Raw genomic sequence first — 549,980 nt, forward strand, 5'->3', positions numbered from 1 at the left:
TGTACAACTTTATGTGAAGTTAAGTACACATGCAATTACATGTACTTGTACACAAATGCAGGTATATACAGGGATGAATTCTCTGTGTGTTTTAGTTATAATTCAATATGCATTCATTTTTGTTGTAGTTTCCTGCCAGTAGTTTAAAGGTGGACTCACATGAATGGAAAGAGCAGTGAGTAACTGGTTTAATCGGATGTTATTTTGCCTGCTACAATAATCTGTGTCAAAAAGGGTTGGAAGGGTGCAAGATGAGTATTACCAGCAGCATTGCCTTTCACACATGCACAATTTAGGGTATAGCAGGCAGAGCCCGGAAGTAACGTATTAACTCTGCTGTGGAGATCACATGATTCTTTTACAACATAGACACCGGTATTGGCTCTTACTACCAGAAACTCTCTTGACATCTTCGTCTTACCCTTGTTATTTGATAGCTTCTCCTTCTTCTTCATTATGTCTAGTGGTGGATGGCAACCTACTGTGTTGGAGTGTAAAATCAGAGTCATCTGGGCCTTATTAAATTATGTTGTCCAATTCCGTCTCTCTCAGATTATGGAGCATTCTCCCTATTCCAATGGTAAGTACTATTTCCAAGTTCAGTTCTTCCACTCCATTATTTGCAATTTTCCTCTTTAGCTTTTCTCGTTCTCTAACATATTTATTACAGTGAAGCATTACATGCTCCACTGACTCCTCTATTTGACAGTAATCATATAATCCTGTTGGGTGTATGTTTATTAAGTGTAGTGTATTATTGAGTCTATTATGTCCTTTCCTCAGCCTAGTGAAAAAATGTTCTGCTCTTTGGTCCTTTTGTCTGTCCTCACTGTGCTCACTTCCTGCTGTACTGCATAAAGGTGTCTCCCTTTGTGAGCTACATCCCAGCTCTGCCATTCGTTCATAATGTTTCCTTTGATTATTGTTTTTGCTGCTTACTAAGTGAAATGTTCATGACTTCTTCATGATTTAGTGCTTGCTTAGCCAATAAATAAATAAAGCCCCTTCAATGCCCTTTATTACTCTGTGTGCACATAAAAGTAGTGACAATATTCATATTTTGAAGTCTATACAGAGTCTCAAATATCTCATTAACTAAATCTTGCCTACTGTTAGATGATAATTACTTTAAATTGATAATTCACCCAAAACTTATAATTCACTCATTATCTACTCACCACTATGCAGATGGTGGGGTGGGTGAAGTGTTTGAGTTCACAATACACTTTTGGAGTTTCATGGGTAAACAGCGTTACAGCCAAATCAATACAACTGAAGTAAATGGGAACAACTTCTTCCAATGCTAAAGAACAACAGAACAAAAAACAGAAGATGCCTCCATACTGCTCCTGTGGTGTCATTCAAATGGAATGGATGACACCATATGAGTTCTCACGAGTTCTTGCAAGACAAGATCAGCAAGTAAAGCTGTCCCAACTCCTACTACTTCTTCTTTGTTCGGCTTATTGGTGGGTGGCAACCAACGACAAGGTGCATTACCGTAATCTTCTTCTTTTGTTCGGCTTATTGGTGGGTGGCAACCAACGTCAAGGTGCATTACCGTAATCTTCTTCTTTTGTTCGGTTTATTGGAGGGTGGCAACCAACGTCAAGGTGCATTACCGCCATCCACTGGATCTGCCTCTTCTTCCTGATTGTCGTTTGGTAGGATCAAAAGCTTTTTAAAGGTTTCTCAGACACTGTGGGAATGGGTTCCCCTTTGATGTAGAACCTATGATCTATATTTAAAGTGATCTTTACCTGTACCTTGATGTTGGTTGCCACCCACCAAGCTTTAGCCAGATATGGTTACGTGGTTACTATCACAGAGATGGGTCCATTTTGCCACCAACAGACTATTATTTCTGATTTATTAAGTAGGTTTAAACATTAAAGGGTATTGTGTTAACATTAACAGAATTCATGAAACAAGTTATTTTTTGGCAGCTTGATTGTCATTAATCACAGGCTGCCCAAACGGTAGACTAGTTCAGGCCAAGTCATCATTGTGTTTAGATTTGACTTGTATGTTCGTGTGTTTTTCACTCTCTCCCTACACTATGAAGACATAGTGCTGCTTCTTCTGTCAGGTTGTTAAAACTCTGCTGTCACACAGACAGAAAAACAGCTGAGTTCAGGTTCATGCTTCCTCCATGTTTTTATTCTTCTTTTGGCCCCTCTCCCTTCCCCCAGACTCACCTCTCCCACCACCGCCTTTGTTTGCTTGCTCCTTTCTCTCGAGGTGTCACCATCATGCACTGTGGTTACCACCCAACAACCTGCTTTGCGTGCTCCTGATTGGTGGATTTCCTGTAACGGGGCGGCGCAATGTCACGCTTGTGAGGGCTTTACTAGTTGCGTGCCAGCTCTCAGCTGTGAGAGAGCATTCTGTCTGCAGCCGAGGAATGAGCAGGACCTGCCTCTGTTTGCTTTATCTGCTGCACCAGCTCTAGTCCTGACCTCAACGTCAAAGGGGCTTTGCTTTAGCTACAAAGGCAGCCAGACAAGGAGGGAAAGGGGATTAAAGACTCCGCTATATCTTAGCTTTCCTGGTTCTCTCCTATTTCCCCCCCCACCCCCTTTGTTTTCATCCTGCAGAACCACAGCACAGGCAAGGCAGGTCTCCACAACAACGGCCTGTGATACATCATCGGGGGGAGCAACTCGCCAAATCTCGCGACCTCAAGCAAGATAACGGGACTCGTCTTCTGCGGATATGCAGAACGTGAGCAAGTATGTTCGTGACCATACTACATAGGGCCCCGACCGCATTGTGTGTGCGTGCCGGAGGAGGCTAATGCCCGCGGTAGTGTGGTCAGGGCCAGCGGAGGATGAGCCCGGCCGTGGAGGATCAGGCCCAGGAGGAAAAGGAAAAGCAGCAGAGCCAGCTGCAGCACCAGGACTGCTACATGGAGAAAGGGGTGATGCTTGAGCCCTTCATACACCAGGTGGGGGGGCATTCTTGCGTGCTGAGCTTCGGGGAGGAGACCATCTGCAAGCCCCTCATCCCCCGAGAGCATCAGTTCTATAAGAGCCTGCCTGCGGCAATCAGGAAGTTCACCCCCCAGTACAGAGGTAATGACAACCAACCTTTTCTATTTCTCCTGTTAGCGGTGTTGTGTTTCTCCTTCTTTCTTTCTCTGCTCTGTGTACATATGTGCATGTCAGTGGGAAAAGGACGTTGTAGACTTGCTTTGCACTTTTGTAGGTCGTGTTTGTAAATGTAGCAAACAGAGCTCCGTGCTCCTGCTCGGCTGCTTTTGCCAGGTTCCTGCATGTACCGAACTGTTCCACAGGAGGGTGCTGCAGCTGCAAGTGGGCCTTCTACAAACAGACCACCTGCTTGTGGTGTCCTGTGTGTAGGAGCCTGCACTAGCACAGGTAAGTCAGCAGGTCAACAGCTTTCTTTTCTGGTGCACAGTCAGCATGATGAGAAGAATAAATAGATTCTTCCTCGTTGTCATCCAGGAATCCAAAGAGGAGTTGGAGACGATTAGATGAACTGAAAAACAACAACATAAAAAAAAAAAACTCCGGATAACTGGATAATTCCACAGAGCTGACAGACTCACCACCAACAGGACTATGGGATATTTACTATGGGATATAACTATGGGATATTTAAAAAGTGAGGAGCAATGAGTGACATTAGACAGACTGTTGGACTGGTTTATCCTGACACCTGTTAGTTTATCTAAACACATCACACAAAGACCCGTTTGAAATCCACCATGTAGTGGGAAGCATCAGTAAGGCTGTCGTTTAGAATAAAAACAAATATGCATGATCCTAAGAAGCCCTGTTTTCTATGTGTCCCCTGGTGAGAAGTGAAAGAGGATTCCAAGAAGTCAAATTACTCCTAATGTTCTAAAAAGCCTCACTTCTGCTTTTCATGTTCACCTCCAGAATACACCACAAGTACGACTGTGATCATGGGATAACATTAAAAGTCTTATATTTTCTTTCCCATGCTGAGCCAATGAATATTTTTGCGGCACCAGGGCTTTTATTTCCATGTCAGCATTTTTCACCTCCTGTATCTGTATTTCTGTGTACTTTCTCACCCCTCCTCTCCTTCAGCAATATTATGCGACACTGTAATGAAGAGTGTGGCTGTATAAATATGCTATTGGAGTTACTTTACTTTGATGTGGAGGATTCAAGAACCTTTGTTCTGTTTTCCTGATTTTTTTTTTTTTTAGTGTTAGCATCACATTAACAGAACGTTTTTCTGTTTATGTGTGGCTGATGCTTTGTGATTCCTATTTTTATATATATATACACATTTGTATGAGGTATATTCATTGGTTACAAACTCAGTCAGAATTATGACTGAAGTTTTGCATTCTTGTGCCATTTGTGTTTGGGCTTTTAATTATTCTAACTTACTGTATGCTTCTTAGCATTAGACCTGCTTATGAGAGCATTATTTGTGTCTCTGTGTATTTGTATTTGACCAACTCTTCCTCTTGTTTAAGTCTTTCATTCTGTCCTTTCTCGTGTTGCTTTGAGCGCTCAGTATCTCTGCCCTTCCTCTCTTGTCACTCAATACTTGCACATTTATTGTGCTTTAACTTTTTTATTCTCTTCACAGATCCATGACACAGATGTCTCACCGATATATCTCTCCATCTCTATCTCAGGTGTGGTGTCGGTGAGCTTCGAGGAGGATGTTGAAGGGAACCTTTGCCTGTTCGCCTACCCCCTCATGAGCAACCCAGCAGGAGAACTGGAGAACAAGGATCGGTCGACCGACTGCAAGCACAAGAGCAAGCTGATCAAGTGGGGTAATATGGTGAAGTCCTCACTGCTCATGGACAGCGAAAATTACATTGAAGATGACGGAAGCAAAGACGAGGACAAGAGGTGAGAACGAAGGGAAAATGCAGATGGCAGCACACTCAGGGACTAATAAAGTAGAGGATGTAGTCGATAACAACAAGCAGGATGAAAGTGAGTCACTTTCACGCTGATATTCTGATACTAATATCTGAAGATCACGCAGTGGTCACTGCACAACTGTTACACAACCATGATATTGTTAAAGCTATTGAAAGTTTCCCAAGAGTTGTAAACCTGTTGTCTGTAGACTCACAGCAATTGACTGATGACGCACAGATACTTGCACATATAACCTCAGGCAAAACAGGCTCTGAATGCAGTTAGAGGCTGATCCTTAGCCCTGTTAGCCTCAGGGAGGTTCACAGCCTCAGGGTTACATAACTGCAATAGCTGCATTTATTACCCCCCCCCCCCCCCCCCCCCCCCCCCCCCCCCCCTTCTGCTTTGTATGTAAAACTAACAAGGATCTCTCTCTCACTCTGCCGTGCAGTGTTCACAAGCTGCAGGAGGATGTGGACCTTGAGGTTCTCTACTCCAGTCAGGAACACCCTCACAGTAACGCTGTCCCGCAGCCCAAACACAACCCCTGGAGTCTCAAGTGTCACCAGCAGCACCTACAGAGGATGAAGGAGAACGCCAAGCCCCGTACCCAGCACAGTATCCTTTCACTGACAACTAGCACACTGCTGTGGTTTCTCTGTTTATTTTTTATTTTCAGATTTGAAGTATCCCAGTTGAAAGAGAGAGGAGTCATTTTGCAGTGGCTTCTGGTCGAAATACATGGCACCGAAACACCTTCAAACTTGCATTTGTATTAAAAAAATTGTATGTGATAATTAGTTGTACCTGAAGCCAATTTACTGGAGAGTTATCAAGTTCTTTGTCCTGTAGGATACTTGATATATCTGTGATTTGCTGCCACAGATTTGATAATAGCATATGTGCAAGTGTAATGGGTTAGGGGAAACACTTAAAATAGGTGTCGATCTTTTTAATCCTAGTTATTTATTTAAAATTGTAGAAAGATATTATTGTAGAAGAGTGGCCATGGGTTTTTCGACTGTTTCCTCCTTGACTCAGCTTCCCAGAATTCATCCTGCTAGAGAACCTGACATGGAAGCACAGAATGCCGTGCGTGTTGGACCTGAAGATGGGCACACGGCAGCATGGAGACGATGCCTCGGATGAGAAGAAGGAGATGCAGATTCGCAAGTGCCAGCAGAGCACTTCAGCCTCAATAGGAGTCCGTCTGTGTGGCATGCAGGTGGGCTTTAAGCCAAGGGTGGCCTCTTGGTTCATGGTACTGCCTTAAACAAATAGATTTACCCTCTGGGAAAGTGTTTAGTTTATTTAGATGAAATCATCTATACCACTCTCATATCTGTTGGTTGAATTTAAGCCTTCAGCCAGCATAGCATAGCTCGGCACAAACACCGTAAAAAGATGTTTTTTAAACCCTGAAGACCATGTGTTCTATAAAGAAGTAGCCAGCAACAAAGATCTGAAAATATGTCAGCAAAGATGAATCTGTTAACCATCTTTGAATATGACATATTCAAATCAAATCAAACCCATTTTATATATACTATAAATACTCACAAAATGACCAAATTCTAAAGTTTAAGGTTGAGTGCCAGGAAAACAGCCAAGTTCAGGCAGTACTTTCAATATAGTTAATCATTTTTTTCTTTTCTAACTTCATCATCTTTCTCCATTTTTTTTCAGGTGTACCAGTCCGACACAGGCCAGCTGATTTTCATGAACAAGTACCACGGCCGTGAGCTGCCCCTGCCTGGCTTCAAAGAGGCTCTGTTCCAGTTCTTCCACAGCGGACAGCGCCTGCAACATGAGCTCCTCTCCCCGGTGCTGCACAGGCTCAGGGAGATGCAAGCTGTCCTGGAAGCCTGCGAATCCTACCGCTTCTACTCCAGTTCTCTGCTCATCATCTACGATGGCGCGCCCCACCGTAAACACACACGCCGGCGCTCTAAGGTTCAACACTCTGATGGAGAAGATGATAATGAGGAAAATGAGGAGGTGGAGGCTGAACCCGACTTGGATGAGTTGGAGGAAGAGGAGAGTGAAGTAGCAGGTGCGCTTGGTTTCCCTTACAGCCCCTCGACGTCTAGTGACATCAGCAGCAGGTGCTCCAGCAGCAGCAGTGGGAGCTCGGATGTCAGCCTGACCCACTCAGACCCCCTCAGCCCCGCTGTGGATGTGAAGATGATAGACTTTGCCCACACCACCTGCAGACATTTCCTGGAGGACAGCGTGGTGCACGAGGGCCAGGACAGCGGCTACATCTTCGGTCTCCAGAACCTGATCACCATCATCTCTGAGCTGGAGAACTACAGCACAGTTTAAAGCCAGGCATGACACACAAATTCAGAAACAGAGGCACAATGACACAAAAATGTGGAAGAACTGGACTTTTACTTATAGTCTGTCTCTCTGTCTGTCTGTCTGTCTGTCTGTCTGTCTGTCCGTCTGCCTGCTGCTATCTCTGATCCCAGAGCTGCAGGATCCAGACGATTATTGTTATTATGTAAATGTAATGGTTACACAACTGTTCCTGGTCTCTCTCTCATCCCACTCCCCTTCCCCTCTCTTCTCTCCTCTCTTCCCAATTGGTTCTCCGCTCACCCTAACTGGTCGAGCCAGATGGCCACCCACATTGAGTCTGGTTCTGCTAGAGGTTTCTTTCAGTTAGAGAGTTAGAGTTTTTTCTCTCCACTGTTGCCAAAGTACTTGCTCATTGAGGGAACTGTCGGTTTTCTCTATAATTTTTAAGGTCTCAACCTTAATATGTTAAGTGCCTTGAAATAATGGGTTGTTTGATCATGTCATAATTTGGCGCTGATAAATATTTTAATTGAATTGACTACAGAGGTGGAGAGAGATTCCTCCTCTCCTTGTTGTAGCTGTCCTTCGAAGTGACCCCTTTCCCGTTGGTGCTTGTTGACGTTCCTGTCGTGCGTGTCGATCTTCGGGATATGACACACACCTGTGTGTAATTTAGAGCAGCCGTCTATATGACTGAGACAGTGATTTAACCATTGTCATCGTTCTGTTTTAACCCCCCTCACTGTTAGGAAAAAAGAGTAGGCAGTTTGAAGTCTGAGACAGAAGAAATGTTTTTGTTGTCTTATTCCAAAGAAAGTGTCAGCGTTTTGCACACACAAACATGCACATAAACACATTCTGCTGAATGTGTGTTTGTTTGGATCGAGACAGGGCTATCTGAGGGAGCAGGAGTTGTATGTGTACGAAGACAGAGTCGATGGGAAGAAAGGTAGTGAGCTCACACTCTGTCATTCTTCTCTTTTGCCTGTTCATTCTGCCATCCTTCCTCCCTGTTCATCTTCACTCAAAGAGAATATATTCATATAGTGATCAGAGACAGAGGATATAGTTATTTATTTATTTGACATGTTTCATAAAATAAACTAAATTTAAAAAAAGAATGTGGATGGAGTGTACTACATTCCATATTATTAATGTTAAAATAATGATATTGATTAATATTGTTATTTGACATGTTTGGATACCTCTATCTTGTATATGTCTTGCCCACAGTCTGTTGGAGGAGAACATTAAAGCCTTTGCTTTGTGCTAAAGTCGGTGTCATGTTTGGAGTGGCTCCTGGACAAGCTCGCCGGATTTAATAGAGACCCCACGGGTTTCCTGTTTACATAAAATTCAAATGTTGCAGTAATCAAATTTCAGGTAAATATCCAGGAGGTGAGGTTGTCTCATCATTGTCTCCATGTATGATGAGGGAAATGTCTTTCTGGGAAGCACCAAGTACAAGTGTATCATGAAAGATGAATTCATGTCAGATACCTTGGAAAGTATGATGGGACTGCAGCTCAGAATGAGCCCTGTCCCGTCACCTGCTGTGCAGCAAAGTAACTGGAGCACAAGCCAAGCCTGTGGTGACACCCTGTAATCCTGTGGAGTGCAGCCAAGACACGGTTCCCCCAAACACACTGTATCTTTAGATCTTTTTCCCTCAGTCTAGAAGAATTTATTATGTTAAAATAGAGATGGTAGGGAGGGGGTTGGGGGTTGTTGTGTCAGGAGGTGTGTGACGGCAGCCCAGGCTGCCTCAGCCAGTCCTGGTCATCTCTAACCAGTCTGAGGCAGACACAGACTGCCAGAGAGAAGGTGGAGATGTGTGTGCTGTGAGCAGCAGCATAACTCATTCTTGGAGAAGAGCTATTAAGCAGAAACAGGCTTGTGTCCACAGAGTACACAAGCTGCTACCACTTCAGTGTGTCCCCTCTGTAGAATGTACTGACTGACAGGCACATCTCTCTGACACACAGATGAGCAATCACTCTGATGCATGAAAAAGAAAATTTCTTGTTTTTTTTCAAGCCACACACTATTAATCTATTAAGATGATACCTACATGTGAATTGAATAATTCTGAAACTTCTGACATATATTTGTCAGAGTACATCACGTTATGATGACCATGTGCTTGTTTCAGTTAATGCTCAAAATAGAGACCTCTTGAATCTGTCACAGGCTCGCTGGGATTGGACGTGAATAGCTCGTCCCATGAGGTCCAACATACCCAGATCCATGCTCCCTATGACTAGTAGCTGTGTTTTAATTAAGTTAAAGAGATCAAAAAACAAACTGGAAATATTTTGTATGTTTTTGTAAGTGTACAATGTGTATAATAGTGTATCTGAATTATCTTGAGATAGTAAATTACCAATAATAATCAGATAGTTTCAATAAGAGTTTTCCTGTGGCTGTTCTTATATTTTGGGTCTGGGTTTATCCAATGCTTTTTACACACTGTGTGTTGTCAGTCTAGGAGCTGCAGTAGCTCATTTAGTAATCCCATGGTGCTTCAGGACAGAACAATGAAAGGTCATTGTCTTTACTGTAACCCAGTGAAGGGACAGACAATGAAATCTTTAAGAGTCTAGGTCAGGGCAGGGTTTGTGTGAGGGGTTTATGAGCACTGTATTTGCTCAACACTTTGAGACCCCAGTATTTGCTGTGTTTCATAGACTGTCAGAGAACAGATGCAGAGCTACATTCCGTCCAGAAGCAGGACATGCATGTGATGTTTTTCTGTGCTGTGTGATTGCAGAGGGATAGATAGATAGATGGATGGATAGATGGGAGGAGGGATGGATAAGATAAGCTCTTCCAGCTCCACTCTAGGGGGGATGGTTAGTCGACGTTGCATAACAGCGTCAGGGTCAGTTGGCTGCTCTCAGCCATCAAAAGGATCCCATTCTGTCATCGCACTGTGTGCATATATGTACTGTGTGTATACACATACTGTCTATATATATTACACCACATGCATATTGTAGATTCACTACTAAGCTATACCTTGGTCCATACATACCACTCAGTGACAAGTGTGTGCACGTGAGTCCTGGAAGCCCATTGCTTTGTGAAGGTCGCCACTGCAAGTGGAGCAGTTGCATAACGGCGGTTAAAATCACTATGGCAACAGCAGCCTTCGCCGGGAATGAAATGGTGTCAACGCTTTTTGGGCCACCAGATCCACACACCCGTTTACAGTCTTATTAATACACCCTGTCACTGCTCAGCTCGCTCATCAAAGCTGCTCAAACATCCCATCAACATCCAGTCAGTCCATGTACAGTACACTATACATGCTGGCATAAGGACATATACTGGTGCACACACCTGAGACACAATAAACACATTACCTTACAGTGCAAAAGTCATTACTGACTGTAGTTTAATGGCATGCCTGGTTGACATGTTTGTCCCCAAACGTTTACTACTTTTCATCCCCTTGTTTCCTCAGCAGTTCACTCATTATCTGCCGCAGATTGAAGATTACCGAAGACGTGAAGAATTACACTGCTGAAAGCCAGTCAACTTGTCTCCTCTGTTTATGGAGGACAGAGCAGATCAAATGTTTTTCACTACCACAGATCCAGGTTCCTCTCGGCTCAGAGGTCGTGCCTTTGACTGGCTCTCAAATACAGGCGTGACATGACACAGTGTTAGTGAGTTTGTGTGTGTCTGTCCAGTTTTGTGTGTGTCATATCCTACACATATCCTTGGTTGTATTTTTCCTTTTCCCACCCAGCTTAATTCCTCTTGCATAAACTCATTCTCTGTCATACACACGCACAACACACGGCCTGGAATATCACCAAGAGATTATCTCTTTTTCTTTGGGGGTGGTTTGTTCGTGTACACAAGTGTGTGTGTGTGTGTGTGTGTGTGTGTGTGGTCTGCAGGCTAACTCTCTGATGGGTCCCACATGTGATCCCCAGCATCATGTCTCTCTGCGACCTTTCATTGCCATCTGAGAATTGCTCCATTGTCTGTCACACATTGTAGCGTGCGAGCATCCAGTGGATTCTGCTGTCGCCTCTGGCTGTGAAAGCAGAATGGGAATTGAAACCAGCCAGTGAAGTTGTGGCCTGGGAAGGTATGCTAGTGCTATCCGGTTTTCACTATTTATAGGGGGCCAATCAGTGAGCTTTAATTTAAGGTGAACCCAAATAGCTTTAAAAACCTTTTTTGTGTATTATTTCTGAAACTTCTGGTGCATTTTGCAGTTGTAATCTGCCTATAAATCTTGTTTAATTTGGATTCATCAGACCAAAAGATACCACACATGCCTCCAGTTTTTTATTACCTTATATAAGGTAAGAAAATGTCAGTTTAAGTGTCAAAATAGACATGGGAAAAATGTTGTACACGTCATTAATGTAAAATTCAAGTAGATTAGCACCAACATAAAGACACAAAGCGAATGCTGTGTGAATCAGGAACATGGCCAAGCCTGTTTCGACAGGTGCTGAATTGAGTTTACATGATGGTGACTAGCTCTGTGCAGACAGTTACATAAACAGGTCAGTAATGTAATAGAGGAAGAGATGAAAAGCAGAAAGACAGACTGAACATGTGTAGAAAACTAACTTTAGAAAATGCTTCTTTAAATCTCTTTTTATGCTGGAGAAAAAGAAAAAGTCCTAAGATGATGATGGCTGTTGGGGGTTTTCTGCTGACCTGTTTTAAACTGTATATGATTTGATAAGAATACTGTGTGTGTGTGTGTGTGTGTGTGTGTGTGTGTGTGTGTGTGTGTGTGTGTGTGTGTGTGTGTGTGTGTGTGTGTGTGTGTGTGTGTGTGTGTGTGTGTGTGTGGATTAGGCAGCTGAGCTTTAATACGAGGACGGTGTAATGAGAAGACGGAGCTACAGTAGGAACATATACGCTGCTGATAAATCTATATTATTCAGTGACAGCTGCGTTTGAACTCGCATTTAAATGATCCCTGTCACATATTTTCTCATAAAATACAGTGAACCTTGAGTTAAGGTTATTCCGTCAAAATGTTAAAATAAAGGTAGAGAATTAACTTTGCTTATCTCATAGACTTATGACCCTTCCTGTGATGATGTGTGAAATAACCAGAACAAATATTAAAGCATGATTTAACCAATGATTATTTATCACACGAGGACATGCACTAACCCCTTTCTGATCTAAACCATTTAATTCATAACATCCCCCCTCACTCACTTAATTGATAGCATATATGTTAATACTATAGCTTCTATGCAGAGACAACCAAACTGTTTAAAAGAACGGCAAATGACCACACGGTGCGTGGAGGTGCGGCCGGCAGAGAAATGGAAAGCAAAAAAGGAGCCAAGATGTAATCATTGTTGCATAACGGTGGCAGTGACGCTCTGTGCCGGGGATCGTCCTGGAGCTGGCCCGAGGCTCCAGTCGTCCTCTAGCCAGTCCACTCTGTCAAACTCATTTATGCTGACCACTTAATTACTATAATGAAGCCTCCGAAGCACAGATTAACACTGAACACGCTCTTTATTCAAGCTCGTCCATGAGGGTCAAATGAAGGAAGACCTCCTGCCCCCTCAAATCAGTCTCTGGGTGTTACAGTGACTCCTGTTACACTGCCAGGCCTCGATTGGATTAGCTTTGGGATTACAACAGTTTGGACTTTATGCTGTACAATAGATAAATACTGTGAATACATAAAAAACACTGTGTAACACTATTTAGTCACAAGTGGCTGTGTCTGCCAAACAGGGTCTCTGCTGTCTGACGTGCTTTCAGTGACAGACAGGTGCCAGACATGGTGTTATGATGACGAACTCGTTATGAAAGGAAAATCTAATGTAGCCACCGGACCCTTCAACTGTACTAGGATTCTCTTTACCCTCTGATATGTCCTTTACTTTCTTATGGACGTGTCTCTGTCCTCAGGGGTGGGTTTACATAAGTGCTTAATGTACATAAATAGTATTTGTGTATCCATGTATACAGCTCACTCCCAGCTGGTGAACAGCTCAGGACAGATGTAACCCTCAGAACGCTGATGTGACGTGTATATGACACTTTCAGCACTAACGCTGTCCACTGAGAAAAACACTCATCAGGGTTAGAGAAAGTCTTTATGTATAGGTATGGACATAGCATTAAGAGTTATAATCCCCAGGCTGAGTGCTGTTGCACAGACTCATGCAACTCACGCACCACTTCACTTTTTACAATTACTCATGTCTAAAAATAAGGAAGAAAATAAAAGGCCGGATTCTTCCGGAACAGATGCAAATGACCCTAGTGACAGTGTGCTGATATTATCACTGTGTGTGTTCCTGTTCAAATATAATCTTCCAACACCGCAGGCAGACTGTATGACAGTCATACGTGGAGGCAGATGTGTGTGGTTATGTGGAGGTGAAGAGCAGGAAGGTGTGCGGGTCTGTGTGTGCGTGTGTGTTCTTTTTATGTCTTTTTCTGAAATGAAGTGAGAACATAATGGATATAATGATATATGATGTAATTTGTGGCAGCAGCAGTATGTGGGGAAGAGCGTGTAAGTTACCACATGATAAGGGAGTTTTTCCTCTGTGCTTAAATCAAAGAGTGTGTGATTAAAGAGGGTGTGCTGTTGCTTTACATTGAGAATCGAATAACAACTCACTGACATAGTACTGAACAATACTGGCAATCTGCTCATCTCTTTGGTAATGCCTGATTTTTTCATTTTCATTAAGATCCATGAGAAATCAAGGAAAATGTTGTGGGAATAAAAACTGGATCGCCCCCCACGGATTCAGATTCGCACCAAGATTTAATGGCTCATGCCTCACCCCTACACATGGAAATAGGTTGTTTAATTAATCCTGAAAACAAACAAACCCAGACAAAAACATAACCTCCTTGGAAGAGGAGAGAAGGCAACAAGCATCAGTTGCAGTCCGAATATTATGTAGCATTCAAATATGCTGTTAATAGAGGGCATAAATACGAGTTAAATATCATGAACACTATAAGGCTCATACTGTTTTAATTAAAGTTTTCCTCAACATTTGTAAGGTGAATATACTGAAGTTACTTGTTCATCATGTCAAGATTTAGTCCAAAATTAAATATAATTATGTATAAATTCTAAAGGCTTAATGCTGATTCCCGGGTACAGATTCGATAATCCAGGATGGTTTTTGTCCTTGGAGAACTGAGCCTTAGGTTTATATCATCTTACTTTTTTTAGCCAATGCTAATTCAAAGTGTAAACAGTGTAGCCCAGGTTTTTTTCAGCCTGGGGTTCCGTGTAACAGGCATACACTGAAACGTTGGTGTGTTTACATAATTGAAGGTTGCAGACAGATATGCTGTCCTCCACGTGGATACAAGGGTGCACCTTCACTGCAGGGGGAACACGTATCACACAAATGAGATTTGCATTCATGTTTTATTTGACTGTGTTTTCTTTTGTTGGGGAAATGCCACAGATTATTTGCATGGCCTGGTGCCCAGGGACGAATAGCACATGTTGTATTAAATCATAACTATGTTTTTCTCATTCTCAAAGCAATTTGATTTCTTGATTTCTAAATCCTGTTTTCATTAAACGATGATTTGGTGAATAAATTCACAATCCTAACTTCTGTTTCAGAATTAAACCCTGCATCTGAAGTTGAATATAAGAGGCCATTTAAAGTGTGGTGGAAAGCAGAGACTGGAGGGGGGGCTGTGTGGTATTTGCTTGACTTCACCTCTGTGTTAGCTCACAGTGCTGCTGTCATTATGTAACCACACGAACAAATATCTCTTTATCTGAGGGCAGATGAGCAGGCTCTCCACCATCCTCCTTTACCTCTGTGTGTGTGTGTGTGTGTGTGTGTGTGTGTGTGTGTGTGTGTGTGTGTGTGTGTGTGTGTGTGTGTGTGTGTGTTTTCTGCTGAAAAACAAATCAAGTGGTCCACTCATTGTCACTCAGTTGTTTCATTATTATGAATCAGTGGTTAAGTGTGCCACCAGCCACCAGCACTGTGCAGCCATAGGTGCTCACCACCACTCAATACTGCAGTCACTGACTGTGACGGAATGAAATCTCCTCATAATACAAACACACCTTGATTCAGCCTCTGGTCAATACATCTACTTAATTTCAATTTAATTCCCCTTAACATCCCACCACTGAAAGCCACATCATTGACTGACATTGCTTTCGGGGAGACTTACACAAACCCGAACCAAAACCTTAAAACATGGATAATCGCTTTTTAACAGGAAGACAAATCCAAATAATGTGACTGTGTAAAGAGATCTAGGTCCCCACATCATGAGTTATACTGGGACCACACACACACACACACACATATGTACACGCAAGCACACAGAGGCATGGCTAAATACACCGGAGCAACACTGAACTCTAGTGGTGAGTATGGAGACAAGATTGATTCATTGTGACTTCAACTGTGTAAAAACTCCTCTTAAAAAAGTTTTAGTTATAACATTTTTCCATATGGGCCCTAATTGGATATCCTAATTAGATATAGCTCCCCTCAAAAACACTTTAAAAGAAAAAAATTAAGAAATAAAAGAGGGGCGACAGTGGAGGGATAAGGTGGACAGATACGCAGTAGACGTGTATTCAGAATCAACCAACACAGTAGATTAACAATGAGACAATCAGGAGGACTGACTGAGGAATTCATGCCTTCAGGATGTCAGAAAGACAGCAGCATTGCTCGGATCACGGTGAGCAGGGGCCGAGTGTATTTCAGCTTTGACTGGGTTACATTACTATTTGGGTTTTTTTTTGCACTTTTACTTGGTTAAAAATACCAAAATGTTCAGGTAATACAGATTCAATGTCTGCAAATGGCTACACAATACAGATTGTAATTAAGAGTCAGAAGCTTTTAAGCAAAATTATGAGGAAAAGTAATCAATCATCTGTCATGGGAGGTCTATCAATAATATGTATAATATCAATTTTAAATGCCTGTTTGGTTTGTTTAAAAGCGATGTACTGATTAAGATGTGAGGCTAATAGCTTGTTGGTATAATGATTATGATTATTGTTATTATTATATAGTCTATGTGCACACCTCTTTATATACAGTCAATGGTATGCACAGGTTTCTCCGGGGGAGGGATCTAATGGAGGAGTGTGTCAGAACTCCGGGGTAGTTCGTGCCGGGGCGCCCTCTGGAGGATGGGAGGAGTGTGAGTTACAGCGATGAGATTATTAATGTTATTAATTTGAACATGCATGTTCTCGGGCCGATGGCATGTAAACATCACCCTACGAGGTGTGCGTGAAGAAACGGGGGGGGGGGGGGGGGGTGCGCGGCCTGCAGCCTGCGGAGTGACGCGCGTGTGTGTAGCGGAGAAGTGACGTGTGTTAGCGGCTCGTCTGGTGACGTGTCTCTGCTGCTCTCTCTTTCCCGACGGAGCGGCTGGATGGAGCCACACTGACCCACTCAGCTCTCCAACTGCTCCCAGTAACACGCCAGGCACAGGACCAAGGACACCATGGGGAGTGAGTGAGCCTCTTCTCCTGTGCACACGTGTCGGCGGTGGTCTGCACTACCTGCTGTCTGTTCTCTATTCTTGTATCTGCAACGGTAACGGACACAGCGCTCACCGGGAAGCTACTTAGCTAACCTTGGGTTAGGTGGCAAGTTGAGCTAGCCAATAACGGAAGTTGGTACTGTATTCAAATTTCGTCTCGCTGTGATTTAGCGACGTTTCTGACGTTTGTGTCACAGTCAGGTGTGATTTCAGGCGTTTTAGTTGAGTTGTTTAAATGAGCGTCCTGTTTTAAAGTCATTGCTCAATCGTTTTGTGATTGAATGATGGTTAGCATCGGGCTAACGGCAGTTAGCTGCTCGAACTCTTCATTTAGGCAAACTTGCAGTAAAGAAAAACTAAAACTCAGTTCGTCTCGCTTTTAATGAGCACGTCTATTTGGATTTGCAGCAGCGAGTCGATTGATCCTGATTCAGGTTCAGTCTTATGTTAAATCATTTCGTGTTAAAGTCAGATTCAGTGATTGACACAGCTGATAGACTCAAAACATGCAGCAGAGCAGCCGCAGACATGACAACACACTGGAGACTAGTATCTCTCAACCTTGCTCAACTTTATGTGTTTATACTTCCCCATATTCACAGAGAAACGCTGTGCTTGTTGCTCCTCTGTCCAGTTGCCATGTTCAGCTGGCAGATGTTTGACTGCTGGCTAGTGATGACGTAGCCTCTAAGCCAACCTTGTTTAAGAGGACCCAACATTTGAAATAACACCAATGTTGATGGCATTGCTAGGAGAGGTGCTGACCCTAAAGTGTAATGTAATTGCAGGGTTACTATGGCTTCGTACTAATCTTGTAATCTCTTTCTGCAGTTAAATTTTTGGAGGTCATCAAGCCCTTCTGTGCGGTCCTGCCAGAAATTCAGAAACCAGAAAGAAAGGTATGTGTTGATCTGTCATCATTTATTAAAGTGGTATCATTTATTCTCTAAACAATCACGAATTGCATTGATATTTGTTCTTTTTTCATCCCTTTTAGATTCAGTTTAGAGAAAAAGTACTATGGACCGCTATCACACTATTCATCTTTCTGGTGTGCTGCCAGGTTGGTATCTCTTGATCACAAACTACTGGTTCTCTTATTGGTGACAGTGGATCATTGCATTGTTTTTATATTTTTTCTTCTTGTTCATTCAGATTCCACTGTTTGGCATCATGTCATCAGACTCGGCAGATCCTTTCTACTGGATGAGAGTAATCCTGGCTTCCAACAGAGGTGCTTGAATTGGATCAAATTGAATGTCACTCTTAAATCAGGAAAGCTCTTGTATGTCTGGTGCAGCTCCAGTAAGGAAAACTCATTGGATTCCTGTTGGATTGCTGTTGGATTGCTGTTGGATTGCTGTTATCAGCTGTTACCTAATCTCATCACCACGTGTGATTAGTCAAAGGTCAACAGTTGTAGTCCTCCTGCCATTGTTTCTGGTGCTGGTGCTATTCTTATTGTAAGTGAGGCTGATTATGTTTCTAAGTGCAGCTCACGTTGTCTTGCAGGTACTCTGATGGAGCTGGGTATCTCACCCATTGTCACATCGGGCCTAATCATGCAACTCCTGGCTGGTGCCAAGATCATTGAAGTTGGTGACACTCCCAAGGACAGAGCCCTCTTTAATGGAGCTCAGAAATGTAGGTTTTATTCCTCATTACAGCTGCTTTTTTTAGAATGCATCACATTTCTTTGAAGCATTGAAGATGCTTTGAAGCCTGCACTCTCACAGCACTGTTTTATTTGGGAACAACAGTTTTGGCAGCAGCTATGCCTCTTATGATGCCAATGCAAATCATTGTTTCTGTCTTTTTACAGTGTTTGGAATGATCATCACCATTGGACAGGCCATTGTGTACGTTATGACTGGCATGTATGGAGACCCCTCAGAGATGGGTGCTGGGATATGCTTAGTCATCATCATCCAGGTTAATACAACAAATCCTGCTGCTGCTCTCTTACTTAAGTTAAGACATTTGCTGTGTCTTAAAATTTGAAGTGCTAAGCTTATCTGCCAAGATTTGCAAATTAATCCACTGATCTATCAATTAATTAATGCTTTTTACCTGCAAAAGTACATTAAATGTCATACATCCAGCTTCTTTTCTGCACCAAGCAGACAAATTGAGACTTGATTAACACAATTTAAGGTTTATGCATTTCATAATTTGAATGTAGGTTTTACAACTTAAGGATTTATTTGCCCAAAACAAATTTAATAAGAATTTTTCATGTGGAAGGCAGGTTTATCAAGCACTGTCTAGAGGTGTATTGATTAGTTGTACATTACAACTACATGTTTACATGTCCTGTCTCAGTACAAACATTGTGCCTGTTTCTGTAGCTCTTCGTTGCAGGGCTGATTGTCTTGCTGCTGGACGAGCTTCTCCAGAAGGGCTATGGTCTGGGCTCAGGTATCTCTCTCTTCATTGCCACCAACATCTGTGAGACGATCGTGTGGAAGGCCTTCAGTCCCACCACCGTCAACACTGGCAGAGGTATGAGCACTGGCAACAAACATGTATTGACAAAAATTAGATAAAGCTCTTAAAATGTGTCATAATGACTAACCCTGTGTCTCCTCTGGTTTATCTAGGCACTGAGTTTGAGGGAGCCATTATTGCTCTCTTCCATCTACTGGCCACTCGCACGGACAAGGTCCGTGCTCTTAGAGAAGGCTTCTACAGACAAAACCTGCCCAACCTCATGAACCTCATCGCCACTGTCTTTGTGTTTGCAGTGGTCATATACTTCCAGGTGAGCTGCAAACGGCAACTACAAGCAGTATAGTTTCTTATCTGCTTTTATTTTTATCAAAAGCTTTGATTGGATTGTAGATAAACATACATTCTAAGTGATACTTAGGTCTTTTGATGCTTTGTAGCCGCTCTGTGGCTAAACATATGTGGACTGTGTTTCCTCACCAGGGCTTCAGAGTGGACCTGCCCATCAAGTCTGCACGCTACCGTGGCCAATATAACACCTACCCGATCAAACTGTTCTACACCTCCAACATCCCCATTATCCTGCAGTCTGCGCTGGTCTCTAATCTCTACGTAATTTCTCAGATGCTCTCAACGCGTTTCAGCGGCAACTTCCTGGTCAACCTCCTGGGAACCTGGTCTGTAAGTATGTTATAGGGTCTCAGTCCTTGCAACATGTTTAAGGATCGAGAGATTGTATCAAGGAGTCTCTGTGTTATTTATATAAAAATGGTACGATCAGATTCAGACTCTGACTCCCCTGTAAGTCATGGATTTGCACCATCTCACTTACAAACTCTTCTTTTTCTTAAGGACGCCACGAGTGGAGGACCAGCTCGGGCCTACCCAGTGGCTGGGCTCTGTTACTACCTTTCTCCTCCGGAGTCATTTGGTTCTGTTTTGGACGACCCAGTTCATGCTGTCATCTACATCATCTTCATGCTCGGCTCCTGCGCTTTCTTCTCCAAGACCTGGATTGAGGTCTCAGGATCCTCTGCCAAAGATGTAAGTGTGTGATTGTGTTTGTTTTTTGTGTTTGTGTTTGTGCACAACTGTCCACTGATATCATTGTGTGCGTCTCAGGTGGCAAAGCAGCTGAAGGAGCAACAGATGGTGATGAGAGGACACAGAGAGACCTCTATGGTGCATGAGCTTAACAGGTATAAAGCAACCTAAGAAAATGGCATATGATGTTTCTTTATGTTCGCTATTCGCAGAATAACAATTGATGTCTGAATTGAATATTTGTTTATAATTCTTATTTGTTATTTGCAGGTACATCCCCACAGCTGCTGCCTTTGGTGGTCTGTGTATAGGTGGGCTGTCTGTCATGGCAGATTTCCTGGGTGCGATCGGTTCGGGTACAGGAATCCTCTTGGCTGTGACCATCATCTACCAGTACTTTGAGATCTTTGTGAAGGAGCAGAGTGAAGTGGGCAGCATGGGCGCACTGCTCTTCTAGAAAATACCAACCTTGTGACACACACCAGACACAAAGCATCCACCCCCTCATCATTATTTTTTAATATGCATTGTTTTGCAATTGGCACAATCAGTCAATTTTGCAGCTGGGATAGGTAATATTTTTCTGCCACCTTTGTTTCCCCACCAGACTTCTTGATAACTGTGTGGGCTACTCCCAGTGTTGAGCATTGTGTTGTGTCTCTTCAATCCTTTATATTCCAAGAGCTATCACCCACCTCTCTGCAGACTGCCTAAATCCCCACTGACTGTCTTATCAGCTGAATAATGCCTGAAAGCACACAGGTGTGAGGTGCGGTCTCTGACTACCTCAGGCATCTGCAGCATGTTCAGTCAACACTCAGACAACGACAACATGCTAGTGCTAATTTCAAGCTGAAAGCACCGTGCCTGGACGTTTCAGAGGGGAGCTGAAAGAAAGCCATGCCATTTTCGTCACATAGCAATCAAGCTTGAGGTTTCTAGGGCCCTTAGTATAAATAAAGTATGTACTCCTCATAAGGTTTCTGCTAATCTCAGACAAACCTTTGCTGGTTGTCATTTCTCTTTATTTTGATATTTCAAATTTTGGACTGTGTTCATATTCACTCTGGTCTTATGTGGGGCACAGTGTTTGTCCTGTGTCTGGGTCCTCAAAGAGAAGAGTTTTGTCTGTGTCGTCATGCTCTTTTATTCCCAGACTGAGTCGCTGCACAATACTGCCGAGATGGTCGGGATGAGGGTGGGTTTGATAGGGACTGAAAAAGGGGTTTCGTTTTGGTTTTTACTTTATGTAACAGACATAATTGAGTTATTAAAAAAACTGGATTTTGTTTTTCCATATAATGTGGAAATTGTGTTTTGATTTCTATTGTCTCCTTGTTCTTTGTCATAGCATGATCTGAACAGACTACAATATATTATGTGTTGGTACAATCATCAAGATTATTGCATACAAAAATAGGTTATTGATTGCTTAAAGTGGATTTGACAATGTTCTACAGTAGAACCACACAACATGCAGCAACAAGCTTTGACATAGTCAATGACCACAAACCACATGCTTCTGTTTAACTGAGAGAAGAGTACAAAAGAGATTTTCATTAAATGAGGCTGCTTTGATTCTACTATAAAAACGAGAATGAGTAGAAATTAAATGTCTTAAGTCCACTTAATTAAGACATTACTTAATATGTTTATGAGCTGATGACATTCACCAAAAATAAGTTTTGGGGAAGTGCACTGATTGGATATTTAAGGGCTAGGGTTATGTGATACATTCAAGAGGATATTTTTCCTTAATTTGCATTTTAGTACCATTTTGTCCCAAATTCACTTTTTCATCAGTCAGCTCTTCACATGCAAATCTGTAGCCTTGTATATATTAAGCTGTGGGATGTGTGTTCACACATATACATATATCATCACCACTACTGCTCATGCACACAAATAAAGCCGCAGTGAATCTCCTGCAGAAGATGTGTTAAGGGGGACATATCATGAAAATTCCACTTTGTTAGTGCTTCTACACGTTAATGTGGGTATCTGGCATGTCTACCAACCCAAAAACTCTGGAAAAAAAACACTCGCGCGTTTTGTTATGGTTCCTCTAAGTCAGAAACGTCATGCTTGAGTGACTGGAATGAGCTTCCTGTGTACTGTGTCGTCACAATACACTGGAAGTCTCCCTACATGGCCTTGGCCCACCCCCCCACCTCATCCCCCCCGCCCCCCCACACTCGTTACGCCGGGTTTACACCGGACGCGGAAGCGCCGCGCAGCGCCGTTCTCAAGCGCGCAGCCGCCTGGCTGTTCACACGGGACGCGCATTTGGTCAGCGCATTTGGTCAGCGCATTTGGTCAGCCCGCGATTCTGCTTTCTCCGCTTGTTGTTGTACCCGTTGAATGTCGGGGTTCGGGGGTAAATGATGGTCTTCATAGCCCCCCCCCCCCCACCCCTCTCTTTCTCTCTCTGTCTGTCTGCTTGTGTGCTTGTAGTGGATGGGCAGAGGGGGACATTTAATTATGTGATTGGGAAAATTTAAACTCCAGGACAACAGAAGGGGAATACAAAGTATGGGATGCATATTTGATAATTTATATCATATAAAATATGTAATTTATATCGTTAAAATCATGGGGGGAGAGGGGGGAGGGGGGAGCTGGCTCACTAGCATTTAAAGTAACAGGCACTCAAAACAGGTCACTCTGTGGAGGGCTGTTTTATACAGGGTAAAAAGGGTGCTGTTTTAAATGATCCTTGTGGTATTTTGACCAAAGTATGTTACAGACATTTCATTAAGACCCCAAGGAACCATATCAACTTGTGGTAAAATGGGCATGCTATGTCCCCTTTAAGGTTGGGTTGACAGGAAACTGTTTGTGGTAAGGTCACATGGTGAGGCCCTCGAAGGTTATTTGAATTTAACAGAAGTAGTGAAAAGGAAAATATTTATTATGAAATATTAATTAAGAAAAATTGCTTATATATGAAAACATTTCTTATTTGATGTCATTATTTTCAATGTGTTTAATTGAATTACTTAGCCTAAACTTATGTTTCTTTAGTTCAAAATACTAAACGTATTTATTATTTTCCCATACATTTTTTTGGTGACGTCATGACTGTGCGCCCGCATGTGGGCAGGTCAGAGGGGTATCGGGCTCGCTGGACGCCGGGTGGTTTGTCAGATGAAATCGTCGCTGTGTTTGTGTAATTCCTCTCACACTGGTGACCTTTCAGCGCTAAGGACGAGGCTCGACGGACAGAAGCACCGGCAGACATGTCGTACTGCAGGCAGGAAGGTAATGTCGCGTCCTCTTTCATTCATTTTCAGCTCGTCGCTGAGCAATGTCAACGAGTTAGCCGCCATGCTAGCTGGCTAACTCTCCAGAAACAGCGGTAACTCGCGGAAGGTTAGCTAACTGTGCTCGATGCGGGGGAAGCTCAGCCCCCAGCAGCAGCAGCAGCAGCAGGGCTCTAGATTCACATGGATTATGGTACTTTCCCGCTATAATCGCTGCAGTAATTCGACACATAGGCGAAGTGACAAACGGGGAAAGCTGCCAAAGGGTTAGCAGTTAGTGCTACAGTCAGTGAGATGTCAGACGGTGGAGCAGGTTAAGTCATAGCTACTGACAGAGAGCGCCCCCAGGGGTCACATGTCAGCCAAACACCACAACAACACCGTGTTCATTTTAGTGTAAACGGAAAAACATAATCCTGCATCATAAGATAATATCAGCGTCTCATCCAGGACCAGGTTTTCTTCCTCAGTCGTTTGTGTTAATCCCCATTTTTCTTATTTAAGGTAAAGATCGCATTATCTTTGTGACCAAGGAAGACCATGAGGCGCCCAGCAATGCTGAGCTGGTTGCAGATGATCCCAACGATCCGTACGAGGAGCAAGGTTTGTCAATAAGTTATTGTAAGAGAAACTGAAACACAGTGATCCCTCACAGAAACTGTCTGGTGATATACTCTATTCTCATTGACGACAAATGCCGTGAATAGTGTAACCAAGCATGTGAAGCTCTTTGCACTAAAGCACGCCACTGCAACACTTCATTACTGTGCGATCACACACTAGTTTATTTTGACTCAATATTTCACACACACCACTCTATTACCTGAGGTTAGAGGTTTAACAAATGTTAAATTGAGAAGAAACTCTCATGTAGACGTCCACAATGTCAGTAAGATGGAAAAACGATACCCCAACCCACTGCGACTGCTAGGGCTGGGTATTGCCTGATACGATACATATCAGGCAATTTTATTATATATTTTATATTTTGGTTTCACTTGACTTTAAGTGCACTTCTATTTGCTGTAAGAATGTCCACAGGACATATCAGTTCTTTTATAAAGACAAAATTATAATTTAAAAAAAGGCGATAAGGATCTGTCGCTCATGTATCTCTTCCCAAGATCCCCGGATACGGTGTTTTTAATGTCCCTCGTAAGTGCCGAGTCTGTTGCTTGGACATGAGCGTCGTTGCACAGCTGGGCATGCAGCGGTGCTATAACAGACAGCGTAGGGGTCTTTTCTTCTGACATTACGAGTGTTGCAACTTTTAGCGGCTTCAGGGCTTTAGCCACATCTTCAGCACAGGCCACGTCCGCTTCAGGTCCACAACTCGTTGGCATTCTTCCGCACCTCAGTGGAGAGTAATGCTGCGCAAATTGCGGGCTGCTGCTCTAAGAAGAGCTCCAACATATCACAGGCGCTGTTCCATCTCGTAGCTACATCTGTCATGAGCTTGTGCTCGGGGAGATAAAAAAAAGCCACGATGCTGCGAATTCTTCCCAGTAGACGGGAAACAGGGGGGGGTGTCTTGAGTGCACGTTGAGCAGCCAAATTTAGACTGCGCAAAGCATTTCATGTGCACTAACTTTGCCAGTTTTTCACTGTTTTCATTCCATTTTTGTTTTGAATTGAGACATGACCTGTTTTTGCCTATGCTGCCACTTATTGGCTATATTGTGCACTGCACCATAGGTGATGTTTGGTTTTTACTGCCGTCACAGCATTTGATGTCATATCGATACAGTAGCATCTGCATCGCTGCGTGCATCAGCAAGGAGGACGTCACGATATACTGCCATATCGATTTTTTTAGCACAGCCCTAGCGACCGCTGTCATTACCTTCATTTCAAAATTCACACATAACATCTGAATCAAGCAATTCTATTTCAAGTTGAGGAAAGCTGTATACTTTAAATATTACACATTACACCTATTTTATTGTCTTACAGCTATTTTGGTCCAATTGCGATTCAGTAATTTCACCTGCAGTTAAAGCTTGGCTTATCCCAGTTTTACTAATAACTCAGAAATTGCAGACCCCCCTTCCCCCGGGCACATTCAAGTTGTGTGGTTTCCTGTCTCTTCAGGGCTGATCCTGCCAAGTGGAGACATCAACTGGAACTGCCCGTGCCTGGGCGGCATGGCCAGCGGACCATGCGGGTCTCAGTTCAAAGAGGCGTTCTCCTGCTTCCACTACAGCACGGAAGAGGTGAAGGGCTCGGAGTGCATCGACAACTTCCGCAACATGCAAGAGTGCATGCAGAAGTACCCTGAGCTCTATCCTCAGGAGGAAGATAAAGAGAGTTCCACCCAAGCAGAGTCTGACAGCAGCGCTGCCTCTGCTGCCCAGACCGAGGGCTCCGCCTCTGCTGCCCAGACCGAGGGCTCCGCCTCTGCTGCCCAGACTGAGGGCTCCTCCTCTGCTGCCCAGACTGAGGGCTCCGCCTTATCCCCTGAAACTGACGCTACACCATCCACTTCAGATCCCTCGGCTGACAGCGCGTCACCTACAGACAGCCAGACTGCCAGCTAAGGTCAAATTTGTCATTCACTGGCTCTTGTTCTGTGTGCAAGCACTGCCCAGCATAAATGACTCTCCACGAGGAGCTGTGATTGGTCTGTTCACCTGTTTCAGCCTGAAGAGAGGGCTAAGACCGACACAGCTCTAACACCCGAAGGCAGTTTTTAGCAAGGCCATCAGAGAAGGACTTTGTGTGTGCAGAAAAACAAAACATAGTATATGTATAAAAGTAGGCTGCTTTTATTTGCTGAGAACTCAATCATTGGATGGCATCATTTAATGTCTGTGGGCCAAGCTATTTGCTGCAGAGACAGTAGCTCAAAGACTCACCTTTATATGCAATAGATAAATTTATTTGATTTGCTGTGTTTTCTCATGTTAATCAGGAGTTATTCATTATGTTTGTCAGGATTATCTCTTAGCACTGATTTATCACCAGTTAATCTGAGCAGTAATCCCTAGATTCTTTTCAATTTGAGCAATGTTCATTTTTTTTGTTAGGACTTTACCTCAAATTAATATAGTCTTTAGTTCCATCACTTGAGAGACCAAAACACAGATGATCTATATGAAAACAAGGCTACTGTCCCAGCTTCTGTGCAGTGGACATACTAATATTACCACAGATGTTTTTAACTCTGCTTGTCAACGTTTTGTCAGGGTCTACATCTGCATCTATTGCCGTGTGAACCATGTTTGTCATTTTCGTTAACCAACACTGTATCTGGCCCCGACCATAGTGGTTTGTCATGTTCAACTGTTGCTGCTTACATCTTTTCCTTGTCTCACCACTGTCCAGAGTGTCCACTTTGAATGCTGTGGTCACCATTCAGTGTCACTCAGGCCTTAAAAGACTTCATGGTATTTATAAAACACGTCCAAATTAAAAATGATCGTCAAACAATTTCAACCTCGTTTTTGTCCTTCTACAGACAAAGCGCATCTATATCATATGTCAGGAATTTCAACTTTTTCATAGTCTGAGCCAAAATTACTAACAAGTGTTTGTGAATAATAATCACTGATCGTATATAATAACAGCACCCCCCCACTGTGCCTTCACTGATTATATTGCTTATCTGTTGGGTATAGTTTCATAGCATTTTATCATTATCCCTCAATATTCCTCTATAGGTTTCGATTTCAAACTGCACTGTATTTACCATTTCTACCAAAAGTTAGAGACATTCATAGAACAAAGACGTGATACATTTTTTTGTGTACCGTAATGACTTCCATAGTGTTCTGTACATTTTCTTCTTTCTCTCAGTAAAAATATCAACCATTGAATCGATTTGCAAGACTCGGTTTGACAAACCCAGGTGTTTTACCAAGTTGCAACAGGATCTAAAATAGAAGCAATAGTTTGCGGTTTGTGTTGTGCATAAACGATCTTGCATCTGGTTAAGACCTTTTTAATTTAAGGTACATCACATTTACAGACAGTTTATCAAATCTGATTTCCAAGCATTAATTTCAGTCTTTATTTCATGTAACACTCACACAGTGTGAGTACTGCTCTTCAGGATTGACCATGAGTTCACCACTTGGATAATTTGCCATCGTTGATGTTGTCCAGTGATATTTTCAGTCCCTTTTCTGAATTGTCCACGGACTTATGAATTGTGCAGTTCTCTGGAGTGTGTCCTGCCTTTACAGATAATAGAGCTCATGGACATCCATTCCTCAGGCCCTCTGATATGAGTAGACCCAGTCGAGGTGTCCAGGGGGCCACCACACTTTGCATGGTGACCAGCAAACGGCCTGTTCCAGCTTCTTCTGGGCCTGCGAGCAGGTACTCCATACCTGGTATAGAAATGTAAGATGTTATGCACACATACATGTGACAGCATGTTCTGAATAAGAAAATATTTCCATAATAATGTTTGCATGAGTTGCTAATAGAATATTCCATTCATATTCCTGGTTACATGTTACAGATAATAGTCTGATTATGACTCGCATCAATATTACGTCCTACTACTCGTTGACATTCAAACCCAGGGCATGTGTCGTCAAAGCAGTTGGTGACAACCGTATTTCGATGTCACAAAATGCTGTGAAAACTCTAAAGGGATGTTACAGTGACAAGAAAAAGTGTGTGAACCCTCTGCAAAGACCTGCTTTCCTGCAGTAATTGAGGTTAAAACATAAACCGATCTTTATCAAAGGCACAAGTACAGACAAACACAAAGTGATGAAGCTAATTACAGACCAACAATTACAGTGTAATGTTTTAATTGAGCAAACCCAGGTAGCATACCCTGTGGTGGAGAAAAATGTAAGTGAACCCAAAGTGATTTAATAACTGGTTTGACATATTTTGGCATCGATTACCTCACACGAGTGGTTCTGGGAAGTTTGGATCAGACCGGCAGAACTTTCAGGATGAACTTTGGACCACTCCTCTGTGAACTCCTCCGAGCTCTGGGCTGTGACTGAGCCAAGTTCAAAAGGCAGATTTTATTGTGTATTGTATTTAAGTAATTTTGTTGTAGATTTATTTCTATGTTTAAGGTCAAGGTCAAACTTTAAGTGCATAAATGCAGAATTATCCCGAAGAGATCACTTACAGTTTTTTTGCCACTGTATAATGTTATTTAGACATACACATAATGCTGCTAATGTCGGAACTCTCCACATTAATTTGATTTATGCTTATTCAAGTAAGGCCTTATTTGAGTTAAAGTAATCAGAAAAGGCTGTTTACACGGCAGTGTCCTACTATTGTTTTAATTAATAAGGGTTAGATAACTCATTAATTAATACCGGTATATTGGTCTCCATGTAAACATGACTAATTTTCTTCCTAAATTTCTTCCTGTGTTCTCCATTCGTTGGTTGGTCTTAAATATTAATCTTTTAAAACCACATACCAGTACATCTGTTTAGCCTCTTACTTCGTTTGGTGCATCAACGGAACAGTAACTCTGTGCCTCATGCAGCAGACCACTGATGCCTGACTCTTACCGGGGTTTAGTATCGGACAGGTGCAGCCGCGGCTGGTCCAGGACAGAGGATAGATGCTGATGGTTCCCAAGTTCAGTACCACCTGCCCTGATCGAAGAACCTTGCGAACTTTGACCTGGACCTCTGCGTGGCTGCCTTTGTCATGAGCAGAGAGCACGCTGACCTTGATCACTGTCACACAGATGGACGATTCCAGAGTAAGCAAACATTGAGACAGTATTTTAAGACATAAATCAATGCACAGATCACTGTGTAGGAAATGTTTTTTTTTTATTAATAGGTAGAGGTGTTTATTTCTTACCATAGTCGTGTTTAGTCTTACAGAGGTCAGACACACTTTTCAGTTTCCTCTCCTTGCAGCTGCACTTTCCTGTGTATAGGCATGAGGATAGGATCTGATCTCAAGTTTGAAACAGTCCTTCCACAGTTTTAATCCTTACAATGCTGGTTGTGAACAAGCATTATTTCAAAGTAAGCTGCTCCAACACTCACCTGTATAATGCAGAGCAGAGACTGCGAGCTCCTTCGACCACTGTACTTCTTCTTCAATTGGGAACATATGATCCAGATCAGGGATTTTACCTCCAACAGGCACATTGAACACCTGATTATCTGTGTAGCTGCAGCATTAAAACAGAGCATATAACACAAATCACATCATGTGCCGTAATTAAACTGTTACATTTACTTTCCTCACTGTTTGGTGGAACATACGGCCACAGATTTCATGTACAGCTATACCTGTCGAGACACTGCCCAGTGGTGGGATCGCAGCTGAGAGGGCAGGCACAGGGTTCACAGCCCTTATCTCCAAAGCCCCAGTAGCCAGGCAGGCAGTAGCTGCAGCTTGTGCCCCCTACACCTGATTCACAGTGGCACTGTCCACTCCGAGGGTGGCACCAGGGTCCCTCCTCTCCAGGCCGAGGAGACAAAGAGCCCTGTGGATCACACCTGCAGCCTGAGAAGCACAGATATAGGTCTGTATGCCGATGGAACATTTGGGTTTGCTTTTAAAATAAAAATATATGCCACCAGATGGAGCTACAAGACATTTCTGGTTCTCTTTAATTTACACACTTTGAATCACTGTCACTGAGATCAAGTAGAATACTGGACAGAGATCACCGATTCATCCGGTGATGCCTGTTGGCCAATCATTTAACTTCCTTAAGTTGGCTTTGGTAACTGGTTAATGGCACATCCACCACTCCAGAGAATCGATGAGTGACCTTTTGTTCTGTGGGTCTCTTACGTGTGCAGGCGTGGGGGGAATGCAGGGGCAGGAACGGGTGACGGTGGTAGCCATGGCGACAGCGCTGGCACCTACGCCCAACCGTGTTGTGCCGGCAGTCATCACAAACCCCACCGCTGGAGCCACCGGATGACAGCCATGCCCGCTGAGAGAAGTGACAGCTGTCTGCGTGAGCGTGGCACTCGCACTCTGACGTCGCAGAGGGGTGTGACGTCACAGCAGTGGGAGAGAGGAGAGAGAGACAGAGTAAGGGCATCAGGGCATCAGGGGAGAGAGTTAGCTGGTAACCTGAATGAAGCATATCATAGGTCTATGCTAAGTTTTTGTGTTGTCTACCTTTACAAAGGATTTGCAACTTAACCAGCAGTGGTGGAGCTCAACCCTTTAACTTAAGTAAAATTACAACATTAAATTTTCTACTTGAGTAAAAGTAAGTACTTGCTTTTAAATATACTTAAAGTATTAAAAGTAAAAGTTCCTACTAAGTGTATCCTAATCCATTATGCAACAATTCATTACATATAATGGCTGAGTCTGGGACTCACTGAGACTGGTGTTTCTTCTTCACCAGTGATGCTGCAGGAGGCGGGGTCTAATGTTACCTGTTAGCTCTGATTGGATCGATGATTCTATTCCCCTCTCGTTATTGATTACTTTTAAAAATATAAACAACAATGTAACACAATGCATTTAAAAAATGCACTGGAGTGGAAAGTACAGATATTTGCTAATATGTGTAGTAGAGTAAAAGTAAAAGAACCTGAAAATAGGGGTTAGTACATAAGTAAATGTACTTCGTTACATCCCAACACTGATAACCAGGGTAGAAAAAATCCTAATAAACTAAAGAAGCAACCAAGAGTATGTGACCATTTTTTTGAACAGGGTTTAACAAGTGTTTTTATGCCCTGGTAGACTCAGGTACTCTCCTGCAGGGCTCACTGCTCGGGTCTGATTTAAAAATCTGTTTTTTATAGGACATAATATGAAACAACCAAAATGAATCGTGTTTAAAACTGTGTATAGAGGCTTAACAAGACCTACTGTAGGTTTTTATTTCAGAGTACCCACATTTTCTCTCTGATTACTCCCTCCACACCTAAAATGTTCTTCTCTAGTTATTCTCTGTCAGCAACAGGACTACCCACTGATCTAATAGTTGTGCAGTCACGTACTCTGGCACGGGTTCGGCTCCCCGCTGCTGCCGTTGGCGGGCCTCCAGGGACGATCGTTGTAGAGCGGGGCACACTTCTCACAGTGATCCCCCGCGGTGTGGTGAGTACACAGGCACCTACCAGACACCTGGAAGACACATCTGGGCCTGCTCAGTTACTTCACCTACATTAGTGAATGTTACAGGCACCGGCTGTCTAGAGAGGGCTGTAAAACGGATTCAGGCAGGTGTTGTTAAGAGTAAATCGAGCAATTTAAAGCACTTTAACTTTTTTTTCCATCAGTGAGTTCATTTATATTTCTGGAACAAACGTCCTCACGCCTGTGGTCCACAAATCTCTAATAGATTACAGGCCAATACACTTTCTCTCATGGTCCCTTTATCCATGTCTGTTCTTTTACTTTGACATGCATCTACTCACACCGTAAAAGCTACTCACCACATTACTGTCCTGACTAGTGTCTTGGCTGCTGTTGTGTGGTACACAATACTCAGCATGTCCGTGGCACAGGCAGGTCCCTTTGGCCAGTAAAGTGTAAATGGCATAAGGTGCTGAGGCTGAGTTTTCTGTAGTGGATGTGGAGGTCAGTGTTGAGGCTGTGGGGCTTGTGCGTCCTGTCGGCAGGTTCAGAGGCGCGGAGCAGGTCTGAGCTTTTAGCAGTCTGATGCGGAGGTTAGTGAGGGTGAGGCGGGCAAGGGCCTCTGAGCTGTAAGGGTCCAGTCTTTTAGCACCGCTGGGGTCTAATGTCCGTAATATTACCTGGGGAGAAAAGCAGACTGAATCAAACATTGTGCATCCGCTAAAAGAAATACATAAGATCTTTGTGCATATTCTCTCACCTCACCACCACTGCAGGGTGTGGGACTGGTGTAACGAGATGTACACAAAGAGCCTGGCTGACTAAAATCATCAGCCAAACCAAACTCCGCGCTGCAATTGCTTGCAAATAGTTTAAGAGCCTCCCAGGTCCTCCAAAGTCGGTCTGAACGTTCAATGGCCATGGCAGCGGCCGGGGCGACCTGAACACCAAAACCACATGGGACAGACAGAACTGTGTTTCCAGATCCAACTGGATCTTGTCCTGCTGCCCCTGCACGGCGGTCCTTGCACCTGATGCCCACCAGGTCTCCGGCTTGGAGAAAGGGTCGTCGGTCATGTGAGCAGGTGGGTGATTGTCCACGGGGCAGAGGTGAGGGGTCATGGGAGGATGGGGGCAAGGGCAGCATTGGGGGGAGTTGTTCCCGCAGCAGCTGGAGAGGGTGGTGGGGGTCCTGCCGCTGGCCAGGTTCCCTATGGGTGGACTACAGGCGTGGTCCACACATCTGGAAACTGACACAGAGGGAGATGGAGATTAAATGAAAAGAATATTTCGATCAGTGCTTTTATATCTGGTGACAGAAAGGTCAACAAACACTCTCCAGCAGTGACGTCATGGATAACACCAAAGACCAATTCACTGAGTTCATCATGAATATTTAATCAACCCACTCATTGTGCGGCTGCTGTGACAGAATCCTGCCCTTTCTCCATTGGATATCATGCTGACTCTCGGGTTACATGTAGGTCGAATGGAAAGATGCAAGGCAGCTCCACTATCAAATTTATCTGCAACAAGTGTGACCATTGTTTTACTTTTATTTAGCAAAAAGCAAAACAAATACAGTACAATGCCAACGGAAAATTCATAACATACACGCATCACAGGCAGTCAGTCACATGAATGCGAATGGATTTCATGCGTAGAACCACAACTGGAAAATGAGAAGCCAAGTTTAGGGACAAAGGCACAACTGATGGAGAGAAACAGCATCAGCAGTAAAGAGAGGAAGATGATGTTCCTCCTCACCTGCTCCGCTCCGCGTGAAAGCCAAAAACAGTCCACAGAGCGCCACCAGCATCGGATGTGGACCCTTCTCCCCACGCATACTAGACACTCTCATCCTTGGTTCTTCTGCGTTTACAACACACTACGCGGTGCGACGAACGCCTTCCAGGAGAGACGAGTCCCAACATTATGTGGCGCTTATCTGAGGAACACGCGCATTCTGTGCCAATTACGCAATGCGCAAAACTGTCCGTGTGAAGTCAGGATGTTTTTTTCCGACGGGCTCCCAGGAGTAATGTTGGGAAGAAAAAGAAATTATCGAAGCCTGAGCATCCTCCGGGACAGCGGAGGCACCTCTCTGGCAGAGGAGGACTGTGCGCTCCAGGGTGCAGGCAAACAAATAAGATCAGTGGGTAATCCCAGAATTAATGCTCCACGTTTGGCGTGAGAAAGAAACGTTGCTGGTTCCATTTGGTTGTTTGTCCGTTTTGTTGCATTAGAAATACTTGGTCCAAATAATGTAAAAAATATCATCTATCATGAGAGATCCGAGGGCTCCGTGTCTCAGCCAGGGCGCACGCTCCACGCGGAGGAGAGGAGCGCTCTATTTATGCATGCCCCACCCTCAACCCCCGCCCCCCCACACACACGCGCACACACCTTCTCAGTGCAGGGTGTGCGTGTGCGCGTGCGAGTGTGTTTTCCTCAGTCTGGCAAACTATTCACCCACGGGGACTCTGTGAGGGATCGTGCTCAGAGGAGGGAAGACTTGCGACTTTCACGGGCTCGTGGACACAGTTAATGTGAACCAGCCGCGCTGCGCATACCACACTGCACACCAGCAGCTCCCTGCGCTGACTAACCAAGGCCTCGGAGTGTAAGGGCGAGGAAATTAGTTCATCTGCTTCTGCTCGGCTGTTTCTCTGCTGCAGTAATTCCAGGTTACAGGAACTCACTTTGAAGTCCGTGCAGGAGGAAACCTGAGCGGGGAGACCAAAATAGTCCTCGGTGCGGTTTATTTGCAGCTTGACGGCGCATTGTGGCAGCGAGAGAATCTGACAGCTCCGGAGCTTTCATGCAAATGAGCTGCAGAAAAGGGCCTTTCTCCATCTGTCTGCCTGACTGGATAGATTACTGTGCCAGTCTTCATTATATCACTGGATAATAAACACATGGCCTGATAAATGACAGTCCCTCATTTTAAATTCCTTTTAACCACACACATCAGGAAATGTGCAGTCTTTTGTGGAGTTGGGTGAATAAACACCATTTCTTTCCATTTTTATGGCTCAGCTTCAATTACACTCTGAAAATTGGAACAGACGCTCAGGATTGGGTTGGTTTCCATAAATGTCTTTAATAGCTAACCAACTGTTTACAGACCTGCCAGCTCTGCTTTCAGAGTGGAGAACAAAAAGATTTATTAAGGAAAGGCACATGTGCCAATAACAATAATGATGATCTGCGTTCATGCTGACATAAAATAGCCTATGATATGATTTTGTTTTAGGAGCAGCCAACAGCGGATCAATTTCATACTTTCCCCCAAGGAGACATCCTTAATGGGACATTTGTCCATATTGATTATATTTCTTGCTGCAAACGTTTTTTTCCACCTAATATATCACTTTCTCTTCATCTGTTGTACATTTGTCTTTTTTCACCTCTCCCTGGTCTTTGCTTTCATCCCTCTGTTCCCCCCGCTCTCACTCCAGCTACAGTGTCTGGAACACAATAAAACCCCCAGAGGCTCTCCTTCATCTTCACGCATCTCCCTTTCGTCTCACTCCAGTGCTGCAGACAGTATACTGAGAACAGGTTTTGATCGGGGTAACTCCATTTATGAGGGATTTACTGTTGTCGGGTAATGTTAGTGGCATTCAAATAGTTTCTGGCTGATTTAGACTCAGTTCTGGTTCACTGGGACACATGGAAAAGAGATGGTGTATCTTCTCACGGTTTGCAGGACAGGAGTACCTGTCTGCATTTTTATGTTTGAGGAGTAAAGCTAATGGTTACAGTCAGATCTTCAGTGTGGTCCAGCTGTGGTTGCCTTCAATGACAAAATCCTGCTGGGTCTTTTTTTTTGTGATTTTTGCAAGAAAACAGACTGAGAAAACTTTCGGGCTTCAGTAAATGTAAGTCGTTAGGTTTGAGGTCAGGGTTTGTAGAGCATATAGAGCCATTCAATTTTTTTTTTTCAGACGTCCAAGTGCAAGTTAACAATGTTTGGTTTCTCTTTTTACCTTCAAAGTGCAAAGCATGTTAAATTCTTAGTCACCTTAATTGTAATGTAAGTCTCTGTGACATCGGAATGCAGAGCGGCCTACATCCTATAAATCACCAGGGGGCACCGTCGTCATGACAGTTTGATTAACCCATGATTCAATTTATAAACACAAACAAAATACAAGTTACATTCTTTCTGCGATAAATGAATATAAAAGTAATTGATTAACATGTCCTTCTGGGTGGTCCCTTCAGATCACAGATGAACGCAACACATAGCTTTTAGTCATTGATATAAAATGTAATGACAACTGTTATTTCCACCAAAAACTTCATCGTGAAGTTGAGGGAAACATCCGACAGTTCAAGCAGCTATTGAGTGAATCTGCTTTGGTTTACCATAGTAGGATGCGATGGCTAAATAGCGCCAATGTGCTCACTCTCTTTTACACTGAAGGAACAAATCAAAAACGTAATAGAAATGAAGGGAAGACATGTCATTGATCTTGGTGATAGAAAGTGGCTGTTTGGTTTGGCCTTGATGGCGGATGCTCACAATTATCTCTCAGAACTGAACACGAAGCTCCAGGGCCCCAACCAGCTTAAAGGTGTGGCAAGTACAAGTTGGAAGTGGTAACACCAGGATTTTACTATTCCACAAGAACAAAGGCCTGCTGTAACATCTGAATATGCTGGTGAGGCGGTTGTGATGCTCCTTCAGGCATTTAGCGAGAGGTTTCAGGACAAAAAGAGTAAACAAAAGGATCCGTGTGGAACCACCTACATCGTGAAATCACTGAGCTGCAAATCAACATCAAGCTCAAAGTTAGGTGCAACACTCTCCCGCTGGTTGGGCTCTATAAACTACAGCAGTACGTACATTCTGCGGACACCTGCACTCGTGTTTGTATCTCTCAAAACTAGCTGTTGCAAAGAATCAGTTTCACTCATAACGTACTGAGCCAAATCTGGAAAAATATCTGTGAGTAGCATCATCATCACTACCACCTGACGTCAGACGCTTCACTAAAGAAAAATCCTTTCCTACCATTGTATTCGAGAGGTTAGTGTGATAAATGTGTTCATTTGGGCCTCAAAGGATGTTATAAAACTTGAAGTGAACCTCAAGAGTAAAAATGTCCCCCACCCCACTTGATTCAATAAACACTTGAATAAAGATTTAGTTTAAACATGTCGGATTAACAACAGTATCCACACGGCAGCATGTTGCATGCAAATGTCTGTGAGGAAAAACTCTTTCTTTTCCCCCTTGTACCTTTCAGCAAATGTATTCTCTCAATGTTCAGGATGTATCTTCATCATGGCCCCCAGCTGTGAGAGGTCAAATACCAGCCAGGAAAGGTCACAGGGATCTCCTACCTGCCCCATGACTGCCTCTCTAATTGCTCCTCTTTCTCTCATTTATAGAGTTTAATGGGGACTGTGGGAGAGCTGGGGTCAGACGAACAAGGACCCCTCCCACTCTTATAATCCTCAGTGTTTGTCCATGCTGCTCATACATGCGTGTGTCAAGCACACACTGTCACTCCACACTTCTCCATCTCCTTCTCCCACCATGTCTTCTCATGGCCTCTGTGTTCTACATGTCAGATCATATGTTCCTGAAGAGAAGATGAGGATTAAGCTGCTTTCTTACATGATTACACTGCGTGTACTCATACTGGCTGACGTGATCAGGCCTCGATTTGTAACTCTAAATAGTTAATCTAATCACTTAGGCTATGTGGATTTGGAACAGTTGTTTTTATACCAGTCAGAAATACTTTTCCTTTTGTTTTGAAGACTGTGGCGGTAAAAGCTTGACGATATCCACTGGCCGAAAGAGCAACCAGTAAATGCCATGGTTAATAGGGTGTGCCTGAGTTTAAACACTGAAGTCAAAGTTAATTATCTTGTTGGATTTTTGAAGAAAGACTCAATCGTGTATCTTTTGCAGCATAAAACACACAAGTTAGATGTCTGATTTGACTATAGTTCCACGAAATTCTAGACACTTGCACAATTTAAGGTCATACTAGTAATCCTTTCTTGAAAATCATCATTCAACACAGCTTGAAGTGAAAAGGTCAAGGTTAGAGGTCGACTGCAAAGATCTACAGTTCAAGTCCAATAAATAAAATAAAAGCAAGAGGGCTGTATTTCTTCAAGACTGTTTGAGTCAGTCTGTTACTTTGATCTACTATCACTGAGCATAATAATTCATGTAGACCACTTACAAAGAAAGACTCTCCTGCTGACGTTTGCTGTCATGATCCTCGTGTTATGGAGGTTTTAATCAAGCACAGAGACAGTTTAAAGTTAGTCTGTTAACGTGTGTGTGTGTGCGTGTGTGCGTGCGTGCGTGCGTGCGTGTGTGCGTGCGTGCGTGTGCATGTGTGCGTGCGTTCTTGTGCTCTTGCATGATGGGTTTCAAATGCATGGTGTTTCTTTGATGTGAGAGAATGAATGACACTGATTAAGCTGTCAGGCCGGAAACTGATAGAGGCCAGATGAGGCAGGATGACAAATCGAGGCCTCTGTGAAGCACTTGGGCCGGTTGCCAAACCAATAATGCGTGCGTCTGTGAGCTTATGTGTGGATTTGAGGGTGTTTGTTCGTAGAAGAGTTACGGTTGAAAAACGCTCACATATGTGTATGTGACGGGAAACTATGCGGAACTGTTTCCATTTATTTTTTATTAATTTTTAATGAGGAGGAATGTCGGGAATGTTAAAGAGTGGCTCACTCGAAAAGCCTTAAGTCGAGCGGTGATGACTCATTTATAGCAGAGACTCCTGTTTAATATTAGACAACAAATTAACCTCCCACACAGACACACTTACAAACACACACTCTTGTTGTATGCCTGCCTGACTTATTTACATATGTTCATGATGCCATCGACTAACAAGCCCAAGATTTGCTTTTATGTGACACCAGCGTGCTCACAAGCATGAAAACGTGCAAACACACAAAATTGCTTCATAACTGTTTTCTGGCTTTCCAGCGGCCACCCACATAAACGAACCAGAGCACACATTGGTTTTCTACCACAAAAACAGACACAGCCGAGTGACTGATTCCACTTCCAGCTCATGTTGCACACCCACATAGATAAAGCACGCCGACTTGTTTTACAAAATAATTTATTGTAACTCTTTCAAGCAACATCAGTGGATACAAAGGAACCCTTGTTGGGCACTTTATTAAAATGAAAACGGCTGAACAAAGCTTTCTAACATAAGGGTGCTGGAGGTCAGAGGTCAGCCCAATGAGGTACGGATGAATGTAGGACACTCAACATCAGTTTGATAAAGACAGCAAAAAACATAATGCTTATACATAATAACCTCGACCATGGAGGTTGTGTTTTCACCCCTGTTTTTTTGTTTGATGGTTGGTTTGTTTGTAAGCAAAACTACACAAAAACTACTGGGTGGATTAACATGAAACTTTTTAGAAGGATGGGACAGGAAAGGACCTATTTAATTTTGGTGTGGATCCAAATCCAGGATTTGTTTTACACTTTCTATGATATTGCGAGAGAGGATGTTATTTTTTTGTCATTTTTACAATTTCCACGGAATAATTCATGGCTCCTGATGAAAAAACTCACTGTTGGGCCTTAAACTCTACATCACGGTGGTTCTCCCACTATTATTTGGTTCCCCTCTCAAAAGCTATACTCTGAGAAATGGAGCAAATGAAAGGGAAAATCAAACACAGCTGTTTGAGGTCCTGAGCCACAGGCCACTTTAAGCCCCCTCCTCAACTCATTAAGCTTGTCTTTTATTGGCCAAGACTCCTCCAGGGATTCACCCAACCCATAACAGCCAATCCATGGCACAGGCATGCACAAGGGGTCACAGTTTAACAGCAGCACCTCAAATGACAGGATAAGCCAAAAATCACATCTGCATGGAGGGATGCCTCACAGGTACGCTGCTGGTATCTGCTGTGCTCTTGTAAAATGCCCGGCCACAAAACACTGATATTAACGTTTCATCTAAAAACTGACACCGGTGACGTTCATTGGCCACAGTGATGTTGTTGCTCAGATCCGATGTCCTTTAAAAGAGGGAAAGTGCTTTAAAGTGGTGTGCACTGATGGGTATTACGTTGAAAGCAGTAGGTGTAAGTGATTTTTACAATGTGCCCAAGAGTTGCATTTGTTTCTAGTTCTACAGTGCCAATGTGCAAACCATTTAGAAGAGTTTTTAACTCTGTAGCAAATCACACCCACATGTTTTTTACACCTTTTTTTTGGGGTAGATAAATAGGTATTCTCAAGAATTCCTGATGAGACTTTATCGGAAACTACAGCATACCATCATATGTTTCCACTCCTGTGTGCAAATGCAAAATTAAAACCGCACAGTAACGATGAAATGGGTTTCTATGGGAGAAAAGAAGATACGTGGGAATATCTGCGTCCTCGAAGCCCTCCGGGGCTTGCCCAACAATGTGACAGCGAGAGGGGGATAGCAAGTGTTTGATCCTATCAGCCAACATCTGGCCCTCAGGAGGAGCTAAAGTTAGAAGCACATGCTGATGTCATTACTATGAAATTGGAGTTATATTCACAAAGGCATAACCTGCACAACGTCCTGATACTGTAAAGGTAGAGCAGTGGGAGGAGAAGAGGTAAATGAATAATATGAGGATGAAAGGATGAAGAGGAAAGAGGATGGATAACACATATGTGTGATGGTGTAAATGACTAATATTGACGTTCGTTGGTTGATGTTGAGCCAGATCTCTCATGTCAGCCTTTATCTGCTGTTGGACTATTAGAGTGTGGACAGAGGAGTCAAGGGTGGATTAAAGCTGAGAAACGTGTGTTAGTATTTTTTTATTATCTTTCAACTCACCTAGATCTGCTGGCCACATCTGTCCATTCAAGTCCCATTGCCATGGTAGGCTCCCGGCTCCAGAGATGGCTGAAGCGCTGCCAACGGAACACTGGTAAGGGTCCACCACCTCATCAGAGACTTGTGGCTCTCGTGTGGTTTTCTCTCTGGCCCCAATCTCCTCCCTGATGCAATCAATAGCTTTAGGCATGTGTTAGCTATTAATAAACTGCTGCGGTCAGAATGATTTCAGGCCACCCCGATATGATAATGTCATCATTAGATGTGGGTTATTTAAACTCTTGGGGAAGTCTTTCATTTGGTTTAGGCTTCTCTCGTAGGGTGAGGTCATTGCTTTGTGGCTGAGCTCCATTGAGGAGACGCCAGTGAAGCTGACGGCCTCTCGCCAAACATTTCAATAGGCTCATCTCGTGCAATGACCCAGTGCTGCACATACACTGCAGTATCCACGGCATCCATATCAAGTCACTCTGTGTAATTGGCCTTTGATCTTTGGCTCCACTGTAAAGCACTTTGTTAATGACCTTCTCACAGAGCCGAGTACAAAGACGTAGGCCACCCCTGACCCCTTTGTCCTCATGATCACTGCCACAGCCAAGCACAAGAACTCCTGTTTATTTTCACACAGACTACACCTCAGCTACTCCCCACTTCCCTCTCGACCTCAATTTATCCCTATCTGCGTGGCAGCATGTCCTTCGCAAGTGACACGTGAGGGTTCAGACACATGAGACTATTCATTTGTGCTTCGCTACCCAATCTCAGGCTGCTCTGATGGGTTTCAACTGAAGAGGCCAGGGGTAGGAGCAGGGGCCGCAGTGCATGATGCCTCTGATCTACCATGGGAAACAGACAAGGTTATGATGCCCCTGTGACCCAGGAGTGTGGGGATCGCACGGGTCAATGGGGGTTTCCCCCCTTATGGACATATTTGAGCTGTCATGAATGTGAAAGGAAGAGTATGCATGTTCAAGCACAGAAAAGTGTGCATTCCAATCAAATTCCTGTAGTTATCATTACTGCCATTACCATCACCATATGCACCAGGAACAGCATGGGACGTGAGTGTTCTGGTGCTTACCTGTGGAGAACAATGTCAAGGGAATGTCCCAGACCCTCAAAAAGTCAAACTTATATGTATATAGTGTATGTATATATCAAATATGTATATGTATTTAATATTTTGAGGTTTTGTTTTAGCGACGAGGATTTAGGAATTTAAGATAATTTGAATGAGAAATGGTCACTCACCAGTGACACAGAGAAATGGTTAGTTTCTGCAAAGAGAGGGTCACATTTCTTCTATTCCTCTGCTTGGCTTTCGTACTTCACTCCCTTGTTTCCCTCTCTCATTAAATGTAAGAACATTTTCATTATTGGTTTGTGTCTTTTTTCTGATTTCAAACTTGTTCTTTATTAGCATTGTTTTTTCATGAAGTAGCACCTCTACTTTCATTGTAGGCTACTGCTTTCCCTTGTCTAATGCCAATAAAGCTATTCTATTCTATTTTATTCTTTTCTATTCAGGTCATTTACTTGAGCAAAATATTGCAACGTTAAACCTTTAAAACACTTGTTCATGTATTCCATTTTTAGGTACCAGCGTCCACAGTATTTAGCAATCATCCATTCAATCTGACATATTACAACCTATTATAAGACTTGTGGTGCGTACAGGCTATAAGCATTTTAGTATTTTTTGTATTTCACTTTAGCTGCTGGTGGGAGTTGTACAATTGGCTACTAATAACTTTTATAACATCTAATAACTTTTACTAATATACTTTGTGGGTAGTTTCATGTGTAACATGCCATATATGTTTTTACAAGTGATCACACTGTGTTTAAAACCTCTCTCTCTCTCTCTCTCTCTCTCTCTCTCTCTCTCATCTTCATCTCCATGACAACCGTTGCAGCGTCTAACACGCACGTAGTAACTTCCACAGAGAAACAGAGATTCCAGCAGTTGAGCTTTAGCCTGTGTTCTATCGAGCTGTTAGAAGGAGCGACACAACCTGTAACTACATTAAAGTTAGGTAGGTCTGTTGTTTACACGATGAAAGGATCACACCTTTCAGAGGCTGGTTGTTTATTTCATGGTGTTAATTCTGTGATTTGGAGAAGGCTATTGTTATTAGCTACTAGCTTCACGGGGAGACGGCAAGCTCAAATCGTGGCAGCGGCAGCTCGTAGACACACTTCCGGTGGCAACAGAAACTGCCACTGATTTGTAAAGGCAGTTGCCGCGATTTGAGGCGATTTGAGGCAGCTGTCAGTTGCCACACCTGTTTGACCGCAACTACCGCTGTTTGTGACGTATTCAATGAGATTTATACGTAGTTTAGAATCTTTATCTGTATTTCTCCACTTGTCTTGTGAAACATGCTCGTTTATATGGCTGAATTGTACCGATTCTGCTTAACTGCTGTTGATGCTTTGCCTGTGTTTTGTGTCATCGAACTGAAGCTTGAGATCACACTGCTGCCAGGCTGCATTAGGGCACCTGCCGCGGCAGCTCCCACCTTTGTTTGGAGGCAGCTGCCTCTGTCGCCACACTGTTTGGAGGCAGCTGCCTCTGCATTTTGCGCCCTAGGCAACCGCCTATGTCGCCTATGCTAGGAGCCGCCCCGGCTCGTAAGTACTGTATTTTAATACGGCCGAATTCCCAAATAAATATTTTCTATCGAGATTTATCGATTTTCATCTGAAAAAAAAAACGTTTTAGGGGTTTAGTTAAGTAATGCCCAGCTCACACATAACATCCTCCTGTTGCCGTGCAAAATCCACATAGGTCTGCCTGATTTAATTCTTTCAGACCTAAACTGCTGTCTGTAGGCTTCTGGGAACCTGATAATATCATCCGTAGCATCTGGACCTAGCGCAATATAAGCCTTGTGAGCCTTTTCTGTCAATGAGCCTTGTATCAGTGTCACCCACTGCGCTTTGGGCCATACACGTTGCAGAGCAATTTTCTCAAACATATCAAAAAATGATTCAACTTTACCAGGATTAAACTTTGGTATAAGGGGAAAACATTTATTGATATCAAAAAAGTGTTTTTCCTCGTGATCCCTGCTGGCTAGAGCAAGCTTGGCCTTTTCAACTTCACGCCAGGCTCCGCACTCGGCCAGATCAGACTCTGTCGTATCTTTTTTTTGTTCAAGTGACCTCGCTCTACACCTAACCCTACACCTAAACCCTAGAATAAATAAATAAACAAAGCTCCTACTAATCTTAACATGACCCCAAACACTTGTGGCAACTGTGACAGCTGCCTCCAAACAGTGTGGCAACGGAGGAAGATGCCAAACAGTATGGCATCAAGGGCAGCTGCCTCCAAACAGTTTGGAATCAAAGGCAGCTGCCTCCAAACAGTTAGATATCATAGGCAGCTGCCTATACATATCAGAGGCAGTTTCTGTTGACACCGGAAGAGCTTCTACAAGCTACCGCTGCCACGATTTGAGCTTGCCCTTACTGGCTTAACGTTGCATTACATTTTAAGCTAGTGAAGCTAACGAGCAAACTAACTATCCTGTCATTACAACTGTATGTGTTGGATGTGTTGTAATTAACAGGTTTCGTGCCAAAGAGTGATCATCTGCCAGTAGGTGACTGCACAGCCTTTTAAAGCTATACTTCACAATTTATATTACTTCCAACAGTCATAACTTACACACACACTCAACTTTATGTCCCTGGTGATAGTAGTTGTGTTGGCAAAAGAAGACTTGGCTATAGGCAATACTATTGTTATATGTGATGAAATGGTTTATCAAGTGTTTGTCATTCTCTGCCCATTAAGAGGAGGTTAAAACCCCAACCTTCACTCAGGACCAAAAATCTGTCTTTAAACTAATATGAAATAATAATGTGACATTTGCTGCGATAGTCAACGATATCGACTGATATAATTTTTGACTGTATCGTCAAGCCCTAATGTCTAATATCCCTGATTATACAACTCATAAAAGTCACAGCAGCTCCATTAAACTGAATGGGAATCAATTTCTGGCAGACAATCACTTTTTGACACAACACCTTTTCTAATTTTCAAAATATACATTAGGCGTTTTATGTTGACTAGAAAAGAAAATCACTTACAGTTATCATACACATTTTACATGTGGTTTCCACATCCCCCCATGTGGTTTCACATGTAAAATGGATATTAGATCCAGGCTTCTTTGTTCACACATACATTATATTTTTCTGTCAGAAAATGGAGGGCAAACATTTGCCTGGTTTGGGGTTACCTGTGCCACATCCCCCCACAAAACCTCTGGAATCCAAGCCCCCAACTCCAAGACACAGACGCAAACTCCCTCCGATCGGGAAATGTTCTCTGAATGAACAGAGGGGCTTCTACTCAGAGGACATCTCTACATTCAAGTTCCACGTAATTAAAAAGAACATTTCATTTAAACACTATTATAATGAAGTCTGTGTCAATGAATGAGCTTTTGCTGTGCTCTTATCGAAAGTAAGAGTAACTCTTTATTGATTAGTTTCCCACAGTGGAACCTGAAGTGAAGCAAAGGTCACAGGGGCAATCCATACTTCAGTTGAGTGAAAGCTATACACCAGAAGGTGAGATGATGTATTACATGACTTTTTCCACATATGCAGGCATTTTAAGTAATTATTTCTGATGTGCCAATTTTTACATGATAAGAGGAGAACATTATATACAGTCCCTTCTGCACTGTTCTCTGTAGTGTCAACCGTCAAGACTTCATCTGACCAGTGGGAGCATGTTAAAAAGGATTTCCATAGACCTGTCCCAATCCTATCAAAGAATTCTTACTTCCGACGGGGGGGAGATACACCAAAGGTGTACATGCCCTACCACACCTTTCCTGGCCAGATACCCCGCAAGTTAGCGATAGAGAGGTTTGTGCTTTTTGTGTGTTTGCACCATATATGATAAAAGATGACATTTAATTTGTGAAGCTCTTAGCTTGTTGTATATTCTACCTGCTACATGATCAGAATCACTGGTGACACAAAAGTGAGTTTGACAATAAACTTTTAGCACACAGTGGTTGGTAGAGCTGTCCATGGTGATTTTAACTGCCTGTTGTTGTGACTTATTTATTCTGTTTTAAATTGTTTTCTTGTAGATGCCGAAGAGAATACTTGAGCTTAGACTTTGAAAATCTCCTCAAAGAAAAAGGAATAGATTCTAATCTTATAATGCAGAGACACCCGAGCAATGGTGATGAGCATTTGACCACACCAGGCAACCCTTTGTCAGATTTCCCACTGGAAGTGAGTTTGTTACTGCTACAATCTTGTCTTTAGCATCTTGCTGTTTGATTACATTACATCTTATGTGTTTAGGCTCAGCACCATGCCACTGTTAACTTTCATGCATTTTTCCCATAGATATTTGACAATGACGACTATGACTGCCGGACTCCAGATGACTGGCTCACTCTGGGCAATGACGAAGGATCAGCTGATCACAAACCTTTACCTGCGAAAGCACTGCTGCCTACAGATAACAAGACTCCTGGTAAAATATTGTACTGGCTAAATATATTTAACATAAAGATGATTTTCAAGTCTTTGATGGATACTCTATGTCTTTTGAAGAGAACACCAAGACCTACTGCCTGGACTACAACTGGCATTTAGTAGGGGTTCTTGACTACAGTAAAGAGAAATGTCTGTATTTGGTGGAGAAGGTCCATCAAAACAACAAACTGACAGATGACCACAAAAAGAGCAAATCTCCTGGTGCGTTGTTATGTCTTTTCATCACAATAAGACAGTATTGTCTAATTATTTCCTTGACATAATTTTCTCTGTGTCATGTTAACTCTATGTCTGCCTTCCCTTACCCTCTGTTGCATAGGGATGAACAGTTGTCTACCAGGCACTAAGCACTGGGTCCCAGGATCAGACTGCTATTCCTTGCTGAGGACCCACGTTTATTTATAGAACGGCTTCAGTTTGCGCTGCGCAGCAGAGAAAAGACAGACGCTCTGCTTCTCTACCACTCGTCTGTGGAATATATGCCCACCATGGAAGGAATGATATCCCTTGATACCCACAGTCTCCAGCATATGACAAAACACGCCCCTTCAACCTCTGGGCTCAGGCCGGAGATGTGAGTAATGTCAGCATCATATTACTGATGTAAATTTTCCCTTGTTCAGTATGGTGTGATTTATAATTGAGCTCACATAATTGAAAACATAAATTAACAAGTGAAAAGTGAATAAAGTGACTATTATTTGTGCAGTGTGGAGCAGTGTACAGGAGACCTGGAGAAAGAGTTAAAACGTGAAAATGACCGTGTTATGAACCGCATGATCTTTAACAAAGTTGTGATGAGCCAACCAGAGGAGTTTTCACACATCACTCTCCCAGAAAAAGACCCTGAGCATGTACCACAAAAAGGTGAGCCATTTGTATACGTTAGTTTTACTCCCTTGACTCCCGATTAAATAAATGTGTCAGCACCAAAAACTTTTCCTCCGCATCTAAATACTCGATTGTTTTTACTTACAGGATGCATTTCAGTTCCTCAGTTTGACTATGAGAGCAACCGAGCTGCATTTATCTTCCATTCGCTGCTTATGAAGCCGGAAGTGATCTGTGTACTTTCTGCAATATGGTTTGAGTGCAACAAAGTAGCAAACATGAGGCTGTTCAATGTCACCTCGATCAAACCACTGCGCCTGGATGACTTTGAAGTCCTCCAGTCTCAAATGCATACTCAGGTATTGTAGCAGCAAAGTAGGTTTTCCTCTGTCAGTGCTACGTTATGAATGATTGATAAAAGATTGACTGCATTGCTAAAAATGGTCATCGGGGCAATTGTTGCTTAATCATGCATCTTACTGCAGATTAACAGCTTATTTTTCTTAGTTACATACTACTGATATAATAAATACATGTTCAAATCCCATTAATTTACTGTTTAATTTAACAGAAGTTACATGGTTTGGCTGATGTTAACTGGGAACAGCTAGGGAAATTAATCAATAATATGACATATAAGACACCTGACTTCCTTGAACAAAGACACACCTCATCATTTTGTCCCTCTTCAGATCAGCTTGTATCTTCAGGAGTCATGGACGCTCACGCTGAGCAACAGCATCCGTTCAAACCTGGAGAACATCGGCCAGGGCGCGTACAACATAAATGAGTCTCTCTGGCAGATGTACAAACTCTCCAAGCTGTACAGACTGATGGATGTGGTGCGCTTCAACATGCAGGACTCCCTGCGCTACCTCGTGCTGGATTCGCTGCTCAGCCTGAATCACTCTCTGTTGGACACCTGCCAAAGTGTGCTGACATGTCCTCAGGACATGGTCTGGGGGAGCGACCTTATCACCAGCCCCTACAAGTAGGACAGCATGCACTTTCAATATTTAGTATAAACACACATTGGTACACATTCATATGCATAGAAACATCCCACACTTTGTTCTCTTACACATCTGTGTTTTCTTACCGCTTACTGTAACCTGATGTCAGTTATACATGATGCTCTCAGTACAGTTTTAATGTGTGATTGTGACAAAACCTATTATTGTGTTAAATATTCAGTATGTGGTTGATAATGTTACTCCATTGTCCACATCTAGACCAAAAAATAACCCATTGTTCCTGTTGGACTTGGTTCTGGACCAGACTGGAGCTCATTACAGCACACCACCAGAGAAATTTGAGGCGACTCTTGCTAACCTGTTTGATAAGGGCATTCTGGCTACATACAATGTACCACAGCTTGATAAGGTAAAATAAAATATGCACTCGCCTCCAACACACAACACGAAGTTGGAATGAAAAGGATTTAACTGTTCCTCTCTTTCCATGCAAGTTTGTGATGCAGAAGTTGTATATCGGTGATAATCCAATGCTCATATCGGTGAAACTGTGGGAACCACAAGTAACGGATCTAAGGGAGAAGGTCCGCAAAGCTCTGATACAAGCAGCCATACCTCTCAGGGCTTACGCTGCTGAATATGAGAAACATTTAGACCTTCACAGCTTGGACATAGAAACCTTCCTCGAGTAAGTTTGTATTTAAAATTACAAATACAAGTTCTCACAACTCACTGTCACAAGTGTGAAAATGGGTTTCCAGATTTATGGTCCATTCAGGAGGCTTATAAATATAAAATTGTTTTCTTCTGAATAATTCCTAATTTCTCTTTTGTCTTGTGTGTTGTGGCTGCCAGTTGTCAAATGAATGAAGAACAGACATCCCAAGAAGTGAAGAAAGAGGTGGAACAACACCTCACAGAGAAGGAGAGGATAGAACGGTCCTTGCCATCCTCCATTGTGATTGGTCCATTTGTCGTTCGTGTAGAGGCTGTACGTCAGGCACTCTCTAACAAAAGGAAGGCTTTAGCCAATGCAATGCTGCATCGCCTCGCTCTGAAGCTTCGTAAGAGGATTGATGATGTAGGTCAACATAAGTATTTCTTTATACATACGGTGTGGTGGAGGAAGTACTCCAACATTTTACTCAAGTAAAAGTAAGCCCCACATTAACTTTTCTACTTGAATAGAAGTAAGTACTTCTATTTAAGTATTTTTACTTCAGTAAGTACAAGTTCTAATACTATTTCCCAATGCAAAGGTCTACTACACTATTATTGCTGAGTCTCTGGAGTGACCTCCTTCTGTAAGAAACATGTTGGCGTACCTGCCCGTGCTTCTAGCAGTTATCAGGCAGTGCATGTTCATTTGTTTTAGGGGCGTAGCTTTGACAAGAGTTCTGATGGGGGTGGGTGGGATGTATCGTTGCTGACTTTCCCAGGATTACCAACCCTAGGATAATAACAAAGTAGATGCACTTTGTTACATCCCATCACTGGTATCATGTATGTGTGTTCTGATCATCTTTACACAGGATCTACATCAACTTCCAACTGTAGAGTTTTGTTGTGTAGAAACTTTCCTGCTTTTCAATTTGCATTGTGAATGTTGTTATTTTGTGTGTGTGTGTGTAGGCGTGTGAAGAGTGTAACGTTATGAGTAGGAAGTTGCATGAGAAGCCAGACGCTATTGAGGAACTGAGTGAGAAGAGGGACTGGATGAAACAAATCCCAGAACAGCTCAAGGGCTACAAGGTACAGGACTGAAATGTTGAAGTTAATATCCCTATCATTCATTTTATTCTGAAAGTTTTACCTTGTCAGTAACTCTTATGTAACCCTTGTTTTTTTCGATCTGCCCACAACAGGAACTCATTGGCAAGATCCTGTCCGACTATGAAGTAATGGAAGAATTCTGTTACTCTCTGTCAAATGAGGATTCTAATCAAAAGTAAGTATCACGTTTATTAAGAGCAATGGGCTTTGAGTTGTTAGAGCCCATAGATGGAACAGAGATTTAAAATTGTAATTGTTATTTATCTATCTAGGTGGGCAGCTATCAAAGGGCCTCAAAAGATAATTGGCCAGATAGAAGAAGCAGCCAGCCATTATTTGGAGGACGAGGAGCGCTTCAGTAAGATCCAGCAAGCCAATCAGAATGGCTTTGAGGAACAACTAGAATCTCTACAGGTCAGCTGAGACAACTAGGGTTTTTATTTTATTTAATAACTATTCACTACAGTGTCAACTAAGACCAGATGCCCACTGTAAGATAGAACTACTTCCAATACGATTCTCAGTTTCAGTGCTGTATAAGAAATGTTTCTGACCTCACAGGAATTTGTCTGGAACTGGACATGTTATCTTTGATGACGTGTCAGCAGCTCTCTTGTGTGCTGCTGTTTTTCTTTAACTTGTGTCATTAATCTAAAAAATCATGTACTTTAGAAAGGCCTCAGTTCTTTGTTTATTCATCTCAGAAATTGCTTTGTTAAGATCATGTTATTTGTTATAAACCACTCCAACTGTGTTTGTAGATGCTGATTGCTGGGTTTGGGAGCCATGCAGACATTGATCATGCTCATCAGACGGCCAATGAGGTGAGGCGTATAAGCAAGCAACTGAAGGAGTGCCAGGCTATGGCCCAAACCTACAACAGCAGAGAACGTCTGTTTGGTACTCCTGTCACAAACGTAAGTGAATGTACATCGAGCCAGCTGGTTAAGACCAAAATGTAGATTAATGTGTGTTGTCCTTATAAATAAATATACTAAGTTCAATGAAATAAATCAAGTAAAAAAAAAGGTCATCCAACTGATTTGGTACTTTGTCATGCTTTTTCTGACAATGTAAAATGTGTTTTGCAGTATGATCGTCTACAGAAGCTTGTTAAGGACCTCCAGCCTTTTAAAGACCTATGGACCACCACATCTGATTGGTTACACTGGCATGAGAATTGGCTCACTAACCCACTGTCCACCATCGACCCCGAGCAGCTTGAGCGCAATGTCACAGACGCCCACAAGACCTTGCACAAATGTATTAAACAGTTCAAGGACGTTCCTGGTAGGTGAATATGTGTCATCGTTCAAACCTGACAAAGTGGAGTGTATTTGTTTGTTTGTGTGCTGCAGTTGACCTGTTCTCTTTGTTTTGTGTGATGCTAGACTGCGAGTTGATGGCGACATTGATCCAAGGCAAGATTGAGGACTTCCGTCCTTACATCCCTCTGATTCAGGGCCTTAGGAACCCAGGGATGAAAAACCGCCACTGGGAGATGCTCTCTGAACGCATTGATATGAAAGTGAAGCCCAAAGCCAACCTGACCTTCTCCCGCTGCTTGGAGCTTGGCCTTCAGGACCACGTGGCGGACATAGCTCATGTGGCTGAAGTGGCTGGGAAAGAGTTCACCATTGAGCAGGTACCTTACAAGTGCAGTGTTGTATGAAGTGTTTAGTTGTGTTTTGTACAGTGGTTGTGATTAATAGAGTGATTCTGTGGAACTGCAAAGGAAGGAAAGGGTTTTGACTTATTTCTATCATCAACATGAACCATAAGTTTAAATTAAATTTTTATTCAGCATTAGAGAAGGGTGCTACTCCTACAAAACCATGAAAAATCCATCCATCAATCCATTATCTATACCCCTTATCCTTATCCTATTTGGGGGTTGTGGGAGGAGCTGGAGCCAATCCCAGCTGACATTGGAGGAGAGACGGGACACATCCTGGACAAGTCCCCATCGAACCGCAGGGCCAACATTCAGGAACGAACAACCATTCAAACTCACATTCACACCTACTGGCAATTTAGAGTCTCCAATTACCCCAATCTGCATGTCTCTGGGAGGAAGCTGGAGAACCTGGAGAAATCCCACGCAAACATGTGGAGAACGTGCAAATTTCCACACACCACCATGCTGCCCTAGTTCCTTTCAACTCTACTTAAATTTCCCTGCTGATGCACGGTGTCAATGTGTGACTATCTTCAATATAACTGGTGAATGCTACCTTTTTTTCTCACACCCAGGCCCTGGAGAAGATGGAAAAAGAGTGGGCAGTGATACTTTTTGATGTGCTGCCGTACAAGGAGACAGGCACCTACATCCTGAAGAGCCCGGATGAGGCGTCCCAGATGCTGGATGACCACATCGTCATGACTCAGAGCATGTCCTTCTCTCCTTTCAAGAAATCCTTTGAGGGCCGCATTAACTCCTGGGAGAGCAAGCTCAGAATGACTCAAGTACACAGACACACACACACATACACACACACATATTCTCACTCATTATCACGCAGTGTCTTATGTTGTGCTGCTGCCCCCTTCTGGTGCCTGCAGGATGTGCTGGAAGAGTGGCTGACCTGCCAGCGATCCTGGCTCTACCTGGAGCCCATCTTCAGCTCTGATGATATCAACGAGCAGCTCCCTGTCGAAGGAAAACGATACCAGCAAATGGAGCAAACATGGAAAAGCGTCATGCAAACTGCCTTCAGCAATCCAAAGGTCAGAGTTTCACATTGAAGGACGAAATTTTCCAAATACCTTTATTTTCTTCTTCTCTCTCATGTGTGTGTTTCTGCCTTTACTTCCAGGTGATCGAGCTGTGTCCAGATGCTCGTCTACTCAACAAACTGAAGAAGTGTAACACACTTTTGGAACAAGTGCAGAAGGGTCTCAGTGAGTACTTGGAGACAAAACGAGTCTCCTTCCCCAGGTAAGCCACAGTGAAAGAGTCAGTTTCTGATAGTGTTAATAATAACAATAATTCCCTCAAAATTTATTACGAAGTCACTTTAAGATGTGATTTCATCCCGTCACCAACAGCGAGTGGCTAAAACAAACTCTCTTTTTGCTGCTATAAATAGGCAGAGCTATGATACCAAGAGAAAAAAGAAACAAAACTCTTGAAAAACACATGAAGACAATCTGAATAATACAGTGAATATTTGTTTGTAGGTTTTACTTCCTGTCAGATGATGAGCTCCTGGAGATTCTTTCCCAGACCAAAGATCCCACTGCCGTTCAACCACATCTGCGCAAGTGCTTTGAGAACATTGCCCAGGTTTGTTTTGCCTGGTGGTTTCTTTACAATGACTCTGTTTATAGATTACTGGAGACATAACATGAACACCTCATGACTGAGACATCTGTTGGTTGTCAGCTTGAATTCCAGTCAGATCTACAGATCACACACATGTTCTCTGGAGAAGGGGAGGAGGTGAAGCTGTTCCTGCCGGTATCACCGACTGGAAATGTGGAAAATTGGTTGAGGAATGTGGAGAGGTCTATGAAGGCCACGCTGAGGGATAGCATTGAAAGATCACTCAAAGTCTACCCTGAGGTCTGTGATCTTACTTTCAGGTTGATGTTTATGATGTGTTTAATACTCTTGCATGGGTTGTTTCATTTCAAGTTGAGGCATTTTTAAGGTGTCCAGCTTTGTAAGATCTCTGTGTCCGCTTTTGACCCCTCAGCAACCTCGTGTGGACTGGGTGTTATCATGGCCTGGTCAAGTGGTGATAGCTGGCTGTCAAGTCTTCTGGACTTCGGAGGTGTCTGAGTCATTGGAGCAGGGAGACTTGGCCGACCGCCTTTTCCCCCAGCTGCAAACACAGGTGTGTCCACTTGAAACTAGACTTCACTGGCAAATATTAAAACTAAATAACATTATATGTACATTTGTAAAAAAATATATATATATTTCTAACACTTGCACTCATCAAATTGCACATTTCCTCATATGTTCACACTTGGCTTTTCAATGCAGCTGGGTGACCTGGTGCAGCTGGTGAGAGGAGGTCTCTCTAGGATGCAGCGAGCTGTGCTTTCAGCCCTCATCGTCATCGAGGTCCATGCAAAGGATGTCGCAGCTAAGCTTGTGGAGCAGGAGGTCTCAAGCGTCAATGACTTTGAGTGGATCAGCCAGCTCAGGTTTAATGTTTGTTTTTGAATTTAGCTCCTGTCCCTGTTATTTCTGTCATTGATCCTGAGGCTGTTGTTGAGGCTAGTCAATATTTATCATTCTTGAATACTTTGTATGCAGAAATGATTAAAATACTGATTGTTTTTTAGGTACTACTGGGCAAAAGATGACTTGTTTGTCCGTGCTGTGAATGCGGAGTTCTTGTATGGATACGAGTACCTTGGTAACTCTGGACGCCTGGTCATCACCCCGCTCACTGACAGGTAGACACCAAGCTGTTTGGTATATCGTCTCTAGTTTTAACTGAATGCCATGAACTACTACTAAACACATTTTTTCGGCTCTTTCAGATGCTACCTGACCCTGACCGGAGCTCTGCACCTGAAGTTTGGAGGAGCACCCGCGGGTCCAGCAGGAACAGGAAAGACAGAAACCACCAAAGACCTGGGAAAGGCTCTTGCCATCCAGACAGTGGTTTTCAATTGCTCTGATCAGCTGGATTACATTGCTATGGGCAAGTTTCTCAAAGGATTGGCCAGGTAAGAGGCAATCAGTGTAATGTATTGTCAGTTGCGCTGTTAAATGTCACAAGCGTTGTCATCAATCTCAATCTTGTGCCTTTTCTTATCTGTCTCTTGTCCCGCAGCTCTGGTGCCTGGGCATGCTTTGATGAGTTTAATCGTATTGATGTGGAGGTGCTGTCTGTGGTGGCACAACAGATCACCACTATACAAAAGGCCCAGCAGCAAAGGGTGAGAAGTCAAAAAACAAGTCATCTGTGATATCATGGTATTCATGTCAGTCCAATACCATGTATTAATGGCTGTTACAATGTTTGAATTATATATAATGTTTTTCATTATGTTACTTCATGCATTGTAATAGAAGATACTACTCATCAATATAGAAAAATGATAGGCCTACACATACACTCTGTGAAGAGGCAGGATGTTTCTCTTAATCAATCGTGCAATGTTGTGTTTTTAGTTGGAGTTCTTTGAGTTTGAGGGGTCGGAGATCCAACTGGTCCCTTCTTGTGCTGTATTCATCACTATGAATCCTGGATATGCTGGCCGCACAGAGCTGCCTGACAACCTCAAGGTTTGAAGTGATTATTGAATCTGAAATAACTGTGTAGCACCAGGGACAAGCAGATGGCGTTCAACTAAATGAGATTCCATCTTTTACAGGCCCTGTTTCGTCCCGTGGCCATGATGGTCCCTGACTACGCCATGATAGCTGAGATTTCCTTGTACTCATTTGGCTTCAGTGACGCCAAACTCCTCTCCAAGAAGATCACTGCCACTTTCAAGCTCTCGTCTGAACAGCTTAGCGCTCAGGTGCTGTGAGGATCCAGAGGAAATGAGATTTACAATTAGCGTTGTCTCCAGATACGATTCTCTCTACCAACGAAATGTGATATAAAGATGTACTGACCTTTACTCTTGTTTATCTGAAGGATCATTATGATTTTGGTATGAGAGCAGTGAAGACGGTGATTTCAGCTGCTGGAAACCTCAAGAGAGAAAATCCTGACATGGATGAGGTAAAATGCTTGTTTTGTATTTTAAGGAAGTATAAGAAAAAACATTACATGCTTATTATTTGAAAAAGTACACCGTTCCAATTAATATATCATATTTATTCATTTTGCAATCTCACTGTCTCCCAGGAGCTGATCTGCCTGCGGGCCGTTCAAGACGTCAACGTACCCAAGTTTTTACAGGACGACCTGAAGCTCTTCAGCGGTATTGTGTCCGATCTTTTCCCCAACACAAAGCAGGAGCCTATCAACTATGGCATACTTGAGGAATCCATGCGCAACGTATGCATCAAGAAGAACCTTAAAGATGTGGACGGTTTGTGTTTTTAGTGTTTCTTTACAGATATGAATTTTGCTGTATGTATAGAATCAGTGGATGACAGTATTGTGATGTTTGCAGGGTTTATTAATAAGTGCATTCAGCTGTATGAGACCACTGTGGTGAGACATGGCCTGATGTTGGTGGGACCTTCTGGATCTGGTAAAACCAAGGTGAGTTTTTTTACACATTGTTGTTGTGTTTACAGTTTTAAGCACAAATTCAATTTTTTGTCTTGCTGTGTATATTCCTGGATGTTAGTTTTACTGTTTGTGTTTTAGTGTTACGAGATACTAGGAGAAGCATTAACAGCTTTGAAGGGACAGCCCTCTGTGAGTGGTGAGGAGTACGAGCTAGTTCAGACATATGTCCTCAACCCCAAATCCATCACCATGGGACAGCTCTATGGAGAGTTCGACTTGCTCACACACGAGTGGTAAGAAATAAATGATTCTACACAAACTACAGAACAAACAAAATGAGACACAGACAATCTTGTTATTATGGTATCATTTATCACTTTCTCTTTTTCTTCACCCTCTAGGACTGATGGCATCCTATCTTCTCTTATACGTGGCGGTGCATCATCTATGGACAAAGAGAGGAAGTGGTACATGTTTGATGGGCCAGTGGATGCCGTGTGGATCGAGAACATGAACACTGTGCTGGACGACAACAAAAAACTGTGCCTCAGCTCTGGGGAAATCATTAAGCTCACTGATGTAAGGTTTTGTTTTCACACATGGATTGTCCGTTGATGTGTTGCCCTCTGTCCCTTGTGCGTCCAAACGTTTTTGCGTCTTCCTCCTGCAGGTGATGACCATGATGTTTGAGGTGCAGGACTTGGCAGTGGCCTCTCCAGCCACAGTGTCTCGCTGTGGTATGGTCTACCTGGAGCCCAGTATTTTGGGCCTTGTCTCTTTCACAGAGTGCTGGCTGAACAAGGTGCCTAAGGCCTTGAAGCCTTACACAGAGCGGCTCAACTCGCTGTTCACCAGGTTCCTGCAGGTGAGGGGGAAGACTTAACTGCAAGGATTTCTATTATCATAGATTATGATTGTATTAACAATCTATTGCTGTCTTTTTTATTTTTCTGAACTGTTATACAGGATTCCATCACATTTGTCCGCACATCAGTGAAGGAGGTCACCACATCCCTCGACAGTAACCTTGCCTGTAGTCTGCTTAAAATAATGGACTGCTTCTTCAGTCCCTTCGACACTAAAGAGGTGAGTTTTGCTGTGTTAGAATGACCCACAAAAAATAAATATATATGTACAACAAGCCCTGGTAGATGTTTCATCTCGTGTCCTATGCTTTGAGTCTGTTGTTCTAGATAGTGTTGTGTTGATTGTGTGTCCCTTATCAATCATTTCTTGTCTTGTAGAATCAAAAGCCACCACATGAGAAGAAACTGGAGCGTTTGACAGAGGTGATCGAGCCCTGGTTCTTTTTCTCACTGGTGTGGAGTGTAGGTGCCACAGGAGACGCAGCCGGCTACCAGCGCTTCAGTGCCTGGCTCAAGGACAAGATGGCAGACGAGAAGGTCAGATTACAGTCTCTGTTTTAGCATCTTAATGACAAATTATTATCAATTGCTTGATTCTTTTTTGAACAGATGTATATTTTAAGTGACGCAGATTTCTTTTTCCTTCAGATTCAATTATGTTTTCCAAAGGAGGGCCAAGTATACGACTACAGGCTTGATGATGCAGGGATTAGTAAATTTGAGGATGACGATGAAGATGAGGAGAGAGAAGTAAAAAGATGATGCTTTAACATACAGATAATGAATTAACTATTGATAAGACTGTTAATATCATTTTACTAGTATTATACAGTTTGTATTCAATTCAACTTTTATATGTACTCTAGGTCCAGTGGGTCAGCTGGATGAAATACACAAATAGAGTTGTGATCACCCCAGAGACCAACTATGCTGACATCATCGTTCCCACAGCTGACACAATGAGAATGTCTTTCCTGATGGATATGCTTTTAACCAATATGAAACCTGTGAGTACTTTGAATTTAACATTCTGTCTACAAAAATATTTGATTAAATAAATGGCAAAACAAATTTGAATTTAAAATGGTATCACTTCATCTAAATTATGAATATTTGATATTAATATTTGAAACACTTCAGAATCTGACAGTAAATGTTCTATATTTAAATGGTTTCATCTCCTTGAAGAGGCACCATCAGACTACATTAGTATTTGTATGTGTTTGTGATGCAGGTGCTCTGTATTGGTCCAACTGGTACTGGAAAGACATTGACCATGTCAGACAAACTGCTGAACAACATGCCTGCTGAATACATCACGAACTTCCTCATGTTCTCTGCACGCACCTCAGCCAATCAGACTCAAGACTACATCGACAGTAAACTTGACAAAAGGTAAGACTGCTCTAATACACATTGTCCACCTTACAATGCAATAATACACAGTATCTCTGACTCACTATTTAAATGATGTTTGTGTGTCAGGCGGAAAGGGGTGTTCGGGCCTCCGATAGGGAGGCACTCCATCTTCTTCATCGATGATCTCAACATGCCAATGTTGGAGACCTATGGAGCCCAGCCTCCTATTGAACTGCTGCGGCAATGGATCGACCACGGAGGCTGGTATGACAGGAAGCAGATAGGTGAGAACGCTGAAATGTTGTTTTTTCTCTCATTAATTTAAATATACATACATATTTTATTTGTTGACCTTTCATTTCTTATCATGCTTCTGCACCAGTAGCCAGATGCATTATGTTCTGGGTTGTCTGTATGTCCATCTGTGCCATTTTTGTAAACACATCTCAAGAAAGCCTAGAAAGAAACAAAGACATTTGGTGAAAACATTCACTTGGACTCACAGATTATATTTCAGTGGTTAATAGTTAAAGGTAACGTGAAACTGTCCTGGATGATGGAGGCATACAACTGCAGAACGACAATTCTAGTTGTACCAATTCCACAATATTTTGATCGGTTTAATCTGTTTTGTTGATCTTTTTTTGTGTTTATCCTGTCGTCACTCCACAGGTACTTTCAAGCACTTGGTGGACATCAATTTTGCGTGTGCCATGGGACCTCCAGGTGGAGGCCGTAATCCCATCACCGAGCGCTTCACACGCCACTTCAATTTCCTGTCCTTCACTGAAATGGAGGATACCAGCAAGAAGAGAATTTTCTCCACCATCCTAGGCAGTTGGATGGGTGAGTCAGTGCTGATATTAAGCCAGTTTCAGGATAGAAAAAACTTTAATTAACTGAACAGTTTCTAACTGAGTTTTCATTTTCTTTCAGATGGAAATATGAGTAAGAAGGAACCAGGCAGTAAGTCAGGGAGACAGTGAAAGGAAGCAGACAAGGAGCACAAATCATATAAAATTTCATTTAATACTTTAAAGTTTTAACATTTTATTTATACAGTACATTTATCAAACACATAAAAAATCATCTAAAAGTAAATAGATCTAGTAAATAGATTTTCTGAAGTAAATTTCATGTTTTATTGTTTTCACTTCATCAGAACCTGTGCCAGAAATTCAGCCGCTCAATGAGCCTCTGGTAGACGCCACAATCCGAGTCTATGCTACCATTACCTCGCAGCTTCTCCCAACTCCATCCAAGTCCCATTACACCTTCAACCTGAGGGACCTGTCCAAGGTCTTCCAGGGCATCCTCATGGCTGAGGCTGGCATGATAGAGGTAGTCGGAACCAACACAATCACTTTTATGTGAAGTAATCACATTACTATTGATTGTCCTAATGTCTTTCTCAGGTTTAGTCACTTGATCCATATTAGAAATAACTTTTATGAGCGTTATATTGTACATCCTGACAGTAGATGCATCAGTATTCCTCCTTTATCTAAGCGTAGCATTACTTTGGTGTTTTTAGGGCAAGTTGCAGCTGCTTCAGTTGTGGTACCACGAAAGCTGCCGGGTTTTCCAAGACCGCCTTGTGTCTGTTGAGGACAGGGACTGGTTCAACCGACTCCTGAAGGATCGTATTGAGGAGTTTGACTGCAACTTTGAAGATGTTTTTTCTGGTCAGCAAGTTCTCTATGGGGATTTCATGATCCCTGGAGCTGACAACAAAGTCTACACACGTATAGAAGAAAAGGAAAACGTGAGTGGACCCATGGCCTGTGTTGGAAAGAGGCTTAGCTATAGCTTCTGTAAACAGCTAACAGTTGCATGCATAAAGCATTGACTTTTTTTTTTATTTCCCCTGTAAACAAAAAATGGATGAAACATTTATATTTATTCAATTCACTCAATTCAGATTCTGATTAATTGATATTTTGTGTAATATAATGGCATCCTTCTCTCTGTTGATTATGTGACTGCATGCTTCATTCTGTCCTTGTAATGACTGTTTATCCTCTGCATTAAATTTATTTTGTTATCTAGTTGGCAAAGGTGATGGAGGAATACATGGAAGACTACAACCAGATCAGCACCACCAAGATGAAGCTGGTGCTCTTCATGGACGCCATTGAGCATGTATGCCGTATCGGCCGCATCTTGCGCCAGCCCCTGGGCAATGCCCTGCTGCTTGGAGTTGGTGGCAGTGGGCGCCAGTCACTCACTAAACTTGCGTCACATATGTAAGATGGCCAAACACAAAAGTTTTAATGAATCCAAATCCAGTTTCTCAAGCTATTTTGATATATTAAAGGATCAAACTGAGATTTTCAGTTTTTATTACCTAAAAAAAAGGAAAAACAACAATATGGGCATTTAATGATCTTGTGGCCCCGTCTTCACAGTGTGTTTGTTTGTTTCCAGGTCAGAATATGATTGTTTCCAGATAGAGCTCTCCAAGAACTACGGCCAAACAGAGTGGAGGGAAGATATTAAAAGCATCATGTTGAAAGCTGGTCTTCAGGACCAGCAGATCACCTTCCTCTTTGTAGACACACAGGTAAAAAGCAGCAGTTTTTTACCACCTGATACCAACAGCATTATATACCATACACCATACTGATTGTATTTCGTGTGTGTGTGTGGGATCCTGTTGTACTGTTCAACTTATTTTGAATAAATATAAATTAAAGCTAAAACAATGTAGATCTCAATAATACCTATACATGAGTACGTGTCAGACAAGGCACCATTTTACTTATTCTTACCTCTGTGTTAATCTACCAGATTACGAGTGAGTCATTCCTGGAGGATATCAACAACATTTTGAACTCGGGGGATGTTCCCAACCTGTATGCATCAGACGAGCAGGAGCGTATCCTAGCAGCAATGAAGCCAGTGGTGTTAGACCTGGGGCAGCAGCCAACTAAAGCCAACCTCATGGCTGCCTACATCAGGAGGGTCCGCAGCAACATCCACATTGTGCTCTGCATGAGGTTAGTAACTTTGAAAATGAAAACAAATGGACTAGGTTTCTCCTCCATCTCTGTTAAACTCTTCGTCCTCTCCTTACCCTATTGCTTACAATTAATTCTCTCCATTCCTTCTCCTGCAGTCCCATCGGTGAGGTGTTTCGTTCGAGGCTGAGGCAGTTTCCCTCACTGGTGACATGTTGCACCATAGATTGGTTCAGTGCCTGGCCAGAGGAGGCTCTGCGGGCCGTGGCCACGTCATTCCTCAATGATCTGCCTGAGCTTAAAGTCAGCCCCACCGCCATGAACGGACTGGTAAGGAGGCCGTGTGTGTGTGTGTGTGTGTGTGTGTGTGTGTGTGTGTGTGTGTGTGTGTGTGTGTGTGTGTGTGTGTGTGTGTGTGTGTGTGTGTGTGTGTGTGTGTGTGTGTGTGTGTGTGTGTGTGTGTGTGTGTGTGTGTGTGTGTGTGTGTGTGTGTGAGTGTGTGTGAGTGTGTGAGTGAGTGCATGCATTTGTGCATGCGAGCATGTGTGAGTTTCTTTGGTACGAAGGTTTTTAAAAAACATTGCCAAACTAAGGAAGTACTGTACGTTAACAAAGATCTAAACAAGAGGCTAAATGTGAGATAATGTTGAACCTCTGTACAATCACTTTGAGACAGGCTCATTATGGTTTTGATTTGTTTCTGTGTCTCATTTTTTACTAAAAAAAATGTAGATCTTAACGTCACTACTCCCACCAGCATTTTGCATGTAGTAACTAATCAAACATGCAGTTGAATGAATGTAGGGCGACTTAATAAAAGGCTGTGAACCCTGATTCCTCGCCGGTTGACAGTCCACTGAAAGATAAAAATTTGATGATGAGCACATGTGGTGTTAATACATTTGTCATTGAAGTTGTAAATCTAGAGTGGCCACAAGAAAAAGGATTGGTTAAATCAATAATTTGTGAGTAGAGAAAAGGGTTTCAACATAAGAGAGGGAAATGTATTGTTTGGAAATGAATTTGTCCCATAGTGTAACTGATGATAGACCAAGGTAGCCTCTGCTAAACATTCATGAATATGAAGAGGAAGATGAAACATATTGACTGCACTCCGATGCAACATTAACAGCACATATCACAGCAACAATGATGAATTATCCGAATCAAACAACTTTTTTAAGTTTCTGCAACTTTATTTTTTACTTGTGGGGTAAATATCAAAAATACTGAAGAAAACCTTTTTGATTCTCTTCTCCAGACAATGATGTGTGTAAAGATCCACCAGATGGTAGCCAGGAAGTGTCAACAGTACCTGGCTGAGCTTTCACGCTACAACTATGTCACACCCAAGAGCTACCTGGAACTGCTCCGAATCTTCTCAGATCTAACCGGACGCAAGAAGCAGGAACTGTGCGGTGCTCGTAAGCGCATGAAGACCGGTCTGGACAAGGCAAGGCCCCGTCAAAAAAACCAAAAACCAAACAATAACTCTTATTGTTTGGTTTTTGATGGTTTTAATCTCCCCTCACTTGAGTAGATATGGTTGTTTTAATAGTAGAGATTAATGTGGTACTTCTTAATTAGCACTCTTCTCTGACAATGATTCTCTGTGGTCCTGTAGCTCCTGCGCACAGCAGAGGATGTGAGCAAAATGCAGGAGGAACTGGAGACGATGAGACCTCTTTTGGAGGAAGCCGCTAGGGAAACTGAAGTCACCATGGAGACCATAGAAGTAAGGAAATGGTTACAGGGTTAGAAGCAATTGAGCAACACACTAAATATATACCTTTTTCATGCATTCTCCTGGCACTGATGACACTTACATATTGCAGTGGTTACTAAACTTCCTGGAGGATCACAAAACAACAACATAGGGGTCAGGTGGTGATTTCCAGAAAACATTTTTTTATCATATTTTAGGCATAATTATAACAAAAGATTAGAAATGTAGTCAAATATAGAATTCTATGTCCCCACATGACCCCTAAGGTGATTATGACAGATTAGTGACCACACTAACAGAAAGTAAGACTTGACTTTTTTTTTTAACTAGCTCAAATCAATGTGCTTCAACCACTTCTGGGTTAAGGTGTGTCACATGTCTCTGGGGTTGGGGGCTAAATGGTCTGGGTGCTGCTGACATACTCATCCCTCTGTACATATACAAATGTTCAGGTTTTCTTGATAATCCTAACTGAACTGTATAACCTCTGCATTTTGTGTGTCCTGTGTTTGTCATTTTATGTGGACAGAAAGACACAGTGGTTGCAGAGGAGACCCGGAAGTCAGTGCAGGCAGAGGAAGCAAAAGCTTCAGAGAAAGCTCGTATTGCCGGCGCCATCGCAGCAGATGCTCAGAAAAATTTGGACGAGGCTCTGCCAGCTCTGGATGCTGCTCTCACCAGCCTCAAGTCACTCAATAAGACTGATGTCACTGAGGTCAGAGATTTTGAAAAGGATTGATAATAGATAGTCTTCAATTACCACTGCACTGATTTTAATGATTCTTGGGACTACATCTTTTCCATAGGTACGAGGATTGCAGCGACCTCCCCACGGGGTGAGGCTGGTTATGGAAGCGTTGTGCATTATGAAGGGCATCAAACCTAAAAAGTTACCTGGAGAGAAGCCTGGCACCAAGATCGACGACTACTGGGAATCTGGAAAAGGTCTATTACAGGACCCTGGCAAGTTTCTGGACAGTCTGTTCAAGTATGATAAGGTAAGGCACTTGGATTTACTGCTGTCACTGTATGTATATGTTAACAGAGTCTCTACAGAACATGATTATTGCCTCATTCAGATTTTTTTGTAGACTTTATAGCTCTCTATGTCTCAGGTGTTGACACTGATGTGATGCTTCCTGTCTCTCTAATCATTTCTGCAGGACAACATCCCAGATACTGTCATCACTTTAGTCCAGCCCTACATAGATAATGACGATTTCCAGCCAGCCTCAATTGCCAAGGTTTCCAAGGCCTGTACGTCCATTTGCCAGTGGGTGCGAGCCATGCATGTATATCACTTTGTGTCCAAGGCTGTGGAACCAAAAAGGGTAAAAAGTCCTTGTTGAGCCGTCACCTTATTTGTGACACCAATATATTTAAATTCATGTCACTTCACTTAAGAGTGTGATCTAAACATTGAAAATGTTTAATGTTTGTGCAGCTAGCTCTCCAGGGGGCCCAGGACGACTTAGCAGAAACCCAGATAATCCTGGATGATGCCAATGAAAAGTTGGCAGAGGTGGAGGGCGGTATCGCCATTTTACAGGCCACGTACAAGAAATGTCTGGCCAAGAAAGACGAGCTGGACAACAAGTATCAACTGTGTGAGGCCCGTCTCGTCCGAGCAGACAAGGTCAGAAGGAGGGTTAAGATAAGATAAGACAAAACTTCCTAATTTAGCGTTACAGCAGCTCAGGAAGGAGAGCAGAAAGGTGGTAGACCAAAGTTTGAAATATCAGTACCCTAAACCAGTGAGCTTGAATGTAATAAATGTCTAAAAACCAATTATTTAACTCATGATAGTAGTAGATATAATATAACTATAATTTAACACAGTACGCTCAACATGTATAATTTTTTTCATCAAGATCCATAAATTATTCTCTGAGGAATAAAGGAAAATGTTATAGCATCTTACTATTTTACAATGTTGGAAAAAGTGAAGGAAAAAATTCCTGGATCTGCCCGCTGACCTGGATCAAACGAAATGTCTGACCCATTCCACATCCTTCCACCACATTTTGTGGATATCTGTCCAGTAGTTTTTGTGTAATCTTGCTTAAAAACAGACAAGCCAACCATCAAAAAATGGACAGGGGTGACAGCTTTGTGGCGGGGTTGGATATATTATGGACCTCACATAAGAAATTATTTTATACTGTAGTAGAAAGCAAATACAGAAATTCACGTTCTGTAACAAGCAGTATTTGCTCTTACAAAACAAAAACAAAAAAATGCTAAACAATAACGAATAGTGTTTTATATCAATATATTTCAATATATTTGCCTGCTTTAATATTCATAGTGGCTACATGCATGTTTTTCTGCAGCTTATTGGCGGACTGGCAGATGAAAAAGTGCGCTGGAGGGAAACGGTGCAACATCTGGATTACATGGTTGAAAATGTAGCCGGCGACGTGCTTCTATCTGCAGGATACATAGCGTACCTGGGACCCTTCACTGTAAGTTGGTCGTAACTCAAGACGTTTTGTTGTTCCAGTAGACAAAACTAAAAATCATACCAACATTTTAACATAACTTTAATACTTCAGTACAATCAGTGCAGCATGTTTGCGTAATTTGCATCAAGGTTCATTGTTTTTATGTTTAGGGAGAATACAGAGCAGCCATGGCAGATGAGTGGCTGCATTGCTTCAAAGAACTAAGTGTTCCACACACTGACGAACCCAACCTGATCAGCACTCTAGCAGATCCAGTCAAGATCCGCTCCTGGCAGGTCAGATCCAACCTGTCGTCAGCTGACCTTCAGGGTCAAGGCCTATTAAGACATCTTCATTGTTAATTATCAAACCAGCAAACTGCCTTATTTTTCTTAGTCATTGACTTACATTTTCATTGTATTTTGTCTTTTCTGTGAGCATAGATATCAGGTTTGCCTAAGGATAACCTCTCAGTGGAGAACGGTGTGATCACTCAGTACTCTCTACGCTGGGCTCTGTTCATTGATCCTCAGGGACAAGCCAACACGTGGATCAAAAACATGGTGAGGGAGCTCTCTTCCTGTTCTGATCTGACCACAGCTGCTGAAGGTGTCAATGAGACAAAAGACAAAACAATAGCCAATACCAAGATTTTTATATTTTTCTCCACATCACATGTATAGTTACCATTGTAATTGTTGACCAGTACCAATATTATAGATGTAGATATAATAGAGGTTCTAGTACAGTTTAGTCTCACTTACAACTTCTTCAAAAGCTTGTCACTAGCTGCAGTTATATTTGATTCACTGCTCATCCACACTTGCTTCCTGTTATTACCCAGGAGCGTGACAACGGGTTAGAGGTTATAAAGCTCAGTGATCGGGATTTCCTACGCAGTCTTGAAAACACAATTCGCTTTGGTAAACCCTGCCTTCTGGAGAACGTAGGAGAGGAACTGGATCCTGCTCTCGATCCTGTCCTGTTGCAACAGGTATGTATACACAAATCTGTTACAAATGAAAATAACTTGTAAGCTAGTGTTGTCTGAATATCCACCACACATGGGTCTGCTTAACTTACATTATGGCTCTCAGACGTTTAAGCAGCAAGGCAGCATGATGCTGAAACTGGGAGATTCAGTCGTCCCTTACCATGAAGACTTCAAGATGTACATCACCACTAAGCTGCCAAACCCACACTACTCTCCAGAGATCTCTACCAAAGTCACCCTAATCAATTTCACCCTGTCACCCAGGTAACAGAAAACTGTTTTACACAACTCTGCTCTACAACCAGATGTGTAGATAACAGACGTATAAAGCATATACACAGAACTGTTCTAGATATGATTCAATGTTTTTCAAATATCTTCAATGTACAACTGGAGAGTGAGAGGTAAGCATGCAATAAGGGGTTAGTATTTTTATCAATGGTAATGTAAGTTAATGTTACTGACCACCCACTCTCAGCCTGACTGTAAGTGTTTATGTAAAAGGGTGTTCTGTGTGTATCCAGTGGTCTAGAGGACCAGTTGCTGGGCCAGGTCGTGGCTGAGGAGCGTCCAGACCTGGAGGAGGCTAAAAACCAGCTCATCATCAGCAACGCTAAGATGAAACAGGAGCTGAAAGAAATTGAGGATGAGATCCTGCACCGGCTCAGCTCCACAGAGGGAAACCCTGTGGACAACGAGGAGCTCATCCAAGTGCTGGAGGCTTCCAAGATCAAGGCTGGAGAAATCCAGGTCAGACAGTCCAGAGCAGTTTTTTCTTCTCTTGAACAACTCCTTGTAAAACCTCATATATGATTCTTCAAGTGATGTGTCATTCAACGCATAAGCTACCATTGATTTTCTACTAGTAATACAAGCTGATTTTACTGGCAGGCAAAAGTGATGGCAGCAGAAAAGACAGAAGTGGACATTGATGCCACCCGTCTGGAGTATGTGCCAGTGGCTGTGCGCTCGCAGATCCTCTTCTTCTGTGTATCGGACCTGTCCAGTGTTGACCCCATGTACCAGTACTCTCTGGAGTGGTTCCTTGGCATCTTCATGACAAGCATTGCCAACTCTGAGAGAGCAGGTAGAAATAAATCACACAGTAAAATATGCTCTCTCTGGTTGTATACTGAGAATTGTGCCTGTGCAGATGTAATCTAATTCATGACACTGAAACCAGATTTTTAAAAAATATATATTTTTGTTGCTAACGACTCTTTTCTGGACTTTTCCTCTCGCAGACACAGTGAAGATGAGAATTGTCAACATCAATGAGTTTTTCACCTTCAGCCTGTACAGCAACGTGTGTCGCAGTTTGTTTGAGAAGCACAAACTTATGTTCGCCTTCCTCCTGTGCACTCGCATCATGATGAATGAAAACAAAATCGACATGGTGAGCAACAGAGGAGTTTGTAGCTTCTTACTGTCTGTTTGCTGGTCTCCTTAATATTCTCTTTCTAATTCAAATACACAAGTTGAGTTAACACTCGTGCGCTTAATGAATCTGTGTCAGGCTGAGTGGCGCTACCTGCTGTCTGGAGGGATGCCTGCGCAAGAGCTGACCAACCCAGCGGTGAGCTGGCTGTCGGAGCGCGCCTGGCAGGACATCCTGAGCCTCAGCGCTCTGGACAGCTTCAGCAAACTCGCAGAGAGCTTCCCCGAACATCTGCAGGGCTTCAAGAGGATTTTTGACAGCAGCCAGCCTCACAGGCAAACATTTAATAACCTCTTTTGTTCACAAAAACACACTTCCCCTTCATTTATATTGTGCAGAAGCTGCCACAGCCCATTTAACAAGGTGTGGTTATGTTTGCCTACAGAGAGGCCCTCCCAGAGGAGTGGGACAGGGAGCTGGACTCTTTCCAGAAGCTGTTGATCCTGCGCTGCTTGAGGTCGGATCGCCTCATTCAAGGCCTGCAGGACTTTGTCTCAGCTCAGTTGGGACAGCGCTTCATAGAACCTCAGGTCGAGAAGCTGCCCTCCTGTTCTCCCTTTTTGCCTTTATGCTCATGTTAAAAACAATATTCATGTAGTGACACAGAGATATTCTTATCACTGTGATTTAAAAGTGTGGAAACATTAATGCAGTAATTACTGCTCCATTTGTTTTGGCTGGGTCAGCAGCAGTGCAAACAATCTTTAATGTTTGCAGTATAGAATGAACTTTTGCTCTCTTGTATGTGGCAGCAGTATTTAAGGCTTATTAGTCCTTCTCTCTCTGTCTCTCCACAGGCGTCAGACCTGTCTGTGGTGTTCAAAGAGTCGTCCACCTGCACTCCACTCATCTTTGTCCTCTCCCCTGGCACCGACCCCGCTGCCGACCTCTACAAATTTGCTGACGTCATGCAGTTCTCCAAGAAAATGAGTGCCATCTCTCTGGGCCAGGGCCAGGTCAGATACTCTCTCTGTACACTTTCCAAACGCAGCAATTGACCTCTCAAAACAATGATATGACCTCATGTGTAGGGTTTAGGATAAATACAGGCTCATTGTAACCAGCCAAACATTCTCCCAGCAATATACTGCCCCCGTGGCTGTTTAGTAGGTATCAGCATCTGTTTATCACATTAGTTGTAATTATGTGAGTTAGAATTCTGGAGAGTGCTAAACTGTTGCAACATCCTGTCCTCGGTTTCTGTCTTCATTGAACTGAGAGCTCTGACGCCTTCCTGAACGTTTCCTGTAATTGTGCGACCATGTCGATTTTTAGGAAATGTAAATGTTGGAAACCTCATGTTAACCCGACTGCTTTTGAGCCAACTCTTGTTGTTGTTGACTCCACATCTGCCTTTCCTCTGCTGCTGAACGTGTAATGCAGGGCCCCTGGGCTGAGATTATGATGCACGCTGCCATGGAAAGAGGTCACTGGGTCTTTTTCCAGAACTGTCACCTGGCACCCAGCTGGATGCCGGGGCTGGATAGACTCATCGAAAACATCAACCCAGTAAAGGTCAGAAAATACGCACACACAAAAAAGAGCATGGGCATACACATACAAACACAAAAAAACAGACTCAGTGTGTTGACTTAAACCGCACCGCGTACCTACGAATTAGATGGTTTCAATTTCCTCCTTTCCTCCTAATTGGCACTTGTTTCCGATTCGCACCACATTTTTCTGTCCGAATCAAAGAGAAAACTAACCGAGCCCAATTAACCCAAACCCACCAGGCATTGTGTTTTTTGTGTCTGAACCCGATGCAGTTAATGTAAGCTGCTGTTTGTTGTGTTTCTTATTTTCCTTATGTGCAGTGTATAAAATCAGCTCAGCCAACATGACCCGACTCGAACCAGAATATAATTTCAAAGTTTTGTCCGAACCCAGTCCGGAGGGGCTCGGGTCAGTAATCCACACGCTAATGAACATCAAATGTCCAATCTTCTCCGTAGGTGCACAAGGACTTCCGTCTGTGGCTCACAAGTCTTCCCAGCAACAAGTTCCCAGTGTCCATTCTCCAAAATGGTTCCAAGATGACCATCGAGCCTCCCAGAGGCATCAAGGCCAACCTACAGAAAACCTACCTGAGGCTAACGAATGATTTTATCACCTCTTCCACCAAGGTCTGTCTCCCACCCAGTCACCCTCCCATCTCCTTATCATTTACTTTGGAATAGAAAATCTGCCTCTTTTGATCAGTGTTATTTTCTACTTTAGTAGCGTCTTGTTGTACATTTGAATGATACTTTCCTTTGAAGAGCAGAGTTATTTCCAACTTAATCCTCTCCTTGCTTCTCATTCTATTCCTCAGATAACAAGCTTCAGGTCTTTGCTCCTGTCTCTGTGTCTGTTCCATGGAATTGCTTTGGAGCGCAGGAAGTTTGGCTCTTTGGGCTTCAACATTCCCTACGAGTTCACAGACGGAGACTTGAACATCTGCATCAGCCAACTCAAAATGTTCCTGGACGAGTACCAGGACATCCCATACAAGGTGGGGGAGAGAAGGCTGGTTTCTATGTTCAACTACTTGTTCATAAATATTTGTTTTAAAGCCACCATTTTCCATTTTATGTGTTACTGTGTTTTTTTGTATCATTATGGATGGATAAGATATAAGCTTAGAGATAAAATAAACAGGGCATTTAATAAGAAACAAGTTTTTTTTCCAATCAGATAATGTGTGTTCATCTCTCTGCCCCCCTTCTTGTGCTCCACCTGTCCAGGTGCTGAAATACACTGCAGGCGAGATCAATTATGGCGGCCGTGTGACAGATGATTGGGACAGACGATGTCTGCTCAGTGTGTTGGAGGATTTCTATTGTCCTGCTGTTCTCTGTGATAATCATGCCTACTCCTCGTCTGGAGTCTACCAGCAGATAGACACAGGTCTGGATCTCAAGGTAAGCCATCGGAATGTAGACAGCCTTCAAGAAGTCATGATAAGATCAGTGTATTGACCTTTGACTACATCTGTTGGTTTACAAACCTCATGTGATACAAGGCAGTCATTAATGACACATGATATGAGCTAAAACATACTATTACGATAAGAAGATAATGTTTTAATAAGCTGAAACAGCCTCAGCAATATTTATGAACTACATTCAAGGGGTTTATCAAAAAGCAAAATAAAATTTGAATTGCAAGTTCACATTTCGATCAAAAGAAACTGTCACTTATTCGTCCCCTGTTTATATTTCTGTTTAAAACAAAAAAAGACAAATTAGAAAAAAACGAGTTTTAGATTAGATTAGTTTTAGTTTTCTTCATTTTTTCTCTGAGGAGTTCACAATAACAAAAACCTTTCTCTCTGTTCCTGCTGCTGCTCACAAAACATGGAAATGTAAGATGTGAGACTGTAAGTATATGTCATGTTGGAAAAAAGATAATTACAAACATCTGCAGTCACACGGGAGGAGACGCTGTACGCGTTGAGTCCAGGCAGGTTAATAAGATTAAAAATAATGTTTTAAAACGTCACATATACATCGAACCCCGTGGCTAGCAAACTAAATGATGACTAATTGGTGTCTGCGAGTGACTTGACCTGTTTTCTGATCCCAGGGTTACTTGGAATACTTTCGTGGTTTGCCCATCAACGACACACCTGAGATCTTTGGTCTCCATGACAACGCAAACATCAGCTTTGCCCAGAATGAGACCTTCGCCCTGCTGGAAGCCATAGTCTGTCTGCAGCCGCGAGCTGTGTCTGCCGGGGGAAAAACTCCAGAGGAGGTGCGGATATTGATTGATTTTATTTCCTTTGCTCTTCTGTCTCTATCAATGCTCATGTTATCAGTGTGTACATTGTATTCATTAAATACCTAGTTACCAGATACTTTTACCATTATTAACATTATTAGCTGAATACACAGACCGATACCTGTGGAGTAGCCTGTCGGGCATAAAGTTGTTATGAGTATAGATTTAATTGCAACAATCTCTCTCGAGGCCTTGACTGTTGGCTGAGACCTGTTATGTTTCATTCGTGATTTCTGGTACCGCAGATAGTGAAGGAGATCGTGGCGGGCATCGCTGAAAAGATCCCTCAGCCTTTCAGCCTCCAGGAAGTGATGGAAAAATACCCGGTCCTCTACGAAGAGTCCATGAACACAGTGCTTGTCCAGGAGGTCATCAGGTAACCTTACATAGGGATCACACAGCAAACCACACTGCATGTCTCCTTATTTCACTCTGCTCGGTAGCTGCTCAAGTCAAATATTCCCTCAGTGACAAAGTAGATTTGATCTGATCTTACACTTAGAAGCAGGACAAGAAAAATGTCGATTTTCATCAGCAACAGTGGTAAGGACAACAGCTCCCTTGACCCATTACTTTAAGACATCATCGAAATTCGTCTTTTGTTACTGTTTTGATAGAGAGACCCCCAGCAGCCTAAGATACAAAATGTACATTTAAATTCCGATAATGACTCTTAATGGTACAAACATATTTTCATGACAGTAACATGCCATACTGGGATCTGGTAAGTGGATCCCATGCACACATATTTGAAATATTTTGATAAAAAGCTCATTTAGCAGGAGGACACATCTGGGATTCTTTGAGATCAGAGAAAGAAACTGTGCTTCACTGAAAGCCTCTTTGACAATGTTCAGCTTAGTCTGAGGTCAAGTAGCCAGAATAGATCTGTGATTCTGCCAGTGTATATGTACTATTATTTCAATTCTCAGGTTAAGAAAATAACAATTAAACGTGAAACTAGTAGTGTAATGTCTTTATTTGAGACAAGTTGAAGCTGAAATTGTAGCCTTTATAAGTCTCAGCTCGTAACCATAATTACATGTCTTTGTTATCACACTGTAATAACAGCTTTTTCATTTTGCTGGTGTGTGTGTGTGTGTGTGTGTGTGCGTGTGTGCGTGCGTGCGTGCGTGCGTGCGTGCGTGCGTGCGTGCGTGCGTGCGTGTGTCTGCTGTAGCTTGTCAGCAACTCCTGTAAAGTGAGTTTGGGATGACAGAAATCTCTGAAACTATTTTCTAAGTCATCTTTTCTTTGGTGCTCTGTAAAGGATCACATTGTCAGGGACAATTAATTTCACTATTATGAAATCCATTTGGAGACTAATAACTTTATAATAATTTCAATTTAAATATTTACCATCGCCAAGGAAGTTGTGTTTTTGTCCATGTTTGTATGTCTGTTATTTAGCAGGATTGTGCAAAACCTACTGGACAGATTACTATCAAAGGGTAGAAACCATGAATAAGTAGAATGGCACTGGGTAGAGTGTTTACCCTCCACAGGGCCCGACAGTCCTCTAATGAAACCACATTTGAATTCACTAGTTCCCTGTGTTTGGGGGGGGGATCTGCACCAAATCGCACAAACTCATACAATTCAAGATCCATGAATTATTCTCTGAGAAATCAAGGAAAATGTTGTGAAGAGAATTCATGGATCTCCACACAAATGTAATGGGTTCTTCCTTGGGTCTTGCCCACTCCTCCACAACATTTCCCAGAAATCTTTTCAGTTGTTTTTGCGTAATCCTGCTAATTAACAAACAAACCCACAAACAAACAAATGGACGGGAGTGAAAACCACCTTGGCAGAGGCAACAATCCGATATGAGGCCAGTTTAAATCATGAGTTTGTTTTGTGTCTCTCAGATATAACAAACTGCTGGAGGTCATCGGTCAGAGTCTTGGTGACATTGTGAAGGCTCTGAAGGGTTTAGTGGTGATGTCATCAGAACTGGAGTTAATGTCCAGCAGCCTGTTCAACAACAACGTGCCCAACATGTGGACGGCCAAGGTAAGACAAACTCACTTCCATTATTATCCTTCTGACCTTTCCTATCGCTAGCAGGAGCCAGTGGTCAGACACCGTGTCTCAACCTCTGTGAAACCCTCTGTTGTGGAGCAAACTGCACACAACACAGTCATATGGTAAAGGTTCATTAAAAGAAAATTCATCACAAAATGTTCATATCAACTTTGTTCTTTTAATATTATCTCTTTCTTCTCAATTCCGACTTTAACTCGTATTATTGTAATCTTATTTCAGAAATCTCTGAATATTTATTTCTTCAATATGTAATATCCCATCGTACCGTTGACAGTGTGGCTCTTCCTGCGATTTTTAAAGAGAAACCCTGACTCAAACTGATATTCTGATTTCTCGCCAAATCTGACAAAGACATCACATTCATTGTTTAGTGCTCTAATAATTTTAGGCTCCGCTTTCTAAGAACACCTTTTTGATTGGCTGTGTGTCTCCGTCCCTCCAGGCCTACCCCTCTCTGAAGCCTCTGGCCTCTTGGGTGTCAGACCTGCTTCAGAGGATCGCCTTCCTGCAGACGTGGATCTCTGATGGCATTCCACCTGTCTTCTGGATTAGTGGCTTTTTTTTCCCTCAGGCTTTTCTCACCGGAACCCTCCAGAATTACGCCCGCCGCTGCGGCGCCTCCATCGACACAATTGGTTTTGATTTTGAGGTCAGACAGTAAGCCAGTGTGTCTGGCAGTATATGTTACTGCCAATATTTGTATTTCACAGTGAAAATATACTAACTTATATCAAGTATAATGTTACAACACAATGTAATCCCTCTGCCCACAGATAATATTGAAGTCAGTGTCAGAGATAACAGAGAAACCAAATGCTGGCTGCTACATCCACGGCCTTTTCCTGGACGGCGCCCGCTGGGACAGCGAGGCAGTTCAGCTCACAGAGTCCAGGCCCAAGGAGCTCCACACAAAAATGGTTGTCATCTGGATGAAACCCAAACCCAACCGCAAACCTCCGACCTCCGGGGTCTACATCTGTCCCATCTACAAGACGCTGACACGTGCCGGTCAGTACGCAAATCTGTAAAGATTCTCAGTCATTAAGGTCATGGTATCTTCATGAGTAACACAAGTGTATAGGCAACTGACAACACAAGCAAGTCCAGTTGCTTAAGTACACTTGTAAAACTCCAGAAGAAGTCTGTGCACACAGCATCGCAGCAAGTCTGGATTCATCTATATTACAACAAGCTTAGTTTAAAAAAGCAAACGTTAGTTTTCACCCATGTCTGTGGATCTGCTGCTCAGGTTAGGAACTCTGTCGGTGTGATTCTGTGTTGGTGTCCACTCGCTGGAGTGTTTGTGTGCATCTCCTTTTGGTGGTTTTATTACTCACCCAAAAATAGACTCCAGTTAGTATCCCGTTTCACGAAGGCGTCTGAAAATGCAGCACTGTATTTTCCACTCGCACCACACAGCCAACACCTTGTGCTGGCACGTGAGAAACACGCAAGCACAGGCAAGGAAAAGTACAAACTGCTTTCATACCTTCTTTATGTCACTGAACTGCTCTTTGTGCTTTTGTAGGGACGCTCTCCACCACCGGCCATTCCACCAACTACGTGATCTCAGTGGAGCTGCCTACAGATCAAATTCAGAGACACTGGATCAAACGGGGAGTCGCCCTCATATGTGCACTGGACTACTGAACACAAACACACACCCACACAAACACAAACACAAATGCAGATGCTTTCTTTATGTTAACAACAATTTTGTTTGTGTAATACACAGTTTTTGACTATTCAATACTAATGTAATATTTTCATTACCTCTGCCAACGAGGTGATGATTACATCTGCGTCTGTTTATTTATGTGTTTAGCAGGATTACGCAAACACTACTCAACTGATTTTTGTGAAATTCTGTGGAGGGGTGGGGCATGACTCAAGGAAGAATTCATGACATTTTTCGAGGAATTTTTTTTATCACTTTATCTTGCATCATGCTATAAGGAATTTTGTTGACATTTTCCTTGATTTCTTAGAGAAACATTTTTGAAATAAAAGAACTATTGTGATCAAAAAACAGACAATGTTAATGGGACTGATATTTATGAGTGTGTGCAATTTGGTGTAGATCCAAATAAACATCCAGATATAGTGACTTTAAATGTGGCTTCGTGAGGGTGCTGCTGACCCTCGGCAGAGGTTTGCTCTCTGCTGAGTGAAATTCGAGTTTATCTTCTATTGCTTTGCTGAAAATCTGTTTCAGTCTTTTTTAAGGTAAAGTTAAGTAACTCTTTAGGACTAGAATAAGATCTACTCTCCCCCTTCACTCTCTCCAGCTGAGACCCCCCCCCCCTCTCCTTCTCCTCTGAACACTGAACTGCTGCACATACACGGTCTGCTCCTTTAAGGCGGCCCCACGGGTCCATTTGAGAGAAATGACTTGACTGAAGGAGGGTGGTGCTTGTACGAAAAGTGACAGTGAGTGGCCATGTGAATCCTCCAGAAGGACTCAGACCATCATCCCCACAGCGAGCAGACATCTCTCTGACTGGAGTTTACTTTCTCTCATTCTGATCAGCGGGATTATCTGGGTTTCTCTGGACAGTAACGTTGACAGCGCAATAGGGAAATATTAATCCACGTGTAGTCTCGCTGCGAATGAAGTGTGTGTTGTACAGATAGTTTGAAAAGCCTGACTTTATAAACCAGTGTGGGATTTACTGAGTGGAGGTACAGGGGCTCCGGCGCCCGGACGCACCAGAGGATCCCTCCGCTTTACGCAGCTGTCTGGAGTCATCGCCTCACTTTGGTGAATCACTCACCGCGTTCACTTCCCGAACTCGGCCGGTGACCACACGCCGGTGAGACCAGCCATGCTGCAGAATGGAAACGGAAAGGAACAACCGGAGAAACCGATTCAAGCGCCGATTGCCGAGGCAGAGGCGGACTCCCCGGCCGACGAGCCCGAACACCCGCAGCAGCAGCCGGAGCTGTCCGCTGCCGGCAGGACGGACCCGGGCACCGAGTCCACGCTCTTCCCCCTGCCCGGCCACCCCAAACTGGAGATAAAGCGCCACGCAGTGACGGACGATTACAAAATCTCCACTCAGGTCCTGGGTTTAGGGATCAATGGCAAAGTGCTGGAGTGCTCCAACAAGAAGACCGGACAGAAGTGCGCTCTGAAGGTAGTGGAGTCACCTGACACTTCACACACAGCCTGTTCATAACGCGGTAGTAGACTGACCGACTCAAGCTGAGTTCTTCTCTCATAGTGCAGTTACGGCTGTGGATCATTTCCCCAAATGATCAGACTTTTCTAATCACATTACTGATACTGTTTAAATTTAGATCACCAGTGTTACTTTGGATTGTAACAGTTTAAAGTTACATATGAGGGGTTCTAAATATTAAGATCAGTACAAAAAGGCTATTGGCTTTTGTTATTAAAGGGATTGTTCACCCAAAAATGAAAATTCACTCATTCACCACTATGCCGATGGAGGGGTGGGTGAAGTGTTTAACAAAACACTTTGGGATTCTCGGGTAAACTTTGTAGCAGCCGAATCCGATACAATTTAAGTCAATGGCGACATACACTTCAGACGTAATAAAACAATAGTAAAACAATAGTAAAACTTCACATGTCTCCATACGGCTCGTGTGGTGTCATCCAAGTGTCCGCAAGGCCCGACATTCATATTCGACTCGAAACAAGGTCATTTACATCATGTTTTTAGCCTAAACGTCCTCAGATATCTTCCTACTCAAACACTTCACCCACCTCTCCATCGGCATAGTGGTGAGTAGATAATAAGTGATTTTTTTCATTTTTCAGTGAACTATCCCTTTAAGAGTTGGAAACGTTGCCATCTTTGAGAACTTTGACCTTTGTTGAGGTGTGATTTGTGTCACAGACTCAACACTAGAACCGAATGTTCATGTGTGTGTATTTCTGACTGGTACTCGGGCGCATGTATCTGGCTGTGTGTGTGCCCGCTTCTCACCGTGTTTCTCATGTGAGCGTGCTGAATGCCAGCTGTGCTTCTCGGAAGTTCACAAGAATGTTACGGGTTGCGTGGCTGCCCATCCGGTGACATGCTACACTATCTCACAGATTTGGAGGGTGACACCTTATGCTGGGAATAGTCGAAACTCACCTTCTCACACACACACACACACACACACACACACACACACACGCAGGCAAGTGTGCACGTGCGGGTCATCATGGCTGTCACCTGTCACCACTGGGCTACAGGCCGAGAGAGATTTACTGGTTTACAGTAATCCATCTGGAGCTGAGGTGACAAACCCGGCAGCAGTGTCACAGGCAGAGCTGTGGACCCTGGGATAGGAAGACATGACGCAAGAAGAGAAAGAGAGCTAAAGTGCATGAGACCAAAGGAAGTCACAGAGAAAAGATGAAGGGGCAAAGAGGTCGAGGAGGCTAGATTGCATCATGTCAGAGAGGGAAAACAATCACGTACTTCATCACATGACAGCTCAGAGAAAACAATAATGTTGGTGAAAAATCTTACGGCTGTTTTTCTTATGCCAGAGAAAACATGAGCTTTAGCGATGCGCTACCACACGACACAACGACTTGTGTAAGAAACGTTTGTTTGTCCGAATTTATTTTGTGAAAATGCTTCTCTGTGAAACCCTGTGACTTCTGACTGCATCCATAACAGCAGCACCTGGTGCCTGACAAACGGTGGGTGGGTCATGGTGATCCCATCTGTGAGAGAAACCTCCACAAACCCACTGCACTCATGACATCACAGTTCAGTGGCTTAAGTGCCTTTTACTGGCATCTTTGTTGGTCTGTGTGTAAATCAGATTTCACTGGACCAGGTGACGGCTTTTTGAGTTCTTTAAAGATTTTTTTCAAGACAAAGTATTGTTGCTTCATTTTTATCTGAAGGCAAATAGAAAGCAGAGAGAAATAACCGAGAGTGTTTGATTTGGAGGGGTGGGGGTGTGTGGGGATTTAACCACTGTCATTTTAATTAAGTGTTGCTCTGAGCGCTAAACGTTATAAATGGATATAGGTTTAATCCACTTTGCAGCCGAGCTGGAGGCGAGCCATCCGTTTAATGTGATTCAGTTACAGCCGTTAGGTTTCTTTTAACTGGGATCTGACTGATTAGTCCAGGGAGGAGAGGTGGGCCCTGAGAACCTGGTTGTGCTTGATAGTTGTCTCGAGATCCACCATAACTTCTTAATACCACTACGTGCATGAAATTGGCAGCCGATTGTTCCATTTTAGCTTCTCAAGTGTCTTCAAGTTTGGTGGATAAGCTAAAGGTCTGTGAGAAGGCTTCCACTCAAAGCTAAAACTTTCCGTTCACTGTGTTTGTGTATGTTCACCTTTGTGGTCAGCCCAGTGGTATGAGAGTGACACATCTGGGTTTCCTCACAGGGACCAAAATGCCCTTATAGTTCCGAGTGGTTTGGTCTGACCCTGCATGGAAGAGATTTTTAGGCTCGCTCCAGGCAGCCGGTGCTTTTAAACAAGTTAATCAGTCTCAGAGGTTTGGGGCTTATAGGTCTACAATGACTCTTAGGCCTCAGCTGTTGTGCAATTCAAGCCCATTATCTGCTTGGAGCGTAGCACCGAGGAAACGTGCCACAGTCCTGAAGCTTTGAGGAGGTGGTCTCGGACGAGTGGGTCCGATCTTAATTTCTAACCTCATCAACCTTTGTGGCTGAGGATCTCTGTTGTATTCAAAAGAGCTGAAAGTTGTGTTGGTATAAATCACTCCTGCTCTCTGTTCAGCTTAAACAGCACTGGAGAGCCTTTTATGTTCTTATTGTCCTGCGGGGACGTTCAGTAACAATTTCACTCTCAAGGTTTTGTGTTAACTACAGTGTGTTGAGGTCATGGAAAAGTTTTCTCACTTGACTTTAAAGATTGTGGTGCATCAGGTGTGATGGTGGGTTTCTGATATTTGTGTTGTGTAAAGATAAATATGCCAAGTATTTATAACACTTCCTCCCATAAATATCTAGAAATGGCAAGACCTATATATTGTGTTGACTTGTGGACTTACATTATTCAAAGTATATCCAACAATGTTCAAACCCAGAGAAATCCCCAATTTGATTCGAGCTAATGGGACGTTTAATTTTGGTCGCCTTTTAATTGAGTCATATCCGTTTTACCTGGGGCTTTTCCCATCTCTGCTTCTGTGGCAAACAACGTATGACGAAGGAGAAACACACTGCCAGCCAGTTAGCCAGTCGGCTGGTTTTTCCTTCCACTGTCTTTATTGGTCCCTCGTATTGAATCACGATTATTCAATGACGTTTGCTGCGGAACTTGAATGAAACACACCATCTCATCTGTGAACATGATTTGGGCCTGAGTGGTGTCACATACATTTTCATGGTGAAGACAACTCCCATGACCCCAGGCTGCATCAAACTCTTTTGTTATTATTTTTATTAGAAGACACCTTGCAGACGAATATACGTATTTTAAGTCAACATTTTTTATATTAGTTAGTATATAAGTAAACATGCGTATCATATAAATGTACGCTCACAGCATGGCTCTACAGGGGAGAGCACTGTTGATTGGTCCACCACTGAAATATCTTAACATCTATCGGAGGTATATACAGACACTTATGGAGCCCAGGGGATGAATCCTACTGAGATAATTAACAACCTGAATTTTGACATGAAATATCTCGACAGCTAATGGTGTTAAATTAATGTCCAGTAATGAATTGTTACCATGGCAATCTTTTACCTGTTCATTAGGTTAAAATTTGAATTTCTAATTTAGATTATAATCACATATCTGCAGAACTAATGACATTAGCTTAAGCTGTACGTCCGCTCTAATAGCGATAACAATGCTAGCATGCCGACGAGCTGAACTGACATAGTTAACATTTGGTCACTGTGAGCCTGTTCGCCTGTTCGCCTGCTGGCACTAGCATTTAGCTGCAAGCTTTGCCAGAGCTGCTAGTATGGCTGTAGATTCTTTGTCTGCTTATAAATCAGATTCTCAAAAGGAGCAGTGATATGTTGGTGTTTTTATTAAGTTGCTATAATTTCTATTATTGATTAACTAGACCACTTTGATGTATGAGCAGAGAGTGATTCTGCTGAGAGGTCATGTGCTGTTAAACTGAGCACATTATCAGATGAGTGTGTGTGTGTGTGTGTGTGTGTGTGTTGCAGCCTCTATGGACAGAGATCTGATTGGTTTGGAGCAGTGTTGGGGGGAGGTTGATTGGTTTAGATCAGGTAATCCATTAGCGTGCATTCAGTCTCCATGATGTGGCCTCACATAAGAATCCAAAGTCCATCAGATTAACTAAACGCATCATTCACACAATCATCTCTCCATCTTCCCCATTTGTGTTTTATATGTGTGTTCAATCCACACAGTCTCCTTTTATTACGGCCAATTCAATTTCACTTCAGGAAATGAAGGGAGCCGGCTCACATGCCGTCTGCTCTGATTAAAGCCATAAAGCTATAAACGGCGGATCAGAAACAAACCTGCCCACCGAGTTCAGTGGAAGACGCTGAATAATATAGGACACACGTAGAAGCAGATCAGAAGAGTCAGTCACCGGAAACCCTCAACTTCTACTTTCAACACCCTGTTGTTCTCTGAATTCCTCACTTCCTCTTTATCATTAGTGAGTGAAACACGTCAGTACAGTTTGGAGGAGTTATTTCTGACACTTGGAGCTTCCTGGAAACACAAAAGTAATTTCATTTCCACACGAACAACTGAATCTGAAGTTTTTTTCTCGAATAACAACTTGGATCAGTCAAGGCACCTGCTACACAATACAGATGTGTGTGTGTGTGTGTGTGTGTGTGTGTGTGTGTGTGTGTGTGTGTGTGTGTGTGTGTGTGTGTGTGTGTGTGTGTGTGTGTGTGTGTGTGTGTGTGTGTGTGTGTGTGTGTGTGTGTGTGTGTGTGTGTGTGTGTGTGTGTGTCATGCATCAATGAGTCAGTCAGCCTCTCTGTGTGTTGTGTAGTCCAGGATGGCTCCAGCAGACTGGCCTTGTGAACAGCAGGAGATCACTTCATCACTGTCACGTCCAGAAATACACACTGACTGAAAACATGTGCTATGTCAAGGTCTGCCACCTGCTGTGTGTCGTCACTGGCTCTCCTTTGGGGACGGCTTGTCCAACTAGGGACATAAACCATGTCCCCAGTTGAAAGAAAAGATTGATTTTGGGTCAGTGGTTCGAGTTAGGGTGAGTCTCCAGGAAACGACGTATGTGTGTAATGTCCCCAAAGTTGACCTATGACAACTTGTGTGTATCATCGGCCTTATGTCAAACACACATCCTGTTTTGTGGCCAATATTTACCCATATTTATGTGGTATTAGATAAAAGTGAGTATCTGAAATACAGTACTCCTGTGTGGGGCTCAGTGGTTAGCACTTTTCCATGGTCAGGGTCCTGTCCTCGGGTGATGAGCAAACAAACACAAAGCTTTAGTTCGAGCTGGGTTTTATTGTTGTTGTCACTGCAGTGTTTTGATAAGTGAAGTAGTTTAATTGGACACAACTTCCAGCTTCCATAAGACAGACTGGTTCACACAGGTGTACAGTGCTTTTCCTAAAACGCCCTTGTCCATAAGGACCGAACTTTTCTGTATTTGATTTCAACTTCATATCTTTCCAATTTTTAGCATTGATTAGATGGCGCTCAGATTGTTGTTGGCGCTTATACGAGTTCTTCATACATAAAAATTGCAAGCCAAATCTATTTTTAACTTTGCCTCGTCAGTTTACAGATCACCTTCTAATTTTAACAACAAATAGCTCAACTACTCCTGATGTTATCTCTAAAATCTTTAGTTTTGAGGAAACCTCCTTTGGAATATGTGTGATGTATTTTCCTGTGGGTTGTGTTGGATCAGCGGTGAACATAGAGTCAGGAGAGTTCAGGCTTGAACCCAGATTTATGACTTTTATTGATTGACACTGCATTGTCCCTCCTCAGCTTCACTGTCACTATATGTGATAGCTGACAGCTGATCTTAGTCAAACTGACCAATGGAAGTCGTGTTAGCTCAGAGCTTAATGCTGCCAGGAGGTTTTTGGTTTTATGACTTTAATCTTAGTTAACAAAGATAAGCAGTGTGAATCAAGTTGATTTTGATTCTTCTTCTGACCAAGACTTCTGTCACTAATTATACTGCCTCTCTTGATACTTGATTCAGTCCCTTTGAGATACTCTGATGGTCATAAGGTATAAACTTAAGGTGTGAGCACATGCATGTTCTTCAGAAATATCTCTTGTGATTTTGTTTTTATACTTATTTATTTTTTATTGTTTATTAAAAAGACACACTTTACAAACAAAAAACACAAAATGTATTTAAGTATATTGATGACATGGGTAACAAAAAAGTATGAACTGTAAATTAGTGTAATGTCCGACATGATGATGTAGAAGTGAGATGCTCTATAAGTCTTGGTGATATAGCTGAAATTATTAATAGTATTCATTAATATCTTGTTTTCTAATATTGACCTTAAGACTGCGAACAATCATTTTCATTTTTGATGAATCAACAGATTATTTTCTTAATTTATGTAGTAATTCTTTCTACTATTTAATATCGGAAAACGTTAATATTAGTGTGCATCATGAACCCAAATTTGACCCGTCTTGACATTTGTCAGGAGTAAAAATACCCTAAAGGTCATTATTTTAGTCTGAAATTTGAAAGTTATTAAAGTTACTAAAGTGACCCAAAATACACAAAAATTTGAATATTTTTAAATGTTATACTTTTGTACAGGTGCTACAAATCTTTGTACATTGAGGTTGTTCGGGTCAAATGATGATGACAAGATGATAAAAGTAAGTGAGCTGCCTTTTCAGTGAGGTTATGGCAGCAAGACAAACTGTGCAAGAGGCCCATGGTCGGATCTTCCAAGATGAGGAAGCAGATAGGGATTTGGAGGAGGATGTGTCAGAGCAGGAAGACAACATGGAGGGAAACTCTGATTACAGCCCCTTTGATGAAGACATTTATATCGAAAAACAATACAATCAGTCGGTCCTAACTTCCACGTCAAGTTGCAGGCAGGATGTCAGTGGAAAATGTCATTTGAGTGACTCAGTTCCAACGGTTATAATGGTTATACATGGTTATATAATAAATCCCAACAGTTCCAGAATGTTCTTGCCATTCTCACTTTCAATAAAATATATTCAAATCATTATGGCTGTTAACCCTAACCCAGGACATGATATTGTGTGATTGTAGATATTTTTCTCCAAAAACGATGGGTGTAAAACCTAAAACATACACTCTCCCTGCTCTTTGAAACATTAATTAAGGAACAATCATCCATGTATTACTGTCAGATAGGCTATTTATACATTCTAAAAAGATCTGTAGTTCAGAATTCGGTATAGAGACTTATTCTGAGGGAATTCTTGGCCCGGGTTAAAATTGATCCGGACCGTACTGTGAAGGCACGCAGTATGAACAGTATGCAATTGTCTTATCTGTCCCACCAGCAGTCCAAAATGTAACTATATTTTATAAGTGATTATATCAAAATAGCTGACAGTATTTTTAAGTTTTCTGTCAAGTGGATTCATTGAATAATCATTACAGCTTTAATTGACATTTACAATTAATGAAACTTAATTTGTCTTCAAAATGTCCTATAATTCCATTATGAATTCTGTGATCCATGCTCTGGATGACAATTGATAAAACATAACGCTATTCCACCAAAAGTGAACGAACAATAATATTTGAGTGGTGTTTAATTGAGCATACCGCCATACACTTGAAGTATATTTTCTATAAATCACAAATTGGTTATGTATTCATCGCTCTTTCTGCGTCTCTGCGTCCAGATTCTGTACGACAGCCCCAAAGCCAGACGAGAAGTGGAGCTTCACTGGCGAGTGTCAGGAGGGCCGTACATTGTCCGCATCCTCAACCTGTACGAAAACATGCATCATGGGAAAAAATGCCTGCTCATCGTCATGGAGTGGTAAGATTCACATTACACCAGATCACACATCATGGCCGATCTGAACATTCTCCTTAGTAACCATGTTCCTTTGTATATTTCTCGAGTTGATATTTTGTGTTGGTTTTCAGATGAAATTGATTCCCCCCGTGTCTTATCAAATCATTGAAACATAAAACTTGAACAGTGGATTTAAAATAATTTTTTGTCACAAGCCCAGTGACGGGTCAGATTAAAGCTCATCTAAGCATAATAACCCAGAGATGATGTAGTACAATTACCTCTCAATAAAATATATCTCTATAATAATTCCAATATACACAAACATGTTACACAAAATATAAAGTCTGTGCCACAGAGGACAGAACTTTCCTCTGTGTTAAAGGTCATAACTGACAAAGTGTGTGTGTGTGTGTGTGTGTGTGTGTGTGTGTGTGTGTGTGTGTGTGTGTGTATACATGTCTTTCTGTGGTTGTGTGGACAAATATTTGTGATGATGTGAGGAGATTTTGCTCTTTCCTGTCCCCTCAACCTCACAGGGCTGACCAAGTGGTAAGGTTTGATTTCAGGGTTCAGGTTAGAGTCAGGTTAAGTCCAGGGTTGGGGTTAGTGCGTGCTTTGACGTACAAACACGTAGTTGAACTCTGGACCTTTTATTGCTCCTCATCTCAACTTGTTAAAGGGGAAAAACACAATAATTCAGAGAAACTCGACAACAGAGATACGTCACTGTCTTCTCTTCATGGGAATTTTAAACAGTGACTAAATAATTCTCATCGTCACATTTATTACACAGAAACCATTTGTTTTGTACTATGTGTGGTGACTTTGTGTGTATGAGTGTGTGCGTGGGTGTGTGTGTGTGTGTGTGTGTGTGTGTGTGTGTGTGTGTGTGTGTGTGTGTGTGTGTGTGTGTGTGTGTGTGTGTGTGTGTGTGTGTGTGTGTGTCTGCCTCCAATCTCTGTTCATCTGTTTACTCACAGACCACAAAAAGTCCGTTCTTACTTTATTCACATTAAACCACATCCATGTCACAGTGAGTGGTGAGTGTGGGGGTTGGATGGGACTTTCAGACAACTATTTGATGTGTTCTTGTTAAAATGAGGGAGAGGGAAAATCAAACATGTGATTCTGAAACAGACATCATTGCTGGTGTCAGGTAGGATTTGATCAAAATAGCTAAATTTACGAGAGGAATTTAGAATAAAAAACACTTATATATTGTATATTCATATTGTTATTGAGTTAATTTATTGTGTTGCAAACAAACATAAATGAATGAGAAGGCAGAGGAGACAGATAGACGTCATATTGCTGATAGAGGTTGTTCGAACTACTGTGTTGTCATTTCATATAAATCCTACAGGTTATTTTGGAGTTAGATCCGTACTTTCATCTTCCTCTTTTTCTTTGTGTAAAGACGACTCACACTTAGTATTTTTAGAATTTCAGTTTCACTTTTGATTTCCATTTGACAGCAACTGAAAGGTTTCTGCAAAGCACTTTGAAATTTGAAGCTCTAACAGAACTTCTTATTAACCAGTATTTATTTTGGTTTGTCAAACCTGTTGTTAGTTGCCAGTCTATGTGAGTAACATTGTGTCTTTTCAATCAGGCAAGACATCAATTGAAAATTTTTAAATTTTTACCATGCACAACAAGAGGAAAATTTGATGTGTTAAATAAATTATACTATTTCGCGTTTCGACCCGTCAGATGTCATCAAGGTTAAAAAAGGGCATGGTTGTGTGTAGTATAGGAGACCCGTCCAGGGACTAGACACTGGTGGTGGTTGAAGGGATGTAGAGAACGTTCTCAGACACGGAGACCGGAGGTGACTGAGGTCACAGTGAATCACTGAAATGAAAGCTTACAGCGAGAGAAGAGGAGATTCAAATTTTGGCAGCAATGACATTAGGCCAATCATGAGTGAGTGAGGTCATGGCAAAATCTGATTGGATTACTGTAAACACCCACAAGTCAGCTGATAAGAAGAGGAGGGAAGAGTTGAATTGTGAATGAATGGGACAGAGATTGAATTTACATTAAGCTTAATGTCTATGGTTGTATCATCTAATATCTGTTTTCAGTCTATTCCACAGCTGTGAGGTTTCCCTGTCATACTGTAACTGTGATGCTTTGTTGTGGCTCTGATTTTCTAAGCTCACTATTTTGTCTCCAGTATGGAGGGAGGAGAGCTGTTCAGCCGAATCCAGGCCAGAGGAGACCAGGCCTTCACTGAGAAAGGTGAGGACAGATAGAGGGATGGATTCTGCTCACATCACAACATGTCAGAGAGGAAGAATGCACAATGAATCCCCCATTTTTTAACATTCATACAGGAAAGTTAAATAAGGGGCCAAAATTAAAAGCTTGTTTCTCCTGTTGTGCGATATTGGAATTGCTTCTGGTTTGAGAGATTGTGTTTCTTCCTCTTTTCTTCCCAGAGGCATCTGAGATCATGAGGGACATGAGCACGGCCATCCAGTTTCTCCATGACTTTAACATCGCACACAGAGACCTAAAGGTGCACAGAGATAGAGATCACGCACCTCAATCACAGTGAATATGATCAGGAAACGTTGACATGTCTTTTCCTCTTCTCTCCAGCCAGAGAACCTGCTGTACACAACTAAACAGAAAAACGCGGTCCTCAAACTGACAGACTTTGGCTTCGCTAAGGAGACCACGCTGCACAATCCACTCCAGACCCCCTGTTATACACCGTACTACGTGGGTACGTTGCTTTATGTTATTGACCGGTGATTATATAGATCGAGTGTTTGTAGAAAGATCTGGAATAAAGTGTCATATCCTATGGTTCAGTTATATATGTATGAGTCATTTTTGCCATACTGTAGAAACTTAATTTGTGTGTGTGTGTGTGTGTGTGTGTGTGTGTGTGTGTGTGTGTGTGTGTGTGTGTGTGTGTGTGTGTGTGTGTGTGTGTGTGTGTGTGTGTGTGTGTGTGTGTGTGTGTGTGTGTCCATTGATAAGCTCCTGAGGTTTTAGGTCCGGAGAAATATGACAAGTCATGTGACATGTGGTCTCTGGGCGTCATCATGTACATCCTGTGAGTACTGTGTGTTGTTGGGTTGAGCACATATGTATGATGCACTCAGCATACGGATTCATTCAAACAATTTGTCTCTGCAGGCTGTGCGGCTTTCCTCCGTTTTACTCCAACACGGGTCAGGCAATCTCACCGGGGATGAAGAGGAGGATCAGAATGGGCCAGTACGAGTTCCCCAAACCAGAGTGGGCTGAGGTGTCACAGGAAGGTGGGAATCTCTAAAGAGACCTACACACATAGGCCTTTCCCATGCTAATACCTAAAAGTAAAACAGATGCTTGTTGTTCCTCTCTGAGCTGTCGGTCAAATCAGTCCAGCTCATCCACACTTTGGTTGTTTTCCAGCTGGAAAAGAGGAATGTTGATATTTCATCTTTCACGCAGTATCTTTTATTTAAAAATAATCTGACGAGACTGAAAATGTTGAAGATGGCTGACTGACATGGGAACAGTGTGGTCGCATGCACAGTATCTGCATCAGTGACATTAGTGTGATACTCGCAGTGCCACAGGCAACCACAGGGAACTATCGAACCGTAGCGCTGCAGCGACTCTGACCTCCCTGGTTTACTGGGTGACCTACAGTCAGAGACGTTCTCTTAAAGAAAACCTCAGTATGTGATCAGCCGCAGCCGGTTGACAATATCACATCATGTGGGGGGGAACACAGCAGTTTGCTTTTAACAAGTCAGTTTATATCTTAGTGCTGCAACGCCTTCATTCCGTCTGTGTGTACCTGAGTGCAGTCTGTGTAAACACAGTTCAAACATACTTTAGGTAAACAGGGACTCATTAACTCCTGGAGTTTTAAACTTTAAACGTCTTTAACCAATGATTGAGCCCTGACTCCTCTTAAAGATTTCTTAAAGAGATAGCAGCCTCCTGGTATTCTCCTCCGACCTGAAGACAACAACAGTGCATGTACACACATGTCACATTTCTATTTTTCCACTCTTGCCCTTTTCAATAATCCTCTTGGCTGTGTAAGTAGGCCAGTCTGTCCCTGAGACCAGGAACAGTTTGACAAGACACAGGATTTGCATGAGCCTCGCTACTAATAATGTAATGATCTTTACATTGACTTTTCTCTTCCAGCTAAAGATCTGATTCACCAGCTCTTGAAAACAGACCCTAATGAGAGAATGACCATCGTTCAGTTCATGAACCACCCCTGGATCAATGTGAGTATCTGTGTGTCCTTGTGTACTTCCCGTACTGCGTCTTGTCGGTCAGTGCAACTATTTGCTGATATCTTCATCTGTCCTCGTGTGTCTTTGCTCTCCACAGCAGTCGATGGTGGTCCCCTCCACTCCTCTGCACACCACCCGGGTCCTCACCGAAGACAGAGAGATGTGGGAGGACGTGAAGGTCAGAAGCAGAGTAACACTGACCCCCTCTGGTCACATGTTGAAATCACAACCTTTTACTGATGGGCTATCCCCTGGCGTTAATTTGGTTGTATTCCAGTAATTTAGTGCCGCACTTCCATAACATTTATGGCCTCGCAACAGACAAAAGAAAGGTACCGAACGGTCAAAAGCAGCAGAGGACATATAATCCTGACCTTGAGTTTTCAGTGTGGGACGAGCTCCAAAATTCAACTTGAGAACATCCGTCATTAGTCTCTGCATGTCCTTATCTTTTAATCTCCACTCCTCTGGTTGACAATGCTTTCAGGCCATCTGTGGTTCAGGGGATAGTGCGGGTCGTCCTCAAACCAGAACTTCGGCGGTTTGATTCCAGTCTTCCCCATTCATGTGTAAAATTAACAAATGACCCTTTAATGATTTTAGAAATTACCACATCAAATAGCAAATCCGTGAGGGACACACAGTCTGTCAACACAGAAACTTTTCATGAATGAAACTAATTCAAATCTTTCAAGATTTGTGTGTATCACATCTGTGATGGTTCCCTGATGGCCACCAGGGGGAAGCAATGGTCACAGTCTGGTCTTTTTTTAAAGTTATTTCAGTTTCACACACACACACACACACACACACACACACACACACACACACACACACACACACACACACACACTCACACACACACTCACATACTCGCACACAATCGTGTCTCCATGCCTTCAGAGAACATTACATTGACTTACATTGATTTCCTTATTCTTGCTATTCTAACCTTAACTGAAGTACTACTTGCCTTACCTTAACACTTACCTAAACCTTAACCCAGGTTTAAACCGAAATCTAAACACACACACACACACACACACACACACACACACACACACACACACACACACACACACACACACACACACACACACACACACACACACACACATAGAAGAGCTGAGCTGTACTTTGCTGCTCTTCCCAGTTCCAATTTACACAAAGGCATTTGTTTGCTCACATCAAGTCACATTGAGGTTAACTCTCCACTACTGGACAAAACGTGTGGGTTAGGAAATCACATATTTTTTCAATGGCTGCAAATGTGAATAAAAATCAAGAGTAAAATGGGACATTCATTCACAACAGCTGAATACGTTATGAAAATAGCTTTCTGCAGAATGATATGCACACAATACGCCAGCTTTCTGAGATTGCACTCCCGAACAACCACTTCTCAAAGCCAAGACATGTCATTGTTTCTGCACAGATCATGACCAGGAAGTGGCCTCCAGTCATGCACAGTAAAGGATTCGGAGTTGGAGGGTTGATATTTTCTTGGCTGTAGCGCTAAGCACCAGTTTACAGACCTGTCCTCTGATGTTCCAATACTTTCTTCGTGGTCTGAAGCCTGTTTTGGCTCCAGTTCCACGGACAGTGATGACCTGACCTTTCCCCTGTTTAAACGTGCAAAGATTGTTGCCAGACAGGTTTTTTACTGCCCTCTCCACCTTTGTTATGTTTCTCTGCACAACAAATGATCCAGGGAATTAGTGTGACTACTAGACAGCTCTTATAGGAACAGTCTGACATTTTAGTAGACACACTTTATGTTTTCGCTCTCAAGCCAAGAGTCGAGAGTTTAAGAGCCACTTGTAATCATGTATATTAAAGATAAAGCCACCTACCTACATGTCTTACACTCACTACATAATATATTATATCTAATCTCTTTTGATATTTTTTGATTAGTGCAAAAACCGAAGTGAAAAAAACTGTTTTTTAGCAGAGGTCCTGTGCAGTCCATTTCTTGGCCATGAGCAGTAACATCCTGAAGGTTACCAGGCAAACTAATACCTAACTTGATTATTGAGCTTCAGAAATGCTGACAGGAGAATACAAAGCCAGACTGTTTCTGTTTTTTCTGGTAAGATAAGTCTGTCAGATTCTGGCTGTAGCTTCCTATCACCCATCTACACAAGAGAGCCTCATCTAATTCTTGATATGAAAGCAAATTAGCACATTTCCTAAAATGTGTATACACTAAACATGCAGATAAATCTTGTGGATGAAGGAGGGTAAAAGCAGCAATGTCAATAATAATTTTGAATCATTTGACATTTAAACTAGAATGACACTCAGTAGAGCACATAGCTCTGTCACGGCCCAACAGTCCTGTTCAATTCAATCAAATTGCAAACTGCACCTAATTGCCCACACTTATCGATATCAGTCCCTTAATGTGCCAAATTTTTGACATCAAGATTCAACAATTGTGCCCTGGGAAATCAGTGAAAATGTTGAAAAACACTCTCCCAATGTTAAAGAAAGTGAAACAAAATTCCTGGATCTGCCCCTGATGTGTATCCACACAAATATTTAATGTGTTCTTTCCTGACGCGTACCACATCTTACACCAAGTTTCCATTCAGTAGTTTTTGGGTAATCTTGCTAATCAATAAACTAACAAATGAACAGAGGTGAAAACATCACCTCCCTGATGGAGGTAAAGATTGGTTAAGACGTCACAAAGAGTTTATAACAGACGAGCTCTGTTGAGTATCCTGACGTTTATAGTATTATCAGTAGTCGTCACTGAACTAACACGTTTTGCCCTCTGCCTCGTCTTACAGGAAGAGATGACCAGTGCTCTAGCGACCATGCGTGTGGACTACGACCAGGTGAAGATCAAGGATCTCGACACGTCGAGCAACCCCCTGCTCAACAAGAGGCGTAAGAAGGCTGCGGCAGGCGGCAAGGGCGGGTCCACTGTCTGCCAAAGTCAGTGAGACACAGACGACCATAGATGGGAAATCCACAAGAAAAGCTGTAGAGGATATTTCAGAGAGCTGCTCGGGACCCTAGAGAGACTGGACGTGGAGGGGGTGTTCTTTGAGATAAAGGGACGACATAGGAACAACAGCAACGTCACAACTGAACATTAATAGAACATATCAAGATGTGAAATCCACTGTGTCGCCTGCCACTGGTAGAAAGCATCAGCCCTGCTCACTGCAGGCCCGTCTGTTTTAAATTATCTTATGTATGTAATTTGTAGATCCTGGCTGCAGACACCATATACTTGTATGGATAATATTTTGTGCATTTGAATGCTGGATTGCCTGACGCATGGACTATATATAAAGATGGACGACATGACACCTCCCCAAGCCAAAGCCACTCGATCTTTACCTGATGGCTGGCTGCAGTATAGGTCATAAGCCCCATGTTAGTGGATGGGACATGGACCAAACTACAAAGTGAAAGTACACATCAGATACATTTTTCTCAAAGATGATGTCTGTTATTTGAGGTCGTTCTTATCACACTGGTATTTGTTAAACCCTTTCATTTTTCCAGTAAGTTTGGTTTTAATTAGTTATATGATGCTTTAAAAACACGGTGAAATGTCATGATTGACAGCTGAGACCGAATCATGATTGGTCGAGCATGTTTATCAGTGGGACCACGATACTGTGGCTCCGTCCTCTGGTCGCTGCTGCACACACTCTGGCTCCACATACGCAGGATATTTTGGCTTCATTTCTGGATAGTGGGAGGAAGTGGAGACGCGTTGTCCATCTTCATATATATTTTTAAGTTTGAGGTCTCCTTTGTAGCCATGCAGATCACACACACACACACACACACACACACACACACACACACACACACACACACACACACACACACACACACACACACGCACACAGAGACAAACCCTGGACAGACTGTGGAACCAGAATACTCAATATTGTGTGTGTTTGTCTTAACATTGTCAGTCATTTGGAGTTTCCTTTCAGGGATTCAAAAGTCTGATCCGGATTGTATTGTTAATAAAAAAATCCAGCGTTCACTGTGACCTACAGATCAACCTGAGGGAGTGTTTTTCATTGAACCAGCAGTAACATGGCCACACACACACACCAAGAACTGATATATTTCAGTCAGTATCACTGCTGCAGATCAACAGTGTGTACTTTAAATGGGACTACGAGTAGAAACCTGCGTGCTTGCTGTCAGAGTGGGGCCACAGAGCTTTATGTAAGCAGCAGTGGAGTAATTGTGGTCAGTTATGAGACATGGACAACTTGTGACACTCTTCTTGAGAAAGGGCATGTGTGTGTTTATGGAGGTTGAGTAAAAGGCTTCCAGTAAATAGTGGCCACAGTTTTACCTGATAACCGGTGATGAAATAACTAAATATTGCAGTATGATTTAATCAAAGAAAATACAACAAAGGTTCTATTGGTTGTGCATTGTGCAGTCAATTAATTCATAAAGAGAAATAACAATGTGACATTAATTGTGATAATTATCGACATTGACTGATTTAAGAATTGTTATCTTGATAACATATTTGTTCATATCGTCCAGCCCTAGTTTCACCACACATTAAATTGTTAGCAAAGACAGTACTCCTCCGCAGACTCTTCCAGACCTCAGCAGTGGTGGGGCGGCTGTGGCTCAGCAGGTACATCGGGTTACCCACTGACCAGATGTGGTTCAATCCCAGTCCCCCGTTCCACATGCTGAAGTGTCCTTTGGCAAGATTCTGAGCCCCAAATTGACAGCTGTGCCAGCATTGTGTGGGTGATGTGTGAATGGGTGAATGGCACAACTTTACAGTAAAGAGTTTTGAGTCGTCATCAAGACTAGAAAAAAGATCATTTACTGTATTTGTCCATATGCTTGTGAATTAAACTTTGGAAAACAAAACAGGCGCGCCATGTTTTTTTTTGCTCTGGACCTTGGAGTCATTATTTTGCCTCTGAGGCGTTGTGAAGCTGCTATAAATAGCAGCAGTGGAGCAGTTATTTGGGACCCAGCCATCTGACTTTGTGTCCGACTGGATAAGGTCAACATTATTGACCTATGTTTAGATTACACGTCGACTACCTTTCCCCTACTTCGATCACATGGTCCCCCTGCAGTATTTAGGGGAAGATAATCGTAAATACACGTGTCCTCCCTGCTGTAAATAAGGGACATCAGCCATGATGAGATGTTGTCCCGAACAGAGCGTGACCTGGCAGCTGTTGTTTGACTCTCTGTGTCTCACAAGAAAAAAAAACAGCATAAAGGTTTTCAGCATAAGACAAACAAAAAGAAATCATCAGGGACTATTTGTTGGTGGAATTTTACAGCATGTTGCATGGGAAAAATTCCTGTCAAGGAAGCGGTGGAAAGTATGTCAGTAGTTAGTCAGCCATTTTGTGGAGACAAGCCCAAGCATGATGACACCATCATGTATTGTGTACGTGTAAGACTAATGTGATGTTGACATAACAGTGTCTCATGTGCTTCCTACTTGTGTTATTCCACTGAAGTCACCGATCCTCTCCCTGCAGCGGCCGTGTGGTGGTGAGATGAAGGAACTGCTGGAAAATAACAACACTTATTAGGTCAGGGGTCCGATTTTCTCAGGCCTATTCATAAGGGACAGATTGTGTCATTCAAACTCTCTGATGTTTGAATTCTTCTGTAAAGCTTCAGTGCAAATCCCACTCAGTGAAGAATAATAACACAAGTCTTTGTCTGGTTTATTAAGTTTGCTGCTGTTGTAACACAGGCTCAAGCACCTCCTGATAACAGACAGCATATCTCTCTCAAATGAGTCAATTCCTAGGTGAAGTGTTTATAACTAATGTCTTAATGTTCAAAAGAAACACATTTTAAGCAGTTAAAAAGAAAATTGTTGGAACAATTGAGTCCAGTTGTGTGCTGCACAGGACTGTTTCAAATGTGCTGTGAATAGGCTACGTGATAAAGCACACTGAGACAGGTCTGACTAGTGTTACAATTGAGTGCGGAGCATGCAGCCCGAGGGTTGGGTGTGAGTCACACAAGTGGGGGGGTCGATCACTATGTCCTTTTCTGCAGGAATGAGCTGAACATCCATCGAGAGCCGCTCGACCTTAAATGTTTTTGTTGCTCCCTTTCTGTGCGTTTTTCACGTCCTTCATTGTTTTATGGACCTCAGCAGTTCCGTTTCTGTCTTTCTTTCTTTCCTCTATACTTTGTGTGTGTTTGTGTTTGTGTTTGAGTTTAGTGTGTCATTAATCCACACATGTGCAGACACACGCCTTGTGCTTGACAATTATTGGCATTACATGACAGGCTGCTGATAAGTGTATCATTACTTCCACTGGAACGGCCTGAAGTCCTCACAGACACATCACATCTCGCTTATAATCTCCAGAGGGTCACATTGCTGGCATTTAGTGTGTGTGTGTGTGTGTGTATACGCTCTTTTTCCAGAGTAAACTAAATGGTTTTAGTTTAGCTGTTCACAATGAATGGAAGTTGTTGCTATGGCCTAATGATGAATAGCTGCGCAAATCTTTGTGTGTGTGTGTGGGTGTGGGTGTGGGTGTGTGGGTGTGTGGTCCAGGTATTACTCATGATCGCATGTTGTACTCATGTTGTACGTTTGGGTTAAGTTAGTAGCATCTATGGTTAAGGTTAGAGTCTACAGGAAATCAATGTAATGTCCTCTAAAGTGAGACACAACTGTGTGTGTGTGTGTGTGTGTGTGTGTGTGAGTGTGTGCGTGTGAGTGTTTCCCCTGACACCCAAAGTTAAAATTCCATTCATTTTAAACCCCTATAACGATCACGAGGTAACTCATCTGAAATCAATGGTTACTTTAAAAAATAAATAAATTTCACTCTATAGCAAAGTGAAAACGATTCTCCACTTCTCTTCTTTTCTTCCATCACAACCATAGAAACCTTCAACTCTCTGAGTTTCACGTTTTCTTATAATTTTCACTAATGTCTGTCTCTCTCCCATTTAAAAAAAAAAATCATTTCTGCTATAATCTCTGTGGTTCGAGGCACGTGCCATGTCTTTTTTTTAAATCCTTCGTGTGGCTGTCATAGCACTTCTCGGCACTCATCACCGATTTGACTGGTATGTGTCTTTATCTCACCTTGACCTCAGACTCCTCTGATGATCACATACTTACCAACAGTCAGTTTGCATTTTTTGAGCAATTAATTTCAATCACTTTCAGGATGTTTGCTTTTAAAGTATTTGGTTTATTTGCGTCACAGAAACTTAATTAGTGACACTGAGGAAAAACAAGTTCTGCAAGTTCCTGTTCCTGCAACACTGAGCTCTTCCTGCTCATATGTTCCTGTTGTCTGCCTGTGTTTGGACCAAGACTATACATTGCAACATTCAACTGTAAATTTGTGTAATCCGGAAAACATGTTTTTTACAAATTTATTTTGCATTACTCAAGAGGTATCTTCCTCATATCTGCCCCTATCAGTTGGACTGTGGATTTCAGACGTGAACAGCTGCTAATTCATTAATATACAATAATAAGATGAACCTTTAACATAGAATATGGCAACTTTTATCAAGTACATAGAGAGCCTCTCAACTCACATGACTGCATGGTCGCTCTACTCACACAATATTAGTACTGTAAAAGACCATTCTATTGTAATCACAGATACTCTCTCAGTATGAATATATTCTATAGTCACATTACTTAACTTACTTAGTTCTCTTTGTCCCTAAAGGGGCAAGGGGCCCCAACAACCTGCCTCCATCTGGGCCTGGCCTGGGCTTTGTGTTGGGCCTCCTCCCATATCGGACACATCTCTTTCAGCTCAGCTGTCACAGTTTGTCCATCTTTGGTACGTGGTTCTGGTCCATTCTGAGGATATATATATAAATAAAAGTAGATAAAGCATACAATTAAGGAAATTATTATTAAATATACATAATTTGAAGTTGATTGAGTTGAAAGTGTGAATATATGGAATAAAAGTTGGAATCTTTGGAATAACACTGTGGCTATTTGGATGTCTTTAGATGTTTTATTTTAAATGTTATTGTCACGTCTTAATTAATTTCATTGTTTGTACATTTTCTCTTGTAATGTGTTTAATGTGCAGGTTTTTTGTATTGTCAGTGTGTGGTTTGTACACTATAAATCAAAATAAAATACACACAAACACACACACAAATAAGTGCCCCATAAGGTGAGTACAACACTGTGGAGGGAATAGTATATTGCTGTAAGTCTGAGACTGTAAATGTTGGATATTTGATATCCCGGTACAGCTCTGTGTATTGGGTAAATGTGACTATGTAAATGTCTCCACTCATGTCCTGAGGACTGAGGACAAGTGAGGACATTTTCCAGCTGTCAGAGAGTGGGTGGGGACGAGGGAGGGTGCAGGGGGCAGGTAGACTTTACTACCCCATCACATTCGGTTCTGGAGAAAGCCTCATTGCTTCCTGCCTGAGATCCCCCCCCCCCCCCCCCCCACACACACACACACACACACACACCTCACACACACACCCTCTCAGTGTGGGTGTGTGTACAAGAAGAGCGAGCATCAGTGCACGCTGCTGCCGGACGCACGTACACTGACACCGGGCGCTGCGCTGCGCTCCATCCGACAGACGCCAACGATGAGAGGCTGCTCCAGCCGAGCCAAGCCCGCACAGAACCAGGAGCGACCGGGTAAGACGCGACGCTTTAATCTCATGTGTGTGCTGGAGGTTGGATCTTTAATTCAGAGCACAGAGAGAGAGAGAGAGAGAGAGAGAGGTCGAGCAGCCGTGCAAGACGTAAACAAGAGTCGAGGTGTTGTCGGCGCTGTCACCTTTACCCTACATAACCACGACAGGCGCAGACCTCTGTATTCACGTGAGTCTGTATTCATATAGAGAGAGAGAGAGAGAGAGCAGCAGGAGGAGGGTGTGATTCTAAAGACTGGTGGTTAAATATATGTGCAGCTGCCGTGTGGTTTCTCCTCGGTTGTTATTACCAGGACACTGTGCACACACACTGATGGGATGGGATGCAGAGGATGCTGCAGAGGTTGATGCTTTTTGCGTTTTGTTCTGTCTGTTTTGTTGGGATTGTTGTGCTCCCGGTGGACACAGCACCACATACACCTGCGCGCTGAGTGGGTTCATGTGAAAACACTGAGTGGTGCTGAGGGGGTCTCCTCCTCCTCCTCCTCCCCCCCACCTCCCCCTGCCCAGTGTTGTGTTAACACTGTGAACTGTGCAGGGACAGGACTTTTCCAGTGTGGGGTCCAGAGCTGAAGGCTGCGATCAGAGCCTGGCAGCTGCCCAGAGGAGGAGGAGCAGCTCACATCTATTCGAACAGGAACAGGTTCACAAATCAATGGCTGCTGCCTGCTCCGGATTTATTTTAGGCTAAGTAATACAATTTTAAAAAGCCACAGGTAGTACAGTTCGGGACAATTAAAAACTCTGCAATGCGCTGCCACGTGTTTGTTGCAGCTGAAATAGCCTAAACACATCCTTGATTTAGCTAGTGTGCCATTTATGTGTGGACCCGATGAACCTGACATATATTACAGTCCACTGGCAGTCAGGGAATATGAGACAGTTGGAGCTTTTTAATTAGAAAACCTCCATCTCTCCATATTCAGGTCACAGGCCCTGTTGCTCCAAACTCTCTGCTTCCTATAATGAATGTGTCTGGTGGTGCAGAGCGAACACATATACTACAGATGAACAGATAAGCACGCTCACCTAAAAATGCACATTAACTTTTCCACATTAAGTCCTGTCTGTGTAAAGATTGGTGCAGTTGGTGGGTTCATGTCTGTGTTGCTGGACTCTCTAAGCATTAGACGTAGGAGAAATGAGTTGTTCTGTGTCAGTGCTGCAGAGCTGGATTGTATTACAGGTGTTTCATGTATCTGTAGTTCACAACCCTGCATCCCCACCAGACAGATGCAGAGAGAGAGAGAGAGCAGTGCTGCCATCTGATGGCCACTGTCTGCATGTGAAGTATCAGTCTCTGTGAGGTGTGTGGAAGAAAAGGTCAGGTCAAGTCTCTGTGGTGTTTATGAAAAAACACCACGCGTGTTGTGAGGATTATCTTTCATGCAGTCAGCACCGCCACCAGGGAGGTTATGTTGCCATTGCTGTTTGTTTGTCTAGGGTGTAATTTATATTGTAACACCCCAGTGCTCAATACCAGCCTGTGCAACTTCCCCAATAACAATCCTGAATGAAAAACGTTGGATTGTGATTGGATATTGGCCAAGGAAGATCCATTTAATCTAACATTTGGAGCAGATTAAATGTACGATCCTAACTGCTCTTCACTTTCTTCAACATTGTGAGACAGGGGCGGGTTTTTTTGTTTGCTTGTTTGTGTTTTTGACAATTTAGTTAATTTCTCAAGAAATAATGCAAAGAATTTTATGAGAAAATCTGGCATATGTAGAGTGTATGTAGAATTTTGGTGCAGATCTAGATGATGATCTGGGGGGTGGTCTACCAAGGTAACAAATAGACCTAAGAACTTTGAAATATTTGTTCTATATGTGAATACTTTCAGTTTTCATATTCATATTCACCTTCACTCATTTGTTGGTTTATTCCTTTCAACGGTCAGAGAATGGATGTTTTGCCTGCATTTAATGTACATGTATACGTATCTGATCTCAATATATGTATGTATGCAATATAGTGATAAAGTGGCTAGCCTTAGTGAAGGTATGTGCTGAGGGCCCTTCTAGTTAAGAATATGATTAACACATTAAAAAAAAATGATTAGTGAAAATTTGCAGCACCAAGTGATTGTGTGTTTGCCTTTGTCACAGAACTAATTTAACATGTCCTGGTAGATCTGGTAGGAAGCAACATGTTGTAATTGTAATGTAAACAGTCACCAATGACAGTGTGACATTGAGCCGGCTTGCACAGTACTAGGATCCTGTATCTGCAGTAGCTGAATGGAATTCAGCCATAATTCATTTTATTTGCACCCATGTTGTTTTTCCTGCTGTATCATGTCAAAGTGTTTTCTGCAGATTATGTTTGTTGTCAGTGCCCACCTCCCATATAGCACATTTTCCTGCAGTTATATATCTTCTTTTTTCAAACAAAGTAACCAGGAGTGGTTCTTTTTGGGATGAAACATACAACAGCTCATGCATCATACTCCACTCACGAAGACCATGAAAAAACTGCATGATTCAGACTATTACATTATGATGTTGCTCAAGGACTTCCATCCTCATGAGGTCTACAGAAGATATGATATTGCTTTAGTATATCAGCAGCCTTCCCAGTCTGGACTGAGTCCCATACTAATGGTTGAACACGATGATGCTGCTCTTTGGCTGACTGGTTAACTCTCATTTTTGGAAGTTAATATTATGTTACAGTACAGTTCTGTGAGAAAGAACTTAACTTAGGCATGTTCAAGTCTTAAGAAACTATTAAAGAAAACCCCTGTACAAAGTTAAGATCAAACATAATGGAGCAACAATGAAGATGTGGGATACACAAAATCACCACTTTGACCTCCTTGACCCCTAGATAACACAGTAAGATTATCTCTTTCAAAAGTCAAAGTAGACGTCAAATAATTTATAAGATAGTTTCTGTCATTTCAGGTAGTTCTTTTTTATAATGATATGTTCAAAGGTTCATTTTTCTGGCACGTGTGCTTTTAATTGGCTAGTTGATGCTTTAAAAACTGGGTGAAAGGTCTTAATGGAAACCTGAGACTGACCCGCAATTTATTGAGCATGTGTATCAACAGGGCCTCGAAATAGCAGCTCCACTCCAGGCTCACTACTGCCTAGACTCTGTTCCAAAGGATGCCACAAGTGCAAGTTGGCAGCACGTTTTACCAGCGTATTGGCTTCTTCATTTTTTTAAAGTGGGATGAGGTGGTCTATGCAAATTCTTAATGTGAACAGAAAATCATTTACAAGTTATGTTTGCCATCAGAACTTTGGGGGCGATAATTGGTCAATGTTATGTTTAGTTTGTCCTGCTGCCCCCAAGTGGCTGAAAAAAAACATTACTACTGCTTAAAATGAACATGTGTTTTGAAAAATAATTTGTGGTTACACTGAGTTATAGACTGAGTTAAATTAATATTTGCCCTTTGTGACAATTGTCTTTTAGACTATAGCATCCCTTCCATAGCGTAAGGCTAAAGTCGCTGCTCATTCCGTAGCTTGAACCAGTTTACAGGGAACTAGAGCCTGTGTTAGGATGGAGGATGGGGGTGTTTGCCCTCAAAATGTCAGTGCACGCCCCTGGTCTCTTCAGCACGAACTGAGTGAATCCAGGAATAAGCTGCCATGTTGGGGCTGAGTGAAGAGAAACTCTCTCTCTCATGTTTATCTTAGTCATGGCGCATTTACATTGTTTTGTGCGCGCGCATGTCTCACGCTACTTACGGTACATGAGGCTGCGTGTTGCGCTCGCGCTGCGGTCATTACGGTAGACCGTTGTGTGGCCAGACCGGAGCACGTGACTCCTGCTGGGGCAGAGAAGCGCCGGGTAGACAGTCTTCCCGCATCCATCCCGCATCCATCCCGCACAGCAGCGCGGATGAAACGCAGGTCACCTTCAGGGCAGCACCACGGGAAAAGGCCCCGTGTTCCCGGCGCGGCCGCCTCCAGCTCTCCGGCCGACGGGATGGAGGACAAATCGCCGTCCACCCCGCGGGAACTCACGCAGAACCCGCTGAAGAAGATCTGGATGCCGTATAAAAATGGCCTTCCAGAAAAACACATTTCTCAGAGGAAGGGTGCGTAAGAAGACGTGGCGACAGATGTTAGCATGTGTGTGTGTGTGTAGCTGTGGAAGCGTCTCATTTCCTCGGTGTGTGTGTGTGTGTAGTGGTCTCATGGACGAGCACGCAGCGTGGTGACTGGAATAATTCACGTTAATCCGTCCTCTGCCTCCACATCCCCGCGTTGTCACCCTCTCTCTCCTGCGGCGTTTGGACGCGGGGGGCTCGGTTGACAGAGTTCAGACGTCTCGCTGCTGCGGCCATCTGGTCCTCGCAGTTACGTAAGGATCCACATGGCGTCCGGCGCAGATGAAGGCTGCTCGCATGCAGGAGAAAGGGCTCTGGCAGCGGGCTCGTCCATCTCATTGTTACCGTGTGGGCAGGGTCGAGCTCCATGCAGGTGCTGGTAAACAGGGATTATTGTGTCCCCGCGGTCATGTGAGTGACGATGAGCCCTGTGGATGTGCTGCGGCTGCTCTGTTTTGATCTGTGCGTGACCAGTGTCCCACTGGGGCCCCGCCGGGAAGGGATGCTCTGATCAGATGACACTGAAAAACCACGAGCTCCAGATGTTGTGCACAAGTTTTGTGAGAGCAGCAAAGCCTAACAGACGGAGAGGAGGCTGTTACATGTACTGTAATGCTTGATATCTAAACAGCTTTGTGCTCAGATCCCCTTTTAGTCCATTCTTTGAAGGGCATCATCCTCCAGGAAAGGATACTCGTCTGTTATGATTTGTCCTTTGAGGGTCACGGTGGGGGAGCTGGAACCAATCCCAGCTGACATTTTGGCAAGAGGCGAGGAACTCTGACCGTATCACAGGGCCACCATACAGAGACTAACAGCCATTGTCGCTCACATTCAAACCGATGATCGATTTGGAGTCCCCAACTTTTGTTTTTGGGCTGTGGGAGGAAGTGGAGCGCCGGGAGAAAAGTCGAGTCAGACACAAGGAGAACATGCAAACTCCACAGAAAGACGCTGGCCAAACCGGGAACCTTCTTGCTGTCAGGCTAACCACCGCACCATTGTGCTGAAATGACTGCGCTCTCTGACCCAGTCATCTGTGCACACACCCACACACACACACACACACACACACACACTGTCAGCTGTCTCCAGTTGTCTGGAGAAGTTCATATGCAGTGTTTCACAACTGTTCCGACTCGTCCCCGGTGCCACCCTGACCTCTGCTCCTCGCTGTCGACATCATCATCCGAGTGGTGTGGCTTTTTCTTATAGGGCTGGATTACACCATCACACTGATAAGGGCAATCTAGTGTTGATGTTAAAACTATTTAATTGTACAAGATGGTGCAAGGGATCATTTTGAAAATGAAAGCATGCTGCTCAAAGATCAACGTTTGTCGGCACATCACATGTTCTATGTGATCAGCTGGATTGAAGCTCTTCTCTGTTTCTCTCTCTCTCTCTCATTCCAGTTTGTATGACCAACTGTCCCACCCTGATTGTGACAGTGGGCCTTCCTGCCAGGGGGAAGACCTACATCTCCAAGAAACTGACCCGCTACCTGAACTGGATCGGTGTTCCCACCAGAGGTAGGACCTCACACCGTGTCAGCTTCAGTGAAACCAGTCTGATAAACTCCAAACAAGGCCCAACTAGAGAAAAACCAAACGATTCTAGAGGATGGAGGGGATTTCTTAAGTGTGGGTTTGTGCATTTCCATTGTCGCGCCTGAGAGAAGTCATCTCAACTGTCTTTTCTGGCCGTTATTTTTTCCAGAGTTCAATGTCGGCCAGTACAGGAGAGATTTTGTGAAGATCTACAAATCCTTTGAGTTCTTCCGTCCTGACAACGAGGAGGGCTTAAAGATCAGGCGGTAAGAAAGTCTCACGGCCTTACTCTGCCAATTAAATGTAATTTAACCGCCAACCTTGTGACATTTATGACAAGATTTATCTCTCATCTTGGCAGACAATGTGCTTCGGCAGCGCTGAATGATGTCCGACAGTACCTCACAGAAGAAGGAGGCCAAGTTGCAGTAGGTCAAATGTGCATGGTTCTATCAGCTGGTTGGATGCAGTGTACAGTGTTCAAACTTTTCTGTGGTACTGTCTCATCCATTGTCCTGTGTTGTAGGTGTTTGATGCAACAAACACCACCAGAGAGAGAAGAGAGACCATCATCCAGTTTGCAGAGCAGAATGGATTTAAGGTGACTTGTTGGATCACTGTTATTGGATGAGACACTGCATGAGTTAACTTTCATACTCATCCTCCTGACGTGTCCTCTTTCGTCTCAGGTGTTCTTCGTAGAGTCTGTGTGTGAAGACCCAGATGTCATACAGGAGAACATTGTGGTGAGTGACTGTTTTATTTTAACTCTGGAGAAAACAAACCTTTGCTCATGTCGTACTTACTCCTCTACTCTTTCTCCGTTCAGCAAGTGAAGCTGGAAAGCCCAGACTACACCAACTGTAACACAGAGGAGGCCGTGGAGGATTTCATGAAGAGGATCAAGTGTTATGAAAACTCCTATGAGACACTGGATGAAGTTCTGGACAGGTGAGTTTGAAGCCGGAGCAGAGGCTGTGACATTTTATATATTTAAGTACGTTCTGATCCTATTCATCAGAACAAAGAGGTAATCATTTAGTATTTCCTTTTAGTTGGAAAATGTAATCCTCACTGTGGATGTTTTGGTGTTTTACTCATTCTTAAAATCCAAAACATGTAAGGTTGTGACATTAATCATGTGAGCTCGTTCCATAATAATACATTTTATTTCTGCAGCACTCTTCAAAACACAGTTACAAAGTGCTTCACCTGGTGGAGATGTGATTAAAACATTGCAGGACTAAGGCAAATAAGATCAGGGAATAAAATAAAGGATAAATCATTTTAATTACAGCAGTAAAACGATGTAATGAACAATAAAACGCACAACAGGTAATAAAAACTGTACTAGGATTAATATTAAGACCTAAGGCGCTGAAGAAAAGCTTATTCTAAAACCTAAGTAGTGTTTTTCTGAAGAGCTGACAGAATCGTTAACAGTTTTTTTATTTTATTTCTCAGCCTCTGAATATCTGATAGGTTAAACATTTTGCTTTAATTGTAAATCATTGCACTCTTCCAAAAGGTAGTGAACATTTTAAGAGAAAAGACCAACAAAACCGGCAAACTTGCTGAGGACCCCCCCCCCCCCCCCCCCCCCCCACCCCCCCCCCCCCCCCCCCTCTTCCTCCTCAGACGTGTCTCTTATTGAGTCTTGGTCAGCAGGAACATCATCTGAGTCTGAATCTTCTTCATGGTTTTCATCAGTGAACCTCTGCTGTAACCTGTTTCAGTGTCGCTCCCCTCGTTAAGATTGTCAGCCATCGTTCGAGAGGCTACTTTAAAACCTTTTTTACAGGCTAAGTGTGCTGAGAGACAAACTGCATTTCCCATAATGCATTTGCCTTCTCCACAAGCAAATCAGCAAATCACAATGTATTTCATCAGTCACATGTCTTGAAATGATAGCATCATATAATACGCATACACAGCCAGTCTTAAAGGTATAGACACGTATAGGTTGTATTAAATCTACACGTTGGTTTTGTCTCAGTCACGTCACACACTGTGTCTGCTCTGCTCTCAGGGATCTCTCCTATATTAAAATCATGGATGTGGGTCAGCGCTATCTGGTGAACCGGGTGTTGGACCACATCCAGAGCCGGATTGTCTACTACCTCATGAACATCCACATCACGCCGCGCTCCATCTACCTGTGCCGCCACGGCGAGAGCGAGCTCAATGTCAAGGGACGCATCGGAGGAGACTCTGGCCTCACTACTGGAGGCAAGGAGGTAAATAAAACTCTTCCACCATAGGTTATGTCTGCATAGAAGTTGTTTCTAGTTGAGTTTTTTTGAAAGTATTTTTATTTTTTACCTCTGTGCAGTTTGCTAAGAAGCTGAACCAGTTCATCCAGGCGCAGGGCATCAGCGACCTGAAGGTGTGGACCAGTCAGATGAAGAGAACCATCCAGACAGCGGAGGCTCTCTGTGTGCCATACGAACAGTGGAAGGTCTTGAACGAAATCGATGCAGTGAGTATAACGCTCCTGACTGCTGGGCCTCGACATCAGTGCGCTGTTCCTGGAGCTTAATCTGTGTGCGATGTCATTTCAGGGAGTGTGTGAGGAGATGATGTACGAGGAGATCCAGGGGAACTATCCTCTGGAGTTTGCCCTGAGGGACCAGGACAAATATCGCTATCGGTACCCGAAAGGAGAGGTCAGTGGCAACAACTTATTTCTGGAGATGGTGTGGTTGTGTAACTGTGCTACTGTCCTCCTCTGTTTAACAATGGGGTCGCATGCTTCCGGACAGTGTGTCTCTGTTTGAATTTTGGAGTTTGGCAAGAAGGACTCAACCATCCTTTTGTGAATAAAGTGGCACATACTCACTCTCCCTCTTACACTTACACCACACACTACACACACACACACACACACACACACACACACACACTACACACAGGCCACAGAGGACTATTAAATTGTCTCCAGATGGCTGCTGGCCACTCACTCAACTAATGAGACTAAGAGACTCCGACATTTGGCAGTAAACTGTGTGTGTGTGTGTGTGTGTGTGTGTGTGTGTGTGTGTGTGTGTGTGTGTGTGTGTGTGTGTGTGTGTGTGTGTGTGTGTGTGTGTGTGTGTGTGTGTGTGTGTGTGTGTGTGTGTGTGTGTGTGTGTGTGTGTGTGTGTGTGTGGCTTTGTTGTTTACTGTGGGGCTGAAAGCCCGCTGGTCTGTTCTCACCTTTAGTCCATCTCATTACCTCTCCATTAATCTCACACGGGAAGATGGATGTGGGCATTAGTGACTTAGTCGGCTGTCCTGACACACAGTGCTGGTGCAGTGCTCGGGGGAATCCTGATTGACTGTATGGATTTATTCCACTTGGTAGAATGTCAATATGTCAACCTGTAATTAATGATGCAGCAGTACGTGTGAAGAAGAGGGATTGACTGGATGTTTTCATTTACAGATCTACAGCTTTTTTTTGGGGGCATTTTTTAAAATCATGTGTGTTACTCCTTCATAGCTGGAGTCCATAAGTCTGATTCCCCTGTTCTGATGTCTTCGCTCTCTCAGTCCTATGAGGACCTGGTGCAGCGGTTGGAGCCGGTCATCATGGAGCTGGAGAGGCAGGAGAACGTGCTGGTCGTCTGTCACCAGGCCGTCATGCGTTGCTTATTGGCCTATTTCCTGGACAAGACTGCAGGTGAGTCCTTTCACCGAAGCTAAGGCTACATTTTTGTTGGAAAACTAAAATGATCTCCGTCCACACAAGTGGTTTTAGCTCTGCATCAGTAACATTCCCCGTCCATACTAACACTAATAGTAACATACTAACGATGTGTATCATGTGGTCATACACATACACTGGGCATGTGTTCCTGAAAGTAGCTGTTGACCATGTTAGTCTTTCCCCCCTGGTAGTCAAGTAGAAACTCGTTTTTGCGCATCCAGACTACGTAACCCAGGAGTTTACAAACTAAATAGGGGCCAATAGCGTTTCCAGTATTAGTGTTGAAACAGGCATAAACATGATGCATTTTAAAACTAAAAAGTAGTAGTGTGGATGTAGCCTAAGGCAAACTCTTTTTTTTTTAATGCGCTCATTTATGACACACAGAAAATTACAGAAATAAGCCCTGATTCTGTTCAGTGGACTTTTGAAGTTGTTGAACAGCATTATGGGAAATTAAGGAAGTCACTTAATTTGCTAAATAGATTGAGGGAAATGTGGATTAAAAAAAAAAGTTTTTATACTTAAATAATGCAAAAATAACAGTTCAGTGAACATCACAGAATTTTAGCTTTTAGTCAAATAGCGAAACATTGACTGCTAACATATTTCATGAAGTCTCAACACCCTGTACTGAAATAGATACTTAGAAAATGTTCTGTGCACTGTAACACATACTGTGTGAAACTTAATAGTGCCTAGAGAAATGTTTTTCTATGTCGTAGTCAAGACTACAATAGTAAAATGATCAAATTTCTTTTTTTTCCAAAATACCATAGTATACAAGAAGGCTCACTGGGTCGAGAACAAAGTTTGCTTGTCAGGAAAAATGATGCTTATAAGATAGTTTATAGTAGATCGTTATTGTGTTTATTCTGGTCGCTTCATGAACTGTGGTTCTGTGCATTTCTCTTCACACAGAGGAACTGCCGTACCTGAAGTGCCCGTTGCACACTGTGCTGAAGTTAACACCAGTGGCCTACGGTAGGACTGGTCTGCTACCAGTGCACATTACACCCACTGAATCTCTTTCTGCTCAGTGCTGTTGTCCACTCTTTTGTTTCCTGAACTAATCTTCTCACCTTTCTATGGGCTCAGGCTGTAAAGTGGAGTCCATCAGCTTAAACGTGGAGGCGGTCAACACACACAGAGAAAGACCAGAGGTGGGTACACACACACACACACACACATTACAGCTGAGCCACATTTGGTGAGGTAAGCTTCACAAACAGGTCTGTCTCGTAGCTGCAGATACAATTAATCCTGACAGTTGAGTTTTCACAATCAGTTGTTTGAAATCGTAATGAGCCTTGGGCAGATTTCTGCTCTGGAATATCTGTGAATTACAATCAATATTTTGCTGCTTCTAATGTTCCACATGTTCACCCTCACACCCTTTTAAGTAAATATACCTCTGAGTGAAAATTGTTTCATGGATTGAAAGCAACAGCACAGATAAGCAGCCACACACTGAGCCAGTGGTGGTTCTGAGTGAAATATACAATGCAAGGTTCATAAATACAAATATAGAATTATAGCAGTAAATATGTACTTGAGAAAAAATACAAACAGAAAATGTATTCACATTTACGAGTTATATTTGGGGTTTGAGGTGATGGACATGGAACAAGTTAACCATATTTCAAAGCGTACTGCAGATACTCACTTTAGAAGATGAGCTTCGGGGATGTCCTGGCATGTCATTCTCTAGCAGGCATAAAACATTGGCATCTGCTCTATGCCTGGACTCACTGTTCACTGTTCTGTCCATACGTGCTTCCCCAGCAGTAGCTTATTTATAAATATCCTATATTGTATGTGTTCTAATTTAGGGACGATGAGCTATTTTGCCTATTTAGAAGAACACGGTTTTCCACCAGCACTTAAACGTAGCATGAGTTTGTGAATCTGTGGAGCGGAAGGAGTCTAAACGCACGTGTGAGCTTATCTGGTTGCACACGCATTTCGCAATCTGTTAATAAATACAAAGATATGTACTTTTAGACGTTTGTACACACAGGAAGCTTTTTGAAAGTTAACATCATTACATCTGTGAAGTCATATATCTGTATGCAAAAAAACAACTTGGAATCTAAACGTCTTTCGTTTCATCTTTGAGTGTGTGTGTGTGTGTGTGTGTGTGGTGGATTTGAAGTCCCCCATGTGTTTTGATTCCTCCCCCTCTGTGTTTTTTTATTTTTTACAAACAGAACGTAGAGGTGTCGCGGATGGCAGAGGAGGCTTTGCTAACAGTGCCAGCTCACCAATGAGGCAGCACCCCCTCACCCCAATGACCCCTTATCCAACCCCTCACTCGTATACCCTCATTACGAACACTCTCCCCTTTTGAACGCACAACGTACCTGCCAAATGCAGAATTCTCTCTCCTCCACCCTCTTCTGTTGGTATTTTTCCCTCCACTTATATTTTAAAACGTGATGATGTTGGTAATTGACTGGAATCCAGTTTGTAATTATTGATTAATGAATCCTACGACACGGATCGTGTGTCATGCACATTCTCCCATTTTTGGAGAATGAATGAAAAGCTCTTTTTTTTTTTTTAAACGGATGCTGTATCTGTGAAGCAATGAAATCCCAGCCCCTTCTCCTGAAGCATTGACTGTATAATTTTGTTTTGTCATTGATTCTGCCTGTTGAACTGATTTAACAAAATCATTTTGTTTTTACCAGTGTCTCATCACTTTATTTCTGTTTGAGTCAGAAAACTCCAGTCTAAGTTTTACAGATTTGCACACAGACAGAGTTGTGCTTTTTATTTTGCACTTGAAAATCAACTCTGTTTAGTTTGTTAGGAGCTGTCCTCGATCACAGTTTGTCTCTCGTCTAACACTGTCTAATGAAGATCCTGGAAATACAGAAATACTTAGTTTTTATTGTTTTGTTTTGTTTTTTTGATCAATTTTGTGAAGGTTCTTGCAGTACGTTCATATCACTGAGCAGAACGAAGTTTACTTCTGTTTACTGTGTCTTAATAAACTCCGCTCAATCAATCATGTTTCCCAGCCACACTCTTCTTGTGCTTCATTTTAGAAAACTTGTCATGAAAGATGTTTTCTCTTAGTTAAGATCCTAGTTTTATGCTTTACCTAAAGTTAAATGATCACAAAAATATATCGAGACTGCTAAGCTGATATCACTTCCTTACACTATGTGGAGATCAAACAGGACTGGCCATTTCCTTCCTATCCTCATTATGCACAGATGAGATGTTCAGTGCCGTGTCCTTGCTGAAACTGAGGTCCTCTGAGATTTCCCCATTCATTCATATGCAGAGACACAGAGAAGTGCTGCCATTCATAAGCCTGAACAAAACACACTCTGTCACACACACACACACATTTCTTTCTGGCCAGATAACAAGATGTACACTGGCACTTTGTTAAAAAAAGCATAAATCATTTCATTGGGTATAATTATGATAATAAAACCATAAAAATAAGGACTAATGAGTCAATAAAATCCTTCTCTTTTAAAGTTGTGTAAGCAAAATAAACACATCATAAAATGCTTGAATTATTAAGTGCTTTTAAAATGAATTACGGTGGATCATATTCTGTAGTCAGCATGTGGCAGTGATTATGAAAGACACGAGGCGATAATTGTTTTTCAAAGCGTCATGAGACAATACACACTAAACCACAAGAACACTCAGTCCTAAGTATCAGGAAGTGTCCCTTAAAACCACAACAACTGCCAAACACAATAACTTACACGGAGTACAGAAACCACAGGTTGGTGACCTGGCACAGGCATTGCAACCTCACACCTTGGTATATGAGATAAATCGGAGTCGCAAAGATTTGCTGTTTTCTCCACTGCCTATGTTTGATTAAAGTTACGTGTATGTGAATAAAAGAGATGTGACTCTGCTGCGTTCCTCTTTCTAGAATGTGAACCTCCATCGAACGGCCGAGGACGCCCTGCAGACCGTCCCTCCTCACCTCTGACACCCGGCTGCTGCTGCTGCTGCTAATGGACCATGAAGTTGTGTGGTCTCTCTCTATCCCCTGTCTTTTGTGTTTCTTTGGTTCACCTTGCCAATCTGCACAACCTGTTCACAGTGGGGACTGTCTGGTGATGTGCCCCCTCCTCCCTCAGCACCTCTGCCTCACACACATGCACTTCTGTGTAATACCTGTCACTTTTAATATCTAAAGGAACCTGGGAGCAGAACGAGAGCTTGGGCCTCAGAGTTTATATTTAAAAAAACACATGTTGTGGCTCTCAGTGTATTTGGTCCAAACCACTGTGTTGCACAGAGGGTCTCATTGTGTTGAAGTTGATGATGAAGCTGACTGCAGTATATATTTTTAAGTATCAACCACGTGGTTTAATTGAGTGATCGTTTAACTTCCTGCTACATGTTTGCCGTGTTGCTGTGTTTTGCCATCATGGTTCCACGTGAAGGAGTCTACAGTGATGATGGGTATGAGGATGAGCCTGCTCACTGTTTGTGATGTAATGGATGGACTGGCTCATTATTTTCTATGGTGAAAACATTCAATTTGAATTTGAAATGAAGGGGTAATATAAATATATCTTTATCTTTAGCTGTGTGGTCTACAGCAAATATATGATCTCACGTGAGGCCGATGTTATATGTAAATGATTCCGCAGTCCGCACCTTCAATGATAGCAAAACATGCCTCTTTTGCATCTCAACACTCAAAGTATTGGAAATGCAAAACTGTAACATGAGCTCAAAGCTGTTGATAATAAAGAAGTGTTATTTTTATACACCAACCTGTCACTGCCTCAGTCTCACATTTACTTCAGTTGATGCGATTGCTAGTTAAAGGCAATAACTTGTGCCATGGCTTCAGCTTTTTTTTTAATAGTTTCAATAATTATTTCAACCAATATAGATTTAGTGCAGTTGGGCAACGAAGTTTGGTCCGAGCTTTGTGAAGCAGGTTTGTATCCAACGAAGTGGAAACATTGAGTGCTTAGCTATAATACCCTTGAAGAAACCAAGGCATTTTGAAGAGAATTAGGTCGTTTGAAAATGTCGTTTTCTTCACTAATCTACAGTTGGATAATGAATTCAAGTTGTAAATGTGAGCAAATGAGACAGAAGCAGTTTACACAACTTCTGTCTGCAGCTGGAAGCTTCTACTTCCCCTTCTGCAGCTGAAACAACATGAGTGCTTGAGGTGAGACGAGGCCAAAGTGCTGACGAGAAAGTCGCCGGCAGCAGAAAAAAATCCATGTATAGGTACAGCTGCAACACACACACACACACACACACACACACACACACACACACACACACACACACACACACACACACACACACACACACACACACACACACACACACACACACACACACACACACACACACACACACACACACACACACACACACACACACACACACACCAAGAATGTCTGACAGTGTTTAAATAAGAAAAACAAAAGGTATAAAACAACAGACTTTTTTTATTTGATTATTTTCATACATAGGTTTTGGTGGGTTTTTTACAGATTCAAAAACCACAAAGACTACTTTCCTGAAGAGAGAAATCTGGAGATTTTATTTGTAACAACAGTGACAACACTCAGACTCGCACGGATAAAATACAAAAACCTGGTCTATATATTTGCAACAGCACGTCCTCCGCGCTCCTGTATTCATGGATATCAACTTGATTAATACTTTAAGGACCCGCCTTTGTTTGGGGATTTGTTCTAAGTGGCTGAAAATGAAACCGGTAAACATTTCATTATATACAGTCATTGATATTCATGAGTACAGGGAAATGCTCCAGACGGGTGCAGCAGGGTGTTATCTCCAGATTGGTCACGTTCCTCTCATCTCCTCGCTGATTGGCTGTTTACTCCTTTAGTTCTCCTCTTTTATGCTGAGTGGCCCTTGGAGCGTTTCCCAGTTTGTGTGGGACCACAGACAAACATTGTCATCAGAACTGTGGGGAAGAACACCATCTAATTATTTGCTGTCGGCATTTCTGTTTTTAAATCAGTCATTTGTATGCAATAAAGAAAACCATGAGCCGTCAGAGCGGAGAATACGTTTCTTACGTTCTTGAGGAATTCCTCAGCAACGATACGGGCCCTGGCGTTAACGGAGAGTTTCATCTCGCTTATCTCCTTGTCGATCTCCTCCATGAAGTGGATGACATAGTCCACCAGCTTGTGTTTATACATCTGCTCCGTGTGGAAGTTGGTGATCAAGAAGCTAATATCATATCCCTGAAGTCACAGGGAAGCAAAGGAAACGAGAAAGAAGTGAGTCAGCAGTCAGACATTTTATGAAAACATCACTGGAGTAATTAAACTCATGGGAATGTCCAATATAATTATTATTCTAGTATTTTATATTTGTATACTGGATATCTTTGCATTAAAGGGATAGTTCACCCAAAAATGTAAATTCACTCATTATCTACTCACCACTTTGCCGATGGAGGGCTGGGTGAAGTGTTTGAGTCCACAAAACAGTTTCAGGGGTAAACAGCACTGCAGCCAAATCCAACGCAATTTAAGTAAATGGTGACCGCTGTGATACACGTGCGAACCCTCGTGGATCCATAGGAGAATACCAGAGGACATTTAGGCTAAAAACTTGGTGTAAATGATTCGAGACGAATTTAAATGCCGTGGCCTACAGATACTTGGATGACACCACAGGAGCAGTATGGAGGCGTTTTCTTTAACGTTTGAAAAATCTGTCACCATTTACTTCAACTGGATTGGATTTGGCTGCAACTCTTTTTACCCCTCAGACTCCTAAAGAGTTTTGTGGACTCAAACAACTCCCCCACCCCTCGGTCTGCATATGGTGAGTAGATAATGAGTGGATTTTTATTTTTCGGTGAAATATCCCTTTAAGAGTATTATGAGGTAAGCCATTTAAAAAAATAGTTCACATAGTTCCTCATTATGTTTTACTCTTCCCGTTTACTTTATGATTCCTCTTCTGTCACTCACTTTTAATCCCATTATATACAATGCTTATTACCCCTCCCCCTCTGTCTCTTACCTCTACTGGTTTCCTCCTCAGGATGAAGAAGTTCTCAGCTCTCATCATCATGAAGCGCATGAACTTGTGGCAAAGGATCTTCTCAATCTCATCAGCCTGCAGTCGATGACGACAGAAGTTGTTTTTAGTGCATATACTTTGAAAGAAACTTGGTAAATGTGACATAAAGAAAGAAAGCAACTAAAATCCTGCTGGATTGAATCACCTGTTTGACAGCAATGCTGACTCTGACAGAGTTGATGGATCCCTCAATGAGAACCTTCTCCTTGTCATTGCGGCTGATCACCACAGGCTGGAGTAACAGCTCCTTACTGCTCCTGTAATCACAGGTAAAAAATACATTTATTAGAAATAAGTTTTAACTGGTGCTTTCAGAGTTGAACAGGTTTACATAGGCCAGTTGACTTGCTTGTGTTTCTTTAAGACATTTCACATCTTATCCAAAAGTTCTGAAGGTAGTTCTCAACAGTGAAAGGCCACTGAGCTGGAAGAATCCTGCAGAAGGCCCAGAATCAACTCTGAACTGAAGAAGCCTTTTGGATGAGAGGTGAAACACAAGCAAGTCCAGTGCACAACTCCTGAAGATACAATGACCAGGATGACTGAGAATCTTCACAGATATTTGAACTAGTGTGTAGATAACACCTGCATGGCTCTACATAGAACCTTTGCGTTCATCGTGTCTCACTGAAAACCTCCTAATCTACTCTTTGTACTTGAACACCTGCAAACAGGCTGCAGCAAGTCCCCAACAGCTCATTTTACTGCCTTGCCCATGCTCGTGTCATTTTTCCCCTCCTACATTTTCCTATGCAAGTTTGCACAAGTCTGCGCTTGTGTGACAGCGGCAGATGATCGTCAAACAGCTGGAAGGCACGAGAAACAAGGTGAAGCCGAGCCAAGATGGGGGAACAGGCTGAGAGACTGCTCGTTCTCCAACCACATGCTGGTTTCTAAACATACCTGACCTCCACCTCCGGCTTGTTGTGGCGCTCCACCACCTGCGAGGAGAAGTTCTCCAGGCAGAGGGCCGCCTGCAGGGTGGCCCTCACAGCGTTCAAGTAGGGGCGCAGAGTCGCTGTCTGAGGAGAAGGGGGACAAGGTGAATGTCTGATCACAATGCAGAGATGATGCTATTGGTTGTTTAGATCAGGGTACATGCAACGTACAGCTCCCACTGTAGTTGGGGGGGACTCAACCTGCAGGGTCAGACTATCAGGTCAGTGGGATATGTGCAGAGATGCAGTCACTACAGCTCTGCTGTAACCCACTAACAAGCTGACACTTCCTTTTTAGTCTCATTTTTTTAATAGAACCAATCAAAAATAAAGTACAAACTGAGGCAAGTTACATACATACACACGATACATCTACTGAGTCTTAAACCATTACTTGCATGAACCACAGTGGCCGGGATGATTCCAGCTGACCGAGACTTCAGCTCATCCAACTGATTTACATGTGGCTTCACTATCACTCCGTATGAACCACAGATACAAACACAGCCTCCTCCTCGTCCAGAGACAGTTTTCAGAAACAGTAACAGTCATAGTAGCGAGTAGAGAACGAGCCGAGAGGAAATACAGCACATCTCAATCATTTCAATCTCTGCGAGTCAATGATGCCCGTCATCTCCATTCACTGCAGCTAACCTCGTCCGTACGGGACACGGAGCCAGCTAGCTGGGCTCAGCTCGACTGTAGCAACATAGAAAAGTCTGAATAATAATAACATATAAGATTGAGTGCGGGAGATTTACCATTTTTCTGCTGTCAAAGACGGAAGTTCCTCAGCCACGCCTGGGACTCCTCTTCCGTAAACCCTACATAGTCGAGTAAAGACACGGTGCGCTCGTTTTTACGTAATTATCCGCTCGGGGAGGCGGGTTTATCCGCGGACCATGAATACTGCTCTTTGCGCTGGTTTCCCCGCCCGGGTGGGGTAGACTTGATATAAAACGAGCCTAACCTGCGATGCGTCCATTCTGTTCTGTGGAGAGGAGACACGTCGTTCAATCACCATTGTTCTACCAATCGGTTGGACTGTTTGTAGCTTGTTATCGAATAAAATACGTTGAATCAGAATTTTACCATAAACAAAATACAATTTACTTACTGAATCACAGGTTTAGAGCTGATACATTATCCTGTTGCACCTTGACGCAACATGGTTTGTTCCCGACGATACCACTTTAATTTTAGATTTATTTACCCACAACTCGAACATTTGTTTTTGCAGGTTACGAGACTCAAAATCCCCGTGAAACGTTTGTTACATTTTACTATTAAAATCGGGTTATTATAATTTACATTGTGTGGAAAATACGCTACAATTTCTATTTGACTGTATTCCACACCCCTGTCTGACCACAATGGTTTTTCCCATCATGGACGCCATTCACTGACGGTATATGTTGTTGCGCTTAAACACCCAAGATTTAAAAATGCAGCTAAAGTTGGTACTGTTCAGCTCCTGTACTGTGAGAACTGCTTCGTGTTGAATGGTAATATGTGTAAATGTGAAACAACAGCGGCGGATATTAACATGTAACTGTCAATCACGGCGTTTGGGCCCCGCGAGCTCGTCCTCTGAAGCAGCCCTCCGCGAACGCGTATTTGGGTGCGTGTGCGCGCGCGTTGTTTGGTTGTGTGTATGTGATGGAGAGATGGAGGTAAACAGAGAGAAGAAGAAGAAGCAGCAGCAGCAGCAGCCCTGTTGTTAACCACACTGTCCTCTGTCAGTTCCTCCAGGTAGTGGCAGGTCTCGCAGCATCATGAGTGAGCTGAAGGACTGCCCCCCACTCAAATACTACGACTTCAAGCCCGTCGAGCACGTCAAGGTGTGCCCCCGCTACACCGCTGTGCTGGGCCGGTCAGAGGACGATGGGATCGGCATCGAGGAGCTGGACACCCTGCAGCTGGAGCTGGAGACGCTCCTGTCCTCAGCCAGCCGCCGCCTCCGCGCTCTGGAGGAGCAGAGACAGGTAGGAAGAGAGGGAAACATGCGGGGCCCCAGATTTCAGTTTGGCCCCATCAGTGCCACTCCATCGTCTTCATCCACCCTCCATGAGTTAAAACCTGTGCTGTGCCTCAGATCCTCACAGACTGGCAGGACAAGAAGGGAGACAAGCGTTTCCTGAAGCTGGGGAAAGACCCTGACCCCGCTGCCACGTCTCGCCATAAACCAAAGAAACAGAAGTTGGATGGCAAAGGCAGTCACGGACCAGGTCCTGGTCCCGGCAGACCCAAATCCAAAAACCTGCAGCCTAAAGTCCAAGAGTATGAATTCACAGATGATCCACAAGATATTCCCCGCACTCCTAAAAACGATGCTCCCAACAGGTCGGCAACAACGGCTCCTCATAATATCTGTGTTTGTGTAATATAACTGCATCGTGTCTTTGTTCCTCAAGTCAAATCATGATGTCATACAACATATTAGAACACAGGACTCTTGCACTAAGTTTTTAAAAGTGGAATAAGTGAAATGTTTATTTCTGATGTGTTTTTTTTTGCATTACATTTTTTTTAAACGTGTCTTTGTTTTCAGATTCTGGGCGTCGGTGGAGCCATACTGCGCTGATATCACAAATGAAGAGATACGGTTGATAGAAGAGCTTCTGAAGCCCCCAGAGGATGAGGCTGAGTACTTCAAAGTATGACCTTCACTCGGGACATGGCCAAAACTCTGTGTGTTCTTATTGTGTTAAATGGAGGTTGAACTTTGATGTTGCCTGTGATAACTGTAGATTCCAGCCCTGGGGAAACACTACTCTCAGCGGTGGGCTCAAGAGGATCTGCTAGAGGAGCAGAGGGAGGGAGCACGTGCCAATGACAAGAAGAAGAGCCTGATGGGAGGACCGTTGTCTGAACTGGATGCTAAAGGTGAGGGGCGACCGAAGCCTGAATCTTAATATGACCACGCCACACGGTATCTATCACACATGCATGTGTCTACCTCAACACTCTGTCCTATTTACTACTGTAGATGTGGACTCAATGCTGAAAAAGTCAGAGTCCCAACATGAATCTCCAGAGGACGGCTGTCCCTTCGGTCCTCTCACTCAGCGTCTGCTCCAGGCCCTTGTTGAGGTCAGACTCTTGGTTTTGTCATTCAGTTTATACACTGAACAAACTTTCATTAATGCATAGTGACTTTTCAAAGAATAAATGACTAAAACGTTAACATTATCACTGACCTGTGACCATGATTGTTGATATTGTTTGTTTCTCTTTCAGGAGAACATTATATCCCCCATGGAGGATTCTCCTATACCAGACATTTCGGGCAGGGATGCCAACGATGGTGCTGGAACGTCTCCTCGAAGCCAAGGGAAAGCTTTTAGGTATTTGTGCTGCAGTATGTGAGCGAATGAAACGGCAGAAGCACCAACACCAGTTCTACACAGCAGCATGATCGACTGCATTTGCATCCATTTCCACACAAAAACCTCAGTGTCTGAAGTGGGACATTAAACACATAAGCAGATCAGACTGCTGTAATTATTCCAGGTCCAAAGTCCTTCACAACATTCAGGGCTGCTAGTACTTCAGTGGACTATGAATACACTCACTGGACAGAGCTGTTCTGCAAGTCACACATGTATGTGTGTGTAAGTGGATGTGAAAGTGGTCTCAGATTTTTTAGCGCCACTGTATGTGAAGTTATTTTTGTACATTTGTTCATGCATCTTTATTTCTACTCTCAACATTTGGACATATTATAAAATGATAATATTTTCTAAATTTGATCCCAAAATATTTATAAATAGTTTTCAATGGGGCCAATATTGTAGCAATATAATTTGTTTGTGTGTAGAGCGTTGTGTTACTATCTCAACCCATGTGTCTAATCAGATTTGTAAATTTGTAAAAGAATTTGCAAAGGAATACTGAGATTTTCAAATGCGTTCAGGAATCTGCAAATGTGTGTTGAGACTATGTGTGCATAATCGGACTTGTAAACATGTAAATCATCTACAAACGTATGAGAAAAGTGACGATACACACAATACCTCAGCTCAGGGTAAACAAAACATTTTGGATACGGACAAATCGCCACACGCATGAGTCACATCTGAGTTGTAAGTGAGAACTCATTAGCTGCATTTCCAGCTCTTGGTGCAAAGCCTTTTCTGTCACTAATATCTATGTACGCATTTACAGATTTGTCTACACATGTACATCTCAATACGGATTCTGAAAACACATTTAAGAATATGATTACGCACAAATGGATTGAGATACAGATAGACAATTCTCCACACACACACACACACAAATAATATTTTGCTACACTATTGCCACTATAGCCTTCCTGAACTTTTTACTTTTTCATGCCACTAATCACAGACCTTTGGTCTTTCTCTCGCTGCAGTGTTCCTCACACACGTTCGCTGGAGGCGCGGATCAAAGAGGAGCTGGTCGCCCAGGGGCTGCTGGATTCTGAGGAGCGACCTGGAGCTGGAGGAGACTCGGAGGACGAGGTCCTGGCAGAACTGCAGAAGAGACAAGCAGAGCTCAAAGCCCTAAGTGCTCACAACAGAGCTCGCAAGCAGGAGCTGCTTCGGTAAGGACACAGGCCTCTAACCAAGACATTTACCCTGAAGTGAATAGTAAACAATTAGGTCTTATATGTAATCAGCAGCTGGCATGAACTTCTGATTTAATGATGTCTCACAGGTTGGCCAAAGAGGAGATGCGCAAGCAGGAGCTGAGGCAGAGAGTCAGGGTGTCTGACAACGAGGTGATGGAGGGATTTCGGCGAATCATGGCAGCCAGGCAGAAGAAACGCACTCCAACCAAGAAGGAGAAGGACCAGGCCTGGAAGGCGCTGAAGGAGAGGGAAAGTATCCTCAAGCTACTGGATGGATAGAAGAAGAAGAAGAAGCTTGTGTTTGGTTTTTGTTGGAAGCGTTTTTTCCCGACGCAGATCAGACAGCTGTAACATGGTCAGTGAACATCTGTATCTACGATAATGAATGATACAGTTTACTGCAGGTGAACATGTTTTGAGTAGAAACATCTGCAGCAGTATTTTTATGTCGTGTACAACAGAAAACTAAAATGATCATTAACACTTTGTAAACAACAGACCTTTTTTTCTCCTTTTGTTGATTTTTTTTTTTCTTTTGTCAGTGAATTTTTTTATGTTGCCTTTTATTTTGTTTACTATTGTAATGTTATAAAAAATACACATGAATATTTGAATAAATCACACTTATAGACCATTTTTGTATGTGTGAAACAAAGGAATCAGAGCGGATGGATCATGCATAAGGTGAGTGCTGCAGTGTTTTTAGTCCTAATGAAGAGTAACCGTGGCAACTGGTTACCAGCATCAGAAACAGACGTCTACATTTACTTGGCTCTATTGGGGACCTTTGATTTACAATTAGTCCTGATTATGGCATGTAGTCAGATAGAGCATTTATCAGGATTTATCAACTTAACATTCATTTAGTGAACAGTATGCTCGGGTACTGTAGTGAAGCTGTTAATTGATGTCCTACCTACTCGCTCATGTAACTTAAAAATAGTAACAATAATGTTTACCTGTTTTAAAGTGGCTGGAGTGAAAATATGTTATCCTCAACATTTGTAGATTTTCTATCCCCTGGGCAACAATCATGTTTTCTTTCCAAAGCAATTACAGATTGTTTGGCAACCTGTCATTTCAGATGACTTGAACAATAGCGCATACATCACTATTCGGGAATAGTTTCCCAGAGGTAGCAGGCCCCCACTTAATAGCCTTGATAAACGATAGGTATTTATTTACCTCTTTATTGTCTTGATGAACACAGAAAGCATTTTACTGTACAGGTTTGCCTTTCACCCAATCTCCACTGAGGGTTAACACTGACATGAGGAGGGTGACCAGAAAGGGTGTGCAGAAAGTTTTTAATTTACTTGTCCATATAACTCAGAACCATGTGGCAGTATAACACACTCACCTCACACCATTGGTCATGTTTTAACACATTCTGATGGACTATACATGTGAGAAAAACATCGTAATCACATTCATGCTAAAAGAAAGTTGCAATAAATTGCATCAATGCTTTAATTACTCTGCCGTCACTGCATAGCTTATCTACATTGAAAACATGCACTATAAATAATGGCCTGTCCATAACCAAGAACACAACTTCCTTTAGCTGTCAACAAGCATGTAGACCATTTGTTAATTTATTAAGATAATTAAAAACTTTATTGATCCCAGACGATAAAAAAAATGTAAATAATGTACAAATTGAGTTTTTTAGTTCGTTATTACAGAGTTTGTATTATGGTTACATCACTGCAACAGAAGGAAGGGACCATTGGGTCAATTAGTGAGCAACTGCATCACGTATTTGTAACTTGTTGACACTGTTGACACTTATTTATATGAAGTGTTATTAACTTAAACTTTGCAGCATATAATGTGTGAATATGCAAAATAACGCTAAGAAATTACTCAATATTCTCAGAGGGATGGAAATGTTTGTTTTCATTTTGGATCATTTTGCCTTTCTGAGAAAACAGAATGGTACTCAATAGAACACATCCATCCCACAAGGCCCAACAGTCCCCTTAAATCCGATCAACATGCACCAAATTGCACACACACCATAATCTTTGTCTTATTTCTTGTCAAATTCACAAAATAAATTGGAAAAATGCAATGTTAAAGAATGTAAAAAAGAAGGTGCCCCCTAAATTGAATCCGCTCCAGAAGTGAATGGGTTCTTTCTTGGCCCCTCCCCCAACCCTTCCACCAAGTTTTAATCAAATCAGTGCAGCACTTTTTGTGTAAACCTGCTGACAAACAAACAGAAGTGAAAACATATCCCTCCTTGGTGGAGATCTACAAAAAACGACCTCACTCTAACTCTGGAAAGCTATGCACTTTACAGACAAACCACTAGGTGGCAGTCGTTGTCTTCTGACTGTTCGGGCCCTTCAACATTGACACAGCAAAGAGCCTGTGTTTGAGTGATGCTGCCTCCTCAGAGCGCCTGTGTGTGTTTGGTGTGTGTCCAGTCTTGAACATATCCTCACTGATCTTGATCCCGGGATAAAGCAGGAGACTGTGTGTCTCACACTGTGCAGCTGTGTGCCGGGGGGGTCACCCAGTTCATCCTGCCCAGTGACACCAGCACAGATATCCACAGCTATCTGACCATCAACGCAACAATCGGACACGTCACATGGTGACGTGTCCGATTGTTGCCCCCCCCACTGTCAAAACCTGCTGGAAAGTGAGGAGACCTGTCCCTCAGGATTTCTTCATTGAGTGTTTTACGGCCATGTGAGTCAAGAGGATTTTGCAATACAAAACATTTTACAAACTGATAAACAAGACAGGTGCAGCCAGGATGATAGTGAGGGTTAAAAATTATTTTATAATTTGATTTCCTACCAGTAGAAACAGTTGTAATTCCATTCTAGAGACTTCAGTCTTGTTATGGTCATGTTAGTGGTATTAATATTTTACATCAGTGCTACAAAGGTCACGCAGCCCTCTGGGGAAAAAGCAGCACAGTACTGGACCATGGGCAGCCTGAGGTAGCTGTGGCTCAGGAGTCAGAGCGGGTCGTCCACTGACCAGAAGGTCGGTGGCTCGATCCCTGGCTCCCTGGCATTACTGTCTTTGGGGAAGATACTGAACTAAAGTACAGACAGTGTATGAATGGTGTGTGATAAAGAGTTGCATATAGAAATGCTACATGAATGTGTACGTGGATGGGTGAATGTGACTTGTAGTGTAAAATGCTTTGAATGATCGTTAACACTGTTTGTTTATCAGAGGCAGAGAATCCTCTCCCAGTGTCCGATCGGGAGGCAGACACTCTCTACGCTTCCCAGTCGGCCTCCCTTTTGGTTAAAGTGCCTATTTAGAGCTGCTCTTAGTTCTGCTGCTATGGGCCTAGGTTGTCGGGGGACACGTGACACATGGAGCTTCTCTTTCTTCCTCTTCCTCTTCATCATATCAATGTCTCATCAATACATATCACTGACTTAACTTCATCCAGAGACCTTGTGCTTTATTGTTGCAGATCCAGGATACACATCGTGGATTGTGATCGTGGATTATGATGACACACTACAACTACAGATTGCTTAGATATACAATAGTCCTCCCCACTGGTAATACCAGTATTACAATTATCATTGCTGCTCCCTTCACCTCTGTCAGACGGTTGCTTTTGCATAATTACTTTAAACATTGATACACCTCTCCATTAATGCTAGACACTTGTCTTTTCCCATCAATGTTGTAATTATTGTTATTATGTTGCCGTGCTCTATTACAAACACCATCTCTTGCACTTCTGTCTGTCCTGGGAGAGGGATCCCTCACTTGTGACTCTCCCTGAGGTTTCTTTCACCTCTGTTAAGAGCGTTGTTGCTGTAGTTCTTCTTCACTCTATAGTCAAGGGTTAAGAACAGAGGCTGTCACATGTTGTAGAGCTTGTTAAGCCCTGTGAGGCAATACAACTGTGATTCTTAAATATGGGCTATACAAATAGAATTTACACATAACACATATAAAGATCGGCCTATTTTAGATTTAGCATTTTAGATCACTTTTGTAATTTTACAAGCGATTCAACAATTAATCAAAAGGAACAATATAACCAGAAAAGCCCTTTTCTCTTTATCTGTGTGTTGAATCTGTGTGTATACATAGTATACCCTGTAATGACAAGACAGTTCAATATAATACATGCATATAATACAACCATGTTTTCAGAATAATGGTCGACTGATTAAACATAAAAAAAAAAGAGCTTCCATGGAGACAGACAACAATGACCCCATCATGTAACCCCCCCCCCCCTTTCAGGCCAGCGTCCTCAATGCAAATTCATAACGCCATCAAACCCATGTGTATGAAAGCTTTTAATAACCCACTGAATCCGTCTCACAGGTGAATGCAGGCTGAATAGACGGCTGTGGCGGCCCCTCGAGGCTGGGCGTACCACACAGGGCCTTTGTTGCATTTGTTGTCATTAGATTTCCACTGAAGGGCAGGTGGGTTTTGTGTTGATACACGCTGCTGATACACGCTCAATGATGCTCATCCGCTGTTTGCATATCCCGTATTGAGCTGTTTTCTTTTTTAAAGGCCCGGCCAGACTCCTTTTGACAACCCAGGTGGTGCGTCCCTGAGGGACTGTGTGTCTGTGAGGCTCCAGCAGCTCCACTCCATCACGCACAGCCCTCTCCTCTCCCCATGTGAAATTCAGCTGCGTGGTGAGCTTCTTCGCTCCTCTCTGTCACGGCCTGTAAACCTTTACGGCTGTTTGAAGACGAAGGCTCGCCACCGGAGGGGCTTAGACAATCTGGCACAAGACGCACAGCGGCTACATGTCTCAAAGCCTTTTTCTATCTCCTCAGGCAAATATGAGAACACAAATAAATACAGAGTAAATGGAGCACTATCATATGGGCAGGCTGCATGTTTTGTGTTATGTTTTTACATATGCACACTCACACTCACACACACACACACACACACACACACACTTATCTATGCTACTATCACCCCAGACCTCCTGTCAGTGGGGGCTACTTTGTCCAATGGCTCTTTGTTTTGCCAGTTTGTTCGAACTATGTTTCTTTCTCTGGGGCTTCCCTCCTACTCCACCTCCGTCCCTGCGTTCCTAAGCTGGTACTGAGCATGAACAGAGAGAAGCTCTTTCACGTACACACACACACACACACACACACACACACACACACACACACAAAACACACTGGGAGGTTGAGAGTAGTGATACATAGGGGTAAAGGGATTTTAACATAAATCTGTTGATCCTTTGTTCTAATGCTATGTCAGCTTTCATGATGGATTGAACGAGTGTATGTGACGGAGATACAGACAGAGGTTGAGACAGCTGCTGAGGCCCGCTGCTCCACTGACAGGAGCCTCTGTACGGCCAGGCCACGCCTCGGCTCTTCTCCTGCACAGAGAACTATTGTCTTCATGGCTGCTTCCACTATTCTGATGTCATGGTTTGTCCTTCCACAGCGAGCTGCTGTTGCTGTTGTGGAGAAAACTTGACAGACCTTTTAGCCCGGAGCCAGAAGCACAAACGGCTGTATGGACAAATGGCAGGATAGAAGATAGTACCATTAGTGCTGCATAGACAAAACCCCTCCTGTGCTCTACCCTCTCTGACCACTCCTTTACCTCAGCCCTGCTTTGAATCTCATTTGTTTCTCATTTGCATGGCAGTTGATGCTTTTCTTGTGTGCCTCCTGAATCTGGCAGCTCATATACGCAAATCAAATTGTTTTTGCCTCCTTCGACCTCACCTGTTATGCTCATCGTGAAGTAACTATAGAGATTCTTGGGTTCTCCTTTCCAGCCCTGTCATGAGTCCATGGGTATTCTGTACCAGATAAGCACAGTCAGCCACAGACAAGCCATTCACTTAACAGTATTAGAGGCAACAAGCCCAGGCAGACAGCACTCGCCTATTCATTGCAGGAGCATTATTAACCATACACGTGGCAACCACTTAGACTGAAATATCTCTACTTCTATTGGATGGATTACCATGAAATGAGGTGCACATGTTCACGCTCCTCAGAAAATGACACCAACTGACTTTGGTTATCTCCTGGCCCCTTTTGCAACATCAGCAGGCTGACAATGATGGGTTCTAATGAAATATCTCTACAACTACTGGATGAATTCATGTAAAACTTGGGACATGTGTTCATGGTGCCCAGAAGATGAACCCCAATGACGTTAGTGATACTCTTACATTTCCACTGGTGCCTCCATCAGGTTGAACATTGTGCAGTAGTAGAAGTACCTACTTTATATACTGCTTCTTCACAACATTACAAAGGATACCACTAAGAACATCACCACATTTATCTGACAGCTGCATTATTAGTTTGAGATTTTACACAAAACTTGAAAAAAAGAAAAAAAAATAGAGCATGCAGGAGGCAGGGCATGTCATATCATTTCTACTCAAGAAAATATGTGGGGGGTTTTCAGCGCATCAACACCGGCATCGGTCCTTATCACCAAAAGCTAAAATATTGTTTTCTTTCCAAGTGGACATCTTCACCACCATGTGTATGGCTCCTCTTTTTCATAAACAATTTTCTGTTTTGCGTCCTTTGCGTGTTAGAAACCTCATTAACTTTGAATTTTCTCGACATTTCCCTGCTATATTCTCTCATGCGCTGACTCAAACATTTTCCGCACATTGTACTCAGGGGCTGGCTGGAAAATTTTAGGAAAATGTCCGGACTTCGATGCATGTATGGATTTTAAGTGAGGTATCTCTACATTTAACATGTAGAGATGCTTTTATACAGACCTTCGTGGTTCCCAGACAATCTATTTAAATGACTCTACTTTTCCTCCATCATCAGGTAAACCTTCCATCTTGTCACTTATTTTGTTTGTGGACAAATCAATGCAAAACTTAACTCATTCACTCCTAAACAGAGGCAGTCAACACTCTAAACATTATACGTTATTATAACATCAGTGAGCATGTTAGCAGGCTGATTTTAGTATTTAGCTCAAAGTATAACTGTACCGAAGCACATTCTCAGCACATGTTTACTTAGGGTTTTATGAATCTGTAGCTTTTTCCCCTCAGTGGCACAGTCTCCTGTGTGCTGACACAGCGCCATTAGTGTTTGACTGTGCATGTTATGTATGTATAATGTAATGTTAATAATACTACTACTAATCATCATTTTCATTGTCATCCTCATAATAATAATTGTGCATTACATCTTCCTGTGTGTGTCAGTCTAAACACAGACACACACTACAGGCTTGAGTCCTCGTGAACCCTAACAGCCCTTTGCCATAAAATAATGCTTAAACATTTACAGCAGCCTCTTCCATTTATCAAACAAGCTAAACTGAAGACGAATGTGAATATTGTTTCCTGAACTGCTGTCAAACTCAAAACTGTGCATATTTGCAATGTTGCTGTGCGATGTATGTCAGATTGTACATGGAAACCAGCTACAGGAATTAGAGAGAAATTTAAAGTAGAAATAAGAGACACAGAGAGAGGTGAATAAGAGAGTGCCATGTTGGAGCGCTGTTTGTCACTGGCTGTAAATTTGGGAAGCAGAGGTCAAAGCTATTGAGAAAATGTGCTTTGCTGGGGAGATAAGGTCAGATAGCAGAGTTATGTAGAGGAGACCTATAAGAGGCCTATGTATGGGCATATTTCTCCATAGATTCACACAGTCAGCCACCTCAGCCACAACATGTAGGTCAGTGGGTAAATTGGAGCAGGAAGAATTGGAAATGACCCATATGGTTTTGGGAACATTGGAAAGGTCACCAGTCTCCTCCTTATGTGGCTGGATGCATAACCTGCTCCTTTCTTGGGACTTCCTCGCCACTGGAGGATGGCGGGGGAATGAGCGAGAACATCACCGGCCCGACACTGTGGATAACAGTCTGCGAGGAGCAGAGGAGACACGACGAAAAACATTTCTCTCACCACCCACCACTTCTCTCATCATCCTCCCTCCATCCTCTCCCCATCTCTCTTTCGTTTGGCCTGCTCTGTTATTATCACCCAGATCATTATCAGACTCGCTCTCCCCTCGCTGCGATGCAGAGGAGGGCCAGCCGTCCAAAAGGCTCTGGTGAGATTTCTAACAGCAGCAACACAAGAGGAGGGGAGTGGAGAAAAAGGAAGACAAGAGGCCCAATAAAGTCTGTCTAAATATAGAGGCAGCAGAGCCTTTTTTCCCTTGTCCTTATAAAGAGCTGCTGGTAAATCCGGGTGGACTGCAGCCTCCTTGCTGCACTGAGCACTGATCACTCCCTCCAGGATCAGGAACAGAACTGTTGGTGCATGGACACACACACACGTGCACACACACAAACACAGAGGGCTACTTTCTTTTATGAGAGAGAGAGGACGGGGAGCTTAGAGAGTTTTTTTTTTACACAAGGGGGCAAATCATATCTGGTGGAACATACTAAAAATGGAGAGGTTTGATGAAACCTCCACAAAGGCATGATGGGAGAAAAAAGTGATGGAGGGAGGAAGGTTCCCGGGCCTGAGAGTTCAAGACGGTGCAGGAGATTAGGATCAAAGACACTTTATGGACAGAAATATCTCAAAGGGTGGATTGTACGCTTGAATTTATATCAACACAATCTCTGTCCTCTGTCCGGAAAATGCCCATTTTTGGATCTCACTCAGTCTGACTTCTCCAATCCTATATCTCACCTATAATCATTTGGTTTTTGTCTTCTAAACTTCGATCTGTCTTGAGGCGACAGTCAGACATTTTGGGAAACCTGCTTATTTGTTTGCCAAGAGTTGGATTTGAAAAAAGAAGTCAGATGAGTGATGCCGCTCTCATATCTATAGGGCAAAAATGAAACGACAGATGGCAGTTGTTAGCTTAGATAAGCATTAAGACTTGAAACAGCTAGCTTGTTAACCAAAACAAATTGTATAAATGGTAAGTATTTCTTTTTTTTAAAAGTTTTATTCTTGTGTGTGTCATATTCAGCCCATAATTAGTGGGGTTAGGGTAATATGCAGTCATGTAGGACATTGCTTTCTGGCCTGGTCAGAGAACTAAGGTGAAATTTAGAGTCTGTGGATTTCTGATAGTTATGATTTGTCAACAAACCACTAGCAGTCACAGGGAGAACATACAAACTCCACACAGAAAGACCAGGAACCTCTGCACCCCAACCAGTAACCCTCTGGGAATAATGTGTGAAAAAGGTAGAATTACGAGAGGTTTTCCAGTTCTTCCTGTTCTGCTTTTATTACACGAATGCAGCATATGTGGCGGACTATTTCATGGCCTGGTACAGTTGCCTGGCAACCACACTTTGATCACAAGACTACAGGAGGTCACAGCTCCGGGCCAAGAAATAGTCCAGCACATAACCATGTATAAAACCACAACATGTCTTTTTAAAAACTCAGGTATTGTTATTAGAAAATAAATTGATATAACATCAACAACAACAAATTCAATAAGCTTTAGTGATTGGGCTTCCAGTCTTTGGGCTAATCTAAGATAACCAGATGGTGGCTGTAGCTTCATATTTACACTAAGGAGATTATGTTTTCATCACCATCTTCATTATGTTAGCAGCATTACACAAAAACTACTGGATGGATTTCCATGAAACTTGGTGGAAGGATGGGTCAGGAAAGAACCCATTAAACTTAAACATTGTGAGATAAAGCTTTTCTTTTTGCATTTTCACTGATTACCCGGGGGGAATAATTAATGGATCTTGATGAAAAACTCTCGCACATTTAGCGAGCTGATATTTTCAAGTTTGTGCAATTTGGTGCAGCTTGATTGGTTTAGGGGGGCTGTTGGGCCTTGGGGGAGGTGTCAGTCTGCAGAGGGCCATTCTAGTTGCTGTTTGGATATAAGAGAGGAGGAGAGGTGAAATGCTGGGTTTTCATTGAAACACGACAACTTTACTAATGACGTTATTTACTATACCTGAAATAATGTTCAGAAGGTAACATAGTTGAACACAATCCGGCTCCGGTCAGCAACATGAAGGCGACCCCTTCACACAGGCCCTCTCCCTCAAGAGAATTAAACAATCCAAACAGCTGCGTCATCAGTGTAGGTGACTAATGTGATCCCACGTCCTACGCACTGTTGCTGTCTGTCTGAAGAGCACTTATCAGTGATGGCCTGTTGTGCTGTGTGACATTGGCAGCTGCTCTCATAAGCCTAGCCTTCATTAAACAACAGCCTGAGTAATATACATGTCGTATGCTGGTTAACACACAGCACACATGTGTTTCGAGGGGAAACGCAGAAGCAGGTCGTTGTACACAGACAGAGATAAAGTGTTTGCTACGCTCCGTGGAGCAAACAAGGGGTCATTTTCACAGCTGTCCTCGTCTACCAGCGGTGACAGCGAAGGTTCAGAAGTCAGGCAGAGGGGAAACGGTTCACTGTATGTTTTAACATCCTCTTTTACACCTGTTGCTTACTGTTGCCTGTGGTGCGCTGTCTGTGACACACAGACCCACAAACACACACACACACTACACAAAGTGATTTCATTGTAGCTGTCGGAGCCGATATCGTGCTCCAAAGGCGAGAACAGAAAACCTGCATAACATCACACACACACAGACTCTCACACGCGGAACATCAGCATTTGTTACATAAGAGCTTCTCCTTCGCACAGAGAGACCACACGGCACAGTCCAACAGAGTCAATGTCAAACTCTACATGAGGGAGAAAATGGGTATAATTCCTGCTAATGACCTCTCGGCTGAAATGGATCGATCTGTGTGTGTGTGTGCATGTGTGTTTGTGTGTCAATTTGACGTCTTGAACGCCCCAGTGAGAGAGGAAGCTCAGCTGTCAGTAGTTGTCAGTCTCTCTCTCTCTCTCCCTCTCTCTCTCTCTCTCTCTCTCTCTCTCTCTCTTTGCTGATCCTGTTGCTGTTAACCTCGCTCACCCTCCCTTGTTCCTTTTCCTCCCTTCCACCTCTCTTCGCCCCCCCAAACAGGGATTGGCTGAGTTGAGGTGGAGACACTGCTTGTTAGTAGAAGCATGTTGGCCAGAGATAAAGAAATATGGCACACACACTCACACATGCACACACACACACGCAAACATACTTATGAGTTGAACACATAATGAAGAAACACACACACACACACACACACTATTTAAAGTTCAAGACATTTATTCTGTGGTGTAATGTATAAAGCTGGTCATGCCATCCATTTTACAAACAGGGCTTTGACCTCGCTTCCCCCTTAGATTGAGCAGTTCTCTCCTCTCTTGTCTCTCTCCACCGCTGTGTCTCACCCCATGCAGGCTGTTACCCATGCTACATTAGCTGCTCACATGAAGAAAGACACTGAACAAGCAGCTTCTCTCTGCAGAGCTTGCTCCATGTTCGGTGGGGGGGAAATCTTGTCTGCGTCTGCATGCCGACACTGTCAGGCTGCTGTGGTGTGAAGCGGACGTGAGTGGAGGATGTGAGGCTGGACGCGTCTGTGGCGCCTCGACTCCGCTTGCCGTTGGGGAGATGTGGGGGTGGGATAGGGTTTATTGGTGAGGGAAGATGGGGGGTGGGTGTCTGAGCTGGTGATTACAGCTCTGATGAATCTCCCCAGGCTCTGCTTGAGTGAGACAAACTCAGGTCAAGTTACAGAGCTGGAGACTCAAATATTCAGAAGGTAGACCGGGAGGAAAGATAACCACCACTATTCTAACAGGATACATAAACTACATATCCACAAATGCCTTGTTTCCTGAGATAAACATACTCATTTAGATTCACTCCAAGAGCAACCTGTTGAAGATGTCGTTCCGTCTGACCGACCAACTGATTACTCCCATTAACTTTGATAAACTTTAGCACATACTATCAGTTCTGGATTGTATTGTGTCCTCTGGCACATCTCATCATCACCAGCCCCGGTGGAAGTGCCAGATCGAACTGGAGGCGTGAGAGTGGCATGTGGATTCATTGGAGCAGCTGATAGGATGCAGGCCTCCTGAGAAATCAAACTGATCCACTAAGTGGCAATCAAGCTCAGACACCACCGTCCTGGTTGTACACTGTCCAAGATACTTCACAGTTACATTGTCGTTGGTATAGTAAAACAAATACCTATAGATGTTTACTGCATAAAATGTCAGACGTATAAAAAAAATACATGAAACAGTACAGTACATACAATATTCAGTATAATATTTACTAGCAACACTATCCCTTTCTGATTCCACTGAGTTTAATACAGTGACTACAGTGAATTAAAGGATACTGGGAATGTTCTAAAAGAGCAAAAATGTATCCTCTTGTAATCTGTTCAGTCTCAGTTGGTGTGACCAGTATTTCACACTGGCTAAAGTTTGCTAATATTAGCACATGGCATATTGCTAATTTTGTGACTATTCTCTATGGGCTCCATACTGTTACAGTATGTTTTAGCATTACACTTTAACCATAGACTGCATATAATGATGAACATCTTCACTTTCTCCCACTATCCAGAAATATAGCAGATACGAACGCTGCCATCTTGCACATGTGGAGCCGCGGTCTGTGCAGTAGTGATCGGGGGATGGAGCCACATAAGCCGGTTCCCACTGAAACACACACTCGACCAATCTGGAGTCAGTCTCAGCTGTCAATTATATGTTTCACCGTATTTCTACAGCATCAAATAACTTAATAAAATGATAAAACAACTTTAAATGACTAAAACTATCTTTGAGAAAATTAGTTGGACTTTTTAACTCGGCCCATGTCCCACCCACTAACATGGAGGAGGCTGGGTCTATAACCTATACTCCAGCCACCAGCCAGTCTTTGGTTTTAATTTGGGGAGCAGTCATGTCATCCATCTTGATTTAGTCTTTAACTTCAACGTGTAACTATGGCCACAGTGCAGACTGCTGTGCAAATGTTACGTAGCTTCACTTTGAAGGGTTAGGAAGTGATTTTCTTGCCACACTCCCCCATGCTCTTTTCCATCTGCAGTTGCATCCCCGACCAGACTCGGTCCACTTGCTGTCGAAAGCAACATTCACACACGGACAAAGGGACATGTTTACATAGAACACACCAGTGTGTTGTTTTAAGCAGCTGCAATGAGCCCAGTTTGACAGGCTGAACTGGCTGAATTTCTCTGAACTCACGTGAGCGTGTGATACTTTATTGGCAGCTTTTCAGCCAGTTCAACTGCTTTTAAACCTTATTTCCTCATTACTTCATATCCTTGGTTTAGGGCTGTTACATAATAGTTTCACACTTACGTTAACTCTCCAGTCATTTTAATTTCCTCCAAAACTTCATCAGATGCTAACCATAGCTTATAGAGCCTTTACAGTAAATCCTGCCAGTCCTACTTCCTGTTTGGTTTGGGCTGTAATACACAAACAAAGTTTATACACCAAAAATGAAAACATTTTGTATGTAGTTGTATATTTGACCAGGAATTTTAGACTCCTCTTTGAATAAAATCTATCAATGACACTCTAAATTGGTGTATTCATTGTGCTGTCCTACAAATCAATGTCTAAACAGAGACTTGTCCCTCCAGCCACCTACTGACTGTCTCCCAGACCTGTCCATGTTATCTAAATGGGCTATTGGTGCACGGGAAAAGGCCATGGGTGATGGTTGGTGTCTGGTTGTTTCTTTCAAGAGCCTGTGTAAATATAGCTCTAATCTGAGGCCTATCTGATGCCACAGCAGTGACACTCCCCAGGCCCAGATAGAGCCATGTAAGACTCTGACATGTCACACACATGCAGGAGGATCTGGAGTTCGGGCCAGTCAGGTGTAAAATGCTTGGCTTGAGTTTAAGGATCCATTTAATAAGGGAACATTTCCATGAAATGATATGGTTTCATGGTAATAGCCCATGACAATATAATGAGCAATCATAATCCTGTGCCCCCTGTGTGCTCATAACTGTCATATCATTTCAGATGTATGGCTCTTATGAATTAAATGGTTCTACTTAACTTTGTGAAGATGTTTTAATCATGCAATGAATGCATTATTGCATGTCATGTAATTGCATCATTTAAAAACATAAAACAACAAAAATTCTAATTATTTGTTGTGTATATATTTATGCATATAGAAAAAGAGTAGATTATATGTTTTGTATATTAGAGAATAGGACAGAGTATTAGGACCACTTAAAGGGAAAAAATATCTGAGATTCTGAAAATAAAGTAGAAATATAATAAGAATAAAGTCAAATATTTTAAAAATTAAGAATGTAGAACATCTTGTTAAGTTATACTTTGGTATAGTTTTCACAAATAAAAAAAAATATGTAATCTTTTGGCACATCAGCACCACATTATCATTGGTATTAGTGTTTTAAAAAGATTGAGCAAGAAACTGTGTCTATATGACAAAAGAATTAAAGTTGGAGGTAATTGCCCCTTTGGTGGAGGAGGAAATGTCTGGTAGTGGTCGACTGTAATGTCATCGTCGAGGGGGTTTTGTAGTTTCTCTAGAAACAATGAGATTGGTGCAAGATTTTGGATCCAGAAGCGGTGGAACTCCAGCAAGTCTGGTTGCTCTTTGCTGGTTATTTATTTAATCATGAATTATTGTAATATTGTCTCTTTTTTCTCATTAAATTACGACTTTATTGTTTTTCTTTGTATATCTGGCTAAGTTTAGCTAGCTACCCACCAAGTTAGCTACAGTAACAGTCTGAGACCGACAGAAACAGAATTTCATAAATGTTCATCAAATTAGGTATGTAAAGTGTAAACCTTTATAAATTATATGTAATTTCTAAATATATATAGTCACTGCATTCAACGACTTGTGGTCAAGTTGTAATTTGCATCCATTTACAACAACAACAACCAACTTTTAGGTGGCGCAAAAGGTCCTGTTTGGTTTGTCTGTTCTGGGCTTCTGTAGATGCATGGTGGAGCAACATGGTGGACTCCATGGAAGAGGGTCGCTCTTGATGTAAATATAAGAGGCTCATTCTAAGTTAATGAATGAATGAAAACATAATTATGAACATAATATTAAACTGCTGCCAATAGACCCCCCTCTACACTGGACCTTTAACCTTATCATCATTTATAAATAAATATAAATTTGATGATATAGTTATTATGCTGACTCAAGCCAACATAAAGTTAAACTACATGATGTCCACCTCAGAAACCACAGGTGTTTATGTGCCTGGATGTGATACATGTGTTGAGTTGAGGTCTGATAAGCGAGGACTGCTTTTTATGGCACGTCTGAGGAATCCTTTAGCGTCAGAACTGAGTGCAGAGCGAGATCAGACTGAGCCCACTTTGCATGAGCATGTGAAAGTGAGGCAGAGAGAGAACGAGGGGGGGGAGAGAGAGAGACAGGCCTCACGGTGACTCAACATAACAGGGTCTGCTGAACCTGTATGACTTCAGGCTGACACCCAGCTCTGTTTCTGCTCCTCCATGGTGTGATTCACAAGGAGAAGATAGAGAGAAAAAACAAAGAGATGTTAGAAACAGGAAGGACGGAGAGAAGAAACAGGAGCACGGGCACTGAAGTGAGAAAGAGAGGGTTGGGGGGAGAAAACCAAGTGACAAACAGAAAAGTTGAGTCAATAAATGTGTGTGTGTGTGAGTGAGATGAGAAAAACACAAGAGGGAGATAGTGAAAGATAAACAGTGTCAACGAGAAGAGAGGGCGACCAGAGCTGCCTCACTAACAACCAGTAAACACAGCAACAGCACAAACATCAATTCTGTTCACAACTGCAGCGTGCCGTCTGTTTTGGCATCTTCTAGAGTCTGTCCTAACACTGCATGGCTTCTATCAAGCTGTTTTGGGGGTTTTACTTGCTGTAAATCCGTGTCACGTGCCAAAACACAGCTCTAAACAAAAAGCTTCATCAGAAGGCCGTTACTGAATCTGCAGCTAACAAATCAAACTAAAGCCAGTTTACTCATCGCACTCATAATATATCTTCTGTGTTTTTTGGGGGATCTCCTCAACGTCAGAAAAAAATATCCCAGAAGATGTCATAAAGGTTATTATATAGTTTCAGATTTGTGAATTCGAGTTTTTCAGTAAGTTGAGCGTGTTGTGAATGCTCACAGATAAAGGACATTGGAATCTTGAATGTCTCTCCCACATAATGTGAACGCGTCATAAATGTCAGGATATCTCTGACTGTGCTGTTTTGACTTTGATCTTTCTTTTAGCCAATGCTAATGGTGGTGGACGTTGGTCGACTTTTGACTTTTTGGACATTGGCCCAGATTTGAATTATATTAACTGTTTAACGTGGAGCATTCATGTCCCTGTCAACTTTAGTAGTTATATTTTAGTATAAGTTTCACAAATAAAATTAAAAAAAATATGTTGTCTTTTTGCACAAAAGCACCACACTATAAAACTTATTAGGACTTTGAAAAGAGTAACAAGTAACTGTTTATTCTGAAGAAAGAACAAATGGACACAGAGGAAATTGACTCTTTTGCGGAGGAGGAAATGTCTGGCAACAGTCGACTACAATGTTAGTTACAATGGTTTCATCTGTGTGACATTTAAAGGAGGTTTGTAGTTCCTCAATAAACAATAAGTTTGGTAATCAATACCAGTGTAACTGAGGTTCTTCTTTTTAGTGACTTCCCCCCAAAAATAGATTTTTCTTTCTTCTTGTAATATCATGACGTTTTCCCTCAATAGATTACATTTCTTTCCTCATAATATTATGACTTAAATCTCTATAACAACTTCATTCTTCTAATATTACAAACATTATTCACAATGTTTTACTTTTCTTCAGTATGACCCTAACACTCTTGCATAGGTTTGAGACCAAATACCTGCAAAGCTGAAAGCTTTCCCCATTAGCCTCAATTGTGTTTATTGCTAATTATCGAATGCTTTGATGCTAACACACTAAACTACTATGGCGAAAAAGGGGAAAACAAATACCCCCTGCTAAACAGCACTAGCAATGCCACTGTGAGCATGTTGTCATGTTAACGTTAGCTTTAGCAACTCAAAGCCCTGTCGTGGATTAGTCCAGCCTCACAGAGCTTCTAACATGAGGCTCAGTCTTCATTGACAAACATGGGACTGAGAAAAGCCAGCTGTGAGGGATCAGAATACAAAAATGACAGGTAACAGCACAGAGTGTCCATGTAATTAAGTGCAGAGTTTCATGAGTAAATAAGGTCTGAATAAAACTCAAACAAAACAAGGCCCCACAAAGCCGTCTAATGAACTCAAAGCCATGTTGTAAATCATGACCGTGTGGATCATTTACACCGTGTGTCGAGCTTAAGGATAATTAACGTGTTTTTCTCTCTTTCTACCTCGCCTGTGTTTTATTCTCTGGGGCCAAGTGGGGTTTAGCAGTGACACATCTTCCAAAGCTGATGTAAGCAGAATGCAGAGGCGCTGCTGGGAAACACAGCTCGCTGAGCTTGTTTGGAAAAGTGAAACGAAAAAGAAGTGACATGCAGCTCTGGTTAACGCAGCTTCAGACCTCTCAGAGAGCGTGTTGGCTGAGGGAACACCCAGCAGCCCTGGCAGGTGCTGGTGTTGTGGCTTGATAAGTCTGGGGCCCCCACAGTGCAGAGCACACACTGCCTTGATAACGAGTAAACACGCACAAGTGAACCATCTCTGGCTCAGTTTGGCAGTGAGTACGGTGACATTGCAATAACACAGAACTGTAAACGCAAATACTCATATGGCTACATTTGGACTGATTATTTGTTGTTTTTCACTTTGTGAGTCAAATTGTGTGTGCGTCATCTGTCCTGGAGACGCCCACTGTTGCAGGAACACACACGAGGTGACTGAGTGTGGGTTTCTGTCAGATGATTTTTCACCACAATAGTGTCTCAACAATGTTACACCATCCCGAAAACTTTACAGGTGATAAAAATTAAAGGCTGCATTCCTAGATGGGTGTGGTCCAACTGAGTCCTCACTAAAGTAATGACAGGAGAGTACTTATCAGTTGGACCTAATGTCCTTATATTGATTTGAGCCTTTATTTAAACTGTCAAATAAGAACTCAGGAAGCATGTTTAAGTACAAATTCTTTATTTATTTTTTTGGTATGGCTTCTTGGAAGGGACTGTAAAAGACATTTTTATTGAAAAAGTCTAGAGAATTTCTGATGCAACCAGTCGAGGATCTACAAACGAGCATCTACTGTAGTTCTGTGCACCCCAGCAAATCCACCAACATGGTGACAGGAGGGAACAAAATGAATACAACACCTGTGGATCTGCAGGTTAAATGACATCAGTGCCACAACTACAGTCATTGTAACAAAACAAAACAAAACAAAAAAAAAGCTATTTTAACTTAGTATCTCTTATAAATACCTACATATAAATATTGTAAATGTACTGGATGACTGAAAACATTTTAAAATGCTATACATGAATGTCCTTTTCAGAGCAACAGTTCAATCTCAGTGAGAAAAGAAGAAAAAAGAAAAGAAAAATACACTGGTGTTTGAGCTCAGTGTCGGCTACCTTTCAACATCGATACACAGCGCCCCCACATACTGCATGTGATTATCTACATCCATCTGAAATGACCCAGACCCAAGTATTGTCAAGATTAATGTAACTGACTGCTGAGAACAGTTAGCAGTTACAAGGGGCTTTCCACACTTGGGTCTGTGATGGGGCTAGCGCTTGAGGAATCAAGAGATTCAAAAAGGTTCTCTTTTTATTAAGGCCTCTTTAATTTAAACGAATAATAAGAAAAAGGGAGTCCTGACATCAAACACTCAAAACAATGTTGCTTCGACAGTTTTATTCCAAACCTTGCAATTCATTCCTTGAAGTGAAATCTCTCGCTGTCCTCCTGAGTGCCGCTGAACGCTGGAGGTTTGTTCGTGGGGCAGTGCTCCACCTCACTGTGGATGTTGCACCAGAACAGGACGATTAAGAGATGCTTCTCAATCACCACCCTGCACCTCCATATCCACCCGAGATACTACGCAGCCGGGAGGAAAGCGGTACTTCCTTTACCAGACAGCTCGCCAATAATCAATATGTACCATGAATCTGACACAGAACTGATTGAGCCACAACCTGTGATAACATTTATAATAATCGCATAGACACAAAAAAATATGACAATGACAATAATACAATAATAAAGGACAATAAAAATAATAATAATTAAAAATGAAGTGTCAGCTTCTGGAAGCCCTTGGAAGCCACCATATACTTAATGCTGTTTAGCATCCCAACCTGAACCTCGACAGTCCTCAGATCCCCAGCCGCCCTCTTACCCTTTAAACCAATGAGCAAATGGCTCATCCTGATCGTATAGTGCAATAGTCCTACCCTTTTTCCTGAAAGCCCCTGCTGACAACAGCCAGGTCACCCTGTAGGGTGTTTCACTATTGTCCGTTTAAACGTCAGCGACCATAACTCCCTCTTCCTCCTCCTTCTCCTCCTCCTCTCCCTCCTCCTCCTCCGCCTGTACCACCCCCTCTCCTCTCAGCTTCCTCTTCAGCTCACTGCATACGATCCGGCTGGATGTGGTGCTGCGGGGCGTAGTGCAGGAAGGCCGGGGCTGGGCCGGCAGCAGAGGGGAGGGTCGGGTGTACATTGGCTGGGGCCGTGGCAGCGGTGGCGGGGCCGGCGGAGGCCGTGGGGCTGGTGGTGTAGCTGTAGCCCATGAAGCCTGCTGGGGAGGCGGCGTACGGGTACTGCTGCTCAAAGGCGGCCTGGGCGTACTGGGCGTACGCCGAGCTGTAGTCCAGGTAGGGGCTGCTGCTGACGGAGCTGGAAACCTGAGTGGGCAGCACCAGGCTGGGCTGCATAAAGGCTTGTGGGTAGACATATTGCTGGGCCAACCTGCACATAGACACAAAGACCAAACAGGGGGGTGGGTTAGACAGCAGGACTGCAGCAGCAGAGCACAGAAATCCCAAGGCCTGGCTTCTATTGTTTACATTGCGCCCTGAGGGCAAGCGTGTTGGGAATATAAACTCTCTGTAGGTGTTCTGAACTTGGAGATCTCTCACACAGATCCACTGTTATTAAAGACTAAATAGACGAGAGGCAGGAGGAGGTCAGGAGTGACTCAACTTCCAGTTTGTGTCGGTTAGTAAAACCTACAAAACCTGTTGGGTAGGGCCTCCCGAGGTAGACTGGTGGGGAGGAGTGGAGGGGGGTGGATGATAGTCAGCCGTTACTGGCAGGTATTCAAGCTCAGGCATCAGCAGAGTGTTTTAACAGCTGCTGCTCTTCACTCGTTGAATACACTCAACACACACACACACTCACACACACACACACACACAGAGGAAGTACATGAAGGTAGTGCAGCAGTTGCTCTCTCCTAGTTCTCGCTGGGTGTGTAAATCTTACAGACTGCTACAGGTGATGATGCTATAGCTGGGGGAGGTATAATGTCGGCGGGGGAGCTCATCGGGGCTGGGTGCCAGGCTCTGCTGCACCTCATGGGCCGGGCTCTCTGATGTAGCTGATTAAAGCTGTGGGGACTGGGGGATTGTACCGTGCTTTGCCACCCGATCCGTGGAGGAAAGCAGAAATTGACTTTCGATGAGCTTGTTTTTAACTCAGGACTTTGAGTATCTCTCTTGAGATAATGTCATGGGTGGGTGGGTGGGTGAGTAAGGGGGGCAGCAAGAAATAAAACTTCCACATAGGAGGGTGATCCAACTGTGACAGAGGTTTTACCCACGATACTACTCTTGTCAGAAACCCCCCCCCCCACACACACACAGACACACCCTCACACCAAGACAAAGACACATGGACTCTTCAGCTGCCTCTCAGTGCTGATAAACATCTTTCATTGACTGCAGTTCAATTTATGTCTTAAGCTACATCCATAATACTATGTTTTCAACTCTGCTACAAATACACCTGGCGTACACATTACTCTGGAGCTTTAGAGCCACTGGTACTGCGTTTTAATCTGTACGGGCAGAAACAATGACGTTTGGAAACGATGATGTAGACACTAACAACCACTTGCTGAATGGGTCTTTTCAGTCATGATGTAGCCTTTGCTAATTCATCATGATACACCTGCTTACATGTGTAGGAGACGAGCTATTCCCAGTGTACACAAGTGGTCACATGATATGCGTTTTCAGGTCCGTTATTATAGAAGGGGTTAAAAAACGATAGGGAGTCTAAACGCTCCTGTGGATAGAGATTGTTTTAGTTTAAAAATGCCATTTTGAAACAAGAACCTAGTAGTATGGATTTGTTTTGTCTTCCCCTGATAGATTGGGTCCATTAGAAGATCAGTTATAAGAGGCAGCCATGAAGGCAACACAGCAAAAGATGGAAGCATGCATGGATAGGGATGTCATCATAAGACACACACACACGCACACGTCCCCTGGCCCCCCTCTCTCTCTCTCTCTCTCCTCCCCAACCACCCACCCACACACCAGTTACCACTGCAAACCCCAAACCATGCCATAATAGGGAAAGAGTCACACCGCAATCAACAAAACCTCTTCAGTTCATATCACACAAGAGGGAAAAGATAAAAATGCACTTCAATCCATCACAGCACACGGCACTGCACTCTCAAGCCATCACTGGCACCTTGAAGAGAGGCTGGCTGCGGGAGGGAGAAGGGCATGGGACAGACAGACATTTTCTGTCAAACCGCCTCCTGCACTGTGGGCATCTTCTGATCCTCTGCTGGGTCACTGGTCAGCTGGCGGCACAGAGCAACCGTGGCATGAGGATAGCAGTGATTATTGTCAGCAAAAACATGAAGTCCTATTGTGTCATCAAGTCAGTACAGGAATGCGTATCAAGAAGAAATGGGGAGGATAGAAAAGTGTAATCGCCAGGTTAGATTTACAGAATGTTAAGGAAACAGTCGCCCCCTTTGATACCCTGCATTACATAAACAACTGCGTTTACACAGACATCTGGCGAGTGAAGGGGGGAGGTCTAAAGCCATTTTCAGACATGAACTCCAGAGTATGACCACATAATGGGGTCCGAACGTCTGGATGTTTCACCATATGTTGCCAGAGATTCTCCGCTCAGATGCAGTCACAACATCACAGAAATCTCCAGAGCGTTCAGGTGAGGGGTGGCACAGTAGGCAGAGGCAGGAAGCAATGTATAAATTCCGCTGTGCATATCACATTTTATATTAACAGCACATCGACACCGGCGTATGGCCTCAAGCTCTCGAATGCCGTTATCTATCAAAGTTGCCATCTTTATTGATGTCTTCTATGTGTATGGCACCACTTTTTCATTTTCCGTATGTCGCACGCATTATCTGCTGAATTCTCACATGAGCTGATTCGGACATTATCCAGTTTTTGGGGAACTGACAGGAAGAACTCTGAGTCTGACATTTGCATTCTCACATACAGCACCTCTGGATACGTCCAGGAGATTAACTGCAGTTCAGGTTATGTCTGAAAGCATCTTCAGCCTGAACAGATACAACCAGACAACAGTGGTATGCAACAGGGAAGCATAAGCAAATGAAGGCAACCCCCCACCCATGAGCTCAATCTACACTTTGCCCTCGCAGTGCTATTGAGCTACTTACAAAGAGTCATTCACTCTCGCACACACAGCTTTCAAAGATAACCATACATTAATGCTGCGGGGCATATGTGCTTTCACCCCCATCATGTATAATGAGCCGGCCTTCTTCATGGCCTTGGCAGTGTGTCGCCAACGGCATGTTGCCCTAATCTGGGCTCAAAATCAAGTGACCTTGTGGAGGTAAAGTGGAATCAAAAATAATGTAAATACCGTGAGCCTAAAGGGAGTTAAAGGAGAGACAAAGCATTCCTGTATCCTGGCTTGTGTGTGGGCAACAAGAGATGGAGATGTTAACTGTACATTTAGCTTTTATCTAACAAGAAAAAAAAGGATAGGGAATAAGGCAAGTTGGGGACAGTGGCATGCTCCCGGGGCCACAGAGATGCCAGATGACAAGTGGATTGTGGGACTGTGACGGGGGGGGAAAATGTGGATGACAGCCAGTAGATCATAGGTCAGCTGGATTTGTGCTGACGGCCAGTCTGTGTGTGTTTGACATGGTGCCACTCTAAGGATGGCGGGCCCAGACACCGGAGAGACGCATTCACCAGAAGACAAAATCCACAGACAGACAGAAACCGGTTAACCTTTACAGAATCCAGACCAGAGTATTCAACATTAAAGAAGGCCACATAATGAGCAGATGTGAAAAGCCTGGGCGATACCACACCAAGCAGCGAAATATTTCTACACAATAACACAATTGACCTTCAGCGCGTGACTCCCTGCAACACAAAGTGTGAAAAGAGACGCGGCCGGCCTGGGTTGGGGGAATTAAAAAACGGCTTACAAACACTTACATGAGGACTTGATATCCCTCCCTGCTCTCTTTGTTCTAGAGGATTGAGAATATTCTTTATGAGCGGGAGGAGAAAAAAAATGTGTTTTGTTTGACACCTGTAGGTGTGTTTCCAAGGGAGCACACAGCCTCATTAAGCATTAGTCCCAGAACACACCCCTAGATACCCTCCCCCCCTCAATCTTCTCTTTAAACCCCCACCTCCCTCTCTCTCTCCCTTTCTCTCTCCCACAGAGGTGTCAGCTTCCTGTGATTCTCTGATTTCAGTTAGAAACACTGTATGGGGGATAAAAAAAGGACGACTTGACGTGGGAAAGCGGCTCGACTGTGTGTGGAGTGGAGGAGGTGATGCATGAAGGGAGATGAATCTGCGAGTGCACTGACAATTCCTCCCCTCCCCACCAAAAACAATGTTCCTGGCCTCTGTGACCCCCTCTGGCCCTCAAAGTATACAGCATCTGCTGACCACAGCTACACACACACACACACACACACACACCTACACACACGCACGAGTCTGAACCAGCACACCACGCAATTGCATTGTCCAAAATCCTACTTCAGAGCATGTCCTCACACCATATGTTGTCAAGGGGTCTGGGGGGAGAAGCGGGGCTGAAAGAAAAGCCACTTGTACACTTGGCATGTTAGGGAGGCCTGCGTCTGTCACCCGCCATACAGAGGGGAACTCAGAGAAAGGCAGACAGGTGCTCTGTGTGCCTCTTATAAGTCTCTGGGGTGGTGGTCATGGAAGATTAAGGGGGTGTAATACGAGCCAGCACCTGTCAGACACATGCAGCCTCAAAGCAGCACTGTGCTCCACATTTCAAACTCTAGGGTTTTCTGTACCATCCACACTCACTGTGGGAGCAGGGGCATGGACGACATCAGTGTCCTCAGTGGAGTATGATGGGACATGTCCCTGGTGGACCCCTGGATTTCTCATTCAGATGCAGCACGACCTTACAGAGGGGGTATGGCTGGTTTGAGAGTCTTATTTTTGGGTTCACTAAAGCACCAAATGTCTCTTATTTAGTCCATGTCCCTGTGGACCGTCTCTGGGATTTCCCTGAAACTCACAGGCTCAGAAATCACACACTTTATAAGGCTGCATCTACTGATTACTTATATTAATATGCAAGTTGTGCCTTTAATAACTCGAGGGTTTCCTCCATGTCATAAACACCATCTCAACTTAAAATAAAATATATTCTATTTGAAATTGTTGTTGTTTAACCATATATGTGAACAAAACTGATCGTAAGATAAGGGGAGTAAGTTTCTCGAAGACTTAGCCCCTGCCGAATAATGTCAATATATTTCTTTAGTAAACACAATATCACAGGTATCCCAATTAATTCCCCTTTCCACTGGTAAAAAAAACACCAACACTGACTAACATCTGGTGTTTGTTTGTAATGGGAATGGCTCAAATCTACATTAAATCCCAGTTATATTACTCTGCAGTAGACACAGGTTTAAATTGGCTTGGCAGCGATGGAACCTTGACACCTGGTTGAACACGCCAATTTGGCAAGATGGCAAGGTGAGAGGGCGCCTCCCTTGACGATGAGTCATGTCATGGACCCACCGAGGTGGAAACAACAGAAGCGACTTCCTGAACTGGCAATGGGGAATAAGTCACATATTAGCAGGTTTACACGCAGTGCGTATACCCACTTAATTGTGGTGAAAAGAAGTATTCGCTATAAAAAGCAGTAAGTAGCAAAGTAAGAATGGCCATCAAAAGTTTCCAATGTCTCAAGGGGGAATTACTGGTTTGGCCTGAATGAATTAATCCCCAAAACAACTACTCCTAAAATAAAAGCTGGGGGAAAAAAACGAATCTGTACAGTTAAGAGGCCAAGTCTGGCAGAGGTTTGGCACATTTGGTAAAAAATGACTTGCATAATCAACTGTTCAAGTTTGTTATTTAGATTTTCTGTGTACCAGCTAATCTATCAGTCACAACCTTATCTTAATGTAGACATGTAGCTTTTAAGTAGAACTGTGAGCCAAAACCTTAACTACTTCATAATGTTGACTTGACGTCTCCTGGTGTTTCAGTCCTTCCACAGATCAGAGTTTAAGCATGTCAAAAATGAATGGCGGTGAGCTGCAGCTGGAGGGCTGATATCTGAGAGCTGCAGGGGATGAGGAGTCATTACTGCAGTGAAATGCTCATTAGCTGCTCGGCAGACCGTGGCTGCTCGACTCTATCCAGGCTGTTTCTACAACACAAGCCACTTCTGGAAAGCCTCCTCTGTGACGGAGCCCACTCAGGCAGGTACGCGAGTCAAATGGCCCCTGACAGAAGTCTAACGCGGGTGTCACACATTCACCTCAGGAATGCTCTTCTATTATCACAGATATGCGAACCATCGAAACTCAAATATTCTAATGAACTACTTGTGGAGTTGCATGCGGTCACAGAAACTGACATGTACTTTCCAGAGGCCCTGTTTGTCAAATAAATAGCCGGCTAGTGGTGTCCCGCAGAGCGTAACACAAGAGAACACAACAAGCGCCCACTCCCGCTCACTTACCCATACTGCCTCTGGATGAGTGCTGGGTGAATGGGCTGCACTCCGATGGATATGCCTGGAAGATAGGAGGCCGGCTGTCAGACACACATTTGCATTTACAGAGGAGGACCAGAGAACAATACACAGAGGGCAGAGAGACGCAGACAGAGTCGGTTTCAAATCCACACATAATGGAACAACGGTTTCAAATGTGCAATAAACAACAATAAAGGCATGTGTGTAGTGTTACTTAGTATGTTAATATAAAATTTGCAGTATATGGGCAGAATGGATTGTGAGCCAACACTGTCACACACACACTAAATGGTAGTACACATCGTCTTGGGGGATGAGACAAAACCAGTAGAAATTTAAGTAAGGCTTCAGGAGGTGATTTATTACCTGGCGCAGGCTGAGACATCAGTTATGTGACATTGATTAAGATGGAAGCAGCATGATTTTACTGACTTTGTTGATGACTCGACTGAATCTTGGAGCATATATCTCACCCGTCTGTATGCTGCGAGGCTTGGCGCCCAGGTACGCCAGGTTGACGTTGGCCTTCCTGCCATCGATGATGGGGTTGGGATCCTTACAGGCTCTATCGGCCGCTCCTCTGTCCGTCATCGTCACCTGGCAACAGAGTCAGACTTTTCAACACGGTCTCAGAAGAAAAGGAAATAAAACAAATCATCGTCTCAGGTTACCAAACGAAGAGGAGCGTGGCGTTGCCGGCTGATGCCATGTCACATATTTAACAAAACAAGAACACCACACATAAAAACCAGACAGTTGGTCTTATAAAATCCCCCCCCCAGGCTTCCCACTGTTATGATTCGGTTTCTGTGGTGAAGAGGGTAAACAACAAACAAAGCACAATGATCAGCTTTGCAAAATGTCCGCAGCAGCAGTAGCCGGCCACTTGACTGCCACTCAGCCACGGGCAGAGCTGCTGAAATATGGATCTGGGGAGAGCAACAAGGAGCTTATCCAATTAGGGACAAAATATTAAGGAGATTGGCATTAGTCTACCCCTCCTCTCTCCCTCCTGGCATTAGACGAGCCCTTCTGCTTTGAGTGCCACGTTCTGCCAACTCAGAGGGTTCAATAACCTCCGAGTGTGGCCCGAGCGACGAATGTAGGCCACAGCTTGCATTGTTTAAGAGGACGGTTTTTCGTTTTATTTAAAACCAGTACGCTTCTTCATAGTGGAAGTATCCAGAACAAAGCCCACTCCATGGTCTGTGTTGTGAACACAGGAAGGAGCGAGGCGGTGTTTACACTGCGAAGAGCCGATGCTGTGGGGGGGGGGGGGGTTCTACTAATCCACCTCTGAAGTGTGTTTAGAAAAAAGGTGTGCTCAGCTTTGGGATGCACCCCCCCTCCCTCCAGCTACCCATCCAACTGGAACACTCAGAAACAGAATTAGCAGGTCGAGAGAAAAAGGGGAGAAAAAAAAACAAACTGTGCTGAACACACAAAGTGCTGATCGTTTCACTACTACAGGTTTGTGTTTTCTCCTCAGCAGCACCCACATCGCACAGAGCCTGTCCAACCTGAATCACCAGCTTCAATACGCAGCCGTTTGATAGCAACTGCACTCCCAGGACAGCTTTTCCTCTGGATTAGAGAGCTGGTGTGTAAACACCGAGAGCAATTGTCTTACAATTCTGCCACTAGAAGTAAACATGCACACATTTTAACTTTTCCATTCCTTCTTTGGCCTGATAGCACATTAGTGCAGATGTGTCTGGTAAATATTTGCATTTCTTGCGCCGCTTCTGTTCTTTGTGTCAAAGAGAGAATGGTGGTCTTTATCTGCCGGGAACGAGATAAGTCACTTATTAGTACAGATTTAAATTATACACTGGAAGGGGTCCTTGGATGTTTTTCATTAATCTGACAGCAGCAGTGGCCAAAGATCAAGTTGTGAGTAATGTACCATTAAACTTATTCCCCACTCTTCACTAAGAGCTGAAATCAGATGGCTGACCGCAGAGCATAAACAACCTGGTGTATTTTTTTTAAGTTTACGACACTGTGATGGCTTGGCCTGTCCGCAGCCTCAAACAGAAAAGATCAGAGAGAAGTTTGACATCAATTTGTAAAAACAGGAGAGAGCCCATGTGAACATCTTGGACATTCTCTCTCAGCAGTGAAGACTTGATCTACATCCTGTTTCAATGGAGGGCAGGGTGTTCATGGTCAACTTCCCCACTGACACACACACACACACACACACACACACACACACACACACACACACACACACACACACACACACACACACACACACACACACACACACACACACACACACACACACACACACACACACACACACACACACACACACACACACACACACACACACACACACACACACACACACACACACACACACAGCTTCGGTTCACCTGTCAACAGGGCACCACAAGTGGAAATGTGGTGCACAGCCTCTTCTCATTGTTTGAAATTAATCCATTCATGCTTTCCATTTCTAAATGACCAAAGAACTTTGTTCTCCATTATAGAGCCTGGCCACTGTCGATTTTTGGAGACTGATGGTAAAACCCATATTAGGGACGGGTTAGATAGCGGTATGATGGCCTTCATATATAAGGATATTTTACAGTTTAACCATAAGCTTTATCATTAATAACTATAATTTACAAGAAAACTCAAATATATAGATCTTTAAAGTAAGGAACATGCACTTTTATATAAAATGATAACAAATATTTTCAGCATTGTTTATTCTGTAAAATAAGAATTTTCATGTCGGATAATATATTCCGATACCAGTATGTCCATGGAAGGCAAATATTGGCCGATAGTATCAGCTAACCGACATACTGCTCGGGCTCTAGTGCATTGAATACTAAAACAAGTAATATCACTGCCTATTGGACCACATACAGATATTATATGATTGGGCTCTACTACATCACTTATAACACAAGCTCACACATACTTCCAGAGGCCTACACTGGGTTACTCAGGGGTGACTGGGTTAAGGGGGGGGGGGGTCATCGGGAGGTTTAGGGGGGTGAGGACATCAGACATATGTTGAAATATAATCTTCTTAGTTACCCATCAACTTGTGTGATCCCTCATCCTCATTAGGCTGAAATAACAGGCAACCAGGCGAAACAACCTGAGGTGCTGTGCAACTGTGCATATAAGCCTCAATGTGTGTGTGTGTGTGTGTGTGTGTGTGTGTGTGTGTGTGTGTGGGGGGGGGGGGGGGGGTCTATTACCTCTGACATACAACATGCATGTCGATGATTATATGAAGAACATGACGTCAGGTGCATACAGTTGTCATGGAGAGATAATCGTTGTAGGGTGATTCAACGGAGGAACTTGGCTTTATGGTGAGAATAAAGCTAACAACTAGCTGGTTTAGAAGTTGTCCGTGTGTGCGTCTGTGCGTGCGTGTGTGTGTGTCTGTGCGCGCACTTACAAAGCCGTATCCTCTGGATTTACCGGTCTGTCTGTCCGTTATCACCACCGCCTCGTCGATGTCCCCGAAGGTCTCGAAGTATTTCCTGAGGGAGGAATCGTTGGTGTGGTACGGCAGCCCGCCGACGAAGATCTTGGTGAAGGTGGTGTCTTTCTGCAGCGCGGTGGGATGCATGACTTCCAGGGCTCCGTTCATCAACTGGTGCAGAAGCATTGGGTCGAGCCGGAGAGAGACGGACCGGGAGGCTCACTCACTCACACACTCACACACACACACTGAGCGACCGTCACAGGTTTAATTAACAGCAGCGTCCCGGCATCAGTGCGAACACACACACACACACACATACACATACACATACACAGACACACACACGCACTGTTCCTCTGTGACCTTCGCAGGAAGTTAGAAACAACCTGATGACATATAGAGCGATCACTCCGCCGGGGCGCGCACTGACGAGCAGCTCCTCTGACAAAGTCAGGGAAATGTGCGGCGACACTTTTATATGGCCAGCACAAGACCACGCCCGTGCCTAACTATTGACTAATCACCGCCCTCGCTGAGTGCCAACTTGGGCAGCGGCTCCTCTCATTGGCCCGCCTCCCCCCCGGCGCTGTGGCTGCACCTGCTTTTGTCCTTTTAGAACACAAAGAGAATGTGGGACCCGGCCACATGGTGCGGTGTCAGCCCGATGGAGGAGTCCTGTCGCTGCCTCTCATTCACCTTTACGCGATCTGATCAACGGCACTTTGTTTCGTTTCCTCTCATTTCACTGCGTCACCGTGACACAGCACATGAGCGGCATGTGCAGAGAGGAGTTCAGTTTTAACATTCCCCTACAGTGCGAGTGAAACTGTACAAACTGTCGACTAAATACACAACACACTCCTCTTAGGTTTGCTGTACTCTATCGTCTACATTCTTCCTAATATGATCTCATGATGTATCCCATTATACATATAGATAGTTGTGCTACTGTACAATACACCACAGTAGATTCGTGTAAAACTTCTATGACTGATATGTTGTTTTTAAACTTCATTTTTCAATTATTTTGGCTACATACTAAGTTGTGTACTTAATATTCACTTCAGGACTTAATATGTTGAGTACTTATATGTAGTGTCACCTATATGTGTACTTATACATTTACAACAGGGAAACAGCTTTTTAATCCAAACAATACCGACATTGACTTGACTTTGATTCTAAGGTGAGTTTACGTGGTCTTTGTTGCTTAATGAAACTGGCTTAAATTCAATTTGACAGATTTCTATTGGCCCTCCACAACAGGCTACCTTTTTACACCCCCATCATAAAGCAAATGATTGCACATTTTCCAAAAACATCTGGAGCAGATGTAGCCTGTATGCGGAGCGTTAGGTTTCCACTGTCATGGTTATGTTAGACTGCTCACAAACATTAATAACCTCGGAGGCAGATCCAGGGGTCTGCAACAACAGGTCAATCCTACAGTTTGTAATAGCTTGGCTGTCAAAATAACTATCAATCTCCTGATGGTTACAGAAGCCAGCTACTTCTGATTTTTAAACAGGAATTTAGTCAAACTCAAGGCCTTTCGGCTCAGTTAAGGAAACTTGATGGGGCCTAATGTAACAGTAGAGGAGACGGCAGTCTAGAGGAGTGGTACCAGTGTCACCCCATGAAAGTTGAGAGGAGCTGGTGAATTGTGGCAGCAGCGTATCTTCCCGCCCTCGGTGCCTTGCAGTTCTGCTGCTAAGTACCAAGGGTCAGGCTAACAGCGAGGTGACACTCTAATGACCTCAATAAAAAGGCATTTAATTCACACCTTCTCCTCTATGAACTGGTTCACTTTTCACACATGGGCCTTTGTAGCGGCCCATGCGCCCTCATTCATATCCTCTTGATAAACCCCCCCATTTACAGCTCCCCCACAAAAAGGAATTAACCTGAGTGAAGAACCCCACTGTCCTGCTTTGATCTAATTTGTCCTGCTTACCTCTGACAACCCAGCTTCTCTCCTATTTTCTAGAGGCAACACTCCCGTGGGGAAAATGCTCACCCTGCTGGTTGACTTGGATTAAAACAAGCAGACAGAACGGTCATTGTGACACAGATGCTGTTCAAAGTTTATCATTTTGGTTTTGTGTTATTCCAGATGAAGAGGTTTACAGCTAAAATATGTAGGATAGTGGTCATGTTTTTCGCATGCACATTACATTTCCGTAAATCCCCAACAAACAGTAATACAGAAAACACAATAGGTTATTTTTAACCTGCTTACTCCCTCAAGTTGGAATAAACATGTTCACATCTAAGAGTATGCACTTTGTTATTTATTTTACATCCCAGTTTTATGTAATGGAGCTAGTCCTCGGAGAAACATCAAATCAGGAGAATGAAAAGTCTTTGGAAAACTGTAAAAAAAATAATATTGAAGAGCCGAACACGTAAAAAAAGTAACGAAGATCAAGATGAATAACTAATAGAGCCCCCCCCCCCTTCTATGATAAAACTCTATGGCCAATTGTCACGTAGCTGTCATCAACGGCAGGTTGGATAGGCCCCTCTGATTGGTCCATGCACAGTACACGCAGCACCACAGCATTGGTCCAGGTGTTTGCCGAAAGGAAGGAGTCTGTCTCGAGCGTATACACACACACACTAAAGCAGCAGGTCTTCCGCATTTCTTCACGAGAGATGCGACATGGCACGACGAATCTAAAAAAGACAGGAGGGAGCAGTCAGTCACAAAGTCTGTTTTTTGTGTATTTCTCTAAGGGTTTTCTACTTGTGTCCCCTTTTCCACAGAGTAAACAGCACAAAATCAGCACACTAAACAAATGCGTACAAATGTGTAATTCATTGTAAATTATTGCTTTCCTACAGATGAGTGATCCCTGAATCGGGTCATTGTTAGCACTTATAACTTAATAAACAATTTGAATTTATATCATTAAAACACAGTGCAGGGTCTAAACTACTGACAAGGTAAAACTGTAAAAAAGCCAGCAGAGGAAATGTGAATCATGTCTATATCCTCACAGCCCACATCCATGCATGCGAAGGGCCTTAAAAGACTGAGTGAGTCACTAGAGCAGAGGAAGCGGGGCAGCACCGCCCGGCGACCAGGGTCTCCAGGTTGACGGACAGTGACTGCCCTTCTCTCACCATTTCTTGTTCCGAGGCTTCAGTTCCTCTGCAGCATTTCTCAGAAAGATGTAATTCTTTTTCTGGGGGTTGTAGTACTCATGGCCCTGAGGGATTCAGAATGACAGTCAGAGACATAACAGAACAAGAAAACTTTGGCGCTCAGAGTCAAAAGGCCAACTGCAACTTGCAAAACACGTATTCACAACTGAATACCCCTTACCTTCGACCAGTCGTAACTGGAAGCATACGCAAAGATGTTGCCATTATGGTTGAAGCAGCAAGCTGTAATGGCCTGGTCTAGCTGCTCGGACGTCTTCAACTTGGTGCGGGCATCTTTGTCCCAGAAGCTGAAGCGGCCGTCTGAGCCCACAGTAGACAGTGTGCCATGAACAGGATGGAAGGAGATAGCATTTACCTATAGGGAGAATATGTTATGTAGTATTTAGTATGATAATTTAATTTAGTATAGTATGTAATATATTTTAATAAGCATGTTAAAAATGTAAACTGATGAGAACTAGTGATTGTGATGGTGAGCACTGTACAAAATAGAACACATCAAGGATTTCTTCACTGCAGATATGACACATCATAACAGGAATTGCACAGGGGAAAATTAGTCAATTCCTTTTACGGTTACTATTCTACTTTATCCAGTTGCCAGGCATCCATTGTTTATGTTATTATTCCTAGCAAATGTGTCCTCCCATGAGGAGAATGTCTCCAGTGAAATAAAACATTTATAACACACTGTATCACAACTAATGACTTTTTCTTCGGTCTGGTTTTTTTTTTTTATGCCAAGCTAATAAATATTAAGCACAAATTATACATTTCTTTCAACACTGCCTCAGAAACTCTGACAACTTACAGCGTAGATGTCCTGCGGAGTGGTTGTGTTGGTTCCATTGGACCTGTGGCACTTGAAAGTGAAGTTGTCTTTGGCTCTGAAAGACATCAGCAAACACATTCATACCATCTTTTGCCTCAGGCCTTCAACAGTCAGAGCAGTGTCTTTTTAAATTATGTAAACAAGATGTTTATAAGTAATGTTTGGACCTCACTGAATTAAAGCAACACTTATACTGATACTGATGAACAAGACTCCAAAAACTCAGTTGTGAGAAACTGATAATTTTGCACACTCACGGGTTTGGAGGGTTGATGTAGTGGATGGCCACTCGACCCTCAATGCTTCCCAGGGCAAAGCCTGTGGGCTTGTTCTGCTTGTCCTTGAATATGGCAACACAGCGGTGCTACAAAGACATGGCGGAGAATTACATCACATCAAAAGACCACAATGCGTGACAAATTGTCTATTTAAATTCTCTTTATACTCTATGTCAAAAAGCGAGTCTGGTGGTGATACTAAAAAAGTACCAGGTTAGTGGTGTATAGAGAGAAACCATGAAAAGATCATCGTTAATGGCACTTCATTAACTCACCTGATGTTTAAGAGGAGAGTCTATTCTGCGAAATTCCGAGGGCTGGTTCTCCAGCTGGTACACTATCAGTCCTCTCTCAGCTGTGGCAACCACCGCCATGGGGTAAACCTGCATGTCAGGAAGATTAGAAATAAGCTTAAAAATTCATGCAATCACTACGTATGAAAATATATATATCACACCACTCAAACAACACTTACAACATCTGCACAGTAGCTTCTCTCTGGCATCTGCAAAGACATCATGGGATTGGGAGAACGGGTGTCCCAGAACTGAGGAGGAAAACAGCAAAGCATTTTTCTCAGTGCCACATTAGGTGCTTCAAAGCTTGATAGCTGCTCACTGATGAATTGCCTCTGTATGGTTAATAAAAAGGTCCCAGTGGTCATTACAGACTGACTGAATGCAGACAATCTCCTAAACAGACCTAAATTAGTAAAAGAAGAAAAAAGGGTAGTTTGTCTTGGTAAATTAAAAACCAAATATGCCCACGATGGATCTAAATTGTCCCACCACAGTTTCATGATGATCAGAGATAATATTTACATTTCTCATAAGCCGTTTTCAGACATAAACTTGGGTCCAGATATTTTCCAGTGTGTGCTTCCACATATGAAGAACGCAGCAGGAAATGGTCAGCCGATTCACAACAGGAAAATGTCCAGAACCTTTAGGTGAGGAGGGCCTTCTCGAGCAGGAGGCAGGACATGGCGTGTATATTCCGCTGCAGAAGTCATGTTTCCTTTTACAGCACATTTACACTGGTGTTGGCCCTTATCACAAAAAGCTCTTGAATCTTTCCAAGTGGACATCTTCAGGGGAGCTGACTCTGACATTTGCGTGGTTACTCAAGCCCACATAAAAGATCTCTAATTGAAGTGTTTCTTGCTTCTGCTTCATTGTAGACCTGCGTGCAGCACTCTCTCTAGCTGCTTTCACCCATGCACTGGACTCCGGAGGAGGTGCATGTGTGAGCGCAAACGAAAAAGCAGTGACACACACGTAGAAGACACAGATGAAGTTGTCAAGAGAGTTTGTGGTGATAAGAGCTGAAGACATTGTCGGGGTGCTGTAATTAAAATCATGTGATCACCGCAGCGGAGTTAATATGTCACTTCCTGTCTCTGCCTGCTGCACCCGGCAGCTCCACCTCTCGTCTAAATAATGCAGAGGATTTGATGCTGTTGTGAAGGCTTTGGATAAACTCTGTAGCCAATCATGTCTGAAAGCGGCTTCTGTCTCTCACAAACACGTTCACCCGTCTGTAATGGCTAGACTGGCCATCGGCAGCACTGGGAGAGAACCTGAGGCAGACCACAGTATTCAGGTGTGCATGAGAGCATACTGATTAGAAGCTACTACCACAAATAAAATCTAATGCTAAAGGAAACACTGCTGGTAAAATCGAAACACCTTTGTCAGTCGCTTTTGATTCTGATTATTAAAAACTGAGAAGACTAAGGCATAAAATGTGCCGATGTAAAAAGTTGTACCTTCAGTGTTTTGTCCCAGCTGCCAGTCATGATACAGCTGTAGTTGGGGGCTTTTATCCAGTGGATTGATTTGATTGGACCATCATGCTGTGAGGAGAAACAGTGAAAGGTTTTAGCTGATTCTACATCATTCTTAGAACCATATAGTTGATGTATGAGCTCTCATCCAACCTGTGCTATCTGCATGGCTTGATTGCTGTTGAGATCCCACATCTTGGCTGTCTTGTCACAGGAAGCTGTGAACACTTTACTACCATCCTGATTAAAGAGAACAGCACATCATACATTGTTACATGACACCGGCAAACAGCATCTACTAACTGAAACTGCTCTGCATGATGAGACTTACATCGCTCCAGCATGCATCCAGCACTGGACCCGTGTGCATCTGTTGGGCTTTGGGAACTGTCTGGCCGTTGTCTTGCACCTCCCAGCACCTGACCTGAGAATCAGATGACAGCAACAGAGTTAAGCTGTGAAAGATTATGAGGATACTACAAACTTTTAAAATACTATTAAACTATTAAAATAATGACCTCATCCAAGGAGGTTATCATGTCATCTGCATTTGTTTGTTAACCACTGAACAAATTTCCTTAACATTTTGTGGAGGGATCAAGGTTAAGAACCCATTCAATTTTAGAGTGGATTCATAAGAATGGTCGGATCTAGGAATATATTTCTTTACATGGCAAGATAGGGCATTAGCCTTGACATAGGTCTGGGTGCCCCCCCCCTAGTTACACATGCATTTGAGTAAATACACTGTATTCAACTGTTTTTCATATTCAACCACTTTTATGACTGCATAATTAACTTACATCATTGGCCCAGGATCCTCCAATGAGGAAATTCCCTGGCATGGTGGGCGGACTGAAAGCCAGACAACTGATACTGTCATCTGGGGGTGAAGTCACTTCTACATCCTGTAGGACCAGACAGGGACACACACACACAACAGAAGAGTAACATCACGTCAGATCTGCAAGCTATTTATTAAGACAATCCTAACCCATGTGAAATACTTGTCTCCTGCTCCTCACCTTCATGGGATTATGGCTTTCTGTTGTTGCGTTCCCAAAGACACCTGTCACTGCTGTTCCAAACCCGGAGCTCGTCCCAAATAAACTCATCGTGCTTAATGTTGTCCCTGATGTGGAGCAGAGAAAAGGCGGAGAGGAACAGCGTGGGTCAATAACAGCACATCACATCCGCTGTCGTTTTCAGATGCATCGACATGATTGACAGCAGAGTTCACAGGTAATTTACAGCAGCTGATAAAAACTCAGAATGAAACATGAGACAAACGGTGAGTGTAGCTGGTAGTAGATGACGTTTTACCAATAATCTAGACTATATGATATTTGCGACTAGATCTTTAATCATGGCTCCTCGTTAATAAACCTCACCCAAAAGGGGCACGTTAGATATCCGGTCAAGTAAACTCGTGTAACGCGAACCAAACAACCTGACACTTGACAAGATGCAGCGCAGCGGCTAACGTTACCGCTAGCTCCACCAGTTAGCGCGGCTAGCTCGTAAACACCAGTGGTTAGCTAGCGTGCTAGGTACATGAGGACGGTAAAGATGGGAAGATATTAAAAGTACCTCTTAGCTCATGTGCTACTGATTTAGACATTTATGTGGGTCAGATAGTGGGGATGAATTGCCGCTAGCTAACATTAGCTTCGTCAGTATCTAATAACATCAACCGTAGCCGGTAACATCCCTGCTAACAGCACACTTAGACACACCTGAAACACAGCCTCACGACTACACGAGCATACATACCACCAGACTTGTTTTGATTGTGGCTCAAGCGGTAATGCTGCAAATGCCAAAATAAATTGGCGCAACCAAAAAATGTGGCGCTGGTTCTCCCTGTGTGTCGCAGGTTGATGACGTAGCAGCGGCCCCGGTGAGAGGGTCCATGTGAGGTGGACGCATGGAGGCAGTGTTAGACCAGAAGTGTCTTCACTGCCCAGAGGAGAGACGCTCCGCGGCGTGAAGCTGCTCTATCCACGGTCCTGTGTGGATACTTCGTCATTTATGGACAGATAATCCCAGCTGGTCTACACAGAGAGAGAGAGAGAAATGAAGGTGGTCATGATTCCATCTGAACAAACCCCCATCCCCTTCACGTGCAGACGAATTAGTCTCCTGCTAGCCCCTTAAAGTGGAGTGCACATAACATTTAGAGGGTTAGATTTGTTATTATTATCCCACAAGTGTCTTTGGAACAATCTCCCAGAGGGGATCTCTCTGACAAACAATGTGTCCTCGTTTAAATCTCATTTAAAGACACATCACTCATCCAATTTTCGAATTATTCTACATAATGTCTCACTAAATTCACCGTATTGAACGGTTCACCATTTAATGACTGATTAGTTAACTCATATCATTGGCCCAGGATCCTCTTTATTTAGATCTTGCTCATTTCTCATCTGCAGCATTTTTATTCTTATATTTGTGTGAAATTCTGTAGTTGTTTTTTAATTTGTTCCTATTGCTTGCCCTCAGCTATTCAGTTTTAAGTTCCTTGTAAATGTGTTTTAAAAGGTGCCATATAAATAAATTGTATTAATATTATTATGGTAGTTAAAGATAGAACATGGAGTTGCAGTTGGTGGATATTATCGAACTACACGATAAGCTACTACTTTGTGGCCTATAAGTATTAACATTCCTCGTATGAATGTTGAAGAGTAAAGGGCATCAAATCGGAAATGTGGGTACAAATATGTATCAATTGCGAGACATCTAAATTGTACTTGATTATCGTGTAGTAGTGTGCTGCTGTAAATGTTTTTATTTACTTTCCAACTGTAACCATGCCTGCAGTCATTTTATTGTCTATTTAAATGTAGAGTTTGCATGTATGGACACATAATCTGAATGAAGGGGATATTAAATACAAAATAAAAGAGTCAGGTTGAGACATCTTCTAACTGTAGACTCACAGAGGTTTAATACATGAATCATCTCACTAGTATGTCAGAGCGGAAGAAGCCTCTTGACTTAGAGTTGAAACGTCTTCAAGAAACACAGGCAAGTCCAGCTGCCTATGTGGACTTGTACAACTCCAGAAATACCTTGACATGGACGACTGAGAATCTTCAAGGTATATTAGACCAGTTGAGTATAAGGAGTGTTAAGATCTGTGGTTGTGACTGGAGGATCAATCTCAACCCTTTAAAAGTTTTCTATAACAGATTATATACTATGCTATGTGGACAAAACAAACCATCCCCATTACATCCCATTCATCTGTTGTGTGTATAATAATAGTATGGCTGTTAATGAAGGATCTGTATTGGACTAGAGTCAGTATACATTTGGCACATTAATAGAACATGGAGAAATATTAGCTGGCATCGACCCTGCTGAAAAGTCCTTGTATGAATCAGACTTTAACAATTTTCAATTGTTACCACTTAAGAAGTACTAAGGTCTACAAATGTTTGTAGAGGAATCTTGAGTTTAAAGGTTCGAAGGAATGACTCATGTTAAGTGACCTTTGCTGGGGGAAACAAGTTTTTTCTGGTGCTTATGGTTTTTATTGGCTAATTTTAGTTTGAATGAATTTGTTTATGGATTGCATCAGTGATCCCCTTTGTGCAAAGAGAGAAGTTGAAAATAGAGGTTTGCGATAAAGAGGAGCACGTTAGGAAAAGGCCATTTCTCATAGTTTGGTCAGTGGCTATGACACATAAACCTCCTCCTTTAAGGTTTTAACGGCTGATCCAGTCACCACTGCCCTACAACCACAAGTCAAGCACATGTATAATCTGCCCTTTATTCCTTTGTCATTCATCACCCGCCCTCCACCCCATTAACTCTCTATTAAAGCAGTTCCAGTGGAGTGCTTTACACATTGTTGTAGTAATTCATAGGGGCCATTGGCATGTCCCATCATGTACCTGGGCTACTGCTGCTGCAGATCACTGCAGACCCCTCCACAATTAGGGTGGGCCTGGGTTTATTGTTTGAGTTCAAAGGTGTCTGCGCTGAAGAAGGGATTATGGGATTTCCCCTCTTTACTTCTCATTTAGTGCTGAAGTGTCTCCTTGTGTTGAGGCACAAATCCAATATTTAAAGGTCCTAAACTGTCCAAATATGTGATAATTAAAATATCATGGGGTTTGAAAATAAGTACAAATGGCATTCAAAGCTAGTATTAGAGAACGAGGGTTTGGTCACAACAAAGAGATGCTGCCAGACCTGCAAAGAAAAAGAAAGGATCCCAGGGAATAAATGTGCTAATCAGATATTAATTGGAGCCCACTTTCATCAATGGCCAAACGATCATGTCCAAACAAAGGACGCACTGATGGGACACTTTGGGTTTGAAGGGTCCACACCCATCGTATTACCAAGAAGCGCACTTCATGAAAGGACACTGATCCCTTCTCGCCCATTGCCTCACTCCCTGTCCCACTCTTTGGTTTATCCCACTTTGAACCCCTCCTGCCCCTCCCCTGACACAGCCTCAATAAAATCCATTCCCAAATTGCCACCCAGAGGAGCGCAGAGCAAAATCAGACCGTGCGTAACAGCAGATGACGAGGGAGTGATACCAGGAGTTCATAGAGGATAGTGCGTTTGATTTCCTCACATGAAGGAGGACTATTTTCCGATAGAACCGCTTCGCCACACTCAGCTTTCGACTTTGTTAGAGCCGTGCGTAAAACTTTGGGTCCAAAATGTTGACAAGCGCCTTGGCGACGGTGACTACCATTCTGTCTTGGGGTTACTGCGTGATGGCCACGCAGGTCGCCTTCTCCAACTTCTCCATGGACAGCGATGTGCACTCCAGCTTCATCCAGCGGCGGCTGCGGAGCCAGGAGCGCAGGGAGATGCAGCGGGAGATCCTCTCCATCCTGGGGCTGCCGCACCGCCCGCGACCGCACATCCACACCAAACACAACGCTGCGCCCATGTTCATGCTGGACCTCTACAACACCATCTCCACAGACGCGGGGCCGCACGGGTATTCTTACTATAAGCCCGTTGTGCCGACCCAGGCCTCCCCCGTGGTGACCCCACAGGACAGCCGCTTCCTGGATGACGCAGATATGGTGATGAGCTTTGTCAACCTGGGTGAGTTCTTTCAAATTATCTAACTTGCATGAGATAACTAGCGCACAAGTGGGTTGTGGTTTAGCAGCAATATAATATTTATGTTTCAATCAATAGCCCAAATGACCAATTTACCAGTCTTGCCCTGTATTATGTGTCAAAATCAATATCTGCTCCTCTTACATCACAGTGGCCATACTATAATACGTAGGGGAGTGGTTCATAACAATATGTAAACTTTAGTTACTAAAGTTATATGATGGCAAAAAATAGCATTGGTGCGTCATGTTCTTAATATAGGAGTTTACAGGTTTCTAAAGAACTTGTCCCTTCCCGTAACCACTGACCTACAACACAATGCATTGATTAAGTGTGTGTGTCATTGTGAAAGTCTGTGTCACCGACTTCTGTGGCTTTTAGGTCACTTTCCTCACTTGAAATGGAGCATTATGCATTCCGAGCTGTAAATGTTATGACAACATGCCTGTATCCGATTCCCCCAGAATCCCTTCAAAGCTCTAGGGAGAGGCTTTAGCCTGGCTTTGTTTCGCATGACTAGGAATTGAACAGGCATTTCTGAACCCCCGGGGAGCCAGAGACAAGTTGAGCGAGATCAAGATACAAGCTGCATCTAAACATATGTTATTGCTGCAGTAATAGTGTTATTGCAGGTGTGCATGCATTCCCGGAGCTGCGTCAGTTTGCATGTTTGTTTGCAGGGTGTAAATTACGATGGGGGTCACAGGTGGGAGATTTACGCACACTCAGACGTTATTGAATTAATAAAAAGGCAACTCCTGCCTTTGTTTGCCCTAGAGATCCAACAGCAGCTCTGATATCACTATGGTGAAACAGGCAGATGACATGGTGCCGTGGCTCTTATCCAGTTGTGGTTACGTCCAAACCCAACCGGTCCTTCTTTGCGGCCCTCTCTGGCCTCAGGGCTTGGATGAGGGCCGCAAAGTGAGGAGATGAAGTTTGTTCAGAAAAACCATTAACCATCTGTTTGTTTGCCATTTTGATTGAGGTTAAACCTTAGATGAGGAGCCATTTAGATTTATTTCTTCAATCGGGCCACAACAGTGTGCTTAATGCCGAACATTTGGAAACTCTCAAATTTGAAATGCAAAACATAAATTTTATGTCCTCAGTCATGAACTTCTAACTTACAGTCTTTGGCTAATGAGATCTGGAAACATTGTTCCTGAAAACCAATAACAGATTCATGTGGTTGCACATCTGTAGACTTTGATTATGAAGAGGAAGGAGGGGGAAAAGGACACAATGACTTTATATTATTTGTCTCTCTAAAGCCCACCACCGCCACCACGGCCTCCTGATGATCGGCAGAGGTTGTTAGCACGGCTCCCACATTGTGCTGTGAGTGGCTCTATCCTGGTGGTCCCTGGGTGATCACTTCAAGACTGAACTGGTTTATTTCCTTTCAAAAGACCACAGCTTCCAGTGTGAGTGAGAGGAGCTGCTGTAGAGCCGTCCGATCTCTTCGGCCAGTGTACACAGTTACACATTGGTCATTCAATTATCAGTAAATTACATCATAGAGGGAAAGTAAAATTTAAAAAAAAGGAACTCAGCCCTTCTATCATTTGTTAAACAGTATTTGAGACATTGTAATGTGACTACTCATACAAGTGCACGGCTGCGTATGTTTACTTGTGTTTGAGTGCCAAACCACAGGTTGTACCTCCAGAATCACAGTAGAATTGGTCTCATTGTCATCAAGCAGCATTACACAAGGCAGCTGCTATTCCCCATGTGTTTATGAAACATATTGAACGCACTACTGAGGCCTGACTTTGCTGCGAGTCCTCTGCAGCTCTCTGCTCTGCTCACTCCTTGTTTGCAGCTGCTGAAAGTCTTTGCCCGGAGACGAGTACACGTGCGTCGACTATGGGCTCCTTTTGACTTGATCGCAGCACACCTGCAGAGCATGGGAAAACGGCTTAATGGCCAGAAAAGTCGCTGGCTTTCATTAAAAAGAGAAAAAAAGAGCGAGTTCACAATGCTCTCAAAATGTTGGAGGAATAACCTTCTTTGAAGAACAGAGGAGCTATTGTGTTTTTTTGAGAACGTGTAGGAAGAAACGTGTTTGTCCTGCTAAGCTGATCTGTAGGTAGCACAAGGAGATCATATGAAGAATTTCTATTGCCCCCACCAGAACAATCTCATTAACTTTCTCATTATTTGTACATCCATGTGCAGAAATAATCACTTACTTTGTAATCTTAAGCTCCGGTTGTAATTGCACGGCCACCCTTCATGTGACACTTTTAGCCTTCTGACATTCTGCAGCAGATTAATGAATAGGTGATATATTTTGGGTTTTTCTTCTAGTCTGTAACAAACCAGCTTCAGGTTTTAAGGTATGTTTAAAAACTTGCCAACACATGCAGAAAGTCATGAATATGAAAGAGCAGAAAATAATTATACTCTCACTATACTAATAAGTGACAAGAATGCCATTCATAACACTTAAACCAATTTACTGTTCAAGAAGATCAAATTACCCTCATGTTTTAAAGTTTGGTCTCAGTGTAGTGATTGTGATGCTTCTTAAAAACCACCCACGCTGATTTGTAAAAGAAAAAAACAACCTCCCACTTACTATAAAATTGCAGTATAGGTTAACGATATCTCCGTGGCTGTGTGGCCCAGCAGTGTCAGAAGAAATCTGAAGTGTTGAAATGCCTCCCAGAAGGAAGTTTGCATATCTGAGGTCTGATCTCGGCAGCTAATGGTCTCTAACGTAAACACACCAAGTCCTTACAAGCAATTATTGCTTTCATAAAAACACCCCTCGTTCCCCTGCAGCATTTAATTGCGGTCAAACAAATGACTCGCAGGGTTCAGAATGCGCTGCAGCTCATAACGATGAACGGCCTGTGTGTGTGTGTGTGTGTGTGTGTGTGTGTGTGTGTGTGTGTGTGTGTGTGTGTGTGTGTGTGTGTGTGTGTGTGTGTGTGTGTGTGTGTGTGTGTGTGTGTGTGTGTGTGTGTGTGTGTGTGTGTGTGTCATTAGAAGTGTTTTTAGAAGACTCTTGAGTGTGTGTGTGCGTGTGTGCGTGTGTGTGAGGGCCATTTGGTGAAAAAATGCTATGTTCCTAGCGTTGGGGTACTGTGGGTCTCTGTACACTGAAACAATAGTGGTACATCGGCAGTAACACGGGGTGATGTCATGATGATGTCATGGTGTATGCCACTGGGCAGGATGTGTTTAAAGTGGCTAATCGCTGCTCTGCTCTGCACACCTTCACCCGAGACCTCCACTGCTCTTTCCAAGGACAAACACATTGACTAACGCTGTAAAAACACAACACTGGAAAGCTTCAGGGAGCTTTGGGGTCTCTCCCTGACCACCGTTCTTCTGGAAACTCTGAGTGGTATATAGAGAGAGAGAGAGAGAGAGCTTCAGCTGGCTCAGGGCGGGGCGGAAACACCACCGTGCCACCCGCCACTGCAGCTTCACTTCACCCTCTGCAATCAGAATGAAATCACTCTACGGTAATACATGGCAAAATGATCAGGGAGGTGTGGGTGGTACAGACGCTGGTAGTTAAGTCACACGTGAATTTGTGTGGCGCTCTATACTTTACGTGAGTGTGTTTGTAAAAGCACGCTGGCTGCTGTGGTTTTCCGGGCAGTTCCTTAACAGGCCTTTTCTTGTGGTCAGCACATGTGTGCAGTTTAAACAGGGAGCCAAACTGAGCCCTGAGTGTGTTTTTTTTCTCCCCCACATTGGCATGTATGGCAGAGTCGAACTTAAGTGATGTTTAGATCAATGGCCTCACCCGTGGAAGCCGGATTTTTCCTATCTCGGTGCTTCCGAGATGTGGGCAGAGCGACACACACATCAGAGGATCCTTTGAATGAGCGACAGATTTGACGGATATTGCAGAGGCTGACTGGTTTACCATCTGATTGTACTCAGCAGTTTGGTTTTTCCACATGTACAAACTTTCCCCCGTGAGCCTCAGAAATATTGTTTCACTGTGTGTGTGTAAGCTGGGGAGAAAACAATCACCCATTAATCACAGTGGTATCACAGTTGTGTGGAGGCTGGTGGCAGAGTTTGATCAAACATAAGCTGCAATCAAATGTTGATTCACAGCCTCTGAGCTCTGTCTCCCTGCCAGGAAACCACCTGTTCTCCAGACCTGCTGAACACACTGTATATCCTCTCCTCTTTCTTCCCCCCCGACAGTTGACCAGGATCAGGATCTTCACTACCAGCAGCACCGGAGGGAATTTCGTTTTGACCTCTCCCGTATTCCAGAGGGGGAGGCTGTCACAGCAGCAGAGTTCAGGATTCACAAGGATTTCGTCCAGGAACGCTATGAGAATGACACGTTCATAGTCAGCATCTACCAGGTCCTGCAGGAGCCTTCAAAAAGGTATGGGTGCTTTATTCTCAGCTTCCAGTCATCTGACTATTTCGATGCTGATATGAACTCTCAATTTGCTGATTTTGTATCATGTGTCACCTCATTTTTGTAATTTTTTACATTAAGTTTCCAATGACCATCTTTTTATAATTTATCTCTGTCGGTATCTAACAATGTGTATAGTATGTTTTCATTGTCGTATGTATGTATGTCTGTCTTTCTGTTTTTCAAAGGAGTTACTTTAAAACCATTGATCCTATTTCAAAGGTTTTGTGAAGGGATGGGTCATGACTGAAGAAAGAACCCATTAAAGTTTGGAGTGGATATGGATATATGAGTGGATCCAGGAATTATTTTTCACAGTCTTTATTATAGCGAGAAATCCTACACTAGTGGAGGTATTCTCTGTCCGAGCACCTTTACAACGTTTGTTTCTATTTGGTTAGTTTTTGTTTCACAAAATATGAATAAAATGGTGTTTGTGTTGCTCAAAACCTCACAAACTTACATTCGAAAAATGACCACCGACATGCCATTCCAGGAACAGCGTCCATATTTCTTCTGGCCAAAACACACTGTCTTAGGACTTGGCCTTTAGTAGGAAGTAGTTAAAAAAGAGACATGCTAACATGCTAAATTCAAAGGCAGAACATGATATACCTACTACTAACGGCAGCATGCTGATGTTAGCATTTTGCTTGGAGCATGGTCTGTGCCTATGTACAGCCTGAAAGTGCTGCTCGCAAAGCTGTGGCCTCATACACGTATTTAAATGTAATATCTGGTCATTGTAAACCAAGAGAATCTTTTCATCCTAATTATATTAAGGTGGCGGCAGATACCAGAGCTTTAAAACCAACATAAAATGTAATAAAAGGTCTGTAATTTTTTTATTTTAATTTTTTTAATGACACACAGAGTGTGAGTGGTTGAGTTTTAGAAACACAGTATGCCTGTGTGTTATTCTGTGAAGCTGGTAGTTTGGTGTAGTACGTGCACACAGCTCCGTCTTCATCAGTTGTGCCTGCATATATTTCCTCCCACAGGTTATTTCTGCTGATGTTAGTGGCAGCACTGGAGCTGTTTACACAGACATTACTTTCAATTACAGAAACACAGTGGTTCTCTCCGGAGCAAGTTCACTCTCACACAGTCAGAACAGGACAGTCCCCAGGAGACCTGCGTTTATAACACGCTGCTCCCACCACAAATAACACACTCGCGCCTCAGGACGTCATTTTACTCTTTACTCTGTCACACAGGTGGTTATTCCTCCTTGTTTTCCATCGCTGTCTGTCTGCCTGCCTGCCTGTCTTTCTGTCTGTCAGCTTTACTCTCCTTACTCTGCTTGTTTCAAACCCAAATGTGAAATTGGATAAAAACATGACAGATCTTTCTCATAAATCAAAGCACTACCATCCACCCACATGATAGAATCTCTGCACCCCATTATCCCGCCTGCCTCGGCCTGTCGGGGAGGGGTGAGTCATGTGCAAGCAGTAGATTCCATCTGTGACAGTGGGGTGATGATGGTGTAAAGGGCAACACCATTGTCATTCATAGACACAAAGGCCACACGTATAGACGAGCAGGCAGCAGGACTTAAAGACAGACGTCTGCCTGCGGGTCTCAGACTCCATCTGTAAACAAAGCAATTGTCTGTGAAATCTCTGCCCTTAAGACGACACATCAGTGGAGGATCTCTCCTCTTGGAAGTTAAGAAAACGCTCCTTTGATAATGGCTGATTGCCGCGGGGGGGAGTACATGATTCAGACTGTTAGCTCTATGCAGATCACTATATATTTTTGAGGCTGACTCAAAATTCAATCTGATTAAATTTTAAAGAGGTTTGTTCCTGTTTTTGAATCGTCTTCCTGTATTTGTCCCAGTTAATGTGAAAGAAAGAAAACAAAGTAGAAACAAGGACGTTTTCTCTTGTGTTTCCGAGGGTTTTTCCATTATTTTTCTTTTACACATTTTTGTTTATATTTGTTTACTTTTTTGTTTATACCCACATGCGATGAACAATAAAGGAACTGTAACCCCTCACACACTAAATACAGCTGAACAGTTTTAGATGAAGTAGACCAGTTAATGTAAACTTAATGCGATCCTGTTTAATATGAGATTGATTCATTTGCACTGGCTGTCTGAAGTCAACAATCAATAACTGTAATAACAACAATAACAATAATATAGAGTAATGACAGAATAATAGAATAAAAAAATTACACCATAACAATTATTAGTAATGTAAAAGATTTTTAGCTATAACATACAAACCTCATCACTCTTCTTGCTTGCACATAGGGCTGGTGAAGTCCCACTTCTAAGGAAACTGAATTGAATCTTAATGAATGATTCAATGAGTTTTGAGTTTATGCCAAGAATTCAGTATGAATCAATAATATTAATATAGCACCAAATCAAAAATACATCTCACTGCACTTTATATAGTTCACCACTATGAGCAAACATTTGGCAACAGGGGAGAAAAAAAAAGTCACCACAGTCAGAGTGGGCGGCCATCTTCCTCACCCTGTTGGGGTGAGAGGACACAAATGGAGACGGATAAGGGAAACAGGGAGGGAGACGACAGGGAAGAAAGAAGAGAGAGATTAGACACAGTTGTATTTTAACACCACGTCAGATATGTTGTTGTAGCAATAATGATAATTATAGAGGTGATACTGTTACTAATAGTCAAGTCAGCACCAGTTAATACTACTAAGTATGATAATAGCAATGCTGATAATAAATATCAGGGCTTAATTGTACCTGTATATGGAAACATTCCATCAAAGATCTTGAAATGTATAGATCTGCTTTGACCACAGATGTATGTTACTCTCCTCAGTGAAGTGGAGCTGTTGCTGCTGGACCAGCGAGACGTCTGGGCTGCAGAGGAGGGCTGGCTGGTGTTTGACCTGACCCCCACCAGTAACCTTTGGCTGGTCAAACCTGAGCAGAACCTGGGCCTGCACCTGGTCTTGGAGGACAGCCATGGTCAGTGGCTGCCATACAATGATGGGATAAGATCCATAGAGCCAACAACAGACTTAAGACTGTAGTTTTTGTCTCAAGAAATGACTAATGGTTATGATGAATGCTCTTCGAATCCTGTGGTTAAAAAGAGACACCACATATTGACTGAATCTATTTCGAATTTGAATTACGACTGTGGTCGCTGTGGTGATATTAGGATGAACAAATGATTGTTTAGTAGAATGTCAGACGCGTGTTGTTGCCAGTGGCTGGTTGAGGCCGACTCTAAGCAAGTGTTGTCTCCCCCTGTAGGCCACAGGAGGAACCCCCGGCTGGCAGGGCTGGTGACGGGCACCGGGCCCCAGGACAAGCAGCCCTTCATGGTTGCCTTCTTTAAAGCTAGTGAGGTGCGCTTCCGCAGCATCCGCTCCACCCACGGCCATAAGGGTCGCCAGTCTAACCGCTCCAAACCTCAGAGGACAGTTCAGGACGCGCTGAAGGCAGTTGAAGCTGCAACAGGTGGGTGGACCCTTAAATTCTCCCCGTCATAATGACATATAACAACCCATAGGTATAAAATCCTTTTCACATTCTTTGAATACACTTGTGTTGACTCATATTTGCCCTTTTCCCTTTCAGATAATCTTGGCTTTTCTAAAGAAGGATGTAAAAAACATGAGCTCTATGTTAGTTTCAGAGATCTGGGATGGCAGGTATAATTTATTTTTATTTTATTTTATTTCAAATTATTTTATTTTATTTATATCAAAAGTGAACACATTACGGAAAACCCTGACCCTGTTGTTTTTCTCTGCTCAGGACTGGATCATAGCACCAGAGGGCTATGCAGCATACTACTGTGAAGGGGAATGTGCTTTCCCTCTCAACTCCTACATGAATGCCACCAATCACGCTATCGTGCAAACTCTGGTAAGTCCCGAAAGTGGTGACAGTCATATAAACCTCAGCTGTCTGTGCAGTGTGATTTATGCTTCTTCTACTAACCTCAGGTGCACTTTATCAACCCGGAGACGGTGCCTAAGCCCTGCTGCGCCCCAACGCAGCTCCATGGCATCTCAGTGCTCTACTTTGACGACAGCTCCAACGTCATCCTGAAAAAGTACCGCAACATGGTGGTCAGAGCGTGTGGCTGCCACTGACCACTTGCCGACCCTCCCTATGAGTTTTATAAACCTGGAGGGATACTTGTAAAAAAGACAGAGGTGGAGAAAGCAGACGGAAGAAGATTGACTCGGGAATCCTTGCCACAGAATGAACTTTATTCTGGGTAAATTTCGCCCATTCAGTATTAACCACTACCACATCCCAACAGAGAATGGCTGAACAAAGGATTTCCTTTTAGTGTGACTACAAAAAGTGAACTGAGCCATGTGGAGTCACTCTAGAAGCACAAAATCACTGATTACTAAAATCCTTTCAACCAGTTTTTCCTGTTTGGAGAGAAACACAATACACCATACATATATGCATTTAAATTATTTGGATATTAGACATGGGAATATTAAATATTGCCTGGGTAAAAATGTGCATTACGCCGCTCATACAACCCACTGCTCCTTGTCTTCTGGACCAGTCAAATGAGCTTGTTTCCTGATCAGAAAAAAAAACTTCAACCAGTTGTACCGGTCAGGTGTAAGACATCTGGCCGCCTGTGTGTGTGCTGCTGATGTGCAGGAGCTATGTGAAGAATGACAGCTGAGACTGTTAATAACAGTGTGCTGATGATTGAAAGGCCCTGACTGTTGGGCCCATAGTTTTCTGGTGTAGACATATTTCACCGCAGGCCTGTGAAGGGCGTACTGTCTGCAAGATGTCTGTGATTCATCTTCATGAGGCGGACACCAGGGTGTGCACCATCACCCCCGACCACAGCTGCCTTCTGGAGGCCAACAGATGCAAACTGCAGGTGATCGAACAAGAGGCTGTAATTTTACTTTGTCAGATTAAAGTAGTTGAATAAATTGGAACAAGAATCAGATGTGTGCTTTTTACCTTATTTGGATCAATAATGCTCTTTGCAGTGGAATTCAAAGCCCCTTCGACTGTTGCATTAAACTCACTGAGGTATATTTTCTACACTGAAGCTTGTCTCATATCTCGTTACACAATCATCCTCTGCAGATGGGAGAAATTTTAAAATCTATAATTCCATAATGTGGCATGGTACGGCCGGGGTCTTTCTGTGGGGAGTTTGTAGGTTCTCCCTGTGTCTGTGTGGGTTTTCTCCAGAAACTCTTACAGTCCAAAGACATGCAGAGGGGTTCGGTCAATTGGAGACTCTAAATTGACCATGGGTGTGAATGTGAGTACAGGATGTACCCCACCTTTCACCCAGTGTTAGCCGGGATTAGCTCCAGCTCCCCCACAACCCTTAAATCAGGGGTTACCAAAGTGGGGACCCCCATGGAACCAGAGGGCTCCCCAGGAAAAGTGGAATCATTATTGTTGCTATAATTTCATCCGTAAGTAACTCACTGACAGAATGTTATCACTTTTTGGACCTTAATTACTACACTTCCTGTAATATAACCACATTGACACCACTGCCTCAAATGATAAACCTTATAGATGATGGATGGATGGATGGATTTGCTCCATGCTGAAGAAGATCATGTGATATGGTTGAAAGCAGCAGATCAGCTCCTTAATGGACCTTGTGGTGTATTGGCACCTTGTGATTTAGCGTTTCATCTCTTATCGTACTACTAATAAAAAAATGTACACCAAATTTTACACAACATATTTATTTAACAGTGAGAAAACTGCTCCACAAGTTAAAGACCTGATCTGTGGTCATGTTTACAGCAACCTGCCTGCCATAACTGAAGTAATAGTTGAGTCTACATGGTCCACATTTCAGTTCCTCCTCATTCACTGGGACCCGTGAGTACTCACAGGGAAGTGACATCACAGCGCCCACACATGGTGCTGTACACTGATTGTGGGCTTTAATATACTCAGAATAGCACAATCGTCTCCACTCGTAAAATAGGCGTCAGTACAAAAAGCAAAGCACATACTTTACATAATGTGTGCAACAACTTGGCAAACAAAGGCATCCACAGTGACATTCACTGAGAAGCTGAACGCTTCCAGCAGAGCACATTACATCACAGCCCACACTGTTAAAAACACACAATTACATCTGTCACTGTGAATAGAAAATAGAGGTAGAAGCGTAAGAATGAAAATCGTACTGATTCAATCACAAAGGTGTTGATTGTCGATGCTCAACTTCCCCAAACTCGATCATTTGTGAGAAATGAAGAAGTCTTACATAACATTAGGCAGGAGATAGCTTCAGAATATATCACCAGCAGAGAACGACCTGAGGGAGTGTTTTTTATGTGCCTTTCAAGGAACGCGGGCTGAGTCTGTCTGGATTGCTGGGGAGAACATGAACACTCAGAATGAAAACTGAAACTATCTTCTTAGATAGATCCTTCTCAACCTCACTGTCACTGCAGCAGCTCCCTGCGGCGACACATATTTCACATGTCCTCTCAAAAAGTGCTCTCTCACATGAATGAGCGTTTGATTAGGCTCACAGACAGTGGAATATTTAACCTTGATTCAACTCACATAATCAGTGTGACCTCCACAAATATGTGCTAATATAACCTCTAGGGGATCCTGAGCGATAACGATCTTCTTTAGATTTACTCCTTATAGATATACACATTTTTAAGATGACAGTCATGCACAGAAATATGATTCAGGAGGTAGAAAGACAGCAAATACAGCTAAAGATAGCAGAGCTTAACAGAGACTGACTTAATCCCTGCTCATAAACCAGTGGCCCTTTCACTTCATGCAATTAGTCCCTGGACCTCTCAGCTCGGGGGCCGAATAACGTCTCCTCCGCACTGTCTTTACCTCCTCCTTCTTCTTCTCCCCTGATGGCCACTGTGGCCCTGGGACAACATGTGGGTGGGACACCTTGGGGGGCTCACACCCTCTCTCTGACTTCAGGCGTGAGGTTTTTGGCTCCAGTGTGGCTGACAGTGATGGCTGAGACGGAGCTGAGACGGGAGTGAGGGCCAGGCAGACGTCCCCCACGCTCAGCTGGCGGCACTGGAGGCCACAGAGACAGGCAGTTCTCTGAGGGCTGCAGGAGGACCAGCCCTGCCCACGCACAAAGAACGGGTACTCCACATAGACGTCCACCAGCTCCTGATAAAGGGAAAGACATATCCAGTATGAGACAGAGAAATGCAGCGCACATACTTGTTCCCTGGAGGTTGGTGGTGTTCCAGATTGTAGAATCTACCTGTGATGAATTCAAAAAGCAACTACAGAGCAAGAAACATGGAAGTATTTGATTCTGACTGTTTGAAAACCTTATGACACATTTTTATTAACTGGCCTGTGCTAGACTGACCATGGATAGATAGATGAATGGATGGATGGATAGATAGATGAATGGATGGATGGATGGATAGATAGACGAATGGATGGATGGATGGATAGATAGACAAATGGATGGATGGATGGATAGATAGATGAATGGATGGATGGATGGATAGATAGACGAATGGATGGATGGATGGATAGATAGATGAATGGATGGATGGATGGATAGATGAATGGATGGATGGATGGATAGATAGATGAATGGATGGATGGATGGATAGATAGACGAATGGATGGATGGATGGATAGATAGATGAATGGATTAGTTTTAACAAATGAAAGCACATTTGTGTCAATGTTATGTAATTGAAATATTTGATGTTTATATATGAATTATTATAATGATTTATATTTGTTTAAAAAACAACCTCAGGGAAAAATAAGTGTTGGTGGCAGATTTTTTGAAATATTACAACATTAAAAAACTGGTTTAGGATTACAGCTTAATGGCCAATTCATGGTTTCCATGTTAGCAAGTCCGAAACATTCTGTGACGTAAATTTAATCATCTGTCACCAGAGTCCTTGAGCACATAGTGGATTCATGTGTACTGTCTGTACTGTGAGTACAGACTCATTCCATGCAACATATGTTTTTTTGTTCTCATTAAGCAGCTGTACACACTGATTTCTCATGTTTTCCAACCAAATACAGGAAATCATAGAAACACCTCATACTGTCAGCAAGTTATCAGTGCATTCTTGTGGAGTGTGACTATATATCGACATTTGAGTTTACATTTATTCTCACCTGAATGCAACATTTGGTAGATACACAGCTTCAGGAGAAATATTAACTACGACTATGTGAAGGTTCTGTTATGAATGTTGAATTCTACACTGTGATTTTCCTTCACCTGCGTCTGTTGGTCGTGAAGCAGGATGAGGAGGCGCGACAGGGAGGAGGAGGAGTTGTAGGCTGAAGGAGAGATGCTCTGCACCGTGCAGCAGCTCAGGCGCAGGTCCGGGCAGGCCAGCGATCCCAGCAGGAAGTCCTCCGTCTGCAGGTGCTCCACCCGTCTCAGCCGCCCGTCTCTGAGCTCGATCAGAGAGCCGGCCACAAAGTGAGGGAGCAGCCAGGGGAAACGGTCAGGCGAAGGAGACGCGTGTTCGGAAGAGGGCAGAGTGGATGTGTCCTCTTTCATGGAGGTATATGTGCTGTTTGAGTTATCGCTGCAGGAAACTCTTCTGAGGGAATGTTCAGAAACCAGTTGTGGGACAATGTTTGTTGGTGTGTGCAACAAATCATGTTGGTCCTCGTGAGCAGGGTGAGGTAGGCAAGTGCTCAACGATGGAGGACTTGCTCTTTCAAACCTGGGAAAATACTCCACTTTCCTGTCTCTTCTCCTCACATATGGTCCTTTATTCCTGCTATTGCTTTGCCTCTCTGCATTGAAACTCTTGTCCCTTAATGTCTTGAGCTGCTCCCAGTTGTACCCTTCGCGGTGTCGGAAACCCTCAGACACCAGGGAGATGGGGCTGAATCTAGAGGGGTGGTGTGGATGGACTGCAGGTGTGCCAGGTAATTGGTGCTGATAGTGGTAGGGGAAGTCCCATCCAGGGTGCAGGGGGTTGAACTCTCTCCACTCTGCCCAGCCATGGTGCTCCTTGAAGGCAGACCGCACCTGAGGCTTGGACCTGGTGGTGGATGATGTGTGGATCTGCATCCAGGGCTGGTAGAGAGCAGGGACCCGTCTCGGCAACGGCTGGAAGGGGCTCGTGTGTTTTGTCTTACACTCATTGCGGCTCTTGTAAGGATAAGGGGCCTTGAATGTTGCTGCCTCACACTCCTGCTGCTGATGTGACAGTGAGCTCAGTCTTTGGTCCCTCTTCTTCAGCGGGAGGCTGTCCCTGTCTGGGTTTGGTGTGAAGCTCATTGGCTCACGCTGCCCGTCACTCACACTGGTGCTGCATGACCTCCTGCAGATGTTGAGGAGGTGTGGTGATCACGTGACACCATCAGTCTCTTGGCAAGCGTGGCAGAAAGTTCGGCCCAAGGTCGTCACGATCTGAAAAGCGGAAGAAACCAAATTTTTTACAAACAACTTCATATCTTTGCAAAGTGTCAAGCCAAAGACAAGCCCTTACCCTCTATTTAGCCTCTGTCTTTCTCCCCCCCCCCCCCCCCCCCCCCCCCCCCCACCTCCCATCTGGAAGTGCCACCTGGTGAAACGCTGCCTGTAAATATCCCCTCAACATCTCAACAACAACTTTGCCTTCAGCTTCAAATTCAGGCTGTCCAACCACCAATTGCCATATGATGGGGTTCAGATTGATGGACATCTCTGAACGCCTTTGTAGAAAAAAAACAAGTTACTATGGTAACAAAGTGAAGGAATTTGCATCTAAGTGAGGACCAGGCAGTAAAAAGGGTGAGGGTGGGTGTGAAGTTATAGAGGTTAGATCATGTCAGTATTAGGTCACTTCTTTTGAGGTTAATATTCCAATCAAGTTTTCATGTGAAATGTTCCACTCGAAGTTGCAGGAGGATAAAAAGACATCTTTCTTGTGGTACTGAAGTGATCTCCAGCACCTAGAGCTACTGAAACACCATCATCCTCCTTACACGAGTACACAGTGAGTCAGTTCACTCAGGCGACCTAAATATAAGCACACACACGGTTCCTTACCTACTCATGGCCCTGCAGGCATATATACGCAAAAGGCTGCAGGGAGGTAAAGAACAGAGCGGGACTTTTACAGCCTGACAATGCAAAGCTCATCTCAATGCCCTGAATTATGTCATCGTCATAGCCGAGAGCCGCTGAATGGAGCTCTGTGACTCTGAAAGGCATGTCTCTGATATGAGCCGTTTCTCTATTATAGACTGTGTGTGTGTGTTCCTGGACTTATCTTTTTGCGAGGACCATTTTAAGCATAGACCCTACAGAGTGAGGACATTTTTGGAAAGTGAGTCCTCACTTTTTCAATGGGCTGTTTGAGGGTTAAGACTTGGTTTTAGGCTAAGGGATTAGGTTTAGGTTAGGTTAGGTTTAGGTTAGGGTTAGGGTTAGGTTAGGGTTAGGGTTAGGGTTAGGAATTTAGCTTGGATGGTTAAGGTTAGGGTAAGGGGCTAAGGAATGTATTACGTCAATGAGGGTCCTCACTAAGACAGAAGTACAAACATGTGTGTGTGTCTGTGTGTGTGTGTGTGTGTGTGTGTGTGTGTGTGTGTGTGTGTGTGTGAGAGATAGAGAGAGAGAGAGAGATCAGACACCACCCTCACACTGATATCCCCGTGTGAGCACTCAGCATTATACAATGAAACATAAATAGATTAGTGTTTGTCAGATAAATTCCCACAGCGGTAATGTAAATTCATTCAAATGGCATCGAGGTGTCGGCTGTACTTACTCACAACGACGAGGTTAGGTCACGACCAGATGGGGACCCACACAGGCCCATGCACTGTCATGTTAACCTCATGAGGTCTTGAGTTCACAACAGGTTGTTAATCTATGGAAATGAAATGCGCGCACAGTGGTGTTCACTGTGCTTAAAGCCACTGGGATAATAATTAGCTCTGTTTTTGCATATCAATAGTGACAACATTGCGTTATAGTCAGCCTGATGTGCAACACAGCCGCGTTTAACCTTCTGCTGTTGAATCCTGCAGAGAGCGAAGAGTTCATCAAACATGCATCCAGAGTTCCAACAACGCATATATGTCATAACATGCTCTTTACGTGGAGTGAAGGAGAGAAACATGTTCAGAGTTTCTCTATGTATAGGAGACTTACCTACATGCTCCTCCATCCATCCATCCTTTTTCTCTGCACGTCCATCTTCACACTGCACATCCAGCCATGTCCACGAAATGAACACAGGCGGTTCTCAGACACACACACGCATGCACGCACACACACACACACACACACACCTGTCTGTTTGCCTTGTGTCGTCCTCCTGGGCTGCAGGTGAAAAGGCAAAAAAAAAGCACAGCAGAATGAAAGGAACCATCCAGACAAGCTCAACAGTCTATCAGACACCTTTTCTCTTCTTGTCTCTTATCCTCCCCTCTCTCTCTCTCTCTCTCTTACCTCCTACTCACTTTTACATTTCACACTCCCACTCCGCTCAGTCAGTCCTGTTAACCTTTCTCAGACAGATTTCATGTCCCTCCCTCTCTTTCTTTCTCTCTCTCCCCCTCTCTCTCCATCCCTCACATCTGAACTTGCTCACCCTGCGTTTGCTGCTGAGTAGCACTCTCAGCCTCTCTTCCATTCGTAATCACCCTCGTCTCTTTCCATATTCCAAACACTCTCTCCCTTTCCCCTCCGTGCAGCTCTCTGTTGTTGTGTGTATAATTAGAAATGAGACTGCTGTGCAACTCCTCAGCTGATGGTAGGCGTATGACTGCCTGATGGCTCTGGCGTTCTGCCTGGTGGAGTGAGGGCGGGAAGCCGTTTGCTGCTTTCGACTAGAGCCTGGACACACTCACGTAAAAATAAAAGAAAGGGATTGGCAGAGAAGGAAATCTTGTGGCCACATCTGACACCTCAGGGCCGTGCACGATCCCTCACTTTGTTAATACCTCCGGCTTATTCTCACCTCAGGGGCAGACGTCGGCGATGTCTCATCCTGAATGAGTGCAACACCCACCACAATGATTGCTTTCGCACAGTCGGTAATTGCTCCAGACCAAAGAGCTCAAAGGTCAACATTAAGCACCAAAGAGAGGAGGCCTTTCATAGCTCTGCAGATAACACGAACAATATTCCATCAGTCATGTCCGTGCTTGCTTTCTACATGTTTTTCCTCACTTACTTCCTGCTCGTCTGTCTCTTTCATCTCACAAGAAAGAACGAGAACGTTGGCTCTGGCACAGCAGCCCTGGTCCCAGCTACTCATCCTGCAGGGCCTCAGCAGGTGAGCCCCCCCCCCCCCTCCCCCTGTCATGAGAAATCCCACGCATAATTTCGTTTGAGGTGAAGAGGATTTCTCACTTTGAGTCACATCATGCTTCTGCTGCCCACTCTGTTTTCTCTCTACACTTTCTGAACACACACATGCACACACCAGCATGCACGCACACATACACACACTGGAGAGAGTTAACAGTGTTGTAAGACTCTGCATCACAGTGTTTGCCTCGTTCGCACTTTTAGGCTGAACCACCACAACCGCTGACATTTACAAAGAGTGCATTTTTTTATTGTTAGAAATCGCCAATCACACCCACCACTTCCTAACTGCTGTCTCACAGCCTGTTTCTGCAGTTTCACCAGTTTGGCACAGATACCAAGTGTGAGTTTCACCAGTGAAGGTTTCCATGCTCGTCAGTAGACATAAGCAAATGTCCGTTGTTAATGTGTTTTCTCAAACAGAATTTTCTTTTTCAAACCGCATTTTCTGTTGATCAAAACTATTGTGTGTGATGCACAATTTATTTCTGTTTGTGCAGACTCACAACAGCACCTGATCCTGCCTGCGCCTGAAGCACGACACTCTTTAAAAGCCTCCCTCAAGTGCTGATGCAGTGTTTTGCAGAAAGGCAAAAAGGCAATGATGTAATGGTGTTTTGTGAAGCTTTTGCATGCAAATATTGTGTAACCACCAATTTCAGCTGAGAGGAAGTGGAACTGACAGTTCCTCTCCACTAGATGGAGTCCAGGAAACACAGACCCTCTGATTTGTGGTCTCACAATTTCCTGGCACTAAAATTCAATCATCCACTTTGTCTCGTCACTTAGAAAGGCCTCTGATGAATATGATTCCTTAAATATATATGTAATTACATGCAACAGTTAAAAAACATCTTTAAATCCACTCCTATGATCATACTGTGCTGTTTAAATTATTAATTAAAAATTTATTTTTTAAGCTAAAAACAATTACCAATTTTCTGGGCAGCAGGAAAATGTTCAAGATTTGGACAATTGCTAAGTTGGATATGTGTCGTATATATGTCATTGAATCTGAGTCAACACTGCATCTGGTACTGTCATGTTGTTGGAGGCAGGTTCAAGGAATTTGCAATGCAACTTCATTATCTTATTTCAGTCAGGCAACTCACGTTCAAACGTTTATTGCAGCAGTAGAACAGGTTTAGTGTTTGGCGTCTAGGCTCCAAATTAATCACTCCCCCATATGATTACACAGGAATGATGGGAGTGATCTGCAAATACTTGTACTCCCCGTCGGAGCCTACAGGTGGATGCTGGGGTGGTGGAGGGGCTGAAGCAACTGGTAGCAATACTGCTGCAGCAGTGTGATCAAAGGGGATGATGGGAAATGTCTCTCTGCTTAAATAGACCACCTGATAAGTTGGGTGTGTATTATAGATGGTTGTGTAGAGTGAGGTATGTCACATGATGTATGTCACATGATGTATGTCACATGATGTATGTCACATGATTGGAGCAGCGTAGCTCAGGTTGGCTGCCTGAACTAGCTCGCAGGTATCGCTCCATTAAAACACTGTAAAACACAATAAAGAAGGCCGACATTGGCCCTTGCACAGCAGTTCTGGTCCAAGTTGTGATATATGCATAATTGTATGTTCTTTCTGTTCTTTGGTGAGTTGTGCTAAGTCTGTGTTGTCATCAAAATTTGTATAAATTCTTGTTTAATCAGTTACATTTCCACCAAATTGTTTTAGCTGCTATTGCCCAAATTTTATGACACCGTTAAAAAAAAAGGCAACTAGTTTTGATATTTGTTGTTTTTTAATTGAAAATGTGAAAAAATTCTGAAGGGAACAATCTGTTCTTTAAGAAAAGAAAACTGGAAAAAAGCTTTTACATTGTTCAGAAACATCAGTGCTAATGATCAATAATGAACCAGAATCCCTTTGACATCGTGATAATACAATGTTTATCCCTGACGTCCTTGAGCCTGAAGGTGAAACTGAAGAGAGAGGGTTTGAATCTGAAAATAAAAGAGTGGAGACAGGAAAGAGGAGACTGAGGAGGAGGAGGTGAGGAGTGGGAGGGTGTGTGTGTGTGTGTGTGTGGGGGGGGGGGGGGGGGGGGATAAGAAGACAAAAATAACAAAGGCATGTGTCTGTCTCTCCTCGGTATTTTCCATTCTGTTACACAAAATCCCTCCTTCCCTCTCCTCAATCCTTTCCTCGCTCTTGTCCAGCTCCTCCCCTCCTCCCTGTCATTGGTCAGCCGGTCGGCTCCACAGAGCCACGAACTTGTTCTTGCCTCATCCAAGTGGCTCAGAGAGTCCACTGAGGGGGAAAGAGGCAAAGCTGGGAAAGGAGAGCAGCAGAGAAACAGGGCAGCATCAGTCACTTTGGAGCCGCTCAGACTCAGAGTGAGCAGAGGAGGTGGGAGGTGAGCTGCAGCTGAACTCTCACAGGGCTGACTGACTGGACATCACAAACTGATTGGTTTCATTCCCACGATTCTCCAGCAACATGAGCTCCACATCCTCCAACCTGCACAAAAAACGCCTGCCATGTGAGTAATCCATTCCTTCAAACTTCTGAATCTTAGGCAGACATGCATGTTTCACTTCGGGGCGGATGTTTTGAGACGTGACCACAAGTTTGCTCCATTTACAGAGTTTCCATTTTCAGATGTGGGGCATGACATTAGAGGGGAACTCCATATTCGGCTGTCAGAAGTAGAACACACACACACACAGACATACATGGAGCTAGAGCTTTAAAATTGCTGCCGTTGTATAAATGTGGAAGTGACCGGTCCCAGTGCAGTGCCAGCCAAAATTCAGACAGGAATGTTGAATCATCACCCTGAGTAATGTTCACTAATTCCAAGTGAGTAGGTCACACACTCACAAACACAGGCACACACACACACACACACACACACACACACACACACACACACACACACACACACACACACACACACACACACACACACACACACACACACACACACACACACGCACTTGTGTCTATAGTTGTGAGGACACTCATTGACATAATGCATGACCTTAACCATCACAACTAAATGCCTAACCCTGACCCTAACCCAAACCCAACCCTAAGCCTTACCCTAACCATTACTCTAACCAAGTCTAAACCATCAAACAGCCCTTTAAATGTGTGTTGACCAGCCAAAATGTCCTCACAATGATGGTATTGAACCAAAATTGGCCCTCATAACTATAGAAAGACATGCGCACACACACACACACGCGCACACACACACGCACACTGAGGATCTCTAGTTCTAATAGGATTGTGGCTGCAGAGCTCACCAGGGGTCTGACTGCAGCAGGGTCTGCAGCTTGCCCCATGCAGACACACCAACCCAGATAGGACCTGGAATTGAATTAGCTGCGATGAGATCAGTTCGTGATCTCACGAGGCTAAAAACAACCCCAGGGAAGGCGCCTCCCACCTGTTGCTTGGCCCACCCGGCCTCCAGTCCCTCGCAGACCATGCTCTCCTGTTTTATTATCATTGTGGGAATGTGCCCGCCAGAGTGCACATGCGTGTGCTGTGGCGTGAGGGACTGGCCAGCTGCAGAAAGCATGTTACTCATGAACTGTCTGCGCTGTATCTTTGATTAATCACACCATGAGTCTGAGGGATACACAGTATGTATCTGCTGTCAGGTCACTGGATCATTGATGGATCATACTCATTAGAATTTTACTGCGGTCTAAATGCTTCGAGAGCATATAGACCTTCTCGTGGGAAAATAATTCAAGAGTCTGATGAAAGCTGTAGGAAGCCACAGCAGTGCCTTGAACTAAATGGCAACATCAGCATGCTAATTTGGTAACCATGACAATGCTAATGTCAAGAAGGTATAGGAGGAGGCCTTCACAACTGTGCAGTTTGCTGTAAGTGTACTTCACGTGGAATTATGCTTCTCTGAAGACGCAGGTAAACGTCATTTAATTTAGACATTATGTTCTGACATATTTTCTGTACATGCAGCCTTGTACCCTGGTCCTAGAAACCACTAAGTGCGCAAAACATCCCACGCTTCTGATTGGCCTGAGCAAGCTAAACTAAGTCCCAAACTAAAGTCAGAGAATATGAACTCTGTCAGATTGAATAATGAATTTTTTTAAAGTTGAAATTCAGTTTCAATATGGTTTCACTTGACAATAATACATTTTTTACATCATATTATTTCAATAGTACATTTAAAAACAGGGTTTACAAAGTGCTTGGACAGACAAAGCAGAGACAGGATACTCTGTGTTATTTCCAAAAATGTACTAATAAAAACAATTAATGAATAAAAGCAATAAGAAGACTGCATCATGTAAAAGCAGTAATTACAAATCAAACAGTATAGGAACAATAAACAAGAGGACAAAATTACAACAACGCAAATAAATATGAATAAAAAGAACATAGAAATAACACATAAAATGATCAAAAGAAAGATATGACTGATAAATGGTTCTGTCAAATACACTACCAGAAAAACACGTTTAGTAGGGTTTAGTGGGTTTTAAGTACTGATGGCGGCTCTCCGTTCTCTAACATTGGCTATTAACATCATGCTCATTTCCAGCAGTTTCGTTGTTAAAGGACATGATATGTTAATACTGTGTTTCTCTGTCAAGAAATAAGAGGAATATTGACAGAATCATTGTAAATGTGAAGGAAACGCATGTGGTGCAAATACATAGATTATTCTCTTACAAACAATATCTTGTTGCATGTGAGCACTTTAAGTTAATTATACCTATGGGTCTGTGTGTGATTATACTAAGCAGCGCTGCCTGGATGGCTGAAAAGCAGAGCAGCCCCTGGGAACACAGACCAGCTCCTCTCATTAGTTCTCTAACAAATTCATCTCCTCACTGTTGAGCTGAATCCTCTGTGTATAGAAAGTGTTGGCGCCTCTAGGCAAACACTGAGCAGAGGAAGACAGCACCACTACAGTTAGCATCATGTAAACACTCAAACCTGTAAACCACAAAAACACAAATTCACCTGTTTAGTCTTTTAATAATTTGGAGCTGGAAGCTGGAGGATCAGGATCACCTGATGATCAAAGAAGAATAGAGCCGGAAAATCTTTCAATAAATAATTGGACGCTCAGACTGTCACATCAACTTTCATATCATTATTTTGTTTCATGGCCACATACTTTTGCGATTTTCACTCTCACTACGCTCCCCTACATTTGAGCTATTTACTAATTGATTAACTGGTTACATCACTTTTTAAAGTCAAACATTTGCTGGTTCCAGCCTCTCGAACAGCCAGATAGAAGATATAAACCTAAAAACTAACCTGCAACTATTACTTCCGACATTTTGTGAACCAATAAGTGAAAACTCAATACATCAAACTCAAAAAATGAACTGTATGATACCGCTCGGACAAAGTTACAGACTAGATGGCGAACATCGTTATCATCAAGAGACAGAGAGCGTGCTGCATTCAAACTTGTGAGCTCGTGGTTATGACATAGGTAGACGTAAACATCAAGTGGTTAGTCATGAGAACACCAGGCAACAACAGCACGGTGGTAATGTTATTATTAGTGTCAGCATCCAAAAGGCAAAAAACCTAAACATAGATCAGGAGATGCAAAGACAGAGGCAAAAGAGGCCTTTTGGAATAGCTACATTTTCCTCATACATAGTATAAAATTACAATATATTAACTTATCATCCAACACAAAATGAACTTGTATGCCCTTTACTTTTCTGATGGTGTTCTTGAACTCTTCTTCTGAATACAGTTAACATGACCCTACTTAAAGGCAGGCTGCAAAAATCTCAACTCCAAATAAATGCTAATGTTGCAGGGTTGGAGCATAGACTGTATAGAAACATTTACAACATGACTGCAGCCTTCAAAAGGACAAAATGCAAATGTAGATGAAGATAATGCAAGTTTAAGGCTTTAGGAGGGGATATATAATATAAAGGTGAGATAAGTGAATTTGTACATCATCCTTCAGTCACAGAGAAAATGTAACACTGGTACTTTCTCTTTATTTGTCTGATTATAAGTGAGGATTTGTGGAATTAGTGTGTAGATTAAAAAGACAAGACAGCTCCAGTGGAGCAGAGAAAACTAATCATATGATGACATTTAAAAGCATATTGAAACCCAATCCATAAGTATTTGGAGAGGTTACAGCAAAAAGAAAAGACTAAATAAAGCTGTAAAATACTTTAAACACTGTTATCTTCAGCCCACCCTGTCTCCGTCTCCACAAACAGAGTTGTGTCTGAGTGACTGTGTTGACTTTAACCAAACACTCTTAGTTCTCCCAGCTGACGGGAGAATAGCTTTAAACCTTCCTCACATAAACTGGCAGAGACAGTGCAGCTTTTCCAGGAAGAACTGGGAGCAGTGTGAATGCTGAGGTGATTACAATGAGGAGAGAAGTCAGCTCATGTGAGGATTTAAGGCAGAAAGAAACCTTCTGAGAGAGAGACCTCACTCTGACCCTGAGTCACGGACGACAGACTCGGCCATGACGCCTTCCCTGGATGATTCAGTTATTATTATGAGTTTTTTTTTTTAAGTGAGTGGAATTTCTGAGTTTAACAATGTTGGTCTGTCCTCTAATTGGTCTGTTACCACCCACAAACTCGTTAATGCTGTTAACTTTAATATAAGGTCCTATTACTTTACTGACGGATCATCGGCCGCTGACGATGGTTAATAACCTTATTCTAGTATTAATTAACAGTCACTGCAGATAAGAGGATTTGTAAATGGATGTGTCAGCTGCTGAAGCTTATTGTGTTGATCACAACTCATGACAGTCTGCTTGTGGGCTTATGGAGGCCAGTGGGACAGGACAGTCGCCTACAAACTCTCCCATTGTTAGTGGGGATGTGATCCAGGCAGGAGGGAAGGAGGGAGAGAGAGGGTTAACACTGATGTCACTGTTTATCTGACTAACTGGGCTAGTGGTGCTGGACACTGCTTTGTCCCAGTGAAGAGAAAAAAGACAGATCTAATATGCAAATAACACACAAACACACACACACACACACACACATGCACACACACACACACACACACACACACACACACACACACACACACACACACACACACACACACACACACACACACACACACACACACACACACACACACATAGGCACTTAAACATAGACCAGATAGGCACACAAACACACATCAATAGCTGCCATTAATAATTCACCGTCCTTGCAACTATAGCCCAGTAAATGGCAGCATTTGAAAAGAGAACAGTGAGAGAGAGAGAGAAACCCAAAATAAAAGTGTGAGACGGAGCAGCTGCACAGTCTCCAACAATGTTTTTGTCCTTTAGACAAATGTGGCCACCTGCCTGCTTCACTTTACCCTCAATGTTTTCTTTCTGTTTAGAGGGATGAGAAATGGGTACAAGTACTGGTTTTTAAAAAGCAGTCACTGGAAAACAGGAGTAATTCTACATCAAGATCCTCAGGGTGCAATAGATGGTTTAAACATCATCTTTCTAAATCTGTGGTTGCGTGTTCATGCTGTTAGAGCAGGATAACTCCTCCATCAGTGCCCACCCTGTCACTGCACCACGCTTTAAGACCCCAGAGACACTATTAATTACAGCAACAGTCTTAGCAAAGGGACTGATCCCTGCAGCTGTAGATTGTCAACAGCCTGCTGCAGCTGCTGCTGAGGTCAGTGTTGTGCTGGACGGTGCGGAGGAGACTCCCAGTATCCTCATTTGTAAGTAAAGAAGGTGTGCGGGTGTGTCCTCTTCGTGTTGACTCTCTCTCTCTCTCTCTCTCTCTCTCTCTCTCTCTCTCTCCCTCTCTCTCTCTGTCCTGTCTCAAAGTGTGTGGCTGGAAAGGCCTCAGCCCAAACAAGTGCTACGTCAGAGGTTCACATCTGTCACAGGCGTTTAGGAGTCACATAGTCAAAGTGATCATGAGTCCACTGTTTAATATAACCACAAAACTGTTTGCAAGAGATGGCAAGAAGTTACTTGTACTGAAGTACGGGGGACAAAAAGGACTTATTTATCAACCAGTCAATACTTAAATACAGAAATATATTTTTTTATTTTACAATTAAAGATACATTAAATAGAACAATAATTAACTGCATTTTAAATAAATAAATGCTTTTAATTGATTGGGAATATATGTAGCAAGTATCTTATATTAATTTTTTCTCTTTTCCTATGAATCTACATGTATTTTTTCCTAGATAAATAAATGATAGAATGATGCAAAATAATGTAAAAATGTATTGGACACATTGTTATTGTTTTTGTCTTGATTAATTAAAAAATCTATTTATATGTGCAGTTAGGAATTAATAATATTTAAGTAAGTTAGTTTACTTTTCCTCTTTTATTCATTTATTTAAACATTTAATTATTAGTTAAATAAAATAATTGAAGCCTTTGTTTGATTTTTGTATATATTGCTTCTTTTATTTACATAGCCATAATTACTTTTATATCACATATATATATATTTCCATTAATTCATGTAAATAAATAATTTCTGTGATATTTTTGCATTCATATATAAAGCATGTATATCCTTATATTTATTCATTGTCATATCATTTTATGTTTTTATAATTTGTTTTGTATCATATATTTATTGAGTAACCCTAACCCTCTATACTAGACCATAGGAAAACAGTGAAAAGCATTAACTTTTTTGCATTACTTAAACCACTGTTTTCAATATAAATCTAAATTGAGGCAACACATGGACGTATCTACCACCACTTTAAAAGGGATGACCTCATTCATTTGTATAAGGAAACCACTTCTGAGAAAAAAATGCTCAGCTTGGCTCAAAGGAATCAAACCAGAGAGTCTGGCAAACTGCTCTATTATAAACACAGAGGAGGAAACGCTGGCTCCCACCGGGGTTTCTGTTTAACTACTGTTCACTGGGGGGGCTCTGGTCCGTGCTGCCCCGACAACCACAAACAACTGGATCATCTGCACTGGCAATTTTCTCAGCTCTCAGCTTGACCTTCCCTCCTCACGGTCACAGGGGACTTTGTGCTTGTGATCTCACATGTTCATTTAGCACAGTGAAGGGCTAACTGCAGCCGGTGGGTGACATTGACTTCATTGACATTTAGCCTCCGGATCAATGTGCTCCCTCTGTGAAGTTGCTGCTTCTAAACCAGCGTGTCGGGGTCCCGTCCTTGAAAACATGATCGGGGGGAGGCACATGACAGGCGGTGGCTCATGGTGTTTACACCAGAAAATGAGCATTGAATGATCTGTGCATCATCATGAGTTGATGATGTGATCAATCTGCCGTCATCCTTTTCTACAGTAATTTATGAAATGCCTACAGAAATGAGGGCTGTTCCCCACAGTACACACACATTTTTTTTATTTGGTAATTTGATTACTGTTTTCTATTGGCTTATAAAACAACGTGTAACAAATGAGGTTGAGTTTCGGCATATCCCCCTCTGCTAGATCCCCAAAAAAGATTTCCAGTAACCGGCTTCATGTCTGAGGAGTGCAGGCCAATCCTGTTCTCTTACATCTCTGCCTTTGTCCAGCTCTGAATGGACCCTTTCTCTCTCTGCCCCCTGAGCAGGAGGAGGATCTGGGTTTGTCTTTATGTGGGGAGGCAGAGTGGCACACACACACACATTGGGCCCTGTCCGCTCCGCTGTCTGTATCTCCTGTCTGTTCCCCAGCCCTGACCTCTGACCTCTGCCTCCTTAAGTCCCCCAAGCACAGAGGAGGGAAGAGAGGAGGGAGACAGATAGTAAAATAGAAAGAAAGCAAGGAAGGAGGGACAGATGGACGGGAGGGAGGGAGGAAGGAAGGAAGGAAGGAAGGAAGGAAGGAAGGAAGGAAGGAAGGAAGGAAGGAAGGAAGGAAGGAATAATAAAGGGACGGATAGACAGGAGGACGGAAGGGATGAAGGAATTGAGGAAGGATGGATGGAAGGAGGGGGGAAAGAAAGAAGGAAGAAAGAAAAGAAGAAAGGATGGAAGGAAGAAAGAAAGAAAGAAAGAAAGAAAGAAAGAGAAAGAAAGAAAGAAAAGGACATAAAAGAATTAAACAACTGAAGCCAGATCAAGCCAGAGAGAGATATACAGGAGATAGACAGATGAGTAGATGGGAAAAACAGTAAGAAAAGAATGACAGAAAAAGAAAAGAGGCAGACATTTTACATTACAAGACAAAGGTTACAGAACAAAGAGAAGAGAAAGAGAGAGACAGAAAAAAAGACAAAAAGGAACAAAGAGCTATAACTAGGGGCAAAATAAGCTCTGTGTTATGTATAACTCTCCTTTTGTTGAGCACATCTTTGAAACTCGCCTCTCTTCAGCCTCAGGGTAACCTTCATCTAGCTGAAGAACAGAACGTGAAGATGATGCCACTGATCCACTTGGCAACAACCATGTGATTGGTTTCGCACACTAACCATTCCCACACTAACCATCACCCGCTCAAACAACCTTGACTCTGAAATAAATCTAAATGGCAGGGAGGTGGTGCATCTGTGTCGAGCGTCAGGCCTAAACATAGTTAATGGCAGGTTCAGAGGGGACTCTTTAAGGTCATTAGTGGAGGCTAATCCTCAGCTCTTGAATCTTAGCTGTGCAATCACTGACATGGACCCTCCACTCACAGTACAACAATCCCCTATCAGAGCCCAGCTAAATGTTGTGTTCTTCAAACATTCAGGTTATATGAGTGATAATCAGGGGCGCAGTGAGATGTATGAAAAAAATCCTACTTACAAGATGGGCTTCAGATAGTGGAGAAAAATGTCATCATGACTATAAACTCAACTGATCTGACAAGTGACATACCAACATATGATCAATATAAATACATATATATATACATATCCCAACCTCAGATAGTGTATACAAGGCCACTGAATATGTCAATATGTTATTTCATAAGGCAGCTATTTAACGTATATATTATTAAGATGTTGCATGGACCTGTAGCCTGTAATGAAAAACATGAATTTCCTGAAGAACTTCACAGAATAAATGCCCTATTGAATAGCAGTCTGCTCTCCTTTTGAGAAAAAAGGACAGTTAGACCTGCATTCAATACAAATTCAAAAACATATTTAATTGACCTTCTGAAACAAGAAAGGATGCCAGATAACAGGCAAAGTTTTGACAAATAGTTTGGTCAAACATGAAAGATCTGAGAAAAATATCAATTGAAAAGAACCAACCAAACAACCCAGTCTTATGGATCAGGTTCAAGTTATTTCAAATGAATATAAAAGTACGAGCAGGAACAAAAAGGCTTAATTATACCCACATGAAATTATACAGGTTTTGAGAATGACGTTATTCATAAGCAATTATGGGATTCGTGTAACCACAGGTATTAGGAAAGGTACTAGGAAAGTGCAGTGCCAGATTTGGTGCGATTTGGACACATGCCATACATTCAACATTGGAGGCAGGGCAGTGTATCTTCAGTCTGTAAACTGATCTGAACATGTCTCCTTCTACATCCTCAGATAAATAAAAGCAGTGGTTGGCAACTGGGTCAAACCAGGGGTTAAAATAGCCATCAGATCATTTTAGTATTGGTTTATATCGAGATGAATTAGAGAGCTTTTATTTTGAAAAGTTGTGAATTTGGGTCTGAAGATTGTTTCAATGCTTAACAGACATCTCGATTACAAAAATAGCAGCAGTTAGGGAAATCATTCAAACTTACATATAAACCATTTAATTTAAGACAGAATAAAAAGAAACAGAGACAGAAAGAGACAAGGCAAAGCCATAGGGATAGAATGAAAGGAATGATATGAGGTGAAGTTTATGCCAGCAGGTTATCTCTCCACATTCGCCCTGGAGCGGCCTCACACCCTCCAGACGTCTTGTGACATGATACTAAAGACTCTGGGTTGTGGTCGGACTGCAGCAGCGTGGACATGTGATCTCATCGGCAGTGCAGACTGCGGTCGTGGCTTTTCTTGTGACGGAGGATTTTCTCGTGTGAGTGGTTGCGCTAGTCAGAGGTCAGCGGGGTCGTCCGCGTGCAGCCAGGGAAGACGCATCGATCAAGGTGATTCTATGGGAAAAAAAGGAACTGGATAGGGAAGCAAAATCAATGAGGGGTTATGCATCTGTAGCTAACCTTTAGATCTCAGCGGGCCTCAGCCTTTAAGTAGAAACAATCAATTGTGCGATCAATCAGTGTTTAACCGAGTGGGGAAGAAACCCAGCATCAGCAATTTGTTTAAACCTGTAGCCTGTAATGAAAAGCATCATTTTTCTTCAGATGGTTGCAGTGGAAAAACACTATTAAACAGCTGTCTGCTCCCTCGTCCAATACACATCCAGTGTTTAGTCTGACATGAAGTCCTCCAGTGGTCACATTAAAGGGGGGGGGGGGGGGGGGGGCTCTTTTCAGACAAGCACACGTCTGACAGGCAGCTCCTGCTTGTGACTGACATCCTGCTTTATCAGCACTGTTCCCTTCGCTTCACCAAGACTGTGTTTCTGATTGTGTGTTCATCATGGACCCACAACCTTCTCTTCCACAGAGACACAACGCCACGAAGACGACTACACTAGAAAGACAACCACTATTGCTTTTTAAGACTGCAAGTGGGACTGAACTGTGACTGCACCTTCAATCTCCATCACTGCGACCTACTACCAAAAACACACACGGCTGTCTGTCTGTATGTGGAGAGCATATCTCAAGATCCATTCATCTTATCAGCTTCATACTTGGTATGTGTGTCCTGAATGGCCCAGGGAAGTGCAGTGTTGCATTGGGTGCAATTTGGACGCATGATTTGTTCAATATTACTAAAATTTGAACAGGAATGTTTAGAGCAGGTACCACACGTCACCATATCACACCTCCTGCAGGGGGCTCATAGTGACACCTGCTTTCTGTCTTCGGTAAAAATCAGTGACTTTCAGATCAATCACAACCTCCAACATTTGAACCAAACTCGTAACTTCCCCTGCGTCCTCCTTCATGTCGGTTTCAGCGTTGGAGCCAGTGAGATCCCTGTGCCCAGGAGGCAGGCTGTCGCACAGGGCTGAGCAGAGCTGCAGTGACCTGTCCTCATGTGCCCGACTCAGTGATGGGACTGTGCTGATGCAGCACTCTGAACAAGGCAACCTGTAGAGGCATTTTAGGCCAACATCTACATCATTTTTTGCATTTACAGTGACTGCAGAGATTTTCTGACTGCAGCAGTTGTAGGTTCAGTTCATTAAGTGAGGTTGTGCCGAAGGGAATCTCTTCTCTTTTGTCCTCCTTTCCATCCCTCGTACTGTAATCATCCTGAGCTGAACGTCGCTCTGTTCTCCATCACCCTGTGGGATAGAGCCACTGTGACTGCTGGTCTCAACACAGGCCAGATAATCTTCACTCTATTCCCAGTTCAGTCATGGCTTGAAAGCCTCATCCTATTAGTCCAGTCACTGTCTACTGCTTGTAATAGCTCCTCAAAACTCTGACACTGCTCTAATGGCATACATTAGACGGCCATCAATCTCATCCAACCTATAAAACAAGCATATTAGTATATTTCCTAAAATCACTAAAAATCATAACTCAGTTGCTTCCTTTGTATGTATTTGGGTTGTCTGTCCGTCCGACTCTTGTGAACATGATATCTAAAGAACGCCAAGAGGGAATTTCTTCAAAATGTGGTACAAACATTCACTTGGACTCATGGATGAAGTGATTCGATTTGGGTGGTCAAACGTCAAAGGACAGGATCATAGTGGCCTCAAACATTTCTGGGGGGGACTCTGGAACAGGATATCGCAAGTCTGCCTTCCGAAATCTTGATCAGTTATCACTAAGACGCAAACATTAATTGATTCGATTTCAGTGGTCTCTGGTCAAAGGTCACGGTGACCTCATACGAGTCTGAAAGAAATGAATGTAAACTGAAACACAGCACTGGTTTAGTGGAGGCATACAACCACAGCGCGGCATTTCAAGTGTCTATATTCTCACAGATGTGATGTCAGATTTGTAATGAACTCAATCAGTATTTCTTCAGCCCAATGTCGAGGGCTGTTTTCGTCATAGTGGGAGTCATATTCACATGACTTCAGTCCACCAATCCACTCACTCACTGGACAATGATACTCATGAGGAGTAAAATGAGTATCTCCAAACAAAATTAATTTAGAAAGGGACCTGACAGCTTGTGTTTTCAAATTATCTGTGGATCAAGACTGATTCATAAAATATAAAAACTGGTACAGTGTTGGTTTGGACAGTTTGTCTAATTAGTGTTCTGATTAAAGTTAATTCGTGTCGGTGAAATGTATAATAATCCACAGGACTAAAAGTTCAGTGGAAAATGGTGACAGCAATTCCTTTGTTTTATAATTCCATTGTTTTATAATAACATATATTATTATACAACATATTGACAAAACAACAAAAGTAACTGTGAGATGTGTAATTCACTTTTCAATATGTCTCATTGCTCGCTTGTTTTATTTGAATAGTCAATCTCAACAGAGAAAATCCACCGTCACTTGTGGCTCAATGTCCCCCCCTTCTGGTTAATAACAGTTGAGCGTCAACAAAGGTCTCAAAGTACAGAATGTGTAACATCACCCAGTAATTTACACCGTGGAAAAACACATCTCTGAAGACTTCTCGTGTTGTGTTTGCTGGACTTGATCTCGGGCCTCCAGACTCATGTCTCCAATGTAAACCTTAATCTGAGCAGCTTTCTGACGTCCTGTCTTTCTGTCGTGCTTTTCTAGCGGAGACCGAGAGAGGCCAGAGGCTCCCAGATGTGGATGCGGCGCAGCAGCTCAAGCTGAAAGAGAGGCAGCGTTTCTTTGAGGAGGTCTTCCAGCATGATGTGGACGTCTACCTGTCCTCGGCACACCTGTGCATCAGAGACTACAAGAGACGTGAGTTGGACTGATGCGGTTTCTGTGAGAATTCAGATGAGAATTATTTCTTATCTCCCGCTCTTCTGACAGCTCCCATTGGCAGCATCTCGTCTATGGAGGTGAATGTGGACTTGCTGGACCAGATGGAGCTGATTGACAACTCTGACCAGGAGGCTTTGGATGTCTTCTTCAGTTCTGGAGGAGAAGACGAAGGGCTGACGTCCCCACTGCCAGGTATGGACACCAGAAGTAGAACAGAGATGATAAGCAATGTAACAGCAAATCTGTATGCTTGACAATGTTTGTCATCTCACTCACAGTCCAACGAAACAACAACAACAACGAGGAAGTCAACAGTAATGGACTCTTTCGACACGTCCTTGAGGGCCTTGACGCCAAGTCCCGCATGTCCTCCACATCTTCAAACTCCTCCTCCGAAAGCCAGACCACCAATGCCAATGGTGCAGATACCCCTGTGGTCGGGTCCGAAGATGAAGAAATACACACCAGCACAGTGAGAAGGAGGTTCCCACCTCCAGAGAAAGAAAGGATGTAAAGTTCGTCATCCTACGCACCCCTCCCTTCGGCAATGGATCTCCTCCTGCAGGATGGCAGCTGTCACCTCTGGTCCGGGTAAAGAGTTTACTGTGGTGCAAAACATTCAAAGAAGCCTCTCAGTTACGACTGTCTTCCACAAACTGTCGCTTATCTCTGCTCACAACCTTTCTTTTGATTGATGAGTTGTTGGTTGGGTGCTGTGTGTGATTTGGAGGTGGAGACCATGAACTGTAAATATGGAGATTTCCTATTATTCTGACCGGTTTCTATTCCTGTAATGGCATGTTTGAAGGACAAGACCTGCTCCTCTGTTACTTACATCACAGGATTTGAATTTTGTACAGAATTAACACAGAATAATAATATTATCATTGGATGAAAAATGAGGTGGAAAAAAAGTGCTTTAATATTGTAGCAGTTTTTCAGTTTTCTAGCTGTCGTCTAAGAAAAATCTCTAACATGGTGTCTTTGTTTTAACAATAAAGGAATCTTACTTCTGTGTTCCCACAAACTGACTAAACTGTTCCAGGTAATTTCAAGCTGCAGTTAAATTCTAAAGAAGTGCTCTCGTCATAAAGCAAATGTTGTTTAAGGTGAAGCTGCCCGAATAAAATGTACTACATAAATAATACACACGCCCACACACAGACACACGCACACGCACACGCACACACGCACACGCACACGGGGGCAGGGACTCATCCTTCTTAACTCGGGTGTCGGAGTCAGTCTTCACACTCTGGAGCTGGATGTACTGAACAAGCATCATGCTCTGCTTCCTCCTCCTGGTATGTAGCAACCTTGACTTTCAGTCTTTTTGTAATTAACATAGATTTAATCACTTTAGCTTTTTATATGTCATTATACAGTATATATACCTCAAAGGTTACAATGTATTATTATTCATTCATTATCTAGAATCTGTCAAATTTGTGCCTCATTTTCCAGCACAACCAGTATAAAAGTTTACTGACATGTATTTTTGTGCTGTTGATATTTCTGTGCAGGCCATAGACTTTTCTCCACACAGTTTTAAATGAGTTCGTAAACTAATTGGTGTCAAAATTACCTCTTTAGTGCACAAACAACTGTTTAGAAATATTATGTATGTAGTGTACAAAGTACACCTCGATAATGCCTGTGTATACACTTCATGGTAACTGGTTCACCTACTATGAGGACAATAAGTCAATTTCATTCCGCAGCGAATAAATGTCATAAATTATGAGCCCCTGCCTATTGCCTTAATCAATTATACATACTTCCCATGTTAGGACGAGACGTTTCAGGTGTTGTTTGGCTGTTTGGCTTTCAGGTTTATTATTTGTCAAGTTCAACATGTTCAGAGCTGCTGAGACGTCACAGGAGGAATTGGATAATTGACTCCTACAGTATTGAGGAGGAGCATAAAGGACCTTTCCCGTACGAGCTGGGCAAGGTGACAAAATCACAAGTTTGCTCAGACTTGATGCATATACGTTTCAACACACAAACTGTTTTACTGGAAAAGGATGTGTATTCATTTTTAAACTCAAACACCAGATCTCATGATTTGATTAACCTATTGATTACCATAAATATAGATGATCGATAATTAGCTCTATTTTGACTTCTGCAATCACACTTTATGGCTTCTATTCTGACATGCATTGCACTTCTGTCTGTACTGGGAGAGGGACCCCTCACTTGTGACTTTCCCTGTGGTTTCTGTTAACATAAGTATTTCCTCTCCCTATTCGAGGGTTAAGGACAGAGGATTTCACACCTTGTAAAGATTGTAATTTGTAAATAAGGTGTATGCAAATAGAATTTGATTGATTGCTTGATTGAATTATATCCAAAAGTAGATCATGAGTTATATACATCAAACTTTCTCACTGATGAATCCAAGTCTTCGATTCTTTGAAGCTGAGTTGTGTTGTGTTATAGATAGATATCGACCGGGACTATGTAATATACTTTAATCTGAATGGACATGGAGTGGATAAGGAGCCAAAGGGAGTCCTCTCCATTAATTCAACTTCCGGCACCATATGGGTCCACAAAGCCGTGGACTACGAGGCCCGTCCCCAACTTGAGGTCAGACTTAACATATACTAACAACAGCTTGTAGGTTTTCCAGCTAACATCTTCACCTCAGGTACTGGCGTCGACTTTATGAGATTGCACAATAAATGTCTCGAATATATATATTTGTAAGGACACACATAAATCAACATTTCTGTAACAGCTGGCTCATTTTAAACTGCAGTCCCTCTGCAACATGTTTTTGAATCATTTGGATGATAAAATCTAAATAACACCATAAGTACAAAACCAGAATGATACAAGCACAATGAATACTGAACAAACAAGAAGAGACAGAAGACATGTTAGCAGCAGGTAGGACAACAATGAAAAACAGTAAAAACAAATAATCAAATTATAACACAAGTTAAAAATGTTCATGTTTGACAGGATTGCTCCAGTGCATATTATATGTGTACACTATTGTTGCTGTTCCAAACTTTCAAAAAGTTTAATAATTCTTCTGTTTTTTCTATCGAAAGCACCATCATTTGTGAAACATCTTTGTTTTACCGCATTTCATATCACCACAACACGCAACAAGTGAATCGTATTTATTTCTTTACACTGTGACGAACTTTGAGTCATGTCTTTCAATCCACAGTTGAAATTTCAGGCCAGAAGGGCAGATTCAACAATTGACACTAGATTAGGAGTTGAGATTTCCATACTGGACATCAATGACAACCCACCAAGGTTTGACAAAGATCAGTTTGATATCAGTGTTCCTGAGGATCAAGCACAAGGTAAATAATCAAGTAAATATGGCTCTTTTTCTATTTTACTATGTGAAGTACTTTATTCATTTCTTTGTTATTTCCCTCAGGCTACCTTGGCATGACTATGGTGGCCTCTGACAAAGACAAGAGTGGAACACCTAACTCCACCTTCCACTATGAAATCAAATCTGTGTCTCCAAAACCCGCGGACTCTGAATTCTTCATTGAGAAAACTGGAAGCATTACATTCAAAGGATGTCTGGACCATGAGGCAAGAGTCTCTTTTTAAACATGTCACTCATATGACATATAAAAAATATACTGAAAATCAAGTGACAGTTGCATACATTGTATGACATGTTTCAATGCTAATATGTACAACATACTTGCGTTGAACTCTGTCCAAGTATCTGAGTATTTTGAAACAAACTTTCTGAATTTAGCCTACGAAAACTAAAATCAGCTGAAGATTATTTTAAAAGCCATTTTGTTTAAAAACTAGGTTTATTCCCCAACAATGGCTTTTTAGCAAAGAATTACTCCATATTTTATATATTTATTCCTGTAATAAGTTAAAACAAATTTACAGCAGTGCATTTTGTGCCAGATGATCAAGTAACCTTGCAGGGAAGGTACAGTGACCAGATCTGTCAATGACACTATTGATCTAATCTGTCTCTTTATTATTTCTTTCTTTCTATATTAAGGCCTCTAAAAAGATCAGTATAGTGATTGAGGTCAAAGATCACGGTGAAGTCGTCAGCTTGTCCAGTTCAGCCACTGTTGTCATTCATGTCCAGGACAGCAACGACCACCTCCCAACCATCAGCGGACAAACGGTAAGCGTAGGCACGTCAACCTCAGAGGAGGCTGCTGGGAAAAAAAACGTTTGTTTTGGCCCCTGATGTACAAACCAACCAGTGCTTCAAGAGCTGGAACGATCCGCTGATAAAACCTATTGGCAACAATGTTGATTATTTACTTATATATAATCACATTTTGGGAAAAAGTCCAAAGGTTCTCAAATGTGAATATTTGCTGTAGTTTTCTCAACACATTACGTCAATATATTATTTGACTTTTGTCGGGTAGTTCCCAGAGTTACTCTGGTTGTTCTACTATCTGTAATTTCTACTACCTGGGTAAGGTTACCTATCGAGGAAAAAACAAAACCCAAAGTTACTATCCTCCCCCTGACTTAGTTGCTCAACAACAGTATAACTTTTCCCAAGGAGATAAAAAACAGAATAGCCCAATGAAAGTGAGCCTGAAACAGATGGTGTTATTACTTGTGCAATCAGTGATTACTGCATGATGACAAGTTGAATCAAATTCCGTTGTCAAATGCCACTTTAAATACTTGACACACAGAAAATTATTTGATGTTACACAACGTTACAACCACTGAGCACAATCTAAACTAAAACAAATAAGGCCTTAGACACACTAACAAGCACTTTACAATTTCAAATTCTCTGAATGGGCATAAGGGCCCCATTTTTTATAATCAATGTAAAATGTAGGCTTGTAAGGGATTCTATTTTATATTTGTCTGTAGTGGTTTAAAAAAATAAACATATGGTGAAAATACTACTATGCTAATGGTAAATCAAATTGTAATAAATAATATTGGAGAATGTTTTTTTCCATCACTCTAAAAGTGCATCTCCCAAAAAATTGTTTCTTGTTTAAACCAAATGAATATCCAGCAACAAAAATTCATGTTCTGAAGGATTAAAATGTTCACATCCTGAGACTCATTTGCAGGGAAATATAATATTATGATACAACATGCAATAGATTTAACATAGACTTTCTAAATGTTTATCCAGGTCATTTTACACATTTATTCAGCGAGCTCTTTGAGTCACTAAACAGCGGTATAATCAACTCATGTACATCTTGCGTGCAGAACATGCAAAACATTAAGGAACTGACAGATTTCTTCGTTTGACATTTTATTCTCTCGGATTCAAACTACAGGGCCCAGATAAAGTGAAGGAGGAGACAAAGGGGTCTTCTCCTCTGCGGCTGCATGTGACAGACCAGGACACTCGGAACAGCCCAGCATGGAGAGCCAGGTTTACCATACATGGTGATGAGGGAGGGCACTTCAAGATTGAAACAGATCCAGTCACCAATGATGGAATCCTGACTGTTGTCAAAGTGCGTGTTGTTAGGTTGCATGTTTGACATTATAATGACACCCATCCCTATATCTGACATGCAATTACTACCTTCATGTTTGTCATGATACATCGGCTCCATTTGAAGTTGATGTTTTTTTAATTCTATGATTTAATTGGATGAGAAAATATTTGCTGCATGGCGCATTTATAATGAATTATTTACCATACCTGCTGTTGGTTTCAGCCTTTAGACTTCGAGAAGGGAGCTCAGAGGGAACTGTCCATCTCTGTGGAAAACGAGATACCGTATTTCTTCTGCAAAGTGAAGGAGAGGACATCCTCCGGTCCCTGGACAGTTGAATCCAGTAAAGGGGACCATGCTAGTGCAGCTCAACCTCACACAGTAAACGTCACCATCGAAGTGGAGGATGTCAATGACCCCCCAAAGTTCAGGGAGAGTGTGAAAAAGACTGTGGTGAAGGAGAACGCCCCCACCGGGACCTGGTTAGGGAACGTCACTGCTGTTGATAAGGACTCCAGTCACACAAATACATTTGTGTAAGTGGGATTTTATTTGGAGATATTTGAGCTTTTATGCTGGACCTCTTCCTCAGTGACCACTTCATCATATGTATCTGTCCGCAGGTACAAGGTGGGACATGATCCTGCTGACTGGGTGACAGTGGATCCCCACACAGGCAACATCACAACAGTCAAACGACCGGACAGAGAATCTCCTTTTGTTGTTAATGGTGTCTACACTGTCATACTGCATGCAGTGGATAACGGTAAGACTCAATGTGTAGCAGCCTGCAGATACACAAAGCAAGTATTTCATATTTTTACTGAGGAATTGTTTTATTCACCATCTGTTTTTCACTCTTGAACAGGAGAGCCACCTCTTACAGGCACATGTACACTGCAAATCTATGTGATTGACCAGAACGACAACGCGCCACAGCCAGAAGTGCAACACTTCGATGTGTGTATGTCTAACATGTCCACCACCGCCAACATCACAGCCTCTGACCTGGATGGAGATCCCTTCGGGGGGCCTTTCACATTTGAACTGCTGGGGGATGTCAAAGGGAAATGGAAACTCAGGCCCTCATATGGTAGAGAAACATTTCCTTGTAGTTAAATATCACAGAAAACATTTTTTAAAAACCAGCCTGTCCAGGATGTACCGTGCCTATAGCCCAATGTCAGCTGGGATTGGCTCCAGCTCCCCCTGTGACCCTCAAAGGATGAGTGGGATAGGGAATGAATGGCTAGATCAGTGGTTCTCAAATAGGGGTACGTGTACCCCTGGGGGTACGTGAAGGTACTCCAGGGGGTACGTGAGCATCCATTCAAAAATCCTTTAAAAATTGTTATTTAATAAATATTCAATAAAATATAAGTGTTTAATAAATCAGACACTGATGGCACAGCACTGTGTATTACATCTTTTTTTCAACCAAAAATGCTTTGCGCTGGTTAGGGGGTACTTGGCTGAAAAAATATTTCACAGGGGGTACATCACTGAAAAAAGGTTGAGAACCACTGGGCTAGATGATAGAGCCATCACGTTTTGTGTTTATTTTGTACAGGTTACACTGCTGGTCTGGTGAAGGAGCCTGGTTTGTATGCCGGACAACACAAGATCGATCTGAAGATCACTGACATGCAGGGCGAATTTGGCGTCTACAACCTCAGCGTGACCGTGTGCGACTGCTCTCTGTCGGCCAACTGCCGAACCCAGCGAAAAACTGCGGCAAAAGCCGACTTTGGTGCTATAGGCATAGTGTTTGCCTCTCTGCTTGCACTTCTCTGTAAGAAGTGCCTTTCATAAGTATCCGTACACACTGTAACATCTACTGTTTCTTATCGTTATGATTCTTCTAACTGGAAGTCTCCATCCCACTGACAGTTGTGATGCTGATGGCAATCATCTGCTCTCACAAGAAAGAGTTCACCGTTCTTGAGATGGAATCAGCTGGAAATACCCTCCTCAAATCAAACACTGAGAAGCCCGGCACAGATTGCAAGGTCACTGCTTGAAAACTTTTAGAAACAAACCAGTGACGTTTTCATTTAAAATATATTAGCAACACTTTCTTCTTTTTAAGGTTTATGACAACGTCCTGGCAGTGTTCAAGAAACACCAAGCTCAATCTAACTGGCAAATGCTGAATGATGGGATGCATCGTATGAATGTTGCACCAGAAGTGGGTGCTAAGAGTTTATTTGGATAATTTTTTTTCACTGAGAAATAGGTTTGATATCAAAAAATATCCCAAAACATAAATTGTTACATACAACAATGAAACTATTTAGTTATCATGGATTTATTGTTCTGTAACTCAGCTGTTAATCACATTTGCTCCCGTCAAAGAAACAAAGCTACGTGAATGGACAGATTCCAAAAGTGGATTACACAAGAGTATACCAGTCCCACCCCCACATGGACGGTAACCAAGTAAGTAAAGGATACAAATCAAAAGTCAACATTTCAAAATGTACTTTTTGCTCACCTCTGTTTCAATCCTTCCGATCATCAGATGATCGGGAACTATGGTACAACCAAAGGCCACCGCAGCTCCCACCAGGTAGAGTGACCGTTTGTTGGTTTGTGCTTATCACTTTGAGGCAGCTGTTGAACTTATTTAACCTTGTGTACAGCCTAAGGAGATGGGCACAATGAATTCCCTCTACATAAGAAAACCAAGCTTTCCCCTGGATGAGACAATTCTCAACCTGCTTCATCAGGTTGGTAACCTACATGCTCAATTTGTATAGCCCAAGGGCTGTGACTTGTTTGCTGGAATGCATGTATGAGCCTGTCGTGGTAAAGAACTCAGATTTTTTATGTTTCCCTCATCTACAGAAGCTCACCACTCTCCAGGAGACAGAGGGCAACCGGCCAGACGCTCTGTCTCACCTGTACGCAGAAGAGGGCAATGACGACGATGATCAGGAAGAGCTGGACAAAATCAGCATTCCTGACGATGAGTCATTCGAGAAAACGCTGCAAAACTTAGACCCCAAGTTTAACAAACTTGCCTCCATTTGCAAACCACAAGATATACTTAACAGAGAATGTGCTTTTTAATCAGTTAGCTACTTCCATTAGGTGAACAGGGGAACCAACCATACATTTTATCAACTATAATGCAGTTTAGAGGTGAAGGGATGTTTGTTATAAAGGTTTTGGGTTGAGTTTGATCAGTAGTTTCTCTTCGGATTGAGAATTAGCAGTATCAGATGAAAAGCCAGTCTGTTAAGTTTGTTATTTAATAGCAACTGTTAATTTCTCCACAGTTTATTTTTACAAGAAAAAAAAAAAAAATGAAGCACAGCTGTCTGTCCATCCAGCTTTCAGTCCTCAGAACAGTCTGGAGTTACATTTGGAGTCAGGTCAGAGACATTCAATACATTTAGTAAAAAAAAGGAATTAAATGCATGTCTGCTGGCCTGTTCAAATAAAGTGCACGTTGCATGCTTCCAAACCAACTACCAATGAATACATTTGCTTTTAGTGCACAGCTGCTGGATTAAAAATAAATTACTCTTCCATTTCATACAAGGGTTCAAAGTACATTGGGGATAACGAGAAAAAAAAATTGCTACTAGTGCTTCAAAAAAGGGGGAAAATAGGGAGGTACTTTTTGATTAGTAGAAAACTACAATATTATTTACAGAAATTTGGAAGAAAAAGACAAAGAAAAGCCTTTACACTCTCCCACTGCCAACTTTTGGGAGGGGTCGCTGCTCAGTGGCACTCTGGCCCCGGTTCCCTCGGCCTCTAAATCCCCTGCCTCTCAGGAAGCGGCCGGGCACTCCAAATGTTTCCATGTTCAACTTCTTCTCCTCTGCCCATGTTGTTCTCCTGAGGATGCACAACATTTTAAAAGCAAGTACTGCAGGAGCCTGGCAAACTCCTGAGGTAAGAGACAGATGTCCAAAGTTACATAATCACCTGGGCTTCAGGTCTGAGGAGATGTTGTCAAAGAAGCATTTGGTTTTGTCGTAGTATTTATCAGCAGTAGTTTCTGCCTCCATAGCCGGAGTTTCTGGGGCCTCTTCAGTCTCCACCTTCTCAACTGCAGTAATTTCACAAAAGGAAAAAAAAAAAAATTAATAAATGTATACATCTAGAAGCGTTTTATACTGTGCCCACTGAAAGTGAGGTGACTGGTAACCTCAAACAACATACCTACAATCTCCTTTGTAAGATCATCTTTAAACTGAGCGTTTGCAGTTTCAAAATCAAAGTCAGAGTCAAACTGCAGAGTTGTAGCCTTGGAGTTTTTAACAATAAGTTGGCCTCTGCTTCGATTCCTGGACCTGCGACTGCCTGAAAAAGGTTCAGACACATACAAACACCGTTGTAAATCTGGTATAAAATCAGTTAGTCTAGAGTTTATCAGGTTTTGGATATTTACTTCTGTAATCTACTGCACTTCTGTCAGTATCTGGGTTTAAAAAAAAAACTTTCAATAAAAATAGCTAGTGTGAGAAATTAAATGTTTTGTGCATTCCTCATTTCTATACCTTGTTTTTGCCTTGGCTTCTGGTTCTCTGTAGGTTGGCTTTGAATCTTGGCTGCAGTTGGCTGGGATGGTGCCCGCTCTAAACAAGAATACATAACATGCTTTAAGGAGATTCTTATTTTAGTTGGATTAAAAAAGGAATTCAAGACACTAAATTTGGTGGATGTAAAGTTCCACTATTAAGTTTGCTTACTGGTGGGTACATTCTCCTTCTGAAGCTGGGAACCGGAGAGTTGGGTTGGGCGAACAGGCTGTCTGCTCAGAGGCTGGGTTGAAGCTTTTCCTCTTTTCTGGGCAGCACTGACCAGTGGCACGGTCTGGACGGCCTGCTCGACCATGGGGGCTCTTCTGACAGGGATACCATGGAGTCCTGGTACTGAGAGCAAAGGAACAAACATGGCTGTGGCTTGATCAACTGCAGACGTGAGAAACAACAAAACCTCTCATCTGCCACCGAAGTGTCCTACAAATTATTAGTACCTAGGCCTAGTGCTGCATTGTACTGCTGGTTGAGTAGAGAACTAGCTGCCAGCTGGTTGTAGGTGGGCATCATGTCCCTGTATGGACTCCATCGCGGGTGATATGCTGCAGAGGAACCGCCAATGGATGACTGAAATCACAGACATAAGGAACTGCTTTCATCAGTTGTGACGATTATTACTTTTATCTGTGCCAAATACATCTGCATAAAAGTGCACAAGAAGTCAGACGAATCTCTGAGCCACGCACCTGCACAATGGCAGGGTCACGGGGCAGTCCATGGTGTGATTTCGGTGGCTCGGACACAGTGATATCCTTGATATCACTTCCCCTGAAAATGATGTATTCATAAATTTCGTCTTTTGGTGGCACTGGTCGGTTAGTGTGTCTGTCCTCTGTCCCGTAGGATTTCACTGTTATAAAGACAAGAGTGAGGAATTTGGTTGATATTCAGCAGCGAAAGGGAAAACACGTGTGTCCCACATCGCACTAATCAGACTCTGAACCTACCTTTGGCCAAAGCGACTGTGGACCGGTCTGTGTCGACGGAGGACAGAATTCCTTCGTAGCGGATCTGCGCCTTGGATATCAGACTGATTTTGCTGCCGATGTACGGGGTTCCTGCTCCGGTGCTCATGTTTGCAGAGAGAAGTCCTCAGGCTGAGAAGAAACCGCAGCAGGAATTAAACCTCGGCTCTCCAGCAGTGTGCGCAATCAGCCGGCAGCTGCAGCGCTTTATAGGAGCGCTGGTGACGCTCCAGTGCGCGGCTGCAGCTCACCTGTGCGTAACGGAGGGGGGGAGGGTGGTTTCTTCAGTCCGCCGGCGCACACCGACAGGAGAGGGGTCTGTGGAGTCTGTGGATTGGGGCATATTGGACGACGCACACAAACACTCTCAGTCTGTGGCATCAAACTGAGTTACTGACAGAAGCCACAGCAAGTGATTTAAATAGTTACAACGTGTATTGTTTTATGCTCTTGTTGACATGCATTTTAGCACTTTTACCTCTTCCATTTAACCTGTGTACAAAGTTTAAATAAATTGTGTGAAATTAAGAGATATTGGACAATAAAATGTTCATGTGTGTTAAAGGGATAGTTCACCCAAAAAATGAAAATTCAGTCATTATCTACTCACCACTATGCTGATGGAGGGCTAGGTGAACAGTTTGAGTCCACAAAACACTTTTGGAGTTGCAGTGGTAAACAGCCTTGCAGCCAACTCCAATACAATTAAAGTAAATAGCCACCAATTCTGCAAACGTAAAAAAAAACGCTGTTTTCCCCTGAAACTCCAAAAGTGTTTTGTGGACTTAAACACTTCACCCCAAGAACAGAAAGACTCTTAGCTGCAACAAAAGTGCTCTGTTTATTACTGCTATGCCTATTTTCTTTATTGTCGAAGTACATGAAATAAAAAGTGCCAGTGCATTAACAGTTAAAAAAAATTCTATTTGCTGCAGTACTTGGAGTTGCAGTTGTGTGTCCAAGAAAAATAAAGCCGACAGAGAGCCAGTTACATATCGTCACCCTCTTAAACTAATGGCCCAAGTCATTTTTTCAGGTTTTTCAGAAAACACAAAAAAAATTTACCAAATATTGAATATATGGCAGAGGTCTCCAACAGGGGGTCCGCGAAATTTTTGGTTGATTAGACAATTTCTTATATTTTTTGAATAAAAAGATTTTTTTACAACCAATTTTTTTTCCACAAATTTAAATGTCTTTAAATACACATTAACATGAATCCAACATATTGTATCGAACGGATAAATGGAGGCAGAAGACGCAGCACAAGCTGCCTCTAGACACTGCACAACAGGCATACTATAATACCAGTCAAATGATGTTATGATTACTAATATTATGTTCAAGTGAGATTTTCATTAAATAAAAACACAAAAGTAAAGAGCCCTGAATCATGGAAATAACTTCAGCGGCTAGGTAGATTTTTGTTCTTCTTGATGCAGCCGCCATCTTGAAAAGCTTGTAAAATTGCCTAAGTCACACTCTTGACAGGCCATTATACTACAGAATCGCATGATCTGTTCAACTGAGGATGTAGGCGATTTTACCAGAGGTGGCCAGCATCATGAGGAGATGATTTAGGCAAAGAAAATCATTTGATGACTTTAGGCCATTATTTTAGGAAGGTGCCGATATTGTTTTGGTACCTCTGCCAAGCAAAGCTATGATTTAATACCTGTTGGTTGGCTTGTTTGGTGGGTTTGGCAACAGGATTGTATAAGAGGAACTGGAAATTTCAAGAGAATAAATTAAAAGACATTAATTGTAACTCTTCCAGGCAAAGTGGTGGATCCAGGAGTGTTTTCATCACATTACGAGATAGGGTGGGGTTTTTACATTATCTATGTTGTGCAGAGAAAAATTCATGGGCGTTGATGCAAAAAAATCAGGCATATGTAGGGAACTGATATCTACAAGGGTGCGTAATTTGGTGCGGGTTGATTGAATTTAAGCAGACTTGGGCCTTGATGGAGGTATGTGCTTTATTGAGTGCCATTCTAGTTTCATTGTTAGCAGGATTACGAAAAATCTATTCAATGGATTTCAAGAAAACTAGGTGCAAGGATTGGACATAGGTCAAGAAATAATCTATTTCATTTTGGCTTAGATCCGGACAAAGTGTTGGATCAAGGATTTCTTTTATAACTTTCTTTTACATTGTGAGATGGCCTGCTCATTAGTTTTGATCAAAGAAAAAAAAATCAGGCACATATCTAGCAGACAGCTATCTATGAGTGTGTGCAGTTTGGTGTGGCTTGATGGAATTTAAGAATCTCCTGGGGGAGGTATGTGGTCCATCCTTCTGTGTTTGTCTATAATGCAGTACACAGAAAAAGAGGAAAAATACAAGGACAAATAAACAGGAAGCTACAGCTTGTGCTGTCATGTTTATGTTAAAATGTGATTCCTAATGTTTGATCATTAGAAATTGTATAAGTCCTTAGAGCAGCCATTGGTGCTTCCCACCCAGCCTCTGTGCAGTTAATGTGAAATGAGAATAAAAGTAGAGTGAAGTTGGATTCATGGGAGTAAAGTCTGTGTGTGGCTGTAACAGTAGTAGCAGTAAATCCCATGACTGTGTGACAGCTCAGTGTTTCCCCTCGGTGGAGGGTGGGGCCTCGAGCGCCTCTTCACAACAGCAACTTTACTCAGTAGCCAAAACAGTGCAGCCATCTTGCACGGCTCGTCGAGACCGACTCAACTGAGAATTGTGTCCCGTTAGCTTGTTGTAAATCACGGTGTCTCTCCACCGGCAGTGGCTCGGTGCGGGTCTGAGTCGGTGCAGCGGTCCGCACGGAGCTAACGCGGCGGCGGCAGCGGGATATTCGATGGAGACGTTCGGTCTCCGGTACGACGCTGATCCGTGGCGCGCAGCCTCTGGACTGACAGTTGAAGCCGTTGGCAACGCCTCTTACAAGGCGCAGCAGCCAATCACAGCCCGCACAGCTCCCCGCACCGAGACGGCCAGCCGCTGTGCGCACGCGCACGTCAGTTGGTAAGTACCTAACCTCAGTTCTCATGAACCCGCAGGAGTGTGAAGATGGCGGCTCTCCCGGGCTCGCTGGATGAGCTGCCCTCACACACACAGGTGAATAAAGCGCTGGTCTGTCCTCCTGTCCGGTCTGTAGAGTCACAACTCTCCGTCCTGAGTCTCAACGACCACTGGGGCAGGCGGGAAGCAGCCGCTTATTACACGGCTATAGTTCCGGGACAAGCGGGCAGCGGCTAATGTCCAGCTGGTACTTGGTCAACACGGCCGTAAAGGCAGGTAACTGAAACTGTTGTTTTCCTCTTTGTCTCCACAAGAGTGCACACGAACAGCGGAGCTGACCGAGCAGACCGGTACATGTGTCCTGCTCCATCACACCCCGCAGTGTTTGTGCCGCTTCTGAACAAGTTGAGGAGCTGGGGGGGTCTCGTCACAGCGAGGTGCCCATGGTTCAGCCATGGACGCATCGACGGACTCCACCGCAGGAAACGATCCTGGCAAAAAAACACTTGTTGCTGGCGGTGGTGCAACTTCCCCTCACCCGGGGAAAGTAGGCTCAGTGCAGACCTGCAATGGGAGCCAAACTATGAACTCTTCAGGAAGCGCTGCCGCTCACGGGGCTGCTGCCGTGTCTGTGGCAGCTGTCAGCAGCGGAGCGCTGGTGTCTAAAGGGCTGTCCGCTGCCATCACGCCGCCCGTCTCCACCACCGTCATCCAGACGCCTCTCATGCACTCTCAGAGTGTTGTGTCCTCGACTCAGCCTGTGAACCAGGCGGCAGGAGCCACCGTGACGCTCGTCAGGCCGCCTATGCAAACCGCCGGGTCGGGTGCAACTTTGAATGGGAACAATAATGTGGTGGCGGCCGGTGCAACAGGACAGTCAGGTGTAAACAATGTCCAGCATTCCACCCCGGGCTCTTTCAGCGCCCGGCCGCACATTATCAAGGCAGAGCCTCCCACAACGATCATACAGACAGCCCCGCATCCCGCTGTCACCTCCGCCCCCTTCAGCTCCCCCCGGTTTCCGGCGACCGTGGCTTTCGGTCCAGGTGGGACCCGAGCGCTGACCCCTCAGATGTTGTCCCCGAGGCTCCCGCAGCCCCCCACAGCGCAGCCCAGTGTGCAAAACTTCCAGATTCCCCCGGGTGAGTGGGGACATTTACTTCCACTGATTTAGAAAACTGATTTCACTTTTATCCACCCTTTTCATCCATTATCTCAAGATATACTGTACACAAAACATTCTTGTTAAGTGTTGTTCTTCCAAGTGTGTTCTTCCATTTATGAATGATGCTTTGACACTGCTTCTCGCCTGCAATTCTAGCTGATGATATACTTCTATTTAAGTTGTCTCTTGTCATACAGATATGCTCAAGTTGTCTAATGTGTGGTCTGCCTCGGTGCAGGGATGGTGATTATTCGCCATGAGAGTGGACAGCTGCTGATGATTCCTCAGCAGGCTCTGGCCCAGATGCAGGCCCAGCCGCAGGGAGGCATGACACCTCGACCTGCAACACAAACCAACGTGCCTCTTGGTCAGGTGAGATCACACGGTCTGCTCAGCAAAAACTTTACATGGTCAAATATTATGTTTCACTTTATTCCCATGAACAGCCTGCCTTCCTGTCTGTATCTTAGGGAACCACCTGTTGAGTATCATATAAGATCTAGTATAGCGCACATGTAGTTATATGGAAAGTAGTGGGGTTGAATTGTTTTGTGTTATTAGTCTTGTATTATGTCTTGTATTATGTAACATGGATTCATTAAGATGTAGTAGATGCCCTTTCTGGGTGGATGAAAGTTATTTGTTGCGCATCATGTTTTACCTCCACTTCCTCTCAGGCTCCTGGAAACATCAGCAGACAAGTGGCTCCCAGCACCATCATCCGACAGGGCTGTCCCGCTCCAACAACACTCGCTGCGACCACCACTCTTCACAGACCTCCTATTCTTCAGGTAACTTCCTTCTGTATGTGGGTGTCAAACCATTCCCTGTCTTTATTTAGCTCATTGCACTTTGTTTTGCGTCCATTTATTGAATAAACGATGGACTTTCTTACTCATTGCCCCAAGTCTTGAGCACGGTGTCACAAAGCCCATTTGCCACAGAATGTAAGGACATCAAATGTTACGTTCGTCTGATTTACACAAAGTGTGACACAAAGTGTGACACAAAGTGTAGATCATTGAAATCAGGTCAGCACTGGGGATGATATTAAGATACTAATAAGTAAGGTATTTATCACGTGGGAACAAGATGTTGTCTTGTGCGCACTAAATAGCTGGTATCCAACAGATTGAAAGAATATAGCTTTTCGCTTTGACACCAAATTCTTCACCATTGTCTTATCATTCAACTCTCCTCTTTTTTACATGATAGGACTTTGTTAAGTATTGATAACAAGGCTTTTACAAATCAGTTTTGTTTTTTCATATGCTGATACACAAATCAACCTGATTGGTTTTATATACATATAAAATGAAATAGATAGTGTTTCCAGTGTGTGTCCGAACACTGTGTAACAGAGACTACTTAGTCAGCACAATCTTACATTGTGATACAGTATAATAGATGTTTTTTTATTTGCTCGGGTTTATTGGTAATCCTGAACCTTGTTTCCTGGATTTATTATAGCCGATCTGAGACTTAGACTTGAAGTAATTGTTTTTATTAATAGCGAAATATTCTATAAACGCTCTAAGCTAAATGGCTTAGGATCTGCTGGACTCGAAACAAGATGTCTCACTCCCGTATAGGACAAAATAGATCACGACATCAAAGTGTTTTTCTTATTACAAAACACAGACTAAAAACAGACTAATTCCATACTGACAACATTGTTCTGTCAGTCTTGTGTCCAGGGAGCATGGCAGGAAAAAAGTGATAAAGGCAATTAAATTATTTTTAACACCAAATTTAACTTTATTGCAAGAGAAGCTCATCTGATTTCTGTCGGGAACTAAAAATGTAAAAGTTTGAAAAACTACAACCCACTCTCTCCATTAAAGAAGCAACTGTCAGGTTTTCAAACCTTTCAACTCCGTTAATAACATGTGATTGTGATGTCTTTCCTCAGAGCTCAGTTGGGGCTGCAGTACCAGGAATGACCCCCAGGACTTTCAGCCAAACAGCTGGGACCACAGTTACCTCAGTAACACTGAGCAAAGTGAGTTGTGCTGAGTTCAAGTGATCCAGTGGAGCAGGGTGTCTGCTCGTACTGTAACAGTTCACTGCCAAAGTTGTTTCACCATGTATTAATGATCAAAATGAAGATTGAGCATGTCGCGGCATATAACGCAGTTATTCACAAGTGAAACATGACTTTGTTCATTAACAGAATGTGTTGTGTGTCCGGCAGGAGACAATGGAGAATGTAAATAAATGTAAGAGCTTCCTGTCTACATTGATAAAACTGGCTTCCAATGGCAAGCAATCAACACAGACTGCAGCCACCGTGAGAGAGCTGACTAAAGACCTGTTGGTGAGTGCCCTTTATATACAATGTAAATTCACTAATGAAAGAAACACAGGTGAAAGAATCAGAAAAAGCCCTTCCTGGAAAAGCTTTAACCAAGAGACAAAACATCTGTACCTGTTTGTTTCGTACTTAGGAGGGAAAACTGGAACCTGAGGAGTTCACCAGCAGTTTGTACAAAGAGCTCAATTCCTCACCCCAACCTTACCTTGTGCCTTTCCTCAAGGTGAGAAAACTCGTGCTCTGCACTCATTGTCAGGGATGTACCCTCCAGCACATATTAGCAGACGTATTTTTTTCTTGAGCCGGAGGAAACATCTATAAGTGCATTTCTTTGATGTCTGTATGCCTGCTTGTCTCGTGCAGAGAAGCCTCCCAGCCTTGAGGCAGCTCACTCCAGACTCAGATGCATTCATCCAGCAGAGTCAGCTCCCCCAGCTGGTCTCAGGTCCAGTCTCCTCCACCTCATTGACCCCCACCACGGTGGTCCTAAGCAGCCCTGCCCCTCGTCTTACTGCCCCAATCAGCAGGCCGCAGCTGCAGCCAGGCATCAGCAAGCAAGGACAGACCGCTTCCCTGGTAAACTATACTGTTGTGTATATCTGGCCTTGTTCAGACCTGGTATTAAAATCCATCCAGAAGGAACAGATCACGTGTGGTCAACTCTGTATTCAACACACCTGACATTAAAATGTGTCTCCTGTGACCACTTGTGATCAGATCTCACTTCCACGCTCATATGCATATAATCACATACGTCATTTCTGTCCGCGAAGACCAAATTATGTTGTTTTTACCCAGTCCGAGTTTACAGATGTGTCCCACGTCACTGTGTTTTCATGTGTCTCAGTGTTTGTGTGTCTGTGTGTGTCCACGCAAGTTAGTGCGAGAGAGGTAGAGATAGAGAGGAGTCTGGAGAGGCTGAATGACTCGTGCAGCGGCTGTAACGAAAGTTTTTACCAATTTAAGAAACAAATTACTATTCAATACGTATTTGGGTGCTTTCAGTCCTGTACTTACCTCTGACCACTTATGCTCTGATCACTCAGGACAGATGTTAATACCAGGCTCTGATGTCAGCTCCACCAACTCCACTTCAAAACTTTGAATTATATGCATATCAAATGTAACACAACTGAAATCTCCCATAACCTCAAACTGTACAACAAGACGTCACATACGTTTATCACCGTGGTAATGACAGTCAGAATCCTTTTCAGGTTCTGCAGCTTCAGCAGCAGAGGGCGACAGTGAGACCTCAGGTAACCTTACCAACGACCCCCATGGTGATGCTCAGGAATCAGGCCCCTGGCCGCATCATGCTAGGACAGCAACAGGTCCAGCTCAGAGAGCTGCAACCAAGTGAGGTTCACTTCTTTCTGTCGTGTGTTTGTCTTTCTTTGGATGAGCATGAGCATTTATTGTGTGTTTCTCTGCTGTAGCAGCCTTCACTGCAGCTCACAAGAACAAGCTAAGAGAGGCTGGCGGCACTTTCAAGTAAGAGCAACAATAACTGTAAATCTACTTTTCATAACTTTTCAAATATTCACAGCAAAATTAAAATGTTTTTTTTTAAATTCTCATCAACATTCCTCAGCTTAAAAAATAACATGTTTTCATATAAGGGCTGAAAATTTAATAAAGAAATATTGGTGAACACAGTATGCTCAAGTGAATTCCCACTTTCATCATGGATTCTTTAATTAAATTAAATTCTATACAATTTCATTTGTATAGCACCAAATCACAACATACATTATTTCAAGGCACTTGACATGGTAATGTTGAGACCTGACAATATTAGAGAGAAATCCAACAGTTCCCACAAAGAGCAAACTCTTGATGACAGTGGTGAGTGGAAACTCCCTTTTTAACTGGGTGGACTTCTGCCTCAATCAGTTGAGATCGTCGGTCTAGTGACATGGTTTGTCTCACTGCTTTTATATTTAAAAGGGATTATGACGACATCAACGATGTGGCCTCCATGGCTGGAGTGAACCTATCAGAGGAAAGCGCCAATATCTTAGCATCCAATTCTGCACTAGTGGGAGCGGTGACACATTCCTGTAAGGATGAGCCTTTCCTCTCCTGCTCCTTGTTGCAAAAGAGGATGCTGGAGATAGGTGAGACACTTAAACTTGAACAACATTACTTTCTATACAGTGCCCATCCAATCATCCATTTCCAAAAACACAGGTATTGTGCTGTTTCTTTTCCAGGGAGTAGGTATGGTGTGACTAACCTGGGTGCGGAGGTGGTGAACTTTGTCTCCCATGCTACTCAGCAGCGACTCCAGAACCTGTTAGAAAATGTTTCCCACGTGGCCCAGCAGAAAAATGTCAACTTTAAGGTTTGTTTACAGCTTTAAAACAAGTCATACAAGCTTTTGGTTTGGATTTAGTATTAACCAGATTATTGCAGACAAACAAATAATACAGGTGCCATGATACTGAAGGTTGTACAATATTTACTATGTTGCTTTACCATGAAATTGACGGCTCCATCATGGTGTTTTTTGCATCCGCATGTAAGCGACAATTCTTCTATCGTACGTTTGCAGGAGGATGACAAGCATGAGCAGAACAGTGACGTGCGTGCTCAGCTGAAGTTCTTTGACCAGCTGGACCATCTAGAGAAACAAAGAAAAGAGGAGCAGGAGAGAGAGATCCTCCTGAAGGCAGCTAAGGTACAGAGTCATGAACATCAAACTTTAACATAATTCATTCACAGGTCAATATTGAAATAATGCAATAACCTCATTGTATTAAACAGTGATGAACTGTGAAGTTTTGACATCTTCATATAATTGTTTTGTAATAAAAGCACAGAAAAATATTTTTGGGAGATTGAAAAAAAAAATACCTTTAAAAAAACCTTTAAAACATGCATTTTGGTTGCATTGATGTATTTCATTTAGGTGGAATGTCATTGATGATCTACTACTTTTTAAATAGACTTTCAGCAGTGAACGGGCTCCAGTTTTCTTCTTATTATATTCTCTTACTCTGATATCTTCTATTTATTAAAATATAGATGAAATCAAGGTCATTTTATTAATAATAAGAAGTGTGTAATGAATGCTGATTTGTGTGTCGTGTGTTGGTGTCCTGCATCTTTTCATCTATATTCTCTAAAGTTTGACAAATGTTCACTAGCAATTAATTGTCACTCGCCCTCAGGATGCCTGTTAGGATGTAACTCAAAGTGCTAAAGTTTTATTCTGGTAACTCTGTGATTATATCGAATAAGATGGCTTTAATTAATTATTTGGGACTTACAAAACAAGTTAAAGCTGTGAATAGGTTTTTATTGAGAAAGGGTAAATCATAAAAACTCAGCTTTAAACGTAAATATTTTAGTTGTGGAAATATTCAGGGGATTTCTACCAGCATTGGTTCCTAACGTGCGTCTTGCATTTGGCCCCTGCAGTCTCGAGCTAGGCAAGAGGACCCAGAGCAGCTGCGGCTGAAACAGAAAGCAAAAGAGGTAAGATGAGAGGTGGGGGTGCGACATTCAGCTCATCTCTGCATCTGTGTGTTAAGCACCATATGCTTAAATTCCATGTTGGTATGTGTGCGTCGTCCAGATGCAGCAGCAGGAGCTGGCTCAGATGAGACAGAAGGAGGCCAACCTGACGGCACTGGCAGCCATCGGCCCCAGAAAGAAGAAGAGAATCCTGGACTCTCAATCCGCCTCTGCTGCAGCTGAGGTAACATTAGTGACAGGACATTGTTACCTCTCCTAAGGTGGTTGTTTTCACTGCTTGTTTGTTTGTGTGTAATAATAAACTACTGGACAGGTTACCACAAAACCTGGTAGAAGCATGGGGTGTGGGAAACAATCCATTAAATTGTTCGGTGTGGATCTGGATCAGGGGGCATACCCAGGATTTAAAAAAATCATTTTCTTCAACATTGTGAGATAGGGCATTTTGTGGCATTTTGTGGCATTTTCATAGATTTTTAGGGGATATGTTCATGATAGAATCAAAAATCTGGTATAATACATTCTATATGTCCCGTAAGTGTGCAGCCCAGTAAATTACTCCCTGGCAATTTGGTAAAAATGTCAAAAAATGACCAAACCAGTGCCAAACCTTCATACTTTATTGGCCCATGTCCCATCCTTCCACCATGAAAATCTGTTCGTTAGATTTTGCGTAATCCTGCTGACACCAAACAAGCAAACAGGGGTAAATGGTAAATGGACTGTATTTGATATAGCCCAGTCTTATTTATCCTTACAGAATAAGTTGCATTCACCCATTCCCACACACATTCATTCATTTCTAACACAAACCATTCTCACACTGATACAGCAGCCATCAGTGAAGACATAACCTCCTTGGTGGAGGTGGTAACCATGACAGTAATAGTATCACCAGGCTACATTTGAAAATAAATGATTATGAGTAAAATATATTGGTTATAGAATTTGCTCATGTAAGTGTTAACAGTGTGAACGTCTCTTACTGACAGTCCACACTACCGTGACAAAACCCTGCAGTCATTCTTCTCTGTTCTGAGTAAAACAAATATTAATGAAGTTTCTTATCAGTTGGAGCAGAGCGCTGGACTCTGCTGACTCTAGTAATCACAGATCAAATTTAAACACGTCAACCAGTCACATTTAATCAGTACAACACTGGGGTCTTCATAATGTGACAGACCTTTACTCACCATGCTGCTGCTGCTGCTGCTGCTGCTGCTGCTGCTGCTGCTGCTGCTGCTTCTACAGTCTACACATCCCTGTTACTGCAGTTCATTGATTTTTCTCTTCTCCACTACACATCTCGATTCATGGTTCCTGAGCCACAGTGAAGCTTTCCTTCTTTGTTTTTCACACATGTTTGGATTCTGCTCCATTTTGTGTTAGTGTTCCTTTCAGTCCCCACTGAATCAGCTACTACAAGAGCAGTCTGTTCGGCAAAAAACATTTTCAGCCATTTGCTGGTACAAATGATCCTGTGTTCTCTGACAGAATGGGTCTATAAAAACAATTGCTCAGAAAACAATGTGTTATATCTGTACTTTTATTTACCTTATCTCACAAAGGTTCTTATAATTTAAAGATAGTGTTTATTTGTACACCTGCTTCGCCCCCAGTGACAATACTGCTGCTTTTGTTCTGTTTCTCTTCTTGTAGACTTATTTATATTTTTCCTTGAAAAATAGAAGAAAAAATACCCATAGCTGCGTTGTATCCTGTTCAGAACAAAGCAAATTGCTGCAGCAGTGAGCAAGTGGTGTGAAAGATGGGGAAATCAAACAAACACACAGTGGACAAAACACAAGACATTGAGTTGTGTAGTTTTGAGCCACACAGGCGATGGCTGCAGGCCTTCCTAAATATTAACAGTTTCGGAAATACTCAGAACAGCTCATCTTTTAGTTATTCTGACCATTCATCCACTTCCTTCATCTATTTCAACTATTAATCCTTTTCTTTCAGCATCTTTTTTAAATCCATCTGATTCAAACATTTATCTGCTACTTTTAGTTTGACCCCACTGCTGGGGTGTGTACTGCTTTTAATGCCCTCTCTATTGCAACATATTGTGTTCAGATGTTTCAGCTTAATCCAAATATGGATTTTCACTTCTGCCAAAGAGGTTGTTTTCATCACTCTTTGTCTGTTAGTTAGCATCATCATACAAAAACTACAGGATGATTACAGCAAAACTTGGGTCAGGGGAAAAAACTCTTTGGGTCCAGATTCAGATCAGGGGGCAGATCCAGGATTTGTCTTTCTCTGTCTTGAACATCACGAGATAGGGCATTATCTTTGGTGGAGGTATGAGCTCTCAGATGGCCTTGCTAGTTTTAAATCAAATCATAAAATGTATTTTTTCATATTCATATTAGTTCAGCTATTCCGTAATCTTGAGCTCACCAGGCAACTGCAGAAGTCAGGCTAACCTCCCTAGTTGGGAATCACTGACTGTATGTTTATGGATCATCCTGAAGAAAACCATGCCAAAGAACATTCAAACACAAAGGCCTGATCCAGATGGTGCTTTTACACAGTGAACACACGAATCAACTCCACTTCTCCCAGTGTTTCCACAGGGTCTTAAAAAGACAAAAAAAAGTCAAAAATCTAATAATCTGAATTGTGGGCCTTAAAAAGTTCTAAATATACTAAACAAAATTAATTTAGATGTGAAAGTATAAAATATATGTGAGTAAAGATGCATTCAGGCACAAGCTCTTTCCAATGGTTATGTTCCACTGTGTCTCTCTGTCTCATCCTGCAGGGATCAGGAGCAGGCCCCTCTTTGCCTGGTGGGGCGGGTGCGTCCAGCTCCAGACCCACGCGGCAGCGGATCACACGCGTCAATCTCAGGGACCTGCTCTTCTGTTTGGAGAACGAGAAATCTACCAGTCACTCTCATTTCCTCTACAAGGGCTTTCTGAAATAGGCTTGATGTCAGAGAGGAGGATGAGGAGAAGAGGTGAGAGGAGGGGGAATGAAGTGTGTGGAGAGACCGGCCGCTCCCACCACAGAGAGAGTGATACAGACTCTAGTGTATGAAGAGGAGAGGAGCAGCTACTTGGCACATTTTAGGGTTTCTCAGTCGAACCTGATAACCTGACATACAGCAGTAGCTCCAAGTGACGGACTTTCTTCCTCTCTCCTCAGATAACGCCTATTTTCTTACAGAGCAGTCGTGGACTTATGCCCCTTTATTCAGCCCATACAACTTATTTTTAAAAAAAGGATTAAAATAAAGGGTTTTTGTACGAACAAATGACTTGTATGAATATGCACTGCAGCACAGTACAGTTTATTTTCTGATTATTTGTTTGTGCAGTAGACTGCAAAGTAACGGAAATCATTTGTTTTATTTTACAACCGACTAATTTTATTAATGATGATTCAGTTTTTTTCTGTCGACTGAATTAGTTTCGGCTTCAAACTGTATAACCTACTGAGTTGCCTTCCTAACTATAAATAAGCCATATAGCCACCCGGAAACTATTAACCCTGCTGTGTCTCCTGAGGCAGTAGCTCGCTCTCTCTCTCTGTCACCTCCAGGTCTTTACTTGACTTTTTTTTCCTGCATATTTATTCACGTATCTCAACACTTAAATTAATGATTAGTTATTTATTTAACTTCATGTGACACCTCAGTTGTTTCATGTAGCTGCGATTCAAAACACATTTAGTGGTGTGTGTGTGTAGATTTCAGTGTGTATGAAGAAAAAACACAAATCTGTTTATTGTTCTTTTAAAATTAGTTCTGACGTATATTCATATCTAACACTTCAGCAGTTTTCAGAAAGCATCTCACCTGCTCTGCGATACCAAACATACATCTACCTGACATTTCTATTTTTGTAGATGCCCCTCAACACAACTTTTTACTCTTTTAATAGTGACTGACAGTATCCTCAATAGTTTCCTGACCTGCTTCTATTTTTGTGTGCTACCTGACAGCCCTTTAGGTTTTTAGTACCTACGACTAAAGAAACTGGAGTTTCTTCCTGTATATTTGTAAATGTTACACCTAAAGTTTTACACATGGTTTTGTATAGAATCAAGAATATACCAATACAGCACAAAGAAAAATACATTTTCTCTATTGAAAGTTTGAATAAAAATTGATTTTACAGTAACTCTTGTGATTTGCTGTTTACTCTGGGTCATAAACATGTGTTATATTATTATCCACTAGAGGGAAGCATTGCATTGTGAGAAGATGTAGATGTGTTTTGCAGGTGGGGATGAGTCTTTGTGGTAAAGGAGCTGAATGCCTTTAATTCCTTCTTCCTCTACCTGTTCACAGATAATTCCAGGTAATCGTCTAACATCTGCAGGGCCATGTGTAGAACACAATGCGTCTCCCATGGGTCTATACATCTATTGAACACAACTCCCATGAGCTATACACACTCACACACAGTCTGCCACCAGCCTGTGCTCTTCTCTGCTGGGCTGTCTTGTTTGAGTCCGTCTCCATTATCAGCCCAACACACGGTGCGGTGGCAACATCTGCCACATCAGCTGCTACCATTCACCACAACCACGAGCTGGAAATAATCAGGCTGCTCTGCCAGCGGGACAGTGGCCTGATGTTAGAATGATTGGGAGCAGCTTTTGTATGTGCGTCAACCAAAGAGGAACAATAAGTAGATTTCGAGCCATGAGTGGTGATGAGCCTCAATTTCATTTTCCATAATGAAAGTACATGTAGGAGCCACTAGGTGGCAATAGCTCATTTGACCTCATCGCATGCTGCTGACGTGGACTCAAAGTGCATCCTCAGGTTCTGGTTCACACTCACCTGCTTACATTTGGTTGACTTGACGTTAAGATGTCAATGCCTCTCGTGCTCAATATCCCCCACAGACTGTGAGTTCAACCTGTCGGACTCTCTCTGTCTTTTTTAATATTTTAAAACAACCACAACAAAACAGTGAGAAGTAGTGTGTGTGCTAGATGAAATGCAAAGCCAGATAAACCAGGCTTTCTCTCACGAGCCCAGGCCCAGTGTGGCCTGACAGTCCGTCATGGCATCTCTGTCTGGTGATTCAGGTGAGCCATCGCCCTTTGTGCTTCATCCCAATCCAATATTTTTCCTGGTAATCCCCCTTCCACTCCTCAACACCGCTGCTCTTTCAGAGTTAAGTCCACATAAGCTCCCTCTTGAGTGCCAGAGGCAGTGCAACAACAGGGATGGTGCCGTTGCCTAGCGACGTCTCCGTCGCTGCACCTGAGGGTGTTGGGTAAACACCCTGAGCCTGCCAGAGGGAGGACGGGGTATAAGTAACATCCCTGTTTCCTTCCATGGCGATCATTGAAGAGAGCTCTTGTTAATTTGTTTCATTCTGTGTTGTCATTTTTGCTTTTTCCTCCAGGGTGAGATTATATAATAAACCACATCTAAAGCAAGTTGATTTGTGTGTGCGTGTGCGTGTGCGTGTGGTGTGGTGTGGTGGTGTGTGTGTGTGTGTGAGAGACTGTCTGTATTTAGTGATGGAGCTTTTGTCTGATTCCCCGATGGGCTCTGACTGCTCTGACGGTGCCTCTCAGCTGTTCCTCATGCACTTTCATGACGAGTCTCCGGTCTAAGATTCTCGGCTTGTTTACGCTCACAGAGGGACTCACATTTAATGATGGTTCGAGGCTGATGAAAGCTCCCCCACCCCCTCATTTTTTCCACGAGTCAGAAGGTTATGAAATCCTTTATTCAGGTAAGACCCCTGTAGCTACATGAACAAGGGCTGTGAAATTTTCTACATCAACATTACTTTGCGAACCAGTGACTTCAGAATTCCACCCGTGATCCGGCCGTGTTCACGCTGTGAGACAAATGCAATACTAAAAGAGAGTTAATTAATTTGATCCTTTTCAACGCCTCCTTGCATATTGTTGATTAAGCTTTGAGCTTATGAATAAAACTCCTATGAGCGACAGGAGAATGTGATTTGGATGAAGTGATGTGGCACAGTGTGATTCAGTCGCTGCTCCAGTAGACTATAACCACTCTAATCCAAGGGTGAAAGAGAATGATTTTCAGCCTCTCATGAGGAATCACTGAAATATAACATGGAACAACAGTCCATTATTTTACACCGCCTCACAACTCCATTTCCTGTGCTTCCGTGCCCTCGTTCCACCCAGGTTAATGCTGACTTTAGGTTTCTTTTGTTATGGGGTTGACCGGGCCAGGCCGCTTTGGCCCGGAGATGCTATAATAAGGCCAGTGTTTACGAGCGCTGCTGAAATGGGTTTGTAAGCGCGGCTGAACCTGTGCAGTATTGACGCCGGGGTTAACAGCCTGTTGGCCTCTTTAATGGAGCTGAATCAGGCCGAGCAGCAGCCGGTGTCAGCCCACGGGAGAGGAACATCTCCATTTCATAAGTCCTCTCCTATATGAGTGTGCTGAGCAGTCACACCTGTGGTTCATACAGGAGACACGTGTGACACCATGTTCTTCAATACAGAAACTAATAAGCTAATAAGCATGCTAAACAATGCGGCCATTTGCATTTCAACCCACTGATCTTTCATCTTCTTTTTAAAGTGAGGTGAACAATATTTTGTTTTATATTGATCTTGTTATGAAGCCAGTGACTCTTCAGAAATACACGTGTGACTAACTTAAATCAATGTTTGGAGATAGTGATAGAACAGAATCTCTTAAAGCACATACCTCCACCAGGGCTGATTGGCCACCTTACCGCTCTCATTGAGATCAGATACACAAAGCATGTACTGAAATGTTCTGCAAACTGTTTGCATTAAAAAATATCCATTCTATGGTAGTTGAGAGGAATATTTGTTACTGCACAGTAACTGAGTAAAGATCACGCCTCTAAAATTGCTTATTTTCAGTCAAAAAATCTGGATCATTATCTGGTTCCGAACCAAATTTCATCTGTTCATAGAATTTATTGTTCTACACATGCCTGAAATCTTTTATTAAGATCTCATTATAACATCAGGTATTCACAAAAATGTTGAAAAACAAATATTAAAGAAAGAAAGAAAGAAAGAAAGAAAGAAAGAAAGAAAGAAAGAAAGAAAGAAAGAAAGAATCCTGGATCTGACACCTGATCTGGAGCCACACTAAAATGTAACTGGTTCTTCCCAGACTCATCCACACCCGCTTACAGTTTCATGGAAATCTGCAGTTTTTGTATAATGCTGCTAACAAGCAAACAAACATAGCAGATGAAAACATGACCTCTTTGGCATTCGTCCACAGCTCTGTACATGACCATGTTTACATCTTAGTTTCACTACTGCACTAAACCCAAACTAGAGCTGAGGCTGACCTGCATGTTATTCATTTGAACAATTTGATGATTGTCATAAGTACAGGAAGAAATCAAGAGTGGACCCAAAGTGGATGTCCTCATGGTGTCACTGGCAGACCAATTCAGATACAGTATTTCAGCTGTCACAACCCAGCTCAAGGCTTCACAAAGGAGGGACAATGAGTTTCAACTGAAGACTGTGTCTCACTCACTAGCCCCTTACTTCACTATAAAGGGACTTCTATGTAAAGGACTTTATAGTGAGCTCATCATTGTCGCAGGATTATGACGCAAAACAACGACAATGTTCGGCCAGTGGAAACTTTTAAAGTTTTCTTTTACACTTAGTATTCAAACTTTTGGGTAAACCCTACTTATGAGCATATTTAAATGTAGAAATAAACTTGTTTGTCACAGTTTGTGCTGTGATGCTTATTTACATGTGTACGACGGGTCAGGCTGTTCTTGCTGCCCTCTCTCCTCTCCTCTCTTCGCTGTGAGCGCAATGCATGATGGGACATATTGCTCGGTAAGTTAAATGATGGCCACAAATATATCACTTCAAATAAAATATTGCTATATTTTTCGAACCCGAGAGAAAACAAACAGGCGAGATACCATCTCGCCTCAGAGCACATTTGTCAAGATTCAGAAAGACACAGATGAAATGTGTGTGAAAATTATATTTGTGAATCACTGTGAAGCAGATGTAAACTTTGCTCTTACACTGAATAGAGAATTTATATTAAACACTTATAAGATCAGTCATAAAACTGTGACTAATCCTCTTACATCGGCCAGATACGTTGTCGTTGCTCCCCCGTCATGATGCTGTAATATCATCATCACATTTACAAGACCAACGCCAGTTCACACATGTGGTGGTCAATTATTTATATAAACTAATGACTGTGTTGTGCATCTATTATTCATGCTAAATGTTGCTCTGTCTTCCCGGAGTGATGCTGACAGAGGGAAATTGAGGGGCAGATGGGAACGGAGGCTTGATTGTACCCTACAGGACACCAGAGACTGAGTCAGGCTGCCAAGGAATCATCTCCTACCATTTAGAGACGGAGCCGGTGTCCTGGGGAAGGAACTTAACCTGTGGCTGAGGTGAAGAATTACATCCAGTTGATTAGAGAGGCAGCTCTGCTCGAGGACGCGGTGCAGATCTCCCTCTGCACTCTGGCATGAAATCACACAGAGAAGTAGTAGGTGTCTGCAGAGCAGCAGCAGCAGCAGCAGCAGCAGCAATGTTCACATAGGGGCCATGCCATCCATCACTGTGATGATATTACATGTTTTCCTGAATATGGAAGGATGTGTGGGCAGTGTTCAGTGTTTGATTATAATAATGTGAAAATGCACATGTTCACATCTTCTCCCAAATTCACACAAAGATTTTCTGTTTCGTCTTTTAAATCCCAAACACAAACTGAGTAAACTTTGGAGCAGAACTTACCTGGGAAGTCTTTTGACTCATTCTCTCTTTGACACATAAACTGACCTTCATGTGTAAAGAGGTGTAAATAGGATATGGATTTTAATTAAATTCTTACATGCAACTTGCCAAACAGAGCAAAGCAGTGGCGGATCTAGAGTTTCTCTAAATCAGGGGCCATGAAAGGGGCCACAATTTACGCAGAGGGGCCAATTACATTACATCTATAGCTTTGAGCAAAGCCACACATTATTGAATATATAAAAAAAAAAATGTACATAGTGCATTTCAAAATAGTGAAGTGTCAGCGCTTTTCTTGTCTTAGAAAACCCATTCACACATCATATACACACTGCTGGTACAGCTGTCAGGGGCAAGTTGGGGTTCAGTACCTTGCCCAAGAACACTTCGGCATGCGGAATAGGGCAGACGGGGCTCGAACTGCCAACTTTCTGGTTAGGGGACAACCAGCCCTAAGCTTAGAAAATAAAAATTATCATCCAAATATCGCATTTATTGGTAGTATTATTATTAATGGATTTAAAATAAAAACAAAACCTGGCCCACCCCTGGATCCGGCCCTGGAGGAGTTAAGTTTGTGTAGTTACATAATAAAGCACAATACATTATAAAGTGAGTATTTTCTTTCAGTTACTCTCCACCTCTGGCAATAGATTTGCTTTAATGATAACAGCAGGAGAGTTTACTTGGTTTTATTGATGAGATACTCTGCTGTAAAAAACAACAGTGATTTGTAGGAGATGCTCTTTTCCAAGGCTGTTTATGGAGCATGCAGAGTGATTCCACTCTGACTGATAAGCACTCAGTCAGAGTAATAGCAGTGTGTGGGTGCCTCCACTGGACCAGCCATCCATACCATAAATAGCTGGTCATTAAACAGTAGATATTCTCTCCCCTGCCTGCAGCAGGAACATCAAATTTATTCTGCTGTTTGATCTCATTTTAGACAGAGTCCTGAAATAGCAGGAGGTTCAGAGTGGTGTCAGCAGAAAACGCAGCCGGCACTCAGCCCATCTCCGGTGGTTCCTCGGCTCCACAGCAGCATCAACACTAAACTGTGAACTCTTGATCACGCAGCCGGCGTCAGAACCCACATCAGCTGCTGTTTTTTTCTCTGATTGGACCGCTCCCAGCGCCGGCCCCAGAGACCCACTAGCTTTATGGAGAGGAAATGAAAAGAGCCCGGCTCGGACATGTTTGAAGAGGAGAACTTTATTTACAACACACAAGGCGCTGGCTGCGAGCCAGTGGCAAAGCTCTCAGTCTATATACGCCATTTATCAAGGAGGCAACTAGAGTTTACTTTCTTCTCTCACTCTGCCCATCTGCCACAGGGAAACCAAGTGAACTTCCGCTAAGCCCATCAAAGAAAACCCTCCCTCCAGATAATCTTATCTGCAGACCGGCCGTGACCAAGACCCCTTTTTACCAACTTGATTATTATTTCAGAGCGGTGCGGCCCACCTCTGATGGTGGGTTTATTAACATGGCGCCGCAGTTCTGCAGGGCCCAAGGAAGAATTCATTATTGTGCTACTGTAAAGGTTAACTTTAGGTTTATTACTGGATGTCCTCATTACTGGGACGCTCCAGTGTAGATTAACAGGGGAAATCAAATCACCTCTCATTAACTAGTCCAGCATGCTCCATTAGCTCTGCTCATCTGGTTTCTGACCAGTGAGAATGATACAAGGTGAAGAATGAAGAATGGTTGACTTCCGCGTGTTCAACCTCCCCCCCCCCCCTAAAAACTATTTTCTAAATGTTATGCCTTGTCCCTGCTGTGCTGGCAGCTCACTTCCTGCGCTCCCTCCCTCCGCTGACCCTCTCTTCCATCCTCCTAATCACCTCTCCACATGGCCTACCTGCGTCTCGCCACTGCCTCATTTTTCTCCCTCTCTCTTAGTGCCTGCCTCTCCGCTTTCTCTCTGGGTGTCTCATTAAAGGCGCTCTATCTAATGAGATTACGCCGTGGGGATTAATGGTGTGGCTAATTGATAGACACACAGCCGGAGAGGATTAAAACCCTTTAAGTCCCCAGTGGGTTTTTTGGCACTTCAGCTGACTAATTGAAATCACAGGATTGGACACAAATATACTTCCTGACCCCCATACGCTGCCGTAACGCTGCTTGGTCTGAGACGCAGTGAGAGGACGACCAGCAGGTGTTTTATTAGAAAGTGGAGCCATATCCAAACAATAGGGTCAAAGATTAACTGTGTAAATCCAAAGGCAGCAGCCTCTTCCGCCTCATGACTCTTTCTAACACTTACAGTACATTATTATCCCGTAAAAAGTACAACAAGGGGCAATGATTCAGTGAGTAATTACAAACCAATCATTTCATGAACAGATAAAGATAGAAAAGTAGTGAATATAAAACCACTATGTGGAGAATTTATATAATAATATGTGATTATTTCAAATTATTCTGACGGCATCAGTGTTTGTTGGAAACATGAGACGAGCTCGGTGAAAACTGATGATGTGTCTGTTGATTCCAACCTGTAAATAAACATGGACGACACAGCAGCTCCCAAAAGTGAAGCCAAAACATCTTGATCGCCACCTGGTGGCTGCCTGCAGTATAGGTCATAAACCCCGCCTCCTCCATTTTCTCAAAGATAGTTTCTGTCGTTTTTTGTCGTTCTTATCAAACTGATGTATGTTCAGGTTTTCATTTTCTTGTAACTTTGGTCTAAGTGGTGATTTCATGCTGTAAAAAACAGGTGAAACGTCATGATGGACAGCTGAGACTGACTTGTGATTGGTTGACGTGACAACAAGACCTCAATACAGCAGCTTCACACCACGTTCACGACTGTGTGGTCTCTAACTCCAAATTACATCAAAAGATGGTGGCATCCGTATCCGAGATATTTGAGCAGAATCTTTGTAAAACAGGAGGAAGTAGCGACGTGTCGTCCATATACAGTTGATGACTTCATCCCACTTATCACCATCTATCACCTTTTTGCTGTCAACTGCACAAACTGTGATTTTTAACAGTACTGGCATTAACACACCGTGGCTTTAAGTCTAATCTAGTTGAGATAAGTTTGTAATAAAAACACCAATTGTAATTTAAAGTTTCAGCCCGACTCCCAGTCCAAGCCTGTAGGGGAAACTACAGTGGCCTTCAGGTAACATACAAGTGAAAGGCCCTCTGTAGAAGCAGTGTTTGGTTTGTCTGTTGTGGGCAACTGCAGAAACATGGCGAGGCAACATAGAAAGACTCATTCTAACTAAATGAAAAATACCCCTAAATCCTACACACTGGACTTTGTGTCATTCTATTTGAAAGGATATCGTGATGGAAGTAAAGAATATTGAGAATAAGAAGGCACATCTTCAAAACATGTCTTGTTTATTTTCTAAAGCACACATCCAGTATCTAGATGAATGAGTAAAAGAATTCCAATACACTGAATAATAGAACAGCTATCAGCAGGCATGGCTAATGAACCTTCCACTGTCCTGAGGCCAGAGGGCGACAGGAGGAGCACGTCTGTCAGAGACAATACAGAGTGAGAGGAGAAGGCTGTGTTTTATATATATATATATATACGCATGTATAAAAGGAGTGTAACAAAGCGTTTGTAAAAATGAAAAAAAAAAAAGAGCAAAACGGAAACAGAAATTAAATAAGCAGGCATCTTAAAAAATGTAATGACGCTTCAACAGACGAGAAAACTAAAATATTCACATGTCAATAATGAACGGGCCAAAAATCCCCTCAGCCCGATGAAGAGCCGGAGAAAAAGAGCAGCAACTTTAATGTCATCAATACTTCAAAAATAGGTATCTTACAGTATTTTTATTTTCTCAGTGTCTTTATACAGAGTATATTCATATAGTTTCTGCTGACTATTTTCACATTCTCACCACATAGTAACAAGTGCTTTGAGTAAAACATTTTGGAAAAAAAAAATCATGCACCTTTTAATAGTTTTGTTGGCCTATAAAAAACAGGAATGTTCAAGGCGACAGAAAAAAAACAAAAGAAATCTTTATCAGATGCCTTTGTTCCGAGTCATTTCAAGCTCCACGTTCTTACACTGTCTGACTAATCAGATCATGCCTACATAAGCTTTACACTGTGGAGAAAGCAACACAAAACCATACAGGGCAGGCAAGCATCTCAAAACAAAGGCTCCTAACGTCATGAGTCCAAAGAGGAAAGGCAGGCATTCTCCGCTAAATTAGAAAAAACCCCACGTGTATAAAAATGGTCTCACGCCAATCAGTCAGTGTGTTGCTGCGGTTGTGTCGACAGGTGATGCTTGTGAAAGTCAAACCGAGCAGGTCCGCGGAGAAGAGGGTTGTCTGCATCCACAACAACTCTCATTGGCTTCTTTTCGGACGCGTTTCATTGGGTTTTGATGTACGAGAGTCCGCCCTGGTTGTGTCCTTCCCTCCTGGGGAGTGGCTGCTGGGGGTTGTTCGTCTGCACCACTGTGAGGGGGAGAGGAGAGTGACAGGCAGGGCTGGTTTGAGGAGCGCGGGTGGGCCACGAGCGAACGTGCCTCCACTGTACTGCACGACTGGCAACCGATCCTGAGATAGCAGGAGTCTGATACAAAAACACACCACAAAAGGCACTTTATAAAAATGACAGTGCTTCTGTTCTAAGGAAATTCAAGTTGACAGAGTGAAAGAGAGAGTCAGAGAGCGTCTTCCTGAACACATTCTCTTCAGTGTGAGACTAAAGCAAGAGATGGTTCTGTTTTAACAATCAATCAAAGCACAAATTCACTACTTGTGGTTCTCACGCCCCCGCCTTGATTTGTCCCCAGAGAGCTCCGGGTCCAGCCAGCTGAGAGAACAACCGAAAGAAACGAAACAAAACATTGCACTACAAACTCGCCACTAAAAAATATAAAGCCAGAATACAGTTGCGCTGCAGCGGGAGTCATGTCTGCGGGCCTGGCTGCTGTGAGCAAACTGACACAGCCCATGTAAGGGTCTGGTCCTCACATGTCCACCATGGAGCCTGCGTCATGTTCCCGGCCCCTGCCCGCATTTCCCAGGAGCGTCCGTCCGTCCGACCCTGCCTCTCCGACCCCCGCCCAGCCCCCTGCTCCGCTCTCAGTCATCGTCGCCTCCACCGTAGAGGTCGGCCAGCTTCTTGAAGCGAGGCCCCCAGTCGTTGAGGTAGTCGTAGTCCTGGTCCCCAGAGCTGGTGGAGTTGAGCGAGCTGACGGAGCCGGCAGTCGAACCGCTGCCCTCGTAGTCGAACACCAGCAGGGAGTCATAGGGAGGAGCCGTGGGGTCGTTGTCTGCTGCCCTCAGACCCTGGAGACAAGGAGGACGGGAAATAAACGATTTGCAACCCTCACAGTTTTAGTACTTACTGTTCCTACACACTGTATCAGGATCTGCTCAGGCCAGCCATTGTGCTTCACCTACAATATAACAGAGGTGATGATTTTTCACGTACTAATAGGCTCAGGGTGCCAGACTGTAAAAGGTGCAATAAACTTGGTCTAATCTCGCTCACCCACCCGTCACAGTTTAAAAGTCCCACCATGGTCTGATGTTATTTCAGAGCCAGACATCGAGCTGTAAACAGGGGCCAAATAAAGTGTCTCCAGCAGCGCCCCTGCTGACAGAAATACAATTCTAGACACAAAAACTAAACCCCTGCTCGTCTCTCTTGAGCTCTTTAAAGATAATCAATTCTGTTGAGTGACATTCCCCCCCAAAAAAACTTTCAGAGACAAAACTCTTAAACTCAACTTAATGCTGTCACATTAACACCCTGTGAACATGAGACTCATAAACACAAACAGTTACAGAAACAAGACATCATCAATACACTTTATCCTCTGGTCTCCAGCTCACATCATTAATGAAGTCCCCGATGTCTCCGGGGTGAGGCAGACTGGGTCTGACCGGGTACTGAGACTCAGTGATCACAGGCCTCTCGTCCACCCTGCGCACCCCCGCCGGCTTGTTGATGATGTGGTCCAGAGACTCGGGCTGCTGCAGCTGGCTCAGGTCGTAGTCCTGCGTGAAGGTCAGGGAGGGAAAGCTGCGTCAGTTTGATGATGAGGGTTATCATCATCTTCATCCTCACTATCTAAATATCAGCTGTTTCAAACCAGTTTCTCAAACAGCACAAGACTGAGAGCACTTTCACATAGAATTTGTTTGGTCCAGACTTTCGGACTGAACCAGAACAGGTGTGAAAGGTGCCTTGGACCAACGGACCAGATTTTAGTCTGAACAGAAGAGCTCAGCCCGGATCAAATGAATCATGGTTCAGATCGCTGGACCAATTGCAGGAAGCAGAGACGCTATCAAACAATAGAAGAAGAAAAAGATGCGGCTCGTATTGCTTGCAGTTTTAACCTAAGACGATATAATGAACGGACATTATTGGACTGTTGCACATGACATGTATTGCCCTTCTGTCCGTCCTGGTAGAGGAATCTCTCTCTCTCTCTCTCTCTCTCTCTCTCTCTCTCTCTCTCTCTCTCTCTCTCTCTCTCTCTCTCTCTCTGGGGTTTCTAGGTTAGCGCTCTCCCTAAATTACAATGTGAAACCAAAACTAACCAGATCAAATGTAAACAATGTACCAAAGACATGTCTTTGGTACATTTGCACTGCTGTAAACTTCACTGTGTCCAGAATCCACATTATAAACCTGCTCTCTACACTTTAGCCTGTACACACCGACCATCAATGTGTAATGTTCCAGTGATTTAACAGACATACTTGGAAATGAATGACTCACATGTCCATCAAACTGCCAGGTAAATATAAAGAAAGAGTTCTTTTTTAAGATTGATTATTTATCTGGTTTTCTCAACACCCACAAGTTATTTCATTTTTTTCCAGCTGGGAGTAGCTCCTCCGTTTCCTTTGTGCAATGCATTGTGGGAGAACAGAGCCCATCAAAAGCCCACTCAAACATTGAGTACATTCCACATGCATACTCTCTGCTTTCAGTTTATTTTTTATTAATAAATCTGCGTCTTTCTCAGTGTGAACTCTTTAATACTATAAAACTCTATAGCTCATCATAAAAACCTGCTCAGAGTTAGTATGTAGTGACGATGTGGAACAGTGTGATGCTCAAGTGAATTACCCAGAAGTCATAGTGCTGTGATTCTAAATGAATGTGGAGCAGCTCATGAGAACATGTTTGTGTTCGGAGAGCAGCTGTAGTTTGATTTAATATTACAAAATATTACTGATCATTTATTGAACACTGTAAGTTATTATTACATTCATGATAGAAACAGACACTACACTACATTTCAGTAAAGTACAAAACAATACGAGCCTCATGCATGACACACACACGCGAGCTCGCGCACGCACGCATGCACACGCACACACACACACACACACACACAGGGATATTTATGTGCAATTCATGCTGACTGCACAGTGTGTTTCCCCCTTCATTTTGTATTCCGTGCAGATTTCAGTTTGTCTAAACTAAATGGAACATAAAAGTGAAATGAACAGTGCTGTTAGTGCAATCAGTTGTATACAATTGTTGGTTTTCTTTACAACCGCGTGTTGTACATTTGTATTGTGAATAAATGGAGCAGGTTGTCGACTTATCTTAACAGCTCTGCTGCAGCTGATAAATAAATGCAGCCACTAAATCCTCAAACAGGTGCTTAAGAGTAGAAATATGTTTGTGTGCACTGCTGCCATTTGATCCTCGTGTGCGTGAATGTGCTAGAAACCTGGTGTGTGGGTTTTGGAAAACAACATAAATGCCTTCATTAATAATACATCTCTGAATTAATCAAAGATGCGGAAATGTGCTATTGTGTTGGTTTCTATTTATGAGAGAATAATAAATATTAAAAGAGAGTATGTGTTGAGCAATAGTTGGTCCTGTTTCAACAACAGTTTATTTAAGAGTTTTTACCTCATTTTCATTTCCTCTTCTACTGGTTCTGTTTTCTGATGATGGTTGGCCTTTATTTAAGAATTCTAGATCTGCAATCTATATAATCAGTATTAATTAGCGAATACTCAATGCCAAATAATAATGAATCTTTCTTTTTAACTAACTTTGCCAAAAATCTACTATTTCCTGCTTCTCAGCCATATATATTTATATATACATGTATAGTAAAGTGAACATTTTTCAGAGTTGGTTTAGACAAAACTATTTATTCATCATAGAGACTTGTCACAGTGTATGGGTGATCCTAATGGGAATTGATCAACCATTATCTAATCTATTTCATCAATTCCTAACCATCTGGAAGAGACAGTAAAAAACATCTTAAAAAAAGACATCTCTTAACAGCTTTTAAGTGTATTTGCTAGAATCCATACCTGGTCCTCCTCTCCTCCTCCCTCCTCATCGTACTTGAGGATGTTGTCTCTGACATCATCCTCGGGGTCGATCAACAGGGGCTTTGCCTGCCGCTCCTTCTCTCTGCGCTTCATCCACACCACAAACAGCAGAACCATGCCTGTGGTCACAAGTAAAGAACATATTTGGTATAGGAGCAGCCCTGAATGTGTACCTTTTGTAATTTTCATCAAGTACATCACATCCAAACACAGGGTTTCAGGAGTCCCGGAATTATTTATTTACACTTCCCCATTATTGAAGAAAAGCCCTAAAAAAACCACATTATCTCTCAAACTACAGACAGAGACAGTATATGAAGTCTGTCTCACAGACAAGTTGAGTGGTTTGACATAAATTCTGACTGGGGTGTTGTTTGTAGATAATATCCTGAAATTATCTGGAGGGGCTGAATGTGAGAATGCAAATATCTGAGTGAGAGGCGACGGACATTCTCCTTGAGTTTATCCTGCCAGCCCCCGAGTCAAGATAATGTCTGAATGAGCCCACGTGAGAACACAGCAGGAGATTCACCGTGAGTGAGTTAGTGTGTTGATGACGCTTCTAACATGTGACAGAAAAGAAAAAAACAAACAAACAAACAAACGAGGTGTCATATACATAAAATGTAACGTATTCTCAGAATTCTTAATGCCTAAATTGCAGATGATTGAATTTTAGATTGTAAGACTTTTAAGACCCTGCAGAAAAAGACAGATCCAGTCGCGCTGAGGTCTGATTGTTCCACTTCGTCGTACTCACTGAGCAGTATGATGATGCAGATGAGTATAGCGATGATGGCCCCGGTGCCGAGTCCAGCGGCTGCCACGGCCCCTGTGGTGCTGCAGTCTCCGTTATCGTCACAGGGACACACTTTGACTCTGATCACGGAGCGGTTGGACAGAGGAGGGTTCCCCGAGTCGGACACGATGACGGGGATCTCGTACACACTCGCCTCCAGGTAAGGAATCCTCAGCCTGAGCTGAGCGTAGTCGCCTGCGGAAAGCGGAAAGTGGAGAAACATTAAGAGATGGAGGGGAGCGTATCGGAGGGAGAAAGGAGGAGAAGATGAAGGCGGAAATAAGATTAGAGAGTGAACTGTGGGGAAAGTACATTTTGTTTACAGCAGCATATCATGTCATCATGTGCACGGGCATGAGGAAATGACAAACCAAATAAAAGCAGCCAGCAGCGAACAAACTGTCAGCGATCATTCTGACGTGTATGTATGTACGCGAGGAGGCAATAAAGATATCAAGACGTAATGTGAGAATGTATAACCTTCAGCATCTATCATTTAGTCGAGCTAAGACAAGAGTCTCAGTGGGAGAAGAATCCAGGTATGTGATCAGATTTGTCCTCAAGACAACTGCTGTGATACATCCATCTGGGTGGATTAGGTGACAGATGGGCTGCTCGGGGGACACAGAGATGAATGGATCTCATTTGTCACAAACGCTGGATCGTACGTCAGCACTGGATGGTACCCGCTTCTCTCACTGTGAGCTGTTTAGGACATTTTCTTAAACTTCTCCCACAGCTTACAGCCATCCTAGATCCCCCGACAGTTATTCTACAGCAACCCTTATGTTAAGTTTATGGTTGAATTGAGCTGAGGATGCTGAACGGTCATCCGTCATTCCTCTATACTGCCTCTCCTACTGCCTGTCCTGACTCCTAACTGTCTTGAGAAGAGTGAACAGCATTTAATTACCACTCAGCCTTGAAATGGTCCAGTTGCGGCGAACGGTGGCAGGAAAAGAAGGCAGCTCGAAGACAAAGGGCCCCACGTTGGGGTCGGCGTCCGCGTCTGAAGCCGTGATGTTGATCCTGGAGTTGGGGCGCGCACGCTCGCACACCTGGGCCTCCCGGGGTATCAGCACCGGAGCGTTGTCGTTGACGTCGATCAGGTAGATCTGGAGGGTTCCTGTCCCGCTGGCTTGAGGCGAGCCTGGAGAGAGAGAGAGAGGAGGCAAAGAGACCACGAGGAGGAGCTGGTGAGTAAATGAGAGAAGGAGCAAAGGAGTAGATGAAATGATTGAAGATGCAGCAAGCAGCAGGATGGGGGGGGGGTTGAGAAAGCTACAGAAGACGGCAAAACAATCCCTTCATTTCATTTCAGGGCCATTTTACCAGCCGATTCATGTGTTGAAGTGAGAAAATGAGGCGGCGAGGCAGAGAAACAACTGGGGAAGAAAAATGTTTTGTTTACCGAGTGGCTGAAAGTGCAGGGACAACATTTGTAGTGGAGCACCCAAACAAAACAGCCAGAACAAATGAAAGGACACGTAAATGTTTCAGTGAGTGAAAAGGCTCAGACGAGGCTCGTATTGGAGGGGACGACGCTCACACAAAGATTGCTGTTATCTGCACTATGCCGGGAAATGACTCAAACACTAACCATTTACTGCGTCCACCAACACAGACCCATCATAACACCGTCTGCCAGACCGGAACAGAACCGGATCAGGTCAGGAGACACGGTTGTGATGTTTTATGCACCGTTAACAGCTTTGATTACAGCGTGCACTGTAAGTGAACTGCACTCGCACTGAATGACAAATGGTGTTTTTTTTTTTTGCCGCTGCCTCTGTCGACGCTGTACGACACGGTGCTGGGAATGAGCGCCTCATTGCTTTCACGATGCAAAGTGAACTTGTTTTGCTGATCGGTCGCGAGTCTCAACACAAGAGCGGTGAAAAACATTTGTAATGAGGCTGAACTCTGGTGTGAGGTGAAATATGTCACTGCCGGACCGAAAATGATCGAGAACGTCTCTTTATAAATTTCATATATCGATGCATCTAATTGATTTTGTTGAATAAAGGTCCCGAAGGGGTATATGCTCAATCAGCTTGACAAAGAACTGAAGATGATTGTGATTTCATATGTGAGACAGTCCCTCCTGTTCTGGTGGTTTTAAAATGAATGTGCATGCACCAATCACACGAGCGCATATTGGATAAAAATGTGACAACTGCTGATTGTTTATTTAAACTGTCAGACCACTGACAATGAAATGTGATGAAACCTCACACAAACATCCCAATAAAAGACATTTGCATAGCCTTCATAATGCTGAACTGTTTTATGATAAATAATACAGATGGGTGTTTTCCTCCAAAATGTAACTTTGATTGTTGCTTATTTACTCATTAATATTTAATATCAGAGGTATAGACGATGTGCAGTTTTCAGGGACTGTAAGTCGTCAAAGTGCTGACACAAGTGTTGGCACCATGCGCACTGCACAGAGCGAATCAGCAAGAACGAAACTCATAAAAGATCATCTCGGATTTGAAAGTGTTTGTTTTCTCTGGGATGTGATTTGAATAAGAGACATAAACACACGAGCAGAGAGCAAATGATGAAAAGACTCCGGGGTTACTTTAAAAGAAAAGGCACATAATTGGAGTTTTCATTAATTTAATTGAAATTTATTTAACTCGGACTTTAATTATAGAAGGGAAATAAAATCCAATAAAATCAGTGGATGTGACCAGATAATTATTGAGACCACAAACGCATTTGCTTTGCTTGCAAGTTGAGGTGTTTTATTACCTCGAGTTTATGTTTATTGGTTTATGTATTTGCTTGATGTAAGCAATATTACATCAAAAGTACTGGATGGATTACCATGACACTTGGTAGGAGAATGTGGACCAGGGATGAACCAGTTACATTTTGGTGCAGATCAGATTTCAGTTTCTTTAACATTGAAAGATAGGATGTAATTTGTTTTGACATTTTCACTGATTTCCCAGGAAATAATTAATGGATCTTGAAGAAAATTAAAACCAAAATCAGTTGAGTCCAAGTGAATGTTTATAGCAAATTTGAAGAAATTCCTGTCCCGACATTCTTCACAACTCTAAAACATAAATCCTCTGTCACAGGCTCCACGGCACGGGGACATAAAAATTGGCCTTAGTTATGGAGCTGATATTTCTGAGTATGTGACATTTGGTGAGGGTTCATTGAATTAAAGGCGACTGTTGGGCCTTGGTGGAGGTATGCACACTAGTTTTAATGTATATGTATGTTAGATGTTAGATGTATATATTTCCCTAATTACTCTACGACACTTGCATGTATCTTAACCAAATACCAACTGCAGTGGTCAGCACTGCGGCCTAACAGCTAGAAGGTCCCTGGTTCAGATCCCAGTGCTGCCAGGGTCTGTTTGGAGTTTGCCTGTTCTCCCTGTGTCGGTGTGGGGTTTCTGTGTGTACTCCGGCTTCCTCCCACAGTCCAGACACACGTGGAATGGGGTTAGATTAATTGGAAAGGTTTGTTTTCCTCTTTGCAATGTTTTGCTAAAGACTTTTAATCCAGCCATCCTAACTGTATTTACTTGTGTTGTGTACTGGCATATATCTGCCTGGGTGTGGATTTCTTTTGTCTTTTTTTATTTTCATGATCCTAACTATCAGTTCCATTGGACAATGCCCTGATTGAGCCCCTTGCATCTCTTATATATGTGTGAACCATTAAAATCAAAACGGAATCAAAGAATTTTTTTCACCTCAACAAGTGAAAGCAGTCAGGTTGGATCCTATGATTAAAATCAGAAATATGTCAGAATAAAGCAAATACATGTGAAACCTATCCAACTGATGTTGAGTGTTATGAACTGTTTTATTATTCTGACAAAGCTCTTTACACATGTATGTGAATCCACAGCTTCTCTCCTGATGTGATTAAAACAGACTCAGAGTCAGTAACTCAGTCTCACAGTGTGATGAACTCGATCAAGGCTAATAGTGAATGATGACAAACTACAGATGAAGAGAGGAGTGTGCTGCTCTGTTGAACAGACTGCAGCAGTGACATATTGTGGCCTCGACATTCAGCTGACAACCCCCTGTGCAGAGACTGTCAGCGAGCTGGACTCAGATTACTGATGCAGTGCAGCGTGGATGGAGTTTACCCCAGCAGCTCATCAGGGTTGTGTTTCAGCTGTTTTCCCTCTATCACACAGTAAAGTGGTGCATCAGCTATGTAAATGTACTGCCGCCCCGCGCCCCAAGGCCCCTTCGACCGTGTTGTCGGTTGTGATTGGCCGGGTGCTTCGCTGCTTCTCTTATGCTTGGCTTGAGTAGAATAAGTAAAGAGAATTTCAATCAAAGTGGAATATATCCCCTTGTTGACTGTGGGCTCCAGAATCAATAGGCAGTCAACACTTTGAGCTTAGCTTAGTTTGCTTCAGGGCAACTGATCCCTCATTTCTCACCGGAGTGAAAACACCTGAGTCCCTCCTGCTCACACACAGAGCTTTAGTTCTTCAGCTCTTTCTGTTACTCAACACCAGCACTGACACACATTATTCTCAGCCTGCTTCCTACGGGGAGACGGAGAAATGAACATTCAGTATATGAACAAAATATTTCTCTCATTCACACTCCAGCCACACCATAGACTCATCCTTTAGACCTGTGTAAAATGGCCTCAGCCTTTGCAAATACACAGTTTCAAAGCACATCCAACAGTTGTAATGAGTTTCTTTACTGTTGAGGTGAGGTGCATTGAGAGGAATGAAACAGGGCAGTTTTCTAGTTGAGGTATCACCAAAGTTTTGTGTGTATTTTTTTTTATTAGGTATTTAGAGCCTCTAAAAGACATCGTGATCGACGGCTGAGATTGATCCGTGATTGGTCGGGCGTTGGTATAGGCTACCATTACCCAATTACAACTGTCACAACACTTATAGGTTTGTCCCGCCCCTAGTGATGTCACCAGCACTAGACGGCAGCACCTGTATCCGAGATCTATTTTCACTTCATTCATGTGCAGTGGCATGAGGTGGAGACGTGTTGTCCATACAGTGATTGGACGTCTCCTGGAGACCATGATTGCACCAAATTTCATAGGACATCATCCAATAATTGCTGGGATGCTTGGATATTGCCGTCACTGTACAGCTGCTCGAATCACCACGACACACACAGACATCCTGACTTACCAGACTTACCATTGTCGAATGCCAGGAACGTGGCCTCGTACACGTTGTTTTTGACGTACATGGACTCTCGGTCCAGGAGCGCCATGGTGGTGATCTGACCGTTGGTCCTGTTGATCTTCAGCCAGTTCGCTGGGTCTGACAGCTTGGAGTACCTGTGCACGCACACGCACACACACACACACACACACACACACACACACACACACACACACACACACACACACACACACACACACACAGACAGACAAACAGACAGTTAGACAGGCAGAAGGTTCATTAAATCCAAAGGCAAATGCAGGCACAAATATATTCCAGAAATGAACTTTAGCAGCAAACTCTTACTTGAACTCCCAGCAGCTCTGAACCTTTATGTTTGTGAATCCAAAGTAGTCATTATCAGATTCAATGTTCATCACCATAATAAGAAACACCAGCCAAGCACCTTTGAAATATTACAGTGACATGGAGAGTGGAACATATGTTTACTGAGCTTATCATAGCAGCAGCTCATTAGCAAGAAGACCGATGAAAACCTGAACCCATATGCCGAACAGCAAGGCAGCGCTCTTAACAACTTCACCGCTCTTTCTGCCCACACGGGCGCCACGGCAACTCTCATCACCGTCACCGGTCGATACATCACCGGAGTGGAGTGTGACAGCTGCAATTACAGTCCATAAATCCCATTAACAACTATGACGAGTCTTAACAGCCGACTGAGTGGAAGAAGTGCTCCTCTCTCGGGTCCTAGTGAGAAAAGGGTAATTATGGAAGTCTCCGCAGTAGGTAGATGGTCGAAGTGTCACCGGGATGATGGGGGGTAGGTGTGAGAGACGCAGCTGGAGAGTGCGGCGACAGGAGGGAGATCATGGGAGTGTTTCTGAATATAATCGTGGTCAGAAGGAAACGTGATCAATGGGAAAGGGGGCTTAGTTAAAACACTGCGTTGGAGGCTGACACTAGTTTCCCGCAGCCTCACAGGCGTGGATCCAATTAATTCCACCTCCAGCTAAAGACGCACACGACTGGTACACACTTAGCGAACAGACAAAGAGAGAGGGTCACGCTGACAGACGGGATCCCCCTCTATCCTATTATCACAGTTACTTGACAAAATAGCATAGATACATAAAAATAAATACGATTTTTAGTGAAAGAACTTGTCACGCAGAGTTAGTCAGGATGTGATGTTGCCCTGCAGGGCAGACTCTGGTGTTTGTGTGACATGTCAGGCACTCTCATCTCCTTCCTGTGCCAACAAGATGTCCCCTCCCGCTTTCTACATCTGCAGCGAACAGATCAAAGTGTGAGGACTGGAACCATTAACCCCAATGTTCTGTTTGGGCTCCTGGAGACCGCAGGCCCCTTCAACAGCTCGAAAAATAGACCCTACATCAAAAATATACACAACTACAGCTTTGATCAATCAGGATATCTTAATGATGATTACAAAAGTGAGCTTGACTTCTCTAAATGGCAAATTAACTGTATCTGCAAATTAACTGTATCTATATAGAACCACTAAAAGCCCTTTACAGTACAACTAGCCTTCACCAATTCACATTCATACATTTTCTATCACACACCATCATACACCATCAGCCGTCAGGAGCAATCGAGGGTTGAGTATCGCGCCCTACGACAGGGACTGGAGGAACTGGAGATTTAACCACCGACCTTCTCAGTATTGGACGACCCAGTCTACCTCCTGAGCCACAGCAAGAGGTAAAACAAAGTATTTGACACTATTTTAATAACAAACTGTGTATGTCTTAGTGTGTAAATTAATGTTGTTTATCTAGGGCACATAAATCATATAAAAGATAAAATATTTCCTTAATTGCTGAGATTTCCATATTTTGTCATTTTCATCAATTTGTTTAAACCCAGTTTGTGGCAACGTGAACCACACAAACCATCTTCTATATACTGGGTTTTCATATGATCAGAAGAAGAGGAGAGAATGAGTCATGCAATGAAGTGTGGAGCCTCTACTGGAAGATATTATATACAGGAGTTGCATTATGGGAATTATAATTTGAATCCACTCCTTTTGCAGATACATATGAAAGTACAAAATACAAATCTGGATCCAGGGAATTTAAATGTAGTTTTCTAAGGGGACTGTTAGTTCTTGGTGAGGGTATGCTCTCCACTTATGCCATTCTTGTTTAATGTAAGATTATTTGTTTTATTTATTAATTAAAATGAGTAAAACGACTAAATCCAGTTTCTTTCTTTATAGAAAAAACAGTGGTGTTACCATTTTAAAACAACTTTTACAACAATTTATTGCCAGACTATGATTTCATCTGTTGTATTATCCTTATTGGAACAATTTAAACGCAGAGACCAGACAATCACTGGTAAGAGATTATTAGTTTGTCTATAAACATTGACGTTTCATGGCAGTTTTTTGAAGAACAACGTCAAACTGGTCTTTAACTACTCTGCAATAAGCTCTGAATCTCCCACCGTCCAGACAGCGCTCCCGGATCAAGTTGGGAATTTCCTTATTTTGTTTTTAGCTTGAAGAAAGGGATGCACAGAAAGCAATAAAATAACTGAGGAGGATTTATGGTGCTGGAAATCCAGTTATCTTTTTTTTCAAACTTTTTTCTGAGTTAAGCTAATTTAATCATTGATGCTTTCTATTAATTGGATGAAAGGTTTTGGTTGCTTAGTAACGGCAGGTGCAACAGTAGTGCAACCTCCGGAGCGCAGAGGAATAAAGGATGAAAGCGGTACGCCTGGCGCTTTCCACGCATTTTTCTGAACGGCTCCTTAATTTGCTCTCGCTGCCACTTAAATCACATCTAAACAGGCCTCGCCTCACATCATCTTTTCTTTCCTTTCCTCCAGGGAGAGAAAAATACAAGCTGGCTCCTCTCCCATCTACTGCTCATGCACAGGCCTTTCACTCATCCTCATGCATGTCCGTGTGTGTTTGTGAGTCTACGCTTGTGCATTTCGGTGTCTTTTGTGTATAGATTTTGCGGGGGGGTTCAAGTGAGGTCACCTACAGGGAATACAGCAGCAGCAAGCGAGATGAGACTGTCTGAGCATGAACTGAACTTCTGCTGGCAAGCTGCTTTGGAGAACACAGCAGCTCTGAGCTCCCATCAATAACAGACTGACAAGGAAGAAAGTGACAGGGTCAGAGCGAGCGAGAGGGCGGGAGGGATGAGAGAAAAGAGAGTAAAAGCGGAGGTACGTCTCTTTGAGGGCTGAAGAGCTCAACCCACTTAGTTTGCATGTCATGTCTTTTCAGGAGAAACCTGAGATGTGGCTACTGCTCATTCCTCTGCACAGTGTATATAAGAGTACATATTCCACTACCTCCCAAACAATCCACTAACATTTCCACTGGGTTCTTCAGTGGTAGAGGCCGTCTCACTGACATTAAGAAAAATCAATCTCTCTCGCTGGAGCTGGCGATGGAGCGGAACGGTGCCGCTGGACCTCAGTGGACATGTGGGAGTTTCTGTCGCACACAAGGTCGATGCCGGGGTTGGCACGATGCCCGTTGCGTGTCATCCCTTTTAGGAAGGGAGCGATCAATGAGGAGGAAGAGAGGAGGAAGACAAGGGATATAAGGAGGGTAGGCACGGTGTCCAGCTCATTACAGGATGACCTCTTTACACCAGTCGCCTGGCAACAGGGAGGTAACTGGAGCTTGGGATGTGGGTGGGGGGTCAGTTGAGAAATGTCAGAGAAGAGGGATAAACTGTGAAGAAACTGTCCAGCACTGATCAAACACACTGATTCAGAGAGATACAGGAGGGGTGGACAAAATATTGGAAGTACGTCACTATGAATGTATATAAAGTAGTTGTTTGCTTTCAGAGTAGCTTCAGTCCTCCTTTAGACAACTGATATATGAGTCCTTAACTGTGAATATATCTAAAAACCTCCATTCAAACTAGGGGGGTGCTCTGAGAGGGCAAAACCTCTGCCAAGGCCAATTTCCTATCTCACCACGTCAAACCAGTTTTTCCCATTAATCATCTAGACTGTGGGGGCCCGCCATATTAAAATGTTCCTGCCACAGTTTCATAATGAACCATGAAGATCGACATGTCTCATAATAACATAAGACATCTCTGAGCTGGTGTTTTGCCCATTGCTGCATTGTATAGCTGTGTATTTGCAGTAGTACTTACACAATTAATAACAAGTGGTGTAGTACTTCCAATAACATCTGACATGTTTGCAAATCACTAAGACTTTCTATTAAATTAACTTGCTTGCAATTTGTCATTTTTGTTATTATGCCAGTGCTGCAAATGTGACACTGTATAACACTGCATACAACACTGAAACTGAAATAAATATTTCAAAGGTTTAAGGTTAAATAATTTGTTAAATCACCACTTTGAAAATGCTATAATCAATATTTTCACATTAACAATACACCAAATGTAGTTCGTGAGAAAGAGGTTGTTATAGTAACAAACCAACATAAAGTTACCAGACTCACTGTCCAAAGGTGCATTTTAGCATCTTTCAGCTCATTGTTTTGGTTTTACATCCCACAACTTGTTATTGACTGGTTGCAGATATTTTCTATAGCATTTAGCAATCAGAATAATAACAATAGACCTAGTTTGATGACGTTTCGGGGCAGCATGGGATCATGGGAGTTGTTGTCTTCACCACCGTAGCTGATGAAAATCTACCTGACGCAACTCAGGTAAAAACAGCCAACTGGCTAACTTCGTCATATGTTGTTGGCCCCGGAAGTTACAGCATAGACGGGCAAATCCATGGGTAAAATTGATATGTAGATGAAATGTCTAGCTACCTTGAAAAAAATCGTGGATAATGTAAGTACACAAGTTTACAAAATATATAACATAGACCTGGTCGTTTTTAGAAATTTAAATGAAGAATTGTTGCATACTATAAATTGTATTGAAATAAATGATTCACCTAACGATCTGGTGGATGAAGTGGTCGGGGTCTTGAGCAGCAAACACTGTCAGAGTGGTCCCTGCGGGCACGCCCTCCTCAAAGCGGATCATCTTGGGGTTGACAGGGAAGACGGGAGGCTCGTTCACGTCCTGAATTGAGATGGTGACTCCCGCAGTGGACTGGAGGGAGGACTGAATGCCGGTGGCCAGGTGGGCCTGGTTAGACACCACCACGGTCAGCATGAAGGCACGGTTCATTTCGAAATCCACCGGCTGCCGACGTATCAAGGAGGAAGGAGCAGGAAGAAGGAGAGAGAGAAAACCAAATTGTGAGACATGGGAGGAAAATGAGTGCAGCTGATTGCAAGATTAGTTCTAACTCCAATTTGAGAAATGTCATACAAGTCATTGAACACGACGTGAGACCTACACACTCAGTCGTCAGCATCTGGCACTTCAGAGCAGGTGGAAACATACAAGAGGCAGTGTTGAATAACAATGGAAGCAATTGTTCACTTTCACGCTGAAAGAGCTGATGTGGAGGATCTAAACAAACAGCTTCAGCTTTACCTTGATCACTGTCAGCATGCCATCGTTGGTGATGGGGTTGGTGCGGATGGTGAAGTGCCCAGAGGGGTCGCCGCTGACGATGCGGTAGACAGCGTTCCAGTTGGGGCTGTGGGGCTGATCCCTGTCCACCACCGTCAGGTTGGTCACCACCACGTTCACCTTGTTCTCTGGCACCTCTCCAGAAAACTACAGAGTGGGAGGGAGACGAGGGGAGGAGGTGAATGAGAGAGGAGGGAGGAGAGGTGACAGGGGGTGAGGACGGGGGAGGCAACATTATGCTGATGCTGTTCCAGCGGTGGGCCACTGCATGTTAATAAGTTGACCGTCATCAATCTCTGGGCCTTTTCCATAATTGTGTTTATGAAAACAAACTGCTTTTGGGGTCAAGCCAATAACGCTCATTACATAACGACATGAGAGCGAGCGGTGGCAAAACAGATGGAGGAGAAATTAGAAAGAGGAGCGGATGCACAAGAGAGAGAGCAGACATGTTTGTTTAAATGTGTATAATAGAGAATCATAGCTCACATTATGTTAATGCAGTCTCTTATTCCACAACGTGTCTTCTAATATGAAACTCTTTATCTGAACGAATGGATTTGTTCAATTAAGTGTTTAGCCATGCAATTTAGGTTCTGATAATTCCCCAAATCTGGGTCCCTAATACACAATTAGATAAGTACTGTAATTAAAGCAGCGGTAGGAATAATCTTTGTCTAATGATCTTCGTTATATCGCAAAGAGAAACAAGTCCCCTCTGAACTAACTCTGGAGGAAACTTGGTGACAGCTGCAGAGCCCGCAGAATAATTTACAGTGCAATTGGATACATGTCCCTCTCTGTGGGGATTTATCTGGCTACAGAGGGACGGACACACACACACACACACACACACACACACACACACACACACACACACACACACACACACACACACACACACACACACACTAAAAGCTCTCATTGTCAGACGATAATCTGGGTTTCTTCTTGTGAAGCGTTAACTTGTTTATGGTGTGTGTCTGCCAGCTGCTGTTCACTTTAATGGCTTCATCATCGTGGGGTTTGAAGCCGTGTCCAAAATCCACCCGATTCCTCTCTTCCTCCCTCTCTTCCTCCCTCTCTCTCCCTCCCTCCCCGCCTATCCCCCGCAGTACGACCGGGCTGATAAGCAGAGAACAAATTAAATATGCACTCCCAGTCTCTGGTGAGTGGGCTCCTCCATTTCATTTTCACCCCAAGCTTTAGCAAAAACACCACCACAAACCGTCCAAGCTTGTTTGGCTGCACTGTCAGACAGCCAAACAAAATCTCTCTCTCTCTCTCTCTCTCTCTCTCTCTCTCTCTCTCTCTCTCTCTCTCTCTCTCTCTCTCTCTCTCTCTCTCTCTCTCAGAGGCATTCACAATGGTGCTGACTGTAGAGAGGGGGCGCTTCCCAAAATGGCCACTCTCTTTAAAATGCAATGTGGATCCACTGATAAGCCACGAGAGACACAGGCTTCAAGTCTTCTGAAGGATTTGGTCGTTACAAGGAGGGTGGAAAAAGAAGCAGGGCAAATTGACTTGTAATGTCACAAAATGTGTCGTCAGGATTGTAGATTTTTAGTTATTGTGTATCATGTGCTTGCACTCCCCAGTGCAAGTTGAGCTCCACTACTGAAAGTGACTGTGGTGATTCAGTAGAGTCAGGTCACAGTCACTGCCTGCACTGGTGCACCTTTAAGCACCGTTTTTTTCAGTACAAGTAGAGAGGACTCATAAAGTTAGAGGCCGTCCGTTACAAAGTAATATCTATCTTAAATTTGCAAACACTGGCTGCCATAAGTCAAACCAGACTAGTGAAGCTGTAGCACCAAAACACACAAAAAGAAAGGTGTGTTTATAACATATTTTCTGGTCAAAAGTTCTAGTCCTTGGGGATAATATGACTCCTGTGACCTCACTATTCAAATCCACTTTATCTCAGGGTCTTATTTAATGAGCCTGTGACATGTCAATAGATCCCACATGTATTAATGACTGCACTAAATAAAACCAATATAATACAGGGTCACTTCTGCATGATAGCGACCATTCAAATCTTCTCATCTTATACACTGTCTGTAGACATGTCTGGCCTTCACACGTTTGAGCTACACTTCCAGCCAGGGGAAATTAGTGAGGCTACAGCGCTGCACAGACGCTAAATCATTTAAAGAAAATACATCTGCATCAAGGTGCACTGCACAGCGGGGGGAATCGACTGCCTCCTTCCTGAAAACAGACTCAGCAAATGAAAATGTCCCATTTTACATGGCAGAGCTGGAGCTCAACAAGACTAAATGAGCTGTTCTCTTCCTTCATGGGGCATTGAAAACGGCACCAAATGGAAATGACGGCATTAGGAAGAATAAATGTCCCAAAAACAGACTCGTACTGATATCAGACTGACATTAGTCCACTTAAGATGGCTCTTATGTCTTTGCTATAGTGTAATAAAGATGAAGCTGCTGGCAACAAGAGTCGATCCTCCACCCATCTTTTTATGTTATACAGACATCACGCTGCTTTTCCTGCAGTCTGCTCTTTTAACACAAATCTAAATTGAAGAGTGGGAAGCAAAGGAAAAGTAGTGGAAGTTAATCATCTCTGGCGCTCCAGCTTTTTCTGCTATTTACAAAGAGCAGCTCTACAGGTGAATTACAATTACACATCTGGGAGCCTGTGTGTTTGAGAGTTCATCTTTTATCCTCACAACTTTTCTAGCAGCTCTCCCGCTCTTCCTTGTTCAGGGAGTGACCGACCGCTGGGTGCACTTCAGCAAAGGTGTGGTACGCTGTCTGGAACTGTTTGATTAGCGCGATTGCAGCTAGAATCTCACACAATGGTGAACATAGCAACATCATAGCACATCCAAACCCATGTGGTGAAATGGATTAAAAATCGGGCTTTTATTTTTTTCAAATTAGATGCAACATATCAGCTTGGTTTACGCCCCCACAAGCAATTTCACTTAATTAGTGTGCTCAGGCTTTCTCTGTGCCTCCTGTAGAGAGCAATGAATTCTTCTCCAGTCTGTTATACACAAATAATTACTGAACTACTCCAAGTCGAGTTGCTTGTGTGGGAAGCAAAACAAAAAAAAGTGGAGACTGACAATGCAGCGGAAAAGGCATCTGCTGCAGAACAATTTCTTTGTCGCTGATTTTCATGTGACAATGAGTCATTGTCTGTGTCTAAGTGGCGTAAAAACAACAAAAACACATTTTTATTCACTTTTACTCATTACCACTTTTGAGTCACACAATCAGGATTTGTTCAGCTGCTGTTTTACTTTTGACTTCTACACATATGTACGTGCGTGTCTCTTCATTGTGGGCTCTGCGTGTCAAGGACGTGTCCGTTGAAGCACGGCATGTCCGTTTCTGTTTGGCAGTGGGACTCTGGTCCAGAGCTTGTCCCCGGTGACGAGCGGTGACGGAGCCAGCGCCGCAGACGGAGGACAGAGCGGCTCTGAGAGGAGCAGCCGACTTGATCACTGAGCTCTACCCCTGACAGCTGGGGAGCTCTTATCAGGGAGCGCGGCTGGAACTGTACTTGCAATGTGCGCTGATGACGGCCCTGCCGAGGAGACAGGGATCACAGTGTGACGCTGACACACTGCCTCTGAGCTCTGCTGCAGACAGCATCAGTCTCTCAGAAATCCAAGTGCTCAAATAAAAGAGTAGCTACAATCCAGGCTGGGCCTGTCAGGCTGCGGTCAGCATTTTGATTCTATATGACGAGGCAGAGAATAGAGAGTCGAGCTACACAGAAGCTTACACATCCGTACATCCACACACACAAGCATTGACACTCTGCGTAGAAGAGTCTCTGCTTTGCTGTTTCTTCACCAATAACCTCTCACAGTAAACTCACCATCAAAAAACAAACTACTCCTGACAAACCACACTCTGCTATAGCGAAGTGGGCCAGCTGCAGCCTGGCTTCCTGTCAGCCCGACGTGGAGGTATCAGGGACCAGGGCCAGATGCCTACAGACAAACCCTGGCCACCAGAGGCCCCCGCTGGCAGGGAACACACAGAGGGGGAGGTGGGATTATACTTCCCATCTCCAAAACTGATTTCCATCTCACTTTCAGGCACACTATCTTTTTCTGTCTCTCTCTGTATTTGTTTTTTTTATACCTGTCACTGTGTTGTCATATATTTTATATATATCTGTTCTTACCCCACATCTTTGTCAGCTGTAATATTTACGTTTCGTTTGACGGAGACCAGGTAAAGAGCTTTCTTTAACTTGGATGCCTGTGTAACCTGCTCTGCCTAAGAATAATCTACCCTTATATACAATACAATGTATAGCATGATGGCTCTATAGAACATTATAGGGATATTTAGGGACTGTATGAAAACAAGTGGGGTGGAGAGGGGAGCTGACTCTTGCCAAGGCTCTTGTCAGCATTAATCTTAATTCATATTTTAGACCCTCCTCTTGACATGGGTAAAAACAACAAGAAGAAAGAAAAGCAGTATCTCAAAATGATATATTAATGGCAAAGCTAATATGATGAAATACAGCTACAACTCTATAGATATAACACATTGTCCTGCTACAAAGGAATAACAGGAAATGACAGATACCCATTTTAACTGTATTTGGACAGTTTTTAAAAAAAAACTGTAGCAGCAAAAAAGTAATTACTCTTTAATAGATATAAACCTACAGTTAATACATGGCTTGAAATCATCGCAGAGATTCAGGAGCTGGAAAGACTGACTTTTCTTCTAAGATATAGAAATTAGACTTACATTGCAAAACGGACAAAACGCATTGAGTATTGTCAGAATAGGACTGAAGGCTGTGACCTCCTTCCTCATCTTTACTGTTTAAAATGTAATTTGCCTTCTGTTTACAGCATACCCTTCATATGTTGTGTATATGTATGTATATGTTAGACCCCTTGGCCACATTTCATCATGTAAATATCTGTTAGATATCATGTATAGACATGAGAGTATGGATGATGTAGTGCCTGAGGGTTTTTTTGTACTGTATTTTTTTCTGTCATGAACAAAAAATTATTTAAGAACTTTTTAATATTAAAAACAGAGCATGGATGAGGCTCTGCATTTTTATGAAAAAACAAATCTCAAATCTATTTGAATTGATTGAATAATTGCTGATTTTCTTGAACAGTTATTTTTTTTTACATAGTAAATGTCACAAGAAGGAAATAAGAGTCCTCAGCTTTCAGCAAATATAAATTGTACCTAACCCTCCCTTCTTCCTTCTAGTCATTTTCATACAGTTCCTTACACAGAACAATAAAACATCGGAGTAAAGCTGTGGACTCACCGTCCTGACTGTCAGTTCTGGGGGATTGTCATTGATGTCAGTGATGGAGATCAGAGCTGTGGCTGTGTTGGACAAACCAAAGTTCAAGTTGCCCTCCATGTCTGTGGCCTGGACGATGATGGTGTACTGAGACACTTTCTGTAGAAAGAATCAGAAAAAGATAAAACACACTCAGATACGCAGATATATCAAATGCTGCAAAAAACATGGACACAGGACTGAATCAATAAATAGATATTTCTCCCATTTGACAATGACCCTGAGAGTTATAAATGAGTAAATATATTAAGTCATAAATGAGTGAATGCATGAATAAAATCCTCCTGAACTTCCAGTTATTCCTGGATATGTGCACATCTTCTCTTTTTGCTAAGCTACAGACCAACTGGAGTCTGTTAGAGCACCTGGTTTGTTCAATAACAGATTAAGTAAACAGCACAAGCGCGCGCACACACACACACACACACACACACACACGCACACATGCACACACACACACACACACACACACACACACACACACACACACACACACACACACACACACACACACACACACACACACACACACACACACACACAATGAACAGCCACACACAGAGCAATGTGTTGGTAACAGGCTCATCCATTATTGCCTTAAAGTCTTTGTGCTGTGTGAACATGAACCTGCATCATCAGTCATTTTAATGGAGGCACCGCCACTTCAAGACGTGCCACGGAGCTTCAGGAAATACCAGGAGGTGAACAGGCCTTATTTAGTCCGCTTATTGGAAGGACGGGAGGTGTTCCCTTCATCTCACCCCCCCCAGAGGGGAGTGCAGCACACACTGGAATGTAACAATGCCATGACGAGACACTGTCACACACCAGGCCTTGTTTAGACACGAGAGAATGAAAAAGAAGCATCATGACACTATTAATGGTACTGAAAGTTCAGTCTCATCACTGGAGAGGAGTAGTGCGTGTGTGTTTGTGTGTGTGAGTGAGTGTGTGTGTGTGTGTGACTGAGTGTGTGTGTGTGTCCGTCCTGATGACAGTATAAGCCTCTCTGCTTTGTGGTCTTTTCCTCTTCCTATTAATCCATTTGGCTCAGGCCTCCATTGTGTCAGAGAAAAGAGAGGGAGCAAGACGGAGTGGACGTCAAGGACGGGCCAGCGTTCGCCACGCAGGCCCCCAGCTGCTTTGCTTAAAATCCCAAATCCCTTACCATCGAAAGCCTGATGTTTGTTTGTTGCTGGGCTAGTTTCATCAAATTCACTGCACTACTGGGTCACGCGTTCGAAACAAGTTGGTGGCCAGTGGCGCGGGTGTCAGGGACTGCCTGGAGGAAGAAGAGCAAACCCAGCACAGGGACTCACAGATGTACAGGGGGCAGTCTTTGCTTCCTGAGAGGCAGCAGCTTTTTTTGCTTTTATTTCTTCCAGTTTTGTCTTCTTTCTTTCTTCCCCCCTCTGGTTTATTGCGTGCTCTTTGTTAACTCACATTCTGTGCTTCTTTTGATCTCTCGCTATCTTTCTCATCACATCTTGGTTGCTCAGTGTTCTCCCTCTGTCTCTTCTCTATCCGTCTATCTCTCCGCCAGTCTCTGTCTATCTTTAAATCTCACATTTCTTTTTCACTTGTGAGGGATGCAGCTGATTGCTAGATCAGTCACACCACTGCAGCCAGTTAAGACACGCATCTGGAGTCACTTAGCTTCTCCCCAAGTCACCATGAAATGCGTCGACAAGTTAATCTGCACCGAAGCAATCCTATTAATGAAAACTCAATACTGGCTGCCCTTTATTAGACTCATAATGAAATATCAATACCATCTCTCCTCAAACAGCGCTTCAGTAAATAAAGCCTTCCATGAATGTGTCTCTCTGCAGACTCATTTGGTCACATACATCAATGGACAAATAGCACCCGATGACTACGTAGCTAATGGATGCTGTTTTTCTTTGGTCAGGTGTAGAGAAGTGACAGTAGCATGGCCAGCAGGTGGAGCTCTCACACAGCAGGGGGAGAAGGCAGATGACTCCTGTCCTGCAGGGTTGTATCACTCATGTGAGGGCAGTTGCGAGTTTATGGCCCTTCTAGCTCACATGCACATCCGCTGATGCTCCAGCGAGTGGGAACAGTTGGGAACAGGTGGGACACTCAGACTTATACACACCGGGTGTATATGTGCATGAGCAGGCACACCAAACACAGACATGCACACACACACACACACACACACACACACACACACACACACTACGCTGTCCCAAAGTAGCTGCCTGAACAAGCCAGTAAAGGGCTCTCTAATGAGTCCTATAGAAGTGCTAAACAGAAAATCTCTGTTAGATTAGAGCCCAGCGCTGGCAGCACATACAGCTTCTTGTCCCACCACCAACAGCCCAGACTCCCCCACAGGCCCGGAGCCTCACGGAAGCTGAAAGCCATCGGAGGCCACGGAAACACCTGCACGCAGAGCTCCGCCAACAATAGACGCCATTCCTTTTTTTCAAGCGGTGCAAATGAGGTAGTTTACCATCGTGGAGAAAAGAAACAGGGAAAAAGCTTTAGCCTATTGATGTTTGGCAAACAGCAGGCAGCACGGGCTCCAAAAAAAAAACCTGGCTGTTCAGGGTTTGTAAGCAAATGGACTCGTGCTCCAGAGAGACTTTATTAGCGAAAACACAGTAAAGGAAAACAGTTGGTAAGAGGACAGCGGACAACACAATGGAGCAGAGGTTTTTTTTGGGCAACACAAGTACAGTGGCGAATTAATTAAGCTGGGTGTGCATTTTCACAGACCCAGGTAAAGAGGGAGAGGTCAGCAGGAGAGAGAGAGAGAGAGAGAGAGAGAGAGAGAGAGAGAGAGAGAGAGAGAGAGAGAGAGAGAGAGAGAGAGAGAGAGAGTTACCTCTGCACTTTATTTGTTTTGTTTGTGGATTGTGTTCCGGCTGCTGGGCTCCTACTGGTCACAGTCATTAGCTTGTCACTTACAATCTGTCTCAAATGCCCTGAGACTCTCTCTCTCTCTCTCTCTCTCTCTCTCTCTCTCTCTCTCTCTCTCTCTCTCTCTCTCTCTCTCTCCCTCAGTGACTCTCAGTGTCAGTGACCCCTGCAACAGTTTCAGTTCAGCTGAGATCACCTCTATTAAATTTACTGGATTAGATTTGATGCCATTCCATTTCATTTCATTAAATCTTAGTTTAGTTTGATTCAGTTCATTTTATTTCAGTTCAGTCCAGTTCCTTTACACATCCGATTCTCTAGCTCAGTAAATGTTCACCTCCGCCAAGAATGTTATGTCTTCATCACCGTTTGTTTGTTTGTTTTTTGTTTGTTCTTGTTACTGGACGGATCAGCCATGAAACTCGGTGTGAGCCCCGACCCCGTAATTGTTTTTCCACTTTCTTTTGTTAAAATTGTTTTCATTGAGAGACTGATATTTATGAGTTGGTGCAAGTTGGTGCAGATCCAAATTAAAATCTGGATCAAGTACATTTAAATGGGGTTTAATAAGGGGGCATAATTGGCCTTGGCGGAGGGAAGAACCCATAAAGTTTTATTGCCGGTCCAGATCATGGGGAGTTTTTTTTAACTTTCTTAAACATTGCAAGATAAAGCATTTTTTTGACAGTTGATTTATGTACAAATCTTGCTGAAAAAGTTCTGACATATTTAGGTGGTTGGTATTGATGAGTGTTGGTGTGGATCCAAATGAAAACCCAGATCTAGTGGATTCAAAATATTGTCATAGGGAGGCTAGTCTTTCTCCAGCTGTTATATGGTAACAAATAGGACTGAACACTGCAACTACCACCTATCACTAGCTGAGATAATGTCTTTGATTTATTTGTTAGCAGGATTATGCAGAATCTACTGAACATATTTCCACAAAACTTGATGGGGCCTGGGTCTGAGAAGAACACATTCAATTTTAGTGCAGATGTGGGTTAGGGGGAAGATGCAGGATTTTTTTACTTTCTTTTCATATTATTATGACATATAAATCATTAAGGTTATCAGACCACTTCCTTGTTTATGTTTCTATCATAAGAACTAGAGAACCATGTTGATCAACCTTGTGCGCTCGACTGAGTGCCTGTCTAGTTACAAGTAAAGCACCGGACCCTGTGGGACTTCTGTTCTGTCATACAGTACATCTTTTACTAGTTAGTCTCAAAATATTGCAGAGAAGCTTGTTTTATTTCCATCTTCATCACCCATTCCTCTCTTCATCCCTCGCGCGGATGTCTCCCATGTTGGGTTGAGGACACAAGCGGATCCAGACTGGTTTGAAGACAGCACAAGCCAGCGGAAACTTATTGCAAGCAGCACGCAGTTCTCTGAAAGCTTTTGTCTGAAACCCATTGTAGAAATATTCACTACGTAGGTAAATCTGAGATATAAACTCTGAATCCACTTGGTTATACACGCCTCCACATTTACGCAAACAGCTCAGAGTCATATACGGGATAAATAAAGGCTGTGAGTCACATAAGAATAAAGCTGCTAGAATAAAACACACAGACTGGGTGAGGCATTCAGTTAATTGTCCAACTGAGCATTACAATACAGAGTGATGAACAGACTTATTGGCTCCAGAATGTCACAAACAGACGAAAGCAGATAAAACAAAAGAAATTCTTTTTTTAGCAGGAGATCATGTCAGGTGTGACCTCTCTCTTCAAAGAGCTACAAGAAGAGAAAGGTCTCGAGGACTTAAACAGAATAACAATCCAAATGACATTATACAAAAATGTCAGCCAGCAGACCACTGTGCAAGCAATATTGTACAGTTGCTCAGATCCCATTCTGAAGAGAGGAACAAAGGAGCAGCTGTAAGTCCAACTCCTCTAATTTAAGGAAGCAAAAAGAGAAGGAGACGGGCGGTATTCGGATTGAATTAATCAATAGTAGTCATAGTGCTATCAAGCTGTCAGAAGTTTAACTGTAGAAACAGAAAGAGAGGAATTAGGAGAGATCCTGAATAAAATAAAGCTGCCAATGGGTTTGTAGCAGACGCTTTACCGGTACTATCTGATACAATGTTGAGATCTCTGTGCAGTGGTTATTTCAGGACACGCCAATGTGGTTTAGAGAGGAGTGTTCACATCAAATCAAAAGAGGGGGAAGTTTGTTCTAGATTTTAGATAAACTGACGCTGAAATGACACATGATTTAACATTCAATAAGGCCTTACACTGAGAGGGGAGTTGGCCACATGATGTAAAAATATTGCACCAAAGGTAATCTGGTCTTAACACAAAATTATTAAATAATATTTGGGCTCTATTACATTGGCTGGGCTCTCTACTTGCTGAATGTAAACATCGGGCTGGACACAAAAAGCAGAATGCCTCTCAAGTTCAGGTTGGGCTTGGCAAATCTTCTCCTGGGGCTCGGTCGGGTTGCTGCCTGAGACTCAGGCATGGAGTCTAACATCTGACAATGTATTTGGCAAAATATTAACAAAATACACTTTCATCATATCAGATCCAACTTTTGATTATTTTATGGCTTGTTTATATTTTGCTATAATCTATCGACACTGATATGTCTCTAAATTGTAGTTATTCTTGGCTGTGGCAGAGTCGGACATTATTAAATCAAATTAAATAGGACATGAGATGACTGAATTCTGTAGACACGATATTGCGAGCAAATTATTCTTTCAACTCATCGGCTGATCCCAGAAAATAAATTTTATAAAACTCTGTGAGTATTTATCTAAGAGCTGCTGAAAAAAAGGAAATATTTGACCTAAGTCCAAGGTAGAAAAGTATCATCTGCAAGAGAAAGTGGCAAAAACTAAAGTGGCATAAGTGAAATAATTCACTCTTTTCTGAAGATAAAAAGGTCAAATTCAACACTCGCTGTGTTCACATAATAAGGTGGATATTGAGTTGATCTTTTCTCGACGGAATGTTGGCTGCAAGCAGTCAACATCCACCTACATGCATCCACATGCTTCATTCAGCAACACGCTCACAATCTTCTGAAGGATGTGTTGTCTTGCTCCTGGAGCTCGGGTGTGAGGTGGCAAGTTAACATAACTCGGCGTCTCACAGACAATAAAGCCCCAGGCCCATTTCAGATGCCTGCTCTCAGCCTCTATCCTCAGTTAGGCTCTGGAGAACTTAATAGAGCCAGGCTGTGGGCTCTCGTGTCCTTCAGGCAGTCCAGGCGATGTCCTAATCGAGGGCGAGACAGTCCAACGCTAAGCTGGCATCAGTCCGAAGGACAGCCTGGCGCCAGCCCACACCACACCATGCCACACCAGAGCGTTCCAACCCAGGGCTCATGGGAGATTTAGACAGCCTGGGGTAATGAAAGACAACAGCTCTGCCTGCCAGTGGAGCTGGTGCCATGGAGGGAGGGCACCAGGGGGGAACATCCACGCCAGCTGTGGCCCCCTGACATCTCCCTCTATGCTACCTGCTGCATCAGACTCGTACTTCATTACAAATGTACTTCTCCATTGGAAGCCTGCTGGTTTCATCTATTTCTACAACATACAACATATTTCTCTTTGATCATTTCTGGGGAGCAGCTCAATTTGATACGGACATAGGGAGGCATATATAAACATCTTTGCTTCTGCCTGAGTCTGCTCAGTGACCAACACAAAGATTGCTTACGCTGTCCATGTCCTTTATACTTATCCTACAATGTGTGATGAGGACTGAATACAACTCAATCAGTCCAAAAGATACTCCAATCAGTCACAACATTAAAACAAGTTTCTGGTTGAATATATAAATCAACATAACAAAAATATAAGCATTCACCTTCACCTCCTGCAAGCGTAATTTGAATTTTAACTTTGGCTGTCTCAAGAGGTAGAGCGGGTCGTCTTCTCACCAGAAGATCAGCGGGTCGATCCCCGTCTCCCCATTCTGTATGAACTTCAAATTGCCCCTGACGGCAGCACTGGCAGTGAATGAATGATGTGTCATAAAGAAAGTGCTGCACATAGAAGCACTGGATGAATGAATGGTTGGATGGCAAAACGGTGCTGTAAATTGCTTTGAGTGGTCCTCAAGACTAAAAGTGGTCTATAAATACGGACCATTTACAATAACTTCAGTATATCCATATATCTCTTAAATGCTGAACACCAGAACCACACACAAGTAGCCATGTTATACTTATACACACATATGACCAGCTTTTTAGGCTGTGGGATAACATGGGATCATCATGCATTGTTGTGCGATCATGTCACATTGAGTCCTCCCCTGTATGAAAGGTGCTATACAAATCAAAATTGATTGATGTGGTGTCTGAACAATCAATAATAATTCCTTGCCGGGAAAATTCACATGAACGCCATCTCAAGTCGGAACAACTCAGAGAGTCTGTGGAACTATGTTGTACCTTTAAACACGTGAATACAAGACATTTTATTTACAGCGTCCATGTTTCTCCATATTCTGACTCCCGAGCACAAGAACACATCTCAATCAGAATGACTGCTTCACAACTTAGGAAACTGATCCTTCCAAGCAGCGCATGCTCTCACAGTTAGTCCCATGATAATAGCCAATCGACGAGGATGAAATTCGAACCCGCGCATGCACAGCACAATGGATTAACAGTCCATCACCTTAACCACTCGGCCACCGCGTCTGTACAGTGTTGGCGGGTCATTGGTATTCACTGGTGTCAGAGGTAAGTGACACTGAGCTAACCTCCATGTACCTCTCTGGCTCCTCGACACGAGACAACCTGTTTCACCCCTTAATTAGCACATGAATATTCCAGTTACACAGCAGCATGGTGCATGTGGAGTTGAGGTGTGAGAGAGAGTGAGATGGGAGAGGAAACAGAGAATAGCAGCAAAGGTGTTTATTGGTGTCTCTAGAGTGAGAATGCATATTCATATATTTGTGTAGATGCATGTCTTACACCATTGTGACTTCTGGGATCAGGTTTATCATACTTCAGTAAGAAGCATTAAACCGTGTGAGCTTTACTGCATCGACCACAGCAACCATAGCTGCACGGGAGTGTGTTTGTGAACACGTGCCCATGTGTCTGGGCATGTTTCTATGTTTAAGCTGACGACCTTGACAGCAGGTGGGTGAACTCCCAGGTGTGTCCCAGTTTTAGTGGGAGGATCAGAGGCAGGTGGGACTGAGCCGGGCTTGATGTGTCCAGATTAATGAGCTTTCCCTCACTCACATCACTTGCTACTGCTGCCGCCCGGGCCAAGCTGGAAACAGGGACACAGAGCTGGCCCACGTTCACTAAACTCATTTAAATTGTCACACAAATGTATCAGGCTATCATGCCATGCCAGCTCTCTATAAAAATTGGATAAGGAACGAGCATTGATGTATTGTTTTCCTCTGTTTTCAAAACCTGTTTCTGTTCTTGAGATTTTAACTGTAATCATTCTCCAAATACGCCCGCCTTACTGTTAGTGAAGTCCCGTTTTAATGTCCAAAGTGATCTCTAGTGCCGAGATGGACCAGCGGGACTTCCCAGAATATAAACATAATGACACACTTTCGTCAGTGCTTTTATGTCGCTGATAAAACCAACCAACAAAGTTATGAGAATGATCCAAATAATGACAGCATATGGATCTGAGCGTTTCCCCATTTTCGCCAGTTGTATATTCTTAAAAGTTGAACCATAGAGATAAGGGAAGGTGTGTGTGTGTGTGTGTGTGTGTGTGTGTGTGTGTGTGTGTGTGTGTGTGTGTGTGTACACAGTATGACAGTTAAAGGCTGCAGGCTGGACAATCTGCCATGGTTAATGCCCACAGTCACCTGATCCCAGTTTGGGATAAACAGACGTATACTCTGCGTGACCTCCACCATTAGTGGAATAAGACAGAAGATGCAGCGGGGACAGTGTGTTTGAGGTATTGGTGGTGGTGTGTGGGATGGTGAACAACCACAGCAATGGACACACACAAACCAGTGGTGGATCATTATATGTGATCTGCTCCATGTAGTGGCCAAAACAACAGATATTTTCCTGTCATTTATTTTGCTACACGATGAGAAAACAAATTTCTTTAGGGTTTAGTGGATTCAGAGATCAAATAGTAGTTTGTCATGCAGGAGGCCTAGGAATTTATAGGTTTAAAAAGTTGATTTGTTGCATCATTGGCATTGTGTAGACTAGGCCTGAGAAATAAAACAATAACATTGATTATCACAATAAAAGTTTCATCAAAAGCAATGTAACAAAGTTTCAATATATTACAAAAAATTACATAATAGCCAGTGAAATCTAATTTTAAATGATGATAGTTCTGGTTGAAAGCCACATGTTTTCGGGAATTGTAATACAATTTTGGACTGAAATTATTTTCTGGGTTAAATGATGGCAAAACTTTGAGATTAAATATTTAAAAACAATGCTACAATAGCTTACCAGTATTGCAGCTAACTTGCATTTGACTGTTTCAACATTTCTCTGACCATAGGAGACAAAAGCTGGAAGTGAAGCTCTACCTGGCTGTGTGTGAGCGTGTGTGTGAGCGTGTGTGTGAGCGTGTGTGTGTGTGTGTGTGTGTGTGAGTGTGTGTGTTTGTGTGTGAGCGTGTGTGAGCGTGTGTGTGCGCGTGTGTGCGCGTGTGTGTGCGCGTGTGTGTGCGCGTGTGTGTGTGCGTGTGGATATGGTGCAAGGTATTCTCCCAGCAGAGTAGCTTTGTGAAATAATAAATGACTGAGTGGAACTGCTGTGTTGTTTTCAACTTGTTCTTGAGCGGATGGGACATGGGGGAGCAAGTCGGTAGCTAGCTACCAGAGTGTAGGGAAGTCAAGTACACAGTCAGTATGGGAAGAGCCAAGGAGTAGCTCAGCAGTTTGGAAAATAGTGTTATTTAGTCTTAGCTTAAATAAAAACCAGAAACAGGGGGGAACCGTAAAGTATCTGCAATACCAATGTAGAAGAAAAGAAAAAATACATAAAAATATAAAAACTAGTCTCTACTCCGGCCTAATTTATTAGGTGATGCGAAACCATCGAATATCAGCCCAGGTTTTATGTTATTGCCGCGTGGGCACATATTTCAATTCGGCACATTGCTCAATAAATTTGAGACCTTACAATATAATAGAGAAACCCAACATGCGAAGGCAGTAACGGGGATACACAGCACATAAGGTTGACACCGACCTCTCTGTCCAGGCCGGCTGCCACTGTCACAATGTCTCCAGTCTCACTGTTGATGGTGAACATGTTGGGGATGGGGCTGTGGGGTGTCTGAGAGAGGATTCGGTAGCGGACCATGCCGTTTGCTGTGGTGGAGTCGTCCGCGTCGGTGGCTGTCACCTGCATCACAGACGAGCCTGTGGAGAGAGAGTTCGTTAGCTGGGAAGACCGGGAATAAGCAAGGTCAAAGGTCAGAAAAGGTCAAGCTGGAAAAAGGTAAAGAGGAAAAACAAGCCGTCATTAAATTACAACAATGTGCTTTTTAAGGTCTTCTGCCCATATACATTTTGAAAACACAAACAGTGCACAGAAGGTTTCTTGAAAGCCCATTACTTTTAATGAATTTGCAGCAAATATCAAAGAGAAGAAAGAAAACTCAGAAGACAACAACCCCATTTATAAACAAGAAAGAAGTCATTCCGACTTTGCAAATTGCTGTGACATTCTCTGTTCTTTGGGAAGCAACTTTTAGTGAGAGCACAAAATCACAAACAAAACCTGTTAAATCGGCCCCTATTTTAAGTTGTGCTGTTTTGTTCTCTCCGTATAGCCAAGCCATTGGGCAAAGTTTCCATCTCCGCAGAGTCCATTTAGTAATGAGCAGCGCTGGGTCGTCTGCCATTTCCACCATCCATTATTTCAGCCTTCAGCGGAACTGTGGCTGCCCTTAATGCTCCCATGCTCTCTCCCTATTTGTCTTAGAATCACAGATAAACACTGCCATTTAAGGCAGACAGCGCAGAGGTGGTGTGTGGGTAAAAAGTGCACGTGTTTCCCTGCGTTTATACTTACACATACGTCTGTGCATCTGTATGCATGTGCCTGTGTGTGTCCTCGCCGCACGCATCAGGGTGACAAGGGCCTGTGTCCCCACATCTTCCCCGAGCAGAATTATTGATTTGCACGAGTTTGTCAGCTAGGCTCACAAATGCGATCAGGCAATTAGGAGCACTTTGTGCTGGAAAGAGGAGAGATCACCTCGCCTCTCTCGCAGGGTTCTGTGAAAATGTCACTTTCCATCAGGCAGCCATTTACAGACTGCCACCATCGCCGCGGCTGCTGAGAGAAAAAGAGTGTCAGCTCGCAGGAGGAGGGTGGCAGAGAGAAGAGTCAGCTGAAGCACAAACATGCTTGAAAAGGAGAAAGTGCTAATTAAAACGCCTACATGTTTGATTGCCTTCTCTAAATTAATTTAAATAAAACCTTTCTGATGGATTTAAAAAAATGTAGCACTGTTTTCATGATAGTGGGCACTGGAAAGTGTCTCAGCAAACTAATGCATAAGCACGCTGTTTACCTCAGTGGGCTCGATGGTGGGGGGTGGATACCATGCTGAGGAGAAACAAAACCGGTGTCATAAAAAAAAAAAAAGGTTGACAAAAGACGTCCTTTGCGGAAATAAGAAAGTCAAGTTTTGCCTCAGCACCTTTCTAATCACCAATTAATGTAAATAAAAGTAAACTGAGTGGAAGCAGGAGAGCTGCTGGATCCATGGCAGGCCTGACAGTCCCCCGTGGGTCTCAGCAGTTACAGGTGTCTCCATTCCCATAATTGGGTGTGGATGGCACTATCATTCCTGTGACAGCCTGCATGGACAGGATAATTGTAGCCTCGAATTTCTATTTCAAACTTCATTAAGTTTCAAAGCAGGATTTGTCACTTTGTCCAGCGAGGAAGAGAAAGAGAGTCCAGGCAAAGACAGGGAGAAGAAAAACAAGTACTGCAGCTCCGCCAAGGACAGCCACGATTTATAATCAACCTCTCCAGTCCCGCAGGAAGGGAGAAGATGTGATAGGGAGTCACACGTTGGCCTTTCATATCAATGAGGAGGATTCAGTTATATGATGATGATGCGCTTTTAGATTCAAAGAGGGATGGCCATGCCTGAAACGGTTAATCTCTGAGCCTGTTTAATTCCTCTTTAATTTGAACGCTAATTCCAAATCCTAATTGCTTTTCCGCAAAAAATCGCTGGAGCTGAAAATTTAAGTGGTCGACCATTTTACTCACATGACCGCAGATCACTGCTACCTAAACATAAGTCACCCCGAGTCAACGTCTGACTCTCAATAAGAGAGAAGAGGATGAAGGCAGCAGATGACGGACTGAGCAGAAACAGGGAGAAACACAGATGCAAAGATAGAAAGCAGAGGAGGAAATTGCAAAGCAGAGAAAAAGATTAAGATAAGAATAAAGCTGCGACGGTTTTTAAAAACCATTAAAGGCAAAGGTGCAAGGGGGAAGTCTGGGGGTGAGAGGGCAGGGGATGGGCGGTACAAGAGGATAATAACTCCGTGGAGAGAAGATAGAGGTTGCCTGGTTGAAGGAAAGAGTGGCCACAGTACAGCGGAGAGAGAAGGAGAATCAAGGGTTGAGAGGTTTAAAGCACGAGAGAGGAAAGGTTGAAAGAGAAAAGGTTGAAGCCCGGTGAATCTTGGTGGAAGGGAGGGCGGGGGAGACAGTGTTCACACAAAACCCACTAATGGCGACCACAGCTCTCTTAGGACACAAGGACACAGTCGCACCATTCAAACCATTCACAATCATTCCGGTTTAGAATGACTACAGAGAAGACAAAAAAAGCAGACGCACAGGAACCTTCATGGAACCTTGATCTCTATTATTGCATGATAGACATTCTTGCTGATCTGTATCTACTCGCTGCTATTCAGGGTCATAGTATCAGTACAAAATCGATAAGCAGTCGCATTAGCATATTGTATGTGTAGGTTTTTTACAGCAGCATTTCACCTATATCACACACGAAACTACTTAACCAGCAGAAACAAACATCTGAATCCTGTCTTCTGTGGCTCTGGTGGAGCTTTGTCAAGATCATGTCATCAGGGTTGTGCTGCAAATATCGTTAATGCATAATTCAACGTTTCTGATCCATTCAATGGAATTAACGTTGAGATATCTATGCCTCTGCTGCACTGAATTTGACCATTCCTATTCATTACTTCCACGGAGGTCAAGCTTTCAGTTTTCACCCGCGTCTGTTTGTCTGTTGGTTTATTTGTTGGCAGCCAATAAACTAGGAGGAGGAATGGAGCCTTAGAAGAACCCATTAAAGGAGACATATTATTCCTTTTCAGTTTTACTCTTTCCTCTTGTGTGTTATAGGTTTTTTTGTGTTGTTTTTTGAATGTAAGATCTGCCACTATGACTTATATAAGCCGTTTTCAGACATGGCCTCCGGGTAAAATCCGGAGAATTGGCTACGGAGTCTACCCAGACACTGCCTTTCTCACGCAGCGGGAGGTTCTCTACACAGACGCACTCACGACAGCATCAAATCCTCCGCGTTATTGAGGCGATAGGTGGAGCATCCGGGTGCAGCAGGAAGAGGCAGGAAGTGACGTATGAACTCTGATGCGTAGATCAAGTGATCATGTTTACAGCGCCCCAACACCGTCATCAGCTCTTATCACCACAAACTCTCTTGAAATCTTCATCTGTGTCTTCTACGTGTATGAAGTACTACGTGTTCTATTTGTTTTTTTCGTCTGTCACACGCTAGAAGCAACCCCCCCCCCCCCCCCCCCCCCCCCCACTCGATCACGATGAATTCAGAGGGAGATCTCGTGCTGTGTTCACACATCGATTTCTCCTGGATTTCTACAGACTTTATACTAGGAGGTCAGGTGGATAAAGTCCGTGGAAACTACGGAGCTTCTCACTCGGACAATTGCGTTCGTACATGCACCTCCTAAGAAGAAAATACGGAGGATCTGCAGAATTCAGTGCATGCCTGAAAGCAGCTATAGAGTAAGAGGCACAGTGAGAACATATTGTTGTGCTCCTCCATGTACTCATCTCCACCTCTCCATCTCTGCACTCTATATGCCAATCCCTAATTACCCCCCAGCAAAAAAAAAGGCAAGATGGAGCGATGCTTTTAAATCTCTCTGCAACTGTTAGCAAACTATTCAAGAGAGAGAGGGAGTACCGTGAGAGGGAGATAGAAAAAGCGACGCAGCACCCCTGCCCCCCCATGGGAGGGCAAATCGACTGTAAGAAAAGGCACTCAGCTGCTGGTTTTGATCTCACTCTCTCATTTCAGATGGCCTTTTTTTTGAGAAAGACGATCCATAAAAGGGAACAACTTGCTGTCAGAGTTGGGGATGAGGGGGAGGGTGGGAGAGAGGACTGAACATCACAAGGCAGATGTTCTGAGTACACGGCAGCCTCTGAACACAAGAGCTTTCTGAAGGAGTCACGCCATGTCGACAAATTTCTTATCTGCAGGCGTGAAGAGTTTCAGATGATTTTAGTGAGCTTGTAAAGGCAGTGGTGTTTCATGTGTTTTTTTTCTTCTTGTATGTGTGCACTCCATGTTAGCCTAAGCTAACTTGCATATTACTTTTTGTACCTTACTGGTTTAGCAGGTTTCACAGGATTAGCCTCCGAGTTTTCACAATCAATCTCATTTACTCCTCATTAACAACAAGTAAGTGTGATCAGCCTGCTCACTTTGCCATCTACCGTTTTGTTAGGTTTGATTGCCAGTGCAAATTAAATTCCATTAGTCACAGGTTTGTTTGGTGCCGAGCGGGGCCGTTTCAAACGGATCCTGACTGACAGCCTGATCCGATCTCTCCCTGTGTAACATCTGGTGACGATGATAAGGGTGGTTCCCTGTAGGTCTCTGTCTTTGATGGCTTCCCCCACAGTGCTAGATGTGAAGATGTGTCGAAATGCTTCAGAGAACCTCAGATATCTGGGTCTGTAGATACACGATGTGATACTGCTGCAGCTTTAAACACATATCTCCCCTTTGCATGGAATTAAGAAAAAATACAAGGGGTTGTACACACACTTTTCAAATATTACAAATATTAAACATTTGAACTGCTTCTGTTTATTCAGACGTTCAGGGAGCACACCAAAGATTAAGGGCCTTTGTTCAGAGGTTTCTTCAGTATCTTTCCTACTGGTGTGGGTGAAAACTTGTAATGAACTTTTCTACTTTTCACACATCACAGTTCATCTTTCTGTTAAGACACTGGTGGATAAAAATACCTTCGGCTAACTGTTGAAACAATAGAGCATGAGCACTGAGTTGGCTGCATGCCATAAAGCCAATCTGTTACAGGGAAATACTTCAAATTGTATAAAGCAAAGCACTGAATTGTTTTACCTTATTTTCAAAGCTTAAGAGTTCCATATTTTACACATTTTCATTGTTTTATTTGAAGGTTTGATATTTATGAGAAAACATATTTGTGCTTTTAAGTGCAGCAAACACCTCAGTGTAGTTTTACATCTCCTCGCTCATGCTTCTCCCTGGAGCGCTAATCATAACATGTTTCTTGAGTGATGCACGACCAGGCCAATTACAGGTGTAGCCTGCAAATGTAGCATGGTAAATGCCATTGGCGATGGTCATGAAAATGAGCCCAGCAGACACAGTCAAATTAGGACTAAAATGCTCCTGCTGGATTTGTCTGGATCATCTGGTGGCATCGAGGGACAATGTAGGAGTGAGTTAGCCCCCTGCCTCTGCCTCCAGCCAGGGGAGACTGAATCTGGGACCATCGGGGATCCCCAGGAGGTGGGTGATTGGGCAGCTGGGACGGCTGAGAGAGGACTGTGGCGAGTGGAATACGAGGAGGAGAAGGAGCAGTCATTCTCTCTGTCACTGCCAGACAGTGTCTAGTGTGTACGGGGATTGACTGGGATTGCAGGCGAGGGTGAAATGCTACAGCAAGTGCATGGAAGAAACGTCGACCAGCAGCTATGGATACAGCTACTTATCCTCTTTTCAGAGCTCCGACTCCAGGTGGTTTTCAGTCCACGCACAGCCATAATAATACCTGGATTTCAGTCCAAGTGTCACGACTGATAAAACTACAAAAAAACCAAACAAGACAAATGTAATCAAACGATCGGCAGAAGAATAGCGTTAACAGGATTAAAAGTAGAAAAGATTGTTGAAGAGGTGGAGCAGAACAGAGTCCTTAACAGAGATAGAGTAAAAAAGCAGATTTCAGGAGAAACCTTTGAGAAAGACAGAACAGTGGGTCAGGATGAGGTCGTGGCTTAAAGCGGTGACTGTAGAGTTCTGACATCACAAAGTCACATAAGTCCTGACAGCTCGTTTTAAAACACTGTTTCTGAATATGGAATGTGTGCCCTTCTCTGTGAATTTAACATTTTGGCCTTTTCCCAGTATTTATATGGCACCCAGAGCTGCTTTATAATCCAAAAAAGAGTGAGGCAATCTCACTTTCTACAATATGGGACCTTTAAAGAAATTGCACTAAACAGCAGTGGTATCTAGTCATGCAAATAATTTCCTCTCAGACAAGGTTTTAGACACGTCATGTGTGATACTGTACGACTTGATATATCATGATGTAGTAACAGATATGAATAGTTTTTGATGTTTTATCACTGATCAGACCTGCGGGCAGGGCGAGGCGGACAACTGAGGTATTCCAGCAGCATCTCTGCCCAGAGCCGCACCTGTCACCCGCCATGTTGTGATAGGACGGAAAGAGTCTGTCACCTGAGGTACCACCTGAGGGATTTCCATGGTCATCTTTTTATGCCACTGAATAATTTAAGCCAAATGCAAATGCAGGATGCACACCAGAGGATCCATGAAGCTCGGCTGTGATCTCGGGGCCCTTTTAATAATCACTGAAAATGTCAGTCGTGAAATGAAGTTTCCATGAACTCATATTACATCAGTTATTGAAGAAATTTACAATATAATACTGTAAGAATAGTGGATTGAGAATCCGAAGTACTCCCAGGCAAAATCTAAGTATTATTTGTTCTGGACGGTGTCTTAGTCCATTTTAGTTCAGATCAAAAACTGTGTCCCAAAACCTTTGAAGGATCGGCGCAGGGTTGCCCCTACATTGGCCAGCCCGCTGCTGCTGCTAAAAGAAACTGTTAGGGGAAACACTGAAGTGTCCCATGAAGGAGGCGGTCTTCTTAGGCTTAGGAGGATTTCCATGATCAGCATCACCAGCTCATTCCGCCCCTTATTGCTGTTGTCTGGCAACAGACCTCCAGTTGGACACAACAGGGAAAGTTTTACTGCTGCTTGTTTTTTTGTTTTTTTCATACCACATCTTGATCGCCACCTGGTGACTGGCTGCATTCTGGATCATAAATCTGCTCTATTTACTGCGCAGACTCCGCCAGCAAATATGTCAGATGCTGGCGTTCATACCTGACATACTTCAGTTTCATTTCTGGATAGTGGGAGCATGTGGAGCTGCGTCATCCATCTTTATATACGGTCTAAGGTTCAGATGAGTCATGTACTAAATATTAATGTTTTGGAGGTTGCATTATTTTTTCTGATTCTGTCTAAACAAAGGTTTATACAACAGAGTTTATTCAGTCAGAATGGATATTAATCAATGCCCACTACATCAAGCGTACATCTTACAGTTGGCTGTGCTTCTTGTTTGTGTGCAGGGTTGGAATCGGTTCAGCTGGGGATGAAAATCAACTTCAGCAAAACTGTGGGTTCATTAATAGTGCGTTAAAGTGGCGGAGGACATATTAAAGGATTAAATGGGCCAGAGAAGTATAAAATGTCTCCTTGAACCCAAACTGGAGAGGAATCACACTCATTCTTGTTTTCTTCAACTCAACAGGCAATTAGGCAAACGTGACTTTGTAGCATATGTGCCTAATTAAAATGAATCAATTCAGAGACCAGTGACTGAGCTTTACACACAGTTTGCCTTGTTGACACCGAACTCTCCATACCTGACGCTGTACGCTCCACAAACAAATGTTACTTGGCAGTGATTTTTTTAATGACGAGCAGAGCAATTATGCCGTACATGCTGTAATATGTTTCTTCTTAATTGGTATAACAGATTGCATTCTGTTCAAAACAAAAATTTAACTCAAAGACTTTTGCCGTCACACGCTCCCATTTTAAACTAAGCAGAGAGTATCAGAGTGAAAAAGGAAGAAAGTAGCTGTGGGACTGTCTGGTTGCCCTCGCTAATTAGGAGCGCTGTATATGCTGTAGACCCGTGCTCCACTGAGGAGTAACCGGTACTCACACACACACACACAGGCACGCACAAAGACACACACACACACATACTCACTGATCCATACACACGCGTACGCACGCACAACATGCTTTCCTATATTGTTTACAAATCCCCCTGAGATTAAACTGCAGCCGAACAATATCTGAACACTGTGAAGACACACACGGGTCCTCGGGGTCTGATTGTTAGAGCAAGAGTTCTTCCAGTAGAGACAAGAGAGCTACTTGTATATTCTGCTCTTGTCTCTCGCTTGGCACTGACCAACTCTGTTTCGCGATTCAGAGGGAAGGTCTACATGTCTCCGTGCTCGGTAGAATCTGATAATGATGCATCCAGCCAAGATACAGTAACACAAATATCTCATGAGCGTGCCCTCGTCTGAACCAACCCAAAACTTCACGTCACGGAAAATTCCCACCTCGAGGTGTTGCTTGCGTTGTTCACGTCCAAGATTATTCAAAACCACTGGAAGTGAGACGGAAAAATGTAAGACTGTGTGTGTGATGGAAAAAATTGGAACGTGGTTGATTTGAAATTCGAATAAGGTGACGCACAAGCTCACACCATACAAAAGGACATAAACAGGATCCTTAAACAAGAGATTATCAAGTACAATCATCTCTTTGTCTAGAAATATTCAAACATAAAACATGTTAGAGATCCATAAAGGGATAATTGCATTAATAATTCCCTACAGAGTACAGTATAGAAGCTACCAGCATATGTGGCAATTTTCTGGGCATTAAATTGCCAGGTTCCACAATCTAAACTATACAATCATCACTGATTACCTGTAATCAGAACTGAACAAAGCGTTCAGTTTGAGCTCAAATCTTTCCCCTATAACACAAGGTGATTGCACTTACTGTTCACACAACAACTTCTGAGCTTGTATGTTATACCTGCTGCACACTAGAGGATAATGAGGCCAATTCCAGGTCTGATTGGGGGGGTGTTGCTGATCTAGGGCTGATCTGAACAGATTATCTTGCCAAATAATCCTGTAGTGTGAGGGGTTTACAGACCTAATCTTCCTGCAGCAACTGAATTAGAGTATTTCGAATTGTAAATATTGTAAATATTTTGGTATTTACAAATCGGGGAGTCGTGTCATATGAAAGAAACAATAGCCAATAAAAGTGAACCGACCAAGGAGGATATGAAAATCCTCCTGTGTGCAAATGCATTAGACCCTGACCCTGAATCCTAATGCAAATCTTTTGCATTTAACAAACTATTACATGTGAAGAAAAGACACATTTCTGTTTTGGACTCTCTGTTTTTTTCTTGTTAAATATGTAATAGTTGTACTTCTTCGGGACTATAAAAATATTTAAATGATAACATAAGTATGGAAATTCGCTCCACTGCAACTGCTAACAGACAATTACCACTGTGGTGACTGAGGTCGAAGGTGGACACTTTATTTAACAACTGAAGCTTAGTCATTTTTTATTTTGTCCATATACTGTCCAAGAATCCAGGATGTTGTTTTTTCCCTTTACTTTCATAAAAACTAAATTTACAGGAACACTATCCTGTTCATTTTGTTCACTCTTACCTGGTTTGGAGCCTTCAGCCACAGAGCCATTGTACACCTGGTTATGAAACTCAGGCCTGTTGTCGTTCATGTCGATCACGTAGATGTACAGATCGATTGGATTCTCCACCTGGTTACCGTTCATGTCCACTGCATGCGCTCGCAGCTGTGAACATACAAAAAAGCACAAACGAGGAAGGGGTCATTAGAATTGAATATTGTATATTGGCTTGAATTGATAAATGTAGCTGGACTGATAACAGGCCGCTGGCTCGATTGATATAAAAGTGTGAGATCCGGTCTGGACTGGAACAAGGCACAACTTGTATTCTATTTCTTGTCTGTCAGCAGGGCAGCAGTATCCTGATGGTATCCTGGCAAGGGACCACAATAACACAGACAGGGGCAAAGTAGTGAAATGCTCCAGACACAAACAACACCTATTTTACTGTTAGCACAGCCAGAGTCCGAAAGAATATCAGAGAGGTGTTGCTGCTCAAGCTGTGGCTTCTTTTTTAGTTTGGGGGAGAATGTTTGTCTCAATTTATTTTGACAAAGGAAGCCATTTGGATGGTTGTCTTGCAATGATGAGCTGTTCCCTGACAATTCACAGTGTGGGAATGGAGACAGCGAGGAGGTGGAGAATGAAGGGGAAGAAGAAAAAAAAAAAGCGGGACGGGGAACAGGCGAATGAGATGGGAAGAGGAGAGGAGGAGTGTGACTGAGCCTTGTGCAAGTAAATGAGAGATGAAAATACAAAGAGGCAGTGTGGGGGTGTGGGGGCTCGAACAGGGAGGACTGACAAAAGCAATCATCATCTACACTGGGATGTCTTAATCTCCAGTGCTGCTGCTACACACCCTCTACTCCCCACCAATCCCCACTAATGACATCTAACATAACGCAAAGCTTTGTAATAGCCTGGAACCAAACCGGCACTGTTCACCGTGACTTACATTACTCTCATTCAATTGCCTAGAAAATCATATCCTCTGCAGAAATGTTATTCAATCACAGCTTGGCTTGGTAAAAGGAGAAGGGCTCTCGTTCTGGCTAAAAACCGACATGCTGGCGGCAAAATATTTTGCCACAACACAGTCAAGGAGTTTCTGCCTGCCAGCCTATTTACAGCGAGTCGTGATGTATTGTGGAGTGACATGAAAGATTGAATGACGGCACCTGCCTCTGCCACTACAAAACTAATCATGTCGGCTTTTGTGTCAGCTGTCAAGGATGTATCACAACATACCCAAACACACGCCCTCTCCAGCATTCACACGCGCATCCCAACACATGTTTAACATGGACGCTGACAAAAGCGGACACATACACACTTGGGAGACACACACACACACACAGACACGCACACATAGCCAATCAAAAGAGCCCTCTTTAGCCACTTAATGATCCTCAAGATGCTAGTTTTCGATTGGCTGAAGCACAGCAAACAAACAAGGAGAGGATACCCAACAAACAAGCCCAATCTGTTTTCTCAGCTGTGAGCGCTGCATGCTGGGGGATGTGTGACCGCTTCAGTTCACGGAGGTGTGTGTGTGTGTGTGTGTGTGTGTGTGTGTGTGTGTGTGTGTGTGTGTGTGTGTGTGTGTGTGTGTGTGTGTGTGTGTGTGTGTGTGAGTGTTAATGTCTGAATATGCCTGTGCATTTTAGTTTTTTTCAAACAGTGTTTATTCATGTGTGTCCTTTCTATCTGTGGATTTGTGTGTGCACGTGCCTGAATACTTCATATCATATTTCCATATGTGTGCGTGTCTCTGTATTCCTGTGTTTGTGTGTGTTTGTGTGCTCCATGGAGGAATTGGAAATATGACCTGAGGGCCTGGAAGAGTGTATGTGCGTTGCAGACAAATGTATATGTGTGAGCAGACATTGGTATTCTGACAGGTTAGTTTTATTATGACTTGACCAACACCCGAGGTGGAATACAGTTTGTATTTGACCCATTAGGTGTCTTTCACCAACATACACCCCAACTGGCATCTTCCAGGAGAACCTTGAGGAGCACCTTGAGGAGAACCTTGAGGAGCACCTTGAGGAGAACCTTGAGGAGCACCTTGAGGAGCACCTTGAGGAGAACCTTGAGGAGCACCTTGAGGAGCACCTTGAGGAGCACCGAGGCAATACTGAGCGGAATTTTGTACATGGTTCCCTCTCTGCTGCTATAATGTGCTTGGCTCTTGCTGCTGTTGCTAAATACATGTACCTACCTACAGAATGTAAAAGTAGAGATGATTTTCAAATTACTGTTACCGTTAACACCTCTAATGGATTCATCAAGTATTTTCCAGTATTTTCCAATCAGAAATACTGCTGTAATCTTTAGGATTTTTTAGCCACACTACTGATAGCACAGGCGGATGTCAACCAGCTGACCCTACTATATACCTAGAGAATTAGATGGATTTCTATTAAAAACTTGATAAAGATATTCAAGGTTTTTAGGATATTAATTCCATTCACTCTTATGATGCTCAGATTTTTCCTCTTGCTTAGCGCAACCAGCAGGTCAAAGTTTTCACTTAGTCTGTGGGTTGTCAACAATTGCTGGATGTTATTGAACAAACACATCGTCACATACCTCATCTCCAGATAACGTACTCTACTGGCTTTAATGATTTCCTGACGCTTCAGCAAGAACCATTACCAGCTCAAAAACTTTAATAGTGCAAAACTTTGGTTTATGAGCAAATGCCCACGAAGCTAATTGCATTACCATCGTTTGTCTTTAATGCTAATTAGCAAATGTTAGCATACGGACATAATCAACTGACTAAGGAAGATTACAGTTCGGTACCTCGGTTTAGTTTTTGGTGCTGCGAAAAACAAGAAATCAAATTAAACTGCTTCTTTTTCTTGAACAGACTATGAGAGTCATTCTTACAGTCTGTAATACTGCTGCAACTAGCTGCAACCTACTAATAGAAAAGTACAATTACAAAAGTGAATCAATATAAATATTCTCTCAAATACATAACAGATTAAAAAATAAATATCCGTTCAGGTGTAAAAAAATTTACTGTTTGTAAACTTTACTGTACATCACATGAGCAGCGTTCAGCCTCATGCTAAGACTGAGGACCACAGACTTGATCTCAAATTAAAAAAACCTAATATCCTTTAAAGCTCTAGTAGTCTTTTACTTTTATTTAACTTGTATGTATTAAAAAGGGACAGTGTAGGCTACATTAATTAATATGAGCACAATGGTTCATATAAGTGTACCAGAGTCTCTTATACTGATACTCGATTATACCGCATATCTGCTGCTAAAAAAACACCTATGACATTTGTTATTGCTTTGGTGTTAGCAAGAGGCTGCTTAAATACCATAGGGAGTTGGCTTTGCACTGCTTTCTTGATGCAGAGTTTCAAATTAAGGTCCGCAGGCTAAATTTGTTCAGTTCACATGCATGCTGAACCAAATGGCCCCAACTAGTGATCTCTTAGTCCAAGAGAAATAAGCAATATTATGATTTTTCTCTATTTCCAAATTTTACTTTTAACAATGTTCATTTGCAAGAAATTCAACACAAATGTCCAAGGTGTTTGTGATCAGTGCATCAGTGTAAAACATACACACACTCACTAAACTCTGAAGTTGATGGATTCATGCAAACATAAATGAAAAAATAAATAAAATTAGATATCACAGACGCTCTCATCTTGCTCAATTCTCCACGTGCCCTGCTGACTCCGTCTGACAAAAGAGAAGCTCAGGCTAAACACCCACTCTCCTCACCTCGCAGATCACTTCCCCCCGGTGCTAGTCTGACAGAAACAGCAGCCTCGTCTCTCTTTTCACTTGAACCAAAAACTAACAAGCAAAGTTTGGCCTGCGAGAGCACAGCAGTGGTGGGAACTTCTTGTCAAGTTGAAAGAAAGTAAGCACTGGACTAAATTTCCCCTGGGTCAAACACTGCCTACATTCTCCCACACTAAATCATACATCACATCACAAGCAACATGGGTCCGCGGGAGCCTAAACATTAGCCACATTAGACTTGAAGTGCCCTCAACCCAACATGCTGTTTTTACTACAGGCAGTGTCAAATAAGAACTGTTTACCGAGCGGCTGTCCTTTCCCAGGGACCCACATCCTACCAGCTTTATTGATCCCAATTTGCTGTTTGGGAGTAAGAGCAGGTACGGAAATAAACACTCACAGCAGAGTCCAGAGCCTGAACGAAGCAAGTGAGGTAACAAGAGGCTCATATGACATTAAATACAACACACACACACACACACACACATGCAAACACACAGAAGAGTAAGAGACAAACCAAGGAAGAGAGGCAATCATCTAGAGCTTGGTGTTTGTTTATAGTCACTGCACGTAGGTTTTGTGTGTGCGTATGTGTGTGTGTGTGTGCAAACATTGTGGCGTTTATAATGTGTGCAGACTCCTGAGAGTGTGCGCTGACAGACACTGAAGATCCACTTTCCTTTATTCTATCCTTCCTCCGAGACAGGAGCACACTTCTGAATTAGCTCTATCAGCAGCGCAGCCATCTATCATGCTGACAGTCACACGGGCGTTGACACCAGCACTCAGTGCGAGTGGAGGTGTCTCTGCTGATATACACTGAAAACTATAATGTGTATATATTAACCAATGGCCTGGCGTTAACACGAGTCTCATGTGGTCTGCATATTTAATTCACGCTGCCACAGGGCTGTTTAACCCAAGGTTCCAGAGGGGCCTGACCTCAACTCAACTCCCAAGCTTCCTGTGTGTGTGTGTGTGTGTGTGTGTGTGTGTGTGTGTGTGTGTGTGTGTGTGTGTGTGTGTGTGTGTGTGTGTGTGTGTGTGTGTGTGTGTGTGGGATGGGCCATAAGAAGGCTAACCATACAGCTGTCAGCCTACACCTTTGAACACCACAGCTGCAGAGTGCACAAGGTGAGCACTCTACAATGTGTGCAGGGGGTGGCAAAGTAATACAGTGCAGCAGTACATAAAGGAAAAGTGAGAGACACACACACACACACACACGGAAGAAGGGACACAAACACATCATATATCAATCAGCTTTCAATGCACACACACACACACACACACACACACACACACACACACACACACACACACACACACACACACACACACACACACACACACACACACACACACACGCACGCACACACTGGAAGCTGCACCTGCTCATTAGCTCCGATGGAAAGAACAAAGGCAACAGATTTCTTGCACTCCACCTTGGCTCTCTCTCTCTTTGTCTCTGTTCTATCGCTCCTGTGCTAAACTGTGCAGTTAAATCTCCATCTACTGTAAACGGCAGCTGAAGTGGTCTTGTGTTTTCTCAAGGTTTTTCCTTCACTCATGTCTGGCTGTGGAATCAGTCAGAGCCTGGCGAGGCACTGGCACTGTGTGGAGGCTAACGGAGAAGTAAGTCCTCCCAATGCGCTCCGACTCGAGCCCGTGTTTCGACGGACAGCATTAGTGTTGGTAGGAAAGGTAGATGGGGGAAGAGGAAAGGCGAGGCACATTTTTCACAGGGATAAGCATAAATGGATCTGGAGGGAAGCAGAAACCAGACAAGACAAACAGTGATTTCGGGCTTACATGGAAGGAGGCTCTCTCCTCTCTGTCCAGGGGTTGGGTGACAAACATGTTGCCGCTGATGGGATCTATGTTGTAGATGCCACTCGGGGGCTGATCGGCTCCCGCTCCTGTGATGCTGTAGCGGATGCCGACATCCTTATCCTGATCTGAGCGGATCTGAAGACACAGAAACAGAGAAACACGTTGAAAAAGATAAGAAAGTTTTCACTCCTGGCTTTACAGGTTTTCAACAAAGGGCACAAATTGTTCAGAGCAGTTTAAGGGACACAAATTGTCAAAAAAAATCATGTGGAATAAAAAGTTTGAGAACGTACAGACAGTACATTGGATTCTTGAAAGATACGTTGATGATAACATTTCCATTGTAAGCTTTTCTTTGACACGTTGAACCCACAGGCTGAAGAAGAAAATAGAAAATTGCACAATGTGCAGCGAGGCAAATAGATTCCACTGTCAGAGGATTTTATCTGACCTGTTGAGTTTTTGGTTTACTTTCACGGCAGTTTCTCAGCAGACCTTGACTAAGTGTGAAAAGACATTATTGCAGCTATGAAGGTCTCTGTCTGGATGATGTGAAACTGATTCATGATGTGATTCTCATCTACAAAGTGTCTGACTTGACTTTCATATCTAAGTGTTCCTGCTACATCTTTAACTTATTTCACACAGAATGAAAATGAGAAAGACTGTTATATTTTACACATTTCTATTTGAATGCCTCCTCTGCCACAGCTATGAAATCATTAACACTTGAGCTCAGCACCTTGCTGACTTTAAAGAAAACGAAAGGATAAAAGACTGTACAGTGGCATGGATTTTCAATGGGCTGCAATGATTCGACTGTGACACTGTGCTGTTTCAGTGATGATGGAACTGAGAGTGTTACCATTATAAAGCAGGCACAGACAGCCTCTCACCTCTGCACCAAGCTTCAAAAGTATCACCTGGATACAATAGGTGCTTGGGGGTAGATTTTACTCATATATTCATTTCATTAATAATGGAAGTGTCTGTATAGGTGTTGAAGGCCATAGTTTGAGATTGTGGGACATGTGGGGTGAGGAGATCGATACACTCTCATGTCTGTACAGTAAACATGGAGCCACTATTCTAAGCTGAGGTAACCAGCTTAGAATAGTCAGAACCTTCAAACAGCTAACAAAAATACAAATAACTAGACCAAAATGTACTCAAGTAAAGTCAGAACAAAGTCCCAATTGTGAAGAAAATTGTAATAAAGTCATATTATTACAGCCTTTATTCTCAAAATGTCAGATTTGTTCCCCTTCAAGTGGCTTGAACACTTGGTCGTAAGTATTTGCTTTTGAATCTACTTCAAGTATTAAAAGTGAAAGTACTTGCTGAGTGAGCCTAGTCCCTAATGCAACAATCTACTACACTACTACACACCAGTGATGCTGCTAAGAGGCGGGGTCTAATGTTACCTGTCCGCTCTGATTGGATAAGTGGATTAATTCCCCTCTCACTATTGATAACTTTTAAAAAATACATAAAAACAATATAAACATGCAACCCAATGCATTGTAAAAATGTAGTGGAGTAGGAAGTACAGATATTTGCTGATATATGTAATAAATGTTGCTTAGGTAAAGTACAGATACATGAAACTGTACTTGAGTACAGTAATAAAGTAAATGTATTTTGTTAAATCCCACCACTGTTTACATGGTGACTCACAAACCATGAACACACACGTCAAGACAAATTCATATTACTGTGCACTTTTGTTTAATTTGTCTGTTTAATTACAGCACACCACTGCTAGTGAATTCAGTAATTACATGGACCCTTGCTTCTAATGTTCCCTAAGCTTAAGAACAGGATCTGAATAAGATACTGAATAAAATTAATTGTAAAAAAAATTCAGCTTCAGCTATTTTGGCTGTGATGCCTAAATAATCAAACAATGCTGCAGCTCCTTCTTCGGGATCATGAAGTTGTAAACTACACATTATTATATGCAGAACTTTGCTGTTTTCTCATTTCAAACCCCAGAAATCATCCCATGGCTACACTGAGGATTGGTCCAGTACAATACAGCTTGGTATAAATTGTTAACTATGATGCGATTACTGTGTTTATATTTAATCACTGAAATTACACGAATCATTTTCAAATAACAGCACTTAGTGACTCACTAAACCCACTGTTGGCTGTTTTTCTTTTTGAAAAATAATAAATATCAATATCAATTATTAAAATAGCAGCTGATTAATCTTTAGTTGTCACTAGTGTTAAACAAACGATTTGTTGATCCTGGACCAGTTTATTGTCTCTTTCAGTGCCAAATATCCTCATGTCGTCTTTTCTCCGATTTCACCTTCAGCTTCTGAAAGGCACTGAGTTGAGTGTTGTTGTTTTTTTTTAGTTGGGACCGAATCATCACTATGGTTACAAGTCAGAGGTAATGATCACAGAGTCAAAAGGAGAAAAAAACAGAAAAGGTCTTTTTTTTCTTTCTCTTGCCTTCCTATGCAATTTCCCTGGTCTGTGGGGCTGCAGATCATGCATGAAAATGAAATTACTTCATCCGTTCAGCAATGACGCGGCTTCTGCATAAAACATCTCTCTGTTTGAACATGATACCCTCCCTCTTAATTTCCACCACAGTCTCCTCACACCCACGGTGAAGCACTCCACTGTGAGCTTTCACACCCGCAATTTATATTTCACACCAGATCCGGTGGATCCTGTTGGCTCAGGTGTAATGTACAGTATTGTATAATCCAATCTATCAATGCACTGTTGTACTTGGTATACATCTAATCACTGTAGCATGACAATGATACTGCAAGACTAATTGCATGTATTATTCACAGCGCCCACCATCTGCCAATCAAAGGGGGATGAAGCTATATTATAAATAATAACATAATTTGATCATTCACCCTCATCATTGGTGTCATCTGTTTGGATAACAGATAGATAATGTGGAGCAGAACAGATGGATCATGCATTTCAGTAACAAGAGTATGCCTGAGAAATCCTCTGTCTTATCTGTGCAGGAGACAAACATTGTTAGGCTTCACTGTTCAAAACAACAAGAAATGAAGTGAGGCTCACCATGAAGAGATCCATCTGCTCCAGTTGCAGAGACATGCAAAATAAAAAATAAAAAAAAGCTCCGCCACCCTGCATCTGCTATTTCTGCATTTAAGGATTTCTTGAGTGCATAACAGTTGGCCTGTGACCGTGTGTGTGTGTGTGTGTGGTGAAATGTTTGAAAGGTAAGAGATTCTCTATGTGCAGACCAAAGCACGGATCAAAAGGACCAGCTCAGTTCAATAATTCACAAGGCCGTCATGCGGCAAAAACACACATGAAATTTTCACCTGCCACGGGTTTCTGCTTGAGTGTCCGGACATGTGCGCGGTTGCGTGTCTGAGTGTGTGTGTGTGTGTTGAGTGAGATTTGTCTCTTGAACTGGAACTTCAAAGCCAGCCGAGTGTAGTTGGTGTAATAGCCCCGAGAGGAGACAAAGGAGCTTTTACATGTCATACGGCCTGTGCTTCCACAACTGCTTAAAATTCCACATCAAGGCCACCTGAGACCCGATGTCACATTCACCAGTGTCTCTTAATGAAGAGTCTTCATATCAATAAATTGAATAAATGAAGAAGAGACGCTGCTCGGAGTCCAGGGAATCCCATGAGTGACAACGGCTCAATTGAGCCATTTGAATTGAATGCTTATGATGAAAGCTTGGATTTATTTTCTCCCCCTCTCCTTTCTGTCCCTCTCTTTCTCTCCATCTATTGCCATCTTTCACTCTCCTGCTCACTTTAGTACCTCCTGGCAGATAGAATGGCTACAAATCACACCAAAAATAGCAGAGAGAGTCGGATGCAAAGGACTTAACTAGCTGTCTCTCTTCGTCAGATCAGACCAGACATCAGATAAGTGACCTATTTGTAGCTCTTTGACTATGATTTCCTTGATTACTGACAACTGCTGGGATCCTGTGGGACAAGCTATCAGCGTGAGAAGAAAAGATGGAGAAGGATGGAGGCAAGGAGACACGGGGAGCAAAAACAATGGGGAGTTGGGGCAAAATGAGATGAAGAATTAGCGTTCTATTAAAACTCCTCAGGGTGACGCACGGCACGGAAACTGATAGAGGGAACGGAACGGAAAGGAATACATTTCCATTTATTGAGCGTAGCAGCCGGCTGCCTAATTAGCACACTGTGAAGTTTTACTCTGTCCAAATCTCATTAAATTGATCCAACCCTCTATGATCACCCTATTTGCATTGATAGCGTGATGCCGACATAAACAGGGATTAATCTGCCGCTTATTTGATGGTACTCTTTTCATCCATTCACATGTTGGACTTGTTTTGGAGCAAAAATGAACAAAACAGCATTCTGAGAAGCAAAGAACAATCACGTGTGCAGCTGTGGTTCCACGGCTGTATTCTGCTTCCAGCCAACAACAATCATTCAACCAGGAAGTCATTAAAGGACAGTGTGCTGCAGGCACCCATGGGATCATTAAGGGTTACTGTCTGCAATGGGCTAATGTCACACAATAAATGAGAATCTGTGTACTACACTCTTTGATAGCCTCTTGCCTTGTCTCTATGGTGTTGTCCTTTGACACAGCTCTCTCTCACTCTTCATTTTATAACTTTTTATGGGCTCTGTCACCTTTCTTTGCCTTTAAGACACATCAAACAACTCCCACTGGTTATAGCTACAGCAGGAAACCAGGGGTTCATGCAGTAGACCCGCTTATTCATTCAACGCAATCTACAAACACTCCCCGACACTATCAGAGGAAAATGCTGCTTGTTCTTTACCACTGATGATCACGTCTTTAAATCGATCTAAAGCCCAAGGGGACCGTATGGTAATGTATGAAAATATCACACGTGGATGTAAAGTGCAGGTGAATTAGTCTCCTACTGTCTGGAAATAAGAAGATTCATGACTGCAAATACAGCCAGTTCAACTAGACCATGTCCATTTAACCTGCTATGTAAAGGTCAAATCTTTAAATATCAACTTTAGAGTCTGATCGATAGGAAGCATTTGAAAAGGCTTCAGGGAAAATACTCTGACTCTGACTTTTGACTCGAATCAACAATAATATTACAGATTGCGTTACGCTTATTGAGTTGTGAAAATCTCAACTGAAATTATGTTGAAACAATTAATTAGTTTATGAGAGGTAATGATTACAATACACTTACTTTGGAGCACAAACATAATCATTTAAGTTGATCGCACATAAAATTGTAAATCCAATTAGCAAATAATCGGTTCATTAATTTAGTTTTTAATTTATGAAAGTTCAAATTAAAAGCATAAGTTTCAGCATAAAAAAAAATTGAAAATTAGTTACAGAATAGAAAACAACAGAGAGGTGCAATTAAATAAAGGCATAAAAATATGGTTGCATCTATCTTGATCACTGATTTAATGCAACACCAGGTAAACATTGCAAGCGTCAGTGCCATGTTGCCTGACCAACAGGTGCATGCTGGGACTGGCTATGTGCTAAAATATTAAAGGTGCACCCTTCACCTGTGGCTTCTTCTACAATCAGTGAGGTGTGCATCGACTTTTTGTTGTTTTTGACTATCAGCGTTGAGATTGCAGAGCTCACTCAGCTCAGTGTTTGAGAACTGGGTGAGCTCTGCAGTGAGACAGAGAGGCTGAGTGGCCTGGTTGTATTTTACACAGAGGATGAACGAGCAGAGAAGTTGGATTTATAGCAGATTGGACCTCACAGAGTGATGTTCAGACAGGTGAGTGCAACCAATGACTGATTGTTGTATCTAGAGCATCAAGAACTGTGTTACGCAATAGCATTTAGTCAACTGCAGCTGCTGTGGAGATTAATGTTGTTTTTATATCTCTGCCTTTCCTGCTGCTTTGTTCTGCTGTTAATAATATAAGAAGTGACAGGCTATTTGATTAATGTAGCTGAATATATACATGAAATGTGTTTCTATTATTTTGTCCACCCCATTTGGGTATCAATCAAAGTAGGTTAAATAACAGGAGCACTTCACTATAATGCAGTACAGCTCAACACCTCCACAAACTACATCCTCCAGAATGACCAAACAGTTGAATCAGCAACTCTCTGGAACAACTCCAATAAAGACTGATCATTATAACCTTCACAAGGTGGAGGATTTATTGCAGGGCTGTTGTATTAGGACTGTATTAGTCATAGCTCGGTGTGCCGTATAAAAAATGAATGTATATCTGTAATTATCAGTTGTACACACAGGCTGCAAAGTGCCAGACTGGAATTTATCGGTTGTTGTTAACGCTGTTCTCACCTGAAAACAAATATGTGCTTTGAAATTCATGTCTATGTACGCCTGGTAGCCTTCATATTGTTATCATGCAACATTAATATCACCATACATGTTTTTTTACATCGCCCTTTTATAAATGTAATGTAGTGATGTATATTTTAACTGACTCCTTTAGCTCTTTGTGGGAACATTTTTAGTTCACAATCTTTTATATTTGTTACACTTGAGTAAATTTTATTTAAGTATTTAAGTTAAGTACTTTTACTTGAATGGAAGCTTCCTGTACTCTTTCCATCCCTAAAAAACAACATAAACCTGCAGTGCTTCCAGTGACGAGGAAACAGAATTAATTAGAGGCCTTCGCTGTGATTAACATTGTTTTTATTATTTTGAGAAGAAACAAACATGGCTTCCTTCTGTATTTTAATAAATGTAATAACTTGATACTGACAAAACTATTCTGTTGTTAACTATTTACTTATTTTGTTAATATTTATTTTTATATCAACAAGAAAATATTATTTACTATTCTATATTTTCACTATTGGTCTATTTCCAGTAAAATCATGCATGGTGTTTTTGAGTTTATCAACAAATGTGTTTTGTTTCCCCCATTATTCATGAGTTGATATTGTTATGTGTTAATATAATGTGTTAGGCAATTCACCTCATTACACACATGCTTCATGCTTACAAACACAGCTATCACAGATCTCCACGAAATCTGCAACTTTTTTCTGTTCTGGTTTACACAATCATTTAAATTGCCTTTAAATACTGTGCTGCTAATACATTTTGGTACTTTGAGATGGGTCAAATTCGAGGCATATATTAAAAAACCAAGTCACAGTCTGGTGCAAGGGATATCAGTTCATACGTTTCAAGGCTGGTTAATATGCAGTAGATAAATGCAGTAAAGGCAAACTGAGATGAATAAGGGGAGGAAGTGATGCCAACCACTCAGGGCACAGACTGGCTATGACTGAACCCTTCTGGCAGCCTCTCAGTCACGCTTAAGCTGTCATAGCTGTCAAACATAATTAAGAGAGCGTCTGCCAAATATCTGGATGCCTTTAATAGAAACTACCTACTGACTGGATGCCTCACACACTTAGAGGCCTGTTTTTCTTTGAGACTGTCTCCCACTCTGAGCCCACTGCATGTAAGACAAACAATAGTGGTGATGATCGCATCATCATCGCGTCATTCGGTCCAAAATTTGAATAATGAGAGAAACAGTTCTGAGTCAGGATTAGTTTCAGGTTTCTGTTTAAGCAACTGATGGTCGTCTCTTCGTGTAGAACCACTTTAAGCGGCGAGCAATCAATAAATCTCAGACTTTTTTGAAAATAAGGTTTAAAAGATAACCAGATCTAATTTGCTCGATGTTGCTCCTCCTCTTCCGTGTAGATTCCCCTCAAGTCAATTCCAAGTCATTTCAGCTGCAAGCTCCTGTGTCTTATTTTTACTCTGCATTAGACTACTATACTTGTTATGCTGCTGCTTGTCGACTTGGGGCATTGCTGGCAAGCTATTTAGTAGTTTTCAAACACTGCCTCAGCTTTTTGTAGATTTTCACAGCAGATTCAAAGCAGGTCTGGCAACTTCGTTTTAGATTTAAAGAGAGAAAATGACACCATCATGCTGGAATAGACTAAATCTACTATCTTGAATGGTTTTGCTGCTGGGGTTAAAATATTCCGATCTAACAATAAACCTCATGGGGATGCTGGAATGGCTGCTAACATAAGTCAGTGTGAATGGGTGAGTTGCTATGTTAAACAGCATTATCAAAAGGATCTGTGCATCTGAAAGCGACACATGCATCCTTGAAAATTGCTGCGTTTGATAACGTCTCATCTTTCCCTGCTGTTCCACACTATCTGTTTTCCCTTTGTTGAACATGAGGGAAATGGCAAAACTACATGCTTTTTAACTTCCTCTTAAATTTCAGTTTTGCATTTCTTTGATCCCTCCTGCTGTGCGCTTGTCACTCTTCAAAGCTGATGTGCCCTACTTTTGATGGGGGAGAGGAATTCAAATAGTCTGATAGGCCATCCACACAAACCTCAGACAAAATTACATAGGAGGAAATAGGAAGCAGAGGATGGAAGAAAAAGAGAGATATTTTTCCAATTAGGGAAAATATGTTTTTCAATCTTTCCTTCCTGTAAAATACATCTAGAATTACCTCCATGTGGTTTGATGCCCCCACCAATCTTAAACTGCTTAAAGACATGCACTGAACTCCAGATAATCTCCTGACATTCTCCGGAGGGCCCGAGTTTCCGAGTGAGAGGCTCCAGAGTTTCGTCGGCCAGCCCCCGGGTAAAAACTCAGAAGAATGTCTGAATGAGCTGAGTGAGAAGACAGCAGGAGGTCCTCAGCAGGATTCACCTCGAGCGAGTGGGCGTGAATGAAAGAAACAAAAGGAATACAAATATCTCAGGACGAAAAAGTGGTGCCATACCAGAAAAACGACGCAGACGAAGATGTCAAGAGAGTTTTTTGGGGATATGGGTTAACGCCGGTGTTGATGTGTTATAAGCCAAAACATGTGATCTCTGCAGTGGAATTAATACGTACATCCTGCCTCTGCTTGCTGCACCAGCTCTCACCTGAATCCTGCAGAGATTTCTCTGTTGTGAACGTGTCTGAGCGGAAAATCTCCAAGCTGTATTGTTCATGTGTGAAAGAGAAAGTCCAAACCCATCTGTGCGGACATCCTCCGGATGTCTGAAAATGGCATACTTCTAATCAGCTCATCTTTTATTCTAAATGGAGGTTTGTGTGGGTTATAATGAAATTCCTACCAGGTGTTCCTGATGTATCATGTTCACATGAATGGGATGGATGTACGAACAACAGCGCAGAGGCATAATAACAACCTTAGACGAGATAGTGTAGCGATAAAGAGCAGTAAAACCTGTCAGTTTAGCGACATCATGAGAAGGGAATGGTGCGGATGGTTTTAAAAATAGTCACATAGGAGGTCTGTGAGAGAGAAGCTGCAGAGAGCTCAGGTTTAATATCTCTCAAGTGAGAGCCACTGACAGCCACTGTCGCACACAGTTATCCCTGATACTCATAAAGAACAGCTGCGTCTGCGGCAGGCAGGCTACTCCATTATGGATCGGGAACTAAATGGGGAATGAACCAAGCTCCATGCAGCTCTGAAGTATATTTTTTTCCCCTCTACCTTATGCACCCTACTTTTCATTTGGTTTTCTCTGTCTGTGTTTGTGCTGCCATATCAGTTTGCCCACCTCCTCCTATCTCTCACTCTCCTGCACTCCCTCTCTCCTGTCGTGGGAAGGAGACACTGAGCGTACCATCAATTTAACGTGCAAGAGTCCCCACCTGAGGAAGGTTTGTCTGCTTTGCTTCAGACACTGTTATTCAGCCGTTCTCCTCCACTTTCTAACACGGTCAATTTAATTAAATCCTTTCATTTCCTGAGGCCTCCTGAGGTAATGTTTCTGCAAAGTGGATTTGGATTCAGAGATAATAAAGTACGATTTTTTTTTTCTTGACAATTTAGGGAAACAAAGCTGAAACCTTTTTGGGGCTGATGTTTTTCTCCCTCTAGAGGAGCCGTTTTAATATGATGTATAAGAGAAAAAGACAATCCAGTTATAGGTGAGTGTGAAAAACAGGGAAGACGCATTGGAAGAAAACATCTGAGAAAGCAGAGGCATTGTCAAGCAGTATGTCTTTTAATGAAGAGCAGGAAGCATTCTGAATGCCGGCAGCATCCGATAAATAAGCTTCAGATGAAAGCTTTTGGCTCTTTTAAAAAGCAGATATAAAGTCTGGTCTTGGAGGAGAGATTTCTTTTATCCTAAGCTCATAAGGCTCACAGATATCTTGAGGTTGCTTCTCAAATATTTGACCAAAAACCTTTTTGACATTTTTATCTTACACTCAAATACTCTCCATCTCCATCCTGTACGTCATTCATCATTACTCACGAGAGAGAGGAAAGGGTCCTGCAGCTTTAACATTTTGTATCTGCTCAAAAATAGATTATAAGCTTTCTCAAGCTGGCACGTGTACTTGCACGTCATTGCCTCCACCTCAGACCATTAACCAGACAGAGGAATGAAATGTAGGATTGGAAAAAAAGGGGGCAATTAGCAGGAGAACAAATATTAATGGAAGTTAAGAAGTGACTCACAAACCCAATTACGGCATTAGCCAGGCAATTTAGATGAGCTCTGCGAGAGTCGAGAATCCTGTTGAAATGTACCAGCGGTCTCTCTGCATTAACAATGGCATTAATTCCCCTGATTCACAGTGCAGGAGAAGAATAGAGAAAATGCAGCCATTCTGTCTCCCTTATATAGAGAGGGGAGAGCCACATTACCTGATTCTGGGAATGGGATGGAGGAGGCAGAGACTGACGCTCTTGTTCTTACCCGCCCCAAACAGGCCACAGACCCCTGGGGAGATTCAGCTTGTTAAATAGCTCCATTCTCCTCCTCTCCCCAACAAGGACAATAGGTAAACCATACTACAGATCTACTATCTACAGATAATTATTGTGAAGACATGATTGGCTGCAGGAAAGCTGACTTAAGGGAAATAACGAGACACAAAGACTTATAGCGATATGAATGGAGTTATAGATGGAGGGAGGGGGCAGTGCCGAGTTTTCTGCTGCTCTTGCACATTTCCACTCAACCTTCTGCGATTGTCAAATTGCATCCCTCAACCCAAGCTTCTGCCACACGCTCCCATAGGAGGCATGCGACCCTGACAGCCTGGCCAATCAGCTGCACCCTGAGGCCAGTTGAATGCCCTCCTGGCATGCCTAAGGCAAGCGAGGTCCAACCAATCAGTTCGAGCCTGGTCTTGAAAGAAGAACCACGTTTGGCTCAGGGAGCAGCTAAGGCTGCCAATGAGAGTCCAGAGGGGAGTTTGAGTGGCTCAGACGGAGGCTGCCAGAGGGGTCAGTGTGGACGAGGGCAGACTGACAGTTATTTAGTAAGAGGCTGAGCTCTGTGTCACTCACAACAGCACTCGGGCTTTGTACTACTGGGTCGGCTCTAATGGGACTGTCACCTTCTAATTGTCCAACTGGGGATGGTAAAGTAACAAACAGACACAAATGTGCACAGATACACAAAGACACATAAAGACACGGACTCGCACAAACATACCCCCACAGACATGAACCGGCGACCAAAACACAGTGTGCACAAATACTCCTGTTATGCTGCAGGAGATTTGTGTTTCTTAGAAAATTCTCACAAAGGCAGGAACAGGTTGACTAGTTCACACTATAGACGATTTTCATCCTGATTTGCCAGTCGCCAACAAGTTTTGACAAAAGCCAGCGATCTGCGTTCGATCGGAAGTTGCATATTCCTGAGTGAACTCTTCAAGACGCAAATAAAGAGGCTCACAGACGAATTGCAGACATGTCACAGACATGGCAACGACTCCAGCCAATCAGAGGGTAGGACGGAGTGAAAGTGTAGGCAAAAAGGGTAAAGGTACATTTAGTGGCGAGGTGCCGAGCCACTCTATTATTACAACAGTAATGTCCGTTGAAGCGTTTCTTCATCATCTTTAGCAGGATGACACAGAAGAGCAGGAGGATCACTGGATTGTCTCTTATTATGCGTATTTCCGTGACTAAACAAAGTTTGGAGTCGGGGGTTTCTCCTGGTGAAAGATCATGTAGTGTGTGACCCCTGTCACCAGGCAGTCATGTAGTATGAACTCACATTGACTCTCGATCACTACAGAGATTGTGTAGTTTGAACTGTCTTTGAAAGCCATGTAGTGTGAACTCGGATGATAATAATAACAATAAAACATTTTTGTTTCACAAACCGCACTGCTTCCCTAACCCCCCCTTCAAAGGTACGACCTAGAAGAAGACTGAGGCAGGAGAGGTATTTTGCCAGGAGGAGCTGGGTTAGACGGTACATTCTCATCATGAAAAAGTAAAACATGTGGAACAAGATTAGAAAAGAGTTTTATTCCTGGAGACCTTGTTGTTATTGTTAATGATTCCGCACCAAGAAACTCCTGGGTTCTAGGACGCTCTCCGAGGATTGGTGTCAGGATGAAAGGGAGCGCAGCGTGCCCCAGAAACCTTTAAACCCCAACGAGACGTCAACAAACTCTTTCTGCACCTTGAAGCTGTAGACTAGACTGAATTTCTATCACAGACAGATGTTGCACATAGATTTGAGGAATGGAGCTGAGTATTATGACGACTATACAGACTGAGCATTGAGGTATTATGAGCATGAACCGATACTTAATGGCTCTATTGATATGAACTGTTGAGAGTTATTAGGGTCATTTTAAGGTAGTGGAATGGCTGTGGCTGTTTAAATGATAATCTTTACCTGCTGTCGATAACAAGTGGAGATTACATTGCTTAAGACATTTGATGTGGTTCAATAGAGAAGCTATAAAAGCTTTGACCTCATCGTATCACCTATAACGTTTCTGTGTTTGCTGTTGGATTCAACTATCAATTAAATAGACAACACATTGATTAGGAGGCAGTGCTTTGTACAGCAACCCTAGCAACAAAAGCACGACTTCAAACCAATTCAACATCACATCTTCGCTGGTGTGCAGTCAAAATGCTTCTGTTTTCAGATTTTCACACTGCTAACATGCGACACAACACACAGATACCACGTAAGTTCTGGAATGAAGGAGCAAATGTTTCGCCATTTTTGTAACTTTGCCCTTAATCCTGACACCCTTGGTCAGGATATAAACTGACAGCCACCGTTATTCCGTTTAGACAGCGCCTACAGTCATAACATGCAATGTAAATGCCACACATTGTTTTGGTGTACTGCTTAACGTTAGAGAGAGAAACTTAAATAAAGCCCCAGGCGACAACTGCAGCTTAGAGTAGTAGTAGAGGAATAATTCAGTTTGGGGAAGAAGTGGATTGTGCGAGCGTTAAATAAAGGTTTATTTTGCTGTTGTTCTTCATACATTACTATTTAATGGAAGGAATGTAAAACAGCATGTTTAAAAAAGAGAAATAAGATTCCTAGATCTGGCAATTTATATGGATCCCCTTTAAAATTGTACAGGTTCTGTTTTGAATCATGCCCCACCATATTTTAAGTAATCCTGTTGAGACACGGATACTTGGGATACTTACGGTGTAAGTTCTGCCCTGTACTTTATGTACCCATACACACGTTCATATTCACACATACAAACTAGACACAAAGTATTTGAATGCACTGGGTTGCAATAAAACTGCAGACAAAACAAGCCGATCCAAACAGCTTATTACAAACTCATTATGTGCTGTAATGAAATACACTGTGCAATATGAGGTGGTAAATAAACCAGCGTGTTTTCATTTTAGGTAGCAAATAGCACTACAGTCATTACAATGTCATTGAGCTAACTTGCCCCCCCACACACGTATATGGTGTATATTACATATATTACATTATATATATACTTTAGCTGTAAGTAAAGGAAATTAGAGAAGCAACAAAAAGCCACACACGCTCTTTCTGTCTCCGAAGTACGAGTAAAGTTTCCATCTACACAAGTTCACCTGAGTGGTGGAGAACTGAACCATTTGTTTTTCTTTGTGTGCTTTTGTTTGTTTCTGATAAAACCATCGAAATGAGGGGCCTGTAGATCCCCCGACTGTGACTCATTCCACTCAAAACTGTATCGCATTATACTAGCCGTGAGTAATGGCCTATTCGAAATAATGAGGTGAACCAAATCACACTGAGATGCACTCTAATAAGCCAGATCACCTATTCACCTTGAGTCCTTCATTTTTCTTCAAGAATGTGAATGTGTGATGAAACCATCATTACAGATAGAGATATCATTACCATTTCATTTCGCTCCGTGGAAAGGGCACAAAGTCACGCCAAGAGGAAACAGCGAAAGCAGATATGTTTCTTTAGTCTGTCCCCTGGCTGCATATTAAAATACCCATTTGCAATACACTTAGTTATGTCCAGCTTGTATTGTTCTATTCCTTGTCCTAACTGTGGGTCAAAGAGGGAGCCAGTGTTTTGAGGCCTGGTTAAATGAAAGGAGAATCTTTTCTCTCCCATATTCGGACTGCTTTCCATCAGTTTTGCCTCATTGGTCTGAGTGTAGGTGCTGCAGGAGACGGTTGAGATGAGGGTGCCACAAATGGCCTGAAACTAATGTTGGCCTCCCTCACCCTCTAGATTTACAGCGCTCCCCAAAGACTCTGCATTTTTTTTCTTTTCGTTTTTTTTTTCAATTTCAGTCCATCCCCGTCTCTCCCTTTTCCATCTCCCACCCTCGCTGCTTTTCAGTTTCTCAAAAGGAGCCGCTGTTGCCATCTACCTCAGTGTCCATTGTCCAGTGTCCATGCTGTTTTTTAACCTCTCCATTTCCACTGCACTTACATCTGTCATGTCAAATCATTTGACGGCCAAATAATATTCCATTTGAGCACAAAGGTAAATCAATGCCATCACGCTGCATTACTTGTGGTTCTCCAAGAGTGAAATGCACATGTCAAGGTAAAAATGGCCAGCAGAGGAATGGAGCTCTTGCACGCTATGGGTTTCTGTGTGTGTGTGTGTGTGTGTGAGAGAGAGAGAGAGAGAGAGAGAGAGAGAGAGAGAGAGAGAGAGAGAGAGAGAGAGAGAGAGAGAGCTTTTCTTGTGTGTCTCAAAGTGAAAGTAGCTTTCAGAAGGTGTATAAGAATATTACTATCTGAGCCAGAGGTCTGTGAGGACAAGGCTGGTGTGAATGTCAGAATCAAACTGAACATGTAACAAATAGCATCATGTATACAATAAAGTCACAATAAATGGCCGAATTGATTAATACATTCATTAATTATTCAAAATACCATACGCAGTTTAACCATACTTTTATTATATTTTTAAAGATGGATGATGTGTCACCACTTCCTCCCACTTTCCAATGAAGCCAAAATATCCGGGATATGAATGCCACCATTTTACACATTTTGAGTCAGAGACCATAGTAGCGATCAGGGGATGGAGCCGTGGTATCATGGTTTCCCAGATACACATACTCGACCAATCATAAGTCAGTCTCTGCTGTCTATCCTGATGTTTCACCCAGTTTTTATAGCGTTAAATAACTAATAAAAACTAACCTCACCAGAAAAATTGACACTTCAACAGATGCGATATTAACTACCCAATATGACCAATTCTTTAGAAAACAACCCATGTATTTGACGTGACTATTTTGTTTGGCCCATGTCCCATCCACTAACATAGTCGAGGCGGGGTTTATGACCAATACTGCCACCCACCACCAGGGGGCGACCATCTTTACATACAGCAGGGGTGTCCAAACTACGGCCCGCGGGCCAACTGCGGCCCGCCATACATTTTTAATTGGCCCGTATCAAAGCCTAAAAATATAATGGACTATGGCCCACTGTATTGCACTTCTTAGTTTAAACACTAGGTGGTGCTATTGTCTTGAACAAGGCAGCGTCTCCACAAAGCAAGCAATCGAAGAAAAAATTTGCTCAGGGTCACCAGAAATGCCGGAACCGAAGAGACGCAAGATTGCAAGCGAGTGCAGAAAATTTCAGACTCGGAGGAAAAATGAATATTTTTTCATAGAAACCAAGGGGAAGTGTGTTTGTTTGATTTGCAATGAGAGTGTTGCCGTGATGAAAGAGTACAATGTACGACGGCATTATGAAACGAAACATCAGACCTTCACGTCCTACACTGGCGCCGAGCGGAAAGAGAAGGTAAAGCAAATGGCAGCTAGCCTGCTAACGCAGCAACAGTTTTTCCGTGCTAACAAAGCTCAAGAAAATGCAACAATAGCCAGTTCTGAAGTATATCCGTGCGAAGCTCCGTGCGAAGCTCCGTCTCTTCGAGTCACAACTGCGCAACTTCAATGTAGCGCACTTCCCCACGCTGACCGAAATCAAATGCGCATTTCCAAATGCCAAGCTCTCTGCAAAAATGGGAGAATATGTGTCTGTGATCACATCTCTCATGACAGAATTCAGTCAGCGCTTCCAAGATTTTTCTGTCATTGAGAAGGAAATCACACTGTTTGCGGCTCCGTTTTCAATGGATGCAGAAGAAGTGGAGGAGAGTCTGCAATTAGAACTGATCGAAATTCAGTGTGATGATTCTCTGAAGAATCAGCATCACTGCTCCCACTGAGCGCAACATTCTTCCCATTACAGGTGAGTTAAAAATATACACACAGTTTTCATTTGTTAATAAGCCCAATTACTTAATAAATTCAGTCAATTAAAGTTGATGACTTTTTTAACAGTTGATGATTTTTTAACAAACGTTAGTTGATGTGTTAACAAGCCCAATCATTTATTTGTGTAATAAGCTTGAAATATCCACATCCCCTATTTCTCTTCTTGTCTCTCCCTTCATACAGGACAATGAAGGGGGATCAGCACCCTAAGAACCAATCTGAGGCTGTCACTGAGAGAATGGCCTGCCAACCTTTTTGTAAAAAATAAAATGAAAATCTACTAATGGAGAGCTTTGATGGAGGCTTTTTTTTCTTCAAACATGTTCAATTATCAAATGTAATTTACCTGCATTTGATTGATTTTGCCAATATTAGTGCATGAGAAGTGAGGCAGTATACCTCACGTCTAGTGAGTGGCCCAGTCCTTCGTATATTTTTCTGTATGTGGCCCTCGGGAAAAAAAGTTTGGACACCCCTGACATACAGTCTCTGGTTATTACATACAGATAAATCAGCAGCAAGACTTTTATCCTGTATGAGTGACAGGCTCTGTCAGTATAACTGGGATTAATCAAACGTCCCACAGCAGCAGGCTCACTGTGCATTAGCCTCTCACTGAGTCCAACAGAGAACAAGCAGCGGCCTATCACACACCTCTCTGGGCGTGTCATTTGCATCATTTCATGGTTTCAAAGTGGTAATTACACTCTCAGGGTTAATTGGTCTTTTTAAACCTGCTGAACCCGCCCATGTGAAGGCTCGAGTGTAGAAACAAAAGCAAAGACTCAAAGAGTTTCCAGCACAGCACCGGAGAGCTGCTGTGTCCTGAAATCAAGTGTGTCAGCTTTAAAGGTTGTTCTTGGCCTCTTCTGAGACCTGCAAGATAAAGCATGAAATCCCCACTGCTCCTCTGCACGGCTGCCTGTCAGAATGGAGAGTTGTGTAGCTGAGAGAGCTGGGGACAGATGAACTCACAGACTCACATCCCCCATGGTGCACTGCTTTCAGATATAGCTGAGGGCTGTGACACACCTATACTGTGCTCCAATACATATAGTATACAGTATAAAAGCTGGGAGATGCACGCACACACGCACCAACACACACACACACACACACTAACCTGACCACACACACAAAGGAAGCCCCTGAGGTTGAATCTGACCATCTAACACGTTACTGGTGAAAAAGGGGATAGAAAGGGTCCATTCCTCCAGCAGCGCAACACAATTTGGTGGCTCCCCTGGCGCTACACAGTCCCGCTGTGTGTTTGTGGGGGTGAGTGTTTCCATGCTTTGGTGGAAAATCGGTCCACTCGCCAACACATTGGTAAAAGGCGATTTCCGTAATCCGAGAGTATAAGCCTTGCTGTACAAATGGGCGTAAGGGACTTTGTGTGAGTATATATGTGCGTGTGTGTGTGTGTGTGTGTGTGTGTGTGTGTGTGTGTGTGTGTGTGTGTGTGTGTGTGTGTGTGTGAGAGAAATGCCAGCAGAAAGCTGCACGTCTGTCTGGGAGACTGATAAGCGGCAGCGAATGAGGAGAAGCAGCACAGAGCTGGGAGCACGATGCCTCCATGTCAAACTTGCTTTCGGTTGTCTGTATTTTTGACAGTTACTGGTTGTAATTGCAAAGTGGCTACATACATGTTCCCTGTGAGAACTGTAGAAATGTAAAGCAATGAAAAACTGAATTGTTAAGCATCCTAGTGCCACACTTATAAACAACACATAATAAACACAGAACAAAAATAATTTTCTAATAATAATTAAGACATATGGTCAGAATGTATGCACCTAATGCCATCTTCAGACCAGTTGTACGCACCTTTTTCTACGATGTATGGTGCTTTAACATGGACACACGTCTTGGGTGATCCAAGTGACCATTTTTGATTGGATTTCTCTTCCCCGCTCCTTATGCAAATAAACACTAAAGGGCTGAATCCTACTCAGAATTTTGTCACTGTCAAGTTGTTCCTTTTTTCCCCAATACAGCGCCACATTAAACTCCTGTATCAGCCTGTCTGCGTCACATGCTTCACCTGCACTGTCAGCAGCTGCAGGAGTGACGCTGTGCAGGATTTTATAACTGAACTATATAAGCAGGAGACACACTTTAACTTTCTCTGTGGTTTCACATCACAGATAGATGACAAAGAAAGGCCTTAATACCAGAGAAATGAGAAATGTGCGTCCTGTTCGCACCGCGCAGCGTCTGTCCTGCCGGGCTGTGACAGGCTCTCACCCGGGAATCACACACAGTGGACCGCAGTAGAGGAGGTTATAAAACCTGATCAGAAAGACCAATCATGATAGAATCCCCCGCTCTATATGCAAATAAACACGTACATCATCCGGTTTGCAAAGATGAAATGTGTTTAAAAAAAGAAAATACAAGATGCGCTGCGTTTTAACAGACTGCAACAGTACTGAGCCAACAGACTGGGATAAACGCACACAAACAAAGTTACAAGAAGGCTGAAATAATTAAGAATAAGTCGGAGACAGCATTTCAAAAGTTTATAAAGTTTCTCTTCACTCAACTCTCAAAAGTCCATGATTTTAAAGGGAGTCTGGTGATATTGCGTAACACAAACATCTGATGCTTACAAGAGCATAAACACAGCATTTGCATTACATAGAAGCAAATGGTGATCAGACACCTGGTAAAATTGGTACCAGGTGTCCAGGTGACCGCCGAAAGCCCACGATGCAGCCATTGTGACGTTTAATCGATGTTGCGCATGTGCAACTCTCGTCAGAGATGAGAAGACAAGCAAGATGCCTCGCTCATTAGCTATCTCCACCATCAGCTCCGGGCAAAAAACGGAAAAGTAATCATCAAATAACCACCTAAGTTAGAATACAAACGTATTTACTGAAAATAATGGCGAGTGAGCCATCTCAATTCCTTCTCATCTCTGTTCAAAGTTGCACTTCATGAGTGACGGCTGTTTGTAAATAAACACTCAAATGAAACTAGAAGGGTACTTGGAGAGTGCATAACTCCACCAAGGCTGATTGACTGCTTTATCACCATTTTGCATCTATGATAAATCTGAATCATTATCCCGATCCGAACCAAATTTCAGCTGCTCATAAGTATTAGCCCATGCCAGAGTTTTCTCATGCAATTTCTGCATTATTACTTGAGAAACTCACAAAGATGTCAAAAAATGTCCTCATAATGTTAAAGACAGTGAAAACAAATCCAAGATCTGCCAACTTTAATGAATATGCTGAACGAGTAAATGCTTTCCTCCTTGGTCCCACCCTTCCACAAGGTTTCAATAAAATGTTTAAGTGCCAGACAAAGAGCAGTGAAAACCTAAACTCCTTAGCCGAAATAACATATTCTTTCTTTGTTGCAGAATACCAACTCAATCAAATTACCTGCTTTCATAACATTCCTTTTAAGCTGGTTTAGACTCACTTAGTACTGATGTCATGAACACTCACCAGTGCCAATGAGCTGTAAACAACAAAGATATATAAAGTCCACCAGGTATATAAACCAGTAAAGAAACAGCACTGAAAGAGGAAAAATCCAAAGTAATCGTTCTTCTGTTTTCCAAGCATGAAATGTGTATTCTGTGTTTTCCAAGTAAGAATTATTTTTCATCTGTCTGCCTGTCTGTGGTTCCCTGAGGTCAGCAGACAAATTGCAGGGCATCATGACTTAAATTGAAGAGCAGAGCTTATCATCTGCTGGTGTGCCTGATATCAAATACCAGAATATTGAGTCTCTTGGCCTCATGGTGAAAGTAAGCGGTATTACAGTATATCCCCCCCCCCCCCCTCTCGGTCTCTCCTGGTCTGACTAAGTACTTGGAAACAACAAATGGCGGAGGTGGTCTACCTCGTCTTTCTATGAATCTCAATTTTTCTCTGCAAAGACAAGTTATGTAAAAGTTTTGCTTTGCAGCAAAGACCAAAAATATGCAGTCACTTACTCTGACAAGCATGTGAGGGAAGGGGCCTCTGGAGTTTTCAGGCACATTGATAGGCGGGATGACCCAGTCTCTCTTCTGTCGCCTCAGCCCGTTGGCGGAGGAGCCTCTCTGATGTCTTCGAGAAAACTTGATAACTCTGGGTTGGGATTCCCACATTCTTGACAACATTTCTTCGATGCCAACCTGAAAAGAAAAAGGCATACACATATATATATCATTTCATCCTACATTTCGCATTGAATTACTTGCGCATCTTATCATTTCGAAGAATGCAATTTGGCCATGACAGGCTGGAAGATGAATCTATAAAGTGCTGTAAAATGACACGTTTTCTCCGCTCAAAATGAAACTAAAATACTGGGTGTTATGCTGACAATAAATCCCATTTGGGAGAGTGACAGAGAAGCAAACACAAGGAAGCACAGATAAACATTTTTCTGAAAGCTGCTGCATCACATTTCATGAGGCCCTTGGCAAGACATGTGAGCCTGCCCTTGGCTTCTGTCTAAGAAAGTGAGACTACCCCTAGGCTACATGGCTGGGTTCTGTCCACAGAGGTGTTTTGTTGTCTGCATCTCTGAACAGATTTTTTAAGGCAGACAACGTATTCTCCGTCCTCTCTGTCCACACTGAAAAGAAAAAACAAGGTGACACTGATAGAAGCCTATCATCAGATAACCTGGTATTGATGAAAGCAGTGGGAGACAACAGTGAAACGTAACCTTGACCAGTGACGGACCTCAGATTCTCACTCTCAACACATTTGAATATTTGAGCTGACTCTGTATCTTGTGCTTTTTGTTTTTTGTTTATCCCACAGACTCTATATAAAGATGGACGACACGTCTCCACTTCCTCCCCCTATCCATAACACTGCCATCTTGAGCATTTGGAGTCTGCATGGTGGCGATCTGGGGATGGAGCTACAGCAGTGAGGTCACACCGATACATAAGCTCGACCAATCACTGCCAGTCTCACCCCATGTTATAGCATCAAATTACTAATTAAAACTAAAATTAAGCGCATTTGGACAAACAACAGTGCAATAAGAACTATCTGCAATTACGGAAACCAATATTGAGAAAAATGTATTTGACATGTATTTTATCTTTTTAGAGTGGTCCATGTCCCAATGGCTAAGATGGAGGAGGTGGGATATATAACCTATACTGCAGACAGCCACCAGGGGGGCAATCAGGACGCTCTGGCTTCACTTTTGGGGAGCAGTCATCCATCTTATCACTCTATGGAGTCTATGGTCTGCCTTTCTACATTTATATGTGCTGTGATTGGTTCATCCCTAATGAGTTTTTGAGGGTTCACTCATCACTGTACCACATCTGGAGAGAAGTAGTGACACTTATTGTGGGTGAGTCCCAACAAATCTGTAATCTAAACAACCTTCTACCCTCATGAACATAGTGGCCGAATTAACGACGACTCTGGAACCCATTACATCAACAAAAAAGGTTAGCTTACAAAATTAGCATTATGCTGGTTTATGTGAACAGCTTGGATTCAACATTCCTGGCCTGAATTATTGTTCCAGTCAGCCCCTGGTTACATTTACTTAAATGTGGACTCTCTGAACTACTGTACTATTCCTCAGTCCAGGATGAGTCCCTGATTTGTTTGCATGTGTGCTACTTGTTAGTTTTGATGCTAAAGTACCTGTGGACATCATAGGGATGCATTGTATTATGGGTAACTGTTCTGTAGGAAGGAATGAGCTGCAGCTGCAGAGAGAAGTTTGTCTTCTTACTCATGTTGACAGGTGAAATTAGGGTGAGAAGGTTGTGTAAAAGACAAGTGTTTTTCCCCCAATCCTCTATGGTGTCCTCCTGCGTAAGATTGTTCTATTGCTGTAATCCACCTAATCCTATTGTGGTCTCTGCACCCAGCATACACACATTCACTGGCAGCGTGCTGCTGTCACATGAAGCTCAGAGGAAATCCTCCTGCTTATCCCACCTGGACGACGTCATACAGGCAAAGTCACACAGGCGTGCACACGAGCCACAAAGGACATGTCGCCATGCCAAACACAGGCCGGCGGTTCATCCTATCAATATACACCTGCTTTGCCTGTGAGAGAGGCAAGCGGTAAGCCACACCTGAGCAAACACAGTGTATATTTTTCGTCTTTTGTTCTAAGTCTTTGCACATTCACAGCTCAGAGGATTGGACCACGAGCTGGGTGCGGGTCTCTGGACAGGCAGGGCTGTTGGTTTATCTTGGCAGGAGCACGATGAGGGGGAGTGGGGCGACCGGAGTGGATGGTCAGAGGACAGAGAGAGGAACGAGGGGACCAGATGTGTTTCCCAGATAAGATAACGTTTGTTCCAGCTCCGCTCATCCAAAACACTCACAGGTACCAACTGGCATGAGGGAGACGGGGAGCGTGCCAGTCTCCTCCATGGGCAGCAGGTGGAATTAGTCTCTGTCTGTGAATATGTGTGTGTATGGGTGTTTGTTGACGTTTCTGTGTGTGAGTGTGTGTGCCGGCAGATGCTTCTTTTAAAACAAACAAGTATGTAGGGGTAAACGCCACTCTCTGGCAGATGACTAATCATCAGGACTGTCTGTTTGACAGTTACGAATACAGAAAACATGTATGACTCCATGAGCATGGTCTTCCTCATCTATGCTGTGCTGTTACCATGATAAAGTCTTTATCTGCCTTACTGGCAATCGGCAGAAAAACACAATGGCCGAATAGTGTCTCTATACGCCAATCAGCCTGCCGAAGAAGGCGGTCCATCAGGTCTGGCGATATAAAGGTTGAAGTGTCCGATGGGTTCGTCACCGACATGCCTCTGGAAATGTTGCCAAAACAGAAACCAAGCCGAGACACGGTCAGGCAGAGAGAGACATGGAGACAGACAAAGAGAGGGAGACATCTTTCATTGTAAGTCTGCATGTAGATATATCGACATAGTGGCTCAATGCGGACTGTCACTTTTCAAACAGCGAGGCAGATGACAGGCTGCTGGCACTGTGACAACACGAGAATTACAAAGGAGAGGAGGAGAAACTGGAACCTGCTTTCTATGGGCAACCAGGAGGCGAGGTGCATGCTTGTGTGCACATATGGGAAATACTGTGCCCTGGCATCGATGCAAGCATGTGTACACGCGTGCAAATGTGTAAAAATAATGCATGAACATATGTGCTGGTGTATTTGACTGTGCATGTGCGATTCCCAGTGTGTGTGTATGTGCATGAGCACATGACAGGAAATCGGTTAGTGTGGCCCTGACGCGCCTGGGGCTCCTGAAACCCAGAGGCAGCCGGGGCCAGCTGGCAGCGCTCCGCTCCCCGGCAAACCGCGCATTGCTGGGGCATTCTTCAGGCCTGTGACACCGCGAGCCCTGGAGCTGACATCTGGAGGTTATCGGTCTGACAAACAGGCAGAACAATACAATAAGAGCGTGTGCTCATTGCCCAGTCTCTGTTCTGCAGGGCTCTGAAATCATTTGATTTAGGTTTTTCTAATGTTACTTTTGTCAGTCTTTATCGTGCAGGATGTCTGTGATAAAAAAGACACCAGTCTTTCTTCAGTAAGAAGAATGTTCTCCTATGAGATCTTTTCTCAACCCCTTAAGTGAAGAAATATAACATTTAAATCTAACTTTGTATTTAAAAAGGATTTAACGTCTAGTTGCTGCAGTTGTCTGTTGTGGATTTTCAACATAATATCGCTATAAACACAAAGATAAGCACAGAACAAAAGTGCAACCATCAAATTCTGCCTGTGTCACTTTTCAATGACCATCAGACCCAAGGGTACCAGTTCCGACCTTGCTACTGGCCTTTGCTGTAATCTACCTTGAACAGGTCAGGCAGTCTGGTAAGAGCGATGTAAATTTAAAAAAATCAAATGAACACTAAAATCCGCTCTGACAAGAAGTCGACTCCAAATCCACCGATGCATAACTGATGGACCCTACACTGGTGGAGAAGGCAGACCAATGTACCATGAAATCAGCACAAGTTGGAGAGCACTCAACGAGAGGCGCTACCTGTGTGAGACGTGATAGCCTGAGTACATAAACACAGCGGAAAAGGGCTCTCCAGGCCAAAGATGCTCTACACTACAATTACTATTGTACCCTGGAAAATTAAATAGTAAAATGAGCCGGCCGTCCACGGAGCACATTCCAAGTATGCTAATTTCTGCTACTAAAGCAGAACTGTGAGAAAGTAAGCCAGTTATTAAAAGCTAATCAATGCACTCTCACTGGTGCTGTACAACAAAGCAGTAGAAAGAGTAGGAAGCCACATTACATTCTGTGTTGCAGACAGTTTATCCGAGCAGATTTGAGCCGAGCACACAAAGTGTTACAGTGCAGCGTCTCTCTGTTCACATTATCTGTCTCTGCACAGAGCCAGTGAGCAAAATGAGTTGGTGTTTGAGCTGACTGTCTTTTAATTCGCCATTGGGAAGAAGGGGAAATCCTGTGCTGTTTATATTCTCCGCTGCTGTTGCCATGCTGATTACGCAGAGATACGTCGCGGTTAGGTGATGCGATTACGATAACCTCCTCTCGAAAATAACTTCTGCCTTTCAGAACAAAGAGATGAGCTCAGATAACAACGACCCATCTCTGTGTACGTTTAACGCACTGGAGAAGGAAAATGGGCCAGACTGTTTAAAAACACTGCACTTCACTGATAACGCTGTTTTAATTTTAATTCCCAGGAATCATGCAAAGTCATTGGATTAAACAGCACATTAACAGGTTATTATGTTATACTGTATATCAAAGAAGAACTAGAATTACTGCCTTGCAGCTATAATCCTTCGCCTACCAGTCTGTCCAGGATCATATAATAAATGTACTGTATGTAGTGCAGACATTTAATAAAGTTTATCTGTGACCTTTTATATATATAAGTCATAATTTTACCATTTTACCTTATTAGACATTTGTTCTAGCCTTTATACGATATATTTACATGACAGAAGCATTAAGCAGGAGAGGAGGAGAGAGAGCACCAACCTGCAGACTGTAGGGCAGCTAACTAGCTGTTTTGCTGTCTCTCCTAAATTGTGGCCAACGAAGCATTATGCATTGGACCAATATGTTGGTGCTAGTGTGACATGTATTGGCAATCATACAAATAACCTTCACGCTTTAGCGGGAAAATATGAGCTCTGTGTTTTATCAATTAACAAACATTCACACTGAAGGAGTAAAACAAGGACGGCTGCGGGGGAACAGAACCGACAAAGCCTTGTCTGTGGGGCAGTTTGACAGCAGGACAGAGACTCTGCTAAAAGAGATGTTTCGATACCAGCATCGGGAATGCCTCCGATGCAGCTGAAAATGCCAGTTCAGGCATCGACGAGTGCGCAAGTCTTTACCGATCCGATACCACTTCTTTAAAGTCTATTAGTTTCCAGATATAGCTGCAAATTCCTTCTACCAGAAATAATTTCCTCTTTAACTCTCCAAGTACAGTTTCGCTGTACTGCTATCTGTTTTCAGATCGGCAAAGAAGAAATGAAATGATTTTTCGTTGGCTACAGCTAGCTTAAGTATCGGCAGTTTTGCAGTATTTCACACTGGAAAGTTCCATAAGTAAAATGGCGACGTGTAACATATGCAAGATTTCTCTTTTGATGGGTGGCACTAGTGTTGCCAATGACAACGCTGGCAACAGGCCATACAATAACGAAAGCTGTCATCACTTCTAAACAGGGTTAGTGGCATTCAACTGTTAACATACAATTTAACATGTACGTTTTTAATATTTTCAAATGCACTGTGTGGGATTGGTACTCGATATTGGCTTAAACACAATGTCCAGAAATCTGTATATCGGAACTTCTCTATCTGCAGCTCTGCTTGGAGTCATGTTCTGCCTTCAATGTTGAGGCTTGTTAGTTGAATTTTGATTCAATTCAATTCCGGAGAGTAGAAAATGTAAGAAAATAAATAAACTAAATAAGAAGTCTACAATAAAACTATAATCACTTGTAAATGTCACCCTTCCCACTCAAGTCATACCTAGTTGATGTTAGTAAAGACAAAACTGCTGATTTAATTAGTCTGTGGAGGCTGTCACAGAAAAAATCCTTTATTTGATGTAGTTTTAATACTTTCAATGTTGGACTGTACAATATGAAGCAAGCACCAGATATAAACAATATATAAATTGAATCAATCACCAACCAAAGTTGTTTTTCTTTGGTCCTTTAAATAGATGTTCCGTTGTCCTGTTGTCTTTACAATTAATTCCAATAATTGCATCCTTAATGACTCTGCTCTTAATGAAACAAGTATTTATTTTAATTTCCTCCTCAGGGAGTATCAGCAATTTTCCACTCAGGAGACTGGAACTGTAAATTCTACAGCCGTACCTATTTATCTGAGGGGAAAAAAAGATGACAAGAACACAGGAACAATGGCATACTCTACTGTACGTGTAAAAGCTGGTTTTCAAATTTCCATGTGATTAGAGAAAACACATTTATTTCTTGTTCGATTATTGAATCTTTCTCTCTCCACAATGTGGAAGAACATAATTATACGCCCAAACTACATCACCTGGTACTCGCAGACTCCGTCGGAGTGGAACATTAGCTCAATCAATGTCAATTATTTCCCAGTCTCCATTATTGCACTGCGAGGAGTGGGCAGAATTTTAATCCCTACGCTGCAATTGCTTTAGCTACACAAGTCCTGGGTTTTTTGTCATGATTATAAACATGAGTGAACATTAAGCCCAGTGGTGTTCAACAAGTAGTGCAGGAAAACTGGTAATGGGTTTGTCCCTCAACAAAGTGCAGCCTGGTAGTGTAGTCACTAACAGTGGTTATATATATGCGGTATTATACAGTTCGCCTTGTGTACTTGTGTAGCCTCTGTTAGCTAATAGAGCCTTGGTAGAGAAACATGTCATGTCTCATATGTCATATATTTCATGTCTCTCTTCTAACATGCAAAGAAACACTGCATCTTAAAGTGATGCTGCAAACTTAAATGTGTTGTTTGAGCGTAACTATATCAAAAGACTATAGAAATACTGATTTCATAACGCAACCCGGTGTTTCAAAATCTTCTTGGAGCTTAGACCTACATTTGTAACGTGTCTCAGCCCCACGTTCTCGGGCAGTTTTTGAATTTCCAGGGAGAGACACTCCACCCAAAACTCAGGGGTGAAGATAGACTGTAACTGCTGTCCACTTGCTGTATGTACATGCAGCATCAGGGAGACTCAGGGAAAAGTGTCCTTACTGTAATGTGAAAGGAAGGACTCTGAGAATAGGCAGTGTTACTGTTCAGAGGATTTTGCTTCATTACATTTCACCCACTTCATATTTAATCTGTTTATTAAGTCTTTTTGCACCGAAAATTGAAGCATGTCTAATCAGAAGAAAAAACTGAATTGGGTTTTAATAGCTGTGTACTGAAGCCAAATCCAGTTTCAAACTCTTCTCATCAAATCTAAATCCTCTTTGAATAATTTCTTATCAAATATAATTAGTTTTCACTTTCAACATTTACAAGTAGGAAAAGTTGAAAATAACAAAAGCAAGGATCTGTGATCATCATTTGTTGGCTGCTGATTAGGCAGAAACACTTTTAATTGGCCACCAAGTTTTAAAATATTTAACTCTACAAATATGAGATGATACAGCAGATGACACTGTGTGAAATGTTGATTAAATGCATCTCATACACTAAAGTGATACCTACGTATTACTAACTGATCCAAATACTGACGTCCTGATGCAGAATTAGTAAGCCGATCATCTTCAAATATTGTTATAATATGCATCTGGACATGATGCAATTAGTAAGATGATCTGTGGCTGAGTAGCCATGCAGAGAGCACATTAACCAGACAATAGTAAAACACATTATTTTAGCCATTGTGGAGTAAATACTAATTTGCTAAAGCCAACAGAAGCCTTTTATGCCGGCGTTTGTCATTTTAACCAGCAATCAGCGCTCACTAAAAATGAGCTGCCTGCTGCCTTAATGTCTTCTAGATTGTCCTTTGCTTACAAAAAAGGAGCAAACAAGAATTATAAGATTTGCCAGAGCTTTGTAAATGCGGTACTTAGCCAATCAGGAACCAGATCCCAAATTAGCTACGGTAATCTAAAAATAAAACAACCTAATTACAATCTAGCCATATAAAATGATTTCATTACAACGGCAAAACCGTACATAACCTTACCACCAGCGTTTCCCACAGAATTTGGGGGGTGAATGTACACAGATTCCGATTGATAGGTACAAAAGAGTGAAAGCCAAGTTCCCCTGAGAGAGAGAGAGAGCTGCATCGCTGCCACTTGCGGGTACACTCACAACTGCAGCTGAAACTATGAAGTCTGACTGTGTGGACAATAAAAACTTTATGGACGGCCGCTCGAGCATGCAGCCAGTGGCGCTGCACACTGCGATACAATGCAGCAATCCAGCAAAACGGCAGGTTAGAGATCTATTACGTTAATATGAGAAGTGTCACAAATAATTTGGTTTTATTATGAAATCATGGCAGGACAAATTAGAATATAGCGGGTCGCTGCTGCCTGGGTAATTAAAGCGAAATACTGTTGTCACCTTTAACCTCTGGAATGTTTTTTGAGACAATGGCCAGATGAGTTAAGATCATTTCTAATAATGGTAAAACAGACATTTTAGTGGCAGAAACCCGGTTAATAAAATTGAATTATTTGATTATCAAGTCATGAAGAATAATTTCCGTCACTTTACCCCTGTGATGTACAGTAGCATTCATCGAGTTACGTCAAGTCTAATTACCTTTGTAAGTTGTAGAGAATGGGGGTGTCCAGCCAAGGCCAGCTTAACGGTGGTCTCCCAGATGTGGGGGTCATGGAGCCCCCGGGCCGTCACCATGAACTGGACGGGCTCTGACAGGTTGGCCACTTCCTGCTCTGCATACACCTCCCCGTCAGGTCTCACACTGAAATTGGGGTCGCTGCTGACAAAGCCCACCTCTCTGCTGCGCTGGCAATCCTCAAACTTCACTGCAGAGACAGACAGAAAAAGGGCAAAGGGGGGGAACAAAATCAGAAAGCAGCACAGTGAGATTTACTCCATGAGGTATTCGCAAATCCTTGACACATCTGGCAGGCTTAAGATTAACCCGCATCCATCACGACGTATCTTGAAATATCTCATCCCCTCTGCTGTCAACTGTGATTCCCCGCTTTGACGTCTTTGGCAAAACAAACTACTTATCTGTTCCTGAACCAGAATACATGCGAGGGAGGGGGGGGGGGTGGTGCTAATTCTTTCTCATATCATTCTTTCCCCAAACTAGACGGATAGCAATGTCAAAACAGAATTTTCCTTGGCTTCTCCAGGGAAAGCATGAAAAGAAGGTCTAAAGCATGTTAGGCTGACTGGGCCAGTGGCGCTGCATGCTTTGCTGCCAAGCACACGGAGCACAGTCTTGAATGACATTTGGACATTTCTGCTTGACTGAGACAAAAGAGAGAGGGGTGTGAGGAATCTCGTGTTTGCACGTGAACACACACAAACTGCTATTTAGTTAAGTCACACATGTGTCTGTATTAAAAGTGTGGGAGGGTGGTTTGGGTACAGGGGGCATGTGATGTCTGATGTCTTTACACTAAAGGGGTTTGGACACGAGAGAGAGAGAGAGAGAGAGAGGGAGGGAGAGAGAGAGAGAGAGAGAGAGAGAGTGTTGGACTGCTGAGTGCATCAGTGCAGATTCTCCAGTGACAGCTGACATGAATACACCAAACAAAACAGACTCTCAGACACGATCATTTGGAAAATCCTTTCATCCCATTGCCAAATTTAATCAACACTCGATGAATCATTATCTTATGATTCAAAGCATGATGCAATGACATCACAACACACACATGCACATACACGCACACACACACACACACACACACACACACACACACACACACACACACACACACACACACACACACACACACACACACCACCTCTTGTCTCCCTCTACCCCCCCCCCCCGAGTTAAGATGCGTGTGCTCTGATCTCATCTCACAAACTCTGGCTGATGCCAAAAAGACAAACTGATTTCATAAACCACAGAAGCAGCAGATCTCATGTTATGAGCGATGGCGGCATGACTTTTCTCTCTCCCAAAAATCCAGCATGACGAAATTCTGCAAAGCCAGCTTTTTATCAAGCCATCTATTTAATTCATCGCCCACTATCCTGTCAAGAGACGCTCCCAAACAACGGGCTAATAAAGAATTAGATCTCCTCAGCCATTGCAGCTTAGCATCCCACAAATGAGGCCACTTGTTTTCAACCTCTGAGTAATTGCATGCGTAATGGGATGGATGGTAAACACAGTTTTGACAATGTGCGCATCTGTCTGTGTTGGCAAACGCAATCCATATTTTCATTGTAAAAAAAATAAACCTCAGCCCCGCGGAGGACGTCCTCCTGTGAGTGATAAGCTTTGTGCCACATTATGGTTCTTCCTTTGGGGATCATTTATCAAGGCGTGGGGAGGGGGAGGGGAGGTTAACATTAGGTTGTGACAGCATGACACAGACCTGCTTGAATTGTCCACAGATGAATTGTGATGGCAGGCATGTATTATGTAAATGACTTCAATTAGCCTGAACTGAGCAGGCTAATTGTTGTCACTTAGAGACAGCTCTCTTGTGGCGCAGCTGGAGAAACAAGGCGTGTGTGCATGCGTGCGCGTGTTCCCGCCTGCGTGCACATACGTGTAGGACTAAGTTCAAAGTACAGCCAGTTCGGTAATGTGTCTTCCTCACCTCTATTAGTTCTGATGTTAATTCTGCAATAAAAACCAGCGAGGTGTCTGTGGGACTGTCTGCTGCCTCGCGTGCTGCGGCGGTGCCAGTTGGCATGGGAACTGAGGTGGTCTGCAAGGCGCCGCCGCTGTGCAAAGTCTTTGTAAGAGGACGTCTCTCCGTTTACCATTAGCACCCACAAGAGTCTGGGACCCTGACCCCGATTCCTGACACACATATTTAGTGCTGAGGTATTCATAAAGGCTCCTCTATTCATTAAAAATCCTGTTAACAAAGCACATTCAAATCAGGTGCTGGGATCTCATCTGACACGCTGCTGAATGGAGATGAAAGCAGAAGGAGACGCTGGGACTAGATACTGAAAGAGAAACTATGCGCGGATGTCTGAGAGAGGGAGATGGTGGGATAAAAGAATGCGGCAGATAAGCAGCAGATACTGTGCTATGCAAAAAAAAAAAAGATATAGAGATATATCACAACATTTATAAGACTAAACACTAATTGGAACAATTTTAACTGCCTTATAAAAAGTTTTAAGACAAGGAGAGATAATGCACAAACAATGCTTTGGAGTCTATTCACTGCTGTCGCATCATAGAGATAGAAACAGTGACACTGTTGATGACTAATCTGAGTTTATTTCCTGTTATTGTTCCGCAGCGCATGTAAGTTCTTTTGTCATCTTACGCTTGGCAAACTGCAGCTCCCCTTTGTATGAAAAATTGATCTTGAAATGAATAAACAAAGATGAGGCTCTCGGGCATTTTCTGAGCTGACGGCCCTGAAGGTCAGTAAAACCACAGTCCTTCAACTATGTCATAATCAAGAAAATCACATCCATATTTTACCGCAGCTTCAATCAATGCTGCCACTGGACTTAATCTCCTGGTCAGCCCCTCTGAAACACCACAGACAGAGGGCAAGACTGAGTTCTGCATATAATAATTTCACAACCCGACACATCGTGTAGCGTCTGTATTCATTTGTCGGTGCACATCTTATTACAGACAGTGTTTATAGATGCTCAGATTCAATGATAATGTCTGACACTGACACAAGGACATCCCAGTCTGCTGCCAGACATCTACAGGCAGCTTCATTCCCCAGCCATCTTTTATAAATATTACTTATTTGTCAAAAAAAGCTTTGAACAAATTGTTTTTTTATTTCAACAACTCGAAGCCAATAGACCCACTCAGCCTTAAGTCACAACCAAAGTGATGGTATGGCCTCTCCATAGACTGTTATTCAAAGTTAGCTTCTTTCAACAAGTTTCTAACTGATTTAGAAAACACAGTACTTTCCAAGTAAAAGGAGAGTAACAATCTGCAAGCCATGAAACCTCCTTATAAGATATACAAAATCAGCATTTTGGACAAATGGATGCTCAAGTACATAAAGTCATACATAAAAAAGGATAAAATAAGAGAGGTTTGGCTAAAAAATGACTATAAATAAATAAATTAAATGTGTTTCAAGAACTGAGGTACAATGCAATTAAAAGATAATCTAATATGAAGTGAATATATTCTGAATTTATATAAAAGCTCATTTAAGTACAGAAATGATTCGTAAACAAGTAATATCTTGATTTATGAAGACGAAAAAAGTTAAATACACTCACTAGATAAAACTAAGTCAAACACACAAGAATAGGAATATCTTAGACAAGACATTCCTCAGTGTAGGTCATGTAGTAGAGGTGAGTCGTCAGACAGTGGATTCTGCAGATCTCCCTCTGAGTCGAGGCTGTTCCAGAGAAGAGGGGCCAGCTGAGTTCAGGGGCCTTTGTTGGGCTGTACGGAGTTGAAAGCTTTTTATCATATCCTGGGGCCAGGGTGTGGATGGCCAAAAAGGTGATTAATACAACTTTAAAATCGAATCTAATTGAATGGGGTGCCAGTGCAGTGAAGCCAAAACCGAGGTGATGTAAATCTCCTAGATTTAGTTAATAATCTGGCTGCAGAGATCTGGATAAGTTGCAGTTGAGTGACTGAGTAGGAATTTAAGCAGATAAAAAGAGAGTTACACGCAGTTTTCCAGGCATGATGATATAAAAGCTTTTTAAAAATGCGCAGGTGTCTGATCTTGGAGATGTTTCTTAATTGATAATAACAAGCTTGGGTTGATATTTCTGCTGCGCTGCTCAAGTTTACAAGACCTTGCAGCCTACAGCTTACATGTGTGTAAAAAATATATGAAATGTTGTGCCTGGCTGGTAATGAGAACAACCTTCTGACTCAAAGGTCAATTTCCTTCCTTTTCCTTCCTTTTCCTATATGGATGTCTGAATGTGTGCGTGTGTCCCTGAGCTTTACCTTGATGTGGAAAATATCAGGGATATTCAACCACCACACTGTGTGTGTATGTGTGTGTGCACGCGCATGTGTGTGGTCCAGGCAATACCCGTGTTGTGGGGACATGAAATCTGTTTACACAGTCAAATTATGGGGACTTGTCTCCCTTATGGAGACAAAAAGCAGGTCTCCATAATGTAAATCATTGCATTTTAAGGTGAAGACATGTTTTAATGTTAGGTTAAGTTTATGTTTAGGTTAACGTTAGGGGAAGTGTTAGGGTAGGGCAAGTAGTAACCATGGTGAATTACTATAGTTAATGTAAGTCAATGTAATGTAAGTCAATGTAATGTCCTCTGAAGTGATGCAGACATGACTGTGTGTGTGTGTGTGTGTGTGTGTGTGTGTGTGTGTGTGTGTGTGTGTGTGTGTGTGTGTGTGTGTGTGTGTTTACTGCATATGCATTCTGTTCTTCTATTGTGTAGTCTAGAAATGTGAAAATGTGCGTATGTGTGAGGCTCTGACTATGTGTGTTCCTTGATAAGATTATCTGAGTGAATACGAGTATGCATGCTCGTGTGTGTGTGTGTGTGTGTGTGTGTGTGTGTGTGTGTGTGTGTGTGTGTGTGTGTGTGTGTGTGTGTGTGTGTGTGTGTGTGTGTGTTGTGTCTCTGTGTGCCAGAGTGTGTCCTGCCATCCACAGCGGTGCTTGGCAGGCTGCTGAGGCTGGTGTCATTCTGCTCGGCTGCTCTTCTCTGGACTCGTACGGCAGAGAACATGCTGTCCAACAGATAGGCTACAGTGCAGCACAGACACGGCTACAACAGAGCGGGCAAGCAGCCGTGACCGCCGACCACCGAGTCCTCCACACACACACAGATGCACACACACAAACACTTATACACAGACACGCTTATGCCCTTTGTCTCATCCTGCTTGTAGATCCACAACAATACCCTGGAGGAGGCCAAAGCAGCTCTTGTATGGAAATATTACATGGGCATAATGCAGATGGCAGGTTGTAACTCTGTCTGCTTTGTGCATCCTCATGGAGCCTGCCTCCCTCATCCCTCTGCATCCGCCCACGCCTTGTGTCCACCTGTCGACCGTGCACACCTCCCCTCTTCTCCTCCTGTCACTGCCTCGTCTCCTTTACCGTCTTCTCTCGGCTTCCCCGTTCTCAAGCGTCACAGCTCCTCCTTTTCTTTCTGTCCTTATTTCCTCCCTGTTTAACCCTCCCCATGCACCTGTCCTCATATATCCTCCTCCTCCTCCTTCTCCTCCTCCTAATCCCTGCAGACTGAGGCACTTTGTCCCCCATGCAAACTAGGACAGCCAGTCTGAGCCGACGGCACAGCCAGATATAAAAAATGGGCACCCTGAAGGGTCAGTTATTACACCTGTAAAAGTGAGCTGAGAAAATGGCACAAAATAGCGACAAGAGGACAAAAAAAAGAAGATATCACAACAAAGGTCAGGATCTCGTCAGTTACACTTTATAGCTGGAAGTGATTCTATGATTTAGCTGATGTTTTTATTTAGATGTGCTTTCATGTAACAACCTTTTTTACTATTCTAACTGAGACCTCTCTTTTATGATTCTTGCTTTTATTCTGCATTTCTCATCTTGTGTTCATCGCTTCTCCTCCTGATCTGATCTGTTTTAATGAGTTGCAAAATGCTCGGTTTCTGTGATTTGGAGGGTTTATAAATAAAGCTACGACAGCTAAATATAGACCGCAAACAATACGTAGCTAAATAGCACAGTTGTGAAGAAAAGTTTAAGTTAAGTATCAGTGGGTTTAAACTTAGTGGAGCTGGTAAATAAATGAGACTGAGCACATGTATGCAGCTCCTTTTGTTGAAGTGCCATTCATCGCACTTGTGGCACAGTGTTAAATAAACATCCCCTCTGGTGCCCCGCTGCTTTCCTCAAGCCAACAGGAAAATCAACGCCACCCACACAATTTGCAAATAACAGTATTTTTGCCAGGCTGAGGATGTGACAGACAGCAGCACGGAGCCCACTGACAAGTAAACATGCACCGCTCAGATACAGAACATATGTAAGAGGCTGTAAAGAGTGGTGAAATATCTCAGCATCAACACGACTGGGATCGATTTTTACTTTGGACTGATATGTGCGCATTCAGCAATGTTTCTCAGCCTTTATACCCCCCACAGATCAGTCATTATCAATGATTCAGCAAGAAACTAATACAAAAATATTGTTTCAAGTCAAAGCAACAGCACCAGCAACTCTCTCTGTGTTCATTTACCCAACATAAGTCATGCACATTTAACTTGAGCTGTTTTCAGAGATCATATGAGGAACACAGCAGGAGATTGTCAAGGTCAGACATGGTCACAGACACAGGAAAGTGTTCAGCACATTCAGGCCTGGGGTGGCTCCTCAGGTAGAACATGGCAGGACATGATGTTTACATTCCGCTGCGTAAATCACATCTTTGCATACAGCACAACAACACTGGCGTCTGCCCTAAATCTCATCTTCTTTCCAAGTTGACATCTTCGTCTGCGTCTTCTACAAGTGGCACCTCTTTTTCGTACTGAGATATTTGTATTATTTTTCTTTTTTTTCACGGTCCCCAGTTAAAGAAGCACTGGCATATAATAATATGGCTTTGAATTGTGGGATTCGTTAAAGTTCTGGTTATGTCCCAGAAGTTATAGGTCCACAGTGACTGTGTATCATTATAAACTGCAGCAGTGGTTTAACCATTAAGAAGGAAAACTAAAATGCTGGGATGCATTTGTTTTTAAGTACTATGATAACAAGTGTCACTTGCAATAGGCTGAATCCTTTTTCACAGATAAACTACATCAAATGTAGCTCTGTGAAATGAGATAGTGAAGTATAATTTGCAAACTAAGGGAATTAAATCCCACATGAAACAAAAACCCAGAGTTCCATCCCCATAATGACAGGTTTTTAAGACCTAGAGAAACAGTTTTAAGATTGGATGCCAAACACTTACACGGATTCACACTAGTGAGTGTAATACTCCACTGTAAGTATTAATGTGAAAAAGTCTCAGAGTGGAAGGTCTTCGCCTGACAGTGACATTGTAGCAAAAATCAAGATCGCTTCAAGGAGACATTTGAGCTGTAATATTATTTTCACCAAGGAGAAGCAAAAGAGATGGGAAAAGTTTACACTTTACCCAGTGGGTGGTGAAGTAGCTTCAGTGGAATGGGCGGCTGGCAAGTAAAGATGTAAAATCCATTTTCTGACATCTTCACTTATCATAACTATGAAGTGCAGCATCTTGTGAATCTGTAGTCAAACCTGGGGGCGCCCCATGCAGTACATCCCAAACCCTTGAAACTCCTCTGAAATCCAGCCCACTGTGCCCCCACAGGAATGCTTATAACTAATTCAATTTACATGCTGCTGTTTTTAAAACACTGCAGGTACAATGTGACTTTCCTAAAAAGGATCTTTTTTTTTTTTTTTTTTTTTGCCGCAGTCGGAAATGAATTTCTCTGCCTCTGCAGTTCTCTGTTTTAACAAAAGCCCACACAGTTCCCTCTGACAGCTCGCCCTCACAAAAGGGAAACCACTGCGACTCAAGTGTGTGTGTGTGTGTGTGTGTGTGTGTGTGTGTGTGTGTGTGTGTGTGTGTGTGTGTGTGTGTGTGTGTGTGTGTCGCTGTGTGTGTGTGTGTGTGTGTGTCGCTGTGTGTGCTCATGTATGCAAGGCAGCCAGAGTAAGAGAGATAAAGAGACAAAGTGAGAGAGGATAGGGACATTGGAGTGGGAGTGTGTGACACGAGCTCTTTGCATATACAATTATTACAGCTGATGTATAAATGGGAATGGGTGTCATCGACTCCCTGCGCCCTCAGAGCAGCGTGTGCGTGTGCGTGGGAAGACAAGGTGCTGTCAACCTGCATTTGTGTGCGTCAGCGCTCATGTTCCACGTTTTCAACACCACACGCTTGTTATCCGGTGCCGCTTCGCTTACTGGGCTGAATGGAAACTTGTCACATTGTTAGTGCTCTGTCAAAACCATGTGGCCAACATTCTCCCTCTGCCATCACACCTCTGTTTTCCCTCTCACACCCCCCTTCCTGTGCAGGTAGAGTACAGAGGAAGAGCTCCTGCGTTTGAGCCTGTCAGGACCCAGAGAGTCTTTACACTGCAGATGTTTGTAACCACATAAATACAGGATGCTGTGTGGGCCACGTGCTCTGTGGGGGCTGTTCAAAGGTTGTCATGGTATTTCAATTTATTTTATAAAAATGTCCCTGCAGATATTTGTTTGCCTGTGCACAACACATCACTCACACTTCACCACATTACACAGGAAGCGTAGCTCCACTTTACAGCTTGAACCTCAGTGTGTTAATGTGCTGCATTTGCTGTCCTGTGAGTTTTGGCCGGGGCACTTATTGGCGGAGCACTCGGGTTCTGCACATCCCCGGCCCCTGCTCTTATCTCTGCATTAGCCTGCTCTCATGGGCGCAGGCATGAGGAAGCTTGAGGAATGAGAAAGGGGAAAGAGGCAAGATAAAGAGGGAGAGAGGGAGCAAAGCAGAGCGGATGCAATTAAAAGACTGGGTCACAGATCGCAGTGCCAGGCGTCAGTGTGATTAATACACCACCATTCAGCCCAGGAGCTTTTCTACCCTCTGTGTGGACGTGTGTAGTGTGAGTGCCTGTGTATGTGTATGTGTGTGTGTGTGTGTGTGTGTGTGTGTGTGTGTGTGTGTGTGTGTGTGTGTGTGTGTGTGTGTGTGTGTGTGTGTGTGTGTGTGTGTGGTTTTTGTTTATGAATTAGTTATCTCCTAAGAGTACCACAGCTAGGGGGCACAAGTGGGTCTCGATACGTGCTATCAGGATTAATTATTTTTAAATGCCCAGTGTGTAGAATTTAGCATCATCTTGCAGATAACGACCAACTGTCTCCCCTCGCCTCACCCCTCACAGTCCCAGTGTGTAGGTTAATGCATAGTTGTCTTCAGGTAACACAAACGCACGAAAGGCCCTCTCTAGAGCCTGAGCTTGGTTTGTCTCATTTTGGCAACTGTAGAAACACGGCGGTCTTAAAACCCTTTTCCACTGGTCAAAGAAACCCACTAACATCTGTTTTTTGTCTCTAATGGGAATGGATTTAATCAACATTCACCTCCGGGTCAAATGACTCCACAGGAGACACAGGTTTTTATCGCCTCTGACTCCAATTGGCTGTGAAGGAAACGAGACGGCCAGGTGAACACGCTAATGTGGCAAGACAGCAGAGGTGAGAGAGTTTCTCATGACGCACCGGGAGGCAAACTCTTCTTCTGGAAATGGGAAAGTAGTTGTGGAAGTGGAAGTTGTTTGAGACTTGAGTTATCATTTTACCACATGTATTTCACAATGATCTATGGATACAGATCCTCTCTTTCTGGTGTTGGGGCACAGTAATGGGCCTCTGTGTCAAATACATGATGTATGTAAAGCTATTCGTGTAGGACTGACCATGTGTCCATACATGGACCGGACAAGAGCCGGCATGATGTGTGATCAGAGACTGTTGGCTTCCAAAAATATGTAACCTTTGTTCTACGAGACTGACTCAACTTTGGTAAGATTGTCTCCATATATTCTAAACAATGTATTCTACAGTGTTTTGTGCCTATTTGTGTCTAGATTTATGGAGGGGTTCAGATCCATTTCCAGCCCTGAGGCACCTTTTTTAGAGGGTTTACCTGCATTTAAAAACATTACATGTCATTTGGCAGACAATTAGTGCATTCAACATCTATGAGGAGCCATTTAGGGGGTTCAGTATCTTGCCCAAGGGCACTTCGGCATGCAGATGGGGAAGACTGCGGATTGAACCGCCAAACTTCTGGTTGGAGGACGACCACTCTGTCCCTCAGCACAAACCCGGTAATTTGTGTGAAAGAGGTATGATATGGCAGGCTCCATGGATAAGGAACTGCTCCCTATGTAGATACAAAGGACTTTGTTACCTCCAAGGTCACAAAAACACAATGATTCTTAGTTTCAGTTGATTATACTGAAATAAAAACATATTTCTATCCTGGCCAATAGAGCCTGTGAAACCCTACACACTGATTGTAACTTTAAGGTCACGTCAGGAGTGACCTGGACAAGCTGGTTCTATGACTGAAATGATGTGTCTCTGTTATGTCCCTGAATATCCAGGTTGAGAAACATTTGCTCCAACACATCAAGAAAAATACAGAGACTTCTGAGAAAACAATATGCACAACTTTGGACATTTAATTTACTTATTTCAGGTTGTGTTTATTCAAACCTGCATTAGGAGATGTATTCAGTGTTTAAAAAAGCCTGTTTCCTTTAATATTAGTGTTAAACATTTGATATTGTGTTGTATTTTTTTAAAAATATAAAAATAATAATTAATTTTCATAAAATATAATATAGAAAACACTTTAAATTAACTTTTTCAGACATTTTCACAATACCATAATACTGATAAATGTGGTCACTATAATTGTGATACGAAAATTTCACACTGTTTCATCTACAGTGGCACATGTTTGTAAATGACCACAACTTTTAAAGGAAGTTATTGACAACTAGATAATGTTATATATGGATATATTTCATGTGTACTGTGTAGTGAACTTCAATGAATACCCACTTTTCTTTTCTTTTTCTTGCATGCCTTTTGGCTGACCGTCCCAGCCGCAGCCACCCACTCATTTCAGACAACGCCGAGTCAGTGAAATCTGGCTCCTAATCAATATCCGTCCTCGGCAGAAAATCACATCATGTCAGCAACACCTCCAAATCCCCCCGATTTAACTGGTGGCCCTTCTCTGAACAGTAATGAGAAATGTTCCTTTTAGAGACACAACAAGCCCACACAAACATATCAACTGATTCTTTCTTTTATTTCTTTCATCTGGCTCCCACTCACCAGACCTTGCCTTCAAGGCCTTCCCTTCGATTTAGCGTGAGCAGAGAAGAAGCCACGCTTTATCACAGCAATGTCTTTTTTAAGGAGGTGAAGCGGAGAGACTGCCTCAAGGCTACACGCTGTCTGTTATCTCCCAGTACAATATAATAATTTCACATAGCCGAAAGCGAGTTGATGGGACCTCAGCTGGGCCAAGTGACAAATAGGGGAATGTGAGCAAACTAGGGGCAAGGATCAGGGGACGAAAGCGGCTTCTGGGAAATATCTGTGACTCTCACTCAACCGTATAATGACTGTAATGAAAACCCATTATTCCACAAGTAAGTTTTTTTGTATTTTTCTGCGATGAATCACATTGCTCCATATTTCGCATATCGCACAATGTGGAGAACAAACCTCAGATTTTATGAGCAAAACTACAATTTGAGACAATTTAATCTCTCATTGTCTAAAATAACACTTTTTTATTACAGTAAGTGTTCTGGTGCAGAAATAACCTGAGTATAATGGGAGAGACATTTTGGCTGAGTGACTAAATGAGTCCAGTTACAGTACATGAGGCAGTCTTCAGCCTGTGTCCAGTGTTTATGACTGTAGCCGGTTATATTTAGCCTGGCTTGATTACCCTGGGAAGTGGCCTTAATAAATACTTTAAAACTAAAAACAGGCTTCCTCCCCCTCCTCCTCCCCCCCCCGCTCCTCAGAGACACCAAAGACTCACTCACAAGGTAATCAGCTTTTAATTTTCTCCCCCTTCTCCTCTTCCGTTGTCTCATTTTATCTCTCTCTCTCTCTCAACTGTCACTCTCCATCACCCTCACTCTCCGACTGAGCTGACCAGCAGTCCTTTCTTCTCTCTCTATTTTTTTTCTCCTCTCCAATCCTTTTTCTCCGCTCCTTCCGTTATTAGCATAAAAGTGTTTGCATCCTTCCCCGGTGATTGTTTAGCCGCTGTGTTCAGCATCTTGATTTGATTCCACCACTATTGCCCTAATTAGGATTACAAATATACACTTAGACAGGAACAGGAATATCTGTTATGCCTGACAGGCTAATTTAGGCGAACGGAGGCCGGAGAGAACGGCAATGCTGAATTTGTGTGATATCACTTTGTATCAATAATGAGGTGTCTTATCCGAGTCTAGTGGAACTACACTTTCATTACATTTATGTAAATCGATGAGCGGGTTGTTTTCTTTGACTGAATAAAACAGCACATTGAGCCTCTGACAATGGAAACATATTGGACATTCAATCCTGATAAAAGGTGGAATCACAACAAGAAACGCAGCTCTTATCGTCTCCCGCTCCCGCTCTCCCTCTCCCTCTCTCCTGCCCAGATCATGTCTTCTAAAGCCAATGATTAGACTTAAGACAGATCTCCTTCATTATCCGCTGCTCTCATCCATTTCTCTCTAATCCTGTCTCTACTCCAAAGCCCCCTGGGGCAAGCGATAGGCCACGGCCAGCCATTAGTCTCCAGGCCGCGAGACCAGGGACAACACTCATCCATATTTTCCCTCGGAGGAGACCAAGGCCATCTCAGAGGTCAGCTACACCGACTGCTATCACACACCCGCAACTGCTTCACCGCGTCCTTTTACTTACTCTTTATTTGGGCATCTTCTTTCTGTTTAAGGAGTGATCTTTGCCTTACCAGTCATCTGATGAAAGGAGGGAAACTCTGAGATGGGAACATGTAGTGGAAGTGATGTTGAAGTGATTGTTCAGTCAAATTCCTGCCATCTGAAACTATGGAGTAATTGGTGACATTATTATCATGCAGGTTGGTTCCTCCAGAGTAGATGAGGTTCTTCTGAGGAGCACGGGTACATGGAGTGCAGGGACAAACTGTTGTGAGCCGGGTGCTGATGTCGTCACTATGAAGGTAATTGGTTCTTCAGCTAAGGACAGTAAAACAGCAATCGATGCATTTGTGCTTCAGGCTGTAGCAGAAAACATTTAACATTTAGTGTCAAACCAATAAAAAGACAGTTAGAGGAATGGGGAAGTACGACCAGATTTCAAAAGAAAAAGCTAAAAGGAATTAAATGAAAATAGAAAGGAATGTGTAAAATAATGAGTAAACCTTGTATCATGTATGGTCACTTGGAGTAGGGGGCTGAGCCTACATAGCAACAATACTAGCAAGGGTTGCCAATTTACACATCCAGCAGAGATGAAGCAACAATTGCAGTTTGAAGTAGTGCTACTAATCTTCTTTTTTAGATCTGTTTTAGTCTTAACTCCTGGGAAATATCCAGTGTCTTAGCTGCTAAATGTTCCACTGTGTTCACGAGTTAGTCGCTATAACTTTATCTTTCTGGTGTTTGGTGATGGGCAGCTGGTGTGCTGTGACTTTATCAGATGTGTTTTTTTGGGAGATTGGAGGGAGCATTAAGACTGAAACCCAAAAGTAAGGACGTGGGTCATGCAGCCAAACAATGAGCTGGAAGACGCAAAAACACTTAGCTGACCTCTACAGTTATCAACGAATCAAACCTATTTTTATGCTTCTCAGCGCACATTCATTGATTTGTTTGTGGGCACAATATCAACACTCTTTCTAAGTCGCTGATCACACTTTCTACGCTGCAGTACTGCACACAACTCATTGATTCTTTCAGAACCTCTTGACTTTGCCAGGTGTGAACAGACAAACTAAAAGCTGTGAACTTGTGATCAGATCCCTCAGGACAGATGTGAACACCAGGTCTGAACAGTGCCTCACGTGCTGTATTTATTATTTATTATTACTGTGCAGTACATTACAGTGTAAAACCCAGTTTGAGCTTGTCTATGTGCAGGTACTTGAAAGTACAAAAACTGCTTTTAAGAGTGCAGCCCTCTCTTAAAAAAACAAATCTGAGTTTCTTTCAACAGCTATTTGCTTTGAAGCCACCCTGGCCTGTTCCAGCAAATCAATTAAAACATGACTAATACATGTGCACCTAACATTTTCCACTTTTCCTTTTTAGCACTTTGATGTCCCCCATTGCCTAACACTGTGTAAACGCTGCGATCACAGAGATAGGGACAGGAGGGTTCCAACAAGGACCCTTTCACACTCATTCGCTGCTTCAAGTGAAGCTCAGACCTCAAGTGAAATGAAATAATGAAAAATATCAGCGGGCTCCTACTGTGCTCTTTTTGCACAACACTCAATGGAGGAATCCAACGCGCCTCAAAAGCCCATCAGCCGAATGGTACATTACATCACTCCATGAACATGCTGTTAAGTCTTTCAAGCCACCAAAGACAATTTTCATGTAGTTTGATTTATAAATAATGTAATACAGAGTGTCATTGTCCCTCCATCACTGTGTCCCTCCTAGCATTTGCTATCCAAGCCCCCTAGTGACAGTTATCAGAGAAATCTGCAGTGGTCCTTGATACGAGCATATGCCTCTCCCTTAAGTGGGCTGCACTAAGCCTCATTGTCTGCTGGAGATGTAGGAGGCACAATAGGAGCGGCTGAACCTCTCCGCTCAACTATCTACCAGGAGGGAATGGGAGGTCAGTCTCTGCGGGCCGATGGCGCCGAAACCATTATTCTTATCACTGCAGGACAACTCACCGCAGGCCAGACAAAACCCTTCTGAAAGGTCAAATGAGTGTGTCTCTCAGTGTGTGTTTACCTCCTGCCCTCCTCTCTCACACCACACATTTCTGTATTTCTCATTAACTGATAATACATCACTCATGACCTTGTGATAAAAATACATTAGCCGGAGACAAGTCATTAATCTATAAAGAATCGGCCTGTTTGGGTTATCAGGTGAGAACGGGTGTGACGTGTAACTGCTACAAATAATGGGAATGGACTTAATGGCACTTCTGAAGCAGGTCACTTTATACTGTAATGGAAGTGGTTTACGTGTTGTCTTTTAGGGTAAAGTTGAATGTTGGTGCCGCCGTGCATCTAGGTGTGCAGCAGGACGTGTTGTCAGCTGATTGATCAGGGATGAAAATGAACGTACTGCAGGATGAATGGCTCCACCATGAGTGCTTGTTAGAGAGATAAGAGAGAACTGGTCATATCACAGCATATATCCCACTAAATCTCCTCCACTCTGCTCACTGGGAGACAAATCCAACATAAACCCACACCACACATCCAGTAGAATGCTCTCCTTACATATAATCATCGTTTAGAAAACATATTCACTATCACACTTTGGAAATATCTATTGATCAAATACACATCAATGTTAAAATGATCGGCTATAATATTCATCCATACCCTGAATTAATAATTTGTGGATTCATTTCATCCAATGCCTCTGTTTACCAGTCCACTTTACACACACATTTAACAACCGGTTTTTAATCTGGCATACAAACATACACACAACAAACCTACACATTAAGACTCCCCCTTCTCCCATCTCCTCACTTTCTTTCCCTCCGCTTTGCTCCCACAAACCATCCTTTATATTACATCGTTTACTTTTTTCTTTCCACTATTTCCACTATCGCTTCCGTTTTCATTTCTCTTTCATTTTCTCATCATCTTCTTACAGAGCCATGGAATAACTGTAGCTACGTTGGATATGTTTTTGCTTTGGTTTTGTATTTTAATTTGTTCGTTTTAATCAAGAGACTCCCCCGCAAAACATTCTGCTTTCCCCTGGTGTTACATTTTATTTACTACTGTAATTAGCGTAGTTGTTGAATCGGTGACTATTTATGATTAATTATTACTTCGTATTTGTTGTTTTCATTTATCATCAATTTAGGATAAAATGTGTTAAAATATCAGCATTGCTATACTATTACGAATTACAATTAAGACAATTCTTTTTTGATATGTTGGGATCAAAAAGTCTAACATAACTCTTCCACACTGCACATTTATATGGCGTGTCATGAGGAATGATTATTGTTATTATTTTCTATATTGTTCATCATAATCATTATTATGAAAGCCATGAACATGAAAGCTATTATACAGGCCATTTCTGACTCCCACTCCTGTGAAGTCAGATCAGCTGTCTGATCTGCTCTCACTCTCATGTCTTTCTTTGTATATTTTCTTTTGGCTGTTTATGTAATTCTTGACTTGTCTGTGCGTGTTTTGTTATCAGTTTATTGCATGATAAAAGTGTGTCTTTTGAAGTTATTCTTTGCGGCCTGGCACCATTCAAATCTTCATCTCAGAGCTCAGTGCTTATGCTCCTCAAACTGATATCTTGTCAAAAAAATACCCCAATCTTTTGTTTTACAGACACATTTTTGATTAACTTTGACGTCCCACGGACAGCCCCCATCTTTTTTTTTGACATCTTTGATCCTGTTTAAATCTAACTTAAATAAAAAACATTAATGGCTCTAGAACATTCATTCTTTTCATACCAGAAAGCTGAGGCGTCTGTCTAACGCCTCATCACACTATTAGCTAGTAATGACGGTTCTGTTGCGTTAATTAGTGTGGTGCAAAGTGAGATAACAAGTGGTAGTGCCAGGGGATTTCCCTCGTCTGTCCACGGGAGATTGTTATTTGCATGATCCTGTTAAATCTCAAAAACTGAAGAATGTACATAGTTCAAATAACTCAGTGTTAAGAAAAATCTTGTCAGTTTTTCTATATTTACAAATGCTTGAATCAGTAGGTTTTATGTGTTTTTAAGTATTTGGTGAAAACACATGTCTGATATTTGTTTTGGGTTTTCATTCATAACACATTTTCAGATTTATAATTTGAAGATATTCCAAGAAAGGACATCACAGTAAGCAAAAATGTCAATGTTCAGAGGGTTAATTACAGCAGTATGCAAATGCTATGCTCACTGAAACATATATTGTATTTCCTGTGATAATTCAAGTGAACAGATTGTCACCAGTTTTGAATGTGAAGCTGCAGAATATTTTGGTTTGAACCCATGAGCTATCTTTGTATCTGTCTGCAACACAAACAACAGCAAAAGAAGCAATAAGTCATTTGTATTAAGTCAAATATGTCTAATCGTTCTTGGTGTCATTTTTCATGACTTTAATATAGGCTATAATTACACTGAACCATTATCTCCCACTCCAAATACAAACAATTAAAACACACCATCCATTCTGTCTATTTGGCACCCAAAAGCTGAGGGCTAGTTGCCAGATTGGCAAACGGCTTCTAAAATCTAGTCTGGGGCCCTGGAGAGGTTGGCGTAAATTTGTTTTCACTTGAGCAAAAGCTTTGGGAGCTTTCTAAGACCCAGCCAGAAATAACAGAACTGAAAACACAACACAAATGCACACCGAGGGCCTATTTCCCAAAGCGGGATTATTAAATTAGCAGTTTAACAGCATCTGCAAATATGAGGAAATGTTGACAAAACACATATATATGTAAATGCTGCTGGATGTGTGTGTGCCATGTAGTTCGTCTACAGCAAAATGACAGGAGAAATAAAATGTCAGTTTTAAAATATGTTGTTTTTCACCGCATGATAATGCTCTCAGCACTTAGCAGGGCGTGATGTTTTCACCACCTGGAAGAACTCGCCTGGTGTTCGGCCTTGTGTCATTCACGCAGTCGTCTCTATACTTCTTTATAAACACAACACAAGCTAACAGGCCTTCGGGCTGGAAATGCATATTGTGCTAACATAAAAATATCAAGCAATGGATGTACGTGTGCAAAGTATATCTAAACCCACATATCACCATGTAAACAAAGTTTGTGGTGGAGGAATGTGTTCGACAGAGTCAGCCGTGCTGCAATCACAGCTTCAGGCCTTCAAATATCAAATTAATTGCCGGGTTTCCTTTTCATGCCAAATCTACGTCTGAATTTGAGTGTCTTGGCAGCTTCAAGCCGGTGTAGGTGTTAAGCTCTCCAAACGATGACAGCGTCAGATACTGAGCCTATCGAAGCTATCCAACAGCAATGCTAATGCCACGCACTGTAGCTTGCTAACCTACAACGTATGCTTGGACTCGAGCTGTCTGCTGTGCATAAATCTCTGCCGCGCCGCGGGCAGAGAGGTGACAGAGAGGTAGATGAGGACATCCAGTGCAGTATGAGGGATGGTGGCAGCCGTTCCCCCAGGCCACGGTGATGGTGCTACATCGATCCAGCCACTCTGGAGCCTGAAGTGCAGAGCCTTTTGGCTTTGTCAGCACTGTTCAGCTCAGCAGTGCTCCAACCCCCCTGATCAGTGTCAGAAACCCACGAGAAAAGGCCCAGAAAATAGGAAGAGGAAATGCTGATGTATCTGTAGCCAGACAGGTGGAGCGGGATTGGCAGAGTAACAGCTAATATAACTATTCACCAAGCACTTCTGGCTGTTTTCATATTCAGGCAAATTAATATTAATTGTCCACCAGTGAAAATGCAAAAAGACAGAGGAGGCTTTTGGAGCAACACCTCCTTCGTCTACCTGTGAAAAAGAAGCAGTTCTTTGTCCTGTTCAGACTGGAGCATCTTCAGCAGCCAACTTTGGAAAAAGACTACAGGAATGTGGCTCTAATCGGGGTTAAGAGGAAGAAGCAAATTATTAGTGTAGGTGGATTTCATCTCAGAATGTTGTCTGTAGCTTTAAATTCAGCGTACATAGATAACGGAACATTGTATTCCCCACTAACTCTCAGCCAGCCAGTATTAAAGGAGAATTCGATTTAAATAGTCAAACATGAAGCATTTATTCTTTTCCAAACACACATTGCACTCCATAGAAACCTTTCATCTGAAAAACGATTTAATTACTGCTTTGCCTCAATCTGTCAAAGGCCGTCATCCATGCCTGTACAGACTTATGTAATATGTAGTGAAGAATTTTAAAGCGTGTATTTCATATAGTATTTATTCCTTGAATTCTAGATTTACGACCAAAAATGTGTTTTGTGAGGTGATGGTGATCTTGAGCTGTGACCAACAAATTGTAATTAGTTTAAACAAGAATCCAAGTGAATGTTTGTGCCAGCCATGGAAATCCATGCTGATTAAGGTTGGGTATCGTTTAACTTTTAACGATTACGATTCTTTAGTGCGGGGTCAAAATATTTCACATGCTTATTTTACAGAAACAACTTTTACATATCTTTACACAAGTCATATTTATATTCACAACTGACTTAAGATCAAGGAACCTGGAAATAGATTTCAAGCAGTTGCTGTTATTAAATGATATGATTCAATTATATATTTTTTTTCTTTTTTTCATTCAACGCAGTGTAACTTTAATATTGAAACCCGCTGAAAAAACAACACAGCAACAGTCGAATAATTTACAGTTTAGAGAGCTGCAGGGTGGGTGTTGATGAGAGGGAAGTAGGAACGTCTGTGTGTGGTGCTGGTAAGTGTATGTTACTGTTACTTCATTTTCACTTACACCTCTGCGATAAGGTGCTGGGTGTTGGCTGAGGGTTGACTGAGGAGGACAACTGGGTTTGTGAGGGAGGGGGCGACCAGCGCAACATGTCGAAAATACGTTATACGCGTTAATTTGTATACCAAAGGTGTAGGCAAAGGTGTTTAGTCATGTTAGTTGTGCAACCTCCCTTGCATGGACGGCTCTACCCAGACTTGTGTGCTCGCAACTAATATTTATCTTCCCAAAGTTCTACCTAGAGAAAAATAAAACAAACGCTTTGGCCTTCATCTCTGACTTTTGACTCCCAAAATCTGTTGAAAACAGTTCATACATGAATCCAAGTGAACGTTCACAAGAATGCAATAACGGACAGACAACCTTAAAAAATAGGGTGTTACAGGCATTAAGTCACAGCACCATGAAGTGTGTTATTGCCAAAAAACATGTTTAGAGAGATAGTGAAAACAGAATTTTTTTAAGTCAAGTGAGTGAAAGCAGTCCTCGATGTTTTAGCAGCCAACACTAACTTATTACTCCTAAGATAGCATGGTCTCCAGATAGCGACACATAAATACAAAGACAGGAAATCCCGATGCTTTCAGCCATGACTGTCTGTTCTGCCAGGACTTGTAAAACTGAACTTGGTCTTTCTGTCTTTCAGGACTAAATAATGAAGCATTCATTTCATAACTATTTATGTGTTCAGCAATAATGATGCAGTGAAATCCATTAGGCGCAATTGCTATGTCGGCATGGTTACTGTTAAGGTTGGATAAGCAAATTCTTGCTTAGACAGGAAAATTGGTATGGTTGTCAGTCGTCATGGACAGTGTGCATTTTCCTCTGGTTATGCATCAACAAAATCGATCTAGCTTGTTTTAGGCTGCAGAGAAGTTTTGTTTTCCTACGTACAGCACATAATGATGCCTTTTATAATCAAAATAGGCCAATGAAAGTCCTTGTATCTGCAGCTATACCTGCTTTAAATAAACTAATTGATAATTACAGTGTGTTTTGAACAAAAGTTTTGAGTTGCTGTCAATACATAATACATCAAATATTTGATACCTTCGAGATAAGAACTAGATAAGCTCTAGTAGTAAAGGTAATGATTTTCAGAAACGGTCATAGACATCCCACGGTGAATTATTGGAATGACATGGCATTTCCTTCTATTGTACTGGAAAAAAAACTAATATCCTGAATGAGTAGTTCCTAAGAAAAGCTTACTGGGAAATGTCAAGCCGACTGTCATTAAAGACGCGGTGACATTTTTATTCCATCTCTTAAAGCTGCGATTCCATCTCTGTCAACAGAGGCCCTAATCTCGGCTGCTCCCCGACAGACAGAAGCCAGACAGATTAACTCAATAACTCTTTGACTTGAGTGAATGAAGGAAACAATACATTTCTTATTCAAGCCTAATCCTGTGTGGGAGCAGCGGAGGAGGAATATTGCAGGTGGAGGGAAGGCAAAGATGGGGAAGAAGGCGGGAGAGCGTTCGGCTCGGAAATGAATTTTGGGGCAGCCCATACGTTTGCTCATCTTTTTTCATGCTGTCTCGCAACTACAGTCGGTGAGTGGCAGAATGAGAAAGACAGTATAATGGAGCGGAGGAGAGATGGCAATAGACAAAGACATAGATATGATGGAGTAACAGACGGCCCAAAAGTCAGGCAGAAGGGAAGAGAAATGCGTGAGACAGAATGAGGTTTACAGCTTCAATATGTCAGAGTTGGTTTGCAGGATGAAGCAAAAACAAAACAAAGAAAATCTGCCAATTTCCACCGCGCTGACACACCCGAACTAACACCCTGCATGGGGCATCGCAGTCAGCCGCGTGTATGAAACACAGTGTGACACATGTGGCCTCTGTATTGTCTGCAGCATCTGTTGCGGGGGCACAGATGGCAATGGCCATCCTCGCCATGGCTCCACCAAGCTACCGCCTCGTGGGAGACGTGGTCTGTGATGAAGTTTTACTGACAGCGGGGGCCATCTGTCAACACATGACAGCCTGTTCTCAACTTCCTTTTATCTCCCATAAACGTGGATACGGACATGTCGGGGTAAGATGCGGAAAAGCGGTCGCAGTGTCAAGGATGGATATTTGTACCGTGGGCATGAAAAGGTCAGGGTCAGGTGCTTACTGCGGCAGCAACATCAGTGAGACCCTGGAGCGGCAGCAGCAGTGAAACCCTGGGTCCTCAACAAAGCTCTGTCAAACTGCGGGAGAAAGCTGTCAGTGCCGACGCCTGAACCTTTACCGCCCTTCCCTCACCCTCATATTCACTCTCGCCTCGCTCTGACTCATTGTGTCAGCTCTTCAAACTCTCCATTCTCTCCTGCCTTAAGCTAGACGCAGAGAGCAAAGGGAGGAATGAGTCCATCTCTGGCTGCTGTAAACAAAAAAGAACACTCTTTGTGGTGTGTGAGTTTTCTCTGCCTCCTGTCGGCATGCCCTGTCAAACTTCTCTGTTCCACGCACAGGCAGGAAGGAATTATTTCCCCCCTCCTTTCCCCCACATTTACTGGTCTTTTTGTTCTTCGCAGATAGAAATAAATTGAAGGAAAGGGAGATAATAAGGACATGGCAGCGAGTGATCCAGGAATATTGAAATTGACTTGAGCAGCTCTAGCGCTCTCTCTGCTGCCCCTGTACTGAATGGTGATACAGGCTCATTAAAAATTCATCATTGTACTGAGAAAAGTGTGGACGTCTGCAGTTTGGCCAGACAGAGAGACAGCCAGCAATGTCTGGACTGTCTGTGGCCGCAGTGTAAATTATTATGTCTGGTTCTGCAAAGACTCACATTTGCGATTAATCATTAAGTCTGGACAACAACAACAACAACAACGAGAGGGTTACTGTATTATTCAACACCTTGGAAGCACAAAAAGTTGTAGCAACATAACAATGAGTCTACAGCCGTACCAGCAGCTGTGTGGAGAAGTGTGTTGATCTATTGCCGGCATGCTAAAATAATCCTGCTGAATGCTGAACATTAGCTATGTATACGGAAAAAGACTTCTGTGCATTCTATTGTCCGTGTATGTAAAGTTATTCTGAGATCTTAGGGATACAAACGAAACAGACGAAACAGAGCAATGTCTGTGTCGTAAGAAGCCGTACAAGTACAATCTCCTCCATTAACGCCGTTGTTCAATGTTGTCAGAAACTCTCCCCTCTGCACTGCCCTCTAGTGGATTTATTGCTTAACAACCATGCCAAAATAAAGAACTCAAGGAAGTGTGTGGGTTAGATAGTTTGAAACTGATGCCTTTTCATATGTAACAGCAGCATAAATGTGCCTTAAGACTGATGGTTACATTAGCTTGTTCTTGGTCTTGAACATGTTGAAAATTTGACCTGCTGATGGCGCTAAAGGTGACAAATAAGAGAGATCACCATTGTGGTTAAAATACTCCCCGAGGGAGAAGATGAATGTCTGCAGCAAATATCGTGGAATCCGGCCAATAGTTGCAGATCTAGGTAAGTCTAGACGAGGCTAAAAATGGCAGAGGTAAGATAGATAAAGAGAGACAGACAGACAGTCCTTCTCCCACTGTCAGATTGTAAACTGGATGTTCCCTTTTCAGCAGAGGATGATGTTTCCTGCACTGTTGACATGACCAATTGTTCACTGAATTAATGGCCATGAAAGACCAAGGCCATAAGGTATTCAGAGCAGAGGAGACATTTCTTATTCATTTCATGTTACCATTGTTTACTATTCACATACTAGTCAAATCCCTGTGATCAAGGTTAACTGCTATGCAACGGTAAATGAAGTGCATGCTCAAGAGCCGGAGCTAATTAGTGAGAGCTGTGGCACAGTCTTTCGTCATTTAGTGGCATCACAGATCCAAATACCTAAATACAACAGATTTCTATCCAATATTAGTCTTCTTTTGCTTCTTTTGGATCAAATGTTACCCACATTGTCACAAAACAGTGTGTCTCACATTATAACCCTGTAATGTCCATATGTATTTTGGTGCTGTACTACTACAAGTGGTTGCTGTGAGTGGAAAAATAATCTACTCAAACAAAACGTTTAGCAAGTGCAGAGCTCCCTAGTGTGCATGTTAAATACCAGGTAAACACATGGGAGAGAAGTGTCAATTAGAAGAGCCATCCGCTGCCCACAGTTCATCTTTGAATACCATATGCATTTTCTTGCTTCGAAAATACCAGAGCCTGAAAGATGTGACCGACGATGTTTCTCACAAAACCTTTTTTCACTTCCTCACTTGATGACAAGCAAAGAAAGGATATGTATGAATACGCAAGGTCATCTCTATAAACCCATGGAGGAATATGGCCAAATGGCATGTCTTTCAAATATGGTTGGTCTGCACGTAACGTTCAGCATGTCTGCGGTTATCAGCAGTCTTTTCTCTTCTTGTTGTTCCGGTGAAGTGGGCGAGAACGAGGGATGCACTGATAAGTGTCTAAATGACACAGAGAACTGGAACCTAACAAACTGTTGCAAAATCCAGATTATTTTTTCTGATTTTCATTGTCACATGCAAGTGCTTGCTTACATTTTTAAATTGATTGATTTACTTGGCCACTTGGGGAAATGGAGGATGTTAGCAAACAGCTACATATTTTTATTGATTAAATATTGACTTTAATCTGAGGCCTGGCTGTTGAATGTGTTGTGCGACAGCTGTGTGATCGTTTATTCCAATTTCTTTTCAACAAAGGTCTTTTGACTATTACTACTAGTCATATGGTCTACTCTTATTTACCACTTCTAGCCTCAACATAAATCCCAATTATTAAGTTAAAATGCTTTTAGTTGAGTGCAGTTTAACACAGTCTCTCTAACCTAATGTCCAACCATCCGTCCATCCATCTTCTGCAGCTTATCTGAGGGTGGGACTTGGTGGCAGCAAACTAAGCAAAGTGGTGCAGAGATTCTTCCACCCGGCCACAACCTCCAGCTCATCCTGTGGGAACCTGAGGAGTTCCCAGACCAGATGGAATGTAAAACCCCTACAGCATGTTCTGGGTCTGCCCCCGGGGTCTCCTCCCGGTTGGTTGTGCCCGGAATAGCGCCAGAGAGAGGCATATGGAAGATGTCCTCATTAGATACCCACTATTACCTCAGCATGGTCAATGTAGTCAGCTGACTCTAAAAATCTGAGCCGCTAAGCCCACAACCCTGTGAAGGAAACTCACTTTAGCCACTTTTTCCGATGGTGCCTGGTTGTTAGCCATTGTCCTGTGCTCTCCAAAAAAAGACTTGCATTGTTAATTCTTTAAGATGACTTGGATGACGCACTGTGGGTGCAGCACATTCAAAGGACTCACAGGCTGATGTCGATTCTTTAATACGAGGGGAGAGTCAAATACAATATCCATGAATATTTCTTCATACACCCACGTATGACAAATAAGCTGATTTTGGTGAAAACTGCTCAAATTGCCTTTACATGAATTGCATTTCATCTATTATTTTTGTAAATGGCTTTGAGCGGTGGAGTTTGATCGAGCGCTGCGTGTCGCATGAATGTGCATCAAATAAACGTGAACATTCCTGTGCTACAGAAATATCTGCGGCGATGTTTGCCACCACTGCTGCTCCTCTCTACTCTGCGCACAGACACGCCCACACAGATTGCAACATCAAAGGCCGTGCCTCCGTGCCAATGAGATACACCATGTTAAAACTGTGTTATTGATTTACTTTCAGAGTTGTCTCATAGTGCTCGGAGCAATCAAGTTATGTGAGCTATAATGTCCTTCACATATGCAAGGGAGCAGCATATTTATATACAATCTTTGAAAATCCCATCCATATTGAATATGCATGGGACTGTAGCACTGATGTTCAATAAACCACTGGTAGGGTGACTATTTAAATATCTCCAAAGTAACGATGTGTTGGAAGAGCTGGAGCTGAGGTTGCATGTGTAATGAGAGGACATCACATTGGAGTGTGAGGAAAGCTTTTCCTGCCATTCGGGTGGCAATTTAATGCAGCCCTGCAGCATCAGAACATGCGGACCCTCCCCCAGTCGAAGGTCTTCTGTGGAAGTTTCTTTTAAGCAAACAAATGTTAAGTTTTAATTCACTGTTTCTTTCCATAACAATTTGCATGTATCCTTATGTAAATGTTAACTTTTTTGAATATTTTAAATCGTGCATTGTTTTCACCCTTAACTCAGCCTTCCTCCTCCCTGCCTGTGTTCACTCGTCTGTGCTTCTCGGTGCCTCGGTTGGTGAAAAGTGTGAAAACAGTGGCAGGACTGAGTGTTGCATCACCTTCCTGCTCCCACGAGTGCACAATGCAAAGAAAAATCAGGACCCTCTTGTAAAAAAAAAAGCTGCACCAAATTACACACATTCATATGCATCAGTTCCATAAATATACCTGATTCATTTAATTAAGATCCGTGGGAAATCAGTATCTGCTTCACAATTTCAAGTTTCAAGAAAATTGGTTCAGTGGTTTTTTGCGTAATCCTGCTGATAGGCAAATAGCAATGAAAACATAACTTCCTTGGTGGAGAAAATAATTTCAGGCAATTTTAGGAAAAATGGGCCGCTGGTAAAAAAAAACTCCCACTAGCAAACTAACCGACTGGATACAATCAGCATTCACTCCCGGGTCAAATGACTCTGCAGTAGACACAGGTTTTTATCGGCTCCGGCTCCTATCGGCAGCGATGGAAGCAAGATTCCCAGGCGAACGCGCTAATTTGGCAAGACAGCGAAGTGAGTCAGTTTTCAGTGCATTGGTGACGTTGGAACGTGAAGCACCAGGGGAAAATAAAAAAAAGGCAAACTCCTCTACTGGCAATTGTCGGCCATTTGGTTTACAACAATCACTCGTGATGGGTCTAAATACAATGTTTTTCCATTCTTTTCTTTCCTGCCATTGTTTCATCTTCCGTATGACCTTCTGAAAATATATTTGGTGGGTTTATACAGTCGGATGTGTGAGAGGAATATAGAGACACACACCATGATGAGAGTGTGAGAGAGTGTGAGAGAGAGAGAGAGGGAGTGAAGAGAACAAGCTGAGAGAGCGATCGTGTATAATTTAAGGTGGGTCTCCCCTGAGACATCACTGTCAATTAATAGGTCACAGATATTAACACAAGAAAAAGTTGCAGCCTGAGCATTATACGTCACAGCAATTTGGAGGCAACAATGAAGGGGAAAAAAGAAAGACATGGAGGATTAATAAAAGAGATGTGAGGGGGAGATAAAAAAAGAAACAGCCAAGAAAGAAAGCAGAAGGGGGAAGCATGGAAATTAGAAGAACACTGGGGAGGTTGTGATCAGATAAAAACAGATGCAGAGGCCAATCACATTCACAGTTTAATTTTCACATCCAGACCTAAATAATTCTCTGAGAAGCTGCTAATGCACCGAGGTACTGTTGGATAAAAACGCCATTATTTTATTAGCATAAATACACAATGAGTACTCCTTGAATAATCTCAATTTTCATTCATCTAATTTTACTTGAGAGATTTCTACTAACCTGTTTTTGAGTGTTTGATAAACCCCTCAACCTCTGAGATGAACAGCTGATTCGTTCCTGCATGACTTTAATGTGTAACCACGCAGCTCCGGCTGTGAGTGCCTCGAGGGAATTCTGCCTCATCGAAACTGAAGGAAACCTTATGGAAGATCGTTTCAGAGGCGCACAGACAGCGGAGAGCTTGGAAGAGCGCCTCACAAAAGGGAAAACAATCTGAAATTGTTAACACACCAAAGCCGGATATCTTTGTACAAGAGTTTTAATTTGTTGCTTTATGCTCAAACAGCAAGACAACAATAAGAAGCTGTGAATGCTTGAGCATTGGGCTTTGGTATTTGTTTCTCTTAATAGTGGAACAATTCTGAAGTTTCTTTCTTCAGTCCCATTTGGATGGTAATAACGTTAGACGAAATATTCACTGTGCTCCTTGTAAATTTAACTCATCCTTCTCAACTGCCTTTTAACCACCAGGAAATGACAGGATGGAGTGTGACAGGCAGGGACGTTCAACACGAAAGACAAGAAAGACGAAGACTTCCCTGGGAGCAAAAATTCATGTCAAAGGTCAAACTCTCAGACTCTTAAGCAGTTTTCCGACATGATCTCTGGGTAAAACCCAAAGAAGTTGCTACGGAGGTTACCCAGAGTCTCTTCACACATGCACAACACAGATTCACGCGTCGACTTCTGGATTTCTGCAGACTTTATACTAGTAGGTCAGGCTGATAAAGTAGATTCAAAAGAGATGGGTTATGCCAGCACTTACCAGTAGCACCAATCTTGTCTCGATCTCTCACATCTCTTTTTTTAAACAAAAATCTAATTTTACAAGCTCACGTGAATAAAAAACAAAGACCGTGATTCTGTATCATAACATCGGTGGTAGATATAATCGGAAGTTAAAGCTGCAGAATTATCTAAAACAGAGATTATACTGTACAACTATTTTTACACTAAATAAATGAACTGGCTCATTAATGTGTCCCACAATATCAACCCGCGCTTGAATGAGACATTAACACTTCAATGTATAAAGTGAAGTGACACTGCACTGAATATTAATATAGATTAAGTTCACTGAAAAGGAAAAGCATTAACTACTCTGAGAATCCGTTGCAACAACCTACATGCAAAAACATTCTATTAATTATTAATTTACAAGTGTAAATGCCACCATGGAAACTATGCTTACTATGATTTTATAACACTACAATAGATATGTTAAAGCTCAAAGTTGTTTATCACTAAAATAGGTAAACTGTCGTGGTTATAAAGAAGCATCATTGGGTGATACACACTCTTCACAGTGACAGCGTCCTTGAAGTACAAGACAGAAACCAACAACTAGTAAACACCTGAATCTGCAGTAACAACCACTTCAGACTCTATAACTCTCATTCAGTAGGTTTAAGATGGTATATGCACATTTACATAGATGCTGGGTTTAATATAGCATACTCTATTAAATAATGTATGCCTTATTAAATAATATGTTACTAAATAATGTATGGTATGGTAATATGTAGAGTTTATTTGGATATTACGTGTGATTTTTATTTTTTCATCAGGGAGTTGTATATGCGCACACACACACACACAAACACACACACACACACACACACACACACCACCTACACTAGGCACACAGAGACAAATTCATGAGGTTGGAAACGTACACAGACATTTTATGGGGTTTAATTCAAAGACATGGATCCCCACTGCACTGTCTTCATCACTCCTGTCCTGATGGGCCCAAGCTTGCACAAACATGCTTGTGCAGTTAAACCAAATGGGCTATACACCGGTGGTCGGAGTCAATATCAACAGGCAATCAAAATCTATCTGACTTAATGTTAGCTGCTGAAATCTACCTTTCTCTCTTCTCTTTCTTTTCCTCTTTTCCCTCTCTCTCTCGTACGCTTGCTTTAGTTCCACTGCGGCGGTGGGAAAACACTGTATACTGTAAAAAATACTGAATCGTGCAATTTCCGTCATCATGTTATAATCATAAATTCATCTCAAAATCCTGACCTGCTCAGTCAACCATTATCAGTCAGCCAAATATTTCAGTGCCTACTGGGTCCCTGCAGACTGACAGAGCTCTCAGCAAACACTGGGTGACTGAAAATAGCCTAATTTAACTTCTCAGTGATGGGATCATCTGCTGCTGCCGTCTCTGGCTAATCTCTCTCTCATTAGAGCGTTATAGGACTCTATAGGTTGTGTGATCCCAGCTGGGCTTTCTCGTGCAGGAACTGTGCACGTGGCTGTGTGCAGTGGTGAGCTAATCACTTAACAGGTCCGCTGAGGGAGGGTGCTCGCTGGGAGCCGGCGCACAACATGGCTGAGCGAGAGGCAAGCGAGTGTGTGTATTGTAGGTGTGTATCAGTGTGAGTGTGTGTGCGTGTGTGCGTGTGTGTGTGTGTGTGTGTGTGTGTGTGTGTGTGTGTGTGTGAGCACTGAGGATGACTGAAGGGTTTTGGCAGAACGAGGTCACTCTGTTCTACCAGGTGAATTTGTGTGGGGGTGGACAGGATAAGGAGGTATATTTGTGTAAGTGTGTGTGTATGTGTGTGTGTGTGTGTGTGTGTGTGTGTGTGTGTGTGTGTGTGTGTGTGTGTGTGTGACGGCACTGTAATGCATGTACTGTGAAAGTGCGCTGCCTAAATATATTTTCATGATTGTCGTTTTAAAATTTTTATAAGAAAAAAACATGCCGACAGTGGAATAATCTTTATAGAGCCAGCGTTCCATTTCATGAAATTTCAGCAATTATGCACTCAAAGTGCACAATGTTAATAACACGTCATCAACTTCAGCATCAAGAGCCTTTTTTCCAGCAAAGGGATAAATATATCATGGGTCCAATTGGAACACTCAGTCGTGTTATGAGCTGACACGGTGTCACGACAGCTCCCGTTTCGTTTTCCTGCTTCCAGCGGCAGGTGGAACTGTGAGAGCCCGTGAGCTGCAGCTGCTTCACGATAAAATATTGGTTACATTTCAAAGCTGCACCAGCTCAGAACCAGTATAACCCTCTTTGCTCATTTTATCTCTTTAGACTACAGGCAACTGCTTTTGAGCCCCACGAGGCAAATCATTGCATGCGCATGCAATGAAATATGAATAAGCAGCTAATGTAGCCCTCCCTGGACTCAGGCAGTGATGTGATGTGATGTGAACACTGTGCTGCTTAATGAATGTTTTAGGAGAAGGCAGGTACATGTCTTGTGTCCCTCCAGCCACCCCAGAGCGGTGCCCCTCTCTCTCAGCATCATTAACTCCTGCTGTAATGACGACAAAAACACACACACACACACACACACACACACACTGGTGCAGTGAGGTTAAGTGACGTTTTTATGTGATTACAATAACTGTGGAGCTACATAGTGTGTCAACACAGAAATTCATCATAATAAAGTTTATTAGTTGAGAAAACTCACGATGGTACTTGTTAGTTTAAAGAAAGACTTTGTCATCATCGTTCGTATAAAGTGTTAATGAATGTGCACCGGAGTGAAAGTAAAATAAACTGCACACATCCTGGAAGTAGGTTATAGTGGCGCTTAATCATGTTGTTAATGAGTGACTAATAGAGGAGTTGTTTTCATAAATGGCTACAGACTGGGTCTCAGGAGAGCGACTCTTATTGTGTGATTAATCCAGTTCAAGATGTTTGGGAGCCCTGTTTTTATTTGTTGCCCTGCAGGGTGCATTTTATTTCCTGCCTTAGACAAACAGCCTTTCATTTATCACATCCCGAGCTGAACAGACACCTGTCGCAGAGCTGGCACCAGAGAGAGCGAGAGGGGGAGGAAATGAGAGCCTGAGGGAAAACTAATGTTCACTGTGCTTCGCCCTAAATATTAACCAGACGCTTCCTGCTCTAAACCTGCTGATGAAACCACTTCTGGATAGACGCAGGGAGGATGCGCCCCAATCCTCCATGGACAACACTGCCCTACTTGTGCGGAGGTGACCCCCGTGTGTTCTACGCGGCCCTAACATTCACCATTGTTATTTATGAGCTCGCAAAGGTGTCCTTTCACAGGGAGACCGTGCGCCACCTGTTTTAGCAGTAAAGGTTCAAGCACAGCGCACTGTGTTCTGCAAAAGTGAAACTGGACATGCCCGAGTGGAGCTAGCCTACTCGGCGAAACAAGAGACAAGTTTTAAACTAGGCTGCGAGCTTTCAAGGTAGCTGCTAGCTGTTAGACGCTACAACCTCTGGCTCCAGATACATTCACTGCACTGCAGATTGGCCTCAGTCCTCTCATCCAACTCTTAGCATGAAAGCGAACAAGAAAATATAACCCAAAGTTGAACTATTACTAACAGTAACTTTTACTTTGTGCAGAGAAAAGAGCCCGTAATATAGAACTTGACATGAAACAATCCAGCAGACTGCCCACAGATCTACACTCAAGAGTCTGAAAACGTGTTGACTACACCAGAGGGAGCATAGCATCTTGTTCCTTCACTGTAACTACGGTTTTACCTTAACATATAATGTGTTATGCCTCGTTAAGTGTCAGGCATTAGTCTAAGGGTGTTTAAACGCACACCAGCGTTACAATGAGGCATCATTTTTGGCATGCATTTGCAGTTTCACAAAGTGGTCGCGCATATCCATAAAGTGTACACACACTCCTGACACATTCCTCGCTTTCTCCTTTAAAGAGCGCACATATAAAACACCGTGCCATATGATTTTATGCACCTCTGGCTTCATAAAACCGGCTCGGCTTTAGTGTGGGACTCGGGAAAAGAACAGAAACCTTTGCAGAGACACCTTGAGCAATCCCTTACTGCTGATTCCTTTATTTTCTTTCTCTGAAGCGAGGCTCCCATTTAGGCTAGCAGTCAAGCAGAGAATTAAGGATGTAGTCAGAACTGAAGATAGTCATCTGCACTGTATCTGTGGGTGAAGGTGGAGGATGTAGGTTGGCAATTTCCTTATTAAGTGCTGTTGTGCTGAATAAGGGCCCTTGGGGTTTATTATCTGTTCTTTAAAATTCATGACACTGAGGAGAACTACCACAAAGACCGACATCAGTCAGCAGCAGCAGCAGCTCTCAGCATGGCCTTATGGATGCACCAGGGTGTTAGTATGACTGAGTCTGTCCTCGTGAAGGGGATAAAGGCTTTCTGCTAAGAAATGTTCTTTATCCCTCCTCCACATTTAATGGTGGTGTATTCGTTTCAGCATCCACGTTGATGTTCTTGTAGAGCAGAAGTACATGCTCATAACAGCGATACAAATGAATACACACATGTATCCCAGGGCAGGTGCATGAGCGCATCCACTTTTAAAATGGTTCTGGTTCCTAAATGGTGCCAGAATCAATACTTTTTTTTTTTATAAAAGAAGTAAAACAGTCAGTGATAGGAAAGGCTTTTTTATTACTGAGGCTAATTAGAAGTTATAATTTCACATATGAACTGTCAACAGGTATACTTAACTTAAATATACAAATATAGATCAGTACCAGCTCTGAGCAAAGTTGCATAACAAAATCACATAATAAATAAAACCCAACTACAATAATTTAACACTAAATAACTGTTTCAGGTATAAAGCAAAATACTCAAGCTCCATATCGTCATCAATTGCTTAGATATACAATATAACATATACTAAAATATACAACTATTATTGGCAACACCTCTATCAATAAAACATTACTGTTCATTACTGTTCCCTTCGTCTCTGTCTGACTTTTTCTTTTATATAAATACTTTAGACATTGATACACCTCTCCATTTATGTTAGACACTGTCTTTTCTCCGCCGCACCGTTCAAAGCCCTATGAGAAAAATCGTGATTTGTGAATATGGGCTATAAAAAAATAAAATTTTGAATTGTCTCCCCACTGCCGGGGCTATGGACGACCACGCAACCAGTCAAACAGGGAGAAACTCTCTGCTTTCAAATGTACACTGTGCAGCACCAGATGCTTCATTAAGTTTGTCGGGTTATTCCCATTACACTGAATTGTTTTCAAAAACATTTGTTGCACATCCCAGTGTCTCAATCCATTTACATGACATGCAGCCCCACTGTCAACCATTTAGCTTCAGGCATTTTGTTGTCGTGTCAACTCAAGGTTGAGTTAAGTACTAACTGCTGGAGCCGTGTGTTGCCACCAATGTTCAGTGTAATGAATACTAGGCATGTGCGATGACGTTAATGTTTTCTGTAAGCAGGGCAACTATTTCAGCACAGAGCTCAGGCATTGAAATTAGGCATCGCAATCTGTATGGTAGTTTGTCCAGCTGGTACCTGCCATGTAGGAAACGGTGCCTCACTGGCACCAGATTTCGGTACCCAGCCTTAATCCACACTTAAGTACAAGCAGACATGGTCAGTGGACTCTGAGTGAACTTTTGCACCACTTCAAAGCGTCAAGGTTGAGCAGAGGACTCTGTTTCCTATAATGAAGGGGAGATAGTTTATCTGGCATTAACGCCTGGCTTCCCATGAGGAAACACCACGATTCAGGGAAGTGTAAAGCAGCCGTCAGTATGCATACAGACATTATCTCTCTCTCTCTCTCTCTCTCTCTCTCTCTCTCTCTCTCTCTCTCTCTCGCTCTCGCTCTCTCTCTGCTCCTCTTTTTTATCTCTCCAAGGTGATGCAGACACAGCACAAAGAGCGCTTGAATGGAAGGGGCGTCAAATGGACATCGATTTCTAATAGGGAACTTTCTGGATCAGCAGGGGGCTTGGCCTTAGTCACATCTGTGCTTTGGTCAAGGACACCATGTGTGGGAGCATCAACTGGACCTGTCTCTCTCCGCCAGGCACCAAATGATCCGTCGCAGCAGGACACAGGGATCAGAGACCAGTGGGAGTCTTCTTTCATCTCTTGTGGATTAGCACTCCCAGAGGAGATAAGTATATATGTGTGTATTTGTGCTGTGTAACACTCTAGGAGAAGTATCTGCCTTATAGCCACAGGCTACACACTTTCTGTTTCTGCTGCATGCTGGGAATCCCCCCAAGGCCACAAATATGTGAGGCTCCATAGGCAAGAGCTGGATGAAGGAGAAGACAACCTCCTTGGGCGAGTTTTCTTAAAATAAACATGAATCTGTATTTGTGCTTTCTTTCCCCATGTGAAACAATGACACCGCCACTGTCGGTTGATCACCCTTAAAATATTCAGTGTGTAAAAACACTGTTCAGCTCTCCCCATTATGTTCTAGAGCGAAGCCATTTGTATGACGCAGGGAACAGTAACAGGAAAAATGTCGACATGTGCTGGAGAGTGCCATCTCTGGTAATTCTAGTACAGGCATTAAACATGCATGGAAACAGTGAAGGCCTGCATGTACACTTCTATTGAAGCAGCAGTGCCATGAGGGAGAAAGGTGAGGCAAAGAGCAAAGCCGTGTGGGAAACAGGATTGCGTGACAATCTGTGGGATCCGGGATCATCAGCCACTTCACACCACGCAGCACCGTCACTGTCGCTGCCGCACATGAGCTCAGAGCGGCTTTGGGTAAAACGGCCACACTTCTCCCTCCTCTTTATTCTCTTCCTCACTCTACCTCCGCTCTTTTTACACACACATATACGGTAGCAGCCACAGGCACATGAGTCCCCACCCATACTCACCCTAATTCATTCATTTCTACACGACACTGATGGCAACTCTTCACAGACACACACTGTCAGGAGAGATTGTGCTTCACCTTGCGCAGGCTCGCTCCTTTATTGATGTCACTACTAAGAATAAGAATGACTCCTGCTGCACTCTGTGTCCTGGATACAGAGAACAGCCACTCAGCTCTAACTCTTTAAAGCCGCCTGTCTGCACATATCGGGGTACTTAGTCTCACCATGGAGGCAATTTAGTGAGATGTATGTCCAATTACAACAGTCCAAATGTGAATACATCATATCGCACTGCCCATTCACTGAATAAAAAGAAGACAGCTTGCCTTTGGTCTTATGTGAGTGAGTGATCCTCCCAGTTTTGATGACAGTGTTGTTTTCTCACTCCATATATCACCTACTGTAAATATAGCACCATATTCACAACTGCCTACCTTTACAAAAACATCCTGTTCCAGACAACCCAGTCAACAGCGCTTCCCTCTAGACCACGTCCTCCTTTAAAAACAGACCTGAACCTGCCACTGCTGAACGCCCTGGCACAGCCGTCCACCTCCGATGTGCCCGCCATGCCAGTCTAGGCCTGGACCCCAGGCTCTGGGCAGTGAGAAGCGGGCAGCTCATAAATGAGTAATGGGAGTCACATTAACATTCGTTGGGAGGGCGAGCTAAGGGCAAGAAGGAGGGGGACCCAGGGAGTGCAGGCGCTCCCTCTATCTTATAAAACAGAAGCTGATTAATGTTTGATTTGAGCTGGCCTCATTCTTCCACCAGCGCTGCACGGAGCTAATCTACAGAGTATAGGTAAAAGTGAGAGTGATGGAGCTGTAAGAGTCGGCCGAAGAAAAACTGTTTGTAAAGGTGCTGTTTGGAAAGGTTGAAGCAGCAGTACGCTTTCTTTCTTTCCTCTGGCCCTAAAATGAGAAATATCAGGGTGTAGAACACTTCTATCAGTTCAGAATGAATTGAGGTATTGATATGTTAGGCCATGGAAGCGATGATGGACGATGAAGAAACAACACTTTGTGTGAATCTCAAATATTACACCTACAGCAGATTAAAGCTGATAACATCCATTCATTTGCAAGTAATACTTGCAATATTTATCACATAAAAATAAGAAGAATTCCATCGGATGGTGCTAGTAGCTCTGAGAGGCTATTCTTATGCAGCTTTGAGCTAAATATCGACATGCCAACAACCACCATGCTAACATGGTGATGTTTAGAGGGGGAAATGTTCACCATTTTAGTAATATCGTGGAAATTCATCAATTTAAAAAATGTAACCCATCCAGTACTTCACACTGAGTTACTGGAGTAGAGTTACCCGCAAAAATTAAGTGTGATGGGTAAAAATATATTTATATAAATTCAGGCAGTGGGTGAAAAACAAAGGTTTTTTTTGTGGATAAATCAATATATAAAGTGATTTTCTAAATAAGTTACGATTAACAGATTCTTTACCAGGAACATAACTACACAACCACCAATACAGAAGAACAAGGAGGCCATAACCCATAAGATGAGAGTGTGTAGAATGTGTGACGGGTCGGGTCACACGACATGTCTATGGGTCTGGGTGGGTCCAGATTTGACTTGGAGATGATTGCGGGTAATGGTTCTGATCAGGTACAGTTTTGCAGGAGTGGGTTTACAAAACTGTATGTGTGCAGGACTCTGGATTGGACATATGACAAACTGGTCAACATCTCCATCTATACAGCAGGCCATAAGCATTTTTTTTATAGCATCACCATAACAACACTAAATATTGAATAAGAACAACAGCTGAATGAAACAGCATTGCAAAGACATTATGAATCATGCTGGAAACCACATACAGAAGTAGCTGTAGAAGAGACAGATGGCTGATGGGTAAAATAAAACACTGTACTGTGCACACACCCAAACATACAGTCTGATTCAGTGTAATTAAAACATATTTGAATCTCAAAGGATTCACAATAACAGAGCTTTGTGTTTAAAACTCCTTTTCATAAAATGTAAACAGCCACATGCCGTCCTCCGTGCCTGACTCACAGGTGGATGGTGAATGTGCTTTTTTGGATGATGAAGGATAAAATTGTAGCAGCAAAGTGATTCTGACAGTTGCGTGACTAGGAAGCAGAGTTTGTCACAGGTGAGAAAAATACGCCTCTTCATACTTCACAGAAAACACAGGTTTCATTTTTCTTTTCCAGGGAGAATACTTAACAGAGTGTTTTACAGTTCTCCCCGTGTCTCGTGGAAATGAGTGGTAATACTTTGCATGGCATTACTTTTTAGTCCTGGAGCTGTTTCAGTGTCTACGCCCTCGAGATTAAAAATGGAAACGTCTTCGGTGACCTTACTACTATTACAAATGGGAGTTTATGTACATTAGTTAAGCAATTAATAAGGACTCTAAAGAGATACATTAAGTCCCTCTAGCACTTTAGCAATTTTGGGTAACGTTTAGAATATTGTGTAAAAGAAAAACCACAAAGTTCATTACAAAGTTGATAACCTTGCAAAAGAATTGTTCATGTTAAAGGTCAAGTGTGTAGGATGTATTAGCACATTTTTTTTTAACAATTATGTTTTTATTGGATAATCACTAGAAACTAAGAATTGTTGTGTTTTAGTTACCTGAAACGCACAAAGCTGGTGCTGGATATTATTTGTTATTTGTATAAATTGGGAGAAGTCAACCTTGTGCCGGAGGCTCTTTAGTTTAAAAAACAATACTAATTACAAGAACCCTAACTAAATCAGATTTGGATAGAAACAGTATTTCTAATGTGATCACAAAAATAAGAAAAGTTTTTGGAATTTGGAAATAAAAAATATTTAAGTGGGATCAAAAAGTCTAACAAACTACTGACTGACTTGTATTATAAGAGCTGCAAACCAAAAAGGAGCAGTCGTCCTCCTTGTGTATCTACAGTTTATCTACAGTTTATCTACATTGGGAGCTGATCCTCTTACACAAAGTCCACCATGTTGCAGCAACACGTTTCTACAGTAGCCCAGAGTGGACAACTAAACACTAGAGAGGTCCTTTCACATTTGTATAGTTGCTTTCAGACCTGCACTGAACGCTCGATAATCTGACATCTTCAGATGGGTTGAACATGTCGAAGTCCGCGTCAGAAGTTTTTTCCTGCTAGCCCCCTAATAAAACCTCTGGACAATGCCCGAATGAGCCCATGTGAGATGCCTGCAGGAGATTCTCCGGAGGACACAAGCGAGTGTGTAAGTTGATGAAGTTTCTAAACCACAACAGATACAAAACTGAATAAAGAAAAAAAATATCTCAGCAACAAAGATGTCAAGAGAGCTTTTCCATTCTCCAGAGTTATTGTCTGAAAACAGCTACACACTTAGAATGGGAGGGTCAGGTGGGCGGTGCTGGTTGCAATATAACACAAGAGGTAACTTAACCTTACAGACTGAAACTTGAACATGTTTGTGTTAACAAAATGTCTGGGCTGTACTGGAGCGTTATCATTAGTGAGTTCCTCAGCTGCTAGTGGTATCTGCTTACTAGTGCAGATGAGCAATAATTACACAACAGTGTTGTGTCGTTAATGGAAAAGGGCCCAGTGAGACTAGATGTGCTCTAAATACCAAATTTGCAACTAAAGGGGGGAGAAAATCCATACGGCTGTGGAGAAATGAGTCAGAGGGAGTTTAAATGATATTAATTTGTCAAGTTATGGTCGATTAAAGTAATTTGGTAACACGGAGGGAAGTGCAGCTAGAATAAACGTCAGGAACTCAGCAGGTTCTGTCAGTTGGAAGGTTGACATGCGCCACATGAAGTCAGCTCCAGCAGTAATCTGACAGATTAATACTTATAACATAAAATACTGAGCATGCATGCACACGTGTGCAACCAACTACACGCACACAACGGGAAAGCAGCAAGCACATCCATTGGTACATTCACTGGGCACACACACACACACACACACACACACACACACACACACACACACAAACGCAGAGTAATCTGTGCGCGTAAGGAACCTTGAGAGGTAGATGTGATTGACAGGCAAATCGTTCCCATTGAAATACCCATTTGACAGAGAAAAGCAACAAATGCAGAGTTAAGAGCCAGCCACAGAAATCGCCTCAGAATACTTCATATTAAAGCAAACTTGAATGTTCCGTGCGCCTTTGAGAGTGTCTGAGGTGAAAAAATATCACACTTTTTTTTTCTTTCTCAAAACTGAGGGAACTTAATGTTTTTTGTGCAAACCTGGGTGCCAATCACGAACATGCCTCTTTTAGGGCCTGGCCTTGTGCGGGTGTCAGCTCTGTAGCACATTATAATTCCAACCCTGATCTTGAAGATTGACACTGTTCCATAGCTCTACCATTGAGGGGAGAAAGGGGGTCTAAAATCAGCAATTGGCCATAATAATGGTCTCTGCACTTTAATTGTTTGGAGATTCACCCAAACCAGCTTTGTCTCGCAAGCCATTAATGCTACTATCCAGCCTCGTCGCTGAGAGAAGGGGAGGATGTGCCTGGAAGTACTGAGCAGAGGAGAGAGGAATGTTATATAAAGGGATGTAGGGAGCACTGGAGAGGAGAAAGTCTCACCCAGCAGGAGGTGATGATGAAAGAGAGAGATAATAAAGTGCACTTTACAATTTCCTGTTCCTCATTATATCCCATAATGCTGGTGTAATTAACCCCAGGAAACGTGGCTTCATTAGTCCCAGTACAGATGCAAACTAATTGGTCAAGTATACACCATAGCTGAGATAATAAAGGCACAGTATTGAGATTAAAACAGAAATAACCCCACATGCGCGACATCACAGATGACGCGTGTTCCTACGAAAGAACTGAGTAGTGCTGAACGAAAATTGAGCCCAGGTGAGACACAGTGCAGTGGTGTGACCATGAAGAAAAGCTTGTATTGAATGTGATCTTCCTCATTTGAGCCTCAGCACAAAGCCTGGGAGCCCATTGGTTCCAGCGAGTTTCCTGTCTGCTCTCATCTGCATCATGAAAGGAGGCTTTTTCCTCTATAAAAAGCCTGATCAAACCTTATCTTTTAAAAACATGTAATCCACTGGGAGAAGCTGGACTTGTAGCCATTAGGCAGTGTCCTCTGTGCCTCAGCTCGCTGCTGCCTCAGCCTTTGTAGCTAAAGGCCGCGGTAAAGCTTGTTTCCATTCAGCTGGGAGAGCTGGTCAAAGCCGTGAGACAGAGCAGCTCCCAATCCCTTTTTCCTTTTTTTTCACTGAGAAATATTTGACTTGTCTGGATAGTTTTTGGAAGATGTTGTGCAAAAACTCTCCGCAGAACAAGATCTTATATTTTCCCCTGGTCTCCGGCAGGTTTGACAGCATTTTTGAGGAAAAGTTTGAAAATTTAGAAATGGAAAGTCTTAAATTGGGTAGAAAACAGGAGCTCCTCGCTGGAGGCAGGCTGCCATTTTTATGCTTGTTTGTTCCCTTCGCGCTGCTTTCGCTCCTCGCACACACTCTTGCTCAAACCATCTGCCATACAGGTCCTGTGTGACTTTACTTCAAGAGCTCTTAGTGGCTGTCTTCATCAGCTCAAGATCTGCTGCAGAAAAACAGCTTTAATTGGTACTGAGGGGGAAGAGAAGCAGCTGAGCAGAGACAAATGCTCACGTATTATCAAGAATTGCATTCAACACAGCTACACATTGGCAAAGGCATTTCATTTTGCCAATATCACAAATAAAACACGTAAACACTAAGATTATTAAGAGGAATGCCCTTCAAATTAACACGCTTTTATTAACGCTGCTGTGGAACTCCATCCCCTGTTTCCCTAGGCGCTATTAATCTCAGGTTCCATGCAGGTAAATCAACTTGTCTAGAGAAAATTGCCAACTGTAATATTTCACGTTGCCCTGTCAATATCCCTGAGCCTTGAATTTGCACCAACTAAGCACAGTGCTCTGCAGCCAGGCTTTAGACCGAACCAGCAAATGCCAGGACGCCAGTGAGCTGCGTTCATCCATTTCGTTACATGACAAAAGGGAACACTACAGAGTGCAGCCCAACAAGCTGGCAATTACACCATTTCACCAAGGCCACAAGGAAAGCTTTACTACAATTAGGCTGACAGAAATGGCCTCACTGACACATTAGAGGAAACCAGGGATGCCCCACCCCCCTTTTGCTTCTCTGTGCACTGTCTGAGATCGTGTTGTTTCAGAGGGGTTTTCAAAACATCAGCTTCTGTTGTGGCTCCAGCTTTGGAGACATTTTGCAGCCCATTAGCTGCTCTTTCAGCCCCGACCGCTACTCAGAACCAATGAAAGGGAGGAGTGGGTGGGGGTGGGGGTGGGGGGTGCCAACAGTGTGAGGGAGAGACTCTACTCAAAGCATCTGGTGTAGCGGTAGAGAGTTTATGTATTGATAAATAGTTCCGCATTCTGGGACAAATGCTTATTTACTTTTTTGGCAAGATTTAGATTACAAGGTACAAAGGATTTAAAATAGAAGCCGAATGGCACTCAGTGGAGCTCATACAGGCCCAACAGTCCCCTAATGAAACCATTTTCAAATCTGCTAGACCCGGTTATTATTTGAATCTGCACCAAATTTCACACACTCAAAAACAATGTTCCCTAAATATGCTTGATTTAGTTTTTTATCAAGATCCCGCATTATTCGCTTGTGAAAATGTCCGAAAATCTTGCAATATAAAATAAAGGAATACAAAAATGAAATTTATCAGGGCTTCTTTCTTTGCCCCTCTAACAACCTTTCACCACTTTTCATGGAAATGTGTTCAGTAGTTTTTGAGTTATCTTGCTCACAATAAAACAAACAAAACAATCCAACTAAACAAAATATCTTTGGGGCGGAGGTCATCCAAAGCCACATGTTGATAAAAGTACGAGTAGAAGAGATTTTTTCTAAACACCTTCACCAAAGTTATTTTTTAAAAAAGCGATTATCTCCCGAAGAGGAGTTTGGCTTTCTCTTTTTTCCAGGATCGTCATGTTCAATGTCAGAAATGCACCGAAGACAAAGGCGCTCTCTCATCTTTCTGTCAAAATTTGCACACTCGCATTTGCACAGTGTCCATCACTGCCGATCGGAGTCGGAGCTGAATAAATCACGTGTCCACTGGCGTCATTTGAACCGAGACTGAATGCTGATTGTTTCAGCAATCATTCCCAATGCAGACAAAAGCCAGATGTTAGCGACTGCTAGTGAGCTTTTTTTGACCTGTGGAAAAGGGACTTAAGTCAACTGGCTGCTGGCTAAGCTATACAGTTAGCATGCTAACATATGAGTGTCATCTTATTCTCATTAAGAAAGCAAGTGAGTGTATTCCCCTACATATCAAACTCAACCTGTGATATATTTTCGCTTTTAGAGGAATACAGATTTTTTAAATTAGGTAGTGACACGGAAGTAACTGTGGGTAGATAGGCTTGTTAAGTTGACCATAAAAAAGACATTCATGTGCTACAACAGCTAAACTGTGCAGTCTCTAATATAAACCCTGCTGCCTTTAGGCAAATCTGCGAGAGAGCAAGAAGCCCTTTGTCAGCACAAACAAAAAGCAGATTGGATATTGTAGGCTAACCAGCAGATAAATGCACCATCCAGTTTACAGTTGGCACGGTAGTTTAGACAAGACAGAGGTTTCCAGTGGAGGTGATGGAGTTAAACAATTTGCACGGCTGGCAGAAACACCATAATCAATCCAGAGATTATAGATAAGGGCACTAAAACCAGCCAAGCACAGCGTTTTCCCTTATCACCATTACACCTTGCCCTCCTGCATCAGGTACAGCCAATTAAGCTGGGAGAGGATGCGCCAGCAGTCACTTCACATTGAGGAGGCCTATCAGACGACTCCAAACACACCCCTGCTGCTGAGGGGGCAGAGAGGAGCTTGTTAAGCACAGGAATATGCAGGGAGGGAGCGGCGTGTACTGTTTTGCACTGCAGGTATATACTGTATGTTTATGCTTTTCCAAAAACACACATACGTAGGGAAACAGATAGAATGGAGTGAATGACGTTTGCTGTGCTGAGTCTATATTCAGTCTGCTGGATGGCTGCCTGCTTGCTGCGCATCCTGAATGGACCAAGGACACACAGACCTTGCTCTCGCTTGCCTCACTTTCTCATCTCATTGAATTCATACCCTCTTCTCTTCTGCCTTTCACTGAGGAATATAATTCACATTGTGTAATGACTGAGTAGTAAGGAAAAGGAAAGTTGTGGTAGAGGAGAGAGCTTGTGCAGGTGTTTTAATGTCCGAGCTGCGGGGTAGTTAAGAAAGGCAGAGATGAGGTCAACATCAAGGATAACTCTCAGAATGAATAGAAATCTTTGCCTACTGTAAATTCCCACTCTTTGCTTAAGCCTAACTGGATTGGGGGCGGGGGGGAGTGCCACACTGTTGCTCGCATGGCAATGAAAAATTGATTACACAAGCTTCCCTGTATTGTGTATCACCATCTCCTCCACCAGCAGATGGAGGTTAACCAGCTACATAAACCTCAAGTGCTTCATCTCAACCACAACTTTACACCTCTCTTCCCTGTCATCCCTTTGACACACAGCATGTGGTGTTTTGTCTACGACTTGTGATACAGCCACGCCAATTATCGCAACATTTTGCCCCAAACCATCACCCTTCACGGGGCAGAGAGCAACCTCAGCGAGATCACTTCTTGTCTCAGAGCCATAGTGAAACTCTGATGATAAAATGTACAGTGGGAACATCTATATGCACATTAAGCAGTGCTACAGAGGCAGAGTGGCTGACACAGGTGCTTTCATGCTGCTTACAGGGCAAACCAGATGTCTGGCCATAGTGAGCACGCACACACACACACATATGCACACGCACGCACACACACACACACACACATACACACACACACACACACACACACACACACACACACGCACACATGCACACATGCAAACTAAGGATATAGACAAAGTGCTGCAGTGCTGCAGATGGACTCCCTTTCAGCCTGTTTGATGAAGTGATTAAACTGCTCCTCCAAGAGCAGGAAGCCATTAATAACAGCACAACATGGGGGGTGAAATTTGAAACTAGAATGAAAAGAGGGGCTGTCACAGTGGGAGAATCCATCTACTGTCTGCTTAGACTCCATGGAAACACATTCTACAAAAGCTGGAATGAGACAGAGTGTAATAGACACTCCTTGTCGGCTCCTCATTGTACACTATTGGAGTCAAAAGGGGGTAAATTGACTAAGTAGGTCGAGGCAAAACGGGTGCAGGAAAAATATGCTAATAATCAAAATATGCTCTGATTGGCCACAGGGGTCTGTGGATGCTGCTTTCATAATTGTCTGTGCTTGATGTTTTTCTCCATTTCAACATTTGCTATAACATGCAATGTGATCGAGGGGAAAATAGCTTTCTGGGGATAGCTCGGTGCTCCCCCACTGAGACTAGCATCGAACAATGGTTCCTTCCACATCAACACAAACGGCCAATCCGCTGTTTGCTGACCGAGTACACGGATGGATGGCTCTAAATCAAGAAAGAGTGTGCGGCAGCGGCACTTACCCCGTTCACTCGAAAGGGTGGTGTCTGTCAGCGAGAAAGAAAGAGAGAGGGAGACAGGGGGCAAGGGGAAAGAAGAGAGGAGACAATGATTAGAACATAATAGGTTTCAGTAAAAGTGGCATTGCAATACTAAAGTCACCGTTAAACAAAAGTATAAAACAGATCAATTATTCAGGATTAATGGAAAGTCACAGCCAATAGCCAGACAGTGACATACAAAGAACGCAGGGCTACTATTGGAGAAAATGTGCTGTCAAAACTGCGTCGTTGCTCACATTTGTCTCTGTCTATTATTCAGGCTACACCATTTAACCAGAATACAGTTTGTTTTCTCTCTTATACTTCTTGTCATTGCCTCAAGCGGTGGGATTCATCATTATCTCCAAACGCTTTTTGTGATGTCTATATTGCTCTTGTGCTCACTCACTGAAACACAAGAGAATTGCGGTATATTGCATATGCACATTGCACACACTTATGTGTATCATTGTGGGCGGCATTTGCTAAAACCTTGGCACCACAGCTGGGTGACAGAAATGCGAGCAGCAGCGGTTGAGGCTCTTGACGTCTCTCTCTCTCTCTCTCTCTCTCTCTCTCTCTCCTGGTTGCCTGCCCTTCTAATGTCCTCCAGTAGAGTCGCTTAGTTAAGCCAACTCCATAGTTTGAGTTTGCAAACATTGTCTATGTTTATTTTAAATCTACAAAGCTTACAGCTAACAAAACTTACAAATATACCAACTATGATAATACAGTTTCTGAAGCTTGGGTTTCATTAATCCTATTTATTTATCCTGCATTCCAGCATCCCAGATATGAAAAGCAAAGGGAACAACTAAAGGGTAAGGTTATCTGTTATGCCCAGGCCTGTATACTAGGATAAATGCTGTCTATTAGTGACTTGAACTTTGCTTTCTCACAAATGCTTGGTGAAATACAATGAAAGGAATTAAACTGCCCCAGTTTTTAGCCACACTGCAAAGTATCTCAAGAAATCTTGGTTGCAAATGCCTTGAAATAGAGTGCTGACATTCATGGTCCCAGGAGTATGAATCTTTCTGACCTTTCCAATTTTTACAACTGTTGCGTGGATTGACATAAAAATGTCAGTGATGTTACCTTGGAGGCATTAGCTTGTCAGCATTGTCATTGTGAGGATGCTGATGGTAGCATTCAGTGCTCTTGTTCCTTAGCGCAGCATCACAGATTTGCTAGCACGGAAAAAGTCTTGACCTTGTTGAAAAGCATAATTCTACCATATGTTGTCAGATAATGTTTCCTAGATTTGCTGGAGAAGTCGATGTTCTTATAGATGACACAATGTGTCAACGATGACACCAAAGTAATTGGAACATGTCACATATGACACAAATGGGACAGTATTCGTATCCTACAAGTCATCATCACTTTGTGTGATGGAAATGATGAAGGAAGTTTAGAAGATCGAAATGTCTAAGGCAGAACCATTTACTGATACTTGTCATTCTTTATGAAACCACATCACATCCAAACATGTATGAAGACTTTTGGGAACCTGACCTGAAACATTTCCCCCTCCAGACAAACAAAGACTTGAGTAACTTGTCGACCCTGAGACCCGGAGACACACACTGCTTGTTACGGCCGTTTACTCCCTCAGCAGGTGCTTAACTTATCATATCCTCAACATCGTGTCTTAAATGGTGCAAATCAATACGTCCGTAGGCTGGTTCCAGTCTGGATATTCTCAACAGCACATTTTACAATCGGGAAGAAAGCTTGCAATTCACATCATGGATCGTGACAGTGTGTTGATTTTTTTTAGGAGAGATTTCCCACCACTACAGGCTCTAATGCCAAAGACAACATAAAAAAATCCAATAAAATATGTATACTCTAGGAATGGAAAAATTCTTTCACACTTGGAAGCTGTCATTAAGAGTTTCTCACACAAGGCGGCCTGTGAATATGATGCCTGAATGTCTCTGATATTATTTAGGCCTGAACCAAATATGTTTGACGGAGCTGCACTAAACAGCATTGTCCTTTTCTCATCAGTGGTAACTAGATGTGCTTCTGTCTGTGCTGCATAGTTGGAATCTTGAAATGATGTACAACTTAAAATGTGCCTCTGCTGCACATGCCTCCCTCAAACATATGGATTAAAAATATATGGGTTAGGTATTTCCAGGTCAACATTTTAAATAATTAACTATACCTGTCAGGAGACTGGGCTGGATGACTGGTCAGTCTAGTGTAATATTCTGGAGGAGTAAGAGCCTGCAGCCTTCTTCTACTGTTGCGTTTACTGTAGACTGATTTGGATTGTTGCTAAATTATTAAAATGTGTATATAAAATGCATTCCCCCGTTTGAATAAACATCTTCGCCAAACTTATTAATTTACACAGATTTCTCTCCCAGCATTCCTCCTTTCTCAACATGTATACTAATCTCTGTTTTCTTTTTGGTTGTGGTGCACGCTTGCGGGGTCGATGACAGCGTTTGGCCTCTTTGGTTAGAGTTTATGCAGTGTGAGGTCAAAATGCATAAATACCAATGATTTGTGGGGTTTTTTTCCATGCACGTCTCACCATAAATCCATTCAAGTTCAACTTAAAATCTCTGCAACTTTTTGACTTGTTTACGAAAAGCAACCACATCACTATCTAAATGAGAGTTTTGCTTGTAGACAGCCCGACGGTCTCCATTCCCTCTCTCCATGTATAAAGGCACCCCACTCTATCCCAACAGAACTTCGCTCCGCACATGTTCAATTATTCATCTCCCTCTGTCAAGAATTCAGCTTTGCTAGCACTTGCCAGTATCCCCCACAAATTGGCAGAAGGGCTCATATTTGGCATATGGTGCAGAGCTGTGCTGCTTTTCCTTCTGTCTTCAGTTGGCCTGCTAGCACTCCCGAGGAGCACAGCAACACACTTGCATGCAAACTCAAACACACACACAGACACACATACACAATCAAAAATGCTCGTACAGGCGCCAACGATGATGCACCATGTCCATCAGTTTTGTTAGTGAGATCCCCCCACTGAGATTCTGGGATTTTGTCCACAACCTCTTTGCAACAGGTTTTAAGGTTTTCAACACTAGCACTTTACATGCTGTAACAGCCAAGTTAGCGACAGCCTCCTATTACCAAATACGGCAATACTCAAAAATACATTTTTCTTGTTGCCTCTACGTGAACATCAAGTATTGACAAAGTGACTTCAGAAAGTAAACAGGTATTTTGAACAACACATGCTCATTTGACATCTTTCCTGTTTGAAGTTGGACACAGCTATACAATTTGTTGACAGCACAACTGTGAGAAAACAACAACTTTGCAAAGTTGTCAGTTTTCCTGAATTTACAGATGCAACAGAGCTAACTGTATTGTCACAGACATGCCACTCACCCACCACACTCACATCCACACAATCCTGAGAAGAGGTCTACACAGGCAGAGAAACACCAAAGACCTGCGTGGGTGATCAATCAAATGTGTGGAGGCCTCAGTAAATCCACATCTTCAGTGTCATTTACGGGCTTTTTTCACAGAAAGCGTTTTAACATGTCACGATAAGAAAAGCACCGGCGTAAATGACATTGATGGCTGAATTTCATTTAGCTGCTGCTGGATTATGGCTCAGAGCCATTGGTAATGACAAGTCACAATGTCTGCTGTGGAAAAAGACCTGTTGACAGAGATGAGTATGTATGTAATGTGTGTAGGCTGGTACGGTACACTGAGACCTGCACTCCTGACCTTGTGGATGGACTCGTTAAAATATGTTGTTGTTCTCCTCTCGCTGAAACCATGCCCTGACCCTGGAATTCTGTTTGCAGAAACAAAAAACTCTAGCATGCACAATCATAACAAAGGGTGCATCATTTATTGTTGTATATAACTTTAAGTTTTCAAACACAAAATCGAGGAATATTAGGTTATGCCATCAACTGCACACCAGGAGTTCCATTAACACTACCACAAAGAGAAAGAGAAGATTTACTCCCCAAAAGAGCAGAGGCTTTGTTGTAATGTCACACACTCAGTTTTACTTTTAAAACCATCATCAGAAGCAACAGGTCACAGGAAACAAGAGCTAATTAATTGTGGTTACAGTTGATTGATCATTAGCTGAACCGTTCTCAAGATACGTTTTCCACACACAGACTGATAAGAGATTTATGGAGTTAGTAGATAGATTTAAATCACTGTTTACTGACACACAATGACTCTCAGTCCTGGCAGTATGAATAAAATACATTTAAAAAAAAACGTGCTATGGATTGTACAGTAATGTTTATTTTCCACTGTGCATACCCAGTGTAATTTTAATGATCTGAAATGTGGCTTTTATCCTCTCACATCAACCTCTGCACACAACAAATATCCTTTTTATACCATCCACTAATGTAGGAAAACACCATTATCACGTAAAGTGCTGCCCATAGATGCACTGTGCGAATGTGTGTGTGAATGGGTGAATTGCAAATTGTACTGTAAAGCGCTTTGAGTGGTCATCAAGACTAGAAAAGCGCGATATAAATACAAACCATTTACCATTACTGCAGCCAGCTCAGCTGATATCAAGCATATTTGGTTGTTGCATTGAAGATAATTTACCAAAGTATACATTTTCATGACATTTTACAATATAGGCAGCAGTTGTGCAGCGACGAAAACAGGATTTTGCGATAGATCAATACCACATAAAGCCTTCAAATGCTTTTTACTTTATCAATGTTCTTTTTAAAATTAAAGAAAACTCAGCAGCACAGAAACAGGTACGTGCCCTGTGACAATCCTGAGCCGTCTCGTCTCGTCTCTGCTCTCTCCAATGAATAAATTACATTTTCAGACAAAACGCCCGGCATTCTTGTGTGGACCACAGTATTCGTTGTCTTTTAATTTCATCCAGCACATTTGACCTGCCTCTTTTATGAAGCTCTGCGCTGCTGTGAAAAGAATAAGTGAAAGCAAGTGATGATGCAGACTCCCACGCATTACAAACTCATCCTAGAGGTCACAGTTACTTATTTCCTTCATCAGCAATATAAAGAAAACATTTCAAGCTCTCACAAAGCACCAAATTACGTCTGCATTGTCTGTTTGCTCAATTTTCTCCGCGCTCAGCAATCCTCAGTCTTCTCATTGCTGACAATGGAAAATGAGCCATTAAATCCAATACATCCAAATCCATACATCCAATTCATGTGCATATGGATTTCATTCATTAAAGAATTGTTACGCACTTTTATATATAATAAAATTAACTTTTCTTATCTCCTGTCAACTTTGTTTATCTCAAATTCTTCAACACGCCATTTTGCTTGTCTTCATCGATTCACCTTTTTATCTCTTCATCGTTTTATAGCATCCCTACATCCTCCTTCCCTCATCTCTACCATTATCTTCACTCATCCCTATACCCACAATTGTCCGTCCATTTCCCCTCATTCCGTCATCCTCCTTTCTTCATCCTACAACCCTTATCCAACCCTCAGGTGGAGTGATGCCTGAGATGGAACCCCTACACTGAGTCTCCCTGCACCCAGTCACCAGTGCATCCTTCCAGACCAGCCTATGAAACGCAATGTCCGTTCATTTCTCCTCAACATCCAATACATCAATTTCTAATTCAACCTTTAAATCACATATTGTAGGGGTGTTTAATATCACTGTCTCTTTCACACACACATCCCATTCACACCTGCAGGCTGGCGGAAATGGAAACTCTCTCTACCTCCTGAGCCACAGCCGCACCTCTCAAAGAGAAAGGTATTGACCAAACACATACTGAAAGGCAGGCAAAATGTTTGCAACAAACAAGCAATGTGTGATATCACACATAGACACACGCAAACTGCAAACCTGCCATGTGAGTGAGTGTTGATTGATGTGAGAGTGTGTCTGTTTGCATACAGATGCGTCCTTATGCCAACTCTTCCTGTTGCCCTTATAATGACTAATAACCGGAGAGCATTTTCAGCTAATAAATAATACATTTAACAGTCTAATCAAATTGAACAAATGAGTATGTCTAGAAAACTATTAATCAGAGAGCAAACGTGTATTTACAAATATAACACTGGCACAAACAATCAATTATTCATAAAGTGAATGCTGGGTAAGTGGGCTTCTTCCCGGGTGAGATGCTGCCATAATTGCAGTGGGACTACAGGAGTGCCGGCTGGTGTGTGTGTGTGTGTGTGTGTGTGTGTGTGTGTTTACAAGTGTGTAAGTGTGACTGCATGTGTGCCAATGTGTATCTGTGTGCTCACACACACACAGAAACACACACACACACACACACACACTTCTCCCCATGCGCCAAACTTCCCCCAAACACGACAAGAACAGGCAGAGTCGGCTCATTACTGCCTAATGAGTTGTCTGATTAGCGCCGAATATAAAAGCCTTATTGTGAAGCGCTGTATGTTTATTTTGATTAATTATTATACTAAAGTGACTGAGTAGAAGCACAATGACCTGGTAATAGGACCCCTGTGGAGGTAGCAATCGTATATTTAAGCATCAATGCAGCACATGGTCACTGCCAACAGAGGCTTTATTTTAGACACGTGTTTTTATTATGTTTGGCTCCTGACATGCAATTCAACCTGTAACTCCGTATGATTATGATTGAGGAAATTGCAATTCTTTTATTTGTAATATTTCTCTCTATAATACCAACAGCCATATCAAAGCTTACCTATAAATCAATATGGGGATTCATGAATTATGAAGGAGGACAGTGGTGGAGGATCCTTTACTAAGCAGAACTACAGGATACAAACCTATAATCATTATTTGCAGCTGCACAAATCAATAATTTGATATCCACTAGGAATCGTGTGACGTCCAGGGATTTGCTTGCAGTGACAAACCCAGACAGAATTATCAGCTGACTCTGCAGTTTCTGGCAGTTTTAAAGCTTTATGAAGCATTTTAGCATCTTCAGCTCATTGTTTCACTTTTATGGGCTGTAAATTTACTGTTTTATTTCACCACCCTCGTCTCCACCAAAATACGATGATAATTTTGGATGATGTAGTTAGTGGTGTATTGCATTATATTATTCAGCTTACCTTCATTGATATAAATGGTGTGCAGAAGATAATGGAATCCCCTGTCCAACAGCACCAGGACCTGCAGCCTCCAAAATGACCATGCAGTCAAATCGACACCCCTCCAAAACTGATATACTCTTCAGGAAGCAGGGAGTTATTGCAGGGATGCATGAGATTAAGTAAGGTGTACTTAATAAACTGCCGACTGAATGTAAATTAAAGTGCAGAGAAAAGTCCGACTTTCTCCACCGCTGCACAAAAGCCAAAACTCAACTTGCAAAAGAGAAGTATTGATTGTGAGTGAAGAAAACACAGTTTAAAAGGTGTGAGCAGTGGAGCATCCGATGCACAAACACCCGTCTGTTCTGCTGTGAGTCATGACCCCCTCTTGGACGTTGTGTCGACAACATGTCGGGAGTTTCAGCTGGCATCACAGACTCGCAGTGTCTGTGGAGGGCCATTGTTTGTGATTCAAACAGCTTCTTTGGCGACCGCGTGTCTTTCACTCCTATGATATTTGGCAGGCGTGCTCCTGTATATCTGAGTGTGTTTTGCTGCAGAATATGGGTTGATTAATGATACCAGGCAGCACACTGGGAGACACATGACTTCCTCTCGTGACTGTCTCTGATGACTAAAAAGGTTTAGTTACAGTAAAATGTTTGACTGCACATTTGTAGGCCTTTTGGTCATAAATATTCACTTTGATCAACATGTTTCCGCTTCAAAAGAAATGTCTGATTAGTAAAGATTAGTATGGATCACATGCTTTGAAGCAGGTTTTTGCTGTTAACATGAGATCTGTAATTACTAATGTTGCATTAATACAGTCGGAGTAAAAAAGCTTTTTAGTGTTACTCCTTTAATGCACATCTTGAAAAATGTAGATTTATATTTCACCAAATAAGGTAAAAAAATATATATTAATGTAAACTGTTATTAATGTTAGAAAATTTGAGCTTGTGCCTGGGAATAAGACCAATTTTCTCTCCCTTCATTTTCCTCTCTCTCTCTCTCTCTCTCTCTCTCTCTCTCTCAGCAGCCCTTCTCAGGGAGTGTAACTGAGAAGGGACTGTATTACTTGACCTGTTGCTATGTACACACTTTCATTTAGATGTGATGGTGCACTTCAGGAGACTGCTGTTCCACGCACCTAACAACGTGCTGTAATCACTGAAAGCTTACTTTCTTCAGAGGTAAGTGTTGCTTACGTGCACCGCACTCCAAACAATAAGGACATATTGACGATGATGAAGTTGAACAGAACTTTGTGATTTCACGTGTTACTGACAAGCAGCTGGGTGAGATTTCACTCTGCTTCACATATAGCTCTTTCTTACACCTCCTGTTCACTCACAGTACAACTGTCTAAACAGATCTTTTCCATATTGTCTGTGAGAGAAAGTTTCCGATGTTAATGCAGTTTCCTCATGAGATGTGAATTTAAATCTTCTCCATCAGGGAGCCTGTCAGGAGTTGATCCAATAATTACCCCACGAGTTTAGACTAAGAAGCTGCAGTGTCTCAGATAGAGGTATCAATACACCTACCGATGACCTTGTTTACAACAAAGTACTGTCTGTTTGAATAGGCAGTGGCAACTTAGCTGCTTTTCAAAGTCTCTCTAAAAGGTGAGGCAGACGTGACGACCTTATCAATCACAGGGTTCAATCAAGCATTCATGAAGTGCTTTTGATTAGATTTCAGAATAACAAGATTTTTTTAATGGTGACCATAATAATATGATAATTTGGTAGATCAAATTTGCAATGCCCTAATGTCCTGAAGTCACAGATATGCTACTCTGCAGTGAAATTTTAATTTGAAACAATGGGACAGGAAGTGGAGCAGGGGCGGATCCAGGGGGGACAATGGCCCTCGCTGAAATCTGATTGGCACCTGATGTGCCCCTGTCCTGTCCGTAGTTTTTTTAATAGTAATAAATATGAGAATGTTTTTTTAAGTACGCAATGGGATGTGGGACAGATTTCTAAATATATTCAATGATGTGTGGCTCTGTTACAGAGCTAAAAGTAAAGGAATGACTTAAATGTGCACCTTACTAACTTGAGAATTGTGCACATATGTTGAACATATAATTGGCCTCTCTGTGGAAATTGTGGCTCCATAAAGGCCCTAACATAGAAAAATCCTATATCCGCCACTGAAATGGAGTCTCATGGTGAGAGAAAGAAAGGGTGAGAAATGTGGATTCAGCACCAATTGTAATTCATTCTGACCACCTGCAGAATACATGTGCACCAGCCATCAAAGTCACAGTCGTAATTGTCTTGGGCTTCATTGTTCATAACCTCTAAAGCCATATCAGTCCTGTTCTACAGTGTGGCTGCATTAATGCATGCTGCATGCTACTAGACCCTAAATATAAAATGGATCTGGCCTGTACTGAGCTATTTGTACTTTCCCTCTGCTAACATTAAAGCACTCTCCCTGGAGGCTAAACACATTTACTGGGGTGACTCAACCTTAATGTTATTGCGCTGTATGGAGTGACCGATTAATTGTTGTAGCCCGGTAGGTGGTTTCTTTTCAGCACTGGCAGGCACTCATTCTCAACACCCATACATGTTCCTCGAGTCAAAACAAGCAATTTCAGCTTCTGTCTGACGATTAAATCCAGATGAATATACATGCACAAAGCTCACTCATAGACACCGAAACCGGCATGAATCACAGTGCATAATGCACACGCTTGCCTCTGAATGCAGCCTCCCAACGTAACAGACAGAGAGGCAAAAAAGGGGGAGGTGGGTGTGGGGTCCCTGCTGTGATGAACTGGTGCTGACACAGCCAGATGTTTAGTTAAAATTCAGAGCCCCGGTGTGGGATGGAGGGAGGAGTTGACATGCGCTTTGGGGGCTTTAGGCAGCCAAGTGCTCCTCTGTAGTCGTCTTGTATCTCTGTAGGCAGAGTGTGAATGCTTTATCTCATATGATTTGCATTCGGCTGAGTTTGCGCCTTTGAGTGTGTGTGTGTGTGTGTGTGTGTGTGTGTGCAATTACCTGGCAATTTACAGTAAATGTAAGAACAACCCTGTGTCTATGCATGTGACGAGTGATACGCTGAATATACATTATGTCTGAACTGAGGTCTCGTGTTGCCGTTTCCTCTCTGTGGACTGTGTCAGAGCTGGAGGGCGACAGACTTCACAAGCTCACACAGGGTGAAGCAGAGATCTCTCTCTCTCTTACATACACACACACACACACACACCCAACACACTGCTGACTCCAAGCCTCCACACGCATGCACAGCCTGACACTGCTGTTTGGGGTAGAGCAATATCCCCATGGCAGAGCTTCTGCAAATATGATGGAGTTAGATGTGGCATTGAAGAAGCAATCATCCATGTCTTGTGGATGAGATCACATTACCAACTGACAGCATCAACAGCCTGTCATCATCATCGTCATGATCGCTATCATCATCTTCATCACCGCCATCTACGTCAAGGGTTTTTGGTGCAGTGCTCTGCCATGATGGTACGAGTGACAGAATGTCAAGTGTTGGATAATGCTGACATTAAATATAAACAGGTGTTTATAGGCAGGCAGGTGGCGGATGATGGTCTATTGACACACACGCATCCTCAGTGTCTTTTCCCCCTCTCTTTTTCTCTGCCTCCACGCTCTGCCTTCATGTCCTCCACTATCGGAACTAATCTCGTTTCCCAGTGACTCGAATTAAATAAATGTCTGTCATTAAGACCAGTGAAGGATGGTGGCGGGCCTGGGGAGATCAAGAGTTGGATAGGTCGGGAGAGGACAGGAGGTGCTTAGTTAGACCCTCCACAGAGGATGGGATGGGAGAAGTGGGCTCAGAGGAAGGGGCAATGCCGAATTTCCTGAAAACTGTATTCTCTGGAATGACCAGCAGTGGGCGACTCCACTGGTTGCAAAAATACAGCATGATGTTCATTTTGTAATTCATGGTTCCATTTAGAGTAAAATAGACGATAAAGCAGTGTATGCATTAGGGCGTTGATATTGTGTGATTGACAGCTACCGTACAAAGGGGGCAGGTCTTAGGTGCAGGTGGGAATGGTCAGGCTCCACCCCCCCCATGCCTCCATATATGGTTACTTCTGGTTCCAAAATAAAACAAGAGCTCACAAACAATAGGTGATGTCCCTGTGGACTGCCACTTGGACGCACCATGTGCTTCAGAGGGAAAAAACCCGCAAAAACAGCAGCTGAACAGCTATGATGGGAGAAAACGAGAGATCACACCTCTGCTTGAGCCAGGCAGCCTCTTCCTTTGGCACTGTGTCAGCTCGTCACCCTCTCACAACACCTCCCTGCAAACCCATTTCAACATTAAGCCAACAAAAAGTACACCGCTGCTCTACTAAGCAACCAACCCACCTCAGCTCTGTCATATACCCACTGGATTCTATTGACAGGCAGCAGCTAACGGGCACTGTGAAGTATTTCCCATCCACCTGGGACTCATCCTCGCAGTCAAATCTGTCCAGCGTGTGACTATTAGGGGGCGACTAAAGGCTGCCATCAATCCCTTTGGTGTCTATTTGATGATCCCCACATGGAAATACTTCACTGCTCGTCTTAGCTAACCTGCTGCATTATTTTAACAATCTCCCTTGGGTCCGTTATGGGGTCTATTATATGCCTGCTGGAGGAGCTGTGCAGTACATGATGAGATGCATGTCGGCACATAGTCGGCTCCTTCCTCAGACTCCCTGTACCGTGTTCTGGAGCTGGTTATTTAGCTGTGGCTACCAAGTAAAAACAGCTTTTTACCAAGACATGAAGCACTGCATTGAACAGCAAGAACAGGTGAGTTTGTGAGTTCAGAATCTGAGTGCTGAAACCCACTTTATGACTGTCGAGTGTGTTTGATCTCGATCCAAGAGAACAAAGCACACAAACTGCTTACTGCAAGGAGATATGTCTTTAAGTGGACGTGGCGTTTCAGTGGATGTATGGAGAGGTTCAAAGCCTTTTAACTGGAATTCAGCTTCCCTTTTTCACGTCCTACGGCTTTGATTTAGAGGTTCTTTTTAGCAAACCAAGGCCACAAAACCCTCCAACTGACCCTGCGTGCTGATTTGCTCCCTGGAGATGTCAAAAGAGCTTGACAGACTGGGAGAATTGCAGCCACTGGTCCATTCAAACGTCCTCTGAAAGGACCTATGAGAGCATTTGACAAGTGGAGGCACAAATCATCTGTCCTCAAGCCTTTTTTCTGGAGAAAAACTGGTCAGGCTTTGAAGTGCACCATCACATCAACCACACTGTTTCATGCTGACCCCTCTAAGCTTCTTAAATGTCAATGGTTTATAAATGTCATGGTTCTATAAATAAACCATTAATATCCGTGAGGTATTTATGGAACTAAAGACTGTTTTTTGGTAATGAAAATCCAGAATTAATTCAAGTAGGTCTGAATTTTTTAATTTTTATAGCTAAACAACAAACATGGATTAAAAGGCATCTAATGTATTTGTATTACTACCTTTGTTCCCAAACCCTGAATATTTAAAAATTAAAAGGATTCTTCAGGACTGGGTGATACTCATTCATGTTGCAGTTTACCGCTCTTAAAAAGTCTGGACCAACGCATGTAACCAACAGAAATACAGCTTCAGTTTGGTGGTTTTTGCACCTATGAGTTTGAAGTGGCTCTGCAAAGGTTTCTGTGTTTTGATCCACCGTCTTTAGTTGTAGTTCAAGGGAAATGGTGGCAAGCAAACCTGGGAGAGTGGGTCACCTAAGAGCAGGAGCTAAGTTCTGAGCAGTGAGAAGGTCAAACTGAACATTTAGATATGTGAAAGCACTAAGTGCACTAAGTGGACAGAGAACACACTTGAAACCCCTCTTGTGAGGGGCTAAGGTAGCACTTAGGGGCATTTGCTTTTTAGCACTTTCTGTGGCCTGTGTGTGTGTGTGTGTGTGTGTGTGTGTGTGTGTGTGTGTGTGTGTGTGTGTGTGTGTGTGTGTGTGTGTGGGTGTGTGTGTGCTTGTGTGTGCGTATGATTACCTGTTCATCAATGCTTTTTAATTTTCATTTATTTGGCACATCCAAATGATATAGAAAGATTATAACTGTCGGACCAAGATGTAAAAGATTATGCTAGTTTAGCACAGGACTGAAACACATGCTACTTCAGTTTCTACATGGCTCAAAAGTTGTTGTTTTTTGTTTGAATAACAATAACTGGGACATATTAACTATGAAAATCACGGTATACCTTCTCAATCTTGTCAGCCACAAGACACCTGTAAAACTGTAAATCCTGCTCTTTGTTCTTTCTTTGTGTGCGTCCTGCTGCGAGTTGTGTGTCTGCTGTGTCTCTGCAGCATAAGAATGAGGCATCCACACAGACTTTGGCTCAAAGGTGCACACACACACACACACACACACACACACACACACACACACACACACACACACACACACACACACACACACACACACCCATTTCTTACTATTATTGTTAAAGAACAGACGGACAATTGGACTTCACGACTGCTTCAAAGGTAGGGAGTTGCCCTTGATTTGCTGTATCTGTGGTTTAACATGCCAGCACATCTGAATTATTTATACTTTTGTGCTCACGGTTGCTGTACATTGAACTTAACATCTGAATTGTGGAGAATCTTACCGAGCTAATACAATGTAGCATGGCAATGTTGATGGAATATTTGAGCCTTTATATCTCTCTACGTGCTGCCACCTTGCACCAGAAACCATGCGCTGGTTGCCAGTGACCATTTGGGTGACAAGACAAAATGACATAAACTACTCTAATACAGTAAAACACAACGTAAGATAACATAACATAACACAACATGACGTGACATAACGTAACATAACACAACATGACGTAATGTAACACGACTTGACATTAAATTACCTAACAGAATAAAATACTAAATTACATAACGTAACGCAACACAACGCAAGGCAACATCTCATGACGAGACGTAACCTAAAGTAACGTAACACAAAATCACATAACATTACATAACAAAAGATAACACAACATAACATAACATGCAATATCACGCGACAAAACATGACACATCATAAGACAAAATAAAACGACTCGATGCACCATGACATAACATGACAAAATAAAACACAACATTACGTAACAGTGCTGATACGTCTGAAGCCAAATCATTTGAAGTCAGGTGATGTTTTTGTAGCTGAACTACAATAAGTAAGAAGTAAGACATTACTCATAGAAATAGACAAACATCAGCATAAGGAGTTTGTCAGTGTGGCAGACAGTAGTCATGGCTCCCTGGGGCTTTCACCGAAGTAACACAACCCTTTCACTTACATTAAATGTCCTTGGTGCTAATTTCCTAAACACTGACTGTATTTAAAAAGGAAAACTAAATCAATTAAACGAAACAATCAAACCTTAATCCAGTTAAGTGATGTCATGCTTGTATATTTTATGATGTGCGTTGCCTATTAAACTGATGACCAGACCTGCAAATCCTGTTTGGCTCTTTCTACCCATGCACTACTAATCATATTAGGGAAGTGACAATTTGTAACAGTTTGGATTTCAAGCAAATCGCAATCTCTAATGCTGAGTTCCACCCTCCAGTTGGAGCCCTACAGATCAAAGACAACCACAAATAACATCATGTGTTATTTAATCTTCTTCCTGTTTTTGTTCTCAAACACTTTTCTCCCATGTTCTATTCTTCTCTTCTGGCTTTGCTCTCTATCGACTCAGTCCCACTTCACGTGTGCAGTACTCGCGTTTTCATAAGATGACAACAAATACCGTCTACTAAAGCCACCTTGGAAGCAGATAGCTGCGTTTGCATGTTGTGCTGTCATGTGTCTTTCTGCATAACCTTGGTGAGAGGAGCTATTCAGTAAAACCACCCTTTGTGGAGCAGACATGACTGTGCTGTACTATGGGTGGCAGGAAAGCAGTAAAATTCCATCATCTCCCCATTTGAGTCTTGTATAGCACCAATAAACTACAATGTGATCTGTTCCAATACGACTGCAGAAACTGACTAAATATATCTGCCATTAGAGGAAATACTGTATTCGTGCAGCTCTGAGGTGACGCTTCCACAGACTTGGATACAGATATAAAACTCCTACTTTTCATTTGATACACATATTTATTTGATGCACACCATGCAGCAGCGGTGCACTGTTATTCTGGCCCTAAGAGGACTTGTTGGAAAAATCCAACTTTTGTGTGTTCAGGAGGGACAACAAAGATAGAAAGCACCCCTGTGAATAAGAACAGAGTTTGCCTGTTCCCATGCCTATTTACTTCTGCTGTTCTACATTTCAAAAAACAGTGAGCAGACTACAGTGTAGAGGCACTGCTGAATACTGTGGGGCTTTTTCAGCAGCTCCAAGTGTCAAATCTTTTATTTATTCTTAAAATTTGAGGGGAGAAAACTAGAATCCTCTGATTCTGGGTCTGGGAATGAATTAGCGGTTGTGCAGGGCGGTGTATTTTTCTTTAGATTGCTGCCCGGTCGTGCACGGGCATTTATGCATCAACACAGGACAAACTAAGGCAGACAAACAAACGCTCCAGCCCATCTAATAACAGTGGGGCTTATCAGCCGCCTCTGCCTCCTCTAATTTTCATCAGTTTTGACAAGCCCATTAAATGAATCTGGGACCAAAAATAAACATGTTTGTGTTGAGCCGAAGTGACAGGCAGTGATCACACCTCCCAATGTTGGAGAGAGAGATACGACAACTTTTAATTAAAAACACTGGCCCCGTGCACAGCAGCCCGGACATGATAAACAGGACTTTAGCCTCCAGCGCACGAATGCATGCGAGGGTGCCGGGACAAAGTGTGATCCAAGATGCAGCACATTACTGGCATTGATGATCATTAACACAGAGGCTGAATATTCTGGAAGATTCATGATGTGAGTGTTGGTAGAAGGATTACAGAGCAAGCCTTCGCCTAATCCTGATCTAATAGTAATGAGTTGATTATCCTCCTCCGCGAGTATATTAGTTAGTGGGTAAAAGGAATAGGATCCATGATAAGAGGACACTCGGCTTTTCTTTCTTTTTTCGCTTTCACACCACTCGCTCGTTCCGCGTCCCACACTCCTCGTCAAATATGAAAGGCAGAACTGTATCTTTTCGCCACAGTTCATAACATGTCACATCTCTGCTCTTGCAGTATGTTGTCTTAAACAGGCCCTGTGGGAAGCTCTCTTCAAATTTCAAATAAAAGAGAGATGCACCAGCACAGCCTGTAAAATCCTCGGTGGACTGCGCAGGACAACACGGCTACAGCGAAGGGCGATGTCAGCATTCGGGGCCATTGACGACCAACACCTATTATTCTCAGGATGACATCTTTATCGGCAGGCATTGTCACTGGAAAAACACAAAGACCCCCCACCACCCCCACCCCTCCGCCTGTCAGCAGCACAAAAATCTGTTTCCATGACAATGCCGGTCTCCAAACTTCCAAGTCGTTTCTGTCACAGAGGCTGACATAAGGTGAGCTATCATTACTTTTTTACTTCTGCACCTTACTTCTGCTGCTTTTAGTTCCACTTTTTTTGCCTCCCGTAGAGTTGTCTGCTGCTATTACTGCCCCTATCTATCTTCTCCAGATTTGACTCCTCATTTTCCTTTCTTTGATAGCTATTTATTTCCCAAAGCTGCACCCCTGGGTTAAGAGAGGAATGAGAGAAGAAATAGAGGCACTAACATCCAAATGACTGTGAGTTAAGTTTCTATTCACCCAAAAGTGAAAAGCAGTTTCGTGACTTGAGATCTTTTCCTCTGCAGTACCGAATGCTACGGCTGTTATGCAAACATTTTTTTCGTCTTCTTTTTCTGCTCTGGACTCTGCATCCCTGACATGTTTTGAAGAGGTCTATAAGATCATTATTTTTCATCTGTTTGCCAGGGGGGCCTGCTACTCGTCAAAGATACGCAGAAGAAACATGATACCTGGAGATGAAAAGTTGAAGTGTGAAAAGGTGTAAGGAAGAAGGAGAGGCAGGGGGCAAGAAAGCTGAAGGTCCTTGGGCAAATATATTCTTTTTATATTTTATTCTCAATCCTTATTTGCCCGGCCCCGGGTGAATGTCACAGTACTGGGAGCTGGCAGGAAAAACTTATTATAAAAATCTGAACATGAAGCATATCGCCCTGTTATGTCAAAATGGAAAACGAGCAGATCATGGGGAATAAGCAGGAGTTGGTTATCAATGCTGTGCCTTGAGTGCCTATTGCAGCAGTTAAGTCCCTGCCCCGACAGTCTATATGACCACGAGCAGGGCACAGGACCAGGACCAGACCTGCAATTACAGTCACTTGTGTCTTCTATGATGAAATGAATCATTACCGCTGCAGCATGAAAGTGCATAATCTGGCCCGCTCCCAGCTATTCCCCCGCGGGGACTGATTTGCGATTGCATCTGAAGATAGACTGCGCATTCAATCAACAATGCAGCTTTCAGCTTTCAGGCCACCCGGCTGAAGGGCTTGAGGGATACAAGAGATCAATGGAGATAAATTAATTACTACACTGCCAAATGGGAATTCTGTGTAACCAGAGTTACCATAGAAACACAAAACTGCACGGCAGGCTACATAAATGATATTGAAGCTTATATCTGCACTGCTTCAGACTAGGTCCAGGGGAGGTCTCGGAGTCGCCCCTGGCATGCCATGATCATTTGCTGCACCAATAACATTAAGAAATACCCACTGGTCTGACGCAGGGGAGCAGCTGGTTGCATGGGAGACATTAAGTGAAGTGTTTCAGAAGCAATGCTCAGATACTGAAGCTAATCAAGCAAAAACTAATGACGCCTTGCCAGGGAGGTTTGTGTCCTATTAATGTCAGTGTAACTCATGCAATTCATGACATGAAAGAAATTAAAACTGGAAGTTAGTGAGATGAAAACAATCGAAGAAAGGGCAGATATGATGAGACGCTGTGGCGCCGCCGTCCACTCCCCCTCAGCTGGCTCCACATCGAGTCCACAGCGGGGCCCGGCCGCAAACGCATTTCCTCCTGGCACACTCATCTATAAAGAGTAGCAATGTGTCGGCTGCCCTGCCTGCCTGAGGGCTACATTTCCTACAACAGTAATGTCATACAGGCAACCAATGAATTCCAAAAGAGTACAATCAAGGGAGAAACAACCCCTGCCACTAACATCGCCCTGGCACTTGCCGCCATTCCTGCTACTTACACAAGCAATATTCCAAGTTGTTGTTTTGCTTCCATCAAGTTTTCCATTAAAAGTGACATTTCATCTAAATCAAGCCCTTGGGGTGGGGACCCAGACAAAAACTAAAGGAGATGAGGGATGGGGGGGATTCCCACGTGCTGCTACGTGCACATGTGCCGAAGTTTGTGCACGCAGGCCCGTGTGTGCGCCTCCAGCACCTCACTGACTCCATAATCATGGCGAGTGCCATTATTTGTAGCCATCAGTGCAACATCAAAGCAATTACATGTGTCTCTGCATTCAGTGTGGTTATTAAAGCAAACAGCACGGTCATTTATCTGAGGTGTGTAAACATCACAGCTCTCTCTCCCCCTACTGTCTCCTCATATGCTGCCGGCTTCACACCACTGAAATACAATTCACAACTAACCCACGGCAGTGTGTGTATGCGCGTGCGTATGTGTGAGTGTGTGTGTGAGTGTGTGCAGGAGTACGATGTGGAATGGGATGTGTGGTAGCACTGGGTGACTTCAGTGGGGCTAGCAAGACATTTGAAATAGACTCCATTCTGTGCTCGATGCATATGAATCATTGTTCACTTGTCACTTTGCCACTGGAGCGGGAGGCTGACAGAGACACCAAAGAGGAGAGGAAATGAGTAGAGGCGAGGAGGTAGGGGAATAAAATGAGTAACAGCTCTTGACCAAAAAACTCTTCCTTTGGATGGGTTGAGTCTGGGAAATATCCGTCCCCCCGGGCAGCCAGTCACCGAGTTCACTGGGACTTATCGAGGTCTGGGGTCTTTTAACAGTTGAGAACACGCTGAACTCCCCAAGAGACCTTAGCACATTTTCCAGCAGAAATAAAAAACTAAGACATAATATCGATACAGTACAGATAGCCACACACTCATTTCCACACACTCATTTAAAACAAATGAAAAGCATTCTTGCCTTGAAGCGCAGCAGCCGCATTTAAGTTGCAGCTCCTGCTATTTTCTCACGTTTTGCAGCATCCCTGCAGGATCCGGACAGCTGATGGACCGGTTCAGAAACGTGGGTGATGCACTCTCAATATTGTTTCTTGACAAATGTAGCTTTGGGGCAATCAGTCTGACTTGGTTATACTGCTCTAATTGTCACAAGAGTCTCCCTCAGCATGCACTGGAGACGAGACAGGAAAACAGTCTCAACAGGTTGCCAGCTCGCTGTGCTCCACCAACAGCTGAAAACATCTGGCTGCTAAACATTCTTCCATGTTAGCTGAATTGTTTCTACCAAAACATAGAAATCTTACTTTATATTTTTCTATACCAGGAATAATTGTGCCATCATTGCTGTGATTATTCAAGTAAAAACTCAATATCACGCTCTCTCCGGAAACTAAAGTTTGCTTTGAGTCATTGCGCTGTGCACAAGTCACCCACGCACCTTTAAAACTGACACTGTGTTAAGAACCACCGGAGCGTTCATTCACACGCATGCCGCGACCTTTACCTTCTCCCTTAATGAGATTTCCATCGATTCACTTTCCCTGAGAAAATAAATCAGTCGGCAACTCTATCAAAAATTGACACAACACCCCTGAATGCATCAACGGTTATGTCTCCAACAAGTCAATTGCAGGTATAATGAGACATCTTATAAAGCAGCCAGGTTATTATGCTTGACAAGCAGTGTGTGTGTGTGTGTGTGTGTGTGTGTGTGTGTGTGTGTGTGTGTGTGTGTGTGTGTGTGTGTGTGTGTGTGTGTGTGCGCGCCCTGCCAAGATGGGAGAGGATGTGCATTAGAGAGGATAGAGGTAGGCTGAACTCTTCACCTGCCATGGTCCAATTAGCCTAATCTTCTCATGGTTCATTACAGTTTGGGCGGGTTACAGGTAGAGAAGATGAGGAGGATCAATAGGAGTTCAAATTCAAGTCACCTTTGTTTACTTTTTAAAAAAAAATTTTCACAAGTCACGAGAAAGTGAGAAAAAGAGTCGGAGGTGCACATTTTAAATGAAATATCAAAAATTAATTTGGATGAAGAGGTGTATCTAATCTTGTCAGGGACACTGAGGGAAACTTCCAGGCAGCGGAGGCTCACAGTGAAGAGGCTCTCTAATGCCCCCTTATTAATTAAAGCATGTGTCAGCATATCTACAGACGACAGCAGCTGTAAAACAAAATGCTCTCCATCAATTACTCCACCTCCCACTAGAGCAGATGCATGCCTCTGAAGTTAGAGTACATCTCAGAGAGTGGAGCAGTCGCATGCGGTGATGTGTTTGTGTGCATCCACGAGGAAGACCCGGTGTGTCACAGTATCCAGCTCTGCGTGTGTGTGAGTGTGAGTGTGTGAGAGACTGATTAGACAAACAAAGGAATGTTTTAGAAGGCAAACGAGTGGGAGCTCGGCAATTAGGTGTTTCAATTCCACTGATTGGGGATGACAGGGGTAACACACTGAATTGAGCCTGCCACAGTTAGATACACACACACGAGCCCACGCTCCCTCCCTCTCACTCTCACACACACACACACACACACGCAGGAGAGAATACTTTGCTTCATTTACTGCAATCCCAAATTGGATCTGATAAGCAATTAATGGTGTAATTGGCCGGTGGAGAGGTTGTCTTCTCCCTGGGGTCTTGCTGGTTCCACTGGGCGGTTGAGTGGGAAGGGAAGGATGTGTTATAGTGCTGGCTCGAATACAAAAAAAAAAAGATTTAATAAGAAAAAACGACACAGGTAAATACGAACAAGCAGTTATCTTATTCTGTTCTATTATATCGGGCTCTTCACTCAAAATGCTTTGACAACCTGTCCAGAGCTTTCAGGTCGAGGTCGAGGGCAACAGTGATTGTCAGAGAAACACTCGACAAGTCAGGCTTGGAAAGGAAGTAAACTAGTGACACTGTGTAATAAAAGCAGCATTGTGCTTTATCAGCTATTAGGTACAAAAAAAAGCACTAAATTTGACAATATATTCACAAAACCAAACACACGGCACTTAACTGAAGTATTAGAATAAAAAATATATAGTATCGTAAAATGTAATTTTCCCATTTCATGCTGTAATTTTCCTGTGGGTGAACATGAAAAACATGTTTTGTGTTGTATCCTCACTCTGTCACCATGTTATCCTTATTATATCTCCAGTGGAAAGCAACACCCCTATAGCGGCTTCTCACATACATGATCACCTCTTCCTCCCGCCATCTGTCACACAATAGTCCTCTCGCTTTCTTTTGTAAACACAATAAACTACAATTACCACCTTGCAGTTGAATACCTCTACCAACCAGTAACGTTGCAGTTTAAATCCACATTTGGTCTGAAAGATAGTATAATACATGTAATGAAGACTTTGAAGGTATTTAATTGAGGAACGGAATTCTTTGTACATGTTCACATCCTTTAAGCAGATTCTGATAGATCACACAGTTTTAGCCCTGACAGTAGATTAATCTCAACAATTCATTATATATTATATTCAATATGGTCATACATACATGTCGCATTGGCCAAAGATCGTACATCAACACTGCCACCATATTGGACCAGAAGAGACTGGCTTATAAACAGTAAACAGGGGTAGCTGCGGTTTCTCTGGATAAAATAAAGAAAGGGCCCGGCCAATGAAGATTTGATGAAGATATATAAATGTGTGTGTGTGTGTGTGTATACTATGTGTATATATATATATATATATATATATATATATATAGTCAATTAGTCTGAAGGCTTGATATTTTAATGTTTAACTATAAACGTTATCATATATAACTACAAATACAATGAGATATATATAAATTAAAAAATAAACATAGGATCGAACCACCGACTATTGGACGACCCGCTGTCTCGCCTGAGCCACAGCAGACCCAAGAGGATATAAATGAATTCTAAATACATCATAACGATACTGTGCAACTGATTGCCAGAGTGTCGCTACCTAATTTGTCTTTGCTGTTGTTCTTCCATTTTCCCCAATGATGCTCAATTATAGATGTCTGAATCCTTTTTTAGCATTTTAAAGTGAATGAGCTGCGTTGTGACCCGGAGCAGAGGGAAATGAATTGATATGCACATTGACAGAACAGCCAATTACACTATAAAAGCCTTCTGCACATTTAATCTTCATATTACATTGAGACAAAGGACAATAAGCCAAACCCATGCTTGATAAACGCTTGTTTTCACTATTCCTCATGAGAATGAATTATATTCCACCATGTCAGTAGCTCAGTTCTTGAAAAGTTGACATTGATACACACTCCTGACCTTATTAAAGCCAACTGTCAATTCCAACTGAAGAAACATTTTTGTTTTCCGCGATAAAAACAACTCAATAAAATCAGTTAAAAATATAAACATTATAGTTGTTTCCAGATAAACCACAGCTTGCCCATTTACTAATGTGGTAAATACATGTGCACTGTGATTAGTGTTACTGTGCGCATGGAATTGAGTTAAACTAAACTGCAGTGCTCACTGTTATGGTGATGAAGGAAAGTAAAAACCTGTGCAACTGGGTCACTGATGGCTTTTTAATAGTTTTTGGAAAACACTAGAGTTCTACGGCACAAAGGCAGACGTTGCACAGGCAGTACTTGTCACTATGACACATTCATTGTTGGCTTTCTTCTTCTTCATATGGGATCAAAAATATATAAATGTAACCATCCTTGTGTTGGAAATTATAAATAATAAAACGCTGAGAACTTCTGTGCGCTTTTCTCTCCAAGGCTGTCAGCTACAGAACTCAGAAATATGGCAATAATCAAATCAGCTCCCTTCTGCTTCCTGTGTCATGGCCGAAACATAAAAGCTGGTGATTGATGAAAGGCGAGCCCCGATGTGCCCAGCAGCTCTGGGCCATACATTCATCCTGAGGCATTCTTAATGGAATTGACCTTGCAATAACCCCCAACTCCTCTTTTCTATTTTTTTTGTCTTTTATTACTTCTGTCCCCACCTCTTCTACTCCCCATGAAAAAAATGTCTTTTCAGTATAGAATAAAATAATAGATTGCCCAAACCACAGATGTTGCCCCCTGCTGCAGCCACACTGTATTATCCATGAGTCAGCATAATTATGAATGCACCGTTCATTATTAAACTGGAGTCTTATGCTCTGTTCCAACTGGGAGAAATATTTTTTTTGTACGAATAGCGGAGCCATCAGGTTATCACACACTGCTTTTCTCTCTAAGTATAATTAGGTGCTCGGTCCTTCTTCAAATCTCTTTCCACACACAAACACACTAACCTGACGCTTACGCGCACACACACACACACACACACACACACACACACACACACACACACACACACACACACACACACACACACACACACACACACACACACACACACACACACACACACACACACACACACACACACACACACACACACACACACTGCTGTTCAACCATGAGAAGATGCCAATGTAGCAGGACTCTCTTAGTGTCGTCATTGGACGTTTAATAACCAATCTACATCTGGCACTACTTGATCGGAGGGCTAATCGTCCTGCTCAATCCAACAACCAGACATGTGAAATGTTCTTATTACTGAATCCTGACTTTTAACAGGGACGACGGCCACACTGCAATGTGTTTATATATGCTTTTCTGTATGTTTCACAGTTTCTAAAGGCCACAGAAACAGCGCGATGATGCATACTTGACGTGCAGAACAAATTCCCTTTAGCCCGAGGCATGTCAATTGTAACTCCCAGGAGAAAAAAGGAGACGGAGCGCCAATGTCTGGACTGGCAGAGCGAGACAAGAAACAAGGGAGGAAGAAAAAAAGAAGAGAGAGAGTTTCAGGGTGAAAGTAGAGCTGTACTCGCCAGCGCAGACATTTGACCACTTTGCTTTGATGTCCTCTATACAGCTTCTTTCTTTCTAAAGAATTCCCTGCTGCATGTTTTCCGTAAGCTGAGACACCCACAGGTGTGCCGCCTGCATGTAAATCATGCACAATAGGACATCTTCAAAGCTCAGCTGAATTTGCTTTTCACATCTACAAAAATGTAACAAAGTACATCTCACTGGGAGAGCGTCTGTGAGCTTGTATCGCTCTATGAGCAATTGCAGGGAGGATGCTGAGCTAAGGAGCAGCAGAATATTTTTAAATGGCTGAATGTTCAGTTGTCTTGTGTCAGTACAAATCCTTCATAGGTCTGGCTGAGGAGTGAGGAGGCCGGAAAATCGGAGGGAAGATCATTTTGTTTAGGAACATGCTTCTTGTGTATTTGATGTGTTTAACAGCCCTCAATTTCCCAGGCAATAATTAATGGATCTTGATGGAAAAAATCTGGAATATTAAGGAACTAATTTCTATAAGTGAGTGCAATTTGGTGCAGCTTATAAGCAACTAGATTGATAAACTGCTACCAGTTTTTCACAGAGCAAGCACGAAAAGAATGTTTGAAACGTCTGAATAAAATACAGAGACAAATTCTACTATATAAACCTGCTCATTTCTGGAGTTTTAAACACTAGTATAAGATATTTCCATCTATATATATATATATATATATATATATATATATACACAATAGTATGTGATACTTTTATATTATGAAGTGATCATACACAGAACCAGAACAAATAAATGTGCCATCTAACCTGGAATTTTTTATCTGGGAAAAGAAAACAGCCAACTACATTTAAAATATGTGTCTAATGTAGGGCTGCACGATATATCAAAAGTTTATCGTCATCGTGATATCAACATGCGCGATATGCGTATCACAAAAGACTGCTTGAACTGCGATAAATGGTTTTCAATGTGCCACGCATTCATGCTCTGCATGTCGATATATTTGCCGAATCATGTGGATCCCTGCTGCCCTGGATAATAAATTAAAGATATTCAGATCATTGACGGGTTTTTCCGTCAATGAATAATTGTCGGAAGAAGAGATTAGAGAGAAGCAAAGAAATGCGAGAGGCTCCGTCAAATCTCGCTCCGCCTCCTCCCGACTTAATTCTACTGTGGAAACTTCCAGTGATCACTTTTGTCCAATTCATCACAATGAGCAGTTGATTATATAAAAGAATTGCGTAGCTTATTTATGATAGTCCTAGAAACTGAGGGAAAAGTATGACACACTGAGTCCGCTGCTCTCTCTGACCCACTACAGTTTAAATGTTGATTTGTTTGTTGCCACAATATCAACACTGATCATCACATGATGATCGATTCTTTTCTTAATGAGTTCAATCTTTCTTCAGAGCAGCGCATTCATCAGCCGTCCCACTCGCTCTTTTCCTCTCTCTCTCAATCTCTCTTTCTCTCTCACACACACACACACACGCACACACACAAAAAGTGTGATCGGACACATGTCTAAACTCAGTCTGGGTAAAAACAACAGAATTTGTAAACTTAGTCCATAGAGCTGGAGGAGATGTCGGGGTTCGGTTTGGCTCGACGCGGTTGGCACAGTGCGCAGCCGAAAGACCTGAAATGAACACAGTAAGTGGACCTAGTGGAGCTGTGCATGGCTCCCTGGGTGTCTGCCCTGGACTTGGTGGCACTGTGGCTGGGCTGTGTGCCTTCTCCCTCGGGCTGTGGAGCTATGCGTGGTCCCCGGTCCGTAGCCAGGTGGAATTCTTTCAAAGAAACCATGATGTTGGAATGGAAATAATGCTTTTAATTTTTTCTGTCTGCTTACTGTATGGGGTCTACGTTAGCAGTGAAACCAAAGCAGAAACACTGTATACTAAAGCATTTGTTTATTTATCGCAATTCATCTCGTCATCACAATATTGGTCATCACACGTCTCACGTTTTCCTAATATCGTGCAGCCCTATTCTAATGTTTGCTCTGAATGTGAAAGTGAAACTAAAAACAGTTTTATTGTATACTATACATTCACTGACACTCCCAGAGGTATTCCCATTGAAAACATGTCAGACTCTAAGAAAGGTCTCACACAAAGTGAATGATGATGCCTCTTGTACTATTGTGCATCACAATAAAAGCCTTTCATACTCGACTTAAGTAAGATTGTCGTGAGGTTAACCAAAATAAACCTCCTTCGATATTCTCCGTGCTCTACATTTCTTCTACATTCCTCGTCAAAGGCAGGAGATATGTGATGCGTTTATCCCTTCATTCATTATACGAGGATACGAGGATACGAGCATGATATCATTTCCAGTGTGTGTGGAAGACATCATTATTCAATTAACCATTCTATCTACTAATAAGATCCCACTCATTAATATGAGATTCATTCTATTTTAACTACATCTTACTCACACTCATTTGATTGTATGCTAATGTACGCAAATCACTTGTCTTGTATCACTGTATCATTTCAGATTTCCTGTCTATTATTCAGGGTAAATTGATGGGAAGTACATGATGAAGGCTGCCAGATTCAAAGCTACGATGTTATGAGTACACAGCCAGCACTTAATCCCTCAGAGCCACTGGGACCCTGCCTTCATCCACTCTCTGATAATAGTTAAAATTGAAATTAAATTTGAGGCAGGAATGCTGATGAGGTATCCCACTGAGGAAGATCTGAGGACGAGGCTGCCACAGACACCACCTGCTTACATGGCACTGATGCCCAGCTTCCTCTCTTTCATCCTACATTTTTCTTGGTCCCTCTGTTCTTCTTCCTTTTAAGTCCTATCATAGATTTGCAGAAGCCTCACACTTTCCCCGCGTTTCTCTCTGTTCACTCCTGCCCATCTTTTTTTCTTTCCACAATATCTCCCTGCCTGTCCCCTTCCCTGTCCATCTGCCTGTTTCTTCATGTCTCTCTCTGCATCCTCTTCTTCTCCGTCTCCCTCTCGTTTTCCTTGTTTCCCAGCCCCTCCCTCCTACCCGACATCTGAGCCAACAATCAATGCCATTTCATTCCGTGCAGCGGGTGGCGGACAAAGGCTTTTCTGTGACTCTGGTTCCCCCGGCCTTCCCCTCGCTCTGCAGCAGAGACAGCAGAGACCCCAGCCTGCACCTCCTCAAGCATACAGTATATACACAGGCCTGTCGTACATGGACGGACACTCTGACGTTTTAGCCCTTTACAGACTGTGGGGCGGGTTCTATACAGTACATAACTATCTGTAGAGAAAGGGCGATTATGGACAACACAATAAACCTCCCTCTCCATCAATTTTTATCTAGGTACCTAGAATGTATATACTGTATATATACATCAATCAGTCAGACATTTTAATGTTGTGGCTAATTTCATCACCATTTTTTCTCAGTTGTTACTTTGTTTATTGTTGTTATTAGAGCCTGATCGATATATCGGTTGACTGAATATGACATGAGCTTTTGCCAGCTACATCTTTATCAGCGTTAACAATATGTTTGCTGGTGTGCTCAGATAAGAATAAAATAGAATAAACTACACTTTATGTAGAAAATATGTTTATTTTCTTAATATAAGCTCAACAAATTTGATTGTATTTGTGCTTTCATTTAAAAAAATTTAAGTTTATGGTTCAACTGTAAAATATCAAGACTCCATTACATTTCTTCGTCATAAGTATTTGATCACAACTTCCTAGGAATCATTACTTTTTTTTTCAATATATGTATCAGCTAATAAATAAGTGTCGGAAATATATGCTACATTTCCCTTTTCCATGGGGTGGCAGTAAAATATGAATATGAACAATCATGATGAAGTCTCTTACTAAAACATAACTGTCTGAGTATCTTGTTATATTGTAGACATTTCTTATGATCGATCACATGTTAGAGCCGCAGGACACATTATGGTTTGAACACTCTTTAAAATAGTACATTTTCCAGGTTTCCATCTGTGTAAGTATCATTTATCTTGCATGTGTCAGCTGATGTATCAATTTCATTGTTAGCATGACTTTGTTACCTTTGTCTTTATTTGAGGAATCTGTGTAACAAGGCATCTTTAGCTGATTGTGATTATCTGTTGCAAATGTGCTGTTACACATGTTGAGTTTAGTTTTTTTAAAAGCTGCCTAAACACTATCCTGGGCCACACGGGGTCAGCCCCAACCTCAGAGACATTACAATACATTGAAAATGCAGCCTGTGACATGGTGTAAAAAGACTGAACAGTAAACAATGATACTCTGATCTTAGAAATATAATAATGTTAATGTATCGTTTTCCAGTGAATCCCTAATGCTTATGTTGGGAGTCTGAATCCAGAGTAGCAATGGCGGACTCTTTCACTATGAATAAGTACTTACATAAGCCGTTTTCAGACATGACCTACGGGTAAAATACAGAGAATTGGCTACCCAGAGTCTGCCTTTCACACATGCACCACACAGCTGGAGATTCTCTGCACAGACACGTCCACAACAGCAACAAATCCTCTGCATTATTCAGGTGAGAGGTGGAGCAGCCGGGTGCAGCAGGCAGAGGCAGGAAGTGACATATTAACTCCGCTGCCAAGATCACGTGATCATGTTTACGGCACCCCGACACCATCATCAGCTCTTATCACCACAAACTCTCATGACATCTTCGGCAGTGTCTTAAGTGTATGACGACGCTTTTTTAACCAGGAATGTTTGTTTTCTTTTGGTTTTTTCATTTTTGCGTCTGTCACTTGTCAGAAACATCATCAACCCCACCCCACTTGCTCGTGGTGAATCCCGGGAGTGATCCCCTGCTGTGGTCACGCATTGACTTCTCCAGGATTTCAATGGACTTTATACTAGGTCAGGCGGATAAAGTCTGCAGAAACTACGGGGCGTCTCACTTGGACATTTGCGCTGACACGTGCGCCCCTTTCAGAGAAAATCCGGAGGACCTGCAGGGCCCAGTGCATGTCGGAAAGCAGCTGTGGAGAGAGATGATTACTGAATGTTAATGCATAGATTCTGAATGGCCATTGAATAAAAAGTGCCGACCAGGAAAAATCTGCAGATAACAATCTTGCATTATGATGGAAAAGCTCCAGGGTCAGCTGTTGGATGGACCTTGTGTGCTGTTTGAGGTCATGGCTGAACACTGAAACTCAACTGTTTCAAGTCAAACCTAAAAATCGAAACAAAAACATGTGATACTACTTGTGTTCAAATTCCATATGGTCTTAGGCCTTTAGATGTCTGGGGGAAAATAACAAATTCTGATGATGAGCCCAGGGATGACCACCATAAATCTCTTTCTTTGTTTTGGTTTGTGCTAATCTTACATTATTGGCTTGAAGAAGACTGTAAATGACTGTACTTTGTTGATCTCTGTGTTCTTGGTGAAAAGGAGGGCTGATTCCTCCACTGATCAACCAGCTGAGTGTAGAAACACAACTGCAATGAGCAATTACAGATTAAAGAAATCAAGCAGATGCAAATGAACCTTTCAAATGACTGGTGGCATTTATCTTTTCAGATTCCAGCAGAATCAAACCTTCCACTGCTTTTCACTAAGGCAGAAACCTAAATGTGCATCTGTAAAATGCAGGAAATGGATGGTCACTTGAGCTTGGCTATATTTTTAGATAAATGAACATTTTAACAACATGACAGAAATGTAGTTTGTGCCCTCCAGGGAAATGGAATCAATTGCTCCTTTACTGCTGAAGTCCAACTAGAGCTGCGGTTATAGCTGAGAGTTGTTTCTGTGAAATTGACTGGCCTGTTTCTCTGCCTGACAATGGAGGACCAGAAGGGATAAAAAAGCATATTAATAGCTGACTCGCCGCTCAAAGATGTGTTTCATTAAACCCAACTAAGATGTGCCAACTAGTAATAGCACTAAATCGAAGCAGGGGAGGAGAGACCATGCCTGAGAGAAACAGTATTGTTACAACTCTCAGCACGCTCCAGGAAATTACGCAAGAAAACATCTTCAGTCCATCTTCTGCAAAAGGCTTAGATTAACTGTCAAATAATATAGTTATTTTTATCAAAGGAGTGTGGGTTGATTATTCAGTTGCTATAGAACATGGAGCTTTACAGTAAGCTTCCATGAATACAATGTTTAAGATATGTCCTTCAAAAACAACCCAAAGGAATGTGTTATTGTCCGGCACTGTTTATCAGTGCAAAATGGCTGGCACATAAACCATAGGCTACATATGATCATTTTTAAATGTATTCCACCACTCTATTGTTGAGGCTTAGTACGGTTTAAAGGCAACTAAAGTACTTGGTTAATTTTAGGGGAAAAGTCAATTGACCTCTCCAGGATTGATTCCTTGTCAGAAAACAACTCTGTTAAAATTTGACCCGTAAATTTACGTTGTTAACCAATCGTGACAGTGCTGCTTTAGAGTAATGGAGAGTCCAACATGGAGGAAGCTATCAGAACTTACTTACATTACTGTTCCAAGTAGGGCTGCAACTAACGATTATTTTGATAATCGATTCATCTGTCGATTCCTATTCCGAATAATCGACTTTTCTGATAAAAAGACAAAAAGCTAAATTTGAACCTTTCCAGTAGTCCTTCTTGTATAATGCGGGTTTTACATGTATAACAGACATCTGCAATTTAATTACGACTATAATTCCAGTTTCAGGTACCTACAATGTAATTCTGACTTGTCATAATCCAAGTTCAAAATGTCTTAAATTCATCTTAATTCAAGATACCTTGAATTAAGTTTGACACAGTATGGTGTCATATGTATGACTAGTCAGAAATAAATTGTCTTTATCACAAACTGAAATGAAAGATTAGAGTATGTTATAATTCTACTGAGTTCTAAATTGAAATAACACAAACAGGAATTAATTCTTATTTTGAATCTTACTATGTAATTACATATGTTGAGAAATAGTTTAATCGAATATATTGATTTGAATATATAGAATCATGTTATATAAATCTTATATTAAAATTCGTACTCCTCACACTGAAAGTATGACGGCGCTGATATCTGTTAAGTTAATTGTGAATAATCACACTTAACACACACTAAATGTTAAAACTACTTGTCCTGCCGAATGTTCCTGATACAGAGAGTCGTGTGTGTGTGACTCACAGCAGACCAGCAGCACTGAGCTGAATTCATGTCTGTATTTACATGAAGCAACATCTTCAGCAGGTTGTTTTTGTGCTTTAGAACATAACCGCTGTGAAACAATCAGAAAATTACATTTAGTATCTTTGTTTCACTGCTTTGTGTTCGGCCCTCCATCTCTTCATCCAGCCTTTAGGTCTGTCGACCCCTGCTGCTCTCTTGCTCTCTTGCTCTCTCTCTCTCTCTCTCTCTCTCTCTCTCTCTCTCTCTCTCTCTCTCTCTCTCTCTCTCTCTCCTCATTTAGTCGGGGAAGCGACAGTTGATTAAAGTGTCAACATTTTACATTAAAAACCTCAGAGAAAACCTGTGTAAACTGATTTCACATGAAACAGCAGCACAACATCACTGTGGTATGAACCTTATGTTGTTCACGATCCTCCAGTAAACCGAGACAAGAAGAAGATGAGGAAGAAGTCTTAGTAAATAGTAAATCTAAGATATAAGTAAAGATACAAATAAATAAATAAAAAGTAAAAGTATAAATGTATTGTAATTTTAAGTGTATACCGAGTAATGCAGAACCAGTGCCTATAAGTAGATATCAAGAGAAATGAGAATAAGAAAAGCATAAGCATTAGGGAGGTTTTAATTAGTTATTTGATGCTATAAAACTGAGTGAAAAGCCATGAGACTGATTGGTCAAGCGCTTGTATCGGCAGGACCTCCACATCGCGGCTCCATCTCTCTATCACCTCTACACTCTGACTATATGGATAATCTTGTATCTGCGATATTTTTTAGCTTCATTTCTGGATAGTTGAGATTCGTCACCTGTTCTGGTATCATGAGGCCTTTACTCGTGTTGTTATACCATCAAAGACGGAATATATTAACATGGACCCTGGTGCTTTTCAAATCCCCAATTGTTCATGAATTTCACACACAGCTCCCAACCCCCTCAGCTCACCCCGACTTCCACTACTGCACCTCACTATCTGCCAGCTGCATGGGGCTCCCTCAGGCATAGCCCTGCCTGGATGTCTGGCCAGCTGTGGCCATCCCCCAAAGCAAAAGAGGGGTAGTGACGGGGGGGGGGGGGGGGGGGGGGGGGGGGGGGGCAGTGGCAGTAGGGGACTGTACGAGTGAAAGAGTGACCAACCGGCTGTGAGAAGCTATTTCCCTCTCCTGTAATGCAGCACAATCTATCAAGCGTAAACGCCATAAAATGAGAGGGAAGCAGTAAGAGGTTGAACACACTCGAACGCAAGCACACTCGGACGTAATGCAGGAGATTGCCATGTGATACGACAATCGAACAATTCCAAGATGCTTCATAAAACCGAATGGGCGCAGTGAGCCCAGCGATACTCTGAGGAATTTTTAATGAATGCACTGACATTTCCTTTAATCACCATGCGCTGTTTGATGCTGTCCAGCACCGTGGGAGGTGTGAGTGAGTGAGCGAGAGGGGGAGAAAGGGGTAACAGATAATGGAAAACATAATGCATCAGCATACGGTGGATTGTGCAAAGGATGGCAGAAATAAGTCGGTGATACCCGAGGGTAAATTCAGCCCCATGCTAGAGCAGCCCAGGAGGTCCAGCTAACATTAACACACATTATACGCTAGGCCAGACTTACAGCAGGACACACAGATCACATGCTGTTAGCATCCCTGCTCCTTTTACTCTGTTGATTTGAATTTATAATAGGCTGGACTATAAGGATTTGGACCAGGCTTTATGTCAGCTTGCTGGTTATTTACTCTATGCATGTCAGTAGCTCATCCATATATAGGCAAAGAGAACATTTATTCACACAAGTTACTCAGAAATGGATGTGATTCAAGCCGCAGTGCACACTGTATATGCAACTGATGCATATGAATCTATATAAGCTCACATTAAAGACATGTAAATTGCCGCAGGCAGTGTTTCTGCAGGTTGGGCACATTTTCTTCTCCTATACTCCGTCTGCTTTCATGTGACAGCGACCTCCTGGAGATCTCATTAATAAAAGCTTTTAATGGCATATGCTTCAAATATTTGCATAAGATATTACAATGGCCACGGATTAATCTGCTCCTTGATTTAGATTAGTCGCATTCGGAGATTCAATTAAATCACCATCACTTTGCATGTTGCATTAAGGGCAATCAACAAGGGGGGAATGGAAAATTACATTTCCTTTAACAGAATTTGCACATTGCATTGGCACTGGTAATATATTCAGCTCCTTGGCAAAGAATGTGCTTAGTTGGTTCCAACTGTTAAAGACAGCTGGGAAAACTGCTCCTCACTTCTCCATGGCTCTAGTTGTGTTTTTCTTGGGAATGCATTAACAAAATAAATATATACGTTATGCAGTCATTTCCTGAAAAGCAGAGTTCAGCTAAACGCCTCATCTGTTTGTGGAACTGTGTTTATTAGCAAATATTGTCATGTCATGTTCGATGCATTCAAGATTAAGTTGAGCTCTATACCACATGCACAAACAGCAGTACGTGCTTTATGCGGGTGCACAGTAAGGTGACTCACATGTGAGGGGTAGGGTGATGTTCCATGCCTTCAAACATTCTGCCACCTTTCTCATATAAGCGTTTTAATACACCGTTTTGGTGACTGGCAAGCAGAAAGGCTGTCATGTATCTCTGTCACAAACAATTCAAATCCTCATTCCTTGAGAGTGCAGAATTTAGGCCCCGCATCCCCAATCGCTCAGCCACACCTGTGCTGCTGATTCTCCTGTAAGCCACACAGTCTGTTACACTGCATCTTCCATAATACACAAAAAACTCAACTTCCCTCTCCTCTCCTCACTCTCACCTCTCGCTGTCAGCTTGAGTCCACTCCTCACTAACATCACCATCAACAAAGCCTACTACTCACTGTACTCCATAGACAGCCGGGGCTGACATTAAGGCAGATGGATTTTCTCTCAATCCGCTTAAGACATCAGACGCCGAGTGACTTTGTTCCATTTTTTTAAAGAAGCATTTTAATACTGCTGCTTTCATGTCTGAGTGCCTCCCCACTGTTGCAGATATTGAGTCAGTGGACTGCTGCATGACAGACCGACGGACATTTTTCGAACAAGAGCAATGAAGTGCTTCCCGACTCCACCTACCTACTTCAGTTTGATAGTCCTGAAGATAAAATGACATCTGGTGATGGATTTCTGCACAGGACAGGGGAACCGAATGAGATCTGAAGTCTAATTTAAAAAAGAGTTTCTCTGCAACATTTATGCACACACCCGTGACCACAGGTACAGTTAGCTGCTCACTGGTGGACGCTGTTCAAAATTCTATAATTCAGTGGGGTTTGTATTCACCCAAAGGAACCATTCTGTATGGTAACTACACTTGAAAGGTCGTGGAAAAGAAGATCTACTCCGGCAGTTTTTGGCATCGTTCAAATTCGCAAAAAAAACGCTCCTCTTCCCTCCTCAAACCTTATCTGTCCAGACAAAGGGGCTTCCTCTTCTCTTTTAGAACTGGAATTTCTCTCGGCCCCATTCCAATACAGAGGCCAGCAAATACAAACTTGTTACTTTCCAACTGTTTCTTCTTCTTTTTTTCAAAGGAGGCATACGAATGGAGGAGGAGGGAAGATAGTGGGAGGCCAGGGACTAGGCAGTTTGTCTGATGTGAATGTGTTTTGTGTTATCACTCTGAGTGGCTGAGTTCCTACGTCGGCCCGATAACACACTGCCTCTCTTCTGCTTTTCCTCGCTGTCTGCCAGAATGGCTAAGTCATTTTGTGTCAACACTGCTCAGCTGCAGAGTGAACAGAAGTCAGACGCTGTCCACGCTGGCCGGTCAGAGGTCGTGACTCCCTTCCTCTCATGTGCCATCATCTCTACAGCGGCTGCGTGGGGGAAGATTTATGTTGTCATCACCTCAAGGGCGTGACCACTGTGAAAGGTCAGTGTGATGCTTAACAGAGGAAAAAACACAAGCACACTGTATCTGTGCGAAAAGGAGAAAAGACACATTTTGATATTTTACCTCTGTGCTTCCTTCCCTGCAATTTGCATTTTGTCAAAGGCCTCTCACTCCAGGCTCTGGTGGGATAGTACTAGGCATTGATAAAAAATGGAAACCCCCTGAGAGAGGGAGCGGAACATGTTTCATATGAGGACGGCTCCATTACTCTAATACATGTAACATGGGCTTGAACTGCATAGAGTGATGTATAACCTTGGCCTGCGACATTCATCACTCTGAGTCACGGCTGCTAATCACATGAATTACCTTAATCTGACTTTTACAGTATATCTTCAAAAATCATAATCTCACAGTATATAAAGTAATAAAAGGGTTAGGGTTAAAAAAGGAAATGTATCATTGCAACCACAGGAAATGGTTAGCAGTGTCTTTAGCCTTTTATTGCCTCCTCGTAGAGAAAGCACAAGACAAAATGCAGGGAATAATACTGGGATTAGGCTCATAATCAATCAAATAGATTAGAAGCAGTGACAACAGTGCAGGCAGCCGCACCACATAGGGTCTGCAGTCAGCCCGGGCAGGAAGTGTTGACTGTTTTGGCTGTGATTGGCTACAGAGGGGGGTCTGCAGGAGTGCAGCAGCACTGCAGTCAGTCCCATATCGTAAATCATGCTCCCTGCTCCTTTAGATTGGTTTAAATCGAGCTTCTCTTTTGGGCCTTGACTGGGTCCCTTGGCTTATTAGAGCCTTACGTTGAGAGAATAACCAAGCTCACTATTCATCAGATAGGCCTTAAAAAAGAAAGCCAGGCCAGGCCCATTCATTTGGATCATCCATTTATGTGTATTTCCTTACACTGTGTAAAAGCATCTTAGAAGCAGAACACATTTGCAGCACTGCGCACTGGCTTAATACATTTCTAGGCGGACATTTGTTTTTCAGTTTTGCTGGTGAACATAATTGAAACACTGCTCGTCACATTAATGGTAAATGATGTCGTCTTGGTTACACATCCTGGCCTGTATTTACAGATACTAAAGCAGATGTGGCCTCACACGGCCTTGTTGCAAGACTCCACCGATTTATTCCAGCTTCAAAACGTAACACAGACGTGTGCTTTTGCTCAACAAAAGAAAAACAGAGTAATCAATGAAAACAGCAACACAAACTGAAATTTGTGGCAAGCAATTACCAAGCTAATAATATTTCTTAAGCCTCAACAGCAGATGGACCCCACCAGGAAATCGGTAGTGAGAAATTACTGTTTAACTATACCTTTACATATTTTCCATCAAGTGCGAGTAACAACAAAAGATGGAGTCTGAATGCAGAGGTTTATCGAGGTAAACAACTGAAACTATCTGCTCTGAGAAAAGCGTGAACACGAAACCACCACAGGCCCAACAAAAGATTTTAAAAAAGATGGTGCTCAAACTCGATCCTCTTTGAATAGTGGCTCTTTTGTCTGATCAATACAGATGGTACTTTAAACAAATCCACAGGCCACATAAAGACTCAGTCCCAGTGGGGGGGCTCTTTAACGGTTGGCACTTCTATAAAAGGTTATTGAAGAAGAACACCTTTCCTGGCTGTTCTTGCTGGGTCCTCTCTCCTGAACAGCTCGGAGATCAATCCTATAGCAACGGCTGGTTATCGTGGTAAAGATAGCAAGAGCAGGCTACAAAAAAAAACACAACTTTTCTATGACTCGCTCACTAACTTCTGGCTTAACTTCAGGTCAGTTAATGCCAGCCAATCATTTCATTCAAACTGTCCTGCAAGTGCCAAAGACACCAGCTTCTTTTCTTTATTTCAGACAACTTTATTTATTAATGGCTATCAGGAACATGAAGGGGGGGTTTTGACAAATGAACAACCCTACCTTCAAACCATTGGGAACATCTCAGTCATGACGCAGCTATTTTACATCCCATTACCTCATCTGCTCTGTTTTTTGTAATTTATTATAACTTCAGACTGAAATCCTGGCTACGGTGACATGAAAAATTGCTGGGGTTTTTTGTATCAGCCGTGAAATCCAGTAGCTTTAAATATCTGAAAGCTCATCATGTGGATGCAGCAACTTGGCTTATCTCAGCGAAGTGGCCTTGAGAGCCACACATAAACACAGGCAGCTTTACATCACTGGTCGGCCTGATTTCGCCCCGTCAGCAAAGCCCAGAGGACTAGACCATGATGCTCTGCAGTCTCAGCACCACAGAAAGAAGAAAAGAAAAACAGTGATGGAACAAAAGAAAGATGAAGTTGGTTAGAAGTGTCCTTATGCCTATTTCCACATGCTGACTTGATTATATATTTTGCAAATAGAGTGGACTTAGTATTTATTGTCCCATTCACAGAGGATTGCTTATCGCCACACAGCACAGCACAGCACATCATACAGAACTGCCTACGTTACACTCTTCTGGTCAAATCCACTAATGACTAAACCTGACATGATTCTAAAGACTACACATAATGTGGTGAGATCTTGTGCTGAATAAACCTGTGTTCTTGACGTGTGAGAGCCCATCGATGCGGCCCATATTGATTTTTCCTGTCTATTTATTTCTCCCTCATGCAGAGTCTCCTCTAGCCTAACCTGCACTGGCTGATAAACACAGCCGTCGATGCAGAGTGAGGTGGCCGGATTAGCCAGGGACATCCTTCAAAAAGGGTCTGCGGCTCGTTCACAGGGGAAGGGTCAACGGGAGCACCTGCTCTCTCGTCCCGAATCCGAGACAAGGGGAATTGGCGAAGAGTAGCAGGTGATAAGCCCACCCCCGAGGAAGGGCGCCCATCCCGCTGTGTTGTCAGAGATAATGGGCTCATAGGTAGGTCAAAGTTCAAACAGGAGACATGCATGTGCGTGGATGCTAATCACAGTCACACACACTCACAAACATGTCACGACACACAGCAGCAGTAGACAGCAGCACATGTACAGCAGCACATTGAAAAAGTGTACACACGAGCCAATGACCAGCTCTTTTAAATACGCATAGTAAAACAAAGAGAATAGGTCGAGTCACACTCATTTTAAAGCAGACGTTCCTATGTAGAGCAGCTACAATATGTTTTGACAACCAACAGGTCAGATTTCAGCACTGTGAGTCCACCAGCAAGAGCAAAACAAAACTGTGATAATGTGTGAAGCAACGACACAATATTTCTGGAAATATAAATAATGATGAATAATAAAAACAAGTATGCATTTTCCAACCAGAATATGTTCAATGTGTTAATGTAGCTGATGTACACCCACACTACTAGCACCATATTGTGTGCCCATATGTAACTAAATAACTGAATAGAGCCTTTTAATGTCTCAGTACAGGCAGATGCTAATAATAAAAATACTTATTTCTACTACAAATTAACCCAGTTGTTAGCTTATTACACTGAAATCGATATATTATTAAAAATCACTTAATTAAAAGCATTTTTGTTGTTTTGTATTTTAATTTTGTGTTTTAAAACTGCCTGAGATTCTACAGCTCAGAACAGCACCAGGCTAAGAGACATATTTGACATAGTGACCTCAGATAAACATGCAGCTCATTTAACACATGACACGAGAAAACCGCTGTGAAGCAGTAGAAGTGACTGGGCAGCCATTCTTTCTTGTGACAGTTTCAGCCACTGTGTCAAATACAAATGTAAAAGTCATAAAGTGTCTCATGATGGTATCATTCAGGTCATTCATGCCTGCGTGAAGTCAGCAGGTCCAGCCACAGAGGGGCTTTAATGCAGATTCTCTACGGGCCCACATACGTGGACAGTTTGAATGTATTTGGACTTTAAGTCTTGTGAACATAGCGTCCAGTGCTTTTCATACAACCATGGAGAATCCACCATGGATATCCGACCCATTAAAACTGTCTGCTTCTTTTAAAAGGGCTAAGAGGAGCTGATGTAATTGGTCATCATTAAAGGCCACTCATCAGGGTGGCCTTAACTAACGCAGATGAAACTGGGGAGTTTCTCCTGTAATCATAACACTCTGCTCCAGACTCTTCTCCACAATGTCCCACACAGCTCCAGGATAGTGCTTGTGTCTCTCATCAACAAAATCATAAAATGCACAGGTCATATTCGTCTGTACATCTGCTCTAAGTTTGCACCAGTGACTGTAGCCAGTTTCAGGTTTGAGCCAAGCTGTAAATAACATCCTTTTACCAACCAACTCTGTCAATGTCCCTGTGGTCCGTTGCTTGAAGTAAGGTAAGCAGACTATACTTTATTTCCAATAAAAAAGTGTTTTATGCAGCATGCCAATCTGCTGGTGTTTTTGTGTAGTCAGTGGCACTGCCTGGTTGACAAGCCGGTAATTACTGGTGCTTCGTCTGAGCTTTCACTCTCAGGTAATGGCAGACCTATCACGCTCACACTCTGATGATACATTCATTCATCACCACACCTGTCTGGACACTGCAACGGCACTGCATACACACATCTCCACAGCTGCTGCAATGAATATGAACTGTACGTTGCAGGTAGGAAAAGTCAAAAAATTCATATGAGGCTGTTTGATCGGCTCCTGTGGTAGCAACTCGTGAACGTGATCCGTTTGTGAGCACCTATAATCATCACACATCTGGAGACACTGGTTTCCAGTTAGGGACAGATGTCTCTTCCTCTGTGATCTTTCCCTCTGAACATGTTTCAGACAGATGTGCTGCACTTTATCTAAAACATTTCAAATTAACTAAGAGCATCAACACCCAAGGTGGAAATCAGATGTTTCCACATTCATAAATGCTGTAAAATAAAAAGATTGTGTGAATCATTATCACTGTCTTATTGCAGGGTGTTGGTGCTGGGTGGGTGCAGAGACGTCTACTGAAAATCACATCCTGTGTTTTACATCCAATTAAAAATTCATTCAAGTTCTAATTTTATAGCACAAATATTTTATCTGAGTCACAGCAGGAACTTCACTGGCTGAGAGTGAATTTCCGCTCGAGCCCAAAATCACTCAGGGGATAAGAAAAGAAGCACTTTCAACTGTTTAAGCGGTGGTAGCTTTTTATGGGGTTAGTCAGACAATAGTTTACATGCTGGATGGGGTAATTGAGCTTCAGTCAAACAATTGGAACAAAACAGAATAAAGCATCCTCCACCACAGTGTGGTATCTCGAGCTCTTAGATATGAAAATGATGAACATGTGGTTTGATGGAAAAGGGAGGGAGAAAGTCCAAACAATATTTCAGAGAGAATGCTTTCGCGGTGGCAAACATTTTTTTTCCCCTCAGCAAAATGACTTCGGCGGAGTGTGATGAATTCAGCCTAAGATAGATGACGCCTCAGAATGAAGACTCCTCTGCACCGCTCCTCTCCTCTTTGCTCTGCTTTGTTTTTCTTGAGCTGCACAGCACATATTCTTGCACCACAGTCTACTCTCTCACCCCTAAAAAATCTAAAGGAGGGATGACGAGGTTGGCGAGGGGTGCAGGGGGGGGTTAAAAAAAAAAAAATCTGCAGGAGTTGTAGCTGCTTGTCCCAGCGGAATCAGAGGCAGTTTAAAGCATGAAACAGAAGAGGTGATTCTCCCAGCCAGGCAATTTGAGGACAATCAGCGCGAATTGTCGAGTTGATCTTTCCACCCAGACAGTGGCAATGCTACCACTGTTCATGTCAGCGGCACTAAACATGCTGCTACACTGCTCTCCATGGGAGGGGGCAAGGAGAGGAGAAGAGGAGGTCAAGCACAAAAGATAAAGGCTGAGGGAGGAGGAGAGCAGTGCAGTATTGGATAACCAGCCCCCCAAAAAAACCTTTGTCTCCATATTAAGCTTCTCACATTTAAATTGACAACAGAGCTTTTGGTCGATTGCCTCAATAATCCGCTCTGTTGCCCGTGTTCACAGCTCCCCTCTGAACACTTCAATTTCCACAAGCCCGCTCCTCAAGTAATCCATCAAGATCAATCATGTCACAAATAGCCATCTGACTGTACACCAAAGTCGATACGCTGTGTGATGCATTCAACAACGTACTATACTTCCACATACAGCTGAAAAATGTATAATTTCGCAAATTAAAATTCATATACTAACAAATATGCTGTGTTATTACAACCAAAAGTGCTAATTTCCTGCATCAAGTAGACCCAGAAGTCCTCGCGCATCGTAAAAAAGAAAAAGAGGCCAAGGCCATGGGGAGTAGACGGGGAGGAAGGATTCACTATCTCCAAATACCTCATTTAATACAGTGACCAGGGCATTAAAACCTGTCAGACTGAGTTTAACTTGGGCAGGTATCCATCCACGCAGCACAGGATACTTCATTTCATCCATGAGTGAATGGGCAACGGCAGAAAAAAAAGTGCTGGAAGGGAGGGGGGGAGGTGCTGAGCTGAGAGGTGGGAGCTTTGTGTGTGACTGTGTGTGCTGTGTCTGCATAAGAGAGTGTGGGTGGACCGAGTTTTTCCATTCAAAAAAGAGCCTTTGGGTTAAGGTTGGAGGCTGGCATCTGGTCTTTAATTTGAATTCATCAGTGCACCAGAGAGCTAAATGACCATGTAAAGCCTCGGGCTGGCCTGCAGACATGATTGTATGTATGCATACTGTATGTGAAAAATCACAGCCTAACTCCTCGAGGCTCCGATCGCCGATAATGTCTCAGAATCTCTCTCTTTCTGAACACTCTTAAGAGTGAAAGGTTTCAGTAAGTAGGATTACGCAAGAAGTCATTCAACTACTTAGAGAGAGAAAAACAACTCTATTCACCACATTTAAAACATACCTCATGTGAGGTCCTGAATTATAAATGTTATGTGACCACTTTGGTATTCAAGATGAAAGAAGGCATAGAAAGACAAATTCAATAATTACCACCATCATTTCACACAGTTAAAGCCCCATCTATACATATAATGTGTAATTTCCTGTTAAAACAATCAGGACAAATATAAATAGAGCTACTGAGCTAAACATGGTATAAGTCGTATAAGTCATAGTTCAGTCACAGCACCTACGTGATTAAATGTTTCTCTAAAATGCATCATGATGAATAACCTCTTTCAAAGATCAGAAAAAAGCAACAGAGTCGTCATTCTCACAGAGTAATTTAAAGAAACATTTACAGCTGTTATTTTTGCTTTGGTTTTAACTGCAATTAAAAGTGTTGACATCTGCTGCAGGAAAACTTAACAGGTTTACCTTGACAGTACTTCCCATAATATCACTTAAATAGCAGCAACTCATTATAAGTGTGATCAATATCATTCACCTCTGCTTTTACCTTTAGCGGTTCCACACTCATCTTTTTGATGGGAACATAAAGAAATACAGGAAAGTCTTTTTTTAACACATTCACTGAACATTATCTACAGTAAACCTGATGTTATATAACTGTCATCACTCTGACCGAAGTGCTTGTGCTCAGCAGCCGAGCCAGTGTAGGGCAAGATTCGTCACTGACAGTCCAAATTGTGTTAACAGATTCTTTTCTTATATAAAAAGCCAGGAAAGAACAGACATACACTGTATTCGCTTGCTTGTCAGCAGGGCCGGCTCATGGTTGAACAGATATACATGTAGGCTGCGACTGCTGAGGGGGCTGAATCGTAAAAAGGCCAATAATCTCAACTTTAATAATCATGGTTGCAGTAATAACATTATTAACAAAAACAGGCTTTTAATTAGGGTACAATAATAAAGCTACTGCACCTCCTGAATTGTCATTTCAAGAGGCACAGTGTGTTGACAACAGGTGGAATAAACACTGCTGATCTTAACAATTTTTCATCAGCCCTGTTTGGCACTTGTCCTTTGCTTACTGTGCACTGACAGTGGGGGATGATGGGAACCACTTGTCCCAGGCTCATACCCAAGTCCAGGATACCGAGCCAGCAGAGGGAGACGTATGTAACACAATTACAATCAAAAGTCCTGCATGAGAAGTTAAACTTAAGTAAGAGTCCAATCTAAAGGTAAATATTATATTTCTATAGTTAATTACTGATTTGTTACTATATTCTCTTGTCGACTCTGGCAACGCTGCAATAGGTGAGATGTTGAGCCTGTAGGAAATACATTTTGGCAGATATGGTAAACTGACCTTTATTCTTCTTGTTGAGATCTGCAGACCAACTATAAGTAGTGACAGCCCCCAACAAAGAAGATGAGTAGTACAGTGGCAGGTTCACCGTTTGAAATTCTTCTTGCTAATTAGGTTCAGGTTGGTTCCATGAATTGGTTGAAAAAACTGCCTTCAGCTGAGTCCCTTCCAAGTACAAACTATGTAAATTGTTCTTTAATATGTAACTGATGGGTTTATGATTTGAGTTGGATTTGCTTTATCGGTCATTATTAAAGAACAGGGTTAGAGGATGGATGCTATGGAATGAGTTTGATAAATATAATGCTGTCTTGGGGAACACCAAAGTCCTTGTGGGAAAGTCCTGGCAGTACGACTAAATCCAAGATTTTAAGCCACCATTTTTCAAACCCTCCGTTATTATCCATCTTGGACAAATTAAACTAGCCTAACTTTTTCTGCAGGTGTGATTTAGATGTGTTATAGTGTTAATTGTGAAAAGAAAAACACGTTTCGTTTCATTGGTTAAATGACGAGAACTCAGCAGAATGCACCTGCAGCGATCGCAGGATGGTAGCAGGTTAGCATATCGCGCTTCCGCCGCTCTGTTGACAGACAGAGATATCCTAATTGATGATTCCCTTGAGGCTCAGCTATGACAGTGTTTGTCATTGATACTCATTGATGAGGGTTCTTACATCGATCCTGTCATGACCTCTGTGAATACAGTATGTAGAAGGTGGTTAAGAGTATTTGTGGTTTGGTTCATTTTCATACGGTAAAGCCACTAAATGAAACAGTGCACATCGTGTCATTAAGGTGTCAAATATTTAAATGGCCGACAGTCGAGCTCATGGAAAATGTAACTTCTTCTTGAACACCACCATGTCGTCCATGGCCGTCATCTGAGAGCCGGTGTTCTAAACTTTGTGAAATCACTTGGAGGAGCAGTGAAGCCCTGAGCTATTGATGCGATATTCAATGACATCCAGGTAGTTGTGGTCAAAACCAAAGCCACAGTTCACATCAGTGTGTTTCCCCTGAACCCACAGCTGCCTCTGATGCAGCCTCTACTCCTGCCAACACTGTGGCATCTTATTTATCATCAATCACTTCAAATAAATGTCTCCTAGATGTCTCTTGGATCTCCCTTCAGGGATTTGTATCCACTTCTCTTCACTGGACACTTGGAAGGTTTGAGGGCTCTCTTGCACGACCAGGCCAATAGTGCCAAAGCAACTCTGTTGGATGTAGGTCAGGACTTTGACTTGGCTAATGAAAACCTTTTGATGTCATCATCTTCTTAAGCCTTTTTTAGAATATTTGTTTGAGTACTACAATCATTGTCTTATTGGAACACATGCAACACTGCTTTCCTTCTTACTGAAATAGAAAATCAATTTGCTAAAGAGTTCTTATGTGTCTCTCCCTGTATCTCTCACAACTCTGCTTGACTGTTGGTATATATGACGTGTAGACGTTTTGTCAAGTATGGCATTTTTAACTGATTGATTGGATTCTCCCATGAGCAGTTCTCCTCAAATCACCAGGTTACTGCAGGTGATCGGAGACAGACTTTTCAAACAAATGTTATTCTCCTACAGCAAAGATTCCCCCTGGTTACTATTCCACAAACGCCATTTCTACTCAGTGTTGTGTTTATCTTCGATGAATGCACAATGACATCAATAGCAGCAGCGAAGGCTGAAGGATCTCTCTATATTGTTCTTTTTATTGCTTTTTCTACATTTAATATTTTGCTTTTGGGTCTTTGTGATATTTTATTTCCATTTGAATCTAATTTGTCTTGGTTGAGTGTAAGAGCCCCAAACTTTTTATTATGCCTTCATAACCTTCTCCAAACTGATGCAGTCTCACCTGAGACTCTTTGAACTGCATTGGAAGCACATTACAATACAGGTTATCATTTGTATTAATTTGTATGCAACACAAGTTGGTCCCCAAAACATCATTACTTGTTAAAATAATTTCTTTCTGCATACGAAGGCTTGAGTCCTCCTGAAGCAGCCAATAGATCGGTCCTGACCGCGCCCTTTGCTGCTTTTCTTTCCCCACTCTGCATTTTACTCTTATACTGTCCTGTCAATAAAGGCAGCTGCTCAAAAATATCTTTCAAAATATCTCTTAGCCATTTTCTCTCCCTGGTTATATTCACAGTTGTTTTTCTGAATGCTGCATATACCGGATTATTGGAAATTTTATTATTTTGCACCTTAAATTACAATTATTAATTAGAATGGCACTCAGGAGAGCAGATACCTCCGTCAAAGCGCTGTCCCCTAATATGTATCAACCTGTACTAGAGTTCAAACACTTTGGATATCAGTCCCCTAAATATGCTTGATTTTATTCATTTAGATTCATGAATTATTCCCTGGGATCAGTGAAAATGTCTCTCCCTTTGTCTGGATCTGCACCAAATTTGAATGGGTTCTGTCTTGGCCCATGAACCATCGTTCAATCAAGTTTCATGGAAATCCATTCAGTAGGTTTTTGTGTAATCCTGCAGACAATCAAAGCTAAACCAAGAAACAAACAAAGGGACAGGGGTGAAAACATGACAGCTTTGGAGAAAGTAATCAGATCAAGTTGATTTCAAAAGGAAAAATTATATTACCACACTCAAATCAAGCAATCATAGCTAGGCTGTGGATGCTAGTATTATTCTGTGACAAAGTGTCATAACTGCAGATTTAAAATGTCAACATTTCTGCCAGTAAATCAAAAATGATGAAGAAAAAAATTTTCAATCACATCAGCTATGAATGACATTTTGTTTGCTGTCAGGTTTAATCTGATGATTTCCAAGACCAATGTGGTGCCTCCTTCTCCTTCTGCTCCTGGTCGGCCGCAGACATCAACCTGACAGGCACTTAAACTATAACCTGCAGTTCTCTGCCTCTACCAGGGAGGCTACAAGCAGGTTATACCCATGTGATAAGTCTTAGTGGTTCGTTTAATTCTCCTTTCCTTTTTCTGCCTTTGTGCACTTCACATTTACTGACCCTCCCATTCCATTGTCTCGCTGTCTGCTTTACAAACGCACTGATGGGGAACCTCCATTGCTGAATGTCTACCCGAATGTGAAACTATCAGAATGTCTAAAAACGATCTTCCAAATAGGTGATTAATTTGAGCATCCGTACATATATTTTGTGTGTGTGGAAAGATTTGTAACTGTAGAAATATTGTGTACATGAGTGAAAAGTTTTAAGACAAGAGATAAAGTTTGCACATGTTTAGTAGTGTATTTAATACATTTAATACATATTTACAACAGTTAGGTTTCACAAAGTCTCAGAGAAGGACGTATTGTACAAATTCTGTGCATCCATATTTGTGCCTGAGCTAACTAGCTGACGAATCAACACTAGCATATTGCCCAATGACCCTCCACTTAGACAAAGTCAAACGGACTAGCCTGCCTCTGATTGGCTGTTGCCCTCCAGGTTTCTGTTAACTGCTTAAGTTAACCTGGCTATGATGCTAACCAGGAGGAGAGCCACATGCCCCAGCAGCTCAAATTGCTGTTTCCAATTGTAATATGTTGTTCTACCACAATTACATTTCTGAGGAAGCATAAACTATTCCATAGTGCCTTAATGCACAAGTATAAAACCATCCAATAGTCCTGTTTTAGCATAAAACCTCTATCTAAATAAGCTATTTTTGGAACTATAATTGGCTCTCGTAGTTGGAAGCCTCCTCCACTTCCATACAGAGCAGAAATTGGTCTTTTAGAGGGAACATTTCCTCTCTGTCTTCCTCGCTTTTTATCTTTAGTTCAAGTGGTCTGAAGGGAATATGTGACTATTAATGACACAGACACAGAAAACAAATGGCTTCATGTAGGTGGAAGCAGAACAGGAGGCAGAACAAACAGATGAAGTGAGGGAGAGGCAACCAGGTCAGATGTGTGAGTACTAGTCCGCCTCTCAGCAGCCAGCCAGCCAACAGCAGGCTGACGTGATCTGCATCTCAACCGGGCACAGCACATAGCACTTGTCCTCTGGCAGCCCACTAACTCCTTCAGTCTGAGCTGCCAGGAGAAAGAATGAGCCTCTAAACCTTCAAGGTCAGATATAAGATTGAGATAGAGAATAGTAAACATGTTTAAATTGGCAGCCCTGTGCACAGCCCGGAAAATCATTCAATTACACATTGACAGTGTACTAATTCAATGCTAGATCTGAGTGGCTGATTGAGTTTGAATTGTTGCTGCTTGTGGGATTATGAAACATGACAGGCTTTTTATAAGGTGTAATTAACGCTCTGATTTTAATGGGGACATGACAGATATTAAATTGGTTTCAGATCTCGGTGTCGAGACGAACTGCTGTTTGGTCTGTGTGTGTGTGTGTGTGTGTGTGTGTGTGTGTGTGTGTGTGTGTGTGTGTGTGTGTGTGTGTCTGTGTGTCTGTGTGTGTGTGTGTGTGTGTTTGTGCGTGTGTGTGTGTGCGTGTGTACTTTTGAGCGTGGTCGCCATAAATGTTAGGTTGCATTTGTGAGCGTAGGAAATTATTGAAGGAAACTTTGAACAAGAACCATTTAATGTTCAGTAAATCAAAGTGTGGATTTCTCATGATTACATCACCTGCAAAGTGCTACACATACGGAAATAGGAAGTTGATTTCGAAACCTCTGCCAACCAGTCAAGTAACAGATTACAACCATGTCTGTCCAGACTGATATGTAGTGAAGACTTAGAAGCAATTTCCTAAAATGCATTAATAGCATTTTGTCATGTTTGACATTTGAATCCTTCAGTTATAGCTAAAAACATATTTGTGAGGTCACAGTGACTTTGACTTTTTAGCTTTGACATCAGTTCAACCGCAAGTCCCATTGTACCAAATTTTAAGAAACTCCCTCAAAGAATTTCTAGGATATCGTGTTCACGAGAATGGGACGGATGGATGGACGGATGGACGGACCAATGAACGGACAACCTGAAAACATGCTCTCTCAGGTGCGAAAGTGTAAAAAATCCACAAGTATGTTCAATTTAGATCAGTTCAAACTTTAAAACACCCGTCCTCAGCCTTAATGATGTCTCCGGGTAAGTAACTTCTGTATTCATGTTCAGCTGAACAGCTTGCGTCAGGACCTCAACATATGGCTCAAATGCACAAGCTGCTTCAACAAACATTTCCAAGGAAAAGCAAAACCTGGGTCTGTTTTTGGCAATTGAGTAAGGAAAGCACATTCTAATGGGCACTGACTGTAACAATACAACCCAATCCAGTCTATGCTGCGACTTTAAGCTGCAAACAAACCTCTTATGAGCCATGAAACCCCCTCATGATGATGACTACATCATTATAGTATTTTGCATGCTGGAGTTGTTGGATCGCTTTACTGCATCATCCAGTCTGTCTATTGTGTTTTTTGTCTCGCTCCTCCAATGTGAACCCCTGCAGTTCTTCTACATTATAATTCCACAGAAACACCTGAAACAGCACTAATGTACGATCTTCCGAGACATACCCTCCGTGTCCCGTCTCTTTGAGCAGCAGCTGTAGCTATCTCTCAGTCTCTCTGTGCTATAAATACTGGCAACTGGAGTGTACAATAGTCAGTAAAAACCAACGATTAGTAAACCCATCTCCCAGAGGGGCCGGCTGTCAGAGGTACTCAAGCTTATCAACCAGATCTTTCTTAGCACTTTAATTGTGCAGATTGAAGTGAATGGGAATACAGATTAAAAATATGTGTAAGTGTGTCTGTGGTTGTCAAATGTGCCACACAGAACCTGTCAGGCTCTTGAAGGCAGTCAGGTAGAGGACCATGGAAAGAATTTCTCCAGCTGCATTTTCTTGTCTTTTTTTGTGCTGTCCATCTTCTAACCTGACATGAGGTGACACTATTCTTTGGCTGTTTGACAGATGACATTGTCTCAGTTCAGAAGTGGGCACAGAAGACACATTTCATTTTTCTCCCATTTTTTACTGTCTGCCACTGTAGCAGAAACATGTCACACGAGATTGCAGAGGTTAAACTGGACTTTGGGGCTGAATAAATCTGGCAGACACACAGATGGACATATAGAAACTTGGGAAACAAGCCGTTTTTGAGTGCTCTAACACCCCAGAATAGAAAACATTTGAAAATAATAACAGGAATAGTTATGCGGGAGTTTCACACAGTTTTACACAGTTGCCATATCTATATGCATATACATTGCTATATATGTCAGGGAAATTATAGGTAATTTTCCATGTTCCTTATGGATTGTTAAGGCAGACATCTCCACACCACAAAACAAATACAATTGTTATTGTTATTATTATTATTGATTTATTATGGTTGGTCTGATAACACTGTCAGGAGCCTAGCAGAAGAGAATCTCCATAGAGTGGTGGAATTCCATAACTAGACTCTTCAGTTTTGCACACCCATACATGTTGTAGATGTATAGTAGGTTTAAACCTAGTTTTGCCTGTAGTTAATCCTTCTCAGAAACAACTGCCAACAAAATCTAAAAGTTACAGAGGTGCTGAACAACCAAACAGAATGTCTAAATTGTTCAATCTCTGCTATGTAATGACAACATAGCCGGAGTCATGTCATATATAAATAGATCTCACATGTTGAAATAGGAAACTCCTCTATATCAATGTGACAGATCCTCAGATGAAACAGATTAAACTTAAATAACCCTAAAATCCAACCCACTGAAATGTAAAGACAAATCCATCCCACTTGGTTACTCTGGCCTCACACTCTGTCTCATCCCGTTTGAAGAGCTCCATCCATTTCCTCCCTGGAGGGTTCATGGCTGTGGGGCTGTGGCTTGTCAAAAACAATTATATCCCTTGGTCTCTGGGAGGGCCTCCTCCTAATTTGAACTGATAAGCATCTCCTTGCATATTAGCAGCGAGGCCCAGCGGTCATCCAGCTCCCTCCAGATAATGGACTGTGCTGGCAAACAGCATTTGTCATGGACAGCCACTTACCTGGGCTATACATGACGTACTGAGCAACGCTAATAATAGCCACTCAGCCAGACTAGCAGGTAGCAGGCTGCGAACTCCAACCCTGCGGCTGGCCAATCAATAGTCATTTACTCTTACTCTCCTTTCAATTCAACAAGAAAAAAGTTGCATTGCAGAACCCTGCTTTCTGTTGCTTTAAGGCTCGATGGTCAGAAAATGATCAAGTTGCTCAACTGTTGTACGCCAGCAGTTTTTCTCAAGAAAGAATGTTGATCTGTTATCATTTCATGGCATACGGTAGAAATTAAATACAAGGTTACAGGCAAATGATGAGAGGAAAAATTAAGAGAAATGTGTTATGACGGTGAACTCTTCATCTAGATGCAGTTTGTCTGTAAGTCATCTGTGTCCTGAGGCTTGTAATGTCCTGGTTAAATAACTATCGTCCATTTCTAATACAGCTGATTTTATTGTATTTTCAACTCTCTGCGCTATGTCTGACTAAAAGGCAAAACATTACACTGAGAAAATAGGTCATTTTGATGAAGAGATAGATGGACAGATTAGTGAGGGAAGAGCAAGGCGGCAAACTACAAGGGACAACATTATGGGAGACAACTGAATGGTTAACTAATAGTGAGATGGATTTCCAGCCAGAGAGATGGAGACAAGCGCAGTGAATGTCAAGAAACTGAAGAGACAAACACAAAAGTCTGCAGGAAAAGACGGCATGATTTATCCCTGTTCATCATCTCCACTCATGCAGCACACGAGTAATAATGGCGTTCATTTGCCTGGCAAGTCGTCTGGAGTGTGATGCTGTTTCCTTATGGCCGCCGGTTGGCATTAGCCCAGCACACTTATATCATTAAATCACTCATTAGTGCCGGAATAAACGACATAATTCGATTTACAGAGGCAGTATCACTCCCCCTGCAAACAGGTGAGTTGCACAAATACAATTACATGGCAACAATGACTTCAGGGTGGCAGAAATTATCATGGGAATCCGCCGGCTCTCTTCATGCGTAAATACACATTGACATTTACATGATGATCTAAAGCAGTCTAACTCATCCATTTTTGTATTCAAATTCTCCCTCTCATTCGTATGCAGGGCTTCATCGCAAACAAGGATACATCTGTCTACATTGATCTGTATTATTCTCTACAGGCCTCTGTCAAACGTTCTGTTGAGTTTACCAGGGTTAAGATATTTATATGTTTGACATCAACGACAAATCCAAACAACTACAAAGGTTACAAAGGCCAACTGCTCGTTGAGCTGTGTTGTGCTGACAGAATAAAAAGAGCCGAGAACAGGACAGGCTGGCCATGTGTGACTGTGTATCTGTGTGACTCCCTGACAGACCTGTTTTCATATTAAATGTGTTAAATTCTTTGCTGCTGTGTCTCGGAAAAAGCTATTTGCCGGAGACGGGTAGATCAAAGCAAACAGCGTTGATGTCATAAGCAGTTAGAGCCTCGATACTACAGACAGTCTATGAGCCATCACTTTCTTTAAAGAAAGAGAGAAAAACACAAAGCCAGAGTGAGAGACAAAGAAGTGAAGGAGAGACGGACACAGGCTGGATTTTGTGTTTGCACACTGCTAAGCATCTTAAATGGAATCTCTTTTGTCAGTCTGTTTGTCTTCAGCTAAATTCATGCGTATCTAAATATGTCACTGAGAATGAATAATGCGCACACACTGCTGCCTTTGTGCAGCAGAATATTACTCCAGCGAAGTATAATACATGGGTTAGAATACATATTCAAACTAAGTGATTCAGGAATCCAGTGTAATGCAAGGGGGGATTTGGATACGTTCCAAGCAGCCTTAACTCATTTGCATCTGAATGGTCAGCACCATTAGCATGGTAAATATGCTGTAACACATGATAAGAGCGTGCACGCACCAAATTAGGATCAAGAATAGTTGCACGAACTGCAACAATAAGGAAGTTGCTCCCTCCCACACAAGCAAGCAGACACACAAACCGAGTAGAGCTTGTAGAAGCCTTTTGTACCTGTATTTCATCCAGGTCCTGAGGGGCATTTGCCTCCCCTCTGTGTAAGCAAAACTGACATCCTTTATAAAAGATTTATGAGCCAAAGATGCAAACGATAGAGCGTGAACTCCCTTGGGTGCAGCCTCTTCCATCTGTGAAGGATCACCTGTTCTTAGGTGGGCTAAAGCGCCTGTTCCCTGCCAGTGTATTAACAGGCGTCCAGGCCGTAGGGAGCAGGCAGGGCGCTGCAATAGGAGGCTGTGCAAGTGTACAGCCTCCTGGCAGTCGCTGCAGCCAGGCTGAGTGATGCAGCTGCAGCAGCAGATATTATGGAGTTCTCAGGCAGCTGACAGAACTTTCTACCAGCTGTGGTGTTGCTTAAACACATGGCCACGGGCGATGGCAAAGCAAATGATAAAAATTTGCCTTTGATGTGAGGAAAGTGGAGACTTCAGGAGTCTTTACCTGGGTTTTTAACTACACGTGGACCTGGGAATCATTGGTGCTAAAAGGATTCTTCCAAGAAATATTACAGATAAAGGTGAGCACGAGGGAGCAAAATACATGTTGTTTGAAGTCGAGGCACAGATGCGCTGCAACAAAACACAGCATAATGAAGCACAGACAGCTATAAGTGGGACAGCTACTCCTGTGCTGCTGCCAGCTTAATGTAGGAAGTAAGGAAGGCCAAGGAATCGCTGGCCAAGCCAAGAGGCTAAAACAATTTGCCACATCAACAGGATCTATAGTGGAGGATGAGTGCTGAGGAAAGCTCTTACATTAAATCCCAGGGAGCCCCAACAGGATTACAGCTTTACGCCACTTTATAACCCCACAACTGGTCAGAGTAAGACCAACACTACTGGTAAGACGGATGACCCTGTGTTCAGAAAGCAGCGTTGTGTCATCTATTGAATTTAGCCTGACAGAGTTAATCTGAGTCTGAGAACATGCAGCGTTTGTTCACATACACTGGTTCTCCTCTGTTCTCTGCCTCATTCCACTTCCTATTCAGATAAATTATTAGCTAAGCACTGTTGCCTTGTGTGAGTTGTGCTCCTGGACAGACGCATTCAGCCAAGTCTCCCACAGGAGAGGGAGGGCACTAAAATAATGCCGGGCTTTGTGTCGGAGTCCTGCTTTACCCCCCCTCCCTGTCTATCCTCCAGCTCCCTTTTGTGGCCTCCTGGGGCACCTCTCCGCACCTTCCTCGTCAGAAGGAGAGATAAATGCGCCGTGGTTCAAAGTAGGGTCACACTTGTTGCTTTGCTTTTATCAAATTGTCTATTCATCCCTTGTACAAACTTGACACCCCCACCGCACACACACCAAGGCTGCTGTGGGCTTGAACAATGACTGTGGCTGTCTCCCAGAGCTACTTGCTAATATGGAGAGCATTGAATCTGTTCAGATAAATTTAATTGCCGACCTTGTTCGCACGCCACGCCTCTAGTGTTGTTTTGTCCCTGGTTTATCTCGTTTGCTCTCAGCAAGGTAAACAAGAACGACTAAGGCAATTACTGCAGACTGACCTGAAATACAAGATAGCTCATCAGGTGGTGTTTTAGATCATGTCTATTTCAATAAAACACTAAATGGAAAAACACTGTTTACATGTGAGAATTGCTTGCATCCACACTATCTAGCATTGTGAGATCACTGAGAAACCTGTGTTCACACTGACGCACAAAAACAATTTAAATCAAACACATTTATTTTCTCCCTTCTCTGCTGTGACAAACAACAAATCTATGCATTACAGCCACTGCCTGGTAACCACTGCCTGTCACCTCCTGCTCACCATGGTCTTATCCTGTGTTTCATTCTCAGCGACACAACCAGCACTGTGTGATACTGGCATTCAAAATGAGCGATCACATCGAGAGCTGGAGGTGTAAGGGATGTTCCCTTCTCAACATTTTCTGCTGCATGGCTTCCAACTGTGGCTTTGGAAGCACACAATATCATTTTTGGAGAAACTTTATTTCCCCCATCCACGCTTAGGCCTTGAAATAAGTGTTTTTTAACATAAAGGTGGAGAGGAGTGTTCCTCTGCCTCATGTGGAAGGCAGAGGAACAGACTTGTAGTCGACTTAGCGTGAACATACCTTTAAATTATACCCCATCAAGAAGACATTTTTACCTTGAGGAGACATTTTCAGACTCAGACAAAAGAGGAGCTTAGGACTGATGAAAGAGAGAAAATTGGCCAAATGGTCATTATCATGCTAGACAGCTGAAAGAAATTCCCACTGTGGCCTGAATAAAACCGGTGTCATTAACAAGCTTTGCTTTGCAAAGCCATCAGATCAGGAGGAAAGTGGGAGGTGGGAGCCATTATCCATTTGTTAATTGTGCAGCCTTGTCATTACTCATTCACCGTTGACCTTAAAGGTTTCTGGAAGACTTCACTGTCAAACAGCGGCAGGGCAGAACCGGTCTGAACTGAAAAATAATGGAGTGAATACACTCATTCAAATCATTTGTTCCCCCATGTTCCTCCCATTCGTTTGTTGCGTTCATTTTTAAGTTCAGTTTACTTATCAAGGGGAAAACTATTCAAAATGTCGTCTGTGACTCAGGAGGGTGGGCTCCAATCTCTGAAAATAATAATCCAGATGATGTAATCAAGTGCTTACCTAATATGCAAGCTGCTTCGTGGGAGATGCAGGATCTGATGTTTTGGTTCTAAACTTGTACTAAAAGTGAAAATGTTTCAGCCCTCTGCTGCATAGATTTTGACGATTCTCATCTTCATCTGTCTCTCTGTTATAAAACCCATAACTTTGCGAAAGAGTGACATTGAACTGGAGTACCACTGTAAAGACTGTGCTGATTCTGGGCTGCCACCTTCACTCACTGCTTTTACCTTTAAAACATATTTTTTTCTCTTTCCCCTTAAGGGATATTCTCCATCTTGTCCTTTGATCTAAAACTGTCCTCTCCCTTGCACTAGTATTTGTCTGTTTCAGACAGTGTAGGGAAAGACAGAGGATTTACAGCTGAGAATATTAACATCCCTGGTGAGTAATACCTTTGCTAATGAAACATCATCTTGCAACTCATCCCCATTCCCCAAACTCTACTATTCATACTCTCTCTTTTTGCTCTTTCCTTTCCCTGGGGGTGTCCTGACTCAACAGACCAGTCCTCCAGGGTCCCAGGTCGTCCCCTCCTGTGCTACACTTCTCCAACAAAAATACCAAATGAAGGTGTCACTACGCATCAGAAGGACCCTTGAGTGAAAAGCTTTCTCACGACCTCACACATATTTGTATAAATTACACACACACAAACACACACACACACACAGACACACAAACACAGAGAAAGAAAGACGTGCGCACACACACACACACACACACACACACACACACACACACACACACACACACACACTTCTCCAGAGATTTAAAGCCTTTTAGATTTACTTTTGCACATGTGTGTCATGTTTACGTTGGAAACAAAGTACATTCCTTTTATGTGCACTGGTTAAATCCATACCACTGATTTCACTGTGTCCACTTAGCTTACTCCTTTATGTTATAATAACTTTATTTGTATAGAACTTATCTAAACGAGGTTAAAAACTGCTTCACACAAAAGTCCATGGCAAAATTAAGATTTGATTGTAATACAAGATATTCTGTTCAGTCCAATTTAATTAAGAGCAAAATCATGACATAATAAGGTCAAGACCTTAAGTTTATAGAGAAACCCAACAGTTCCCACATGTTGTGCAATAAGGGGTTAAATATCATATTAGCCACATTTAAATATTTGTGTCCTTTGCTATTTGCAATTCTATTGCTCTTGGCCTGCCCTGAAGTTCACATTTATTCTTGTTCTGATCCCATTTAATGACTCCCCTGATTTAATGAGTCAAATCTCAACTTTATGAATCTCATCTAACTTTAAAGAATAAATTATGCCTCTAAGCCTTCACATCACATATGAGAGAGCGTGATCGTGAGTGTTACAGTGTGGCCAGAGGAGACATGCAGTGGGGGAACAGGTGTTACAGCGTAATTACAAACACAGCAAGCTTTTAATTATGCTCTCTCTAGTATGAACTGTTAATGAATGTGAAGCTCATGCAAATAGCAATGCATTCCCACTGTGTCGGCACACATGTGCAATCACCTGAGCAGGCACACACACACACACACACACACACACACACACACACACACACACACACACACACAGATCAAGTGCTAAGGAGGGGGATCAGCAGCAGATAGGTGTATTGCAGTGCCGCCTCCCGACTTGGAGCAAAGCTGACTCTCCTTCCCACTATGGCTTCTCTAACGTTCCGCTAATAACACAAACAGTGACAGCTGGAAACCGAGCCTGGACTCTTTCACCTGGTGTTATCAAACAAGGCAGAACAGTGCAACAGGAGACATAAGGAGGTTTTAAGGTGTTGTGGTTTGTTTGATCACAAAATGAGCCTGCCTGTTGTTTATGCTGCAGAGTTTTCTTTCAGCAAAGCCTAAGCCATCTCAAACCTCTACCTCTGAAGACTTGGTCATCTTCCTTTTGTGGTTAATCTGAGTCTGAGAACATACAGCCTTGTTTCTCCTGCCCTTTGCTGAGGGCTGTACTCCCTGTAACCTCCCATCCTTTCAGCTCACCTCATGCCATGATCCTGTCTGACTCGGATGGAAGCCCTGATAATTGATTCACTGTGAAATCCCCACATATGATTTGTCTGTAATCTTTCCTGTCGCTGTTTGTGTGCGCAGTGTGTTTCCAATGTGAGCTTTTGTCTGTTTGGCATGTGCTCCATTTTTCATATGAATGGTAGATAAATTATTGCTTGAGCTATTCAGCTTAAGCTTCCCAGTCTGGGAGAAAAACAGCAGCAGTGGAGAGACTGTGTCGACTATGCTGCGGCTGTGTGTTTTCCCGTCTTTATGCTGGTTTGTCGCTCTCACTTGGCGAGGCTGCCTAGCTGCGTTACATTCTGACTCTTCTTCTCTAGTCTTCTATCTCTGCTCCACTTTCTCTCTCTGTCCTCATGTCATCTCTGTCTACCCGATCTGAGCTGTAACCAAAAAAAGACTAGCCAAGCCAAGCGGCAGACTTAAAGGCTTTTATAAGGCATACAAATAGGCTGCAAATCGGATTAGGGCGGAGGGGAGGGAGCCTTTTCTATTGAAAATCAATTTTGTGATAGGGTGGACATTGTATGTACAATGCCAGGCAGGACATACACTTGTCTTAAACAGTGTGAGGGTGAAAGGCAAAGAGAATGCCACCAATCTGCATAAAAGACAAAGCATATTTCATATTGAATGCCACAGAGGATGATGCTGCATTCGATGTTTGCAGCATTGAATCTCTGCGATTCTTTGTGGTCTACTTTTATCATCCAAAAGAACACGCCAGAGACAGAGAGAGTCTATGAATGTGCCTGAATGTGCCAATGAAACCATTTATATGCACCGATAATCTGATTTCCTGTCACTACAACAAGAATTGTGATCTAGGTTTACTAAACAGACTGTGATTACACTGATTAAAGAATAGGGCTGGCAACGCTCTATGTTTTTGTTATTGTCAACAAGTCTGTTGTAAGGTGCAAAACCAACAGCATTAGTCCGTCTCTGACTTCTTCCCCAGCCTGTCTGTGGTGCACAGCTCCAGGCCCATTCATTCCAAATGAAGATAAAATGAAGACAAATATATGATTTCATCTTTTAACAGCTGGGCACTGTAGTTTCTCTCAAATATTACAGGAGAAAACAGTGCATTTATTGGGGACTATTTTCAGCGGTTGAGAGTTACAAGAGCGGAACAATATACACAATGTGAGATGAACCGGGAAGAATAAACTACAGTGTGTGTTTGTGGTATATATTTGTTCTATTTGTAGTGGCTAATTGCAAAGTTACTACTTCTACTATGTTTTCTGTTTCTGTCTTTTGTCTAAAACAGCAATGGAGCCTCTACCAACTATTAACACACTGTGTCAGGGTTTATACCGGTTTAAGTTAAATTTAAGATATATCCCAATTCACCCCTTCATTTTGTCCGTGTACTTGAAGGGGTGGTGTGTTGTCCCATTTCTCTATGTGATGTAGGGGTAGTGGCCATCTAGCCCTTCAAACACCCCTTCAAACGTAGTGTATTCAGGACCCCCCTAGAAACGAAGGAGTAGATGTTTTACAATCGGACAAAGCAAATCAACAAAGTGCTCATAAATGTAAATACGAAATCTCGCAAAATAACCATGAAAAGATGTTGAAATTAAATATCTTAGTTTAATCCACTAGCAAATGAAAATGTAATTGAATCACTGTGACAAGCGTTTCAGGAAAATCGCTAATCAAAGTTCGTTACTCCTGTGTCCCGAATACGAAGTTTGAAAACTAAAATAACCGATGTAAACAAGCTGACTAACTGTGTATTGATCAATAGATCAATCTGTCCCGTCTGTTCTACAGTTGTTAGATGTGTCACTATTATAATGTTGGCTGATATTATTTGTCACTGTAATAACTTTGGTTGGCTGCTGATAACGTAGCGAGTGGTGTCCCAATTCCTAGGGATTCTCTAGCCCCTCTCCCTAGTGGCTGCGTTTGGAGGGGGACACTTTATGTCTAGGGGTAGTGCCAAGGGAGAGGAATTGAGACAGTGCCTTCACATGGAGATTCTCTATTGGACAAATCTATCTAAACCTTGGCCCATCTCAACCAAACCACTGTTTGTCTTCTCTGTCTGTGTCCAAGGTAGTCTGAGTGCATTCTCACAGATATATTATGTACCTTCCTCCAGTTGTTATCTATATGGCTTCCTAACTCAACCTTGAGTCTTAGCATACTGCAATAGAGAAAAGGGGGACTCAGTATTATCACACAAATGTGTGCTGAATCTGGATAATCTTCCTCTGGTTTTAGTCTATGTCACCCTGGCTAAGAGAGGCCTGGAAATAAAAAAATGCATACTTATGCCTCTTTACACCAAATTTAGTGGCACAAAAAGGCAATTGATTTCTTTCCCATTGCCAGTAGAGGAGTAAGCCTTCCTGTTATTTCCCCCCTTTGCTTCACATTGGATGTAATTAACACATCAAAAGCTAAGGCACTCTCTCACCTCGCTGTCTTGCCAAATTAGCAGATATATTGTTTTCATCACTGCCGATTGGAGCCGGAGCCACAAACCTGTGTCTACTGCAGAGTCATTTGAACTGGAAGAGATTGTATCAATTCCCATGAGATAAAAGCCAGATGTTCGGGGGTGTTGGTGGGTTCTTTGGCCATTGAAAAGGGGCTTAAGTAAATGGTAAATAGACCTAAACCCTTAAACTTTTCATAACAAGACCTACTAGTGACATAACAATAGTATGGCAGTATGTGAAAAATGCATACTATGCAGAACAGTACATCAAATGAACACGTATACCACTAGCTCATGGTAATGACTGAACATGTCATCCAATGAAATGCTGTGGCTCACTCATTTGTTTCTGGATAACACTGTAGCTGTATGACACTGAGGAAGAAGCTGCAGCACATTAGGCTTTAGATACAGACACATTACTTGTTAGTAGGATGAACTTGGTTGATTTTGCTGTCTTGATTGAATTTGCTGCTAATAAAAAAAAATTTGAGTAATACTATTTTATCTTTAAGACCTTAGCCATCAATGGTTGCACGTTCAAATCACAGTTAATGGTGTCAGTATGGACCACGACTTGTATGCTACATGTGACACAGTGACCTGCTGAGATACACACTTCCCTCAAAGACCAGCACATGAGGGTATTAATGGACCCCTGGGGTGTCCATTTCCACGGCCCTCTCTTGTTTCTGACTATCCACTGGCCATGACCGTGTCTCTGTGCTAACAATAACAGGAAACAGGGAAAATATCAGCCTTCAAAGCACAGACTGCTACTGCACAATGCAGTCCATTATCACAATCCTATCTCTATAAAGAATACAGAGGCATACATTCTGAGGGTTACGTAATATGTAATCATGCATGGTATTTAGAAACCGCGCTGTTCCCAATGAAAATGTCAATGGACAATGAATGCAGAGAACAAGCATGTTACAGAGAATCCAAGTGAAAAACAGGAAGCCTGTAACTTGTCAAAACTTTTCAAAATTCTAACAGTTGATATTTTGGTTGCTGCCTGAGACGCTCCAGTGCTCTGCTGAAGCTGAGCAGGCTCCAGTTGATAATCATCTGCTTTGTGGCAGGAAGCAAGGGGAGATGGAGCAGATGGCACTAGTTTTATTTTGCCGCGGATGCTTTCTCTGAATAAGGAACGCTCTAGTGAATGCCAAGCTCTGTGGGAGAGTAGAAGCAAATTGAGGCCCTCCTGCACTGCGCTCCTCTTCAGGGATGGAAGGGGCTATTGTTGTGTGTGTGTGTGTGTGTGTGTGTGTGTGTTAGTGTGTGTGCGCACGCGCGTGTGTGTGTGTACTCCAATTCCAGAGTGACGGGCGAGTTCTGCTCATTCATTAATGTGCCAAGCTCAGCGATGGACAAGACACACGGGAATTTCATTACCTCACTCACTCATCGTTTCTGTCTCCCCCCTCTCTCTTTCTCGCTCTCTCTCTCTCCAGCCCCCACCCCCACCCCAACCCCCATCCCCGACTCCCTCACTAACTCTCTCGCTGACATGCCCACGTTGATGAGAAGTGATTCTGTTGTTCCAGCAAATAACCAGGAAAAATAGTACAACTCCAATTCAATTAAAGAGTAATGATTTAGTGTTTCAGTTACCGGGGGCTTTCACCTTGAAAGGAATTGGCATTTCGCTCCCAGTATAGCCCTGATTCAACACTTCCTGGTGATGTAGTGGACACTAACGGACCTTGTGTGTACGCCCTCAGAATGACTCACACAGTGCACACCGGAAAATCTAAGCCCCTCTTACAGCAAAGGAAGTAGTAACAGTAATTAGTACCACAGATTTCAGACCTCTCACGATTGGTGGCATTTCGGTGAGCCACAATAAAGAGAAACCTGCAGGAATTCATATCATAAAGTAATAAGAGCCCCCCAGAGCCCATTTGAATGTCATCATAAGAAAACATTTGGCAGAAGTATAATTCAAATTCAACACAGTCAACCTTTACAAGCTGCCTGTAAATTATCTGAGTGAAGTAACTGGTAATGGAATGTGTTTATGCACTAAAGGGGCCAGTGGGACAAAAGGTCAAAGGGCATCAATGAACAATAGTAAATAGAGCAGAGTGAAGTAAGGGAGACCAGGGATGGGAAATAATAAGAACTGGAGAGAGAGGGAGGAATGGAGATAAACAATCAACGCATTCAAAAGCAGAAGTCTCAATTGTGGATCTTTTCTGACGGATAGTCCCCAGTAATTAAGTATTATATTTTACTTTTTTTCATCCGCACCAACTTCGTTTTACAAAATATCTCCTTCCAGACGAGAACACAATAACAAACGCTCTAACGCTCACCAGTCTGCGGCGATTAAGTCCACATCAACAAATACCAGAGAAGAACACTGTGGAGGCAGCTAACGTGGTGCAGTGAGGACACAGTCCCACATACGCAAACACAAAGCGGATATCACATGTCAATGTTCACAAAAGTTGAAGCTCCACGCGAAGCCACACTGCCATATGCCTCGCCACAGGAAGCACATGTTTTAATCTCCTCCTCACTCTCACAGATTGGAAGTGAACAGAAGATTCGCCTCTGAAATATGCAAAACTGAATGACCAGGCCCTGATGCTAAATTTAATTGCAAACTTGTAATTGCATGTAGCCGTGTTAACCAAACAGAGAAAACGGTACATAGTCACAATTGATGTTGTTTCTGGCACGTGCTCATTACACAAAGCAACAGTGGGCATGTGCAAAGAAAACCGTGACGTCATTGTTTCCCAAATGCTCTGTTTTACATGTTCACATGGATACACAGAAACCAGAAACCATTTGAGTAACTAGAAAACGCAGAGGAAAATGCTTTTAATTATTGGTACAACTGTAAACAGGGCGTGAGTGGTTTCTAATGATAAGAGTTCACCATCACATCTCTTTTCGCTGTGTCTCCGGATGATCTGTGTTCTTCTAACGTCTCTAGCATCCTCCTCCCTGCGCCTCACTCTCGCTCCTTCTTGTCGCCCTGTAATGTGTCACATGAGACACAAGCCGTCTGTCCTGCACGCACATACTCATCAATAAACTTCTCACTCTGAATGCTTTGTCATTGCAGCCAAAATACATCACAGTAATCTGTCGAACAAGTACCAACATTTCACTCAGACATCCTTCTGAGATGAGTTCTGTTCTGAGATCTCAGTGTTATCGCTTGATATCAGTGTGAGTCCTCTGTGTAAACGGAAGCAGACTGGGGTGCAGTAGTGATCCCATTTCACACAAGAAGTAATCAAACAGAAGAGGCTGAGAAAGTTTCCGCTTTTGTAATGACAGTGAAAGAGCTTGATTTTGACAGAGGCGAAAGACTCGTACCGTCCCGTATCACAATATGTGATGTGTTTAAAACTTGTGCTGATTTATACAAATGCGATGCGGCCATCTGAGGAGCAGGCTGCCACCCCCTGCCCATGTGCCATCTTTCTGTGCTGGACAGGGACACTGGCACTGGCCAGCATAAATGATTGAGTTGGATGTCAGAAGTGGAGCTCTTGCCAAGGGGCCACAGCATCCATGCTAATGGGCTGATGGAGCTTAATCTAAATAAGCGTGAATAAAAGGGCTTTTACTGTGAGTGCTCACATCTTAAGCAGAGGAACATGCTGGAAATTGATTAATCTTAATCAATCTTGAGACAAGACGGAAACTCAGTTCATTTAACTTTCACCGCTCAATTCTGACATCGGCTATCGTTGGGAAGAGTATGTTGTTGTATGTGCGACGTTTTCACACAAACGTGTGAGCTGTTTGTTGGTTTTGTAAGTCCTTAGTCTGCCGAGGCCCATCCGAGATCAATCACTAGGCCGAGCATGATGGAGGGGCCTGTCAGAGCTCACTGTTGTGGCCTTGATTCGGTAAAACAAATAAAACGGGCAGAGGCATTACAGAGAGTTTTAACACAAGCTAGACGAGAGACCACACCAAAGAGCATTCGGAGTGAGGGGTGAATAAATGAAGGGGGGGGGGGGGGGTCAAAGAGCAGTGCAGGATGAAAAATAGAGAGGGGGGGGGGAGGAAATGTATACAGAAAAAGACAGGGAGATAGACTGGAACAGAGACGAACACACAGAGAGCAGCAGGCGCAGCGATATTGTCTGCCGGCGTTCGCCCAGCTCGGCTCCTCGGCCCGTTTCCACTCGACAGCATGTCATCGGTGCAGCTCTCCACTGTTTGGACCCTGCTGTGGATGCTGCAGTGCACGCCCATGTGATGAAAGGGAGGAGCCCTGAGAGATATTGAATGCATCTTCCCTCACACGTCCTTTATATTCTATTATGTCAGAGTGCATCAGCGTAGTGCCAGCCTGTTTCTCTGATGATTATGTCACCCATGTAACCTAAAGCACTGCAGCGCTCAGCTCTGCTCAGCTGGATTTGATTCAGCAGCATTTACAAGACTACATATGACAATGCGATATAGCTCTTTCCTCCAGCATAAAAAAAAACATGTGGAAGCTATAATACACCCCTGTCAGCACTTAACCTTCCCCCAGCACTTAAAAAAGACTTTCAGGAGCAGGTAGCTCAGAGGTGAGGCCCCCCCCCTGGGAGGCCCCTGCCAGACCCCAGCCGACACACTCAGTCAGATGTAGCGCAGAGCTCACACAACAATCTACTTCCTGCGGTTCCTCTCTGCTAAGGCAGGCATGCACCCTGTTGGCCTCCCTGGTCAGAGGGGGAACTTAGACCCTCTATCAATAAATGGACAATGAGTGATTTAAAAAATTCATTTAATTTTTCTTTGTATGAAACAGAATCCTTTGGAGGGTTGTTTTCACGGCAAAAGAAGAATGTTGAAATATTGAATCTGTCAGTAGTAATGGTGATGTAGAGCCGTTTGTGCATAATATTGACCAAAAAGTGTTTTATTATCTAACAGACCTTGACTGCTGTCAACTGTTGAAGTTACAAATTTGTGTTTATTTTTCATATTCTCTGTGAACAGCCTTCAAACTATAGCATTATAGCATATATGCATATTTTTGAACACAATTCAGTAAATAAAAATGTCTTCACATTAGGTTCTGATTAAACCTATTCCCCCTACGAACAAGTGTATTTTTGTAATAACGAGATGTTTGTAAAATACGTTGTTACAGCAGAAACTTTGAGAAAAGGAGCAGAATAGTTTTGTCATGGGTGGCGGCCATGCACTCCTGTTACAGCTGTACACAAGTTTGTTTTTTCCTCTGTGTGGGAGGGCATCTTTGACTTTTTGCTCCCTCTGGAACTTGGTTTCTGGGTTCCCATCCAAAAGAAAGCAATTTGTACTTGACTTTTGTCTTTTTCCTCTCAGCATTTTGCATATATTTTTCACAGCTCCTGAACTTGCATTCGGAATATGACTTCCAGATCAGGAATTTGACAGGTAGGAGACTATTTGAAATTCCTTGCTGTGAGCATGTTTACCCTGCATTCATTTTGCATTTCCATTTAATCCACATACCATACAGTGTGTGGATACATACATATTCAAATCAAGTGCTGTCCAGCTAATTAAGAGGACTTGCTGAACCACAGGAATGTTATCCCCCCAGTGTTTAATATGTATGTGAGTGCACATCTGTATGTAAATACATGAGCAGTTTGGCAGCACTGTCAACTATTGCTTAATAATCATATATTTTAGTAGTACACAATGGGCCTGATCTACTGAATATGCATTATCGGGCGTTTCTACCCGAGTGCGCAAAATATTGGGAGGAGTAGATGCAAATACTTTAATTTAGCAGACGCATCGTGATTTACGAAGCCTGAAAAGAATGGTGGCGATTGTGACTGCGTCTATATTTAATACGTTTGAAAGGTAGGTGCTAATCTGCACAGCGTTACAGATGGCTGCTGTTATTGTGGTGAGGAGGAGACTGCATGGAAGAAGACGGACCCCCACCTGTTTTATTTATTTATTTTTTTTTGTTCTTCTTCTCATGTCCTGCCATCTTCTCTTAATTTCATAGGTTGTTCTTTTATCTCCCATATCGCGTTTCTTTGAGTTATATTAATATTTCTTTGCTGTAGCTCTTCCACTAACACCTCCAATTCCATGGCATTCAAATTTGCTTTGCGCTTGTGGTCACTCTGCTCTCCGTAATGCTCCAGTAACCAGTAACGCACGCAACCAGTAAAACACTCATCTAAATACTTCTGCCTCTACCATGTTTGCAGCTGTTATCATTTACAGAATTATTTCTAGTAGACCACCCGCAAAACGCCCACCAACCAAACGTGCAATCTGTTTTAATGCACACGCAATTTAGCACTCTTTTTATTTGGGATCTTAGTAGATCGGGCCCAATGTGTCTCTGTGAGCCTGGCAGTATTTACAGAGGAAGACACACCACTGTTCATGTGCATTTATTAGCCCTGAAGGGTCCATTTGATAACTGATTCAGTCCTGACACAACATTCATATTTCTACCAGCGTTATCAAGTACATGCTGCAACCCTGGCAGTAATATGAGCTTGTAGTCTCTGCTGTAGTCCATCTGCCCTCCTGCAGGGTCTTCCATCACTGCAGTGTTAGTCTCACTGATGTCTCTGACCACAAACACCCACCTGCACACTCGAGTGAGCTCTTCATCACTCTTCATCATGGCGGCATTAAGCTCTACTGGTCGGTTCAGACGACAGGTACGGAGGCGTCATCTCATTTAGCTTGATTTACATTTCATCTGTGTGCTATTTGTGTAGGTCACACACTCTGCGCTTCAGTTACACATGTGCTGTTAGCTTTTTATTAGGGTGCCGCGTTTGATGTGTGCTGTGCCGTTAATGATGCAAAGCAGGTTTTTATAAATACATAATGATGTTTACCATGAGATTGGTAGGGTTTTCTCATTAAAAACGTCATATTCAAATCAAGGTTGTTGGCTTGTGGGGCTTCGATTGATTCATCATGCCTATAAGATGGCCCAATGTCTGTTAATGCAAACTGCAGCAGAATTACAGTACACACCAACATGTAGCAATGCGCAAATTCTGACCGACACAACGATGGCGGAGGCTTGTTGTCACTCCACCATGAAGAGCTCCATGTGAATGGTTAGAGGTTTGGCTCATCTGCAGTGCGTCGGAGTCTCTCAGGCTGGCAGGGCTCCAGTCCTCCACTCGCTTATTCATCCCTTTCTCCCACAGACAACACAGTCTGACACACGCACACCGACACACACTGACACGCACCAGCATTTGGCGCACACCCACCAGATCCCTTGATTCACGCACAATGTCATTTATCTGAAACGAACCAAAATTCAGAGGGCCACAACACAAAATATGCTCATTGTCATTTCAAATTCTGTCTCTTCATCACTATGAATGCAGTGCAATGTACAATCAATGTCCATTAGAAGTACAGCACAGTGCAAATCCCACTGGGGTGATTCCCAAAGGTGAACAGTGAATAGACTAAACTCAACATCCTAAAGAAAATATTCAGCTGTGAGGGTAAATTATGCACACAAATGTGCCACAGGTTCGAAAAAATGCTATGTAGATTTGCCAGTTAGGTGGTTCAAGGTGCGGAGGAAGTAAATAAATAATCCTGTTTAATAATTCATTGAAATTCATGTTGCTTTGCCTCGAGCCTTGAGAGTATTTAGAATGCAGCCTGCAAGGGCCCTGCTTCTGACTTATGGTGGTGTGTGGTAAGATTATTGAAAACGTGGGGAAGCTCAAGCGCACACATATCCTCACTCACTCACACACACAGAACTACAAAAATATGTATACCAAGTATCATATGTTGTATAAAATAGTGAGAAAGGACATCCACTGTCACCATCTTATCCGCTGTTTGCTCCGTTCCTCCCTGGAACGATAGATACAATCTCCAGAGTGTGAAGAGAAGTTCACACAGAGCTTCAGGCTGGTGAATACACTGAAGCTGAGAGAGATGGCAACACAGACACAGGGAGGACTGCAAATTGGATCTAAAAGTCTTTCAGTCTTTCCAAAAGACAGAATCATCAAAACAGAGAGCAGGGCAGAGAGCGAGGAGAGGAGAGGAGAGGAGAGGAGAGGAGAGGAGAGGGGAGGAGAGGAGAGGAGAGCGGAGGAGAGGAGAGGAGAGGAGAGGAGAGGAGAGGAGAGGAGAGGAGAGGAGAGGGGAGGGGAGGAGAGGAGAGGAGAGCGGAGGAGAGGAGAGGAGAGCGGAGGGGAGGAGAGGAGAGGAGAGGAGAGGAGAGGAGAGGAGAGGAGAGGGGAGGAGAGGAGAGGAGAGGAGAGCGGAGGAGAGGAGAGGAGAGCGGAGGGGAGGAGAGGAGAGCGGAGGGGAGGAGAGGAGAGGAGAGGAGAGGAGAGGAGAGGGGAGGGGAGGAGAGGAGAGGAGAGCGGAGGGGAGGGGAGGGGAGACTTAAGGTTAGTGATCCATGTCTAACCCATTCCTGATGATGTCTTTGCTTGATAGAATTACACCAGCAAATAAAATCTTCTTGTCTCTCTCTCTGTCAGGTTGTGCTTGTTTGTGCCTGTGTCAGTGCATCCATTTAGATCCAGTGTGGCCACTCACTTGCATCTTTTACGTTCTCATTCTTTTTTTCCTCACAGTTAAAATGTTCTGACACGTGGATGTGGCTTTTGCATGTTAAGCATGGGAATGACTTGAGGGCGCCTGATGATTAGGAGAATATAGTGGAAAACAACCTTAGCTAACATTTTGGCACTGCTACCAGTCTCTGTTAATGCCAATTAAGAAGACAGAGTTTACCATTCTTTTGCATTTTCCAGCTTAAAACCGAGTGCTAGGATTTGATTAAATTAGAATAAAATAAGTCATTGTAAATTAGGAATGCAGTGCAATCATTGAGATATTTACTGGGATTGCACAGACTAAAAGGAACACTGTGTGTGTTGTATATATGTGCTGAGGCTGCCTTCTCTAGACAGCACTTGGAAAAGGCAGCAAGAATTGTCTCCACTTTTCTGCCTGCGGTCGTTTCTTTTTATCACTTTTCCTACTAAAATGGAAGTTTACACGTTATCTGTGTGAAGAAGGATTTTGTGAGGGTAAACGTGAATGAGGCAGAGTTAACTACGGATAAAATATGCATGTGGTTCAACAAGTGGCTTTATCAGACATGCAAAACTCAGTCCCCAAAACCAGAGGGCGGTGAAATGTGCAGCACTGAGTGCAGGAGACAGTTTTCACCATGTAACAACAACATGTAAGCTCCCAAATCTCATATAACCAAACTATTAACACAAAAGGAAAAAAACATCAAATTTTCTTTGAAGTTACCTCAAATTAGCACTAAGAAAGGAAGGTCTGCAGAATGAATGAATGACAACAAAGTGACACAGTTTCTGTTCTATCTCCAGTTCTGTTTTTATCGAAAATTAAGATGCTTAAGATTCTAAATAAGTTTTCTCAAGAAATCCCAGTTTCCCAAGAAAGCTAGAGAAAAGGCTTGCGTGGCCCCATGACAAGCCCGTCAGCCGGCAGTGTGGGCGTCCATGGCCCCGGTGGTGGGGAGACAAATGGTGAGCTTCAGGGTGTAATTTGCTGTGGTAAGAACTGATACTTTTATTTAGTGTTAAATTATTGCAGTGAGTTCAGGTTTTATTTTATTATGTGATTAATTATTCATGTTATAAATGTCATGGAAATTTACTGAATCTAACTGTCCTGTTATTGAGATTTACAGATCCTCCATGTCCTGACATGACTATGTTCAAAGTTCAGTTGGATTGACCTGAAACATCCTATTTGTTTTTCTGTTCAGTGTCTATACACTCAGGAGAGGGGGGGGACATTTGACCCATTCTCTGCTGATGTCTGAGCGCTGGACACGTCCTGTCTGGCTGATATCGATTTTGGCACCGGTACCATTTTTAAAGTATTAATTAAGCAAAGGGAATCAGACAAAACCCAAATGATATCAAACCCTATAGTTTACTGTGGGTGACTAGCAGGTAGCAGCTAAGCTCATAGCTTTTTAGAAAGGGCAACGCTGAGCTAATTTTGGTTGCAGGTCTAATGTGATGCAGACTAAACACTGGAAGAATGGAGAGATGAAAACAGAACACTGAGGAGGAAGAGAAAGTTCAGACAGAGGTTATCGATTTCATGGAAGTACATTCAACACGAGCATGAATGCAGGAGCAGGAAACAAATAGGTATCACACAGCTGTAATTTATCCATTTGGCCCCGCTGTGGAAAGATGCACAGACTAACTGTAATATTAAAACATCCACCAGAGACTAACACTACTTTTTAATCAGTACTGCAGTTCAGCTATTAAGTGCTTGTAATAGCCTTCTGTTATTTCATTACAATGATTCCATCAACACATTAGTTGATCCGACAAACATCTTTACAATTATAGCAGTGCTAGTACCAGACCTTAATGGAAAAGTAACTCTGTACAGGGCAAACATCTCAATGTCAGGCACGTCTATTGATTCGCTGTACCCATGTGTGTCGATTCTGCACTGTTCAATGTAAATTGCAATGCAGCCTGCGATACATATGACTTCACTGATGTGCAGGTCTTGTTCCAACTCCTCCTCACATTTCATCTCACACGCTGCGGGGCCTGAAGGTGGAACTGGGTCTTGTATTGTTGCCAACATCCAACCTAGCACGACTATAATGAGCTCTACAGGCCCTGATCCCGACCCAAGCATGAAAAGCTATCAGTTAAAAATAACAGGGAGGACTAGCACATCACATCATATTGCAGTGTTTTGATATAATGTTGGAAAATGTAAATCAGGCTGTGATTCACCACATGAAACCAGGGAACGCACCAGTTTCTTACGGACGAGGATGTTTATTTATGACAGGTGAGTTGTGTGCAGTAGGCCTATGGCTCTGCAGCACCACCAAGCTCATTCATCCAGTGGGTTTTACTCACAACGTTATAATGATACTTTCCGAAACGCTGTTCAAACCCTCCCATGTCCTCTGGTTACAATGCAGATGGGTAGATTAGAAATGACTACAGCATGTTCAGCCAGTCCCCTTTGGGCAGCAAATCAAAAGGGAACATGCTTACGCACAGACATGAGCTATCGTATGCAAATTCCATCAGCATAACAATCTCTGTGCTTTTAACGAACACAGGCGCAGCAATAGATGAGCCCCAAACTACAGAGCTGGTGTCAAACATCGTTCACTTATCTGTGGAAGCTTTGATGTTAAATTGGTTTACACAGCTATAAATTTGACGCCGAAATTTAAATAGGTGCCGGGATGTAACAGCCATCATTCACTTTGCCACAGCCCTGTGGTGGCTGTAATCATGATGACACAGTAATATGGCTGCATCCGTTTTCTTTTACCCCAGCTAAATTGCTGTTTATGGCAATAAGAAGGCTTCTTTTCCCAGAGGCCACAGTTAGGCAGACTCGCTCTTATTGTTTTACTGCTGGGTTGTGGTGCAGAGCACAAACACTGTCACCAACACCCAGCACACCCCCACCCCCGCCCTTCGTCTCTGTTGGTTCACAGGGCTATTATTTTTATCTGAAAACCTATACGAGGCTACAGAGAGAAACGAGACAAGAGAGAGGGAACGAGAGGGGAAGAGAAGCACACAGAGAGACAGAGCAGAGCGGGAGAGGAAAACTGTGATTCTTCTGAAGCTGTGATCGATGCTACCAGCGTGTGTCTGCATCGCACGTTGCCAGCAAAAGAGGAGGGCACTATTGATTTGATCCCACATTTCAATCAAAAAAAGTGGGTTCTCAAGCCCACATCTTCCTTTGTACTTGTACAAATTACCAGGCCCTCGCTAAATAAAGTGGGATATGTCAGGTTTAAGCATATTTGAAAACTCTGTCTTGTTATGCAGAGACAACAAAAAGCATGTGTGTGTGTGTGTGTGTGTGTGTGTGTGTGTGTGTGTGTGTGTGTGTGTGTGTGGTTATGTGTGTATGTACGTGCGTGCATGTGACTACTGGGACATCTGTGGCATTGGTAATGATGTTTCATGTGGAGTCCTGAATGTTGCTAGCCGATGGCTATAATCCTCTCGTGGGTATTTTCAGTGCTTCTCTATCCACATCACACACAAATGTGTCAAGAAGTGAGCAAGGAGCACAAAAGGCACAATCACATTTAGAAATGAATCTTTTTGATGCCATTTTAACTGTGTGCTTGTTCTCTGGCGAAGACTGGAAATGTCTGCAGGTGGATCCTAATTATGACGACGAAACGCATCTCGAGGTCAAAGTTACGATTATGATGGCAGATTTAACATTTGTGGAGATACCTACAGGGAGCCTGTGCAACAATGAATTAACCTCACCAGTGCGTGTTCAAGTGTGGGTCAGTGTGTGTATGTGCATCGGATAGAAGTTGTGTGACCTGTTAAGACGTGAGGGCAGCTCTGACTATGAATAAAACACTTTAAGTTGTGATTAGTTTCTTAGTTTCTGAGGAAATGGATTCATGGGGGAGGTAATGATACAACAGCATGATGAGAGAGGAACGGGCAGACAGCTGAGCTAATGTGTTCATGGACAGAAAGCAAAGCGACCAATAAAATCATAAAAACATTCACTTCCTTACTGGTGTTACAGCAGAGAACAAGAAACAGAATTGTGTTACAGTTCTTCAGCAGAGTATCTTATATTTATTCTGGTCAGCAAAGCACGTCTGCAGATTTGTCAGGCTCGCACACACAAATCTGCATCACAACAGGACGGAGCATGGTTCCGTATAGTGATTTCCAAATCAGCCATCTGAATCCTGGCCAGAAAGAGCTCTTGCAAACAGTCCATCTGCAGGAAGTACAATCAAAATTCATTCTCACAACAATAGTGATGTTTTTTTCTCCAAAGCAAGCCTGTTGTTGCTCAGGGGGGTAACAGTACCACAATGGCTTCTCCTAGATCTTAACTGAGAGTCTCATGGGAGAGGATAAATTCAAGCCCAAGCAATGACACGCAAATGGCTGAAGTCCAAACAATGAAAGAAATTTAAAACGGACAAAAGAAAAAATACAGAAAATGTTGACTTTCAAATGAAATGAGATGATTATGAGCTGCACAAGGAATATTTTCCAGCTGTGGACCCACACGTCTCTGTGCATGAGCAACTGAGCCTGCACACAGCCACGGTTTATAGGTCAGAACAGACAGCAAATTGGCACAATGCAATCCAAAAAGCATCACCGTTATAGGAGATGCAATTTCTGCCCTTTTTTCCATGATGGAGTCTGGATTTGTGTTTCTATTTTCTTTTATGGTTCCATCGTTTCCCCGACTGTTTCTTTTATGCGCCTCGGAACCTGGTGAGAAATGCCAGAGACGCTGTATATCTTTTGAGGCCGAGGCTAATCTGCAGCAAACACGCACACACTTTATATGTTGCTGTGTACAGTGCTGTGGCTGCACTCGTTCATTTGCTATTTAAAAACTGTGAATAGCAGCGACTGTGAGCACTTGCTTTCACTATGGCAGCACTCTGCATTTTAATTCCGAAAAGAAAGTGGTACAATACAGGTTTGAATGTTTTAGATGGATTTTAATATCCAGAAACATCCAGTGATGCAGTTTAATGTACTCAACCCAAAACCGTTAAGCAGTGTAACAGCCAAATCATGAGAATGGAGCTGAGCGGCAATCAGGATTGTAAAAATCAAATTTCAAACAGAAATTATGACAAACCTTCATGTGAAATTTTACAAATGTAATTTTTTTACATTCAACAGTCATATTGCAAATTGCATTTTACATCCCACTGAAAATGGAAGTGTGAGGTATTCATCTCAGCTGCTCAGGTGAAATCTGTGTCTCTATTTTGGAAATGAAGGTCTTTAATTAATATTGGAATATAGAAAAGCCCCCTTTGTGTTTGACAAGTTAACAATTTACCACCAGAAAATAGGTCTGCCTCTCTCATCCTCCCTCTCTCTCTCTCTCTCTCTCTCTCTGAGTGTGCTGTATATCACTCTCTCTCTCGCTCATCCCTCTCCTTTGCTTACTAATGAGCCGTGAGATTGACAGCTGGATTACTGAGCTGGTTTGTAATCCTTTAATTTCTCCATTTAAGATAATCACCCTCTGGATGGAGCACTGCCTACAAACACACGCACACGCACAAACGCACACAAATACACACAATGCACAAAATATACTGGGTTGATATTTTAATAAATAACTGTGTGTTTATGTGTTTAACAAAAATATACATGAGGATGATTAAGATGAGAGCATGTGGGCGTACTGATCATATAGAGATTCCAGGCTGAATTAATCTGAAGGACTAAGTAGAGCACCAGCCCCTCTCTGGTGAGGGACCTTTTTTGATATGAGAGTTTGTAGAACAAAGGCATCTTGACAGTGAAGTCTTTTAATTAAAGTGATAGAATAGCAAAAGTCCCGTGGCTTTAGAAATAGCTGTACACAACAATACAGAGTGGCCCTCCGGAGATGCATTTAGTAACAGCTTAGAAGGATCTGCTTGTTGAGTCGAGCCGAACGTAAATCATTTTGATTGGGCCGTGTTTTTCATCTCCTCCAGTGCTGCCGGCCGAGGATATGAGCGTTGGAGAACACGTGGGGTCAAGCGGCAGCACAAGGTCAGACCGCCTGGCCGCGATTCATCAATAAAGTGAGAAGCTATGTGTCACTTTGAGCCCCTGACTCAGGAGTGAGGAGGAGGGGGCCGGGGAGGAAAACAAGGAGCTACAGCTGAGCAAGGGGGCACCCGGGGTAAACAGGGATTCTCCGCCCTCATCACTCAGTAAACACGTATTTCAAAATATGCACACGGTGGATGCCACAAATTGATGTACTGCTTGCTTTTAAAATTCAGACCAGACTTGAAGCTCTCCTGCTAAAATAAAAATGTCTGTCTGACATGCCGCAGATATGTCATGGTGTGCTTCACAAGCAGAAGCCGACTTGAAAGCAGGATGCTCAAGAATGCCTTCAAATGTAGGATCTTGTTATTCTACTTCCCTCGACTACCTCTCGCTCCTCTTGTCCTCGGTGTCCAACTCTCATCCTCGCCATCCTTCCCCGTTCCCCTTGGTGTCTAGAAGGAGGACTGAATGGATCTGAAGAACTGTAAATCCTCTCCTGATAGAGATCCACTCCACACTAATTACAATGATTGCAGAAGAGGCACATAAGACTCATTCAGGCTGGGCTTGATGGAGGTTGACTGGAGAAACTAGATGGCAAAAAATCACATAGGTGCATTTATAGTCAGCACAGCATTGTGAATTCTTTATTTTTATTTCCAGCGTATTTTATTCCTTGGAAGAAGAAGAAAGCATGACAGGACCCAAAGTCACACGGCTTCGAAAAGCCGCAATTTCAGACTGATGGTTTTCCACATTATTTTTCCGACAGGTTTGCACTGAGCTTTTTATTCTTCTGCTTTTTCAGTTTCTTTTTTTTTGTATTGTTAGTCTATTTAGACTGCCTCCTTATTTTTCTGTTAATTGTAATCGTCACTATCTATCCAATAATCCACCTAAGTGACACTGAAGGGAGCAATGTCATGGCAATGAAAACAAGCCGGATAACATGCCAGTGAATAAATTGAGCTAAAGAAACGCCGCTACAATACAGAAGAGCTGATTTGTATTCAGATGCATGTAAATCCTGCGAGCCTATCGGAGGGGGAAAACCTTTGCAATGAACTGGTGGGTCCTGGGTTACACTTACAGCTAAAAGGTGAAACAGAGGTCTCCTAGTGGGAAAAATCTGTCATTTCTGCACCGCAACAAAAAAAGCAAATAGAGTCTTAACCAAGGCCACGGATCGTTGAAGTACACTGAGATGCAAAGCACTAATACACATTGATTGTGAGGGAGGGCGGTCAATTAAAAAAAGGTTTTCGATAACAAATGCAAATAGTATTCGCAGAATGCAAGGTCATCTATGAAAGATGTGGTGTTCGTGCCTTCCTTAGCTCTCTGAGAGAGCATGTAAAGAGAGGCATCAATCAGCAGGGTCGAACTGCATTGTGGAGACAGTTTCTAAGGAATAAGAAATAAACACCACTTCAATTCACCCAAATTCACAAATGATATTTCTTCTGCCTGAATCTGCCCTTGTCTCAGCTCCTGAAATACAGAAGTAAGTCGCTTCTTCTCTTATCCGTTAATCCCTTGCCAAGGACTTTCTTTTTGGCTGACACCATCAGAAGTGCTTAGTTTCTCCTTTATTTCATTATAATCACTCTATGATTTAACCTACCACCACCAGCTTTTGCAGATGCAATCTGAGGTCTGATAATATCATGGTTAGCGCCGTTTGAAGGTCAGAATTCAGGGCGCAATTAGTTCACCTCGACTTTATCGGGGAATGTGGATCTGCTGCATAATCTCACCCAGTGGAGTGCAAACAGACAGCGTGCACGGCGCTTTTAAAATGCAGCCGAGCTCTCGGGCATTGGGTTTCGTCTCTCACAGCTTCTCACCGTCTAAATGCAAGGAGGTCGAGATAAATCGCGCCTGTCTCTCGGTGCGTACCAGATGGGGACCGGCAATGAAACTATCTGTGTTGTAATGAAACTCCATGAGAGGAGATGGCATGACCCAGTGACCAAGCATCAGACTAAAGCTAATACCAGTACACAGTGAGAAGAGATGAGTGGAGATCACTGCACTAGAACTAATAAAATTCACATGGAAGCCCTGACAAGAGGCAATAATATTTCTGCTGACAGCCAGTTTCCCATCGATCAAACCCCTTTTTTTACTTACTACCTCCTCTGAGGAAATGACTACAAAACAGGATGAAAAGCATTGTGCGGTGGCATGTACTATATCTTGGGTGGCTCGCTTGATGGAATTGGCTCAGCATGTATGTCATGTTGTGGGGGGTTTGAGCGATATAGGAGCGTAGCTTGGTTCGGTAAGAAGGCAGGGCGAGATAAAGAAAAATGATGTGGCTCATCTTCTGTACCTGTATTCTATCAGCTCGCCACAGACTGCAGGTCCTGGCTGCAGAGATGAAAGACTCTCTGGAGGACAAGAGAGACGTCCGTGAGTCAGAAGGAAAATGGCATCCCGCTTATTAAATGCCTGGAAACGAAATATCCCACCCACCCAACCGCCCACCCACGTCCCCCTCAGTTCTTGGGTCTGGCCGTACTTATGAAAGCTCTGTCGCTCTGGACGGTAGGTTAAGAGTCAGAAGTTCTCTGCAGCACAGCAAACACTGAGCAGGCAGTTTCAAAGCAAATAGGGCTCCTTGCCAGATTTCCCTGCTGCAGTCTAATTGGGGTCATGTTACAAGTTTGTTCATGTTTTTAGAGATGGAATAAAACAAAAGGAAATCCACGCCGAAAGCATATAGCTGATGGAGGTATGATCCTCCTTAAACTAATCTTGCTGATTAAATTAGTGAGTGTGTGTAATTTCCTTCCCAGTTATAATGTAACTGCAGTAGAAAAAAACAATTTTAAGTAACAAGCTCTTGGATGAAGGAAGCAAGAAGAGACACCCAATTGTGGGGGGGTGTTTCATGAAGCAAGTCCATCTCCTGTGATTCAAGAGACAACAGAGGGACTGCAAATGAAAGCATGTCCATTCTAGCTCCCTTTCAGGGGTGGAGTACAGTTGACAAAGCACAGGCTGAATGAAAAGATACTGCACGCTTGGTTAAGGAATAGTCCCATCTCCTGTGACGCTGTCTTAATTAACATTAAGCAAATAGTGAGTCATCATCATTGTTCTTTTAATTGCACTTGTACCACAACAAAAGCAAATGGCCCTCTGCTGTATTTCTAAAAGCCTCCACTGAGAAACCAAAATCACGTTTTATCCCAAAACAAGGTTCCTGCAATCCTCTAAATCCATCCAAGACATTTTCTTTGTCAGAAAATGTTGGTGACATAAGGCAGGATGTGCAGTCAGACAGGCGTCTAAATCACACCGATCTGTGTTGCTCACCGTCACTGTGGATTCGTGAAGGGCAACGAGAGAAACTCATCACTTCTCTCCTCTCAAATATGCGTTGACAGTGACTTAAAGAGACACTATCCTGACCTGAACTGTATTTCAAATCAATTCCTTTTGTGCGGAGACCACATCCCCTTGTCCGTGTTCCTTGGTGTCTGTTCCGTCTCTTGGAGCGAGGTGATGGTTTACACAGCAATGTGCAATCACTGGAATATTTCTTTTCATGGCTTATCTGCCCACAGCGGGAATCTGCACAGACCGCGACTCAAGGCCTTGCCTGTGTGCCACAGCCCCCCCCTTCCAATCCTGACCCAGCTCGCAGACATACATCTCCATGGGAGCATGCAATGATTTATTCAGCACAACTTAGCGGCAGCGTAGAGATTTGTGAGTTAGTTAAACAAAGGTCTTTTATGGTCAACTACAAAGCTATAACAGCCTTTTTAACCTATAAAGCCGACAAAGAATGACCAAAGGAGGCACAGAATTATGCATTACAATCCTAAAATGACCTTTCAAGTCTCGATCAGACACTTCCATTTTCCTTCAGGGAAGACTACAGACAGAAACAAGGAAACCGTATGGGTGGGGCAGTCAGGAAGAAGAGGCAGATCCAGTGGATGGCGATAAGCCACCCTGACGTTGGTTGCCACCCGCCAATAAACCGAACGGAAGAAGGAGGAAAGTTTATTTTCCACAAATCATGTTCATTTAAATCCCTGCGGGCCATTTTCAAATAACATTGTGTATATTGAATATTTGAATGAGATATTGAACAATGGTAACCTTTTAAGAGCTTTAAACCTTATTTGAATGAAACAACAATCACTCTCTGCTTAATGGAGCATTTATTGGCATTGACTGCACGGCTGACAAGCAAAACGGCTGGGAACCAGCAAAGAAAGGATCACATGTTCCTTTGTGCTTTGAGAGAATTCCGCTCCATCATTGGCTCTAAAACCACGTAAACTGCTTTTTTATTTTCTTGCAGTGTTTTAGTGATGTACTGATCCAGATGAAATTGCAGGTTGCTGTGCCCTAATAGACCGTGAGTTAAAGGACCCAACTGTGACCTGCAGCCTCCCTGGTTTGTGTCCAGCTGAGACCTTTGTTGCATGTCAGTCCCATCACTCCCTGTCATGTCTCCCCTGTCAACGCTACGACAAACGCTTAAAAACCTTCCAAAAATATCCACCTATTAAATATCTTAAACATGTCTGATTTCAAAGTTTTCCCTGTATTTCCAGATGATGCCCCAAGACACTTCAGTCCATATTGCAATGAATAAAAATCAATGTCTTTCTTGGAGATAATTAAAATGGCTCTCCAGCTTGATCAGCTGTAATTAGATTGCCATCATTCTGAGCCAGGGACAGATTAATATATATAATGTGATGGTAAAGCTTTCAAACATTCAGGTTACTATGGTGTGCCCTGGACAAAAGCAGCAGTGTACAATACATTCAGCAGACTCCGATTGGTGTTAATGAACTTGACATCAGTCACATTATGTAGTTACTCCTGCTCTTCCCACACACCATCAAAACAAGAAAAGCGAGAGCAAACAAGTCCACCTTCCACCTCGGCATGGAAAGAGCTGCGGTCCGCACATTGTTCGGGGGCTGGAAACACAAGCCTGGTTCACGCTGCACCTGCTGGGCCACATCTCTTTGGTCCTTCCCCCATCGCTCACTGTCCGTCTCTCCAGGGGGACAACAGCCACGGCCCACAGTGGTCCAGCAACCCCCTAGCCACCTCTGTAGCATCCCGCACCCTCCATCATCCCGTGCCCATTCATTTCCTTCGACGTGACAGTTTGAGGTTATACATATTGTGGTGTTGGTATTAAAGGCTTCCTCCCACTTAGTGTCCCGCTGTATAGAAAACAAACCTTCTGTAAGGCCAGCCAATGCACATTAATCACTGCATGAGAACTTAAGCTATTGCAGCCCGTATCCCTTATCCAGTTGGGAGGACGGCGTGGCTCTCACATTGATTTTCACACAACAAAGCACGGAAACAAACAAAATGAAAGCGAGAGACCGGGAGCAAAGGTAATGTGGGATCAAAGTAGGAGAGGACGTGGCGCATAAGCTGAATCAGATTGAAGCAGTTGAACTGTGCTCTCACCTTTATTTGAATTGCAGCCTTAGCAGCAACGGCAGCATGTACACCGGGACACGTGAGTGAGAGAGTGCCACATCCCCCGGAGACATATCCGCATATAACACACACAAACACTCCAGCACAGAGGAGGCACCGACATACGTTGTCTGTCGAGATGCATCACCCTCAGTGATTTGGCTCAGTAAGGATGCCTCAGCCCATTTCCAAACAGGCAGGAACCCTGATCCCAAAGCCCCTCCAGGCAAACTCGCTCCCCACTGACCGGCTGCACTGTCCTTGTCAGCCTCCTAAATAACAAAATAACCTCCGGAATAATTCAATTGTTTTGCTCACAGCCAGAAAATGCTCAAACAGCTGTTACAATGAGAACGCAATTTCCTCCTGGCAAATAGAATTTCATGTAACAATAGACAAATATTTGGCTATAAAAGCAGAGAGTCAAGGGAAAGCTCAGCTCGTTCTGCACTGCTGTTGAGCTGCTGCCTGCAAGTGTGAGTACAAGGCTAGAGGAGGTTACAGGGAGGAAATGGGAGGAAACCTAAATACTGGGCCCTCGACTCTTGTAGTAGGAACCGATAGAATTGTTTTGAAATGCTACAAAATGCTGAGGTGCTTTTCATCTTCAGGCTCATTTTTTCATCATGCATTTCTAGGAGTTCCTAGCTTTAGACAGAACATGGTCTATGTGATAGATACACATGATCCGCTGAAATTCAAATTTTTTGTTTATCCGTCAATTATGCAGAAAGGGACCTTGGGATGTGGCTGAGCGGGATTGTTTTCCATTATGATAAAGATTCATCGGCAAACGGAAGAGACACTGAAGATACTACAGCATAATTTGACATGGCAGGAGATGAACCTCACGGTAGATTCAGTGCACTGCACTGCACTGAGGAGAAATGGAGCGAAAGAAAACAGAATTGAATTTCTCTGAAAAACAGAAAGAGTCAAAGTGCTGGGAAATGTATTACAATGAGAATAAGAATAAAAATTTGTTGGGGGCTTCCAGCTGCAAACATGCAGAGTAGGGAACAGGCTATTTAAATTAGCTTGCTCTGTCAGCCTGCTGCTCAGTCGATCAAAAAAGACGAGATGCATTTGTTTTGTTTGCTTGTTTTGTTTGATTTCGACTGCAATCAGTGGAATTTATTTGTTCATTCATCGGTGAAACTCCATCTCCAATGACAAATCTTGAACAAAACACATTACACCCTCACGGTCATGTTTAATCACATGGCAAGATTTTTCAACCCAGGTTCCATTACAACTGGATCCTTCCGCTTTATCCAACACCGACCAGCCACAGTTACCGGTTTTATTAGGTTCTTTCCACGTCTAGTGCTCGAGATGAGCTGCTTACGTTGCACAGTCACAACCAGAGCGTGCCCTGATCGCCTTTAGGTGTGATGAAGAGCCACGCTCCTATAATGTGCCCCCCCCCCCAGGCACACATGTAGACACACACTTACTCACTCAATCACACTAGGAGGTTGGGGACACATCTGGGCAGAGAAGAGAGAATATCACCAGTCAATAAACGAGATCCAGCAAGGGGGCCGGCTTACCTTTGAGAATGCTCTGGCCATGCAGCACGTCTCTCGAGACAATCACTGTGTAGAAGTTCTGGGAGAAGCCCGGTCTGCACGGGGGTTTGAGTGGCTGGCCGGCCTTATTCCCCTGAGGAATAGAAACAAGACGGCCTGTTAAGCATTGGCAAATTGACTTGTGGCCACAGGGTTACAAGCTGAGCTCCCAGCCTTTTCAGACTGATATTGAACCCCATACACACTCTCTCTGGCTGTAGTGAGTGATTTGCTTCACACTACAGCATTCTGCACTCGGACCGTCACACAGTGTGGAAATCCACATCTGAGGAGGAAGACACCGAATTTAAACCACTGCAGCGAAACATGGATTCTCGTGTAGGACGACGAGAGTGAATAGGTTGTTTTAATGATAGTGATCATTATTAAATCATCATTATTAGGACAGACGGTGCTGTTATCATCATATGTTGGTTATTATAAAGAATTATGGCCCAGGTGGTGATAATGACAGTAATGAGAACCGTTATAAAGATGATAACTGAGGCTTGCATGACATGTTTAATTTAAACATTTAGCTTATACTTTGAAGTGGGAGAGCCGGAGAGCCGGAGAGACAGTGTGTGTGTGTGTGTGTGTGTGTGTGTGTGTGTGTGTGTGTGTGTGTGTGTGTGTGTGTGTGTGTGTGTGTGTGTGTGTGTGTGTGTGTGTGTGTGTGTGTGTGTGTAAAAATGTATTTAAGTACACTGTTAATACATAAGCATGGTTGCAGGCACCCAGTATCCTCCAGGCTTTTCATTCTGCGCTGCATGCAGGTTGATGAAATCCACTTCATTCACCCATGGCGTTTTCAAAAAGACATTATGGAAATGAAGCCGATTGTAGTAAATTGTTTTCCCAAGTTTTTGAATAAATTCCGCTAACTGCTTGTTTGCTGCCCAAACCACCCTCCATGAACATGCGACAACCCAAACAACCAGGTCGTCATCTGAGGCATCCCAGAAATGTGAACAAGGAGGAATGACAGTGCGTAAACGTGCGTAAACGAGGATGATCAGCAGCCAACGCAGAGAGAGAGAAGCCCCTCCAGACACCACTGTCCCCTGCAATGAAGCACTGCAGTTTATTTAGGCGAGAGGACGCTAATGAACGCAGTTGTCGGGGACTTTTGCTTCCTCCCCGCCGCACTTGAGACCAAAAATACTCTTGACCCGAGACGTCTCCGCTCGGAGCTGGGTTACCCGCGTGGTGCTGCCTTTAGCGCAACACTGCGGGGAGACAGTGAGCCTCTCTCGGACACTTCCCATGGCTCGTGCAGCGCTGCACAGCCCGAGTGGGATCTCCACAGCAGTGCAGCACTTCTCCAGCACTGCGCTCCGAGAGGACACGGAGAAAGGAACTCATCTTACCGAGGATGCGCCCACAAGTAAGGTGCACGCCAGGATGACGCAGCCAACGTTCATCTTTGCAACAAAAAAAACGCGTGTGAGGTGTAAAAAAAAGAGATAAGGAAGAGATGAGTCTTCTCAGCCGGAGTAAAAAAACACCTCAGTAATTCCTGGAGCCCTGTTCTTCCTCTCGGGTGCCGAGTCGGAGACTGTCCCTACTTGTCTGGCGCAAAAGTGCCGCTGAGGCAGAGATGCTGCGCTCAGTCCGGAGGAAGCCGGAGCCCATTGGATAACAGCGTCACTACAACCCCTCCCACTGCACGGAGCAGCCGGCGCGCACACGCACGCACGCACGCACACACACACACACACACACGATGCCATACACTTTTGGGATGTGCAGGTTAAAAAAAAAGAAAAAAAGATCCCATTTTCCAGCCTATTTAGATTCATATTATGACTTCATATGGAGAAAAGGCAGGTGTGACGATGTGAGTGACAACCAACCATCCGAGTCCTCTCATGTGTCCGTCAGCTAACTGGTCTATTGGAGTCTATTTCACACCCCAGTTACCCCCTGTGCCCCTGATCCATGCTATAAGGACAGCACCAGCCAAGCTAATAGCTTTTTATTAAAGCTGCTGTGATAGACTTTGATGCTTCAAATGAAATGAGATCCAATGAATCAGTAACCTGTGTGATGATCCACAATATCTATATAAAGTATATAAGGACACATATATATAAAATATATATTCATACCTCCTGATTTGAGGACTGGTATTAGAACTTGAAAGGAAAAAACTATAATAAGCACATGCATTTACAGTTTCAATTGTTGAAATATTAACTAGTCTCACAATTTAATAATGCTGACATTTCCGAAGCCTCAGATCAGTGCCTCAATTTCCATATCTGAGAGGTCATGACAATTTAATCCTATCAAAAGGAATAGGACAGCATTGCAGTGTCAATCAGCAGAGCCCACGTGCCTGCCCCTGTCACTGCCATTCACTTTACTGCTTTATTTTCAACACTTTCAATTTTTAAGGAGAAAAAATGCTCTGAACCTTTTTTCTTTTATTTAAGGGGTATCTTGAAAGTAAAGTGCTTGAGGCAGATAATTAAGAAGGGCCTCTGCTTGTCTACAGCTCAGTGGATGTGTCAGTCCAGGGGGCAGGTGTTTTCTCTCTTTTTTTTTTAAGGTCAGAAATATCAGAAATAAAATCTGCTCGTCTTTCTTCGGGGCATCGAGGTGCCTCTGCTTTTATTACACCCTGGGAAACTTGGCAGGGGAACTGGACGACAAGGATCTAAAAGTCACACCTCGGCCAATAAACAGTGTCTTGAATAAATAACATCAGCCCTTTGTATCAGTCACTGTCATGTCCTCACATGGGAGTAGCTGCTGACAGGGAGGAGGGTTAAGAAGCAAAAGAGCTTCAAGTTCCAGTAAGAAAAAGTGTAAGTGTGCTGAAAATTGAATTCCATCAAATGAAAAGAGGTTTTAATTGTAACTGTGAAAACACAGCACAGTGCATGAGGTGGCCATGGCCTGGTGTTCTACACTCTCAGCCATATCAGCTCATCTCTCTTTATGCTCCCTATTCCAGAGTTGTGATTCTTGAACACACACACACACACACACACACACACACACACACACACACACACACACACACACACACACACACACACACACACACACACACAAGCACCATCCCTCATCTGCCGCCCCAGCACAAACTCAATGATATTCATGAAAATTATTGTTTTGCTGAAGTGGTACCCTGAAGAAGGGGCCCGACTGATTCCGTGCTCAGTAAATTCTGCGTGGCTCGAAGGTACCCAGCCAGTTTTCAGAATGCAAGTAAATTATTCCTCTCAAGTATCGAGCATTTTTGCCTAATAAAAATATCATCTGGGCACTTGAAGTGAATTGGTTTAAGGCTGCGCTGAATTATTAAACAAATCTCACAAAATGAGTCCCACTTCTCTTTATATAAAGGGGGGGGGGGGGGGCTGTTGGAGCACGTCACCATATAGACTCTACAGGCTGTATATACTTTCCATTTGTTTTTTCATGAATTGCCTTTTCTACTCTTCTTTCATCATGTGTTCTTCTTCTTGTCTGTCCTTTTGTTGCTATCAAAATGTATTTTTCATTCATAAATTGTGTTTTAGGAACCGCTTATTTACAAAAGCAGTGTTTTTGTCTTGCATTTATCACAAAGGCACCAATTTTCTAAGGGCTCATTGGTAATTTGATGATACTGTTTGCATAAATTAGGGAAACCTGTACACGATTACTTAGGTCTGATACCAATATAATAATAATGAGATAAGAAATTGAACTTACTGGAGGTTAATTTTAATGGTATCACTTGTTGCTCAGCTTTGACTTAATCAGTCCCGGAGTACACACCAGTGTTCATCCACTGCTTCACTGAAGCGTCAGTATGAGCAAACTAGTGAATCTCAATCAGTTGCAAATGTGTGATTTAACTTGGTTCCAGGTAGAGATGAAACGGTGTGAAACTTTCATATCGTGATAATAGTGACTGGCTGTTTGCAAAGAGGGTCAGCAACACTTGTGGTTGATTAGAAATGTTGCGTTCTGCACTGGCAGCTGAGGCCGTTTGTTTTCTTTCAGAAAGCAGTCATGTGATAGCAGCTTGACGGATCAGCAATGGCTACATCGCAAATCGAAGACAACCAATCAGCAAGCTGTTGTGAGTGTCTACGTCATCATTTGCAAACATCTCTGTCGGTCCAGACTTAAACGCAGCTCCAGGCGTATCCAAAGCAGAGTTGATGAGTATTAAAACCAAAACGTAGTAGCTCGGATGTGGCGTCAGTGAAATGGTTTGACTTGTTATTACAACAATTTTTGAAAATGTTAATTACTGGTTGTGAGGCTGTTGTCAGGCCATAGTTTTGATCATAAAACGTGCTTTGATACTGTTTTGCTGGGACAATTAAAATCTAGAAGCCGATTTTTTTACATCAACATTTCAAGCAGCCATTGTTATCCTGCCAAAAAAATTAAACACAACAATATTTGAATATATAAAAGACGTTGAGAGGCAGATAAATCAAAGTAGCACAAAAACACTGTACATATTTTAGTGCCATTACTGAGGGACATATTCATATGTCTCATATGAGTTCAGTCAATCGGTGCTGAGGCGTTTCACTCCTCTGCGTCTTTCTGATATCTGAAAAGTTCACGTTTACTGATGAGTATTGAATTAAGGGGAAGAAAAAGTGAAATGCTTCTTTTGTGCGTTGAATGTTTACACCTTCATTATGAATTCTCACACAAGAACAGAAGCAATCTTCATTTTTTTCAGTCAGTTACTGCCACAACATTAAAACTGGTTGAAGGCTATATGATTCACACCATTTTCATACTCATTAAACCATTCAGCAAGCCTTCACGCACTGTGGATGGGGGCAGGTTTTCATTTTATTTGTCCCTTATGCCCTTTTGTTACTGCCATAAATCTTAAACTTGTATTCATGAGCAAATTGGACTTTTCCCACTCACTCACTGTGGAATTTTGTTATTTCTTAGCCCACTCCAAGTGTTTGACCTCCTGAGAAGTGGGTTTAGAAACCACCACTAGTCCTCTGACACCACTACCACACCGCCTTCTTTTGTGGCTGATCAGTGTATGTAGATAATTTGTTATAAGCTGGCCAGCTCATTACTCATGACTATTATTAAGCCTGTCAAATAGATGAATGTAATTGATCAAAAAGAAACTCGAAACTAGAAATTAAATCACGCTTCAACAAATAATTATAAGTTCTACTATACACACCATGGCCTCCCTGTGCAGTGAAGCAGGATTTGAACGTGTGAACTGTACTTTGAATTGAAGCTTTCATTAAGTGCAAAAAGCCAAACAGAGTTCTTCACCATGTTGTTCCCGGCAATGCCAGGGGTGACGCAACCACTGCAACACTGGCAACCGTGCCGTGAGGTAGTGCAACTTGCCGTTAATACGAAACTTTCCTCATTGCTGACCACGGAGAAAACTTCACAGACATTTCCAGAGTTATGTGACAGCCGAGTGAAATCAACAAACCTCTCCAGATTAATTTACTCTCTTGGAAAGAGGAGATAATAGCATTTCATGAAAACGTGGTACAAAGCCTTTCTGAAATCTTTGGAGAGTTTTCAGCTTTTTCAATGACAGATAATTTGGAAGGGAAACAATGCTGCAGTCACAAGCAGTGCCTAATAATGCCGCTTAAATGATCTTTGTGACCATGAAGCAGAAATGTGTCTGGAGTTTGTCTTTTATTACTAAACTCTATGTTATTGTGCTGGAATCCCATTTTTCTGTCTACCATCCACACAATATGTGTGTAGTATACAATATTATAGTAACACCTACAGTGCATTGTATTATTGAAAGGTCAACTTTGGTACTTACGACATATTGTTTTGGTCTTTAAATAAAAACACATCCATCATATAGTGAGTTGCCAGCTGTAACAATTATATATCAGTGTTTTTTTTCCCTGAAGATTCACCTTGACGCACTTTTCACTGTATGAATATCAAATTGATGCACACTGAGAAACTGAAAAAGCAGGAAAGACAGACAAGCCCCATTAAACCGTAACCCAAATCACGCACAACTCCACAACACTGAATCCTCTCGACTTCAAGGAAGCGATTCTTTGTTTTTGCCTGTTCTTCTTGAATGGATGAAATATTGATGTGTGCACAACAGAAACCGCCTGAAGGACACGGGAAGCAAATTATCTATCAGTAAAAGACCAGAGTAAACATTTGCCCAACACCTTGAGAGAATCAAAGGATGCAAAATGAATATAAAGCAATTTCACCCATGATCTGACTTTTTAATTTAGCTAAGATTAGATCATATTTGTGTGCTCTGTTCCAAAGGGCTTCACACATTTTTCTGCAGAACTGTGCAGCTGATCCCTCTGCTTCCACAGAGACCACATTGTATAAAATAAATAGCAGGGACAAATCAATAGGTAATGGGTTTTATCATCGATTATACGACTGTGGTCATGTGGCAATGACATGAGGCTGCAGTCTGTTCACCATATTTGACATAGGGTGATGAACCCCTGCAGATGGCTGTATCCCTAACCTTTTGACTGCCGTTTCAACACAGCATGATAGGTGCACACAGAGAGTCTCGACGGAGATGGATGACGGTGGATGTCATTTGATTTTCATTTGAACCGGAACATCAGAATCTACTCCACCTAATTAACCTCTCAGTCTCTTTCCACTTGGCAGACTTTCCGCTGCCATGCGGAGGAAAGAAAATCTTTGTGCAGACTTACTTTAAACATATTTCACACATGATTTATATTCAATGTAAGACATTTGACACATGAATACATTTGTTAAAGAGATTTTACCAAGGACAAAGGATGATGCACGCTACAACCAAAACACCAAATGTGGATTTTCTTCTTTACGCCAATGATACAGTCACGTATTCACCAGAGAGGATGCTCTTGGAAAGCAGCAAGAAGCATTTAATGGTCCGATTCTAAATGCTGACAAAACTAAGCTCATGTTGTTTTCATGAAGTAACACTAACATCTTGAATCATTCAACATCTAAAAGAAAATCAATTGAAGTGGTTTTGTCTTTTGAATAACTTGGTGCTGTGAATATGATTCTGTCTTTTTCAAACCTCATGTCGACAATCTTGTCTAAAAACTTGAAACTTGGATTTGACTTCACATACAAATATTGTTTTTCTTCTCATGCAAGAACAGTCTTGTTATCTGCTAAGTGTCTAAAATCCATGGGCCTGGTTTATCACAGAGCTAAGATTTGTCACTTCATGCCATTTCAGAACTCATCATTTCAAATTATGTGGTTGAATGCCCATCTCTAGTTGTCAGTTTCATTTTCATGTAACTGTGTGATTATGAGGTCTGTGTTTTCTGTACCTACAGTATATGTTGGGGATATTGTAGTTTTGGCCAAGTCTCTTCTTTCAAATTTGATTTGGAATCTCAGTGGGAGTCTACCAGCCTACTATATATAAGCTGTTTTCAGACATGCACAGAACTCCAGAGTTTTCCTCGTAAAAACCCAGAACAGTGTCCAAATGAGCCAATGTGACAACACAGCAGGAGATTAGCTGGAGGATTCACCACAAGCAAGTGGGCGCGTTGACAACATTTCTAAAATGCAACAAACGCAAACCCCAAAATACAAAAAGAGAACAAATATCTCAGGATGAAAAAGAGGAGAACACGTAGAAGACAACAACAAAGATGTAAATTCATACAGACAATGAGATTCTGTAACTGTAAGCGGTAAACAATTACCCCTGATCAGCAGAATGAATTCGTCCTGCCTCCTGCATGCTATGCCTTCGCTCACCTGAACGCTCTGGAGATATTTCTATTGTTGTAACTGCTTCTGAAAGGAGAATTTCCTGCAGATGTGTTAATATGTGAAAGGCAAACTCCGGACCAAGTCCAAACCCTGTTGTGCGCAGATTTTCCACGTTTCCAACTGAAAATTAAAACTTCACATTACTTTTCAAGCCATATCACACCAGCGACTAAAAAGCAATGATGTGACATGTTTTAGCATCTCAGAGCAAAGTGGCATTACTACATTGCTTGCAACATCGTTTTGACTCATCTAAAAATGATTTATTAGAATAAGAATTAAGTTTATAATTGTACACAGCATTCATTGTTTGTGCTTGGTAGGACTAGTACTTAAACTAGTAAGAACCTGATATATACTTCACCTGTTTAGCAATTACAATCCTTTCAAATCTGGACGTCTGATTGAATCATCAACTTTTATCTGCCACTGAAAATAAGGAAATTAAATGAACACTTCAGTGCGGCCCTATGAATTTTCATGAACGTCATGCTGACAGTTTGACTCAGTGATTCCTGGTGAAGCCCGGCTATTAGACTGGAGTACGGTACGTCTATTTTAAAATGTAAAATTATATATGAGAAATTAAGGTATTAAATATCATCTGTAACTTCTTTATCTTATCATCCCACATTTCACAGGAGCTGCTATATTTGACATGATCACCAGGCTCTGCAGTGCTCTCTGAACTGGACCCTATAGAAAAGACCTCTGTTCAACACCATAGCAAAGATTAAACTAACTCACAGTATAATGCACAATAACATATGTACTGTGTATTATTCAGAGGAAACAGGTGGACTTCACATTAAACTACTCATGCAGGAAATGTGCGTCTGATAGTGTTTCACCTGCTGATCTGCTGCTGGTGTGAATCCAGCTCCTCTCTGCCTCCACCAGCTCCTTCCCTCTCTCTGTTGAGGTCGCCTCCCTCGGGACACAAGCTAGCATTAATAACTGTTAGCTGCCAACTGTTAAGCATTGGTTAGCATAATGCACGTGATCCAAACATGAAAGGCTGCGCGTGGTTCAGGAGCACGTGTGGAGATGTTTATTCACAGGGAATCATCCGGTAACTTATATCAGACCTCACTGATTATTTCAACAAGTTAGAAGAGATTTGTTAAACCTCACACAACATTAAGTACACAAGTTTGGATGCTACAGTGTCACGTGACAGGAAGTCAAAGGGCATCACTGTGTGTTTTTATTAATCCGTCCAATCACTGTTAAGAGCTAATCGCACATACACCCACAAGAAAGTTATTATTAGGGCCCGAGCACCGAACAGTAGGAGACAGTGGGAGGCCCTATTGAAATTGTAAGGATTATTATTATTTTGTTTTATTTTTTTCAGGCAAATGAATTGGCTTTTTGAGGGCTTTAACATGCTCAAATCGTTACCAAAGTTTGCAGAAAATTAGAAAGTGGTGAAAATGTATGTATTCTGGAGTAATTTTAATTTATATCTTAGTATATTATGTACATTCCTGTATTGACACTTGTTTGCCACTGTTTCAAAAGGTCAGGCAAAAAAGTGCTTTGTTTCAGTGCAAGGTTTCTTTTCCTCTTTATCCTAAATAGAAAGGAGATGGATGGGATGTCACTGCTCAGTCACACTTAGACTCACATTATAAAATCTAAAAAGCTGAAAACAAAACAGATTTTTATAAAAACTGTACAAGATTTCAAAAAATACCAAAACCTTTTTTTCAAAGTTGAATGGAAACTTAAATGTCGTGAACAAGCAGAAGGATTTGATGTTTGATTGGTTGAAGTATGTGAAGTAGTTGAAGAATGCTGCAGCTTCACATTATCAGAGAGAAACCGCAAAGAAGCACAGAGTATAAGTAGAAAAGTGAATTTTATATGTGAATATGAAATCCAAATCATTTTTTGTCCTAAATTCAAGGATTAATTGAAAAGTAGAGACTTTAAAATAATTAAAACGTGATGTGGAAGCTCAAGATGGTTTATTCAGGACAAAATGGTGTCCCCATATTGGAGTAAAACATTCGTGTGTATGTATCTGTGTGTGTGTTTGTCCATATGTTGTGTGTGTGTGTGTGTGTGTGTGTGTGTGTGTGTGTGTGTGTGTGTGTGTGTGTGTGTGTGTGTGTGTGTGTTTGTGTGTGTGTGTGTGTGTGTGTGTGTGTGGAACCTCTCAAACAACTTTACACATAAATTATACTTGACACTGATGTAATTTTTGACACTGACCACCAGGAGACACGCAGACATGTAGGATTTGTGAAGACAAAGTGAAAAATTACTGAGATGTCATTTTTGGAATCAATCATGTACTGTATGTGTTTCTGATCGAGAAAGCTCCATTTACATTGATGTCGATGGGACTATTAAAGGCTGCACTAGTTGTTGAAACTTCCCTGTGATAAAACGCTAAGTCTATTAATTCAAGAAACACTGTGTGAAAGACCAGACATTTATCTACAAAATGAGACACCGAATGTGTGTTTAAAAAAGAAGAAGTAAAACAAATTGTTGAAAAAGAGACCATATGAAAATCCAGTGCATGATGCCACCTCTCTGGCAGGCTCACAAAGGAACCCAGAATAAAAGTCTCAGATTACTCTGAATCGTTTAACTGAGACAAGTTCTACTTCTTCTTTGTGTGGTTTATTGGAAGATGGCAACCAACATCAAGGTTGAACTAGTGCCATCCACTGGATCTGCCTCTTCTTCCGCTTCACTAACTAGCAGCTAGGTCTTAAATGAGTTTATTCGACAAAATGCTGAAATTGTTGAATATTTAGAAAAGTAGAAATCATAGATTCTTATGAATTACCTTTGTGTGTTGTATTTGTTTTGTTTTAAATTCCATCAAAACTTTCCGATTCTTGTTCATTGAAATACAAAGGACAGGAAATGATTCAAAAGTTCAAATTAGTGTTTACTCCTTTGATCTTTGGAATATTTCCTTTGGAGTCAACACTCCTTTGACCATAATGACTTCATCATGTATACCGATGTGGCGGTACTACACTTTATTTACTTGCCAACCGCCGAACAAAGAAGAAGAAGAGCTTATATTCTTAAGCAAGATGGCAACAATGAACAGGTTACCAAGAAACACCCAGGACCATCTGCTCCAAAATGAACAACATTATCCAGGCAGACATGAGGTGTCGACCTTTAAGGGGGAGGGTTCCTGTTGTGCAGCAACAAGCACTAATATTAAGCAGTTTCAGCAGGCCCTTGACTGTATGGAGGAAAACTACAAAGCAGAAAATGCAGAGAAGGAGATCCTGAAAACATTACTTCAGAGGCTTATCACCAGTTCCCAAAATGAGCCCTCCATTCAAGAGATCGCAGAGGGATCACTCTTTCAAAAGAAGGCAGAGCTTTTAAAGGATCTAGTATCTCAAAAGAAGTCCATTATTGAAGAAAAGAACCAAACTATTCTGTGTCTCAACACTAAGATCACAGAGTTAGAGCATTGCAACAACCAGCTGAAGCAATCAGCCTTCTTTCCTTTTCCGCCTGCCGAGAGCCACCCAGTTGACTTTGACCAGGAAAAGCTCATCCACAAACAAATCCAGGACCTCAAAGAGCAGCTTCAAATGGAGCTGAACAAGTCTGCGGCTTATGCGGATATAATCAAAGTCATGGAGATGGAGCACCAGAACTTGATTTCTAATATAGAACAATTTATAAATACTTGCAGAGTTAAGAACTTGAAGCTCATAACTTTGCCTGAAAAAGACAAGGCGGCGATCATGGAGAGAGTTATTGTGAAGATGCAAAAGGAAAACATCCAGCAGCCCCAAACATCAGCACATCTGGTTGGAATTAATAATATGTGTCAGGCCTTTAGTAATGTCTCAAATCAGCTTCAGATGAGCTTTGAAGGATTAAAGGAAGATATTGCAGTCAATGAAAACATGTCACAAAAGATATCTGATAATGAACAAAAGATCTCTGAGTATGAACAGAAGATATCTGAGTATGAACAACAAATCTCTAAGGATAAACAAAAGTTCTCAGAGTATGAACAGAAGATATCTGAGTACAAACAGAAGATCTCCAAGGATAAACAAAATATGTCTGAGTATGAAAAGAAGATCTCCGAGGATAAACAAAAGTTCTCAGAGTATGAACAGAAGATCTCCAAGGATACTCAGAAGATATCTGAGTACAAACAAAATATCTACAAGGAGGAGCAGAAGATCTCCAAGGTGGAACAGAAGATCTCTGGGTATAAACAGAGGATCTTTGGGTATAAACAGAAGATCTCCAAGGATGAACAGAAGATGTTGGAGTATGAACAAAAGATCTTGCAGGACAAAGACCATGAATTACAATTCTCAGACCATAACCCAAAGGTCTCAAATCATGAGATAAACGGCTCAGACAATGAACCAGAGAGCACTGATTCATGGGATGATGACTCTAAATCATGGGACCTTGAATCTGAGGTCTCAGACAATGAGGTGCCAGAGACCCAAGATCGATTGGACGAAGAATTTAATTTATCAGACCTTGAAACTGATGTCTCAGATGATGAACCAGAGGTCAAAGTTGATGAACCACAGGTCTCAGATGATGAACCAGAGGTCTCAGATGGTGAATCAGAGGTTGCAGACCAAATGCCAAAGGTCTCAAATGTCGAGCCAAAGATCTTAGTCCAGAAACCACCCATTCCACCCCGTAATTCAAAGGTCTCAGCCCATAGGCCAAAGGTCTCAGATGATGAACCAGAGGTCTCAGATGATGAACCAGAGGTCAAAGTTGATGAACCAGAGGTCTCAGATGATGAACCAGAGGTCTCAGATGATGAACCAGAGGTCTCAGATGATGAATCAGAGGTCTCAGATGGTGAAAAACAAGAGACAAAAAAGAACAAAAAAGGGTGGAAAAGATTTACACATTTCCTCAAACCATGGAAGTGGGAGAAAAGAAATGGAATTGGAGCAATAGTCCGAAGAAGCCTTTGGGGGGGATGAGACGAGTTACATCTTCAAGCATCTCCAGCCAAGTCGCCGCTTTCACCGCCTCTTGGAGGACCTTGACCTGGTCTTACATGATGCTTGCTGCTCACGGTTGATGCACTTATTGTAAGTCGCATTGGATAAAAGTGTCAGCTAAATGACATGTAATATAATGACATGTAATATAATGACATGTAATATTATAACGTGTAATATAATGACATGTAATGACTGCAAATCTTAATTGTGACTAGACGCTCTGACTGTGCTTCTGTGGATTTTCTCTGTGTGCTCTTACAAATGATTCTATATTTTTTCAATCAATAAAAAACATATTTATTTAATTTATATCTTAGTATATTATGTACATTCCTGTATTGACACTTGTTTGCCACTGTTTCAAAAGGTCAGGCAAAAAAGTGCTTTGTTTCAGTGCAAGGTTTCTTTTCCTCTTTATCCTAAATAGAAAGGAGATGGATGGGATGTCACTGCTCAGTCACACTTAGACTCACATTATAAAATGTAAAAAGCCTAAAACAAAACAGATTTTTATAAAAACTGTACAAGATTTTTAAAAAAAAAACAACCTTTTTTTCAAAGTTGAATGGAAACTTAAATGTCGTGGACAAGCAGAAGGATTTGATGTTTGATTGGTTGAAGTATGCTGCAGCTTCACATTATCAGAGAGAAACAGCAAAGAAGCACAGAGTATAAGTAGAAAAGTGAATTTTATATGTGAATATGAAATCCAAATAATTTTTTGGGTACCGGTGACCAAAAACCTGTTTTTTATCGATATGAATGACTTTGAAAAAAGATGGCCTACATGCTAGCACTGACCATCTTTACAATCGGGTTGGGAATCGTTTGGGTTTTTTTTCAGATACCGCCGCTATTCGAAACTTTTAAAATGGTTCCGGTGCCTAAACAGTGTCTAAAATGATGGGAGGATAAGAACTTAAAATTATGATCTGCATTTAGGTTCAAACAGAGTCAAACCAATTACTGAGGCGATGAAATGTATTAATCTGAGCTGGTCAGACCTTAAGAATTCACAACTCACCAGGGGAAAGAACTGAGAGGAAAAGTCTTCTAGTAGCAAGTGGAAAGGTGTCATTCGCCTTTTTTTGGCCTGTTTAACCAGCAACTCTACACCAAAGTTTTGCTGAGTTGTTGTTCTGCCTTGAGGGGGCGTTCACATGAATTTACCCAGTCAGGAACAAGTTTTTTTTCGAATATTCCGACAACACACGAACGCACAACCTAATTGGGCCCTGCAGCGGTTTGGGGTTCCTTCAGTTTGATCACGTCTTGAAACCCCCGGAGCCACGTGGAGCATGAGCAGCTCAGCATCACCTGTTTCCCAAAGCTGACACAAAATCTGTGCAGCTTCCTTTATATGTGAAACTCGTATTATTATTATGATTGTTATTGTTGTTGTTGTTGTTGTTATTATTATTATTAGTAGCAGAATTCTAAGTATTATTTTATCTTTTTTATCCTCCAGAGGGGCAGATCAGGTACATTTTGCTGAAATATTGATGGTTTTCTTTGTCTAAGTTTCTTTGGCAAAGGTTTTCTTTGTTCGACTAAGATGAGACTCCAAAATAGATGACGTTTTCAGTTAAAGTTGATTAAAAATGTACCAAAGCTAAAAACACTGACAAAAACTAACATGGACTTTTTATCGCAGGACTAAAACTAAATCTAAAATAGTGACATCACTTGAGACCATTGGTCTGATTTGAAACTTAATCAGTTCCTGGTGAAGTTTCAGTGAGAAGCTTGTGTGGGACTATAGTGCTCTGGATTTATTCACTGGATATCATTTGTGTCTGTGTGTGTGCATGCGATGACACAATGACATTTTTACAGATATTCTTAGAAAGCTGATGTCCTCTCTAGAGACACTATCATTTCTCTTATTACACACTGTATAGTTGCAATAAGGAAATTCATACTTGCTCGAGCAAAAACTGCAAGCACAGCTTTTACATGTCTGCATTGTGTATTATTACATGGTGGGAGGGGGGCTTAATTAATATGAGAAGCAATCTTGAGGGAAGGTCTATTCAATAACAGCCGCTCCATAACTTCTCACTATCTTCGAAGGGGAAAAAAAGCAATAACACATAAAACTGTTGTGTGAATAATTCAGAAGTCGAATGCATAAATAGTGGATTAGGCTTGATTTAATTATGTCTGTGTGAAATCAGAGCCTGGCGTTCAACAAACAAACACAGGCAACCGGAATGAAGCAGTTCAGCACCCAAGTGGCAAGGCCTTGCAGAGGAGCCAAAAGCAGGCTTCTGTAGAGATCAAACACAACCAGCAGCATTTAACTGGGGCCAGACACGGAGACAGGTACAATAGACTCAGCTCCTCTTTTATTGTTGCATGGAGAATTGGATGTGATTCTCTCACAGGAGTGTAGCCAACATCATTTTCATGGTAAGAGCATCGTATTGTTTACTTCATAACACCGTCCTGTGTATTCTCATTTGCACGCATCAGGTGATAGTTATTTCACTTTGACAGAAAACCAGTTTACATTGCAATGGTTGGCTTATGTCCCTCTGAGATCTTCTATAGCCTCAAACCTGCGCCTGCTGTGGAGCCGGATGTGTGCATTCGTGCTCCATACATCTCAAACGTTTTCTCTTGTCCGCTGCAGAACCCCAGTCAGCACATTGATTTGCAGTGAGCAAATATTATAAATGGCAAATGAATAACTGCATTACCATAGAAATAAGTCTGCATGGGGGAATATGGTCACAACATTAACATCTTCATGAGCACACACGATTCCCAGGCTTAAAATTGATCACATCACATCATTCAAAGCTGCTATTCCGGCTCTGATAAGGCTGTAGTTCATTTGTGAGTGGCGGCGGCCTGAATGAGAGCAGATGTAGTCAACCTGAGAGGGATATGGGCAGAAATGTGAACTGATTGCAGAGTTATTCTCTGGGCAATGGAAACCAATGTGAGTAGCCAACGGTGAGCTCCATCTACATGTGCTGAATGGCTGATTGAGTTCAGAGGAAAGAATGGGACTTGGCAGCGAGGGTAGAGAACACCCCTTTCATCCACAGCCATCCAATTCCATTATAACATATCTTTGAAATGAGCAGCACATAATCACACCTGAAACTTGATCAGAGGGCGAGAAACTGCAACCATTCACGAGTGGCATCGCTCAAAACTTCCAGCCGTGTCCACATCCTGCACACAATGCATCCAGAGATGTAAAAGTTTGACTATTTGATTTATGCTAATGTTCCCCCACTTTTATTGTTGTCCTTGCGTTCGGTTTCCAGTTTCCATTGTGTGAGCGTTGCCATCGTTTTTGAAACCAGGGTCTATTTGCAAATGTTGACATTAATGGATTCCTTCTGTCAGGAGCTGTCAGCCTCACACCCCTCGGCAGCGTCTCCCATTGGAAAGATGGTTAAAAAGCTGCGTATGGGTGTCATACATCTCGCCCTATTTGAATTTACACTGCCCTCTGACTTTCTTTCCAGGTAAGAAATATTGACTGGGCCTGCAGCCCCCCACCCCTCGTTTAAACCACCACCCCCAGCTACTCTGCTATCAAAGTGCTGGCTCAGCAGAGTGGAGAGAGCAAAGAGTAAAGGAGCAAGAGGGAGATATATAGAGAGGGGGGGACGCTTCAGAAAGGAAGGCATGCATACAAAAAATATGTAAATTAGTAGGGGAAGGAGATGAGCTGTGGTAAATTGTGCGTAAACAAAAAATCAGGTGGGGTGCTATTAAATCAATAAGACCTGTAATGGGTGAGCAAAATAGGAAATGTGGGATTTAAATGGAAAGCAAATGTCAAAAAAGAAAAGTTAGAAATCTGTGAAAATCTCTCCCAAGCAATTTGAATGTGAATGTGAAGAGTTCTGGCACTGTGGGTGTGACAAGGCAGCCAATTGTGCAGTAAGTGGTAATTACACACCCCAGTCTGCGGTCGACTGCTGAGTGACAAATAGTCTACTTGCCTATCTTACCAACTGTAAAGCACAGGAGGGAAGTGCAGTGGTGACGCTGCGGCTCTACAACCATTCTGGTGGAAAAAAACACACATGCCCTCTGTCATTAAGTTTCTCTCAGTACGGAAAATTCAACAGCAGGGACGAAGTCAGTTGTTAGTAGCAGCGCTATTATCTGTGGCCAGGCTGTGTTTCCAATTGTAAATTAAAAGGGGACAATGGCAGAGGTCTATGGCATGCCCAGTGATAATGACAGGATAATACATATAAAAAGGCTGCTTGGTACACAAATAGATCAACTGGAGTAGAATATAAACAGAAAGGTTGGCATTTACCAGACTCATCTTCCTGGGAAAGAGACAGCATAAGGAAGAAAAGCTTCATACAGTCTCTGCTTATTTTCCCATCGTGATGAAAATCATGGAGAAGTCTGACTGTGTATTAGGTCTGTCTGTCAGATATACTTTATCTGAAATCCCAAACATCACCAGTCTTATCAGGACAGGCCTCAGACTAATGTGGCATTTCCCAGCAGTTCTATAATCACACACTGACTGCTCTAATCGGGTTGCTGTTAAAGTAAATGACACGATTTGATTAATCAGAAACCACCAGTCACGACTTAATATTCAGCAACCAGAGGAGTTTGTTCTGCTTTAGGGATAAAGACAACATATAAACATGTGGGTTTTTTAAGATGCAACATAAAGAACATTTGATCTCTGAAGGGATTGTTTAGCCACAACATGCGAACGTCTCACCATCGTGTGTTGAGCGTCTGAAATATAATGATTATTAATTAATTTCATCACCAGTGGAGTTTGGCAGGAGGGTGTGCGATAACTTAGCCTTGATTTAGGTATTTATATAAATTACTGTGATTCATGCATAAGGATTTCTTTCAATCTTAGAATAAAGACATGAAGTTAAGTTTTATTATGTATTCATGTCATCGCATTCAAGCACTTGAGGAAAACTACTGGAAAGTGTAGCTTCAGTCCCTGATCTGCAGAACAAGGTGATCATTCCATTAAATGAAAGTGTCTCATGTGTGTCTGTCTGTGTGTGATGTGCATGAGCTAGTATCACCCTCATGCTCTTTTCAACACCTGCTTGTGGAAACACACGTGTGTCAGCTGTTCCGTCCCATGATAAACTGAATGGAGCTGTGAGGGCTACGATGGTATGTGAGCTCAGGAAAGTCAACTTAAAAAAGAAATCAACTTCAAACCATCAAACTCATAATTTATTTGAATTCATTTGGATCCACCCCGTGCAGCGTCCAAATCTAATGTAGCTAGCTAAGAGGTGATGTTAGTTCTGCTGTAGTGGTATTTAATACGTATACAAAGTTGTTTTTCAAAGAGTAAGCAAATAGCCCCATTTTCGTGCTTTTTCTTTTCTTTTGTTCTTACATTTCCCTTCATTATTTGAACTGTAAACACGTTCACAACAACATGAAAATCTCTGGAGCGTTCAGTTGAGGGATGGAGGTAAAACATTCAAAAGGCAGGTCATGGCGCATGTTTTCCACTGTGGAAATCACATATTTTTATTATAACACATTGACACCAGCGTGAAAAGCTCTCAAATTTCTTTCCAAGTCTTTCCAAGTTGGCAACTTCGCCCGTGTCCTCTACGTGTATGGCACTTCTTTTTCATCCTGACATATTTGTATTCTTTTTGTTTTTCCAGTTTCATGTCTGTAACTTGTTACAAACATCACCACCACTCGCTCGCTGTGAATATTCAGGACATTTTCCTGCTGTATTCTCACGCGGGCTCTCTTGGACATTTTCTTGACATTCTAATAGTGGGCTGACAGGAAAACATCTGGAAAATGTCTGAAAACAACTGACTCGGACGTAGAGACTCTCTGGATGATTTCAGAAAAATGTCGGGACTTCGGTGCATGTCTGAAAGCAGCTTAAATGTCCACACAGTCCTGAGAGGTGGCCTGATCAAATGTATAAGGGTATAAAATGAGTGTGCAGGGCCTGAAAAGAAAACACTTAAAATTGAAAATGACTTAATTTGAATTCAAACTACATAAACCATCTCAGCTGAAAATGCTAATGTTAGCTCTTTGTCGTGTTCTTGAATGGAGTTGGGGAAGTTTACCGGCTCTATCTGGCAGACTCATTAGTTAGCACTCATCCTCGTAGCCGTTTCCCTTCACAGTAAAAGTAAAGAGTTCATCTCACCTGTCTTGCTCATTCAAGTATGTCCTCAAGTGCTGCTGCAGCATTCCTGACTTCCTTTTCTTTCTTCAGTCACTTCCTCTCACTCTCTCCTGTCACATTTGTGGAAGCTGTTGGTTTTAACATTCACTGAACGATTTCACAGACTGTCTTTTCCTACATGATATTCTGTGACACTGTCAAACTTCCCTTCTGACAGGTGACTCCATCCATTTTTACAATAAAGATGTCAGAATCTTTCCATGTGTTTCCCCTCATTAGGAAACATTTCCTTCCTCACAGGAAACCATGTGACATGGCAAATTTCCTCACTGTGGGGCGGATGAAGGATTATCGTGATCAGTGTCTTCTATTCAGACTAATAAGACATTTGGTTTTCTGTGTTGTGTGATGCATGTATCAAGAACTTAATGAGTGGCTGTAACATTGCAGGTGCAGCAGTATAGGTTGTGCCGATTTGGGACGACTGGCAAAACAATATGGACACAATAAGGAAGTGGGAGTGTTTCCCTGCTCAACTTAACCAAAACTTCATATCCAGGCTGGTTTGACCCACTGTCAGGTGTTTATAGAGACATCACTTCATTAGCTGTGGATGATGCTGGATGCACATAAGGCCCAACCATCTGCTCCCAGAGCCTGGCCAAGGTTAAATATTCCTGTGGCGACAGAGAGAGGAGGATGGCAGTGAGACTGTGTGTGAGCAACCATAGTTGGAGAGGAGCAGTGGTGTAGTGGTGCCTGGAGAAGTGGGTACACTCTCTTTTCTTTGCAGCCCGTCCAGCAGAGGACAATGTTTGTGACAGTTACAGTGACAGTGACGTGTAAGACTATAGTATTACTATACTATTTATAATTATTAGGGCCCGAGCACCGAACAGTAGGAGACAGTGGGAGGCCCTATTGAAATTGTAAGGATTGTTTTTTTTATTTTTTTTCAGGCAAATGAATTGGCTTTTTGAGGGCTTTAATTATACATGCTTCTGTGCTATGCCTCCACACAATGGATCTGAAAGACTGTACAGTGTTTAATGTCCTGCGGTCTCCGAGCCCGAGTGTGTCATCTTCAGCTAGCGCTAGTAGCCCCTCGCTAGCACCTCCAGTAGAGCTAGGAAGAGCGAGCCGCGACACACCGTTCTCGCTGGCATTCAAGGGAAAGCTGACTAACATTCCACTGTGTTGTTATTTATTGTTATTATATTAGATTTGTCTCTTCCCAGTGGGGAGAGAACAGGTGCATTCAGTTAGTGAGTTTTAAAGAGTTTTAAACATATAATTAAATAGCATTAATAACATTATATAATATTTAGTTATTATTCATAACATTATTATTTCAAATGTAAATCAAATATAGTCATCAAAATATCTAAGTAAGAAAAGAAGTATTTACTGAAATAAATGATCGCAAAACTTCGTCATCAGTAGGTGTTTTCATCACCATAGCAACCAGATGCTAAGATTTGAAATAGAAGCTGATTTTGATTGACAGGGACACTCCCTCAATACCCCCATTGTTGCTGTGACAACAGGATGATTTTGATTGGACAATTTTGATAGGAGACCCCTGATTGGCTGTTGATTGCCTTAAATACTGTTAAAGTTTAAGACAGTTTCTATTGCACTCTGACCTTGACTGAGGTAAGTCATGTCTCACTCTCTCTCTGTATTTACCCAGCATGCTAACCGATACAATTCAGGCTCATAATTGAAGTTTGAAATGAGACCACTGTATAATATGAAGTTGCTGCTGTTACCTGCTGCTGTTAAATGTTGATAATGTGCTGGTTTCTGTGCTGGTTTCTGTTGCTTCTATGACAAATGTGGGAATATTGTTGCTGGCTTGTTTTGTGTTTTCTGCTGCTTATCTTTGATTCCTGTGGTATTCTTGTCATTTTATGCTGTGATACATGATAATGAATGAGTGATATGTGATAGCGTGATGCTAAGTAGCATTAGGTCGCCTAGGCCAGGCAGAGCGAGGCATTGTGGAAAACACATCTTTAGCACCAGGATATTTTCACATTTCACATCTTATTCTACCAAACAATGTGATTTTTGTAACAGTGGGAAGATTAACCTTGGTATTTAACTATAGTATTGCAGAGAAAGTAATAAAAAAACAACTGCCATCACTGCCAATCAAATTCAGTTTCAAATTCATATCAAAGCATCTGGTTGCCATGGTGATTGATGATGTCATTTATTTCAGAAAATGCTTTTTTTTTACTGGTGAGTTTTAATTGGTTTATGGGGAGTTTGAATGTGTTTAAGGACAAGTTGACGGGAGCTTAAGCTAATGCTAGGAGCACATTACATGAGGTGTGTAGCTCCTTTATGGAAAAAACAATCCCTCTCCATTGGGTCTAATGTTATTTCAGAGAAAACATTTCTGGAAGGAGCATCAACTCGCATAACTTGCTCCCACGGTCCCATTTTTTTACTCTCACAAATCCCAAATATATCTGTGTGTTCGGCAACGTCTTGGGATTCTCACGGTGTCTTTATTTCACATATAGGACTTATAGTTTTTGAATTATAGTTGTTTGAGTTTAGATTTGTCGCTTCCCAGTGGGGAGAGAACAGATGCATTCAGTTGAGTTTCCATGGCAACCAGATACACACATAGCAGGAGGGGAGTCTCTCTCTCTCTGTGTCTCTCTCTCTCTCTGTGTCTCTCTCTCTCTTAAACCAGCCAGTCTGTCTCTCTTTCTCTGTCTTTCTCTCTCTCTGTGTCTCACTCTCTGGGTGTCTCTGTGTCTCTCTCACTCTCTGGGTCTCTCTGTGTGTCTCTCTCTCTGTGTCTCTCTGTGTGTCTCACTCTTTCTGTGTCTCTCTCTCTCTCTTAAACCAGCCAGTCTGTCTCTCTCTATCTCTTTGTGTCTCACTCTCTGGGTGTCTCTGTATGTCTCACTCTCACTTAAAACCAGCCAGTCTGTCTCTCTCCCTCTCTCTCCTTCTCTCTGCGTGTCTCTCTCTGGGTCTCTCTGTGTGTCTCTCTCTCTGTGTCAATTGTTTTATATTGAATGTTTGTCAATAGATCAATTTCACCTAAATCTTACACACTATTTCATCCTGTCACCTGCAGACAAACGTCATTTGACTTCTAGATCCAGACGAGAACGGAAACTTCTTCAACAAATAGATCTGCTCTCTGTTGTAAACATGCAGCAACCAGACATTGTGTTGAGCCTCAGAGCCGAACTCCTCCGAGCCAACAGGGAGATTATGGCTCTTAAACATGGAAACTTGTCTCTGAAGGAGATGGTGGAGCAGCTGGAACACCAGCTAAAAGACAAAGATGGTCTCATAAAGAAGGAGACCAAGAAACGGCGTGCTCGACTCAGGGCCTACATTGACTGCATGGCCGAGCTCACTGAGTGTCAGGCCAAGGCTAAGAATATGGAGGCAAGTCTGCACCAGGAGCCACCTCAGCCTGAGACAAGCTGGAGCAGAGAGGTGGAGGTCGACAAGGAAAAACAGGCTCCGAAGGGGCAGGTCAACCTGCTGGAGGTCGGGCAGAGGAGGCTGATGGTTAAGCTCATTAACAAGAACCAGCTCATCACATGCGAAACCAAAAAAAGGAGAACTCCCTACATCGGCTAGAAAAGGAGCATAGGAAGAGTCGGGGCTGGAGGTGAAGCAGGAGGAGACGACTCCAACTATGAGACTGAGCTGCAGAAAGGTGGAGGCCCAGATGAGCTGGAGCAGAGAGAAGAGGTGGAGAAGGAGAAAAAGGCGAATCAGTGCTCAAAGAAGAGAGGGATGATTAGACGTTTCCCTTCACCCATTCTTACCTCACCCACTCCACACAAATTTTGTGAATAAATATAACTAGTACAGTAACATCTACCTCTGTCGTTCTGAATATAGATACAGGATTCATGGCCCTGATCAATTAACACAGTGTTGGAGTGAAACAAATCATAATAATGTTGTTACTTGAGAAAAGTTTATAGATTTCATATTTAGATCATAGATAGCATGTATGTTTACATTTGGAGCATTTTCTTAGCAAATTATTCATGATTTAAAAAAGTAGTCATTCATTGCCAATTACTTAAAGCAATACAAATAAATACTATTATATGATTAGTTCAAATTTTTGCAATGTAACAAACAAGTGATCCAAAAAGTTAGCTAACAAGCTGGTGACCACAGTGGAGCATTTAGCAGCTGATGATATATTTAATTAATAGGAATTTCATTGGCTTGGAGTTGGTGGAGACTAAAAACAGAGTTAAATGGGGTAAACTAACCCTATTTGTCCTTTAAATCACCAAGGGGATGACATGAAGTCTCAGTAAAACCTCAGAAGTTGTTAGTTTGGTGGTCTGGTGTAAACTATAGTTGTGACAGTGTTCCAGGGCAAAACCATGTTAAATCTAAATAGTTAGTTTGAAAAAAGATGAATGACATTTTTATCTGAAAATACAATGAAAGTTGTCCATGTTTTCGTTTTCGCAGATGGAAATTTGAGAGTCACGTGGCGTGGGCACAGGCCAATGCAAAACAATGGGCAGACAAAAAAACATAGGCATCTCACAATTTGAGAGGACAAATTGGGGGAGGTGCCTACGTTTTGCCCAGTGGACCAACGTACCTTTTACACGTTTTGAGATGAGACTGGGTTGTTATTAACATCATCGTGGTTGATGTCGTTACTTGAAGTTGTAGTGTAGGCAGCATCTCAACATCAGAGGCAGAGTGAGGCAGGTCATGCTTTCGCTATACTCTGAAAAAAACTGGCTTGCAGCACACTACTGAATGATGTGATTTAGGGTTTATGCTGATTGAAAAGCAAGTGGGTATACACCGTATATAGCTGCTCTACACTGGAGAGGAGTTTGTTTCATACACTTTCATTTCATAAGCCCTTCAACGGACTGACGCCCACTGAATACAGACAGGTTACTGAAGAAATTGAATCATCACTAATCTGAAGTGATGATTCACTCACCTGAAGAGAAATTAGAGAACACTGTAGTCGAGAGAAATTCTTTTTTTCCCACTCACATATGTACAAATAATGGGGAGTGAACAAATTTATTATTATTATGATATAAAATAATCTTAAATGTAAAAAAAAAAGGATGAAAAGATGTGTGTATGGATGATTATGTGTGCAGAGCTGTTGCTGAGACAACTCTTACTGCTGTTTTATATTTCATTATTAAGGTACATTGCTCCGCCAAACAACTCTAATGCATTAATTCGATGACCTTAATTTATGTGTCAGAGCATTAATCTTGTTTAATGCATTGGGATGTCATGACATCTACCTTGATCTGAAAAGCTGTTCAGCCTCATTTCGTGCAGACGTTCTGGAATAAACAAAGCATTAGGGCCAACAGGTATACGGCCCCGCTGGAAGTCAGTAATTGCGGCAGAGATTCTCTGCACGTCAAACGCTCACCCTAACACGGGGGTCACCTCAGAGATGAGGGGATTGGCTAATTACCCTGGCAGATACTGATGAGTTCCTCCATTAGCAGGGTCACCCTCTCGTCCCTGAGGTCCCAGTGTCAGAATGCAATTAGAAATAGCTCTGAAATCAAATTCTGTACATATTCACTCTGGCATCATTTGTTTTGGAGGATGCACTTGTATGAGGGTACCGGCGTGTGAGTGGGCTGGGAGGTATATTAGGCAGTGTTATTTTATATTTCCGAGATAATGGGCACATTGTGTAAAGGTCCTTTCAAAACAGACATAACCGAGAAGTGCTTTAGGGCAGAAAAAGACATCTCTCTTCCTCCGAGGGGCCAATCGCGGCACCACATCCATCTTGTTCATTGCCATGTGAATGTTCCTGCTAACAGAACACCTTTGTGCAGGCTGAGCCGTCAAGATCCTTTCATCCTGCTCTGAATGGACAGGATCACATATTCGAGGCCATTATGCTTTAGGGGTGAGGAAGATCAAACCTCAAATTAAGTCTGATTTAGGGGCATTTAACTGTCTCCGTCGGACACAAAGGAGCCGACCGGGTTTTATTCTCTCTTGAGATGGAACAATTTCCTGGGACGTCTACTGTGATGCATTATAATGTCTGAATTTCAACTGTCATATCAGCCCTCATTAGCAAGACTTCCATGGCAACAGTGTAATCGTGCTCGGGTAAATCTAAGTGTGTGTGTGTGTGTGTGTGTGTGTGTGTGTGTGTGTGTGTGTGTGTGTGTGTGTGTGTGTGTGTGTGTGTGTGTGTGTGTGTGTGTGTGTGTGTGTGTGTGTGTTTGTATATCTATCTTTGTGAGGACCAGTATGAATTTCAGACCTTATGAAGTGTAGATCTTTTAGGAGAGATAAATATTTTGAGCCTGTCATCGCAACTTTAAACAAACACTTTGTATGCTAGGACTCTGGTATTCAGGTTAGGTTACGCGGCTAGGGAATGATAATTGTCCTCACAAAGATAGAAGTACAAGTGTGTGTGGAAGAGTACTTGTACATTTGACCTTACGGGGTGAGGGCATTTTGGGGTTAGGGTAAGAATGAGTGACCAAGAGGTTCAAGAATGTGTGTGTGTTTGTGCGGTGTGGTCCAGGCACATTATGGGCACATGTTTCCTTATGGGGACAAAAAGCAAGTCTACATAATGTAAAGGTAAAGACATATTTTAAGGTTAGGTTCATGTTAGGTTGTGGCTAAAATGGCATATTCTGAATGAGGGCTATGAGGGGCACAGGCAAGCGGGGATTTAAAAGCCAACTAAAAGTAAAAATAGAAAGAAAAAATACAAAATACAAATCTGTGTGTGTGTGTGTGTGTGTGTGTGTGTGTGTGTGTGTGTGTGTGTGTGTGTGTGTGTGTGTGTGTGTGTGTGTGTGTTTGTGTGTGTGTGAGTGACAGCCTGACTCTTTGTTTTCATGTTGTGTGTATTTATATGCATAAGTACTTTTGTGTTTGTGAGAGTGAGGGGAAGCATGCGGTGGTAATCTGCGGATCTCCAGACCGATCTCAATTTACATGAAAACCAATTACAGCTCTGGCTGACGGACGTTTCTCGTTACAGAGCAGGAAAACCAAAGGAGATGCAGAGAAACTTATCGCGGCAAAAAGAAGAAATTGAATGGAGGACTGGTGAGATACATCGCGGCAGATCATCTGTGGGGCCGCTGTGCTTTGATCAAATTAACACTTTCCTCCTTTCCAGACAAACTACAGCTCCTGCATGTGAAGATCCTCTCCTGCTGGGGAACATCACAGTCTCAACATATGGAACATATCTTTATCTCATCATTATGATTTTGTCATAATCAGTAACTGTTACACCAGCACTTTCTCTTTCTTTGTGGCAGTTGCAACAAGGAACATTCAGTAGCCTTTTTCCATTTTTCGATGAAAGCAGACAGCAAAGTAAAGAATCATTTGAAGAGAGCACCAGCTTTTATCTTTACACCTTGCAAGGTTTCCTTCCACAGTTCGTTATTTAACAACTCAAATTTCACCCTCAGCACAAAAACACAAGTTAAAACAAAACCAGACAGCTGGGAGGAAAGTTGTTTCAACAGCTCGTCTTTAAAAAAAAGGAAGCGGCCGTGTTTGGCATGATGTCGGTGGGGGGGGGGGGGGTCTGGGCGGAGTGGGCTGGGGTTTAGAGCGACGTGGTTCAAGTCAGGGGATCGCAGTGGAGGAAATGAGTGAAGACAGGAGCTGCTCTCTGTGGTGAGCCTGTGACACTGCCTGGCCACCTGTCAGACCTGGTTTGTTGCCTGTCAGGCAGCGGCCTGGGTTGGGACAGGCAGGCGGCAGCTCAAACATGGAGGTGAGGGCCGGGGAGGGAGAGCAGGACGCACGAGAGACTGAACTGACTGAACTGGTGGATGCAGATCTGTCAGGCCGGGAGGAAGCTATTACTGTGACTTCAAAGAACACACGATCTCTGCACAAAGTGAAGCAGCTGGTACACACACAATATTTTTACTGGATTCATCACCAAAAGTTTTTGTCCTGCGCATTGATGAAGTGGGAAATAAACACTATGGATGAGCTGCTGTAGGACCTCTGGCAGGTGATCATTGCACCACCTCACAAGAAGCAGTAAAATCAATGACATGCACATGTTTATTTTTTATGTCGAAAACATGAACCTCAGAATTCTCAGAGTACTTTACTGAGCGTTCACAGCTGCAGGTGATAAAACGATATTTTCCAAATAACAGTCAAGTAAATTCTTTATTTCACTGCACATTTCAAATAAAGAGAAATTCAGTGTTCTAAGAATAAGACTGGAGAATACAAGATCTGAATAAGAGTTGTTTTCTTTGTTTAATAATCTGATGAATACTTTGAAGAGGAGCTATTTGATTCATCTTTTGGTCTATAAAAGAAAAGAAAACAGTTTTTTTGTGAACAGCAGCTCTAAAACCAGATATTTGCATACTCTTCCAAACAAAGAAAACCTGGAAATGATCACATCTTACACTTTACATGAGATAGAGGATGTCACAAAAATGAACTGACAAATACATGATCATCAAAATTGTTTTCTATAGATAAAAAATATCCCCCTTTTTAAGTCGTCTCAAATTATCATTTCAGCTCTAAGTCAGTCTCAGCTGTCAATCAGGACATTTCAAGCTGTTTTATTAACATAGTAATTAAAACAACAGTTTATATTTCATTATATTTTTAACGGTTGTAGTTCCAGCAATTTCTCCAGTTATTTTATCCTTGTCATTGCTGTATGATAAAAAGTTACTTGTTTGCGATTTTATTAGCAGAGATCAAAACCCTTAAATAAACTCTGTTAATTCAGATTTATTAATTCATTATAAAGTGAATCACTGCCATTTTACCATCATGGTATAAAGACTATATACTACAAAATAGCTGTATATGTGTCCCGCTTTTTTCTGTTCAGAAAAATGTTCAAAAACATATTTATTCCTTTAGCTGCCTTATCATCTACATTGTGCTCAGAAAAGGAAAAATCTGTTTGGACTCAAAACACCCATGTGCTCAAGTAAACTGCAGCAGCATGATTCCAGTTCTCCTCTTGGTTCGGGGTCGATACATTCGCTCCCCTTCATGAAAACCATCCCGTCTGGTCACCGGGGGGGAAGAGATAGGCAGAAAATCTGACATGTTGTATTCTGTTTGTGGATTGCATTAATCCTTAAGTCATCCTCAAGTCAGTCTCCTCCACATACAGAGGATAAATATTGAACAGCCGAGCAACACGGAGCAGGGAAGAGGGCACGTACACTCATGTACTGTACACACACACACACATAGTAACAAACAGAGAAAAGAACAGACTTGTTACACTTCGCTGGGCTCGCACAAACACACACCCACGCACACCCACACACACTTGTACCATGGATGAAAGCTGATATCAGGCCCTGTTTGCAGCAAGGTGAGGTAGGGGACATCCTGTCTGAGTTCTTTAACACCACAAACCTGACAACTCCATGGGCTGTGAAGGTAGACAGCTTCTCCGCACGTGCACACTCAGACACAAACACAAACACACACACACACACACACACACACACACACACACACACACACACACCAGAGAGAGAGAAATCCCTGACCTCTGTGGTGTGAAACGGAGGGCCAGGGAGGGAGGTGAGGGTGCAAAGTAGAGCAAGAAAGCTGTCAGAAGAATGCATCCAACACACACTTGATGGAAGATTAGATGCTCGCCCTCATCACGCAGGCAGAGCACAAGGGGGTGAACGTCTCAATTCGAGCGATGCAGCGAGCGGAACGCAAATCAAGGCACATTCTCCGTGTCCGCTGTCTGAACTCTGTAAGTGCTGTAAACATGGAAATCTGCTCATCAGCGTTGATGGTGGAATATTCCGACATCTGCTGTTACCTCTTCCTCATATAAGGTGGCGGAGGAAACTATTGTCTGGATGTTGTCTCCTCATAAATACTTGGCTTTGTGGTTTGTTTGTGCTGAGGACTTGCTCTGCTGCAATGATGGACTGTTTAGGTCGTGATTAATGATATCCAATCAGGTTGCTGCGCAGTGGCCTCTCACCACCCAGGGGTGTCTATGGAAATCATTTTCATATCCTGAAATTGATACCCACTCTCCTCTGCGCCTGCCTTCTGCAGTACATCTGACCTAATCAAGTGCACAAGATGAATATGGGCCGGTCATGTGATGAGCTCCTGATCGTGTTTACACTGTCTCTTCCTGCAATGCAAACGATCGTTAATCGGCAGTGAGTTATGGCAATAATAACAAAGCTTCCTTATAATAAGGTAATCAATTCAATCGACTGTCATTTGGTCCAGATTAATGCTCCATCTTTGTTCCCCATAGGAGGGGCATAATTGAAGGTTTCTGCAACTATTGACTTATGCTGAGTAAACATCTGTTCTTTCATATTCTTTGTTGAGAGCATCCATTAATTATAATCGTGCCCAATTAACAGAGAACACGTTCAGAGGAATATATTGGGATTCAGTCTGTTCTGTGATGAACGAGGGGCCGGCGTTCCCCTCAGCAGCACTCACGACTGCTTTTTATTTCTGAGTACACAAATTCCCACCAGCTCTTCTTCTTCTTAATATTCTTCTTTTTAGAAACCGGTGTGAACCCTGTGAAGTAAGTGAACTCTGATCACCCTGCAAAGAAAAATGTTATAACCAAAACAATCACATAAGCCACCTTTGACAATTGCACAACAGATTCCCACTGTGAGGCCCAGAGGAAACTTCTTGGTGTTGGATTTCCATTGAACACCCACATGCTTGGCCTTTCTCTCTCCATGGAAATGCTGCAACACGGGCTCTTCAGAGACCCTCTGTGGGTAAGGGTTGCAAAGAATTTGTAAAAGAGAGAGTTGGGAGCCAGATTAGAGGTTCTCTCTTTCCTTCGGAGTAATACAGCTCCCTCTGAGGAGAAGAAATCAGAGGATGGGGTCAAGCAAGGATATTGAGCTGGGCGTTAGACAAGTCTGAGTTTCAGGATATCTATGCTGACATGAAACCACCAAATTAAATTCAGTGCAATTGAATCCGCCTCTTCTCTGCTCTGAAACTCCTTCTCTTTCAAAGCAGGCGGAGAGGAAAAATCAATAGTGTATGTATTGATATTAATGTTAAGCATTATGCGCCTAAATGAAATCATAGCAGCAGAGAGGAGCATAAGGCCTTCATTAACAACATGCGCTGCAATCAAATTACGCTCCAGCTCTGTCTCTCAGGTGGCTCCTCTCCAGGTTCAAACCAAACTGCTGCCACCTTGTATTGTTTACCTCCCTCACATGTCTGCCTCTCTGCAGAGAAGAGCCTGCAACGCTGAACTGGCTGAAGTGGGAGATGGCGAAAAGAAGAAGTAAAGTCCTCCTCATTGCTTCTTTTATTCATGCGCCTCAGGCTCTCTGTTTAAAATAACTATCCAACAATGCAATGGTGTGGGCAGTGTGCACCAGGTCAGCTGAATGAAGCATGGAGCTAAATGGTTCAGTAGTTGGTGTTCCTTTGTGGCTCTACTTTTAGTTAGATAGATATACACAAAGTGCCACTGACAGTGTGACCTATAATAAAAAATCCATGGAAATACATTGATTCACTGTAGCTCTATTTCGTGTTATCCTCAACTTTTTTTAAAACATAACATGCACATCGGTGTCAAATTCTTATTGAATGAGCGTACTGCAGCAAAAGAAGCAATTTTCAATTAGCATTTTTTGGGGTTCAGCAAGTATCATGAAATTAATCTTTTCACAGCTCTTTGACAGGAAATGGTTGTCCCTGAGACGACAAAACATGCCCTGCAAATGTAGCTTTTATATCGCTGCTGCCGCTCTCTTTGAAACACACAATGTTCTGCCAAAAGCCTGACAGCCGCTAAGGAGGTGTGTTTAGTTAAAGGGCGATGGAAGGGATGGGGATCTTATTAAATGGATTTTTAGGTAAAACTAGAACAGGATGGGCAACTTTGAAGCATGCAGCTCTTTACATGCACTTCAAACACATTGGAGACAATAAATGCAATGCAACAGAACTTAGCATCAGTTTACCCAATTTCACTTCTTCAATCATTTTTTTAATATATAAAGGATGATGATAATTATGGTATGCCAAAATTCCAGCTTGGCAACACTCCTACAAAAACCTTTTGGTGAATTCAGAGATGTCCATCAGTGTAAACATTTTAAATTAAATACTGTTTCTAAAAACACATTTACACTAAAACACTCTACCTACTATCTCCACAAATGTCTTACTGTCTGTCTGCATGTGGAAAGCATACCTCGGGAACCGCTCACCTTATCAGCTCCATACTCGACATCTGTGTCCTTACAACCCGAAGACGTCCAGATTTGAATAAACCTTGAATAAACAGGAAAACAGTCCCTTGCAGTGAGTGGGGGTCTGGAGACCAAGTTGAACATATTCAGTATATCTGGCGTAATTTTTGAACTTTATTTTTGGTTGTTCAACAGACCTCTTAAATAGCTAATGTGCAAGTTAAAAAAAAAATAACAGCAGTTGATTATCATTTAAATTTGTAGTTAAACCACACACGTGAACTGTACTGAAGCACTATAAACTATAAAACTATAAATTATAAAATCTCCACTGTAGATAAACCAGGTAGGATGAACACAAAGTTTCCTGACTTCACTGAAGTATGAAGCAGGGTTTTCAATATTCATGTCAAATCCAAATAAAAGCATAAACTTGTCAGGCCTGAATGCATTTAAATATTGAGTAGCCTTCCATCATTTCTTTCCTGGGGCCAGCTCTTGAGATGAAAGGAGAGTGGAAAGGCCAGGCCTGGTCAAGCGATTTAAAAGTGCTGATATCTGCATCCCTTTGAAAATCAAATGCATTGCCCTTGTCATCTGGGGCTCCGTCTTTGATATTTCTTTCTTTTTGTCACCATGATGCCTGGCCTTCATCTGTGTTATGGGTAAAGTGGTTACAGTATTAATGTTAACTGACTACTTCCATTTCATCCGTAGATGCAGATGCAAGACGGATACAGGCTCCTGCTGTGCTGCTTTAAGACACATTTGAACAAAGGAAGCAAATCTATTGTACGATTTATAAAAAGAAATTGAACAAGTAATCATGACTGCCAATGTACTGAATACATCATGGAAGTCGTGATTTGCACTGCATCTCCAAGAGCAGCCTTGTCAACAGTGCAGGATCTCTCTCTCTCTCTCTCTCTCTCTCTCTTTCTCTCTCTCTCTCTCTCTCTCTCTCTCTATATATATATATATATATATATATATATTTATAACATATAACATCCACTAACATCAACCAGTGGTAAGCATTAACTTGTGAGGTAGAACATACAAGGGAAATTCTCCATTATGTTCTATGTTGTAAAATAGCCAGTCAGATAAACCTTAATATATATATATACATTTCCATTAGGCTATATATAGCTTTATATATTCAGTGGCCCATCAATCTCTCTCTGAGATGTACGGATTTAAGATGTTTATGTCTGAACATCTACTGGTTACACACTTTGTAAACATATGGCTGTAAACGTAGCCTTACTTGGAACAATAAAACTACAATTTAGCATGTTAGCATACGAGAACAGTGTCAGTGATATGCTCCTCTCTGTTCTACTGAAGCCTAAATACGGTGTTGACAACCAATAATGGCCGTTCTAACATAATGACACATTTGTCATTTAATTTGAAGGACTTGGCGTTAGTTTCACATGTACTGTATTAAACCAAACTTTTGGGCAAAGCTTTTGATGCAGACTAGTGGAAGTGATCACCGATGTTATAACAATCAATCCTGAGAGTGGAATCTATTTCATAGTAATCCACTCAATTGTTAAGATATTCTATTCAAAATCCTGTATCTAAATATAGTCTCTAGGCCACAAAATCATAAGGATAATTTGTCTGGTAATAAATGTCTGTACAAAATGTTGGTGCCATACATCTGACAGATTTTAAGATAGTTCACTGGATGGGTGAAAAATATGACCTGCTAGTGGAGCTAAAGGAAAAGTCAGGGGCTCCTCTTAGTCAATAGGCTTCATCCGCCTCACGTCCATGAACATCTGCACTAAGTTTCAGGGCAATCCAAGCATCAGCTATTGAGATATCGCAAGTTGTGAAACAACCAAAAAACGTCTCCATCCCATCTGGCACACTGCAGACTCTAAAAACTGGATACAATATGGCATATTTTACTTTTATAAAGGCCTGCTTGACAAATGTGTTGTGTCTAAATATGGAGCTTCTTTCTTTTATTCACAAGGAGAAAACATGTACAGAAAAACTGTATTTTTCTAAGAAGCATTTTGACTGTGAAGTATCAACTGAAGAGTGACTCTTTTTTTCCTATTCCTCTTCTAATTCCAATCAATTCTTGTGTACCTCTGATAAACTGGACATTTATTAGACAGCTGAGTTGCAAAAGGCTGTAGGAGTCAAACAAGTCGGATTTCAGTCAGATGAAAATGACCGAAAACCCCAGATGATGACCACAAACACGACCACTGTTGTCCATCCATCCATCCATCCATCCATCCATCCATCCATCCATCCATCCATCCATCCATCCATCCATTCGAGCAGGGAACCTTTTTGCTGTTGTAGGTAGAGATCCAGTTTGTCCAGTGAGGCAATCCTGACACACCATCTGGGATTTGGGTGGGGATGATTTCCATAATGATGACCTCAGCATGGGGATGAAGAGCCTAAAAGGGACAAGAAGCAGTGGGTCTTCCTCCCAGGAGACTGGTCCAGAGGAGGCCTCACCAAGTGCCAGTCCAGACCCATCAGCTCCCATCAATAAGACTGGAAAGTCGCCCGTGGTCATTCTCATGGTAGGAGTGGGCAGTGAATCTTGGAAACATGCCTTTATGTGTGTGTGTGTGTGTGTGTATGTGTGTATGTGTGCATTAATCCTAGTGCATATAATGTAACTGCGGGTGTGAATGCAGGCTGCACGTGTGCATTTGGAGCGAGGAGTTGTTAATCCGTGCCTCAGGTGACACTGGAGACGTATTGTCAAAGCTGTGAATCCTCACAGGAACCGACAAGACAGCAGCTACTTGAAGCCGTCAAACTGGACGTGTCACGACTGACCGTGCCACTGGGACTGGTCAGACACTGAGAAGACAGGGGCCCGGTGTGGGACAGCTCTCACAGGGCCGGCTTCCTCTGTGGTGGTATACACCAATGCCCACAATCTGAGCCGGAGATCTGGCAGATCACTCCCCACGGCACTTCCATGATCCACACAGGCTTTGTCAAAGCTCCTGCTCTACACACATACTGTCACAACACGAGGATTCTGTACCTATCAGACGCTTCAAAGGCGTTAACAAGTGAAGAGTGTTTGACTGTGTTCGCATTCACCAAACCATAATAGCAGAACACTGACTGCATTCTTTATTCGGTTTTAAAAATGAACACATTTGCATTGGTAGGAGTTCAAGACCTTGAATTTGATGAATCCATTTCTAAGATTCATTAAGCAAGATTCAAGAATTGTGAGTGTCTGTGTGGGCAGTCGATAAATTAGCATTCTTAAAGAGGCGTGTGTAAAGCTGCAGTAACTGTCAACATGCTGCAATCCGGTGTGTGAGCGTCACAATGTTTTAACAGGTGTTTTATCAAAGAAAAAAAAGATTTTGGGACAGTCAGTGCACCCAAAACATGTTGACATCAAATCTACACTGGATATTTGCAGGCTGCTTTTCTTCTGGTTTGTAGTTTTAATCACACAAATGTAATGGGGTCAATCCTTAATAAAAAGCTTTAGCTAAAACAGGATAGTTTTAGCAGTGTTACTTTACCAGTTATGCTTACATATCATTGTAGATATAAAATCACAGCTCTAATTAACCTGACAGGACGGCGATGCCTATAGGATGAGGGGAGTTGGCGAAGTTATTTAGGGACACCGTAGTCGCTCTCTCTCTCTCTGCACTGCCGGTCCTGTGAGGAAGTGTAGCGTGGGTCCAGCAGGTGTGGACGCCAATTGTTTGTTGCGAGCCCAGCGTACAGCTGTGTGTGTGTGTGTGTGTGCGCGCCCGTGTGTGTGAGAGACGGCATCAGCGTCGCCATACAGGCACGCTGCAATAATCTCAGCGTGTACACACAAACTAATGGGAACGATACTTGTAAGTAATGCGCCGCAACATTTATCCAGAGTCTATACTATTGTGTCTGTGACATTAAGTGTAATTGTCCTTTTCCTGTTTTAGTACTTGTCATCACGACAATAAGGACGGCGTGGGTCTCTGCTTTATGTAAATTAATTGAAGGTATGGCATAACGATGTGTTTTATATTTGTAAATGTTTTTAAACATTTTGCTAAACTTGTTTAATAATTGTGTGACCTAATATGACATGTTTGTTTCATAGGGCTGCCTTCAGGCAGAATATTTACGGTCACTGTTTTTTCCCACATTTAGATTTCATTTAGATTATTTGGCCTTGTTTAGATTTAGTTTCTTTCTGATTAATTGGTTTGATTTCTGGTTTCTTTGTTCATTTTACTTTGTTCTTTGTTCTGTGGGCAATGTGCAATATGGTTGACGGGTACTGTGCAATCCTGGTTTAATGGCTTGAATATTGGTGAGTTATTGGCTCCGTAAACTAGAGGCCCTCTTCTGTTATTTCAGTGTATAATATCGCTTGCAGTGATAATCCACTGGTGCAATCACACCAGTGTTGGGATTCTTAAAGTGTGCTGTGTTTGTTTTATGCATGATATTTTAGTTTTGTTAAATTGGGTCTGGAGCCTTTAATTTCTCTCTTTTTAATCTGTTATTTATATCAAGTATAGGCCAGTACTCCCTACATTGCACATGATCCTGTGCTGTTTGATCAGTCTTTTTAAATCCTTTGTCCAACTTGAATAAATTGTCTATTTCTGGAATCATCAGCCTCCCATCCCGTTTATTCTGGATATATGTGGTGAACCCGATTGGCATTCAACTGTCGCACTAAACTTATGACCACTACACAAAATAGACATGATGTTTTTTTGATTGAATTACTGAGAGATAGTGGAAACAACATTACACAGAGCAGAAAATACAATACATATGTACACAACAAGGGGAAGTAGCTTGTCACATTAGAGAAATCTTTGATTCATCAAAAATCCTCAAGAGAGAATAATAATCTGTGTTCCTACCAGATACAAAAAAATGGTTTCCAGGGACTGCTGTGAAGGACGCCACCACTCTGGCTCTATTTTCTTCATTTAATCCCAGATGGATTGAATCCCTGCATGGAAATGTTCTCTTACAATTCTGGCTGCCAACTGTGATCTGAGCCCGGTGCAGCCTTGCAGTTGCCACAATACCTTCCGGTGCTGCAGCAGAAGCTGGGACAGCTGCAAGCCCCCGGTGCATGCCCCGCTAATTCGCAATTTGCCTTTACAGGCGGGGATGCATTCAGTGCACGCCATGCTGTGGCCGAATTAGCGAGGAATCGATAAGCTGCCGGCTCGGCAAACAGGATTTAGCTCCAATTAGATTCAATTTTCAGGAGTCATGCTTTGGATTATTTTGTTTTTGACAGGCAGAACGCAATGAGCAGAAATGTTAAATGAAGGAGCCGGACAATTAGGATTAGGATTGGGGATTTTATCAGAAATTTGAGGTCTCTGGGATTTCCTCGTCTGGAGAAAGGTTCAAAGAGGGGACAGTTTTTTCTTTCACTTAAACTGAAGCACAGTGTTTGAGGGAAAGGGTGCTATCTGAGTGGGTGCTTCTCCTATAAAGCAAACTATTTGCGCTGACAGCTGATGATTTCATGTCGACTGCCTTCCCTCCTCTCACATTTTCACTCACTCTTCTCCCATTGCACCAGCACACAGTTTCCATTACCTTTCTTCCTGGCACTTGGGCTTTCACTTCATACCTCCTGCGCAGAAACAGCAAAAAACAATCATTCAATTTCTTATCCTTTTCTCTTTTTTTATTTTGCCAAGGTTGAACAGTCCAATTCCCTGTATGGACGGAGACTGTTACACATCAGACAGCACGTCTGGGAATGTGTCATGCTGGACCGCCGGTCCCAGAGAGTCACAGGTGGACACGTGACGAGTCATTAGGTCCCAGCTCTGTCCCCGTGTCTGAGGGAGTGCCCTGGGTCAAACGGAGACGGTGGCTGTAAAAGTGTAGTGGAGACAGACAGCGATCATAACAAGCCTAATGGGCAGGACTAATGGTGCAATGGGCTCCAATTACAGGCCTTTCTGACAGCTGCTCACCACCGCTCTGGCTTCACCTGCACGGGGAGCGCCCGGGAACCGGTGGCCAGCCAAGTTGAGGACTTTGTTAGTTCGCATACGGTTATCTCCCTGCAGGAAACAATGGTCCACTGCACACGGTTTTAAGGGCCTGCACTGTGCATGGATGAATTTCACTTCATGAACGAGGGAGCTGTAGTCTTTATCTGCAGTTGAGGTTTTCTCTTTTCCTTTGAGAAGAGGATTGTTGTGCTTTCTGATACTCTCTTTGAGACACGCTGAATTCAGAGGAACGCCATCATTAAGTTAATGACTAATGCCAATACATCTGAGGAGGGGAGAGTTGAGAGCCATCAGCTGACAACGGCGATACATCACAGGATATTATTTTCCCAGAGTTCTAATCAAAAATATTAATTGTGCCGCTGTGCTGCGCATTGCGGCTTCAATCCATCTGCAGGGAGTACATTAAATAAGGAGCAGGTCCTCTCTTGGAAAACCCTCCCTGGTTATGTTCCCCAGCATTATGCACACACATTTGTCTTCGAGGAGGGCAGCTTGTCCTGCTAGTGAATTACTCTCCAGCGCTTAAAGAATATTCATTCACTTACAGCCAGTTCAACCTGTTGGCTTCCTGCCCCTCTAAATGACTGCAGATCATTATCAGTGATAGAGAGGTTTTTTTTCCTCCTCACTGTGTGTTGGCAGGAGCTTTGTTTACAGTATGTGCTCAACCAAACCCCCTTGCTCAGCATTTGTGTTGATGGATTAAAGCTTGTTAGGATGGCAGAAGCATTTCTGGCCATCAGCGAGGCACGTCACACTTCAACACATTACTCATTTACTGTGAGAGGCAGAACGGTTAAAAGCAAAATCCTGTTTCATTACAAGCGGGAGGTAATTTTGACAGTGTTGGCCAGTGTTGCTGTTGGTTTTGACAAAACTGTACTTGCCAAACTCATAGCTGAGACGTGAGTACACAACATCTCACACTGCTGCAGACAAGGCAAAAAAAAATCGAGAGACCAATCCAGAACAGTGTAGATTGCTCATGTGAAGGTTACAACCTGAATTAATTCGTAGGCCACGTAAAACCACAAAGGAGGTTTGGCTGCGTAAACTGCGAAGGTCAAACCAAACAAATGTCCAAGATTTGCATCACCAACTTGTCCCAGACTTACAGCTGTCACCTAAAAAAAGGGCTGCATTTGGCCACAAAGAGAAAGTTGAAGCCTGATATTTACATTTTAAAATGCAAGCCACTGATGTTTTGGTCTCGTAGCTTACCACCACCAGTATCTCTTTGAATAAATTATCTTTATGTCCCGGATCTCAACAATTAAATTGAATTGCAGTAATGGGGCCCAGGTTTAGCAACTTCTCCTCAAGTAAGACATGTGTAATGTTGTCAGACTCTTAGCACCCAGGATAACAATTTGAGCTTTAAAACACATTTCACAGACTGTCGCAGTTGCCAAAAGGTTTTTTTAAGTACCACTCATTTACACACCCACATTTATAAACATAGGGCCATGGTTTAGGAATACAGAAATTTCCCTTTAACTTTGTGAGAACGCTCGGCCACATCGAACGACTCATCCAAACGGATTTGGTTTTAAACTGGCCTGAACAAAAGATTTCTCTTTGGTCCATACAAACTTCATGGGTTTTCCACACCCTGTTGGGATTATGCACTTGGTGCTGGTTTTTCAGGATCAGACCACCTCCTAGTCACCAGAACATCATCTCACCTTATGTTATTTATGCTTTTTGCCAACCTCTGCCTTGAACTTTGTCTTTCGTAAAGCTTGTTCTTAAACCTGCCCGTCTGCCGCCCTAATTGTGTCTTTTTCTCCGTTTGCCTGAGGATCATCTGCTCACCCGTGTTTGTCACGCTCAGCCAGCTCCCCCACCACAATACTCCCTGGATTTTCCCCCTGGACTCTTTTGTTTGCACTCCTGAAGCAAACACCCTTCCTGGACACTCTTCCCCACACATCCTCACTTCCTGGTTTGATAGATTACTCCCTGTTGGTGAGGTTTTTTTCACATTATTCTTGTACACTGTGGTTCACTTATTGTAATATTAAATTCTTTAGCTTTACCTCAAACATTCAGCTTGTTCATAACACACCTATTGAATGAGCCTTGTAGATATAATCTGCTTTTCTCCACAAGGGCCAAAAACTCTTGTCTGAACAATTGCTGTATAATACATTTAACATCCATCACAAAAATCTAATTTAAACCTATACTGTTTGTTTGGATGGTTAAGATTCAAGACTTTTATCTGCAAATAAATAGTAATGGCATGATTCCTCCTCTGGAGCCGCGTTCACCCGTGGATCACAGCAGACATTTAGGCTAAAAACACGGTGTAAATGATGCCGTTTCGAGTCAAATTTGAATGTTGGGGCTTACGGACACTTGAATGACACCACAGGAGCAGTATGGGGACATTTTATATTTTTTTACATTTGAAGAATCTGTCACCATTTACTTCAATTTTATTGGATTTGGCTGCAAGGTTGTTTACCCCTGAAACTTAAAAAGTGTTTTGTGGACTCAAAGACTTCACCCACTCCTCCATTGGCATAGTGGTGAGTAGATAATGAGTGAATTTCCATTTTGGGGTGAACTATCCCTTTAAGGCCATCTAGCTCTCATTTCTGCTCTGAGAATCAAGATGATGAGGAACAAGGAGGGATCGCTCAGGACCCATGAGCAAGAAAACCAGACCATCCTTCACAGAAGACTTCTACTATTCAGACAGAAGCCATTATTATGAAGCTCAGCCAAAATTCAGACGGGAAGATTTCTTGTGCAGGTCACAAGAACCTAAGTCACATGCATGTTCCAACTATCTTCACCTTCTTTTTCTTTCTTTTCATCCAATCGCATCCTGACTCGCTCGCCTTGAGCCAATCACCTGTGAGCTGTCAAAGTTGAAAAGCTCTCTCTCCCATCTTTCATTCAGCTCTTAGTTTAGTACATCAATCACAGAGTGACCCACTTTCCCCCCTGCACCAACTCATCTCTGGATACCCAGTCATCTCTCTGCAAACCGTCCAACCAGAGGAGACCAGGAGATGTCCCGACTTAATTTTCCATTCCTCATCACCACCACCAGCATCTAGGCTCCAGTCTACTTCATATCTGTAGCACTTACTTCAAAGGACTGCTTCTTTGATGTTCTCCTTCCTGCTGAGGTCTAAGCGCCAAAATCTATTCCTCTTTTCACATTAAATTTAATTTCATTCTAATTCACTTTCCTTATTTGTTTCTCTGTAAGTCTCTCCTGCTTGAAAGACGTTAGTGACGTGGACATTGCTGGTGATCAGACTGAAACTGAAACGATAGTGGACAAATATAAGAACTAACTTAAGAAGAGTTTTAATACCAAGATATAGACTTTGATTCCATATGCACCATCTTAATGAGGCTGTAAGTCTGAGTGAAAAAAGAACCCTGAACTTCACTCATTGGAAAGATATTTTTCTCTGCATGTTATTCCCCCTTTTAACCAGTATCATGATCTGCATCTGCAAAAATCACAGTTTATTCGTGTGTCATTTCCATTCAGTTACATAAGAGGCTTAAATCCATGTTTGTCAGGCAGAAATATAATTTGCCTAAAACATTAATTTAACCACTAAACACTAATGTCTTCAAGATATTGCTTTTTAAGTCCTAACATGGAATATTTGATAATGAATTTATAAACAGAATACCAATATTTTTTCAACAGATGAGCAGACATTTGTCAGACCACTAGAATATATCTGAACACACAGAGAGAAAATGAAACACTCAGCTGTGCCGGTGGTGGTAAGTGCGCTGGCTAATTATTGTTTGGACAATGTGAATAGGAGTAAATACAAGCGTCAAACCAACAAAAGTCACCACTGAGCTCTAATGCTGCGTTCCAGACCACTCAGATGAATTCTCTGACCTCCTACTTGAAGGTCTACCCTCTGTTGGACACTTGTTTCCTCGTTTTGTTAGATTGAGTGACAGTGCGTGTCCAAGTGTTCTCTCCCTCTTATGTATTGGAATGTGTTTCCAAGTCTAAAAGTGCCATAAAATAAAATGTCTTATGGTGTCTGTTACCTCATGTGTCGATTCCCCTCCTCTGCTTTGTTTAAGTATGAAAGGAGGCTAAACTGGTCACAGTCTCATCACGAGCCAAATAAACATCAGCTTCTCACGGTCACGGTTCGTTTACGTTTGACGTCGTGCCATCACCGTGCATTGGGATGCTTGGAAGTTGTAATTCGGAAATTTCAAGTCTGTATATCCAACAAACAGCTGATGTAGCTGTGGTGGGAATGGACGTGGCTTCCGAGGAAAGGATGGCTCATTTCTGTGAGAATGTTTCCTCGTATTCTCTCTCCTCAGGTCTTCATTAGGAGTTGACAAGACATGAGGAAATTATGCAAGTGAGGGAACCTGATTGACCCCGCCTCTCGCCCGATGCTGGGATTGGCTCCAGACCCCCTGCAACCCTTAAAGTATAAGCAGTATAATGGATGGATGGAAACCTGAATGTACCTCATGTTTACTTGCTCTGCTTCTCTGCTGTTTCTGTTGGTGTTTTGTTGTGTTTCCTGACTGTAGATCAGAAGAGCTCTGTGAACCTGCAGGCTGGAATGTGTATCGCATTCTTATTGTTTTTCATTCTGTGCATAAGAACCAACAAAACAAGCACCCACTCATAAAAATATCCCTCCATAACATCGCTGCTCAATGTACCTTGGAGAAAGACATTTTTTGGCACTTAAACTTTATATCAAACCATTCCTCTTTTATGTCTGTCACGGTACCACTTTACAATGACACAGTGTTGACAACCTTAATATTTTCTCAGTTTTATGGCTCTTTTTTAACACCACTACAGGAATTCAAGGTCCACCATGAGTAAGTTCTTTTTACTCTTGGATGACATTTTCTGAGTGAAACTATGCTCACATATGGTTCTGGACAGGAATTGCAAATCATTGTGTATCTACTACTGATCATGTTTTACAAACATGCACTTCCTCATGAACAGGAGGAATTTAGGAATTGATCTGGTGAAAATCAACAATTTACAAAAAAAATGGTTGTGTATTTAAAGAAAGATTCTTCATTAAAATGTCTACAAATTACCACACATATGTTATATATTTTGTTTACTTGTACTGACATTATTCGAAATTCAACTCAACTTTATTTTTTATATATATATATATATATATATATATATAAGTTGTTTGAGTAATGCAATTAAGTAATTTTCCATGCTGGATATTTTTCCAGTTTTGTTTTTAACAACTGGCACTAATACGACATGCATTAGCAGACCAATAGAACAAACAGCAAGTAACACTGAGGTCCTGTGGCATCATATTTCAGATGTTCTGCTGTTCCATGATCAAAGACACAAATGTTTTGTTCACTGCCAATTTCTCAATGGCATAGCACACTTAACCAGGTCTGATAACCATACCAGCACTACCTACATTAAATTATTTACTCTTAATACAATTAAAAATATCCCTTTAATGGTTTCTATAGAAATATTTTCAGACCCAGTGACCCCATTAATAATTGAAGGCCAGGGCATCTTGCTGTTATTGTTAACCTTAGCTTCTTTCCAAGACATTATTTTAATGAAGCTTTTTGGACATAGAATTTGCCCTCATGGCCTGCTCATTACTTTTAAATAAAACATATTGCATTTTTAAACCTAGCATTGCATGTCGTATGTGTTTAAACTCTGGGCCATATCTAGCTTTTCCTGATAAAACCCAGTTTCTAAAAGCTTCATATTTCTTCCACCCAGGCCCCAAATTATGTTGTTTCACTATTTTTTGGCAGAATGCGCTACAGTTATTATTTAAACAATTCACATTTTCATCATACATAATACATAAATCTCTATTGAGACTTTGGTTATAAAAATTAATTAAGAACAGCATCAAGTGGTACATCAATATTTCTCAGGCACTTCTCGGTCAGTGATTTGTAATACCAGAGGGCATCCTCTGTAAGCCTTGACAAATCTAGTCTCCCACTTTGCGCGTGGTTATCATTAACAATGAGCTCAGGTAAACTCATAACATGTAATATCATAGAGAAAGGTGTACGGTCTGTTGTGGCCAAACCATACTACAACCTTCTCCAGACAGTCATGAGCATCAGCTGTACACATACAAGATGTAGTGTGCCATCCTTCACTAATATATGTGTAGCTATCTTCTGGTAACAACACCTTTCTTGAAAGCAACAGATTGCTATCTTGACAAGATTGTATTACGTGTTTGCCAATTAGGGAGTTATTATCTGAAATATCAGCATTCATATCCCAAACAACAAATACACATGCATATGCACACTCTAAAAGAACTTATAAAAGCGAGCCTTCTAAGATATCCATCCTCATTACGATAGCATTCATAAGGTGTGTAAATATTTACAATTACAAAAGCATTTTTATTATTTACATCTTTAATTGCTATGCACTAGTCCACCTCTACCCTAATCACACTGACCAGTGGGTCATATTTCTGATGACAAAGTGGGGCCATGCGCTTTTTTCGTGCTTAAATCTGATGTAGACACAATAAAGTTCTAGGTTGTGTTTAGCTAGTAAAGTCTCTTGTATGCACAAGACATCAGTGTTCTCCATGAGTTTGTCAATAATAATGCCTCAAGATGTCAAACTAGGTATTTTGTTATTGTTTTGATGAAGAGACCCCTAGCTGCAGAAGTTACATATTGTCCATAAGAGAATTAATAATTCAAAGAAGTAAAAATAAAAGACATTAATTGCAAAATATTTTAAAATCCTCTTGATGAGGCGGAACATTATTAATAATCAAAGAAACAAGGGATGAAACAACGGCAATAGGGCCAAAGTCAGTAATCCTTTACACTTTAGACCCTAAGTGTGTAAAGATGCAACTAGTTACCCTGACACTGCTGTACCATGTTGTATCTAACCTATGACTGCATTCCGGTACAGCGTGGTCTTTTAGAGCATATCCAGCCCTTTCAGTGGTAAATGTGTGTTGACTCTTTACCTCCAGCTCTGCATTCCTCACCACAAACTGGACCTCTGCACGCCAATTACTCAACAGATAATATCTGTGGTGAATGTGTGACTGGGAGGTTCATTACCACATTGAACCTGAACCAACATTAGCCTCTCCCAAGTAAGGTTATATGCATACTCAATATTGCATTCCAATAGGCTGACCTCAGCAGTTGGTGGTTTAACATAAGTATTCTCACAGCTCCGACGAAGACTTCACAGCTCTATTATAAAAGTCAGTGGGTCATACTCTGAAAAGACATTATTCTCATATTAACCAGTGATCTGCTCTCACATACTGTCTTATTCACCCTATTTGTTATTCCACAGGCAGCTGCATGCTCAACACGGGGAGTCTGATGAATCAGACCGCACTTTCAATACTCATTTTATTCCTGCCTTATATTTCCCTGTTAATCCTGTGTGACCAGGCTGGTGTGAAATACAATTGGATAGCGCGGCATACGGAAGACAATTAAATCAAATTGTGCTGTAATAGCATGGATGCTTATTTTTAGTATAAGTAGCCTACATGCGTTATCATAGTAACCATATGTTATAGCATAAATGGTTATCTTATAAAAAGTGCTCTTTGTAAATATGGGATGATTGCTCATGGATGTGTTATTTGTGCCTGTGCTGTGAGTCTATTTTTTTGTGTTGTTTTTGTTTTTGGCTCTTTTTTTTTTGTCCATGGTGTCAGTCATCAGGTTCAAAACAACACTGGACTAATTCCCAGAAGAGGCCTTGGTAAAGAAAAATCTGCAAGAAAAAGGAAAGCTGTTTCTCAGTCTTCATTCCCTTTTAAAACTACTGTTTGCTACATGAGGGACCTCTTCTCCCATGCTGCATCGCTTTGGTCTGATAGAGAAGGAAAGAGACAAGTACGTCTCTTTTTTCTTCCTCCAAGCTGAATCTGTTTTATAGGGAGTCTCCGGAACTCAATTTCCATGTCATTTAAAGCCCGGCTTAGGGAGTGGTAGACAGAGGTATAAAATTTGCCCTTATCTACCCTCCACACATTTACACACCCACATTATACCCCTTATCCCCTTGCATCTTTACAACTCACAGTGCTGTCATTCATCAGCTCATAATGTTGACACAATGTGTTTAGATATATAGAGCAGAACAAGATCTTTTCGGGTTGTTTGTTTGCATAGATTGAATGCTACAACGATATGGGTGATTAATGTCAAATACTATAAAATGTCATTTGAGACAGCACATCTGGAGACGAGGCTCTTATTTAATACAACTGCAGTGTCCATCCTAAACCTGTCTGTTTGGAATGGGCTGTTAACTTGGCCTGTGGTGATGCTGGTTGCAGTTTTCTCTCTGAAACCTTAAAAGGGACCTGCAGTAATTGAGCCGCAGCAAGTAGAGACTGACTGCTGGACTCAGTCAACAGGACCATGATGTGCACCTCCGCTGCTGCACAAAGAGCTGTTCGTCTGTTTTGTTCGGTGAAGCTTGACTCAGTATGCAGCCCCCAGAACTGGAGAATCAGCTGTCGTTGTGGTGAAAGAACTTTTTTCGTAATCTACAACTGCATTGATGAGCACTGGTCACCTGTTTATTCTATGTTTATTGATAATAAACGTGTTGTGTGTACAAACCGCATCAAATCAGACAAGTGTGAAGCAGATAAGATGAACGGCTCTTGAGATACGGTCTCCACATACAGACAGAAAGACATTTCTGGAAATAGTAGACAGATAAACCTGCCGGTGTCCACCAATGAAAGGCACAGTGCACAGAACTGATACAAAAAGAAGCCATAACTTGTTCTCTTCAGTTTACAGACTGATACTGAGAGACCGTTAGAGTGAGCTTCATCTCCTGCCTGTGCAGATGCAATGCTTTATATGTACCACATATCATATTTGTTTTTGTACATCTTACACAAATCCCATTTCTTTTCTCTGTTGCCACTAAATGTTTGACAGCTGCTAGTTTACAACACCACAGGCAATCTGAAACAGCTCTATGCTGTATTTCTCCCTCCATCACCTCAGACTGTAGACTAACTGCAGCAGCACGACATGCAGAATGTTTTATTTTTTACCATATTTAGCATTAGCACACTTTATATAATCAATATAAAATTCTATAATGTATCATGATAACAATAATGTGGCTGTAAGCACAAACATTTTAAAGGGTGCTGGACCATTGGAGTGATTGAGCATAAACTCAGACCAGACAGCTTTTAAAAAAAAATCTAAATCCCAGCAGCAGAGGTCAACACATGCTGACGATTAGTCCACAGTTTGGGTGAAGCTCCAGATAAACTGGATCCTCCTGCAACTTACATGTTTCATCAGACATTTCCTGCCTCCAAAATTCCCCCTTCTTTTCAACTCCACACATTCAGGTTAAACAAAGTTTCTCTTAAAAACTATAAAGCCCTTTCAGACTTTAGAAAGTTCCTCCAGAGCTGCATACAACATTATGCAACTGTTTCACCACCTGTGTAGTAACCTACTCGATGTTGATTGTACTTCATGGAACACCTCTTTAACCATTGGTTAATGCATTTGTCAACATCTGTAACTCCTCCTGTGAAGCATCTCTGACAGATTAATAAACAGATAATGAATGATCGACAACACATTTGCAACATTACGAAACGGAAATGTATAATTTATTGTATTAAGTAATTTATTTATAAATGCTCGTGGTTACTTTACAAATGAGCATATAAAGCAAACTCTGATGAAGGTCATGGAATTCTGTTGAAAGCAGAAGTAAAATGTCAGTTAGTACAGAGCCTACAACAAGGACCAGCAAAAACAAACTAGATGAAAACCTTACCTCTTTGGCGGAGATAATGACTCCACCCCCTTTTTTTTACCAACCTGTGATTCATTTTTACCCCCTCTCTGCATGTTTGCATGTATGTGGGAGGAAGCTGGAGTATTCAGTGAAAACCCACGCAGACATGGATAGGACATGCAAACTCCACACAGAATTAAGGCTCCAGTCCTCCCACTGTATAATCTATTATCACTAATTTGTTAACTGTTTGAAGCCCACATCTTCATCAGCAATAATAATGGCTGACAAATACATTATCACTATGTAAAACATGACATATATATGACTACATTATAGTGCTTTAAACAACAAGTGTTACTAATAAGCTAGTGCTACTGTAAAGTTGAACTGCAAATAATATGAGTAATATGATCAGTTTTTTATATTTAAAGGAGTTCTGTGTAGGAAACGTTTGTATTGACGGTTGTTACTGGTCCTCTCTGTGTATCTGTCATTCAGGGTCATTCAACCCTCACCCTCACACTGAGCTGACGTTAGCTTGAATAAATCTATCCTCAGCAGGAGACATGTTGACATGGAAGAAAGGTTATTGTTAGACTGACAATGATGATTTTACAACCAGTCAGAGCGACAGGGAGGATGTAGCGGTGGCAGAAGTCGAGGACAAACCCCGAGAGGTTGTGGAATGCAGGGAAGAGGGAGAGCAGTGCGAGCAGCAGTAGCTGAGCTTGAGGAAAGGGTGGAGAGAGGACGACTGCTACACAACGTTTAAACCTACTAATAGAGTTCTTTTTCATGTTTTCATGTTGGATCATAGACTGTGTGTAAAGATGAACAGCGTGTCTCCACTTCATCCCACTATCCAGAAAATGCAAAAATATCCTGGATAGCAACGCTGATCGTGTGCATTTCCAGCCAGAGTCTGCACAGTAGTGATCAGGGGATGCAGCTGCGGTAGCGAGATATACATGTTCGACCAGTCATGATTCAGTCTCAGCCGTCCACCATGATGTTTCACCCTGTTTGTATCGCATCAAACATCTAAAAATAACCCAACTTACAGAAAAAATGTACATGTGAACAAACATCAGTGTGATAAGAACAACCTAAAGACAGAATCTTTAAGAAAATGCCATTTGATGTGTACTTTGACTTTTTGTTTGGTCGATGTCCCATCCCCTAACATGGAAGAGGCAGGGTTTATGACCTATACTTCAGCCAGCCACCAGGTGGAGATCAAGACGCTTTGGCTTCAGTTTTAGAAGCTGTCATGTCATCCATCTTTATATACAGTCTGTAGATATGTCTCTGCAACAACATAGACGTCTTTGTCATGACATTTAAAACTGCAATTTTTTCACATTCTGTTGATTAATTCAGTTATTGTTGTAGTGGTGTAGGGTAGGGTGCTGTAAAGCTATCCTTGGTTACACAGTTTCTCAAGAAATAGCGAGATTGGTTCAAGATTTTGGATCCTGAAGGTCTAGAGGTTTCCTTGCTCGTCGTTTCCTTAAAAATATCTTTATTCTTGTAATAGTATGACCTCATTTTCTCATTAAATTATCATAATTATCAATTATGACTTTATTCTTGTATCATCCCAAAATTATTCTCGAAATCTCAGATCCTCAGATCAGCAGATAGAGTGAAGGCTCGTCACAATTATTTTTTATTTCCAATTGGTAATGTAAAGGTGGACATGTACATAAGTTTAAAATCTTAAGATAAGATCTAATGGTTTTCCAGCACATTATGCCACCATTACTCTGACACTAGAAAGGTAACTGTGTCACAGGAATCAATAGTGCGCTTCCTATTTTCCAGTTCCGAGTGTGAAAGTGCAGAATATATTTCAAGACAGCAAACCCTCCTTTGCACAGTTAATTAGCCATAATGTGTTGTTCTGTTGTTTTCAATAAAATAATGATATCATTAACATATTAGTGTTACAGAGATTAAAAACACTATTGTTTATAGAATGGTGGCTACAAACAGCAAGTATCTGTAGGTATTTGCTGTAATGAAGAAAAACCCTGTGTGACGGAGTAAACAGCAGCTCCAACCTACGGTTACGGTGCGACTGTGAGCACTGTGTTTTTTTATGGGGGTCATTTGCCTGCACACACTGGTGATCTTTTCAGTATGTTATGCAGGAGTGTAATGTAGAACACATTGTTCTCATTATGATCCCGACAACCCATCAGAGCATCCATCCATTCATCCATTTAACTTCCCTTTTTCCAAACGCACCTTTTCCTGTTCACACTCCATGAAGGGCCTTGTGCATACTGGGTGAATTTTGGCATTACCATTGATTTTTTTTTTTCTTTTGAATTTCCCATAGACATTCACCACAAATAAAGCAGCACAACATAAAAAAAAAAGTGTTTGAACGGTCAAAGATCACGATTACGTTCAATGGTAAAATCATTCATAATTGTGGTTATTCAGCCAGATAGAGAGCGACTAATAGATAGTGGGGAAAGCTTTTAAAGTGAGCAGCCTTAACTGAAGTAATGAGCCACCTTGGACAAACCAGTTAGAAAATACAAAGAGAAACAGGAGTCATTTGTAAGTGGTGAACTCACACAAGCTCTCCACCATATAAATGTGAATACATAAACACACTTTTGACAATAAATACCAAACTGTGTAAATACACAGAGCTGATTTGCAAGATGATGAAGATCCAGTGGTGTTTTAATCCAGGTGGGATGAGTGCTGCTAGATGCAGGTTCAGCTAAAAAGAAAAGGGGATTCATGTTGGAGCCTTCTTGCTGCGCTGATGGATATTGGTAATTACGTTTAGTGGTCTCATACATACATCTGCGCTTTTAATTGCCTGGAACAGAAAAACACAAGTCGAGTAAATCTGGTGTGAGGGGATCTCATGTAGACAGAGTCCTGAAGAGTGATTGGAGCAGAGCAGCGCTTCATCTCTGCAGACAGGGCGTGGCTGTGTGGACTCCTGCAGTTTCTACATGGAGAGAAAATGAATGCACTGCACAAGTGAACACGGTGTGTGTGTGTGTGTGTGTGTGTGTGTGTGTGTGTGTGTGTGTGTGTGTGTGTGTGTGTGTGTGTGTGTGTGTGTGTTTGCTCTTGTACAGCTTCTTTGTGAGGACCGGTTTTCGTCTACAACCTACAGAGTGAGGACATTTTGGGAAAGTGAGGACATTTTGGCCAGTCTTCACTTTGTGACCCCCCTTTAATTGACTGTTTGGGGGTTAAGACTTGGTTTCAGGGTTAGGGTTAGGGTAAGGGGCTAGGGAATGCATTATGCCAATGAGTGTCCTCAATAAGACAGCTGTACAAACGTGTGTGTGTGTGCACATGAAAAAATAGCTAAAAAACAACCAGAACTATCACAATCATTTCCTTCCTCTTCCATTTGCATTCTGACAGTGTAGTGCAGCTACGACCTGTCTTTGTTAGATACCTGTGGATTTGCACCAGTAGTGTGAGGTGTCTTTACAAGGAGTTAACCTCAGCTGCTTTATTTTCTGCATTTCATTGCTTTCTAATGACATATATTGGCCTACACCTCATACATATAAGTCATGTGCCAAAATAATCACATAATAAACTATGACGATTTGTATTTTAACCTTATACCGTAAAAAAATAGAACATTTCAACCTGAATCTAATGCTTTGTCTACACCTCCACAGATACTCTTTGAACAAATATATTCCCCTCAGAGAAAATAAAATCTCTGTTCACACAACCTTCAATTTACAAATATCTCTGTCTAGACGAGAGCATTAAAAACTCCTACAAAAGCTCCAACGAGCAAGCCAGGTCTACATCAGTGATCCATGAAATAACAGAGAAGAATGTTGTATTAGGTAAAACACAAAGTTGGGTTTTGACACCTCGAGAATTAACTTGTTAAAGCAACCAGATGTGAAATCGGTGCTGATCATGTATGTGATTCCCTCCGGGTCCCGTAAACCGTGACACCATCAGTCACCAAACGCTCTGATTCACATGAACACACAGGTAGACAGAAACCAAGACGTTTGGAGAAATGTTTTCGAGTTTGTTTTGCAAAGTATTCATGTCGACAGGACATAAATAAAAACTGTGTAATTATTAATGGACTGGGTATAAACGAATAGACGCACAACAGGTGTTTTTTTCTTTATCATATATGAACCTCGCTGAACAGATGAATATTGAACTTTAACTTCGGCTATGTGCATTGGATTAACGGCATCTGCAATCAATTTACATATCCATGTACATGTTCCCTGCTGCCGGCTGCATATTATATCTGTGGAATGTATAGATCATTTGAATAACTGTTGCAAACCTGTCTTTGTTGTTATGGTCATGCAATGTATGTCTAACATCTAATCAACTATTAATCAATGAACAAATGCAATCCCTTTATGAATAAATGGAGCAATTTGCACCCAGCACAGTATATCAATAGCCCATATGGCAAACATGACACTCCCGCCTCTGAGTGGCTGAGATTCATCAATACTTCATGAACTGACAAACATTTGTGCCCCGTCTGCTCGTATCTCTGCGATGACTGATGGCGTCTCTCATTTGTTTTTTCACCAGCCAATCTAACGGCACAGGAAATTAAGAGGAACAAGATCCAGAGAGAGATTCTTATCGGGCCTGTGTCCTGTTTCCAGCATGTGAAGGTGAACAAGGATTCATCTGCTCCTCGGGTGGAATTCTTCAGGCATGTTTGCCAGATCGCTCTGGTGTAGCTCGTTATTAAAGCCGATGTATACAGCACAGATGATGAATGTTTACTTTTACTTCCCTTTTCGAGAAACTCAAGTATGGAAGAGGGGTTGTATCAGAGAGGCCTGTGCAGTGAAACTGTTCTTGTGTTCTACAAAGATAGGGACACAGGTTTCTGACAGCCAATTAAACCTCGTGAGACAGATTTTCTTTATACCTTTACAACGCTGCCACAGACTGGAGGAAGAAATTTCTGTTCTTTGATAAGCTACATCACTTTCCTCTGTAGTCACTACACTTGTTTGTTTATTTCATTACATAGCTTCACTGTTGTTTAGTTTTTTCCTCCTTTTTATGTAGTTTCATGTTCTCATTTGTGAGTCATTAGTTGCAAGCAATAACCATAATTTTACCCTTTAAAATGGTCTATAAAGGTAATGTGATGATGATAATTTCAAACAAAGTAGAAAATATAATCCTTTAAGCCTGTTGGCATTATTTAACTGGGAATATTCTCAAATCTAACTGCGTTAATCTATCTACACTGAGATAAACAAACTTCCGTCTCATCAAACAAAATAAAGAAATTATTTCAAGCGAATCCAATGTGCTTTTTGGACTGAGGAAAAAGGCCTAACTTACACTCAGCCGCGTTTGTTCCTTCAGCTCCATTACAACTGAATTATCAGCAATATAGAAATGAGAGAACTTGACATTTTCCAAATGTTTCTGCATCCATGAGCATCATTGGAAAGGTCTGTAATAATGCATATTTAATTATATTCCTCAAACCATGAAGGTCAGTGATGGTGAACTCCTTCCATACATCAATAAGTCTACATGACCTGGCACGGTAATATGATCTGACTGCTGAAACTCTCGTCATGATTCCTGATGATTCTCAGTCATTATCTCTCATCCGCTGATCATATCCGTTAATAAAACTATCAGTGACTTCTGCAGGAGAATCATCTTTTTCCTCTGGCTGATGCACTGCGGATGAAACTTGGAGCGATCTTTGATGAAAGCTTTATAGATTCATAATTTTTTGGGGGTCTGTGCGAGGTCGTTGTCCTTGCAGCGATGTGGACACTTTACTGAAATGTATCGACCTGATGCGCGGCTTCCTGCAAACAACTCAGAAATGCAGTGATCTGCACTGCAGATTTGTTCTTCGTCAGCCTCACAGTGTGACCACCATCACTCATGCATTGGGTCATTTTCTTTAATGCAGGCTAAAAATGACCTGACTGTTCTGCCATGAGAGATGCCGGTTGTTTCATCTCCCAATGCAATGATGTACGATTCCTGTGCAGAGTGGGTATGTGTTGCCTATAGACTATAGGAGGGATCAATACAGCAGCTAGCAGAGCTTGCACCCGAAGAATAAATCTCCAAGACATCTGAAGAACACAGCAGCACTCTGTCGGCTCGCTACCTCCCTCCTCATCACCGGCGAAGCCCCCCCCCGCCCCCCCAGCCTCAACCCCATCTTCCACACACAACATACACACACACACCATGATCACCGCTCCCACCACACCACCCTGTACTTTGACATGGAGTGAGAAATAAGATCCAGTGCGCTCTCAAGGTCACCGTCACAGTCTCTCAGGCCGCGGCGATGAAGCGATACACTTTAAACTGTCTCCGAGAGTTAAATGAATCTTCAAGTGCAGATGTAAAAGGGAGAGATCCAGCGATGTTCCAGACTTGACAATAAACAACATATCAGATGGTGAAAGAAGTCGAAGATATTGATAGCTCCGTCAGCTGAGGCTCTGGGCTGGAGCTGCTTAGCATGGGCCTGACAGTTTCCACATCCCCAACAACACAGCGCACGCTTTTAAACCCCAAGTAGACTTTGGAGTTTTTAACATCAACAGTGAGGCTGTGAGGATTAGCATCGCCCAACATTAAAATAATTTATGAACCTGCGAAGGGAGGAAATGTGTCTGCTTGAAAAAGGGGTTTAAATGAACATCAATGCAGATGGGTTCTGTGAATATTTGATGCCTCAGAGTGTACGAGTGCAGCACATTATTTAATGTCCCTAATGTGCTTAACACATCATTTGCTGATGTGTTGTGAGCTGCATGTCTATAATTCTCCGAAGTCTTAACTGTCTATTGAATTGTACAACCAAAGCATCGTGTCTCCGTTAGTTTTCTCTAGAAATGACGGCCCTTTCAAAAGGCACACCCTCAGTTAGAGGTGTCTTATTACCTGAGCGCTCTTTTCTTCCTTTAATTAAAACATTTGGTGCAGCGGCAGATTAGAATAGCTTCTGAAAGCGGAGGCATACGTCACGGGGAGGATTATGAGGATCTAACATGGGAGAGGAATAGGTGCTTAAGTGTGGAATTACAGCTGAAATGAGTTTTTAATCGTGCAGTTAATGTTGGGGAAACGTGAAGCCCAGAGACAGTGCAAATTGCTTCCATGAGGGATAAGACACCATCAGGGGAACCAAGTGGACAGATTACTTTATATCAGATTGTATCTTGGTTGAACACCAAAGAATTAAGTTTGCCTTCAAAGATAATTTCACCTCCGCTCTGGCTTCTTAACTCATATAATTGGTATTTGAGGCATTTCTGGAGCTCAAGAAATGTATTGATAAAGTTTGCAAGTTAGCAGACTCGAACTCTAGACCTGCTTTAGGTGCAACTTCTCCCTTCTGGAGAACAGCAAAGCCAAAGGTCAACTGGATTCATTAGCTGCAGCTTATCTTATTTTAGTCTTTAAATTCTTGCATGGCTTCAATGCAACAAAAAAGTGACTCCTCGTTATTCTTTGGCCCTCACTGGAAGAGCAGAGGAGCTGGATGTGCTCTTGTTAATGAGATACTGGTTATCTCTATAGCACACTGCCTCCCACCCTCTCTAAGCATTGCATTATTGTGCATCAGAGAGGAACTCTCAGTGTCATTACTGCTGAAAGAGGGTAATGGAACAGAGTCTACCAAGTTTCACGGGGTTACCATGACCCAGTAGTAGTAATTGGCCTGGATGGAGAGGTCTGATTATGTAGGATCTAGTATGTATAAAACCGTGCCCAACCTTCCCTCACAGGTTGTTCTGGGGCTCTGTGCCCTGTTTTAACAATCTCCTACATTAATGGATCACAGTGAAAATGAAAGTCATCCCCACTGTCATTAGCTTTAGAAAATCCAGCAAAAGAAGCTCTCGACCTGAGAAATCTTAAGGATCTTTTGCAGCATAATGTGAGCACAAGAGTCCATCACCTCAGCAGCACACCTTGTTTATGCAAAAATGGGCGATGAATACCACCACGATCAGAGATTTATCTTTCATCGCAAAGGCCGCAGACACTCAAGTTCCTAAGAGCAACAAGTCAAATGGCTTGTGTAATCTCCAGCATGAAGGGCTTGTTTCCTTTTAATGCAGGCTGAGTAAGTCAGAGAGAGGAGCCCGGTGATTTTAATTCCCCAAAGCATTTCATTATTTCACTCTGTGTGATAACATCTTTAATTCCATTTTAAATAGGTTTATATGTCCATCATAAAATACTCCCTTGTGGGTTTAATTATTGTTGTAAGATAAGAGACGCTATGGGAAGAGAGCAGGGACAAAAGGAAGAAAGTCATTTCTAAGGATGGAGACACAAATTATGTAGCTCAGTGACTGATGGAGTCCTTGTTATTGCTTATCGCTCGTGACATCACTTCCTGTAGCTTTCATCCGTTTGGCTTTATCGTGTTATCTATATACAGCCCAGACAATGGAACTGCAGCATCTACTATGAGCCTGACACAAAGAGCCTTATTATGGCAAGATTAGGCGTAATCAGAAGTGTAGTGCAGGGTATTCGCAGGTATACGACGTATCACCTTCCCTCTACCTGACCTCCTGATCAACCAAACTCGAAAAATTCAAGCATGAAGCAAACTACCAAAGCAAAATTTCAGCATCGATTCATGATGATCTGCTGCCTATGTGCTGCTTGCCTGTAGCTCAGGCAGTGATGGTAGTTCTGTACGCGCACCGTCCCCACGTCCCCCACCCCCGTGGTGTGAAGACATCAACCACAGTGAGCACTTTTTAATAGCAGAGCCTTTTAAATTATGATAATAACATGCATGCAGTGAAATCATTTATATAGTAATATCTGTAATATTTGCAAACTGTATTATTTATACAGTAATATTTCAAATCGCCCCATGAAAAATAATGTTAATTTTATAATGGTGGCACACGCTGGCCTAAACTGTGATGCAAAATCAATTTCTGGGTGAGTAGTCTTGCATATTACTGTTTTTAACACTGTTTGCTGGACGTGTTGGGGAAAAAAAGAGAGAGTGTATCCACTTCTCCAGGCACCACTACACCACTGAGTGTATCTGAAATGTTCCTGATTCAAGGGGCTGCTGACAGACACAACACTGAAGATGTTGCCAGCTCTGCATTTTAACAATAAATACATTCACCTGTGCTTATTATGCTTATTTGTTATTTTATATTTACATTTCCCCATTCGGCAGATGCTTTTGTCAAAAGCGTCTTACAACATTAAAGCTCCAGTAAAGTGGGAGAGTTTGAAGTAAGTACTTGGTTCTGTTCAATAAGACAAAGTGTAAATGATCAGGCAAAGAAGTGCACAGTAAATGCAAGTATGTTTGTTGGAGATGTGGATAGAGATGTTCGAAGAGGAGGTGCTCTCAGATGAAGAGGTTCTTGAAGACAGAGAGGGACAGCCGTGTTCTGACAGCATTTAGTAGCTCATTGTGGAACCACAACAAGAACAGTCTGACCTTAGATTGTCTTGTGTACAGGGATGGCAATGCCAGATGTTGGAGGAACTCCGTGTCTGAGAAGGAGCATAAGACCATATGATTGAGTTTATCCATCAACCCATCAAGTGGATGCAGACCCAGGCAATGCTCTGTAGGTCAAGCATTAGTGACTTGAATTTGATTTAGACAACCATCGATAGCTAGTACAGTTTGATGAGCAGCGGAGTGACATGTGCCCTTTAGGTTGATTGAAGAACAGACAATGTGTTTTTTCTGGACCACCTGTACACAGGGTTTCACTGTGCATGAAGGGATGTCTGCCAGAAAGGCATTGCAGTAGTCAAGGTAAGAAATAATCATCACCTGTAGTGAGAGCTGGATGGCATACTGAGTCAGGTGAGGTCTGAATTTTCTTTTGTTTTACCTGCAAAGCAGCATGACCAAGAGACAAATGCAACATGGTGAGAGAAAATTAGATGGTCATCATTCATGACAGTTTTCTTGTAACTTTGTTTGGAATAAGAAATTCATAATTTGGTGTTGACATTGTGATGGAGATATTAATTGGGTGGGTTGAAAGAGAGTTAAGTCTTAAAAGGTTCGGTTGAAAGTGATGTTCCTTTATCCTTGTGGATATGTCTGAGAGACAAGGCAAGATTCATACCCATGGGGGTCATCTCAGAGAAATTACAGGTATCTAGGGTTTCATCTGCATAGCTTTGATTAAAGAAGCCATGAGAGTGGATAAGTTGACCAAAGGAAGTATTCTGTTGCAAAAAAAGGGACCCTAGCCCAGAGCCTTGGGGCACACCTATGGGAGGGAATGGGATAAGGATGTCTGCCCTTGCCATGACACATTGAAGGAACAAATTCAAACCAACAAAGCACTTATACCAAGACACCCACAATGTAGTGGTTCACCACGTCAAAGGCTGCTGATAGGTCTAAGATAAGAATTAAGGACCGCTCTTGAAGCCTGACTGGTTTGGATCTAGGAGAGCAATTCTGTGACCTGTTTGGAAACTATACTTTTGTCTTAGATTAGAATGGAAGAAAAAAGACCAATCCATAGTTCTCAACTTGCGCGGGATCGAGTGAGAATTATTGTGAGTATCTCAGCCTGTTGGCATGTGTGGGGAAATGTTTCCGAAGCCAGTGAAGCATGTATCACATGTGTGATTGCTTGCACAATGTGAGATATGGCTTGGAGGAGGTTGGTAGGAATGGGGTCCAGCATACATGAAGTAGGACAGCTGCAAGTCAGGAGTTTTGATACCTGGCTGTCAGCGAGAGAGGTGAATGAGAGAAGTGATGCAGCGTTGACATGGGGAGAAAGTGAAGAAAATGTAATAGGAATTGTTACCATTTCTGTTACCTTTAGCTAGATGACTGGGTGAGGGAGGTGGTGAGACATTGACAGGGTGAGGCAGAGAAGGTCATGCGAGCAAAGCAGGATTGCTACATGTTTGAATTGCTGGTGTGCTGCCTTCAGTGAGAGGGATGACCATGGAGAGGGAATTCGAGGAGATTGGTTGTTTCTGAGTGGTCAGAGAACCGGCTACTAATTACTACTACACTATTTGCTATATTGCAGTAATTATAGAATGCAGCTCCAACATCACTGCAACATAACTGCATAATATGTGTATATATGTGCAGTCATGTTGCAAATACAAAATAGTTTTCAGCCAGGCACTCTCACATTCATTTTCACCCTGTCTGTCCTCTCTCCGCCACGTGTCCACACACCCATACACATACACTATTTGATATGCAGCTTCACGTTCATGCATGCACACACATAAATCCCCATATGACCAGCAGCAGATTCTTTGAGCCTCTTTCTCCAGCCTGAAGGTGACAGTGGCTCAGAGACAGACGCTAGCTGGTCAAAATTGCTATGTCAACCATAAAATTACCTTCAATCCAAATTCACTTGAGCTACTTGGAAATTCTATTTCATCGAGCACAAATGCATTTCAGCGATCGAGCTAAGTTCTATGTTTCTCTTTTTTCATCCCCCTCTTTTTGAACAGTAAAACTGGAGGCTTGATGCCGGAAGAATGTGTCGCACAGTAAAATGGGTAATCTCTTAATCTGTCCTCTTATCCACCCATGATGTTTTTTCTGAACTATTCTCTCATGGTAACCTCCATCACTCCCACGTAGTCTCTAAAAGTTAGGTAAGCTGCATTTACCACTTCATCTGCCTGAGGAAGTTATCACCTTTAAGAGTCTGCCTGAGGAGAAAGAGCTGAGATATACTTCCTACACTTCACCGGGAAACTAAGCTGCTCTTCTTAAGAAAAAAAACAAAAAAACACAGAATTCAGTGAGTCTATAAAACATTACCAGCAGCGATTTGTTCCTCCTCTACCTTAATCAGCACCTTCTGAAGTTTAAACTAAATGGAGAGTAAAAGAGATTCATTCTAGTCGAGAGCCTCTACAACTAAGTAACTACATATAGATGATGAGCTGTGGGTTACAATCAACAGATGATATCCTCTGAAGGTAAAATCCCCCTGACTGTATCGATTAGATGTCGGCTGAAGTCAACAATACTGATGGGAGCTATATTACTCCTCTTAATGAATGATGTATTATTAATGGCCATGTAATAAGATTACCTTTATCTCAATGAAAGCAATCAATCTTTGCCCCCTGCTGTTCAGCTCTGTGAACACTCATTAAGTTTCGCATACATCTTCATCCTCTCACACTATGGAGCTCTGATCTACAGAGACTGCTTAGTTCAGAACAGGCTCAAATCTAAAAAAGATAATGAATTAAAACTAAATGAATATGTACATATAAGTGAAATTCATCCATTTAAAGAAGAACTGTTTTGTAAATCGTTTTTTTTTTCTAATTAAATGTTACATAAGAGAGCATTTATGGGAAAAGATGGTATGAAATGTATACATTTACACAAAACTGTGCACCAAGTGCCTTCTTTTCTGTTGTGAAATGAAGAAAGTGAATCAGCTCTGAATGCACCACAATGAGAGAGTGAAAGCTGTAATTTCCCCCATTATAATTTTAGTTCCACACACAGTAAGCGACATGAGCTTTTCCAATCTGATGCCTGTTGATTGATACATTGCACAAGGAAGGTTTGCAGGAGCCGAGTCAATACAAACAATCAAGCTTGATCAAAAGCCATGTGACCATAAAGCCAGTTCATTTTCTCTGCGGCTTCTGCAGAGCCAGCTCAAACTGCACCGGAGGCCGGTGGACTCGGCCTCTGAGGTAAAAACCATCTGAAACAATGGCAGGCCAGCACCTCCCCCGGCTCCGGCTTCATCCATCAGAGGCTTGACGCAGGTGAGAGAGATTGATCTCTTTTTCACATGGGCCCGACACCCGCCAAGCTCTGGTGAGTCTTGTTTAACAAGCGCCATCCCCTCTGCCAATAAAAAGCACCTTTTTCCCCCCCTCAGGCACAGGGAAGCACTTTGTGTCATACAGTACTCTATATTAGCCATAACTTTTTTTTAAAAGCAGGATTTATAGACCCCCCAGCATCGATGTATGACACACCATGGTGGATTAATTATTCCAAAACAATTTGATATATCTGATTATTAATCCTGGGACACAAGCTCGCTTAGAGCAGAGACTGCTTGTAAAGGTTGGATTTATCATGTTGACATTTTGCTACAGCCAATGCTCCTCTCACTCCCTCGCCTCCTCCCCCCAATACAATGCAGTTGTTCAAAGCTCTGCCCTACAGTTTCTTTCCCCCCGCCGCACAAAGTGGCAGAACACAAATATGCCCTTTTCGTCTGTCTTCTGCCTTTTCCTCAGTGAGAAAGCTACGGATGTTTTAGTAAGAGATTACAGCTAGCACACAAACATATTGTTTGCACACACCGGCTTGTTGAAAAGTGTTCTCTGTACTGGTGTGACATGCGTGGCGAGGCACGCAAATGAAAGGTCAGGCCCATCAACATCCGTCTACCCCTCAAACAGCACAGACACCGGCCTAATCGAACCGTACGGACAAACAACAAAGACGTGAGGAAGCAAGAACTCCAGTAGATGCATCAATGTGGAAGCAATAGAGAAGGTTAAGCCCTCAGTTTGTTCAGCGAGCTCTAGACAGCAGCTGTATGCACTCCTGGCTAAAATGCATGCAAATAAAAAGAGATAAATGTTATCATTGAGGTTAGATTCTGCTACGTTTACAGGGTTTACACTGTCGGTGTGTAACACCAGCTCCTGCTGTAGGCGCAGTAGTAGTTGTAACCCTATGGGAGTGCTGAGCTGCTGAGCCATCAAAAGTGAAGAGCTGATCTCACCATACCCCTGACATTGACTAAAAGCCAGGCCTGAGCTATAGACCAGGAAAAATGACCACAGAAAGGACGCAACTACACACAGATGCACAATAACTGCACAGACACACAAAACCCTGTTCACTCTCATTTAGTGTCTCTTTAAGTCTGGATGTCTTCATTCTTTGAAGAAGGGGGGGGTCTCTTTTCTCATAATCTGGCCAGAGTGTTGCCTACAAACATTCCAACATGACAGGTGACCTTGAAAATGAATTTCAGCTTTTTCCAGTATATCGAGAAAGCCAAAACACACATAATGGCCTTTTCCCCGAGCTCGGAGTTTCATTACACTCAGGTCTGCTCAGTTCTATTTTGGCAGGCAGTCTATGTGCCCTTGATGTGATGAGAAATGTGAGTTTCCACACAGGACATAGAGTTTAGTATATAGCACTGTGCTGCTCACTCTGAGACACTGCTTCAATATCCCACTTAAAAATGTTCTCTCTCCGCAGCTTGTGTTTTTTTTCACACCCTCCCCGGCACATGAGCGGGCTAAAAGCACCGTCATTACTCCATCAGACTCTAAAAGCGCCGTATCTGACCCATTAGAGTGGGCTGGTGGGAGCAGGGCTGTGAAATAATGATCAGTGAGAATTCTATAAAAAGAAAACTGTTGCAAGCATTTGTTGGTGACAGGAGAGGGGCGATTAAGGCAGACTGATTGAAAGTGTCCCATGCGAGCGGACGTGTCAGTCTCGGAGAAAGTTTTGCGATCGGCGTAATGGGCCAAATATCTGCTCTGCCTGGCTCCACTCTCTCCTCCACTCCACAACGCTCTGCTCAATTAATCCAGAGCCTCTTAATGACCCTCGAAGGTGACTCGCGAGATAAGTGCAATTACACTGGAAACAAGGGTGCTGCCAATTAGTCCTCAAGTCTCCCTCCATCTTTGCGGCGGAGGCTGGGTACGTCCCACTGGGTCGGCCTGTTTGTGACTTCATTAGCAGGCTTCTAAAAGGGGAAAATGAACGCCTGGCCTAGATCACACTTCTGTGCGCAGGGATCAACGTAGCATAAGATGTGTTGGTCCTCGGATGTTCAGGAATGGCGGAGGAGGCGCGGGACACGTGGAGGGAGGTGGAACCTTGGAAACACAATGTCTGACACTGAGACATCACAGATTAGTGGCACTCCTGCACAGTGGCAGCACTTCACATGCTTCTTGTTGTTTTAGGCGTGACGACTCGGGGGAACACCGAAGTCTGAGTTTGTTTTCATGTCAAGGAGGGACGATGACGATGATGACGATGACAATGACGATGACGATGATGATGATGATGATGATGATGATGATGATGATGATGATGATGATGATGATGATGATGATGATGCATCCAGCGACAGCACAGAGGTGCTAACCCTCTCTCCCCCTCTAATGCCTCCTTGCTCGTCTCTAATTGCTCCCCCATTGTTCCTTCCTGAGCAAATTGTTAATGAGAATTTCCTGCTATGTCGACGTCAGGGGCACAGTCACTTGTTGTCTGCCAGCACCGAGTCTGTGAGTAATGGGTGTGACTAATGCCGCTTGGCAGCTTCCACTCTCATCCCTCCCTGCCATCTGTCCCTTGCCACCCCTCTGGGTGCACTGGGGTGCTCTCAGCAGGTCTCAGTAATCATACACACACTAACGCACGCACACACACACACACACACAAATAGGCAATTCCAGCCATTTGAAAACATCCAAAGATTTCAGAAATGATGTTTTCCAAATCTGTGAGTTTCACACGCACTGTGCCTCTGCATCATATGAGTCACCTTCACGAGTTTGTCAACAGCTAATTGTTTTTTCTTTAAATACGCAGCACTCTCTGAAACCTATTTCATCTATAAAGTTAGAGGGAGAATGTTTTAGAGATACATCAGTTCAAAAAGAATCCAAGGCTCTGTTCAGACCTGGTGTTAACATCTGTCCTGAGAGATCCAATCACAACTGGACAGCGCTGAGATCCTCTGTTCACACCTGGTATTAACATCCAGGTGTGTCCTGAATGTGCGTCCTGTGACCACATGTGATCAGCACTCACTTCCTGCTCTATATGAAATTAACATGTACATCATTTCTGTTTGCGAAGACCAAATTATGTTGTTTTTAAGCAGTCTGAGTTTATAGATGTGTCCAATATTACTGTGTTTGTGTGTATGCTTATGTGTGAGGGTGCGTGGATGTGTGTGCGCGTGTGTGTGCGGGTGTGTGTGTGTGTGTGTTGGGACAAGCTAGCGAGCAAGCGAGAGAGAGAGAGAGAGAGAGAGATGAGGGGTTGAATGAATGTGCACAGCTGTGAAGAAAGATTTTACCAATTTAAGAAAAGTATAGTTATTATGTGTTGGGTCAGTGTTGCTATTGTGGCCACAAACTAATCAACGGATGGGAACTGAAAAGTGTAAAAATAAGTTTGTTCATTGTGAAACGGTGTCGGGTCAGAGGACGTCAGCTGAGTGGGCGGTCCTGAACATGTGACCCAGGACGAATTTGTGTTCACACAGCTGAAAGAATGTGGCCAGGTGCGTCCCAGACCTCTTCCCAATGTGATCTCGGGACACAATGAGGACACATTTGGATGCTTTTACACCTGAACTTGGCACCGGCCACTTGTGATCCGATCCCTCAGGATGGATGTTAATCCCCGTTAAGACCAGGTCACTCACTCTCCTGTAGAGTAACACACTCGCTCCATGTTCTCACCAGAGTATTGACACGGTTTAATGATAAATTTGTCGGCATTCCTGTTGGCAACATGTGCCCTCGTGCAGCGATGCAACGGCAAATGAGATGTGTGAGTGAGTGCGGAGGATAAATGTATCCAGGATGTCGGTGCTGGCTTAAGATAGGGAGAAGTAGCATGAATCTCATTACAAAGGCCCCCGGACTTGCCCCTGCAGCCAAGTGAATCACTCTGAGTGACTTTAAATTGGTGTCCAATGAAGTAGGAATTGATCCTTGGCCCTGTTCTGGTTCTCTGAGGCAGTCTGGACTTTAATCCTCAGAAGCTGCAGCTTTGATGGATTTCTGGTATCTGCTCAGTTTTCATACATCCGGGTTCATTTTATAACTGGAAAGCAATTCATCAGCAGAGGAAAATATTTGCCTCTTCGGTGGTAGTCGGGGTGTTAAAACTCTCACTGATTATTCCTCTTTTACTATTTTTAAAGTTTATGCACATTTTACAAGCACATTTTCCGTGAGTTGGATTCTGTTTGTCAGGGTTTATTTTGATTGAAAATAAAAATCATATGATCACCATATTCAAGAGCTGAAGCAGACCTTTGAGGTTTTGGCACCACACACCCGGCACTGAAAAAGCAGAGGTATCAGTGGGACCTCAGTTTGTACTGCGACTGGTTTGATGGGAGTGTTTTCACTTCCTGGATCCCCGGAGGTAACTCCCATCCTGCCCACCAGTCAGCAAATGAAAGCAGCTCTGGCTTTAGACTGTTCTACTAAAAGATCAGTTCTTACCTTTTCAGCAGGTCTATGCACTTTTAGATGGAATGGCTCCACCTTCATTCTGGGAAAGAATAACACTTTCCAAGCTCAATAGCATACTAGACTCATACAGAATGTAATAGTCCATCGTCCACTGATCAGATGAGTGGTGGTGCAGGTATCACGGTAACCAACACGCTAACTTACTGCCCTTGAAATGGTTGTATGCACCCTCGACTTGTGCTTGTATTCTATTTAATCAATTTATTCATACTTCTTTTGTTTATATTTTATTACATAGTTGCCTACTATTTCCTTTCCTAGTACAGGCACAATTTGATTTGAGGATTACACTTTCATAATTTTGTTGTGCCAATGAAGTTCTTGCATCTTGATTTGGGTGCTACCAACACACACACACACACACACACGCGCACACACACACACACACACACAAACACACACACACACACACACACACACACACACACACACACACACACACACACACACACACACACATAAATTCAGTGTTATTTAGCAGAGTAAAAAGTAGTTAATAATTCAAAACCAGCATCTGACCACAGGAATGGATAGGAGATACTAAAGCCAGTCAATTAGACAAACAAGGTTGACTCTATTGGGTGTCAATGGGGGTATTGATATTAGGCAGAGACTTTGTTGAACGTCCCAGAAAGCAGTCACTAAACCGTGACATCCCATAATGCCATGCTGCAAAGATGATGAAACTCGCAGCAGCCCATGTAATACAGTAGAGAGAAAAAAACATCACGCAAAGCCAGAGATTATGTTCATTACTTGACGTGATATAAATCTTAAAAACATTCTTATTGGCACAATTAGCACAATGAATACACAGACTGCTCTTATGCTGCTCCTCCTGAGGATTACACACAGTCCGACCATGCATCGAGAAATGGATTCGATATGGATATTTTAAGGGTCCATCTGCGGGTCCATAATCTCATTTAGAGTGAATGAAATAAACATATCCATGGGAATTGGACACAGTTAATTCTGAAGGGTGCAAATTGATTTTCTGTAGAGCTGGGTATAGAGAGAACTTGTGCTCCATGAAGACACTCCAGAGATGAAAACCTCTATTAGGTTTTTTTTTTCTTTATAAAGCAGCTTACTGTAGAGGCTTTTAGGAATTTTAGTTCTTGGACGAAATGGATGAATGCTCTCTTCCTGCGTTGGGTTTTTAAAGAGTCGAGTGCTGAGAGAGTTTGAAATGTGTTGAAGTCATGACGCAGCGTTTTTTTTCCCCTGCTGCTGATCCTGGAGTCCTGCATTAATGCTATAATAATTTCAGCAAAGAATATCCCATTCACTTCTTAGGACATTTGTTTTTTATGGGTACTTTTAAGAGAATCCTGTCCTGCAGCAGCTGAAACAGACCAATCAATGAGAACAAATCAAATATATCGCAGGTGGAGAGACTCCAAACTAAAAGAGCACATCCAGCTAAATGTAATTCTGTGGTTAGAAGCATTAAAATCTGCTTTGTGAGATGTTTTCAAAGGGACGCCGCTCATGTTCAGTTAAAATAACCCGCCACCAGATAAACTTCACCGTCTGCAGAACAGCGACCATTCTACATAATTTCACTTCCCTCGAAGATTGTGAAAACTCTCTGCCTCGCCATCAGTGCTGTATTTCATCCATCAGCCATTATTAGAATTGTTAAAGGAAGGCTGCTATGGCAACCGGTCCAGTGGAAATGCTCTTCACTCATCATAGAGGCTCGGCTTTCATGTTCCTTTACCATCTGCAATAGTTTCTTTAAAGAGATGTAAATGTGGACAGTAACACACGATGGACAGTTTATTTGGGTTTTTCAAATGCAAGATTCAATGTTGCTTGTTTCCATGGTAATTGATGATGTGGCATTACAATACAGCCACTTATATATTAGACTGGTTTGTTCCAGGATGGTTTGCATCTATTAATCCGTCTATCTACCCTCACTCTATCTGTCTTTGTGTTAGCAGACACTCTATTAAACTTCTCCCATTCGTCTTTCTTTTAGCGCAGTCTCTTCATAAAATTGCCTATGAATAGTTTTATGTCCACATTAGGCTGCCAATGTGAAGTAAAAAAAAACCCACAAATGACAAGTTTATAACTTTGTAATCTCTCTGCATACACCATCCTGCAGAGAAGAGCTCAGGCTGCGTCCTAAGTTGCCGGAATCAATAGTAATTCAGCAGGAGCCAGAGGGAAGAGAGTTAATTATCTCGAGGTTCTCAAGTATAATTGAACAGATGTGTTTTGAAATTGGTCAGGTCGCCATTGCAATGCCAGTGGTGATATCCTCCCAGTCCGGCGTGGTCTTCAATGCAGAAACCAAGAGAGAGGAAGAAAAACTGGAATGCAGTAGACGCTCTTCATGAAATACGTAGGTGCAGCACACGACGGTACACCCCGGGGACCCCTGGAGAGGCAATTAACCTTTGACCTCTCTAAAACACCAGCCATACGCAGCTTTAGAGGATAGCTGGCTTCAAACTCTTAACCTTACAGGACCTGGATTTACAGCAGTTTGAGTCTGTTTTGAATGGAGTTAGCTCTGCTCCGTCATGCATCATTCATACCCCGAGCGTGCTATGGTGGATACCCTGTGGTCTCGGCAGCACCAGCGTTCTCATCTGCGTGGGGCCCTCCAGCCACAGCCTGCTGCTGGTGATAAGAAGATGGCGGGGCCGGTGCCTGCATGGCGAGTGGCATCTTCCCTCCATCACTGCTTCCAACGTTTCATTTCCCTGCTTTAAAGAGTCGACATCAGGACGCGATGGCCTCAGGCAGCTATACCTCCACTCTGCCTCCATGATTCACTCTCTTCTCAGGCCACCCTCTCTCTCTCTCTCTCTCTCCGTCTCTCTCCTCTCTTTGTTAGTCAACATTATACACGCCGCCTCTCCCCGGTACACAAAGAAGAGGGCTGCACAAAAAACTCCAGGTTTATATGAACAAATAAACCTGTTCCCCTCTCCTCACTCAAATACCCACAACACCCATGAGTCATGGGCCGCTAATGAAAACTCAATCAATAAGGCAGCCCGCAGGTCACACAATACCAAGACAATCTGAGCAACGTTCCTACCCACACTCAATCTGAACTGGTCGGAGTCGGCATTGGATTTATCTACAGTGGAGTCTGTGACATAAATTCTGTTTGACTTTTCACTGTGCTGCATGATGTATCTTAACTTCAGAACATGAGAGACATGAGTGATCCCTCTTTTACACCAAAATTAGCTGGTACACGCGGTTATTTAAAACTCTGGTAAAAGATGATGATTGACCCCTCTTAGAGGAGTTTGCCTCTCTGTTTTTTTTCTTTCTTTCTTCGGCGTCACAAACATAACAAAAGCTAAGGTGCTCCTTCACCTCACTGTCTTGCCAAATTAGCGCGATCATCCGGGTGTTTATCTGGATGAGTCATCCGTTTCCATCGCTGATAATCGGAGCCAGAATGACTGGGAATGAATGCAGATTGAATCCACATACTTTTTAGACAAAACCTAGATGTTAGTGGGTTTTTTGACCAGTGGAAAAGTGGATTTATTATGCCCAGAAAGATGTTGAAAAAAGCACAGAAAACCTAGTTAATAAGAAAATTCATGCAATGTACGCATTCTATACGCAGAAGAAATCCCATCTAAAGCAATTATATTGTGCAAAAGGAAGATAACTTTTAATGAACCTTATAGACAAGCCCTTAAAAGAACTTTTTTAAAGGCTTACTTTTGATTTTATATTTCCTTCAAGACCTGAACACAGCTACGGAGTGAGAATATTGGAATTAGTCCCACCAGGTCACCAAAAACACAGCTCCAAGTAAATGGTAATGTTGCTCTGTGTTTACAGAATATGCATATCACTTGCAACGTCAGCTTTATAAAGGGATTAGTGCAGCACCTGTTCTAGACCTACCTGTTTGGAATGGGCCGTTTGTTTGGCCTGTCCAGATGCTGGCTGCAGTTTTCTTACGGAAACTGTAAAAGTGACCTGTAGTAACTGAGCTGCAGAACCCTGAAGCTGCACCACTGCTGCTGCACAAAGAGCTGCTCACATGTTGGTTTGCAAAGTGCGATGAAGCTTGACTCAGAACGCAGAACACTGAACTGGAGAATCAGTTGTTGTTGCCGGTGTCGTAATCGTCACTCACGTTAATGAGCCGCCGCTGCTACAGAGCACTGGTCACCTTTTTATTCAAAGTTTAGTAGTATTTAATATAATTCAAATTCAATTTATTTCAATTTAATTCAAATTGCACCAAATTCGACACTGCACTTCCTTGGGCCCTTGAAAATAGACATGCCATGTGTGAAGATGATAAGATGAACGGGTAGATCGATATGATAATCAAGCCACATACTCACAGGCAGAGACAGAGACAGAGAGGAATTATTAGACAGATATTAACATGCAAAGAACAACTTAGAAGTGATTTTAAAAAATGCACTTTTAAAAAGGAAGATGATTGTTATTTCAGTGATTCATGACACATTTAACTCTTAATATGTTGTAATCAGAGTGTAGTCAAAGATCCAGAACATGCTTCCCTGAGTTCACCCTGTCACCCGGCGCCCCACGCCACCTCCACACGCTACTAAAGGCAGCAGCTGCCCAACCATATGCCCTCGCCTTTTTCCTCCCAAATGGAAATGAAGCAGAATTACTCTTCAGTCGACTGTGATGCAGTGTGTACTTAGTAATTCGAAAGTGAAGCTCCCCCGGCCTCCTCTCCACTTTGTCCTCCTCTAAATCACCTGACTAAAGTGCACATTCCTCCACATGCTCCTTGTATGCCATTCATTTCAATCTGTGCTTCAGATTGTCTACATTTAGGGGTTGTTTTTCAATGGCGCTGTGTGTGTTTCTTTATTTCTCTTTATAAAAGTCAACAGTACTGAACTACTGATCTCCGGTTTTCAAAGTGGGGGGGCAACAGTAACCCTTTCTCTTCCGCTTCTTTCCAAAACCACAAAGTCCCTCTCCACTGCTTCTACTTTCACCTTCCTCCGGATCAAGTGACATTCATAAAAGCTTTCAGAGAAGCACTGGTGCTGTGTGGGCAGAGAGAGCCGGGTGCAGATGGAGAGCGTGTTGTTGAACATTCTGAAGTCGGCCTTCACGGTCACCATATCTTGAATGTAAGCATCTTTTTCATTAAAATGGATACTTACAGGTGGAAGAAGATTTATGCATTGGAATATGACTTCTATAGAAAAGAACTGTTAAATCGTCAGTAGATATTTTATGTGTAGTCTAGAGCCAATATTGAAAATAAGATTGAGTCTGTTAATGTCATCATTATTATTTTTACTGATAATACATGTGTAAAGTGTTTTAGGGGAACTGATTCATATCATGAGTGCATTCCTCATTTTTCATGAGATGCTTTGCACCTTCCAAACCCTGCTTCTCTTATCTCTGATAATCTTCCATCTACCGACACTTTAACACTTCGCATTACGAATTTAGTCCAATTAATTCCCAATGACCTCAGCAACCTGTGCAGCGGAGCAGGGTGATGTGTGGTGTCAAGCACAGTAATTTAATTTCAATGTATGTTTTTTTCATGTTTCAGGCAAAAGGGATCTTGTAAAAGCGGAGCTCGCTTTATTGGTGTTTCACTCCTTTTCTTTTAGTCCAATCAAAGGCTGTAGGGTAAGAAAGTCTGCAGTGTGTGTGTGTGTGTGTGTGTGTGTGTGTGTGTGTGTGTGTGTGTGTGTGTGTGTGTGTGTGTGTGTGTGTGTGTGTGTGTGTTATTATCAAAGGCTTCTCCTGTGTCACTTGTTTTCCTCTGTACAAAATAAAACCAAACATTGTTCTTTCCCATATCCAGACCAAACAGTACAACCATGAGCTGTAGGATAAAAAAAAAAAGGAAACATCTTCTCTTCCTGCACAAACTCTCCAGTTTTTCTTCTCCCTCTGTTTCTCCCACTCTTGCTTCCTAATAATGGTGATCACAGCTGAGTGGCCTAACAGCCTGACCCTCATTATAACCAAAAGTAATAAGGATAAGACACCAGTGAACCGGCCTCATTATGCCTATGGCTGGTATACTCATCGGGGGTCAGCACCCTGGACGTCTGGCACTGCTCACGACTCTTTGGCTTTTCACATCGTCTCAGCTACCCAGACACCTTTGTTCTCCAGCCAACAGCATCTAAATGAAATGAACTGAGTAACTAAGACCTCTGCCATTTCTGTTGTTCTCCGTTCTTCACTCCTATTAATATATTTTTCATACACTCTACCTGGGAAGTAAAGAGGTTGCCAAACATGTGTTATGTAAAGGTACTACTGCAGTGCACATTGTAAACCTCTATGTTTGGAATGTTCTGTTCTCTTGTCCTGTATGTGTTCATGCTCGGCAGCTACTGAATTAAATGAGCCCTCCGAAAACAGTTCTACAATATGCTGTCACTTTTTTGTGCTGGACGTTGTGTTATATATTTGTCTATAGCGAGAGTGAAGATACAAAACTTTATGTTCATCCTACCTGGTTTATCGTAAAATGAAACTGAATTTTACTTTATTAATGTTCACATGTGTGGTTTATATATAAATCTGAATGATTTAATAAACTGCTGTTATGTTTTCATACATTGTATATCTGCTATTTCAGAGGTCTGTTAAGCAATCAACACAATCTTTAGACCCATGTTCACAACTTATCAAATAAAAACTGTAATTCAGCTTGATATAAGACACTGCAGGAACAAAAACAAAACATTATGCTTTTACTTTATGGACAAATTGCGAAACAGGAAGTGATTCTATGAATGTCGTCTGTTTATTCAAGTTTTATTAATATTGAACGTATTGCGTGTCAAAATCAACCAATCAAACAAAATTTGACACTGCACTTCTCACTCAAAATACACACTCCATGTCTGAAGCTGATTAGACAAATTGTTTGTAAGCTATGTGTTCCACAGACAGACGGACAGACACATGTTTATGGAATTAGTCGGTAGAAGTGTTGCTTTGCTGATGTTTGCATCATGCATTTTTTACTTGAGATTTGAATCTATTGATTTGAACCACACTGAGACAATGGTTCTTTGCTTCACTGTAATACACCACAAGACGTATCATCTTCTGCACACTCCAATCACTATCAATCACTTTCAAGTCTGACCATATACTTCTATTGTCCTATTGATCCCATTTAAATAAAGAGTGAAGAGCACTACAAGAATACTTCTCTTTATTTGTCCCCTCAACAGGCAGCAATTTCACAACACTCAGCTGTAGAGCTGATAGAAGAAGTTCACCTATCATTTTTTATCATTTTCCTCAAGCACTCACCACTAAAGCCAATAGCTGTCAGTAATAGATTGTATAGTGGCACAAGTCCATTCATTTAATTGGTGTAAAACAATGAAATGACCTTAACAAAATATATCCTTTCAATATAAATACAAGGGTCTTGGCAGACACATCTGTCTGACTGAGAGCAGGGAAGTATTTTAATGAACAAGCCTGTACGAGGGGTCGGACCCAATGTTGTCCTGAGCAAAGTAGCTCTTAACTTGAGTGATGTTGAATGTTACCACGAGATTATATCCTGGAAATATTAACACATATTAAGGCTCTGGCGGTGTGATCACAGGTCAGAGAAGACCCGAGGGGATGTAGTTTGAAACCCATTACACCACATTACGCTAGGACGATCATTGCTTCAGCATTCGCGTGGCCTTTTAGTGTGCTGGACAACTGATGATTATCTATATCCTCCATTTATTTATGAATCCACTGATCATTACCTCTGCCAAGGAGGTTATGTTTTAACCTCTGTCCATTTGTTTGTTGGTTTGTTTGTTTGTAAGAAAGATTACACAAACACATAAAAGGGATTTACATGAAACTTGGTGGAAGGACGTGGTTTGGGTCAGGAAAGAACCCATTACATTTAGGGGTGGACCTGGATCAGGGGGTGGATCCAGACATTTTTTTTATCACTTTCTTTGGCATTGCGAGAAGGTTGCTTTTTGACAATTTGACTTATTTCCCAGGGAATCATTCACACATTTTTTTTTTTTAGTTTTTTAATCAGGCATATTTAGGGGCCTTATATCTGTATGTGTTTGCAATTTGGTGCAGTTTGGTTGAATTTAACAGTGTTATTCGGGCTTGGCAGAGCAAAGCACTCTACTTCTAGTTTGATCTTGAAAATATTATTAAACGTGATGGTAATTGAACAATCTTCTTCAGTCCAAACTCAATTGATTAACTGATAATTATAATTGTTGCTTTTAATTTTCTGCCTCAGCAAATTGATTAATCAACTAATAATGGCAGCTATGATAAAATGTTATATGCATAGCTACCTTTGCTAATAGTAGTTAAATATATAGCAAAATTAAGAATTAAAAATGTATTGAAATTATTCAACCGTGCAGGGAAACTTCCTTTGAGTAATTTGTTTCAACAAGAATTAAAAAGTGTACTATGTGTGTCAGAGCTGTCTAAATGTAAGAATAAGTTATTCCTGTAAAGGTCTTCAGAGCTCAATGTTCAGGATCTGTCCGTGGTGCTGAAAGTGATGCCGGCTGCTCCTCTGCCTGTTTATTACCGAACCGGACGCTGGCAGCCTGCAGCTGAACTGTGCTCCACTGGAAAAGCTAAATAATCGACCGAGTGGATCTCGACACACTCCCGGAGGAGCAAATCCTGATGTGACAGGAGTCAATGCAGGTGCTCAGTGTTGACAGTGTCCAATCTACAGCCTTCTTCCAATAGTCACACAATGCTTGTGGGGACTCAGGGAATTGATTTTCTTACAGTAGCTCACATGCCTAACATTGACCTTTACCCCAACCTTGTAGCACAAAGCAGTTTCTAACCCTTCTTCTTTAACCCTGAAATAAGCATTAGCCTCAGATTTAAAGTAATGGTTCACTTTTTCATGTATAATGCGTGTCGGTCATAAGTATCAATAATTTAACACTGGATATAAGTGTGGAAGACATCAATATACAATCAAAGCTTAAATTATGTCTTCTATAAATCTTGCATTATTCAAAGGTGCAATTAGTTGCTCCCCATATAATTTATATTATTTACCTCATCTAAGTTTTAAAAAAAAAATAGTTAAAAACCAGATCATTTGACCTGTAAATTATTAATGTAATTGGAAAATGTAAAATCAGCTCCACCCTCATGTTACATGTCACAATTACATGATGCATATTACTACTGCTTTGACTTTATAACATCCGGTTCTCAATTAAATTTCCATCTATAAGGCACGGTCATGCATATGCAAATGTAGCAGTGGCGTGTGAGCGCATCACGCCACTGCGTTTCTTGGCACATTGCTACTGTACATCCATGTGGCCAACACATTTGTTAGAGGCCCCTATCTAACAGTTTGTTGGCCACAAACAGGATATAACCTCAGCACTTCCTAGCCAACAATTCAACGCATTATAAAAGTAGAAGATTGAGAAGTTTGTCTGTGTGTGTGTGTGTGTGTGTGTGTGTGTGTGTGTGTGTGTGTGTGTGTGTGTGTGTGTGTGTGTGTGTGTGTGTGTGTGTGTGTGTGTGTGTGTGTGTGTGTGTGTGTGAAATACCACATAAGACAGCAGAGTAATTGTGTTCTCATGTGAGTTTGTGATCTTTTAATTGTTTTAATTGACGATTGAGAATAAAAACACTCACAAAGGGAAGAAAGCCCACAGCTGATATGTTTGTTTCTGTTACTGCTACTACTTCTAATACTACTGATAGAGAAACTCATTTGCAAGGCTCACAGTCTATTAGCTATTGTGAATTAAAACACAAGTTTACCTCTACAAACGGTTTGCTTGGATATGTATACATTTAACGTCAATGCACAGTTTACTGTTTGCTGTTGCCTGCTTGGTTGCAGACGGCCCCTCTCTCTCTAATAGTCCCCCCTCCCATCTGCAAAGCTGCTGTCCCACAAAATTGCTCTTGTACCTGCCATTGTTTCCTTGATTGCTTCTTGTACCTGTGAGTTTGGCCTTAAGGATAAAATCGATTAGGAAAGGACCACACTCGATTTATTATCATTTTGTTTTTTTCCTTGGCCGAGCTCTGAATTATTCCTGAACCACTGGAGCCAATTAATGTCGAAACAGATGTGCAGCGCCGGGAGCTGAGCTTCGCCGCAGGGTCAAACTAGCTGAATCTAATCTCCTCAGCAGAATTACATTTCCTCCATCATGGCCTCGTACCTGCTGACCGGCTCTAAGACCGCCATGAGGGTGGGCAGTGTTTGTGAAATCACATGTTGCCATTGCAGTGGAATAACTCTGCATGACTGGAGAGGAGCGCCGCGTGGATTACTGGTAATGTTGTCACTCAGTTTGACTGATGGCTGTGCACACAAAGCTGCCAAAAATGGAAAACCTGCAACGTTGAGTAAATTAAGAGAAGACTTGCAGCTCCATTGGATTCTTAATGTGTCATTTGATCATGTCTCTGATGTGCAGTTACACATCTTCCCTCTCCTCATTTTCTTCTAGTCTGTGTTTACAGAGAATGGGGGGAGGGGGGAGATGCAAATACAGAGAAATGAAATACCTAAAGCAAAAGTGGGACTTTACATTTAAAAGCGGAAAGCATTATTTATGCATTAGGTAAGTCTTTGAAGAACCCCAAACATCCGCATTTCCCCCAAATAATACAGATACAAATCAATTTTTCATTTGTACATGTTTATTTCACTTCAAAAACAAGTGTGACATGAGCCTTGATGTTGGGAAAGAGTTGGTGCAGTCACCCACTCTCACAATGCCCTCAATGAGAGTTTGTATTTGGGTTTTGAAGTTACAGAGAACTGTCCTACTGCATGAATGAAAAAAAACAAAGACTACTGACATATTCATACAATCAGTTCATGTCAATACCAATGTTTATTTTTTCAACCCACATTGTATTGTTGGTAAATGACCCTTAAAGAAGGGAAGTCAAGTGACCTGTTGTAAAAAGAGTTCAGGAGTTCTCATGAGGAAGAAGTGAGATGAGACAAACTAGATACTGGACAAGCTCAATACTTAATTAGTGCTACAGAATTACTATTAAATACTTTAATTAAATCCAAGATGTTGTGATTGTACAAAAGCCAAACACAATAATCTCCAACTTTCAAAATAAGCAATGGAACCATTGTTGTAATTTATTTAACGACTGTATCACACAATAGAAGCAACTTTTGACCTGCTGCACATAGAAATAAAAATATCTGTGCTTGAAAATGGGGCTGAGAGCCCTGATGGTGTCTGCAGCTACAGTTTCATTCATTTGGATGCTCTTGGCACAGTACAGCCTCCTGATTAGTGCGCTTTTAATTTGTAATTTTCTGCACTGAGGGAAGGGAAGAGAGGGGAATTCTGCAGCTGAAGCCCATAATTAAGCGCGTGTCCCTGCCCGTACCACACGGGATGTATCACACACAAGCATGAGATCTAAGCTTCTTATGTACAGATAAATAAGTTGAATACCAACTATAGAAATACATGCGTGTAACATTTACAGATATAATTGAATCAGCAGTTTTTCCATAACACACAGTACAGGTTTCCTCACTGTTGTTTTAGCACTGTTGTTATTCAGTTTTTTGTTAAATGTTGATAATCTTATATTGGATATATTAGAATATTGTAAATTTGAGGTGTTAATGTGTGATTAGGGACTAAATGTTCTCTTTGTGTTATTATTCAGTCCTTACATCAACCCAACGGGAATAAAAGCCCACTGTTGAGATTGTATGACATAAATCAAAAATATAGTAGCTCATTGATAAGAGAAAAATCTCAGCTCCCTCTGATTGGTTGACAGAATACACAACCCTGGACCTCAATAAAAGGCTCCACCTGTGAACCATGGTTGTACTGTAGAACCATTCTCTATGTGCAGCTTGATATACTATTAGTGCAGTTACATAGTGGCATCAGTATCAAGGGACCTAGTCTGGTATTCCACACACAGCTCACTTCTGTCATCAGTAAATGTCTTATCTATTATTTATGATTATTTAAAGCACAGGAAGGGTGGAAGGGCAAATATCACCTAAATACCAGAGCTGGAAGTTAGCAGATAAAGTGACACAGATGGCCATAACGAGGCTATTTCAGTTGGCAAGACAGTTCATTTTCTCTGTAAATGTTTCATTCCACAATTCATCTCTGACACATAAATTGTATTTGAGCCGGATCTTCCAAGGGCTAAAGTGAAGTCCCTCCTCTGCAATGTTAAATGACCTCTGGAACAATTTGATTATGATGTCTTGCTGACGGACAGATTTATCACGGCTGTGGAGCCGTGTAATGGATATGAGTGCAGCTTTGCTGACAGGAGAGCGATGGTGGGAGTAAGGGATGAGGAATAGAGAAGCAGAAGAAGGAGAGAATGGACTTTAAAGCTCGGCTAAGTAATCCATTTACATGTGTGTCATACGATAAACAAATGACAAATGACTCCTCTTTCCGCAGCCATAGTAAATGTGAGGTATGGTTTTGAAGTAGCAGCAGCATGTTAACTTCACTCAGAGCAAATGGATCCTGGAGGAGCAGTTTTACCACAAAACTACAAACACTGATTACATTTACGAGCCCATTTGAAGCCAGAGTGCTGCACATCAGTCCTGGCAAGTTCCTGGATGTGTTTTCTTTAGCAATGGGCCCGTAAGCTTGACACATTGTTAACAATGTTGACATCACTGCAGACACAGCACAGGGGTCTTAAAGGCTGGGACGAGCCATGACTCAACACTGCTGGCTGGCCAAACAAGCATTTTCAAAATGTCACCGCTGAGGCTTAACTCCTCTAAATTCACCACGTCCTCCTTTCTCCACCAATTGTCTGTCAGCACTTGGCTGAACCGCACAACACTGCACACAATGGAAATACAAGGTAGATTGACTCCGGTGACATTTGTTTGGTAAACCTGCGTGATGTCTGGCGTCTTCCTGCAATAGATGGAGGATTGTGTAAATTGTGCCACTGATGGAGACCTCTGCTATAGGCAACAAGTGGTGACATTATTCTTCTGCCTGCACTTTTCTATCAATCATGGTTTCCACTGAGAGCGGGGAGGACAGAGGTGAGTCGAGGAGGGGGAGTGTGTAATGACAGCTTATCTGTCAGAAAGTGCATCAGGACAGGAGAAATAATTTGACTGGCCCTGACAGACCTTTCACTTTTCCTTTCTCTGACATAGGCTGCTGTCAAAGTGACAGTGCAGCGGATTTGTCTCCTGGTGGCGGCTCAGGGAAACTCACTGACAGACCACTGGCACACAAAACGGAAACAGGAACTGATGTAAAGATCAAAACTGAAGAGAAGGTTTTAATCTGATTTATCGTGATTATCATGAACACAAAGAAAAAGAGCTCATTTAAGACAGAAAACATAATTATGTTGTTTCCAACACAACATGTAAAATTTTAATCTGAATTTGATAAGAATTGCAAACTTTGACTTTTTCTATCCAAATGTGAGGATTGACATTAAGCATGTTCTTCATGAAACTAGTGTTGTCACAACCTCTGCCTCATTTAAAATAGGTAAAAGCTACTTTCGCTCACTGTTGTTAAAATTGTCATTTACAAATGTCCCTGCATTGTTAGCCGGGTGCAAACGACTGTGGCTGCTGCACTTTAACAGGATGTTATGCTTTGTGTTTCTGAGCAATTGTTTTTGCATAATCCTGTGTCTTGGTTGCACTGTTAAGAGCAGCATCACTGAATGGGAGTATATGCATATATGCAAGGTGTTAACTTGTATTTGGCTATTCATGCCAACACATCCCCGTGCACCCTGGAAATGTGGTAGAAAATAAATATAGAATATGCACTAATTTAGAAATACATAATGTTAAAATGTGAATATTTATTCTTAATTGGTTACATGTAAATGTGTTAAGTTAAATTGAATCAACCACATTTATTTATACCAGAAAAAAGCAGGTGCTTGCACTGTGTCTGCTGCATGTGAACATGGGCATCTGATTGATAACAAGTTCATCATACAAACTTTATAAGATGAGAAAATGTCAATATTGTGCTCAGTGGAGTAATTAACTGATATTGATGACATTTCTATGAACTGATGGAGAAACATAATGATTTTCCTTCAAGAAACCAAGCATTAAAGTTCCCTTCAGCTCAAAGTATGTGGGATATATATATATATATATATATATATATATATATATATATATATATATATATATATATATATATATAAAAGGTTGAATGACTCACAACAGCATGTGAAAGTCATGAATGATGGAACTGCTCAGCTCTTTCATGTGACCTGGTTCAATACAAACATGATTATCTGTCCTGATTCTGAAACATGAAGAGAGTGAGTGGATTCATAAGTCAGAAATGTAACATTAAATATTAAATGGACAGAACCTATTCACTCCTGATTTCATGGCTTTGATTTTCAGAGTAATCAGCCACATATTCAAGTGTTTGTACAGTGTGAAGAACGAGGTTTAACCACTCTGCTTTCTAGGGAAGTGCCTCTAGTTTCTGCACTGCATCATTACATATTAATGTTAGTGAATTATTAAATTTTAAGTTGGAAATCTTTTTACATGGGTTCCTGTTGTTATCTTAATAAATCATCATCATTAATCTTCAATTGAGGAAAACTGCGAGTTAACATCTCCAGAGATGATGGTAATGACTAACGGAGAAAAATGTTGCTGTCATCAATACATGAGGAGTACACACACACACACACACACACACACACACACACACACACACACACACACACACACACACACACACACACACACACACACACACACACTAATGTGACTGATGGAGTTTTTTCTTCAAACAGCTTTCATATCGTCCGTCTTTTTCTGTATTGACAACGTATTTGAGCGTATTTGTTTATTTACTCTTTCAACTTTTGCCGCTGCTCCATCATCACCATCACTCACAAAACACAGCTTCTCATGAACTCACTTCCCAGCTAAATTAATGACTGGTATGATGTAAGTGTTTTGCCTCTTTTGCAAAGAACTTCCACACATTTGACAGTTTTGTGGGGCTTTCAGATTAATTTAAATTAAATGATTAAATCACTCGAGTGAAACTTACTGCTTATGTGCCGCAGTCACCGTTAATAACCGAACGTTTGTTAGATGGCTCTGGTGACATTTCAGCATGACACAGAGTGCTGTGACGTGAGCCTTTAACAGCATCATTCATCAGAAAACACGTTATCAGAGACCACACACATGCTTTATGGTAACTACTTTCTTTTACAAAGACTTCTACAATCACTCGATGAAAACAGACCAGTTAATCACCTTCCGAACTTAATTAATGTACACTCTGAAGTCTACAATCAAGTGATCAAAATGTGCCTTGAAGATCGTACATTTGCACTTCAAGCTCTACAAGACAAGTTAAAACGACAATTTAAAGTCAAACTCCAGTTGATGTTTCTCTTATTGTTTCTTGGTCGTATATTCCCTCCGTGTATTTCCCTCTAAGAGCCAGCACAGAGACTGCTGACAAGGCAGCCGGCCCAGATTTGCCTTCCCCATGCAGCAGTATGATCAATAGATTGAGATTCATGAGGACCAGTGAACAGCAGTGTGAAACTGCGCCCACTCCTCCCTCCCTGAATTGGCCATCCAGGGGAAAATCAGTCAATTAAGTTCAAAAGAAAATGTACAAGAGATTGATTAAGCCGGCAGAAATGGGCCTTTCAGCACTATCGCAGGTCACACTGCCAGAATCCAAACACCGGAGTCGATGCGGCAGAGTGGAGGCAACCACACAGCAAACATAACCAACGGCTTGGTCTGTGCAAAATATGTGGCGCGTTCACGAAAGGCAGCTGAACGTGGAATAAACAGCTGAAAGTAAATTCCAGCATGTTGACTAAAATTTCAGATTATTTCAGTTGAATATATCTGTCCTGAGAGATCTGATCACAAGTGACCAGTGTTAAATTCGTCTGTTCACACCTGCCATTAAAATACATCCTGAATGTGTCTCCTGTGACCCCCGGATCAGATCTCACTTATCTCAAATATTTAGTACTGTCATTTGATGTGTCCGATGTCAATGTTTGTGTGGACATGTTTTAAGGTTTGGTTAAGGTTAAGGTTAGTGTAAGGGTTGGGGGTTAGGTTCATGTTAAGAGTAGTAGCTATGGTTAGATGTAGGCTTTAACCCTAATCCTAACCCTTAGATAACATCTCCAGGAAATCAATGTAAGTCTATGTAAGGTCCTCCTCACTCACACAACTGTGTGTGAGTGTGTGTTGGCGCGAGCGAGAGAGAGAGAGGGAGAGAGAGAGAGAGAGAGAGAGAGAGAGAGAGAGAGAGAGAAAGCGGAGTCAGGAGGGACTGAATGAATGAGCGCACACGGCTATGAAGAAAGATTTTACCAGTTATGAAAAGTATGTGATGATCAATGTTCAAAATCCATTTACTGCACCTATGTAAATAAACATGATCGTCAGATTGAGTATACAGACATGTGAGATGACACGTGTGTGTAGGTGCAAGAGAGAGAGAGAGAAAAGATTCGGGAGGGACTGAATGAATAAATTCTTTTCACACAGTGAAAAGAATGTGGCCACCTCGGAAAGTGGTCTGAGTGATCTGATGGACGGATGTGTGTACCAGGTCCAGACAGGATGTTCTTCTGACAAATTGGACTTAATATCATCAGGTTCATGTTATATATGTTTTCATATTGCCAAACATAGTCCACTGTGGTTCCTGCTGGCTTGAGAAATTACCCACACCAGTTTATTTGTCTGTCACACTTTTAATCATGTGAAGATCCTAGGATCTCTCACTAACACATCATCCCCTCAAGCCAAACATGTTTTCATCCACAGTAAACATAAACAGAGCTGGGGCAATTATTTGTGGTTCTCAGGGCATTTACTATGATGTAAGAGCGTATCCTTGAAGCGCCTTCTTGTGTTTTATACGTTTCTGAAACACAGTTTATCTCCAGCAACAACACAAACTAAAAACTAAAAATAGCCTCAGTTTTAGGTGCAACTACTGCTCATTATTGCATGTTTAGCCTTAACTATTACACTACTGCTTCCTCAGTCAAAACACAATGCCACATCCGAGGTGATGCAAAAACAAGAAAATTTGAATAGAGCTGGCAACTTCAAGTCTGGTCTGGTTCTGCTCAGGTGCTGAAACAACATGCTGCTAGTCAGTGCAGTGTGTTCGCTATAGTGGAGCAGAAGAGGTTTAACAGTGGCACCAGATTTTAGACATAACCTGACTCTGTGTGTGTGTGTGTGTGTGTGTGTGTGTGTGTGTGTGTGTGTGTGTGTGTGTGTGTGTGTGTGTGTGTGTGTGTGTGCTTCATCCACTGCTTAGGCGGACGACAAATTGGGAGTAGTGTCTTTAACTAATTAAAAGACTATATCATTACCAGGAAGCCCCTTTGGCAGGAACCTCCTGATTTATGTGCCTCAGACGAACAGAGACTTGAGCCAAGGATTTCAAACTATAACACAGCAGCTGCAAAGATGATACAAGAGAAAGACTATTGTAAATATGAGCAGTTAATTAGGTTTGTGTTCTGTTCTGTTTTTAGCTTCTCTACAATTGGATCCAGGAATGGTAATGGCAGTGAGTCAGAGAGTCCACCATGTTGCTGCAGACTGAAATATCCCAACAGCCACTGCAAGGACTTTCATGACCAGCGGTGGAGGAAGTATTCAAACAGTGTATTTAATTAAAAATATAGATAGACAAAAATGTACCACATCGAGTACCACATCACTTTTCTACTTGAGTAACAATTAGTGCTTGTTTTTAAATATACTTTGAGTATTTGAAGCAAAAGTACTTGCTAAGAGTATACTATTCTCTAATGCAACCCTCAACTACACCATAAACTGTGTCTACTGTATATTTTTTATTAATCGTCATATTAATCAACGGCTGAGTCTCGGCAGAGGCCTCTTCTGAATCCTCTTTAGGTGTTTCCTCTTCACCAGTTGTTGCTGCAGGAGGCGGGTCTAGTGTTATCTACCCACTCTGATTGGATCATTGCACCTATCCCCTCTTGTTATTGATTAGTTTAAAAAAATATATAAAAAATGTGAACATGCAAAGCAATGCATTGTAAAAATGAAGTGGTGTAAAAGAACAGATATGTGTTCATTTATTTAGTAGAGTAAAAGTGAAAAGTACCTGAAAATAAATCTACTTAAGTAGATAAGATACATTAAAAATGTACTTAAGTACTTAGATGGTGACAGTGATCGGAGGATGGAGCTGCGGAAGCAAAGTCCCACCCATACACGCGCTTGACCAATTGTGAGTCAGTCTCAGCTGTCAATCATGATGTTGTTAAAGCCTTAACCAAACTTACTGGGAAAAAGATCTACACTTCAACAAACACCAGTGTGATAAGAACATCTCAAAATGACAGAAACCATCTCTGTACTTTGGTATTTTAGTTTGGTCCGTGTCCCACCCACTAACATGGAGGAGGCAGAATTTATGGCCCATAATGCAGCCAGCTACAAGGTTTGAATCAAGATACTTTTGCTTTACCTTTGAGAAGCTAATGCGTCGTCCAGCTGTATTTACACTCTATGGTTCCAAGAGATACTTATTAAATGTCTTTACTTTTGGAACTGACTGATATGAGACGTCTCTGTGAGATGAGATGAGACTTGAAAAATGTTTCCTTCCTTGTTATATTTCACCACAGGCTGTGTTTGATGTCTATTTGTCCAAGCTCAACCACGACCACTTATCATGGGGAAGGAACAGGAGGCAACCTATGACAAAAATATGAAGTTTCAACATAAAAAGTTTGAATTTTTTAAACCCCTAAATGCTTCAGGCATCTCTGACTAACCTCAGACACAATGGCCCATGCAGGCAGCTCAGAGGGATTTACTCTGTTATCTCTGCTCAGAGGAAATGATGCAGGGTAGCTGATGCCTCTCGGGTTGTTTTGGCTGACAAGGTCATGCAGGGAGAATTCACGGAATTATTCTGTCGCTTCTAATTCAGGTGATCTATCATAATCTAAATAAGTCCCATATGTCCTATTAAATCCTGATGTACATTACAAAAACTTTGTCTTGCATTCCAAAACACTGCTCCATACAATTCACAATGGGGACATATCTATCATATCCATCCAACCATTATCTACACCGCTTATCCTTTAAGGGTCGCAGGGGGATCTGGAGCCAATCCTAGCTGACATTGGGCGAGAGGCGTGGTACATCCTGAACAGGTCGTCTGTAGGGGCCAAAACACAGAGATAAACAATTCATTCTACAGTCAATTTAGAGTCTCCAACTAACCTCACCCTAATCTGCATGTCTTCGGACTGTGGGAGGAAGCATCCAAAGAAAAACCCACACAGACACATGGAGAACATGCAAGCTGTAAACAGAAGGACCCAGACTGAACAGGGATTCGAACTGGGAACCTTCTTGCTGGGAGGCAACCGCAATAACCACATCAATCATATGCAGGAATTAAAGTTCTTCATCACTGCGATGGAGTTTTGTGCATTGAGGAAAAATGAGAGGGAAGAGGGGCATGAAAACCTATGGGAAGCGAGAGCAAGGCCTGAAAAACAGGGCCACTCATAAGTAGGTGCGCACTGTGGTATACTAGACGTGAGACAAATCCAGAGTAAATACCCTTTGCACGAGTTTCAAACCCACTCAGGGAGTTGAGGTTTGGATAGTCCCTTCTGAGCCTGCACCTGAGATGAAGGGTCGGCAGATTGCACGAGGTTGCAGCATGAAAGGAAGAGCTCAAGACAGTTTGGTCTAACTTCCACCATCTCCTGCAGACCAGCGCAACGGGACAGACAGTCTAGACAATCCCATGAATTGTCCCTGTTAATCCTGTGGAAAAATGGCTTTACCAGCTGCAGTCTGCAGGCTGAATTCCACTTAGCTGCTACAGTTTCAGTTTCTGTGGAGCACATTGGCTCACTGTGACTCTGTCATGACCTGTAATGTCTTTACTATGACAAGTGTCTGCTGGGAGAGAGGCCTGTGACATCTAGACGTCTTGTCTACAACCATTACGGCTGTGCACCTTTACCACAGGCATATTGTGGCTGTTGACCTCACATTATTTTCAGCATAAGGTCAATCTGAGCAGAGGTCGGTGTGAAGCCGGCCAGGATAACTCCAAACCCCTGAGCAGTTGTGCAGAATTGAATTAAAGTAGATCCGTGATACGATCACACAGGAGTTTTCACTTGTAGTATTTGTCGTGATTACACCTCTCTCAGTCTCAGGTCTGTGTGGGTGTGTACAGACCATCCTCGACAGACGGCTCCCTCTGTCTCCTGTTCCTTCTGCTCAACCTATCGGGTCAAGAGCAATTACATCTTTATCATTATTTGGAGTATGTGGAGTTTGGAAACATCAGTAAAGATGTTATCAGGCAGAATGACTAAAAACAGCCGTATGCGTCTGCAGCTCCTCACACATTTACTGACACTGTTAAATTACACGTGGCTTGCTTGAAAGGGTCTGTGTGCTATTCACCGTCAAAATCTTTCTTACCATGACCATTAACCACCTCTGCGCACAAACATTAAATTACTGCAACGGGCAGCTCCTTCAGCATCAGACTGAGTCACCCTAAGTGTCTGAAGGAGAGGCATCGCAGGTCGTTCCTTCCTGCAGCAGTAAGACTATACAACCAGCTCTGCTCCTAGTAAAAACTACATTCACCACATAATGGACTGCACTTTAACACTTTAAGTCTCAACTGTCCAATATTCACTGTGCCACATTCATCTGTCTGTGCAATATAAACGGTTCGTGTGCAATCCATTCACTGTAAACATCCTGACACTGCATATATTTCTTCGTGTCTTTACACTGTTTGTACTAGTTTAGTTTAATTACAGTCATATGTTTCTATAGTTCTATTTTTTTTTTTATATTCCTTATACTTAATTATTGCATGTTACTTATTACCTGCTGATGTCTTTTTGACTCTTGCTGCTGGAATACTGCAAATTTCCCCATTGTGGGACAAATAAATGACTTTTCATCTAATCATGTCTTAATTGTCTCAGAGATTCTACATCTAATTGATTTGTTTTTTTTCATGAATTCATGAGTATTTGAGTACATTCACGTTAAAAAAATTATGTAATAATTAGGATGTTCAAAGAGTAACGTTGATTTTTTGTAGGTCTTTCATATAACCACGACAATACATAAAATGTAAATTGCTATTTGTTAAATTATCTTGTAGCTTAATGGGCCACATGACCAGACTGTGAGATGTACACTTTAAACCATTTCTATCTCTTATTTCCTTGGTTATGTTTGTATATATTGTGTGCGTCATAATACAGACAACATGAATTCACAACCCATGCTGACTTGTTAATATGAGGACCATTGCGAGTGACCAATACACACAGCACAAGGTGTGTTTTTCCTTCGTCATCTGTTGGAAGTTAGATGGACAAAGCCGCTGGTAAAGAGGATATGGTGCAAATAAAAGGCGACCAAAATGAAATGTCCCATTGCCTCGAATAAAATTGTGGATTTCTCTGGGTTTGAAAAGTGTCGGAAACATTTTGGATAATGTAACTACACAAGTCAACAAAATATATAACATTGATGTAGTGGTTTTTACGCATTTTAATGAAGAATTGTTACATATTATATATGTAAAGTCTTGATTGTGCACCCAGAAGCTCATTGACACATAAAGGTGCCCTTTTGTGCATTAAAAATGTAATTTCTTTGTTTTATTTTCTACACTAAATAATATTTGGGTTACAGTGAAATCTGTTGTCTAAGGAGTGGAGAAAAGGGCAGATTTGTACAGTCAATACAGTAAAGCTGGTGTGCCATCTTTTCGCCGAATCACAGGCCCTCGGAGACTTCAACTGCTTTCAATTCCTACAAAGCCTCCAGACAGGCTTTTTCTCTCCATTTTCTGTTAGTTCTCCCCCGCGCTCTCAGATGCCCCGTCTTTCTGTGTGAGTAAATGAATTCCCCCCTGATGGTAGGGGATGTGATGTGAGAGCAGCGATCGGGGCACTTTAATCTCAGAGATCCATCCTGGAGGTTTGTGCCCTGCCTCGTCACTCTCTGTTCAAACACTGAACTTCCCTACTAAGACGACAGGGATTATAGCGCAGCCATTCACCCGCCTCCTCTCATCTCACTACATCTCCCACCCTTTCATCCTCTCACTCTATATCTCTCTCCCTCCATCTCATTCATCTGCAACACAAATACACAAAAGCAGGAAGCATTACGTGATGGCCTCAGTCAGATGCAGCGACCAATAATATTACAAATCCTCACGCAGAGGAAGTCCTGATCTGATGAACAATATGCTGCTCACACACACACACATAACCAACGCACACAATCACAATGAGCACATTTCACAGGCTGGAAAAAAGACCCAATACAAACAACTGCAGATTTGATTATTAGAACAGAGCACAAAACACTGTTTTGTTGTCAGTTTGAAAAATGAAATCAGTGAGAACCATGACAAACACGGCAACACAAAAGCAGCACTCAAATAAAACCCCATGAGCTGTGAAATTATGTTTTCAGACATCTGCACATCTAAATGACACAGCTTATGAAACGCATTCCCACAATTCATGTGAAAACTCGTGTGGATTGGCATTGTCCGTGCATCAGTGTGTTGAACTTATGGTATGTTAAGAATATGAATATCCACAGAAGATTTGTGATGGGAGGTAATCAGATACAAATATTTAAATGAATAATTGTGTTGATACCATATACTCACATTATAGACACAAACACCTCCATATGAATGTTGGTGAGTCTGTTCTTTCAAGTGTTAGACTTCTCCTTGTCTCACCCAGAGCAACATCAACCCAAATGATCACATTACTCTGACATCTGACATTTATCATCAATAATGAGATGCTACAGTATCTGCTGATTTTATCCTATTTCAGACCAAATGTCCACAAACATCTGGCTGCCTGCATGTGGAACGCAAAACTCACACATCTTCTTAAGCTTTAACACAGGACAAGAGAACTGTCCATTCCAAACAGGAAGGTTTAGAACGACCACAGCACTGGTCAGGCAAATACTTTATAGCTTTCTTCTGTGCCAGGATTTAATTCCTGGGAGGTTATAAAACAGCAATTTAATTAGAGCAGAGTAGAAAAACACACAACTCATTTAAACTGCTTACATTTATGAAAAACAATAAAATAATATGTAACCTAACGAATGACAAAAAACTGAAATATTTAAGGGTGACAACAGACATATAAATTTACATTTAAAACAACGTGTTCACGTGCTGGGAGCACTGGGAGTGGGTGGGGATTGAGTGATCGATGCTGTGGTGTTAAGAGACAGGAAGGGTACATTTCAATTCTCACAACAATTTCAATGACTCACTGAAAAACGTTGGAACTAGTCAGACATCGTGCATCACTCTGCCCAGACTCAAATCTCTCCGTCTTTCCTCATCCTCCTCTCAGTCACGTCTGTGTCCTCATGCAACAGTGAAACCTGATGAATGTGTCGCCGAAATGAACAGCTCTCTTAGTCACAGCGCTAAAAATGCAAATCATCACACCTACATGGAAAGTTAAAAATGTTTTCTCTTTTTTGGCTTAAGGGCAAGAGTGTTATTAATGCAGAACCCATCAACATATTTAATGTGTATTGTACTGGGAGATAACGTAATGTAATTTATAATTCTGAGCACATGTTATTGTTTCTTTCATTTGTGACTGTGCAGCGTATTTAAATTTTTTCCAAATTTACATTGAGTTCGATAAATCAGCCATTACTGAAGCAGGGGAAAAACATTTCAGCACCTTTCAGAGGAAGCGAGAGCAGCAATAATTTAAGTTACACTTAATTGTGTTGGCCACATCCAGACTTTAACTGTCTGCTATGAGTATAGCAGACAAATAATGACTCTCTCTCTCCGAGCGGACGTTATCAGGGAACGAGGCCCAGATCATCTGTGTCTGGGCCACCTGTTGACATGGTCTTGTCACAGCAGGGGACATTTTGGTTTCACCTTGTATGCGCCATTAGAGGGTGAAACCTGTGTGAAATCAAACTGCGTGAAATAGAGGAAATAGCAGGAGTCAGACCTCCTTCCCTTCAAAAGCTCCGGAGTTAAACTGCACCTTTAGCAAACTGATCATCACTGGTCATGGTGCTGTAGCTGCCTCTGACAAATATCACTGCTAAGCCCTTCACACATTAGGGCTTCACATATTAAACCACTGTGGTAGTTAATAACATTCAGCACCTGGATGTTGTTCAGTTAAACAGCATTAGATAATTTACTGAATATTGTTGTGATGCTTTATCTGCTCCACAACTCACATCCACTGAATGCTGCAGTAACCAGCCTCCAATAAAAGTTTCCATTTCAGTAGCTTTAATTCTCTTATTGAGTCAGCACTCACACACACACACACACACACACACACACACACACACACACACACACACACACACACACACACACACACACACACACACACACACACACACACACACACATTATATAAGTGCTTTTGACCTTACATGTCCCCACAACTAATTTTACAGCATTATTGTGCTCTGAACCAGAATGAGCATAAATAAACATTTAAATAACTTTACACCCATAATGAAACTCACTCACTCTACAAAACTTTTCCTGGTATTGTTTTACACAAACCTTTGCTGAGGAGTAACAGCACAGATGTTGTGGAGCGAGCCACAGTGACAGTGAATAAAAATAGTAGCAGGAAGGCTGCCAGTGTGTCTCATTGTTCAGAGACGGAGAGCTGGCAAAGCTTCAAGTTTCTGACACGGCTGACAAATATGGATTTTGGGGGACAGATGCCACTGCCGATATTAGAGAGTAAAAAAATTCCAACACGGAAAAATCGGTCGATAGATATATAAAATTGGCAATGATTCCTAAAATGAAGTTAAATCCTTATGACACAGAAATGTAAGTTTACAGTTTAAGCATAAACTTTAATATATAACGATAAATAAAAAAATAAAACCCATCTTGAATTGTAAACATGCATGCACTGATTTTCCGCATTGTTAAGTCTGTAAAATAAAAGTTTTCATTTCGGCAAACGTAAAAGCCAAACACCATTATGTCTGTGAAAGAAAGTCCTGAGAAATGAGATGTATTGACTTGTGATCACACACAACACAAACTGGAGAGTAGAGAGAGAGCTACATATGGTAACAATTCCAACTTAACGATTGTGACCATACATTTGTAGGTGTCACATATTTGAATAATTCATCAGAGTGAGTGGGGAAAGTATTTCCACCATGCTGCTTCCTGAAAACGACCTTGAGGGTGGGCTTGATTGCTCCCATCTCTCTTTGGAGGACAGCTGTAACTCTCCCACGGTGGAACCCCTAAGACTCCATCAATGGGGTGACGTGGAGTTTTTCTATTTTACTCCGGCAAAATGCTCGAAAATGAGAAGCTAAAAACGAATGTCCTGCCTGGAGGAGTGATCCTCCCACTTCGTTTCATCGTCATCAGAGGAGGTTTCCCCTGGTCGTCCATCACAATGTGATTACTGAAGAAACAGAGAGAACTTAGACCGGATACAGAGCGAAATGGGCTGCAGCTGATTAAAGTGAGCATGTAGATGCAGTGGAGATGAGATGACTGAAGTCTAAAGAGCCCCATTAGAGGGGAATCTCAGTGTGAAATAGAACAGTAAAGTACCTGTTAAGTATTGAACATCTTTATCATTTACATCCATTCTGAGCTAAATCTGCTCTACACGCTGTCTTACAGGAATGACAGATACCGTATATGCAATGATCACAACTTACTTAAAACTGAACCATCTGAACAATGTTTCATTGGCAGTTTTGTTAGAGGATAAAGGAATAGTTTAACATTTGTAGAAAATACACTCATTCAAGTCTGACTGGCAAATCTAAAGGTCACTAATTAACATTAATTTAATCCGCACAAAAAACTGAAGAGTAAAGACAACACGTTCTGGTTCTAAGGGTTTGTTTGGTGCCAAAATATTTCTTGGCAGATTTTGTTGCGTTTAGACAAATTTTCTGTTTTCCTCCATTGCCAGTGTTTTTGTCACACTAGGTTAATTGGTTGCTGGCTAACCAAGGAAATGAAGTGTATTTTCCAAAAAGTTGATCTTTTCTTTTAAGACCGCCATTTATCACGACTGAATTTGCTGCCATGTCATTAATCAGTGTGGCAGTTTGCTATTTGTCTGGCCGACGGTGCCAATAAAGTTTATTCAAACTACAGCATAACCCATCACACAACAAGTCATGTGTTTTTCTACACTTCTGTGGTGGATAAACTTTTCAGCTCAGCCGATTCAGATACACAAGACTTTGAAACAGCTGATCTGTAACAGACATTAAAACAGGCATCACGGGAGCCAAAATAGACGCACAAATCCCTCTGAGGGTGGAAATCTGTTCACAAGCCTCTACACAGTGGACACAACCAACACTGGAGATTAATTAATGATTCTAATAGAGCTTAACAATGTGGTTCTGGAAGGAAAAATCCCATTCATTTTCTGATATATATAAAAAATATTATATGCTCATATAGAAGCCACAAGTCTGTATGATTACGTTTTGAGAAAAATGTCTTTGATTAGTGACGTCAATGAGAAGTACTAGATTACCCACAATCCTTAGGTGTAATAATGATGTCTCTGATTGTTGGAGCTGTTACCATGGAAATGTTTTACATCACTGTGAAAATCATGTCGGCTACGATCATTCAGCGTTTATACACAAGGTTAGCACATTGAAACGTTATACAAACACATAGAAGGCACAATTTACAAGTGTATTTTAACACTATTTTATTAACAAGGCTTTTTTCAAGAAGAAGCACTGGAAGTCATTTGAAAGGGATTCACAAAGGTTTATGGGATCCGTAGTACTTTCACAAATTTTCATGTCATGATAGATTTTTTTTTTTTTTTTTTAATCTTTTTTTTAATCAAATGTTATATGATCACAATTCATCCTAGAGCTGGTCGGCCTTAAGGCTTTAAAGTCTTTTTTGGAGAATTTTCTGAAACATCAGTGGAGAAGATGACTGGAAATCTTAGGGTCGTGGGGGCTGGAGCCAATCATAGCTGATATTGGGCGAGAGGCGGGATACACCCTGGACAGGTCGCCAGTGTCTCACAGGGACAAACATACAGAGACAAACAACCATTCACTCTCACATTCACACATATAATCTCCTTAACCTAACCCCAATCTGCATGTCTTTGGACTGTGGGAGAAAACATGCGGAGAACATGCCAACTCCACACAGAACGGATCTGGCCAAGCAGCCAAGATTTATTTTGTACTTAGTGTTACATTTTGATTTTATTTAATGATATTATAATCTTATTTTCATTTTTGTTTTCATTTGTGTCATGAACAAGACACTTCCATGCAGGCTGTAGTGTTGTGTCAACAACTTTCATCCAAAACGTGAGGCAGGAGAAATTCTTTACGAGGTTTACACAAATATGATATTTTTCTGTTTTAACAGAACATCTTTTCATCCAAACTCAATTCCTCCCAATAATGACCGAGTTCATATTATCATGACGGCAGAATCACATTCATCAAATGAGCATCACTCAGCCAGTTCATCGCTGCAGCGAGAGGAACAGAGGAGGGGGAGAAAAAAACAATAATGTTCCTCAGCTCTAAATTGTGTTTGCTGATAGCGCTGCAGCTTGGCTGGCTGTTGATGGATATTACTTTCCATGCCGTTCCCCAGGCCGTTGTGTGGAGCAGTGCCTTTTGAAATGAGCGATTGTGCGGCGCTCCTCTTAAACTAGTTCAGCGCGACATCATTCATCATCTACAGCGGCGCCAGCAGGGAGCAGCAGCATCCCCGCGTCTGCCAGTCACAATGGGGTTACAGGGAGGATCGCTGTCTGCAACCCCACGATGCTGAACTTCACACTGGGCCACAGAGATGACACATACCTTCACCTCTCACACACCCCTGAAACAACCGCACCACGGCGGTGGGAGTTATTTTAGAAGCCATTCTACAAGTGGTGCCACCCTGTATTAACACCCAAACACTCGCCAGATAAAGTTGTCCTGAGGGCGGAGAACAGTGCAACCGCAATGCATCATCCGCACCAAAAAAACGGGACTAGAACATCTTTTAACAGCATCTCCCTGTTTTTAAACTAATATTTCCCACTTACATGAATAAACTCCATATTGACGGATGTCCAGGTCTGTACAATCAATTTTCAGCTTAGCAAACTGGCACAATGACGGTTCGCCTCATTAAAACCTGCTGTTTACTGCCTCACTCCCTTTGTCACTGCTCCAGTTTCAGGCTGTGCTTACTTTGCATCTGAAAATCCATCTAAAACCCACACTTCTCAATTCTTCAGTCTGTGTATATCTGTGTAGAAAACTGCTTGCATGGGTACAAATATATTGTAAGCAGTTAATTTAAGGCTGACTTTGGATCAGCTCCTATTGGAATACATTAGCAACAGTGTAAAAGGGCAAAGCTGAGCTCAGCATCTCTCCGGCACATTTGAATTTTGATTTCCAAAAACATTTTGAAGTGACTTTTTTTTCTTTACCACAACATTATTGTCTGGGAATTTAATGGACTTAACTTGAAGTGCTTCCAAAGTGCGGCAGCTGCAGCAGCAGAGTCTCTACCTGCTGCAGAGCTGCAGCTGTGCTGGTACGCAGGGAGCTGCTGTTGGCCACGAGAGACTGACAAAAGACTAAATAAAACTGTGCTGTGTCCTCTCTGTGTCTGCTGCAATTTCTAAGTGGTGAAAAGGAACATCCACCAAGTGTGTAATCGTACAAAAGAGATAAATCAAGGCCAAACTGGCATTACATTTTCATTTCAGCAGTTACCATGACCAGTAAACTGTCTTCATGCTGACCTTTGTGGGAACAGCCTGAGAGTCCAGGACAGAGGAAGCTATTGTAGCTCATTAGCTTCACAAACCATGGATGGATTACACACTAGTATGAGACAGGAGTCAATGCTACACTACTGCTCTTGAATTATGATAAGCTTTAATGTGTTATATTCCTGTTAGCGACTGATGAACAGCTTGCTATAGTTGAGAGTTAGCAGTTATCTTGATATCTGGTATGCAGTGGTGGGATGTAGTAATGTGGATTTATTTTCAGGTCATTTCCTTTTTACTCCAATACAATTTAACTATGCTATACTATGTTCAGATTGTAGAATCAATAATGGCTGGTTTCAAAAGTACATTTCTCATTCATTTTTTCCAATGGCGTTTCAGAAAATCCTTGACCATATAATATTTGATTCAAAGCAAAATAATATTGGAAAATGGGGGAAAAAGGGTAAAATACTGTGTACATAATTGTTTAAAATTGAATTAACTACACATCCCATAAACCACTGCAAATGATCCCTTTGCAACGACATCCAGCGCTTCTTCTTGAATTGAACCTTGTTGTAATGATTTTCACTCCTTTGAACTTTTTTCCTCATCTCTGAGAAATCATGGCTGCTCTGCGGGAAACATAATGTAACGCTGAACATTACTGGGGATTGTGGGTAGTGTAGTACTTCTCCTTGACATTGCGGGGAAGAACCACAAGTTTTCCAGTTGATATCATATGGACTTGTGGTTTCTACAAGAGCATTTAGGATTGTTTTTACAATCAACTAGCTTGTGGTAAGTCTACTTGGTTGGTTACAATATTATTGCCGATTATAAAAATCTATATTCAGAAAGCAAATGGGATTTTTACTTCCAGGACCACACTGATTGGTTCACCGGTTTAATCAGAGCTTGCAGGTAACATAAGAATATTACACATTAGCCCTCACTGGTGAAGAAACACCCAAAATGGATTTGGTAGAGGCCACTGCCAAGACTCAGCCATAATGATGTAGACTGTTGCATTAGGGGACTGGGGATACACTCTGCAAGTACTTCGATTATTAATAATTTTTTTAACTTTTAAACTTATTTTTACTCAAGTGGAAAGGTTACTGTGATACTTTTACTTGAGTTCATTTTTTGTCTTATCTATTCGTACTTTTGCGTAAATGTTTGAGTGCTTCCTCCACCACTTCTGGTTTGCACTGTGGTCATTAGTTCACCATCAGCCCTGTAAGCATTCACTTCATCACTTGACTTCTAGCACTGAATATATCACAATCCAACCCTCAATTATTAACTGAGATGAAAAAATGTATTTGATTTATTCCTGTACACACACACACACACACACACACACACACACACACACACACACACACACACACACACACACACACACACACACACACACATTTGAACATTATCATTTCAATTGTCTCCAAACAATACTGAGATGCTGTTATTCCCAAAGGTGACAAACAGACCCAGACCAGGGTATTTAAAATTTCATTTATGATGACGTTTTGATTGCAGTTATAGTTTTATTCCAGCATAATGCTTTTGTTTGAAACAAGTCATTGGCACAGGCTTATTGATTATGGTGCTTCAGCTCAGTTATTTCTCACTCACCCCTGTGACTTGTGTGGGATGAACCTGAGTCACAGGCTTGTAAGACGGATCGATAGGCAGATAAGATTATATATATATGTATATATTCAAGGTATAGCATAGTGCTACTGTAACACCACACGCTTTACAATGATACATTGAGTCGAGATATGTCGGCAGTGAATCGTATGAATATGTCAAGCAACACTCTGCCAGTTGTTTTTCTCGCTGTACACAGGTGCAAAACCAAAAAGTGATTTTAATCATATATGAATTCAGCAGCAGGTGTAGAGCTATAAAATAAAAGAGGATTTCTGAAGTGTTGACTGTGGCGCACAGCTCTGCCATATGAATAACGTCAGCACGCCCCTCTACTCCTCTGCCTCGGCTGGCACTGGTGAGCGGGAGGCATTTGATCAGAGGGCATAAGTGGTGTTCACCATCACTTTCCATTACACTCTATAAGGAAACGTCGCCTTTTATCAGAAGTGCAGTAAAAACTGTGTCTGTCTGACAAAACAACAGCCACAATGGAGCCATGCCATCACAACCCTTCCTTTAACAAACATGTTACAGCTCAGCCTAATTTTGTCTAATTTTCAGAATGTGATTGAATCTGGCATGAATATACAATCGTGTAATTCTTTTACCAAAATGAATGTGCTCTGAATTTTTACTCGCACATTTAGTGTGAATCCTGACACAGACACTGCAAAACAAGTGTTGCTGGACAATGATGACAGACAGACACTGTTGTGAAGCTCCAGCCTACAAAGGTCATTTTCAGCTGTTCAGCATCATTTGCCAGATATATTCGCAAAATGTAATATGAATCCATTTAAGTTAACTTTATTTTCTCCTTTACTGGGAGAAAAATGGCCTTAAAATGCAACCACCAATCAGAGTGATCCAGGGTTGTATGTTCTAACACTCTTTGTGATTGACAAACGATATTGCAGGGCCGCAAATAAGATGCTAAAAACATATTTAAATGGTTTTGTTTCATGTTACATTTCACTTACTGCAGCTGCAAAACTGATTACAGCAAGTTTCAAGTTCAATTACTTATAAGTGCCACCATCTGACAGCTGTGTGTTTCCACTGTGTCCAGTGTAGTGGTGCGATTATAAGAAAACAAGAGAGGTGACCAAAAACTCATTACTTCAATCACTGTCAACACATCAGGGCAGCATCAAAGGAAATGAGCAGATGAGTTATATCGTATATAAAGTGCCTATTTAAAATGTACATAATGTATGTGTGGGGTGTGTCTATCTATAGTTATGAGGGACAAATGTGGTTCAATACCATCATTGTGAGGACATTTCGACGTTGTGAGGACAATTTGGCTGGTCCTCACATATTCAAAGGGTTGTTTGAGCGTTAACACTTTTAGGGTTAGAATTAAGTTTAGTTTAGGGTTAGGGTAAGGCATTTAGGTGTGATGGTTAAGGGGTTAGGGTTACAGCCTTAACATTAGGGCTATGTCTGACCATCTATCAATTAAAAACATTAGACATTTCTAATTGATTATTGATTTTTATAAGACAAATACTATGACTGGCTCAGGGGCTCAGGCTCAAAACATATGGTGCCAAATGTTTTGATCACTTGAAAAAAAAATTGAAAAGTAGAATTTGAAACTGAAAGTTAAGTTTTGATCTTAAACTTGTGTATGTATTCCAAATAAAAATTCAGGAACGATTTTTTTACAATAAAATTGTGGAATGTTGGGGAATAAATCCTTTACTTTACAGTTTCAGTTGAAGCTTTTATGTTTTTAGATTCCAGATCAAATTACCTTTTTCAAATCTTGTTTTTTCAGTTTCAAATCTTGTTTTCAACAAGATGTTAACAGAAACAGTAAAAGGGTGGAAACTTGTAAAACTTGAAAAATGTCAAATTCACTGCTAACGTTATCTAATAGCATACTGTAGGGCAAGCATTAGTTGTTAATATCACTCTTTGTCACATTCCCCACCTGAAGACATCTTTTCCCTCATTGTATGTCCCTGTTACAAACACCAGCTGGGGAGGGAGCCTGCCACTGTCTCATCTGTTTAAACAATACAACGTTAAGCTCAGCATGAACTCTTTTACTTTGTTAATATCAACAACTTACTTTTCTGTGCGAAACATCAAATGTCAATGTTGTTGTTGTTGTTGTTGTTTTTTTACCCCAATGGGAAATTAAGCATTACATTACTGGGAATAAACAGGCCTGACATTATGTGAAGTTACTTTAGCAAATGAATTGAACTGTGGCAGACTTTTGAAACAACAACTTGCTAAGTTGTATCAGGAGCAGAAGCGAGGTTTAAGTTTTAATTTATCCTTCTCTTTGCAGATTGCATAACAGGGAGCTCATCCAAATTTAATAATCTGGATCTTTTTTTTTTTTGTTTTGTTTTAGCCACTGTATGCTAACAAATAAACCTGTAACTACCACCAATGTGAAAGCTGAGAAACACAATGTGACCATATGGCTTGTGTTCATTTAACGGGACTGTTGAACTTGGAGGAGGAATGCGCTCCACTGAGGGCAATTCAAGTCAAAAGTCATGAAATTTGAGTCTGATCCGTGTCATGTGACTCGAGTCAATACCTCAAGTGTCCAGTGGGAGTGTGTTCCAATGTCCAGCAGTTACAAAATCAAAAGAGTGATTGTCTTTGCTTGTTTGGAGTCTGGACTGTGATCTGCAACAAAAGCCCTGACCAGATGACCTCAGTGACCTACCGGCAAGATACAGCGCTGCTGAACTCATGTCTGAACGTCATGTGGAGCCAGCGTGAGAACATCCATATGTGATGGATTGCAAATTTATCCGCAACATGATGTGAAACCTGAAGCTGTCAACATTTGTGATGTGCATGTAAGTTGTGTTGGTACAAAGCCCTGCAGTGGCCCCACCACAAACAAAGAAGAGGTGACCTGCTGAGTCAAGTAAACAGAGCCGCAGTCGGCTGAGCAGGATGAAATATAAGCATGAATGATCCTCTTTGTCTGCGTTGGAGGAATAATGAGCTCAGTGATATATCTCAGGTGGTCAAAACAGAGAACAGTCTCCTGCAGCCTCGTTCCTTCTGTTGCTGCTGCTGGTAATAAACATGATGTTTAAGACTAGACCGGGAGCCAGTATGTGGAACAGGTGGCTGATATTACGCACAGCAGTGACATACGTATCCTGCTGGACTCCAACAGAGAGAGACCTCTGGCTCTCAACACTTTGTTTAATGACCTCTCCAAGGGATACACAGCTTCATGAGCCAGGTTTGCTACAAGCACATCAGCACACAAACAAACTCACACAGATAGATGCATACACAAGGCAGCTTCAGTACCAGAGCCTTAAAAAAGCTATCACCTGTTTTCAGGCTGTAGCAAATATGCAGATTTGGGGTTTAGCTGTAAGCAATTGGATCCATTTCATTAGACTCTTGTATCTCTGTCTCTTGTTGAAACTACATGAAATACCTGTTATGCTCACAATACGCTCTACATTCTTCTCTTGTTGTGATTTGAACCACAGTAGCGATTGCTTATTTGAGCACCTAACAGGGGCTGATCCAGGGGGGGGCACTGGCCCTAGCTGGAATCTAATTGGCCACTGAAGTGCCCCTGTCCCGTCACTGGTTTTTAAAAGTAAACTAGTCACTTACTAACAATACTAACAAAAAATATGACAATTTGTTAAGAATTTTTATTTTCTGAGGTTTTTTGACACAATGTGCTTGAACAAGTAACGATTTTCAAAATATATTCAATTATTTGTGGCTTTGCTCAAAGTTGTAGAGCTAACGTTAAATAAGAATTGCCTTTAATGTGCACCTTAATGAATGAGGATTTGTTCATGGATGTTGGACATATAATTGGCCCCTCTGTGTAAATTGTGGCCTCTTTATGGTCCATGATTTAGAAAAAGCCTTGTAAAGCAAAAGAACTCTGGTACATTAGCGGCTGCTGATGACTGTTGACGCTCTAATGTTCAGTTTCCCTAATGTCCAATCTGCTGCACTGACAAATACTAAAACATGTGAAACCATGGTGAAGTAAATGAAGCGTGGATTTTAAAGTCACTCAAACAGCCTACCCTCATATAATCTTTTCAATATAATGTATATCCAGCGTACCATTTTCATTAAGACTGTGTACTCAAGCCGTCAGCTCTTCTCTTCTGTCGTCATGCCTCCTGATGCACTGCTCACCTGACAGCTGCATTAAATTGTCATTTGCACCTGTCGCTGCTGCTGCTGCTACTTTTGCGTTTCAGAAGTCCCACCTCTATGAAGTTTCTTATCTTTATTCAAGAGCGCCGTCTTTCATTTTTTAATTGGTACGACTTTATCAATTCAATTTGAAGAAAGTAACAGCCCCATTCAAATTAAATACTTATTTGAGGTCCGTGACTTTGGTGAGGCGTTCTGTCGGTTGACAATTTTTGTCAGGGTCGTTTCTCAAAAAGGACAAAAAGGTAAGCGCAGGATATTTGTGCAAAACAGTAAATCTGAATGCAAACAAACCGTCTGGGGAATTTTTCAGGCAAGCAGGGACTGTTTTAGAGAGTGAGCAGGGTTTTGAGGGAAAGCACGGCAAAATCTGAACGTGAAATGAAAGAATAATCCTTTCAAAATAAAGGACATGCTCTTGAATAAAGCCAGGAAATAAAACTCTGTACACCTGCATCCACCAAGGGTCTAACTGTTGGTCCCCTACTCCCTGCTGGGCACAGAGGGAAACACACACATTATGTCGTATGATTGTCTGCAAATAAAGTTGAGAAAAAATCATAATTATACAAACAGCCCAGTTCTTGCATCAACTCAAAATGTGAAAATAGTTAAATGAATCTGATCATCTGTCTGAAATGGTAACAGATTAACACGGAGGATTGGATGTACCGTGTCAGTATTTATTGGGATAATTATACAATTAATTATACATCCAGCTTTTTAAGCTGTAAAACCCATATGCAACGCTTGTACTCCACCCTGTGATCATTAAACATAGAAGGTAGAAAATAAAATTCTGTTAATTACTGAGTATTTATTGTTGGGGTTTATCAAGTCAAATATGTCCCATAATAAATTTGTCAGTCCAATATCTACACACATAGGTGTCACGTCAGTATTCAATAATATTCATTAATGTTTCCATATTTCACTTTTATAATTCTACAAATAAAATGGTTGCAGATTAGATTTTGATGATGTTAATCGTTCCTTTATGCAGCGCAGTGAATTGAATGAAAAGAAAGAGCTCCTAAACAAAGACACCAAAACTAAAGCAGGGTTGGCTTGAATATTTATTAGTGTAGAATGTTTTTTTCAATTGCGTGTGGTGGAGAACGGTGCTTGGGTTTTGAATTAGAGCAATGCATAGTGTCAAAGGAACTATTTTACAATCGGGATTTTCCCATTTTAATCAAGATCCACTCTGTTGCTTTCCTCCCGACACATTCATTAACACTTGTTATAATAACCCGGCACTGACCTCAGTGTCTAAGCATTAAATTCAAGTCCTGTTATGCAAATCACAGAATAATTCTATCACTTCCTCACACAATAAAAAACACAGAGTCCGGATCCGCAGTCTAAACTACTAGAACTCCGCTGCTTTGTGTCTCTTGTGTTTCCGTCACAATTCTTGTTAGAGAAAGAGAGAGCGAGCGCGTTGGAGAACCTCTGCAGGTGGCGAAGCTGTTTGGGGGTGATGAGCGATGGTGTGTCTCATGCCCATCTTTAATTCAGACGTCTCATGCTTCTGTGGTGCCGGGAAAACAAGAGACTTAAGATAGAAGATTGATGCTTGAGTGGGAGGCATACGCAGCCTGTGTGAGTCACACAGCTGGGGCATCCTGCAACAAAATAAGCGGTGGATTCGCAGTTCATATGTCACGCCACATCTATTGACTGGTCTGTCTGGTTATGTTGCTTTATTCATAAATCACATCAGGTCTCGTCTTTTCATGTGTTTTGTTGCATTGAATTATCGCTGAGATGTTAACAGAAAAAATACAGCTGGAGGGAAGATTTGGAAATTTGAGTGAATGATGCTTTCACTATGGAGTAAAACAAAGCCAGATAAACCCAGCGCCCCGGGGACAATAATGAGGTGTGGGCCCTCACACACACACACACACACACATGCAAACACACGCATGCAGATTTTCTTTCTCACTTTACTAACTTTCTCTCTCTCTCTCTCACACACACACACACACAGACACACACACAAACATACTCTCTCACTCACTTTTACTCACTTTCTCTCTCTGACATGAAGACACACACAAACACACTCTCTCACTCACTTTTACTCACTTTCTCTCTCTCTCTCACACAGACATATGCAATCACACCCACACACTCTCACGCGCACACGCACACACTGACACAGACATAGACTCACACACTCTCTCTCTCTCTCACTCTCTCTCTCTCTCTCTCTCTCTCTCTCTCTCTCTCTCTCTCTCTCACTCACTCACTCACTCACACACACACACACACACACACACACACACAAACACACTCAGTCACACACACTTTAAAATGGGAGCCTCAGAGACTAACCAGTGCTCCTATGCTGCAGTAATATGGTTCTGCTGTGTCTTGTCGTTTGCGGCATTTCGACTGAAGAGAAAATTATTTAAGAATATGAACCTTAACAAAATAACAAATGTTTTTTTTTATATTACACAGTGCCTATTTACGAATCAGAGCCTGGAGTTGGATTAATAATACAACATCCTTGTGAAGGCCTTTATCATTTAATTTCTAAAGTGTCTGAGTGGTGCACATTCAAATATACAGTCGAGAGCGGATTCGTTTTATTCTTCAGGCTCAAAGTCTCAGTGAATTCAATAAATAATGGACAGTTTGGACACTACATTAAAGTGCAGATTCTCTGCTTTAATGTAAGGAGGTTTAAACTTTGAAGCTGTGAATGTAATTATAAAAGAGTAAAGACCTAAAGCTCCACTTTCACCCACTAGAGACCAAGTCAATTAATTACACAACAAAAATATGACCGTGTTGGACAAATTGAACAATACATTGACAGGTATACAAACATTATTAGTGTCATGGGAGAGAAAACTAATGACTGATGTTCTAAAATACATGTTTGCTCTTTTATTACTAAATTCATGCTTTTTTAATTAATAATATTTGTTGATGAATTATTACTTTCGTAGTGTATTTTCTTCTTCTTCAGACATATTAAGGTAAAGTAAGGTTTTTCAGATGCCCACTCAGGTGAACAGCATGTGTTTGACTTTTCAACTTAAGAAATGTTTATTTAATAAATCAATGCATTTGAAAACGATAAAATAATGTGTATTTTTAATGTTTTCATATATTTAAACATCCTGAGTATTTGAGAAATGACACAACCATATTAATTCCCAGAAATGAAATCATCACATTTTGTCTAGAACAGAGTTTCTTTTCCTTTTTGGAAAGTGTTATATAAATGTTATTTTTTTTAAACAAAAAACTCCAATTAACCTTCTAATTACATTCTTAATACGAATTTATTTACTGACAAAACAGTTGGTAAAGTATTTTCAATATTAATAAAGTCAATGTCTTGTACTATAGACCGCGATGCATGATGTCAAATATCGTGGATAGATGATAAATTGCAATTTCCTCCCATAATAATATCAATACTTGTACTACTCCTTAGTTGTTACTTGATGTCAGTAAATTCCATTTGCCTGCAAGGGTCTAGAGAAGGACTAGCAAGTACTCCTGACCAGCTCCGCATTTCTGACTGCGTGTCGGCCATCTTGCTTTCTTAATTTGTGTTGCACTAGCAGCGGGTGGACAGTGGGTGGCAGTGTATGGGATGAGTGCACTGTAGTGGTTGATGTGCAATTATACCATCGCCAATCATGCACAAGAAAACAGCTTTTGAAAACCTGTCCACTGTAGTGAAAGGGTTAATAGTCATTTTGAAATATGTTTAAGGGATGTCAAAGAAAATACATCTTTAAAGGTCATAGTTGAAAGTATATCTACTGTATGTATCTGTGTCCAACACAAAGCTTTGTTTAATCCAAACAGCTCATCCATAATAGATTCAGGACTGTCCCTGTCCTGAAAACTTTCACTATTTATTTTGCATTTCCTTGAAAAATGGGTCCATATACATGACTGACTGATAGCAGCTTAAGCTGTCAAAAGCTTTAGCTTTAAACCATAATTAGAGCTAGAACCTGAATATTATGGTTTTAATTCAACATTTGCAGCCAACCGATACCAAAGTTGTAGCCTACCATTAACAATCTCTGTGCTCCCAGTATAGCTCAAAGAAGCCACAACAATCTGTAACACACGTCCTCGCTTTTACAGTCATTTTAAAAGCACAAATCCTAGTTCAAGCATACAAATAAAAAAGCTGCTCCTGATACCTGCCTGGTTCTGTAAGATTACCACAAACCTCAAATCCATCCTAAGGACTGTGCTGGAAGAAGGTTTAAAGAATCATTTAATTCAAAATTGTTTATAGTTTGGAAAGAGAAATGTGTCCAGTAAAGTGAAAGGCTTTTCACTGTGAGATGATTTGCACTGAAAGTCGACATTTTGACCATGTGGTGGTGAAGAAGAGAATCGGGGTGTCACCAAAAACAACTAGGAATCACCCGAAGGGGACTTTGACCATTCATTTAAATTTACCATTCTTAGATAAATAAACCAATAAAACTCTTAAATCTGAAGCATCTAGTGTTCAGTGTCTTGTTTAAGTTCAGTAAGAGGAAACTCACAGAGAAGGTGTTACAGTTTCTTGTATTCAGGTCTTGCAGGGGCACTTCAGGGGAGACGGGTGGTCATCATCCAGCAGTCCAACAGCCTCCGACATCATCCTGCAGAGGACAGAGGGAATTGTGAGACAGGTAAATGGACTGAGACTACAGGAGCTTTGAATGAATTTCCCCATGTTCCTCCAGAGAGAGAGTACACCTCAAAGTATTAAAGGAGCCACATAAGAAACACACATGAGAACAGAAGGACGCCTCTAATCTTTTGTCGAAACTCATTATTGTCACTGTCACATCTGGAAATCACATATATTCAAATTTCTCTCATGAATAAATTCAGCTTGTTACCAATTGCACCTTTAAGAAAATTGTGAAATTGAATTACAGCAAAACTAAAAAGAACAGTCTGTGTAGTGGTGTCCATGATGTCTCTTACTTTGGTTATTCAGTTCAAGATAAAGGCCTTCATAAAAAGGATAGCTTAAATATCCAGCTGTGAATTCTTCATGGAAAAACTTGATGTATTCATTATTAACTTATACTGAATGTTTCAGATAAAAATGAAAAACCTAATTAAGTGCTAATCATAACCTGCGATAAACAGTATTCTGCAGTTGATCGTAAACAGAGGTGGAAATTGTTGAATCATGTCAGAACTGTTTTGCGTTTCTGTTATTTTCTCTCATAACAGAGATATTATTATAATTCCATTTCTAATCGGACTATAAATATAACTATAGTGGATACAGTTATATCATTATATACAATACATTCCTATGTGAAAACCTCAGCAGGTATGGTTCAGTTATAGGGAATAACCATAGTCAGTGTGTGTGTGTGTGTGTGTGTGTGTGTGTGTGTGTGTGTGTGTGTGTGTGTGTGTGTGTGTGTGTGTGTGTGTGTGTGTGTGTGCGTGTGCGTGCGTGCGTGCGGGTGCATGTCTATTTATAGTTATAAGGGCCAATTTTGGTTCAATACCATCATTGTGAGGACATTTTGGCTGGTCCACACAACTTCAATTTTTTTTTTAGGGTTAGGAATTGGTTTTAGGGTTAGAATTAGGTTAGGGTTAGGTTTAGGCATCTAGATGTGATGGTTGAGGTTAGGGTTAGGGGCTAGGGAATGCATTATGTCAATGAGTTTCCTCACAACTATAGAGAGACGTGCATGTGTGTGTTTGTGTGTGCGCGCAACACTCCCTCATCACATTCCATATGTTCAGATCGGACAACAATTGTTTGCTCTTACTTGGCTCTTACCATCGCAATCCAACATTCATTGCCAAACTAATTTACTCCTGCCGCCAGCACTCTTCATAGTTGCCTTGGAAACAAAACTTGTGGTAGCTTTTCTGTTTAGTGAAAGTGAAGTAATTGATGCATTATATGCTAATCAGAAATAACAGTGTGGGTAGGACGGTGTGGATGCTCACCCAGTTGGCATACCAAGCAGATGCAGATGAGTGTAAAGCTGTCTGTTTCCTGGGCAGACATTTAATGATGAATGCCAGGCGCAGCTCTGCTGATGGAACCGTCTGCTTCCTGCTCAGCAGACCAGCAAAGACACAGTCAATGGAATATTAAAATCATTATATCTGCGAATGAAAAAAAAAAATATGAGAGCACTCTGGAGGCGGGAAATGGTGCCGCGATGGTGCTGGCGTGATTGTTCAAAAGAAACCATTTCTCCAGGCTGGAGATTCTCCGACGCCGCTGTGGCCATCACTGATATTCCCAGAGCAGATAAAACATCTCTCTTTATGGTGGACTATGAAACATCCCACAGAGAAAGATGATTGCTTTAATTGACTGAGAGATTCAATAAGGTTATAGTAGAGGGACATATGCACATACTGGAAGATCACAGTAAAATGTATCACTTTTATGTCACCATGTGGGTGATGGCTTAAATGGCTGAATAAATGTTGCTATTTGTTTTGTTGCCTCTCTTTGTTCTTATGACTTATTCTCGAAAGGCTGCCCCTAATGAGCATGGCTCTATATGAAAAACCATACAGCAGTGGCTGTTGGTACAGCAGCATTGATTTGGTCTCCTGAGAGTTGACAGGCGGGAGACAAAGGATAATAATGGGAGGAAACTGAAGTGCAGTGTCCTGAATTATTTAGTGCTGGGGGAACTTCTCTCTCATTTAGGAAGATTAAGAGATGTGGCAAATCACTTCATTGTCAATCTTGTACAGTTCCGAGCTGAATGACTGCGGAGAAATCAGGTTTCATATCTGGGGACTATTCTTTACGAGGGTCCTCTTTTCCTCTCTTCCCTGCACAGTACATCTAAAAATAAAAAAGGATGCATTTGTTATCCACTGGCCATTGTGTTGCATTTTTCTCTGTGGCCTTATCTCTCTCATTCAGATTCTGCCGCGACAGCAACTTCTGTATCGAGTCTTACTTACACATTTGGAAGCACATTTGTCCAAGTTGTATGCAGAGTTGCACATAATGAGAAAAATATGGCGCTGCTGTGAAGGGAGATAAGAGTGACCTGCGTGACACTGAGAGGCATCCGGCCATAGATTTTGTAGAATAGACAAATATCCACATCTCACAGTGATGCGTCTTTTAAAACTTTAAAACAGCTTCTGTTTCGTTTTTACAGCACTGAGACTTTGTGTGCCGTTACTTTCATGATGAGCTTTTGCCTTCACTTCTTACCTTTCATTTTTTACAACCTGTCCTGCGACAGAGGAGCACTCAGACCCAATAAAGACACTTTTACACAGACATTCATCTGCCACTGGCCACAGCCCTGTTCAGCTCATATTGTCCGCGGAAAAACGAGAGAACTCTCCGTCTCTCACTTTCTCCCATCTCTGCCATCTCCGAGTTTCTGTTAAGACAGGAAGCTGTGTGCACGGAGAAGCTGTTCTCTTGTTAACTTGTACCACTGAGGAGGAAAAATGGATAACAGCCAACCTTGATTGTACATCCTCGCCTCAGACAACAGACTGAATCACTGTAAATGATGAGACACAAAGGATTCTCTGTTTTTAATGCTTCTTTATTAGCTGCGCTGCCATGGTGAGTTATATATTTCAACACTGACCTCAAGTCAACTATATATGTGAGAAACCAGGTTAAGAGCTTCCAGCCATGCTAGTATCAGCTAGAGGCTGTATAATAAACTGTATATAAAGATGGACGATGCATCTCCACTTCTCACTAGCCAGAAACTAAGCCATATTATCCCAGATTCAAACGCTGCCATCTTGAGCCAGAGTCAGCACAGTAGCGATCAGGGGACGGAGCCCCGTTAGCGAGGTCCCATCGATACACGCTCTCAACCAATCAAAAGTGAGTCTTAGCTGTCAATCGTGACATTTCACCCTGTTGTTCAAGCATCAAATAACCAATAAACCTTACAGGAAAGATTAACAGATGAACAAACATCAGTGTGATAAAAACGACCTAAAACAACAGAAACCATTTTTGAATAAAATTGTTCGACGTGTACTTTGATTTGTTTAGTTAGCTCCACCAGTCATGCAGGGGCTGCATCCTGCAGAGGCTACATTAGAAGACGTCACAGGGGTGATACTTGGCTATCCCATTTCAATGGCTCCTTCAAATGCGACCAACACATGTGTCCTTTTATTCACGAGAAACAAAGTGTCCAACAGGTGTGTCATTGCACTTGGGTGAGGTTTTTCAAAGAGGTAATGGTACTGGCAAGCGACCAGATGTCCAATACTTGAGAATCATGCTTCAAGTAGACTGAACAGCTACCAGTAGACGCGTTAAAAAACCAAGGGCCATTAAAACTTTCTTGTTGTGTCCAATTTCAGCTGTGTTTCTAGGCAACAGCAATATTGGCGGGACGAGCTAGTGGCATTAGAATTAAAATGATTGTTAAAATATATTACTCTATGAACCATGAATATCTGTAAGTTCACAGCCATCCATCCAATAGTGTTCCAGATAAGGTATTTCACTCTGAGGGACCAAACAACCAACTGATAGAAATTGCCATTATAGCTCCAGGAAGCTAACGTGGCTAAAACAGCAGATATTTAACTCTATACACTATAATAGTTTCACATACATAGAAAATACCTTCGGTGCTGTTTCAGCAGGAGATGAATTCAATGGGACATTTTATTTCAATTTAAAATGAAAAGAAGAGGTAATAGTCAAATAATCTTGTTTGACCAATAAAAGTCAAACACCCAGAGCACACTGATGTGGACACTTGAGGGCAGAGACATCTTATCTCTGAAGTGACACAGGCTTTAAGAGCAAACACAGACAATGGTATTATTCACTTTAGCTGAATGGCACTCTGCTGTCATCAGATTTGAGTGTCGTTAGTGTAACTTTTCCTTTAAGACTTAATTACCTCTGCCAAGGACATTATGCTTTTGTTTTGTTTGTCTGTTAGTTAGCAGGATTACATGAAAACTACTTTGCGGATTACCATGAAACTGGGTGTAAGGATGCGATATGTGTCAGGAAAGAATCCATTAAATCACTTTCTCTGCAGCATTTTCCACAGAATTCCTTCAGTGGCGGTACCTTGCTTTGCCGCACAACAGATGCACAGGGTACGGCCACACATACGAATGCAAAGCATACATCACAGGTCATCAAAGCTTAACTCTAAACCGAGCTGCAGCTTTCCTCCACTATAGGAAGTTAATGTTTTATTCGCCCCCTCGTTTCCACAGATTCCTCAGAGTGCCTGTCTAGTTTCTTCTGCATTTGTAAAATGTTTGTGTGGATCTGGATCGGGGGGCGGATCATGGAATTCTTTTTTAACTTTCTTTAACATTGCAGGATGGGGTTCTCAGAGAATAATTCATGGGTCTGGATGAAAACAAATCGGACATTTCCGGTGAATGATATTTCTGAGTGAGCACAATTTGGTGCAGATCCAAATAAAAATCTCGATCTAGTGAACAAATTGCGATCAATCATGCAGGGTGGCCTCTGTGAAACAAAATGTCACAGAGACAGTGTCTGATTGGAGGAGATAACTACTGAGTAAAAACACTGTTTTCACACTGTTCGGCACAAGCAGCAAATTGGTTGGAAATTAAAACTAATGAGCAATTACCCCACCATTGAACTTCTATTAATGTCTGTTTTCTCAGTGCTCTCCAACTGAATCCTAATTTCTACTCATTTCATCAATCTGAATAAACATGACACTTGTTTTTACTTCCTTAATCTTTCATTGTGTTCACTGTGAGACACGGAGGAGGCACTTTTGCATTCTGATGTGCATCCAAGACTCATAACTCATAATCTCCCAGCTCTTCCTCGAAGACTGTAAATACAGTGTTCGCAGACAAACACTTGCCTATTTCTCCATAATCAAAACATTGCAACCGCTGTTGGTTCAGTTTATTTGTACATTCATAAATACTTTATTTGCATGCGGCTTCTATTATGAAGCTCGCAACCATATTCCTGCCATATTAAAACTATTTACCCCTTAGAAAAAGTCGCATTGCACTCTGCTTGAACTGGCTGCTTCCGATTTAATCTTGTGTCCCGAACCAGGCGACTGCACATGAAAGACCCTTCAACGTGGCACAGTAATGACTTAAGAGGGTGTGTTCACAAACAGAAATATACAACAATATAATCAATTATTCATCCACTCCCTCAGCCCTACAACAGCACGGCAGAGGGTAAGCCTGTTTGCATTTGCACTGATAATGAAATTCAAAGTTCGACGGTGAAAGGTTACTGATGTTATGTGATGAATTGTGTTCTGTGGATATTAACATCGTGAATTATACGTTTGTACATCTGCAGTCAGTTTGGCTCTCCGAGCTGAGCACGGTGTTACCTCAGCAGAGGTTACAGAGGAACCTTGGTGGAGATTCATCAGGAAATAAAACAACCATTAATCCCAAAATGAGTGGACTTCCCACAGGACTGCATTTCCATAAATGTGAGCTGATGTGAATATGAGTGAGCATGAGCCTGAGGTCGTGCACTCACCTGAGGTCGTGCACTCACCTGAAGTGTTATGCATTCAGCAAAAAGATCACCACCGCCACCTGCAGCTCTTTACCTGTAATAACATACGTTATATGCAAATACAGGCAATACTACATTACCTTTCGTAGGAACTTCATAGAAATCCGCTCAATGGATTCACTAACTGAGCCACACACCTTGAATGCTGGCACAGCTCTGAGCCACAGTCATGCATGAGGTGTGCTTCACTCTGCATGTCTAATTCATGTTGGGCCATCACCTGCCTGTTCTGCATTGTGGTACTTTATCTGCGTAGATGGTTTACAATCCTTTTAGGCTCGGAGTGCTGGAGCAGTGACAGTCACAGATACGAGGAGCCATCTGAAGGCATCACAAGAGAATAAAGTGAGGCACCATCTGCAATATTAATGGGGTAATTATGCAAATGATACAGCAGCAGCTTTCATCACTCAAAACAGTGATCATATTGCCACGCAGACATGGAGCTCATTGTTGAGATGCTTCCTTTCTGCTGCTGCACAGATATCTTTCTAAATCAGAGCGGACAAAGCTGGAGGCTGATCCATGTCTGCACGCTCGGCTGAAAATCTGCTGCTCACTTATCAAATCCCCACAAACATTTATTCCCACAGAGGTAATCTGTGTCATAGTTCATGCTGACAGAGGAAAACTAATTTCTACTGTCATGTTTTAAAGCCACAAAACAACACTGATACGCAGGAGTGAGGCTCTCTGAGGACAAAGTGGGGTTTCATGTGCTGGGACTGGTTTAACACACACACAAACACACACAGGGGATGTGAACATATAAGCCAGGCTTACGTTAGTGTTATCCTTGAAGTTCCAGAAATCAAAAGACAAATCTTAACCGTACAAATATTTAAGCAGATATACCTGCAGGTGTTGCAGACCTCTAGAGAAGTCACCCTGTGTTTTATATAGACCAATGCTGCCCCCCAGTGCGAGACATGGGAACAAGGAGAAATGATACGTATGTCTGCGAGTTACAAGAGGAATTCTGTTTATAATGTAATTTCATGCAAAACCTGAGTGATCCTCAAGCTGGCCTTCCACAGGGAGGTCAGAGTACAGGTCAACTATTATTATATTACTCAAATATTCACCAGGGGGGCAAAAAAATATGTAATTTCAAATGAAGAGATCTTTGGAAGCCGGCAGTGGTCAACTTTGTTCTGATTCAAAGAGCAACCGTGGAGCGGCACTCCAGGAGAGTCTGTGTCTTCAGGGGTGCTCAGCAGGGTGGACATTAACACTAACCTCCTGGACTCTCAGTATTTCGAGTACACCATCTCGTGTAAGATACAGATTGTCCCTGATTTAAATACTAGAATAAAATAGGCTAGGTTTTTTTTTCTAATTGAGTTGAAGAATTTAAAAACCCTCAACACGAGGAGACAGGAGAAGAAAAGATAAATGTGAGGCTGTATATAAAGAGGACTGGACAACCCATTAAAACAGATCCTGGAATCCAAACTATGAATCATATACTATTATTATAATCATTTTTGGTATTTCTATAAAGTTAGTGTACTCACGAGACGCATCAAAAGAAGAAAGATCACAACCGCGGTAACAGATTTTCTCAGTTTTAGTCTCTGGCATGTCAAGCTCCAGGATTACTGGATCCTACATTTCCCATGATTCAATCGAAAGCATAATTTTGTTCGGCCCTGCCTGTCTGATCACGTTTTTCCACCTCCACACCCTCAGTTGTAAAGCAGGTTGCTGGCTATGAAAATGTTGATCTCAAGCCTAAACTGAGATAACCCAGATGACATCATGAACAGGACCTGATGATGTCATCTGGGTTATTATTTTTCTTTGATTAAGGTTTGTTTGTTCGTCACATATAATCCAACCTTTATGTACACATTTGGTGGACTACCCCTTTAATTTGGTGAATAAATAGCGTATTTCCAATACTAAACACACTGTAACTTAATTCAAAATATTTAAAAAGTGAGAGCACTTTTCCTTGTCTCAATGGTTTTTATTAAAAATCTAATTTGAATAACAGCAGCGTGTGAGTCAACCACTCATCTAAGAAGGTAATTAAACACTCATTTGGAGACATTTCTAATTTGCCACTGTTTCAGAGTCACTTCTCATCTTCCATTCTGTGTGTTGACACACTCATTCATCACAAAGGAACACGCTCTGGAAATCACATTTTTAACTAGATGCTGCCTTTACGTGTGCGTCTCCAGTTTTCCACTGCGCTAAGCAATGGGGATGGAAACGTTACCAAGGAAACCAGCCAGAGCGCCCAAGTGTAGGTTCTTATTAGGAGACGGCTATGATTACTGACTGGAAATAACTGAAGGTCACAGGTGACAACACTGAGGGAAGTCAGACACCTGTCACCTAAAATATTCATTATTTTCCAGTAGCTGATCACACTTTCTACAAAAAGAAAAACTTTTTACATGACTTTTTACAGTTATAATGGAAATATCACATTCAATTATATATCACATACTTAAAATGATTTTACACATTTTATTTCAGAAGTAATCTTTAATGTAAAAAAATATACATTATAGACTGTATATGTTTTTTCCGATATGTTACATATTATCTGATAGTAAATAATGCTACATTCATGATGACTGTGACAGGGCAAATTGTTCCACCAAGCAGAAAACCAGCGTGTTCAATCTGTTCTGCCAGGAGGAGAAAACATTCAAAAAGGCCATTCATCTAAGAGCTCACAGAGTCAGAACGACTTCCTCCTGGTGGGAAGATTGTTCCTGCCCAGGCAGAGCGCTACGCTACTCGGGGAGGCCTGTGCAGACAGGGTGCAGGAGCTGCACGAGGCCCGGTCCACCCGGTAGGAGATGGAGTCGTAGAAGACAGGGTTGCTGTGGCCCCACTCCTGGTCGCAGTGAGATGGAGGGGGGCTATCGTGAATGTCACAGCAGACGCAGGAGAACAAGGCTCTGAGTCTGCTGGGTTCAGGGAGCTCTGAGTCCTGTCTCTGTTCAGATGTTACAAGTCCATGATCCTCTGCAGGAGAAGGGAGGAGGTTCGTACAGCTGGTGCCCCCCTCCATGGGCAGGCTCAGGTTGCAGCGGCTGCTGTGTCCATCTCTCCTGTCCTTGTATCTCCCCTCAGCAGTTTCTCCTTCAGAGTCCGACACCTCCCTGTCCTCCTGTACGTTTTTGGGCTGTGGTCCCTGCTCCTCTCCCCCTGTGTCAGGCCTCACATCAGGCTCATCTGAGCTCACAGTGAGGAACCTCAGGACAACCAGGTTGAGAAAAGCTCCAATCACTGTCAGCCCAACCAAAATGTACATAAAGCTAAAAGCCACATAGGGGGGCCGCTTCTGCAGCGCATCTCTCTTCTGCAGGGCCACAAAATCCCCAAAGCCGATGGTGGTGAGCGTGATGAAGCAGTAGTAATAGGCATTGAAGAAGGTCCAGTCCTCAAAGTGGGAGAAGGCCACGGCTCCGATACACAGAGTGCTCATGCAAGACAGCAGACCCACCAGCACCATGTTCCCCATGGACACCTCCACCTTCCGCAGGCCCAGACCCTGCTTGGCTCTTCGCAGGAGGTAGCGGACGAACGTGTTGATCCTCTCGCCCAGGCTCTGGAACATGACCAGCGTCAGGGGAATGCCCAAGACTGCGTAAAACATACAGAAGGCCTTGCCAGCATCAGTTTGAGGAGCAACGTGGCCGTAACCTACAAAGTCACAGTATATTGCAGGTCACAGTCAAGTACACTGGATATATTAATGGTTTAATCAAGGCTAAGATGCTCTCTGTCTAGTGCAGGCCCACGCCGAAGCTCAAGCCTTTAAAGGGTCAAACATTAAATTATGAGTTTTACAGTCAGCTGACTATATGATGGGTATTTTAACTTTTTATGTGGTCACATGTGCAATAATCTATTGTGTGATTCGTGCGAGTTAAATGTGAAACAGCTCATTGTGACAAAGTCTTTAAGAATAATAACAAAACTCTGCAGCTCTATAAAGCTATTTAATTCATTTTTAGTGAAAAAGGTTCCAGTTAAACCACAATATGTTCTCTGGCTAAAGATAACAACCTAGCTGGTAAGGAGACGTCATACACGTACATTTTCCTCTGCTACCTACAGGTTAAATTACTCTGGTGCATCTTAAAAGGAAACCAATCTAACCTACAGACATGAAAAAGTATCTGTATTTATCATGTACATTACACTACTCAGCTGTAACATAATCACAGTACAGCCTCTTCATGTTACGAACTGTTGACACTTAATCTGGCTGAGCAAACCTCTGACGTGAGACAGTAGTGATTGAGGTCACCAAATTATAGGAATACAGTGTGACCTCTACCAGCCCTCGTACGCTTGTTTCATCCACAATCCATTTCTACTGCATGGTTATGATATTCGTCCTTGAGAGATACAACAAACCAAAGAAGAGTGCAGCAGATATCAGTCACGCAGAGTCTGTACACACAGTCCTCAGACAAGATCTACTCAGATAAATAAGTGAGAACACCATGTGGGTGGACCACGGGTGTGGAGAGGGTTTAATAACTGACCATGAACTTCTGGAGGAAAAAGGGCGAAACATAAATATTTCCTTCAGCCTTCAATTTTACTTTCACTGGCGAAGTGGCCTGTCCTGATTCTGTCGTATCACTTATGCTCCTTGTACATATTGTCAACAATAACTGACAGAAGGAGACTTTACATGAAAAAGGTGACTGCACACGCGTTCCATTGAATTTGTTTTAAACTGTTGTTGACAGTTCCAATTTAGTTGATTTCGGGGGGGAAATAAGCATTTCAGTTGCTGTTGTTTTGCATGTCCACAAATTGTAATCACAGGTATATTCTGCATTCTGCAAAACCTAAATATGAACATCTAAAGTGATAAAGGAATAAAACTCCTTAGTGTCAGACATTTGTCACTATGAAGTTGAAATAAAAGACTAGTTTCATCTTCTGTGGAGGACATGTAGGGACTGTGGTCAATTTTAATCTTTTGTTTTCACTAAACATCTGAGAAGTCACAGAAATGTTGAAGTCCTCCTGCAGCTCTGCACTGTAACACAACTCTCATGCTATACACAACAGTAAATCACAAAATAGTGCTTCATCTAGATTTAACATCATTCTGTCAAACTCAGAGAAAGTTGCAATGTGATATGAAGCAGTTCACACGTTTAATCAACTTGTTAATGAGGAAGTAGTGTTCTTCCTGTTTATACTGTTTAATAATCTCACTGGAGTCAATGTTTGTGTGAATCCAAACTGAGCACAGACTTTGTTCTCTGTGAAGAAGACAAACTTTTTACAGCCACTCTTCAAACCTTCGGGTGTTTTAATGTGTCACAATGAAAACAAATCAGTTTGGTGGACTGTCCCTTTAATGCAGGTGAGTTGTTTAACGTGCATAAGCTGCTGTTCAGAGATAAATCATGTCAAACACGAACTTCCACACACACACCTCTTCGTTGTGGCCCCTCTAACCAGGGGTCCAATGACTGGACTCCGCGTTAAACGTGAAAGAGCGCCTCGGCACACGCGCACAGACACGCGGGAAGACATGCCGCCTGTCGTGTGTTTGACAAACACGCACGGAAGATAAATACTGCGGTCTGTTGTTGTACTTGCCTATCGTGGTGATGACAGTGACGGCAAAGTAAAACGAGCCGGTGAACCTCCACTGTCTGCCGGCTCGGTGCGGCTCTGCCAGCAGCACCACCCTTTCCATCTGCCGGTAGTCGCGCTCGGTGAAGCCGTACTTTCTCTTCAGCTCGCCCAGCCTCTGCTCCAGGACCCTTCTCCTGTCACCCTCACTCTCAGACTCCAGCGCGTTGAAGACGGCGGCTCCCACCAGCAGGTAGCAAACGATGGAGAGGATGAGAGAGAGGGTCCTGATGTTGTGCGTCTTCATCCTCGGCTCCACAGTGCGCACGGAGCGGCGGCGCAGGGGGGGGGGGGGGGGGGTTGCTGCTGCTCAGACGCGCACAGGACACACGCAGGAGCATCCTCATCCTTCAGTCATCTCAAGAGACCTGAGGTGTTGGGACCCGTGTAGCCTGCGATAGGATTACAGTACTAAATAGGTTGGCTGTTGAAACTGTAGCCTGTTCTATTAGAGTTTGATCAGACCCAGGGCCTCTCCACACGTTACCTGAGCTCAGCCGCTGGCAGCACCTTGACTTTCCACAGGATGTTTTGTAGTCCATGGCCTCAGCCAGTGCACCCTCACCTGTGATGTCTACAGAGGACGATCCATCAAAGTCCACCTCCACACAAAAGGTGCTTATCTTCACTGTTGGACGGTCACTGTGCAGAATGATGTTTGTCTGAATCCGGGTTACACATTCATCTGCTGATGGTGGAACATTTCTCTGAGCTCATCTTCAGTCAGATACAAGATCCTTTTGTATGGATGCCAAATATGGTCCAATACGCAACTTGCAACATTCAACTTCATCGCGCTCTGAGAAGTGACTTTTCAATGAGACGTCGTGTGTCTGAAGTGGTGGAGGACGTATTCAGATCCTTTAATTAGCTAAAAGTACTATGTCAGAAGTAAAAAGTCTACTTAAGAAAACATAAGCATTAGTAGTGGAGTTAAAGGCCCCATATTTTGTCACATCATGTTTGGATACCGCTATAGAAGACCAGCCACATATTTACAGTCGGTTACAACAGGATGTTTCTGAACGGTAAGTTACATCGTCCTCATGTTTGTTCAAGTTTTAACAGGACAGTCGCCCAATGTAGAAGTAACGTCCCGAGTTACAGTACGGAGTTTCACAACAGAGTTTCAGTACAGAGTAACGAGTAACGTCTCCATTACTCCGTACTGAGCACAGTGACAAGGCATGTCAGAAGAAATAAAGCATAACCGCTGGTCTCGAACAGTAACCATCTTCGGGGGAATGTGCATGGACACATTCGCTTCCTTGCATCCCTCCACGCTGCAGTGTTTCTTCAGTGTTGTTTGTTGTGGTTAGCCTGTGGTAGCTAACAAGCTGCTAGCTCAGCAACAAGTCTGCTAGGTGTCGCATTCTGGGTGGTAGTGGTGGTGGGGAGAGGGGGTGGTGGGCTTGGAGCCTGGACTGGTACTGGCTGGGTGGGGCTGAGTGACGAGTGCGAACCCATATGACTCATACCGGGGAGGAAGTACGAAACGAGATGTTTCGATAACATATTTGTTAGAATGGACTGAGTGAAAAAGTCCGGGGTGTGACTGTTTTCATACTTTGAGGGTCCCTACAGACCCCTTCAAGTCATTACGGATAGTAAAAGCCCAGAAAATGTATTTTACACAATATGGGCCCTTTAAGGTATTAAAAGTAAAGTAAAAGTAGTTTGGTGACGCTGACCCATACATTATTGTATATGACATTGTTAGATGATTAATACAGAGGCAACTGTGTGTAAATATGGTTACTTCTGGTTTCAATAAACCAAGATGGTGCTGGGAAAAAGGCCAAACTGGAGGCTTCAACACAGCAGCTCATCATGGTGGGTTGCCACTTAGAGTATATATCTAAATACAAGTTTAATAATTTAGGGTCTTCATGATCAATATTCTGTAAGATATTGGGTTGTTGATTAATCTGATCAACAGTATATCTTTACAAAAATGAGTGATGTGAGTCAATAAAAAAGCAATAAATAAAAGTTAGTTCTCAGTAACACTAAACATCACCGAAATTTTAAAGTATTTATACTGAAGTATTAACTTTCAGTGATCCTGTGTGTGCAGAGGCTTGTGAGTGTGTGTGTGTGTGTGTGTGTTGTGTCTGTGCCCCACAGCAGCAGAAACAGCTGGCCTTTCCAGACGCTACTCTCTTGATTATTTTGCCCTGTGAAGCGTTCATGTGTGGAGTATTCACAATACGCTCGGCTAAAGTATTACTCTGAGCGATGAAGCATTAGCTGGTGGCAGCACTGACCTTTATCAAGCACACTTAGTCGCTGAGTGATCCGCCGAGTTGTCGTCATTAACTAAGTCTGACACAGGGACTGAGAGAGTGAGGGTATAGATGATTTGTGGGTATGTGTCAGTTCAGCTGCTCAGGAGCCTGACTTCACTGAGGCTTTTGCTCAGTGTCATGCTAATTGGGTTCACAGCGGAGCAACCAGAAAATGGCCCGACTACTGCAGCACTACCCTGCAAGTTATTTCAGTTTCATACCCTACATGAAGTTTCCATCTCTTTCCAATTTGCGGGACCTATTCATGCACTAAACCAGGCCATAAAAGCCAGAGATCTGTCATTAAAATCCACGTTTATTGCCCCCACCCCCCTGCAGAACATATGGCTATCTCCATGCTGTGTTTTTATCTTCCAGAGACATTGCAGGACCTTATCCCGCTGTAGTAAGCACAAATGGAATCTATTGCTGAGCATGTGTTAATAGTGTAGCATACAGACAAGTCTTGATTTTTTCCACTGGCAGTCAGAGCAATTATCTCCTTTTGAAAGGAGCCCCTGAAAGATAATAGCCTAACCAGGGCCGGCTCAATAACAGCACACAGCGCTTACCTCAGTATTATTCACAATCAATTCTTTATGCAAATTTCAAATGTGTGTGTCGGAAACAAATAATGAACAATATAATGTTATAGTCGTTCGCAGACGCATCAATTCCGCAGTATACTGAGCAATCGCTGCGAAGGACAAGTTACTTTTTTAATAAGGGCCCTGTGGCTTAACAGCTCTCTACCCATGAAGTAATGATGCTGGGTTATCAGATGTACTCATCTCGTCTCTCCCTGCTCGATGGGAACATTCATACATTCCCTTTATCTTCCACAGGAAGACATTAAGGTCAGGATGTCCACCGGCAGGAGTCCAGACTCTCATCTGTCCAAGTGCGGCCCGCTTTAAAAAATGAGGAGAGGAAATACACCACAAACATGATGGTATCTTTAAACTGATAACAGCACACAACGGCAGTGGAGATAAAGAGTCTTTATGATGATTGTATGATAAAGCGACATAATGTGTTTTAGTCATAAAAATAAAAAATCTCTCTTTTTAAAATCAACAAACTTTCACACAATTATCTTTTTGGTGTCACTGAGGGAAACAAGCTTGAGCGTGTTTTAATTTTACGTCACCTTCAGGGAGTGGTTCTGGTGTGAGGACGACTGTGACAAAAGAAGAAACTGGTTTTTTTATCGTGTGGATCAGTGGTTTCTCAAACTACAGTAAAGTGTAACTGACTCTCTCTTAATATTATTAACCCCTTATCATTGTGTCAGTTTCTGTATATAACGTATATATATATATATATAAATTATTATATATAAATATAAAAATCTAATTTTATTTCATCCCGTGACTGTCCAGGTGACAACTAAAACAACATCTGTAGTGATGACACAACTCAGGGTAAGAAATTAATTTAACATTCAAAAAACAGCTAAACATGAATCAGATCATTTCAATTCAGTTTCTTTCACTAAATTATGAATATAACTAAACTTTAATTCTAACTATGGTGTGCTTTTATTTTGATGTTTTGATAATTAATAACCTTGGAATGATGGATGGATGGATCCTCTAGTGTTTTGGTTCTTTTTTAAATAAAAGACAAGCACTAAAACAGTAAAGTCAGAAAACTCACATGACTGTTGTAAAAGTGAAGAAGAGACAATTAGAGACAGTGTCCAGACTTTGATGGGACTCAAATCCGACAGGATAAATTCACATTATATTGTCTATACCCAGAGGTGATGGTTGCATGGAGACAACAACTCAATCAGAATAATAAAAACACTGGATTTGAACATTTGGAAGGTTGGGATTTCCCACTCTAAATTAACTCCACCATGGAGGCTACGTTTTCAACCCAGTCTTTTTGTTTCTTTGTTTGTAAGCAAGATCACACGCAAACAAATAAACTGATTTCCACAAAGCTTGGTAGTAGGTTTCAATATGGGTCAATTTTGGGGTGGATCCGGATTAGGTTGTGGATCCAGGAACATTTTTTGTACTTCACAGCATGTTCACTGATTTCCCGGGTAAATAATTAAGGGATATTGATGAAATAAATCCGTCACATTTAGAGAACTGATATCTTCGAGTGTGTGAAATTCGGCGCAGCTTGACTGAACTTAGTGGGGACCGAGGTATGCGCTCGGCTTAAAGCAATTCTAGATAGAATCCTTGAAAATAAACCAAACACTTTTATCTAAATCTTGGCAGCCCGACATCGAATCATTTATCCATCAATTTGAGAAGGTGAAAAGAAATTTGAAAGACACCTAAAAAATCACTATAGATTTGAAGTGACACATAACTTCCCCATTTGTTCTATGAACAGTGAAATCTGCCCTTTTCTCTGACTCCGGCTCCTAAATGACATATCCAAAATGAATAGTGTGTATATATGAATTATCTTGGTGTTTATATAAAGGCTGCACTTGTGAGATTTTACATGATGAAGTTGATACCGGGTCTGCATTAGGACTCTGAGCAGTTTCCGTGACCTGAGAATAAAACCTAATAAAACTAATAAAATAATCCAATATATCCTTTCACATGTTAAAGCATGAGGGAGGTGGTCTGTTTCTGTTTGTGTCACTTAAACCTCAATAGCTGCAAACAGCTTCATGCGTTCTACTCAAATCATGAACCTGCTTCTCTCAGTGGGCGTCAACATCAGCTTTTATCAAACTTTCTTTCTCCTGGAGTGAAAAATGAAAGTGAAACGAACTTCCACTTCAGACGCGAGGCGTGGGTCTGGTCGCTTCAGGAGGAGAATTCGTGTCACCATGTCCTGGTTGGTTCGGGACACACTGTGTCCGGTGGTGGCCTGGCTGTGGCGCCGGACCTTGTTCATCCGCAGGCTGTTTGCTCCTATAACCAGGTACCTGCGCTTAGAGACAGGCTGGACGGGGGAGCGCCGCGGCGGAGACGAGCCACAGCTGCCCAGCCAACAGGCAGACCTGCTGTGTGAGGCAGGTCTGCAAGAGAGGCCCGAGGAGTGTCAGGGCTCAGAGGGTCAACGTGAGGCCAAGCTGAGGGTCCCCGGAGAAGACCGGGAGCAGGAGGAGGAGCAGGAGGAGCAGCAGGAGGAGCAGGAGGAGCAGGAGGATGAAGAGTGTGACAGTGAGCAGTACAGAGTTGACAACACGGATGAGTTGTACTGTGGTTATGATTCCACCTGGGAAACAGAGCAGACTGAGGAGAGACCAGCAGCGTCTGTGAGTTCACCTCAGGTCCCGTGATTGTTTGTTTGTTTGTTAGAACTCATCACATCAGCGCGTGGCGTTACGCCGGGTTTACACCGGACGCGGAAGCGCCATTCTCAAGCGCGCAGCCGCCTGGCTGTTCACACGGGACGCGCATTTCTCCGCGCCGGTCAGCCCGCGATTCTGCTTTCTCCGCTTGTTGTTGTACCCGTTGAATGTCGGGGTTCGGGGGTAAATGATGGTCTTCATAGCCCATGTTGGCGTTACGGTACCGGCGCGTGGAGCGGAAACAAGGCCGAAAGTAAAGTTTCACACAACTTGTTGGATTTAAACATCCTGAAGAGGTGACTCAGAAGTTTCACCTGTCTCTTGTTCACGGTGACCTCCACTGTCTGTATGTCAAGTTCCAGAAGATTTGACTGTAGAAAGTTTGAGAAAATTAAAGGGATGGCATTCATTACTCAAAGAGTGAGGACATTTTTTGTAATATTTAAAAAAGAGAGCGATTTGAGTGTCATAATAAAAATTGAGCTTATTTGAGAGAGAGATGAAAATGATTTGTCACCTCTTAAGGATCCTTTTATAATAGTATTTAATATTTGAAAACTGAGCTGATTTTCCCTTTAATTTCCAAAAGAATTCTACAGTCAAATCTTCTGAAATGTGACACACAGACAGTGGAGGTCACCATGAACAAGAGTGATGTGAAACTTCTCTGTCACCTCTTAAGGATGTTTTAATAATATTTAATAAGAGCAAGAATGCCATAGTGCAAATTGAAAAAAGAAAAGAAAGAGAAGACAGACATGAACAGAAGCGTGGATTAACGTGGAGAACCCTTACAGCCCTAACACACACACACACACACACACACACACACACACACACACACACACACACACACACACACACACACACACACACACACACACACACAGGTCTCATACACATTTAATTATATGTTATTCCCACAATTTTCTTTTATGTTTCCTCAGTCTCAGATCAGGATGCAACATTGGAACCAGGGCATGTCCTCTGTGAGTACACCTCACCCATGTTTTTTGTGATCAAATGTTTTCATTTATTAAAGAAATATGAAAGTACAAGAAAACACGCATACACAAAATGTGAGGTAGCATTGACCCAACATAATTAATACTGGGCAGGATGTTCATTTTAACTCTAGATACCTGGCGAGTTTCAGTTTCAGTTTTCACCATCTGTTGTGTCAAGTGTATTGTCAATGTTTATGTTTATTGTTAGTATTTCTATAATCCATTAATGTCGTAAATATAAACTAACTTTCACTTATTGTCCATGTGCCAGTACAAATTTAGCAGATTTGAAAATGCTGCGAGAGACATGCACAACTACAGGCACGACTACCCTGTAGGTTTTACACACACACACACACACACACACACACACACACACACACACACACACACACACAGGTCTCATACACATTTAATTATACGTTATGCCCACAATTTTTCTCTTTATATTTCCTCACAGTCTCAGATCAGGATGCAGGGCTGGAACCAGAACATGGCCTCTGTGAGTACACCTCACACACACCTGTCCGTTGGTTTGTTGGTTGGTGTGTTTGTTTCTTTGTAAGAACCCTCTAAATTCAGGATTTGTTTTTATCACTTTCTTTAACATTGTGAGAGAGGGATTTTTCAAACATTTTTGCAGTTTTCTCGGTAATAATTGATGGATCTTGATGAAAATTATTAGGCATATCAAGGGAACTGATATGTAGGAGTTTGTGAAATTTGTTACAGCTTGATTGAATGTAAGGAGACTGTTGGGCCTTGGTGTTCTAGTTAGAAACAAAATAAAAATATCTCTGTTCAGCTGCAGTATTCATTTCCAATCTCTTTTGTTGAGCAGGATGACAATCCTAATCTGGAGTTCTACCTTGGAAACAAACCCTCTTTACCTGATGGTAAGCCTTTAACTTACATTATATATTGTGATTTATTTTTAAGTCTGCATCAACAAGTGTTTTTGTCAGTTATTAATTTTAATCGTTATCTGTGAGACTATCTTGAAATACAGTGTATATAAATCCAAATCACTTTACTTCTGCATTTCCATTCATGAGGTATCTACATACAAGATTTCCATAGTGAGTGGTTTGGAAACTACAACAAACTGGAGTATGTACACACTTACATTCAATGGTAAGTTACTCGAGACACCAAAGATGAGATGTAACATTTTCAGCTCTTGTTTATGAAATTTATAATAACGTTTTTCTGTCTAAGGTTGTTCCCACTGCAGGAACCAGGCATGAACCATGATGCCAGTATACTGACAAGAGAAGAAATTGAGGTCAGCTGCTAAAAGTTACCACTTTGAAATTTGTAAAGAATTTGCCTCCAATGTTCTCACAGCAGTTCTACCTTCCCTGTAGGATTTTCTCAGAAATGACACTGCGAAGGAAAATCTGCTTAAGTCATATGAGCTCATGTTGGACTTCTATGGCATCGAGTTGTGTGATAAGAACACAGGCCAAGTCAGGAGAGCCTCAAACTGGAAAGACCGATTCTGCAACCTGAACAAGTAAAATATATCTCAGACAATAATAATAAGAAGCATATAGTTCTATGAATGTAAATCCAAGTGACCCTTCATTTGCATGTTTGTCATCGACAGTCGCACTCACAACAACCTGCGCATCACCCGCATCCTGAAGTGCCTGGGAACCCTGGGGTTCCGCCATTACCAAGCCCCCCTGGTCCACTTCTTCCTGAAGGAGACACTCGTCCACGGACAACTTCCAGACGTCAAAGACAGTGTCCTCAACTACTTTGTGTTTGCCGTGCTCGACAAGAATCAGCGCAGGAGTCTCATCAAGTTCGCCTACTTGAATTATGACCGTAAAGATGAGTTTGTGTGGTGCCCAAGGAAAATACAGATGATGTTGTCAGAGTGGTCAGCGTCCAAGTCACAGGAAGGAGTGGAAGGTGAAAATGATGTTAAAATGTTAACAGCGTGAATCTTCCTCTTTCACTTTTATAAAAGAATGTGTATAGTTCTGAAGTGGATGTAAGTTTTACACAAAAAATCAGCTATGGTGTTCATTCAGTATGATCACATCCTGTTGTCTGACAATAAATACCTTATATGATCACATATTCCTCATTCACCTTTATTCCTGTCAAAGGAAAGTATTTAGCGTATTCATCTGATTATATTTGCACAAGTGCCAAATAGCAGTCCTGTTCTGGTGGTATTGAATTTAAGCCGTCATCATCCCGGAACCAAAGAGGAAGATGCTACTGAAAATTCTTTGCTTGAGTTGTGGTGCCTTCCTACCATATTACAGTACTGCATCATGCATTATTAAAGGTTATGGCTCTTCGAGAGAACTTTTATCACACAGAAATATTTTTGAATATTAGAAATTCAACACAAAGGATTGGGTTCACCAATTTGACCTTTTGTTCAAACTGCCAGTTGTAAGGCTCCACCCATCTTTCTAGGGTTACATTTAAGATTTTGAACATGACATGAAACACAGAAATTTGGTTTGTGTCAAGATCCAACCCGGACATGGACCATGTGGATATAAACTGAAATTCAATTATGACCTTTAATTCCAGAAAGTTAAACACTTATACTAACATTAATACTAAAATTAATACCTGTAATATATTTTTTATTAATAGCAATATAAGAAAGGTTCAATATTAATACTATGCTCATATACTATATCACACAGATATAGCTTCCACTGAGACCCGATGACCCTGAAAGCCTAGCTGCTGTGTTAGACTGTCTTTATGATATCAACAGTTGGATGGAACAAAACTATTTGCAACTATTTTGCAATTTTGCAACAAGCCTTGGTACCTGGTCAGTCAATGTAAA

The 549,980-nt window shown here is 42.3% G+C and overlaps 20 protein-coding genes, 3 long non-coding RNA genes and 1 other non-coding gene across 36 annotated transcripts; 13 read left to right on the top strand and 11 right to left on the bottom strand.

The window, feature by feature from the left end:
- Positions 1 to 2,550: 2,550 nt before the first annotated feature.
- On the top strand, positions 2,551 to 8,458 carry LOC117761371 (inositol hexakisphosphate kinase 2-like). Its single transcript, XM_034585202.1, has 5 exons — positions 2,551 to 3,074; positions 4,643 to 4,865; positions 5,332 to 5,498; positions 5,930 to 6,105; positions 6,567 to 8,458. The coding sequence occupies exons 1-5, from the start codon at positions 2,831 to 2,833 to the stop codon at positions 7,203 to 7,205; spliced, it is 1,449 nt and encodes a 482-aa protein (XP_034441093.1). The 5' UTR covers positions 2,551 to 2,830; the 3' UTR covers positions 7,206 to 8,458.
- Positions 8,459 to 16,367: 7,909 nt separating this feature from the next.
- Positions 16,368 to 21,502, top strand: LOC117761372 (protein transport protein Sec61 subunit alpha). The gene is made up of 12 exons (XM_034585203.1): positions 16,368 to 16,671; positions 17,535 to 17,602; positions 17,701 to 17,766; positions 17,859 to 17,937; positions 18,216 to 18,347; positions 18,526 to 18,635; positions 19,052 to 19,205; positions 19,304 to 19,464; positions 19,635 to 19,832; positions 20,004 to 20,195; positions 20,274 to 20,350; positions 20,466 to 21,502. The coding sequence occupies exons 1-12, from the start codon at positions 16,665 to 16,667 to the stop codon at positions 20,650 to 20,652; spliced, it is 1,431 nt and encodes a 476-aa protein (XP_034441094.1). The 5' UTR covers positions 16,368 to 16,664; the 3' UTR covers positions 20,653 to 21,502.
- A 1,780-nt stretch (positions 21,503 to 23,282) lies between these two features.
- On the top strand, positions 23,283 to 26,887 carry chchd4a (coiled-coil-helix-coiled-coil-helix domain containing 4a). Of its 2 annotated transcripts, XM_034585205.1 has the most exons (4): positions 23,290 to 23,456; positions 23,963 to 24,061; positions 25,550 to 25,818; positions 25,900 to 26,887. In XM_034585205.1, exons 1-4 carry the CDS (start codon positions 23,435 to 23,437, stop codon positions 25,993 to 25,995), a joined length of 486 nt encoding a protein of 161 aa, XP_034441096.1. In that variant the 5' UTR covers positions 23,290 to 23,434; the 3' UTR covers positions 25,996 to 26,887. The 2 variants fall into 2 exon arrangements, with proteins under 2 accessions (XP_034441095.1, XP_034441096.1); XM_034585204.1 differs by having other exon boundaries at positions 23,283 to 23,456; positions 25,550 to 26,887.
- Positions 26,481 to 33,831, bottom strand: si:dkey-202e22.2 (netrin-4). The gene is given in 11 exon segments (XM_034585201.1): positions 26,481 to 27,789; positions 28,954 to 29,124; positions 29,255 to 29,323; positions 29,446 to 29,573; positions 29,695 to 29,911; positions 30,206 to 30,394; positions 31,381 to 31,507; positions 31,819 to 32,139; positions 32,220 to 32,386; positions 32,389 to 32,709; positions 33,227 to 33,831. Coding segments are annotated over 11 exon segments (1,941 nt in total). The 5' UTR covers positions 33,321 to 33,831; the 3' UTR covers positions 26,481 to 27,652.
- An 8,429-nt stretch (positions 33,832 to 42,260) lies between these two features.
- dnah1 (dynein, axonemal, heavy chain 1) lies at positions 42,261 to 75,170 on the top strand. The gene is given in 80 exon segments (XM_034585206.1): positions 42,261 to 42,322; positions 44,525 to 44,704; positions 44,814 to 44,895; positions 45,024 to 45,198; positions 45,429 to 45,576; positions 45,694 to 45,823; positions 45,904 to 46,047; positions 46,166 to 46,198; positions 46,201 to 46,420; positions 46,556 to 46,713; positions 46,825 to 47,036; positions 47,370 to 47,668; positions 47,910 to 48,060; positions 48,146 to 48,339; positions 48,507 to 48,732; positions 49,284 to 49,403; positions 49,517 to 49,599; positions 49,697 to 49,838; positions 50,186 to 50,341; positions 50,516 to 50,714; positions 50,816 to 51,069; positions 51,678 to 51,890; positions 51,987 to 52,151; positions 52,241 to 52,362; positions 52,605 to 52,710; positions 52,810 to 52,989; positions 53,123 to 53,263; positions 53,416 to 53,579; positions 53,721 to 53,834; positions 53,922 to 54,110; positions 54,218 to 54,323; positions 54,559 to 54,672; positions 54,762 to 54,911; positions 55,031 to 55,117; positions 55,244 to 55,430; positions 55,515 to 55,606; positions 55,715 to 55,869; positions 55,978 to 56,155; positions 56,247 to 56,441; positions 56,543 to 56,662; positions 56,821 to 56,979; positions 57,091 to 57,192; positions 57,309 to 57,449; positions 57,677 to 57,837; positions 57,928 to 58,085; positions 58,474 to 58,647; positions 58,738 to 58,767; positions 58,964 to 59,142; positions 59,336 to 59,566; positions 59,851 to 60,047; positions 60,229 to 60,364; positions 60,592 to 60,800; positions 60,920 to 61,091; positions 62,023 to 62,214; positions 62,386 to 62,496; positions 63,017 to 63,202; positions 63,294 to 63,485; positions 63,651 to 63,818; positions 63,932 to 64,123; positions 64,821 to 64,952; positions 65,102 to 65,227; positions 65,375 to 65,494; positions 65,776 to 65,925; positions 66,029 to 66,189; positions 66,450 to 66,675; positions 66,817 to 67,012; positions 67,170 to 67,321; positions 67,442 to 67,638; positions 67,749 to 67,893; positions 68,161 to 68,319; positions 68,747 to 68,878; positions 69,319 to 69,489; positions 69,678 to 69,857; positions 70,090 to 70,266; positions 70,931 to 71,101; positions 71,374 to 71,504; positions 73,000 to 73,144; positions 73,620 to 73,826; positions 73,951 to 74,185; positions 74,706 to 75,170. Coding segments are annotated over 79 exon segments (12,606 nt in total). The 5' UTR covers positions 42,261 to 42,322; positions 44,525 to 44,527; the 3' UTR covers positions 74,828 to 75,170.
- A 441-nt stretch (positions 75,171 to 75,611) lies between these two features.
- mapkapk3 (MAPK activated protein kinase 3) lies at positions 75,612 to 91,785 on the top strand. Its single transcript, XM_034585212.1, has 10 exons — positions 75,612 to 76,314; positions 84,000 to 84,139; positions 86,301 to 86,365; positions 86,566 to 86,645; positions 86,729 to 86,855; positions 87,116 to 87,191; positions 87,275 to 87,399; positions 88,286 to 88,371; positions 88,478 to 88,558; positions 91,179 to 91,785. The coding sequence occupies exons 1-10, from the start codon at positions 76,003 to 76,005 to the stop codon at positions 91,332 to 91,334; spliced, it is 1,248 nt and encodes a 415-aa protein (XP_034441103.1). The 5' UTR covers positions 75,612 to 76,002; the 3' UTR covers positions 91,335 to 91,785.
- Positions 91,786 to 96,862: 5,077 nt separating this feature from the next.
- pfkfb4a (6-phosphofructo-2-kinase/fructose-2,6-biphosphatase 4a) lies at positions 96,863 to 111,134 on the top strand. 4 transcript variants are annotated; one of them, XM_034585211.1, is made up of 14 exons: positions 96,863 to 97,036; positions 102,541 to 102,657; positions 102,845 to 102,941; positions 103,037 to 103,103; positions 103,202 to 103,276; positions 103,365 to 103,421; positions 103,505 to 103,626; positions 104,705 to 104,912; positions 105,008 to 105,154; positions 105,237 to 105,341; positions 106,207 to 106,336; positions 107,285 to 107,347; positions 107,462 to 107,526; positions 110,274 to 111,134. In XM_034585211.1, exons 1-14 carry the CDS (start codon positions 96,985 to 96,987, stop codon positions 110,331 to 110,333), a joined length of 1,365 nt encoding a protein of 454 aa, XP_034441102.1. In that variant the 5' UTR covers positions 96,863 to 96,984; the 3' UTR covers positions 110,334 to 111,134. The 4 variants fall into 4 exon arrangements, with proteins under 4 accessions (XP_034441102.1, XP_034441101.1, XP_034441098.1 ...); XM_034585210.1 differs by lacking the exon at positions 110,274 to 111,134 and adding an exon at positions 108,574 to 109,392 and having other exon boundaries at positions 96,864 to 97,036; XM_034585207.1 differs by lacking the exons at positions 96,863 to 97,036; positions 110,274 to 111,134 and adding exons at positions 100,799 to 101,113; positions 108,574 to 109,392.
- Positions 111,135 to 111,808: 674 nt separating this feature from the next.
- Positions 111,809 to 115,302, bottom strand: LOC117762302 (actin-related protein 2/3 complex subunit 4). The gene is made up of 6 exons (XM_034586899.1): positions 115,149 to 115,302; positions 114,353 to 114,471; positions 113,595 to 113,706; positions 113,390 to 113,485; positions 112,429 to 112,599; positions 111,809 to 112,313 (listed from the first exon to the last, which is right to left on the bottom strand). Exons 1-6 carry the CDS (start codon positions 115,149 to 115,151, stop codon positions 112,308 to 112,310), a joined length of 507 nt encoding a protein of 168 aa, XP_034442790.1. The 5' UTR covers positions 115,152 to 115,302; the 3' UTR covers positions 111,809 to 112,307.
- Positions 115,303 to 115,732: 430 nt separating this feature from the next.
- On the top strand, positions 115,733 to 119,605 carry tada3l (transcriptional adaptor 3 (NGG1 homolog, yeast)-like). 5 transcript variants are annotated; one of them, XM_034586890.1, is made up of 9 exons: positions 115,733 to 115,795; positions 116,131 to 116,372; positions 116,483 to 116,730; positions 116,939 to 117,044; positions 117,138 to 117,273; positions 117,377 to 117,480; positions 117,628 to 117,734; positions 118,766 to 118,957; positions 119,071 to 119,605. In XM_034586890.1, the coding sequence occupies exons 2-9, from the start codon at positions 116,163 to 116,165 to the stop codon at positions 119,261 to 119,263; spliced, it is 1,296 nt and encodes a 431-aa protein (XP_034442781.1). In that variant the 5' UTR covers positions 115,733 to 115,795; positions 116,131 to 116,162; the 3' UTR covers positions 119,264 to 119,605. The 5 variants fall into 5 exon arrangements, with proteins under 5 accessions (XP_034442781.1, XP_034442783.1, XP_034442784.1 ...); XM_034586892.1 differs by having other exon boundaries at positions 115,751 to 115,892; XM_034586893.1 differs by having other exon boundaries at positions 115,777 to 115,795; positions 116,140 to 116,372.
- Positions 119,606 to 123,201: 3,596 nt separating this feature from the next.
- LOC117762304 lies at positions 123,202 to 129,015 on the bottom strand. The gene is made up of 3 exons (XR_004613997.1): positions 128,872 to 129,015; positions 126,628 to 126,835; positions 123,202 to 124,775 (listed from the first exon to the last, which is right to left on the bottom strand). It is a non-coding gene; the product is annotated as an uncharacterized LOC117762304 (long non-coding RNA).
- A 7,439-nt stretch (positions 129,016 to 136,454) lies between these two features.
- Positions 136,455 to 137,994, top strand: LOC117762303. Its single transcript, XR_004613996.1, has 2 exons — positions 136,455 to 136,711; positions 137,566 to 137,994. It is a non-coding gene; the product is annotated as an uncharacterized LOC117762303 (long non-coding RNA).
- Positions 136,935 to 148,733, bottom strand: LOC117762301 (RNA-binding protein 38-like). Its single transcript, XM_034586898.1, has 4 exons — positions 148,236 to 148,733; positions 145,279 to 145,402; positions 144,791 to 144,845; positions 136,935 to 138,736 (listed from the first exon to the last, which is right to left on the bottom strand). The coding sequence occupies exons 1-4, from the start codon at positions 148,446 to 148,448 to the stop codon at positions 138,394 to 138,396; spliced, it is 735 nt and encodes a 244-aa protein (XP_034442789.1). The 5' UTR covers positions 148,449 to 148,733; the 3' UTR covers positions 136,935 to 138,393.
- A 1,589-nt stretch (positions 148,734 to 150,322) lies between these two features.
- Positions 150,323 to 156,334, bottom strand: rae1 (ribonucleic acid export 1). 2 transcript variants are annotated; one of them, XM_034586897.1, is made up of 13 exons: positions 156,103 to 156,334; positions 155,355 to 155,461; positions 155,133 to 155,237; positions 154,661 to 154,753; positions 154,483 to 154,569; positions 154,312 to 154,398; positions 153,019 to 153,090; positions 152,819 to 152,926; positions 152,523 to 152,629; positions 152,245 to 152,320; positions 151,594 to 151,788; positions 151,392 to 151,477; positions 150,323 to 150,941 (listed from the first exon to the last, which is right to left on the bottom strand). In XM_034586897.1, coding segments are annotated over exons 2-13 (1,107 nt in total). In that variant the 5' UTR covers positions 155,445 to 155,461; positions 156,103 to 156,334; the 3' UTR covers positions 150,323 to 150,940. The 2 variants fall into 2 exon arrangements, with proteins under 2 accessions (XP_034442788.1, XP_034442787.1); XM_034586896.1 differs by lacking the exon at positions 150,323 to 150,941 and having other exon boundaries at positions 151,388 to 151,477; positions 156,103 to 156,257.
- A 2,221-nt stretch (positions 156,335 to 158,555) lies between these two features.
- LOC117762299 (bone morphogenetic protein 7-like) lies at positions 158,556 to 167,980 on the top strand. The gene is made up of 7 exons (XM_034586895.1): positions 158,556 to 159,414; positions 163,615 to 163,804; positions 166,654 to 166,802; positions 167,094 to 167,300; positions 167,421 to 167,494; positions 167,601 to 167,711; positions 167,792 to 167,980. Exons 1-7 carry the CDS (start codon positions 159,018 to 159,020, stop codon positions 167,939 to 167,941), a joined length of 1,278 nt encoding a protein of 425 aa, XP_034442786.1. The 5' UTR covers positions 158,556 to 159,017; the 3' UTR covers positions 167,942 to 167,980.
- A 1,550-nt stretch (positions 167,981 to 169,530) lies between these two features.
- Positions 169,531 to 175,498, bottom strand: LOC117761720. Of its 3 annotated transcripts, none has more exons than XM_034585890.1 (4): positions 175,255 to 175,498; positions 174,955 to 175,125; positions 172,072 to 173,223; positions 169,531 to 170,975 (listed from the first exon to the last, which is right to left on the bottom strand). In XM_034585890.1, exons 3-4 carry the CDS (start codon positions 173,089 to 173,091, stop codon positions 170,607 to 170,609), a joined length of 1,389 nt encoding a protein of 462 aa, XP_034441781.1. In that variant the 5' UTR covers positions 173,092 to 173,223; positions 174,955 to 175,125; positions 175,255 to 175,498; the 3' UTR covers positions 169,531 to 170,606. The 3 variants fall into 3 exon arrangements, with proteins under 3 accessions (XP_034441781.1, XP_034441782.1, XP_034441783.1); XM_034585891.1 differs by having other exon boundaries at positions 175,397 to 175,454; XM_034585892.1 differs by lacking the exon at positions 175,255 to 175,498 and having other exon boundaries at positions 175,095 to 175,239.
- Positions 175,499 to 178,362: 2,864 nt separating this feature from the next.
- Positions 178,363 to 192,020, top strand: si:ch211-253b8.5 (dysbindin). Its single transcript, XM_034585894.1, has 4 exons — positions 178,363 to 178,623; positions 190,833 to 190,985; positions 191,058 to 191,201; positions 191,288 to 192,020. The coding sequence occupies exons 1-4, from the start codon at positions 178,581 to 178,583 to the stop codon at positions 191,521 to 191,523; spliced, it is 576 nt and encodes a 191-aa protein (XP_034441785.1). The 5' UTR covers positions 178,363 to 178,580; the 3' UTR covers positions 191,524 to 192,020.
- A 197-nt stretch (positions 192,021 to 192,217) lies between these two features.
- Positions 192,218 to 198,483, top strand: cdh27 (cadherin 27). The gene is made up of 12 exons (XM_034584980.1): positions 192,218 to 192,313; positions 192,841 to 192,963; positions 193,455 to 193,604; positions 194,197 to 194,338; positions 194,419 to 194,582; positions 195,019 to 195,150; positions 196,295 to 196,477; positions 196,685 to 196,998; positions 197,086 to 197,228; positions 197,331 to 197,555; positions 198,033 to 198,254; positions 198,353 to 198,483. Exons 1-12 carry the CDS (start codon positions 192,293 to 192,295, stop codon positions 198,481 to 198,483), a joined length of 1,950 nt encoding a protein of 649 aa, XP_034440871.1. The 5' UTR covers positions 192,218 to 192,292.
- A 1,218-nt stretch (positions 198,484 to 199,701) lies between these two features.
- On the bottom strand, positions 199,702 to 202,160 carry LOC117761721 (protein LSM14 homolog B-like). The gene is made up of 8 exons (XM_034585893.1): positions 201,966 to 202,160; positions 201,705 to 201,868; positions 201,456 to 201,585; positions 201,169 to 201,351; positions 200,977 to 201,054; positions 200,639 to 200,779; positions 200,402 to 200,525; positions 199,702 to 200,311 (listed from the first exon to the last, which is right to left on the bottom strand). Exons 1-8 carry the CDS (start codon positions 202,090 to 202,092, stop codon positions 200,155 to 200,157), a joined length of 1,104 nt encoding a protein of 367 aa, XP_034441784.1. The 5' UTR covers positions 202,093 to 202,160; the 3' UTR covers positions 199,702 to 200,154.
- A 2,346-nt stretch (positions 202,161 to 204,506) lies between these two features.
- LOC117761726 (transcription initiation factor TFIID subunit 4-like) lies at positions 204,507 to 216,069 on the top strand. The gene is made up of 17 exons (XM_034585901.1): positions 204,507 to 204,978; positions 205,290 to 206,117; positions 206,379 to 206,512; positions 206,818 to 206,931; positions 208,053 to 208,142; positions 208,335 to 208,457; positions 208,588 to 208,677; positions 208,818 to 209,030; positions 209,672 to 209,813; positions 209,894 to 209,948; positions 210,405 to 210,574; positions 210,671 to 210,801; positions 211,012 to 211,137; positions 211,881 to 211,937; positions 212,038 to 212,160; positions 214,708 to 215,003; positions 215,034 to 216,069. Exons 2-16 carry the CDS (start codon positions 205,430 to 205,432, stop codon positions 214,870 to 214,872), a joined length of 2,421 nt encoding a protein of 806 aa, XP_034441792.1. The 5' UTR covers positions 204,507 to 204,978; positions 205,290 to 205,429; the 3' UTR covers positions 214,873 to 215,003; positions 215,034 to 216,069.
- A 7,962-nt stretch (positions 216,070 to 224,031) lies between these two features.
- On the bottom strand, positions 224,032 to 427,060 carry cdh4 (cadherin 4, type 1, R-cadherin (retinal)). Of its 2 annotated transcripts, none has more exons than XM_034585787.1 (17): positions 426,809 to 427,060; positions 425,421 to 425,532; positions 344,563 to 344,586; positions 300,366 to 300,592; positions 291,585 to 291,767; positions 271,117 to 271,272; positions 265,545 to 265,689; positions 255,912 to 256,084; positions 245,793 to 245,930; positions 240,456 to 240,641; positions 239,905 to 240,158; positions 234,982 to 235,124; positions 230,725 to 230,961; positions 229,773 to 230,006; positions 228,992 to 229,131; positions 226,526 to 226,690; positions 224,032 to 225,976 (listed from the first exon to the last, which is right to left on the bottom strand). In XM_034585787.1, exons 1-17 carry the CDS (start codon positions 426,860 to 426,862, stop codon positions 225,770 to 225,772), a joined length of 2,778 nt encoding a protein of 925 aa, XP_034441678.1. In that variant the 5' UTR covers positions 426,863 to 427,060; the 3' UTR covers positions 224,032 to 225,769. The 2 variants fall into 2 exon arrangements, with proteins under 2 accessions (XP_034441678.1, XP_034441677.1); XM_034585786.1 differs by having other exon boundaries at positions 234,973 to 235,124.
- trnan-guu lies at positions 253,322 to 253,403 on the bottom strand. The gene has a single exon. It is a non-coding gene; the product is annotated as a tRNA-Asn (tRNA).
- On the bottom strand, positions 373,161 to 394,494 carry LOC117761686. Its single transcript, XR_004613870.1, has 4 exons — positions 394,484 to 394,494; positions 389,102 to 389,109; positions 379,301 to 379,307; positions 373,161 to 373,315 (listed from the first exon to the last, which is right to left on the bottom strand). It is a non-coding gene; the product is annotated as an uncharacterized LOC117761686 (long non-coding RNA).
- A 110,514-nt stretch (positions 427,061 to 537,574) lies between the features above and the next one.
- On the bottom strand, positions 537,575 to 540,828 carry LOC117762128 (potassium channel subfamily K member 15-like). The gene is made up of 2 exons (XM_034586607.1): positions 540,546 to 540,828; positions 537,575 to 538,616 (listed from the first exon to the last, which is right to left on the bottom strand). Exons 1-2 carry the CDS (start codon positions 540,826 to 540,828, stop codon positions 537,646 to 537,648), a joined length of 1,254 nt encoding a protein of 417 aa, XP_034442498.1. The 3' UTR covers positions 537,575 to 537,645.
- A 4,759-nt stretch (positions 540,829 to 545,587) lies between these two features.
- Positions 545,588 to 549,105, top strand: LOC117762127 (opioid growth factor receptor-like). The gene is made up of 9 exons (XM_034586606.1): positions 545,588 to 546,110; positions 547,094 to 547,135; positions 547,425 to 547,487; positions 547,614 to 547,655; positions 547,995 to 548,049; positions 548,209 to 548,287; positions 548,372 to 548,438; positions 548,521 to 548,669; positions 548,763 to 549,105. The coding sequence occupies exons 1-9, from the start codon at positions 545,604 to 545,606 to the stop codon at positions 549,103 to 549,105; spliced, it is 1,347 nt and encodes a 448-aa protein (XP_034442497.1). The 5' UTR covers positions 545,588 to 545,603.
- The last annotated feature ends 875 nt before the right edge of the window (positions 549,106 to 549,980 follow it).

This window comes from Hippoglossus hippoglossus, chromosome 5, assembly GCF_009819705.1.
Source record: "Hippoglossus hippoglossus isolate fHipHip1 chromosome 5, fHipHip1.pri, whole genome shotgun sequence".
Taxonomy (NCBI): domain Eukaryota; kingdom Metazoa; phylum Chordata; class Actinopteri; order Pleuronectiformes; family Pleuronectidae; genus Hippoglossus; species Hippoglossus hippoglossus.

Coding starts and splice junctions, on each gene's coding strand:
- LOC117761371 (XM_034585202.1), top strand. CDS start 2,831: ATGAGCCCGGCCGTGGAGGATCAGGCCCAGGAGGAAAAGGAAAAGCAG. Junction 3,075..4,642: donor GTTCACCCCCCAGTACAGAG/GTAATGACAACC, acceptor TCTCTATCTCAG/GTGTGGTGTCGGTGAGCTTC. Junction 5,499..5,929: donor CAAGCCCCGTACCCAGCACA/GTATCCTTTCAC, acceptor TCAGCTTCCCAG/AATTCATCCTGCTAGAGAAC.
- LOC117761372 (XM_034585203.1), top strand. Junction 17,938..18,215: donor AATCCTGGCTTCCAACAGAG/GTGCTTGAATTG, acceptor GTTGTCTTGCAG/GTACTCTGATGGAGCTGGGT. Junction 18,636..19,051: donor GCTTAGTCATCATCATCCAG/GTTAATACAACA, acceptor CTGTTTCTGTAG/CTCTTCGTTGCAGGGCTGAT.
- chchd4a (XM_034585204.1), top strand. CDS start 23,435: ATGTCGTACTGCAGGCAGGAAG. Junction 23,457..23,962: donor GTCGTACTGCAGGCAGGAAG/GTAATGTCGCGT, acceptor TTCTTATTTAAG/GTAAAGATCGCATTATCTTT. Junction 24,062..25,549: donor CGATCCGTACGAGGAGCAAG/GTTTGTCAATAA, acceptor CTGTCTCTTCAG/GGCTGATCCTGCCAAGTGGA.
- mapkapk3 (XM_034585212.1), top strand. CDS start 76,003: ATGCTGCAGAATGGAAACGGAAAGGAACAACCGGAGAAACCGATTCAA. Junction 76,315..83,999: donor GACAGAAGTGCGCTCTGAAG/GTAGTGGAGTCA, acceptor CTCTGCGTCCAG/ATTCTGTACGACAGCCCCAA. Junction 86,856..87,115: donor TTATACACCGTACTACGTGG/GTACGTTGCTTT, acceptor TCCATTGATAAG/CTCCTGAGGTTTTAGGTCCG.
- pfkfb4a (XM_034585207.1), top strand. CDS start 100,915: ATGAAACGCAGGTCACCTTCAGGGCAGCACCACGGGAAAAGGCCCCGT. Junction 102,658..102,844: donor GATCGGTGTTCCCACCAGAG/GTAGGACCTCAC, acceptor TATTTTTTCCAG/AGTTCAATGTCGGCCAGTAC. Junction 102,942..103,036: donor GAGGGCTTAAAGATCAGGCG/GTAAGAAAGTCT, acceptor TCATCTTGGCAG/ACAATGTGCTTCGGCAGCGC.
- LOC117762302 (XM_034586899.1), bottom strand. Junction 113,707..114,352: donor AAGCCGGAGGTGGAGGTCAG/GTATGTTTAGAA, acceptor CTGTGATTACAG/GAGCAGTAAGGAGCTGTTAC. Junction 112,600..113,389: donor TGAGGAGGAAACCAGTAGAG/GTAAGAGACAGA, acceptor CTGTGACTTCAG/GGATATGATATTAGCTTCTT.
- tada3l (XM_034586890.1), top strand. CDS start 116,163: ATGAGTGAGCTGAAGGACTGCCCCCCACTCAAATACTACGACTTCAAG. Junction 117,045..117,137: donor ATGAGGCTGAGTACTTCAAA/GTATGACCTTCA, acceptor TGATAACTGTAG/ATTCCAGCCCTGGGGAAACA. Junction 117,274..117,376: donor GTCTGAACTGGATGCTAAAG/GTGAGGGGCGAC, acceptor TTACTACTGTAG/ATGTGGACTCAATGCTGAAA.
- LOC117762301 (XM_034586898.1), bottom strand. CDS start 148,448: ATGCTTCTGCACCAGTTGATGAACGGAGCCCTGGAAGTCATGCATCCC. Junction 144,846..145,278: donor GCCTCGCAGCATACAGACGG/GTGAGATATATG, acceptor CCTATCTTCCAG/GCATATCCATCGGAGTGCAG. Junction 138,737..144,790: donor CTCATCCAGAGGCAGTATGG/GTAAGTGAGCGG, acceptor GTCTATGTGCAG/GTTGGCCCAGCAATATGTCT.
- rae1 (XM_034586896.1), bottom strand. CDS start 155,444: ATGAGTTTATTTGGGACGAGCTCCGGGTTTGGAACAGCAGTGACAGGT. Junction 154,754..155,132: donor GAGGATCCTGGGCCAATGAT/GTAAGTTAATTA, acceptor TCTGATTCTCAG/GTCAGGTGCTGGGAGGTGCA. Junction 151,478..151,593: donor CCAGTTACGACTGGTCGAAG/GTAAGGGGTATT, acceptor TGAATCCCTCAG/GGCCATGAGTACTACAACCC.
- LOC117762299 (XM_034586895.1), top strand. CDS start 159,018: ATGTTGACAAGCGCCTTGGCGACGGTGACTACCATTCTGTCTTGGGGT. Junction 166,803..167,093: donor GGTCTTGGAGGACAGCCATG/GTCAGTGGCTGC, acceptor CTCCCCCTGTAG/GCCACAGGAGGAACCCCCGG. Junction 167,495..167,600: donor TCAGAGATCTGGGATGGCAG/GTATAATTTATT, acceptor TTCTCTGCTCAG/GACTGGATCATAGCACCAGA.
- LOC117761720 (XM_034585890.1), bottom strand. CDS start 173,091: ATGAGCTTCACACCAAACCCAGACAGGGACAGCCTCCCGCTGAAGAAG. Junction 170,976..172,071: donor TTCACGACCAACAGACGCAG/GTGAAGGAAAAT, acceptor TCCCTTTATCAG/GAGCTGGTGGACGTCTATGT.
- si:ch211-253b8.5 (XM_034585894.1), top strand. CDS start 178,581: ATGAGCTCCACATCCTCCAACCTGCACAAAAAACGCCTGCCAT. Junction 178,624..190,832: donor GCACAAAAAACGCCTGCCAT/GTGAGTAATCCA, acceptor GTGCTTTTCTAG/CGGAGACCGAGAGAGGCCAG. Junction 191,202..191,287: donor GCTGACGTCCCCACTGCCAG/GTATGGACACCA, acceptor TCTCACTCACAG/TCCAACGAAACAACAACAAC.
- cdh27 (XM_034584980.1), top strand. CDS start 192,293: ATGCTCTGCTTCCTCCTCCTG. Junction 192,964..193,454: donor TCCCGTACGAGCTGGGCAAG/GTGACAAAATCA, acceptor GTTGTGTTATAG/ATAGATATCGACCGGGACTA. Junction 197,556..198,032: donor GAAACTCAGGCCCTCATATG/GTAGAGAAACAT, acceptor TATTTTGTACAG/GTTACACTGCTGGTCTGGTG.
- LOC117761721 (XM_034585893.1), bottom strand. CDS start 202,092: ATGAGCACCGGAGCAGGAACCCCGTACATCGGCAGCAAAATCAGTCTG. Junction 201,869..201,965: donor CACAGTCGCTTTGGCCAAAG/GTAGGTTCAGAG, acceptor TCTTTATAACAG/TGAAATCCTACGGGACAGAG. Junction 201,352..201,455: donor CAATGCAGCACTAGGCCTAG/GTACTAATAATT, acceptor CTTTGCTCTCAG/TACCAGGACTCCATGGTATC.
- LOC117761726 (XM_034585901.1), top strand. CDS start 205,430: ATGGACGCATCGACGGACTCCACCGCAGGAAACGATCCTGGCAAAAAA. Junction 206,118..206,378: donor AAACTTCCAGATTCCCCCGG/GTGAGTGGGGAC, acceptor GCCTCGGTGCAG/GGATGGTGATTATTCGCCAT. Junction 209,814..209,893: donor GCTCAGAGAGCTGCAACCAA/GTGAGGTTCACT, acceptor TCTCTGCTGTAG/CAGCCTTCACTGCAGCTCAC.
- cdh4 (XM_034585786.1), bottom strand. CDS start 426,862: ATGAACGTTGGCTGCGTCATCCTGGCGTGCACCTTACTTGTGGGCGCA. Junction 240,642..245,792: donor CAGAACTGACAGTCAGGACG/GTGAGTCCACAG, acceptor CCCACTCTGTAG/TTTTCTGGAGAGGTGCCAGA. Junction 226,691..228,991: donor GAGGAGGAGAGGAGGACCAG/GTATGGATTCTA, acceptor ACCTTCACGCAG/GACTACGACCTGAGCCAGCT.
- LOC117762128 (XM_034586607.1), bottom strand. CDS start 540,828: ATGAAGACGCACAACATCAGGACCCTCTCTCTCATCCTCTCCATCGTT. Junction 538,617..540,545: donor CACTGTCATCACCACGATAG/GCAAGTACAACA, acceptor GTGACTTTGTAG/GTTACGGCCACGTTGCTCCT.
- LOC117762127 (XM_034586606.1), top strand. CDS start 545,604: ATGAAAGTGAAACGAACTTCCACTTCAGACGCGAGGCGTGGGTCTGGT. Junction 548,050..548,208: donor CAAACCCTCTTTACCTGATG/GTAAGCCTTTAA, acceptor TCCATTCATGAG/GTATCTACATACAAGATTTC. Junction 548,439..548,520: donor TGACAAGAGAAGAAATTGAG/GTCAGCTGCTAA, acceptor CCTTCCCTGTAG/GATTTTCTCAGAAATGACAC.